We start from the raw sequence: 573287 nt of genomic DNA, 5'->3' as shown, positions 1-573287 counted from the left end.
TAAATAATGCAGCCACGTTCATCAGCTGGCTTCAGTGATCCTGTCTTGGTTATTCAGAGAGGGTTAGATCGACAGACACCTGCTTCAGGAGAAGTTTTACAACTTGACAAAAAAAAAAAAAAAAAAAAAGAAAACCTAGCTAAATCAGCGATGACTGAAGTTACGAGCCCTTGGTAATTTAAATTCACTCAATCAACAATTGTTGTGTCCCTACTCCAGCTAAGGCACTAGGCTGGGCACTGGGATAGAGCAGTTGGCCAGAGGAACATGCCCTTTGCCTTTGCCTTTGTGTTGTGAGACCCTCTGGGCTCAAACCTTAAGCCTTTGAGCACTGACAAGGGAACATTGATTGTGATAAGCACTATGGAGTGGAAATGTGGGCTTTTTTTTTTTTTAACGTTTATTTATTTTTGAGACAGAGAGAGACAGAGCATGAACGGGGGGAGGGTCAGAGAGAGAGGGAGACACAGAATCTGAAGCTCCAGGCTCTGAGCTGTCAGCACAGAGCCCGACACGGGGCTTGAACTCACGGACCACCAGATCATGACATGAGCCGAAGTCGGACGCTTAACTGACTGAGCCACCCAGCCGCCCCAGAAATGTGGGCTTCTATGAGAGATGGTTATTATGGGGAGGGCATCACATGATCTACAGGGCAAGGGTTCCCTTAGGAGATGACACTGGGCTTGCTAAGGAGTGAGCCAGGCAAGATGCTGAACAGAAAGGACAGCAGGTACAGGAGCTTTGGGGGCAGCAGTGAGGTTGAGGAACAGGTGGGCCAGTGCAGCTGGAGCAGAGAGAGGGGAGGACAGCAACAGAAGGGCTGCAGGGTAGGCAGGAACCAGTTCACTTGGAGTGTGGAAGGTTATGACTGGAAGGGCCACACAACGCCACTGGAAGGATCCAACCTGGGGAGTAAACGGTTAGATCTGCATTTTAAAAGGCCCCTCCAGATCTAGTATGGAGAATGAATGGGGGGTGGGGGGTGGAGTAAAACTGGAAGTAGAAAGACCACTGGGAATATATTACAATAATCCAGACAAGATGGTGACCACACTTGGGTAGCAACAGGGGAGAGGAGGAGGAGGAGGAGGAGGCCATAGGTGCTATTTACTGAGCCCGCTGAAGTGCCAGGCACTGTTCTAAACATTTCCACACGTGAACTCATTCCATCTTCCGGCCCATGCTTGCGGCAAGCATCACATTTCTCTTTTGCTGATCAGGAAACCGGGGCCCAGCGGGAGTAAGTCACTTGCTTAAGGTTACAGAGCTACTAAATGGTGGAGTTGGGATTTGAACCCAGAGGGTCTCACACCAGGGCCCCCGTGCTAACCACGATGGGTTGGAGGGCTACTCAGGGCTGGTGATTATATGGATGGCGCAGGAGAGGGAACGTGGAGGAAGCCGCCCAGGTTACTGGCTCCAGCAGCTAGCTGGTCAGGGAGAAGTTCCCCTCAGACGATTCTGGAGGAGGGGCAGATAAACAACATGGAGATGTCAAGCAAGCCGTCAGACGCGGGGCTCTGGAGCTGGCTGGAGAAGTGAAGGTCTGGGCACCACTGGCATTTGGGGGACAACCGAAGTCGAAGGCAGCAGGTGTGCTGCAAAGAGGAGAACCCGAGACAGGATTCTGAGGAACGCTCCAACTTAAGAACATGGAGAAACTGCAAAGGAGCCAGAGAAGCAGGAGGAAAACCAGGTGGGTGCAGTTTCAGAGATTCTGGGAAGAGCAGGTTATTTATAACCTTGGTGAGAGCACTTAGCCGAGAGAGCGGCGGGGCTGAAGACAGATTGCAGGGAACCGCGCCTGAGAGGTAAGGAAGGAGCGCCAGTGCTTCCAAGGGCTTTGGCTCGGATTGGCGTGGCCTAAATTTATGGCCAAAATATTTAAGTTCACAAGATTATTAAACGGCGCCGTTCATAACGAGCCTGCTAGACCTCAGCAGTATGGTCATCTAAGGTCCCGTACCTCCTGCTCATTGGCCGGAGAAGCGCTCTCTTGGTTTCTCTAGGGATTTTTTTTTTAATTGACATATAACATTCGTTTCTCGCATACAACATTCTGATTTGATAAGTCTAGTTAACATCCATCACCCACACAGAGTTAAAATGGTTTTCCTCTCGTGATGAGAACTTTTAGGATCTATCCTCTTAGCAACTTTCAAATATACAGTATTATTTTATTTTCAATGTTTATTATTTTTGAGACAGAGAGAGAGAGAGAGAGAGAGAGAGCGTGAGCGAGGAAGCAACAGAGAGAGAGGGGGACAGAGGATCCGAAGCCGGCTCTGAGCTGACAGCAGCGAGCAAGATGCGGGGCTCGAACTCATGAACCGTGAGGTCACAACCTAAGCCAAAGTCGGATGCTCAATTGTCTGAGCCACCCAGTAACCCCAGTAACCCCAAATATACAGTATTATTAACTACAGTCACCATGCTGTATGTCACATCCTCAATACTTATTTATTTCATAGCTGGAAGTTTGTGCATTTGGACTCTCTTCACCCATTTTGCCCACCCTCCCCACCTCCTGCTTCTGGAAACTGCCAGTCTGTTCTCTGGATGTTCTCTCTGCCTATGAGTTTTCTTGTTTTCTTTTTTTAATCCATTTGAGGTTATACAGTATTTGTCTTTGTCTCTCTCTCTCTCTCTCTCTCTCTCTCTATATATATATATATATATATAATCTAATATATATAATTATATATCATATAATATATCTCCCATTTATCTATTCGTCCATCAGTAGATACCTAGTTGGCCTCCATAGCCTAGATGGCCTAACATGGAGTTAGTTAGTGTTTTGGATAAATATCCAGAAGTGGAATTTCTGGATCATATGGTAATTCTTATTTTTAGTTTTTTTTTTTTTTTGAGGAACCTCCATACTGTTTTCCATAGTGGCTGTATCATTTTACATTCCCATCAACAGTGCACAGGGACTCCCTTTTCTCCACATCCTCACCAACCTTTCTTTCTTATCTTTTTTGATACTAGCCATTCTAACAAGGGGGAGCTGATATCTCATTGTGGTTTTATATGCATTTCTCTCATCATGAGTGATGTTGAACACATTTCATGTACCTGTTGGCCACATGTATGTCTTCTTTGGGGAAAAAAAAAAGTCTATTCAAATCTTCTGACCATTTAAGAATCAGGTTTGTTTTTGTTTTTGTTTTGCCATTGAGTTGTATACATTCTTTATGTATTTTGGATATTAACCGTTTATCAGATATATGATTTTCAAATATTTTCTCTCATTCAGTAGACTGCTTTTTCATTTTGATGATAGTTTCCTCTGCTGTGTAGAAGCTTTTTAGTTTGGTGGAATCCCACTTGCTGGTATTTGCTTTTGTTGCCTTTTTTTTTTTTTAAGTTTATTTATTTAAGTAATCTCTACACCCAACACGGGGCTCAAACTCATGACCCGGAGAGCAAGAGTCGCAGGCTCTTCTGACTGAGCCAGCCAGGTGCCCTGCTTTTGTTGTCTTTGATGCCTTTGGTAGCAAATCCGAAAAAATCTTGCCAAGACTGAGGTTGAGGAGCTTACCACCTATGGAGTATTATGGTTTCAGGTCTTAGGTTCAATTATTTAATCCATTTTGAGTTAATTTGTGCATACAATGTAATATAGTCCAGTTTCATTCTTTTCCATGTGCCCATCCAGTTTTCCCTGCACCATTTATTGAAGAGACTGTTCTGTCCCAATTGCAAATTTTTGGCTCCTTTGTCATAAGTTAATTGACCACATATGCATGAGTTTTCTGAGGCTCTCTATTCTGTTCCACTGATCTACGTATCTGCTTTTATGCCAACATCATACTATTTTATTACCATAGCTTGGTAATATTGTTTGAAATCAGGAAGCACCATGTCTCCAGCTTTGTTGTTCTTTCCTACACACATTTTTAAATAATTACCATGTGACAGGTGCTGCTGTAGGTTCTGGGGAAAACAGTAGGATAAGATAGACAACATCCCTACCCTCAGGTGTCTCTGCATTCTGAACCTTTCCTTCCCCTCTCCATTTTTTTTCAGTTGTGTAGATATTGGCAAAATCAGGCTGCCCCTGACTCGTGGTGACTCCATGTCTGGACTGGTCATTGTGAAATCTCACCAGGTTTATCACCTAGCTCTGAGCAATATCATCTAGCAACTTGTGCTGCTTCCTGCAGAGTTACTGTCTCTCTAGTACAGAAAGTTGGTCTTTGAGGGTCCGAACCTGAAACTATAATCCAACGGATAGTTCCACAGACTACACACAAAACCTAGTTTGCCTCTGACCAGTTTAGTAGTCATTTATGGAACTGCACTTTAAAAGATCACTTTCAACTTTTCCTATGAATTTGTACCTGCACAGAATGAAGTTATGTTCCCACTCTTTTCAGAAAACAATGGTGTTAAAACAGGCAGAAAGATGAACCCTTGCTGCTACTGTTGGAAAGAGAAGCCTGTCTGAATATTAATCAGGCAGACAACATAAGGATTCATAATGAAAATATGTTAATGGTCACTAAAGGGGCACATCCCAGAGTCCACTTGGATGATACATTTTGGTTACAAAGTTCACATAGAAAAACTAGCTAATAGAGTCTGGCTTTAATGTGGTGTTATTTTAAAGAGGCTCCTGAGTCAAGAGGCAAAACCTTGTCTAACTAGGTAGGAAATAACACTATTTGAACTACTTGTTAGGTTACCTCTGACTTCACAAACACCTACCAAATAAAGGACTTTGAAATTACCTACAAAAGTCTCTTTACCCTCCCATAAACTCTCTATTACTGTACTTTACCATAAAATGTATATTTAGAAGCATCATCGTGCCACAAGTGCTTTCTTATTTAAATACCCCAGTACTCTCTGAGAGTAAACGAATACCATAGGCACTAGGCAAACTGATTATTAGGAGATCGCCACAGTTTAAGTAAACAGGTAAACACTTTCCACCTTTCTGAAGTATCACTGGAATTTCATACTGTACTGCAGGTTCGAAAACTGCCCAGGATGAACAAGAAACAGAAATAACTGTATGGAAGTAAGTTCACGTGAGATCATGCTTAATTTGCAGATCTCAGTTTAGTGGGCCTCTCAACCAAATGAAGCCCCCAAATTTTTCCTCAGCAAATACAGACAGGGAGAGACAGAGAGAGAGAGAGAGAGAGAGAGAGAGAGAGAGAGAGAGAGAGAGAATGTGTGTGTGTGTGTGTGTGTGTGTGTGTGTGTGTGATAATAAAATGTGGGCAAGGCACATGTTTCTAAAATAGCACCCTGTATTCTCTCCCATTTCTCACCTTTGAACTGCTTCTCAATTTAAAATCCACTCATGGTCATGCACACTTCTGTTTTAAGTCTCTGGTGACAATAGATTGGGCCAAACTTGTGCTTTAAAAATCAACATAAGAAGCCATATTAAATTGGGAGAGGGAGAAGGAGAGAAGGGTGTAGGAGGGATGTGGGGAAGGGAGATGAGCCCTGCTTTGCTGAAAGGAAGAGCGAGTGCTTCTTCTTGGCCTCAAAATTCTACATATCTGTGAAATTTCAATGAGGAATATTCTAAGAACTTTGTGACATATGTATTCCTCTCTAGTGTAAGATTGTGATGAATTCAAACCAAGTTTCCCTGACTAAGGAGAACAGACTCTGATTGCAGAATATATTTCAGTTCTCTAAAATATCATACATACTGTCCTGCTCAGTGACCACACTTGTCAAAAGAATTGAAGGGAGCTCTTTTTAATGACATCAACTATTTCACTCTTTTCTTATTAAAAGTTTCTAATATGGTCTTTTAGAAGTATTAAAGTGAATATTTTCTTGGCTCAGCAATAAAGAAAAATGTAAATTTAAGCCCCTCTTTAGGCTGAAGCTTCCTTTGAACCAAAATCTAAATGGCTATATGAATACCTGACAATCAGGTTTCTAAAGTCCCCCTTTTCCACAAGTGGGTGCTTGGAAGAAAGACTTCAGAACTTAGTTCTCCTTTTAATTAATTTGTAATGACAAAGATTACAGGATTCCTTTAAGTCTCGGCTTTAAAAAAAATCTTAAGAGTTTTAAAATCTTATAAAAATGACTTGAATATAAGCAACAAAGATGAGTGATCTGGGGCCAATTTTCCTAACACCCCGCTACTGAGAGACTGCTGTGGCCCAAGGGAAAGTGGAGGAAATGAGATGGATGGGGGGTGGAGGGTGCGCAGATAATCGGACTCTCCCAGCCAATTTGGTTTAAGAGATCAAGGGCTGGGTTGGGGGTGTGTGTAAGGGGCTCATAAGAAAAGCTCTTTGGCGGTGACTCTTCATTTTATTGTGACACTGTGGCAGAGATGGGCGGCCATACCCTGGGCTTGCAGACCAGAGGAGCCTGCGGGGAAGTTTTGTAGCTGCGGGGCGGCTGCCAGAGTGCGAATATACGTGACCACAGAGCCCACCCCCACGCACCCACCCACCCCGCCCCCGCACCTGTCCCTTGAGGCAGGAAAGCACGGGGGACAGGGAGCGGCCAGGCCTCCAGGCCTCGGCCCGATTTCCCTCCAGAATGGCAGGAGTCGAAAGGCTAGGTTGTCCCCCTTCTCCTCCCCACGCCTCGGAGGAGGACCGGGGGGCGCAGGGGGCGCGCGCGGCCGGGGCGGGCAGGCCGTTACCTGGCGGGTCAGTCCTTCCCCACCTGCGAGGGCTGAAGGGGCCGAGGGGCGGGGCAGGCGGGCCGGTCCAGGGCGGAGGAGCCGCCCATCAATCACGCGGGGGCCGTCTCGGTGCTCCTCTTCCCCCTCCTGTCTCGTCTCCCCTCCCTCTACCCTGCCCCTCTTCCTCCTCCTCCTCCCCCGGGGACAGCTTTCCGCGGCGGCGGCCGGGCTTTCTAGAGGCGGAGGCGGCGGGGGCGGCTGCCTAGCGTCCTCCCGTTCCCTTGGCAACGCGACCTCCTCGCCCTGCGCGCGCGAACGTGTGGGGGGGAGGGGGCGGGGCGGGGCGGGGGCCGCGGCCCCGCGGTCCAGAGCCCGGACGCGCGCCCGCGGTTGCCTTGGGAACGGGATGCGGTCGGGAAGGCCTAGCGGTGATGGCGGCGGGCGGAGAAGACACGCTGAAGGAGGAGGCCGATTGGCTTTGTCTTGATGCCCAAGCCCAGGCCCAGATACTGAGGCCATCACTTCTGCCCTGTGTCGGTGCTGGGCTTTATAAAGAACGTGGTTAGAAAACGAGAGGGGAAAATGTTTTTAACTGAATGAAGTAATATGAAAGACAATGTACGGGTAGAGGAAAGATAGGGCAGCCCTGGAGTTTGAGGGAGTTTGGGGGATCTCGGAAATACCTGCTCCAACGTAAGAAGAAGTAGATGATTAAGAGGGGCACCCCGCCAGTGGTAGAAGGGAGACCAGACCCCAGTCATCTCCTGGTTATCAGTAATCTTGGTTGCCTTTCCCAAGGAAGGAGGTTTTTAGAGCTTTAGACTAGTGCCCACAGATTTGGAAAGAAGGACCGGAAAGCGGTGCTAGCCTCACCTTCTCTCTGCCAGGTTTATTTCTGTCCGTGGCTTGGGGTATGCAAAGATGACTCTTACATTTATTTTGCATGCGTAGGCACTCAATAACTTGCCAACTGATGTCAAGTTAGGGCAGTTTTGATTGGGTGGAGAAGTGGGGGGGGGGGAAGGAGACTAGAAATTCTTGGACTTTTTGCCAGTGCCCAGCGTCCCTAGGTGTCTGTGGCTTGGGGTGTCTTCTCAGCAAACCCCCAAATCCAGTCGGCATCTATATCTCCTGCAGCATGGCACCATTCCTTCTATTCTTTTTAAAATTTGTTAATGTTAATGTTCATTTATTTTTGAGAGAGAGAGCGAGCACGAGTGGGGGAGGGGCAGAAAGAGAGAGAGACACGGAATCAAGAGCAGGCACCAGGCTCTGGGCAGACAGTGCAGAGCCCACACGGGGCTTGAACCCATGAACCGTGAGATCATGACCTGAGCTGAAGTCAGCTGTTTAACTGACTGAGCCACCCAGGCCCCCCTCTTCCTTCTATTCTCATCACCACCATCCTAGTTTGGACCTCCAGGACTTCATAACTGGATTATTGTAAGGGCCTCCTGCCCACATCTTGAGCCCCTGTCTTCCTTACCCTACCCCCCCCTCCCCGTTTCCCTTATTCCATAAGCAGCTTAGGTCTCATGGTGTGGTGCCCTTGTTAAGCAGCGCTCTGAGATTCCTCACTGACTGTGGAATGAAGTCCAAACTCTTGACTATGGCTTTCCCTATACCCTCCCCCAGGGCTTGCTTTCTTGGTTCTCCTCTGTCAGCACTTCATTCATACTTCAGGCAGACCAGACTGCATATTACACCCTGAACATTACTCGCTGCCTTCACGCCAACCTCTAAGGCATATCCTGAGCCGGGCAGACTCCAGATAATATGTACTTAGGTAAAACCTTTTTGGGGGGCATTTTGTCATCTAACCTTCATTGGTCCTTCAGCATTCACGAGTACCTTTCCATCCATGGTAGCTCAACCCACGTTCGGTTCTTGTTCTCAGCTGGCTGTCAAGTAATCCTTATCAAAGCATTAAATGCGAATTAAAGTATTGCCTGATAAGTACTAACCTAAGACCTCTCCCCATGGGTTTTACATTTGAATCTTTTTAAAAATTGTTTTTTTTTTAATTCAAGTATAGTTGACACACAATGTTACATTAGTTTCAGGTGTACAACATAGTGATTCGACAAGTTTATACATTATGGTTTGCTCACCACAAGTATAGCTACCATCTGTCACCATGCAACGCTCTTACAATATCGTTGACTATATTCCTTATGTTGTGCCTTTTATTCCCATTACTTATTCATTCCATACCTGAAAGCCTGTATCTCCCACTCCTCTTTACCCATTTTGCCCATCCCCTCCCCTCTGGCAACCAGTTTGTTCTCTGTATATACTAGGTCTGATTCTGCTGTTTGTTTGTTTGTTTAGATTCTACGTATGAGTGAAATCATATGGTATTTGTCTTTCTCAATCTGACTTACTTTACTTAGCATAACACCCTCTAGGTCCATTCATGTTGTCCCAAATTTGCCTTTCAATCTTTTTTGTTTGTTTTTTTAAAGTTTATTTGTTTATTTTGAGAGAGACAGAGAGTGAGGGTGTGAGGCAGAGGCAGAGGGAGGGGAAAAGAGAGAATCCCAAGCAGGCTCTGCACTGTCAGTGCAGAGCCCTATACGGGGCTCGAACTTGTGAACCGTGAGATCATGACCTGAGCCAAAATCAAGAGTTGAATGCTTAACCAACTGAGCCACCCAGGGGCCTCTGCCTTTCAATCTTTCAGACACACTAATCAAAACTGTAAGTGAAATTATAGATGTAGACCTTGTTCTGTTGAAGCAAGGACCCCCTTCAAATAAAAATAATCATAATGATTAATGATAATCAGTAACTAGTAATGACTAACAGAGGGAGGAAGTGAAAGCCAGGCGAGAAAGTTGGAGAGAAGGGACATGCTGGAGGACGCATGATAAGTAGCAGACCAGGGCTCAAAAGTAGGGCTTCCCATTCTCAGCTCCTGATTTTGCCTACTAGTAAGAAAAGCACCTTAGTATATATTAGACCCAGATTTTCCTCCTTCCACTTCAACATCCATATAAAATAAAACATTGCTGTGCAGATTAAACAAGAGAGGACAAAGCATTTAACATCATACTTAGTATATAGTAAGCACTCAATAATCAGTACCTTTACTTTCTGAGGCACATTTTAAGATTTTATTTAATGCACATGGATGCCAGCTGTAAATATTTTCAGATTTTAATACATACATATATATATATATATATATATATATATATATATATATATATATATATATATATTTAAGTAGGCTTCATGCCTAGCACGGAGCCCAGTGTGGGGCTCGAACTCACAACCCTGAGATCAAGACCTGAGTTAAGATCAAGAGTCGGACACTTAGCGAACTGAGCCACCCAGGTGCCCCTATTTTTTTTATTTTTTAAGTAATCTCTGTGCCCAATGTGGGACTCGAACTCAGAACCCCAAGGTCGAGTCACATGCTCCACTGATAGAGCCAGCCAGGTGCCCCTGTATTTTCACATTTTTAAATAACAAGGTTTGGAGATGGCACTTCATACCTCAGTTTTAAACTCTTCTACATTTCAAAGTGTTTCTGAAAATTAAGTTCCATGAAAAGGATCTTGGTGCTCTTGAAAGAACGTGGCAGTGCTAGAGGTCAGCCTGTAAACGGTTACCCAGTGACTCCAACTTTAGTGTTTAATGAGTGAATTTATGCTTGGCATGTAAGTAACAAATAAGCTTGGTTCTAGGATTAAGAAGCAAAGTGCTAAGGAAGAGAAATATTAGCGTGGGGAGGAAACACACTTTCTGCTTGGACAAAGAATCCTACTCTTCCTTATCCTTTGCAAAATGTCCCTGGTAGATGATGAATAAGTGAAGAAAACAGACTCGAGTAGATCATGGGTTCTACAGATAGAGATATTTGGTGTTTACAAATAAGCATCAGGAAGTTCTTTAGCTTAATCTAAACGTTCTGCCAAGGGCAGCTTTAAGTATAAAATTTCAGAAATGTTCCATGTCTTAAGTTTCAGAAATAACATTTTTGAGGGAAATAATTGAATTTGTGCAGAGAGTAAGCTGTCCAGAGGGGGTAGCTATGCATTCTAAGCCTCCCAAGACTGGGACTACGCCCTAAGCCTGGGATATCCAAGAGCCTCATGGAGACCTGGCTCAGCTACTCACGAGATCCCGAACAACACGTACTTTGTCCATCTAATATTTCCCCTTCCTAAGAGAGGAGTCTAACTAGGTCACTTTGTTACTGTCTAATCAGGAGCTCTCCTGAAAGGTAGAGAGCTGTATACTAAGTTGCCTCAGAAGCTGATGGCCTCCCTTATACACAACATGGTCATTTTTGCCTTGGGTCTTGCCATGACTAATGGGTTTCTGTTGTCATCAGTTGAGGCCAATGTGGCGATGTTGCTTTCATGCAATGCACAAAGCATGGGCCATGGCAGTTTTACAGAAAGAACCTCTAGGAGAGGCTTCCCTGAGAAGGGGACTGTGGGCATGGTAGTCCTTTAAAGATTCACGGGTTCTCCTCCAGAACCCCTTTATGCAGGGGATTCATCTGATTATTTTTATTTATTTATTTATTTCATTTTTCAGTTTTGAGAGAGAGAGAGAGAGATGGAGAGCAAGCAGGGGAGAGGGGAAAAGGGGGGGGGAGAGAGAATCTTAAGCAGGCTCCACACTCAGTGCGGAGCCTGATGCAGGGCTCGATCCCACGACCCTGGGATCGTGAGCTGAGCTGAAATCAAGAGTCAAGATACTCAACCCACTGAGCCACCCGGGCGCCCCTTCATCTGATTAATTTTAAAAACTGGCTAATGGCTTTTTGAATTTGCCATGGGCTCGTGTGACATTCTGTGTTCATCCCACAGCTATATTTGCCCAGGCTAAGCATGCAATGTGACAGTCTCTTGATGTCACTTATTAAAAGTGGCCTGTATAGGTGTCATTAAAATGGCTAGAGAGCTTGGGTAGGCTGTTCCAAGGTGTGCCCTCTGGACATTTTGAGGGAGGTCACTGAAGACCCAGGATTAGGCCCTCGATTTTCTAAGATCAGAAACACCATTTTCGTTCATTTGGAGCCGATCTTTTTAGGAAGTGATTCCCAGTAGTTTCACTCAGCAGAGACTAAATGCCCTCCACTTGACCAAGTTGTTTTATCTCAGAGAGTATAGCCGGTAGCTGACCAGCCCTGGTCAGGTACCAAAAGTACTTTCCCCGGGGAGGGGGGTGGAATGGGGAGGAAGGCATCCCCAGGAGATCAAATTAAAGATCATAAGGCTTGGTGAATATTGAATTAGATCCAAGCGACCGGAGTATTCTTCAGGGATATCTCCAGCAGGCTGAGGAGGCCTTAAGGAATAATGTGCCTTCCCTCCAGAGTTGTTTCAGTCTGGAATAGCTGCTGTGGATTATTCACCTCAAGGCGTTCAGAGACCACGTCTTCGTTTCAGTTAACTGACTTTCTGCTTAACTTCACGGGACCATTTCTCTTCCACTTATGGCATTAACAGCATAGTTTGGGATTGAGAAGAGCGGGGTTGGAGTCCCAGCAGTGACACTTGCTGCATGACAGTGAACTTTCAGCCCCCTCACACTTCAAAATCCTCATAGTTAAAATGGGAATAGTCAGAGCCTCCTTGCCATCCTTGTGAGGATTAATGAAATAGCAAAGTTTCTGGCACTGAGTCGGCGACGTAATAGCTGCTCAGCAAATGGTGGCTATCATTATCATTTATATCATGTAGATTTAATTCTCCTGGCTGAGATCTGAGGACACACCAGGGTACATCACCTACAAATTTAGCAAACCGCTCCAAAGGCTTGTTATTTCTTTAAAATGGTAATCTTACGTTGCTGATGCCATGGTGGTTAATTTCATATTGATATTTTTTTATCCTGAATTTCAGAGACTGACATTTTATGACCTCATCTCTAATTATGAGGGTGTATCCAATTTGGGGGTTGCAGTCATCCATGAACTATATGAAACTTAGTAATGCCTTTTGGGCTTTCATAGGTCAAATATCCGAGATTTGATTCTCTTGTGGAACAAAGCAGACTCTAGTAAAGATTGGCAAACTCCCTATAATTGATTAAAAAAAATACATCTCCTTTAGGGGATCCCTTAGAATTTTCCTCATTTGGAATTGTAGCTGGCCTATTGTGCTGTCTCACGAAGAGAGGGCAAACTCATTAATGTTTTTGGATCCTATAGTGTTGAGATACTTCTCAAAAGTTCAAGCAGGCTTTGATTTCTTTATCTGTTTTGGATGCCTCAGACTTTTCAGAACCTTCATTATGGCAATTGATGCATCTTATACAAGACTGGATGTGATTATAAGAACTTTGGGGATACAAAACATACTGCTTTTCTAAATTTCTGAGCAATTGTTACCAAAGGAAAGCATTTGACTTCTTTCCAGAAGGAGTATCTGATTTGTTTGGACTTTGGATAAACTCAAGCCATACATGTTTTTGGCCAAGAGTTTAATTTGTGGACTGATCATCAAGGTCTGAGCAAGATGATCCCAGGCTTCAGAACCCAGGCTTCAGAAAGCCATGACAGTGTCAGGATTGCATGTGATCTTTAAACATGTTTCTGGATGGATAAGTACTCAGGCCAAAAAAAAAAAAAAAAAAATCTTATCAAAAGGGCAGAAGAACATGAGCACTAAGCAACTCCTGGACCTTCAGGAAGTAGGTGTCACCCTGGGATGTTCTGTTTGGATAAAAGTGCTGAGCCAATGAGGGAGAGAGCTGCACGAACGTAGCTGGATGGAGGAGCAGAGGCAGCTTTGGTTTGGGGGGCAGGTGGCCTCTTTTCCCACCGCCCATTTCCTGATGGCGGCAGCCAGGGAGCTTTGGCTCTGAGGAATGCCCTCTGCACTCACAGGGGCACAGTGGGGATCCCCCCGTCCCCCTGAGGACCGTACCACGCAGAGGAACATTCATCTCTGACAGCATTTCTAATCTCTGTGCTCTTTGCTCTCCAGGGCTCGCTTTTTTGTGACGTTCTTTCTGTTTTTCTAATTATACAGATGGAGCAACCGGTTAGTTGCTAACTCTAATGCCCTTCTTTAACTTCTTGAAGCTTCTGATTGAATCTGCCCCACCCAAGGACAGCTGCTTGCCTCCCCTTGAACTAGTAGGTAGCCAGGAACGGCTTCACGCAGCGGGAACATCTTCAGGGCCAAGGTGGGAACGAGTTGTGAGGCAGCAGAGAGGAGGAGGAGACACTTAGTAAAGAAGGGCTGCTGGGGACTGCTACCAGTGTTCAAAGCTGGGCATCCCAAATCGGTGAATCTAGAACATTCCACCTGTTCACTTAATTCACAAATATTTGATAGGTAGGTGTCAAGGACAATTTACAGGTAGACAAATCAATAAATATACACTGACAAATGATAGTGCTGGGACATTAATAGATGCAGAGATGAAATGCTGGGGGTGGCGATGGGGAGTGTGGGACCCTATTGAGACAAAGTGGTTGAAGATGGCCTCACTGGGTGAGGCACAGAGGATGGAGAGGAGCCAGCCCTCTGAGGGTGAAGAAGGGGCACAGGTGGATAAAACAACACTGGGAAAATCTTGAGGTGAGAGGGAGCTCACGGGATTCAGGGAACTGTAAGGCAGCATGTATGGCCACAAGGCTGTTGTGAGGGAAGGCTGGTAAGACTCAGGAGTTGGGGTGGGTTTTATTCTAAATACAATGGAAAGCCATGGAGTGGTTTTAAAGTGTGAGTGAGTGTGTGTGTGTGTGTGTGTGTGTGTGTATGTGTGTGTGTGTGAGAGAGAGAGAGACAGAGACAGAGACATATCATGTGGAGACCTGTGAGGAGGTTCCTTACCAGAATTTCTAGTGATGACCTCACGATCCCTATCCCAGCCTTTGAGGAAACTTCAAAATGTCATTCAAGCACATGCTTGTCCATTGGCACGAGACAAGCTGATTAAAGATGAATTGCAAGCTACTTCTCCTAGTTCCGGGACACTGACACAACCAGAGGTGCCATATTGGGTGGCATATGCTGATTTTTCACTTCCAGGCTCTCATCACAGTGCATCTCCTCATAACGTCCCTTACTGATGCATTTGTGTCACACACTGAGTCTTGCTGCTTTTACACCCCTGCCTGTCCTCCTTTCTCACTCTCCTCCACCTCTCCTTCCTCTTCTCTCCTTTCCTCAGCACTCTTCACCTCTGTTTCTTCTTCCTTCTCTCTCTGCCTTTCTCATTAAGAGACAGTTATGAGGCGCCTGGGTGGTTCAGTTGGTTAAGAGTCCGACTCTGGCTCAGTTCATGATTGCATGCTTCGTGAGATTGAGCCCCCCATCAGGCTCTCTGCTGTCAGCTTGGAGCCTGCTCTGGATGCTCTGTCTCCCTCTCCCTCTCTGCCCCTCCTCCATTTGCACTCTCTCAAAAATAAATAAATGTTTAAAAAAAAAGTAAAAAAAAAAAAAAAGAGTTACTTGCCAAACCACAGCTCTTTGATTTCTGTTTCCCAAATTTCTTGGCTCCTCATTTTTGTCATTGCTTTTCTCCTCTCATTCCATGCTAGTCCCTCCCCTGGTTCCACTCACCTCCCCTCTAGGGGCTTCTCCCCACACTCCCCTCCCTCAACAGGCCTAACCCCCAGGTCACGCGATTTGAAAAATGTCATCAGGAAAAAATGCTCTTGCTCTAGCCCTGTCAAAAGATGTGACGGAATGAACCTTAGTGACATCAGTCTGTGGCCATCAATGCAGTGAAAGACAGGTCTTGAAAACCAGACAAAACAGAAGGTATCACTGTGCAACCTCCTTTCAGTGGCTCACTGCGCCCTCTGAGTCAGGATAATGAGAGCACATTCTTAGAACATGACTTAACCACGCTCAGGCCTCAAACAAATTCCTGGATGTGTGTGGAAGACACGCTACCAGCAAGCCTGAGCACAAACGTGCGGGCGGGCTTGGTAGCATTCTTCAGAGCTGCTACCTGTACAAAGCCACCTTCTGAGCTGGTTAGTTTGTATTACGGGAAAAAAAACAACAACAACACAACATGACAGCCAGTTAGTCTGTACAGTAGACACACTCCGGGGCCGTTCACGGCTGCGTTTTCATGGTTTTGTGTTGTGTTGACTGGGTCTCTGCCTTGGGGAATTTGGGAGCCTTTGACATCATACTTTAGCAGGAAGAAATTATGGAAAATTCTTGCCAAATATAGAAAAAAGAAACAGGATGTTGTCCGTTTCCAGAACAAAGTAGGGGTAGAAAGTCACAACACAAGTGTAGTTTGTCTTTTATTTCACCTACACCTGGAGGTGTGTGGGGTGTGTGTGTGTGTGTGTGTGTGTGTGTGGTTAACATAGGCGGCTTATCTGAGTGGATTTTAAGAAATTAATTTAACTGGAAAATGATTAAATTACAAAGAGGAAAAAGCATTCAGTTGGCATCATATGGGGTCAGAGGCCATTGCTAATGCAATATTTCATCAATTGACTCATTGCTATTCTTCCATTGATGTGATTTAGTTTCTCAAATAGCCCTTATCGTGGCAGGCTTGCAATGGATACATTGCACAGATGCCTTATAATCATTTCAGTGTGTTTACTTAAAAAATTTTAAAAGCAATTAAGCGATTTAAAATGTATTTGTGTGTGTGTGTGTGTGTATGTGTGCGCGTGCGTGTGTGTGTGCGTGCACATCCACAGAGAGATTGTCTAAATGTTCGGACAAGGGTTCTGAGAACACTAGGGCAAGTGTTAAATTTATACACTGTAGTGCCCTTCATGCATTTCAAAGAGCTTCATGCAGACTAATGTTAAGCTTTCTTCATACCCATTGAATATACCACTATCTCTTTTAATGCACTGAAGAAACCAGAAGACAAAGAATCTCCCTGTATTCCTTGTCCAAGGCTCTGCAACTGTTGCTGGAACCTTGAGCTTGCTGAGTGCCAGCCACTTATTTGCAGCACATATCGTAAGTGCTGGAAAACGGTGGTGGGTCTGTTTGTTAGAAAGAATAGTCATCAACTGTCATGGGGGTAGGGCTTTGATAGACTCTGCTTTTCATTTATTTTGATACACAACAGAGGATAAGGAGTCATTCTAGTGGCTTTTCTCATAGAAACCTACTGGGGCGCCTGGGTGGCTCGGTCGGTTAAGCGTCCGACTTCAGCTCAGGTCATGATCTCACAGACCGTGAGTTCGAGCCCCGCGTCGGGCTCTGGGCTGATGGCTCAGAGCCTGGAGCCTGCTTCCGGTTCTGTGTCTCCCTCTCTGTCTGCCCCTCCCCCGTTCATGCTCTGTCTCTCTCTGTCTCAAACATAAACGTAAAAAAAAAAAACATTTTAGAAACCTACTGAGGTCAGGGGTAAAACAGTGACACATGTCCGTGGGAAAGGGCAGAGAGACAGCAGGTAAGTGGGTCTGTGCCCACATGGGTGGTGGTATCTTCATGCCCTGACCTGTCCTGTGCCTCTTCCCCTTTATCTTCGTTGCGCAATGTTGTGTCCAGAGTTGAGAAAGGCAGGCAGAGTTTGATGCAGGGGAGCCGAGCGCCATGGGCAGGATGACAGACTGTCCTGCTGCCCCCAAAGAGGCAGGGGGGCGCAGTCACACATTCATTCATCGAACGCTTATGAAGCACTTAGGTGCCAAGTGGTGTGCTGGGTTCTGGGGACTCACAGAGGAATAAGGCCTGGCCTTTGTGCCTGTGGGGGAGGAAGGAAAATAAACAAGACCATGAGTAAGTTTGACAGCAGAGGTAGGTGTGGGCCTGGGAGAGGGAGAGGGGGAGATGAGAGAGTGGAAAGAAAGGTTCTCACGGTGCCTCCACGTATCGCTTGAGGCCCTACTCAGTGTTGCCTGCCGGGGCCGGTTCCCTTCAGACGGAAGCATTTCTCACAGTGCCAGACGCTGGCTGGACCATGAGCTAGATGACGTCTGTCGTCAGCTCTCCCAGCCTTCCCGACTCTGCCCTCTTCCTCCCTCCCTGCCCTTTCTTTCCCTTCCTGTCTGGAAGGGGGGTCCTGACGGTCTTCTAGGAGTCTGCTTAGGGCGGCCACACACACAGTCGATCAGGGTTCATTGAATCGAATTGATCTGAAAGGTATTCACGTTAAGCCATAAATGACTAAGGTGGGGTGCATCTGGGAGCGTGTGCATTTATGAGGCCTCAATGCCTTAAGCAGAAAGGGCTTCAGTCAGCTTAAGGAGAAAAGCGTTTGCTTAGTGGGCTGGAGTGTTCCTGGCACTTCTGAAATCACATATTCTGGACAGTTGCCTACTCTTTCTGCACTTAAAGCTGGCCCTGTTTCCAAACATCCAGTCTTACATGTTTCCCCTCCTGGCCCTCTATTGTGGCTGCACGATAAGGCAAGGGCGGGGGCTGACAACTGCTAATCTGAGACCTTCTGGCTGGAAATCCTGTTAAGACTGCGGACACAACCACGGTGAGGCATTTGAGAGACAAGTGATGAAAACCAAAGGTGGGTGAGTAGGACATTGAGATGTTGTCCCTTCGAAATGCACTCATTCTTCTAGTTCATTCTTGACCCTGTGTGTGCTGCAAGCACACAGCTGGTGGGAGTGCTGGGGGGAGACATTGGGAGAGGGCAGATGTTTTGAAGTCACATTCCTAACGTTAGGTGGAAGGAATCACCACATCATTGTCCCCACCGTGTTCCACTAGGATTCTCCCAGGGGCCGTATGTGGGTGCACAGAAGTGTCCTACTGGTTAAAGTACAGCTTTTGATTTGCATATCCCCGTCCAACTGAGGCTGGGTAGTTCCAGTAAGTTCTATTAAGAATAGTCCCCTTGTGTGGTGCCTGGGTGGCTCAGTTGGTTGAGCGTCCAACTTCGGCTCAGGTCATGATCTCTCAGTTCACAAGTTCAAGCCCCACGCCAGGCTCTGTGCTGACAGTGAGGAGCCTGCTTGGGATTCTCTCTCTCCCTCTCTCTCTACCCCTCCCCTACTTGCATGCTCTTTCTCTCTCAAAATGAATAAATAAAAAACAACAACAAAAAAGAATAGTCCCCTTCTAGGATCCTATGCAGTAAAGACTAGTAATTAAATGTTTTTCAAACCCTGACTGAGTTCATTCTGAGGAGCTGTCTTTTTTTAATGTTTATTTTTGAGAGAGACAGAGAGTGTGCAAGTGGGGAGGGGCAGAGAGAGGGAGACACAGAATCTGAAACGGGGTCCAGGTTCTGAGCTGTCAACACAGAGCCTGATGTGGGGCTCGAACTGACGAACTGTGAGATCATGACCTGAGCCAAATTCGGACACCTAACCAACTGAGCCACCCAGGCACCCTGAGCTATCTTTTTTTTTTTTAATACTATCAACTTTAATTAAACTTTAAGAAAGTGGACATCTCCTAGCACTGTCCAATAAAAATATAATGGGAGCCACCTAATTGAAAATTTTCTAGGGGTGCCTGGGTGGCTCAGTCGGTTAAGCATCCGACTTTGGCTCAGGTCATGATCTCGCAGTCCATGAGTTTGAGCCCCGCGTCGGGCTCTGTGCTGACCGCTCAGAGCCTGGAGCCTGTTTCAGATTCTGTGTCTCCCTGTCTCTCTGACCCTCCCCTGTTCATGCTCTGTCTCTCCCTGTCTCAAAAATAAAACGTTAAAAAAAAGAAAGAAAATTTTCTAGTAATCATATTTTGAAAAGTAAAGAGCCAAAATTAATTTTCATTATATATCTTATGAATCCACTCTATTAAAACATTACCATTTCAACATATGATTGATAAAAGAATTATTAAGGAGATATTTTACTTCTTTTTGTACTCACCATGCAACGCTGGGTGTGTATTTTTCACTTCCAGTGCATCTCAACAGGGACAAATGACATTTCAGCTGTTCAGGGCAACGTGTGGCTGGTGGTTATCTCATTACACTGGGAAAGTCTTGGTATCTTTCAAATGGCAGCAGTTTAGATACCTTCTCCAGATAAACATATTTAAATTGAAGGAACGAGTGTGCTTTGCACAAGCAATACCTGAATGTGGTTGTAGAGAGTGAATTTAAGGGAGTGGGTGTTTGAATTTGGGTTTGGTGGCTTAATAAATGAAAAACTATGACCACACTTTCTTTCTTCTTCTTCCTTTCTTTCTTCCTTCATTCCTTTCTTTTTCCCTCCCTCCCTTCCTTCCTTCCTGTGAAAGAATAGTCTTGGCTTGCAATCTGATACATTACCAGGGCAAATAGCTATTCTCCTGGCACCTGCTACCAAGCCGTGAGACCACGAAATTGGAGACTGGAAAGGAACCTTGGCAATCATGTTGGACCTTGTCTCTCCTTGGAGATCATGTTGAATTGTGTCCCTCTCTGTGCCTCAGAATCACAGAGAGGAATGTCAGGAGAATACTGATTCTTGGATCCCCCTCAGAGAATCAGATTCAGTTGATCTGGGATGGGGCCTAGGTATCAGTTTTAAAAATCCCCCAGGTGATTCTAATGTATGGCCTGGGCTCTGAATGCAGAAACATCCCCTTCCTTTTACAGGTGAAGAAACAGAGGCTGGGTTAAGTGACTCACCTAAGGTCTCACAGCTGGTTAGAGGCAGGAAGTGGGGCAGAATCCGGGTATTCATCTCTACCCCATCTCATATACTGAAAGACATTTCAATAATACCTCCATAGTGGGTCTTTTTCCTGTTTGACCTCAGAATTATTCTCATTCTAAATTGAGGTACAGTACCCAGCTCAACTTAGATTTGACATCACCTCCAAGAAAAGACTCTGAGCCCTTATTTCCCAGAAAATCTCCAGATCAATGATAACTTTGAAATGATTCTCATCTGGGACGATGGCCCTAAATGCCTCCCATTTTAGGTCCACTTGGGTTCTGCAACTCTATACTTTATAAGAGAGTTTCATTGCAAGAGTAGGGAGGAATCCCAAAGGAGCAGACACCTGAGCCTGATCAGTCTTGTCTTCATTGACTCACAGCTAAAGCTGGAACAGCTGATTGACGACAGCTTTCCAGGTAAATATATCCACGCACCAAGAAGGCAACACGCGTGAGTAGGGTGGGTTGGGGAGACTCTGGGAGGGGAACCGTCATTGCCCAGCCTTCGCGTTTCATGCTTGGCACAACGATGCAGGCTCTGTTGGCAGACCTTCCAATTATTCCAGAAGACAGGGATGCAGGTTTGTGTTTGTTTTGTTTGTTTTTGTGAAATATCCCGATTTGTGATGTTGACAATGAATTCAGTTTTTTTTTTAAATTTTTTTAACGTTTATTTATTTTTGAGACAGAGAGAGACAGAGCATGAACGGGGGAGGGTCAGAGAGAGAGGGAGACACAGAATCTGAAACAGGCTCCAGGCTCTGAGCAGTCAGCACAGAGCCCGATGCGGGGCTCGAGCTCACGGACTGCGAGATCATGACCTGAGCCGAAGTCGGACGCTCAACCGACTGAGCCACCCAGGCGCCCCATGAATTCAGTTTTTAGAAAGACACCCTAAAGGTCAAATAAAGCCCACTCTTTCATAAGCTCTATTCTACCTGCAAGCTGTCTGAGTGCCACCTTCTAGTTAAGTCTAAGACTGCTTCATACTCAATATTGAGTTGTGTTGGTTGGCAAAATGTTGATCTGATATCCTCATGCTTACTTTTGCCCTAGACCCTGAGGACACTGATGAACGTGAACATCCATACCAGAAGGAAAAATAGTAGAAAAGCAAGTACCTCAGTTCCTTTTCAAATTTTATTCATTTTCTCACTGACCCCATCATTCCTTTTGGGTTTGGCACCTGTGACATGTCATAAATTTTCACAGTGACATTGAAGGTAAAGATCATTACAGTTGCTAAAATCTAGCATCATTTATTTTTAAATTCTTTTGGAACATAAAACAAGTCAAGCAGTTACTAGCACTTGCCATGGGGGAGACTAGTTCCTCCATACACATCTATAGAAAGAAAATGTTTTCCTTCACCGTAAAATGAAATAGAAGTTTTGTAGCACTACAACAACCTCTTAGCCAATGAAACGATGATCCAAATAAAAATCAGAATTACTCGTAACCACATTTTTCATTTCAAGAAACACCCTGGATAAGTACACGGCATTTATATTGAGAGCCCTTGATTTCAAGTAATCTAAAGTGTTAATCACAGGTGAAGTCTTTTTAGTTAACAATTTAAGAGTTGATGCGAAATTACCCTTTAATCCAAAGTATTCATACAGCAAAAATAAATGTAAGTTATTTGCGGAGCATGTTAGAGATTAACATAAAATATGTATGTCGTTTGTATCTTGGTTATTCTTCCTACACATAACCTTGAATTTTGCCTCAGTTCTTTTTTTAAATGTAAAAACCTTACAATATGTACTTGTAAGAATCTGTTTCAGGTATATTTCTGTGAACAGTTCCACTGTCCTCAAATAACCAGAGGTGGGTAACAGTTTCTGACAAAAGCGGAAGGGAACAGGATTAAACAAGAATTAGAGCGATTATATTTTCTTTATCGAAAACCTTCACGTCTTTGGAAAGCTGCTTGGTTTCTATTTTGAGCCACACTGCCCACATATCTTAACGACAGAATCATTGCATAATTTTGCTTTTCCTCTTTTTATCTCTGTTTGGGTGTATTTATTATTTCATACGTGATGATGCAAAGCTCATGAAAAGGTCCATTTATATTCTTGTTATCTATATGGGGACCTAGCTGTTTTTCTCTTACTGTTTATAGAACCTCACTGTAATATTCAGATTTGCTGGCAATGAGCCCTTGCTAACACAGTATACATTCCATTCCCCTCTGTGACTCTATTTATGGGAGGCTGTGTGATTTACTCAAGGCTAATAAAGACAGTGTAAAAGGATGGGTCACGGATTTATCCATCCCTGGAATTTTAGCCCTTTTGGAGGGAGGTTTATCTTCTGGGTTTTTGTTGTTGTTGTTGTTGTTTGTTTCCAATTTAATTAAAACAACAGCAAAAAAGCATTAGTTCAAATGAGTGACAGTTGGCAGATCAGCATTATTCCACTGGAGGGACTCCAGAGTTTCTGATGCTTGGAGATGGACAAGTAATTACCTCCTGTCGGCGACTATTTTCTACCAGGCGAAGCCCAATGTTTATTGTAAACTATCTGCCATTAAAAGCTGTAATAGCAAGCCTTATGTTCCCACACCATAAATTTGACTTGCACTGTTTTTTTATTTACCTTCATGTTTCATTATATTCTTTGAAATATTTCATTTTAAAGGAAGATAACAGAAGAATGAAAATTGAACAAATTCCAAATTCATGCTTGAAGAAAGATACGCTTAGCATACATATTTTCTGAATACACCCGGACAGCTTGATGGCCACTTTCTGGATATTGGCAGCTTCTGTGTAGTTAACTATTAGATGTGGTTGCTATTAGTATATCACTTGTTCAATGGTCTGGAAAATAGCCTACAAATTAAAGTTGGACTAAACCACAGAGGCTTAGCGCAGTGGTTCTCAAACTTTTTGGTCTCAGGACCCCTTTATACTCTTGAAACAGTTTTTGTGTGGATTTTGTCTGCCAATATTTCCTGTATAAGAAATGAGAACTGAGACCTTCAAAAAATCATTTACTTAAAAATAATGTTAAAAACCCATCGCATGTTAATATAAATAGCATTTCAAAAGAAAAAAATTATTTTCTAAAGAAAAAAAGGTTTTTTGAGAAAGGGATTACTTTAGATTGTGACTTGATAGAGGAAAAGTGGGTTCTCCTATCCATTTTTCCATTCAGTCTGTCGTGATCTGTTGCTTTAGTTGAAGTATATGAAGTATATGAAGAAAATCTGGCCCTGCACAGCTATGTAGCTGAAAAAGTGTGCATTTTCACAGCTTTTTCAAATAATTATGGGTATTATTCTTGGATTGCAAACCTAAATTTGACAAGTGGTGGTTTTTTAAAGGTTAGTTACAATGAGGAATCTGAAATCCCATCAGTGGACTTTTTTTTTTTTTTTAATTAGTGGACTTTATTTGTTGAGTTTACTTAAATAAATAAAATCTTACACCCAACATGGGACTCGAGCCCATGACCCTGAGGCCAAGAGTCACACATCCTGATGACTGAGCCAGCCAGGCACCCCAACAGACTTTGTTATTTGTTTGTTTCATTTTTAATGTTTATTTCTTTCTGAGAGAGAGAGAGAGAGACAGAGAGAGAGAGAGACAGAGAGGGAGACCCAGAGTCCAAAGCAGGCTCCAGGCCCTGAGCTGTCAGCACAGAGCCCAACACGGGGCTTGAACTCACAAGGCATGAAATCATGACCTGAGCCAAAGTCAGACGCTTAACTGACTGAGCCACCCAGGCTCCCCCCGCCCCCCTCTCTCTCTCTTTTTTTTTTTTTTTTTTTTTTAGAGCAGTTTTAGGTTTATAGAAAATTGAGCAGATAGTGCAAGAGTTTTGAAAGAGTTTCCTCTATGGTTAATGTATTGCATTAATGTAGTCTAACGTGTTACAGTTGATGAGCCCATATTGCTATATTATTAACCAAAGCACACAGTTTAAAGTAGGGTTCGCTCTTTGTGATGTATAGTTCTATGGGTTTTGACAAATGCATGTCATGTATCCACCGGCACAGTATCACACAGAATTGTTTCACTGCCCCCAGAATCATTGTGGTCCACCTATTCACCCCCTCTCCTCTTCCCCTGAACCTCTGGTAACCATCAATCTTTTCATTATCTCTGTAGTGTTTCCTTTTCCAGGCTATCTTACAGCTGGAATCACATAGTGTATACCATTTTCAGACTGGTTTCTTTTTATTTTATTATTTTTAATTTTTTAAATTTACATCCAAATTAGTTAGCATATAGTGCAACAATGATTTCAGGAGTAGATTCCTTAGTGCCCCTTACCCATTTAGCTCATCCCCCCTCCCACAACCCCTCCAGTAACCCTCAGTTTGTTCTCCATATTTATGAGTCTCTTCTGTTTTGTCCCCCTCCCTGTTTTTAGATTATTTTTGTTTCTGTTCCCTTATGTTCATCTGTTTTGTCTCTTAAAGTCCTCTTATGAGTGAAGTCATATGATTTTTGTCTTTCTCTGACTAATTCCACTTAGCATAATACCCTCCAGTTCCATCCATGTAGTTGCAAATGGCAAGATCTCATTCTTTTTCATTGCCGAGTAATACTCCATTGTGTGTGTGTGTGTGTGTGTGTGTGTGTGTGTGTGTGTGTGTGTGTATGTGGTATATATATATATATATATATACATATATATATATATATATATACACATACATACCACATCTTCAGACTGGTTACTTTAAGCAATATGCATTTAACGTTCCTTTATGTCTTTGCATGACTTGATAGCTCATTCTTTTTATCACTGAATAATATTCCATTGATGAGTATATAGCAATCTATTCATCTTTTGAGGACATCTTAGTTGCTTTCAGCTTTTGGAAATTATGAATAAAGCTGCTATAAATACTTGTGTGCAGCTTTGTGTGTGGACATAAGTTTTCAACTCATTTGGGTGAATACCAAAGACTGTGATTGTGGGGTCCTCTAGTAAGACTGTTGATCTTTGTGAGAAACTGCTAGACTATTTTCCAAAGTAGTTTTACCATTTTACATTCCACTAGCAATGATTTAAGAGTTCCTATTTCGGGGGCACCTGGGTGGCTCAGTCGGTTGAGCAACCGACTCCTGATTTTACCTCAGGTCATGATCCCAGGGTTGTGGGATGGAGCCCTATGTCAAGCTCTGTGCTGAGTGTGGAGCCTGCTTGGGATTCTCTCTCTCCCTCCTCCCCTCCTCCCCTCCTCCCCTCCTCCCCTCCTCCCCTCCTCCCCTCCTCCCCTCCTCCCCTCCTCCCCTCCTCCCCTCCTCCCCTCCTCCCCTCCTCCCCTCCTCCCCTCCTCCCCTCTCCCTCCTCCCCTCCTTCCCTCTCCCCCACTCGTGCTCTCTCAAGTTAAAAAAAAATAAGTTTCTATTGTTGTACATCTTCACCAGCATTTGGTATGATCAGGGTTTTTGTGGGGTTTTTTTGGATTTTAGCCATTTTAATAGATATACAGTAGTATCTGATTATTGTTTAATTTGCAATTCCCTAATGACATATGATGTTGAGCATCTTTCCAATGCTTATTATTTTTGAAAAATGTTTATTATTTTGAGAGAGAGGGAGAGTGTGCACACCTGCACACAAACAAACAAATGGGGGAAGGGCGGCGGGGGGGAGAGAGAGAGAGAGAGAGAAAGAGAGAGAGAGAAAGAGAGAGGGAGAGAGAGAGAGAGAGAATGAGAAGAGAATGAGAATCCCAAGCAGGGTCCACGCTGTCATAGCGGAGCCCAATGCAAGGCTAGATCTCATGATTCATGAGATCGTGACCTGAGCTGAAATCAAGAGTCAGACACTTAGCTGACTGAGCCACCCAGGAGACCCTCCCATGCTTATTTTTTGTGTATCTTCTTTGGTGAGGTGTCTATTGAGATCTTTGTCTGTTTAGATACTAGTCCTTTGTCAGATATGTGTTATGGAAATATTTTCTCCTGGTCTGTGGCCTGTCTTTCCATTCTCTCAAATCAATAGGCTTTCCATACTAGTACAGTGTGATGCCATTGCCCTGATTTATGCTGCAGCCCCAGCAGCATTACCCAGCATTGTTGAGTAACATCAGTGCAAATCTCAACACAGAGAAAAGGCAAATAACATTTTAGTAGTATTGTAAAGAAAGTTTTGTGGACACCCCCAGAAAGGCCTCTGAGTTCCCCAGGGCCCACAGACTTTGAGAACCATTGCCTTAGAGCAAACAAGTACAACTCCTATGATTTAGTTCAAGCTTCAGAAAGACCAAATAGAATTGGAAATCATGAGCTCTCCAAATGTGAAATGTTAACTTCGTTTTCTGCAAAAATGATTTAGAAGGCACAGAAGAAATATCATGCGCTGAAGTTAGTGTTCTAATTCATTGGGCAGAGTCAAAACCAATTTTGTTTAGACACTTTTTCCAATGATTCTTGGCAGAATATTTTCCAAGAAATACATTGTGTGTGTGTGTGTGTGTGTGTGTGTGTGTGTGTGTGTGTGTGTAAAAATATCAACTAAAGTCTGTGAGCCAATGTCTCCCAATAGCCAAAAAATTGCTAGCTGATGCCCAGTAAATGGGCTTATAGTTTATTTGTATACAGAGACAATATATGGAGCCCCCAACTTTCTCGTTTTTATTTCTCCAACAGTGTCCAACCAGCATAGAAATGGGGAAAGAACTCTAGCTTGGCAAACCAGACAGACCTGGATTTGAATCTTGGCTATGTAATCTTATTTAACTTCTCTGAGCCTTCTGTTCCCCATCTGTAGAAGGGAATGGATATTATGGCTAAGGCTGCGAAGATTATATATATATATATATATATATATATATATATATATATATATATATATATGATAGATATGTGAAGGAAGGGTCTGGAACCTCATGGATATCACTCAAGTAATCAACATCATCACCGAAAGCCATCCCCTCCATTTTTAATAGTTTCATAATCTTATTTTCTGGCCCAGGAAATTATGCCTTCTTGTGAGCTTAGTGAAGAAAAAAATACTAATAAGTCTTAGTGTTCCCCTTTAGGAATACTAAGTTTTCACAGGGACCAAAACCAGAGCGAGAAATCTCTAGCATTGTCCGTCCTTAGCAGAGGGACTACAGACATAAATGAACACGAGAAATAACTAGAACAGAACCTAAGGATAGGACCATAGGAGGTGTGACGTACAACTGATGAAGTGGCCAGGGCCCATTCTAAAGGCAAAGGTCTAGTAATAGTCAAAAGTTCATGACGAAGGGTGCCTGGCTGGCTCAGTCGGTAGAGCATGCGACTTGTGGTCTTGGGGTTGTGAGTTCAAGCCCCATATTGAGTGTAGAGATTACTTAAAAATAAAACCTTAAAAAAAATTCAAGATGAGACCAAACTATGGAGTGTGTCCCAGAAGTAGCGGGAGTGAAAAACCAGTGGCCACCCACCAGGGAAATGTCACAGTGATGTACTTGCCCACACAGAATTCCCATGGGCAAGATTAGTTGCCTCTTCTCTTCATCCAGAAACACCTTAATGCTGCTTTTGGCAAGGATGACATACCAAGAAACAGCTGGAATATTTTTAGGGCAGAGGAGGCTACCTTGACACCCTTGAAATTAAAAGTTTGGGATCTGGAGCCACACTTGCTATGCGTTAAGTCCTGGCTCCTTTGCTTGGTACTGAGTGACTGAGGGCAATCACATAAGGCAGTTCTGCCTCTGTCTTCTCATCTGTAAAATGGGGGAAGTGTTCTGAGGACAACACTCCATGTAAAGCATCCAGAACAGTACCTTATGTGAAGTATGGGCTCAGTAAATGGCAACTTTTTGTTATCTTCACCCGTGTAGCTCACTCATCTGACCAATGCTGAGTATAGCTGTGTGAAACTTCTGTGTGGTTTACCCGCACGCCTTTCACCCTTAGACACCACGATGTTTTTATGAAGTGACGCATCCCACTTAAGCTTTCACTTCTATTTCCAAATTAATGCAGGGCCAGGATTACCAGTTAATTGATGGGCAGCATGGTGTTTTTAAAAAATTCTTTTTAAAAATGTTTACTTATTTATTTTGAGAGACAGAGACAGCATGTGAGCAAGGGGAAGAGAGCATGAGAGAGAGAGAGAGAGAGAGAGAGAGAGAGAGAGGATCCCAAAGTGGCTCTGTGTTGTCTCGCAAACCACGAGATCGTGACCTGAGTCAATATCAAGAGTCACCAACTGAGCCACCCAGGTACCCTCCACCAATGACCACAGCTTTAGGTCACTGGGTTTTAAAAACTCTTCCATCTACCCTTAGAAGGATTTTTGTTTTGTTCTTTTCAGATATAACACAGGATCTTTGTAGAAAACTTAGGACACCAAGAAATTTTCAAACACACATCATCTGAGTTAACCCTGGGATTTTGATAAATTTCTTCTAATCCTATTTTTCACCCATACCTGGAAAGCTAAGTTCTTTCCACCATAAAATGCAAACACTGATGGAGAAGGCATACCTCAAGCCTTATCAATTAATAAGCTAATTTTTAGCCAATATCAGTTCTAATCGTTGAGGTTTTAAGTCTGCTCTTGATGTGGTAAGAGTCTTTGGGGCAATGAAGCACATGCTAGGTCAAGAAGGAAGTAGAACATTAGTCATCATGCATGTATTCATTCAATAAACATTTATTAGCTTGGCGCTGCTGAGCCCTGGTGATACAGAAATGAAAAACAAGCAAATACCCAAACAATCGACTCCCTTGTTTATTGAGGTGCTGTTTTTAATAGGAAAAAAAATTATATTTATTAGCAACCTAAATGTTCATTAGTAATTTATGGCACAGCCCTCCAACAGAGTCCTTAAAAAATAAGTAGCAGGATGGTAGAGTTGATTCACTTTTCCCTATTCCTTCCACTAAGTATAGCTAAAAACCCTAGACATTATATATGAAATGGTTCTAGGTAGTTTCACTGCAAACATTTTCACTGCTTAACTAAGAGGGCATCCATTAAAAAGGACATAATGAAACCTGAAAAATGAAGAACAAGATTAAAAAGACTTTCCTGTGAAATACAGAATAGTTGAATACACTTAAAGGATATGTAGATCCATGGCAATACAAGGCAAATAACTGATCTAATTTTGTGGATTGTACCTAAGCACCTATCTTCCAAGTCTTTCATTTAAGGTGTTAAGCTGTTTTTTTTTTTTCCCCTCTCTTGTTGATTTATGTCCTCATTCAGCATGGCATGTTTTCTTTTTTTTGTTACAATTTCTTCATTAAGAGAGGTATCCATTTCCAAATACTAGGATGCACACTTTAAAAACATTTTTTTAATGTTTATTTATTTTTGAGAGACAGAGACTGAGCATGAGCAGGGGAGGGGAAATGAGAAAGAGGGAGACACAGAATCTGAAACAGGCTCCAGGCTCTGAGCTGTCAGCACAGAGCCCGATGCGGGGCTCAGACCCATGAACCGTGAGATCATGACCTGAGCCAATGTTGGATGCTTAACCGACTGAGCCACCCAGGCTCACCTAGGATGCACATTTCTAACTAGCTTTGTGTTGCATTATAAAAGCCTTCTACATGGTTGTTCTTGGCATATTGTCACATGTCTGTTGATAGACGTTCTAAAGTTCTATGGGAAATGTGGGTTCAAAACTCTATACCACTGTAGAGATCATTATAAAGGCTATGATTTATATAAAAATGAGAGTACTGCATCAATGGGGGAAATGAAACCAAACTCAACCAGTTGATGAAACTAAACTGCCAAACAAACCAAACTATCAACTGGTTATTTTTTCTCTTTCATGACAACATTTCCTCACAGCCAATTAGTTACATGGCAAAAAAACTTGTAGGAAAGATGCTTACAGTGAAAATGCCAGACATGACCTGAAACAGGAGAATGAAAGGTGGAGAAGAGACAGAATGGCAAGGGATTTCGGGACCCAAGGAACAACATGGCAGCAAGTTCCTGGAGTTTTCTTTTTGCCTCCTCCGTCCCAGACTTGGAGCTGAAGAAGCTAGCAACCTAGAAATGCCAACAGAAGTAGACGAGAAAACCCTAACAATAACATGCTGTCTCTAACTAAAGGACTGGGAGAGGGGCCACCTAGCAAGACAGAAAACTTCTCAATAATGCTATGGACTGAACTGTGTGCCCCCAAAATTCATATTTTGAAACCCTAACCATCAATGTGATGCTGTATGGAGATGAGGCCTTTGGGAGGTAATTTGGCTTAGATGAGGTCATGAAAGTGAGGCTCTCATGATGGGATTAGTGGCTTAAAAGAAGAGAAAGTGAGAGATTGCATGTTCTCTCTCTCTCTCCCTCCCTCTCTCTCTTTCTCTCTCTCTCTCTGCCTTATGAAGACACAGCAAGAAGTGGCCATTGGCAACCCAAGAAGAGCGTCCTTACCAGGCATGGACCCTGTTACATCTTGGACTTTCAGTCTCAAGAATGGTGAGGAAAAACTTTGCTTAAGTTACCTAGTCTATGCTGTGTATTTTGTTACAGCAGCCCAAGCAGACTAAGACAGATTTTGGTACTGAAGTGAGTTGCTGTTGTGATAAATACTTACACATATAGAAGTGACTTTGGAACTGGGTAATGAGGAGAGGCTAGAAGAGTTTTGAGGTGCATTTAGAAATACAGATGTTAAGTGATTCTGGTGAGATCTCAGAAATGAGGAACAGGTATCTGGACAGTGAAGGAAAGATGATCCTTGTTATAACATAGCAAACAACTTGGCTGAACTGGGTTCTAGTGTTTTGTGGAAGGTAGAACTTGTGAATGATAGAATCGGACATTTAGCTGAGGACATTTTGTACAAAAAGTGTCAAAGGAGAAACTTGGTTCCTCCTGAATACTCACAATAAAATGTGAAAGAGGAAAGATGAATTTAAGAATGAACTATTAAACGAAAAGGAACCGCACTTGAAGATTTGGAAAATTGTCAACCTATCCATACTGCAAAAAATGAGAAAGGGTTTTCCAAAGAGAACTCTAAGAGTGGCTGAACATCTATTTGATAAAGAGATAATGGGTGTGATTCATGAAATTAATCTGCCATTTCAACAGAAGGCAGGAAAAGAGATGGGATTATATCAGTAAAGACACTGCCAATTTGAATGAAACAGGACATTTAAAAATAAGATAAAATGAAGGAAGGCTGTCAGATTGCTTAGTTCCTACAGGACTGGACCATAGAGCTATTCAGTTGCAAACAGGTGCTATTCAATAAAAGGGAAGAAGAACCCTGAAGGCAATTTAGAGATCAAGGCTACCACCTGGGTTCCAGCAGGGTTCATGACCTGACTGAGGATACGGTTCCTGAATCCTTGGGGGTATGATTCCTGCCTGGTGGAGCCAGAGAGGTGGGACTCCTGTCCCAGTGAGTACAGAAGGCAGAGCACCCAACCAAAGAGGATTATTCTCAAGCCTTCAGATCTAGTGGAATTTGCCTCGGTGTGTTTGGGATTTGCTTGAGATCCATCACCGCTTCCTTCTTTCCTATTTCTCCCTTTAGTAACGGGAATGTCTATCCTGTGCCTTTAGGCATGTACAAAATGTCTACAACAGCTAACATTCTAGTTAATGGTGAAAGACTGATGCTTCCCCTTAAGATTGGGAGCAAGGCAAGGATGTCCACTCTAACCATTCTTAATAAACATAGTGCTGGAAGGTCTGGCCAGTGCAATAAGGAAAGAGAAGTCCCATAAATTGGAAGGAAGGAATAAAAATTCCTATCTGAAGATGACAGATTGTCCACATAGAAAATCTCAAAGAATTTGCAAAAGGGGAAAAAGAAAAAAACAAAAAGCCATGTGAGACTAATAAATTAGTTCAACAGGGTGTGTGATAGATCTTTTTATATGATTTTTATATGTGGATCTTACATCTGTATACTAGAAATGAACACATGGATACCAAGATTAAAAGTATAATACTATTAACAATCAAGTACTTAGGTATAAATCTAATAAAATAAGTACAGGAGTTATATGTTGTAAACTATACAACATGATGAAAGATATCAAAGAGGATCTAAATAGAGAGATTCCATGTTCATAAACTGAAGTCTCAGCATAGCAAAGATGTCTCCTTTCCTCAAATGATTATAAAGATTTAATGTAATTCCTATTAAAATCTCAACAAGATATTTTTATAGGTATGGATAAGGCTATTGTAAAATTTATATGGAAAATCAAAAGCTAAAATAATTTTGAAAAAGAATAAGTTGGGAGTAATCAGCCTATCTGATTTTAAGACTTACTATAAAGCTATAGTAATTAAGATTGTCTAGTATTGGCAAAAATACACATTAAACACATAATAATAGAATAGAAAAAATAATCTAGAAATAGACCCACACAAATATGCCCAAATGATTTTTGATAAAGATGTAAAAGCAATTCAATGGAGGAAAATCTTTTCAAGAAATGGTGCTGGAGTAAGTGGACATCCATTGGTGGGGAAAAAACAAAAACAAAAACCCTTGACCTAAATCTCACATTGTATACAAAAATTAACTCAGAGTCACAAACTTTTATATGAAGTGTAAAATAATAAGATTTTTAGAAAAAATAGAATCTCTGAGATGTAGGACTAGGCAGAATTCCTAGATGACATGAAAAGCATGAGTCATAAAAGGAAAAATTGGTATTTTATTAAAAAAATTTTTAATGTTTAATTTTGAGAGAGCATGAGCAGGAGAGGGGCAGAGAGCAGGAGAAAGAGAATCTGAAGCAGGTTCTGCGCTATCAGTGCAAAGCCCAGTGTGGGGCTTAACTCCTGAACTGTGAGATGATGACCTGAGCTGAAGTCAGACACTCAACTGACTGAGCCATCCAGGAGCCCTGGAAAAACTGATAAATTAGACTTCATCAAATTTTGCTCTGCAGAAGACTCTATTAAGAGGATAAAAAAAAACAGTTGTGGACACATTTCTACAGGGAAAATATTTTTAAGCCATATATCTGACAAAGAACTAGTTCTATAGAATATATAAAGAATTCTTAAATCTCAACAGTAAAATAAGCAAAAATCCAATTAGAAGATGGCCAAAAGACATGAAGAAGATCTTAAGGAGGGCAAATAAGCACATGGAAGGGTGTTCAAGATCATTGGCCATTAGGTAAATCCAAATCAAAACCATGAGATACTACTATTTCCCTGTCCAAATAGTGTCAATACCCAGCAAGGATACCGAGAAACCGGATCACTTGGAAAACATGGGTCATCTGGAAAACAGTTTGGCAATTTCTTAAGCATGTAACAACCATATGATTCCACCATTACACTCTTGGACATTTATTTCAGAGAAATTAACATGTATGTTCAATTTGCACAAAACCCTGTACACAAATGTTAATTACAGCTTTACAGCCAAAAATTGGAAACAACCCAAATGTCTCTCAACAGGTGAATGGTTAAATGAAATGGGGTACAGTCAAAATACTATTGAACACTATGAAGAAATGAACTACTGATACACATAATGACCCCTACATGACCCTCCAGGAGATTATGCAGAGCGAATAGAGCCAATCCCCAAAGCTTATACGTGATTCTATTTATATGACATTCTTGCAATGACAAAATTACAGAAATGGATTAGTGGTTGCCAGGGATTAAGGAGGGGAGGGGGCAGTAAGAGAAGCAGATATAGTAATAAAATGCCTAACATGGGGGGATCCTTGTGGTAAAGGACATTGACTGCATCAATGTCCATCCATATCCTGGTTGTGATACTGTGCCATAGTTTTATAAGAAGTTACCAGTGGGGGAAACTGGATAAGGGTATATGAAAATTTTCTGTATTACTTCTTATAACTCTTGTGAATCTACAATGATCCCAAGATAAACATTTAATTAAAAAGAGTCAGGTAATGTTTTTGCTGCTTGGGATATGGCTGATATCTTAAAGGGTCCTCCAGCTTTGTCCCTATTCCAAGCCCACCTCAGAATGACTGTTCAACTACTCACTGTCAGTGGTTCCCTGTTGACTCTATCTAGAACATTCCATTTAATGCTTACTGCAACCCTGTGAAGTGCCATTATTCCCAGTTCTCTGATGAGGAGCCTGAGGTCAGTGAGGTCCCTTGACTTGCCCCAAACCACACAGGTACAAACCCCAGTGTTTTCAGACTCTGATGTTTTAAACCACCCTCAAGATACAGAAGATCACAGTTAAAGTAGGTAAGAGGTGGAGAAAAGAAATACAACACCTGAGGTGTTCAGGGAACTCAGGCAGTTACAAGTCCAATTATAGGTCTCCACCCATCCCATCTTGCCTTTTAAAAAAATTTTTTTTAAGTTTATTTATTTTGAGAGGGACTGAGACAGTGCGAGCAAGGGAAGGGTAGTGACAGAGAGAGAGAGAGAGAGAGAGAGAGAGAGAGAGAGAGAGAGAGAATCCCAACCAGGCTCCACACTGCCAGCCCAGAGCCAGACATGGGGCTGAAACTCACAAACTGTAAGATCACAACCTGAGCCAAAACCAAGAATCAGATACTCAACCAACTGAGCCACTCAGGTGCTCCGCATCCCATCCTGCTGTGATCATTCTGCCCAAAGGCCACTCCTTCCGGGATGCCTTTTTCTAATTTCTAAGCCAGTGACATCTTGCCCTTTTCTCCCAGATTTTAGAGCCTCTGGTTCAGTGTAGTCCACACTGCTTGTTGGTCAACCTCAAGGAGATCTATCTATTTAAGATGATAAACATGTACCCATGGAAAACCCCCATCCTGTGTGACAATGCCAGAGCAATCCAGGAGCCCAGAATGACCAGGTGCTGGCGAAGGGAGAGGGTTGAACAGGACAAAACCTTCAGGGGCAGCAGGTCAAGACTGTGGGTCTTGTCACACAGAATTCAAAGGCAGAGGATGGGGAAATAGAATGAAGAGGTTGGCAAGAACCAACTGCACATTTTAATCCCTTGGATGGAGGGTTAAAGATAGCACCACTTGGGCATCACCTTGAGAGATCCAGAATATAGTTCATCTGCAGCAGGTGCAGCCTGGCGGTTCTGACGTCCCAGGTTTGGGGGGATGGGGTGGGGCTCACACACAGGCCCTGAGTTTCCTATAGCTTCCACAACCAGTCCAGTATGAAATTATGGCTATGCTAACAACAAAAAAGTCATGGTTTAGAAATACATACAGAAGTATTTACAAATGAGTTGGTTTATGAGGAGTGTTGAATTCCAAGCTGAAGAGTTTGGTCTGTATTTTGAAGGCTAAAGGTGTCTTTTGAAGAATTTTAAGGAGAAGTGGTTATAAATCAAATTTGTAATTTTCAAAGGTCATTGGCATTTGTTCCAGTAATGTCCTTTATAGCAAAAGAAAGTCCCAAATTGCATTCTGTTGTCACAACTCTTTAGTGACCTTTAATCAGAAATGCCCCCTTAGTGCTTTTGCTGTCTTTCATGAACTTGACATTTTTGAATGGTCTGGCCAGTTATTTTGCAAGTATGTCTTGATTTGGGTTTGTCTGATGTTTCCTCATGATTATATTCAGGTTATGCATTTTTAAAAATGTTTATTTATTTTGAGAGAGAGAAAGAGAGAGTGCATGCAGAGGAGGGGCTGAGAGAGAGAGGGAGAGTGAGAATCCCAAGCAGCCTCCATGCCCAGCATAGAGCCCAATGCAGGGTTCGATCCCATGAACCGCAAGATCATGACCTGAGCCAAAATCAAGAGTGGGATGTTTAACCAACTGAGCCACCCAGGGCCCCTCAGGTTATACATTGTGACAGGAATTCTCCAGAAGTAATGTTGTGTCCTCCTTAGTCCATCACATCAGATAACGTCAACAGGTCCCGTTAATTGTATTAATTTAGCTCACTTGGTTAAAGTGATGCCTGTCTAATATTTTCATTGGAAAGTTAGTTTTCCCTTTGTAACTTAGAAGATCATTTTCTTTTGAGGAAATAGATTTTGAGACAATTATAAATATGCTCTTACTCTTCAAATTTTTACCCTTTAGTTTTAGTAAAAATGAATGACTTTTACTTGGATCTATTATTACAATGATGGTTGCCAAATGGCAATTTTTTACTTCCAACATTCCTTCCATATTTATCAGTTGGCTTTATTCTGTAAGATAGAAATGTCCTTTGTCTTCCATTTATTTATTTACACACATACAGACTCCTATTCCTATTTTATTCAATAAATTTCTTGACTTTTAATCTCTTTGCATCCTGTCTTAGGTGTTTCTCTTATAATCAGCATACAGATAGGCCTTCCCCCCCTCCCCACCCCCTGCCCTTAGACTGTCTTTCTAACCTTTAAATGGTAAGTTTTATTCATTTATATACACTGTGAAAATAGTATTATGGATTTATTTCTTAAAAGTTTTTTTTAATGTTTATTTTTGAGAGAGAGAGAGGGAGAAAGTGACAGAGTGTGAGTGGGGGAAGGGCAGAGAGAGAGAGAGAGGGAGACACAGAATCTGAAGCAGGCTCTAGACTCTGAGCTGTCAGCACAGAGTCTGATGCAGGACTCAAACTCATGAACCATGAGATCATGACCTGAGCCGAAGTCGGACGCTTAACTGACTGAGCCACCCAGGCGCCCTTATGGATTTATTTCTTCAAAAAAAAAAAAAAAAAAAAGATATCTGTATGTAGTCACGTAGAAAAATGGCTAAGATGTAGTTCAAAGGAAAAAACAAATTGCAGGAAAGTATATATAATATGAGCCCATCTGTTGGAGGAAGAGTGCATGTAGGTGTATTTCCATAGTCCTAAAAGTCTGGAAGGTTACACAAGAAGTGTATGTTGTTACACAAGAAGGTTATACAAGAAGTTAACATTGATTACTTCTATGGAGCTGGGGTGGGGGTCTACCCATACTTTTATACATTATTTGAATTTTAGTATCTGTGAATATTTTGGTGTTTTGTTTTTGTTTTTGTTTAGTAATTAAAAGGTCCAACATCTGCCTCCTAGAAGCTCACAGCACAGGACAGAGACTGATGAACACTTGTACTGCACGTTAACCTGAGGCCAGTAGAGGAAGGGCTGGCCAGGGTGCTGCAAGGGCAAGCAATGAGAAGAGTCAGGGGAGGCCCCCAGAGAAGACATCTGAGTGTAGTTTTAAAGGGAGGCCTCTTGGCTTCATGGAAAGAATGTAGGCACTGGAAGCAGGCAGGCCTGGATTGAAATTTAACCATCGGCTGCATGATCTTCAGCAAATTCTGCAAGTCCCATAGGGTTGGTGGGAGGATTAGAAATTAGAATCTATGTGTAGAGCACCCAAACAGTGCCAGCACCAACAGTCCATGTATTTTTGAAGAATGAGTAGGTGTTTAGCAAGGGAAGAAGGTGGACCAAGAGGGGAAGGCCATCCTTCAAAGGAATAGCAGGTGGTTTACTGGGTGCCGGCTTGGGGCATTAGGGGGGCACTGAATTCCAGGCTAAGGAGTTTGGTTTGCATTCTGAAGGCAAGGGGCATCTGTTGAATAATTTTAAGTAGAAATGGTTACAAAATCAGATTTGTGATTTGGAAAGGTCATTGGCAAGTGATTGAAGGGAGAAGGGCTAAAAGTGGGCTTAGGAAGGCCAGTTCAATTTTATTCTAACCTTTCTGGGTTCAGAAGGAAGAAGAAGAAGGCCTGGACTAAAGTACTTAGTTATGAAGGAGGCAGAATCAAGACCTTAACATCTATGATCTCTGAGAGTCAAGAAGAACGAAAGAGTCCAGTTATCTTTGTCTTAAGCATTGTGTGTATGGTGATGGTGAAGGTAGACAGAGGAGTAAATGTGGAGGAAAGAAGAGTATAGTTTTGGCATGTTGAATTTAAGGTGACTTTGGGACATCTGAGTGGTGATTTAGCAAGCCCTGGGTGTGTGAGGCTAGAACTCAGGAGGAAGTCTGTGCAGGAGTTAAACTCTACTTCATTTAGTGCAAGAGAGGATAGATGGTAAGAAAGGCATGGTAATTTTGGGTAATGATCAAGCATGACAGGGTATGGACCTGGTAGATTACTTGGTCTCAAGGTTCTAAATAAAAGGCTCATTAAAAGTTTTAGTATCAATAACAATTAAGATCTAAGGGAGTATGAGAGGTTTAAGGATGACACCAGGAGGCCATTGCTGTTAAAAGAACCAAATAATTTGGATGTCTCCATACCAACCTGAACTGTTTGTGCTTCCAAGGGGAGCTATTAATGTGACAACTGTTGAACACATTTGGCAAGTATCACCTGAAACTGACAATTTCAGTATTTCTTCCAATTAGAGATCTAAAGATATGGTTTGGAGAGTCTCTGATAAAGGCTATTAAATCAGATAAGAATCCTCAGTGAAATACTCGAAAGGCCATGCTCAAAACTTTAGGTGTGGTTCATAGTCACATCTACATGAGAATTAGGTAAAGTGATCAGAGCAGCATTAAAGTTAAGAATCCAGAATTTTGCTTCCACGACCAGCACTATATAACTAGTAGAGTAACCCAAGGTCATTGCTATGGGCTGATGATGCCTTCCTATGGAGGTTTTCAACCTGGGTCCCTAGGTGAGGGACTTCACAGTCATAGAGACTTAGAGATGATTTGCAAAGTATTAGGTGAATATGTATATATGTGCATTGCTGGGGAGAAAGCCCACCCCCCAAATTACTATGGAAGCAGTTGGCTTTTTTCTTTCTCTGACTTCCCTCTTTTTCCTTTTACCTATTTCCCTTTTCATTTTTTCTTTCTTGACTATGCCTTGGTTTTAACAGGCCGTGGAAAGAATTTGCTTATCCCATTGTCTAGCCCTGTTCATCCCACATATGGTTAAAATGACTGCTGACCCTTGGTCTAGAAAAGTGATTTCAAGTACCCTCATCTCTTTTTTGAAAATAAATATATAATAGAACCTCCCCTAATCTTTTCGTTTTATCAAACAAAATCTTGCATGGAGACCAGTTTAGCAAATGGATTTAAAATACAAAGAACAGCTGAGTGTGTACTAAGTGGGGAAGACTGGTCCCACCCACTAGGCTATCCCACAGTTGTGTATTTGAGGTACATTGTCAAGCAGGTCATTGAGATGGAGATCAAGAGGACAGCTCCATGATAATCCCTACAGGGGAGCTGTGTTACCTGAGGTGACAAGGAGTGCAAGATAAGTATATTGCTGACCCGCTAGGCTTAAAAGCTGACTCAGATGGGGTGGCCCTTGAGGAGGGAAAGGAGGCAAACTCTGGCTCTCCTCCGTTAAGTTGTGGAGTATCATGTGAGCAAAATGGAGGCTTTGTGCCTGATTTCTTCTTTGGTTTGAGCAGTTTCAGGTTGCAGCTGGGATATTTGTGAGCGAGATAAAGTAGGAGAGCTATGTACAAATCCACCTTTAATGCCAGGGAAGGGAAAAACCAACCCTGCAAAACCGTGCATATGATTTGTCAGTTATGACAAAAGGATCCTTTTGTACACGTGTGTCTTCTGATGGCTACTGGATATTTAAGAAATCAGTAGGAAATTGTGTCCGCGTCCTTAGTCCCTGTTCCATTTTAACCCTTTATTGACTGACTCTAATGAATCTTCATTATCTTCATCCTCTTCATCCATATGCTCCTTCATCCTCTTCTTGGGACAAAGGAGGGACCAACCAGGCGGTCTTGAAGGTTTTAAAGTAGTTGTGGCTGTTCCTACAGCGGAAGTGCCAGATGCTTCCAGGGCACCACAAAGCCATGTGGCCTGGCCACCTTCTTGTCTAGCCCTAGGTGAGGCCAGATCATCGTCTAGCTCCTAGTGGCCAGGTTGTCTTGGATATCGTGGAAATTTCTACTCGCCTGGGCTTTGGTATCCAGGTTACTGACCTAGTTCCCATGCTTCCACATCCAGTTTTAGATGGATTCTCTTCCATACTTAGCCAAGTTTCTCCAACCATCAGGGTTCAACTCTCTGAGCTGGCCTTACTTAATGCTTTTCTCCCTCATGATCCACTCCTTCCTTTATCCAGGGATTTTATCACCTGCCTGGACTCACCCCACCTAGTTTCCTGCCACATCCCCTCCCCTGCCTCTTTCCTGCCACGTCCTCTCCCCTGCCTCTTTCCTGCCACTTTGCTGCTGTCCCGGGTAGATGTCCTTACTCTCTTGTAGGAGCATAAACTACACAGGTACTTGGAGAGGCCAAGCCTTTATTCCAGCGATGATGGCACTACCCAATAATTTATTTGTACAGCTCTGGTCTTAAAGCATGTATCACGTTATTCTGAATATCTTCAGTGACTCTACTTCAGGGGTTGACTTTTTTCAAATGGCCAGACATTATTCAGGGTCATGCACAGTAATGAAGACTGTGATCAGACGCAACACCGTTATTTGTGTCACTAAAGTAATCAGATTGATTTTCTTTTGCAGTTTGTAACCTGGGCTCCAAAAGAGATCCCACTCGACTGTAGGTGTGAGGGCAGGGGCTGTGTGTGCTCCACTCATCACTTTATGCTCAGCTTGGAAAATCGTAGGCGCTTAATAAATAACGTTGAGTGAATGAGTAGGAGGACTTCCAAGAACGTCTAGAGCAGAAGCTTCAGCATTGGAACAAGCAGGTGACCTCTTAAGGTGACAGTCCTTAGAGGACCCCACTGGCTTAGCGCAGAAATCCTGATAAGCCCGGTTCCTCTCCTTTATGCTCACATGGAAATAAACTGCCGACAAGTTGCAAGCCCAGCGAGTTAGTAACAATTAAATCAGGAATGTAAACCTTGGGATCATCTACATGTTGAAGCCATGTGTGCAGACATTGTTTCCAAGTGAACTGCCGTAGAGGCTGATGGTCAGTACCATGTGCCTTGAGTCTTTCCATTGTAAATCATTATTCCCAGAAATTTTTTAAAAAATGTTTTCAAGTACAGCTCAGTGCTTTAGATAGATTTGTTTTTCGCTTCATGTGGTAGACTCACATCTGGACATTAGTGAGATATATTTCATCTAAAAATAGCATTTATCCAATTTACTGTCATTTGAGGAGAGAAATCTTTTCTTTTTTTCTTTGAGGCAGACTCCACTTCTTATTCTCTGCAGTCTTTCATGGCTCGCTGCCATTTAATATGAAAAAAAAAAAAAGGTATCAGGTTGTGTGTGTGTGTGTGTGTGTGTGTGTGTTAGAACGTGTGTGTGGAAAGGAAGCACAATGAAATAATTATTTTATAGCCTGCAAAAATATGACAACTACCTTTTCATTCTTGTTCTTGTTTAAAGTTGTCACTGATCTTGGTGGTTATGTTGTTAAGCCCTAAACTCAGCCCTGGTATGAACTCCATCAGACTTTCCTGAGTCATTACTTCAGAGCCACAGCACATGAGTTTGGGGATTCTTACCTGTTTTCTTTCAGACTGTCTTCTCGTTACTCTGCTTGATTGTGTCTTCTCAACAATCTGTGGTTTGGGGTTTGGAAACAAAGGAGCGGAGAGATGAGAAAGGAGTCCACAGTAAGAGGTAAGCAGTGTTGTTAAAGCGCCAGGCTCGTGGAACCCTGTGGGGCAGTCTGCACACATTTAAGCCAGAAACTAGAATTAAATCTGACTAAAGAATTAAACTAAATCAGTATGCTGCTGCTGCTTCCTAAGGCACTGACGTTAAGTAAGTCAGAGTCGGCTCTGGAAGGGACTGGTTGTAAATGAGGAGGCACGTACTAGTCCATCCCAGCTTTACATTTGTCAAGGTCCTTCGTAGTTCTGGAAAGATTTATCTTTGGGCACAGGACTCAACTGCTTGTCCTGTCTCCCTGAAGAGAACTCTGGCTTTTGCCTCTTTTCTCTGAAGGCACATCTCTCTCCTCAACCCTCCACTTGCCAATGGGATCATTACCATTGGGATGGGCATGGTTTCGTTTCTTTTCTTTTCTTCTTCACACCTTCCAATCAGAACTAATAGTCTGACCTGTAATTGTTAAAATGTGTTAAAGTGGCTTCCCTGGCCTTTGGTACAGCTTGTGCTCGGCATTCCTTTCCATGCTGTGGGTAGGGGTTTGCCTGAGTTCATCCACAGCCTCTGCCCTTCTCATTTGACCTCCCATAGGGGTGCATGGAATGTAAAATGACAGAGAGATGCTAGGGCTACCGCCTGACCTACGGAATTAAGCAACACTGGCTGAGCCGTATGGTCATTCAATCCAGGCCCTTGGTCTCATCAGTATCCTGTTTAAGCAAGTCTGCTAATAGCCCACATGTCCATCCAGATGAGTTTAAACACATCTGCTCAGAGGATTTTCTTCCAATCCGTCAACACAGGGGCCTTCCAATTCCTAAGCATGTTCAGTCTGTACAAACTTTTGCAACATCAACCCTGAGATTGGACCTATTGAACCATTTTCAAATCATGAAGTATTTTTATAGATTTTTTTTCCTCTGGGTATGTCTCAGCATAAATGAAACAACAGACACTTTAAGAGGGGATTTTCATTTGAGTGCAGTTATTCGCAACCTCCATTTCTCAACTATAAAAATTGAACAGATATGTAGGTATCATGGGTGGAATGAAATTAATTTTTACCACCCACAACAGTTCATTAGTGAAATAAGGAAAGTATTTAATGGATCTGTGCTTGGTGTGCCTAAAATTATTTCACCGTAACAAAAGGTCTTGAAAGACTAAGAAAAGGTCTGATGACAATTAAGTTGCCTATCTGAACGGTATTACTGTATGAAAGAAAAACAGTGTTAAAAATAGCTCATTGTAGATCTGAAAGAGATGGAGAAATTCATAAAGGAAGCACAAAGATGTTGCAAATGGAATGAAAATCTTTTTAAATTTTTTTTTAACGTTTATTTATTTTTGAGACAGAGAGAGACAGAGCATGAACGGGGGAGGGTCAGAGAAAGGGAGACACAGAATCCGAAGCAGGCTCCAGGCTCCCAGCTGTCAGCGCAGAGCCCGACGCGGGGCTCGAACTCACGGACCACGAGATCGTGACCTGAGCCGAAGTCGGCCGCTCAACTGACTGAGCCACCCAGGCGCCCCTGAAAATCTTTTTAAAAATACAAATGTCCCTTGCTTGCACAGAGTCCCGGTTTTGCACAATTTTTCATGCTTCCATTTCATTCTTGTGGAGGTGCAGCTTGCTTTGGTTAGTTGCCTAAGCAAGCTCTATTTCTCTGCTCTACAAGGTAAACCAGAGCGCCCGGGTGGCTCTTGAGCGTCCGACTCTTGATTTTGGCTCAGGTCATGATCTCGGGGTTCGTGGTTTCAAGCCCCACCTCAGGGCTGACAGCAGACTGACAGCAATTCCTGCTTGTAATTCTCTCTCTCCTTCTCTCTGCCCCTCCCCCACTCATGCCCATGAGCACACTCTCTCAAAATAATCTTAAAAAAAAAAAAAAGCTAAATGTTCATTCCTCCCAAATGTACATCTTTGAGACCTACTAATTAAGAATTTGACACCATTGGGGCACCTGGGTGACTCTCTCAGTTGAGCTTCTGGCTCTTGATTTTGGCTCAGGTCATGATCTCATGGTTATTTATAGGATGGAGCCTGGTGTTCGGCTCCATGCTGAGCATGGAACCTGCTTGGGATTCTCTCTCTCTCCCTCTCTCTCTGCCCCTCCCTTCCCCTAAAAAAAAAAAAAAAAAAGAATTTGACACTATCTGTGAAAAAAGGCCACCAGGACAGAGACACAGGAGAGAATATTTAACAAACTTTGCCCAGTCCTTTAAGAGTGCCGCCTTTATGACATCAGAGGGAGAGGGCATTTTAGCAGCCTCTAGTCCAGACCCTCCTTTATAGACCAAGACCATGGAGCAGGGAGAGGGAAAGCGATTTGCTCAAGGGCACAGAACCAGCGGGTGGCCAAAGAAGAGGTGCAGCCTGGTGCGTTCCCTCACTACAGCTCCTGGACACCCATGATCACTTGTTTACCTGATAAAGGCTTTCAGGACTTCAGCACGAATACATTTTCACAGAGATTCGCCTTTATTAACGCCTCTAATTGAAAGAAATAAAATCCCTTTAAAATGTCCTCTAATGCAGACTTTGCAGAGGTAACACCTGAGCACTGTGCCCTCTGCTCTACATCCTGAGCCCAGGGCTCGTTTGCTTTGAAGATGTTTTCCTACAGACGTTGTTGCAAGCCCAAAGGTAACCAGCAGCCTTTGGTTTCTTAGGTCAAAGAATGGTGACCCGTCTCAAAATGAGGAGGTTCTGGAATCCTCACGGTCCCATGAGACCTGTTTGTCTAAGTCTGCCTCTCCTCTGGTTCTCTTGACTCTGAAAGGCAAAAGCAAGGAATAAAGCCCAAAAATTTTTTTTTCATTACCTGGTAATGGTGTGCTAAAACAACTGTTTTACTTTTCCGGCTGTCCAGCTGCTTTTCTACTGTCTGAACTTAAAAAAGAAAATTTAAAAAAATGTCTTTTTTTAACATTTATCCATTTTCAACAGAGACAGAGTACAAGCAGGGAGGGGCAGAGAGAGCGAGACACAGAATCTGAAGCAGGCTCCAGGCTCTGAGCTGTCAGCACAGAGCCCCACACAGGTACAGCGAGATCATGACCCGAGCTGAAGTCGGATGCTTAACCGACTGAGCCACCCAGGCACCTGTAAAAAAAAAAAATTTTTTTTAATGATAAAGAGTTGTGTTGTGAAAGGTCAAGAGAAAGGCGGCTATGAAATCTGGATTCAGTGTGGGTCCTGCGTTCAGTGCTTAACTCTGTGCTTGGCATTTGGTATGTGGAAGGAGGGATAAAAAGCAAAATAAACAATAAAGCAGACCAGAGGGTCCCCCTTCTCAAAGAATTTTTAGGCTGTAGGAAACAAAACAAACAACAGAAACAATGAGAAAGTATAGGTGGCTTACTGATAATACAATAACCGTGTGGCTGTCACCAGGGAACTTTGTAAAGTGGGCCACATTTCATCCCTTCTTTCCTCATCAGGCAGCTCATCCAGATGTAAAGAAGGGCTGGAACCAGGGCGAGGCCAGCAAGGCGCTTACCCTGCGTGTACAGTTTCAGGGGGCACCAAAAATTAAATATTAATTAATTAAAATATTAATCAAGAATATTTTAAAAATCCAAATTAATGCGAAAAATCAATGATGAACAAGATATCAACATTTTAAATAAAGAGAAGACCAGTATTAATGATTTTTCTTTCCTCTGTTGCTTTAGGCTCTAATGTGACTCAGCATGGCGTTTGAGTTAATATCCAGGAATCAGAATAAGAAAGTGTGTGTATGTGTGTGTGTGTGTGTGCGTGAGACAGAGACAGACTGATGAATGACAAAGCTGGAAGAAATCTTAATCCCAAAAGGTTAGTCCAGTCAACTTTACAGGTGAGGAAACTGAGAAGTTTAATGATTTATCTCAAACCAATCAAATATATCTTCAAAGATACTAAAGCCTAGGGCTCTTGACCACCCGTCTTGTGGATACTTGCACAGTGGTGGCTTCCAAGGCAGGGGAAACACCTCCCCCAAAAGGAGGCAAGCTCAATAAATTTGTTAAATTAGGGTATTTTTATTGGCCACAGACCTAGAGACAGAGTTTTTGTTTATTATTTTTAGAGAGAGAGCACAAGCTGGGGAGAGGGGCAGAGGGGAGAGAGAAAGAGGATCTCAAGCAGGCTCCACACTCAGTGCAGAGCCTGATACAAGGCTCGATCCCATGGCCCTGGGATCATGACCACAGCCAAAATCCAGAATCAGATGCTCAACTGACTGAGCCACCAGGGCCCCAGAGATAGAGCTTTTCAAATAGAGGTTCAGGGGTGCCTGGGTGTCTCAGTAGGTTAAGCGTCCAACTTTGGCTCAGGTCAGGATCTCAGGGTTCGTGGGTTCAAGCCCTGCGTTGGGCCCTGTGCTGATAGCTCAGAGCCTGGAGTCTGCTTTGGATTCTGTGTCTCCCTCTCCCTCTGCCCCTCCCCTGCTCATCCTTGGTCTCTCTCTCTCAAAAATAAATAAACATTAAAAAAGTTTTTTTAATAAAGTGAAAATAAAGTAAAATAATTAGGGGTTCAGAGCACACGCCTAGTCTGTTCGGATGCTGTACCTGTAAAGATTCCTGAAAAATAAAGCATGGCCTGGAGACCCAGCCACTGCCTCTTTTTGGATGCCAGTGCTTCCAGAGAGTTGAGGAATTATTGAGGAGCTAAGGGTAGTAGTTTCAGGCCCAACTGACACACCTAATGCCCTCGCTAGGAGACCTGCCTGGCTTTAGCCATTGGTGCAAATACTGTCTTGCTTTGTGCCCTGGCCTTGTTCTTTGGTTGTGCTCACCGGTGACTCTCCCGACATGGCTTTTCCTCCCATGGCAGTGGTTTGAGCTAAGGTTTGCATTTTGTGCTTTGGTTCTGATTCAGCCAAAGGGAGCCTTTTCAGGGACACAGGCCAGTTCACTGGAGTTTGACAACAGGGTTTGGGGCCAAAGCGCCAGCAGAAGTAAGTGTTCCTTTGCCCTCAGTGAGTGTAGACTCCCTTGTGACCTTGCAGGAAGGAGTATAGGTGGAGGAAAGGAAGGTTTGGGTGTTGCAGGTCCCTGGTCCAATTCGTAACAGTCCTATATTTCTCAGTCTACAAATAATCTAGCAACATCCCATGTTGACAAGACTTAGAAATGTACTCTAGGTATGTGATGATTGTGAAAATCTCTGTTCCTTCTTGCTCCTTCCCCATCCAAATCTAGGGGGACAAAGCCTGCCTTGTGTACACATGAGGGTTCTGAACACAGCAAGAGTTCTGAATAAGGCAAAGGACAGCTACCGCCTGCAGTTCCAGATCTAGCTCTTTGTCCCCCCCCGGATTTGCCTAAGCTGTAGGTCCCATGGATCCTGGGGAACAGGTCTGAGACGATAAGTTATAGTTAAATTGATCAATCTGTATCAGGTTACTTGGGACTTTTCTGTTTTTAACAGTGAACTCCCAAGTCCCAGGAAATAGTTACAACGGGCCAGCCTGGCTCTAGTGACCAGCAGCCAGTAGTCATTAAGCTACACAGGGATTTCTAGTCATTATTGGAGGTGGAGCATTTGACTTTTTCTTAAGAATAGGAGGGAAGCCCAAGTGTGCAAAGGGGTAGATGAACTTGCTTTTCAAGTTTGGGCATAGGAACTCTGGTAAAACCTGTCCTTCAGCCTCTGATAAGAATCAGATGCTTTTGGCCAGGGTCTGTGCTGAAGGCCGCCCTTCCAAAGCAGTAGAGTTGACTACTACCCCCATGGCAGTTAGGCTGTGGGCCAGAGGTGTCTAGAAAATCCTGGGCATTGGATTCCTACAACCATTAGAATCAGGGCAGAGGGAATAAAGGCAGGAACTACTGTATCCAACGTCCAGGGACAGGGTGGCCAGGATGATACTTTGTGGTTGGCCTTACAAGACACTGTGCCTTCACAGTCACGGAACCCATCTTGTCCTTGGTGCTCAGGCTGTCTCCAGAGACGGGCTGGTGGAGATACGTAAGTCAACATGAATAATATGGAGCAGCCTCTCACCTGGATTTTGAGAGGCAACTGTGGACAGGAAGGCAAGAGAGAGAATGAGGGTTGGCAAACCCCTCAGAGTTCTCTTCTCTGATGTGTGCATGTGTGCATGCACGCACATACTCCAGTCTGATCAGAGCATAAAGAATCCTAATGAGAGAAATCAGAAATGTGAAGTCCCAAATGAAGCCAGAAATGAGAGCCCAGTAAATGAGTAGCAAAAGGGATCCAGTTACCCCACAGCTCAGGCAAATTTTCAGTGTGCAGGGTCTCCCTGAGAGAGGTGCATTGCATCAGTTGACTCAGATTATCTTAAAGGCTGTACTTAGCCTCCAGTGATAACTCCCGTCATACTGGAATAAACAAATGCTATAGAGGTTCCAGAGAGACCACATGCTATGGAAGATCTGCCAAGACTGGTTATGCAATGAATAGGATGAAGACAGGGGTAGGTTTTAGACACAGACTGGGGAGACGTATGAGAGATTGAGGGGTGGTCAAAGGCTCCAGTCTCAGAGCTGGGAATGCTTAAAGAAGAGCCTGCATTGAAGCTGACAATGATCTTTATTGCCTTGATTGCCTTACAGTTACTGGTATATATGTCTGTGTCTAATTCTCCTTCCACTCCCCATCTCCACTTTCACATTATAAGATTTATAAGATCCCTAAAGACAGGGCTATGCTTTGCTCATCTCTGTTCCCATATTAATGTTTAGCACAGTGCCTTTAACATGATAGATATCCGGGGTGCCTGGGTGGCTCAGTTGGTTGAGGCCAACTCTTGATATTGGCTCAGATCATGATCCCAGGGTTGTGGGATCGAGCCCTGCATTGGGCTCTGTGATGAGCATGGAGCCTGCTTGAGGTTGTCTCGCTCTCGTGCGCCCTCTCTCTCCCCGCCCCCCCCCCCCGCTCATTTGCACTCTCTTTCATAATAAATAAATAACAAACAAAAACCAAAAATACCCCATCATAGATATCCAGGAAACATTTCTGATAAAAATTGAAGTAGGATTTAAGCACGGATTTATTAAAGTTCAGGGCATATATTTTGGGACAAAGAATAGCCATCATATATGTGGAAATAAACTTAGTGAAGCAAACTGAAGTCCACTGTAACAAGAAACATCAGAGTAGCCTGAACTACAAGTACAAATTATTTCTATGGCACATGTAAGGCAAGTTATTAAAGCTTTAAAACTAATGTATAAAAAGTACATATGTGGGGGGGAGCGTGTGTGGCTGGCTCAGAAGGGGGTATGACTTTTGATCCGGGGATCATGAGTTCAGCCCCTCGCTGAGTGTAGAGATTAAATAAATACTTAAAAAAAAAAATACATGGACTTCGTCAAGTTCGTGCACATCATTTCCACTAATACAACTTTAACTCTTTAAAAATAGCTCATAAAATCAGAATGTAAATTAGAATGACCAGTTCCATGTGAATCACAAAGACCAATGCGGTAACTTGAAAGGGCTTTGGGTCTGCAGGCTGCCACTTCATCAGGGATCGCACCTCTTTAGCGCCAGTGAGCTGCTGACTGCTGGCTGAAGCATTTGTTGATGATGCTTCACTGCTCCATTCCTGCAATCTTTTTCTCTTCGGTGCCCCACCTTCTTTTCCTTTTTGCCTTCCTACCTCACAGAGGCTATCGTCTGCGTGCCCACTCCCTTCTAGGGGCATCTGCCTGCCTTCTGTTCACCATCTAGCTCTCCAGCAACAACTGCTGCTTGTTCCCACTCTTCCTGAGGCCTGATCGCTCAGATTTCTGCAGGGTCCATGAGATCTTACAGCCATCACCCTCACGTGAGCTTGTCTGAGATTTCTGTTCTTGTACCCAAGAGCACCTCAGACCCCTTCCCTCTCCTTCCTCCATTGGAGATAGACCTGCCAGTCACCCCCTGATGAAGCTGAGCCTCTATGGTGTCACCCAGGACATACAAGGGATGACGCTCAACCTGGATGCTCTGAAGCATCAGAATATTTCAAAATGGGTAGATGGTTGAATTTTCTTTTTATTGAAGTGTTTTCGTATCTTGTGGACAAGGCTCTTGGGCTACATTTGAGGACCTTGCTGAGACCATCAAATGAATCTTGTTATGCAAACAAGGGGGATTCATGTTGGTATTGCCACTAAGCCCTGTCCCTGTGCTACATGGAGGTGGTCAGGGATTTCTGGTATTTTTTTTTTTTAATTTTTTTTTTTCAACGTTTATTTATTTTGGGGACAGAGAGAGACAGAGCATGAACGGGGGAGGGGCAGAGAGAGGGAGACACAGAATCGGAAACAGGCTCCAGGCTCTGAGCCATCAGCCCAGAGCCTGACGCGGGGCTCGAACTCACGGACCGCGAGATCGTGACCTGGCTGAAGTCGGACGCTTAACCGACTGCGCCACCCAGGCGCCCCTGGTATTTTTTTTTTAAGAATGACATTTAAAATTGAGAAATAAAGTGAACTTTATCTCTGTAAAAGTATGGCTGTAGAACAGTAAACCGTTTTCTATCTCCAGAAGGGAACTGTGGCAAGAGAATAGAAGCTTTATAGGGAATTACTGGTATTATCAAAGGCTTTTCAAAATAGACTTGAAATGAATAGTTGTGTGCTGGTTTTATTACTACTTTGTGAGTTTACATTTTGTTTTTGTATGGTATTTTTCTCCCCACTACGAGATGGTTGCTAGGGCAGGAGCGCAAATAACCTTTATTGTGTTAAATTTGGGACTGAATACAATTATCTTATAATTTGGGTTCATAGTGCCATTCTTGACAAGTTATATTATGAGCTTTTTGAGGAAAATTGAGCCCACATGCTGTAAGCTGCTTCCTATTCAGTTGCCCTTCGAGTTAGGGTGTCTCTGCTCTCCCCTCCCCCATTCCTCTGCACTGGGGCAGCCTCAGGACCAGATGCTGCTGGAGGCAAAGCAGATGATTTTGGGTGCAAGCCCCACCGAGCTCCAGCACTGTGTCTTCTGACAAGACCCTTGTCCCCAAGTCAGCATGTTTTTCTGGAGGACTCCACGGACGTAAGTCTCAAGGGTGCTGCCCTTGGCTATCACTACAGGCATGCTGCATTTCTCCGCAGGAAAGTCGTGAGTAAACAAATTTTGTAATCAAGCCAATGTTCCTAGGAACTTCCAGGACTGTTTCAGAGATGCTTCATATCTCCATTTCTGATTGGTCTGCAGCACTTCTTACCATAGCATTTCTGGAAAGGTAGGTAACAAGCTGTAAATAAGCTCTTAAATGTACCATGGGAGCATACACTTACGGAAATTATTCATTTTTGAGAGACAGAGACAAAGCACAAATGCGGGAGGGGCTGAGAGAGATGGAGACACAGAATCTGAAGGAGGCTCCAGGCTCTGAGCTGTCAGTATAGAGCCTGATGCAGGGCTCAAACCCACAAACCATGATATCATACCCTGAGCCAAAGTCAGATGCTCAACTGAGCCACCCAAGAGCCCCCAGAAATCCTTCTTTTGATCAACATTTTTCTCTGTTCCTTCTTATGGGCCTGGAAGAAGTTGGGGCTCCCCTAGCAGCAGGCCTGGAGATAAGGGTTTACATGCAAATGGTTTCCTAGGGTGGTAATGTCAGGAATCACCAGCAGAGGCTGGAAAGTAATAAAGGGAAGGAAGTCCATTCAAGATAGGACGTGGAAGGCACTACGGTGGGCAAGTGGTGCTCAGTCCTGTTGGGAACCTCTGGGTAGAAGGCACACCTCAGGTTTATACCACCTGGGGGTGAGGGAGCCTGGGGCTCTTCACACACTGGCTCCAGTGTCATTTGAAGGCTGCATTCAGGGAAGGGGGTGTTAATTTCCCAGCCCTTCTACCTTCTACCCTCTACGTGGCAAGGTCTACCACAATCCAAGAAAGCTCTTGGATAGTAGGTGCTGGCAGTTGGAAGCCAAGTCATAGGTAAATGCCTGAAATGTGAATGGCTGTGGGCAGGACACCAACACATCTGCTACACTTAGCTTCTCAGAGCACATGTGCGATGAGGGTAGGGCTCTCCATTGCTCCTGAAAGTCACTAAAATAACTACTCCTTACTGGTGTCTTCTAGGTGAATTTTCTACAAATCAGAAAAGGTTTTTAGGGTGCCTGGCTGGCTCAGTTGGTGGAGCATGGGACTCTGGATCTTGGTGTCGTGAGTTCAAGCCCCATGTTGGGTGTAGAGTTTTTGTTTTTAGAGACTCATTATTAGGAAATTAAAGTATACCCCTCAAAATATCTTTATTGTGCAGAAAGTCTAGGAAATGTGGCCTGTGGCCACACCCAATAGATTAATATCAAGCCCTTTCAAAATGCTCCCATCCATCGTTTTTAGTGGATGGAGGGTATAGAAGAAAATAAATACAGCCTTTACTCTAAGATGATCTTTGATCCACCATTAGTGGATTTCCAGGGTTAGCATATGCTTACTGCTTAGATGATTTTCAAAAGTGCTCTCCTATCCTGGGTACCTTGGGGACCCTGGTGTGGGAGGCAAACTATAACTTGCCCAGATGGGCAGGGTCCAAAAGGAGGTATGTGGCACTATACTTTATTTAGGGACCAGCTCCAAACACTGACAACTGGAAAAGTGTGATTAAACCCATGCATCCTAATTCCCATTACATAGTCTTGGTGACCCTGAAACCTCAAGTCCTATTGCTCTCTTTATCCGTAATGTCACTTTGGCAGGTGCCCCAGTTGGTCTCTTGAGAGTTGATAAGTCTAAGTTCCTCATATAGCATCAGAGAGAGACCTTGGCATGAGCTCAATGAATTCAGCTCGTGGAGTCTGTATTGCACACACATGCCACCGACGAGTGGAGCTGAGCTTCCCTTGAGAAGCATATTGATGGATTGGCATCTTGGCAAAATGGAATCCAGAACACTTCTATATCAAGTCCGCCTAAGTGGCGGTCTGTATCAGATCCGTTGACCATTTCCACTTGGACTCCTAACTCTAGTCTCTAATATGTAATTCGTGAGGTTTCAGAGTTAGGAAAGACTTTAAAGATCATTTAGCCAACCTGTCTGCTTAACTGATAAGGATACTGCATTCCAGTCTAGTTAAGTAATTTGCCCAGAGTCAAACAGCTAGTGAAGAGCTGGGCCTAAGAGGGAGAGGCCGTCTTGTCCCTCTTTGCTGTGAAGCTATTAAGGCAAAATTTCTCAGTGGATTCAGAAGAAGTAAATGTTTGGTTCCACACATTTTGTTGAATGCTCACTCAAGATAGCTCAAGGCACAGTGGGAGATTTGAAGAATGAGACATGGTGTCCTCATGGCCCTTAGTAATGCAGGTGTAGAGAAATACAGTATAGAACAGTTTTTTGTGTGCTTATTTTTATTTTTGAGAGAAAACGAACATGTGTGAGCTGGGGAGAGGCAGAAAGAGAAGACAACAGAGAATCCCAAGCAGGCTCTGCACTGTCAGCAAAGAGCCTGACGCGAGGCTTGAACTCACGAACTGAAGAGTCAGACGCTTAACCAACTTGGCCACTCCGGCACCCGGTAGCAGAACAGTTTTAATATGTGAGTACACATCATAGATTGAGGCACTCGCCTTGCACCTCAGGTTTGATGAGGCTACTGTTACCGGCAAGGAATCCAGGCTTCCAAATCTGTGCTGGGACACGGGGCTCCAGGGACATGGCAGAAGAGACAGGAGAGGACATTCATGTACAGGTAAGAGAGTAAACTCCCCAGTCCTCAGCCTCCCTTGACCAAGATGACCAAGTCTGAGGCTACCCACCTGCAGCCACTTTCCAACTCTACAGCCTTGGGCAGGTACTTCATCCTAAAGTTCAGTTTCCCCATTTCTGAAATGCTATAAATAACAGCATCTACAGTGTTGGCTGGTAAGAAGACTAAGTGAGGTAATGCATGTCAAGTTCTTAGCACTCAATAAATATTATCGTCAATGTTATTTTCCCCCGTTGCTACCGCTGCCAGTGTCCCATAACACCCCCCCCCTTCTCTATCTCTTCTGTACAGTTTTCCCACCCTTACTTTTCCTCCCCTGCTCTCTTGCACTGTTTGCTGAAGCCTTTGGCTTCCCAGCTCTCTTTCCCTCCTGTTTCTGCTCTCCACTCTCGGTCTTTATTCCTTTCGACTCATCCAATTCACTCTCCATCCTGCTTTCTTATAATTTATGTCCTTCATTTCAACTCCCCTCTTCTACCACCTGCCTGTACCCATACCACCAGGTTCTCTTTCCCTTCTCTGCTGTTGGTCTCCCATCCTCCCTTCAAGCCCCCTAGCTGCCCCTTCTAGACACCTTTGCTCTGCCCTCCTGTGTGTTCCATGCCTAACTGGGAGCCCAGTCTCCACCCCTCGTCTCTCCCACTCCCAGTTTGGGTCCAGGAAGCATACTTGATCATTGTGGTAGCCTGTGAGATGGCCACCCATGGTCCCCACTTCCTGGCACCCATACTGTCATGGAATCCTCTCCTTTCAGTATGTGCTGGACCTAGTAACTTGATTCTAATGAATAGGATGGGAATGATGGGATAGCACTTCTGAGCTTAGGTTAACTGGCAGCTCAGCCCGTTGAGTGTCTGATTTCAGCTCAGGTCATCATCTCGTGGCTCATGAGTTTGAGCCCCACATTGGGCTTGCTGTGTTAGCCTGTCAGTGAAGACCCATTTCAGATCCTCTGTCCTCCATCTCTCTGCCCCTCCCCTGCCTGTGCTCTTCCCAAAGTTGAAAAATTAAAATAAAGACTGCTGCTTCCATCATAGGTGTCTTAGGTGTTCTTTGGCTTGCAGAAAGCCGGCTGCTATGCCGTAAACTGCTCTTATGGAGAAGCCCACGTACCAAGGAACTGAAGTCTCCGGCCGGTGAGAAGTCTCTGCCAACAACCAGGTGGGTGATCTACCCCATTTGAGCCTCAAGATGACTGCAGTCCCTCTACCACCTTGATGTAGTCTGTGAAGGATCCCTGAAATCTGAGGCACCCAGCTGAGATGCTCTGGATTCCAACCCATGGAAACTGTAAGATACTCAATGTTTACTCTAAAATTTAGCAGCTTAAAACAGCAATTTGTTATGCATCAGTATTAAAAATGCAAAGTTGTGCTTCATAGATCACCCTTCAGCTATGACCTCGAGCAAATCACTGCTGTTCTTTGGGTCCGTCTCCTCCTCTATGAGATGGCGATTAGAGGCCAGTGCCCCAAGTCTCTCATCCATGAGGAAGTGGTCGGTGATGCTACAGGGCCTATCTCTTCTTCTGTTTAGCATAGGAAGCCCCGTTAAACCTGCACATCTTTGTATTTTAAGCTCTATATCTTTATATTTGCCTCACATTTTTCACTCCTATTATCTGAAGTCTGTTTCTAATTTCTGACAGAACTGCAGTGGCCTATTGTGTGCCGTGCTCCGCATGACATGCCAATTTCATTTTGGAGTCACGGCTATTGTCTTTTTCCCTGCTAATCTCTCTTGTTTTCCAAAATTCCAATAGAAAGTGTGAACATAGAGAGTTGCCCTTGTGCCTGATCTTGGCGTTGTGTGGCCCCCAAACAGGGGTGGATGATAGACAGACAGACAGCCTGTCTGCCACCCGAGGCATCTTTTCTTGCTTAAAAATTTGCTTTCCAGATTGCAGACTCCCTTCCAACTCGAGCAAAGACTGGAACATATTAAATAAGAGCAGAGCTGAAATTGGATGGAATGTCTCAGCCACTTAGATTCAGACCTCTCTTTCAGAGGAACACGTGGAGAAGCAGGGGATGGGACGTGCCTACATGGATAACGTAGGGGAAGAAGGCTTCCATACCTTTCTCATACCATTCAAGCCTTAAGCAGGGGCAACATTTTTTCTTAAGCAGGGCCTGTAACCCAGGATCCATCACTTATGTATGGTGTCCATGGCAACCAGGCAATGGTATGGGATCCCTTCTCACTGGGGAATTCCTTTTATGGCTCATTTCCGAAACCAGCATGGCCAGTACAGGAGTCTGCAGTTTGCCAGTTGCTTAGCAACCAGCTCCAATGCTCTAGTCACTAGGAAAAGCAGAGTTGTTTTTTTTTTTTTCTTTAAGTGTTTGTCGTCAGAATCATATGTTACATTCTCTCTACTTTGTCTCTTTAGAATAAAATAATTAGTGTGTGATAAGGATGCGGGAAAGGGCAACCGCTCCCTGTTGTTAATGCCTCCACTGCTCCTGGCGGGCTGTTGCAGGCAGGGAGAGGGAGGAAAATGTTAGCATGCTTTCGGCTGGTAATTAAGCAGCGCGAGCCATCTGCACATTGAAAGCTCTACATTTTTCACGTCTCGTGGGGGCATCAAGTAAGTACAGGGCCAGCAATTTGTGCTGTTCCCTCCCCCCAACCAGAAAAGCCCGACCCCACCCACAGGTGTCATCTCTCCTTGGCTTACCCTGGGGGGGGGGAGGGTAAGGTGGGTGAGTGAGGTTTGTTGGGTTTTTGGTAGAAAAGGATACCCTATAGCTCTCTTGGACTTACAGTAGTGGTTTTCAACCAGGGGTGATCTCGGGCAACATTTGGTAAGGTCTGCAGACATTTTTGGTTGTCACAACTGGTGAGGGAGGGGAGAGGTTACTGATAGCTAGTGGAGGATACTGCTGGCTGGTGGTCTAGAGACCAGGGATGTTGCTAAACATTCTACAATGCGATGGACATCCCCCAACAACAAAGAAGTATCCTGCCCACATATCAATATGCTGAGGTTGGGAAACCCTGAGTTAGAGCAATCAGAATATCCATCTGTCTTGTGAAAAACCAGCACTACAGCTGACTAGGAAAAATGTTGACAAGGTAAAGGGTGGGACTGATCACAATCTGTTTGACATAATTCCAACCTGAATATCTGTATGGCACAGAACTCCTCCGCCCCTGCCAGCAGTGGACTTAGCAAAGGTGTAGAGCAGAGAGCCCTCTGTGGTTTGTGGTAATGGAGGCAACCTCTGAGGTTATAAGGAAATAGCACAGAGATGTAATGGCCTCTCCTTCCAGGGAGGCAAACTTTGGTGCCAAACAGATGTAGTTTTACATACTGGGTCTATTGCCTATGCACCATGGGCTCTTAGGCATGTGACATAATCCGAGACCCAGTCTCAACTCCAAAATGGAAATTCACATGGGGTGCTGGGAGAATTACATGTCAAAACACTCAAAATGCCTGATCTGTTAGACTCCTCCATTCGTCATCTTGTCTCAGCCCCAGGATCCTAATGTCCCCCCTCTCTCCAGCTGGGCACTTTGAACTGTAGAAGTCTATGAACAAATGTGCAAGTCCTATGATGGCTGAGATAATTTTTTTCCAGCAATGAGCAAAGGACAAAACCAGCAGTTTTGGAATTTGAGGTGGTAAAGTCTTAGGCTAAATTTAAACATGAAGGCCAGAAAAGAAATGTGTGAGAGGAGAGGCAGTAGGGTCATTAGGAGTGTGTCTAAGCCTCAACTCTCAGCTCCTCCAGTTACTGGGTATGTGACCTTGAGTCGTTATTCAACTTGAGTGGTTTCTCACCTATGAAATGGGGGTAATTATTATCTCCTGCAGTATAATGAGGATTAAAGATAATGTATATAAAAGTGCTGACCATGATGCCTAATATTAGGTAGGCACCTGATAAAGAGGACAATACTTTAAAAAAGTAAGATTGGAATGTGTTGTCCAACGCAGGATCTTTTCCACCGATGCTGAGGGTGAGGATAGGGCTGTATTTAGGAAGACACACTTGGCCTCTCTATTATCTACAACAATCACCTTTCCCTCAACAACCCAGGATAGTTCCAGCAGCCACAACGTTATGTAAGCAGCTTTGAAGCTATTTCTATTTTCAGCCTATGCCACCTCTTGGGGGGTAAGGAGTTCCATACATTTAGTAACCTTTTTTTACTTCCTTGACCCTATCTCAGAATACTTCTCCTTCTAATAAGTGGGTTTTGGTCTATGTTCACATTATCCGTGCCTTTCAGAATTTTCTAGACTGGAGCATTTCCCCTGTCAGCCTCCAGCCTCCACCCTGGTTTCAAACTGAAGCTCCTGCAGCCCCCTGACTTAAAATGCCTTGTGAACTCCATTATTCCTTTCTTGAAATGCATCCACTCGAACTGCACATTCTTTATAAAGGTAAGGTAATATCTCTGTATTTTTGTTCATTATTTTTCCTAACAGTTTCCAAAAATTGGTAGGCCTTTTGGGGCCACAGTCTTTGCTGCCCACTCTTACAATGAATCCCAAGTCCTTTGTGGGGTCACAACAGTTGATTTATAGTGGCAGCATCTCATCTTCTATAGTTTTACTTGCCTGGCAGGTCAATGCTCTTATTCCCGGCAAAGTTTTGGCCACTCACCCAGGCTGGTTTAATCTCACCACAGTTGGCTTCTTGTTGAGTGCCTAATGGAACCCTGCAGATCTCTAAACACTTAGAGATTTCACACCCCCTTCTAGGACATTGTATGATCCCATCTGATTTTGCCCAATCAACAGAAGCTTCTTGGGAGTGCAGCTCTAAACACATCACTGCTAAGATTCTCCTCCTCCACCTGAGATAATTAAATGATGTGAAATTTAGAGGATTCTTGTTCATCCCTCCCAAGGGGAATTATGGAATCTCACCTGGATGCCACCATAACTGGGAAGAGTAGCAGAAGGGTATTTACTGGGCATGCATCAGCCCAGCCCCCCAGAATGTAGCACACAGGTGTCTTGTTTCTGATCAAGCAGCTGGAGCCACAGGTACCCCAGAACAGGGAGCAGCTGGAGATGGGACATCTCCAGGTTTACCAGAAGGACCAGAAGTGCTCAAAGTATGTAGAGGTCAGGGCAGCAGTAAAGAAAGAATACAGGCAGGCTGGGGAAGGGTCAAGGGGCATCAGGCAGCACATCTGGGGTCCGGGCTGACAGACAGGAGATTCCAAACATGAAACCATTAGAGACCTGAAACAAGGCAAAATCCTTTCAGGGCAAGAACAGAGCTCCAGGAATGAGAGCAACTGGGTCTGGCTGAAAGGAAGGCAAAGGGTCAGCTGCTGAAGGCAGCTCCTTGTAACAGTAAAGCAACAGGGAAATCAGGGAGGGAGGGAAGGGATTGAGGCTGCTTTGGGGACAAATAATTGTCTCCCTATTTGTGCAACGACAATATAGGTTTCTAGAAGATCAGTCAGTTGGTCTATTGGCAGGTAATGTTGATTACTACTTTCATAGAGTTCCTGCGGATGCTAATCTCATGTGGTGCTCCAAGAAAGACAAGTTTATGATCACTAAGTTTGGGATTTTTGCAAACTACAAGCCTGTCTGGGAAATTCACAGTGTACATTAGCCTTTTAAAAGCTCTAAAAACCCCTGCATAGAAATTTGTTTGTTTTAATTCAGTGTTTCTCCCACATAGTTCACAGCAGGATCCTTTTGTTACGTAAAAAGTATGAATATCCTGTGGACACACCTTGAGAGACATTGTTCTAGAACATTCCTAATCTGGTGTTCCCAGGCCCTTTACAACCTGGGCCTGCCCTTGTTTCCCAACTTGACCTTCCTTTATTTTCCTACCTTCCAGCTGCACTGAACTCTTCCCATGTACAGGCCACTGTTTCACATTTCCTTCTTCATTACGGCAGGTGATTCATCATCTGCCCAAAAATGGGAAAAAAAAATATGAGCCTTCCTCATTTCACTCCTGCTCCCCATTTCTATGTATTAAGGCCTACCTCAGAAGGGACACTTGATCCATCTCTGCCCCAGCCTTCCTGTTACTATAAACAATCCCTTCTCTTCTCTGATGCCTTATGTCACACTATCTATTACTTTTAGAGCACTTAGCACTTTAAATTTATGTATGACCACTTATGCTTTTCTTTTTAGAACACAGAATCCATATCTGATTCTTTTCCGTGTCTCCACCCCAGAATACAGCACATTTGTAGGACTATTATGGGGTGCAGTTAAAACAAATTTCTCAGCAGGCCAGAGATGGCAAAAATCTGGCTCATCTGCTGCCAAGCCACACTCACCTGTGGCAAAAAGACCCATCAATCACCATATGAGTTCCCCTGGGGCCCAGATAGTCTCCTAGAATGCCTCTCAACAGTCATAATCACTGGGTTAGGGCTAGCATGGCAGAGAAAATCTAATTGTCATCCCTGAATTGGGCTTTTCCATGAAGTGAAAAGAGAATCTAGCAAGCCAAATATGGGAGCCATTTAATACTTCAGATCAGGAACTGTCCATAACAGAAAAGAGCAATTAGCAAAACTATTCATTATACTTTCATGTTCATGTCTAGTCTCAAGGCTAATTATTTGTATAATTAACATGTTACCAAATGCAAATAATTGATGAGCCCGATTTCTTGGAATGAAACACGAGTCTTGTGAAGTGTAAATAGCTGTGAATTATCAACAGCTTTCCTTTACTTAGGCTTTCTAATAGGGCAATGCCTGTAAATTAAAGAAACAATGTAAGTGTAATTCTCATTTATGTTAAAACAAACTGACAAAGACAATACAATGTGTTTAAATGCATAGAAAAAAGACACGCTTTAAGTCTCTACCACCTTCCAACTGGGTGACCTGGGCAAGTTACTTAATCTCCGCTTACTCATGTTAACTTGTAAGTCTTAGTTTCTGTAGTTAGTGAATGGGTGTCCTATGGAGCCCCTAGTTCACAGGGTTGTTGTGAGAACTAGAGGAGAGTTCGCTCATTTGTACAAAGCACATGGTAAATGTGAGCCATTGTTTTCATTATTACACTTACCTTGCTTAGATTTTTTTACATCGTGCCTAAGAAACACTGGAGGAAAGGGACACAAAGGTCTCCGCTGTCACACCATCTATTTGTTCCTGAAAAAGCTCCCATAGTCTACAAAGTGGGCTGGTGTGGACAAAATTAGGTTGGGGCAGACCACTCAAAACCTATCAAAACTAATAAAATGTGAGCTCCGCTAAACCTCAACTTGCACAGTCATCTGTACATTGCGTCCTGACCTTGAACTGGGGGCTACTGGTGGTGCTTTTGAGATAAAAGTCCTGGAGGACAGGAGCACCTGGGTGGCTCAGTTGGTTAAGCATCCTACTCTTGATCTCAGCTCAGGTCTTAGAGTTGTGGATTTAAGCCCTGCACTAGGCATGAAGCCTACTTAAAACACACACACACACACACACACACACACACACCTGGAAGACATTAATTTGTAATAGGGACCAGTTGAATCACAATTAGGCATTGGATTTAAGGAGTGGTGTTCACTAATCTATCCTGGTTGAAAGTTAGGAAATATCTTCCCAGCTTCATTTGTATCCTCATTTTCTCCAGAAAGCTTGCTATGAGGGTAACATGGGGATTCTTAAAATCAGTCAGTCCTTTTCTGCAGGTCAAGAGGGCAGCTCTATGTATTCTCAACTTTTCCTAAAGGCCTTCATAGAATGTTAAGTTTCCTCTTATTAAAGAGGCAGGTACTGTGGATGGCTTACCTCTGGTTGCTTCAAACATTAAGAGGCTAGAAAAAAGTTACATAAGAACTAACATGACTTCATGTTATACCAATTCCCCAATTACCTATAGCATGTGAGGCCATTCACTTAAGGGACACACAGTGTAGCAAAAGAGCATGTATTGAATATCTCCTATCATTTGCTGTGGTAAGAGCTAAATATAAACCATGTGATTTAATCTGCACATTAACCTAATGTGGTATGTGTCCTTGTTCCTGAGACCCAGGGACATTAAATAACTTGCCTGAGATCACAAGTTTTGTTTTGTTTAGCAGAATACTTTTTAATTTTTTTTAAATATTTATTTTTGAGAGAGAGAGAGAGAGAGAGAGAGAGCACGCGAGCATGAGAAGGTGGGGGTGGGGACACAGAATCTGAAGCAGGCTCCAGGCTCTGAGCTGTCAGCACACAGCTGATGTGGGGCTCTAACTCATGGACTGTGAGATCATGACCTGAGCTGAAGTCAGATACTTAACCAACTGAGCCACCCAGGGGCCCCTGAGATCACAAATTTTTAAGTAGCAAAGCCAGGATTCTTAGCTAGAGTCCAAATGACACCAAAACTCATGCTCTTTGAGACCACAATACCCCGTTAAAAGTGGATGGAGGCAGGAAAGAAAAGACACCCCCCCCCCAACCTCCCACTGTTGACTGGAAATGAGGGCAGGCCTGATTCCTAACCACAAGCCACTAACATTTAATCTCATTTTTAAAAAAGTTTTTGTTTTTAAGTAATCTCTACACTCAACACAGGGCTCAAACTTACAACCCTGAGATCAAGAGTCACATGCTTCACCAACAGAGGTAGCTAGTTGCCCACATTTAATCTAATTTAATCATCACAACAACCTTGTTACTTAGGGATGCATTCCACTACTTTATAATGAGGAAAGTGAAGCTCAGAGGAGTTATAATTGGCTGATAGGGGAGCCAGGATTCAGACCTAGACCCGCTGTTTCCTAAACTGGGATCTTTCTCCCTAGTTCCTATTTATGTTCATGCCTTCATGTTTAAAGACACCATTTCTTGAACATCTTGGTCAATCTGCTAGTTTTCAAAAAGCTACAAGTTGGACACCCCCACTCCCCCATTTTCTTATGTGGCAAGTTTCAGTATATGAAACACACACACTCATACAACTGGCAATTCTTATGGGTGCAGCTTATCAAGCATGTTTCATAGCACAGCCATAAAGTAATAGGCTCTCATTTTGTCAGTGTTTTTGAATATTTTCTTTTTGCTATTTCTGTTCACTTTTAAACATCCCAAAAAAGAATTCATCACCAGAAAAATACTACCTACTTAGGATCCAAAAGAAGGAATTTGTCATATCATTTATTGATTCTGTTAAAAATTAAGTAAAAAAATATATTAAGGTGACCATGCATTTGATTTTTACCAAATTATAAAATTTTATTGCCATAATACTGTTCCTCATGTGGAAATGTGTTCTCTACTGATCAGACAACTAAACAAAATTAGATAAATGATGCATGAGCAAAGAGTTCAAAGAAATAAAAACCATCAAAACACCCCAAATAGAAATTATAGAACTGGGGAAAACAAAACAAAACAATGACTGTACTGAAGAATTCAATAGAGAGCTTTAAAACTGGACTCAACCAGGGGCGCCTGGGTGGCGCAGTCGGTTAAGCGTCCGACTTCAGCCAGGTCGCGATCTCGCGGTCCGTGAGTTCGAGCCCCGCGTCAGGCTCTGGGCTGACGGCTCAGAGCCTGGAGCCTGTTTCCAATTCTGTGTCTCCCTCTCTCTCTGCCCCTCCCCCGTTCATGCTCTGTCTCTCTCTGTCCCAAAAATAAATAAACGTTGAAAAAAAAAAAAAAACTGGACTCAACCATGCAGAAGAAAGAATCAGTGACCTAGAACACAGAAAATGTGATACTATCCAGTCAGAGAGCAAAAAGAAAATGAAGAAACCTTACAGGACTTCTGGGATACAAAAGAAACAATATCCACATTATGGGAATGAGAATTCCCAGGAAAAGAAGAGAAAGAGAAAGGGACAGAAAGTAGTATATTTAAAGGAATAATGGCTGAAAACTTCCCAAACCTGGAGAGAGAAATGGACGTCAAGATTTGTGAGGCCCAAAGGACTCCAAATAGGTTGAGCCTGAGTAGGGCACAAGAAGATACATTAAATGGTCAAAAGTCAAAGACAGAATTTTGAAAGCAGCAAGAGAAAAGAGAAGTTACATGCAAGGGTACCCTCGTAAGTCTCTTGGCAGATTTCTTGACAAACATTTTAGCTCAGATGAGAATGGGATGATATGTTCAAAATATTGAAAGAAAAAAAACCTGTCAACCAAGAATTCTATACCCAGAAACACTGTCCTTTGGAAAGGAAAGAGAAAGACTCCCCAAACAAATAAAAGCTGAGGGAGTTCATAATCACTAGAACAGCCTTACAAGAAGTGCTAAAGTTCTTTGAGTGGAAGTAAAAGGATGCTAATTAACATTATAAAAACAAAGTATTTAAACTCACTGGTAATGGTGTGTGTGTGTGTGTGTGTGTGTGTGTGTGTGTGTGTATGTATATACATACATACAAAGTTAGATTCTGTATTGTAACAGTAGTGTGTAATTATCTTGTAACTCTGGTTTAAAAGTTAAACAGGTGGGACACCTGGGTGGCTCAGTTGATTAAACACCCAACTTCTCAGGTCATGATTTCAGAGTTTGTGAGTTCGAGCCCCGCATCAGGGTCTGTGCTGATAGCTCGGAACCTGAAGCCTGCTTCCTATTCTGTGTCTCTCTCAGCCCCTCCCCCACTTGTGCTGTCTCTCTAAAATAAATATTTAAACAAAACAAAAAACAACAAGGGGTTCTTGGTAGGTTAAGTGTCTGACACTTGATTTTGGTTCAAGTCATGATCTCATGTTTTGTGAGTTTGAACCCGGAGTCATGCTCTGTGCTGGCATCAAGGAGCCTGCTTGGGATTCTCTCTGCCCCTCCCCCCACTCTCTGAAAAATAAACATTAAAAAAATAAAAGTTAAATAAATGTAAAAATAACCATTACTACAATAATCTGTTACTAGTTACACAATATAAAAAATTTGTAAACTGTATCAATAAGCTAAAATGTGAGGGGGAGAAGTAAAAGTATAATGTTTAGGCTTGCTATTGAAGTTATCACTTTAAAATAAGGCATTACAATTTTAAGATATTTTATGTAAGCCTCATAGTAACAAGAAAAAATCCTATGGTAATTATACAAAAGAACATAATAAGGGAGGTCAAAACTTATAACAAAAGGCATCAAAATACAAAAAATAAAAATTAAAAAAGACAACTGAAACAAGAAACAATAGAGCTATAAAACCAGAAAACAACAAATTGGTAACAGTAAGTCCTGACCTATTAATAATTACTTTAAATGTAAATAGATTAAATTCTCCAATAAAAAAAACACAGCATGGCTGAATGGATTAAAAAAATAAGATCCAATGGAAGCTGCCTACGGAACTCACTTTAGACTTAAAGATACACATAGACTGAGAGTGAAGGAATGGAAAGAGATATTTCAAACAAATGGTAACCCAGAAAAAGTCAGGGGTAGCTATACTTAGCCAAAATAGACTTTAAAATACTAAAAAGAGACAAGGTCATTATACAGTGATAAAAGGATGAATCCAACAAAAAAGATATAACAATTGTAAATCTTTATGCAGTCAATATCAGAGTACCTAAATATACAAAGCAAAAAATAGCAGAGCTAAAAGGAGAAATAAATAGCAATATAAGAATAGTCAGGGACCCTAATATTTCACTCACAGCAATGGGTAGATATTCACACACACAAAAATAAGGAGACAGATTTGAACAATACTATTGACCAAATGGACCTAACAAAGATATACGGAACATTATGTCTGTATTAGCAGAATACATATTCTTCTCAAGTACATATGAAACATTTTCTATGATAAACCATATGTTAGGCCACAAAAACAGTCTTAGCACAATCAAGAAGACTGAAATCATATCAAGTATCTTCTCTGACCACATGGTATGAAACTAGAAATCAGTAACAGGAAAGCTGGAAAACTCACAAATACATGGAAGTTAACACTCTCCTGAGCAACCAATGGATCAAAGAAATTAAAGGGAAAATAAGGAGACAAATGAAAATGGAAACACACCATACCAAAACTTATGGGATACAACAAAAGCAGTTCTAAGAGGGAATTCTGTAGTAATAAACATGAAGATAAAGAAACAAGATCTCAATCTATGCCTTTAGGAACTAGAAAAAGAAGAACTGAACCCAAAGGTAGCAGAAGGAAGGAAATAAAGATTAGAGGATAAATAAGTGAAACTGGAAAGCAATAGAAAAACATTAAGTTGTTGTTTTTGAAAAGACAAAATTGACAAACCTTTAGCTAGACTAATCAAGGGAAAAAGAGGACTCAAATCAACAAATCATAAATGCAACTAATCCTACAGAAATGCAAAGGACCATAAGAGGCCACTATCAATGACTATATTTAAACAAACTAAACAACCTAGGAGAAATGGAAAAATTCTTAGTAGGTTGTACATTACTAAGACCAAATCAGAAGTAAATAGAAATTATGAATGGACCAATTACTAGTAAGGAGATTCAATTAAAAAAAAAATCTCCCAATGAAGAAAAGCCCAGGATCAGATGGTTTTACTAGTGCATTTTACCAAGCATTTAAAGAAGAAATACCAATCCTTCCCAAACTCTTCCAAAAAAATCAAAGAGGAGGGAACACTCCTCAACTCATTTTATGAGGTATTACCATGATACCAAAGCCAGAAAAGGACACTACAAGAAAATTATAGGTCAATATCCCTAATGAATATGGATGCAAAAATTCTCAATACTAGCAAACCAAATTTAGCTGCATATTCAAGGGATCATTCACCATCAACAAGTGGGATTCATCCCTGGGATGCAAGGCTGGTTCAACATATGCAAAGTCAATATGATACAGCAGATTAATAGAATGAAAGAGAAAAATATTATGACTATCCAATAGACACAGAAAAAACATTTGACAAAATTAAATATCCATTCATGATTAAAAAAAAAAAACCTCTCAATAAATTAGGTATAGGAAGATTGTACCTCAACACAGTCAGGCCATTTCTAACAGCAATGGTGAATGTTTGAAAGCTTTTTCTCTACCGTCAGGAAAAAGACAAGGGGGGGCCCACTCTCACCACTCCTATTTAACATAGTACTGGAAGTCATAGCCAGAGTGATTTGCCAGGAAAAAGAAATAAAGAGCATCTGAATCGGAAGAAGCAAAATTGTCTCTATTTGCAGATGACATGATTTTATATAGAGAAAATCCTAAGGACTAAAACAAAACTCTACCCACCCCTCAAAACCCCATAAAGAACCTCTTAGACCTAATCAATGAATTGAGTAAAGTTTCAGTGTACAAAACATACAAAATCAGTAGCATTTTTATAAACTAAAAAATCATCTGAAAAAGGAAAATTCTATTTACAATAGCATCAAAAATAAAATGCATAGGGATAAATTTAATCAATAATATGAAAGAGGTCTACATTGAAGATGTCTATAAAACACTGGTGAAAGAAATCAAAGATGACAGAAATGGAAAGGTATTCCATGTCCATAGGTTGGAAGACTTAATATTGTTAAAATATCCATCCTACCCAAAGTCATTTATAGGCACAATGCAATTCCTATCAACATCCCAAGGGCATTTTTTACAGAAGTACATAAAAAGCAATCCTCAAGTTTACATGGAACCACAAAAGACCCTGATAGCCAAAGCAATCATGAGAAAGAAGACCCAAGTGAGAGGTATCACCTTTCCTGATTTAACCTATATTATAAAGTTATAGTAATAAAAAGTATGGTATTGGCATAAAAACACATAGACCAATGAAACAGAATCAAGAGTCCAGAAATAAATCCATATACATACATATATATATATATATATATATATATATATATATGGTCAATATTGACAAGGGAGACTAGAATACTCAATAGAGAAAAGATAGTCTCTTCAATAAAGGGAAGAAAATTGGATATTCACATGTAAAAGAATGAAACTAGAGCCAGAAAATAGATTAGTGTCTGCCTAGGGCTGGGGGAGATAGAGGGATTGTGGGGGGTACATGGTTAGGGAGTAAGGTTTTTTGTTTTTTGGGTTTTGGAGTGAAGAAAATGTTCTAAAATTGTGCTGAATGCACAACTCTGAATATCCTAAAAGCCACTGAATTATAAACTTTAAATAGATGCATTGTATGGTATGTGAATTGTATTTCAATAAAGCCATTTTTTAAAAAGATATGAATGACCCTAAAGACTTCACAAAAAAACTGAGAATAAATGATTCAGTGAAGTTGCAGCATACACAATTTTTTAAATGTTTATTTAATTTATATTTTGAGAGAGAGTGAGTGAGTGAGCAGGGGAGGGACAGAGAGAGGGAGACAGAGAATCCCAAATGTGCACTAATAGTGCAGAGCCTGATGAGGGGCTCGAACTCACAAACCATGAGATCATGACCTAAGCCGAAATCAAGAGTCCAACACAACCGACTTAGCCACCCAGGTGCCCCAGGATACAAAATTAATATACAGAAATCCGTTGCACTTCTATACACTAATAATGGAGTAGCAGAAAGAGAAATAAAATATCCTATTTACTACATGAAAAAGAATAAAATATCTAGGAATAAACTTAACCAAGGTGAAAGACCTGTATTCAGAAAACTATAAAACACTGATGAAAAAAATTGAAGACCACGCAAATGGAGAGACATACCATGCTCATAGACTGGAAAAAATAATATTATTAAAATGTCCATACTACCCAAAGTAATCTACAGATTAAGTGCAATCCCTATCAAAATACCAATAGTATTTTTTACAGAACTAGAACAATACTCCTAAAACTTTCATGGAACCACAGAAAATCCTGTAATAGTCAAAACAATATTGAGGAAGAAGAACAAAGCTGGAGGTATCATAAACCCAGATTTCAAGAGATACTACACAGCTATAGTAAGTATGGTACTGGTACAAAAACAGAAACATAGGTCAAAGGAACAGAATAGACAGCCCAGGAATAAACCCATGCTTTATGGTCAAGCTATGACAAAAGAGGCAAGAATATATAATGGGGGAAAGACAGTCTTTTCAATAAATGGTGCTAGAAAAACTGTACAGCTACCTGCATAAGAAACTGAAAACTTTGTTATACCACACACAAAAATGAACTCAAATGGATTAAAGAGACCTGAGACCTGAAACCATAAAACTCCTAGAAGAAAACATAGGCAGTAATTTCTTTGACATCAGTTTTAGCAACATCTTTGTAGATATATCTCCTCAAGCAAAAATAAACTATTGGGACTGTATCAAAATAAAAACCTTTTGTACAGTGAAGGATACCATCAACAAAACAAAAAGGCAACCTACTGAATAGAAGATATTTGCAAATAATGTATCTGATACTTAACTCCTACAACACCAAGAAAATCCAAATCCAATTAAAGATGGGCAGAGGACCAGAATAGACATTTTTCTAAAGACCACATGCAGAGGGCCAGACACACGAAAAGATGCTCAACATCACTAATCATCTGGGAAATGCAAATCAAAATCACAAGGAGATATCTCCTTACACCTGTCAAAACGGCTAGTATCAAAGACAAGAAATAACAAGTGTTGGGGAGGACACTTGTGCACTGTTAGTGGGAATGTAATTTGGTACAGCCACTGTGGAAAACCGTACAGATGTTTCTCAAAAAATTAAAAATAGAAATATATGATCCAGTAATTCCTCTACTATGTATCTCCCAAAACAAAAACAGTAATCTGAAAAGATACATGCACCCTATGTTCAGTTGCAGCATTATTTACAATAGCCAAGAAATGGAGGCAATCCAAGTGTCCACCAATAGGTGAATGGAATATTACTCAGACATAAAAAAGAATGAGATCTTGCCATTTGCCAACAACATGGATGGAGCTGGAGGGTATTATGCTAAGTGAAATAAGAGAAAGTCAAGTGCCATTGTGCTTATATATGGAATATGGAAAAAAAAAGACCAAACAAAAGCAGAAACAGACCCATAAATACATAAACTGGTGGTTGCCAGAAGGGAAGGGATAGGGGCATGGGCAAAATGGGTGAAGAGGAATGGGAGATATAGGCTTCCAGTTATGGAATGAATACATCGCCAGGATAAAAGGTAGCATAGGAAATATAGTCAAAGGTATTGTAACAGCACTGTATGGTGACAGATGGTAGCTATACTTGTGGTGAGCATAGCATAATGTATAGAATTGTTGTCATTATGTTGTACACCTGAAACCTTTTAACACTGTATCAGCTATACTTCAGTTTTACAAAGTCATTGATAAAAGGTTTGAATGGACACTTTCCAATGGAAGATATCCAGATGGCTAAACATATAAAATGTTCAACATAATATTTATCAGGGAAACACAAATAAAAGTCACAGGGAGATAGCTGTCTCTACATGCCTACTAGGATGGCTAAAATTATGAACACTGATGACACAAAACTTTGGCAAGGATTTCGAGCAAATGGAATGCTCATACATTGTTGATAGAAGCATAAAATTGTAAAACCATCCTGGAAAACAGTTTGTAGTTTCTTACAAATTTGAAGTTATATATATATCCTATGATTTTGAGCATTCCATATCTAGGTATTTACCCAAGAGAAATGAAACTGTAGGTCCATAAAAAGCAGTTTTATTCATAATAGAAAACTGTAACCAGTACAAGTATCCATCAGTTGGAGAATGGATTTTTAGAACTTTGGTATATTCATGCAATAGAAGAATACTCAGCAATACGATGGAACTACTGATAATATACAAAACCATGGAGGAATCTTTTAGGCATTATGCTGGGTATAATAATCCTGACACAAAAGAGTACATACTGTATGTTTCTACTTATATGAAACTCTAGAGCAGGCACAAGTAATCAATGGTGAAAAAATCAGAAAGTAGTAGCCTGAAAGAGTGTAGGATGGGTTGAGAAGAAACACAACAGAACTTCCAAGGTGATGGAAATAATCTAGATCTTATTGATGTATGTATTTGTCAAATTTGCAAATTTGTATACTTGTATACTTAAGATCTGTGCATTTCACTTTATTTGTAAATTTGACCTTACAGGAGAAACAATCTTGAACTCTAGTAGGCTTGCTTTTCACAGTGGTACCAGTTAGCAATTCTGAAGCTTTATTCTGCTTATTGCAAATAAGTAAAAATATTCAGGATAATGAGATCCAGCCTTCTCACTATAGAGAATAGAGTTAGTATGGAAAAGATGTTAAAAAGAAAAAAAAAACCTCTTAAATACAGAGAACAGATTGGTGGTTACAGAGGCAGCAGAGGGTGAGGGGTAAAAGAGAGGTCAAAAGGTTGTAAGTTTTGATTTATTCCAGTTATAACTAAGTGCTGTGGATGTAATGTACAGCATGGTCACTATCGTTAAAACTATATTCTATATTTGAAAGTTGCTAAGAGTAGATTTTAAAAGTTATCTTAAGGGGCGCCTGGGTGGCGCAGTCGGTTAAGCGTCCGACTTCAGCCAGGTCACGATCTCGCGGTCCGTGAGTTCGAGCCCCGCGTCAGGCTCTGGGCTGATGGCTCAGAGCCTGGAGCCTGTTTCCGATTCTGTGTCTCCCTCTCTCTCTGCCCCTCCCCCGTTCATGATCTGTCTCTCTCTGTCCCAAAAATAAATAAACGTTGAAAAAAAAAAAAAAATTAAAAAAAAAAAAAAGTTATCTTAAGAAAAAAAAACCTTGTAACTATGTGGTGACAGATGTTAACAATGCTAATTTTGGTAATAATTTCCCCAAATATAATCAAATCATTATATTGTACATAAAACGAATACCACGTTATATGTCAATTATGTCTCAAAGGAAAACAAAGGATGTATCCTGCAGTGTTGGTTTGGAATTTGGAATTGGATATCAATATGAACTCATGATTGTGTGTGTGTGTGTGTGTCTGCTTCCTGTCAGAGCCTAGAAATAATATCACACCAGTAGAAATGAACACATCAAGAGTGAAGATCTTAGTTTCAAAGTATTTCCCACTGAAAGGAACCACTGGGGAAAAGATTAATTCCAGGGTTGAAATAGGGAAAGCACAAGATGAGCCTAGATCTTGTTGCACCAGAGAGTGTCTGAAGGAGCTCCTACTGTCCAAATCTCAGACAATTGGAGCATCATAGTAAATAGTGATAGTGATAGGTTATAACTGTTCAATAAAATAGAATTCTGAGTCCATAGTTGATGTAAATAAATGAAAAAAATGCAGAACAGAAAGCTCCTTGTAGTAGCAAGGCAACTGATGTACATAGAAGATATGATGGTGTTAGGTAACCTGTGGGTGCTAAAACCAGTAGGCAATTTTTTTATGGGAAACAGCATATTTACATAATCTCAAAGTATTTCTCCCCAAAATTACTAATCATAAATGGAAAGGTAGTAACTTTACAGTGGAGAAACTGAGCAGACACCATCTAATCAAGTGATCATATTTGATATCATCAACATTGGGACACACATCTATCATGTGACATGTTTCCAACTTGTTCTCAAGTTGCTCTGAAAATTAGATATACACAGGAAAGAAAGGAAGGGGGGGTGGGAAAGAGAGGCAAAATGTAATCAGCAACCACAGGGGTATAAGAGAGTTCCTTGCACTATTCTTGCAACTTCTCTGTAAGTGTTACTCAAAACGTTGGAAAAGATGTTGGAGACAATTCTCCATAATCTCCCATGTTTCTCCTGGTCTTGTGGCAGGTGCACTGATAGCTTTTGTCCCAGGCTAATTTTATGAGGATATTTATTTAGTGAAAGAGCCTTAGAAGATAAAGATTGTATCCCTCTTGTAGAGCAAAGAACAGGTTTGTTTACTGTCAAATATCATGTCTCCCACCAGGGCAAAGTTTGGGCAGTTTCTCTTGTAGTCCATTATAAAAGATTCAGATTCCCTAAACTCAGGGTCCTCAGCTTTGAAGCAAATCTGTGTGCACAGCATCTACCTGCGCCCCTGTGTGTTACCCTTTATGACTGTGGGGACAAGTGGAACAGGTGGAATTGTGAAGCTAATACTGCTTGATATGCCATGAGTAATACAGTTTTTTTTGTCTCTGACCCAGTAGTCTTTTTTTTTTTTAATTTTTTTTTAACGTTTATTTATTTTTGAGACAGAGAGAGACAGAGCATGAACAGGGGAGGGGCAGAGAGAGAGGGAGACACAGAATTGGAAACAGGCTCCAGGCTCTGAGCCATCAGCCCAGAGCCCGACGCGGGGCTTGAACTCACGGACCGCGAGATCATGACCTGGGCTGAAGTCGGACGCTTAACCGACTGCGCCACCCAGGCGCCCTCTGACCCAGTAGTCTTATGCCTTCTGTCATCATTTATGAAGCAGTGATAGGTTAACCTCTTAATTTGCAAGTACAGGAAAATCTCAGACCCTTCACCATTTTTGGCAAAAGGAAATGTAAAAACAAGCACTGTCAACCAATGTGATAAATGTGGATATGTGTTGTTTTACATTCGCAGGCACACAGTGGAAGTCATGGGGAGCTATATATGTATTTGGGAAAAGTGTGGCTTGAGAGGAGTCTGGAGAGAATGGATGTCAAACAACAGGGAAAGGAGGAGGGAACAAAGACAGCAGAACAGTGGTGGGGGAGCAGTGATTAAGATCAGAATTCCAAGGTATACAATACAGAAGCAAGTGTCCCGCAGCAGTAACAGCAGTGAAAAATTGATTTTGGGGGGATCCTGGGGGATTATTTAGTTCCCATCTCTCATGTACACACAAAGTAGAGACTCCGGAGAAATTCTTCATTTGGGTTTTTAAGCTAATTGAGGCCAGAGAAAGTGACCTATGTTCCTTTATTTTGCCCCTACTAGCGTGTAACTCAGTGGTTAGCCCAATAAATAACTTTTTTTTTTTACAAGTTTTTATTTAAGTTCCAGTTAGCATAGAGTATAATATTAATTTCAGGTATAAAATATAGTGATTCACCACTTACATACATCATCCGGTGCTCATCACAAGTGCACTCCTTAATCCCCATCACCTATGTCACCTATTGCCACACCCTCCCCCTCTGGTAACCATCAATTTGTTCTCTATAGTTAAATCTGTTTCTTGGTTTGCCGCTTTTTCTCCCTATGATTTTTTGCTTTGGTTCTCAAATTCCACACGTAACTTAAATCATATGGCACTTGTCTTTCTCTGATTGACTTATTTTGCATAGCATAATACTCTCTAGCTCCACCCACATTGTTGCAAATGGCAAGATTTCATTCTTTTTTATGGCTGAGTAATATTGTGTGTGTGTGTGTGTGTGTGTGTGTGTGTGTGTGTGTGTGAGTGTGTGTGTGACATCTTTATCCATTCATCAGTCGATGAATATTTGGGCTCTTTCCACAATTTGGCTATTATTGATAATAAATGACTTTTAATTGATCAATTCTATAAGAAATAGCCCTATTTTTGTGCTGGTAGTAAAGAAACAAAACAAATTTTAATGAATTCCCCTCATACTATTTCACTTAAAAAATGTGTTTTAAATCCTCCTTATGGAAGCAATAAATGTTTATTATAATAAACATAGAATATTAAAAGAAAAACAATTAGATCTCCCTCATTCCACTATTTAGAAAAAAATCATTAATATTTAACTTATTTTCATTTTGTACAAAATTAAAATTCTATTGTATAATTTTGTATCTTGCTTTTTAACCTAATGTTATACTAAAATAATGTTTACATCATGAAGATTTTTTTGAAAGCATGACTTTAATAGCTACATAATATTATACCTAATGAATCTACCATAAGACATTTAATTATTTTTCTGGTCTGGGTCATTTTTATATTGTTTCCAATTTTTTCCTTTTGCATGATAAACTGATTATTTGTTTAGGATTTACTTCCATGGGTAGGACTCCTGGATGAAGTCATTGTCAAGTACCTTCCTAGAAAAGTTCTACAACTTTGCCATTCCATATAGAAACACACTGGTATGCATGTATTGCCTGGGAAAACCTTAATAAAATGTAATAACCAAATTTAAGTTAAAATATTTGTTTTATTTTCTGATTAGTTAAAAAGATTTTTTTTTAATGTTTATTTTTGAGAGAGACAGACCGAGTGCAAGCAGGGGAAGGGTCAGAGAAAGAGGAAGACACAGAATCTAAAGCAGGCTCCAGGCTCTGAGCTGTCAGCACAGAGCCCAACACGGGGCTCAAACTCACAAACCATGAGATCATGATCTGAGCCGAAGTCAGACACTTAAGTGAATGAGCCACCCAGGTACCCCTCCTTGTGATTAATTATCAATGAGGTTTATACTTTAAAATTATTAATAAAACACTATGGTATTGGCTTAAAAACAGACACATAGATCAGTGGAACACAATAGAGAGTCCAGGAATAAACCCATGCATATATGGTTAATTAATTTATGACAAAGGAGCCAAGAACATACGGTGGGGAAAGGGAAAGGGTCTCTTCAACAAACAGTACAGGGAAAACTGGACAGCCACATGTGAAAGAATGGAACTGGACCACAGTCTTACACCACAAATTAACTCAAAATGGATTAAAGACTTGAATGCAACACCTGAAAACCATAAAACTCCTAGAAGAAAACATAGGCAGTTAGCTCCTTGACATTGGTCTTGGCAACAAAAGCAAAAGCAAAGGCAACAAAAGCAAAAATCAAATGGGATTACATTCAACTAAAAAGTTTCTACAGGGGCGCCTGGGTGGCGCAGTCGGTTAAGCGTCCGACTTCAGCCAGGTCACGATCTCGCGGTCCATGAGTTCGAGCCCCGCGTCGGGCTCTGGGCTGATGGCTCAGAGCCTGGAGCCTGTTTCCCATTCTGTGTCTCCCTCTCTCTCTGCCCCTCCCCCGTTCATGCTCTGTCTCTCTCTGTCCCAAAAATAAATAAACGTTGAAAAAAAAAAATTAAAAAAAAAAAGTTTCTACATAGCAAAGGAAACCATCAACAAAATGAAATCTTAAAACTTGAAAGGGAGAAAATTTTTGCAAATCATATCTGTCAAGGGGTGAATATATTCAAAATATATAAAGAACTCATACAGCTCAATAGCAAAAACACAATATCATTTTAAAAATGGGGAGGAGATCTTATAGACATTTTTCCAAAGAAGACATACAGATGGCCAACAGACACATGAAAATATGCTCAACATCACTCATCACCAGGGAAATGCAAATCAAAACTCCAATGAGGTATCACCTCACTTGTGAGGATGGCTTTTATCAAAAAGATAAGAAATAAGTATGAGGAGAATGTGGATAAGGGGAGCCCTTTGCACCATTGGTGGGAATGTAATTGGGACAGCCCCTAAGGAAAACAGTATGGAGCTTCCTCAAAAAGATTAAAAATAGAATTACCATATGAACCAGCAATTCTACTTCCAGGTATTTATCCAAAGAAAGTGAAAACTCTAAGGGTATAGAAACTATACAGGATAGAAAACTCTAAGAAGGTATATGTTCATAATAGCACTATTTACAATATCTAAGACATAGAAGCAACTTAAGTGTCCATTGACGGATGAATAAAGAAAATGTGGTGTCTATACACACAATGGCATATTATTCAGCTATAAAAAGGGAAATCTTGCCATTTGTGACAACCTAGATGGATCTTGAGGGCATTATGCTAAGTGAAATAAGTCAGATAAAGAAAAATACTACATGATCTTAATGATATATGGAATCTAAAAAAACAATCAAAAAACAAAACAAAACAAAACAAACAAAACCCAAACCCATAGATACAGAGAACAAATTGGTGGCTATCAGAGGTCAGGGGTGGGAAGTGAATGAAACAGTGAAGTGAAGGGGGTCAAAAGGTACAAACTTCCAGTTATAAAATATATTTTATTTTTTAGAGAAAGAGGCAGGAGTGGGGGGAGGGAGAGGTGGGGAGGGAGGGAGGGAGAGAGAGGGAGGGAGGGAGGGGGAGAGAGAGAGAGAGAGAGAGAGAGAGAGAGAGAGAGAGAGAGAGAGATCTTAAGCAGGCTCCATGCTCAGTATGGAGCCCGACACAGGGCTAGATCCCTCAACCCTGGGATCATGACTTGAGCCGAGATCAAGAGCCTGGGCAACCCAGGTGCTATCTCCAGCTGTTAAAATTAAGTCATGGGAATATAATGTATAGCATGGTGACTGTAGTTAGTATCGTATTTCGCATTTGAAAGCTGCTAAGAGAACAGATCTTAAAAAAAGTTATCACAAGATGGGGCACCTGGGTGGCTCAGTCGGTTGAGCATCCGACTTCGGCTCAAGTCATGATCTCGCAGTCTGCAAGTTCAAGCCCCGCATCAGGCTCTGTGCTGACAGCTCAGGGCCTGGAGTCTGCTTTGGATTCTGTGTCTCCTCTCTCTCTGCCCCTCCCCCTTTCATGCTCTCTCTGTCAAAAATAAAATTAAAAAAAAAAGTTATCACAAGAAAAAAATTTTAGTAACTACGTATGGAGGCAGATATGAACTAGACTCTAGTCATTCCTGTATAAAGGAATACAGAGGGAGGAGCTCAAGCTTAGGAGCCAGAAACCCTGGGGTTTAATAATTCCTCAGTGTTGTGAAATTAAACTCGATAACATTTATGAAATATATACTGTATACAAAGTACCTAAAATAATGTCTGACACTCAGAAAATGTTGGTTTTCTTCTCCTATCTGGTTTTCTGGGACTGCAAAAAGGAAATTCTTTGATAACAAGCACGGATAGGAACCTTTTTTTTATTTTTTTATTTTTTAACTTCAGAAAGGCAAAGGAATGAAAAAAATGTGCCTTTCTGTTGATAGACTGATTGCCCAGATCCCAAATGAACTGGAATTTCCAAAAGGTAAACCTGATTTTGGAACATTTTTAATCCAATTTTCTATGTACTTCATGAGAATTGTTTTCTCGTTGCCTATACCTTTATTGTCAAACTGTCAAAATAGCCACTTCCTACTTAAGTTATATTTACACAAGCATATAAAGTGCTTTCTATTAAATTTAATCTTGGTTGAATTAGATGGAATCTTTTAGAGGAAATAAATCATTCTAATAGCAGTAAGAAGTTGACCTTATGGCACCTTCCTGAGAATGATGTTTCATTAGTGCTGGATCAGCTTTTAGTAGCTGCAAGACAGTCTGAGGTCTGGGGACTTGGAGCCGTACCTCTCACATCCATACTTTATCAAGCTTTCTGCCTAACCCACCTTGATGGTGGCTTACTTTGTTTTTATTCTCTTTCCCTGTGACACAGACTGATGCATTTGAGACAAAACCAGTAAGAAAGCAAGAAGCAGGAGCCATCTTTAAGCATGCCGAGTAAACTCAAGCCTTTAAAGGTAGAAATGATAAAGAAGTTGTTTACTATGGTCCATTGTGAAAGAGATCATTTGGCACACATCTCACAAATGGAGAACAAAAAATGGGAGTGGAGGTGGGAGAGGGGGGCGTTCATATGTAGAAATTACCAGAGTTTAGGCCCTTGGCTTCTCAGCCTGCAAATCCTGGCTATGATCAGATTTGGGTACACGAACTTTCCAGAGATTGCTGGAGAAGAAATCACCTGCTGGCTGTGTTCTGCTGGTTGGGTCGGGAAGGAATAGGTTTACCCAAGCACTCAATTTTTACTGCAGTTATACATGCCAGCACCAGGGGAAATGGATGGTAACCAATTGTCTGTGTGCTTTTGTTAGTGTCTCTTTTCTGTGGGGTTGGTCTACCCAATTACCGGAGCCCTTGAGAATGCTTATCGTCAATGAGAGTAATTTCACATCCTATCCATTTAGTGAAAAGCTGTGAAAATTGATCTCGGTTCTGTGGTAAGATTGGAACCAGAGCGCAGGCTACAGATGCCTTGGAAATAAATATGTGCCCATCACTGTTTTCATTAGGTGTTGCAGTAGACCAGCCTCCAGGAGAATGAACTCTAGTCGGGCTCTTTCTGTATGTGTCCCCAACCTGGTGAAGTAGGCTGGCAGTTTCATTTATTGTTAGATTTTTTGTAGTGGTTTTCAAGTAAGGGGCTGGCAGCCCTGAAGAGCGCAGTTCTCTGTTTTATCCACAGACAGGAGACAATGTAATTTGACACTTACTGCCAAGGAGGAACCTGTCCTTCCAATTCAGCTTATTGGTTTTTGTTTTTTTTCTTCTTTTTCTTACGGGCTCTGTAGGATTTCAAAAGTCTCTTCAAAGGGCAGCAAAATTAGCCTTAAATAGTATTTCTTGGATGGTTTTTAACAATGGCAGTAAGGCCAAAGCTTCTCATCTTGACATAAGTGGTTCCTTTACAACTTGTTTTTATCTTGCCAGGATAAGCAAAATACAGTACTTTAAAATGTATTTTCATTAAGGCGAAAGACCTTGTTTTAGCTGAGATCTGCAAGGAGAGAACCAATCTGCAAATGTGTTTCTTACATCTCTCTTTAGCTTTCTGCTCCTAAAGCAAAAAGTAGGCGGGTTTTGTTTGTTTGTGTTGTATTGAGGACTGGCCTTCACTTAGCACAATTCACATAGCAACAAAAATTTGTGTCGCCTAAGTTCTACATTTCACTGTCAAGAATCAAACTTTTAAAGGGACATTAAAAAAAATTTTTTTTTTTTTTTTTTTTTTTTTTTTTTTTAAAGGAGCGCTGGGTGGCTCAGTCGGTTAAGCATCCCCCTCGGGCTCTGTGCTGACAGCTCAGAGCCTGGAGCCTGCTTCAGATTCTAGATCTCAGTCTCTCTCTCTCTCTCTGCCCCTCTCCCACTCACACTCTGTCTCTCCCTCTCTCTCTCAAAAATAAACATTAAAAAAAAATTTTTAAGTGACATTCATTTACCAAGAGCTGGAATCAAGATAAAAATCTTTGAAATTAAACTTGGAAACAGAAGGCTAAATAAAAGCATAACATAAACGATTTTGTTAAGTCTTCTTCCCTTGCAGGTGACATTAGCCCAACTTTGATCTACAGACATGATATCATCTACAGGGTACGCCCAGTGCCACATGACTGCATTCTTTTGACCAAAACAGTGGTTTTGTGTAGCCTTACAGATACAGCCTAAGTAGCTTCAGAGTTGGCCTGCGTCTTCACAAACAGGTCAGAGCAGATTTGAGTTACACAACTTCTGCGGACAGAGCCTCTTCCCCCATGGCCAGCTGGAGAGTTTACGTTTGTCAATTACTTCCTTCAGGGCCTGGCTCAAGATTCATTTCCTCCAAGACTCCTTCTTTTACGAACTCACTTCACTCAGCCGTTCCCTTCTACCACATCTGCTTATTACTCATCTAATACTCTTTGTTCTGCTCTGCCATGCGCTGTTATGTTTTACCTCGTGATCATTCTCTAAATTTTTACTTTATCCTTCAGCTAAATTAAAATTGCCTTGAAAGTAGGGCCTGTCTGCTCCTTCTTTTGTGTACTCCTGTAGCACTTAAGTATAGTGCTACACGTATAATCGTTTCTTAATAAAAGAGGAATGTTTTGTGGTTGTTGGGTTGGGATCCTGCCTTTGTCTTGTTCCTGAAAACCAAATTCACTGCTTCAACATCACGGGTTTTCCCAGTCTGCTCTAGTGATGGTCTCACCCTGGCATATTCTTCTCTGCTCCGGCCCCAGAAATTTCTCTCCTAACATCTCATGGATTTGATCTTTCAAGGTCAGACTTTCCACAATCAGGAAGGTAGGGATGAGGAGGCAGGGAAAAACCATGTCTGTGCAGAGTGATATTAAGTGGATAGGACAGGATCCAAGAAGGGATGGCAATAAACCTGTATGTGGTAGACAGAACAGTGTGGGGCATAGGTAGTTGGGATAGGGCACAGCAAAGAGCTTGAGCTCTTAGCAAGAGGCTCAGATTGGGGAGGGGCTGGGGAAATTTAGAGCAAAGTGTTCAGAATCAATGCCCATTTGAAGAAGAGGCCCAGGTACATTTTGGTATCTCTGAAAAAGACAGTCTCCTACATCTCTAGGGGGAAACACAGCGGTGTGCTAGGGGAAATATGAAGCCGCAGGATAAACAAGGCACTTTTTCTGGAATGTCTATTTTACTCAACAATTTAGGAATCTTTCAGTTGCAAATGGTCTAGCCCAAGCAAACTCACCCCACCCTTTGATGGAGGGGGTTCACTCAACTGGAAAACCTATGAAGCTTCAGGTACGGTTGGATACAATGCTGCAATTACGCTCCCAGAGCTCCAGCTCTCTATCTTTCTGCTTTGCTTGGCTTTATTTTGCGTGCAGGCTTTTTCAAGTTACATTTGATTGCTGGCAACTCCAGATCTTCACCCTTGCTTAGCCACCCACAAGAAGAAAAAGGACTTCTCTTGGGGGTGCCTGGCTGGCTCAGTTGGTAAAGCATACAACTCTTGGTTTCAAGGTTGTGAGTTTGAGCCCCACACTAGGTACAGAGATTACTTAAAAATAAAAGCTTTAAAAAAAAAAAAAAAGAACCTCTCCCCATATCCATACACCTATTTAAAAAAGAGGCTGTTGGGCCTTGCTTGAGATATGTGCCAGTAGGTTACTGTGGTCAGTCTTGCCCATGTCAGCAGCCCAGCCCTGTGACCAGGGATCAGTGCCATCATGAATGATAGCTCAGTAGCAATGATGCAGCAGGGGACTAGGATTTCCTCCAAGGAAAGGATGCTAGCAGACAAAAACATCATGTCCAGAACACTCGATGTTCGGTAATCTAAAACATTTTTATATTCAAATAAACCCACCGTGGGGTGGGGTACATGGTTTACTTTTTTCTGATAATAGAACTTTGATGAAAAGTTTGAGGAACACTGATCAATATACAAGCTTTTTAAAACCCACAGCTACTGTGTGGAAGTAGGTGTGACTGTATTTATCACGCTGGATGGCTGTGCCTTCCAGAGGAAAGGCTGGCACTGTGGATGTTGTAAAATTAAAGGGTGTGTTTCCAATTTCCTGGACAGCATCAATCTCCTTGCTCCATGGATCACACAGACCTGAATTGTTGACTCGTGTAATAAGAGCCATTCATGGGTGCTGCCACCCATCTTCACCCCAGTGAAATGGACACCCTAGAAAGTGATAGGAGGGTAGGAGATAGGACTGGAGAAATAATAGGAAAATATGCAGAAGTATGAAAGAGAATTGGCATGGAGGAACACATTGCTCTAGTCAGCACACAAAGTATCCTGCTGCCGACCTGCCCATGCTTGACATGTGTAGCACCAGACCTGCCACGGTTTCATGCTCTCCACATAAAGGTAAAACCAGAATGAAGGAGTAGCAAATGCTATCAGTGCCCCACCTTTATCCCTTTGCCTTACCGCTTCTAATCCAGGACTACCAGACTTCTAATCTCCAGCACCGACATTTCCAATAAGGTACTCCCTGGCTACTGCTAGTGTGTCTGGCTAGTAATGCCTGGGTATCATTTCTCCTGTGGTGGCCCTTAGCCAGTGACTGACCGGCAAGAGCTGAAGAAATACACCAGCTCCTCACCTCTTGGATGGGATTCCTCTGAGGTGCATTCTACACTGGCTCTCAGACTCGCCCAGTGGGATTAAGTTCCAGTTGTTGTTCACAGTAGTAGCTGGCTTGGTAACACATCTTTTATTGTCTGCTCTTCCTTCCTTGCATCACTCCCTCCTACACTTCTATCACTTAAATAAACTACTGGCACTTGCACCTTTATCTCAGTGTCAACTTGTGGAGGAACCCAAACCAAGGTGGAGCTTCCTGGTAAAGTCTTGGGATCTTTCCTTAGACCGGGGGAGACTTTCTGTCATTTTGGATGGGAAGAGTGGGCCTATTATGCCAATATCCACTAATGTCTCTGTAGATTCATTTGGTTATTAACCCTCAAGATATTAGGCTGATTCTGAGGTTACGGAACCACTGGAGAGCCAATATGACCCCATAACACCTCTGTTGGTTAATTATTATTGCACAACAGTAATCCACCATAATAATAATAATCCCTTGTTATTACAGTTCATGCACCTAGGAGTTTGGGTTGGCTGATCTAGACTGGGCTTGCTCATGCAGGCACAGTCAGTTGGGGTGCTCTGGTAGGCTGAGCTTAGCAGGGCAACTCTGCTCCATGTGTCTTTCCTTGCACCCTGGGACCAGGCAGCCAGCTTGGGCACATTCTTTTCTTGGCAGTGGCAGAGTAGAAGAGTAACGTGCCCAACTGAGTGCTTTTCTAAGCCTCTATTTGCATTGTGCATATGAGTGTTTCTTTGACAAATGTAAATCAAATGGCCAAACCCCGAGTCAAAGGGCAGGAAAATCTATTCTTCCCCTTTTGGGGGAAATCTGCAAAGTCACAGGACAAAGGGTATGAGAGAGGGAAGAATGAGGAATTGAGATCAAATCTACTCAGCACCTAAGCATTTGTCCTAAGTCCACTTTTCTACTTGTCTGTCCCTGGGAAAGTTGTGCAGGAAATACTTGGCTGTCATCAACTTTAGTAACATGTAAATTATGTTCTGACTTGCCTCTTTTTCTTAAAGAATTTTATATGTATTTTTCTCTTATGCAATAAACCTGTTTTTATAATTTAAAAAGAATCCAATAAAGGTGCTCATCTGAGCTTGCCTTAGTACTGAACTAATGAATTTGAAGTGAAGTGTGCATTTCAATAGCTGAAGCATGAAAGGAACAACCAATTAGCAACCAGGAGCACAGCTTTAAGACAACACACAAATTTCCAAAGGTGTTTAATTGGAGGATTCCTTTTCATGAGGATTCAGACAGCCTTACTTCTTAAACTTGACACAGACCATCCTCAGGCCTTCCCCAGACATGCTGAAATGGCAGTGGTATGGAAACACCTATCATCAGTATTCATGTTAGTCTTTTTTTGTATTCTCTGTCCATCAGAGGAAGGAAAAAAAAAAGTTTTATGACTCATTGTTTTTCAAGGATGCTGCTTCCTCTGCAGTTTTTAAAGTTGTTTTTGGACAAGATTTTCACCTTGTTTATATACTGCCCACTGAAGTTCTTTTTATATCCCAGGTTTGTACGTTTAAGGGCCCATTAGCAAACTTCATAATACTATTTTCTGCCTCTCAATAGTCTGGTGCTTTGAAACTGACTTGATAGACCAAAGAGAAAGAAAGGTGGCTAGATTTAGCCAGTGCCATTAAAAACAATCCTATTGTTTGACCCATTCCTCTGATGATAACCTTTTATGATAGTTCTGTTTCCTTAGATCTGCCTTTTGGGATGGCCTTTGGCCATTTCTGAAGTGGTAAGTTTCTGAGATTCTCTGGGGAATTGTCCCATAATATGTGGGAGCCCAGGAAGGAATTTTACAGTAATTCTGCTACAGTGAAACATTTGCCTCCAGGCCAGAATCAAAAATAGCAGCTGGAAGGACATTTGGAAAGGGGGGCGCGGTGTGGGAGTGCAAGAGAGGTGGAGAGGGAGAGCTTTTCACATTTGGATAAAAACATTAGCAAAAACCCTAGGCAAAACTGAGACAGGGCTGGCATCTTTTACCCTTGAAACCATCCCATCTCCTCGGGCTTGGCTCTCCAAGCCAGTGATTTCGGTGCCGAGAGGGCTGACTGGGGTCAGTGCACTGCGCTTGGCAATAGACAGTGGGCACCAAGATTCCTGGATGTTGACCAGCAGCACTGGCTTCTCTTCTACCACACCAAGAAGCACAGAGAGCCTGCTGCTCCTCCCACAGCAAGTTAGCATCCAAAATGTAGACCAGTTTCCTGGAGTAACTAGAAATTGAATGACTAATTTCAGCCCTCTGAAAACTTTGGGGAAGAAATGCTCCAACTTTACCAATAAGCGTCACTGCAATAAAGGACACAGATTATAGAAGGGTTGCACAAGAGCCCAGGAGAAATAAACAAAGGAATGTAAAGGAGGAATAGGAACATCTACATAATCATGATAAAAGAGACTGTGGCAGCCAGTTTGCAAAGATGGCCTCCAGTGAACCATGCATCTCGGTACTGTGTTAGTGTCCTTGTAAATTTCCTCCCTTGAATCTGAGCTGCCTTGTGACCTGGGACTATTAGAATATGGCTTAAATGACACTGTGGGGCTTCTAAGTCTACATCATAAGCAGCCTTGCAGCTGCTGCCTGGATTTCTTAGGCAAAAGGAGATTCCTCTGGGACACTCCCTCTCAAACCCAGCCACCAAGCTGTGAAGACCCAAAGGTAGACACTCTAGTGGGCGGCCCAGCTCTACTCCGCCCCCAGCATCAGAGGACTCTGAAGCCAGTCATTTCAGAGGACTCCAGCTGCCACTTGACTGCAACCACATGAAACATCCCAAGAAAAACTGCTCAACCGAGACCACTGAACACACTGAACAGGAGATAATAATGTTGTTGTTTTAAGCCTATTGTTGGTTTGTAATCCAGCAATAGGTAACTGGAACAGAAGTTATACATTTACACACATGGCCGTATACATTTATGGAAGGAAGTATCAATTGATGGATTAGCTGAATGGCTTTTTATTTACTCATTTATTCATTTACGCAACAAATATCTATTGAGCCTACGTGTGCCAGGCACTGTGCTAGTCTCTGGGAACACAGCGGTAAAAAAAATTAATTATGTCTCTGTCTCCAAAGAGCCTATAGTGGGGATGAGGGCTAGACAATAAACAAGCATACACATACTTGTAAGATTATAAGTTACATCAAGTTTTATGATAAAAAAAAAAAAAGACCTTGGTCCTATGCCAGAACAAGACAGGGAGACCCAACTTAGCCTGAGTGATCAGGAAAGGTCCCTATGAGGTGATGATTTTGACGTGGGTATCTGACATATAAGAAGGAGCTAGCCCTGCTAGGGGTTGGTATTGCAAAGAGCTTTCTAGAATAAGGGAATGATGAGGGCCCTAAAGTAGGAAGGAGCTTGGGGCATGGGGAGGAATGAGAGAAAGCCAGCATGGTTGGGCTGGAGGAATTCTCAGGGGGAGAGAGGCAGTAGAGGGAGACCTGGGTCACAGTAGGCAGGCTTGTAGGAGTTTGGATTATCTCCTAAATGCAATGGGAAACCCTTAAAGGCTTTTAAACAGGAGTGACAAGATCCAATTTACATTTTAAAAAGGTCACACAGGCAGCCTGGTAGATAACAGATTAGAAGGGGGCAAGAGGGGAATCAGGGAGGCCATCATCTGAGTGAGAGGATAGGGGCCTGGGACACTCAGCCCTAAGAGGCACCACGTGGCACCTGCTTCCTGCCCTGTCACTGGGGCCGCTGCTCCTCAAACAGCCCCAGCAACATTTGTTCTAAGGCAGTTGCTCCATGGAGTGTACGTCTGATTGATGACAAATGCCACAGAACCACCAATTCTTATTCAGAGAATCTAAATTGTTTCAGCCAGTGCAAACACTACCCTTGTTTCAGCTTGATAGAGATTAACCATGCTTACAGCCAACCCACCCCAGTGGCCTCCTCACCCACCTCTCTCTAGCACACCATCATTTTACATAAGACACCACCCCAGGGATGGCTGTGGGTGTGGGGCTATAGGATGTAGGAACATCACTATCCCCCACAGCAAATCCTGTATCTTGGGACTCTTGAGGTCTGTGGGGCCAATCCATTTGGTTGACCAGATTTACTGCCTGGATGAGGCCGTGTTTCCCGACCAAGTTGCTTATTGTAACCAGCAGATACTGGGTCCATGTGTTGTTGTTACAGTAGTTGTGAACAAAAGGAAACCTGAGTAACTAAAGCCTACAGTAGCCATAGGCTAGGGAAAACCTGTCAATAGTCATTATTCCCCAAGATCATCATTACAAAGGTATTTAGCTCAGCATGTTCAGCTTCCCTCTGACTTTCTCAGGATTTATAGGTTGTACTTTCATAGAAACTGCCAGACACATTTCTGACACCCCACTCCCACCCACCCACGTATAGCCAAGTGTGTGTGGCAGACACTGAACTGAGCCTTCAGGGGAACAGATCCTGTTGCCTGTCCCCAACCCTCCCCTGGTCTTTGCACCCCCCCCCCCCACAAACCCCCACCGGTCTCCCACCTCCCCCAGCACCATCTGCCCACTGCCTGCCATAAGTCTGGGAGTCAGCCTTGACCTTGTCCTTCCCTCTTCCTCCCAACACTCACAGAATACCCTTCCAAACCATTCACTTTGTTCCCTCTGCCCAGGGAGTTCAGGACGCCCACAGCAGCAGCAGCCACCGCCGCCTCCACCACATCTCCAGTGTCTGCATCCAGACTCCTCCCACCCAAAATCTGAGGCCTCCTGTTAACTCCACCCCCTGCTCCCACCTCCTCCTTTATGCAGCAGCGATACCCATCCACAGTCCCACAACTCTGCTTTCTCCCAACACTGGGCCTTCCCGTATGCCAAGGAGTCAGCAAGCTAGGATCTGTGGGTTTGCTGCCTGTTTTGTAACTAAAGTTCTTTTGGAACACCTCCATACACATTCACTTATGTGTTGTCTACAATACAACATGCAACACTCAGCAGCAGAGTAGTGGCAACAGAGACTCTATGGCCTGCAATGCCTCAAATATTTACTCTCTGGCTCCCTATAGAAAAGCTTTGCTGTTCTTGCTATAGACCATTCCTTCTGCCTGGAACTCTCCTCTCCTTATGTCCTTTTGCCTCGTCCATACCTTCCCTCCCTTCACCTGGTTAATACCTACTTATCCTTTAGCTGTAAGCCTAGTGATAATTTCCTCCAGAAAGTCCTCCCTGACCACACCCCATCTCATTTATAGGTTTTTCTAGCACTCTGGTGTTGTATCACAATAACTACATACATGCACCAGTTTCCCCCACAAGCCTTGAGGAGCTGGAGGCTGGGTCTATCTTACAGGCCTGCTTCTCCGTTTGTGGGCTGTGAGGCAAGAGTATAAATAAAGTCCCAGTTTCCATTTGTTTAAATATTTAAGCGTTATAAACTATATTATAAACTACAAGCTAACACAGTTAAAGAATAGGTCTTTATAATCTTACTCTGACAAGCAGTCCTTCATATGCAGTAAAAAATATATGTAAAGCTAGGATTCTGAGGGGATTAAAAGTTGGCAAAGTATTAGAGGCAATTATCGTGTCTGAGGGTTCCCCTAATAGACTAGTGCTATTTAGCTGAGCCATGAAAATGACACATAAGAACTAGCGTATATATACATATATATTTTTAAAGATTTTTTTTATTTTTAAGCAGTCTCTACACCCAACATGGGACTCAAACTTGCAACCCCGAAATCAAGAGTCGCACGCTCCACCAACTGAGACAGCCAGCCGCCCCAGAACTAGCGTATATTTTATAAAGTTTATTTTTCTGGTCTTGGTTTCAGTTTAACTACTGTTACCATAACCTGATTTTTACATAATGTATGTTCATTTGCTCATAATCTAAAGTATTAGAAATAAAAATTGTGGGGCACCTGTGTGGGTGGCTCAGGCAGTTAAGCAACGGACTCTTTCTAAAATTAATTAATTAATCTATTTATCTGAAAGAGAGAGACAAAAGAATATTAAGAAGGCTCCATGCTCAGCACGGAAAGCGAAGTGGGGCTCGATCCCATGACCCTGGGATCATGACCTGAGTTGAAATTAAAAGACATTCAATTGACTGAGCCACTGGGTGCCCCAAGTGTCTGACGCTTGATTTCAGCTCAGGTCATAATCTCACAGTCAAGGGATCAGGACTGAGCCCTGTGTTAGGCTCTGTGCTCAGTGTGGAGGCCGCCCAAGATTCTTTCTCTCCCTCTTTCTCTCCCCCTCCCCTGTGCATGCTTGTGTTCTCTCTCTCTCTCTCTCTCTCAAAAAAAATAAAAATAAAAATAAAAATAAATTTAAAAAATTGTATTTAAAGTACAAATTTGGGTTAATTTCAAAAAAAATTTGAAATTGAAAATAAAAGCAAATTGAAATAAAATTGAAATAAAAGTTGAAATTTTTTGAAATTGAAAAAAAAGTAAGCAAAACATGATTATATGTGCTATTCTTCTAAATTATTAAAAAAACTATATCTTAAGGGACAATACAATTAATGAATTAAAATTGTTCAAAGCTACATTTTTTAAATTTTTTTTTTCAACGTTTATTTATTTTTTGGGACAGAGAGAGACAGAGCATGAACGGGGGAGGGGCAGAGAGAGAGAGAGACACAGAATCGGAAACAGTCTCCAGGCTCTGAGCCATCAGCCCAGAGCCTGACGCGGGGCTCGAACTCACGGACCGCGAGATCGTGACCTGGCTGAAGTCGGACGCCCAACCGACTGCGCCACCCAGGCGCCCCAATTTTTTTTTTTTTTGAGAGAGAGAGTGTGTATGAGTGAGTCAGGGTCAGAGACAGAGGGACACACAGAATCTGAAGCAGGCCTTAGGCTCTGAGCTGTCAGCACAGAGCCCAACACGGGGCTCGAACCCACAAACCACAAGATCATGACCTGAGCCGAAGTGGGACACTTAACTGACTGAGCCACCTGGGTGCCCCCAAAGCTACATTTCAAATTTAATTTCATAAAAATAATGAAATCTTACTAAATACATATGAATAAAAGGATTCCAATGCTAGTGTGCAATGTCTACTAGTTAAGAAATGGTATCAGTCTTCATATGCTGTAACTAGACCTACACATGCACAAATAGGAATGGTTTAATACAGTTAATATAACACTCTTTCATTAGTACCCTCAGAACTAGGACTTAAAATAATATGAAGGGTGGAGAGCCTGGGTGGCTCAGTCAGTTAAGCATCCAACTTCGGCTCAGTCACGATCTTGCCATCCGGCTCTGGGCTGACAGCTCAGAGCCTGGAGCCTGCTTTGGATTCTGTGATTCCCTCTCTCTCTCTGCCCCTCCCCTGCTTGCACACTCTCACTCTTTCTCAAAAATAAATATTAAAAATAAATAAATAAAAGAATATAAAGGGAAGCAAGGAAGTGGACCTTCAGCCCCACTGGGAAATCGTTTCTACAACTATCTATTGCATTGATGCCTGAAGGAGGGAGGTTTTGACAACTTATTTGCTTTTTCTCTTACCGAAGCCCTTCCACTGCTCAAACAGGCTGAAGAAGTATCTTCCTCTGACATTAGCAGTGGCACAAGCCACATCTTTGTGGCATTGACCCGTTGTCTTTAGTCTTTTTAGTCTTAAGGACACACACTGCCAGGGAGGCAGCAAATAGTTTTCATGAGGGCCAAATGGCGTGAGCTGCAAGAACAGTTGCTCAGAGTGATAGGTCATGCTGTGCCAATGCCGAGCACTGGGGCCCAAGGGACAGAAGCAGAACATAACCCTTCGTGTTTGGTTGTGTGTGTGTCTGTAAGATGCATAGCCCTCTATGGTAGGGGCCCCTCTCGCTTGAGTGTAAGAGTAATATAGCCCTTATCCATTGTTGTAGCCCTACTTCTTACCATAGAGTCTGACACACAGCAGAGCTCAGTAAGGGCTGACTTAGGTACACTGCAAAGGATTTTTATTGTTTTGGACCAATGAGGCACTAATCTATAAATGACTGGTCTCTGGCTTAACCACCATTAGTGTAGCCATCTACTGGAGCAGGGATCGGCAAACCTTTTCTTTAAAGGGCGAGATAGTAAATAGTTTAGGTTCTGTGGGCTATATCCCCTCTGTTGCAAATATTCGACTCTGCTCTTTTCATACCAAAGCAGCCATAGGCTATGTACACACACACACACACGTGACCATACTCCAATAAGACTTTATAAAAGCAGGTGGTAAGCCAGATCTGGCCAGTGGGCTGCTGTTTGCCAACCCTCATACTAGAGTATGGGGGAAAGGGACAGTGCTGATGGAGAGGACGCAGAGTTGGAAAATACTTAGGAAGTGAGATTATCAGGAGATGACTGCTAAGGGCATGGCCTACCTACCCTGCTGGCCTTAATTACTCTGGCATGGTAGTGGAAGTCTCAGCTGAAAGTGCCAAGGGATGATCAAGGCATCCTCTAGGCTGGCTCTCCTTCATCTGGGCGGTTCCTCTCTGCTTTCCTGGTTTGTCACCTCGACTATTGGTCTTCCTATAGAGATCAGTTTTCTGTCTAGCTCGGTGCTTCTCCAGCCTGAGTGTGTATTAGAATCACCCAGGGAGTTGATGAGAAAGACCTGTCCGGACTCTCCCAGGTGTACTAATCTGCTTGGGCTGTCATAACAAAATATAACAGGGGCGCCTGGGTGGCTCAGTTGGTTAAACAAGCGTCCGGTTCTTGATTTCAGCTCAGGTCATGATCTCACAGTTCATAAGTTCGAGCCCTGCATTGGGCTCTAAGCTGACCGGGTGGAGCCTGCTTGGGATTGATTCGTTCTCTCCCTCTTTCTCTGCCCCTTTCCCGCTCACTCTCTCAAAATAAATAAAATTTTTAGGAAAGTTACTATAGACTGGGTGGCTTAAACAGAAATTTATTTTCTCATAGTTCTGGAGGCTAAGAGTCCAAGATCAAGGTACTGTCGAGGTTGGTTTCTGATGCAGCCTTTCTCCGTGGTTTGCTAATGGCCACCTTCTTGCTGTCCTCACATGGCCTTTTCTCTGTGCAAGTACTGGCAGAGAGAGCAAACTCTGGTGTCTTTAAGGACACCAGTCCTATCAGATTAGGGCCCCACTCTTATGACCTCATTTAACCTTAATTACCTCTTTACAGGCTGTATCTCCAAATATAGGCACATTCTGAGTTAGAGCTTCAACACAGGAATTGTTGGGGTGGGGGAGAGAGGGGCACAATTCACTCCTGCAATACTGGGATTTATAAGAAATATATATTTGGCCCACCGCTCCTGGCACGTAGCTCCTCACACCCTTGCAAAGAGCCTCTTTGTAAAGGGGCACCTTTTGTTACAATATTTAGTTTTTCCTCAGTTCCTGAAATAGCTTCCGAGCAGAAAGTGAGTGTCTTTTGTTATTCATAACAAGCCCCTTTCAACCACACTGAGTTTATGTTAATGAGGTGACTTTTGGAAAGCCCCTAAGGATGGGGGCTGGTTGCCAGGGGAACCAACCAAGATTAGAGGGTTGGAACTTTCAGTCTCCCATCTCCACCCCCACACAGTCTCTGGGTAGGGGAGAGGGGCTAGAGATTGATTAAATCATCGTCCGCTCATGATTGAACTCGGTCATGTCTACGTAGTGAACCCTCCATAAAAATCCAAAAGGATAGGGTCTGGAGAGCTTCTGGGTTGATGAATAAGTAGGCATCCATGTGCTGGGAGGGTCACAAACTCCAAATTTCACTGGGACTGAAGGTCCAGTGCTCAGGACCCTTCTAGACCTTGCTCTACGTATCGTTTCATTTGGCTGTTCTCATCGGGGTCCTTTACTGTTCCTTGTAATAAAGCAGTCATCTAGCAAGTAACCTGGTTTCCTGTGTTCTGTGAACCACCCTAGCCAATTTGTCAAACCTGAAGAGGGGAGTCTGTAAGTTCAGATTTATAACCAATCTGTCAGAAGTACAAGGTGACAATTTGGACTTGAATCTCAAGTAGGGAGGAGGCAGTCCTGCAGGCCTGAACCCTTAGCTTGTGGCATGGGATACCATCTCCAGCGTCAGAATGGAGTGAAATTGTAGGACACGCACCTGGGAATACAAAATTGCTTGCTGTGTGTAAAACCTACACATCTGGTGTCAAAAGTGGTGTGATAGTATTGAGAGTAAAGACACAGACACATAGGAGATGCATTTTTCCTTTAGAAGTCCACAATACCAGATCTGGAGACTAACTGGTTTCAGATGGGGTCCAGGTACACAGATAATTCTAATGCTCAGTTCAACTGAGAAGCCATTTAGAGGGTTGGGTTTTTTTTTTTTTTTTTTAATGCTTATTTACTTATTTTGAGAGAGAGACAAAGTACGAGTTGGGGAGGGGTAGAGAGAGAGAGGAAGAGAGAATCCCAAGCAGACTCCACACTGCCTCACGCGGGGCTTGATCCCATGAACTGTGAGATCATGACCTGAGCTGAAATCAGGAGTTAGACGCTCAACTGACTGAGCCAACCAAGTGCCGCAAGAAGCCATTTTGTACCTGGCAGTGAAGGATAGGTTAAAGAGGGTCAGAAATGGAAACCTGGAGAATTTTAGCACTTAAAGGTAGACAAAGTTTCTAGTGAACAAGACTAACAAGGAGCCATTTGTATTAGTTGAAAACTAGAGGGGGCGGTGCCTGGGTGGCTCAGTCAGTTAAGTGTCTGACTCTTGATTTTGGCTCAGGTCATGATCTCAGTTTGTAGATCTGAGCCCCACATCGAGCTCTGAGCTGACAGTGTGCAGTCTGCTTGGGATTCTTGCTCTCTCCCTCTCCCCTGCTTGCTTGCTCTCAAAAAATAAAAATAAACTAAAAAAAAAATTTTTTTTTTTTTTTAAGAACTAGAGGAGGGTATATAAAGGAGGAGAAAATTATAAAACATAAGCAAGAAACTAGGTTTAAAAAAAATCTTAAGTATCTCCTGGATTTGACAATTAGCAGGCAAGGACAAACTTCAGGAGATGTTTGGGGGTGTGTGGATACCAGCCTCAGTTTTTCCCTGTTCTGAGCCCTGGAGGGTCCACCCGTATGGGCAAGACCAGTGGATTTCCTGGCTCTTGGCTTCAAGTCGGATTTGGCCAATGGGGAATATTAACAGGAAATCAGAAGGAGAGAGGAGAGAAAGGTCGAGGTATTGATCCCTTCACGTGGGTCAGCACAGGCTGGCTGCATGCCTTATGAAGGCCATCACTCTTGTTGGTGGTCCTCTCCATACAGTACTCTCTCTCAGCCTGTGCTCCTCTACAGGAACCTTCCGCTTTTCCTGCAGGCCTAGGGTAATGACAGCTTCCTGCTGTTACCAGCCCCTGGGGTGCCACACTATTCTTTTGGCTACAGTATCCTGTCAGCATCTTTGTAAATAGTCGCTATGTTAAACTCTCCTCAAATTACCCCATTTGGGCCCTTTGTTTCCTGCTAGGATCCTGACTGATGTAGGACACAATCCAGACTGCAGTGGACAGGGGAATGAGTGGGAGATTGCAGAATGTACGGAGTATGTTATTTTGAAAAGTACCATAGAAAAGTATAGATAATGTAAAACTATGTGCCACCAGAATGAAAAAAACATTTTATCATTTTCAGATTAAAAAAATAGACGAAGTTTCTTTTGTTTTCCATGTCAATCCCCATCTCCTCTCTTTAAGAAAAAAATTTTTTAATGTTTATTTACTTTTGAGAGAGAGAGAGCGAGCAAGAGAGAGGGAGAGCTCGAGCAGGGGAGTGGCAGAGGGAGACACAGAATCTGAAGCAGGCTCCAGGCTCCAAGAGGTCAGCCCAGAGCTGAGGCTCGAACCCACGAACTAGGAGATCATGACCTAAGCCAAGGTCTCATGAGCCGAAGTCAGATGCTTAACCGACGACTGAGCCACCCAGTCACCCCTCCTCATCTCTTCTCGTAACAGAGGCCACTGCTCTCATGAATTAGGTATGAAACCTCCTAGCCCTCAAAAAACCCAAAAACTTTACTATTTGTATGTGTGTTTTAGAATTTACCTAAATGCTGCCATACTGTATATATCACCCAGCAGATCCTTTCTTTTCTCACAAATACATCTTTGAGAAGGATCCATATTGTTTTAACTGTTGCTTAGTATTTTTATATATATTCTCCTGTTCATGGACATTTTTATGATTCCAGTTTATCTACTATTAAACAATACTGAAATGAACATCTTTGTACCTTTCTCCTGATAGAAGGTAAATTGCTGATCATAGGGTTTATATATTTAACTTTACTGGGTTTTACCAAATGGACACCTTTCCCAAGCTCCCGAAAGTAGTTCTACAAACTCCTATAAGCAGTGAGTGCAAATTCATGTCTCTTCACTTCATGGTTAACATCTTAAGTTGTCAGAGTTTGTGATTTTTGAAACTCTGATAATGGTAAAGTCAGTATACAAAAACCAATATACAACCGTTGCTATTAGATGTAAGTTATTTTCGGAGTGGGCCATACATGCACACGGTATGAAATCCAGAAGGTACAAGAGCATATGTAGTGGAAAGGGACTCTTTCCCAACTCCTGTCTCTTAGCCACCAGAGCTCCGCCCAGTTACTGGTTTGTGTTCTTCAGATACATTCTGTAAATGTGTGTCATAACACTAATTGTTTATATTACGCTTCTTTTGCTTCAGTAGATTCTACAGTTTTATAGACTCAGTGTTAACTGTGTTCATTTTTATCATAAGCCCAGTTTCCTCAGATCCTGCAAACACAGGTTCAGGTGACAACTTGAAGAACCCCCAAACCTGGAAATCAACGACTGACCACCTCCAAAGATGCCATCACAACTGTTCCGAGGGGCTTAGAGAGCCTCTCTATGAAATTCCACAGTCCTAGGGTTACCAATGGAAGCTTGTAGACTAGGTTCTTTTATCAGGGAAACAATCACCACTGTATTTCCAACAGGAAGGGTTTTAGCACAGGGAATTAGAGGCTTTCACAACTCTGAGAAAGCTACAGGAGAAATGGAGGCTAGGAACCCTTTCAGGGAATCTGGAAGTGCACAGATCACAAGGAAACCACTGCTACTGATCTCAGCTGCCTGTAGGGAGGATTCTCAGAACACTTAAAAGCTGGAGGCAAAAGTCCCCCATCACCCGTTCCATCTGCTGCTGCCCATACTTCTGCCCATAAGATCCTCCAGAAAACAATGGCTTCTCTTTCTCTTCCTCTACCAAATATCATGTAAGTGCCTCTCATTGGTGGAGTCTAAGCAGAGCATCTTCTCTTGTGGAAAAGGAGGAGCCAGTGCTCAGAAAGGCAAATAGGATACCCAGTATCCACAAATGGCAACTGGCATGGTTCCCAATGAACTCCCTCCCTCTATACATGGGTAATAACTCAACTTTGTAATATTACATTCTGTCCTTCATAGGGGCAGACACCAGGAGAATTTGTAGGACAGCTATAATTCAGGTCATAGATTTTATATAGGCCAACAACGATTAAGCACCTATTTTCTCTTCCAAATGGCCCAGGAGGGGACAAAGATTTGGGGAAGAATAACAGAAAAGGAAAGACAAGACCTGGTTCCTGTTCTTAAGGAAACAGCATTCATTCAACAAACTTTGACTGAGAACCTACTATGTATTTCAGAACCCCTAGGAAAGCAGAACTTGATAGGGACACATAAATATGTAATCAAAGGATAAAAATCTGCATAGGAATGATAAAAAAATTCAGGGTAGAGATTTCTTATGGGTAGGAAGAGACACAACTATAACTGTGCAAGTGAGATTTTAAACTGGATAGAGTAGGGGTACCTAGGTGGTTCAGGTCGTTAAGTGCCTAACTCTTGGTTTCTGCTCAGGTCATGCAGGATCTCACAGTTTTTGAGTTTGAGCCTTGCATCAAGCATCTGTGCTGACAGTGCAGAGCCTGCTTGGGATTCTCAATCTCCTCCTGTCTCAAAAATAAATAAACATAAAAAAATAAACTGGATGGAGTATACACATTTGTGTTTTACCTCTAGTTTTTCCTGTGGCTGAAATATTTCATAAAAAAAAAAAAACAACTAGGTGTCTGTCCTTGGGGAATTTTTTTTTAAAGACTTCACTTTTTTAGTTTTGAGAGAGAGAGAGAGAGAGAGAGAGAGCGGGCACATGAGCAGGGGAGAGACAGAAGGAGAGAGAATCTTAAGCAGGTGCCATGTTCAGCATGCTGAGCTCAATCCCACAACTCTGGGACCATGACCTGAGCCAAAATTAAGAGTCGGATGCTCAAGCGACTGAGTCACTCAAATGCCCCAAAGACAGACTATTTATCTAACTGTTGAGACACAGACAGACACAGACAGACACAGACAGACACAGACAGACACAGACAGACACAGACAGACACAGACAGACACAGACAGACACAGAGAATCCCAAGCAGACTCTGCACTTTCAGCATGGAGCTCCATGCAGGGCTTGAATCCATGAACCATGAGATCATGACCTGAGTTGAAATCAAGAGTCTGATGCTTAACCAACAGAACCAGAACCACCCAATGCCCCTCAAAGACTTTTTTAAGGAATCTCTACATCCAACATGGGGCTTGAGATCAAGAGTCACATGTTCCAACAACTGAGCCAGACAGGTGCCCCAAGGAACTTATGTTGTAATGGGAAAGGTCTCTCTCACATAAACACATGTAGACACATACACACACACACGTAAAATCAACCACAATGTCAGAAATTGACATGCGGCTGAGATGCTCTCTTGGGTAGGAGAGCTTTCTGAATACCAATCTTTGTGGAGTTAATCAACTAGGTGAAGTAGAGAAATTATACATGAACTCTGCAACAAAAGATAAATTTAGCATTGGCATAAAATGTTAAAAAAATTTTTTAAGTTATTTTTGAGAGACAGAGAGAGACAGAGCATGAGAAGAAGAGGGGCAGAGAGAGAGAGAGAGAGACAGACAGACAGACAGACAGACATAGAATCTGAAGCAGGCTCCAGGTTCTGAGCTGTCAGCACAGAGCCCAAGGCAGGACTTGAACCCTTGAACTGTGAGATCATGACCTGAGCTGAAGTTGGACACTTCACCAACTGAGCCACCCAGGTGTCCTGACAAACTTTTTTTTTTTTTTTTTTTTTTTTTTTAAATCAAGGTGATCACACTTAAAATGTTTCTTGCTTTGGGAGGTGAGACAGAATGAAACTTAAGGTCCACCTCATGCTGACTTTCTATGAATCTACATTAAACAGAACACTCTATAGACCAAAGAAATAAGTGTAAAGGGGTAGGAGGTAGAGCGGTAGGCAGCAGGTGGTGAAGGACAGGTGAGTTTTGAGGCAGGCTTTGGTAGGTAGAAAAAGGATAAGGAGATGTAAGGAGCACTGCAAAAAGAAAGGGAAAGAAAAAGAGAAAAAGAAGGCAAACACTAAAAATTCATTTGCAGTTAAAGCTATAGATTAGAAGTCCTAGAAAGTTCAAAGCAGAAGACATGTTCCCTGGCCTCAAAATCTTAAGTATTTGCCCAAAGGCATAGACTGCCTAGAATAATACTGTGTTATGTGCTTTGCAAGGATGGTCTCTGTTAATTCACACGCTAACATGCTAATCAAGTGACCACTTCTAAGTCCATATTCAGGTGAGGAAACTGAGGCACAGAGCAGTTCCAGAACTCACCACCCTCCACCAAGAAGGGGAGCCAAGTTTGTCAGCACTATTCTTAACCGCTGCCCCCTCCAGGTCAGAAAGACTTTGATGGATGATGGAACTGAGGAGGTCTGGAAAGATTTGTCTCTAGAAGGTAGAAACCTAACTCATTCATTCCTCAGCCTCCTCCCCGGGTCCCAAAGATTTATTTTCTGACTCTGTGCTATTTTAAGTCACCTTTCCTTATCCTCCTGCCCTCTCTAATCCCCTTTTCTCCATGTTCATGGTCTCTCTCTGTCCCTCTCCTCTCCCAAAGCCTCTCCAAGGCAATACATATATACCAAACAGTAAGCTAGGCTTTTAGTTTTCCAAATGGTCTTCAGTCTCTGGGTCTATGTTTGGAGGAGATGTAATAGACAATCTCTAGAGAGCCTTTCAGACTGTAATTTTCCCCCTCTGTCCTGCATCATTCCCATCAGCTTGGAAACACAGTTTAGTACTCTCAGCTTTTTGTAGAAAAGTCTTTTTTAAACACCTGTGCTTGACCCCACATACTCTTGTGACCCTATTTCTCTACTCCCCACTTACAGTATCTTATAAGAAGTTGTCTGTAGCCACTGTCTTCATTTCTCACCTCTCTTCAACCCACTTTACTGGCTCCTGTCCCGCTCTCTATGCTGATAACTCCCAAATTTATATTTACAGCCCCAACCTTCCTTCTTAACCAGCTGCCTACTTCACATCTAATTTGGATATTTAATTTCCAAATTAACATGCCCCAAGGCAAACCCTGGTTTTCCCAGCCTGATCTATTCTCCCAGCTTTCCCTATCTAGCAAATAACTTTAACAAGAGCCCAAGCTAGGAGTGTGGGGCTCGCTCATCCCCCCCTCATTAAATCCACCACTGAGTGCTATCCACTCTCCTCTACCTCCAGAATATCCCAAATCTGCCTGCTTCTCTCCATCTTTATCCTTATCCAAGCCATCATCATCCCTCACCAGCGTTACTGTTATAGCCACTTTATATAATCCATTCTCCACATGGTAGCCACAGTAATATTTTAAAGTGCAAGTCAGATAATACCATGCCTCCACTTAAAACCCTTTGAGGTCTTTCCATTATATTTAGCATTAAATCTGGCCTTCAAGGCTTTACACGATCAGGTTTCTGGTCCTCCCTGACTGGATCATCCCTTCCCCTGCTCTCCCAAGCCATACATGCCATCTTTGTTTGTTGAGCATATTAAGTTTTGGAGTTTCTGTGCTATTTTTCTCCCTCTTCCTAGAATATAAATTCCCTTGATCTGCCATTACTGGCTTCCTCCCAATATTTGGGTCTCAATTCAAATGTCACTTTCTTGGAGTAGCCTTTCCGCATGACCCAGTTTAAAATACTCATTTACTGTCACCCTGTCCTATTTTCATATTTGACCTTGCTACTCCCTAATGCTCCATTTCTGTGTGGGTCAATCCACATCAGAATGCAAGCTGTTAGGACCTTGGATTTCTTTTGTTTTGCCACATGCTTAGCACTTAGAATGGTGCTTAGCACATAGTAGGCACTCAAATATTTATTTAATAAATTAGTGAAAGACAAGATCCTTGAAATATGAGACTATTAGGACTCAAAAAAAATTTTTTTTTTAATGTCTATTTTGGGAGACAAAGAGCATGTGAACAGGGGAAGGGCAGAGAGGGAGGGAGAGAGAGAATCCAAAGCAGGCTCTGTGCTGCCAGCACAGAGCTCAACACCAGGCTCCATCTCAACAACAGGGAGATCATGAGCTGAGCCGATATCAAGAGTCAGATGCTTAACAAACTAAGCCATCCACGTGCCCCGACTCAAACTTCTTTATAACTTTTCCCAACTGCCTAGGGACATTGCTGCACCTCGTATGAGCTCTCAAAATGCTGATGAAAATAGACAACACATCTGCCTTAAAAGTTCTAGCAACAAAGGGAAAGTGAAGACCTTAATGTAGGCTTCATTTTAATGAAAATTTCTGATGAGAATTTGATGTGATAAATAAAAGTTATACTAACTGCAATCCCCCTGTACATGGCAACTTTTTCTAGCTTTGGAGTTCAGGTCTTAGAAACAGTAAGTGGTTGGTAAGTCCCAAAGACAAAGCATTCCTTAACCGCCTTCATCTGTTACCCTCGCCCTCCTTTCTCCTCTAACCTGTGAGGGACAGGAGCAAGGACTATTTAAGAATTCTTCTCTTCAGGGGCACCTGGGTGGCTCAGTTGGTTAAGTGTCCGACCTCGGCTCAGGTCACAATCTCACCGTTTGTGAGTTTGAGCCCCGGATCGGGCTCTGTGCTGACAGCTCAGAGCATGGAGCCTGCTTTAGATTCTGTTTCCCTCTCTCTCTTCCCCTCTCCCGCTTGCACTCTGTCTCTCTTGCTCTCAAAAATAAAGAAACATTTAAAAAAAAATTAAAAAAAAAATCTTCTCTTCCATCAGGTAACAATGTCAATAATTCCATGCCCTGGAGAATGTCAGGGTTTCAGAGTCTATATTATGAAACACTTTTTTTAAAGTGGGTTATAGGCACTTTTCTATCCACTCTGTAGAACTCTCATAGGTTGTGTAATGCCTCACGAAGGGCCTGAATGCTCACCACCCACATCTCCAGTCTAAAACTAGGTTAGGAGTAAAATGAAAACTCTGCAGGAAAAAAAAAAAAAAACACACACACACACATTTCCTCCTGCTCCTCATAAAGTCCTCAGCTCAATTCATATCTTACAGCCATGGAAATCCAGAGCATGTAAAGAGGTCAAGAACCTAAATAATTACTCAGCCACTAATGAACAGTAGCAAACACTACCTTTGAAATTGTGGAAATTCTCATTTCCACACTGAAGCCAAGAGAACATGGCCATGACCAGCAGGCAAGAAGACTGAAGAGATACTTTCCTTATTTACCGGGTAGTTCTTGCCCTACTTCATTCAGAACAATACCAACCTGCCACACCTGGGGTTCAGGTAATTTTGAGGAGGAGGGGTAGGATGGAATGGAGAGACTTTATCTAGTCTGGGAAAGTGCCCAAGTGAAAACAATTGCATACCGAGTCATTTTCCCACAAGGCTGGCAGAGGTCTCCATAGATTGTCAAGCTTCAACCACTCTGTAAACTCTAAGATCACTTTAAGGCCCTACTTTCTTCCTCCTCTGGGGAGAGGTCTTCACTCTAAGAGGTTAGCCTGGGAAGATATGGTTATCTTCAAACTGCAACAAAGCCCCTAGTCCTCCCATAGTTCCTGCACTCCACCCTAATTGAGTTTAGGAAACTGATAAGGCAGCTGTGAAAATAGAGTGCAAAACATTCTCTTCCATTCAAGGCAGCTGGCATCGTTTGCACTTTTCACAAAGGGGGCCAGGAGGCTGTTATTTTTCATTTTTAAAAATGGTTATGGATCAAAACACAACTAAGCAACCACACTTGCATTGCATAGTCAATTTGTCCACTCATTAGTGCATATGTAGCTCATGATTATGCATATATTTAGAGCTTTGTGTGATCAATATTTTAAAATGCCCACAAAAGTAGAGAGAATGTCAATGAACTCCATGTATTTGATACCTAGCTCCAGTGATTATCCACAAAAATCCATTCCATGTTAATGCTCTTACAACAAAACACAACATCTTGCTGTGAGAATGAGCCCATGTGTCTCACTGGGTACAACATTTAATTTGTTATGATACATAAGAACTTCTTTAGAGTTTTGGGGCAGAAGAGTAAACTTCACAAATTCTGACTAATTGGCTATAACTCTGTCCAAATTATTGAAAAAACTGCATTATACAATTTTTTAAAGGCAGTTTTATCACTTCCAAGTTAAAGAGGATCACAGAAGCATTGCCAAGGAGAGGTCCTATCAGCTTTGCTTTAATGAACACATGCAAATGGTAACTGTAAAATTATTAATTTTCTTTGCATGCAGATAGGTGCTTCAAAGTAACATAAGACGTATTAATCAGCTCATACTGTCATAGCAAAACAACACACACCAGGTGGCTTAAACAACACTGATTAATTTTCTCACAGTTCTGGAGACTGGAAGTCCGAAATCAGAGTGCCATGGCGGTCAGGGTTCTGGTGAGAATGCTCTTCGTGGCTTACAAACAGCCACCTCCCACCGGGTCCTCACAAGGCAGAGAGAGCAAGCAAGCAAGCGCTCTGGTAACCCTTCTTATAAGGACACTAATCACATCATGAGGGCTCCACCCCCATGACCTCATCTAAACCTAATTGCCTCCCAAAGGCCCACCTCCAAAAACCACCACATTGCGGGTTGGGGCTTGAGTACGAATCTGAAGTGTGGGGAGGGATGACAGGTGCACAATTTGGTCCACAGTAAAAAAAAAAAAAAAAAAAAAAAAAAAAAAAAAAAAGTTTTCTTTTCTTTACAAATTATAATTATGTAGACATTATGTATTTGTCTAGCACACTCTTTTTATTGATGGTGCAAATACAAACTTCAGAACAATTGATAACATCACAAATTCCGTATTGGATACATTTTATTGACTAGGTTTTACAGTATATGAAATAACTATCCAGTAAGTGCCTGCCAAACTGACACTCTTCTCTTTGCCCATACATGTTCCCCTAAATAAACTGACAAGGGACAAGAAGTGACAAGAAGTGGATAGGCTTTCTGAGTCTGCCCCTGGTCGTGAAGGTGGAGGCATGGTAGGGAAGACACGGTAACTTTTACAACGGACTGGTTTTGGGTTTACAGAATTAATTATCAAAGTTTACCTAATAAAACTCAAGTACATACTAAGATTTTCTAAAAGTAACCTAGATTTAAGTCTTGCTTATGTTTTTTTTTAATGTTTATTTATTTAATTTGAGAGAGAAAGCATGTGAGTGGGGGAAGGGCAGAGAGCGAGGGAGAGAGAGAATCCCAAGCAGGCTCTGCACCACCAGCGCAGAGCCCGAATGTGGGGATGGAACTCACGAACTGTGAGATCATGACCTAAATTGAAATTGAGAGTCGGATGCTTAGCTTACTAAACCACCCAGGTGCCCTTTGCTTGTGTTTTTCTAAAGATCAGCTATTTTTTTATTGACAAAAGTGAGGATGCCTACCAGGAGACCTGGAAAAAATCCAGACCCTTAAAATTCCCCTTGAGTTTTCAAGTGGCTAATTCATTATTCCGCTCCTGTCCCAGCGATGCCCAGCTGTTGGCGGCTGAACTCTCTCATAAAGGTGACGCCACTAGAGAAGTGAGGTCATGGTTGCGGAGCACTGTTGAGAGCTCACCTTGGGATGAAATGGGGCATCAATGTGCTTCATAAGACCTCTCTGACTGGAGATGAAAATGCTTTGGGGACTTGGGGCCAAACCTCATGAATTAAGAGTAAAAAAAAAAAAAAGGTACTTTGTGAAGGTATCTGAGTTGCCAACACACTGAGATAACTTAAGAGTGATCTGTAACTGACCACAGTGAAATTTTGTCTTGACATTTTCCTGGAAGCTAGAAGTAAATATTGAAAATCAGAAAGCTGGGGTCCCTGGGTGACTCAGTTGGTTAAGTGTCTGACTTCGGCTCAGGTCAGGATCTCACAGTTCATGGGTTCAAGCCCCCGAGTTGTGCTCGTGCTGCCAGCTCAGAGCCTGGAGCCTGCTTCAGATTCTGTGTCTCCCTCTCTCTCTCCCTGCCCCTCCCCTGCTCACATTCTGTCTCTCAAAAATGAATAAATGGTAAAAAAAATTTTTTTTAATTAAAAAAAAAGAAAATCAGAATGCTTAGTTTGAGGAATAGCAACAAATTAACTGAAATATGGCTCATTATGACATATATCCTTATTATACCTGATAACATTATTATGTAATAATATTATACCTAAGATTATTGCTTGTGAGGCTTGGGAGTTCAGGAAGTTCTGAGTTCAAATTCTGACTTTAGTAGCTATGTGACCTCAGGCTAATTCCTAGGCCTCCTCATTTTTTGTTTTTGTTTTTTCAACTCCTTAAAACACACCTACCACCACATACCTTCATTAAGTAATTGTAAGGAATAAATAGTAAATGTAAATAGCTTGGCATAGTATCTGGTATAGAGTAAGAGCCAAATAAATGGTGACTACTATTATTAGCATAGCATAATTTAACTTCAACAGTTTTAATTAACTACACTCGCACAATTTGAGTGAAAGATTGCTTTACTTCCTTATCTCAACAATCAGAAACACCTTCTCAAGGGAGGGGAGGTAGATTTTTAAAACTCTTGTCAGTGGTAGTTTGTATATCTTTGGAGTATTTTAAAAGATGGTAACCAGTTTTTGTTTGTTTGTTTGTATGTTTGTTTGTTTAGCACTTTATAGTATCCTGGTTCATAGGATTTTGGTAGCTTATTTGCCACTTACATAGCAGCTGTGTCTTAAGTCTTACTCTGCAGAAAATAGTAGGAATATTCAACAAGCACTTTTCAGAAATAAGAGGTAAGACATTCAGCCAAGATTCTGGGGATACATATACAGTGCAACAACATAAATAAGGGGTCTCAATGTAATACAAAATGCCACTCAAAATAAGAGTTTACTTCCCCAGTGGTATAGGAGTCACCCAAGTGGGCTTCTCTATTGCAATCACAGTAGAAAGACCAGCTTGAGCTGATTGTAGCCCTGGGGTGCACCCAATGAGATAGTCCAGCCTAGATACGCCTCTGTTTCTCATTTATGGTGAGGAAAGCAGTGTTTGTCTCAGGGACTGTGAACTCTATCTGTAGATTTCAAGGGGAAGGCTGGAGGCCGAAGACTATGTGAGGAGACAGGGAGTCTTTTAAGAAAATATTGTGAGGTGGTAATATGAAAATGATGCTCTTGAGTCCTATTTCCCATCAGTGAGGTGCTTGAGAATAGTTGGTCTGATTAAGACAGAGAAAAAATATCCATGTGCCAGAAAAAGAAAAGTGGGTCTTGCCTTGTGGTCTCCTTGCTTACAGCAATTTTTTTTTTTTTGTCTATTAAGAGCTACATAAGGGAGGTGCAAAATTCTGTATTTATGAATGGTGTAAATCAAGTTTCACTAATTGAATTCTAAAACAAGGGGGTGATTAGAAAATTGTGGGGTAAAATGTTTCATCAGTGTGAAGCCTTGTCAGCTGCTGCAGTTGGTATACTAATATATCCCTGGGTACAGCTATGGCATACTAGTGACAGGAGTGTTCTAGTTAATCTGGGTTTGATAGAATACTGATAATCACAGTCTCAGTGGGCCTGGGACTGTGTGTTTCAGGTGATGTGTTCAGGCTCCTTCATCCTGAAGGTTTTCACAGTGTTTCTCAATCTCGGTTTCTCAATGATGACCTCTTCTAAAGAGGAATGAAAATTCTCCACTGGTCCTTACATTTATCCAAATCACCCTTAGTATGTTATCTTCATGTAACAAAAATAAAACTAGGTACAAACTCCTAATATTTATAGTTCTTATGAACCAAATACTTTTTCCAGATTGAATTTAAATAAAACTATCAAGCCAGTGATATCTAAATTGACAATATTAATTGAATGAGATAGATATTATTTTGCGAAAACTATATAACTAATTATAAAGTAAGCATGCTACTTATTGCCACAGGGCAGGTTCTTTTGATTTCAGTGCATTTGTTTTTTTGTTTTTTTTTTTTAATTTTTTTTTTTCAACGTTTATTTATTTTTGGGACAGAAAGAGACAGAGCATGAACGGGGGAGGGGCAGAGAGAGAGGGAGACACAGAATCGGAAACAGGCTCCAGGCTCCGAGCCATCTGCCCAGAGCCTGACGCGGGGCTCGAACTCACAGACCGCGAGATCGTGACCTGGCTGAAGTCGGACGCTTAGCCGACTGCGCCACCCAGGCGCCCCTGATTTCAGTGCATTTGTAATGGCAATTTTTCTTTATTTGAACCATTAGATTACCTTCCTTAATACAGTGGTAATACATCATTCACATACTAAGGCCAACTCTATTCTTTTCTCATTTGCCTAGGACAACTGGAGAATGCTACATTGTGCCAATTTGATCACAAACACAAAGCAAACACGAGGAGGGGGCCTGGGTGGCTCAGTTTGTTAAGCGTCCGACTTCAGCTCAGATCATGCTCTCGTGGTTTGTGGGTTCGAGCCCTGGATTGGGCTCCGTGATGACATCTCAGCCTGGAGCCTGCTTTGGATTCTCCCTCTCTCTCTGCCCCTCCCCTGTTGGCACTCTGTCTCTGCCTCTGTCTCTCAAAAATAAATAAACATTAGGGGCGCCTGGGTGGCGCAGTCGGTTAAGCGTCTGACTTCAGCCAGGTCACGATCTCGTGGTCCGTGAGTTCGAGCCCCACGTCAGGCTCTGGGCTGATGGCTCAGAGCCTGGAGCCTGTTTCCGGTTCTGTGTCTCCCTCTCTCTCTGCCCCTCCCCCGTTCATGCTCTGTCTCTCTCTGTCCCAAAAATAAATAAACGTTGAAAAAAAAATTAAAAAAAAAATAAATAAACATTAAAAAATTTTTTTAAATAAAACAAAGCAAACATGAACAAAACTATAGTACTCAGTTATAAAGTGGTCATTTTATTTTTAATGAAAATGTTCTGTATCTGCACTATCCAATGCCACTTGTGGCTACTGAGCACTTGAAGGGGACTAGAGTAAGCCAGGGACAGAATTTTTAATGAATTTCCACTCAAACAGCCAAATGTGGCTAGTGGCTACTGCTGGCCAGTGCAGAAGACTAGCTCACACATTTACTATACAGTTTTTTAGATTATCATCAGAATGGAATCACTAGCTGTGTGAGTAGGGCAACGTATTTAACCTCGCTAAACCTCACCGCCTTCACCTATAAACTGGGGATGAGGGGTGCCCGGATGGCTTAGTCAGTTAAGCGTCTGACCTCAGTTCGGGTCATGATCTTGTATTTTGTAAGTTCAAGCCCCACATCAGGCTCACTGCTGTCAGCACAGAGCCCCCCTCTCCTGCTGCCCATTCCCTGCTCATTCTCTCCCTCTAAACAAATAAAGAAACTTAAAAAACAACAACAACAATACCTGGGGAGGAGATAGAACACATTTAATCACTTATTGCAGTGCTAAGTGTAAAGAAACAACGCTCAACCCTTAGGGATGAGAGTAGGCAAAAGGCTGGGAGGAAGGTTTGCCCCTTTTTCATAGTTTCCATCACTGCCCTCTCAAGTCACCCCTGGTTGTACTTACTCTTTGAAATGCACAATTAATATTTTCTCCATTTTATGTGAAGTGCCAATAAAGCATATTTAGCTAAGTGCTATTTTTATTAATCTATGACAGGCAAACCAAGTAAAAACAGTGTGATTGCTATGAAAAAATAGCTTTGATTAGTCACCTGCCTTCCACTTAGATTGTCCCCCTGAGCCCTCCTATATGGAAATTCTGGAGCTGCCAGTGATCTTGAACAATTGTCACAGGTGCATCAACTAGGCCTCATTTTTATTTCTCTGGAAAACAGTAAGCCTAAACCCCCTTCAGGGTATAGTGGACCATAATGAAACTGGTTACGTCACACTACTTGCTGCCTCTGTTGCTGTTCCTGCAGGGGATGCTCTTCCAATCCCCAGGCCCAACTTATACCCCATTTGCATCTGGCAAACATTTAGCCTCATTTTCCAGAACCTGCTCAAATTTCACATCCTTTATGGAGCCTTTCCAAACCCTTCCAGATAAAGTTTATCTCCTTTATCCCCTGTCCTCACCCTGTACTTTACACAGACTTGAATCATAGCAACCACGTTTTTCACATTTATTTTACATTTATTTTTACCTTCTGCTGTTGGCTGAATTGTTTTCTCCTCCAAAAATATGTTTAACTGCCAGTACCTCAGATTATGACCTTATTTGAAAATAGGGTCATTTGGGGTGCCTGGTGGCCCAGTTGGTTGAGTGTCCAACTTTGGCTCAGGTCATAGTCTTGCCGTTCGTGGGTTCAAGCCCCGTGTCGGGCTGTGTGCTGACAGCTTAGAGCCTGGAGCTGCTTCAGATTCTGTGTCTCCCTCTCTCTCTGTCCCCTTCCCTGCTCATGCCCTCTGTCTCTCTCTCAAAAATAAATAAACATTAAAAAAGAAAGAAAGAAAGAAAGAAAGAAAGAAAGAAAGAAAGAAAGAAAGAAAATAGGCTCATTGCAGATGAAATGAGTTAAGAGAAGATGACGTCATACTAGAGTATAGTGGAGTATACTGAATTGTTATGACCAGTATCCTTTTAAGAAGAGGAAAAGAGAGACACATGAGGGGAGAATGTCATGTGACGACAAAGGCAGAAAATTAAGCAGTGGAGCTATAAGCCAAGCAATGGCAAGGATGGCAGGCAAGCCACCAGGAGCTAAGAAAAGGCAAGGAAAGATTCTCTTCTACAGGCTTCAGAGGGAGCGGGGCCCTGCCGACACCTTGATTTCAGACCCAGCTGCAGAACTGTGAGACGATACATTTGTTTTTTGGAGCCACTCAGTTTGCAGTACTTTGTTACGGCAAACCTAGGAAACGAGTACATAAAATCATAAGCTCCTTGAGGACAGGGACCTTGCTTGATTTATGTGTCCTTTAGAGCTGTCACAGTGTGTCTGAAACAACATGTTGGACGGATAAACCTAAGAACACACTACCTATTCCTTTGCCTTAATCTGGTCTCAAATTCGAAATGCAGAAAAATCATTTTAAATAAATTCAGTGCTGTGGCATATGGCCATACAGGCTTGTGTGATGTGGTGACCTTCAATTATTTATTATTGTATAACTTAATCTACATAAGGAAAGTCAATTGAACAGCGAAACTCCATGCCATCTGTTAGAAAAACGACGACTATTGTGAGGTTCAGCTCTTACTTTGCCCAATAGCAGAAAACCATAAATAATTATCCTCTAGATCAGGGCCTGGTAAACTACAAACTTGAGCCAAGTCCAGTCTGCTTTTGTAAATAAAGTTTTACTGGAACACAGCCACACTCATTGATTTATACATTGTTTATGGCTGCTTTAATACTACAATGAGAGTGATGAGTGGTTGTGATGGATAGTGGTTACGATATTGCCCAAAGAGCCTAAAATAGTTACTATCTGGCCCCTTACAGAAGAGCTTGCAGAGCCCTGCTCTAGAGAATATAAATTGGTAGACATTGCCAGAATGTTTTATATTAAGTGGTAAAAATCCCACCTTGAAACTGAAGCAATTCATTTTATCGCACTTTGGAAGATTCTATGCTACTACTGTTAATGTTGACATGCCAGAAAAAAAAAAAAACTATGTGTAGAAAGTAATTTATTTCTTCCTCAAAATGGGAGCCAGGGATTAAAAAGAAAAGAATGTATGAGCTTATTTATGTTGTGTATGTGAATAGGGGGTGTGGGTAGAATAAGTTTCAAGCAAGTCTAATATATGTAACTTCTACAATTAGGTGCTCTATATAGGGAATTTTTTGAACTGTGTCCAGCTCCCCAACTTGGAGAGAGGTGAGAAATGGAGAAATGGATGGAGATCTATTACAAAATCCAGGAGGAGAAATGCTTTCCAGTGTTTATGAGAACAGTCCTGCCTGCAGTTTTATTCTTTCTGGAAAGTATTGTGGAAAGTTTTAGGCTTTTGGCGAGGTCTTATGCATCAAGTCTGCCATGTGACCCCATCACCCTGGTCTCAGCTGATTGGACCAAGGCTGGATGCCTGATCCAAAGGTCAAAGGCCTAGATAATAGCCCGGTACAAGGACTCTGTCTGGTAGGGATGAATACTGGCCACACCAACCACCACATGCTCTCTTTTGGGAGTTTAGAGACTTATGGAGACAGTGAATCTATTTATCAAGACTAGCAAAGCAGAAACAGAGCATACTTGTTACCACAATGACAGGGCAATTATTACCTAAGAAGAAAATCTGCTGACAGAAGTAACACTGCATCCTGAGTGATGTTGTCATTTCCAGAAGTCTCACTGTGCCACAGGTATGGTCTAGTTGTACCATTTTTGTCTTACTGGAAGAGAATGGGTTTAGTTCATAGTCAGCTCAGTTTCTTTATTCCATCACTTAGTCCACTCTCTTCCCATCCTCTATTCCCTTGCCTGATTATCTTTTTATTTTTTTCTTATTCTTTTTATTCTTTACTTTAGAGAAAGAGAGTGCACAAATGGGGGAGAGGGGCAGAGGGGAGAATCTTTTTTTTAAAAAATATTTTGTAATGTTTATTTATTCTCGAGGGAGAGAGAGATAGAGAGTGAGTTGGGGAGGGGCAGAGAGAGGGAGACACAGAATCCAAAGCAGGATCCAGGCTCTGAGCTGTCAGCGCAGAGTCGGATGCGGGGCTCAAACTCACGAACTGTGACGTCATGACCTGAGCCGAAGTTGAATGCTTAAGTGACTGAGCCACCCAGTTGCCCCCAATACTTTTTACTTTAAATTGACCTACACAGGGTCATGTGAAAAGGTTGTTCACCTGTACTTGATCACGCAGTGATAACCTTACCCCTTGTTCCCTAGTATTCACTCACTGGGTCAGAACTACTCATTTCTATAACAGAGCAAGTCTGCTGAGCCTTTCTATTACTCTCCCTGATATGTGCTCCTTTTTTTCCTCCTTTTCTATTCTTCCATACGGCAACAACCCTGTGAGGCTGGGATTATGACCTCCCCGGCCACTCCATTTCTTAGATCAGGAAACCTCAGCTCAGAGACACTAAGTGACTCACCCAAGACCACACAGTTAATAAGTGCCTGAACTTGGATTTGAACTCAGATCGGATGGATTGTGTTAGAGGCTGAACTTTGTCTCCTCCATAAAAGGTATGTTGAAATGTTGCCCCCCTCAGTACCTCTAATCCAATATGATAGATGTCCTTATAAAAAGAATGCCATGTAAAGAGACAGAGGGAGAACTTCATGTCATAATACATGATTGGAGTGATGTGTCTATAAGCCAAGGAACGCCAAAGATCGCAGGCAAGGCACCAGAAGCTAGGACCAGGTAAGGAAGGATTCACCAAGTTTCAGAGGAAGTGTGATTTCAGACTTCTGGCTTCCAGAACCGTGAAACAATAATGTTCTCTTGTTCTAAGCCACCCAGTTTGTGGTTCTTTGCTACAGCAACTAACTAACTAGGAATCTAATGCAGATGGCAAAGCCATCTCTCCCCTGTGCCGCACTGTCTTAGATATTTAGGGCAGGGTTGGCTTATAAGGGATGCGCAGAGAAAGAATGTGTGCTTAAAGAGTCTAGAGATTTCATTTCAGGTGAAATCCCAAAAATAGCACCCAAAAGTACCTAAACCATGTTATTCACATTATGCTACCCGTGGATGTGAGGAAGTAGGTCCTCCAGTTGACCAAGTACGAAGTTCACCAGAAAGAGTACACCAGGAAAAATCAGATGTTCCCCTGGGACCCCTCTCCCACACGTGTTTGTCACTGCCCACCTCCTCACACCCAAATTCAGGATGACATCTAGGGACCTCCCTAGTTATATCCAATATGCTTCCCTCTTCTGTTATTTTTTCTTCTCCCCACTCCAGAACCCCAACAACCACTGATTTTTTCTCTTCAGTGTACCCTGATTTTCCTTTAAATCTGGCAGTGCCACCCAAAAGCTTTTCTTTAATCCGACTGGAAGAAAACAGAGTACCAAAATATCTAATCCCTGCTTTACCACTTCAATCCACATGTATTCCTTTGAACAATGTGATAACTCTCCCTGGTGCTGCTATCAAGACAGGGAGTTGGGGGCAGGGAAGGCAGAGAGAGAGACAGAATCTGTGTAGCCAGAAGAGGAACAGAGAGGGTAAAAAGGAACATGAAAGTAGACATGGAAGTGGGTGACTAAGGGTCACCAGCTTTTCCTCCTGGAGTGGATGTTCTGGAGCCTCTTGACCCTTGGGAAATAAGCATTTTCCGATGTTTCCCTGCCTTCTGTTCTGAATCTCTTATTCTGATTTTTAGAAGTGAAAAAAATATTTTGATTTAAGCCATATGGCCTTTTTCTCCTTGCACTGGAGCTGTAGAAAACTCAGAGGGGGCAGGTGTGGAAAGCAGTGGCAGCAGGGTGGGTGGTACATAGGGTCTGTGTGTCTATAGCTTATGTAGCTCTGTAACTATGGCAACCATGTGCAATGTCACTTGCATAGCATCATAACATGGCCCTAGAGTTACCCCTCGCTCCTCAACTATTCCTCTTCAATGCACTGTCTGTGCTGCTGTTTCCTAGCTACCATGGCTCTGTTATATTTTTTCAAAGTCGTGCTTAAGTATTGTTTCTGTCTACTGTGCTTGCTGTCACTCTACTTTACTTCATCTGATAGCGAAACCAGAACCCCATTTCTTACAGATACTGTTAATTGTTGCAAAATTGTCAGTTCTTGGGGTGCCTGGGTGGCTCAGTTGGTTAAACGTCTGACTTCAGCTTAGGTCATGATCTTGCAGTTTGTGAGCTTGAGCCCGCGTCGGGCTGTGTGCTGACAGCTCAGAGCCTGGATCCTACTTTGGATTCTGTGTCTCCCCATCTCTCTGCCCCTCCCATGCTCATGCTCTGTCTCTCTCTGTCTCTCAATAATAAATAAACGTTAAAAAAATTTTTTTTAATTGTCAGTTCTTAAACACATTGAGTTATAAAGAATCTTGAGCCTGTGATCTGGACAACATGACCACTTGAGACTTTTTCTAGTTCTTAAGGTCCATGCTGAATTCCATTAGAGCTAATGATAGTTGACTGCCTGCTTACTGAAAATCCTTTCTTTTCTTTTCTTTTCTTTTCTTTTCTTTTCTTTTCTTTTCTTTTCTTTCTTTCTTTTTTTTTTTTGCCAGTTGTTACAATTTCCCAACTACAAGAGTAGTAAAATTAAAATTTACAACAGTGTATGTAACTACATCCCATGGAGCTTGTACACAGGAAATATATGTATGTGTACCCCATAAATGAAAATTTCATTGCATTAATTCTGAAAATATATACATGAATGATTTATTTATTGTTAAGAACAATCCCCAAATCCTCAGAAATATTTCTGCTGTAATTAAATTTAAATGCTTTTTAAAAAATTCATGTGAGTTGGCAATTTACTATGTTCATATTTTAGCTTCCTTATGTTTGGTCATTAATTGTGGTATCATAAACAGCTAAGATTTAAAGCCCTTAACCTTCCCAGGCCCAAGCAGAAGCAAGATGTCAACACCCGTAAGTTATGAGCAGGCTCCCAAAGGGAATGTAATACAAAATACACTTATAATTGAATTAACTCGGGAGAGGATTCTGGGAAGATGACAGCATCAGTAATTTTTCATTTTCTCTAAATCCCTACATAAAAACAGAGAGAAAAACTGCATAGTAAAACCCCAAACCTGTGAACAATATTTACAACAGAACTAGGTGACAAGGAGCCCTCACAAACTCCAAAATATAAGTGGATGGGTACAAACCACCATGAGCCATAAGAGCTGCATGTTATCAGTGTATGTATGGGAGAAAGGATAAGGGAGATGCATCTGATGGACCTGAGCACAGGAAGACCCTCAAATAGCCAACGGGCATTGACTTTCTGGAAAGAGGGCAGGCCAATTTGAGAACAGCAGCTGAAACTGGGAGGGGTTTTGACCAATACCAGTATTAAGCCCAGGGTGGCGGTGGTGGATGGGTGGGGGGAAGGTCTGATAGGGCTCCTGTGACCACTCAAAACTAAAGAGAAACTGCTTAGGGTGGAATTAAAAATGTAATAGTACACGGACAACAGAGATGAGAGAAAGAAAAGCTCCAGACCAAAGTGGTGCAACATCATAAAGCAAGCTGCCTTGTTTTTTTACTTATTTATTTTTATTTTGAGAGAGAGAGAGAGAGAGAGAGAGCGCAGATGGGGGAGAAGGGCAAAGGGAGAGAGAGCATGCCAAACAGACTCAACGCTCAGCTCGACCCAGGATCATAACCCGAGCTGAAATGAAGAGTCAGATGCTCAACTGATTGAGCTATCCAGGCACTTATTTTTTAATGTTCTCCAAAACCAACAGAAAAAGTTCTGTGAAGTGAGGAAAGCTTTCTGGAATGCTACCTTATTACAGAAGTTCAGGAAAACTAATTTCAAATTACAAGAAACAACAGAAAAATATAAAGGTAACATAGTTTTTATAAAGAAAAAAAAAAGGAGGGGAAAGAAGCTGAATAACATCCCTACAGACAATGAGAGCACTCTGGATAGACATACCCACAAAACAGAGCAAAACTGTAACTGCTAATTCCAAATGAGCTAAAAGACATTAAGAAAATAATACAAGATATGAAACAACAGAAAAAAGAATTCGAAACCCAGAGATGAAGTGATAGGACTCAAAAATATAATTAGAAATAAAGAAACAGGGGTGCCTGGCTGGCTCAGTTGGAGGAACATGTGACTCTTGATCTCAGGATTGTTGAGTTCTGGCTCCACATTGGGTGTAGAGATTACTTAAAAATAAAATCTTTTAAAGAAGGAAAAGAAAATAATAATAATCTAAGAAATAATGAGTATTCTAGAAAGGAAATAAGAGAAAATAAACTCAACAGTAGTGCCTTAAGAGAAACAAATGAAATACAAGAAAAGATTTAAATTTTTTTTAATGAAGAAAGAGATGAACAGATTTGAGAGAAAGCAATGGATATTGAAGAGTGACAAAGAGGATCCAAAATCAGATAAAAGAAGTCTTTACATTTTTTTTAAACATTTATTCATTTTTGAGAGAGAGAGAGAGACAGAGCATGAGCAGGGGAAGGCAGAGAGAGAGGGAGACAGAATCTGAAGCAGGCTCGAGGCTCTGAGCTGTCAGCACAGAGCCAGATGCGGGGCCTGAACTCACAAACTGTGAGATCATGACCCGAGCTGAAGCCGGATGCTTAACCAGCTGAGCCACCCAGGCACCCCTAGGTAAAAGAAGTCTTTAAAGAAGAAAACAAAAATAAGGGAACAGAACAAACACCAAAACTATGTTCAAGAAAACCTTTCTGGAAAAAAAAATTGAAACAATTCAGACAGAGTACACCATGACACAGAGTGACAAATTCTGGTAAGGTTATTGGATTTTAAAGAAAAGGAAAAAAAATCCTTTGGGCCCCTAGAAAAAAAGGAATGTATGGCTTAAAAAAGAAAATATGAGATTACTATCAGACTTACTTTTTAAAATTATTATCAGAAAATGTGGTCAAATCTTTAAGATCACTAAGGAAATAAATATGAGTCAATTATGAAGAACACAGGCAAACTGTTAACAGCATCTAAGAACTCGAAGAATATTGTTCCCATAAGCCCTTCCCAAGGAATTGAGTAGTATATGAACTTCAGGCAGACAAAATGACTATAGAGACATCAACGTAAGAACTGGGGGTGAGCACTAAAGAGTTACTGGCATAACTAAGACCAAATAGGAGCTAAAGCAGATTATTATACAATGGCTATATGCTCCAACAATGTAGATATAGCCTAACTATAAAATACGGATGGGGGATAACTACAAAAAATGGTGGTGGAATTAATATTATTATCTTAAGATTATTCTGGGAAGACAAAAGCTGGAGTTCAGGGTCTGTATTATTCAAGATTCTCCAGAGAAACAGAACCAATGGGATATCTATCTATCTATCTATCTATCTATCTGAAGAGATTTATTATAGGAATTGGCTCAAGCAATTAGAGAGGCCAAGAAATCCTATGATCTGCCATCTGAAGGCTGGAGAACCAGGAAAGTTGGTAGTATAATTGAGTTCAAGTCTGAAGGCTGAAAACCAGAAGAAGTGATGGTGTAACTCCCAGTCCAAGGCCAAAGGCCTGAGAATGGAGGCCTGCTTGTGTAAGTCTCAGAGTCAGAAGGCCTGAGAATCTCAAGTGCTGATGTCTGAGGGCAGGAGAGGATGGACGTCCTAGCTCAAGGGGAGAGAGAGAGAGAAAGAGAGAGAAGGGGAGAGAATTCATCCTTCTTCCACCATTTTGTTCTATTCGGGCTCTCAACAGATTGAGTGATGCCTGCCCACAGTGGTGAGGGCGCTCTTTGTTAGTCTACTGATTCAAATACTAATCTCTTTTGGAAATACTCTCACAAACACTCCCAGAAATAACATTTTACCAGTTCTTTGGGCATTCCTTAGCCCAGTCAAGTTTGCACATAAAATTAACCTTCACAGGGGCACCTGGGTGGCTCAGTCAGTTAAGCGTCCAACTTCAGCTCAGGTCATGATCTCACGGTCCATGAGTTCAAGCCCCGTGTCAGGCTCTGGGCTGACAGCTCAGAGCCTGGAGCCTGTTTCAGATTCTGTGTCTCCCTCTCTCTCTGACCCTCCCCTGTTCATGCTCTGTCTCTGTCTCAAAAATAAATAAATGTTAAAAAAAAATTAACTTTCACAGGATCCATCAAGGAGAAAGAACTCCAGAGGTACCTGGGTGGCTCAGTCAGTTAAGTGTCTGACTCTTGATTTTGGCTCAGGTTATGATCTCACAGTTTGTGGGATCAAGCCCCATGTCAGGCTCTGCACTGACGGCTTCGAGCCTGCTTGGGATTCTCTATCTCCCTCTCTCTCTGCCACTCCCTTGCTCATGTGCTCTCTCTCTCAAAATAAATAAATAAACTTTTTTTTTTTAAAGGAGAAATATGGGCAACTAATTTTTGACAAAGAAGGAAAGAATATCCATTGGAATAAAGACAGTCTCTTCAGCAAGTGGTGCTGGAAAAACTGGACAATGACATGCAGAAAAATGAACCTGGACCACTTTCTTACACCATACACAAAAATAAACTCAAAATGGATGAAAGACCTAAATGTAAGACAGGAAGCCATCAAAATCCTCGAGGAGAAAACAGGCAAAAACCTCTTTGATCTTGGCCGCAGCAAATTCTTACTCAACACGTCTCTGGAGGCAAGGGAAACAAAAGCAAAAATGAACTACTGGGACCTCATCAAAATAAAAAGTTTCTGCATAGCAAAGGAAACAATCAGCAAAACTAAAAGGCAACCGACAGAATGGGAGAAGATATTTGCAAAGGACATATCAGATAAAGGGTTAGTATCCAAAATCTATAAAGAACTTACCAAACTCAACACCTAAAAAACAATCCAGTGAAGAAATGGGCAAAAGACATGAATAGACATTCCTCCAAAGAAGACATCCAGATGGCCAACCGAAACCACAATGAGATACCACCTTAGACCTGTCAGAATGGCTAACATTAACAACTCAGGCAACAACAGATGTTGGCGAGGATGCAGAGAAAGAGGATCTCTTTTGCAATGTGGTGGCAATGCAAGCTGGTGCAGCCACTCTGGAGAACAGTATGGAGGTTCCTCAAAAAATTAAAGATAGAACTACCCTACAACCCAGCAATTGCACTACTAGGTATTTATCCAAGGGATACAGGTGTGCTGTTTCGAAGGGACATATGCACCCCAATGTTTATAGCACCACTATCAACAATAGCCAAAGTATGGAAAGAGCCCAAATGTCCATCAATGGATGAATGGATAAAGAAGATGTGGTGTATATATACAATGGAGTATTACTCGGCAATCAAAAAGAATGAAACCTTGCCATTTGCAACTATGTGGATGGAACTGGAGGGTATTATGCTAAGTGAAATTAGTCAGTCAGAGAAAGACAAAAATCATATGACTTCACTCATGAGGACTTTAAGAGACAAAACAGATGAACATAAGGGAAGGGAAACAAAAATAATATAAAAATGGTGGGGGGGGGACAAAACATAAGAGACTCATAAGTATGGAGAACAAACAGAGGTTACTGGAGGGGTTGTGGGAGGGGGGATGGGCTAAATGGGTAAGGGACATTAAGGAATCTACTCCTGAAATCATTGTTGCACTATATGCTAATTTGGATGTAAATTAAAAAAAATAAAATTAAAAAAAATAATAAAATAAATAAATAAAGGAGAAAGAACTCTGATAAACAAGTGTTTTAATTAAGAGTCTTGAAAAGGCTGTGCCCTCACATTAGGGCAAGTTAGTCTTACCTGGATAAAGGTGATATGCCTGAAGTCTGTCTCACTGCCGGAAGAAAATGAGTTCTTCTGTGGAGAGTAATATCATCATTAAGAGTCTTATAATTTTTTATATACAAAATCTAGCATTCAATTAAAAAAATCAACAATTCCAGGAAACAGGACTAAATGATTGAAAATCAAGAGACAAAACAGATCATGGAAATAAACCTACAGGGGACAAACATACTTCACTTATTTATTTAGTCATAATTTAAAAAATATGATTAGTATGTTTAAGGAATTAGATGAAAAGATGCAGAATTTCACCAGAGAATTAGTATTAATAAAAAATAAATCATTGTAAATCCTAGAAGTGAAAAATATAATAAGTGAAATTAGGAATCTAATAGATGGACACTTGTACACTGTTGGTGGGAATGTAAATTAGTGCAGCCACTGTGGAAAACAGTATGGAGGTTCCTCACAAAATTCAAAATAGAAATTACCATGTGGTCCAGTAATTCCACTACTGGGTATTTATCCAAAGAAAATTAAAATGTTAATTTGAAAAGATCTATGCACCCCTATGTTTATTGCAGCATTATTTACAATAGCCAAGATATAGAAGCAACCCAAGTGTCCACTGACAGATGAATGGATAAAGAAGACGTGGTACACATGCATGTGTGTACACACACATGCACACATACACACAGGCTGGAATATTACTTAGCCATATAAAAGAATGAGATCTTACCATTTGTGACAACATGGATGGACCTAGAAGATATTATGCTAAGTGAAATAAGTTAGATGGAGAAAGTCAAATACCATATGATTTCACTTATATGTGGAATCTAAAAAGCCAAACTAATGAATAAACAAATAAATAAAAAGCAGAAATAGACTCATAAACATAGAGAACAAACAAATGGTTGCCCAGAGGGGAGGGGAGTCAGGGAGATGGGCAAAATGGGTAAAGGGGAGTGGGGGATACAGGGTCCAGTTATGGAATAAATAATGCATGAGGATAAAAGGTACAGCATAGGGAATATAGTCAATGGTATTGTAACAATGTTGTATGGTGACAGATGGTAGCTACACTTGTGATGAGCAGAGCACCATGTACAGACTTGTCAAATCACTATGTTGTATACCTAAAACTAATGTAATATTGTGTGTCAACTATACTTCAATTAAAAAAATTCAGGGCACTTGAGTGGCTCAGTTGGTTAGGTGTCTGACTCTTAATCTCAGCTCAGGTCTTGATTTCAGGGTTGTGAGTTCAAGCCCTGCATTGAGCTCTAGTTGGGCGTGGAGCCTACTTAAAAAAAAAAAAAAAGATACCCAATTGATGGGTTTAAACCATCTATTGGACCCTGCAGAAGAGATTAGTGAACTAGAAGATAGGTTGATAGAAAATATCCAGATTGAAGCATAGAGAAAAGACTATGAAATATAGAGAAAAGAATATAAAAAACATATGGGACATGATTAAAGGTTTTATTATTATGATTGTCAATGGAGTCCCAGAAGGAGTAGAAATGTGGCAGGAGACATATTTGAAGAGACACTAGCCAAGAATTTCCCCAAACAGAAGACAGTAAGTCACAGAATCAAGAAGCTCTATAAATCTGAAGCAAGATAAATACAAGAAAAACCACACCTAGTCAAACCATGAAAAACTAAATGCTAATATTAAAATGCTAAAATTAGCCAGAGTAAAAAAAGGCACATTATCTTCAAATGAGCAACAATAAAACTGACAGCTAACTTTTCCAACAGAACTGATGGAAACCAGAAGACAATGGAGTGACATCTAAAAAGAGTGGGGAGAAATTACAGCAGACTTAGAATTCTATAGCTAGCAAAATATTCTTCAAAAATTAAGGTAAAACAGACATTTTCATAAAAATTAGAACCTACAGAGTTCAATATAAGCATATATGCACTAAAAGAAATAGTAAAAGGAATTCTTCAGTAGAAGTCAAAAGAATCAACAAGAAGGCCAGAAATGCAGGAAGGAACAAACAGCACCAGAAAGAGGACATCTAAATTAGTATTGATTGGTTAAAACCACATCTTGTGTTTAAGAAGCTTTTCATGTACCTATTCATACAGATGGACCAAACACACATTGTCATTCAAACACAGCATGTATATTCTTGCCTCTGCCCTCTGGTCTCTCCCTTGCCCATTCCTCAAGGCCAGATGTACATAATAACATCTTCAGGAAGAGTTTACTGGCCAATCCTTCATTTATGTCTCCTCTCCCACCCCTCTAACTCAGCACCATATTGTGCTGGTCCCTTATTCAGACATAAAATGGAGACCACTTTTGTTCTATATTTTAAAAATTGTTTATTTATTTATTGGGGGGGGAGGGGCAGAAAGAGAGGGAGAGAGAATTCCAAGCAGGCTCCACACTATCAGTGCAGAACCTGACGTAGGACTTCATCCCACAAACCATGAGATCATGACCTGAGCCGAATCAGAAATCTAACGCTTAACTGACTGAGCCACCCAGGTGCCCCTTCAATTTTTGTTTTTATTTCACTTTTTGTTTCTTGATTTCTCAGATAGAATGTAAATTTAATGTCCTTTCAAGGTCTACTCTATGTTATCTATACAGTATGTGTTGCATAGATGTTTGTTAAATAATTAAATTTGTTGAAGAATCAATTGGTAATGAGTGGGCTGACCTTGTTGCTTTCTAGGACAGAATCTTCCATCCATTAGTTAATTATTATTCTGAGATCCGATAAAGGCATCACTATAAACATATACCAAAAAAGTTTTAGTAACTTCTTGAATGAAAGATCCAGGAGGGACAAATTGGATATTCACATTACATCTATAATTTTTTTTGAAATTGATTTTATGCTTGTTTAATAAAATATTTCTTGGTCTCACTGTCAAATGTATAAGGCTGGTTGCAGTATGTCACAGGTATGGCATTTATTTCATTTTATTTTTTTTTTTTAAATTTTTTTTTCATTTTTTCAACGTTTTTATTTATTTTTGGGACAGATAGAGACAGAGCATGAACGGGGGAGGGGCAGAGAGAGAGGGAGACAGAGAATCGGAAACAGGCTCCAGGCTCTGAGCCATCAGCCCAGAGCCTGACGCGGGGCTCGACCTCAGACCGTGAGATCGTGACCTGGCTGAAGTCGGACGCTTAACCGACTGCGCCACCCAGGCGCCCCTGATTTTAATGTGAGTCATTGTACTATTTCTGGATGCTAAAGAAATAAAAGTCACAACTCTTGAGTTCCCCAGAGGATGTAAAATCTGGAGGCTAAAACATATATATATATGTATGTATTGAGATGAAATCTAAAGAAATATTTCAGTAACTGGAAGACACTATGGTATAGTGTAGACTAAAGCTACAATAGATAAGAAAACTAAAAATAGTAAGTGATCACACTCAAGGTGTGATTACTGGAGAAGTTATGTGAAAAGAGGTATGTTCTGGTTTTATTTTTTTTTTTTAATTTTTTTTTCAACGTTTATTTATTTTTGGGACAGAGAGAGACAGAGCATGAACGGGGGAGGGGCAGAGAGAGAGGGAGACAGAATCGGAAACAGGCTCCAGGCTCTGAGCCATCAGCCCAGAGCCCAACGTGGGGCTCGAACTCACGGACCGCGAGATCGTGACCTGGCTGAAGTCGGACGCTTAACCGACTGCGCCACCCAGGCGCCCCTGTTCTGGTTTTAAAGGTTAGATGGAAATAGAAGAGAAGAGGCATAGATTTGTTTCTAAGCAAGGAGAAGAACATGAAAAGCACAGAGGCAAAATAGTAAGTCATGTTCAGGCAACTATAAACAGACAATCCTGAGGTATGGAGGGAATATGTGAAGCTAGAGAGAGGCAGAGGGGCAGTTGATAGAAGATATCAAATATGTTTATTTTTACATTTTTTTTCCTTTTTAAAAATTAATTTTATTTTTTTCAATTTACATCCAAATTAGTTAGCATATAGTGCAACAATGATTTCAGGAGTAGATTTCTTAATGCCCCTTATCCATTTAGCTCATCCTCCCACCCACCCCCTCTCCAGTAACCCTCAGTTTGTTCTCCATATTTATGAGTCTCTTATATTTTGTCCCCTTCCCTGGTTTTATATTATTTTTGTTTCCCTTCCATTGTGCTCATCTGTTTTGTCTCTTAAAGTCCTCATATGAGTGAAGTCATATGATTTTTGTCTTTCTCTGACTGACTAATTTCACTTAGCATAATACCCTCCAGTTCCATCCACATAGTTGCAAATGGCAAGGTTTCATTCTTTTTGATTGCCGAGTAATACTCCATTGTATATATACACCACATCTTCTTTATCCATTCATCCATTGATGGACATTTGGGCTCTTTCCATACTTTGGCTATTGTTGATAGTGGTGCTATAAACATTGGGGTGCATATGTCCCTTCGAGACAGCACACCTGTATCCCTTGGATAAATACCTAGTAGTGCAATTGCTGGGTTGTAGGGTAGTTCTATCTTTAATTTTTTGAGGAACCTCCATACTGTTCTCCAGAGTGGCTGCACCAGCTTGCATTCCCATTTTTAATTGCTTTTAATGTTTATTTTATTTTTTGAGAGAGAGAGAGAGACAGCACAAGTGGGGGAGAGGCAGAGAGAGAGGGAGACTGAAGCAAGCTCTAGGCTCTGAGCTGTCAGCACAGAGCCCAACACCGGGGCTTGAACTCAGGAACTGTGAGATCACGATCTGAGCTGATGTCGGATGCTTAACCAAGTGAGCCACCCAGGCCCCCCCAAATACGTTTATTTTTCAAATAGTGTGGAATTTTAGTTCTCCTTTCAGTAAAAATAACCTTTATGTCAACAGCCCCATCAGACCCCTTAGTGGATATAATGACGATCCCAGCTTCCTAGGCTACTAGTCGCAATAATTTTAGCCATATGAGGGTAATGGGAAAAACACACTGCAAGAGAATTACTTTTCAAATGTATTGCATGTTGACATTTGGGAAATTATGCCCTGAACACAATGCACCCTGATTATTTGAGGTGCCTTCCCACCATGAAAAGATAAATTCAGTCTAACAATTAACAAAAGAAGAACTGCATGTTAGATTCATTTAAAGTTCTGTTCTTTGGCAAGGTTCTTCTCAAAACTTTTGGTTACTATTCAGATGAATAACCGTGGGCAGGGATTATTCCTTTCCTAAAAACAATCTGGTCTCAAGAGTCCAGATGCCCTCATTCAAACATATTTCAGGTCAGCCTCTGGCAGTGACTGTCAGCCTAGCCCCATCTTGTGAAGAATTCTGTTGTGCCCATTCTCTCTGTACCCAACGTATCAGTGCTAGAGATGACCCTGCTAAGCTGGCTTCCTTTTCACTTTCTGGAAAAAGCACAGCCACACTTTTCTATGAAAAACAAATGAGTCTTCACTTCTCTATTCCCACTCAGCAAATTCCTCTGGCACCACTGGCCCATCTCATCATGAATATACATTTGCTCTAGCCCTTCCTCCTCCTCCAACAAGTTTTGTGTTGATGGGCTTCTGGGCTGAGCCACAGTAAGTTCAGCAGTCCTAAATCCAGAAGCACAGATAAGGAATGAGTTTGACAAAGGGCCTTCTGAGATACCATAAATGCTATTTCAAGGCAAAGCCTTCCTTGTTTATAGAATGCATCCAATTTGTGTGCTGAATAGAGCAATGTGATGAGAGGAGAGGAAGATGGACAGGGAGAAAATGGGACCTCACATGAAGATTACAGCAAAGATCTGGAAATTAACTGGGAATGCCAAAAAGGAGTAAGGATATAAATGGAATAGTGAAGGGTCAGTAATGTCTACATAAATCAGACCAGATTATCATTTTGATCATTGAGCTCAGCATGCATATAACCATGGCTTTATATATAATAGCTCTTGGCCATGAATCTGCACTTTGGAGTAAGAGAGACCTGGGTTTGAATCCTGGCTTTACTGCATACCAGATTAATGATTTTGATTCTGTTATTGGACTTCTTCAAATCCTCATTTCTTTATTTATAAAATGTGAATGCTAATAGTATCTCCTTCAGTGGGATTATTGTGAGGATTTAAAAGACAGTACTTGTGAAGAGCTTATCACTTTGCCTAGCATGCAGCAAGCACAAAATACATGTTATCTTTTATTGTTTTAGAAATTTAGGTTAGTCTAATTTCTCTAAGGCAAACTGGTTTAAACTCACTAGGAGGAATGTCTAATTAAAAGAATCTTATGCTGGAGTGGCTAGGTGGCTCGGTCGGTTAAATGTTCGACTTTAGCTCAGGTCATGATCTCACACTTGGTGGGTTTGAGCCCCGCGTTGGGTTCTGTGCTGACAGCTCAGAGCCTGGAGCCTGCTTCAGATTATGTGTCTCCCTCTCTCTCTGCCCCTCCCCTGCTCATGATCTGTCTCTCAAAAAATGAATAAACGTTAAAAAAAAGAAAAAAAGAATCTTATGCTAAGTCTTTGGGGGCAGCAAATTATCACCCTCTGACTGACCTTTTTAGTGCATGTGTATTTTCATTGAGTTGGCTTAAATCAAGTTGCACCTGTAAATATAAGCATGCTTGTGCTGCCATGAGCAAGTTTTCTCATAGAAAGCTAGGCATAACTAGTTAATAGAATTTGTGATTTCCCCAAGGCAGATTTGGTGAATACCTCTAATACCCAAATTCTGTTGTGATTTTATACATATACATTAAACATATAAATATATTTTTACCTATTTTCTATATAAATGTTTAATACATAATATTATATACAAATATTTATAAGCATTATAATATTTATGTTATTATAATATATACATATATTATACAGGAATATTATATAAATATATTATATAAATATTATAATATTTGTAAGTTATATACAAATACATATAAAATACATATATTTTATAGCTCAGGACACTGCATCAGAAAGAGATTAAAGTTACAGTCCTTACTGGATACATCCGCTTGGTCATTTTCCAGGTGTCTTATACCTAAGTATTGTCCAAAACTGAACTCATTATTTCAGCCCACAAACTTCCTCTTCCTTATATTCCTTTTCTCAGTTAATGGCACAGCCATCTACCAGCAACCCAAGCCAGAAACCTGTGAATCATCTCAGACTTCTTCTTCTCCCTCACGCATCATCACACCAAACGCTAAGAGTTTTAACTATTAAATGTTTTTTTTTAGTCTGACTTCCTCTTCTCCATTCTTACCACTACTGCTTTTGTCAAGCTTCCACACTTTCTCACTCAAACTACTGCAACTGTCTCCCAGCTGATCTGATACTAGCCATACTGCCTTCATATCAGTCTTCTATTCAGCTGCCAAAACGATATGTTAAAACACAACACTTATCTTCTGCACAGCAAAGGAAACAATCAACAAAACTAAAAGGCAACTGACAGAATGGAAGAAGGTATTTACAAATGACATATCAAATAAAGGGTTAGTATCCAAAATCTATAAAGAACTTATCAAACTCAACACCCCAAAACAAATAATCCAGTGAAGAAATGGGCAAAAGACATGAACAGACACTTGCCAAAGAAGACATCCAGATGGCTAACAGACACATGAAAAGATGCTCTCAACACCACCTGTCATCAGGGAAATACAAATCAAAACCACAACGAGATACCACCCCACACCTGTCAGAATGGCTAACATTAACAATTCAAGGCAACAACAGATGTTGGCAATGATGCAGAGAAAGAGGAGTTTGCACTGCTGGTGGGAATGCAAACTGGTGCAGCCACTCTGGAAAACAGTATGGAGGTTTCTCAAAAAATTAAAACTAGACCTACCCTATGACCCAGCAATTGCACTGCTAGGTATTTATCCAAACGATACAAAAATGCTGATTCGAAGGGGCATGCATCCCAATGTTTATACCAGCACTATCAACAATAGCCAAATAATGGAAAGAGCCCAAATGTCTATCAAATGATGAATGGATAAAGAAGATGCGGTGTATATGTGTATATATATATATATATATATATATATATATATATATATATGTATGTAAAATGGACTATTACTTAGTGATCAAAAAGAATGAAATCTTGCCATTTGCAACAACATGGATGGAACTAGAATGTACCCTGCTAAGCGAAATCAGTCAGAGAAAGATAAATATCATACGATTTCACTCATGTGGAATTCAAGAAACAAAACAAATGAACATAGGGGAAGGGAAGGAAAAATAAGATAAAAACAGAGAGGGAGGCAAACCATAAGAGACTCTTAAATACAGAGAATAAACTGAAGGTTGCTGGAGGGGTGTTGGGTGGGGGATGGGCTAAATGGGTGATGGGCATAAAGGAGGACACTTGTTGGGATGAGCACTAGGTGTTATAGGTTAGTGACGAACCACTAAATTCTACTCCTGAAACCATTATTATACTATACATTAACTAACTTGGATTTAAATACAATTTTTAAAAAATTAAAAAATTAAAACAAAAAAATAAAAAACAACACTAATCATGTTGACTCCCATCTTAAAAACTTTCAATGGTTCCCTGCTTCCTCTAGAATGAAGCACAGGTTTATTAGTATGGACTTCATGATCTCAAAGCACCTCTATCTGAGTCTTAACCAAGGTAATTTAAAATGGAGTGTGTATGTGGTTGTTTCCCCTTTTAGACCCTGGGCTTGTTTCATCTTTGTATCTCAGCAAATAGCTGTGTCAGTAAAAAATTGTTAAACTAAACTAAAATGATGATATCAGGTTTAAAGTCAAGTGGATCAGCTCACACTTTCTAACATGGTATTTATTCTTTAAAAAATTTGAGATTAAATCCACCATTTTGGTATATTCAGTGGTTTTTAGTACATTTGCAGTTGAGCAAACATCACCACTAATTCCAGAATACTTTTGTCATCCAAAAAAAAAAAAAAAACACCCCTGCTTACCCATTAACAGTTATTCTCTATTATTCCCCCTTCCTCTTTACCATCAAGAAAGTGAAAAGGTAATACATAGAATGGGGGAAAATATTTGCGAACCATATATCTGATGAGGGACTAGTATCCAGAATATATAAAGAACACTTACCACTCAGAAATAAAAAGACAAAGAACTCAGTTAAAGAATGGGCAAAGGATCTGAATACCTATTTTTACAAAAGAAATATACAAATGGCCAATAAGCACATGAAAATATGTTCAACATCATCAGTCATCAGGGAAATGCAAATCAAAACCACAAAAATAACACTTTACACCTAATAGGATAGGTATAATCAAAAGGACATACAGCATCAAATGTTGAGAAGGATACAGAGAAACTGGAACCTGCATACATTGCTGGTGGGAATGTAAAATGGTACAGCTGCCCTGGAAAACAATTTGTCAGTTGGCAGTTTCTCAAAAAGTTAAACATAGAGTTACCACATGACCCAGCAATTGTACACCTAGTGTATATCTAAGAAAACTGACAATGTATACCCACACAAAAATATGTACATGGATGTTCATAGCAGCACTAGTCATAATAGTCCCAAAGTCAAAACAACTCAAATATCCATAAACTGATGAATGGGTAAATAAAAGGTGATATAGCCATACAAGGGAATATTATTCAGCTTTAAAAAAGAATAGGGTACTAACACATTCTACAGCATGGATGAACCTCAAAAACATTATGCTAAGCAAAAGGAGCCACAAAAGACCACATACTGAATGATTTCATTTATATGAAATGTAAATGCATTGTATGAAATAAGCAAATCTATAGAGACAGAAAGTAGATTAGTGGTTGTCTAGGGGCTGGAAGTGTTGAGAGGAAATGGGGAGTGACAGCTAATGGGTAAAGGTTTTCTTTTTGGGGTGATAAAATGTTCTAAAATCTATTGTGGTGATGGTTACACGACTCTGAATATACTAAAAACCATTGAATTATACAGTTTAAATGATCAATTTGATGGCATATGAATTACAACTTAAAATATTATAAAATAAAAAAGGCAAAAAAAAGCAACATACAAATATAAAACCAACCATTTACACCTGAAAAGGAAAAAGCAAAAAGAAAAAGATGGCTATCCAGCCTTTTCTATCTTAAGTAGGGCCAAGCCTAGGGTATGATGATCAGGTTGGCAGGAATATCACTAGGATCAATTGCTTGGAGCAAGACAAAGGAAAGGGGATTTAAATATCCTTCAAATAAGAGACAATAGAGGTTGAGGGGGTAGAGAAGGAATTGTACATTTTCAGGTTCACCCCAAAAACTCTGGTTTAAACAATTGTTTCTAATTTGGGCTGCTACGCCACTCTTGGAAACAGATATCTAGTCCCGCTTATTCTGATCAAGATCTTGAAAGCATAACTGAAGAGTGCTGGCACGGTTTATCCCAGTCCAGGACCTGACTTCGATGCCAAATTTAGCCTTTGGCAACTTCTTTCTGTTTAGAGTCCCTGGGGACTTGTTTGACCTCCTTTTGGAGTGCTGTAAGGGAATTCACTTCTGGACGGTGGCCCGGCAAGCAGGGAGTGGCTCAGCAGGCTGCCTAATCCTCTATTAAGTTAATGATAAAGTGTACCTGGGCACAGTCCACTGAAAGGCCAATTCCCTATATGTGGGGTTTGGACCAGGAATTTTCCAGATATCCAAAGGTAATTCCCAGCATTAAATATTATAATCATTTTGAGAGGAAATCTTACAGAATGTATTATTTACACTCCTGCCTTTTTGTACGTGGGCTTTTTTCAACTGATAATGAAAGTATTACATAGCCGCTATGGAAAGCTTGGAAAATATACTGCTATTCTCCTTCCCTAGAGTTAACCATTGCCAATAGTTTGGTGTGCATTTTTCAGACCGTTTTTTTCCTCATCTGTTTATAAGCATAGATACACACACACATACATGCACACACACTGATACCCTTAGCAGGTTTTTAAATCTTTTTTTTTAAACATAAATAGGAGCATACTCTACCTCTTGGTCTATCACTTGCTTTTCCATTTAACAACATATATTGGACATCTTTCCATGTCAGTACATATAGATCTACCTTATTCTTTTTTATGCCTGTATATCATTCTTTTGTTAAAAAATTTTTTTAACAGTTATTTATTTTTGAAAGACAGACAGAGACAGAGAGGGAGCAGAGGAAGGGCAGAGAAGGAGGGAGACACAGAATCTGAAGCAGGCTCCAGGCTCAGAGCATCAGCACAGCGCCCAATGCGGGGCTCCAACTCAGGAACTGTGAGATCATGACCTGAGCAGAAGTCGGACGCTCAACCAACTGAGCCACCCAGGTGCCCCTATGCCTGTATATCATTCTATGGTATGGATATACTATATTTAATCATTCCCTAATGATGCATATTTCCTATATTTCAAATGTTTATTTATGATCAAGAATGATGAAATAACTCTTATACAACATTTTTGTGTACATATAAGAGTATTTGGGGGGATGTATTCTCAGAAGTAGGATTTATATTTTGAAATAATTTCAACTATACAAAAAAGTTGCAAGTGTGGCATAATAAACTCCCCTATCCTCTTCAGTTCAATTCCTCACTTGTCATCATTTCCTTTGCTCGTCTCTTTCTCCACTGCTCCACATATAAGTTATATACATACAATATTTTTCTAATCCATTTGAGACATCTGATCCATTGTGGGCATAAAGCCCTTACTTCTAAATACTTCGGCATGCACTTCCTAAACACAGGGCATGCTCTTATGTAACTTTAGCACAAGCATCCGAATCAGGACATAGGTATAGAACTTTGAGTTCACGCCAATTTCTCCAATCCAACATCATAGAGTTCATTTTAGGTTTCTCACTTTCCACATTTGTAACTCCCTTCTCCGACAGAAAACCGCTTTCACCAGCCTCCATGTACTTCTTCATTTGCCCAATACCCTTGAATAGGACAGATCTCCCTGCCATGCCAGTTATCACCTCTGCTCCGCCCCTACTGCCTGCTGCTTGCTTGGCTCCAGCTATCCCAATCTTAGCCATGTTGGCCTCCACCATGCTGGCTGCTGCCTTTTCAGGCTTTGGCCCTGACCATGCCAATTGCTGGGTAGGGGAAGTTAATTATTTTTGAATGATGTGATATAAGAGATATACCTTTCTGTTTTCTTTAAATGAATAACCAATCGTCCCAACACCTATTCTCAATTATTTGAAATGCTTTCACATGTGTGTGTGTGTCAGTAGCTAAGGATCTATTCTCATTCAATAATCTATTCTACTTATGAGCCAATATGACACTTTAATTACTGTGATTGTATAACATGTTTTGATATCTGGTAAGAAGACCCTCATGATACTTAAAAAAAAAATAGTCTAGCTATTCTGAAGTATGTACTCTTCCAGATGAATTTTAAAATTAGCATGTCAATTTCATTAAAATTCCTGGTTTTAGTTGGAATTACACTGACTTCGTAAATTATTTGGGTGAAACAGCGTCTTTATAATATTGAGTCTTCCTATCAGGGAACATGGCATGCGTCTTCATTTATGCACTTTTGAAATTTCCTTCAGTGAATATTTAGTTTTCTTTGTGTGAGTATTGAACATATAGTTTGTTCCTAGGTTTGAAAAATGGTGTGAGGTGGCGTTATTAATGCGATCTTTTCATTTCATTTTCTTTCTATATATTTTATACATCGTTGAGATTATGTTGCATATACAATTCTGTATTCTGTTTTTTAACTTAATATTTTGCCATACAAGTTTCCTAATTAAAAATATAGTTTTATGGTCCCATAATTGTCCAATAAATATTTATGTGTCATAATTTATTTAACCATTCTTTAAGGCTGGTAAATTAGATTGCTTCTGATTTTTAAAATGCTAAATACTACCATGATGAACATCTTTGTGCATAAATCATTGATCTATTTTAGATTATTTCTTATAATATATTACTATAAGTAATATTTCTCTATCTTATGCATAATATATTCCCTGAAAAGTCTTGGATGACATAACAGTAAAGTTGAAAATAACTTCATACTTGTTTAAAGTTTTAATATTTTGCTCTTATTCAAAGTACTTATTCTCACAAACTGGTCCTGCATTCTTCCTCTTAGTCACTTTTTGGACATGGTTAGAAAGTAACAAAATAGGGCATAAACAATAGCAGTGTCATAACCCAGGCTGATGCAGTGAGAGTCTGTGTGGGAAAAAAAAACATGTAAGACTGACCATGGAAGGCCATTATCTCCTTATATCTGCACCTTCTGCCCTTACATTCTTTCTTTGGACAGTTCATTTGTACACTTGACTTCTTTACATTTTTCAGTGTGCTAAATAAAATCTCTCACATCTTCACAATTTTATTATGTGCCTTATGGAACTATTTACATAAAGCTGAGTGCTGCATAACTCAGGGAATGTCTTTATACTGAATGTAATTTAATTTTCTTGATTCCTCAGGGTTAATATAGAAACATTTTTTAAAATTTCTTCCCCAAGGCCTATGGAAGTATGTAGGACTGTTTTCTCCTATGCTAAAGGCACTAAATTGCTGTTTTTTGATCATGAATTCAATTTTTATGCCTTTTTTTTTCTCATCTCTGCCCTGTTTAAGACTTCCAGCTTTCTCTTTTCACCGCTATCTGCATGTCTGCATGCGATAGTTTCTCCTCCCTCTTCTAGTTTACTGCTTTTAATTTTTTATGAGTTTGGAAACCAGATTGCCAGGTCTTTTAAAATCGAATCCAAGTAAAAATTAATAGCCTCTGAGAAAGGGCTTCAGTGAATCTCTAGCAGTAATGAGTATGATGTTTAGGGCATGGACTTTGGTGATTTGTTTTGTTTCTGTGGAGGTCTTTTTCCATCCCCTGTATTTCCCTGGGTCTTTTCTGTGCTCCAGATAGATGAGATTGTCAGATAATCAAGTTCCACATAAATGAAGTTCCATTACAATGGTTACATTGGTAACATTAAAATGCCTCTTTTTCTTTTCCTCTACTGAATTCTGATTCTCCTGAATTCTTTCTTTTGTTCCTTTTACATTGTGTGTCAGGTTGGGTTGACTAAATCTGACAAAATGTTAATTGGGCCTCAGATGTGTGAGATAAGGTCCAATTGAATCGAAACCTCTCTATATTTCACACCAACAAAACTACAATTCTCTTATATTAAAAAAATAATTTCTTATCTAAAGATTCTTTTGATTAAAAAGGAATAGAGTGTATTCCATTATATGAAAGAAAGACAAGTTACACAACTCTACCATAGTCTTACCTTTACTTTTGCTCATGGCTAATTGATAAGGGCTGTGGTACTAAACCAAGATTGTGTGGTCATTCTCTGTAAAGGCCAATCATTCTCCCTTTGCTTCTAATGGCCTCTCCTAATATTTATTAACAACCTTGTAACTACTCAGGTGCTTTGAGTGAAGGTCTGGCAGGTTCAATAAAACCCATACAATATTGAAGAATCAACTCAAATGTCATGACTTATTAATGGTGGGTCAGTGGCATCATCTTTTGTGTTTGGGTACAATAAATACCCTTGATGATGACAATAATATTTTTATGAGGATTAGATTAAATAATGTAGCATATACAAAAAGCCTAGGCATAGGCCTATTATACCGAATAATAGTCCATAGAGACTTGCTATGTATATGCCAGGTACTTCCACATGTAACAACTTAATCTTCACATCAACCCTATAAGATGGGTATAGTATTTAATCCCCAATTCACAAATAAGTAACCTGAGATCTAGAAATGTAGAATAACTTTCCTGAGGTCATACATTTAGTAAATAGTTAATTTAGGATTTGGGCGCAGTCTGGGTCTTAGGTCCTTGCTCTTAAATACCTGTGCTATCTATATTCCCTGTGCATGAATATTCATTTTCTACCCTTTCTCATCTAAATTCCACCAGTTTACTGGTCTATTTCCACTTGGGTGACTTTCCATTATCTTAAATCAAGAATTCTTACCTGGAGCCCATGGGTAGGTTTCAATTAATATCTTTGACTTCTGAATTAATCAGGACTCTCATATATAAATGGCAGAAATGCAGCTCAAAGAAGCTTAATCATGGTGGAATTTCAATAAGGGACTAGGGTATCTCCTGGAATCCAAGCATAGAAATGTGATGGATCCATGGCCTCAGATGCCATTAGGGTATGTTCTCTCTCTCACTTCTGACCTCTGTTTATCTCTATAAGACACTCTCTTCTCTCATTCTGCATTTAAGCATTTTCTCTTTCTCAGGCTCATGTGTTAGGAAACAGATCAGGCAACAGCTTCCATACCTTCAGCTACTAGGGAGAGATTGATTTGATCCTTTGAATATAAAGTACAAAAATTCCAGAAAGGTCTGTGATGGGCCAAGCTTGGGTCAAGAGTACTCTGGCTGTTAATTCCAAGGGTATTCATCACAAATACATAGCATGTATAGGTATGAATAATTTTTTTTCCTAAAAGAGAGGATCCATTGATTCCATCAGATTCTTGAGTGATTTGTAATTCAGAAGCAATAAAGTACTACAAACACAAAATATGCCAACACCATCTTTCTGTCTTCATTTTCAAACCAGTCCTTCTGACTCCTCTGCTTCTGTCTTCTAGACAGTCTTGTCATCTTGCTGTATTTTGCTTTCTCAGTCTTCTTTACCCCCTGCATCCAGTTATTCAGAAAGTTCTGTTAATTCTTCCCACACAATGGTTATTGGAACTATTCTTATTTCCACTGCCACAATTCTTGACTATCAACTGTCACCTTCTTTAGCTCATAAAATAGTAATATCTTCTTAACCATATCCTTATCACTTGTCCTTCCTTGCTGAAATCCACCCATTAGACAAAGCTTTGAACACTGTCTTCTTGTCATTGTTCTGCTCAAAGACTTCACAGTGCCTCCTTTTCTGGGCAATACTCTCTGCAGTTCAGTCCTGGTCCAGATGTTGGTAAGATGTTACCAGATGTTTTATCTCTTAATAAGTAAATACTATTCTATTCATCTACACTTGTTGCTTATTGGCTGTTTTTTTTTGTTTTGTTTTGTTTTGTTTAGGTTGCATCATGTTTATTTGTAGTTCACACCAATGCTTGTCTTTGTTAAGAAAGCAACTCACCTCCAAAAGGGGTTCATTCTTTGACCTAAGAGTTGTTATACTTATTACCTGTTTTAAACTTTTGTTGATTCTCTAGGGCCCTTCCTGGAATAGTCCTTCCTTCTTTCCATTTACATATTTTTCCCATTCTATTTTCCTCAAGTAGGAGTCCCATATCATTCCAGTCAAAGTTATCTCCCTCCCTTTTATGAATTGTTACAGAACTGTTCTACTCATGTTTTGACAATTTAATATTTAAATGTTTAAAGCATTTTGTTTTCTAAATAGATTAGGAGGTTCTAGTAGCCAAGACATCTCTCAAACTAGTTAAATATGCTCAGTGGCACTTAACCACAGTTATATGCATACAGCAGGCACAAATACTTGTCAAGTGTTTATAACTGTCAGTGTAAAAATATATGGAATTTTGTTTCTTAATATTGTACATGAATTTTTCACTTTCCAAAAAAAGAGATTTACTAGAAACTTTTTTTAAGTAGTAGCTCCTCTGTGTGGAAATACTTTTAAGTGTTAGTCTTGAAATTATTAAATATTCATCAAAAGACCAAGATGGGAGTTGGTGAGGAAAATGTTGAAGCTATTGAATTAGAAGTTATCAACTACAGATAAAAAGAAATCAGATTATGAAAAACAATCAATGAGAAAAATCTCTTTTACATCAACTTTTCAGACATACCTTTCATTGTGTAATATTGTTCACATTTTTAAAATGATGTATTCTGTGTTCTCATTTATATTTTATATAGCATTATCCTGAGGGTAACTGACAGAGGACAAAGTTTGTTTGGGTTGATTGTGACTCTGTTCACCATTCAGTGTGATCTTGAACTGGTCATTTAACCTCTCACCACCTCCCCCGGCCCCGAGAGAAAACTGAGATAATACTGATAGGATGTTGTGAGAATTAAATGGGGTAGTATATATAGGGCATTTAGTAAAGCATTTGCAGCCAGTAGGCAATCAATCAATGGTGGTCAATGGTGGATGTCACTATTCTTTATTCAACACGCAGAGAAATGAGGGAAAAGGGTACACAATGTGAGCCTGATGGTTTACTTAAGAGACTTAGAGTTGCCATGGGAAGACATATGCAGAGGTGAGTGTGCAGAGTTGAGAGACCAAAAAAGGGCAATTTAACTGCTATAGATGGCACTGACAAGTTGAGCAGTATAGGGTAAGGGTGGGCTAATTCATGCACATTTGCATGTTCCTCTTACATATGTTATGTTTCCAAATTTAAGTTATAGACAATATTATCATCTTGACTAGAATGGGTTTTTAGTAAGTTAAAAAACAGCATTCTCAGGATTTCAGGTATCATTGACAGAAAAGCAAATCAGGAGAAGAGCTGAGAATAGGGGTGGCTTCTCTAAACAATGTTGCTCACCATCCCTACAGCACCCCACTACCCTTACCTCTGTCAGGGACAGAGCATTTCCTCCATGAAGTTAGAGCACGGCAGCAAATTGCAAGACTTAACAGCAGTACTATGTGGAAGAGAATGGGCTGAATAGAATCATGTTGGATGATCAAGACAGCAAGGCAGTGAGTTCATTCAGTGGGTACTCACACTGCTCAGTGTGAACATGGGATTTGGGAAAGGTCAGCCAAAGGAAATGGAGACTGATCTTTGGGAGTATGATGAGGATAGTGAGTCAGAGTTACTCACTTCATCAGAGCAAGAGACCCTGTGGGTCACAGCTATGAGAGCTTACTGTGGGAAAATCCAATAAAGAGAGCTCTGCTGCTAAAACTGAACAATTACAGTGTTTTTCTAATTTCCAGGAAAAATGGACTTAAAGGTTTTCATTTTGTGAACTGTTATTAAACTTTTGGTACTTCCTACTTTGTGAAAAGTTGCAAACAAATTTTAAAGGAAAAACACAGACCTATTATTTCTTAAAAATGCACTTTAAAAAAATACGTGAGATCTGTATAAACATAATACAGCCAGATTCAATGCTAGTAAAATTGTGTCATGTCCATATGGCAGAATTAAATCTATCAATATTTCATGGGGTTCCACAATGAGCACAATAATTTCTAAGTACTGCCACCTGAACTAGTTTGAAAACTAACACATTACACCCCTGACTGCCTTTTGTTATTTCTTGCAGGAAGGGAATGTTATTAGCTTCAGTGAAACTCACAGGCAAAGGATGACGTACAAAGCAATCTTTAAAATAAAAAAAAAAACCAACAACAAAAACCAAAGGAAAATTGAATAGAGTAAATCTGAGTGTAAGAAGAATAACAATAGCTACTGCTCACCTAAACACTTACTACATACCAGGCTCTGTGCTTAGTATTTTTCAAAGATAATTTCATTTAATTTCTACAATCTTCCTGTGAGGTATCATCACCCACATTAAGTAGATGAAGAAAAAAAAGCCTTGGAGACTTAAGGTCACACAGATGGTAAGAGATGGGTGACACTGAGATTTAAACCCAGGTTTCCAGACTCGAATCATGATGATGTTGTAGCGCCTCTTTGTGTGTATGAATAAATCTTTTTGCATGTATATTAACCCTTGTAGTCATTAGCTAGATCAAGATATCAAACTTTTCTGCCAACAGAGAAGGCTCCCTCCTGCCCTCTGTCAATTCCCCCATTAGTGATCACTACTATGTGTTTATCGCCATAGATACATAGGTTATTGCTAGAGAAATCTAAGTTTTTGGAGTTATCACCAAAAGATTCCGTACACTGGGGTGCTTGGGTGGCTCAGTCGGTTAAGTGTCCTACCTTTTATTTTGGCTCAGGTCATGATCTCATGGTTCACAAGATGGAGCCATGCATTGGGCTCTGTGCTGACAGTGGCAGAGCCTGCTTGGGATTCTCTCTCTCCCACTTTCTCAAAATAAATAAACAAACATTAAAAAAAATCCATATACTAACCCTTCACCTTGCCATTTTAGCTGTAGTATTCAAAGCTGTTCTAGCTCTAACTTTTCAAACATTCACTGTAGAGGGTAGCTGTTGGGAATGGCCACATATGCAATTTCTTGTATTAGTTGAGATAATACTAATGAAAAAACCCACAAACTCCTGGATGAAGTAGATTCAAAGAACTGTTAGCAAACAGATAAAACTATCTTAGAGACACCACAGACATAGGTTCCTCGACTGAGGTTAATTTGGGGTTTCTATTTCCAATCATGGCGTCTCATTAGGACAGAGATGACCACGAAAGGTCTTCTCAGTTTATGGAAGGGAAGATTAGCCAGGCAGACTACATAAGAGTGATTGCTTTGCATCATCTTACAGCACACGAAAAAATATCTTCCACCGTTGATGTGGTTTTATGCTGCAAGGGAAAGGAAAAAAGGAAGAAGATCCAGGTGGAGGGTAATGGGAGTAAAACCTCCCGGGAAGCTTTAATGTGGTGGCTTTCAGGGCCTTGCGCACTAGCTCTTAAAACCACATCACTTCTTGTCCAGCCTGGCAGGGACAGAAGCAGCCTCACAACTTCACATCAGGCTCCCAAGCCATGGTTGGTGAAATTTCAGCAATTGTTCTAGATAACACAGTCTCCCTTCTCTCTCCTCCCTCCCCACCCACCTGCTCACCCATCGCTGGTTTTGCACCTCATTCTGATTGCCACCACAGCCAACTGTGGCATTTGAAGCAATTTACAGATTACAATTGAGCATCAGGCAAAGAATGACCGACATAGGTAGGATATGAGGACTCCGGGAGTGAGGTGTACGTAAGGTGACTGAAGCGGGGGAAATCTAGAGGAACGTTCTGGCCATTAACGAGGGAGGACAGGCCCAGAAGTGGGCGCACGTGACAGCAGCAGCACCTCGAGAGTGACATCACCCCTTCGGGGGCGGAGCCGAACTATTTAGGGCCTTGTCTGCTATTGAGCTTCCATCCTTCTTCCCCACCAAATGCCCTCGACCCCACCGGTCAGAGCCCCCTGAGGAAACGAGAAATGCCCAGACCTCACAGGGCGGCAGAATCAGGGCCCAACCTCTCCGCGCAGGGAAGGGTTCGGTTTTCACTCTCGTTCCCAGCCGCTCCCCACCCCCAAACTGTGGAGGGGGCGGGGGCGCGCGCGCTCCACCACGCACGCGCCCCCACGCACGCGCTCTCCCTCCGCGCTCGCGCTCCTCCCCACCCGGGCCCGGAGGGGGCGGGGCTGCGGGCGGCCGGGGAGGGTGTGACGCCCCCGGCGCGGCGGCGGCGCTAGCGAGCGGCCGGCCGGGCGCGGGTTGCTGGGCGCGCTGCTCCGGCGGGGCCCGCTGGCACAGCCGCCTCGCGAGAGCCGCCCGCCCGGCTGGGGAAGCTACGAGCACTCCGAGCGCCGGGCTCGGGGCTGCCGGCGCTGCCCTCCCGCCGCCGCCCTCCGCGCCTCCTCCGGACGGCCCCGCCCCCGTTCCCATCCCCCTCGCGCTCACCTCCTGGCTGTGCCGCGCGCGAGGCGGAGCGAGGCGCCTGCCGCTGCCGCCGCCGCCGCTGCCGCCGCCGCCACCGCCACCACCGCCGCCGCCGCCGCGCTTAGGGGCGAGAGCCTGCACCCGCGCCGCCGCTGACAGGACGACCGCCGCGGGCTGCGCTTGCCCGCCTCGAGGCCCCGCCGCGCCTTTCCGGGGCGCAGATCCACCGCGGGCGTCGGAGCGCAGCGAGGTGCTCTGGGAATCGCGGGCGGCGCCGGCGGGCGGCGCGGTCCTCACTGGAGATCCCGGGGACTGGGGCTTGACCCCGAGGTGCAGCGAGCCCCTCAAAGCGGCAGGTAAGACACCGGGGAGCCGCGGAAGGAGAGGTCGCCTCAGTGACAGGGGCGTTCGCCTTCAATGCCTCCGCTCCAGGGAGAGGGGCGGGGGCGAGCGGGGAGACAGCGAAACGGGCAGCGAAGTGCCTCCGGTGTCCAAGGCGTGGGGAAGGTTGGCTCCAAATGTGGCACCCAGGGTGACTTCAGATAGGACCGGGGTTGGTTACTTCGGTGTCACCGAAGGTGTCAAGGAATTTGGCACCGAGGAGAGTCTCTGGATGACGGGGACCCAGGATGAGATGCGAGGCAGATTGCTAAACGTGGCAGAGAATGTGGTGCAGAACGAGTTGCAAAATGTGCCCCCAGAATGCAGCATAAAAAGTAGTTGTGAAATGTGCCAGGTAAGGCGCAGGGTGGGTTGGCCTGTGTGGCATTGAAATTCATGGTAGAAGTGTTATTAGTGATATTAACAGTCCCTCCTGGGAAAGGGGATGTAGTGTAAGAAAAGATTAATAAGGCTCATTGCTAGATATTTTATCACAGGAATTCGCGAGGAGCTGTGATATGCTATTTTTTTTTGAGATATAGTATGTACCCACGTGAAAGAAAAAAAAAAGCATACTGTATCTGGTTGTGAGATGGAAAAATAGGGCTAAAATAATTCCAGGTTTCGCCGTCAGCTTGTAGAGCTGTGATATAATTGTATCCTGTCCTTTATTTCAGTTGTGGAATGTTTAAAATGGGTTTCACAAAACATAAACAATGATAATTAACATTAGGAAGATTTGGTGTTTTGGGTGTCTTTCACTCTATTCTCTGCCTTCTCCAGGAAAAGAAAAACAATAAACAAACAAACAAACAAAAAAACACCCCACCACATCTTGACCATAATTCTGAGTTCAAGATCATTAGGCAAAGGGATTTTTTTTTTTTCCCTATGTGTCTCTGTCTTCCTTTTCACACAGGTGAAAATATCTGGAATGAGGAAAACAAAACAATATGGTGAACAAAAGGGATAAATTTTCAGGCATTTTGAGGGGTTGGAGCCAAAAGCTATTGCAGTGGTTAATTACAGTGAATGACAGTAGTGATATATTCTTGCATGTTTTTGGTGTTGGGGTGGCAAGACAGGGGGGAAAAATACAGTAAATGTAGCCTAAAAAGCAGCAACATGGATACTGTCAGTGGAGCACTTCTTGCAGCGTTTCTCAGGTACATCATCTTAGGAATGAGAGCACAAGAATAAAATATTAAATATTCTTTCTCTCTCTCTGTCTCTCTCTCTCCCTATAAAATTACCCACATGCTGCGAAACATTGTGACTTCCATTTAAGAAGAACATCTGCGTTTTGAGAGGATTGTCAGAAAATAGCTGGAATTTCAGAAGTAACAAAAGATAGTTGAATGACCTGTGTAATATAACTTACATATGTATGTTCAATGAGTGTCTGTGTCCTGTGAAACCAGCAGAAATATCTGGATGTGTTCATTAGGATATAGTTAATGGTTGAGATTATAGTGTTTTATGTTGTGACTATTGTAGAGAAATTGAATTACTTGCCTGAATGTTGTTCTTATAATAACTGTAAGTAGTTTGCCAGATAATCTGAAAATCCATACTGATTGGCTTCCTCCTGGATGCACAATTCAGCCACTGAGGGATCATTTGCTTCAAAGACAAAACTGGATTTTCCTTGGTGATTAATATTTGGGTTTTAGTGTTTTCTGTAGATACGTTACTCACCTTGAGGCAATGTTGGGGCTAAAGCAGAGAGGAGAGGGCCAGAAGAGAATAAAGAGCAGTTCTGTTGGGTCTTCCTGTTTTGTTCTGACTGGAAGCCGTGTGTACTGCCACCCCCTACCGTCTGTAGGAAGAGGTGTTGCAGAGCCCCATTCTTTTCTTGTTATCACTGCCCCCTTGTGTAAGGGAAGAAATTGATAGCTGCACTTGGGAAAACTTGCTCTCATATTGTTCTTGACAGGGGTGTTACGTGGATCTCTTAGTGATCTTTTCAGAGTTGCAGGGCTTTAAACTTACTGTTAATTAGGCGCCAGATTTGATGTCTGTTTTTAATAGTATCTAGTTTTAGTCAGTAATTCAAATTTCTCAGAATGTTTTCAGTGTGTTTGGGAAGATGGTGGAGTATTTTCACTAGTAGGAGAACTACTGGTGATGGCTCACCCTTATGTAGCACCTACTCTGTGCCAGTCCTGTTATACGTGTTTTAACCAGTTTCAATGCCCTGTGAGGTGTGTACGGTTATTTCCATTTTCTGATGAGAAACTGAAACACAGAGATGTTCAGTAACTTGCATAGGACAGTCAAGAATCAGATTTAGCTAGCAAGCAGAAGAATTGAGTTTCAATTCAGTAAGTAGTAAGATGCATAAATATTAAGCCTACAAATATACCAAAATTACAATTTACTTGTAGTATGAACATTTCTCTTCTGGAATTTATTTTTGTCATTTATCTCTGGAATTATGAGTAGAGGAGTATCAGTGTTTTTTATGTGGTTAAGGAGATGTTTGTGATGGAGATTGGTTTTTTGGGGGGAACTTTAGAGGTAGAAAGTTACTTTCAGGTAGGTTGGTTTGTGTGTGTGTGTGTGTGTGTGTGTGTGTATACATAGTGTGCAATAAAGGTTTACTGGTGCTTTCAAAAATTTTTTTTAATGTTTATTCATTTTTTTGAATGTTTATTCATTTTTGAGAGACAGAGACGGAGCTTGAGTGGGGGATGGGCAGAGAGCAAGGGAGACACAGAATCTGAAGCAGGCTCCAGGCTCCCGGCTGTCAGCACAGAGCCTGATGAGCTGGAACTCATGGACCTCGATATCATGACCTGAGCTGAAGTCAGACACTCAACCGCTCAACCGACTGAGCCACCCTACTGGTGCTTTTAAAGAGATAGTACTATACGCACGCACACACAACTAACTACTATCTCTTTAAGAGCACCAGTAAATTTACTGTAACTTTCTCAAGGAAAATTAAGGAGGAATTATCTATTTTTTCTATCTGTTCACACTTTTACGATCTCTATTTTGTTATTAAAAAGTTTTTTTTTAATATTTATTTTTGAGAGAGAGAGAGAGAGAGAGAGACAGAGACAGAGACAGAGACAGAGCATTAGCGGAAGAGGGGCAGAGAAAGAGTGAGACACAGATCCCAAACAGGCTCTAGGCTCTGAGCTGTTAGCACAGAGCCCAATGCGGGGCTCGAACTCATGAACTGTGAGATTATTACCTGAGCCAAAGTTGGATGTTTAACTGACTGAGCCACCCAGATGCCCCTGATCTCTATTTTATTTTAAAAAGTAACAAAAATGGATTGGACATACATGTATATTTTACTGTTTCCATCTGCAGTTGTTGGCTTAGATTTTTCTCACACTTAAACATTTTTTTATATATATTACATATGAACTAATATTTATAAAAACGTGTAAAGAATATCACCTCTTCTATTGTAACAATTATTTTCTTTTTTAAGCCAAACTGCCATTCTGTGATTCACATGTCTCATATAATCAAACATTTCTGTATTTTTGTATACATGTGTTGTTAAGGGAATGCAAGGTAATCTACTGATTATGGCTAAGACTTATTCAGGATGTATATTTATGTACTTTAGTATATTTAATAAATTGTCATAGACTTGATCATGCTCTGTATTTTAGGTTGGTTGGTAGTTCCTTTTAGTGTACTTCACTTATAAAGCCTAATTTGATGTTTGCATCTTTATCATAAGGTTTTTTGTTTTTTGAGTTTATTTATTTTTGAGAGAGAGAGAGCACACGAATGGGAGAGGGACAGAGAGAGGGAGTGAGAGAATCCTAAGCAGGCTCCATGCTCCATGCAGAGCCCAACATGGGGCTTGATCCCACCACTGTGAGATCACGACCTGAGCCAAAATTCAAGAGTCGGACGCTTAACCAACTGAGCCACCCAGGTGCCCCTCTTTTCGTATTTTCTGAATGACTCTCTGTGCATTATTTTGAATGGGGAAGAAAGTAAGCCTAGAAAGAAGTACAGTAATCCCCCCTTATCTTCAGGGGATACATTCCATGACCCCAGGGGATGCCTGAAACTGTGCATAGTACTGAACCCTGTATATACGATGTTTTTTTTCCTATAAATACATACCTATGATAAAGTTTAATTTATAAATTAGGTATAGTAAGAGATTAACAATAATAAAATAGAACAGTTGAGCCTGGGTAGCTCAGTCGGCTAAATGCCTGACTTTGGCTCGGGTCAGATCTCATAGCTCGTGAGTTCGAGCCCTGTGTCTGGCTCTGTGCTGACAGCTCAGAGCCTGGAGCCTGCTTCAGATTCTGTGTCCCTCTCTCGTTCTGCCCCCTCCCGCTCATGCTCTCTCTCAAGAATAAATAAACATTAAAAAAATTTAAAAAATACAATAAAATAGAACACTTGTAATAGTATGTTGTAATACAGTTGTGTGAATGTAGTCTCTCAAAATATCTTATTGATTGAATTCACTCTTCTTGTAATGACATGAGACGATAAAATGCCTGTGTAATGGGATGAAGTGATGTAGGCAGTGTGATGTGGCCTTAGGTTACTATTGACCTTCTGACTAAGTATCAGAAGGAGGAGCTTCTAGACTGTGGGTGGATTAGCAGGGACTACTGTACACTAAACCAATACTAGTTCTAAAAAGTGAATATTAGGGTAGTTGATACTGATTAGATGTAAGGTAGAACAAGTGTGCCTAAAAGAAATGCATCAAATTTCTTTCCTTGTCATATTTCTTTCCTTTACAATATAATTAAAATTGAATTTCTGAGACATACTGATTAGGCATAGTAGTTGAATGTACTTACACAGAATCACAGAATGTTAGCTGGAATATTTTTACTCAGGATTCCAAGATTTTATTTCAGGAAGCTAGAACAGGCTGTTGCAGATGGCTGTTTACTTTTCCAGTACTAGTCTGACCAAAGTAACAAATATAAAATAGTTTGGAAACTAGTTTAATTATTTGGACTTTTTTTTTCCCCTTTGTGAATGAATTGAAGCTCAGCATTGTCATATCTGCTGAGTGCCTGTAGTTAACAAATACTATTATTATTTGGAGAGAAGGCACTATATAAATATACTGTATAAATAAATAGTCTTTGTTATAATACCATGAAAACTGTCACTTGGCTTGTTGGAGTAGCATCTTTTGTATTACATGAAAATTGTTTACAATAAAAAAATGAGGGGCTCCTGGGTGGCTCAATCGGTTAAGCATCCGACTTCAGCTCAGGTCATGATCTCATGATTTGAGTCCAGCATTTGACTCTGCACTGATAGTGCAGAGCCTGCTTGGGATTCTCTGTCTCTCCCCCTCCCCCGTGTGTGTGTGTGTGTGTGTGTGTGTGTGTGTGTGTGTGTGTTTGTGTTCACGTGTGTACTCTCAAGATAAACTTTAAAAAAATGAGTTGAGATGTTTATATGATGATGGAGGGTACCTATGCCTGGTGAGTCTTTTTAAAATTCTCTGGAGGGGTACCTGGGTGGCTCAGTCAGTTAAGCATCCTGCTCCTGGTTTTGGCTCATGTCATGATCTCATGGTCGTGGGTTCTAGCCCTGCATTGGGCTCTGTGCTGACAGCACGGAGCCTGCTTGGAATTCTGTCTCCCTCTCTCTATGCCCCTCCCCTGCTCACACACACACACTCTCTCTCTCTCTCTCAAAATAAATAAACTTAAAAAAAGGAAAATTCTATGGAAAGAAATAGGTTAAAAGAAGAGCCTAAAGACTTATAGCTTTATTTTTCCAGCCAATGGCCCTTTTCCTTTCTTTTAGAGGTATTTTACCTCGAGTATTTAAGATTCCAGGTAATATTAGATGGAGAACAAAAAATTGGGGCCTAAATTTTAAAAGGTTAAACAGGGTAAGGATGCAATAAATGGAAAAAGTTTCTGATAGGGATTGTTCTTATTCCAGAACAATCCAAGTAATTACAATACCATAATTATTTCTGGAAACAAATTATTAGGTCAGTTTATTTTATTTAACAAAAATATAAGTCTTTAGAAAGTTGTGTTTGTGGATGTTTTTAGTGTGAGATAAGTTGCTTTTTTATGCGCCACACATTACAAAAATATCTTATTATGTTCAGCTTCTGTTTGTCCTTGAATAGTTGAAGGTAAACTTGACTGAGTTTAAGAGGCAAAAAAATTAAGTTGGTATTAGTTTTAATCATGCTTTTGCTTTACCCTTTTCTTCCCCATAATACTAACTTCTGCCTTTATCCAGTGCATAGTATATATATTCTATCTCTCAAACTTCTTCCTTTTTATCAGAACTCGAGATATTCTGATGTCATTTGTTTTATTTTTTAAATTTTTTTAATGTTTATTTTTGAGAGAGTGAGCGCACGCGTGACCGAGAAGGCAGGGGAGGGGGAGAGAGAGAGGGAGAGACAGAATCCGAAGCAGACTCCAGGCTCTGAGCCATCAACACAGATCCTGATGCGGAGCTCAAACCCATGTGAGATCAAGACCTGAGCTGAAGTTGGAATGCTTAACCGACTAAGGCACCACGTTGCCCCTATTCTGATGTCATTTAAACTGAGTAGTTGCATTATAGTGAATAATCTTGTTGGTATGTTTAAAAAAAATCCATTTGCCCTGTAGACATCTTTCCTTTTTAATGTCAAATTTATGTACCTTTTTTCCATAGGTACTTTGCTGCCAGAGTGATCTTTCTAACATGGCCATCTGATCATGTCATTCTTTTCTTCAGAATCTTATTGTGGCACCTCATCACTTAATGGATAAAATGGAAACTCCTTAGCAAGCCATGTGAGGTCCTTCATCATGATCTGATCTTTGCCTCCTTTTTAGACTCATTGCCTGCCTCATTCTTCTTCAGAGTTCTATGCATCAGGAGATATGTGTGGAGAAATATACATACATATACACAACATCAAGAATATTATTCAGAGTAACTTCTGGACTGTCGTTGAAACAAACTCTAAAGATAAACCAAATTTTGTTCCTTATTTATTTCCTGAGTTGGGGGAGGAAGATTAGAAGGTTCTCTGTGTGAACTGTAGCTGAATTATTTTCACTATATTATGGGGGTTGGCAAACTACAGTGCATGGGCCAAATGCAGCCCAATGTCTGTTTTTGTCTGACCTGCAAGCTAAGATTGGTTTTTTATAGTTTTAAATAGTTGAAAAGATATCAAAAGAAGAATGCTTTGTGACATGTGAAAATTATAGGAAATTCAAATTCACGCCCTGAAGAAAGTTTATTGGCATATTGCCATACTCAATCATTTACATATTGGTTATAGCTGTTTTCTGAGTATAGCCACAGAGTTGGGTAGTTTCTAAAGAGACTGTATAGCCCACAAAACCTGAGTATTGACTGTTTAGCCCAACTAACTGATACTAACTTTATTAACTGATAAAAGTTACCAGTCGTTAGTTTATACTATAAATGGTCATTGACTATCATGAATTGGAGATAGATCAACTATGTCTGTTGAAGGCCTTTCAGGGCATAATTGCTTCTGTCTATCTACTGAGAAAAGATTGGCTACTTTGCCTTCATAGGGATTTATCTGACAGTCTCCTGTTGTGTCTCCATTTGACACCCATATTATGTCTAACTCTGAAGAAATTTCTTCCAGAGTATATTAATTGACTATTCCTTTTTCTCAAAAGAGGTATCCCAAGTGAAGAGTTTTAGAGCATGGCATATAAGAAGATTTTTCTTTTTCCAAGTCTCTCATATGCATATTTTGCATTAAAAAAGATCATTGTTATATGAAAAAAACCTTGATTTTTTAAATATCAGTTTGCTATATGGATACCTTGTGTTTAAGGTTTATGAGTTCAGTTAGATTACTTATATTGGAAAAATTGGGAGGGGTTATGCAGTATATTAACACATTAAATCATTTGCTTAAATATTTATTGACTACCTGCTATGTATAAGTAGTCACTTTTACTATTGTAGTCTTTCAGTTGAAGGTGGACATTTCAAATTCTTACTTAATAAAAGCTAATAGTGTAATTCAGAATTCTGTGTCCTCATATCCATTCTGCCCCGGGGGAAAATATGGTTTAAGAAAATCCAGTGTATTACAGTTTGTCACTTCCCTAAAGTTTCATTAGCCAGTGTTGATAAGTTTTACTGTTTTCATTAGGTGGCAAGGTATTATGAAAAGGAAAACAGTGATTTGTACATTCCTTCTTATAAATACCAGCAAGTGTTGCAAACCTAAAATTCACAAAGAAAACTATATAAACAATAGTAATGGACTAGGTATCCTTGTTTATTTCCTTCCTCTAATACTTGCATTATCTAATACTTGCATTAATACTTGAATTATCATATCTGATTATATCAGTTGACATCTCATTATAGAGATTGACAACTTGAAGAAATATGGCAACAGGTTTTTATTGCCATGGAAACCCCTCCTATGGATCCAGCCTTATGAGTGAATTAGTTAGTTATTAAACTTGGAAATGGGATGGGGTATCTAGATGTTGTGATTCAATCATCTTAGCCATAGAGAATCTGCCTCAGATCTTAGTCAATTCCTTCTGCCTAAATGAAGGAAGTCTCTTCTTAGCCCTTTGCAATCTTGGGTTGTGGGGTCCCACAATGTCTAGCCCTAGCTGCTGAAATTTGGTAAGGCAAAAAGCTAGTCAGGCTATGGAAGCTTAATGTGTATTTGTTGTTACTCTAGAATTAGTTCTGTTCAAATCCCAAGGAATTCTGTAGGGCTCCCTCGGATTTGGGAATTAGGGTGAATGAAGGTAATTCGTTTTATTAGGATATGTGGGATGAAGATTTACTGCATAATCAGAGAATACATACAGCATCAGAGAATCTTAACTCTTCCTTTTTAGGGTTTTGAAGAGGAAGAAAGACTTCCTTTGGAAGTTGTTACAAACATTCCTTTATGATAGGATGACAATACTATTGTTTATGTAAGAAGCTTTTGAAATTCTACAATCATGAGACCCATTTTATAGTAGAACATGAATTTGTGAGTTTTTGAATCATGAAAACATTCAAATTATTGCTCTGTCACTCACTAGATGTATGAGGGGCTAAAATCTATCTTGTAGGGTTTTGATGATGACAATGAAATAATCACTGACAATCCTTAGGACCCTGTCTAGTGCTTAAGGAACGGTAATTTTTATTAGACCTTGGAAGGCGTCCTGAATTTCTCTTTTTTGATGTGTGCTTGACCCAGCTCCTTTCCAGAGTGTTTTACTAGCATTGTCAGTACAGCTTTTCCTTGTCTTGTTTTGCTCTCCTTTTCAGCCTTGCAAGGCATTTAAAAGACCCATGGTTAATCCAGCTACTGATTTATTTTGTATTCTGAAATTTTCTTTTATGAAAGATTTGATGAGAGCTGAGAGAATTCTTAAGTAACTGTAAACTTTAAAGATTCTTATAGAAGTGAGATGCTGTTGGGCAGACTCCTGGTGTGCATACCTTTTGGGCTGTTTCCCTTTAAGTACCACAAGCTTGACAAAAATTAGTTTTTAATCTCCTCCATAAAAGAGCAAACAGTGGCATTTCTTTGAGACAGTGAGCCCAAGTTCTTTTTTTCAATTCGATCACGTAAATGTTTTCAATTTTTATAAACATTTCTCACATTTGTTAATAACTGGAATTTTCTATGATAACTTTATCCATCACCCATGTCACATGTTGGTAGCTTTTTGTAATTTTTCTTTTTTAAAAAGTTGTAGGTGGCAATCAGTTAAGTGGTTGCTACTTTTTTGTGTGATTTGCTTAATAAAAATGGCCTTGTTTATTTACAATGTAAAATAATACATTAGGAAAAGTTTGCGTCTCTTTAGTATAGCTATAACAAGTTAACTATTCAAAATCCCATTTTTTCCTGAGTTTTAATTACTTCTGTGACATTTTGCCCATTTATGCTAATCAGTGTATCATGCATATAATTATTCATTGAATATTTTTTTTACTCACTTTTTCTTAGTTTTATCCTTATTTGTCAAAATATCCATGAACTGATAAGTTTGTGCTAGTTATAAGTTTGTGCTGGTTATAAAATAAAAACTAGTTCATCATGAAGTCATCTTGCTTAATGTACTTGAGAAAGGCCATTCTTATGCAGCTTTGGTTCCAGATTGGATTATTTTGTATTTTTAAATAAATGAACTTCATAATGATTCCTCTCCTTGCTTACATAATTTAATTCTAATTTTGTCTTTGGATGTATTAAAGGTAGACATTTATTAGTTGTCAACAAATGTTAATTGTCATTACTTTTAATCTCCTCACCCTCCCAACCCATTCTAGCTTTATAAAAAAATTATAAAGGTAATTCTCTGCTTGCAACCCTGAAAATAAACAAACTAGGGTGAATAAAGGAAAAGTTAGTATTTTCCCTTCCCCTCAGGTCTCTCCCTTCTCTAGTTTTCCTCCTTGGTGTAGCCAACATTAACGAACACTGAGTATTTTTCAGCATCTTTTTCTCACTCAAAAACACATAAGTATGTACACATACCTATACAGGCTTTTTGTAACTTGCTTTATTCATTTACAAACATATCATGGTATCTCTCCAGTGTAGTAAATGGAACTCTAATTGTAAAAAGCTCAATAACATTCTATAGGGTACCACACCATAATTTATTCTGTTGTTACGTAACTAATGGATGTTAAGATTCTTTCTTTCTTTCTTTCTCTTTCTTTCTTTCTTTCTTTCTTTCTTTCTTTCTTTCTTTCTTTCTTTCTTTCTCTTTCTCTTTCTTTCTCCCTCTCTCTCTCTCTCTCTCTCTTTCTTTTCTTTCTTTCCTGTTACAAACATTAGTCCATTCTTACTCATGACCAGAGAAGCAAACATTCTATATAAAATGTTGACAAGATAAAACTAGTAGTATATTTAAAAGATAATACATCAGGGGCACCTGGGTGGCTCAGTCAGTTAAGCGGTTAAGTGTCCGACTTTGGCTCAGGCCATGGTCTCCTGGTTTGTGAGTTCAAGCCCCACTTCGGAGCCTGGAGCCTGGAGCCTGCTTTGCCTGCTTTGTATTCTTTGTCTCCTTCTCTCTCTGCCCCTCCCCCACTTGTGCTCTGTCTCTATCAAAAATAAATGTAAAAAAAAAAGTTTAAAAGATAATACATCAGTGTTTATTCCAAGAAGGCAGGGACAGTTAAATAGTAACATAATTTAACATATTAACAGATTACAAGATAAAAACTATATGAGTATCTCTCTCTTTTTGGATGAGTTGGAGGACTTTGTATTGTATTTAGACAAAATAGCATAGGGAAATGCCTGCCCATGCAGATAGTAGTCCAAGTTTTGTACAATTCTTTGACCCTCAAGGTGATAAGCAGAAGCCTTTTTTTCCAGAGTCTTTGTGGAGACTTTGTGGGGCCTTTCTGCTTTGACCTTGGCCTAACTACAGGACTTTGGTTGCTAAAGCCTGGTACCTTTGACATATGGAAATAAGTATACTTCCTGAGACTGGGATGGATGATAAGGGTGAGCCTATCCAACTTAGGGCTGGCACTTTTTGCGATCTTGTGTTTGATTACTTTGGGCTTAATGAGCACCTTGTTGGCCTCTGTACTGGTGCTCATTGTTTGGAAACATTGGTCTGAATCATTTTGAGGCCTTTCTCATGCTTGTTGGCAAAATATGCATTCCTTAGGATCTAAGTTTCTTGAAGCTTTCTAGGACTGGTTGGTTGTATATAATATTCTTGGTTTTGGCCATTTCTATACTGGCAGCCACAACTCTGGGAGTGGTAGAGACTGGAAAAAAAGAGACCCATGACTGTCATAATAGATGCCAGAAAAGCATTTGGAGTAATATCCTCAGTGGATGTGGCATAATTTCTGAGTTCTTGCTTGAGTGAAAATGCCCATCTTTTATCTTAATCAGTGAATGATATCTTGGCTAGATAGTGTTCTTGGATCATCATTCCGTTTTTTTTTTCCTGCTTTATAACATGTATACCTTATACCACCATTTTCAAGCTTGTGCAACTGATAAGTTTGATGCCTTTCTCCTTTCTTTATAAGTAACTGGTTCTTTATCTCCCACACAGTCTTGCCACGCTTATGTGGTCTGAGATTATCAGATCTAATCTCATTATGCACTTGATCCCTTTTATATCATGGGAAAGCCAGTACTGCCCATTCATCTTGCATTTCCTGGACTCCTGCCTATATTACTGTATTTTCCCCTTTCTGATCCCAGTTTTCTCCTTTTTTTTCCTTCTTATTCTTTAATGTTTAGTAGTAGTATAGTAAAATCATTTTAGTGATTCTGAGTTGTTATTCTCAGGTACAAATTGTTCTTTCAAAATGTAGTTTCAAATATTTATTTCAGGAAAGTTTTTTGACATACTGTTTTTTACTATTCTGTTTTTGGTTTTGATTTCCTTCTTCAGGGGTTCCTATCACTGTATGTTCCATCTTCTTTGCCTGTTTTCAGTATTTGCCAGTTTTTCTCAAATCTTTTTGATCTCTTTGAGTCTTAAATTTTTCTTTTTTTTAACCTATTTTTCTTAAGGGATTATCTGTTTTTATTCATTTTTGTCTTCTGGAATGATTCTTTCCTTTTGTTTTTAATTATTTTGTGTCATGTCATCTCATTTTGAGTTTTTATAATTCTTAGATCTATTCTTTCATGTCTTTTGTCATTTTCTTAAGGTCTTTTAGTTCATTTTGAAATGGCATGTTACAGAGTTGATCTTTTATGTGGGCACGTCTTTCTGGTATGCTTTTATTGTCTGTAGGGATGTTGTTATTATTTTAATGTTTATTTATTTATTTTAGAGAGGGAGAACAGGGGAGGGTCAGAGAGAGAGAGAGAGAGAGAGAGAAGAAAGAGAGAATCCCAAGCAGGCTTTGTGCTGTCAACACAGAGTGCGATGCTCGAACTCATGAACCATGAGGCCATGACCTGAGCTAAAATCAAGAGTCTGATCGACTGAGCCATCCAAGTGCCCCTGTAGGGATGTTATTCTGCTCCTTATTCTTTCTTCTTGTAACTTAGTATATGGAATTGACCTTGATACTTTCTGTGATTCATTTTTATTTGAAATTTATTTCAAAAAATCTTTTAGAAAATGTCTGGGTTCAGGAAATCTTCTAATTTCATAGAGCTTTTTCTGTGATTGTTTTTGTGTAGTGTTAAAAAATATGGTGGCTTGTATTCTGAGATTTCCTGGCCTTACTCTCCTCTAGTAGTTTTGTTTGGACCTTCTCTTTCCTTCATCTCTCTTGTTTGATCCCAATTTTCACCCTTTTGTGATCATTAAACCCTTTCTCTCTGCCTTCTGGAGTTTATCTGCAAAACTCCCTTAGTCTTTAACCTCTTTTCTAAACATGAATACCTTCTTGCTATAAGTAAAACTTCTCCCCTGAGGGCCATACTTCCCCATAGAGTTCTAAAGTGGTGGCTCCTCCTATTGATGTGGGTTAAGTGTTCTTTTTGCTTTCTCATAGTTGCTTCTAGACTTCTTTGGGGGCTTACTGGTACTCTTCTACTACTCCAGTTATGATTATTGGTATCTTCAGTATCCATACAGATGACCCTTCTGGTATTCTGTCTTCTTCACTTTCTCTCCTCTGCTGATCTTGTCCTTTGCCTCAGCTGTTGACTTCTGTGGCATATTCTGTGCAGATGTTTTTAAAACCCTCAGTGCATCTGCATTAACTGGGAAGCTTTGAGAAACTACAGGTGCCTAGGACTCACTCCCAGAAATTCTGATTTGGTTAATCTGGGGTGTGGCTTCATATGTTATATTTAACAGTTTTTCAAGGTGACTTTAATGTGCACCAGGATTGAGAGTCACTGTTCTAGAACTCCTTATTACCAATAGCTACAATTTTCTGTAATATTTCTGGCATTTTACTCTCCAACTATCACCTCCAGTGTTTCTGGCTCACTTCTAAGTACCCAACAATCTTGATTCTTTGACTCCACTGGGTCCTTTAATTTACCACCTTTTCACTGTTCCTCAGGGCATACATGTCCTCAGTTCCTTTTCTAACTTGCTGAATTCTGATTATAATTGCTCTTCTGCATCTATCCTCAACCCTCTTCATCTCTTTCCCTTGGTTGTTCTTGCCTTGTAAAACCCGATCCTGGTTAAAACCAACCCTCCTTTTTCACATCTGCACACTTGTAGCTGTATATGGCTCAGCAAAACAGTCATGTTGACTTTAAATTCTTAGTACCCAGTGACTTTAACTTCATTTTAGTGCTGCCAAGCTATCCTACTTTATTATTCTAGTTCTTCCACACTCCCATTTGCTTAGTTGATTATATCTGTTCCTTGCATGCAAATCTTCAACATTTCCCTTTACATCCTCTCTTTCAGCTGGTGACCTTCCTTTCTATTTTATTAAGAAAATAGAAACGTTCTTCCCACCACCTGCATCTTTACCAGTTATTGTGAATTAACTGTCTTTTCTTCTATCGAAGGTCATTCCCACCAATTGTTCCTTTGAGCCCATCCCTTCTTGCCTTCTCAAGGACATTCTTCCTGCAATTCTTCCCTGTTATTCCTTTTCTGGATCACTGTCAACAGATTAAGAGCATATTGTAATTTCTTTCATTTGAAAGAAATGCTCTCTTGACCTTACTAACCCTTCCGGCTGCTATCCCATTTCTTTTCTCATTTATACCAGACTTCGGAAAACAGTTTTGTTTACCTTATCCATCTTTCTTTTTTAAATAGTTTAATTAATAGTGTAGAGGTGTAATGTACATGTTACAGAATTTACTCATTGTAACAGTATGATTTACTGATTATAGGTAAATCTATAGAATTGTGCAGTTATCACCACAATCCAGTTTTACAGTATTGTGATCACTCCCCAAAATTCCTCTGAGCTTATTTGCGTTCCATCTCCATTCCTAACGCTAGCCTTAGGCAACCACTCATCTTTCTGTTTCAATAAGTTGGCCTTTGGACATTCATATAAATGGAATCATAAGTGGGTAGTTTTGTTTTATAATATGCAGTCTTTTGCTTCTGTCTACTTACACTTAGCATGATGTTTTTGAGGTTAATCCATGTTGAGCATGTGTCAGTATGCCATTCCTTTTTATTGCTGAGTATTTTTGCATTGTATGGATGCAAAATGCCATCATCAAATGATGGGCATTTGAATTGTTTCCAGTTTTTGGCTTTTATGAGTAATGCTGCTATAGTCATTCATGTACAAGGCTTGGTGTGGATATATGTTTTAATGTCTTCTGGATAGATTCCTAGGAGTGGAGTTGCTGGGTTTGTGATCCATTTTGAGTTAATTTTTGGAGGTGGTGTGAGGTAAGGATCTGAGGTTTTTTTTGTTTTTTTTTTTGTTTTTTTTTTTTTAATGAATATCCAGTTGCCCCAACACCATTTATCGAAAAGATTATCCTTTCTTCCTATGAATTGTCTTGACACAATAAAAAATGTACATATTACAAAATTTACCCTTTGTATTTGGGGTATGAGAAGGGATTATACTCCTATGGCTGTCTCACTACTTCGAACTTCCTGTTAAATCCCCAGATAGGCCACTGGGTTATTGCTTGCTCTGAACAGGATGACAGCCTCAGGCTAGGAAATCTGACTGTTCACTTGCCACTAAGATGGCTACTTTAATTGGTAGTTCTATCAAATTGAGTCCTTTGCTGCAGTAGCAGCAAAGCTCCAGGTTTTCTTTGTCTGGCCCACCCTGCTTGAGCTACTACTTGTAGGGGGCAAGATTAAGGAGAATGAGAGTAGTCCCAGGCAAAATTGCCACAAGCTTCCATTGTTCTTACCCAATTTTGCCTAGTTTGCTTGAATAAACATTTCTTTGTTGTATGCCTTTGGTTGATTTCCAGAGTGCTATAAAGTCAGATCTCCATTCTCTTTGAACCCATCCCAACCAGGCTTCCTCTCCCACCGTTTCACTGAAACTGCTTGTTATGGTCATCAGTGGCTTTCATTTTGCTCAATCCAGTGATCCTTTTTTAGTCTCTGTCTTGCTTGATCTGTCAGCACCGTTTGATAGAATTGATTACACTCTCTCCTCCTTGAAGTCTTCGACTTCCAAAATACTTGGTTGTTCTGTGTCACGGGATACTTTCTTTTTGTGGATTTCTTTCACTTAGTCCTCCTCATCTCATAGCCTATAAAACTTGTAGTGCGTTAGGAATTTTATCTTTCCTGAGGACATTATTTCTCTTTCTGCCCTCTCAAGTGATGCCTTTCCTTTTTTTTGTTCTCATAACCCTCATGCCACTGGATATGGAGATAGATACTCTCTTTATTCCCCTTTTCAGCATTGAAATCATTCTCTTCCCTAAAATTCTTTAGCTTTGAAATTCACGTCATCACATTTTATTTACTACAAACCCTGTTGGTGTTGACTGGATTTTCTGGTTCACCCCCATACAGTGACTTCTGATGGTTACCACCTGGAGTTAGGTCATACTTCACAAGTTAAGGGCATAGTCCTCCACTAGACAGCTTTCACTTCAAATACCAGCTTCAGGCTTGGGGGTTCCCAGAATCATCCTCATTTCTAACCAACTTGCTGTAAAGTAAATGTGGGGATTCCTGCTACTCCCTCACAGTTTTACTGTGGCTAAAAGGATACAAAACAGAACCAGCCAAAAGAAGGGACACAGAGGGTAAGGTCTAGGAAGCTCTCAAATGTGCAGCTTCTGGTGTCCTCCCCCTTTGGAATCAGGACACATCCTCCTCCTGGCACATCTTTCTTCTGAACCCTAAGGCTCACCCAAACTTTGGTGTTCTGGGTTTTTATTGAGGCTTTGGTATGTAGGCATGATTGATTAAATCATTGGCCACTGATTAAACTCAGTCTCCAGCCACCTCCACTCACTGGACGGCAGGCCTCTAATTATATAGTTGGTCTTTTTGGTATAGCCAGCCCCCATCCTGAGTCATTTTGTTAGCACAAACTATTTAGGGGCCCGCTATGACTCATCTCATTAACAGAAGCTATCAGGTTCCATCATGAATAACAAAGACACTCCTATCACTCAGAAAAAATTCCTAGGATTTAAAGACTACCCCCCAGTAACTGGGAACAAAAGCTAGCCAAATTTCTTTATTACATAGGATTCCTTCCCTCTTCTTACTTTTTGGTTTTATTTTGTTTATACTCCCCTTCTCTCTCACAGTACTATTTCGATTTCAATTCTTGGTCATTTCAACCATGTAGATAGTTTTTCAACATTCAGATCTTTCAGTTCTTTGGATTTCAGTTTTTGAATCTCTTTCTGTGATCTTGTCTTCCACCTCCCCTAAATCATTATGACTACCAAAGTTATTCCCTAGCAATAATAATTGCAACCTCTCCATAATTTCAGTTGTATGTGTCCCACTTTCTGGCCACTACTTGCTATCTTTCTAATCTTTTCCCCTTTAGTACCCTGACTCCCATAATTCTTTAACCCCACTAGGACCTCTTATCCAGTGATTCAGCCACCACTTCATTGACTCTTTCTCTTGATAACTTCTTTCCCTTCCTTACTCAAGTCACTTATAATCATAGTTCTCCCTTGCACATACCTTTGACATCATTTCTTCTCTCTTGATTCATTGTTCTTGCTGTGCCAAAACCACATTCCTAGTTAAATCCACTTACGACCTCTTCCATGCCTGCACCCATGAAGCTGAAATGTGGTTGGTGTAAAACATGCAACCTTGCTCATTGGTTTTGTTTTAAATTCATGGCCATAAACCTCAAGTGGAACCATAATGCTTCCAGATAATCATGCTGTATATCCTTAGTCTAGTAGGTGGGAGAATGAATGGATGATTAATTTATATATTTTCCCTCTTTTTTCCCCTCTCATCTCACTTGTAATACTTTCATTCTTTTTCTCAGCTAATGACTTTTCTTCCTACTTGATTGAAAAAGTTGAAGAGAACTTGTGTAGAATTCCACAGTCATATCTACTCCTTTATCAGCATTTACATTTGCATATTCTGACAGTTACCATAGTACTATGTCTACTTCTGTCTGAAGGCAGTTCCTTCATTCGTCCACTAGATCATATCCACTCTTGCCTACTCAAGAACATTCCTTCAGTTATTTTCTCCTCTTTTAATTTTTTTTCTCTGATTCATTCCCGTCAGCATTCAAACATGTTACTTCTCTCATGTTAAAAAAAAAAAAAAAAGTTTTCTTGATCTTACTTTCCCCTCCAACTACCACCTAATTTCGCGGTTCTGTCTTGTAGCAAACCCTTAAAGAGTTGCATATAATGCTGTTTCACTTTTCTCCTCCCATTGTACTATATGCTGACTAACTTGGATGTAACTTTAAAATACACACATACATACACACAACATACTTTGGTGTTTTTTTCTCTAAGAACAGGGATATTCTCATACACCTCATATAATTATCAGAATCAGAAAATATTTAATATATATGTATATAAATATTCAGTATTTATTGTTGGTATAATATATTATCCACAGTCTGTGTTTAGATTTTATTTCTTTCCCTAATAAGTCCTTATAGCATTTTGCACACTGCCCCCCGCCAAGTCTGGGATTCATTGTAGTATTCCTTCCAGCATTGCATTATTGGATTTAGTATTTAATCTGGAGCAATTCTTTAGCCTCTCTTGTTTCTTGTCATTGACACTTTGGAATATTACAGCCAGTTATTTTGCAGACTATACCTTGACTTGGTTTGTCTGTTTCCTTAGGTTTTATATTTTGGGGGCAGGATACTATATAAATGATGTGTGTTATTGGTGCATCCTATCAGGAGGCATATAATTCTGATTGGATCTGTTATTGATCATGTTAACTTTGATCATTTGGTTCAAGTGTTGTCCACCAGTTTTTTCTACTATACAGTCATTATTTTATTTTCGTAGTATATGAATAATTCATTGGAAGATATTTTGAAATTGCGGTTGATCCTTAAATGATGCAGGAGTTGGGGACGCTGACCCCTTCATGCAGTAGAAAATCTGGGTATAACTTGGCTCCCCAAAAACTTAACTAATAGCCACTGTGACCAGAAGCCTTACTAATAACATGAACAGTTGACTCATATTTTGTATATTGTATTATTATATACTGTATTCTTATAATAAAGTTAGCTACAGAAAAGACTATGTCATTAAGAAAATCATAAGGAAATGAACATGTCATGGGAATAACAGGTACATCATAGGGAATATAGTCAGTGGTATTGTAATAATGTTATATGGTGACAGTAGCTACCCTTACAGCCAGCATAGCACAGTGTATAGAGAAGCTAAATCTCTATGTTGTACACAATGTTGAAATGAATGTAACATTGTTTATCAACTGTCCTCAAATAAAAATTTTTTTCTGTTTTTAAAAGTTTGAGAGAGAGCGAGCGAGAGAGAGCGAGTGAGCGTGTGAGCACTGGAGGGGCAGAGAGGGGGAGAGAGAGGAAATCCCACGCAGGCTCTGCACTGACAGCACTGAGCCCTATGCAGGGCTTGAACTCACGAACCATGAGAACCAAGAGTTGGACATTTAACTGAGCCACCCAGGCGCTCCTCAAATAAAAAACTTTTTTAAAGATTAAAAGTAATTTGAAAAAAGGAAAGTCATTAAGAAAGAGAAAATACATATGTAGTACTATACTGCATTGAAAAAAATCCGTATGTAAGTGGACCTATGTAGTTCAAATCTATTTGGTTCAAGCATCAACTGTATGTAATCTCGTTGCCCATCAACTTTTACCTACTTGTTTTAGTATCATTACTAACTCTCACTGGAATTAATTATTATTACTAGGATGGCTGCAGAATAATGATTCTCTAACTCAGCCATTTTTTCTGCATTTATTAGTCAATATTTAAATTGGAAAAAATCAAGTGTTTTTTTCTTCTTAAGTAGGGAAAAAACCAGGTATGTGCTACTTTGTTTTTCTCTTGTGTGCCTACTTTAACTATTTACACAAAATATTTTATTTCTGACACTTCTAGTCACCAAATGTGTGGGGATTTCTCCTTACAAAAATAAACAAATCTCTGACACCAGCTGAGTGTCCTACAATTTAATTCAATTCTCACACTATGCTGCCCAAACATAGTGTCGGATCTCACAGGTAAGGGCTCTGTTTCACAAGAGTGCTCTCCCTTACCCCAACTTAAGATGCCAGTGTCAGGCTCAGGTTATCACCTGTGTTTGTGACCAACTGGCTGTAAATTAGAGGTTCCCATGATCTCCCTCCTCGGGTTCACATAATTTGCTAGAGTGGTGCATAGAACTCAGGGAGACACATTTACCAGTTTATTAAAGGTCATGATAAAGAGTACAGACGGCTAGATGAAGAGGTACATAGGGTGAGGTATGGGAAGGTCCCAAGTGCAGGAGCTTTTGACCTGGTGGAGTTTAGGTGTCACCCTCCTTGTGTGGATGTGTGTTCACCAGTCTGGAAGTTCCTTGGACCCCACACTATTGGTACTTTATGGAGGCTTCCTCATGTAGGCATAATCAATTACTAACTTTGTTTCTAGACATCCCCAGCCCCCGCCCCCCCCCCCCCCGCCTTCTTTGGAGGGTGTGGAGTAAGGATGAAAATTCCAAGCTTACAAGCCTGGATTGTCTTTCTGGTGACCAGCCCCCACTTAGAGCCATCCAGGAGCCCACCTAGAGTCACCTCATTAGAACAGAAGATGTACCCCTAGTACTGTCATCATTTAGGAATTTATAAGGGTTTTAGGAGCCCTGTGTCAGGGATCGGTCAAAGACAAATATTAGAACAAGAGTTGCTCCCAGTGTGTGTATCACTTAGGATATTACAACGGTTTTAGGAGCTCTGGGGACAGAGACCAATATATGTATTTTCTATTATTTCACAATATTCTGCTATGGAAGAGCCAGCCAAGCCTTCATCTTCCATTCTTTAATTACAATACGAACTCATGGGTTCCTACTTTTTTTAGTGGGTTATGACCTATTTCTGTCATTTATTTGGTGCTCAAATTGTTCCTGGTTTACCCAGTGGGAGCAGCTTCAGGCTGGTTTCTTGTTACATGCACTGATCATTATTTTGAACACTTCTTTACTTTTTGGAGCACCAAGATATTCCAGCCTCAAATTTTGCTTTCCTATCCCAGCAGTAGAATCAGACATTTCTCCATGGAGCCTTGGATTCCTTATTTTCTTCCTTTTATTTGAGGTATGACTTACAAAGAATTAGCTGCAAAGATGTTAATGTTATAATGAATTTTAGCAGTTATATATATCTATGTAACTATTACCCCAAACAAGATATAGAACATTTTTATCATCTAAGAAAGTTTACTCATGTCTCTTTATATCCAGTCCTCTCCCTTCCCCTAATTAAGAAGATCCTTTTTTTTTTTTTTTTAAACTTCTGCTGCCATAGATTAGTTTTGTCTGTTCTTCCACTTCATATACAGGGAGTCATACATTAAGTGTTTTTTGGTCTGGCTTCTGTATCAGTCTGAATCTAGTAAGAAGAGAGAAACTACATAGTAATTTGAATAGTGAGTATTTAATATGAAGAGTTATTAACTATAACAGGGAAATGGATAACGAGGAATTGGCTAGTAAGAAGTAAAGACAAATTAGGAATAGCAGATATACGGAGAAGCCACTACTCCTAGACTAAGTGAGATGGAGTGTCCAGGGAAGAGTGCTCCCTCCAGCGCTGACATCCAGCCTTTGTTGGAAAGGGCATGGCCATGACTCACTTGAATGGCAGAGAAATTGCTGTGATGTCACACTGAAAGAACTTTGTGGAAATCTGACTTCCAGAATTGCTGGAAATCTGTGCCTTGCAAAGGAAATCTATACAAGGGGAGGTGTCTCACCAAAGGTACTCTACTATAAAACCACCATAGGGAGAGTGTTTGGTCAAAGTGTTGGTTGCTGGGTACTCATGGCTGCCATGCAGCCCAGGGACAGGACATTAGAGAAGCTGCACATGCTGTAGTGACTTGATGCTGGAGAAGCTTTGCTACAGGAACTAGGTGCTGGAGAAATCATGCATACTGTAGTAGTCTGCTGAGCAAGCACAGTGGAACACAGAAACAAAACTCTTCCTTCCTGCAGAGTCTGTCCAGTGACTTCTTATAAAGCTTAATATTGTGCGAGCTGTCAAAGGAAAAAATGTTTAAAGATCTCAGGTTCACTTTCACAGAACAGGCAAAAAAAGGATGAATTTGGAGCTGAGAATCAAAAAGTTATTAGTGCAGGTCACATTTTCTTTGCAATCTCTTACTTTTTATTGTATGCTAGCCATTTTGTATAAAAGAATAGTAGAGACCTAGGTAAATAATATTCACCTCCATAGAGGGGAATGCTGCTGCTTGTGTCTAGCAACTAACTAGAGTAGGATGCTTGGTCAATCTGATTTATCTTTGACCTGTAACTGGGCTTTATTGTTGCCTAGTTAATTTCATTTCACCATTGGCTTCAAATATATTGAAGGTGGTGTCAGGATTCTCTTGTCTGGAGAGCTTAGTATCTGAATATTGGCAAGTTTTCAGAGATCTCTCAGAAACTGAGTCCCCAGCTTTCTGAAATGCAGAAGATTTCTCTCTGTTTTATTGCCTGATTGTCAAATGTTTTTGGCTTATCCTTCCTGTGTTTATTCTTTTAAAAAATTTGCATATACATGCATATTTTTATTTCTTCTTTCTTACAGAAAACGTAGCATAGTATACTACTCTTTTGTGTTTTGCTGTTTTTTACTTAACAATGTACCTTGAAAATAATTTTATGTTACAGAGATGTTATTTCCTTTTTTTTTTTTTACAGTTGTATATAGTACTTCATTGTGTATATGGGCCATGATTTATTTATTTGATCTCCTATATTTGGATATTTACCTAGTTTCCAGTATGTTGCAATAAAAAAATACTGTGATAAATAATCTTTTGTGTAAGTATTTTTATATTGTTGGAGTATATCCCTTTTTGAACTCCTAAACAGATACTTACCCTTTCTACTCCAGTGAAACTGCTCTTATCAAGGACCTCAGTGACCTCTGTGTTCCTAAATACAGTAGTCATATCTAGATGAAGATTTCATGTGATCTCAGTCTGTATTCACTCCCTTGATGATCTCACTCAGTCTTATGTCTCTGTTTACTGTCTATATGCTGGTAACTCCCAGGTGTATGTATCCAATCCAGATTTATTTCCCAAATTCCAAAGTCATATATCTAGCTGCTTACTTGACATTTTTACTTGGACATCAAATAGACATTTCAAGCACATTTTCCCCCAAATTAAACTACTCACTATCCTTTCCCTCTTCCCCCTAACTATTTTACCTGCAGTTTTTTCCATCTTGTTGTAGAAACTCCATCCTTGTACTTGTTTGGAATGTTGGAATCATCTTTGATTTCTTGTTCACTCCCCATATTCAATCTGTCAGGAGATCTATTGGCTACCTTCAAAACCTACCTAGAATCTGACTGCTACTGACCGTTTCTACCCAGGTCTGAGCTACTGATTTCACTTACCTAAATCACTGTAGCCACCTTATTGGTTTGCTTCTATAGTTTCTCTTCAAAATAGCAGCTGGAGTGATCTTTTAAAAATTTGCCAGATCATGTTTTTTACTCTTCTTAATATGTGTCCTGTGAATTTTCATCTCACTAAGAATAAAAGGTAAAGTTCTTACAAGAGCCAGTAAGGCCCTACACATTGTGGCTCCATTCAGTTCTCTGAACTCACCTACTTCTCTAACCCTTGCCTCTTGCCCCTGATCCACTGGGTTTTAGCTACAGAGGCCTTCTTGCTGTTCCTTGAATAACCTGAGCGTGCTTCTGGCTTATGACCTTTGCTTTTACTATTCTGCCAAAATTTTCTTTCCTCAGGCATCTGCATAGTTTATTTCATCATCACTTTCAGGTTTGTGTTTATCCAGTTTACAATTATTACAACCCTCCAATCTTGATTTCTCTCAGCCCCCAATATTCCTGTCCCCTTTCCCTGCCTTTTTTTGCCCCCTCACAGGGTTTATCTGACATACTATCTTTACTTATTTATTTATATAAATACTTATATAGACTCTAAGCTTGCTAAAAGCAAGGATTGCTGACTGGTTCCTTGCTGTATCTGTGTAGAATAGCGTTTGCCACATAATAAATAACCAGTAATTACTTGTTGAATGAGTTGAATGAGTTAGTCATATTTGGAACTCAGATCTCTTTAAATCTTAAGGCTTAAATATTTTTCTCAGTTTAGAGCATTGGTTCTCAAACTTCAGCATGCCTCATAATCAGAAAGGAAAACTGAAATTTCGTTTACTGTAAAAGTATATTCAGAGAAATTGTTTTAAATGTTATGAATGCATGTCAAGATTATAAAAAAATTGGTAGGAAAAATAGGATTTTAATAGATCTTGTAAGACTCACAAGGAGAAGGAAAGGCTAATATTAGGGAGGAAGACTGGGATTTTGTAGAGAAAGAGATTTAAAAGTGATAATAGGGGTACCTGAGTGTCTTAGTTAAGTGTCTGATTTCAGCTCAGGTCATGATCTCACAGTTCGTGGGTTCAGGCCCTGCATTGGGCTCTGTATTGACAGCTTGGAGCCTGGAGCCTGTTTCAGATTCTGCGTCTCCCTATCTCTCTGCCTCCACCACCCCCCTCCAAATGAATAAACATTTTAAAAAGTGATAATAAATAAATTAGCTTATCTGGTAGATAGGGATCTGACTGGGTGTGGGTGAGTGGAGTTTTAAGTTGTAAATATAAGTTGTCCTTAAAACTTCACCTCTCTTTTTTATCTCCAGTTTAATCTTCTGAATCTGTCTTGCTCTGTCTTCACCTTTTCTTTGCCCCTTTCCCTGATTATTGTATTACTTATCTATTCTGACTATTTTGTTTCATATCACATTCTATACTCTACTACATTCTGATCCAGAATTTTATGTTGGTAGTATTATTTTTCAGGTATCGTTTGGTAACTTATTTCATTATTTTAAGGTAAGAGTTCTGGCTGTTATTTTAAAAAGTGACTAAACTTTTTCTTAATCTTAGTTGTCATTAACTGTCCATTTGAAATTTCACTTTATCTGAAATAGAATTCTTAGTTTTAGTTGTGAGCCCCTCCCCTTATTTGGACTTTTATTAATCCATTTAATTTTTAAACTGTCTCAAATTCATATACTTCATTCCGTAGCATTTGGGCATGCACATTGTGGTGTGGGTATGCTGTAAGTATTAGGTGAATGAACTTATAAGATATAATAAAACTTTCAAGTGTGATTTTTTTCTTCTTTGTACCTCACCAAGGGCACCTTTCTTGATTAAAACTATTCATTCTTTGATTCTCTGCTGATAGAATTTTTGATACCTCAGTTTTTAATAACTGGGTTGTGTGTGTGTGCACGTGTGTTAGTTGACATCCCACTGTTTCATTGCTTTACTGATGAATAATTTAACACTACTGATGAATAATTGAACACATTCTGTTAAATGAGAAGTTTTGTGAGATAATTGCCTTTACTGGTCTTCTGGGTATTAGATTCTTTTCCTAGGTGCTTTTACATTCTATATTAGGGTTGTGTTCAGCTGCATGTAGCAGAAACTCAAGTACAGTGGCTTAAAAATTGAACTTCTTCCAGAAACAAAGAAACCTGGATATAGGCTCAACCGACTGAGCCACCCAGGTGCCCCGATTTTGTGTAAATAGTATTTAAGATATTTTTTAGAATGTGATGCTCTTTTAGAAACGTTTATTGGTTTATTTATTTATTTATTTTTAATGTTTATTTATTTTTGAGAGAAAGAGAGACAGCGCATGAGTGGGGGAGGGGCAGAGAGAGAGTGGGAGACACAGAATCCGAAGCAGGCTCGAACCCCAAGAAACGTTTATTGGTTTAAAAAATTTTTTTAATGTCTATTTATTATTAGGAGACAGAGACAGAGCATGAGTGATGGAAGGGCAGAGAGGGGGAGACAGAATCTGAAGCAGGCTCTAGGCTCTGAGCTGTCAGCACAGAGCCCGACACGGGGCTCGAACTCACAGACCGTGAGATCATGACCTGAGCTGAAGTTGGACGCTTAACCGACTGAGCTACCCAGGTGACCCACGTTTATTGTTTTTTTTTCTTTTAAATACAGCGAATACAAGAGGTTTCCTGCTGCTTGATCTTTTGGATATATAAAAATGATGAGATTCTTGTATCAGAATCAAGATAAACTGTGAATGGCGTATGTAGTTTTATTGAGATCTGCTCAGATAGAGGATTATCACAGCATCTTACAAGGACTGTAGTTGGCTTTTCAAATTAAACTAAATATAATAATATTTAATAACCTGGGAATTGTCATAAGGCAGATCATTTCAGGTTTCTTTTCTGAATTCATTAGTGTTCTGTGATTTATAATCACCACCTGCCTAAATATTAATATTCTTAGTGTGTCTGACCGAAAAAAATCTAATATCTCAGTAATAAAGTGTCACCAATTTGATATTTTGATAAATGCTTTTATTAAAAATAAACTTGTTCTCATACTGGCAAAAGGTTCCCCATTTTGCTTTATATCTTTTTAATTTCTTATTTGCAAATTCTGGTACTTCATATACTTGTTTGGACCACATTATTCTTCTTTGTAGCCTTACTGATAACTACTCATTAAAGTGTGTTTGTTTAGCTTACAAACATGTCGAAGATATGTATAGGTAGAGATATTAAAACAAGTAGAAATTATTATTTACACTGAGAGAAGAACCTAAGTTCTCTTCTCTTCCTCTGCCTTCTTCTCCCACTGCCAGGGTTCAAATCCCATTGATCATAGTTTGGTTGGGGAGGTGGTGGTTTGCATTAAGGAATAATGGGAATTTCCTCATCTCTCCCGGTGAGGGACTTCGAATGCCAGAATAATTAAACTAAATTTACCACTCTTTCAGAAAATATGTATTGAATGTTAACATGGGCGATAATGAGCAATTTGCTAGAGATACAAAGATGAATTTAGGGAAAAACATTACCTCATAGTACATGATTTGAAGCACAGGTTTTGGAGTCTGACAGACCTGAGTTCACATTCTGACTTGTTTATTTGCCAGCTGTATGATTTGTGACAAGTTATTTGACCCCTTGAAGCCTCAGTTTTTTTGTCTATAAAAGACTCATGTCAGTAATTTTGGGTGAAGTGAATGAATGCACCGAAAGTGCTTAGCACAGTTTTTGGCATATGGTAAGCTTCTCAAAAACTGTTATCTACTACTGTGGTGATGTATAGTGAGGAGTAAACACACAATCCAGTGGAGAGAAAGTGGGTTTTTTTTTTAGGGGAGGCTGGGGGCAGGAGACTAAAACATATTAATAAGAGAAGTCACCTGTCACATAATTAAAAAGTATGTTAGATTGATATCCTCCACCCTTGTTACAGTGAATTAAGTAAGTCTCCACTGAACACAGTCTTTTTGACTCACCTGTAATTTTTTTTTTTTTACTTAGTGTAATAATTTTTCTTGCAAGATATAGGACATATATATGAGAAATCAGATTACCTCGTTCTCAGGATGTCTTAGACTGGACCTACTTTCTTGCTTTAAATCTTTTTTTGTAGGTTTTCTTTGGCACTTAAGCTTTGCTCATACTATAATGAGGTTTTCTCTGGTTACATGTTGAGAATAGCAATGGTGTTCATGTGTGAGAATGATTTTTGAAGTTAAATGCAGTTGATGTATAGTGAGATCGTGTATTAAGGTATATAATTGTTTTGGGTTATAGCCCCAAATACAGGAATTTAAAGGAAAATAGATAAGGAAAAAAATTTAAATGATATACAATTAGGGCTACATAATTAGGAAAAAATAATAAAATGATTCTCAGTATGATTTAGGTATCCCAGATTTACAAATCCAGCACTCAGGCACAGCTCTGACATTTCTTTCAGAGACCAAATCACCACCAACTCTAGTTGTTCAGCATGCCCGGGATCTGAACTTAGAGACAGAAGGAAGCAAGAGTAATATTCTACTTTCCTTCAAGATGGAGAAAAGAAGCCATGGTTTATGTGTAAACTTTCCCTTGAACTTTATTTCAGGGAAGCTAGGAGAAATTATTTTACTTCTGCAAAAGTCTACTTCTAGGAAAGTAGCATTTTAAAAAAGAAGTAGGCAGCCAGTGTGAGAGACATGTTATAAATCGAGAACTAAGGAGTTTAGGAAAGTGATGATCAGAAGATACGGGAAAAATGGATGATGGTTTGTGTCTCCAGTGAATACTGATTTTCAGTTCACACTTTAATGTTTAACAATTGCGTAGTAGGTGCCAGACTGTGCTGAAGTGCTTTAGTTGCCTTAATTTTCACAACATATGAATGGAAAGTCACTTTCATTTATTTTTATTTTTATTTTTTAATTTTTTAACATTCATTTTTGAGAGTGAGAGCGTGAGTGGGGGAGGGGCAGAGAGAGTGGGAGACACAGAATCAAAAGCAGGCTCCAGGCTCTGAGCTGTCAGCACAGAGCCTGACGTGGGGCTCGAACCCACAAACCATGAGATCGTGACCTGAGCTGAAGTGGAATGTGTTTGTTTTTTTTTTTAATCTTTTTTTTTTTTTTTAACGTTTATTTATTTTTGAGACAGAGAGAGACAGAGCATGAACAGGGGAGGGGCAGAGAAAGAGGGAGACACAGAATCTGAAACAGGCTCCAGGCTCTGAGCGGTCAGCACAGAGCCTGACGTGGAGCTCGAAGTCACGGGCCGTGAGATCATGACCTGAGCCAAAGTCGGACACTTAACCGACCGAGCCACCCAGGCGCCCCTGAAGTGGAATGTTTAACTGATGAGCCACCCAGGCGCCCCAAGTCACTTTCATATTATTAGCCTCAATTTGCAGATGAGGAAATAGAGTCTTTGAAAGGCTAATTAGTTTGCTCACACTCAGAAAACTAGTTAAGTTGCTGTGGGGAATGTCCCCAAGCCCCAATCCTTGCCATTATACTAATACAATTAACTGTTTTGTTTGGTGTTAAGAGAGAATCAAATATGAGAGTGTTGATTAAAGACAGATATTGGGGGGCGCCTGGGTAGCTCAGTCGGTTAAGCGACCGACTTCAACTTCAGGTCATGATCTTGCAGTTTGTGAGTTCGAGCCCCATGTCACGCTCTGCGCTGACAGCTCAGAGCCTGGAGCCTGTTTTGGATTCTGTGTCTTCCTCTCTCTCTGCCCCTCCCCCGCTTACACTCTGTCTCTCTTTCCTTCAAAGATAAATAAACATAAAAAAAAAAAAAGACGTATTGGGAAACTTGATTTCTAAAGCTGGTTCTGATTTGGTGAAAATTCTGGGGTTAGTTAAATAATCTGCCTCACATCCATTACTGAGCCATCTTCTTATCAAGCCTGGTTTCTCTTCTGGTATCTTCTGCTTCCTGTGTCTGTCAGGTTTAGAAATTGGAGGTTGGTCCTGGCATTATCTTTAAATGTCCAAAGTAGATAGCGGGGAGTAGCATAGAAGCCAAGTAAAGATTGTAAGTAACATTTTTGAAAATTTGAGGATGGTTCATATTTGGAGGATTAATGGATTTGACTTTGGTCCATATATCATGATGGAATCATAAAAAATTGCTTTGCAAGACAGGTATCTTGATAAGAGTAGTTGATTTCTTACTATAATCATTATAGTTATCAAAGTGTTCTTGTAGTTAAACTTATTTTGATCTTCTTAATGACAGTGTAGCTATTCTGCTAACTGCCCATAAAGTGTGAGTTTATTGACAGTGTTCATTTGGTTTTAGATTATTGCAATGTCTAAGATTATCCAGTCATTGCTTTCTAAGAATGTTCGTTAGAAAACAGCAAACTATTTTCCATTGTCAACACTTTAAGGATTGAGATTTGAGTCTTTTGGTGGACATAAGCACTAATATACTCACTTCTGTTATATCACTTATTTTGAAAATGTGAATTATTTTAATGTAATTGATATATCAGGGAATGATTTGACCTTAATGGGAATTTCTCATGCTTAAGCACAATTTCCTCTGTGAGAAATACATGGTAAATGCAAAAAACTGTACTCCACTGAAACAGGTTGCATAGGAATATACAAAATGCACACACCTCAAACATGTACCGGCTATCTCAGTTTACCTTGTAGGTTGTGAGTTACACCCATCCACATTAGGTATTACAACTTTATATATGGCATCTGATAACACTTTTTCCACCCTCCTTCACATCTACTTCCAAGTTAAAACCCTTCTGACACTTCCACGAACAAATCTCAGGTCTTTTTCAAGGTAAAGTGCCATATTTTTTGTAGTATTTCTTTCTTAGCCATTTAATTTGTGTAAAATTGTGCTACTGTGTTTTTAGGTTCTTACTGCTGGTGGTTTTTTGTTTGTTTGTTTTTTGTTTTTTTATTCATTACTGACATAGTTTTGAGTGTTGTGTTCTCAACCCCATTTTTTCCATAAGCTTTCTGGTTTTTATCATGTGATTTTGCACAAAATTTTACAATGGGTTTTTCTATTCTGCAAGTCTACTATTTTTATGGCTTAGGTTTTTAATATTTTATTTCTATATTTTTAATACATCTAGAATTTATTTTTGTATGTAGGCAACAGTAGGAATCCATCAACTCCGTCTGCCATTTCTTTCCTTAATGACAACCTCCGCCACTTGACCCAACATTTACTAAATCTTCGTCTTCCCTTGCTCCCCCTTCAGTTTGACATTTTACCTTTTCCTATACTTAACTTTGGACTCTATCTGAGCCCATATCAGTAAAAGTTTTACTTTATATCAGTTAAAGCTGTATCTCTGAATACCTACTGGGGATTAAAAGAAATTGATGTATTTGTATAGATGGATTCCAGTTCTTAGTTTTAAGTTCTGTTAGTGTTTTGACATTAAGAATGTTTATCTTTGTTTGATACTTGGTGTCTTGCATAAACTGCCCTAAACACTCTCCGTACGTCTAAATAACCAGGCTTATAAAGGTAATGATTTTTGTGATTATTTTTTAAAATAGGGAATATGATGAGAGGATGCCGTTTATACTTTTTTTCTTTAAGTAATTTTTTAACCCACAAGCCAGCAGAATAATTTTATTTAAATACACTAAGATTATTTTCATCTATCTAAAGGTGGAGTAGATAAGCATTTGTAGTTTTTATACTACCCAGCATTTTGAGAATACCTCTGTCGCTGAATTTTACATTATATGAAACCATCTGTAAGGTCTCTTACTTCTCTGTTAGGCTGTGAGTTTTCTTTCTTTATATATATATATTTTAAAGATTTTATTTTTAAGTAATCTCCACATGAAACATGGGGCTTGAACTCATAACCCCAGTATCAAGAGCCATGGGCTCCATCGACTGAAACTTGCCCCTAGGCTCTAAGTTTCTTGAGAGCAGTTCACTGTTGCTATCCGTGGTACCCAGCATGACTCTGAGCATGTTAGTAGACACTTCAGAACTGTTTGTTTATTTAAACTCTCTTATAAACTCCCAACACTCTTTGTATTTCTCTTGTGCTACTAGCACCTTCTATTTTTAATTGTACTCGTCTTCGGTTTTCCTTAACTCTCATTACCAGACTGGATGCTCCTTTTAGGCAAGAACTATTATTAACTTAAAAATTTTTTTCTCCAGTACCTTCTCAAGGCCTTATACTTTGTTCATAATGAACATTGAATAACTAGAAGATCAGAAGACATTTTATTTTAAATTTTATTTGTAGATTAAGACTAGAAAAAGATTTGAGGCAGCCTTGCCCATCTGTATTTCACATGTGTTAGAGAAGCTTTTGTAAGCCCAAGAGTATAATTTGTAAAGAATTTTAGCTAACGTGTTACTAAAATAAAGTTTTTACTGTGTGTATGTGTGTTTTGGTTGTTTCTTCATGTTATTTATAAGAATGCTTAGTGCCTGGACTTAGTCCTCTAAAATAGCAGGTTAATTTTAACTTCACAGTCCTGCTGGACTGGTTCATTATATGGTTTGGAGAAACCAAGGGAAAGCAAATGATGCAGGAAGTGGTAGTGGTAGTTCTGTAAATACTCTGTTGATTTGACCTTTTACTGAACCTGGTGGCAAAACAGTTCTATAATGTAACTTTAAAATATTTGATTAGAAAATGTGTATATTAAAAAGGATCTAAAGTTTTAAATTTCGTTTTCATGATTTTGGATTTGTTTTTGGTGTAGTGCCATTGGATATGTATTGAGACATTGTAGGTTGGGGGGATACTCAGTGAGAAGCCAGTCAACTTGAAAGGCAAAGATTTTTCTAGAGTGCTCTCTGATCCTTCACTCTTAGAGATCTTATTTGTTTTGTGGGATTCACAGAAAATTTATACTGACTTAATAATTAAAAATTTTTACTGACAATAATAAATAAATACTTTGGGGGTGATTAAAATGTTTTGGAACTTGGGGCGCCTGGGTGGCGCAGTCGGTTGGGCGTCCGACTTCAGCCAGGTCACGATCTCGCGGTCTGTGAGTTCGAGCCCCGCGTCAGGCTCTGGGCTGATGGCTCAGAGCCTGGAGCCTGTTTCCGATTCTGTGTCTCCCTCTCTCTCTGACCCTCCCCCGTTCATGCTCTGTCTCTCTCTGTCCCAAAAATAAATAAACGTTAAAAAAAAAAATGTTTTGGAACTAGACAGAGATGGTGAATGTAGTACATGCCACACTGAATTTCATTTATTATTATTATTTTTTTTTTTTTTTCTATTCATTTTTGGGACAGAGAGAGACAGAGCATGAACGGGGGAGGGGCAGAGAGAGAGGGAGACACAGAATCGGAAACAGGCTCCAGGCTCTGAGCCATCAGCCCAGAGCCCGACGCGGGGCTCGAACTCACGGACCGCAAGATCGTGACCTGGCTGAAGTCGGACGCTTAACCGACTGCGCCACCCAGGCGCCCCTATTATTATTTTTTTAAGTTAAAAAGTGTATTTATAAAAATTTTACCTTTATATCCCTTTTAATACTGTACTTACTTTATGTTGGAACCTTTGTAAATTTTTATGTACATTTTCTGACAGTTCTAACGTATATATCTGTCTATATATATATATATATACACACACACACACACATGCATACATACATATGTCTATAAACTCATAGTTTTAAAAATTATAATAAGGCCATACTTTACATATTACTCTGTGATTTCTTTTCACTTAAGGATAAAACTTGGAGAATTTTTAATCTTGAAATAGATGCACTGCACATTGTTTAAACTGTACATAGTATTCCATGGTTCATGGAATATGTCATGCCATGGTATATGTCCAGAATTTGATCATTTCCCTATTATTTGATCCTCTTTCTGGTCCTTCTTTCCTACTTTAAAAAAGCAATTAATAAACTTTATTTTTAAGAGCAGTTTTGGATTCACAACAAAATTGAGCAAAAAATACAAAAGTTCTCGTGTACTCCCTGTCCCCACACATGCATCCTTCCCCACTGTCAGCAACCCACACCACAGTTGTACACATTTGTTAAAATTGAACCTACATTGACACATCATTATTACCGAAAGCCTGTAGTTTACATTAAGGTTCCTTTCTGGTTCACTGCATATTTCACTAAATTACAAAGTAGAAATGGCTAAAGAGAGAATTAGTGATTTGCAGATAGGTTTGAAGAAATTGCCAGAGTGCAGTGCAGGTAAAGAGATGGAAAATATGAAAGAGTGGTGAGTAGAGTAGTTTACTACTTCCATTCTGTAGTAAACTCTTTTGGTTCCTGCTCATAGGACTGTTTTAAGCCTGTTTTAATACTTAGAGGGAATAGATGGCTTAAAAAACATTTTTCAAAAATTGACTCAAGAAATAGAAAACCCGAATAGACCAATAACCATTAAATGGCTTGCATCAGTAGAGGAGAAGACTCAGTCCTGTTACTCTCTTCCCCTTAGTTGAATCCTGTGACTCCTTGTAAAATGGAATACTTCTTTTGCCTTTAGTCAGTAGAGTGTATGCCCCACTGACATTATGTGGCATTGCCAGGCCACATAGAAAGTGTCCTTTCTGGGCATCCTCAGTTCATAGATCAGAATTTTGGTTGGACTCTCTGGTCCAGAGGAAGTGTTGCATTCTATAACTGAACTGTGATTTCTTCCCAGCCCTTCACACTCTGCGTTCTCTCTACCCTTCTCCTGTCCTTCTGCAGTACTGATACCATTCTCATACCCTTGTCCTAGATCTATCGCAGGCACAATCCACAAACTGAGGCTTCTGCATTAGAGTATGTGAAAGGGAACTCATTGCTTCCATGTGTGGTAGTGGGAGGTGTCTTCCTTTTCTTTGAGAAGTAACTAAGGACCCCTTAATGCCTAAGGAGCATTAAGTATCCACTCCCTCTTGTTAGGATTATTCTGTCCTCCTCACTTGTGGGATGGTGATATGTGTTGTTAAACATGGTCGGTGAATGAGGCTCTTCTCTGCTCCCACTTGGAGCACTACTGGCTCATCTTTGCTTATTAGTGTCAGTTAGCAGGCAGGGATGGTTACTCTCCCTTCTTTTCCCTGCCAGTTCTGGCCCTGGTTTGGTTGTACCATATAAGCTGGCAAGTATCCCTCTGAATCATTAGATACTACTTCTGAGATAGTATACAGCTGTTTGCAAAACCCATTTACTGGAGTACTGTAGTCCCTTATACAATATCCCATTAGTTAGTGATAATTTCTGACATTCCTGGAATAGAGAACATCATTACCTTTAGTCTTCCCTATGAGAAGTGTTCACTTTCTCTCCTTTACTGCTATAGGATGCTACAAATCTTCCCACTTTATACCAATATTCCACTCTCATTTGGGAGCAGTGGCTCAAGTTTTAAGGGTATGTAAATCAAGACTGCTTCAGATACACGTACAGAACTCTGATGACCTCCACTCCTCCTAGATTTTGCCTCAGTGTTTTAGGGCTAGAAGCTGTTGATTATTCACTAACAATAATGAATACTGTGATCATAGTTTAAAGATCACTCTTGGGGCGCCTGGGTGGCGCAGTCGGTTAAGTGTCCGACTTCAGCCAGGTCACGATCTCGCGGTCCGTGAGTTCGAGCCCCGCGTCAGGCTCTGGGCTGATGGCTCGGAGCCTGGAGCCTGTTTCCGATTCTGTGTCTCCCTCTCTCTCTGCCCGTCTCCCGTTCATGCTCTGTCTCTCTCTGTCCCAAAAATAAATAAAAAACGTTGAAAAAAAAAATTAAAAAAAAAAAATAAAGATCACTCTTGTTGCTCTGTGATATTCTATTTAATGCTGTTAAGGACATGTATGAGGTTTTTATCAATCTATATTTATGAAAGTACCTCTATACAAACTCCTTACATTTTTGGATAATCATTTACCTCAGTGATAAAATTCATACTTATTAACAGTTAATTAGTCTTTCTCTTGATAGTTTCTGAATAGGGAATGCCATATGTTTATTTTCTCCAAATCATCTTGATACATTATTGCCCCCTCAGTCATCTGAGGTGGGTATATAAAGGGTTATTGTGCAAAGGCTTATTAAGGTGGTAAAAAGTCATTACAGGGACACTGATTTTTCCAGCATTGTTTAAAATTGCTGCTTGCAGGCCTTCCCCATCTCTCTCCAAAACTAGGCTATAGATTGGGTACCTGCCTTTCCAGTACACACAGGTGCCCCTGCTATTTTCTTGCTGATATAAGATGCTAAGGCCTGGCAGGTTCTCTCTACTCACCTTGGCAAGGGCTTAGTGACAGCCATACAGTCTGTCTGTAATATTTGCTTAGTCTTTCAAAGATCTTTTCTCTAAAGGTGGTGAAATTAGGCCTTTGAGCACAGTCCTCTCTGGGTCTGTTCCTTGTTTGAGAATTTTTGGGTCTGCCTCATAGCTTCTTTAACTGAGTTATGGTAGAGCTGACACTCATCCAAGTGATGGTTTTAATTTTCTCCTTTAGGCAATATAGCACCATGAGAGACATTCTTGTCTCCTTAACTTACATTCTGCTTTCCCGTTGGTTTAGAAGCTTTGATTTTAGTGTGAGATGCCATTTCTCAGTACTCCATTCACCTGGCCTGAGTGGGGCTAGAGGGGGAGGACATAGGCCTTAGCCAATCAGTGTGTCACATTGGTTTCTTCAGTACTACACACATTACCTAAACCTCCTGATTGGAGTGAATCTTAGAACAAAGACCTTGCTCTCTTCTGCTGGACTGGGTGTGCTGATGATGGGAGTTTGAAGTTGTTGGGGACCACAGTGTGGAGGCCGAGAATAGGTCCAGTGTGGGTGAAGCAATCAAGAGTTGGATTCTTGTGATATCCTCAAGCCTTGGTTGCAGCAGAGGTCAACCTTACCCCTGATTATTCTCTAAAATAAACAGAAAGTTCTCTATTTTGCTTAACCCAGTGAGGATTGAGTTTGTTTCCTTGATAGAAAGACTTAACTTCAGAGAATACCTTAAATAATTGCTTCTCCTGGGCGCCTGGGTGGCTCAGTTGGTTAAGCATCTGACTTGGGTGCAGGTCTTGAACTCATGGTTCGTGAGTTCAAGTCCCGAATCTGGTGAGCTTGTGCCCCGCATCAGGTGAGCCCTGCTTTGGGTGAGCTCAGGGCCTGCATCGGATGAGTTCAAGGCCTGCTTTGGATGAACATGAGCCTCTCTTTGGGTGAGCTCTGCTTCCCCCCCACCCCCACTCTCACTCATTTGCATTCTCTCTCTCTCTCTCTCTCTCTCTCTCTCTCTCTCATTAAAAAAAAATTGTTTCTCCTATTTTTTGTAAGTCCTTCCAGATAGTTATGTCTTTACTAGATGTTGGGATGTTTGTACAGACTCTAAGACTTGATTGTCATGCCTGTTTTTAAAACAAACTTAATATGGTCCCTTAAATAATTGTGACAGAACAGTCTTTTGAAAATGTGAAAAATTCCTGGGATTTCTGTAAGTCTATTCTCTTTTTACACTAACTATTACTCCTGCCTCATAGCTGGTGTTGCTTTTTTTTTTTTTTTTTATTTAAATCCAAGTTACGGGCGCCTGGGTGGCGCAGTTGGTTAAGCGTCCGACTTCAGCCAGGTCACGATCTCGCGGTCTGGGAGTTTGAGCCCCACGTCAGGCTCTGGGCTGATGGCTCAGAGCCTGGAGCCTGTTTCCGATTCTGTGTCTCCCTCTCTCTCTGCCCCTCCCCCCGTTCATGCTCTGTCTCTCTCTGTCCCAAAAATAAATAAATGTTGAAAAAAAAAATTTTACATCCAAGTTAGTTAACATATAGTATAATAATGATTTCAGGAATAGAATTTAGTGAGTCATCACTTACACGTAACACCCAGTGCTCATCCCAACAAGTGTCTTCCTTAATGCCCCTTGCCCATTTAGCCCATCCCCCCACCCAACACCCCACCAGCAACCCTCAGTTTGTTCTCTGTATTTAAGAGTCTCTTATGGTCTGTCTCCCTCTGTTTTTATATTATTTTTGCTTGCCTTCCCTTATGTTGATCTGTTTTGTATCTTAAAGTCCACATATGAGTGAAGTCCTATGATATTTATCACTCTTTCACTGACTTATTTTGCTTAGCACAATATACTCTAGTTCCATCCATGTTGTTGCAAAGGGCAAGATTTCATTCTTTTTGATTGCCAAGTAATATTCCATTTTATACATATATACCACATCTTGACTCATTCATCATTCGATGGACATTTGGACTCTTTCCATACTTTGGCTGTTGTCGATAGCACCGGTATAAACATTGAGGTGCATGTGCCCCTTTGAAACCACTCCTGTATCCTTTGGATAAATACCTAGTAGTGCAGTTGCGGGGTTGTAGGGTAGTTCTATTTTGAATTTTGGAGGGAACCTCCATACGCTTTTCCAGAGTGGCTGCACCAGTTTACATTCCTACCAGCAGTGCAAAAGCATTCCTCTTTTGGGTTTTCCAAGTAGAGTATTATGCCATCTGTGAAGAGTGAAAGTTTGACTTCCTCCTTGCTGATTTGGATGCCTTTTATTTCTTTGTGTTGTCTGATTTTTAAGGCTAGGACTTCCAACACTATGTTGAATAACAATGGTGAGAGTGGACATCCTTGTCATGTTCCTGACTGTAAGGGGAGAGCTCTCAGTTTTTCCCCATTGAAGATGATATTAGTGGTGGGTCTTTTGTATATGGCTTTTATGATCTTGAGGTATGATCCTTATATCCCTACTTTCTTGGGAGTTTTTTATCAAGAAAGGATGCTGTGTTTTGTCAAATGCTTTCTCTCCATCTATTTAGAGGTGGTTCTTATCCTTTCTTTTATTAATGTGATGTGCCACATTGATTGATTTGCAGATATTGAACCAGCCCTGCATCCCAGGAATAATTGTTGATTGTGGTGAATAATTCTTTTCATGTATTGTTGGATCCAGTTTGCTGGTATCTTATTGAAAATTTTTGCATCCTTGTTCATCAGGGAAATTGGTCTGTAGTTCTCCTTTTTAGGGGGGGTCTCTGTCTGGTTTTGGAATCAAGGTAATGCTGGCCTCATAGAATGAGTTTGCAAGTTTCCATTCCATTCTTTTTTTTTTTTTTTGGAACAGTTTCAAAAGAATAGGTGTTAACTCTTCTTTAAATGTTTGATAGAATTCCCCTGGAAAACTACCCAGCCCTGGACTCTTGTTTGTTGGGAGATTTTTGATTACTGATTCAGTTTCTTTACTGGTTATGGGTCTGTTCAAATTTTCTATTTTTTCCTGTTTTAGTTTTGGTAGTTAATATGTTTCTAGGAATTTGACCATTTCTTAAATGATTGTCCAGTTTGTTGGCATATGATTGCTCATAATTTTCTCTTATTATTGTTTGTATTTCTGCAGTGTTGGTTGTGGTCTCTTTCATTTGTGATTTTATTTATCTGGATCCTTTCCTTTTTCTTTTTGATCAAACTGGCTAGCGTTTATCAATTTTGTTAATTCTTTTAAAGAACCAGCTCCTGGTTTCATTGATCTGTTCTACTGTTTTGTTGTTGTTTTTTTTTTTTTGAAATCGATATCCTTGATTTCTACTCTAATCTTTACTATTTCCTTTCTTCTGGTTTTGGGTTTTATTTGCTGTTCTTTTCCCAGGTCTTCAAAAAAAATTTTTTTTAATGTTTTTATTTTATTTTGAAAGAGAGACAGCGTGTGAGCGGGGAAGGGGCACAGAGAGAGGGAGACACAGAATCCGAAGCAGGCTTCAGGCTCTGAGCTGTCGGCACAGAGCCTGACGTGGGGCTCGAACTCACGGACTGTGAGATCATGACCTGAGCTGAAGCCAGACGCACAACTGACTGAGCCACCCAGGTCCCCTCTTTTTCCAGGTCTTTAGGATGTTAGGTTAGAGTATATATTTAAGACATTTCTTCTTTCTTTAGGAAGGCCTGGATTGCTATATAATTCCCTGGTATGACCACCTTTGCTGCATCCCAGGAGTGGACTGTCATGTTATCATTTTCATTGGCTTCCATGTATTTTTTAATTTCCTTTTTAACTTCTTGGTTAACCCATTAATTCTTTAGTAAGATGTTCTTTAATCTCCAAGTATTCATTGTCTTTCCACATTTTTTCTTGTGGTTAATTTCGAGTTTCACAGTGTTGTGATCTCAAAATATGCACAGTATGATCTTGATCTTTTTGTACATGTTGAGGGCTGATTTGTGTCCCAGTATGTGATCTATTCTGGAGAATGTTCCATGTGCACTTAGGAAAAATGCATATTCTGCTGCTTTAGGGTGAAATGTTCTGAATGTATCTGTTAAGTCCGTCCGGCCCAGCGTGTCATTTAAAGCCATGTTTCCTTGTTGATTTTCTGCTTAGATGATCTGTCCATTGTTGTAAGTGGGATGTTGAAGTCCCCTACTATTAGGGTATTATTGTCAATGAGTTTCTTTATGTTTATGATTAATTGATTTATATATTTGGGTGCTCTCACGTTGGGGACATAAATGTTTACAATTGTGGTCTTCTTGGTGGATAGACCCCTTAATTATGATATAATACACATCTTCATCTCTTGTTACAGTCTTTATTTCAAAATCTAGCTTGTCTGATATAAGTATGGCTATTCCAGCTTTCTTTTGGCAACCATTAGCATGATAGGTGATTCTCCATCCCCTTATTTTCAATCTGCAGGTGTCTACATCTAAAATGGGTCTCTTGTAAACAACATATAGATGGATCTTGTTTTCTTATCCATTCTGTTACCCTCTGTCTTTTGATTGGAGTGTTTAGTCCATTGACATTTAGAATGAGCACTGTGAAATATGAATTTATTGCCACTGTGTTGCCTGTAGAGTTGGAGTTTCTGGTGGTGGTCTCTGGTCCTTTCTAGTCTTTGTTGCTTTTGGTCTTTTTGGTTTAGTTTCATCTTTTCTCCCTTCAGAGAGTTTCCCTTAAAATTTCTTGTGGTGTTGGTTTAGTCATCACGAACTGTTAGTTTTTGTTTGGGAAACTCTTTATCTCTCCTTTTATTTTGAATGACAGACTTGCTGGGTAAAGAATTTTTGGCTGCATATTTTTCAATTCAGCACGTTGCATATATCCTGCCACTCCTTTATGGCCTGCCAAGTTCCTGTGGATAGTTCTGCTGCAGACCTGATCTGTCTTCCCATATACATTAAGGACTTTGTTTCTTTTGCTGCTTTCATAATTCTTTTCTTGTCTTTGTATTTTGTGAATTTGATGGTGATGTGCCTTGATGATGGTCGGTTTTGTTGGATCTAATGGGAGTTCTCTGTGCTGCTTGGATTTTGATGTCTGTCCCCTTCCTCATATTAGGAAAGTTTTCTGCTATAATTTGCTCACATAAACCTTCTGTCCCCTTTTCTCTCTCTTCCATCTTCTGGGACTCCTATGATTTAGATATTATTCCTTTTTAATAAGTCACTGAATTTTCTGAGTTTTGATTTGTGCTTTTTTGACTTTATTTCTCCTTTTTTCTGCTTCATTATTCTCCATAATTTTTTCTTCTTTATCGCTGATTCGCTGCTCTGCTTCATCCGTCCTTGTCAACATGGCATCAATTTGAGATTTCATCTCTGTTAATAGAATTTTTAATATTGTCCTAACTAGATTTTACTTCTTTTATCTGCACAGAAAGGGATTCCATGCTTTTTTGCAACCGCAGCTGGTATTCTTATTATCGTTGTTCTAAATTTTAGTTCAGACATCTTGCTTATATCTGTGTTGATTAAGCCCTTGGCTGTCATTTCTTCCTGTTCTTTCTTCTGGAGTGAATTCCTTTGTTTTATCATTTTGGAAGAAGAAAAAAATAATAAAATAAAAAATTTAAATTAAAAAATTTATTTTTTATTATTTTTTTTTTTTAAATTTTTTTTTTTTTTTAAATTTTTTTTTTTTTTCAACGTTTATTTTATTTTTGGGACAGAGGGAGACAGAGCATGAACGGGGGAGGGGCAGAGAGAGAGGGAGACACAGAATCGGAAACAGGCTCCAGGCTCCGAGCCATCAGCCCAGAGCCTGACGCGGGGCTCGAACTCACGGACCGTGAGATCGTGACCTGGCTGAAGTCGGACGCTTAACCGACTGCGCCACCCAGGCGCCCCTAAATTAAAAAATTTAAAACAAAACAGAAAACTCAAAGGAAGCTAGATCCTAGGTGTGTTTTGGTCTGCTTGTTGAAAGAAGCTTGATAGAATAGAGAAAAAAGGGAAAGAAAAGAAAAAAGGTAAAAAATTAAAAAATTAAAAAATTAAAAAAACTTATAGAATAAAATAGAATAAAATGAAATAAAGAAAATTAAATAGAATAAAAAATTTTAAAAAGTAAAACAAATAATTACAAATTGAAAAAATTCAAAAAAAGAATATAAAAATAAATTTTTCTCTTTTGGTATCCAAGAAAAAAAAAGGAAAAAAAAAACAATTTAAATGAAAACGGAATAAAAAAAAAAACTAATAAATGAACGAGCAGACAGAATTAAACCTGAATGAAGTTACATCCAGTTTTCCTTAGAACTGAAAATATGAAGTCCTCTATAGTCTGGACACTAAATAGGTGAAGTGACTTGTGCTGGTCTTCTAGGAGATGTGCTTGGAGGGTGCATTTAGGTGGGACTTGGTGTAATGGCTCCGTTCTTCACTAGGTGGTGCTGTTTAGCTTACTGGGGTGGATCAGTGTGGTATGCATGCCCATGCACAGGAGAGGTGGAAATGACTTCACCCAGCTCCCTAGTCTCTGGCACAGGAACTTCCTGCTCTCACTCCTCGATCAAGCACCCCTCCTTTGTCTCTGGCCTCTGTCCACTCCCTGCCGCTACCCTGTTCATGTCCAAGCTGTCTGCCTGCCAGGTGGCGCCTCCCTCAAGAGTTTTATCTCAGATGGGGTTGTGTTTTAGAACCCCACACTGTTCGTGAGATCAGTGCAGCAGCAGAGGTTCAGACATTATGGCAAACCACAACACACAGCCAGTGCCGGGTTTCACCTCAGTCTGGTGTCTTTGTCCCAGTAGCAGCAAACGTGGCTGTTCTCTGGAGTCTGCTGGGACCTTTGCCAGTGGGGAGGTCATGTGGCCTCTACTTTCCAGGCAGGGAAACTGCTTCTCCCCTTGTGGCACAAGGACCCCTTAGACCCCTCTATCTGCCCCTGGGGATTTGCTCTACTTCCTCCCCAGAGCACTATCTAGAACTTCAGACTCTGTGCTCCACTGTTTATAGAATCCTGGTGGTATTGAAACCCTCTCCTGTCTTCCTGTCACTGGTTTGGGGGAACAGATTTCTTGTTTGTTTGGTCCCCTGTGAGTGTTTTCACTCATTCTCTCTTTCTCTCTAGCTACTTTTGGGAGAGTGTTTTCCTGTACTCTCCCGATGTATCACACTCTCCCCGTTTTCTCTCTTCTCTCTCTGCAAAAACAGCTCTCTACCCTCTGCGGCTTTTCTCTGCCCCATTTCACCTCTCTGCATCGGGTACCTGCCGGGTTCTATGGCTCAAGTTATGCAGATTGTTGTGTTAATTCTCAGATAAATTTCCTAGATGTGCAAAATGGTTTGGTGCTGATCTAGCTGTGTTTCAGGGATGAGACAAACTGAAGGTCTCCATGCTGTTGTGCCAAATTTCCTCCCTCTCCCTCATAGCTGCTTCTTTAATCAACCCTTTTTATTTTGGTAAATTGCTGAAATCAAAACTGTTTATCATCACCCTTTGGAAGGTGCTGGCTAAGATGTATAGGTGGTGGTCCCCTGGGTCCTCAAAGCTTCTGATTGTATAAAATTAGCAGACAGAGCATATATCAGGAGCTTGGTCAGATACTGCACCCCATTTAGTAACATGTATGTTATTATCTGAAATTGTAGTTGGTCAGTCTGATATGTTTTTTCAGAACCACTGAACAGTTATCTTAATTCTGACCCTTTGAAGAGATAGGGTCAGATCCCACAGGTTAAGGGCTCAGTGCTATAAGATTGCCCCCTCCCTCCCACAGCCCACTTCAGATGCATATTGCAAGTCTGGGTGTCAGGCTTGTGACCCTACTGGCTATAGATTGGAAGGTCCCATGACCTCTTCCTTGTGTTCAGTTGATGTGCTAGAGTGGCTCGCAGAATTCAGAGAAACTTTTTACTAATGAGATTATCAGTTTATTGTAAAAGGCTGTAACTGAGGAGCATCCAGATGGAAGACATGCATAGGGCAAGGTATGCAGGAAGGGGCACGGAGCTTCCATTTTGTCTATGTGCACCCCACTCCCCAAATCTCCATGTGTTCACCAACCTGGTAGAAGCTCTGTGAACCCCATCCTTCTGGGTTTTTATGGAGACTTCATTACATACACACAATCAATTAAATCTTTGGGCATTGGTGATTGATTCAAACTCCAGCCCTTCTCTGCTTCCTCCAAAGTCTGTGGGGTGAGACTAAAAGTTCCAACTCTATCCAATCACATGTTTGGTTCTCTTGGCAACCAACCCTCATTCTTACGTTACCCAGAGGCTTTCCAAAAGTCATCTCGTTAACACAAAAAATAACCTTACCACTCTTTTAGCAAAGTACAAGGGTTTTAGAAGCAGTGTGCCTAGAACAAGTCGAAGACTAAGTACATACAGTAAAACCTTGGATTATGAGTAACTTGTTCTGCGAGTGTTCCACAAGATGAGCAAATATTTCTAATAATTTTTAACTTGAGAAATAAGTGATGTCTTGCAATATGAGTAGTATGTGATGTGATGCTGAACTCCCATGATCACAACTGAGGCAATGGTTCTCTCTCTGGCTGTGGGATTGTGTGTGATAGTCAATGCAGTGTCGCATTTCTGCAAAATCTTCAAAAAGAGGCAAAAGCAAGTGTTGTTGGATAGGTTTCTTGTTAAAGTTGCACAAAAAGAAAAAGATTCCATTGAGCCAGTAGATAGCAGTGATTTCCTTTGTGATAGTGAAAGTCATCCTACATAATAACCCTCCTCTTTCTTGTCTCCCTCACACTAGCTACAAAGGTTGTCAAAGGTAAGTGCAGGTTAATTTATTTTCTTTATATTTTGTATTTTATTTATTATTTTGTATTATATTACAGCATTGCAATCATTTTTATGTGAATATTTTTGGGTTGTGGAATGAATCATCTGAGTTTCCATTATTTCTTATAGGGAAATTTGCCTTGATATACAAGTGCTTTGGATTACAAGTGTGTTTCTGGAACAAATTATGCTCACAAACCAAGGTTTTACTGTATTTCTTTTTATAAAATTATAGTTTCACAGTTGTTAGCAAATAGTTCATCGGTACTGGTCAGGCTTGGAGGGCCAGCATACTGCTGAAGTGTAGTAACTTCTACTTTCTTAACCCTGAGCTTCTTTCAGAAATCCTGGGCATTCCACAGTGCATCTTATGAGTCCCACTCCATTCAGATATTGTGAGTATTTGTTGAGTGAACCAGGTACAGCAAATAGACCAACTGAAAAATTGTTGTGGCTTATTCATCGTAGCTTTTCTTAACTGAAACTTTCACTTGCTATCTCACCAGTCTCAGGGAAGATAGGAGATATTTGAAAGAATGCTGTGGGGTTGAGTCTAACGCATTGTGGATTCTGAGTATTTCCAATTTGGGGTTCAAAGATTATTTCTTGATCCTCTTTTCCAACAAATGGGAGAAGTTCTTGTGATGGATATAATTTATCAGAACATTGTATATTCGCAGGGTAACAGAAACTAGGTTACTGTTACCAAGGAGTCCTCTGAGTGTTTCTCACTTCCAGAAGATAAGGCTTAGAGGAATTTTTCACTGTGTTCATTATGGCTGTCAGCCCAATAATGTGTTTCTCTGAAACCATGTCTGTTTGTTTCACTAAAAAGGGGTGTTTTTGTCAAGGTGGGGTACGGGTCGTTCAATTCTTGCAAATAGTTCAGTTTCAGAATGATATATGTATAAGGTAAACCAATCTTTATGTTGCTAATATCAATTGCTTCTTAGAGCAGAACTCTGGTGAATTATTATTGCATTGATAATCTCTATATCCTGGGTTTGTATGGATCAGGGTCCTGGTGTGATGTGGGGTGTGTGTGTGTGTGTGTGTGTGTGTGTGTGTGTGATTTGCTAATTGTCCTGGGAGGGGATGGACTAGGGCAAGATGTCATTGCAATTCATTTTCTTTGTAATCTAGTTATTACTGTGTTAGTTTATGTCTTCATTCTGCAAATATTTATTGAGCACCTTTTATGTGTTGGACACAGAATGTGCAGAGATAAAAAATTGAATTTTTGCATTCATAGGCTAGTAGAGGGAACAGTTAAAAAAGCAATTATGATAGAATGTAAGTGTTTATTATATGAGAAGGACAAAGGAGGGATAGGTAACTAGAACTTGGCTGGGGTAGTCCTGGGAGTCTTCTGGGAGATGTCTGAGCTAAAATTTGAAGGATGAGTAGGAGTTAGACAAGCTGAGATAGCAGTATGTTTGACTCTCTAATTTACATAAATGTCTTTATTTTTGTTAAATCTTAATAAAATAGTTATACAATTTTTGACTTTGAAGCCTCCTAAAATAATAGTGACCAATATTTAATGGGCTTTTACTATAAAAAATAATATATAATGGGCTTTTTCATAAGCCAGGCACTGTGCTAAGTTTTTACATGAATTATTTAATTTCACAGCCATCTGTAAGATATAGAGAGTTTAAGTAACTTGCCCAATATAACATATCTAGGAAGTAGTAGGACAGCAAGTGTATCCTTTTGATCATTGTGGTATAGTGCTGTGTTCATAAAAGCCATCTAGTATAGTTCTTCTCTTCTTATGCTTGAATACCTTTTTATCATATCCTGCCCATGAACAAAGAGCATTCATTTAAAAAGCAGTGGAACATTTTTGAAAACTAAACATGTACTAGGCCCCCCAAAATCTCAAATTTTGCAAAGAGAAATCTAAGAAACACATTCCTGACTACAAAAGGAAGAGCTAAAACAACAAAAAATTGAAATACTTGGGAAATATTAAAACTCTGTCTTAAAATCCCTCCCTGCCACCTCCGCCCCGGCTTAAAAGATAATCAGCAGAATGATAGAGTATATATAGAAGTGAACATCTGTGGGGAGTGTTGGAGGTGTGCAAGTGCTATTTGTAGAAAACTTTACAGTTTTAGAATGAAGCCCATAATGTATAAGTGAATTAAAGCCCACAGCATATAAATGAATTAAACTCTGAACCTAAGAAACCGGATAAAAACAACAAAATAAAAAAGTAAAAGAAAGGAATTTAAAAACATGAAGGTAGAAGTCAATGAAGTAGAACTTTTAAAAATAGATTTAACAAATACACCAAAAATCTGTTTTTTTGATAAGAATATTAGGTAACTGACCAAGGAAAAGGAGAAAATATTTATAAACAACATTAATCTCATGTCTTCACACTTCATATCACCATATCAGCAAATCCTGTAAGTTATATCTTTAAAATATAGCGCTTCTAACCAGATAGCATGTCATTTCTGTCATCCTGGTGGTAGTCCTCATAATCTCCTGGGCTACTCAATCTAAGAGTTGGAGTGCCTGCAATCTATTCTTTATGGACCAGTATTTCATCAAAATTCTCTAGTGGTGTCCCATCATAAGAGGATAAAATTCAGTCTTTACCCAGATCTACAGTGCCCTTTAAAATCTGAACCCTAACTATCTCTGTGGCCTCATCTACCATTCCTTCTTATTCTTCTCCGGCCACATTGGACTTCATTGTTGTTCCTTGAACATTCCAAGCTCATTCCTGCCTCAGTATTTTTGTAATTGCTTTTTCTCTGGCCTTGATCTTCATATACATTCTGAAAGATTACCTCCTCATTTCATTCAGATCTCTGCAAATGTCATCCTCTCAGACAAACTTTCCCTGATCTTATTTGTGTAAGATAGCACCTTCTCTCACTCTTTAAATGTTGCCCTTATTTGTCTTCATAGCATTTTTCACTCCTTGAAATTAGATCATGTATTCATTTGTTTACTTATTGTTTCTTTTCCCTTCTAAATTAGAGAGCAAAAATCTTGTCTGGCTTTTGTTTTAAAGCTTTATATTTCCAGGGTGCCTGGGTGGCTTAGATGGTTAAGCATCCAACTCTTGATTTTGTCTCAGGTCATGATCTCATGGTTTGTGAGGTTGAACCCTGTGTCGGGCTCTGTACTGGCAGCATGGAGCCTGCTTGGTATTCTCTCTCCCTCTCTCTGCCACTTCCTCCCACTCTCAAAATACACTAAAATAAATGAAATAAAAATACAATAAAATAAAGAAGTAAAAAGTAAAGTAAAATAAAATTTTCTTTCTAATACCTAGAATATTACCTGATATATAGTAGAAAATGATAACTCTTAGTTGAAGGAAGGAGAGAACAAGAGATTTAACTACATATATAATGAAGATTAAGAGCAGGAGGATATTGCATGTAAGTTTTGGTTTACAGATTAAAAAATTAGAAGAAATGATTTTTTGAAGAAAAATTTAAATTATGATATTTAAAAATAATTGGAAACCTATTTATGTGAAAAATCTGGAATAGGTAAATCCATAGAAAGCAGATTAGTATTTATCAGGAGCTGGCTTCTGATTCTGGTATATTAAGTATATCAGGTATATTTGTATATATTAAGTATATCAAATATATATTAAGTATATCAAACTTTCCCCCTGCATTGCTGAATTGATTGATTTTTCACAGTATCACCTCTTCCTCATACATATCTACTGTGGGTTTTGTGTGTATGTGTGTGTGTGTTACCTTTTAGATAAACCTTCCTTATGTCTCTTATCTCCCTTTTTATCTTTTAATTTCATGCTTTTTTATTTTTTAAAAAATTTTTTTTTTCAACGTTTATTTATTTTTTTTGGGACAGAGAGAGACAGAGCATGAACGGGGGAGGGGCAGAGAGAGAGGGAGACACAGAATCGGAAACAGGCTCCAGGCTCTGAGCCATCAGCCCAGAGCCTGACACGGGGCTCGAACTCCCGGACCGGGAGATCGTGACCTGGCTGAAGTCGGACGCTTAACTGACTGCGCCACCCAGGCGCCCCTAATTTCATGCTTTTTTAAAGAAAATGGTTGTTTTCTGTCCCTGTTTTATGAAGGCCATCTCTTACTGTATTGTCTTTTGGATTCGAATTAGATCCTTCGAAAGGGCATCCCTTTCCTTTGATTAGCTGGATCATAAACTCCATGAGAGAATGGACTGCTTTTTTATCATTAGCACCTAGGACAGTACCTGGTGCTTGAAAATACATGTTTGCTGAATGAATGAGTGGGTACATGTTCCCTTTATTCTGAAGCATTTTAAGAAAATATGCTTCATATTGATTTACAATATTTTCTATGTTTATCACCAGATGTAGGGTATGGCTTGGTCTTGGTTTTGCCATCCATTTATTCATGATTTATTGAGCCTCTAGAATGTGCCAGTCAGTGTGTAAGTACAAGGATGGCAGTGAACATGACAAGCATGGTCTGTTGCCTCATAGGACACTCGTATGTTTAGTGTGGAAGTTGAACATTGTAATTTATTAGTGTTATAAAAGATAAGGAACAGGATGTTTAAGTATTGGGAGTTATAATTGGTGGAGCTAATCTAGTCTGTGGCATGAGTGAAGGTATATTCTGACTGGTTAGAAAAGTTAGGTGAATTAGAATAAAAGATGAATAAACAACTTAGTGACAATGCTGATTTACTGGGCTAGAAAGTAGTAGCTACAATTAGAGGAGAGTGATATCCAGATAATAGGTGACAGAGTAATGGCAGTCGATTAACTAGAAAGGGAGGTATTGAGAAAGGATTTTTATTTTTTAAAGTTGAGAGGATTTTTGAGCATAGGGAAATGCTGATGGAAGGAGCCATTAAAGGAAGAAGTTCAAAATACAGAAGAAGTAAAAATATAAAAGGTCCCAAGAAGAATGGAAGCGGGTGGAGTATAGAGCAAAGGTAGAGAATTTGAAAGTAATACACTTATCTATCTACCTATCTATTTTTATAGTGTTAGTGACAGAGTACATTTATTTTTATCCTATTTAGATTGATAACACTTCCTTCTGGAAGGAATTTATATGATTTTCTTTAAAAAAATTTTTAATTCCAGTGTAGTTAACATAGAATATTAAATTAGTTTCAGGTGTACAATATAGTGATTCAGCAATTTTATACATTACTCAGTGCTCATCAAGAGAAGTATACTCTCAATCCCCTTCACCTAATTAATATATTTATTTTAATAGGAGGAGAAGGTGTGTTAATTGGCTTAAATTTGTAGGTTTGTTGGTAGGTAGTTGAAGGAGTTCTTATGATTTTGAAGACATGTGTTTTTCTTTGTGTTAATAGGAGCCAAAACCATTGGCTGAGAGTGATGGAGAGAAATGAGAGGTCAAACAGTGTTGAGAAGGAATTGACTAGAGAAAAACAGTAAATTGCTAAACAGTGAAAAGGGTCAGTTGAAATTTGCAACTGTGGATTTCTAGTGTATCAGTCTAGTCTGATGACATGACTTTTCTCCAGTAGTGCTTAATGGCCTTGGCAGAGTAGAATCAGCTTGAATTTTGATTTTTGTCTGGTGTATGGAACCAGAGAACAAAGGGGCTAGGGAGTTTGGTCAGAGAGTGATTGAAATGATAGGTCCAGTATTCTCATTTGGTGAAAGGAAACGAAAGACCAGAGGAAATTGATGCCTAGAACTCAAAAGCCTTCATCCATATCACCATATTTGTTGAAACCACTTCCTAAAATCTGGAGGAAAAAAGTTTTATGTATATTTTCCTGTGCTGTTGCATGCCACACTTCTATTTATGTGCCCATCTTTTTCTTTGGTGATCTAACTAGAAAACTTTAAGATTGTATAGGTTAATAGCAAGATTTGAGGCTAAGATTTAGATTTCTGTACACCTTGCACATCCATGGCGCACCCCAATGCTGTTGTTTTTTGTGATATGTTATGAGACTCAGGTGTCTTGTGAACTCTATTGCTATGGTGTAAATTTTTAATCAGTGTGTGAGGTTTATTTTTGTCACAACTATGTATTATTAGTTGAATGTCTTTTGCTTTGACTATAGAGCTGAGTTAAATGATGTGGAATAAATCGATGTAAGAAGTATAGAATTACTTTAAACTGGTGCCTCCCCTCAAAAAAAAAATCAACTGTTTTCCCTGAGAACTGAGAACTTTTGCTTTTACATATAAAAAGATAGATCTAGAGTAGTATAATAAGCAGTTCTGAAATAAGAAGAAACTTGGACAGGTACATTATTAGTGTGGCAGCTGCACGCTTTTATAGGTGTTTGAGACATTGTTATGTGGTAATAATAACTGTGTTATACATGTTTGTTGCTATTGTGATTGTATTCATTTCCTGTTGTTCTTGTAACAAATTACCATAAATTTAGTAGTTTAAAATAACACTAAGATATTATATTTTTTACAGTTCTGGAGATCAGAAGGTTGAAATGGGTTGTATATGGGCTAAAAACAAGGTTTTAGCATAGTTGTAGTCCTTCTGGAGGCATTAGGAGAGAATCTGTTCCTTGCCTTTTCCACTGTTTGGAAGCCACCTGAATTTCTGGGCTTATGGCCACATCACTTTGACCTTTCTTCTGTCATTACATCTTCTGAGATTGTTCTGCAGTTTTTTCCTGTTATAAGGACTCTTGTGATTACATTAGGCTTATCTAGATAAAATCTAGGATAATCTCCCTTTCTTAAATTTTTTAACTTAATCACTTCTACAAAGTCCCTTTTGTCATGTAAATCCTAGAGGTTAGAATATGGATGCCTTTGGGAGAGGGCCTTTATTTTATTGACTTTGTCCTTTTTCAAGATTGTTTTGTCTATTCTGGATCCCTTGTATTTCTGTATGAATTCTAGAATTGACTTCTTGATTTCTGCAAAGAAGGTAGCTGGGATTTTGTTAGGTGTATTGCACTGAATCTATAGATCAATTTGAAGAATATTGCCATCTCAACAACATTAAGCTTTCCAATTCATGAACATGGGTGTCTTTCCATTTAATTAGGTCTTTTTAAAGTTTTTTCAATGATGCTTTGTAGTTTTCAGCATACATGAATTGTGCTTTTTTGCTCATTTTATTCCTAAATTTTTAAAAATTCCATTTTCCATTGCTCTTGTAAATGGAATTGTTTTCTTGATTTCATTTTTGGATCTTCATTGCTAGTGTATAGAAATACAATTGATTTTTGTGTGCTGCAGCTTTGCTGAATTCTCTTATTGCTCTGATGGGTTTTTTTGGTGGATTCTTGAGAATTTTCAGATATAAGGTCATGTTATCTGTGAATATAGATAGATTTACTTCTTCCTTCCCAATTTGGATACTTTCGTTTCTTTTTCTTAATTGCCCTGGCTAGAACTTTTGTAACAATGTTGAATGGAGGTGATGACAGCAGGCACCCTTGTCTTATTCTTAATCTTGGGGGGAAGTAATGTCTTTCAGCATTAAGTAGGATATTAGCTGTAGGTTTCTCATAGATGCCCTTTATCAGATTGAGGAAATTTCCTTCTAAGTGTGTTTAGTGTTTTTGTCATAGAAGGGTATAGGCTTTTGTCAAATGCTTTTTTGTTGTTGTTGTTGAGGTGATTATTAGAGTTTTGTCCCTTATTAGTATGGTGTATTACATTGATTGATTTTTCATATATTGATGGTTCATTTCTGTGAATGACCTTGCATTTCTAGGATTCACTCATTGATTATTGAATGTGAGAAAATTCATCTGTCATAAGGTTATCTGAAGACTCATAGTCTGAGATTTTTTACGTGATCAATTTCACCTTCATAAGAGTTGAGAGTGCTGTTGTCTCTCTTTTTGTATTCATCTTCTCATCTAATACTTGTAAAACGTCTTCCTTTGACAGTATTCTTCTCTGACATTTTGGGCAGAAAATGAAAATTCCTATATTCTCAAATGTGTTCTCTGAGGGCTTAAAAAAAACAAAAAACAAAAAACAGTGGCTAGAAAGCTGGAGTCTCCAAACTTGTGTCTTGAAAGTTGATGCAACACTTTAAGGCAAAGTGATAAGAAAAGCAAAGGAGGATATAATAGTGATAATTTATTTCATTGTTGAATCATTCTTTTAGAAAATTCCAGATGTTTCTATTTCCTTCTTTTTTCCCCCCTGTTTTTTGTAGTGAACAATACTGTGTAATAATAAAGCAATTTATCCACTGAATACCTTTTCTAAATCCTATTATCTCATCTGGGTTGTTTCCCAGGCATTGTTTCCTAGGCAGTGCACCTCAGGGGCTCAGATGGTATTTGTAGCTATAGTTGGGTAGGAATGGCAAACTGAGGACATATTGATCCTTGGTCTGTGATATAAAGATCCAGAATCTGGGATGAATTGAGAACTCATCAATTGTAAATCCATCTGGACAGATTACCTATGCTAAAATAATTGCTTGAGTTGAAATTTAGAAGTTAGGCAGCTTAGCTTAATGGGGAGGAAGGTTCGGAAGGGTGTAAGGAATAATGCTCTTTTAGATATTTTTAAAATACGTATTTTTAAAATTCAAGTATATGTGTCAATTTTTAGTATGTTTCATTAAAACCATGTATTATAAAATTTACCACTTTTTTTCAACGTTTCCATCACATCTACATCATTAACCACTGCATCCTTTCATACAATATTTAAAAATTTCTTTGAAATTTTGTAAATGTGTGATTGTGTACGTTTGTTCCCTTACAGAAATTTCTCTGAAGGGAAGCTCTAGGTTGATACATGCTGGAAAATGGGTAACATTTACTTTAAACATATATAATTTACTTTTTCGTAGTTATACCAACAGGTTGTTTTCAAGGGGACTCTGAAGGCACTATCCAAATTAGCATTGTGGAGAAAATCATAAAAGGAGGTTTTGTTGGTTGTCTGGGTAAGGAAAGATAATACTCATTAATCCGTCATTTGGATCACTATGCATTCTTGTCTTTGTAATTAGAGTTCTACAGATAATGTCTTACTTTATTACCTTTCCTTACTTTTTATTTTCTTACTATTTGAAACATTTTCTTCAGATCCCATGGAACTTTAAAAGCACTTGAATGGTATAGTTTATCCACAAGGCATAGTTCTAATGTCAAGAAACTTGTTTCTAGAATTGGAAAACAAAAATATAAGAATAAGCCAATCCATCACAAAACCAAAAATGAGAATAAAAATAATACCAAGCACTCAAAATGGAAAAGGATATAGAAAAAGATTTTTTTAAGAAAGCTGGCTTATACTGAAAGATACCCTCTGTGGAAAAGCTAATGGGAATACCATAATTATTTAGCCTGAGTAGTGCAGAAGTGCTTAATAGTTAATTTGATTTCGTTATTATTACATAAACATTTTTATGAATAAAATAGTGCAAGACTATATTGAGTAATAGGTTGAGTCTCCAGCCTTGGTGGACCATTTAGAAAATAGTCAATACTTTTCTTGAATGGTTTAGATCAGGTGTCATAAGCATAAAATGCTTAGGGGCCATGCAGATAACATAATGTTTGAATCAGTTAAGTTTAAGACAATTAGAAATGACTGGGGGGATGTGAATGGCTTCTTTGGTATCTTACTGCCAGAGACTTTTACTTGCCAGGAATTTATTTGATGATTTCTCCTGAGAGAGTTACCATTTTTAAATTTGGATATATAATTTGGAAAAAGTAAGATGAAATTTAGCCATATATTACTGTCATAAATCCAATTAGATGAAATTGCCATTTCCCACTTAGCTTCAATTTTGTGGAGTTTCTATATTAATATTTTATTACAATAAATTTTCTGGTGATGTGTTATCTTGAATAAGAAAGTCATTTTATCAAAGTATAACTGTGAGATGGATAATTAGTTTTAAATAAGTATTTTATGTTTCATTTTATTCTTTATACATTACAGTCAACTTTTATAAAATATTTTAGGACTAGCAAAGAAAAAAATCTCTACACTTCAAAAAGTGATCATTGTAATTATTTTATTGCATACATCATCGTTTTTTACTTAAGTTAACCTTAGAATATTATCTTGGCTTATTTTTAGACATGAGATTTTTATTTATGTTTGGCTCCTGGTCTAGTAAATTTTAAATAATGGTTTAGTCACATAATCTGTGCTGTTAATTTTTTTTCATTTTGAGACTTTGAAGAACTGTACATACATATTCAAAGTTATATGTATATAGCTATATAATTTCTGAGTTAGGCAGAAGTTTGAAGTATGACTAGAATTTTCTTGTCTGTTTCTCATATAAATATTTGAACTTGCCTAGAGAATTTCTGTTTCCCTGGTGCTTAATCATCCTAGGTAGTGCCCATTGTTATAGTTAATTCATAACCTGTTCTTGTCTATTGAAATTTACTTGTATTGTGTCCCCTTACCTCTTTAACAGGTTAGTAATCTGATGAATGCAGTTCTTTGCTCAATTATTCATTCATTTATTTACTCATTCAAGAAGTTTTGAGAGCCTCCCATGAGCTAGGCATTGAGGATAAAAAGAGTTAAGACCAGGTTTCCCTTATAAGGGATTTGATTTGGACAGTGATATACAAACTGAAGAAATATAATTGATTAATTCAATCAATATTTATTTGGCATCCACTGTTTACCAGGCACTATTCTCCAGTTATGGGTTTGCAGCAATGAAACAGGCAATTTTCATGTCTTGATGGAGCTTATATTCTAGTGGGGGGACAAACAGGTATATCATTTACAGATGATTATTTGAAGAAAAATGAAGCGTAGGAAGAGTTGGGTGAGAGCTTTGGAGCATAAGTCATACCACAATGTTGTCCCCCTTTGAGTTAAAGGAGATGGTCTTTTGTACCTCTGTATTAAAAAGACATTGGTGGCTCTAGTTAGCCTAGATCATTCTCTGAAGGTGGGAACAGCTCTGAGCCATTAATTAACACCTGAGGAATGTGTACTCTGATCCTGTTACAGGGATCTGGGTAGGATGTCATAGAGTCCACTAAAGCAGGGTATCTTTTCTTTTCCTCCTCAGTGTGTTTTGTCGTAATTTTTCTTGGTACATTTGCAGAGACTAAAGCCAACCTGTAACAGTATGTTTCTTTCTTTCTTTTTTTTTTTTTTGTTAACTCACTAGATTAAGGTAAAATGAGTTAAAAGGCATTATTTCAAAAACCAGAGTCAAATGGAATAATACTTGAGACTTTTAATTAGGATCACTAGATTTAGAACTTTCATAGTTTCAGTTAATGTTTTAAATAGATTGTGTCCCTTGTATAAGAATAGGCACTGAAGAGGAGGACCAAAAGCATGGGTTCAAATATGGTCTTAAGCTTATATTAGCTGTATAACTGTAAGCATGCTATTTTACTTTCCTTTATCTCAAATTTTTCTTTAAAACAAAGCAAATACCATCCATCTTGAGGTTTCGTTGGGGACTAAAAGAGATCATACATATAGAATATTTTACATATTTTGTTGATGTTTGTATATTCATAGAAAATCTTATACGTAAGAAAATAGTTTTTCATTCTCTTTCAAGAAAATAAAAATTGAGGGGTGCCTGGGCAGCTCAGTCTGTTAAGCCTCTTACTTTGGCTCAGGCCATGATCTCATGGTTTCTGGGCTCAAGCCCCGCATCCAGCTGTCTGCTGTCAGCATGGAGCCTGCTTCAGATCCTCTGCCTCTCCTTCTCTCTCCCTCCCCTGCTTATGCTCTCTCTCTCTCTCTCTCTCTCTCTCTCTCAAAAATAAGTAAACTTAATCTGATGTGAACATTTACTGAATCTTGACAGATGCATACATCTGTGTATTCCAAACTCCTTCAAGATACAGAATTTACCATTATCTTGGAAAGTTTCCTTGTGCCTTTTCTCAGTTAATCCTCACATCTACATGCAAGAGACAATCATTACTCTTGATTTTTTTCTACCATTAATTACTACATACACTTTCATGTAAGAGTCTTTTATTCAGCATATTATATTTTAAGATTTGTCTGTGTTGTTGAATATATGAATATATGAATTATTGCTGAGTAGTATCCCACTGTATGAAAATCCCACAGTTTATCCATTTTCCTACTGATGGACACCTGGGCTACTTTTTGGCTGTTATGAATAAAGCTGCTATGAAAATTGTCAATACTAATCTTTTTATGCACATGTTGTAATTCCTCCTGGATTGTATAATGGGTGGAGTCATAGGTATATGCTTAGTTTTATAATAAACTGCTAGACTTCTGTCCAAAGCAGTTATACTCTTACACTAAAACAATATATTAAGAGTTTCAGTTGCTTTTCATCCTGGTCAATATTTGATATTGTCAGTCTTTGAAAAGTTTGCTCTTCTAGTGAAGCATAGTGTTGGCTCTTTGTAATTTGTATTTCTGCAGTGACAAATTGTGTTATCTCTTTCAATATGTGTGTTGGCCATTCATATATCTTCTTTATAAAAGTGTCTATTCAGATCTTTCACCCATTTAAAAATTTGACTGTCTCTTTACTGAGTTGTAGTTGTTCCTTATCTTGGATATCAGTTCTATGTTAGATATGTGTTTTGTGAATAATTTCTCCCAGTTTGTGACTTGCTTATTCGTTTTGGTGATGTTAATTTTTTATAAGTACATGTTTTTTAAAAATTTAATAAAGCCCAAATATATCATGTTTTTCTTTTATGGTTATTACTTTGTGTGTACTAAGAATCCTTTGCCTGTCTCTAAATTATGAAGATACTCTTCAGTGTTTTCTTCTAAAAACTTTATGATTTTATGGGGCGCCTGGGTGGCGTAGTCGGTTAAGCGTCCGACTTCAGCCAGGTCACGATCTCACGGTCTGTGAGTTCGAGCCCCGCGTCAGGCTCTGGGCTGATGGCTCGGAGCCTGGAGCCTGTTTCCGATTCTGTGTCTCCCTCTCTCTCTGCCCCTCCCCCGTTCATGCTCTGTCTCTCTCTGTCCCAAAAATAAATAAACGTTGAAAAAAAAAATTTGAAAAAAAAAATAAAAACTTTATGATTTTAACGTTTATGTGATGTTTAATGCTTGATTTATTTTGAATTAACTTTCATGTATAGTGTAAAGCACAGATCAAGGTTAATTTTTTTTTTTTTTAAATTTTTTTTTTTTTCAACGTTTATTTATTTTTGGGACAGAGAGAGACAGAGCATGAACGGGCGAGGGGCAGAGAGAGAGGGAGACACAGAATCGGAAACAGGCTCCAGGCTCTGAGCCATCAGCCCAGAGCCCGACGCGGGGCTCGAACTCACGGACCGCGAGATCGTGACCTGGCTGAAGTCGGACACTTAACCGACTGCGCCACCCAGGCGCCCCCAAGGTTAATTTTTTTAAAGTGAGTGTCTATTTGTTCCACCACCACTTGTTGAAAAGACTTTCCTTTACTCATTAATAACTTGGTAAAAAAAAAATAACCATCTAAGTGTAGGTCTTTTTCTGGGCTACCTATTTAGTACTATTGATCTGCTTGATGATACTTATGAGAGTACCATACTGTCATGATTTCTGGAGCTATAGAGTAAGTCTTGAACTCAGGTCGTACAAACGCTGTAGCTTTTTTTGTTAGTTTCCAAGATTGCTTTGGATATTGTAGGCTCTTTTGTATGCATTTTATGCATTTTGTATGCATTTTAGAATGAACTTCTCAATTTCTCCAAAAAATGACTGCTGGAATTTAAGATTGTTGTCTCTTTAGAACATTATAGGGAGAATCAACATTTTGACAACAGTGAACTTTCCACTCTATGAACATGGTATATCTCTACATGTTTAAATATTCTTTAAATTTTCTTTTTAAGTAACCTTTGTAATTTTCCATGTCTTCAATTAAGGATTTTTGAGTCCATGTTCATAAGATATGTGGTCTGTAATTTTCTTTTCTTGTAGTTTCTGTTAGGTTTTGGGATTAAGAGCATGCTGCCCTCATAAAATATGTTTGGAAGTATTCTATTTTCTTAAGGAAATTTTATAAGATTGGTATTGTTTGTTCCTTAAATGTTTGGTAGATCTATATAGTAATCTGGCCCTGTAGTTTTCCTTGTGGGAGGAGTTTTGATAAGTTCAATTTCTTTAATAGAGATAGGCCTGCTTCAAATTTTCTGCTCAATTTTGTGTCAGTTTTGGTAAGTTGTATTTTTCAAGGAATTTGTTTTAAATAAAATGTTAAATTTGTTGTAAAGTTGTTATATTATGTTCCTATTTTAAAAAAGCCTTTAAGGGATGCCTACGTGGCTCAGTCAGTTGAGCATCTGGCTCTTGATTTTGGCTCAGGTCATGGGATTAAGCCCTGTGTCAGGTTCTGTGCTGAGCATGGAGCCTGTTTAAGATTCTCTCTCTCCCTTTGCCCCTCTCCCCTGCTCATGTGCTGTCTCTCTTTCTCTCTCTCTCTCTTAAGTGGAAAAAAAAGGTCTTTAATATCTGGGGCACCTAGCTGGCTCAGTTAGAAGAGCATGTGACTCTTGATCTCGGGGTTGTGAGTTTGAGCCCCATATTGGCTATAGAGATTACCAAAAAAATAAACTTAAAAAATAAAAATAAAAAAGACTTGAATAACTAAAATGATGCCCCTTATTTCCTTTCTGATGTTTGTAATTTCCCTGTTATTTTTTGATCAGCCTTGTTAGGGGTTTATTAATATTACTCCTTTTCAGAAATCCAGTGTTTGGCTCATTGATTTGATCTTTTTTGGATTTGTTTTCTGTATCATCTGTGTCTACTCTTTACTCTTTCTTTCCTTCTACTTTCTTTGATTTGCTGTTTGTTTTTGAACTTTTGAGATAGAAGCTTAGATATTGATTTTCATTTGTCTCTTCTAATACATGCATTCTTCTTTACGTTTATTTACAAGTATTGTTTTAGTTTCATTTTCTATGTTTCCATAGTTTATATTTTCATTATAATTTGTTGTAAATATTTTTAAATTTCCATGATGATTTATATACTTTTATTTTTTTGACTCATGGATAATTTAGAAGTATGTCACTTAATTTTCAAGCAGTAGGGGAGTTTCTCAATTTTTGAAAATTGTTCACTTCTAGCTTAATTGCCTTGTAGTCAGAGAATATACTCTCAGAGACTTCAGTCCTTTGAAATTTAATGAGATTTGCTTTATGATTCAACATATGGTCCATTTTGGTATGTGTATTGTGTACAGTCTATATTCTGTTTTTATTTGGAAGAATGTACTATGTATATTAAGTCTGGTTGGTCACATAGTTCAAATCTTCTGTATCTTGGTAAAAATTTTTTTTCACCTGCTTAATCTTGTAGTGATTAACAAAGGTGTGTTAATCTCCCACGTGATTATGGATTTGTCTGTATCATCTGTTAGTCTTGTTTTTTGAACTTTTTTTTTTTTTTGCTTTATATATATTAAAGCTTTGTTATTGGGTCCATTCATACATAGAAGTATAATATCTTTTTGTTGGTATGACTTTTTAATTATTAAGAAATGTCTTTTTTTTTTTTAGTAGTGCTTATTGCCTTAAGTTGACTTTATCTGATATTGGCTTAGCTATGACAGTTTCCTTTTTATTGTTTTTTTGGATAGTACACTTTTCCCCATCATCTTATATTTAATCTTTCTGTGACCGTAAATAGTCTTATAGTAGAGGGAATATTTAACATAATAACTATAATTTGAGTTTAAAGTTACTATCTTACTATTTGTGTTTTAATGATGTGCACTGTGCCTTTTCTCTTCTTCTTTGGTTCAATGAAATATTTTAATTATTCTTTTTCTCACCTCAATTAGCTTTTTTAATGGCTATCCTAGAAATTACTACATGAATTTTGAGTTATTGCAGTATGGTGTAGGTTATTACCTCTGCCACTTCCTGCATAATGCAGATATCTTAGAAACTTTGACTCCCATTTACTCCAGTTCTGACTTTTTAAAATTGTTTTCATGTATTTTAAAATTGTAAACTTAACAAGATAGTAATATAATTATTTTTATGTCATTGTTCATGGTCATTGTTCATGTTTGCCAATATTTACCTTTTTTACAGCCCTTACTTTTTGCATTTGTTTTTTTTTCCCTAGTATTATTTTCCTTCTGTTGGAAGAATTTGTTTTTAGTATTTCTTTTACTGATAAATTTTTGTTTTTCTGAAATCACTTTTATTTCATTTTCATTTTTCAAACATTTTTTAAACTGTGAATAGATTTCTTAATTGGTACCTATTTTCTTTCAGAATTTTTTTTAAAGTTTATTTATTTTGAGAGAGAGCGAGAGAGAGTGTGTGTGTGTGTGTGTGTGTGTGTGAGCGAGCAGGTGAGGGGCAGAGAGAGAGAGAGGGAGAATCCCAAGCAGGCTCTGCACTGTCAGCACAGAGCCCAATGTGGGGTTCGAACTCATGAAACTGTGAGTTCATGACCTGAGCTGAAATCAAGAGCCGGATGCTCAGTCGACTGAGCCAGCCAAGCACCCCTTTCAGAATTTTAAGAAGTCATTCCATTGTCTTCTGCCATTCATAATTTCTGTCTAAAGTTATTTTTCAGTCTGTTGATTGTTGCTTGCTATTTATTTATTTTTAAAGTTTATTTATTTTGAGGGAGAGAGTACAAGCAGGGAAGGGACGGAGAAAAAAGGAGAGAGAGAATTCCAAGCAGGCTCAGCGCTTTCAGCACAGAATCTGACGAGGGTCTCAATGTCATGAACCATGAGATCATGACCTGAGCTGAAATCAAGAGTCATTGTGCTTAACCAACTGAACCTCCCAGGCGCCGTGATTGTTGCTTATTTAAATCTGTTTTTTCCTCTAGGTCTTTAAAGATGTGACTTTATATCTTTCACTAATGTTAGAAAGTTCTTGGTTGTTATCATTTCAGATAACAGATTGCTTCTGGCTTATATTCTCTTATATTCTCTCTCTCTTCGTCTGGGAGTTCAGTCATGTGTGTGGTAGAAGCTTTCAGTGGATTCCATAGGCCTGTTTTTCTTTCTTTTACATTTTTCAACTTTTATTTCTCACTGCTTTGGTTTGGATATTTTTTTGGAACATCTGTTTTAGTTCAAGTTTATCCTGTTCAATCTGCTAGAGGCACCAAGCACTAACAACACTTTGGAAATTTTGCTATGAAGAGTAAGGATATAGGAGCAGTAATTGGACCATGTGGGAATAAAGAGAGGGACTTACTTTTCGTTTTTGGTTAGACATACTAACATGTTTATGTTATGATTGAAATGATTCAGAGAGAAAAAAATTAACTCTGTGTGGGAAAGAAAAGGAAGATGATTTTTGGCTAAAAGTCTCTGAGGAGGTGAGAGAGGACATAATCCAAAGCACAACTGGGAGAACTTTGCTTTGATAGAAGTGGGACATAAAGAGAATAGGCACTAATTTATTAGTGGTCTTTGAGGTGGAATTCTGGCTTGCGATGGAAAATATGCACTGTTGTAAGTTTCTAGACTCTTAAACTTTGGGATCGTGTGTGTTGGGCATATGGGAAAATTGTCCAAGAAATAGAGAGTTAGTGAAAGAGTATACTGTATTGAGAGCTACTTAATACTTTCTTCTACTTCTGTGTACCCTCAGTGATAGCTGCCTTTATCTTTTATGGTACTCAAAGTACTGCAGTGTACTTTTAAGGAAATACTTAAATGTTTAGTTAAGTTAAATTAATTAAATGTTTTTCTCATACCATTAAAATTTCTTTACTATATATTTGAACATAGTTAATTCCTTAAAGTGCATTTAAAATTAATTATTAATAGTATTTTGAATAGGAAAATCCAGGTTTCTAACATTTTCCCATATTTTCTTTTACAGTTCTGTGAGTACTAGAATAGCACAACCATGTTTCGGAATAGTCTCAAGATGCTTCTTACTGGAGGGAAATCAAGTCGTAAAAACAGATCAAGTGGTAAGTGACTATGCTACATTTATTCTGTGTGCTGTTTTAGAAAGGGAAGTTCTTTTAGGGATCTGAATTGATGCTACAACTTTATATATTTATTAAGTGGTTAATTTTTAAAAAACGGAAGTTTACATTTCTCTAGGCTGCCATACTCTTTTTTTTTTTTTTAAGTTTATTTATTTATTTTGAGAGAGCGTGAACAGGGGACAGGCAGAGAGGGAGGGAGAGAGAGAATCTCACGCAGGCTCCGCACTGTCAACATGGAGCCCAGTGCAGGGCTCAAACTCACTAACTGTGAGATCATGACCTGAGCTGAAATTAAGAGACAGATGCTTAACTCAGTTATCCAGGTGCCCCAAGGCTGCCATGCCATACTCTTAATATAAGACGTAGGAACACTTAAATATGTACCAGGAGCAGTCAGATAAAGGAGTTTGTGGATGAAACATATTTATTTCTGATATATGAGGGAGTAAAGCTTCTGTGTACTACTTATTAAAAACTTTCTAGACATAAATTTATTTTTTGAATTAACATAGGAAATTATTTCATTCTTAGGCACCCTTTGGGGAATGAGACTGTAGAAATAGGAACTGCCCTCAAAGGGTTGTACAGAAAGTGAAATATAAACTTAGATTTTTATAGTCATTAAAATAAAGTTTATGAAGTTTGTTTTAAGAATAAGGAGATAATTCTTAAGCTTTTAAGGTAAAAAACATAAACTTGTATGTATACTTTTTTTGGAGAAATGTTGATAAGAAATGTAGTAAATGTTTTCTGTTAATGGGTTGTAGATACTTATTGTTTCAATCTTCTGATTTTCTAATTTTTCTGCATTTTACAAATTTACATTGGCGGTATATTCATTATTATTCACTTAATGTTTTTAAACTCTCATTGTGATTTGTTCTTGACCCACAGGTATTTAAAGTGTAATTGTTAATTTCTAAACAGTTGGTGCTTTCCTGTTTTCTTCTTCTTATTAACTTAGGTTCCGTGATAACAGTATAGTTAAGTTCTCTTATATTATTATTTTATTTTTTTGATTAAAAAATTTTTTTTTACGTTTATTTATTTTTGAGAGAGAAAGACAGAGTGTGAACAGGGGAGGGGCAGAGAGAGAGGGAGACACAGAATCCGAAGCAGGCTCCAGGCTCTGAGCTATCAGCACAGAGCCCAGTGCAGGGCTCGAACTCACTGATGCAGGGCTTGAACTCAGCAACCTTTGAGATCATGACCTGAACCAAAGTCGGATGTTTAACGGACAGAGACAGTCCAGGTGCCCCTATTTTTTTGATATTTTTTGAGATTTGCCTTACAGCTCTGCTTATGGTCAATTTTTGGTGAATGTTCTAGATGCATCTGAAAATAATATGGATTCTACAGTTACTGGGTCTAGTGTGGGTCAGTTTTGTTAATGGTGGTACTCAAATATTTTATACCCTTATTTATTTTAAAGAAAGTATTTACTGAGAAAGATGTGATTAAATCTCACACTATGATTGTGGAATTTTCTCCTTCTGGTTCCTGACAATTTTTGCTTTATATATTTGGAACCTATCTTATTAGACACACTGAAATTTAGAATGGCTGTATCTTCCTAGTGAATCTGTTTTACCATAATTAAATGTCCTCTTTATTTCTAATAATGTCTTTTGTTTGAAAGTTGACTTTGTCTAGTATTACTGTAGCTATCCTACCTTTCTCTTGATCACAGTGCTTGCAGAGTATAATTTGTTCTTTTACTTTCAGCATTTCTGTATGGTTTTACTGTTAATAGGGTATAGTTGAGCTTTCTTTTTTTAATTTATTCAGACAAATTTTTCTCTTAAGGGAGATGTTGGTTAATCCACATTAATTCAACCAATGATATATTTGTGTTTAAATATAACACATTACAGGGGCGCCTGGGTGGCGCAGTCGGTTAAGTGTCTGACTTCAGCCAGGTCACGGTCTCGCGGTCCGTGAGTTCGAGCCCCGCGTCGAGCTCTGGGCTGATGGCTCGGAGCCTGGAGCCTGTTTCCGATTCTGTGTCTCCTTCTCTCTCTGACCCTCCCCCGTTCATGCTCTGTCTCTCTCTGTCCCAAAAATAAATAAACGTTAAATATAACACATTACAATGTGCTTTCTACTTATACTGCCTGTTCTGCATGCTTTCTCCTTTCTTGCTTTATTTTTGATATATCAAAACATTTTTTATTATTCTGTATCTCTTCCTTTTGACTTAGAAATTACATATTCCTGTACTTCTTTCAGTGCTTACCTTAAAGATTAAAACATCAATCAAAGTTTGATGTCAAATGGTACTTTTCCTTTCTTCTTGGACAATGCAAGAGCCTTACATTCATTTCCCCTGAATGTATTTTAAACTCTACAAGACATTATTGTTGTTTTATATACTCACCATTATTTAGGTTTACCTATATATTTGATCATTTCACTGATTTTCATTCCTTCCTTCGTCCCTCACTTCTGCTAGATGGGATCACCTTTAATTTTGTCTGGAGAAGACCCTTTAGTATTTCCTTCATGTGGCAAATTTACTTTGCTTTGGTTTATGTGGAAATGTCTTTATTTTGCCTTTATTTTTGCAGGATATTCTTGCTGGGAATAGAGTTCTAGATTGGCAGTTGTCTTTCAGCACTTTCAAATATAGTTGTCTTCTGGCTTTTTTTTTTTTAACTTTTTAAAATGTTTATTCATTTTTGAGAGACAGAGACACAGTGTGAGTTGGGGAGGGGCAGAGAGAGGGAGGCACAGAATCTGAAGCAGGGTCCAGGCTCCGAGCTGTCAGCACAGAGCCCAACGTAGGGCTTGAATCCACAAACCGTGAGATCATGACCTGAGCTGAAGTCAAATGCTCAACTGACTGAGCCACCCAGGAGCCCCTGTCTTCTGGTTTCTTGAATTATTTCTGGTGAGAAGTCAACTGTTAGTCTTAATTGCTGCCTCTTTAAAGGCGATCTTTTTTCTCCTTGTTTTTAGTTTTCTAGATTTACAGTGATGTGCCCAGGAGTGGTTTTCTTTTTTTTTTATTATTATTATTATTAAAGTAGAGTTGACATACAATGTTATATTAGTTTCAGGTATACAATAGTGATTGGACAATTAGTATACTGTACTTTTCATCTCCATGACTTGTTTTATAACTGAGGGTATGTACCTCTTAATCTCCTTCACCTTTTTTGCCCTTCCCCAAACCCCCTCCCTTTGGCAGCCACTAGTTGGTTCTCTGTATTTACAAGTTTGTTTCTATTTGGTTGGTTGGTTGGTTGGTTGATTTTGTATTTTAGATTCCACATACCAGGGAAAACATACGATATTTATCTTTCTCTGATTTTTCACTTAGCACAGTACCTTCTTCCATCATTGTTCATCATCTATTTATGTTTGTAGTGTTTTTTGAATTTATGGCTTGTTGGCTTTCATCACTTTCAAAAAGATATTATCCATTATCTCTTCAGATTTTTTCTCCCTTCATTTTCACTCTTTCCTTTATTTTTAGGACTCCAGTTATGCATTTGATAGACCACATGCATATTATCTCTGTCTCTTAAAATCTCTTCCTATCCTTTTCTCTCTATATGCTTTATGCAGGATATTTTCTTTTTGATAAGGCTATCTTACAGTTCACTAATTCACTCTTCAGTGGTGTATAATCTGCCCTTAACTGTATTCAGTTCTTAATTTTAGTTTTTTGTGTATTTCAGTCCTAGAAATTCCATTTGCCAACTTAAATTTTTTTGAAATAAATTTAAGCTTACTGAAAGGATGCAATAATAGTACAAAGAACACATGCCCTTCCACACATTCATGAGTTTTTAACTTTCACTGCATTTATTTTATCATTCTCTCTCTATACATACATACATGTTCTGTCTCCCTCTCTCCCCAAGTCTGTCTTCTCTCTCACACTCACTTTTTAAAAAATCACTTGAGAGTAAGTTAAATACATTATGCCCCTTTACTCTTTAAAAATTTTAGTGTGACTTTCTTGAGGAAAGGAGGTTCCTCTATATAACCACAGTATAGTTATCAATTTCAAACAGTTTAACATCGATATACTTTTTATCTAATCTACCATTTATTTTCCACATTTTGTCAGTTTACCAAGTAATTTCCTGTGTAGAATTTTCTCCCTTCTTCCCAAGCTCTAATAAGGATAAGGCATTACATTACTTGTCATGTCTTTTTATTCTCATTTAATTTGAAATACTCAACCTTTTTTGACATTTTTGAAGAATAAAGTCTCTCTTTTTAAAAATAAGCAGAAGCCCCTAATTTTGTGTTTGATTTTTTTTTTTTTTTTAATGACTAGATTCAGGGTATGTATCTGTGGTCTGAATGTTACTTAAATTTATGTTTTTTCTTCTTGGGGCATCACAGCTGGAAGCGCACAGTGTCCATCTGTCTCTTATTAGTGATTTTGATCACCAAATCAAGGTGCTCTCCAGGTTTTTCTACTAATGGATACTGATTTTCCCCTTTCAACTTAAAAACAATCAGCAGGTAGACGCCATTTGATTCTTTTTATGGTTTTCATTTCTTTGTCAGTATTCTCAGTCTTGTCTCTTATGTCCCTAAACATAGTAAAATCTGTGTCTGGTAACTAAATGTGTCTGTTTCTATTGTCTCTTTCTTTTGGTTTTTACTAATGTTATTTCATTTCCTTGTTTGTCTGTTATTTTACTTTTTAGTTATTTTTTTGAAGTAAACATTTTATTTTGGGTTAAATTTGGATTTAGAGAAAAGTTGTAAAGATAGTACAGACAATTCTCAATACCACTTACCCACTTTTACCCATTGTTACATCTTATATTATTATGGTCCATTTGTCTGAACTAAGAAACCAACATTAGTAAACTACTGTTTACTAAACTGCAGATCTTTATTTGGATTTCATTAGTTTTTCCATTAATGTCCTCATTATGTTTCAGAATCCAGTCCAGAGAACCACATTACATTTAGTTATTTTGTCTCCCCACACAGTTTGATTGAGTTTGGCAGAAGACAGATAATTATTGGCATCACTTTTTGATCACATGCACACACACACACACACATACTCATAGAGATCAGAGATCTGAGTGGTTTCCAAATTTGACACCTAAAGAAATGGCTTATCCCAAATTTATTTTCTGGCCTAGAACCATGATTTTCTTAGATACCTTCAGTTGTTCACTTTTGACACCAGCACTAGCATTTTCTATCACTTCACAGCTATTACTTTCTATAAGATATTAGTAGAAATCAATAAAGTCATACTAGGATGCAGTTGTGAATAGACTTTTTGATCTGAGTACCAGATAAGCGACTTATGTATACATACTATTCTGATTAAAGGTAGGCATCATATTTGCACTTTAGCAAAATTACAAATGATTGTATCTTAGGCTTCAGAGTAAGTACAGCTCTAGCAGAGATATTATTAAATCCATACATGTCAGGGTTCTACCGTAGTATTAAAGCTAATTCCTTTTGATTTACTAGGTATTTAATTATGTCAATAATGATTTTGGGGGGTCTCATTTTACTGTTTATTCTTCTCCATGGTTTTTCGTGTAAAATGTTTATAATTTAGTGTAGTTATAAGTTAGATTAGGTATAAAAATAGTGCTTTGTATCCTGTGTGAAAAGAAGCCAAATGTACTCCAAGGTAGGAAATTATAAAGCAAGAATAAATTTTATATTTTAAAAAAAGTATACCTATCGAATAACATCATTAGTGTTTTCATTATTATTTTTTTTCTTTAACTGTTAATGAATAATTGGGTGGACTTCATTCTTTATATTAACTTTTGCTCCTAGCTTATATTTAAGATTCATAAGGTAAGTTTTCTCATAAGCATAATTATTTGTTTTGTTTTAGGAAACTAACTTAGTATTCATTTAAAAAGAATTTGTAATAAAGGGAAATTGTCATGTTGTAATTTGTATTTTAAATAGTTGATCTGAACTTTTGTGTAGGCCACTATATAAATATTTCACATTAATAGATTTTATATCCAAAAATAACAAATGAATTTTCTCAGGCAAAGTTTTTTTCCCTAAGCATATGTAAATAACCAGTTTTATAACTGAATTTTATAACTTCTTTCAAAATTTTCATGTAAAAATTATTCTTGATACATGTAGGACTAGATACATGTAGGACTCCTAAGTTTTATGAAAAAAAACCAATTGTATGACTCTTTTTAAAACATTATGAGTTATAAAGGAAATATATATGTTTCTCTTTTTTAAAAGTTACGTTTAGGGGTGCCTCGGTGGCTGAATCGGCTAATTTCCGACTTCAGCTCACGTTGTGATCTCACAGTGTGTGAGTTTGAGCCCTGCATCAGGCTCTCTGCTGATAGCTCTGAGCCTGGAGCCTGCTTCAGATTCTGTGTCTCCCTCTCTCTCTCCCCTTTGCCCACTCACACTGTCTGTCTGTCTGTCTGTCTCTCTCTCAAAAATAAACATTAAAAAATTAAAAGTTATATGTTTATATATTTTCTTAATTTTTGTCTTAACTTACTACTTTAAACATGCAAGTAATTAGTGAAAGTTAAAATATGCTTCTTTGAAAACATTTGACAAAATACAGCATCCTTTCTTGATAAAAACCATTAAGAAAGTAGGGATAGAAGGGTCATACCTCAAGATCATAAAAGCCATATTATGAAAGACCCAACGCTAATATCATCCTCAATGGGGAAAAACTGAGAGCTTTCCCCCTAAGGTCAGGAAAAAGACAGGGATATTCACTCTCACCACTGTTATTCAACATAGTATTAGAAGTCTTAACCTCAGCAATCAGACAACACGAAGAAATAAAAGGCATCCACATAGGCCAGGAGGAGATCAAACTTTTATCACTCTTTGCAGATGACATGATATTCTATATGGAAAACACAAAAGATTCCACCAAAAAACTGCTAGAACTGGTCCATGAATTCAGCAAAGTTGCAGGATGTAAAATCAATGCGCTGAAATCACATTGATTGGTGCATTCCTATACAACAATAATGAAGCAACAGAAAGAGAAATCAAGGAATCAATCCCATTTACAATTGCACCAAAATCCATAAAATACCTAGGAATAAATCTAACTAAAGAGGTGAAAAATCTATACACTGAAAACTATAGAAAGCTTATGAAAGAAATTGAAGAAGACACCAAAAAATGGAAAAAGATTCCATGTTCCTGGATATGAAGAACAAATATTGTTAAATGTCAACACTACCCAAAGCAATCTAAATATTCAATGCAATACCTATCAAAATAACATCAGCATTCTTCACAGAGCTAGAACAAACAATCCTAAAATTTGTATGGAACCAGAAAAGACCCTGAATAGCCAAAGCAATCTTGAAAAATAAAACCAAAGCAGGAGGTATCATAATCTCGGACTTCAAGTTGTATTACAAAGCTGTAATCATCAAGACAGTATGGTACTGGCACAAGACCAGACATTCAGATCAATGGAACAGAATAGAGAACCCCGAAATGGACCCACAAATGTATGGCCAACTAATCTTTGGCAAAGCGGGAAAGAATATCCAATGGAATAAAGACAGTCTCTTCAGCAAGTGGTGCTGGGAAAACTGGACAGCGACATGCAGATAAATGAACCTTGACCACTTTCTTACACCATACACAAAAATAAACTCAAAATGGATGAAAGACCTAAATGTAAGATAGGAAGCCGTCAAAATCCTTGAGGAGAAAGCAGGCAGAAACCTCTTTGACCTTGGCTGCAGCAGCTTCTTACTCAACATGTCTCCAGAGGCAAAGGAAACAAAAGCAAAAATGAACTATTGGGACCTCATCAAAATAAAAAGCTTCTGCACAGCGATGGAAACAGTCTGTAAAACTAAAAGGCAACCGACAGAATGGGAGAAGATATTTGCAAACAATGTATCAGATAAAGGGTTAGTATCCAAAATCTGTAAAGAACTTATCAAACTTAACACCCGAAAAACAAATAATCCAGTGAAGAAATGGGCAAAAGACATGAATAGACACTTCTCCAAAGAAGACATCCAGATGACCAAGTGACACATGAAAAAATACTCAGCATCACTCATCATCAGGAAAATACAAATCAAAACCACAATGAGATACCGTCCCACACCTGTCAGAATGGCTAACATAAACAACTCAGGCAACAATAGATATTGGTGATGATGCAGAGAAAGAGGATCTCTTTTGCACTGCTCGTGGGAATGCAAACTGGTGCAGCCATGGTGGAAAACAGTATGTAGGTTCCTCAAAAATTTAAAAATAGAACTACCTTATGACCCAGCAATTGCACTTCTAGGTATTTATCCAAGGGATACAGGTATGCTGTTTCGAAGGGGCACACACACCCCAGTGTTTATACCAGCACTATCAACGATAGCCAAAGCATGGAAAGAGCCCAAATGTCCATCAATGGATGAATGGATAAAGAAGATGTGGTATATATATGTACAATGGAGTATTGTTCAGCAGCCAAAAAGAATGAAATCCTGCCATTTGCAACTATGTGGATGGAACTAGAGGGTATTATGCTAAGCAAAATTAGAGAAAGACAAGTATCACATGACTTCACTTATATGAGGACTTTAAGATACAAAACAGATGAGCATAAGGGAAGGGAGGCAAAAATTACATAAAAACAGAGAGGGGAACAAAACATAAGAGACTCAAATATGGAGAACAAACAGAGGGTTACTGGAGGGGTGGTGGGAGGGGTATGGGATAAATGGGTAAGGGGCATTAAGGAATCTACTCCTGAAACATTGTTGCACCATATGCTAACTTGGATGTAAATTAAAAAAAAAATAAATCAAATAAAAATAAAAAAATATGCTTCTTTGATAGATGTTAATGTCATTAATTGGTATCGTTGCATCATTGTAATTGTAAACGATTATTCAAGTATGAATGGGAAAAATAACTGCTAATTTCACATATTCGAGAACTCAAAGTATAGTACCCTAGTGTAACACAGCTGTTGGAAGAACAAAACTTGAGGGTATCTCCCAGCAAAGTAGAAAATAAATGTAAATAAAGCAGGAGGTATAGAAAGAAAAGCGGGCCAAAGTAAATAAGTAAAACTTACAGTTAAATATAAATAATTGCTGATAATGTACTATAACAAGTAGAATTTATGCCAGGAATGCAAAGATGTTTATATAACAGAAAATCAACAGGTTTTTAACTTAGAAAAAAAATTATAAACCACATTGTTGTAGCATTATATTCTGAAATAGCATTTTATAAAACTGAGCAGCAGCCTTTAAAAACATCATCAAATAGAAAGAAAGGTACTTTAAGTATAATAAAAGCTAGTCACCAACTCTAAAACTAAACATCATACTGAACAAAGAAGTACTGCAGCCACTTCTAAAACAGAAACGTGGCCACGATTTCTCCTGTTACCACTCTTTTTCACAATTGTTTGGAAATTCTAGTATATAATAAAGACAAGAAAATAAAATAACTAGTATAAATATTGGAGAAGAAAAGACAGTGTCATCTTTATTTTTAAATGAATTGAAAACCCTAGAGAATCCAGTAAATATCTAGTAGAAATAATATAAGTTGGGGGGTGGTTGACACTTTTAGCTCTACCAATATTTACTGATTAGAAATGTACATAACAAATTTACATTCACAATGATAACAACCATCATATTCTCAGGGATAAATTTGACAGGGAACCTGTGTAAGACTTGGCCAAATGGAAAGACATATCATGTTATTTGATTTACACATTAATTTGTTGCAGTTTCATTCAAGGGCAACAACAGGTTCACTTTTATTTGGTTAAAATAATTTAAGTTCTGTGGAAGAATAAATGAGAATAACTGAAGATGAAAAAGAATAATTGATTTTGGTGGGGGTGTGACTTATAAAGTACTAAAGCTAATTATACCTGGTCACATGGTTAAACATAGGCTAGATGTGTCTAGGACAGAGAGTAAGGAAAACCATGGCATATTAATAAGGCCAGAGCACTATTGCTACTTCATTTTTTGAAATTGTCCAAGGCATTGTAGGACAAACTGCCATTATGACTGAGGAATACCTCCTAAATTTTTAAACAATCAGAATCTGCCCGTGATTGAGACCTGAGCTAGAGATACAATCAAGGGGTTATATTTTTATGTTTTCTTGTGTCATTGTATTACCTTAAATGCTTGGGGTGCTAATTTTTCTGCTGTGTTTTATGACTTGTTCCTGGTGGGTTATTTCCTCATGTGTTTTTAAAGTTTGTTTATAAGCTCATCTTAGGTAGGAATTGTTTTCTGTGGGAGATTCTGTGCTGTTGAATATTGAAATCGTCTGTTCTGCTAGGCATTGCACTAGTATTGCAGGCCATGGACTAATTTTTTGAAGTTTTTTTTATTGTGGTAAAATATATATAACATAAATTCTCTATTTTAACCATGTTTAATTGTACAATTCAGTGGCATTAATTACTTTCACAGTGTTGTGCAGCCATCACCACCATCTGCCCAAAACTTCGTCAGCTCCTAATTTTTCATCATTCCAAACACAAATGCCATGCCTATTTAGCAGTAACTCCCCATTTCCCCCTCCCTCTAGCTCCTGATACCCTCTAATTTACTTCCTGTTTCTCTGAATTTGCCTTTTTAGGTTTTTTACATAGTACAATCATACTATTTTGTCCTTTTCTGTCTAGCTTATTTCATCTAGTGTAGTGTTGCCAAGGTTCATTTGTGTTTTAGCATGTATCAGAACTTCGTTCCTTTTTCTAACTCAGTAATATTCCTTTTATGTATATGTCACATTTTGCTTATCCATTCATCTGTGGACAAACACTTGGGTTTTTTTTTCTTCTTCTTTTTCACTATTGTGAATAATGCTACTATGAACATTGTGATACAACTGTCTAAGTTTGTTTTAAATTTTGGGGGAGAATATTTATAGGAGTGGAATTGCTGGTCTAATGGGAAAATGTACAGGGTTTTGTGTGAACATAAGTTTCATTTATTTCAGATAAATGTCTAGAAGGTAGGGTCAGAACATACTTCAGTTGCATGTTTAGTTTCTAAAGAAAATGCCAAGTCTTTGCCAGAGTGGCTATTCCATTTTACATGCCTACTAGCCTTGTTCAAGTGATCTGGTTTCTCTTCATCCTTGCTAGCATTTGTTTTTGTCACTGTTTTGATTTTAGCTGTTTTGATAAGTGTATAATGGTATCTCATGCTTTTAACTGTGTTTCTGTACTGGCTGATGATTACTGAGCCTTTTTTCAGGTGCTTATTTGCTGTCTGTATTTCTTTGGTGAAATATCTCCTCATATCTTTTCACTGTCTTCTGATTGGATTATTTTGGTTGGTGTGTGTGTTGAATTTTGAGAGTTCTTTATATATTCTAGCCTTTGTTAGATATGTGGTTTGCAAATATCTTCTCCCAGTCTTTTGATTGTCTTTTTACCTCTTTATCAGGGGCTTTTGTAGAGCAATGGTTTTTAATTTTGAGGAAGTCCAGTTTATCACATTTTACTATCTAAGTACCAGGTAGGGTACTGGATGTTTGAATTTGAATTTGAGTTAAATTCTCTTTAAATACCCCCATGAACAAAAATTACATTATCTGTAAAAATAAGGCACTATATTAGAAGTATTCGTTAGTGGTGGGTTTTTCCTTTTCCTTTTTCCTTTTTTTGGGGTGGGGGAGGTCTATAGTCCACTGAAGTTAACTAAAATCTTCATTGCTCTTTGAATAATGATTGTTCATAATAAACTGTAAAGAAATACATATAATAGTATTTAATGCAAATATAATTGTATTGTAAAAATATCTTTTTCCCTTCTGGGGACAGTACGTTTTATTTCACTAATAAACCATGAAATTACAGCATATGCTTTTTAAGAGTTTTACCTTTTCTGTAACCTGTTCTAACAAAATTTGGTTAAAAAATACACTCTCGGGGTGCCTGGGTGGCTTAGTCAGTTAAGTGCCTGACTTTAGCTCAGGTCATGATCTCACAGTTCATGAGTTTGAGCCCCGCATCAGGCTCTGTGCTGACAGCTCAGAGCCTGGAGCCTGCTACTTTGGATATCTGTCTCCCTCTCTCTCTGCCCCTCCCTCGCTCATGCTCTGTCTCTGCTTCAAAAAATAAACATTAAAAAAATATACTCCCATTTAAGATGAGGAAAGGATCCTGCTTACTTAATTTAGAGCTACAAAATCTTTTTGTAATATCACCTAAACCTGTCATATTTTTTTCTCTAGTACAGTACTTCCCTTTCTGTTTCTCTGCCTATCAATTTTTCCAATTTGTGGTTGGCTGTTGAGATAGTTCTTATGAAATTCATTTGTCCTTGCCAGTTAAGATAGGTTGTCATGGAATTCAAGGTGAAAAGTCATTGGAGAAAGCGACAGAATGTGGTCATATAACAGAGAATAAGGATTCTTATTTGGCAGTAGACAACAGTGAGCCAGAAAAATTAATGTGGTTGGGGAATGAAAAAAGTAGTGAGAACCTTGAAGTTGCATTTTGAAACAAGTTTGATTTTATTGGTTTTGTTTATATTTCTGATATTTGTAGCAGTTTAGTAATTAAATTAAGAACACTTCTCACCAGATAGACACATACACTCACACTCATGTTTTCACATCTATTTTTTCCCAGTTTAATTCTCATCCCTTTTTCTTAGAGTTGTTTTAGAGTTGTGCTAACTTCACAAGATGAATTGTTATGGTTTCTATCTTTCACTGTGCTTTATGTATCATATAAATTATTTATTCCTTGTAAGTTTAATAGAACTCATACATAAAAATGGTTGACCTAGGTTTCCTGAGGGGTTTTTATTGGTAGTTTTTGGACAGTATTTTCTATTTTATTGTCATTCATAGAATTAGGTTTCCTTTAGGTAATTTAGGTAGTCTGTTATTTTCCCAAAAAATTGTCCATTTCATTGAGATTTTAAAATGTACATAAAGCTATATATATTATGGTCATTTGAGATTAATTTAACTTCTCCTCATACTATTTTCATATTTCCTATCTCTGAGCTTTCAGGCTTATCTTTTTTTATTAGCTTATTTCCAAATTTACAACTCCTTGATTTATCAATTTTATCTTTTTCTTGTTTACATTATACATTTTCCTTATATAGCTTTTGCCCTATTCCATAAACTTCTACATATAATCTCATTATTAACTATTCACATGGTCTATAATTCTTGATTTTCCTTTAAACCTGAGTAATTTAATCAGCTTAAAATTTCCCAAGTCATTGATTTTGTTTGTTTGTTAATGCTTTGTTATAATTTTCTAGTTTAATGTATGGTGGTTAGAAAATGTCCTGATCATTTGCTTCTCTTTAAAGTAGTGATGGGTGAACTACCTCCTGTAAACAAACCACCTGTATTTGTAAATAAAGTTTTATTTACATAGCATCACATTTGTGATAGAGACTGTACAGCCCACAGTCCTAAAATATTTACAATCTGGCCCTAAAAGAAAAAGTTTGCCTTGCTTTTAAAGTATTGGAATTAATTTTTCTTGGCTGAATTTTGATCAGATTTTATAACTAGTGGGTTCTGGAGAATGAAGTGTATTTTTAATTCATAGGACGAAGTTAACTATATTTATTAAGTAAACTACTAATTTTTTAACTACTGATCTTTAATTTTTAAACTACTAATTTCTTCTCTTTTATGTTAACTTCTTTTGCTTAGTTGAGCTTTCAGTAATTTTGCCTTAAATATGTCTGGATTTGTATTTAAAGTGTATCTCTTATAAATGTCATGTATTTTTTGTCTTATTATATCCAATTTGATTTTCCATTTTTAAATGGTAAAATTAGTCCATTTACATTGACTATATGACTTGATATGATTTGGTTTAAGTTTCTCATCTTGCTCTTTGTTTTGCATTCCGTATGTTTCTTGTTCTTTTTTCCCCTGCTTTCTGTCTTGAAGATTTATCAAAAAAATTTTTTTTATATTCTTTCCATTTTCTTGGCCTTTTAGGTACACCTTCTTGGAATTTTTTTAAAGAGATTACACAAGGGATTACGCATCTTTAACTTTTTATGGTTTAACTTGAATTTTTATTTTACTACTTTGTTAGCACTGTAATGACCTTATGATATTTAATTCTATTTATAGTACACACTTCCATTGTCTTATATTTTACTTCTATAGTATATATTTTACAATACATTGTATTACTGTTGCTTTATGTAGTCAGCAGTCTTCTTAAGATTTAAAAAAAAGTCTTTTTTTATTTACCCATGTATTTACCTCTTCTAGTGTATTCCATTCCTTCTTATAAAATGGTGTTATATCGGAGATTTTTTTTCACCCTGTGGAATTTCCTTTGCATTTCTTGAAGTGTGGGTCTGCCTGCAGTGAATTATCTCAGCTCTTGTTTTCCTATGATGTTTTTTTTTTTTTTGCCTTTATTTTTTGAAGGATATTTTCCTTAGGTATGAAATTGTAGATTGGTAATTTTTTTCTTTCAACACTTTAAAGATGTTATTCTGTTATGTTTGGACTCATTGTTTCTGATGGGCGCTCACCCATTATTTGCAATGTTTCTCCCACCCTTCCCAACTTGGAATATAATGTGACCTATGTATTTATTTAATTTGATCTGGTTGTTTTAAATTTTTTTTATTTATCTTGGCTTTTAGTATTGGGCTGTGATATTGCCTAGGTGTATGATTTTCTTTCTCTGTTTTGTATTTTGGAGATGTCTCATCAAATGTGGACAGCCTGAGCCATTATTTCTTAAAGTAGTTCTTTTTTTTTTTTTTATCTGTGTTTTAGAACTTTATATATATTAGATTCTTTGATATTATCTCTCACGTATATCAACCTGTGTTCTTTTTGTTTTTTGGACTTTTTTTTCTCTTTGGTTAATGTATCTTGGCCTGTCTCCATGTTCATTGATCCTTTCTTCTGCTGTGTTCAGTCAGCCTTTATGCCCAGGAAATTAATTCTAATTCAGATAATGTTTTTCAGTTACAGATGCTCATGTGGTTCTTTTAAAGATAATTACATTTCTCTATTGAAATTTTCAGTCTTTTTTATTTTTTTCTGCTTTAACCTCTTTTTTCTTAACTTAGACATACTAGCTAAAAATAATAGTTTAATAGCTGATGTCCCTGCTAAGATATATATGCATCTGCTTCTATTAATTATTTTGCCACTTGATTATGGGTCATATTTTCTGACTTCTTCACATATCTGAGTTTGATCTTTTGGATTTGATGGATCGTTGAAGTGGATAAGGGCTAGGTTATAGTTCAGTTTGTTTCAGTTCACATGTATTCCATATGTCTAGGGTGAGATCTGTGTGTATGTCAGTACTTAGCAGGATTCTGGCTAATTCCATCTGATTATGAGATCATAATCAACTCTCTTGTCAGGCTTCCAGTCCTCCATGCTGCCACTGTGAACTTGGTAGAAGTCCTGTGTGGAGAATCATTGGGCCTGGAGACCTAGCTTTGAATATAGGATTTCTTCATCTTCTGTATCAGAAGCTGGCAAACTGTGGCCTGCAGGCTTAATCTGGCTGCCACCTGTTTTTGTAAATAAAGTTTTATTGGGACATAGCCATACTCATTTGCTTATATATTTTCTAAGTCTGCTTTCATGCTATAAGAGCAGAATTCTGTGGTTAGAACAGAGACTGAAATATAATATCTGATTCATTAAGGAAGAATTTGCTGACTGTTCTATACTATCAAGCAAGTACACAGAGTAAATAAAAATTTTGCTGATTTCTCTTTATCTCACTGGAGCCTCTGCCTGTAGCAGAAGTATTCCTCCTACTACCCATGCTTTGATTTTGTAAATGACCATAGTGATCTTAAATAAATTTCATCGGATCATATCAACCCTAATCTTAGAGTCCTACAGTAGTATTAGTAGGTCTTAGAATAAAATTCAAAGTCTTCATCTAAATTTATAGAGCCTTTGGTAATATAAATACTCCCTAATCTTCAACCTTCTTCTTCTTTTTTTTTTTAATAGACTTTATTGGGGCACCTTGGTGGCTCAGTCGGTTAAGCATCTGACTTTGGCTCAGGTCATGATCTCACAGCCTGTGGGTTCGAGCCCCACATCGGATTCTGTGCTGACACCTCAGAGCCTGGAGCCTGCTTCAGATTCTGTGTCTCCCTCTCTCTCTGCCCCTTCCCTGCTCATGCTCTGTCTCTCTCTCTGTCTCTCAAAAATGAATAAACGTTAAAAATATTTTTAAGTAGACTTTATTTTTAGAGCAGTTTTAGGTTTGTGGCAAAATTGAGGGGAAGATACAGAGATTTCCCACATACCCTCTGCTCCCCCACATACATTAATATTCACTGGCCTTTCGCCTCAGTCTTCTCACTGAACTTCTTTCTCAGCCCCTACCATGTTCATACTCCATCCAATTACCATTTCTGTCCTTATAGTAGATACCACTTTTTGATGTATTTTACTTTGCTTGCTTTGGATTATTGTTTATCTTCCTTAATAAATGTAAGCCCTACAAGTTCACTATCTTATTTCTAGCATCTCAAAATTAGTAGATCTATAAATATTTGTTGAATGAATCAATATACTGTTTTTCTCTGACTCACCATCATCTGCCTTCACTCTCATCCTGCTACCATATTACTTTTATTAAGGTACTAATTTTAGCTAAAAAATTCTTAGTTGGCAGGACCTGACCTCACCTACCTTCTGTAGCCTCATCCCTGTAATATTTATTTTATTTTGTATTTAAAAAAGTTTTTTTTTGAGAGAGTGCATAAGTGAGTGAGGGGCAGAGAGAGAGAGACAATATCCCATGAGGGGCAGAGAGAGAGAGTGAAGTGGGGCTCACCTGAACCAGAGCTCAATTTCACCTACTGCAGAACTTGAACTCATGTGAGATCATGATCTGAGCTGAAGTCAGATGCTTAACTGACTGAGCCACCCAGAAGCCCCTCCCTGTAATTCTTATTAAGAAACATTCTACTTTATCTAAATCAGACTTCTTAATACTTTATATTTTCTGTACCCCTTTGATCATGACATTCACCCTGTATAGAATAAACTTGCCATTTATCCTTGAGTTACCTCTTTAGTCCTATCTAATCAATCACTAAAATCCAGCTTATGTGTCATTTTGGTTCACAGTCATCAGTCTTTTCCCTCACATACTGTAGTACTACTTATTGCCTGTATTGCTAATATGAAACTTAATAATGTAATGCTTTCTATTATTTATGAACTTTCTAGAAATGTTTTCCTAATATAGTTTATCCTAAGGGTAAGAGAGATGCACACTTCTTTCTGTCCCCCCATTAGTTCAGACTGTCACTGTATTTACATTTATATATCTGTGTTTCATTCAAAGTAAATGTAAGAAGTCATGTTAAGTTACTGTCTTTGATGAGGCACGTATTGAGTAACTGTTACCTTACATTTGCATATGTTCTATGTTTCACAAAAGCAAATGACTTTAAATATATTACCTAATTTAGTCTGTATAACAAATACCACTTCATTTTACAGATGAGAGAAAAAAGACTTGCCCAAGATAAAAAGACTTTCTCAAGTGTCTACAGCTAGTAGACAGCTGTAGCAGAAAACATCGAATTTTTACTCTTCATATCTGAAGAGTGACTGAATAAATTAGACAGTTTATAGTGAAATGAAGTCTAAACTGAGATCTGAAAACTATGTCTTTTCTTTAAAGTAGCAAGTTGGATGTTATGAGATCTTAAATTGGTAAGGATTATATCAAAGGAACAAGTAGGCAAGAGTTTGGTGGCTTCATGTTAAAAAAATGGGTACTAGTGTTAGGGGCTGCTGGGTGGCTCAGTTGGTTATGCATCCAACTTCAGTCAGGTCATGATCTTGCAGTTCGTGAGTTTAAGCCCTGCATCAGGCTCTGTGCTGATAGCTCAGAGCCTGGAACTTACTTTGGATTCTATGTCTCTTTCTCTTTCTGCCCCTCCCCTGCTTGTGCTCTGTCTCTCTCTCTCTCTCAAAAATAAACATTAAAAAAAATAGGTACCAGTTATATGCTGTGAGTTGACTTGTCAGTTTCCTATAATTTATTATTTGAAAAAATTGCCTTAAATGTAAACTAACATTAGCATCTCTCCATGGCTTTCGTGATTATTAAATGTACAGTAATACACTTGATGTTAATTTAAAACATTTTTTCATGCAGCAGAATATTGGCCTCAGTCATTTTTCTGCCCATACATTCCTGCAATATTTACTGAAAATATTAGGGGCTCTCATCTAGAGTGGTAAATACAGAGATTAGAATGGGAGACATTAAGTTAGATAATGCTCCACTTCCAGTTGTAGAAATTTTCTCCTCTGTTCTTACTGACTTAAGGTAGAGTGTTTGGGGATGGGCTGGTGGGAAAAGAAAGTTGGCAGACAGAATGGAATGATGAATACAAAGGCCATAGTGAGAAATTACAGCAACAAGTGCCCCTTCTTTATGTCCCTCCTTTTATTTTGTACCCCTTTTATATTTTGTCTCTGTTGTAATTATCACTATTTATCTTACTGTGTATCTTGTTTCTCTTGTTTTTTAAATTAAATTTAAAAAATTTCTTTTTATGATATATATATAAAGAGAGCATGCACAAGTAGGGAAGAGGGGCAGAGAGAGAGAGAGAGAGAGAGAGAGAGAGAGAATCCACACTCAACATGGAGCCCCATGCAGGGCTCAATCCTATGACGCTGGGATCACGACCTGAGCCAAAAATCGAGTTAAACGCTCAACCAACTGAGCCACCTAGGCGCCCCTTATTTCTCTGTTTTATTTTCTTCCTTTCCTACTGGAAAACAAGTTTCATGACAAGTTCACTGTCTTTCCCACTTCTGTATCCTGTCTGGCACCTGGTAAGCACTCAATAGTATGTATTTGTTTTATGAATGAATAACATTTGAAGGAAGTTAACTCTGGAGTCAGTGTATAAAATGGACTATGGTGAAGAGATAGTAGTTCAGAGATGATGAAAGAGCCAAAGAAGTGACAGCAGGGGCTCCTGGGTGGCTCAGTTGGTTAAGTGTCCAACTTTTGATTTGGGTTCAGGTCAGGATTTCATGGTTCACGAGATCAAGCCCTGCATGGGCTCTGTGCTGGCAGTGTGGTGCCTACTTGGGATTCTCTCTCTCCCTCCCTCTCTGCCCCTCCTCTGTTCTCTCACTGTCTCCCTCTCTCTCTCAAAATAAATAAACATTAAAAAAAAAAAAAAAGGCGACAGCAGGACTAATGAGGTTACACAAGGAAGACATTTTTGGGGTGAACTAGAAAGGATTTGGGTACTAGGGTATCAGGGAAAGGAAAAGAATGGGCAGAAATAATTTGTTCTGAGATTTCTGACTAGAGAGCCTGGCTTACTGGTGTCATTATGTCATTCCAGGCCCATATGCTATGCACAGTGATCATATATTAAATGAATAACTCTCCAGAAATAAGCTTTTACCTTTTGCACAAAATCTTGCTTTTAAATGTAATTTGTTTAACTCTGTGGTTTATTTCCATTCTTCTGGGTTTATTTGTAATTTACTCTTTTTTTAATTTTATTTTTTTGAGAGACAGCATGTGTGCAAGTGGGTGAGGGACACAGGGAGAGAGAGAATCCTAAGCAGACTTTGTGCTCAGCATGGAGCCCAACTCAAGGCTCAATTTCAGGACCATGAGGTCATGACCTAAGCCAAAATCCAGAGTTGGACTCTCAACCTACTAGACCACCCAGGTGCCCCTATAATTTACCCTTATTTGAGCTTTGAGATTATGCTTCCCCTGGATTTTAGGACAAATTAATGTTACAGCCCTTTTAGCACTGCTCTGCAATATAGCAGCTCAAAGTCATAGTTTGGTATTTTCATAGTTTACCATTTCCATCATTGTTGCTGAAGAAAGAAGCCAGAGAAAATTATGTAGAGGTTTTGCTGTTAGCACAAGTCCTTTTGTGACTAATTCTTTCCAGCTTATAGGAAGTAAGTTTTCATTCTTCTAATTAGCTTGTGCTTATTTCCAGGTGCCTATACTCTGCATATTGCACAAGGTGCTTGAAATATAAAATACTGATTGAAATTCCTCTGATGAAACTGACTTCCATTATTAATCCAATCATATGTTTTAAATAGCAGTTTTTTAAAAGATTAAATTATTTAAACTGGTTTAATTTGGACACTTTCTGCAGATCAGTTACTTTAAAAAGCCAAGTATATTTCAGATATGTCACTTATGATCCTACATACATAAATCAGAATGTTCAATGAAGAGAGATAAATATTTAGGAAATATGTTCTAATTTCTGATCTAAAAATAGATTTAAATAGTGTTCAAATATATACTTTTCAGGATGCCTGGGTGGCCCAGTTGTTTAAGCATCAGAGTCTTGATCTCAGCTCAGGTCTTAATCTCAGGGTCATTAGTTCAAGCCCCATGTTGGGCTCTGCGCTGGGCTTAAAAATAACGTATATATGTGTAATTTTTTTAAATGCTTTTTTTATATAGCATATTTTTATGTATAGTAATGCTCTCACCAAATTAAAATAGTAAATTAATGCTGTCAAATTTTTCATCTGAATATATGTAGTTTTTGTTTTCTTAGAAAATTTTAAATATTTCAAATTAAAAGCCTCTAGATTATAGATTTGTGGTTTTGCTAATTTGTGGTATTCTATATTATCCCATGGTTTCCTCATACATAATATATAATCATGCTTACTTTTTATGGTATATGGCAGTTTTAATAATAATATATACATGTACTGATGATAGTAAAAGGTTAATGAGAGAGCCATGAAATGAATGAGATGCTAAAAGGAGAAAGTGTCTTTTGAAAATTGCTTTGGTGCAGCATTCATACACTCTTGCCCTCAAGAATCTCTGGAATACAGTTCTGTAAATGGGAAACATTTTTCATACAAGTATAATTGTATGTCTTTAAAGAAACTCAATAACCAAAAATCTAACATTAAAAATATGCTCTGCTCCACCCCACCCCATTTTCATAGATTTTTTCTATCAGGTTTTATTTGACTTCCTGGAAAAAATAGGTTAACTTAATTTTTTTTTCCAGATTCAGAATGTTCTGAGCAGGAGTCATGTTTTTTTTTAATTCATCCCTAAGTATCTTCCATCAAAAATCCTGGTTCTTTAAAGGAATTTCAAAGGAATCTTTTATGCATTATCAAGATGTAAACTGGTCATGTTTTTAAACTAAAGATAAACGAGCTGAGTTTTGTTTTGTTTTGTTTTTTTTCCTAAACCACCATTAATCTTTTAATAAGTTGAAGAAACAAGTAACACTGAAAATGTTATCTTTACTACTAGAATGACTGAAATTCTTGCATGTAGCTCTGTGATTCAACAATTTTCAAATGAAATGTCTTTTGTAAAATTACTTTGTGTAATCAATAGGGCATATCAGTAAAGTAATAAATATATATGATAAAGATATAACTATAACACTAATTTTATTTCTTTTTTTAAGACTTTTTTTAAAAGTTTATTTTTGAATTTTTTTTTGTTTATTTTAGAGAGAGAGAGAGAGAGAGAGAGAGAGAGAGAAAGTGGGGGAGGAGCAGGGAGAGAGGGAGACACAGAATCCAAATCAGGCTCCAGGCTCTGAGCCTGACGCAAGGCTTAAACCCATGAACCATGAGCTCATGACCTGAGCCGAAGTTGGACACTTAACGGACGGAACCACCCAGGCGCCCGTTGAAAGTTTATTTTTGAGAGAGAGAGCGCGAGAGCACGCGAGAGAGCGAGAGCACATGTGCACGTACAAGTAGGGGAGGGTCAGAGAGAGAGGAGGCAGAATCTCAAGCAGGCTCCACACTGTCACCAAAGAGCCTGATAGGGGGCTCAATCTCACAAACAAAATGGTTCATTTCCATAACAAAATGGTTTTACTATCCTCACATGAGTCTATGTCATTGAAATGTCCTTTCTGTGTGTATTGTCAGGGAGCAAGAATTCCTGTCTTCATCAAGATCCTTCTTCCCAGACTAAGAATCAAATGGACATTGACAGGTTAATAGGAGAAAATCAAACTTAATAGGCTAAGAATGGAAAATCCATATAGACATGGAAATTCCAAATGCAGGCAACATAAGGTATATATATGTCATTCTGAACTAAGGAGAGGAAGGGGTCTGGGGCTTTAAAAGGAAGGAATGCATTTCACAGGAAGATGAAAAAAGGTAAATGTTTAGTAAACAAATGTTTGCTAGGCCACTCTGACACAATGGGACATAGAGGACTTTGATCAAACAGATCTTGCTAGGTTCCTCCCTATCTACCGTACTTGGCTTATGTAATAATGTGGTTATCTATGGGAATAGCTCTTTTCCTAGAGTAGATTATCTAAATTATTTTTAGGCAGTTGAAGGGGAAGGTAAAGCACTTTTCTTGAATTTGCAGGGTTTTAATTGCTTTTTTTTTTAAATGTTTTAAAATTTATTTTTGAGAGAGAGCACACGCACACACACACATACACACAAGCATGAGAGGAGGAGGAGCAGCAGAGAGAGAGGGGGGACAGAGGATCTGAAGCCGGCTCTGCACTAACAGCAGAGAGCCCAACTTAGGGCTTGAACTCATGGAGCTCATGACCTGAGCCAAGCTCAGATGCTCAACTGACTGAGCCACACAGTCTCCCCGTTTTAATTGCTTTTTAACTCAAAATGATCTTTATACCAAAGTGGCCCATCTTGGGGCAGCCTGTTGTTGGCTCTTCCAGTACATAAAGATATAAAACTTGGAAAATTACTTTGTTCATCTGCATGCAATAGATTCAGGATCAGCATACATTTACTAAATATTTATTATGTGCCTTTCACTGTGTTAAATACTTTAACCAAAATTATACTCGTGTGTTAGTCTATATTAACTTGAAATATGTGTAAAATTTGAAAATTGTGGGAAAATTTTGTTCACTAAAGATTTTATTTTAGGGAGCTTATCATTTTGATTAAGAAAGAATTTGGTAAATATCATTTATGGTTATTATACAGCCTTTAGGTAGTAGTCTGTGCTCAGACCAAGAATGTTATTGAGAACAGAGACATCTCTTATCTGTTTCGTTTCCTTGGTCCAGTTTTCTTAATAAAAATTTGTCACATGGCATGAATTTTCTGAAAAAGCCATAATATTATTTCATGTTATATTTTGTAACTAAAAAAAATCAGATAAAGCTAGTTTTAAATCACTTTGAGGGGCGCCTGGGTGGCACAGTCGGTTAAGCGTCCGACTTCAGCCAGGTCACGATCTCGCGGTCTGTGAGTTCGAGCCCCGCGTCAGGCTCTGGGCTGATGGCTCAGAGCCCGGAGCCTGCTTCGGATTCTGTGTCTCCCTCTGTCTCTGCCCCTCCCCCCATGCTCTGTCTCTCTCTGTCCCAAAAATAAACGTTGAAAAAAAAATTAAATCACTTTGAAATAACTTAGTGACCCTTTAGAATAATACTGTTCAGTAGAACTTTCTGTGATGATGGATATATTTTTATAAGTCTGTATTCAATAGCATAATGGAAAGAACTTAGGACTGCCCCAAGTACAGTTAATTAAATCTCAAAGATTTTTTTTAGTACTTACTTTGTATTAAGCATTATGATACATGTTGCGGATAGTTCCTGTTCTCAGGGAGCTCAGACTCTAATACAGAAGAGAGATTCCAAACCTATCAGTGATAATACAGTTGGGGATAGGCAGGAAGGAGAGGAGAATTCAAGTTGAACTTTGAAGAGTAAGTATGCATTAGGGGTCCACGTAGAGAAAGTAGCATTTGCCAGTAGATGAAGATGGGAGACTATATGGTGCATTCCAGCAACTGTAAGAATTCTCTATTCCTGGAACCTAGGGTGAGTTAGAAAGTTGCTAAAAAGAATGGACAGTTAATCACTCATCAGTTAATGAAATGTTTTGTGTGCCACGCTAAAGAGTTTGGATTATATCTTTACAGCCATAAGGAAGCCATTACAGGGTTTTAAACTGATGAGTAAAAAAGATTTTAGCATGACGGCACCTGGGTGGCTCAGTGGGTTGAGTGTCCGACTTTGGCTCAGGTCATAATCTCATGATTTGTTAGTTTGAGGCCCACATCAGGCTTGCTACTGTCAATGCGGAGCCCACTTACGATCCTTTATCCGTCTCTCCCTCTGCCATTCCCCTGCTCGCACTTTCACTCTCAAAAAATAAATAAAACATTAAAAAAAAAAAAAAAAGGAGTTTAGCATCTTAACTCAGTACCCTGGTCCCAGGTTTATTAAGTTTGAAATTTCTAGAGGAAATGAGAACTTTCTGTTAAAATTTATGTTTGATTAGATCTTGTATAATTTTTTCCCTGGTCAGTTTTATTTGCTGTTGTAACAGAATGGTTAGAATTACCAAAGATCCAGTTTAGAATGACTGAAATATGAAGAAGATTTACAAGTTCATATAATAGAGAATTCAGGAGGTGTGGTGATTTATAGATAAGTTAATTCCGAGGCTCAGCAGCATCACCAAGGACTCTGTTTCTTTCCATCTTTCTGCTGTGCCATTTTCAGCATCTCGGTGGTGGTTTTCTGGCTTGTCCTTAAATAGCTGCAAGAGACCTACCATACCTTCAGCTTGTATATCTACACACAGCATTGTTTGGAGACTGGTAGAACAACAGGCCTTTCTGGGTCCATTTTTAAGATTGAGGAAAACTTACCAGAAAGCTTTCTCTCTCCCGCCCCCATTCACTTCACATCCCATTGGCCAAAGTAAAGCACATAACTTTTTTTTTTTTCATTTTTTGTTTTTGTTTTTGTTTTTTAATTTTAGAGCGCATGTGAGCAGGGGAGAGAGAGAGAGAGAGAGAGAGAGGGAGAGAATCTTAAGCAGGCTCTATGCTCAATGTAGAACCTAATGTAGGGCTCAATCCCATGACCCTGGGATCATGACCTAAGCTGAAATCAGGACTCAGAAGCTCAACTGACTGAGCCACCCAGGTGCCCAAGCACATAACCTTTCTTAAACCAATTAGTGGAATTTCAACTGTTACTATTAAGATTTATTTACTAGTTAAGGTTTATTTGCTGAGGCTAGGGAGAGAACCAGCCTAAAATACCTGAAATAAAATCAGGGTTATCTGCTTTGAAGACATATCTTCTTTACAGACTTGGTTTATGACCTGCAAAGCTGAAGATGGCCCTGAGAACCATAGGATTTTTCTGTGTAAGAGGCCTTGCCTGGGAAACAAACCAGCTGATCAACCTAGAAGATAGATTTCTATATTGTTCTTGACCAGGGTTATTCTTTTCTAGTCTAGATTAGGAGTACATGGGAGATTTGCTCTTACTAAGTTTTTTCTTCTAAATATGTATTTTTAATGATAATGAATCCTTTTTGTGTCTTTTGTTAAGGAGCCAGATTTTTCAAACTCAAATATTTGGAACAGGTTTGTCTGCCCTTTTGCTGTCACTTTCCATCCTAACCACAAAAGACTTGGCTGCTTGAAGTTTTGGGTGTTTGGTGGGAGAAAGACAATATTGAAGAAAAAAACTGATTATTTCAAAATAATGCTTCGCTGTACTTTTTCTGCTCTAAAAATTTACTTTATGCCCCGTTCTGTTACCTCTGGTATTATTCATGTACTAGTTAGTTAGTGTAGTCATTTCTTTACTCAGAATATTGTGTTACTTAGCAATTAATTCTTAGTTCCCATCTGTGGCCAGACTCGGAGTAAATCTCCTTTCTGTTAACCTTCCAATCACTTTATATTCTGAGGCTAAAATACTATTAGGAACTATTTAGATACTTCTTTCCTCCCTTCCTGTCTGTGTGCTGTCTTTTCATCCCTGATTATATTGTGAGCACCTATTATGGGTCAGGTAAAATACTGAGGGATACAGTTTACTTAGAGATATAAGACATAGTCTCTCCCAGATTATACTCTATGGTATAAGTAAACCTGTAGTATTAAAATACAGTATGAGAACTATTATGATGAAGTTCTGTACAGGATGCTGTTAGAGCATAGAAAAAGAACTCCATCTCAGACTTGAGGGAAATGGAACAATTCTGGGAGGAAGTAGTGACTTGTTTTAGGTAGAGGATACAGAAATTATAATGGCTGAAGTTGTGAGGGAACTTGATACATTTAGGGAACAACATACAGATAGTTTGGTACTTTCTTATATTTGCTTTCTTTATCTTATATCTGCTTTCTTATATCCATTTCTTATATCTGCTGCTTTCTGTATGTCTGTTTCATTCTTTTCTGACCTTACACATTAGTTTCCTCTGTTCAGTTCACATAGTGGAACATAGCTACTAACAACACTTCACTTTTACATCTTAACAGCTTAGGCACCCAGAGGTGAACACCAACTCAATCATTTTGTTTTCAAATCCATATGCCCATGGGTAGGTTCACTCTCTCCTAACTTAGGTCTTGTATGCACCCTGGACAAATCAGTTGTACTCTGGACTGGGGTTTGGGTAAGGTTTGTCATCATGTCACCTTGGGTTAGGTAACTTACCTCGGTAGAAATCAACCATGGCAAAGGGAGGGAGTAAATTAGCAGATGGAATGAAGATTGGTAAAGGGCAGTTCCCAGAAAGGGGTGTGGTATGATAGTGGGCAGGGCAAAACAACGCATGTCAATGTTAGGAGCAGTGGCAGCAGTGTCCAAGTGAGAGATAATGAGGGCCTGAAATTAAAAGGTGGCAGTGGAGATGGAGAGATCCCACTGGACTTGATTGATTGAGTTTGGGCTAAATGAAGAAGGTGCCATCCTTTTATTTATTCACTTATGTATTCACTCAACAAAAAATACTGGCTGAGTGCTTGCTCTATGCTAGCTACAGTTAGGGGTACTGGAGATACAGCAGTACCATAGTTCAAGTTATTGTCCTGGTTATGCTGTAACTTACTCAAAGATTACTCTCATGTTTCTGGCTTAGATGGTTGGGTGAATGGTGGGTCCCATTCACTTGAATTTTAAGAGGGAATGTAATGAATTAATTTTTGGAGATAATAAGTTTGCAGTGATAATGGTATATTCAGGAGAAGTTAGATACATGGGTTAGGGGCTTAGGAGAGGGCAGAGTAAGAGGTCTAGAATTGGGAGTCATGACCACATGGTGGTGGCTGAAGTTTTAAAAACTTGTAAGGTAGGATTTACTTTGTATGCGTGTATGTACAGTTCAGTGAATTTCAACATGCATATGGATATATGTAGCTGCCACCACAATTAGCATACATAATGGTACAGGTTACATTATGGTACCCCTTCTGGTTACACCCTTACTCCATCTCTAATCCTGAAAAGCAATGAGCTATTTTTCTTTTTCTCTGTAGTTTTTGTTTGTTTAAGAATGGGATATAAATGGAAAACAGAATAATAGAGCCTTTAAAGACTGGCTCCTTTCATTCAGTATAATGCCTTTCAGATTCATTCAAGTTGTTGTGTCCAGCAATAGTTTATTGCTTTTTATTGCCCAGTGGTACACCATTGTATAGATGTACCATTGTTTCTTTATTCATTCACCCACTAAAGAACATTTGGGTTGTTTCCATTTGGTAGAAGTTATGAGTAAAGCAACTTAGAAACATTCATGTATAGGTTTTTGTGTGAATGTAAGCTTTCATTTCTCTAGGGTCAGTGCCTAGGAGAGAGATTGTTGGATTATATGGGAGGTATATGTTTAACTTTATAAGAAACTGTTAAACTGTTTTCCAGAGTGGCTATACCATTGTCACTCCCACCAGCAGTGTATGAAAGTTCCAGTTGTTGCACATCCTTGCTAGCACTTGGTACTTAAAAGATAGGTATCTTTTATTTTTAGCCATTCTGTCAAATGGTCAGTGGAAGCTCATTGTAGTTTTAATTTGCATTTTTCTAGTGGCTGATGATGCTGAACACATTTTCATGTGATTATTTGCCTTTAATATATATATCAAGTGTCTGTTTAGATTTCGTCCCATTTTTTAATTCAGTTATTTGTTTTCTTGCTATTGAGTTTTGAGAGTTCGCTGTATATTCCAGATATCCATCCTTTGTTGGATATGTGAATTGCTTTTTTGGTTCTCATAATGGTGATTTTTTTTTTCAGAACAAAAGTTTTAAATTTTGATGAAGTCCAGTTTATCTTTGTTGTTGTTGTTGTTTAAATGGGTCATCCCGGGGCGCCTGGGTGGCGCAGTCGGTTAAGCGTCCGACTTCAGCCAGGTCACGATCTCGCGGTCCGTGAGTTCGAGCCCCGCGTCGGGCTCTGGGCTGATGGCTCAGAGCCTGGAGCCTGTTTCCGGTTCTGTGTCTCCCTCTCTCTCTGCCCCTCCCCCATTCATGCTCTGTCTCTCTCTGTCCCAAAAATAAATAAACGTTGAAAAAAAAAAATTAAAATTTAAAAAAAAAAAAAATAAATGGGTCATCCCTTTGGTATCATATCTTAAAACTGTGCCTAACCCAGGTCATAAAAATTTCTCTTATTTTTTTCCCTGTAAGTTTTATAGTTTAGATTTATGGTCTGTTTTGAGCTATTTTTCATATAACATGTAAGATTAAGGTTGATGTGTGTGCTTTTTACATATGGATAGGCAGTTGTTCCTGTTGTTGAAAAGAACATCCTCTCTCCTTTGAATTACTTTTGCATCATTGTCAAGTCTGTTGGCCATATTTGTTTGGGTCTATTTCTGTGCCATCTATTCTTTTCCACTGATATGTTTATATCTGTGTATAATAGCATACTGTCTTGATTACTGTAGCTTATAGAAAGTCTTAAAACAGGGTAGTGTAGTTCCTGTAACTTGATTTTTCTTTTTCATACTTGTTTTAGATAGTTTAGATCTTTTGCCTTTCCATATACGTTTTAGAATCTGTATTTATTAAAAAAAAAATCCTTCTGGGATATTGGTTGGAATTGCATTAAATCTACAGACCATTTAGAGTAGACTTGAAATCTTTACTATGTGGGGTCTTCCAGTCCATGAATATGATATGGTTTTCCATTTATTTAGATCTTACCTGATGTCTTTCATTAGCATTTTTTACCATACAGATCCTATATTTGTTTTGTCAAATTTATGCCTATTTTTCTTTTTTCTTTTATTAGATGTTGTTAATGGGATGCCATTAGAATCTTGTTTTCTATTTGTATACTGCCAATGTGTGTGTGTGTGTGTGTGTGTATACATATACACACGTGTATATGTATATAGATTTATGATTGATTTTTTTTGACATTGTACTATGACCTTGCTAAACTCACTTCTTAGTTCTAAGAGGTGTTTGAGGGGGGGTGGTTTGTTTGATTTTGGTAGATTCCTTTCAATTTTTAAGTGGACAATAATGTCTTCTAAGGATAAAGATAGTTTTAGTTCTTCCTTTGTAATCTGTGTGCACTGATTAGTACTTCTAGTATGATGGTAGCCAACAGTGGTGAGAATGTGTGTTCTTGCCTTGTTCCTGATTTTAAGGGTGAAGCATTTAGTCTTTACCACTAAGTATGATGTTGACTGCAGGTTTTTTGTAGATGTTCTTTATCGAGTTGAGGAAATTCCCTCCTGTTCCTAATTTTCTAATGTTTTCATGAAGGGATGTTGGATTTTTTAAATACTTTTCTGCATCAAGTGATATGATGATGCAATTTTTCTTCTTTAAATCATTAATATGATGGATTACATTGAGTGATTTCCATAGTAAACTAGCTGAGCATGCCTAGTATAAACTCCTCTTGGTCACTGGGTGTGTGTGTTTATACATCATTGGATTTGATCTGCTAATTTTTTGTTGAGGATTTTTGTTTCTGTGTTCAAGAGGGATATTGGCCTATAGTTTTCTTATTTTGTAATGTTTTTATCTGCTTTGATATCAGAGTAATTTTGTCTTCATAAAATGAGTTGGGAGTATTTCCTTCTCTTTTCTGGAAGAGATAGTGTAGAATTGGTGTTATTTACCTAAATGTTTGGTAGAATTACCTGTGAAACCATTTGGGCCTGGAGATTTCTTTTTTGCAAAGGTTATTTAATCACAATATTTATTTAATAATTATAAGAATATTCATGTTACTATTTGATTTTGGTTGAGTTTTAGTAGTTATTAATTACTTATTAAAAGATGTGTTTGGGGTGCCTGGGTGGCTCAGTTGGTTAAGCATCTGACTCTTGGTTTTGGCTCAGGTCATGATCCCATGGTTCATAAGTTGAAGTTCCACATCGGGCTCTGTGCTGACAGTGTGGAACCTGCTTGAGATTCTTTCTGTCCCTCTCTCTACCCCTCCCCATTCGTGCTCTCTCTTTCAAATAAATAAACTTAAAAAGAAAAAAGACATGTTTTGAAGACGAAGTTTTGCTGCTGACTAGCTGTGTGACCTTGGGAAAGGTACCTCAGTGTTAACCTCTCTGGTCCTTAATTTGTTCACCTGAAAAATTAAAAAGACTTTTTTTGATTCCTTAAGATTTTTCCTGGTTTTTGAATTCTAGAATTCGGGTAGGATAAAAGTGTATGTGTTTGAAGTTTATGTGAAAGGATTGTGAGCCTCTGTTTCTTTTTCATCTGTTAGTGTTTGAACATTGGTTTACCTTGATTCACTTAGCCTTTTAACAGAGAAGTTCTGTATTTTCTTATCAGTGGATTATGTACTGATGAAAAGGTATGGTTAGAGGCAGGCCTTTTTATGGATTTATACGTGATATACTTACGGTATACGAAAAATTACTTTCATAATTATGTAAGAAGATGTAAGGTAAATCATATGCTGGCTTTTAATGTTCTATATTTTTGAAGAATTAAATTACCAGTTTAGAATTTATAGAGTGTTAGAAATGTATTTCTCTTTTGATGATTATTCTTCTGAATCTTCATAATTTAGTGACTATCTTTCTGATTTAAAAAGTCACTCATTTTTAGCTACTTAATGGAGATAATGTCTATAAATATTTTATGTAAAATTCATTTTTAAAAGGTGCACACTTGTGTATCCTGTCCATTTATTGGGTTAAAGCAAAGTGAAAATAGCATACAGATCTGCTGCTGAAGGAAACATTAAGTGGCAGCTGCAGCTGGAGGATTTTACGTAGGCACCTGTGGGTTTGAGTGCGTTCAATATACAGACTGCAGCAGGAGGCTGGCACTGCCTCTGCTGACTCCAGTACACTCCTTCACTGCTGTCTGCCGATCTCTCCACTGGCCAGAAGACAGACAAAATGGTGCAGCACGTAGAGGGCATGGGAAAAAAATAACCGTCAATATGATTCAAAGGTGGGTTTGCTGCATTGAATAGCAGAGAAAATTGTTTAACAAGATTAAAAGCTTGGATATAGTTCAGTATGTCAGAAATCCTTAGCTGTTTTAATGTTTGATTGTGACCATTAAAGAATGAAAATGTATAGTTCTGAAATCTGCATGCTCCCTATATATACAGGTTTCAGGTATATTGCATGTGTAACATTTAATAAATGTATGCATGGTAGATTATAAACAGATTTATATTTGTACTAAACGTGTATAATGTGTGTGTGTGTTGTGTGTATATATATGTATAGATAGATAGATATACACACAACACACACATACACATGAAGGGTTTTTTTCCCTATTAATACTAGATTGTTAAAAAGTAAACACAGGTTTTATATTTTTTCTGTTTTATATTTGTCGCAGCTCCTACCAATGTCTTTTTCTTTATATTGTTCATTTGTAATAGTAGAGAACATTAGTAGAGCATTCTCTGGTGAGATGGAAAATAAGTAGAATGAACACTGGAGTTGGCACTTCATATTTTATTGATGACTGTAATGCAGTGTGAGTTCGCATTGCACATAGTCATGATTTAAATGATTACCTCTTTTATGAAAGCAAAATGTTTGTAAGAACGGCCATGTTGTAGACAGTGAGTATAAAATGAAGAGAGGAAGTAGGACAAGTAAAATTTCTCTGTCCTTGGTTTCTTGAGCAATGTTCAGCATTGACTCAAGGCACTGTCATTTTAGAAGTACAGTATAGAAACAATTGAACATCAAGCCTAGAAAAAACATGGAGGTTTAGTTTCCCACCCCTTCCCGGAAGCACTTTACTTATGTACTCATATATTTTGGGTTTCAGTGGCTGCATGTTACTGGGGAGCTGTCCAGTTGAGACAAGATATATTTACTTAAGCCACACCCAACAGATTGAGCTTTTTTATGCATTCGGGCACTATTTTAATCCTGTGCTGATTTGTAACCATCATATGTGGGATGCCTTTGAGTTGTAAAAAGAAACAAAATACTAGATTCACAGGTTTCAGCTTAATGTGCTCTTGAATATCTCAGTTGTTTTATTAATAGCACAGAAGAACAGTATTTAAGTTATGCAGCATTATCTGAGGCAGAGAGAGAGATTGAGAGAGGAAATGTTTGTATGGTGCCAGTAAAAGTGTACTGCAAGTGTTCTGATCATATAGGAACAGTGCTGCTGGTATACTATTTTTTGGTTAGTGTTGTAGGTGTTAAATTGGGGTTTGACATTTAGAGTTCAAATTCTCTTCTTTGAGAAAGTATTTGTCCAGGTGTCTTAAATATTTCACTTAATTTTTCTGTGCTTTAAAAAAATTGCAAAAGATTAAGCCTGAGTTTAAATCTATTTATAATATTGTATTCTATACTAGTGACATGTTGTATGTGAAATCTATTTATAATATTTTATTCTATACTAGTGACATGTTGTATGTGATAAGAATTAACAACTGTATGGCTGTTTGCCACTGTGTTGGATTACCTCAGCCACTTTACTATAAACAGAAATAAGGAGGATCAGCACGCATCTGAGTAGTCTGCAGAGTGCTCGGATGCTGTATTTTCACAAACTCTTTCTTTTAGACAAAGCAAATTCACTCTGTTTTCTTCCCCGAAAGAAAAATAACCCTCTCATCTATACTATATTCCTTTGATTTTATTGAATAACACAGAAGAATAATATGGGATTTTTATATGTCAGATTTAGTGACAGTAGATAGCTAACTATAGACTGAAATATCCTATATTATTAGAATGTTTCATGTATCTAAAATGTTATATAACCCTGATGGAATGTTGCAGATGAAACAAAGAAATCTGATTGGTTCCTCACAAGACACAGCAGCCTTGAAATCTATTCTAACCAGAGGCTTCTATAGCAGACTGGATGGCTAGTTAGCATCACAGTAAAAGCATAAAAAATACAGTGGAGACAGGGAGGGGTTTGAAAGAGAAAATGAAGTTAAAGCACTTCAGTAATTTCTATCTTTGGAGCATTTTATTTCCTTGCAGGGGTTCCCCCCGCCCCAACTTTGGCCTTTTTTTTTCTTACTGTTATTTCAAGGGTGTTCTATTCTATTAAGTTAACAAACTTTCTAAATAGTATTTAATCAACTAGAAGAGCCTCTCTAAAAAGAGTTTTACTTTAAGTGATGGTGTGGGTTAATGAAGAATATGATTTCAGAATACTTATTAAATATAGATGAGTGGGACTTGTTGGGGGAAGGCAGGAGGATGTGATGGTAAAGAGTTCTGAAGAACAGGCCACTAATAAGAACTCTTTGGCCCTACCCTTCACCATCCTATTAAAATTGTATTAGATGATTTGTCATCTAAGACTTCAGTGATGCTTGGTGAGGACACGTTGTTATTGACATTCAAACAGCAGCCCATTGCAAGTCAAAACAGGTGGAGAATTGTTTGCTGTCTGCTGGCTGTTAGAAACACCCTTGAAATGTGCGAACAATATATGTTATCTATTATGTATTTATTATTCTTGGCTAGATGGTCTGCTGGAATATAGTTGTAAATTACAGTACCAAATGTCCAACCCTTTTATCTTTTACAGAAAATATTTAAAATACATGTGTAGTTTGTTTTATTAAAATTTGAAATTCTTATATATAAACAGTAATAGGTCAACCTCATTTATAGGTTTAGGGGAGGGAAAATTACTGTGAGCAGGAAATGAGCATTTAAATTAAGAAAATTAATTAAATTGAAAGGAAGTAGAGAAACATGAAGCATATTTAAACAGTAATATCTAATATATGGATATATTCTGATAAAAACCAACTGTATCTTTTAGGTTCCATTTCTGTGCTTACTTTCTAAATTATCCGATATGCTAATAGAGTCAGGCCGAAGGCAGCTGGCTGCTAGTGTTACAAGCTGAAAACAAAATGGCTGGCAAGGATTAGTACAGTAAATTTGCAATAGAGAGCTGGATGCAATTAAGATATCTTTTGTTGAAGGAGACTGTTACAAAGTAAGTTGATGAGGGAATGACTGTTGTAGTAGATGTCTTGGGCAATAAAGAAACATCTTTTTATTAAAGAAAATGTAAAAATACTTTATTACAGCATAAAAACAAAAGATTTTATACTGTAAATAAAGAGTAATTCATTTTCAGCAAAGCAATAAAAAAACCTCTTGTTAATATTCATTTAACCATCATTGTCTTTGTAATTCTAAGATCCAGGTAGTTTCTGAGTGTATTATTTATGAATCTTTCAGATTAACAGTATGGTTACAGATATAAGAAATAAAAAATGAATATATTCTTAGAGTAGGGGGGAAATTCAGAGATAAGTTTTATTAGTATTTTATTAGTTTTATTTAGTAATGAATCTTTTAGATTAGAATCTTTCAGAAGGATAAAAGAAATAGAATAACAGGAAAATTTAGACATAATGAAAATAGAGTTTAGAAAGTAACTTCATCTATAGGTTTGTATATTAATATGGATTTTTCTCTGTATAAAACTATAAGCCTTATCTGTTGATTTTAAGCAATTGTCAAAAGATTAAATGATGTCAAAATTGTTGGTAGGCTCAGACTGAGAAATCGCTTCAGGACGTTTTAGTTACTTAGGTTGAAGATAGCACATTAGCTCATAAGTTTGTCTCTCACGGTGTGATGGCTACATACTGTAAAGAGGGCAGACAATATAAATTTGTCATCTCCACTTCTCCAGCACCTAGTGCAATGCCCTAGCACTTAGTGGGTGCCTCCTAACTGGTGAAGAATAATGATAGCAAACACTTTGTATGTGCATAGAAAGACATACACCCACACATAAATACATACATAATTATACTCATTTACTTTTCAGAACCTATGGGATAAATTATATTACAGTTGACCCTTGAACAATTGAGCGTTTGGAATGTTGATTCCTGCACAGTTGAAAATCCACAAATAACTTTTGACTCTCCAAAAATTTAACTACTAATAGTCTACTGTTGACTGGAGGCCTTACAAATAACACAGTTGATTAACACATAGTTTCTGTGTTATATGTATTATGTACTATATTCTTACAATGAAGTAAGCTAGAGGAAAGAAAAAGCTAAGAAAAGCATAAGGAAGAGAATATACATTTATAAAATCACGTATAAGGGCCCACACAGTTCGATTCCATGTTGTCAAGGATCACCTGTACTTTATGTTACTCACTTAGCAGATGAAGAAACAGAGGCAGAGAAAAAGAAGTTAAATGACTTGGCCAAAGTCATACAGTAAGTATGGAATTTGTTCTTGTATGGTCCCGAAGTCTTTTATCGTCTCTTCCTCAGAGGTGTTAGTATTCACCAGTACCGTTAACCAGGAGGACATGCTGTGCATATAATCTGGCAGAAACTGCAGAGCAGAGAAAACCTTTCTGCTCTCTTTCAAAATTGCTTTAACTGATATTTTGTTTTCTAAAATCCTTTTCTATCACTTAGCTATAGCTGATGGACCATTATCATCATCAGCTAGTGTAGATGTCACTTTTGAAAGCTGTTTAAAAGCCCATAGCAAGCGTATTCAGGAAGCAGTTGGGAAATATGTGAAGCTTTCTGCACTCCCAAAATGGCTGCCAACATGTAACCTGCCATCAAGTCCACTTGATTAAAACTTCTGAATGCTTCTCAACTTTGTCTTCTCTTGTCCTCTTCCATTCTCACTTCCTAATTTTAGGATTTCCTTTTTTCTCACTTAAATTATTATGTCTCCAGTCTTAGTACCCTTAGTCCATTCTTTATTTTGCTACAATAATGAATTTTCATAAATGTAAATCCCCATAACTTTCAAAATAAAATATGGCATGTCTTTTCACTAGTTCTCATTGCTATAACCATATCCTAACACAGATGCACACAGACATAAATAATACAGACTCATACATACAGATTTAGGATTTGCTTAAAAAAAAAAAAGTTGGTATTTGAATCTCCTTTATCAGAGATGAAAAATCCTAATACAAATGTATCCATGAGCAGTATTTAGTTTAGTATTACACGTATTCTAAAATTTACTAAGTGGTAACGTTCTCTCTATAGAATTCTGCGTCTGGCTTATTTTATTTTGCTCTTGTTGGTATATAGGATTTGGTTGATTTCTTGCATGTGTTGTATAGTATTCAATTTTATGAGCATACTTCTTCTATTTTTTTTCCCTCCTAACAGAAATCTGAGTTTATTTCAGTGTTTGTTTTGTTCTGTGTTATTACAAATAATGCTGCAGTAAATATCCTTACACACATATCAGAGTTTCTCTAGGAGCTATACCTAGAAGTTGAATTGCCAGGATGTAGATTATTTGCATTTCACTTTTACTAGATAATTTCTGTGCTGTGTCACTACTAATTTATAGTCTTCTCAAAAGCGTTTGAGAGTTCCCGTTTTGCCATATCCTTCCCAACATTCATATGGTCAGACTTCTTCATTTTCCCCAATCTGGTACGTGGAAGGTAATATCCTAGTGATTTAATTTGTTTCCTTAATTTCTTTGATGTGTTTTGGCCTTTCAGATGACCTCTTTTGTTAATAGCTTTCTTATATTCATCATGCATTTTTTCCCTTGGGTTATATATCTTTTTCTTATTGATTTATGGATATTCTTTGGATATGGCAAACTATAGCCCACGGGTCAAATCCAGTCTACCACCTGTTCTTGTGCAACCTGTGAGCTAAGGATATTTTTTACAGTTATTTTATGATTCAGCAAAAAAAAAAAAAAACAACCCATAAAATGTCACAACATGTGAAAATTATACGAAATTCAGATTTCAAATTGTAGATTGATCCTTAGTCCTTGATAGTTATTGCAAATATCTTTTCTCAGTGTCTTTTCTGTCTTAAAACTTTGCTTTTGGTTAGACCAAAACTTTGGCCTTTTGGTTAGACGAAGACTAAAACTCTAAACCTCTGTGGAATGTAAGTTTAAAATTTTAATTTATTCATGTTTTTCATTCTTTATTCCCCCTATGTTGTTTCAGAAAATTGTTTTTAAATAGTTGAAGTTTTGTGTTTTTTATTTTCAGATTTTTATTACATTTTGATTTTTTTCCCCTTTCCCCTTAATTTTTTGATAATGAGAATATGGCATGACAGGGGATCTATTTATTTTTTATCCTGTGAAAAAGTTAATTTTTGTACCTTATTTGTTGTTGAATAGCCTTTCCTTTCTCCAGTACTTTATAATGCTGTTTTCTCATATATGAAGTTCCTTTATTTACATGTGAGTCTTTATTCAGTTTCTTTATCCAGTTACTTCCTTATTTTTTGATTAAATATTTCTATATTCTTTTTTCCTAATGTTTATTTTTGAGAGAGAGAGAGTGTGAAGAAGCAGGGGAGGGACAGAGAGAGAGAGAGAGGGAAAGACATAGAATCTGAAGCAGGCTCTTACATCTCAGAGCCTGATGTGGGGCTCAAAACCACAAACCATGAGATCATGACTTGAGCTGGGAGTCGGATGCTTAACCAACTGAGCCACCTAGGTGCCCCTAAATATCTTTGTATTCTACTAGATCCTAATGATTCCTTTTATTCAACCACTTAATCATTGTTGTATTTACATTTCCTGGTTACTTAAGAGAAAAATACAATATAGTAATACTCTAGTAAAGACCTTATACATGACAAGTTTAGAGAGGGAAATAATGTTTTGAATTTTGTATGTTACATATAACAAGGTTTTTTCTTTAAAAAACCTTTTTCTGGGGCACCTGGGTGGCTCAGTTGGTTAAGTGTCCGACTTCAGCTCAGGTCATGATCTCGCGATCCGTGAGGTTGAGCCCCGCGTCCGGCTCTGTGCTGTCACCTCAGAGCCTGGAGCCTGCTTCAGATTCTGTCTTCCTCTCTCTCTGCCCCTCCCCCACTCATGTTCTGTCTGTCTGTCTCTCTCTCTCTCTCTCTCAAAGATGAATAAACGTTAAAAAAAATTTTTTTTAAAAACACCTTTTTCTGTAAAACATTTTGACCTTGAATTTTTATTTTCATTGCCCTTATTATAATCAAATAATATAGGCATATGGGATAAACCAAGTATAACTTTTTTTGTGAAAAAAATTGAGGGATAGTTAGATAATATTTTTTATTGACTTTTTATTACTTTGGTTTTTCAATGAGTGTCAATAGATTTAAACACACTTATCAGAACAGAAAGATGTGCCTTTTCTTGGAGGTGAATTGTGGGAGGGGAATATTTGATTTTTAGCCTGGTAACTATCATCCTCTCCCTTTAGGGAGTAAGAGGAATAACTATGAAAGTTTATTTTGTTATGAACGTATGACATAAAATAAAAATTTTCTATTAGTAGTGCTGTTGAAACTTATCTTCATATATGAAGGCAGGAATTTGAGGTGAAAACCACTTTATCCTGACTTCCCAGGTATATAGTAGTTTCTCACAGACATCCTGAGGGTAGAGATCAGAAACTGGGGGACAAAGGGAGATCTAATTAGAAATGAAGCAGGAAAATGAAGGTCTTACAGACCATGTTAAGAATTTGTATCTATTCTAAGGGGGATCACTTTAACATTTTAAACATTAAATGGGAAAACTATTACATTTGCATTTCTAAATGATTACTCAGTTGTTTTATGGATAAACATTTAGAAGAGAATGGACATAGGAGTTGGAGACAGGTTGGGGTCAAGGGACATTTAGGAAAGAAAAATCAGCAACATTTGGTGATGAATTCATTGAGATGAGCTCCGATAGAGTATCAAGTTTGAAAGGGTGAGGGAAAAAGTGAGAATTTCATGTTTGGATGTTTTGAATTTGAGGTATATACGATACATTCAAGTAGAGATTTCAAAAAGGCAATTAGTAATTAGTAGACAAACCTTTCCAATTTTTACATAAATAGATGAATAAGGAGCTCCCTAGTAGAATAAAGGGTTTAAAAGTAAAACATAGGGGCGCCTGGGTGGCTCAGTGCAGACAGCTCAGAGCCTGGAGCCTGCTTTGAATTCTGTGTCTCCCTCTCTGCCCCTCCCCCACTCACACTCTGTATCTCTGTCTCTCAAAAAAAAAAAAATAATAATAAATAAACATTTAAAAAAAGTAAAACATAAGCATTTGTGTTGAGTGTTAAGAATCGTCATAGAGCTCCTGTTGGAGAAATACTTGTTTGGTTTAAAAAAAAAATCAAGGGATTAAATAATTTCATTTCTAGCTGTTCATTTTTCCCTCCTTCTAGTCCTAGATCTAGAATTGATAAGGCACTAAATAGAGGTTAAGATTAATTAGATTGTAAATTAAATTCTTTGTTAAAGTGACTTATTATTTATCCTTTGCAATCTCCCATCTTATGTTCTCTATCTTGGTTAATGGAATTACAGTCAGTCCTTCCCAATCATGAGTTCTAAGGCATCCAGAATTCCCTTCTTTCACTCATTTCACTTTTTTTTTTTTTTTTTGTCTTATTATAACAACATTTGTTGCAGTTAATCATTCTCTTTTCCTTGAAGTTTCTCTTCACTTAACTTCCAGGATACCACCCTCTCCTAGCTCTGTTGCTCCCTATCTCCCTGGTTTGTTCTTTCTCATCTCCCCAGTCTCTAAATGGCATAGTGCCCCAGGGCTCACTTTTCACTCATTAATTAATTCAGCAGCTATCTTTTGAGCACCTACGGGGTGTCAGTGATTGCTCTAGGCATGGGGGATAGAACAGTGGATACAACATTATTTGCCCTCATGGAAGTTACATTCTAGTAGAGAAGCTGCCCCAAATTAAAGTACATAAGTAAAATACAGAATATATTAGTGATAACTACTAAGGAGAGACAATAACCAGGGAAGGGAGACATACTTTTTACTTGTCTATGCACTTGTGTAAAAAAGTATGTCTGTGTAACAAAACTGAGAAGTGACCATTGGATTTAGCGATGGGCTTTATAGGAGATCTTGGTAAATGTGACTTTTCTGGAGCGGTGTGGGCAAAAGGCTGATAGTGTATTTGAGGAAGAAATGGGCAGGAAAACTGATGATAGTGATTAGAAACATCTCTTTCACAGGGATGCAAGGTCATTGTGATTCTCAGTCCCAAATATTCCACGAATCTACCCTTTCTTCTGTATTCTCAGTGTTAGTGCATTTATTCAGGCTTTCCTTTCCTTTGGGCCTAGTTCAGTGATCTCTTTGCCTTTAGCCTGTGACCCCATAATGCCAACTTAATATATGCTTGCCAAATTTGTCTTTTGAAAACACTGGTCAGATCATGCTCCTCCCCTGCTCAGTGTCCTTCATTTTCTTCCCTACTTCACTTAGAGGGTGAAGTCTACTCATAAATAATGACTATGCCTTTTGTGATTATGCCTCTGCCAACTTTTCTGCTTTCATAGCCTGCCTCTTCCGTGTACTTTCTGCACTCTAGTTCTGTCAAACTCTGGATTTTCCTAAGTGCACCATGTTCTTTTATTCTTGTCTGTTTTTATAAATAAAGTCTGGTACTGTTCCTGGACATCCCTTCTCATACTTTAGGAGCTGTGGCTTGCCTGAGACCAGGTTAATGTGAAGAAGCAGAGGCTATTCCAGTTTTTAGAATCTTATTAGGAAGCTTTTCATCTAGGTGACATCATCATCTTGGTGGTATAACTTCTCAAGCCCAGCCCAAAGGAGTAAATTGAGTCTAGTTAATGATAGGTTAAAACCACCTTGACATTACACAATATTATCCCAGTTTAGTCCACAATCCCCCAAGCCACCAAAATCAGTAATAAACAGGGTGTTAACCCATGAATGTAAACTTTATCCTCAATTTAGAGATCATATCCTTCTGTACAGTTAGTATTTCTTACCTGTAGGATCTGTCTATTAGCACTGGAAACTTGCAAATGGGTCCAGTTCATCACTGTCTCATAGCTCCGCTCAATGTCTACTAACGCTTCTCGACTTTGGCTGCACGTTCAGTCATCCAGGGAATTTTAAAGATCCTGTCATGCTTGGGTCTGACTCTAAGTATTCTCATTTCATTGATCTGGGTGGTAACTTGAGCATAAGGATTTTTTTTAAATCCCTGGATTTCTAGACCAGTCTGAAATGTGGCCAAGATTGAGACTTATATGTATCCTCAGCATCCAGTTCCAACAGATAAGAACACCAAAAATACATAAGGTAAGAGAGTGTGTGTGTATACACCTACTGACATTCAGTTATAATTTTTTTTTAATTTTTAATGTTTTTTTTTTTTCTTGAGAGAGAGAGAGTGAGAGACAGTGTGAGTGGGGGAGGGGCGGAGAGCAAGGGAGACACAGAATCTGAAGCAGGTTCCAGACTCTGAGCTGTCAGCACAGAGCCCGACACGGGGCTCAAACTCACGAGCCATGAGATCATGACCTGAGCTGAATCAGATGCTTAACTGACTGAGCCACCCAGGTGCCCTGACATTCAGTTATAATTTTAGCTATTGTTAAGTTGCTGTGTTGGACTCTTTTATTCAAAGCTTCAACCCCACAAAGTGTTTAAAAAGTGTAAATTGACAAAAATAAACTGAAAATTCCTTCTAGCTCTGTCATTCTATGCTTATCTATAAGAGATATCTATGCTTCCTAAAAATTCCACGCAGAAAAAGCTGCTGAACTCAAGAATTTGAGTGAGCCATACTGAGTATCTAATTTGAGGTGAAGAGGTTTGAAATCAGAGATTGTTTCAAAATCACCTTGGAATTTTTTCATCTTTTTTTGGTCTCCTACCAACTGTAACATGTCATGATATATTTGTGTATAGAAAGAGAATGGTGGAGAAGAGAACAGGCTTTAGAATTAGGCCTGGCTTCAGATCCTGGATCCTGCACTTAACTAACTCCAACTGTGGCCATATTTGCTGAAAATCTCAACTCCTGTTTCCTGATCTATCAAAAAGAAAAAATGATAATTATATTATAAGGTTTTATTGAGGATTGAGTGACATAAATTTGTAAAACACTTAGCACAGTGCCTGACACATAATAAGAGCCAAAGAGGTAGTGTCTGTTTTCATCAATGTTGGCACAGCTGAAGAAGCTAGGGCTTGAATTTTCTTTTGCAGTGATGTAGGGCATGTCAACATGCCTACCTGTTTAGTTAATTTGAGTGTATGGATAGTGTGCATTCTTGGAATTATTTGATGAGGATAGCAATTTGCCTTTGTGGTCTTCCTCCCCTAAACCTATAACCAAAGTCTAATCATGAGAAAAACATCAGACAAACCCCAACTGAGGGCATTCTACTAAACTGACCCATACATCTCAAAACTGTCAAGGTTACCAACAAAAAAGTCTGAGAAACTAATCTAAGGAACCTAATATGTGATGACTAAATGTAATGTATCACAGACTGGAAAATATATATTAAATAAAAACTGAGGAAATCTCAAAGTGTGGACTTTAGTTAATAATGTATCAATATGATTCATTAGTTTTGGCAAATGACTAATCTAAGTGGGAAACCAGGTGTAGGGTTTATGAGATTTCCCTATATTACCTCAGCAACTTTTCTATAAATCTAAAACCATTCTAAAATAAAAGTTAGTGCTCCCTTTGGCAACACATATATTAAAATTGGAATGATACAGAGAAGATTATCATGGCCCCTGCACAAAGATGACACACAAATTCGTAAAGCATTCCATATTTTTGAGGAAGACAGATATCATATGTTTTCACTCCTATGTGGATCTTGAGAAACTTAGAGAAGACCATGGGGGAAGGGAAGGGGAAAAGAATAGTTACAAACAGAGAGGGAGGGAAGCAAGCCATAAGAGACTCTTAAATACAGAGAATAAACTGATGGGGGGGTGGAGGAGAGGGGGAAATGGGTGATGGGCATTGAGGAGGGCCCTTGTTGGGGTGAGCACTGGGTGTTTATGTAAGCGATGAACCATGGGGATCCACCCCAAAAACTAAGAGCACACTTTGCACGCTGTATGTTAGACAATTTGACAATAAATTATATTTAAAAACTAAATAAATAAAATAAAAATTTTATTAATAAAAAACAAGAAAAAATGTATCATTGTAGATACATTTTTTGTTTAATTTTTTTTAACATTTATTTATTTTTGAGAGAGAGAGGTACAGCACAAGCAGGGGAAGAGCAGAGAGAGAGGGAGACACAGAATCCAAAGCAGGCTCCAGGCTCCGAGCTGCCAGCACAGAGCCTGACGCGGGGCTCAACTCACGGACCGTGAGATCATGACCTGAGCCGAAGTTGGCCACTCAACCAACTGAGCCACCCAGGTGCCCCGATACCTTTATTTTTAAAGGTTGCTCCATTAATTTAATTCTGTGTTAGGCTTGACATTTTGTATATTCATTGTGCACTTTGAAAGCACAGTCATCAACTTTTAAAATACATTATTGCTGGTGATTGCTCCATTTACAATTAGCGAGTCTACTTTGTTTTCCTCTTATTAGTCCTCATCATTGATGCATAGCTCCATCATGAGAATCAAAACATTCTGTGTTTAGAACTTTTCTTGAGCCTACGGATCAGACCTTCTGGGATACCTTAGGCAGTTTTGGATAACTTAGGCAAATATAAGTTAATAACTCATCATAGGGAAGTTATTTTTCTTATTTAGATTTAGAATATATAAGCTAGATCTGTGCAAACCTGTGAAAAGTACTGATAGCATTATGTTAATAAATACTTAGTTGGTATAGTATGCTTCCTTTTTTCTTTAGAGGAAGAGCCACTATAGATGTTTTCTAATGAATGAAATCAATTTTAGGTGGCTCTGGGCTTCCCTATGAAAGTTCTTATTGATAATTAAGACCTCTGAGACTGTTTTGGAGGATGAGGGCTTAATGTTTAGGATAATGCCACTCTTCTTTTTATAGTTATAGTTTGGATAAGAAAAGAAAAACACTGAACTTCGTAAATTGTGTCTCAAACCACATTAATACCACTTATTTTTTTCTTGAACTTGATTTGGTTTTATGAACGCATTAATTTTAGAGCTGGCCCTTGACAAAATTAATTCAACAATGTTTTTTGTTTGTTTGTTTGTTTGTTTTGAGAATACCCATGCCATACCAGACTCCAAGTTGGCAATGAAAATACCAAGATGAAAAAGGCTTTCAAAGGCACACTTTAAACTTTTTATAGTCCAAAGATAGTCATATAAATAATTAATCATTATGCAGTATGGCAGTGCCGTAAAACAGATATGGGTAATGTGCTATAGAAGCACAGAAGAGGGAACGATTAATTCTTAATGGGAGGCATCCCAAAAATCTTATAGAGAGGATCAGGGAATGATATTTAAGCTATCTTTTGGCGAAAGGATGTTGTTACTGATGGGATGACGATAAATGAAGATGCCAGTTATCAAAAAAAAAAAAAAAGATTCCAGTTTCCATTTATTCCTAAGTGTTTATTTAGTGCCAGGTGGCATGCTGTGTTTTATATACATTACTACATTTGTTTTTCACTACAACTCCATAGGTATTACAGCTTCAAAAGAAATTGAGGTTCAGGGAAATTAATGAATATTCCTAAGTAGTTCGAAGATTGAGTCCAGCTTAGTTCTGCTAGACACCAATCCCTGTTAAAATGTGTTGGATATAATTTCTTATATTGTCAAGTAAAGGCAGCTGCATTTTAAGTAGAAGAAATAGCGTGAATAAATTGATGGAGGCATTATGATGCATTTCCCTTTGAATATCATCAAGTAGTTTGGTGTACCAGCATATAGGGGAATGTATTATTTAGGATGTTACAGTTGCAGGGAATAGAGTATTTGTCCCAGAATTGCTTGAACCCGGGGTTAGCTAACTTTTTCTGTGAAAGTCTGGATAGTAAATATGTTAGGTGTTGTAGGCCAGATAGTTGCAAATACTGAACTCTGTCATTGTAGTGTAAAAGCAGCCATTGACTATATATAAATGAGTGATCATGACCACATGCTAATAAAACTTCATTTATGGACACTCAAATTTGGATTTGATATACACTTTATGCCACAAAGTATTACTGTTTTAACTTTCAGTCATTTAAAAGTGTGGAATCTGTTCTTACTTCGCTCAGTGGCTGTACAAAAATAGGTAGCAGGCTAGATTTGGCTTCTGTGCTAGTTTATTCACCTCTGGTTTATATGATGGTGAGGATTTATTGGACCAGAAGTAGGGTAATTTTCTTCAGTTATCCAGTGTTAGTAAGGACGTTGGTGTCTTCCATCTCTGTCCTAATTTTCATAGTAATAACTTTATCCTATGATTTATCCCCTTTGTTTTTAAGAATGGCAGCCAGAATATCCAGGGTCTCCATGGGTTGTCTTCTATGTCTAGTGAGAGAGAAGACCTTCTCCAGAAACTCTTTCTAATCTCTCTTGAGCTTAATCCCATCAGGTTTCATCCCTACCACTCCACAGGAACCATGTTAAATCATCTACATTGACTAAATTTAGTGATCCGTTCTCAGTTTCATATTACTTGACCTATCAACATTTGATCTTTTCCCTTCCATGAAACTCTTTTCTTAACTTCTGTACTCTTTTAGTTTTGTTTCTGTTCTCTGGTTACTACTCCTTATTGTCTGGTGTTTTTCCTCATACCACCAGCTTCTGCATGTTGGGTTCAGCCCCAAGCTTTAGTCTTTTGACTCTCTCACACTCTCTCTCTCTCTGTCTCTCTCTCTCTCTCTCTTTCTCTCTCTCTCTCTCTCTCACACACACACACACACACACACACACACACACACACACACACACACTTATACTCCCTTATGTGGGGATGTCATACAGTTTAAAAGTGGTTTATGTACTGATGGCATATGTATGTTCATGTTCATGTCTGCTTATTTGTGTAACAGGCATCTCAAGCTTAGTATGTCCAGAACTGATTTCCAAATACTTCCCTCATACCCAGACTTATTCTCTCACAGTCTTTCCTGTCTCAGTAAATTGCAGATCCATTGGTTGGGTCCAAGATACTAGAATTACCCTGGTTATTTCTTTATTTTTCTCTTCTGACAGTAGATTCTCTCTGCTGTACCTTCAAGATAAATCCAGCATCTGACTCCTTCTCACCACTTCCACGCTCCCTTAGTTGAAGTGTTCATTCTTCTTCTGGATTTTTGCAGTAGCCTCTGAATTGATTTCTGCCTGCTTCTGCTCTCTTTCCCCTGAAGTCCCCCCTACCACCACTTTAATGATTTCTTTGTTATAGGGGCACCTGGGTGGCTCAGTTCGTTAAACAATCAACTTTGGCTTAGGTCGTAATCTCGTGGTTTATGACTTAGAGCTGTTTCGGGCTCTGTGCCGACAGCTCAGAGCCTGGAGCCTGCTTCAGATTCTGTGTCTCCCTCTCTCTTTGTCCCTCTGCTGCTCATGCTCCGTCTCTGTCTTTCTCAAAAATAAATAAAAATACATTAAAACAATTTCTTTGTTATAAAAGATAACAGTAGAGATTTTTGAAACCAGACAATTTGAATTTTAGGATTGTGGTGTGATTTGGGGACAGTAACTTTCCTTCCCTGAGTCTCAGTCTTATATTTAAGGGGTAAATGGGTGATTCAGTTGGTTAAGCGGCCAACTCTTGATCTTGGCTCAGGTCATGTGAGTTCGAGCCCCGCATCAGGCTCCATGCTGACAGTGTAGAGTCTGCTTGGGATTCATTCTCTCTCTCTCAAAATACATACATACATACATACATACATACATACATTCTACCTACCTACCTACTTACCTTTGGATAATAAATCTGGCTTATGTTCTTGGTCCTTCCTTTTGTATTAAAAAAAAAAAATTCCACTCATACCTTCCAGTTCTTGTCTGCCTTTGTTGGCATTAAGTGTACATAGTTCTTACAGATGCATGCCTGGCCAGTAAAAGGAACCAGAGTTTATAGTTGAATAGTAAAAATATTGTATTCTATGCAGTTTTAATACCCCTCCCATGCTTTCTATTAGGGCAGTATATTTAAAGTTTCCAAAGGAGAATTAAAGGCAACCAAACTTCAAAATTTTAATTTATAATCTCATCTGTTATTTATACTAGCATAGTATTTAGCTGAGAAGACTAAAGATGAGCTTAGGTTACCAAATTCAAGGTCACTTAAATTGTTAATTTTTCAGCTGTAATATTTTGATCCTGGGTTGAGAAGAAGAATCATTTAAAGTATCCCCTACTTACAGAAAAGAAAATATTTTTCTTGGAATGGTTCAGGCACTTTCTTAATAGACTTTCTTTAACTTAAATCCCTTCATAGAAATCACTACATACTGAATATCTCTATATGGTTGGTATTTCTTTACCAGGACTGTTTTAGTGCTATAATACACCTGAGTTGAAAGCTATCTACCCTATGAAGTAAATTCTCCTATGACATTTTGCATAGGAAATAATGGGAATAGGAAATCTATTAAGGTTTCTCCATATTAAATATACATTGTTTTATATTACTTGCTGGGTTTAACTCAGTATGCAGGTAAAAAAACAAATGTTCTTTGCTGATTATCTTAAATCCAGGAAACCTAAGTTCTGCTTTTAACAGCTAGCACTTGAGTTGGACAGTCAGGTCTTTTTATTTCTGTACCTGTTACATCAGGGGTTTTCTTCTGTAAAGTTCACAGTATATCTGAAGTAAGTCTTTAATTCAAGTTTGATGAGTAAATTCTAACTTCATAGACGCACCCCTGTCCTACTGTCTACACTCTGGGGTGAGGTAGTAAGTGTCATGCAAATAGCTTGAATTGCTTAATGACTGAAGGTCTTCTGTTTTGTCCATAAATGTTGATGTGTCCTGTGTGGGAGGTCTTACCTGTACTGAAAGAATTGTGTGTTAAGCAAAGCAAAAACATTTATAGTACTGTATGTCACTGCAATCTTGCTATTTTGGATAATGGTTTCGTTGGTTCCATAAGCATACCGCAAACACTTTCAAAGGGGTTGAAATTTTTCCCTACATCATTTTGGGGAAGTGGTGAGTTTATTCTTTTTGAAAAATCTTTATTGTCTACTTTTACCTGAGGGTTAATCTCAGCTCTTACAATTAGTCTCCACTGAGGTAAGGCATGGTTGGTTATAAGGTTTCAGTCTTAGAGGAGTGAACTGCTCAAATTTATTGCAATGTATTTCTGATTTTATTTTGAAAATTTAGGCAGTTAAAACATTATAGATTATGGTGGTATCAAAATTGGTGATTTTTTTTGTCTTCATATTCATTGGCTTGCTGACTCAAAATTATGTCTTAAGCCATTTCTTGCCTATTTTTTTCCTGTGTATTATTTTATCAATACCGTAACATTCTGGAGATCATGCAAATTTTTGAAGCCTAGTTTTTTATTTATTTTTTTCCTCTTATTGTTTAGGAAGACAGTGCTGCTGACAGAAACGTCTGTTTTATTCAAAGGACTTCTCACATACTTTAAGAGCATGTTTTGATGTTAAAACAGAAATTTGTGTGTATATATTTTTTTATCCACATAGAAAAATCAGAAAAATGAAAATTTAAGACCTGCCTGAATATGAATGTTTCTCATTGTCATTGATTTCCAAGTAAAGGAAAAGAAAGACATTTGCATAAAATGTCTAGGAAGGAAAATTGACTAGTACTGTATTTGCATATCCTGATTTAAGATGCCATATATTTCTTTTTTTTTTTTTTATGAAGTTTATTGACAAATTGGTTTCCATACAACACCCAGTGCTCATCCCAAAAGGTGCCCTCCTCAATACCCATCACCCACCCGCCCCTCCCTCCCACCCCTCATCAACCCTCAGTTTGTTCTCAGTTTTTAACAGTCTCTTATGCTTTGGCTCTCTCCCACTCTAACGTCCTTTTTTTTTTTTTTTTTTTTTTTTTTCCTTCCCCTCCCCCTTGGGTTCCTGTTAAGTTTCTCAGGATCCACATAAGAGTGAAACCATATGGTATCTGTCTTTCTCTGTATGGCTTATTTCACTTAGCATCACACTCTCCAGTTCCATCCACGTTGCTACAAAAGGCCATATTTCATTTTTTCTCATTGCCACGTAGTATTCCATTGTGTATATAAACCACAATTTCTTTATCCATTCATCAGTTGATGGACATTTAGGCTCTTTCCATAATTTGAAGATGCCATATATTTCTAGTATAGTTTTCTATTTTTGATAAAATGAATCTTTATTCCACAATAATTTAGGACTGCATAATACTTTATCTTTTTTTTTTTTAATCTGTTAAAAGACTTAGGTTGTTTGACCTGTAAAATTTCCCGTAGTCTGTATTTTGTTGATCATGTGCTTAGGAACAATTCAACATTTTCATCTGTCCTTTGTTTTTCCTGAAAACCCACAGATTCAGTAGTTTGACCAGACTCAGGTTTGATTGAAAACTATAACTGCGCTCCTGTCACCAGGAGTCATACAGTGTCTGTGTTTATTCCCTTTTTAGTGTTATTAGTAATTGATATTCAGTGCCTCTGGAGCTGTTCACTCATGAAATGGTGATATTCTGATTTTTTCTTGTTTCCCATTTATTGTCTGGAATGATTTTATAGATCTCTGTTATGTACTCTTGGGCTACCAGTACAGTTTATATAGGAAATGTAGGAATTATTTAATTCTTTCCTTTCCCCCCAAATTTCAAGATAATGAACTGGGTTTCTATCATGCTTAGAAGGTGACCAGTTAGTGTCATGTTGTTTGTAGACATCATTGTGATCTCATGACCAGTGAGAGCTTCTTTACTGAGTCTTTTTGATATGACCCTAGTTGTACATTGTCTTTGATAGCTTCCTTACAACTGCACATCAGGATGGTCCAGGTTCATTAGTGCATATCCTTTGCTAAACTATCTAGGGTTTGTTTTTTTTTAATTTAACTAAAAAAAAATCTTTAGTGTTTATTTTTGAGAGAGAGAGACAGACAGACAGACAGACAGAGCATGAGAGGTAGAGGGGCAGAGAGAGAGAGAGACGGAGACGCAAAATCCGAAGCAGGCTTCAGGCTGAGTTCTCAGCACAGAGCCCAATGAGAGGCTCAAACCCGCAAACTGTGAGATCATGACCTGAGCCAAAGTCGCATGCTTAACCGACAGAGCCACCCACGCGCCCCTAACTAAAATTTTTTAAAAGCAAGCTCTACGCCCAACACGGGGCTTTAGCTCACGGCCCCGAGATCAGGAGTTGTATGCTCTACCCACTGAGCCAGCTGGGTGCCCCTAAGCCAGCTAGTTCTTTAAGAAGTCCTGGTTTGTCTTAATGGAGAATGGCATTTCAAGATCGCAGTCGGGGTGCTAGGAGTGGTCATTGCCACTCAAGCACTCTTTGTAAGTGCTTTTAGTGGACAGAACTAGGGTATACCCGTGACTTATAATATTGTACTTACATTTGCAATGTAGATTCAGTACTACAGAGTTTTTACTTCTGTGTATTTTTATATCCATATTTTCTTTCTTCCACACTGAGAATTCTGGTTCTCAAGGAGACAATAACATTAGAGTATCCCATAATTAATCATTTGCTTTATCCCTCTTTGTAAAGATCTGAGAACATTATTGCCACCGGTTTTGATTACTGAAATCAGTTAACTTTTTGTTGTTTTTTAAAATGCTTTCTCCAACCTCTATCCCCTCCATTTTTTTATGGTAGCACTGCATCTACATTGTCAGATCTTATAGCCATTACATTCTGTAATCTCCCCATTTAAAAACTCTGATTTATTTCGGTGTTTCTCCTGTTGCTTTGATTGCCTATAGCTAGTTCTCTAGAAGAGCCAGGACAAGTTCATTGGGACAGTATTCCCTGAGGTTTTGCATGTTGATAACAGTTTGTCTTTATACTAAAAGGTTAGTTTTACTGGATGTAAAATCTTTGGTTCAAGTTTTCTTTGTGTATTTGAAATTTATTATTTTCTCTTATAAATCATGTGACGCTTTTGCCTAAATGCCCAAGAGATTTTTTTCCCCTTTTTTCTTTAAAGTCCAGTAATTTTAGTAAAAAATTACTTGGTGCATTGATCTAAGTTGATTATCTCAACTACACAGGGTGCTCTTGCAATATGTAGTTTCAGATATACTGTATATACATATATATGTGTGTGAGAATGTATACATGTATTTATACACACATATAACTATATATCACATATAACGTATACAAATTTTTTTCTGGGAAAGCATTTTTGTATTACAGTTTTAAATATTTGTTTTGTTCTCTCACTTTGTTTTTCTCCTTTAGGGCTTCTTTTTTTAATTTTTCTTATTTTTGGTCTTATGCTGAATCTTCTTTGCTTATCTCTGATATTTGGCACCTTCTCAAATCCTTTTTAATGTCTCTTTTTTTTAATTTGTTAAAGATTTTCTTCCTTTTTACTCTCTGTTTCTTTTAAGGTCTTTTGTTATGTTTATTTGTGCTTGTTTTCTTACGGTTTAGTCTTCAGTACTGAAATGATTTTTGTTTTATTTCTAGTTCTTAGTTTTTGTCTCCTCATTTCTGAGTTTTTCTGATTCTGATTTATATTGCTGTTTCATGTGTTACCTAATTTTCTTATTATCTCTCATAAGACCTATAAATATAATTTTTATTAGTAAAACGTAGAGTCCAGGGGATTATTTGACATACTTTATACAAATAAACAGCTGTAATTAATTTAGACATTGCTTTAAATCTTTAAATCAAAGCTTCTGTACTAGAATCTGTGAGTGAACTTTAGAGTTGATAAAATTACTCATTATGTGTGAGGTAGAGTGTATAGTATAGGGGTAGGGAAAAAAACACCTTGAATTTCTTTAGACTTCCAGAGGGAAATGTAAAATGTCCTCAAAAAAATATGGGTAAAAACTTTTCATTTATATAGGAAAAAGTCCTCAAATATTTTAATGATTAAGATTATAAGAACTAAAAACAAATGATAGATATTATTGTTTTGAGATACAGATGGCACCATAGATCATTTCATTATCTATTTGCTCTCTTTCTACTTTTATATAGATGGAGGGAGCGAGGAACCACCGGATCGAAGACAGTCAAGTGTAGACTCTCGCCAAAGCCGCTCTGGGCAAGGTAAATTTTCATTAAATTTATTATTAAAATGAAAAAGACAAGATATCAGTTATTCCTTTCTAGTATTTAATCTGAGGATTGGAGTTTCCTTGGGTCTAGTTTGGATATTCTAGTTTCTCCTTTACAGCTTTAAATGTTACAGTCTAAAAGTTCTGTGATATCATTTATTCAAGATAAAATGAAAACTGGTGTCATGTCTTTTTTTAAATGGTAATACCTTAATAAGGTCTTAAGTAATTTTGGAGTATTTGATACATGTCTGGATATCACTGTTGGAATACAACCAAAAGTAAATTTTTTACATTTATAACAACACACTGGCTTTTTAAAATTTCATCAATGCAGGGCACCTGGGTGGCTTAGTTGGGTAAGCATGTGACTTGGGCTCAGGTCATGATTTCGGGTTTGTGGGTTTGAGTCCCTGTTGGGCTCTGTGCTGACAGTTCAGAACCTGGAGGCTGCTTTCGATTCTGTGTCTCCCTCTCTCTCTGCCTCTCCTCTGCTCGAGCTCTGTCTCTCTCTCAAAAATAATTAAACAAAAAAATTTTTAAAAATAAAATTTCATCAATGCAATATTGTTTTAGCTCTCTCAGAAGAATAATTTTTGTTTCTAATTTCCATCTTGAATTAGGATTTTCTTAATTAGTTTCCTTTTCTATTTAAAATTTAGTATGTGCTTTAGACTGGTTTTTTGAAGTGACAACTTCCAAAATAGGTAAAAAATATCTGGTATCAATGAAATCTTCAGATAGGTCTTCCTTAATTAACTTATTTAAATATGTACTAACTTATTTAAAATAGTAGTTACCCACTTTTTATTTATTTTATTTTCTCTGTCCAAAACTAGAATGAATGCTCCATGATTGCAGAGATTTTTGTTTGTTTTGTTCATTGCTGTATTTCCTGTGCCAAGAATAAGTACCTGATATATAGTAGTTACTAAATAAATACTGCTGAATGAATGAAATGATCTCTATGAGAATTGAGAACCCAAACTGATGAATGTATTATAAAATCTCAGGCAGTCAATTAGTGTGTGTGATTTTTAGAGAATCTTTACTTATACATAAAGTAAAGCTTAGAGTTACAAATTTATGGTGTTTTAATCTTATTAAAGTTCCTGATTTATTTCATAATCCTATTCCCTTTTTTCTCCAAGTTTGCTCTTCCCAAGTTTTAGAGTTGTGCTATTTTTATAAAATTATTTGTTGCAGAATAAAAAGAGGAATGATATATGCAGGTTGATTTGCAAATTTTAACTTGTACTAGTATTTATTCATTTTTAATTAATACACATGGTATAAGTATGTCAAGAATTTGTCTAATTTTTTTCTTTTTTTCCTCTTAAACATTTTTATATGAAAAAAGGACTTGAAAAAATGAATTATAGTACATAAATATATCAAATCAACACATTGTACACCTTAAACTTTCATAATGTCATATGTCAATTATATCTCAGTAAACCTGCAGGGAGGGGGAAGGAAAGAAAATGAGCTCATGTACAAAAGACCCTAAAAATAAAATTAGGAGAAATTAATTTTTAATTTTTTTTTTTTTAATGTTTATTTATTTTGGGGACAGAGAGAGACACAGCATGAATGGGGGAGGGGCAGAGAGAGAGGGAGACACAGAATCGGAAGCAGGCTCCAGGCTCTGAGCCATCAGCCCAGAGCCCGACGCGGGGCTCGAACTCACGGACCGCGAGATCGTGACCTGGCTGAAGTCGGACGCTTAACCGACTGCGCCACCCAGGCGCCCCGAGAAATTAATTTTTAAAAGTATACTAATTTTTATTAAATATTATAATTTTTAATATCATAATTTGTATTAAATGTCACAGATATAGATGTGAGAGTATATTCATTTACTTATATCCCCTGAGCTTGTCTGTTAAAGTTTTTTTTCAAATCAGTGAGTGTAGTTGAATTCTAATAAAAACAGCTGAACTTAGTATGAACTTCATAACAACAAAATCAATGATCTCCATGTTCTTGAGCACAACTACCTGATCTCAGTTAAAAATGACCAGGAATGGCATCATCATCAGAGCTAACTAATAGTTAAATTGTGTTTCTTACCTTCTTGAAGATTTTGTTTGTATTATCTCTTTATTCAAAAGACGGAAATAAAAATACAAAGCCATTTATAATGAGCTGAATGGGAGTCTGTATTATCTGTATTATCAGGGATGAAGAGATGGGATGAATACACACTTCTACTTTTGCTCCTTTCAGAAACCTGCTAAAAGATCAGTAAAGTGTGATTGGAGAAAAGCCAACATGGACACACTTTTAGAAACTGGAGAGTATATGAATAATTAAAAACTGAACCCTAAATGCAATAACAGAGAAAGGCAAGAAAACAAACTGATTTACCCTCCAGAAAAAAAACTCAAGAATGGTAGCATGTGGAAATGGAGGCGAAAGGAAGATTAGTGGAAAGTCTGTTGAAGAAACACTTGATTCCTGAGACCTCTTCCACAAAATTAGCTAACCAGTCTGCTGGGCAAGTGCCCAGCTCCCCACTCCTAACCTTGGCAAAGCACAGAAGTTTATTTTTTTGGAATAAAATAGCAATTCTAGACTGGGAGACACCTAACAAACATAGTTGAGGGCAGTCCTGTACTGAAAATAGGACAGTGGGACTCCAGTTGTCTTTATCCTACTGGCTACCAGAGTGCTGGCAGTTAGGCCTTTATATTTCAGGCAGGAGGTTGGTGTAGTCTTTTCTGAAGAATCTGGCTAAAAAAGAAAGACACAAAATGTAGTCATCAGAGATTCCTTAAATAAACAGCCCAGCTAGATCATTCTATGTATCACAGCTCTCAATTAGCCTCTTAGTCCTCTTCTCTTGAATATTAGCAACTAACCAAGGGTTACTAGATATTTGAGGAAACCCTCTAAGGTATGAAATAGATTAAAATAAACAGAATAAAGCAACTTTGAGAGAACAAAGATTTTGCAGAGGAAAATAAAGGAACCATTATTGACATTCTTAGAGAAATAGAAGAAGATCATGCAGTCTTTTAAGACTGTTTTTCTTTTTGTTGTGACTGCCTTGTACTCTTTCTTAGGAATCTGTAGGATATGATTCCTCAAAATGAGAAAGTCAGACAAATAAAAGGAAGATATAGGTTATAGGAAATAGGAAATTCAAAGGAGAAAGGTAAAAAAATCTTCAGGATGACAGTGAGAAGATAGGAAAAGAGGGCAACCAGCCTAGGTTAGAGTAGGTTAGAAGCCTCCAGAAGAGTTGTTTCATGAAAATGAGATTGATAGAAACCTGATGCATTTAATTATCTTTAGAAAAATTTTAAACAATTGGCGAAAGGCTTAGGGTTGAAAAGATGATAAATATATGAAATAAGTGAAAAAAGTTCTAAATTCAAGGGAAAACAGATAATGTGTAGGAATCGAGATTTTCTTCAGAATTAAGTCCTCAGTCCTTGAGGCAGGGTCTGGGGTAGCTGCTGTCCATGCTGGTCTTATCAGTTTATTCCAGTGTGGTATAAATATTTCCATTATTTGATTTGGGCCATTATAGTCAGGAAGGAGAGTTGTAAAGTCCAGTGAGCAAATGTGGTCTATGTGGCCTCTTTTTGTACAGTTGATAGATTTGATTTACTAAAACAAGTGGGATATTGACCTTTAGTTTTCTTGTCTTACAGTGCCTTTGTCTGATTTTGGTATCTGAGTAAGGCTGGCCTCTTAGAATAAGTTGAAACTTGAGAAAAATTTCCTCCTCTTCAATTTTCCTAGAACATTTTGTGTAGAACTGGTATTATTTCATCCTTAAATGTTTGATAGAATTTCTCAGAGAAGCATCGGGACCTGGAATTTTCTTTATGGGAAAGTTTTAAAATATAAATTAAATTTCTTTAATAAAATATGACTATTTGAGTTATCTATTTCTTCTTGAATAACCTTTTAAAATCTGTAGAATCTTTAGTGATGTCCACCTTTTTCATTCTTGATATTGGTAATTTGGGTATTCTTTGAGATTATCATTCTGGGAAGAGATACATAAATTTTACTGATCTCAAAGAATCAATTTCAGTTTTCATTTATTTTCTCTATTGCTTTCCTATTTTGTATTTCATTGATTTCTGCTTTGCTCTTTATTATTTCCTTTCTTCTTCCTGCTTTGGGTGTAATTTCTTTTTCTTTTTCTGATTTCCTAAGGTAGAAGCTGAGGTCTTTGGAATTTTCTTTTTAGTACAGGAATTTTTGTACTATAAATTTCCCTCAATGTACTGCTTTAGCTGCATTTCATGGGATTTGATGAGTATGATTTCATTTAGTACAAAATACTGTCTGATTTTCCTTGTGTTGTCTTCTTTAACCCAGTATTATTTAGAAGTGTGTTATTATAGTTTCCAAATATTCAATAATTTTCCATATATCTTTCTTCTATTGATTTCTAATTTAATTTCATTGTGATCAAAGAACACACTTTCTGTGAGTTGAATCACTTTTTATTGAAACTTATTTTGTGTTCCAGGAAATGATCTTATGTTCAGTATGCACTTGAAAAGAATGTGTATTATGCTCTTTTGGGGTAGAAGTTTCTATAAAATACCAATCTGGTCAAGCTGAATTGATAGTGTTGTTCATGTCTTCTATACCTTTGCTGATTTTCTGTCTGCTCATTCTCTCAATTATTAGGAAAGGAATATTGAAAACTCAAACTGTAAGTATAGATATATCTATTTCTCCTTTCTGTTCTATCCTATTCCTCATACCACTGTTCTTCTGGTCAAAAAGGATTCCCCTCCTTCAGAGATTTAAGTATCCATTCAGTGACAGCTGTCAATAGTGAAATAGGTTTGTCTAGGGGTTAGAGCTAGAAGAAAAAGGGAAAAAGGGAAAAAAGCCAAAGGATTTTCCCCACTCTCTCTGTCCTATATGGAGCCCTCCTCACCCCCTTCATTCATACTGTCTAACCAGGAAGAGAAGACTTGTCTTGGATCTTTCCTTTCATCCCTGCTGTGCTGTTCCAGGATTTGGATTTGGATTTCCTTTGAATTCAGGCTGGGAGTTTGGGGACATAAAATAACAAGAGGAAATGTGCCACCAAATTGGTTGTCCTTCAAACTCTGGTTTCCTTCCACAATTTGCCTGCTACTTTTTATTTTTCAGAGTCTTCAGATAGCTATTCTATCTTCTTTACAGGGATTTTAGTTAGATTCAGTTAAGGTGGAGTGTGCTTATTCCACCTTACCGCACAACTAGAGCTCTTCCATTTGATTATATTTTGTGTTTGTGAAGGGGTAATACTCAAATTATTTAACAATTAACATGCCATAAACATCAACCAGAACAGATGGCAGTCTGTTCGTAACATACACTAACTTTAAACAACTGATATGCCTATATAGGTACATAATGCCTGATAATCTGCCCTGCCTGATTGTGGATTCAGTTTCTATTTAATGTCTCTTCTCCAGTGATAATAACAGACATGTAATGTAAGGTGTCTGGTGAGCTATCTTATCCTTTAGGCATGATAAGCTCTCCTGTGTGTTAACTAACTAGCTTGGCCTCTGATCTGTCTCTCGGGTGCAATGGATTCTGACTCACATACCACACTCACTGCTCTAGCTTAGGGGCAGAGACCTATGATGTCTTCTGCTTATCAAATGTGGGAGATGGTAAATTCCTGACTACTTGCAGTGAATCCGATCCTACTCCACTCATTCAGATTGCTGCCCCTGGGCACTTCCTGCTCCTTGCATCTCACACTTCTGTGCTTAAAACAGACTTGGAAACACTCATCTTTCACAGTTATCCTCCTACGCATGCTCTGGGCTATAATTTCCTCATTCCAGTTGCATCTAGTTTGTGTCTTCCATGGATTTCTTAACATTTCTCCTCTATTATTGGCTTTTTAAAAATTTTATAATGCTTTAAGAATTTGTTCTTACAAATTCTGGGTGCCTGGGGGCACCTGGATGGCCCATTCAGTTAAGCATCCAACTTTGGCTCAGGTCATGATCTCACGGTTTGTGAGTTCGAGCCCTGTGTAAGGCTCTGTGCTATCAGTTCAGAGCCTGGAGCTTGCTTTGGATTCTGTGTCTCCCTCTCTCTCTGCCCCTCCCCCACTCATGCTTTGTCTCTCAAAAAAATGAATAAATGTTAAAAAAATAAAAAAACAAATTCTGGGTCCCTGGGTAGCTCAGTCTGTTCAGCATATGACTCTTGATTTCAGCTCAGGTCATGATCCCAGGGTTGTGGGATCAAGCCCTGCAGTGGGCTCTGTGCTGAGCTTGGAACCTGCTTAGGATTGACTCTCTCTCTCTCTCTCTCCCTCCCTCCCTCCCTCCCCCGCTTCTTCTGTCCCTCCCCCATTCACGTGTGCGCGCGCGCGCGCACCTGCACGTGCACTTTCTCTCTCTAAAAAAAAAAAAATTAAAATACTTTTTGACATTCCATACCACCTCAGTTATTGCCATTTTAGTCTGAACTACCATCATTTCTTTCCTTTAATAGTGTCTTATTTGCATTCTTGCCAATCTGTAGATCTGTAGTCTGTTGTCAATGTGATAGCTATAGTGCTCTTAATAAAACAAATCAAATCATATATTTCCCCAGACTTGAAATAAAATTCTCCAGTAGCTTTCTATCACATTCAGAATAAACTCCAGGCTTTATTATTCCCTATAGGGCCCTACTTGAATTGCCATTTTCCTAGTACTCTAACTCTGTGATCTCCCTCTCCTTCCACAGTTTATTTTGCTTCCTCTTTGCTGACCTTTTTACTTAAATATGTTGAATATTTTCTATTTAGGCCTATTCACTTGCTCTTTCTTGAATAAAAGGCTGTAGATTTCTCCTTAGGTCAAAGAGGTGTTCTGTGACCATCCTATGAAATATGTAGCCCTAACCTTCGTGGTATTTATCACTACCTGAAAATATTTATTTACTTGTTTTTTTTTGTTGTCTCAACTACCAGAAAATAGGGTTTATTTGAGTAGAGACTTTATCTTGTTCACCATTCTTGCCCTAGAACACTTGCATATATGAATTTGTCAGTATTTGTTGAGTAAAAGAATGAGCAAGTAGCACTTAGGGTGCTTGGGAAGGTATATGATGTGCCTAGGCCACATAGTGATTCAGTGTTCACTTCTGTTACTTAACTAATAAAGTAAAGCAGTGTAAGAAATTTCTTAAATGTGGGTAGTTTATCAGACTACCAACTACCTATTGATTAGTGAAATGAGGCCCTTGGAATTTGATTCTAAAACTGATTGTTCCAGTTAAGCTTCTAAGTTAAGGCCTTCTGAGGTTGGGTGGTTATTTTCTCCTTTCCAGTATAGCATATTGTATATAATCGGATTACATTATTTATTGTATTTAGTCTTTTTTTTTGAAGTTTATTTACTTTGAGAGAGAGAGGGAAAGCATGAGCAGGGAAGGAGCAGAAAGAGAGAATCCCAAGCAGCCTCCCTGCTGTCAGATTGGAGCCCACCGTAGGGCTCAATCTCACAAACTATGAGATCATGACCTGAGCAGAAATGACTAGTCGGACGCTTAGCCAACTGAGCCACCCATTTGCTCCTTATTTGTTGTATTTAATCTTATTTGTCTGATGCATCCCTATTTTTCCTAGTAATTTAAGAGTTCACTAACGGTAGGATCTTTGCATCTAGCACAGTGCCGGTATCTTGTATTTAAGCCATTCAGTTGACCAAGGAAGCTCATCAGTTCTATGAATTTCAGTTCTGTATTTCATGTGTTACTTCAGCACAAGTAGTTTTGGTGTACTGGCTCTATTTTCTGCAGCAAATGATTTTTCATTAGAGGTCATCCATATATATAACAGAACTTATTTGGTTCTAAATATTAAATAAATGCATGAGTCAATGTGATATGGTTGAAACGCAATTTTTATTTACTTTTGCAAGGATGGTACTATGCAGGCATCAGGCTGTGATCACACAAAATGTGTGTTGATGTAATAATGCTCATGACCCGTTCATGCTGGAAGACTGGGAAACTGTACAGTGTTTGGCTTTGCTTGATTCCCATTATCTGTATCCAGTTTTATTTGCTTAGTACATGCTGGTGCATTTATAGGAATAATGTACTCACTTGTCAAATGTGATGTCTTCTTTCCTTGCTAATATATAAAATATTTAGCATAAGTGAGATGTTCATGCTCTTGAAACATGCACAAGTTATTTTTCAGTCTGGTAAGTTACAGAGATTTCTTTATTAAGAAACCAACATTGGCTTTATTAAACCAACGTTGTTTTATTACATAAAATGATAAGGAAAATTATTTCAGTATTTAGCGTGTCATTTTTGTGTCATTGTAAGAGTATATCTGGTATAGTAGCATTGCTAGAGAATAAGATTTTTTATTGTTTTAATAGTTTATCATTGTGATAAAAAATCATTTAGCTTTCAAAATAGATTGCTTTGAGAATAAAGAAAATAAAACTTTAATAATACCTATGCGCCAGGCTCTGGATGAGGTGCTCTCACATAATCCTCATTTAATTTGCAGAATAATGCCATAAAGTAGGTATTATTTTCCATAGGAAAATATTTCAGACATTGTACTAATCTATATCAGAAGTTTCAATCCACTTTGTTGGTAGCATGTACTTAGAACCTTTCTGTTCTGATATTTAAAATACAATTTAGGGCACCCACGTGGCTCAATTGGTTAAGTAAGAGTCCCAGTCTTGATTTCAGCTCACGTCACAATCTCATGGTTCATGAGTTAGAGCCCGTGTTGGGCTCCACTCTGACAGGAGGGAACCTGCTTGGGATTCTCTCTCTCCCTCTCTCTCTCTGTACCTGCCCCACTTGCGCATGCACATGATTTCTCTTTCTCAAAATAAACATTAAAAAAAATAAAATACAAATTTGTTTGTTAGTGGGTGGATAAGATCCAGAAGAAAAGATCTGACCTTAAATGATAAATCCCTCTGAAGTATCTTTATTTCTAGTCCTATATTTCTTCTGAGATTTAACTTAAAATACTGATTAATCTTTGTGTAATATTCTTTTCCATAAAATTAAACTTGAAATTGGCCCTTTTTCCAACAACTTCTTACTATCTTGATGTTCTAGGGATAGTTCAGAATGTGTTTACATATTTTAGCCATGCTTTATATTTCTTAACTTGAGATATAATAATTTTACTAATTAAAAAATTACTTTTTACCAACAAGGTAGATATTTTAAAAGAACACATTAAGGCTTCTTTAGCTTCCACTACCCTAAAGTAACCAATATTAACCATATTCAGTCTGTATCCTGCCATGCTTTTTCCCTGAGCTCATACTGGCATATGCAGGTAGGGTGTGTGTGTGTGTGTGTGTGTGTGTGTGTGTGTGTGTGTGTGTGTGTGAGAGAGAGAGAGAGAGAGAGAGAGAGATTAAATTTGAAGATTTTAAAAAATAAAATGCAATTTTAGTTCTGTTTTCTCCCAGTTAACAAGATAGCATGACCATCCCTCCAGTAACATATTTAATTTCTAACTTTTAAAAATCTGTATAATGGTTCACAGCATAAGTAATCTATAATTTATTTCACCATTTCCTCATATATATTGTTCAGATTTACAAACCGGTTCATATTCATTCATCTAGTAATATATCAAACTCTTGGCATATGCAACCCCAAACTCGTTTTGTGTCAGAACATGCTAAGTATTCTACTTTGCATTCTGATAATTGGCCTAGTTAACACTAGAAATCTTGTGGAAACCTCTCCCTGCTTATCCATATTTATGAAAGAAAAGGAATAAAAGAATGGCAACTAATAAGGTTGGAAAAGGTATCTTTCCAAACATCTAGAAAGATTTTGACTTAAAATATTCGTGGGGTGCCTGGGAAGCTCAGTTGGTTAAGAATTCAACTCTTGATTTCGGCCTCAGGTCATGATCTCATGGTTTCTTGAGTTCAAGCCCTGCATTGGGCTACCCAATGGCAGTGTGGAGCTTGCTTGGGATTTTCTCTCTGTCCCTCCCCACTCACACTCGCTCGCTCGCTAAATAAATAAATAAACTTTGATATATATACATACATATACATGTGTATGTATATACTTATCAGAGTTTTTCTGACAAATGAAAATCGTAAAACCTCTTTGAAAAACTTCATAACCTTTAATGAAGGACCATACAAAATTGGATAACAAAGGATGAAGAAGAAACCTGTTAGTAGAGCCTGGGATAAAGTTATTAGTGAGTACATTTTTTGTTTTGTTTTATTTGAGGTACAGGTTGGATTTAGTCTTATTCCCAGTGAGAGATTAAAGAGCTGGTTCCCACAAGGGGGCAGACTAAGACTACCTGAAAACCTTCATACTGTAAAGAATATTTTACATTCATGGTTGATTTATTAAGAAGGAAGAGGAAATTACCTGGGGCTAGAAATGAATAGAAAGATAACTGGCTGACCATCCCATGAATGGTGCCATATATTGGGGGCATCCACCTACCTCATCCCCAGTGTAAGCATGGACTGTTGGCATATTGGACACTCCACTGTGGCTATGGGCAGATTGGCCTTGGGGAGTGGAAATCCATATTGCTGAGCCCATGATAAATTCCATCCCTGCTACCATGGCCACTTTGTTAATAAGCTGTTTGGACAAGGCTAGAGTGGCTGTGTAAAAAGACTGGCTGAGTCCTCCAAATAGGTCATGTGGTCTGCTATGTTGTTCAGCATCTTCTCTGCAGTTTGCTCTTTGGTAAGCATTCACATAGGACATAAATTGCTTCTTTTGGGGGGCGCCTGTGTGGCTCATTCGGTTAAGTATCTGAGTTCAGCTCAGGTCATGATCTCATAGTTCGTGAGTTCAAGCCCTGCATCGGGCTCTGTGCTGACAGCTCAGAGCCTGGAGCCTGTTTCTGATTCTTTGTCTCCCTCTCTCTCTGCCCCTCCCCTGCTCATGCTCTGTCTCTGTCTCAAAAATAAATAAACATAAAAAAATTATAAAGTCAATAAATTGCTTCATTTATTCTGTGCCCTTTCAAAAGAGGTCTGTTCATATGCCTCATCCCCAGATTTCCTTGTCACTAGTTTTCTAATTACTCCTTTCAAATCTCTGAATATCCATTAAACATTCTCCTTGAGTCAGCATAGGATAGTTCCTCTGTCATCTTTATTCTTAGGCAAAGTGAACAACTAGGGACCCTGTTCAAATTTCTGCCACTGGAATCGTTTCCCTTCACTAACGTCCTTCAAGACTACCACAAATTGGGGTTATAGTGTTGTTACCTGCATGTTATCATGCAGGGCTATCAGTAAATATGCCTGATTTTTTTTTTTCAGTGAGATGGTCATAGAGAATTTACTAGGTTAAGTAAAAAGAAGCTATAGCAAGAGTAGGAACTTTGGGCATCTGGGCTACTTGCTCATGCAAATTATTTGTGTGTTCAGGACCTGCTCAAGCCTAATCTTGTGTACATTTCTTCCTTTTGCTGCAGTGCTGCAGTACACACCCAATCATATTGATTTGTTGGTTCAACAGTACTTAGTTCATGATGGGCTGCCAAGGTCATGAGCATTCATTCTAAGGTCCTATGGTAAGCCAAAAGCTAATTTTCAATAAAGGGTAGTATTTACATAGGATGGCATAGTTTTTGTTGTTTGTTTGTTTTTACAAAGTACTAGAGATCTTCCCTGAATAGTTCTGCAATAACAATGTAAGAGCCCTATATACCATAGATACTTGAAGCAACGTTGGATCTGTTGGGTTATATAACCCAAGAGGTGAAGTAGCCCATATTTGCACAGCCTCCTGTTGGTTTGGGTCTCTCTCACATCCAGCAGTGTTGGTAAATGGTTCACAGTAGCATAACCAAATGAAGTACAGATTGCTTGAAAAAATCAAGGAGGTATAGGCATTGTACCCCTTTCCCAGATGTAAGAGAGAGTAGATGCAACAACCTCTTCACCTTGGAAAGGATATTTTGGATTGCTCGAGACCAGAGGGTTCATAGAAATTTCAGTGTGGAATACCTCTGAATTTTTGTGGGATTTATTTCCCACTCTCTGGCATGCATGTTTTTAAAACCACAGTATCTAGATCAGTTGCTGCTTCCTGTTCATGCTTAATCATCATGAAATTATCAGTATAGTAGACCAGCAAAGGTGTCCTATAAAATGGAGGGATAGTTAAGATTATTATCTAGACTAGGAGAATTAATAGGAGGTTGGAGAGTGAAAATATATAGCTGACTCTAACACCTGAATGCATACTGTTGCTGATTATCTCATTCTCTGGTCAAGAACTGCAAACCAGATATCAGGGATATGTTGATTTGCTTTAGCAACAAAACCACATCTAGAATAGTAGTAGCACTGGGAGTCACAACCTGAGTAAGTTATAGAAATACACTGGTATTCTCCAAGATTTGTCTGTCTTCTGCACAGACCATACAGGTAGGTTGAATGGGGATGTGGGAAGAGTCATCACCCTTGAATCTTTCCAGTGTTTAGTGATTGGATCACTTTTACCATATATTCTAGAGATGGATTAAACTTATTTCTGGATATAGGTCTAGTACTTCACTATCCAGTACAGTAGTCATTGGCCACATGTGCCTATTGAATACTTGAAGTGTGGCTGGTTTGAAGGGAGATGTGTTGAATGTGTAAAATATATACCAGATTTGAGACTATCTATGTTCATTTCAAGAATGTTTGCCTTTACTTATTGAAGCATTGTTGTAATAGTTGCATAAGGTCTTTAATTCTAACATCTGTGTTTTTTAATTCTAACATCTGTGTAATGTCAGGAATGCTTTTGTTTATGAACTTTTTTTTTTCTCATGTTGAGATTTTCCTGTTTCTTCATATGACATATAATTTGGATTATATTCTGAACATTTTGAATATTATATATGATACCATGGGTTTTACTTAAATCCTAAGGAGAAGGTTGATTTTTTTGTGTGGTCAATGGCCAGATGTCCAGGAAATATTCAGGACACAGTTTCCTACCTGCCCTCCTACCTGCCCCATTGTCAGTTTGGTTTTCTAAGTATTTGCAGTGCTATTTAGATAGGTCCCATGTATGTGACCCAGTGTCCATTCTGGGATCATTGTAGTGGTACATCTTGTTGCTCTGTCCTCAAAGCCTATGGTATGTCTTTTAGGGTCAGATCCATGCACACAGAGCTCTGAGTCCAGAAGTTCATACACAACTCGATGGGATTGTTTTCTTGATATCCCTTCTCACCCCAGTCTTACAATTTCCAGCTCCCTCCTTTCCCAGCACTCTTGCTAAGAAACAGACTCAATTTTTTCCATTGTGCTGTTAGATTGCTGTAACTGTTTATATCTAAATCAAGTGATAAAAGGACAGAGGGAGAGCAGGAAAGCAGGGATGATTTACCCTTTGGGGTAAATTATACTCTTGGGATCACAATTCTTGGGGTCAGAGAAAAGGGTTCCATTTTCCCAGGGTTTTAGGTACCTGCCCACTCACTACTACCATCTCTGTGCTGCTTCTGACATAGAATTGCCTGGACACTGGGATAGAAGATAAGGGGGAAAAGGGATTTCCCTGGTTTCTGAGACCAATAAAGGCCCTCTTTCCTGCTCCTCACCAACAAGGGAGGGATTTTCTTGGAGCTTTTTCTTACCTGGTATATATACACTTCTGAGTTTTGAGTGTCCAGGTCAGGCAGTACCTGAGGAAGAAAAAAACATGGTAAACTCATCACCACTTCAATGAAAGTTCATACTTGGTACTCCTTTCCCAATCTGCCAGGTACTGTTAATTTTCGGAGTCCTCAGATAGCTATTCTATGCAACCTTTATGTTTGTTTTTTATGTTTGTGCATTTAAAATCTCTAAAACTAAATTTTATGTTTTAGAGTAGTTTTAGGTTCACACCAAAACTGAGTAGAAAGTACATAGTTCCCAGATGCCTCTTGGACCCACATATACATAGCCTTGTCCATTATCAACATCCCTCACCAGACTGGTACATTTGTTCTAAAAGACGAACCTACCTTGATATATCATTATCACCTAAAGTCCACAGTTTACAGTAGGGTTTACTCTTGATGTTGTACATTCAGTGGGTTTTGACATTTTTATAACATGTGTCCACCATTATAGTATTATAGTTTCACTGCCCTAAAAATCCCCTATGCTCCGGCTGTTCATCCCTCCCTCCCCCTAATCCCTGGAAACCACTAATCTTTTTAGCGTTTCTATACTTTTGCCTTTTCCTGAGTGGAAAAGTCAGAATCATATAGTATGGACCCTTTTCCAGTTAGCTTCTTTCACTTAGTAGTGTGCATTCAAGGTGCCCCAGTATCTTCTCATGACTTGATAGCTCATTTCTTCTTGGTACTGAAAGATATTCTATTGCCTGGATCTACCACAGTTTATCCATTCATAAACTGAAGGATGTCTTGGTTGTTTCCAAGTTTTGACAATTATGAATAAAGCTGCTATAAACAACCATGTACAGGTTTTTGTGAGAATATATATTTGACTCATTTGGGTATGTACCAAGGAGCACAATTGCTGAATCAGAAGATTCGTGTATGTTTAGTTTTGTAAGAAACTGCCACACTGTCTTCCAAAGTGGCTCTCCCATTTTGCATTCTCACCAGCAGTGAATGAGAGTTCCTGTTGCTCCACATCCATGTCAGCATTTGATGTTGTCAGTGTTTTGGAATTTGGCCATTTTAATAGGTGTGTGGTGGTTTAATTAGTAATTCTTTAATGACATATAATGTTGAACATCTTTTCATGTTTCTTCGCCAGATATTCTTCATCTATTCTTCAGTGAGATGCCTGTTCAGATCTTTTTTTTTTTTTTAACTGTGGTTTCCATATTCTTGTTTTTGAGCTTGTATATTTTAGATAACTGTCCTGTATTACATTTGTCTTTTGCAGAATCAGGTGCTCAACTGCCTGAGCCACCCTGGTGCCCCACCAGAGCCAAAGTTTTAAATTTTAACGAGTCTAGCTTATTATGTCTTTTATGGATCATGCCTTTGGGGTTGTATCTAAAAAGTCACTGCCATACCCAGGGTCATCTAGATTTTCTCCTGTGTTATCCTCTAGGAGTTTTATAGTTTTGCATTTATATTTAGGTATATATTTAGGTATATAATCTATTTTGAGTTCATTTTTTGTGTAGGGTGTAAGGTCTGTGTCTAGGTTCATTTTTTTGAATGTGGATGTCCAGTCCTCCTAGTACCATTTGTTGAAAATACTATCTTTTCTCCAATGCTGCCTTTACTCCTTTGTCAATGATCAGTTGACTATAGTTATGTGAGTCTGTTTCTGGATTCTCCATTTTGTTACATTAATCTATTTGTTCTTTCACCACTATGACACTGCCTTGATTCCTAATAGCTTTATAGGAAATTTTGAAGTTCAGTGTCTGTTCCCTGGCTTTGTTCTTCTCCTTCAAATATTGAGTTGACTTTTTGGGTCTTTTGCCATTCCAAATAAACTTTAGCTGCAGTTTGTCAATGTCAGCAAAGTAACTTCCTGGGATTTTATTGGGATGACATTGATTCTGTCAGATCAATTTGGGAAAAACTGACATTTTGGCAACATGGATGAACATGGAATCCTATCCATGAACATGGAATATCTTTCCATCTATTTAGATCTTTGATTACTTTCATCAGAGTCTTGTAGTTTCCCTTATATAGTTCTTGTACATATGTTGTTAGAGTTATATCTAAGTATTTCATTTTTAAAATTCATAGTCTGATAATTCCAACATCCCTGCCATACCTGTGTCTGGTTCTGATGCATGTTCTGTCTCTTCAGATTGTATGTTTTTGCCTTTTAGTGTGCCTTATAAGTTTCTGCTGAAAAGTAGGCATGACATACTGCATAAAATAAGCTGTGGTAAATAGTAATGTAATTGTAAGGTGTCAGGGAGGGGAAGGTGCTCTGTAGACCTAGAATTAGGTCAATAAGCCTGTGTGCCCATATACCCTGAACTTCACCAGTGCTTCTCAGTTGTTGTTTTTCCCCCACCCTGTTAGGAAGCTGGAAATGAGCTCTCTGCATTCTTTCAAGGGTTTAAACTTGGCATTCAATGGGAGAGTAAAGGTGGAATATGCTTATTCCATCTTTCCTGGAACTGGAACCTAATCATGTTTTTCAAATATGTAATCATACTGATACTTGTAAAACACTCATATGATTTATTTCCTTGTATTCTCTTATGTAGAACAAGAGAAAATTTTGGGCTGAAGGCTTTCCTACATGGTATATATTCATGGATTTCTTTCCAGTATGAATTATGTCTTTAAAGGCAAGAGGGATCATTGAAGCCTTTCCCACATTCATTATATATATAAGCCTTCTCTTCTGTAAGTGTGTTCACATTTTTCCCATGGGATGAGTGACTCCTGAAAACATTTTCACAGTCATTGCATTCGTTGACTTTCTTCCCAGGATGTATTTATATGTGTTGGGTAAGTTTAAAGTTTCTGTAGAAAGCTTTCCTGAATTCATCACAGTCATTGTGTTTCTTCCCTGGGTGTGTTCACATAGGCATTGTGAGCTTACTGTTTCTACTGAAAGCTTTTTCTCAGTCGTTTGTGCTTATAGAGTTTCTTCCCAGCGTGGATGCTTTGGTAAGAAGTAAAATGAGTGATCCTGTTGAAGGCTTTCTCATAGTCTTTATGTTCATGGAGTTTCTGCCCAATGTGTATTCTCTTGTGCATCACAAGTCTAGAGATGTTTCTGAAGAATTTTCCACACTGTTTACATTAATAAAGTTTGTCTCCAGTAAAATCTCATGTATATTTGGGGGATGACTACACACTGGACGCTTTCCTGCTCTGAAATTATTTGAAGGGTTTCTCTTCATTTTAATTCCCCCATGTCTCTGAAGAGTATAATGGTTACTGAAGGCTTTCTTAGAATTCTTACATTTGTGATTTGTTTCTCCTTTATGATTTCTCCTGCAAAATAAGATTAGTGCTCCTTCTGAAGTCTTTTCCACGTAGATTACATTCATACAGTTTATCTCATTAAGATTCCCTTTTATTTGCATCTCATTTATGCAGACAGTGTAGTGAAAAGCTGAAAGCGTTCCCTCTCTGATATCTCCTATCACTTCTTTTCTTCAACTGTGCCTAGAGATCCTAGCCAGTGCATTAAAGCCTCTGTAAGGAGAGATGTTCTTTCTGTACTAAGATCAGGATGGTAAGAAAACACTGAAAAAAGACCATAGGGCAGAGCATTCCAGGCAGATGGAAAGTCCAGAGCCACACCCCCAAAGAAGATTGGGAGCCTGAGTCAGCTCTGCCACCTCTGCCCAACCAAGGGCTACCCCAGTATCCAAGTCTCAATTATGCCAAGGGGCAGGAGCAATAAATAAACCAGAGAACATTTCTACTGTTATGAGCTTTCATTGTAGAGAAGCGAGACAAATAAAAGAACCAGGTAATTTCAGGTTGTGATAAGTGCCATCAAGAAAATAAAATAGGATTGGGTGACAGAGAATGAGAAGTGGGGAAAAGAGTGAATGGTAACTTTAGGTTAGTCCTGGTAGGCCTCTCTGAGGAGGGAACATTTGAGCCAGAACCTTTTAAAACAGAGGAAAGCCAGCTTTGCAGGGGTACCTGGACTAAGCATTTTAGGCAGAAGAAGACAAAAGCCTGAAGTTGAGAATAAATTTGGCCAGATCAAGGAACTGGAAGAAAGGCAGATGTGATGGAAGCATTTTGAATTGAGGGGAAAAGTGAAAAATGATGGCATCAGAGAATTAAGTAGGTGGGGCCAGGTTGTAGGGGGCCTTAAAGAATATGGTAAGGATTTTCAGTTCTAATTGTCTTCTGGTACTGACTGACTGTGTGATCCTGTATTAGCTATTAAACTTCCTCTGCCTTGTTTGTGATTAATACAGGAACTTGTGAGAATGTTGCAGACTCAGAGTGATAAAAATCTTGCTTTAAACCTTGCCAAGGTTTAAATTATTAGGAAAAATTTAGGCCAAATCCCTTTGCTTTAGAAATATATGAAAGCACTGTGACAAATTATGCATTAACTATGTCGTGTTTCACATGCCTACACTTGTTGTAGGGGCCACTTTATCACCTATGCTCTTATTTTTTCTATATACTTAAAAAAATAGTCTTTAGTGGCACACCTGGGTGGCTCAGTTGGTTGAGCATCCAACTTTGGCTTAGGTCATGATCTCACAGTTCATGAGTTTGAGGCCCGTATTGGACACTGTGCTGACAGCTCGGAGCCTGGAGCCTGCTTCCGATTCTTTGTCTCCCTCTCTCTCTGCCCCTCTCCCACTTGCACTCTGTCTCTCTTTCTCTCAAAAATAAACAAACATTAAAAAAAATGTTTTTAAGATAGTCCTTAGTGAAATAAAATATGCAATCAGAAAAGTTTACAAATCATAACTATACAGTCAATATATTATCACAAAGTATTGTAGGGTTTTTTAAAGTCAGCTTATTGAAGTTTAATTTATATATGGTAAAATTTATGCCTCTTAAATATATAGTACCAAGAAATTTTGCAAACATATATGGTCATGTAACTATCACTAAGATCAAATATAGATCATTTCCATCATTATGTAAAAGTTTCAACATACCCTTTTATAATCGGTCAGTCCCTTTCCCCCACCCCAATCCCTGCCAACTCTTTGATCTGTATTCTGTTACTACAGTATACTTAATTCTATAGATGAAACCATATAGTATGTAGCCTTTTGACTGTGGCTTCTTATGCTTTAATGCATTTGAGTTTCATCTATTTTTTGGGTTTTTTTTTTTTGTATTTTTGTATATGTGAGTAGTTTATTCTGTTTTATTGCTGAGTAACGTTCCATTATATGTATATCCTACAATTTTGTTGATCTATTCACCAGTTGATGGACATTTGGATAGTTTCCCATTTTTGAAAATTATGAATAAATCTAATTGTGTGTTTGTGGTGAGGGTGGTGGGGGGTCAATGTGTCTTCATTTCTTCTGGGTAGATTTCTAGGTATTGGATTCCTGAGTTGTATGTTAAGTTTATATTTAAACTACCAAATTTATATTTAAACTACCAACAACCTAGTGTTGTATACCATTTTGTATTCTCACTAATGGTATATAAGATTTTGAGTTCGTTCTTCCCAGCACTTGGTTTGTCAGCATTTTGTTTTTTAATTTTAGCCATTTCACGAGGTGTGTAGTGACATCCCCTGATTTGCATTTCCCTGGTGATCAGTGACATTGAGCATCTTTTCATGTGTGTGTCAGACATCTATATGTCTTAATGAAGTGTCTGTTTAGATCTTTTGCCAATTTTTTTTGAATTGGAGTTGTTTCTTGTTATTGAGTTAAAAGACTTCTACCTATATTCTAAAACCAGTCCTTCATCATATATGGGTTTTGCAAATGTATTCTCTCAGTTGGTACTGGGTTTTTAATTTTCTAAGTGCCTTTTGAAGAGTAGATATTTTAAACATTTATGAGTTCCAACTTACCACTTTTTATAGTTCATCTTTTTTGGGTCCATTGTAATAAATCTTTGCCTGACACAAGTTCACCAGGTTTTATTCTAAAAGTTTTATAGTTTTGGGTTTTACATTAAGGTCTATGATTCATTTCAACTTGATTTTTGTATGTGGTGAAGGTTTAGGTCAAGATTTGTTTTTGCATATGAATGTCCACTTGTTCTAAAACTATTTGTTGAAAAGATTATCCTTTAAATACTGGATTGCCTGTATACCTTTGTCAAAAATTTAATAGGAGTGCCTGAGTGGCTCAGTTGGTTAAGCATCTGAGTCTTGATTTTGGCTCAGGTCATGATCTCATTGTCGTAAGACTGAGGGTGGCATTGGGTTCTGCAGTGATAGTGCAGAGCCTACTTAGGATTCTCTCTTTCAAGATAAATAAATAAACAGTAAAAAAATTACTTGACTATATCTGTGTGAGTCTTTTTTGGGACTCTGTAGTCTGTACTGTTGATTTTGTGTACATTCTTTGGCCAGTACCACATACTCACTGGATTACTGTCACTTTACAGTTAGTCTTGAAATTAGGGACTGCGAGACTTCAGAGTTTGCTTTTCTCTACTCAAAATTGTTTTGTCTGTCTTTTTTATTTTTTAATTTTTACATATAAAGTTTAAAATCAGGGGTACCTGGCTAGCTCAGGCTAGTAGAGCAGGTGACCATTGATCTTGGGGTTGTGAACTTGAGGATCCTGTTGGGTGTAGACATTACTTAAAAATAAAATCTTTAAACAGATAAATAAAGTTAAAAATAAATAAAATCAGCTTGTTGATTTCTACTAAATTACTACTTGATGGATTTTCATTGAAATTGTTTTATTTTTTTATTATTTTTTTAATATGCAATTTATTGTCAAATTGGTTTCCATACAACACCCAGTGCTCATCCCAACAGGTGCCCTCCTCAATGCCCATCACCCACTTTCCCCTCCCTTCCACCCCCCATCAACCCTCAGTTTATTCTCAGTTTTTAAGAGTCTCTTATGGTTTGGCTCCCTCCCTCTCTAACTTTTTTTTTCCCTTCCCCTCCCCATGGTCTTCTGTTAAGTTTCTCAGGATCCAGGTAAGAGTGAAAACATAGTATCTGTCTTTCTCTGTATGACTTATTTCACTTAGCATAACACTCTCCAGTTCCATCCACATTGCTACAAAAGGCCATATTTCATTCTTTCTCACTTTGAGGAGAATTGACATAATGATGGGAACCTTCAGATCCATGAACACATTATATCTCTCCATTTAGATCTTTGATTTTTTCATCAGTGTTTTATAGTTTTTAGCATGCAAATATCATATTATTTTGTTAGATTTATTCCTGATTAACTTCATGGGTTTTTTTTTTGAATGTTTATTTATTTTTGAGACAGAGACAGAGACAGAGTGCAAGTGGGAGAGGGAAACACAGATTTGCAAGCAGGCTTGAGGCTCTGAGCTGTCAGTGCAGAGCCTGATGCGGGGCTCGAACTCACAAACCGTGAGATCATGACCTGAGCTGAAATTGGACCCTTAACCAACTGAGCCACCCAGGCGCCCCTCTTTTTTAATTATTAAAATTTTTTATAATGTTTATTTATTTTTGAGAGAGAGAGAGAGAGAGTACGGGTGGGGGAGGGGCAGAGAGAGGGAGACACAGAATCTGAAACAGACTTCAGGCTCTGAGCTGTCAGCACAGTGCCCAATGTGCAGCTTGAACTCAGGAACAGCAAGATCATGACCTGAGCCAAAGTCAGATGCTCAACTGACTGAGCCACCCAGGCACCCCTAATTTCATGTTTCTAATGGTGCTATTTGGGTGGTATGGTTTTTAAAATGTTTATTTTCCAAGTTCTTGTTGCTAGTATGTACAAAGACACTTGATTTTTGTATATATTGACTCTTTAATCTTTGAGTTTGCCTAAACCCACTTGTTTTATTCTAGAAGCTTTTGGTGTCTGACTACATGATCCTGTACTAGTTATTATACTTCTTTATGCCTATTTCCTGCCTAATAATATGGATCTGTTGTGAAAATATTGCCAAGTTACAGAATGATAAAAGCCTTGAGTTAAAAGGATGTTTGGAGTAATTTAGGCAAACACCTATGTTCTTGAAATACGTACAAGCCCTTTGACCTTAAGGGCTAGTTTATTACCATGCTATGTTTTGTTTTGTTTTTCTGTGTACTTTTTAAAAACAAACCTTTAAACTTCTTTTTTTTAAGTTTATTTATTTAGTTTGAGAGAGAATGAGAATGGGAGGGGCAGAGAGAGAGGGAGAGAGAGAATCCCAAGCAGGCTCTGTGCTGTTAGCGCAGAGCCTGACGCGGAGCTTGATCTCACAAACCATGAGATCAACCTGAGCCAAAATGAAGAGTCAGACACTTAATCGACTGAGCCACCCAAGTGCCCCTAAAAATAAACTTTTATTGAAATATAATATGTAAACTGAAAAATTCACAAATCGTGTGTATAGTTCAACAAAGTATCATGCTGGAGGTTTTTGATATGTATGTTTTATTTGTGGTTATTCATGTAACTTGAAAAATTAGAAGGCTGTTCTCTAGAATAAGTATTGGCCTAGGCTAAAGAATTTATTAACTTGAACTTTAATATCTAATAATCATCTGTATTAAATATAAGACTTAGTGATGATTGAAATTTTTATTAAGTTATAATTACTTCTAACATTTCCTTAGTATCCATATACTTGATATTCTAGTGCTTTTTTAGTTCAGCTTTTGAATATTTAATCACCAGGTGTCTAGCATAACTGAATTTTTTCTGTCAAATTAGCAGTTTATTTTATTCTGCCACAGTTCTATCACATTATTTCAGTAACTTTATTTGGTTGATTGAAGCAGGAAAAGTGGTAGGAAAAAGAAAGGTAGAAAATGAAGATGAGTATTTGGAATACTACCAGTAAATGTCATTAGTAAACAGGATTCCCAATTTCACTTCCTACCCGTTATAAAATTCATTCCTTTTGGGGTGCCTGGGTGGCTTGGTCGGTTAAGCGTCCGACTTCAGCTCAGGTCATGATCTCACGGTCCGTGAGTTCGAGCCCCGTGTTGGGCTCTGTGCTGACAGCTCAGAGCCTGGAGCCTGCTTCCAATTCTGTGTCTCCCTCTGTCTCTGCTCCTCACCTGTTCATGCTCTGTCTCTCTCTGTCTCAAAAATAAATAAACATTAAAAAAAAAAATTCATTCCTTTTGCTATGCAACTTTTCAGTTCCCATTGAACTAGGGCTGAGTGGAATGTCAGTGAATAGGGATCTTAAATATGCTCCTTTGGTTTGACTTGGCCTCCTACACTCTTGTAATTTATCATGAGATGAGCAGCCTCACATATTCACTGCCTCTTCAATGAGTAGGCCCAGTATTGAAGACCCATCAGAGTAGTTCTGAACCTGATAGCCCAAGCTAAATCAGCTGACCCCCATTGAATCTGCAGATTCATGAGAAAAGTAAATGTTGTAGACTATTGAGATTTTAAGGTTGCTAGTTACCCAAGAAAAACTGACTAATACAGTCAAATTCTGTGTATGCTTACCAGTACTTTTCTTTACTTGAAACATATTTTTAGTTTTTTCTCTATAGCTACAATGTGTTCAAGCACAATTTATAGGACAGAGAAGATGGAGGAAAATATTTTTAAGCAGAAAAGTAAACTAGGGCATCCAGACCGGACTAATTGAAGTATTATTCCTTAAGGAGTATTATTAGATTCTAAAATTATCAGCCAAGTTTTAATATTGGAACATTTCAAGTGAAGAGGGATGCTTCATTAAATCAAATACATTCTTCTGGATATATTGCTTTCAAAAATATCTAATGATGATTTTTCTCAACAAAAGGATTCCTCAATTAGGGAATTACATTAATGGCATGACTCTTTGTAAACCTAAAAAATACTGTAATTCCATATAAACGATTCTCAAGCCTACTCATGAACGCCCAAAGATTAAAAATCTATGAAAGAAAAAGACTTGAAAAATATGTTTAGGGGGTACAGTATCCATCAGACCACAGTTTCAGAGAGAGAAAAAAATGGTTGGAAGAGAAGAATTAGTCAACATAGTAAAAGAAAAGACCCAGAGAGTAATGAGAATAAAAAAGTTAAATCTTGGTAAAATTTTCTAAGCTCCAAGGATAAGGAATAGACCCTATATTCCTACCAATATAAGTTTTGGGGAAAATAATAGTAATCTGGACTATAGTAATAGTAGGAGAAGTGGAAAGATCATAGCTGATTTAAAATCTGATGTTGATAATCTGCAGAACTTCTAATGCATTTGTTGTGAAGGGTGTGTTAGGAAGAAATTAACAATGGCTTCTGGTTTGAATAAATATGTGGGGGCGCCTGGATGGCGCAGTCGGTTAAGCGTCCGACTTCAGCCAGGTCACGATCTCGCGGTCCGTGAGTTCGGGCCCCGCGTCGGGCTCTGGGCTGATGGCTCGGAGCCTGGAGCCTGTTTCCGATTCTGTGTCTCCCTCTCTCTCTGCCCCTCCCCCGTTCATGCTCTGTCTCTCTCTGTCCCAAAAATGAATAAAAAACGTTGAAAAAAAAAATTTAAAAAAATATGTGAATAAGTGGTAAATATATACATAAAATTATTTTATTGAGGTAAAACTCACCATTTAAAAATGTACAATTCCCTGGATTTTAATACATTTTACAGTGTCGTACAGCCATTATTACATTCATCACCCCAGAAGAAATCCTGTATGTATTAAGCAGTCACTCTCCATTCCTTCCTCCTTATAGTCCCTGGCAACCATACATAGCCTACTTTTTTTCCTCTGGATTTGCTTGTTCCGAACATTTCGTATAAATGGAATCTTACAGCATGTGACCTTTTGTGTCTGTTTTCTTTTTCACTAAAATGTAATGTTTTCAAGCTTTATCAGTATTGTAGCATGAATCAGGCCAGGCTTCTTTTTGTTGCTAAATAATATTTGATTATATAAATATACCACATTTTGTTTATCCATTCACCAGTTAATGACATTTTAGTTGTTTCCACTTTTTGGCTTTTGTGAATAATGCTGCTATAAACATTCATGTTTATCTTTTTGCTTGAAAACTTGTTTTTACTGCTTTTAGGGTATACATACAGAAGTGAGATGACTGTGTTACTCTTTAACTTTTTAAGGAACAGCCAAACTCTTTTACCCAGCAGCTGTACCATCTTATATTCCCACCATCAATGTATTAAAATTCTAACTAATTTCTCTACATCCTCACCAACACTTTTTTGTTGTCTAGTTCTTGTTTTTGTGTTTAATAGCTACTCTACTGGGTGTAAAGTGATACATCATTATGGCTTTGATTTACATTTCTTTTTTTTTAATTTTTTTAAATGTTTATTTTTAAGAGAGAGAGAGAGAGTCAGAACATGAACAGAGGAGGAGCAGAGAGACAGGGAGACACAGAATCCAAGCAGGCTCCAGGCTCCGAGCTGTCAGCCCAGAGCCCGATGTGGGGCTTGAACCCACAAACTGAAAGATCATGACCTGAGCTAAGTCAGACGCTTAACTGCTTAATTGACTGAGCCACCCAGGTGCTCCTGATTTACATTTCTGTATTGATTAATGATGCTGACTTACTTTTCATGTGCTTATTGTCCATTTGTATATTCTCTTTGGAGAAATGTCTATTCAAGTCTTTTGCCTATTTTTAAAGGCTTTTTTTTTTTTTTGGCGGGGGTGGGGGGATGGGGCAGGAGGGACAGAGACCAAGGAGAGAGAGAGAATCCTAAATAGGCTCCACGCCCAGTGCAGAGTCAATATGGGGCTCGATCCCATGACCCTGAGATCATGACCTGAACCAAAACAGAGTCAAATGCTTAACTGACTGAGCCACCCAGGCGCCTCTTCTTTGCCTATTTTTAAGTTGCATTGTCATTTTGTTATTCTTGTAGTTCTTTATTTAGTCTGGATTCTGGACCCTTTTCAGATACATGATTTGCACATATTTTCTGCCATTCCAGGTGTTGCCTTTTCACTCACTTGTTACAGTGTCTTTTGATGCACAAGCATTTTACCTTCCAGTTTACTAATTATCTCTTCATCTCTATCTAATTTGTTTTTCAGTCCATCTTTTTATTTTCATAATTTTCATTCTTAGCTGAAATTCAAAACTTTTGTTTTGTCCAAATCTTAAGCATACTACTCTCTCCTTTTATACATGCAGCATGACACAGACTTTTAATACAGCATTTGGTCAGTATTTCTCAGTAGAAACTCTCAGCACTTTGACCCAGTAATTCTATATGCATCATCTATAGAAATACTGTATAAAGAGCTACATAAGTGACCATTAACAAGAGACTGGTTATTATAATGCATGATGTACTACAGTAGTTTTTTTAAATAGTTGGAATTGCATATAATGAAATTACAACTATAACACATTTGGGAATCTTGAAACACTTGATTTAATTTTACTTCTCAGTGTAGGCCACATTATCATCATTTCATGTAAGACCATGCTTGTTTTTTTAATTTTCCACTCTTTCCCCCCAGGTTTGTACTTGTACAAATACAAAGTACAAATTGTATATATTTAAGGTATATAATATGGTATTTTAATAAATGTATACATTGTGAAGTCATTACCGCTATCATGATAGTATCCATCACCTCACACAATTACTCTTCTTGTATGTATGTGAGAACACTTGAGATCTACTTACTTAGGAAATTTCAACTATACAGTGTATTATTATTAGCTATGGTCATCATGGTGTACATTAGATCTCCAGAACTTATCTAATAACTGAAAATTTGTACCCTTGACTGATATCTCTCTTTTTTCCCCATCCCCTTAGCCTAGGTAACCACCATTCTACTCTCTTTACTATGAGTTTGATTTTAGTTTTCAGATTCTGCTCACAAGTGAAATTATGCAGTATTTGTCTTTCTGTGTCTGGCTTAGTTGACTTAGCATAATGTTTTCCAGATTCATTCATGTTGTTATAAGCAGCAGGATTTCCCTCTCTTTTAAGGATGAATAACATTCATGCATGTGCATGCGTGCATGCCTGTGTGTGCGTGTGTGTGTATAAAATCACATTTTCTTCATCCATCTGTTGACAGACATTGAGGTTTTTCCAAATCATGGCTACTGTGAATAATGCTGCAATGAGCACAGGAGTGCAAGTATCTCTTTGGGATGATAGTTTTATTACCTTTTGATATATACTTAGAAATAGGATTGCTAGATCATATGGTAGTTATGTTTTACATAATGGTTGTGCCAGTTTTACATTGCCACCAACAGTGTACAAGAGATGTCTTTTCTCCCTATCATTACCACTACTTGTTTTCTTTTGACTTTTTGATAATAGCTGTCCTGACAGGTGTAAGGTGATATCTCATAGCGGTTTTGATATTTAGTGACGTTGAACACCTTTTCATATACCTGTTGGTTATTACTTTGGAAAATGTTTATTTATGTGTTTTGCCCATTGTATAACTAGGTTGTTTGGTTTTTTGCTATTGAGTATGAGTTTCTTACATACTTTGGCTATTAACCCCTAAGTATGTGTGGTTTGCAGGTATTTTCTTCAATTCCATACGGATTGATTTTTCATGTTTGTTGATGGTTTCATTTGCTCTGTAGAAACTTTGTAGTTTGATGTAGTCTCACCTGTTTATTTTTGCTTTTGTTGCCTGTGTATTTGGTATGAAATCCAAAAAAATCATCACCAAGATCAATTTCAAGGAGTTGTTCTCCTATGTTTTCTTCTAGGAATTTTATGGTATCATTGTCTTATGTTTCGATCTTTAACCCATTTTTTCAGTTGATTTTTGTATGCAGTGTAAGATAAGGATCCAATTTCATTCTTTTGCATGTGACTATTCAGTTTTCCTGGCCCTATTCATTGAAGAGACCATCATTTCCCCGTTACATATTCTTGGTGCACTTGTCAAAGATTAGTTGACCATATATGCAAGGGTTTATTTCTAGGCTTTCTATTCTGTTCTCTTGGTCTGTGTGTCTGTTTTTATGCTAGCATCAAATTGTTTTGATTACTATCACCTTGTAATATACTATGAAATCAGGAAGTGTGATGCTTCTCACTTTGTTGTTCTTTCTCAGAAGTGCTATGCTAATTTAGGGTCCTTAGTGGTTTCATATAAATTTTAGAATTGCTCTTTTCTACTTCTATAAAAAAATGCTATTGGGATCTTGATAGGGATTGTATTGAACCTATGGATGGCTTTGGGTCATATGGACATTTTACTAATATTAATTCTTTCAGTCCATGAACTTGGGATAACTTTCCACTTACTCTTCTTCAGTTTCTTCCATCAATGTCTTAGTTTTCATTGTGCTGATCCTTCACTTTCTTGGTTACATTTATTTCAAACTATTTTAATCTTTTTGATGTTAAGTGTACTACTTTAAATTCTGTGCCCTATTGCCCCATATTGTGAGACTATTTCTTTTGAATGGTCTTTCTTATTTACTTTTTTCATATTGTTTTATCGCTTTGTTATTGTTAATTAAGGGCCAGATACTGTATATGAAAAACTGTGGGAGTAATTTGAGACCTATGACGATGTTTTCTCCCTCTAAGAAGATTTCTGTTAGTTTTTGGCAGGCATTAGCAATCCAAGATTGTCTTAATTTAATTTTGTGGTAGACATTTGGAGCTGAGCTTTTTTTCCTGTAAAAGGCCAATCTAGCTTTGGTTCTTACTTACTCTTAGAGCATAGCCCTTTGGGCTTCCAAACAAAAGTGTTGGAGCTTTACCAGCTTCCCCTCTGCATCTTGGTTTCCCCTGCATTCCAATATTTGTCCTTCCAGCTCTTTAAACCTGTCAGTAGCTTCTTAGTCTCTCAGATGTCACTAAGTAAAAAGTAGCCCCTAATGCCAGGCTTCAGTCTTATTTTTGTAATCCTTCATCATACTATTAACTCTTCAGTGCCTTCAGGAAGATTTTAAAGCATATGTATAGTTCTGATTTTTCTTAAGGAAACATTGGTCTGAAGTATGTAATTTGCCATTACCAGAAGTCAACAGTATGTAAGTGGAAATGAACAGCCAATAACTTAATCTTTTTAAAATACTAAGGCAGATTCAAAAATCACCATAAAACAATGTCAGCCTTACCCACTTGTATTTTCGCATACTTTTTTGGAGAAGGGGGTAAGAAATAGAATTACAGTGTTCCTACTAGCTATTGCACATATTGGATCATCAAGGCGAATATCATCAGGTGAATATTTTCTTTCATGTGTCTTATCAGGAAGTTAACTGGAAAAAAAAAAAGTGCTCCAATTGTAACACTTACTGAATTGTACCATCACTATTTTTTGATGTGACTGTATCACTCATGAGACAGTGAAGCCCTTTACAAAGAGGAACGCTGTTTTTCCCATGTTTAATCTCCTAGTGCTACACCTGGAGTTAAGTGTCCAGTAAGCATACAAGTGAACGTAGGTGTTGAGAATACCTTATTTTGCTTTTCACAGTGAGAATCAATGTGGGTATATGCTGTTCTGAATCATCTTAAAAGATAAATCTTTTTTTTTTTTTTCAACATTTTATTTTTGAGACAGAGAGAGACAGAGCATGAACGGGGGAGGGGCAGAGAGAGAGGGAGACACAGAATCGGAAACAGGCTCCAGGCTCTGAGCCATCAGCCCAGAGCCTGACGCGGGGCTCGAACTCACGGACCGCAAGATCGTGACCTGGCTGAAGTCGGACGCTTAACCGACTGCGCCACCCAGGCGCCCCAAGATAAATCTTAATAGAGAAGGAAGAATCTTTTCTTATCAGCTCCTTTGTTTCATCCTTTTCTATCTCAACAGGTGGCATCTCCACAGAAAGCGACTGTGCTTTTGAGCCAGACTACGCCGTCCCACCACTTCCAGTGAGTGAAGGTATGCAGCACATTCGGATTATGGAGGGCATGTCTCGCTCTCTTCCATCCTCCCCCTTACTCACACATCAGTCTATCAGTGTTCGGCTCCAACCTGTGAAGAAGTTAACTGGTAAGGACTTTACCTAAATTTAGTATGTTTAACAGGACACTTTAGGTCATATCAGATATGTTTATGTGCATCTTTAGGTTTTTCCTTTTTGGCCTTCCTAATGTCACAGACTCTTGGAAATTGGAACTCCTACTGATTTTAATTTAGGGAATTAGAATAGTACTCAGTTTGACAGATTGATGTATTTATTTTCTAAGTGATCCATCTGTTGTGGACATATTTTTCTAGGCTTTCAGGAAACTTCTAGTTTTGCCAGAATACACTGTTGTTCTGATTTCATTTATCAGCTTGTTCATGTCAGATTAACAGATGGGGATATTGTAATTTTAGGATAATAAGAGCTTCATAGTTCAGCAAAGGTACCTCAGTCATGGTTTTTGTTTGAAATCCTAATCTGTATATTTCACGTCTATTTCTAAAAGTTTGATTTAGATATTTTCCTCTCCATTGTACATTCCTGCAACTTCTTAGGATATTTACCATGATTCATAACTTGTGGATTGCATTGACTTAAATATGGTCTCAAAATACATATTACCCATTCAGATCAAGCTATTAGGTGTGAAACTGTGTCCTTATTAAATGAAGTTTTGTCCTTTTAAGCTTTTTCAGAGAAGAAATTTTACTCTGTTGGACGATACTTACATGTGAAAATATGCAAGCCTGGGTCATTTTCTTAAGTTTAACATTATCAGTATATATCTTGTGTTAGTAAGTTGATGGGTTATGAGTGATTAGAGGCAAGAAATTAAGTCATTCCCAATAGATACATTAACTACTTATTACGTGTCTGGCATTAAGTTAGACAGTGGGGAGGTTTGATTATCATATGACAATTCAAAAGAAAATAGGAACAAAGAGGGGAAAATGGAATCTTGGGACTCTTACATCTATTTTGAATGAAAATTTTATAATGTTTATAATTTTCATGAAAATAATAGTATTTTTTATTCTTTAGTTCCACAAAGCATAAGTCATGCCTTTTATATTGTTTACTGTTTTTTTAGGCTTCTTCAAATAACTGAATCAAAGTCTACTTTGATTAGATAACAATCTGTAAAATAGTTTAGTAACATTTTACTGAAATACTTATTCCCTTCTGATATGTAAAAATAGGATAGATTTTAGGTGCATGGGCCTTAATAAAATTTCTTTGCTTAGAAATTGCCCCTTTTTCTTGCAGTTTAAGGTGTTACTGATAACTGAAAATACAAATAACCATATATGAGATGGCTATCAAGTGATGTGCTTCATTTACTACACATGACAAGAGATAGCAAAAGACATTCCGTTTCCTAACAGAAGTGAACTGAATTGCCTGATGCTTCGGAGATAACACTTTCCTATCCCATTTTCCTGTCCCAATTTAAACTTCAACTTAAATAAGCAAACTTTATTAAAAGATAAATACATTTAATAACAAAGTCAATTACATGCCTGATATCAGAGGTGAGACAGGGAAGCAGTGACAAGAATCATACTTGGTTAATTACACGTATGACCTATTCAGTTTTAATTTTTTAATGTTTGAAGTATTTTGAATACTCTCAAATAGTTTTATTTTTCTGAAGAGTTTGTCAAAGGCCTAAGAATTTAAAGATTGAGGATGCATTTTAAAACTTCTGAATCAGGGGCGCCTGGGTGGCGCAGTCGGTTAAGTGTCCGACTTCAGCCAGGTCACGATCTTGCGGTCTGTGAGTTCGAGCCCCGCGTCAGGCTCTGGGCTGATGGCTCAGAGCCTGGAGCCTGATTCCGATTCTGTGTCTCCCTCTCTCTCTGCCCCTCCCCCGTTCATGCTCTGTCTCTCTCTGTCCCAAAAATAAATAAACGTTGAAAAAATAAATAAATAAATAAAACTTCTGAATGAAAGAAATCTGTCTCCTGAAAGAGGGTGCCATGAAAATTTTTCTGTGGCCAATTTTCTACCAAGTAAAGCAGATGATAAGTTTCTGGTTTAACCTGGAATGAAATTACTTTGCAATTTAAATTTAAAACCTTGGTTAGTAGATTATTTATGAGTTATCATTCCTTTCCTAATTATATTTTGTTATGAGTAACTAAAAAGAAAGTTGAATAGAGAACGACTTGCTGACCATAAGTAAATGGCCTCCAGAGAATGGTTTTTAACAAAATGCATTAATTCAATCCACTTAATGATTTATCCATTATATTCCTTGTATTCATATTACCAACCCAACTGAGTAAGTGGGGCCAGAATAGTCATCTTATTCTGTTTTCTTTTTGATTTTCCAATATTTATTACCCTGTCTTTGCTATAGTCAAAGTAGTTTGCATATTATTTTTCTGTGCTTTTCACCTAATTGTTCAGCAAATATTTGTTTAGGACTCATAAAATGCCAAGCACTACTCGATACAGTGGTGAGAAATGCCAAGCACTACTCGATACAGTGGTGAAAAATTATAGATAGTGACAAGTAATAAGAGGGTCATAAAATGGGATAGAGGGAGACTGGAGTGGGGGTAGGGTTTCTTTCTGTGGAGTGGTCAAGGAGAGTCAGAAGAAGAGCTATTTGAAGAGAGGTGTGGATAACAAAACGAAGCTGCTCATGGGAAGGTCTGGGGTCAGAGCCTTCTGGGCAGAGGGGACAGCCAGAACAAAAGTCCTAAAGCAGAAAGCAGCATTGGTGTGTTCAAAGAATGGGAAGAAGGCAAGAATGGTTTCAGAATAAGTCAGAGGGGACAGTGGTAGAAGATAGTTGAAGAGGTAGGCAGAAACCAGAGTCTTTAGGACATGGTAAGGGAACCAACTCTGTAGGATTTTAAGAAGAGCTGGAATGAGAAGTAATGTGATCTGATTTACCTTTTAATCAGATATTGTTGGCAAATGTGTAAAGAGTGGTGTATGTGGGACTAGAGTATGCCATGTTCACTAACCTTGTGTGTGTTTTCCTGATCTTTAAATAGATCTTTCACTTCTAATAAGTTAATACAGTGGTGAAAAGAATCTTTGTTTTATCTTGTAAGATATAATGAAGGAATAACTAACCTTTTCCTATCATTTTTATCATAGAACCTTTGTACTCCTAATGTATTTAGCTTAGTCCTTCACTCAGGTGTCCATTAGAACCCATTTGGTATATCAATTAAGACTTTTTTTATTCCAAGCAACAGAAGATAACCTAAGGTTGGGAAAGCCTCAAGGTTCATTTGACTTAGTTGTATATGGCTGTGCACTGAGGAGGCATGGAGGGGAGTGTGCAGAGACAGTGTTGGTCCCCGTAACTGTGCCGATGGAAGTGCTCCAGTTCTCCAGATTCTTACCCAGGGCGCTTTCCAAGACGTTTGTGTTCATAATATCCTAACGCCCCTCAAGCATACTTCTTAAAATGTAGATAATTAGGAGTGCCAGTAAATAGTTCATTCATTCAACACTTACCTAATTCATACTGTTTGCCTATTATGTACACTGTAAGTCTAGTAAAAGTTAAATTTTGAGTATTCACATTATTGGTAGGGTAACAAATCACTGCAACCTTTTTGTAGGGCAGTTTGATAGTATGTATCAGAATTGTAACGCACATAATCCTTGACACAGCAGTTTTATTGCGGAGTGTTTATTTGACAAATAAACTTGAACAAGTTTGAAACATGTATGTATGTACATATGTGTACATGTATATAGTAAAAAAACTAAAATGTTACTATTTATCATTAATAGTAATCCATTTGTGTGACACATACACATACATGCATACACACAAACATACACACATGCATACATTTTATGGTGGTGTGGAGATACATTGACTGTAACCCAAAAGTGGTAGAGGGATGACATAAATTTTGTTGCGTACCTTTCTGTAATGTTTGTATTTTTTTTATCACATGTAAAATCTAAAATTTCATGAGGCAGTATAACAAAATGGGTGCTGGCTGCCATTTCTTAACTGTAACCTTGTGCAAGTTTGCTAAAAGTCTCTGTACTTCAGTCTCTGTACTTATTTCTAAAATAGGAATACTAATTGTATCTGCCTCATAGGACTATTAAAAGAATTGGATAAGTTAGTACACGTAAAGCTCATGAGACAGTACCTGACAAAGAAGAAGTAGTCAATAAATGTTAGCCACATTTATTATAATTCTAAAGGAGATTTGGGTGACTTTCTGTTGGTTATGTTAAATATGAGTTCTGAGCCTTTGGAAGGTGATCTGCAAGTAATTTCTTTAATTACCTTAAGTAAGCCCTTTACTTTTCTGAGGAGTGACCTTCAAATACTGATATCAAGTGGGTTGTTATATAGTCTTTTGGAAAATCTTTTTGGACTGATTTTAAAAGAATTCACTGTGTAGATTGGAATGACTGTGTGGTAGTCCTATTTAGATGGTAAATAAGTCAGAATAACCCATCTGATTGTGCAGCAGCCTCGTTACTTTGGATGCTAGCTATGGCCAAAATATTATTTTCATCATGGATATAAAGGTATCATTGACTTGTTTATAAAGACATCCTGGGAAAAAGATTTAAAGCTATTTTGACATTAAAAAGAGCTTATATTTAATAACAGTTTACATACCCTGATATATTTTAGTGTACTTACGACACATTTTTCACATGATACTTATCTTGCAATTTTTGGAAGCACTGGAACTCAAGATGTACTTTAGTGAATTTTATTATTAGAAAAAAATACAGGGTTCCTGTGAAGATTGAACAAGATTGCTTAAGCTTACAATTTAATACATAATAAATGTTAAATAAGTGTTACTTCTCATTTATAATCTTGGATAAAATGGAAACATAGTCTCGAGAAAATTATTGAAAAGCCAATTTGAAAGTATACAGAGCATAGAGATTACATTGGTCTTCATAGTCTGATTTATTGCAATGTATTCACGATTCTGTAGCATGAATAAATCTCTTATAACTTTAGGAAAAAATATTAGAATTCAAGATATATTGTAGTGATTTTATTAGATTAAAAAATATAGTAGGTTTATATGGTAATCTAAGCTCTGTAATTGCTAATGTTAATATTTCTATTTTACTTTCCATATGGATAAAATAATCTTACCCAGTATCTCACTGTATGGTCCCTAGACCACTTGGATTAGAAATACTGGGAATACTTCTTTGAAATATGCATACCTGGGTATCCAGGTTTACCTAATCAACTTCACAGATTCTGTCTCATTAAATCTGGAGCCCCAGAATCAATCAATCAATCTCTCTCTCTCTCTCTCTCTCTCTCTCTCTCTCTCTTTTTTAAGGTTAAACAAGAAAATGTATATGAAGACTTTTAAGCTCTTTGGAATGATAGTACTAATTAAACTAGGTCCCGACCTCATTACTGTTTCTAATGCATTACTGTTTCTAATTCAGATTCTCTAGTTTTATGGGTTAAATATCATACTATTGTAAATTCTAGGGTTTACTCAGTACAGGAGTACAGAAAAGGGGCCCTTACTTCCACTGCTGTATTCCTCTTGTCTTCCAGACCAAAAGTAGGGAATGTTAAGGGGATGTTATTTAATTCAGTTTAGGTAAGTTCAGTTATCATCAGTCAGTATTGTTAAAACCAGAGCTGGACAGTAGTTAATGTGGTAAAAGATTTTATTCAGGAACTATTGCAATGGAGAAAAGAGACCGTAGTGTAGAACTGGGCTCAATTCTAAATACAGTAAAGAAAGCTAAGGATTTATAGCCAAGGATAAAGGTGGATAGTATAGATAGAAAATTACTAAAAGGAGACATCAAGGGTAAAGGGATTCTTGCTAAAACTGGTTTAATAGGAAGGACTCTTGCTGGATGGGCCAGGGTGATCATATGTCGAGGGTGGAGGGATTCATACTAAGTGGACTTATACTGAACTGGACTGCAGGCTTAAGGATAAGGCCCAAGGAGGAGACGCAGTGGAAGGGGGCTCAGAGGAGACTGACAAAGGTTAGTTAAGGAGAGAGTCTTTGTCAGTATGTACATTTTGAGCATCTGAAAAATCAACATGTATGATCAAATGAAGAATTCTTTTGAAATATTTACACACACTAGATTTGCAGTGTAATTAAACCGTTTTTTGGGTTTTATAAGAACTTAAGAATTTGCATATAAGAAAATAACTGTATTCTAATTACTTTCATAATTGAATGGAAGTCACTCATACAGAGTGGCGCTATTGTTTATAGTGTTGTAGTATTTATTTATAGTAAGATTATTTATAGCAGCTGTAGTATTTCCATATATATATATATATATATATATATATATATATATATATTTCATTGAAATATAGTTGTTCTGTCTCCATACCTCTACTCAACCACTACCAGGGAAAGTTTGCAAAAATGCCACAATGTTCATTAATGGAGAAGGGTCGAAATAACAAATTATTTACATTTTTTCTTATGAAATGGTTCTGTTTCTGTCAGGTTAGATGATTTGTATATGGAGACTTTCTCACACAAAAAAATTATGCCTTATTAAAGCAACTGAATTTGACGCTTGGAAGAGCAGTTTATTAGTATGTTTGGCTTCAAGTAACAAAATGCACAAGCAGTGGTGATTTTGTGCGATTGAAACAAGTGTAAAGAGCCCAGAGGTCCACCTTTCGAGCCTCCTCATCCATTCCTTAAGTGTAAGAACCACAAATATAACGGAAGTAAATGGGCTTTGCTCTTAAACTAAGTTGAATCTCAGCATTACCTCTTTCTGGTTGTGTTATATGAAGTGTGTTAGTTAATTTATGCTGTCTTTGGTTTCCTTCACACACTTACCTTCACACAGTTGCTGTTAAAATTTAAGTGCAATACCTATACACTTTTTTGGATTGTACTTTTTTTCTAAGTTTATGCACCTTCTCCAACACACACACATTCACACACGAAAGAAAGGAAAAAAAAAAAGAGGGAGATCAAATTTGTGACTATAATACTATCGTAAAATCTTCACCTATGTGAAATGCTCATGGACAGTGTTTCTCATTGTGTGGCCCCTAGACTGCTTGTATTGGAAATACTGGGAGTGAGGCACCTGGGTGGGTAGCTCAGTCAGTTGAGCATCTGACTTTTGGCTTTGGCTCAGGTCATGATCTCATGGTTTCGGGAGTTGGAACCCAGCGTTGGGCTCTGTGCTCACAGCACAGAGCATGCTTGGGATTCTCTCCCTCTCTCTCTCTACCCCTCCCCAACTTTGCTGTCTCTGTCTCTCTCAAAATAAATAAATAAACTTTAAGAGAGAGAGAGAGAGAGAGGAAGAAAGAATGAAAGAAGGAAGGAAGGAAGGAAGGAAGGAAGGAAGGAAGGAAGGAAGGAAGGAAGGAGAAATAAGTAAATAAATAAATAAATACCAGGAGTGCTTCTTTGAAAAATGCAAATTCCTGAGTATCCAAATTTACCCAATCAATCTCACTTCACAGATTGTCTCATTAAATCTGGAGCCCAAGAAACTCTGTTTTTAGCAATCTATTTGCTCACTGAAGTTTGAGAACCACTACTCTGAGGAGTTACTTTAGATACTTGTTTTATTCTAGTACTAAGAATTTATCCCTTCAGATCACTAAAAAAAAAAAAAAAAAAAAACATTTTGGAAGAACATCTTTTTAAAATGTGTAAGTTACTTATATACTGAATTTAATCTGACCTTTATGACTTAGAGTTGTTATTATGAACATGAAAATGAACTAGTCTATAATATATCTTTGGTAACCTAATGAAGATGTAGCAGTTTGCTTCTACACCATGTGTCCAAACCATCATAGTTTTTCTGTTCTCTCCTTTAATCACAGACTTTCTTGTCAGTTTTCTCTTCTCTGAGTTTACCTATTACAGTTCTTCATCCCCTTATAGTTTGAACTTAATGATGTGGACTTAGAAATCCTATCTCTAAACCTGTTGACCTGATTGTGGAATTTACAAAGATGTTCTTTTTATGTGCTATTTTGGTGAGATTCTACAGAGTTAAGGGAGTTTCTGGACCCACATACTGACATTTTAGGGTCTAACTTGACTTAGCCAAGTCTGTGCAAGGTTGTAAGAAACCATGATGGTACTTTTCAACAGAGCTGTGCTTTTTCGGTACCATATTAAAAGAAGTCTTTCTTTATAAACTTTGCTCAGTTTCCCATTTACTTATCTTTCTTGAAATGATCATTACCTCCTACGATGTATTTTTTTTTCATTTGAGGACTAATATTTTCTAGAGGAAAATAGAGTCTTCCTAGGAAAATTATAGCATATGCTACAAATGAGGATAATTCCCAGGAAGATCTTTCTATAATTTTCCTGAGAAATGGTTATTAGTAGGCCTCATCTGTGTAAAAAATTCCTAGTATGTGTTCTTTTCTTTGATGTACAATTTAATTGGTAAGCTAATGAGCTGGCCCACTAGTTTCTTTTTCTATCTTAATAGTTATTTTGTTAGGGTCTCAATCATAGAAAACAGAGTTGTCCCAGCTAGTCTAAACAGAAAGATGTTTAGTGAAGGGTTATGATAGCTTTCAGAATCTCCAGGAGAGCCTGAAGAATGCAACCAGGAACTCGTACCTCCCTATAACCCTAAAGGAACACCACTGCCTCTATCACAATAGCCCCAAAGGAACCAGATGTCTTGACCTTAGTGTTTGCCAGAAAATGCAAACTTTCCACTTATGGCATTCTCTTACTTTGTCACTGAAGGCATGGGAGGATAGGCACATCCTGTTGGTAAAAACTTGGGTTATATATCTGTACCTTAACTCAAGGCAATTTGAGAAATGTAGATTTTTGGCTTTCCAGCCATAGTAGTATAGGAACACAAATTGGAACAGGTTGAGTAAACCAGCTTATACTGTTTGCCAGAGTGGTCTTCACATTGTTCTTGGGCTTAATAGTTTCATACTTTCTACTCTTTTAATGAATGACACATCCAGTCAGAGTTAGATTCAGGAAAAAAGTCCCCATTTAGTGAGTATTCGTAAGCTGTGTGAATACATCAGTGATGCCTTAGTGCATTTAAATGGCAAGTCTTTCAATATTTCTTATAGGTCTTTTCAGTAATGTGAGTGGTGTTAACTAATAACTGATAATTTATTCTTTTATATTATTCTTTATGTACTTCTCACTGCTACTCTGGTGCTTGGGGCTTAACAATTGGTCTCTAGGGTGATGAGTATTAAGGCGCTTGGAATGAGCACTGAGTGTTATATGTTAAGTGATGAATCTACTCCTGAAACTAATATTACACTGTACATTAACTAACTTGAATTTAAATAAAAACTTGAAAGCACACAAAAAAATTGATCTCTATTGGTGATCTGAAGTATTTCATAGTTTAACAGTTGATGCAATTTTACCAATCTAATTAGCACAAATATAGTTTTGTAGATGATTTTACTTTATAATTAAAGTAACTTTTAAACTGTTTATCACAGTACAGATTCTTTTTAGTGATTATATTATAATGATTTATTATTAGGATGGTGGTAATATAAGTGCTGAAGTGAACTTCTTTAAAAGTAACCCCTTTGAAGTCATCCCAAAGGTGATGTTAACATTTTTCTACTTCTGCATTTGCCTTCGTTCATGAACTATAGGTCCAAACATTTTATTTTTTTCTATTAAATATTTAATAATATTTTTATATTGACACTTTAATTCTTTAAAATTTTTTTTAATGTTTATTTATTTTGGAGACAGAGAGAGAGAGAGAGAGAGAGAGAGAGCAGGAGAGTGCAGAGAGATAGGGAGAACCAGAATCTGAAGCAGATTCCAGCTCTGAGCTGTCAGCACAGAGCCTGACATGGGGCTTGAACTCACAAACCACAAGATCATGACCTGAGCTGAAATACAATGCTTAACCAGCTGAGCCACTCAGGCACCCCAATACTTTAATTCTCTTGATACCAGTATACCATATAAAATTTTTGGCAATTCATATTATTTTTGATGTGTTTAATTATCAGAATGTTCTAATTATTATAGTCGATTTTTTTTTGGTGTTGTTACAGTTGACACACAATGTCACATTAGTTTGAAGTATACAGCATAGTGACTTGACAAGTCTATATGTTATGCTGTGGTCACAAGTGTAGTAGCTACCATCTGTCACCATACAACATTATTACAGTACTATTGACTATATTCCCTGTGCTGTATCTTTTATCCCTATGACTTATTCATTCCATAACTGGAAGCCTGTATCTCCCACTCCCCTTCACCCACTGTTACCCACCCTTCTACTCCTCCCCTTTGGCAGCCATCAGTTTGTTTTCCGTATTTATGGGTCCACTTCTGCTTTTTGTTTGTTTATTCATTTGTTTTGTGTTTTAGATTCTACAGATCAATGAAATCCTATGATATTTGTCTTTTTCTGACTTATTTCACTTAGCATAATACTCTCTAGGTCCGTCCATGTTGTTGTAAATGACAAGATCTTATTTTTTTGAGAATAACAACTCAAGCAACACTTGAGTTGCTTCGGTTTCTCGGCCATTGTAAATGATGCTTCAGTGAACATAGGGGTACATATATCTTTTTAAATTAGTGTTTTTATTTCGTTTGGGTAAATACCCAATACTGGAATTACTGGATCATGTGATATTTCTATTTAGTTATTAGAGTTGAAATAAAATATGGTTTATATCTTTAGAAAGATACATCATACATATCATTGATACATCATACATATAATCGATTTATTTTTAGTTTTTTCCAGTGTGCATTTATGTATATTGTATGTATGCTTGAATGCTATTATTAGAAAACAAACTGAAAGTAATTTTATTAATCATTAACTCAAGGAGTTAGAAGAACAAGTAAATATAAAAGAAATAATAGGAGTGCCTGGGTGGTTCAGTCAGTTAAGCATCCAGCTCTTGATTTCAACTCTGGTCTTGATCTCACGGTGGTGACATCGAACCCCCACATCCAGCTCTGTGCTGGGTGTGGAGTCTGCTTAAGAGTCTCCCTCCCTCTCCCAGTGTCCCTCTCTGCCTGTATGCACACATGCACTTCCTCTCTCTCTTTCTCTCAAAAACAAAAACAAAATTAAAGGCAGAAATGAGTAAAAACAAAAAAAAATTATTGATAGTGAAGACACAAACAAGTTTATTGGAAAGACTAAGAGAATAGAAACATCTTCGAAAGGAATGATCAAAGTAAAAAAGAGAGGAGAGAGGAGAGATAAGTAATATGTATAACACACACATAAAATAAGAAATGATGGGGCACCTGGGTGGCTTAGTTGGTTAAGCATCCAACTTTTTAAATTTTTATGTTTATTTTTGAGAGAGAGAGCATGGGGAGGGGCAGAGAAAGAGGGGGTTGGAGGATCTGATGTGGGTGCAGTGCTGACAGCAGACAGCCCAATGCAGGGCTCAAACTCATGAACCATGAGATCATGACCTGAGCCAAAGTCCGATGCTTAACCGACTGCACCACCCTGGTGCCCCGCAGCGTCCGACTCTTGATTTCAAGTCATAATCTCACAGTTTGTGGGTTTGAGCCCCCAGTCGGACTCGACACAATGAACACGGAACCTGCTTGGAATTCTCTCTCTCCCGCTCCTCCCACTCCACTTTCTCTCTCTCTCTTTCTCAAAAATAAATAAATAAACTTAAAAAAAATGAAACGAAATAGTCACTGATAATGTTTTCTTATTATAAGAGATTATAGTATTGAGCTTTATGGCAAAACAACTTAAAAAAACTAGAGGAAATGAGGTTGCCTGGCTGGCTCATTTAGTAGAACATTTGACTCTCGATCCTCAGGGTTGTGAGTTCTAGCCTCACACTGGTCACAGAGATTACTTTAAAAAAATAATAATTAAAAGCACACCTTAAAAAAAAACAACCAGAGGATGTGGAAGAAAACAAACTGTAAAATTGACTCAAACAAACATAAAAATATGACTAGCCCCGTTACCATAGAAATCAAATATCCCTAAGAGTCAGCAGGCACAGATGATTTTGCAGGCAAGTTTTGCTAAACGTTTAAGTAATGATAATAGTAATAATAGATAATGTTTATTTAGCTCTTTCTATGTTCCAGACAATATTAAGCACTTTACATGTGTGAGAAAATTTAGTTTTCAGAGAAATTTAAGTGGATAGTCAACAGCTTCTGTTGTGAAAACTTTCAAGGAGGACAAGCTTTCTGCTTTGTTGCATTCCTATTCCTTTGTTGAAGAGTTTTAACTGTCAATATTCTAATTTACGTGGGTGGAAATCTGCCCTTGTTTTGTTCCCACCCATTACTCCTAGTGCTGCCTTTTAGCTGTATGACATAAATGAACCTCTCTTTCCCATGGCAGTCCTTTATATCCCAGAAAACTACCATCAGATCTCCTTTTCTCTCGCTTAAGGAACTTCATTTAAGACCTTTCCAATATCAAGATGGGCCTACCTCTGTGTTATTTCCTTTTTTTCTATCAAAATAGACATGACATTATTTTGGAATTACTTTTCCTTCTGACCCCTTATTGAGTCTGAGTGTTTTTCCCTTTTTAAAAATTTTATATCAACTAGTTCATATCTGTATTTTGCCACTGTCTAGTCCTGTAGTCCTCCTAATTTCCTGTATGATTTTGCAAAGACTGCTAGTAGTAATTTCATGTTCCTATTCTTGTGTTCTTTTAGAAACCAAATGTCAGTTGTGTGGGCCTGTGTTTTGAATGTTTTTTAACTCATAACTTAGATTTCATTAATTCTTAGCAATATCTTTTCTACCTTTCTTAGTTTAAATATATTTTCATTTATGGAGAAGATTAAAGGAAATTAAGGGTTGAGTAATTGTTCTATGTCTCTTGGTTGGAGGCTGGATGTTGTTAAGCATGGCAAACTTTGTGGAGTCCATTATACTTGCGTTCAAGCCCTGACTCTGCCACTTACTATCTGTATGACTTGATCAAGTCACTTACCTACTCTGAGCATGTTTGCTTATCTGTATTACTATTATCATTTTTATTATTCCTGCCTCACAGAGTATTGTATGGATTGGAGAAGTACATTGGATTGTATGTATGTCAAGAACATAGAGTTTAGGTCATAGCAGCTGATTCATAAGTGGAAGCTTATAACAAAATCATTTGTTATCTTTCTTATGCGCTGGATCTGGCTTTCCCTTGTCCATCTTTTTATTCTAAAAATATCCCAACAATCCTTTGTACTGTCTTAGAAACAGCTCTTCTCAGCTTGGGTTCTATTCTTCCTTGACAATATAATTGAAGGGTTTTCCACTCTTCATCTTTGATTATGTCCTCTCTTTGTGTATTTCTTTTTTGGACACAGATCTGTCTTTATCAGAAAATTCCTGCTATGGCCATGTTTCTTTCTTTATATTTTACATACATTTGTGAATATATAAATTACTTATTAATTTTTAGCCTATACTCTCAATCTGTATTCCCTCTTAGAATTACTCATCAGTGGCTCATAGCTTCTGTTCTATTCTCTGCTTTTTTTTTTTTTTCTAAGAAATCTGCTTCCCTAAACTATGAAGTGTAGAGTTGATCAGTATTCCTGTTAGAGTGGTGGCCCACTAAACCAGGGACACCTAGGATCTGGGGTGGAGAAGGCAATTTAGTAAGATGCAGTCTGGTAGCAATCACTAAGTGGAGGCCTAAACAGACCCTAAATATTAGGATGATCAGCTATAGGTAATTGTGTGTCACAGGAAGGAGGGGGAACCTATTAATCCAAGGAAGGGGAATCTAGGAGCAGATGACAGGCAAAGTTCTAAGAGGGCAGGTGGTCAACATCAAGAAAGATATTTAACAAGGACAACACATCATGAAGTAGTTTTTGGCAGATCTTTATGGAATGAAGATTTAGATAAATCTGTAATGTGGCAGAATTAAGGCTCAGAATTCTAGGCCCAAAAGAATTGGTAGTGCCATATTGGTCAAGAGCTAGGCTCTTGGACAAAGAACCAGGTTAAAATTCCACACTCATTAATTTGTAAGCTGTATATCTGGATAGATTAACTCTTTTTGAGCCTATTTTTCTGTAAATGTACAGTAAGAATAATAAAACCTTAGGACTGAGAGTGGTACAGAAATGTTTGCAGTTTCTCTAATGTGCCTAGCACTTACTGATATAAAATGTAAGTATGATTTGACAGTTATTTTTAAATATTATTATTCTTACCATCATTAAGCTCTGTAGCATTCAATACCATATCGTGGATACAATCCTCAATATTTAAAAATGCCTCAAAGAAAATATACATTTATTTGTCATAATATTACACTGGCTAGCTTAATTTCCTTTGAATGAAATTATATCATCTTACTGCGGTCAATTCACATTTATTTGAAACTTCAGTTAATAGTATATCTTTGTTTAAATTAATAAATAAAAATTTTGGTACATTAAATCTTTCAAAATGTTCAGTGTATATAATTGGAGAAAATAGTAAAAGAATCCTAACAGGTGGAAAGTTGACAATCCTTTGTTTAATAATCTCTGATACCCTTTTTAGCTGCTGTGTGGTGGTTCTAAGAGTTATGTATCATTTTCCTCTTTTTTTCTTTTACGATTTTTAAGTAATCTCTATACCCAACATGGTATTCAAACTGACAACCCTAAGATACAGAGTTGCACACTTTTCTGACTGAGCCAGCCAGGGACCCCAGACGTCACTTTAAAACATGGCAAATACCATGGAGGTTACAGGGGAAAAAAAAAGAAAACAAACTCCTTTGTCCATGCCTCCTGTGATCTTCCCCAGAAAACTCACAACAGTTTTATGCCATAGTTCCTAGAAAGGCTATGTTTATGCTTAATTGGCTCTATCTCTCTGCTTGCTTTTCTGCCTACTTCCTGTGGAATGTAAGCAGGTTTAAAAGTGTCAAGTGTTGAATGTAAGAATTAAATAGTATCGGTCATCAGGAATACTGCTCAGTCACAAAGCATCATGAAAGGCATATAAGTAAATATCCATGATTCAAAAGAAATCCTCTTAGTGACTCTCCAAACAGGAAGTAAATGGTAGTATGGGATAATAGAAAGCTTAGCACAGAATATATATTCCCATTATAATAACAGAACTTATTATAATGCTAAACCATATTTTTCTTATTATAGAAAATTATGTGCCTAAATTGATGCATTCAGCCCGCCAAAAGTAATAAACATGTGGCATGACAGAATGCTCCCTCTCTGATGAACATTTTAAACACCAGAGGGCAGAATGTTCCAGAGGACATTTTCTTTATTATAAATACATCATCTTGTCATTTATTCTTTCATGTCACTGGCTGCATTAAAAATAGAGATATGATCATTTTGGAATGGTCTACGTGTATGAATGGTTTGTTTTGTTTAGACAACATAATGAACAATGTTCTCATATGTACCAGTGTTGGTTCAGCATCTAGATTTTCTCTCCCTTTCTAGGTTAAAGTCTATATTTCTGGCTTCTAAAGTGATTATATTTTTTAAAATTTATGTATACATCTGTATCATTTAGTGAATTTCATAAATTCACATTCATTTAATGAATTAAGTAAAGTGAGAGGAAGGAGATTTGATATGTATATCTTGTAGCTCAATATGCTCTTTTGTGTTCTATTTATCAATAAAAAAAAAATCCTGAAAGAGCCACCTGCAGGCTTAATGATCCTTTTAAAATGTTGAGAATATAATTTAGAAGTAGCATCCCACATTTGGGAAATTTTTTCAGGGATTAGGTAATAAAGTCAACATATCAAGTAAAAACTGTGTATAATGAAAATTATCCTCAGAAGTCCTTTAAATATCATTCATGCATTCATTAAGTAAATACTGCTTTTCATATGTCCAACCTGCCAGCTTATCTTACTCTCCTTTTGACCACCAGATGAATAGTTGTCTTATGTGTAGAGGCCACATTATATGATATTTAGGAATGCATTACTTTCTCTTCTCTTAGTCACAATTTTACTGTTGCAAATTGAAGTTATAATCTGGAGCATTAGCAATTCCTAGTAAAGGAAAAACTCCACATTAGAAATCTGGCCAAAACTTGAATTGCTGTAACAAGAAGGATGGATACGTTCTTACTTCTGTGAAAATAGTAATTTCGTGTATTCACCTCTTCATAAGTATTACCCTACCTTTAAACACTGTGAAGTTTAATTCTGATGATTACTTCTTAGAGAAAGCTTATACAGGGGGAAGATTGGAGAAAGAATAAAAATAAAAACAATAGAAAATTCTGTAAGTTTTAGAATGGTTTACCTAAATTCAGCACAAGGGAGTTAAAAATTAGTAGCCAATGAAATAGCTTAGCCCCTTAAATCTCTCTCTACTTGTACCATCAATTAAGCCCATTTTTACAAAAACAGAACCTATGTATTTTGTCTTTTAAAGTACCTCAACTATATCCTCTTCCTGATTAGCTAATACAGAGCATTAGCAACATTAAAATGAATGTCAGTGGAAAAATGATTATTTGTCAAAGTTTGCATTTTTTAAACATAATTATTCTGGAATCCATCTAATGCATGGATCAGCTCAACTTGATTTGGGACAGATGTGAACCTGCCCTCTTTTCCTAAAGGTATTGAGTTCTTGGTATTCTAAAAGTAACAACTAAAGAGAATTTCCCTCAAAAGTAACTCATTGTGCCAAGACAATATTTGATTTTAAAACTTTACTAGAGACAAGAGGTTAGACAGAACTGAGGTATGCTCTCTGTGGAATTTTCAAATCTAACATAAATGCTTACTTTTAGGTTTGACCTATAGTTGTCTAGTTAGGTGAGGTGAAAGTAATTAAAAGTCATTTGAAACAAGTTTCTCACTTTGCATGTTCTTTAGTATTGTCATTCTATAGAAATTACTTATACTACTTTATCTCCAACTTATAATTTTCTTAAGACAATTATTAGTCATGTAGGGATGGTGGAATTACTTTTACATGATTATCTTAAATAATCCTTTAACGTTAGTCCACAGCATTTCTGTTTACTATTTAGTATCTCTGTAATTCTATTTATTTTTATTTTTTATTTTTTAAATTTTAGAGCGCAAGTGGGGTAGAGGGGCAGAGGAAGAGAGAGAGAGAATCTTAAGCAGTCTCCATGCTCAACATGGAGCCTGATGTAGGGCTCAATCCCTTGATCCTGGGATCATGACCTGAGCCAAAATCAAGAGTCAGATGCTCAACCAACTGTAAAGTAGGTACCCCATGTTTACTGTAATTTTAAAATGAAATGACTCCTTGCAACAAATATGTGCAGTGTGGTGAGACCAAATATTCAATCAAACATGAAAACTAGCCAGAAATATATTTACTCTTTCTGGCCATTTTCTGCCTATTGACTTCTGTAGAAATCTATTTTCTATTTTATCTTCACTGTTTTGCTTAATTAGGTATTTTTAAATAAGATAACAGATTTTTAGAATTTCAAGGCTTTACATTACATTATTTTATTTCTACCATTGCTTTAGAAAGAAGTAGAAAATATGTTATTACTCAAATTGTACTGCTGATGAGTTTGAGGATTGGAATTAAGGACTTACCAAGCAACTAATAAGCATTATTACACTACAATCAGAACACTAGTCAAGTGTGTGTCCTTTCTATTAAACTGTAGTCCTTTTCATTTATATTTCACTGAGGTTATCATCATTTATGAAGATGAACACATCATAAATCTATAACTAACAAATATATAATTATACCAGAATTATTATTACAGTGGCAATATTGCCCACATAAGAGAACAATGTAATAAGTGATTTACCTAATTGTTTTGCTTTATTTTGTATCTGAACATTTCATTATATACGCAGTGCTAGGAGAGAAGCATACATCACTATGATACAGAACACTTGCATGTAGAATTCCCCTATCTAAATAGATGGATAGCACCAGTGGCTCATGTTCCAGAAGCCTACTGAAAGTTGGCTCAGAGCCATCTAGAGTACTGCAGAGGGAGTACCATTGCCACTGCTCAATTCATGCACTGACACTGTCCCTAGTTCTCTCTTCTCCTGTGTTTCTTTTTTGACACTGTCCTGCTGTCCACTGGAAGGGAAGGAACTCTTCTGGATTCCTGGAAGGCAAGGAAAAACTGATGAGAAAGGTTCTCCAGGCCTAGTAGGGGAAGGCCTTCAGAAGCATAGAATGGAACAGTAACCCTGTCTCTCCAGTGATTGACACAAGGAATTTCCTTGATCATAAGTAAAGGCTATGGGCAGTTTCAGGGAAGTTAGTGTCTTTTGAATCTTTATGCTTCTAGAAGGAATACAGGAGGTGGTTTGCCTGTCTTTGAAAATGATACCGTTGCTACTGTATCAGTCAGTTGATGGTTCTCTAGTTTTGGTGTATCTGAAACTTACCCTCTGAATGAAAGACATTTAATCAGTTTTTTAATATCTCTGTTTAAAAATAAATTTTCTGCTATCACATTCTTGACAGTTCTTTACTTATCACTGTCTTAATTTTTCCATTTAACCCAATAAATTATGAAGATACCACAGGCACATATTAGCTTGCTAAAGTGTTATTAATCTTTTTCGTTACCTCAGGATGTGGTTGTTTTGTTAGTGTCTACTTAGTTACTGTATTTTGTAATATTTATTCACACAGCTGATTTAGGAATTCAGAACAGTGAAATCTGAGGAGGAATCTGAGGAGGAGGAGTTTATAGCTTTAAGGCACGAGGAGCTTACAGCTTTTTAATATAAATTGTTCCCAGAATCCATGTCACAGCTCCTTATATGGTGCTGCTTTTTTCTTCTCGGTTGCTATGACAACAGCAGCACTGCACCATTCATCAGCTCTGGACCTGGGCTGCATTGCTAGCCCTCCGTGTTACTCCTGAATGTTAAGAACATCCGTGAATCATTCACTATGTTAATGCTGCGCCATTAGAAACCTAAGAACCAGTCCTTCCAGCAGTTTGCTCTACCAGGAGGGTAAACTAAACTGCGCCACAGAGGAAAAATTACATAAAAGCATTTCTTTTTCTCCTAAGGGAATCATACAGTCTATCTCTGCTGCAGTATTCTGAAAGGATAAGCTTCTGTCAGGCGATCTAATGAAAAGAACTCATCTGTAATCTTTCTTGAAATCATTAGCTGTTCAAAACAAGTATCACATTGCATCTCTGGATATAAAAAGAAGCAGGTGATGTTGTTAGGGGTTCTAAGCTCCTTTGGGAGCGTCACTTGTGCTTTGGGACCATAATCAACATCTGCTGTAAGAAGTATCACCTGTAACGCGCAGTAAGTTCTGGGCAGTGTGAAGAACTGGCTGGGGAAGATTAAAGTGTGGATCATCACTGATATGTCAGATCTGATAACAGCATGACCAGTGAGTAAGAAGAAGCCTTTCAGGTTTGCAGGAGAAAAAGCTATATAGTATTGACTAATGAGGAAGAAAAACTAAAGCCTGTGAGTATGATGAGTAGAGTATTTGTGTGTTACATGGATTTCTGAGCTGTAAGGCCTACTTTGAGCTTTGTAGGAAAAGAAACGCAACCTAAGAGAATTTGACACTTAGTTTATAGGAAGCCATTAAGAAATGTCATTAGGCACATTTATTTAATTTTTAATTGTGTGTTCTTTTATTCTGTGTGTGTATGAATCTGTTAAAATAGTTTTCATATTTTAAAAATAATATTTCATTGTGAAGAAAGATACTGATTTTTTAATGTAAATGTGATGGTCAAGTTGCTTTTTTTTGTTAGATTGTGATTCTAGCATAGATTTCTACTTCTTATTGCAATATACTTATAAGTAAAATACATTTTTAAAACGTGACAGTAAGGGAACCTAGAATTGTTTAAGCCTGCTTATTTCATTATCAGAATGCTTACGGATGGATGTTCTTGTACAGTGTAAGGATTTTTTTTAACTTGACATTATTGCTGTTATTTTATTTATAGTGTCTGTTTTTCCAATTGAGAAATGTAAATTATTTATCATTCTTGTATTTTTAGACCAGTTAGTAATTATCAACTTAAGGCAAATTGAATTTTTAGATTGAATTTTCTCATAAGACTCTTGTTTTCTGGCTCTTAATTATTTTCTCTTTTTAGTTCTTCAGCTAGCCATGGTAACTTAGAAATGTACTAAAAGTAGGAACTTTGGTTTTTCAAAATTAGAATATTTAGACTGATCTTCAGCCACTTCACAAAAGAAAAAGGCATTTCATCTGGGCTTATACTTTTAGTTAGTTATCTTCCTTAATTGATCTTCTTACATGCATGTTGTTCAGAGAAGATATATTTTAGGGACATAACTGGGTTCCTTTAATTTGCACAATGCGAGGGTGGGAGGAGATTTTGTTTCTTTGTTGTTACTACATTTTAATTATAATCCTTCTTCCATTTTTGAGATTTTTGCCTATAGGTCTATACATATGACTTTGCCCAGCACTTAAGAAATAGGGAGAATTAGTATATTAAAGAATAATGAAGGTACTAATCATTTACATGTACTGTCATATCTGTCTTTAATAAAAGGGTTTTACTTTTATTTGAAAGCATATATTTAATAGATTAAGTAAATTGAATATTCACATTTTATCCATTGTTGTGTAAGAAGATAGGAATTTTAAATTTTGTGTATAGTTAGTAACTGTGTATGTTGCAAGCTGACACTCTTTTATGACTAGTTTATCCCCACAAACATATATATACAAATGATTTTGTGTCCCATTATCTCTGAAACCATAATTCTTATTAATCGTAACAACGACTAATTTGGGCACTTTTTAATAAGGATAGTATTTTTAATATTTATTTATTGTAAGGTAATCTTCCTTAGCATATCCTGTGATTTTTTTTTCTGTTTGGGGCCTTGCCCAGTGGATATATTCCTGAAAGATTGCATATAAACATGTTTGTTTGTTTATAAATTGTCTAAATTAAAATCTGCCCACGAAGCTCCCTATTTTGAGAGATTCTGCAGTAGGTTAATTTGGTGAATCTGTATTATCGTATACTAAGTTTTCTTAAGTGAGAGCCATCTGGTTTTTTTCAGTATATAAAGATTCAAATTACAGATTTAATTAGCAGCATTCTATGAAAAAAATTAAGCCTCATGCTATGTAATTTATAGTTTAACCCCTCATTTTAAAAATCTTTGGTTTACTTTTTGAAATCCTTTAAGGTCTTTTCAGTATTATTCGTATAACAGATAACTGGCTAAAGTCTTAATTGGTAGTAGATACTGCTTTTATTTGGGAAGAAATGTGCTAGGAAATAATGTATAAAGCTTACAAGAGGCTTAAGAGTCCTCCCTAGTTGCCGTTAACTAAAACTTACACATGTCATTCTAATAACACTTGTGAATATCTAGAAATTCATTAGTACCACAAATAATGTTTTACAAGGAAATAGGTGCTTCATTTATGTCAGGATCTACATTAAAACTTAAAATCTCACGTTGGTGATAAATTATTTTAAAAGAATGATTCCTAGTTATTTTTTTCTCATGGGAATCAGTCATAATATTTCCATGATAAGTTGTGTCTTCTTTATCACTCTAACATTATATGTATAGTAAAACATTTTAACCATTTGTAAGTGTTGCAGCTTAGGACATGTCAACCTCTCTGAAGCTTCCCTTTTATAAATTTAATGAAATAATGCCTTTTTGCAATGTCATTATAGGCAGTAAGAAAGACAATATATGTAAAGGATTTAGTATAGGACTTAGCACAAAGGAAACATTTTCTGAGTAATGCTCTTCTCTACCCGTCCTCTCCACTGACCTACTTCAGTGGTTCTTGGACTTTTCCTTGGGAGTACCTTTAGGACAGAGGAATTTGAATGCATACCAGAGGTGTGTGGGATGTAGCCTAAAGGAGCTTCCAAAAGCAAATGTGGAAATTTCCTGATAGTCTCATATTTTTCTTTTAAAATAATCTACATTCTACATTTTTTACACTTGATCTTAGCCAAAAGGCCGAGAAGTGATACATTCTACATTTTTTTAATCATAAAACATGTTTTCCAAAAAAAAAAAAATCTTTGAGTAAAATTCCTTCTTCAGGAAAATATGTCTTATTTTCTCCTATTAACATGCATACCCCAGCATATTGCTACCTACCTCTATGAATTTCTAAATGTAAGACATACCACTTAGATCTCTTGGTCTGGATATCATTTTTAGGAAATGAAGATCCTGACATAAGAGGCATGTATTTCCCTGAAGAAATAGATTGAGAATCAATAGGTAGGGATGAAAAATGAATCTGGTTAAAGCTGAAAACTTACTCAGTTCAAAAGAGTGAGTAGTGAGATGGAGCTGGTCAAGCTATAGTGAGATGAGAAAGGAATACCTTCAAGTAAGAAATAAAGAAAAATGATAATGGAGAAACTAATAGTTTATCATTTTTAAAGCTATGAGAAGTCCTGCAATAAAGGAACCTATTTAACTGTTTAATCTAGCACCTCTAAAACTTAATTTGCCAACAGACCCCTTTTTTCTTACACAACTCCCACAAAATCATGACAAGTATTCCAAGGAACACATTTAGGGACATAAATGACTAAAGGAAGTTATGTCATTTAGAAGGAAAGAAGAGTGGGTGACTGTACAGAACAAAGCTTGGCAGCAATCGTTTTAACACTGCAGAAGATTATGGAAAAGCTACATTTTAACTCAAATACCCCCACCCAAAGTCTGCTTTAATATTTTAAAGAATCATATTTTTTTTTAAGGGAGGAAAGATTATCATGTGGATTAGAAAGTGGAGTGATAAAGTGACTTGAGTAAAACTTGAAGCAAGATTATACAGGACACATTCAACTGGTAAATAACATTAGTTTGTCTGGAACAGAGGTTTCACAGAGGATGCTGTGGAAAAGAATACCAGGACTGGATTGGGGAGGTTTTTGGGGCAATGGTAAGCTAAGATGGTAGCCATGGAAAAGGTATATGGAGAGGAAGGTTTTAAGGAATAAGAAAATTGGTGACTGGCCAGTTACAGGATCCAGGAATATGGAAGATCTGTCAAAGATGATGCCAAGACTTTAAGAATGAGACTTGATGTTCTCATTAATAGGAACAGAGAGATTAAGGCAACTGGTTTTGAGGCACCGTGAATGAGTTTGAGGTGGTAACAAGATATCAGAGTAGAAATGTGGTTGCAACACTTGAAAAAGAAGTAAGATTTTAAGGTATAAATGTGTAAGTTATACTTTAAGAGTAGGTAAAAATTTCTTGAAAATGAGAGAACACATAAACAGAACAGGTGGGAAATGAGTACTTCATGAGCATTTAACAGGCATTTCACTTTAATTCACTTGATTTTTTCAGTAGCAGTTTAAATTTTTATGGCTCTGATCTTACAGATGAAGAAAGCAAGACCTAATCAGGTTAACCAGTAAGCAATTTAAGCATAAGAGATCAGGATTCCAACTTAGGTCTTTCTCTAACTTCTGTACCTCCTCTCAGGGGTGAAGAAGAAAATCTTAAGGAATATCCACTTAAGGGAGTGAAAGGGGAAAACCCATGTCAAAAGAAGGTTGAGATGAGTTAAGGGAGAGTCTGAAAGATACTGGGAGAACCAAGGTGGTAAAACTGTTATGGAAGCCGAAGTTTGCGGGGGTTTTAGAGAATACTTAATCACCATTTTCATTCGCTTAGAAGTCAGGAATATGAATTCATACGGGACCATGAATCTATTGTTGTTAAGTGATTGTGCTTTTGGTTTTCCGGAACCTTAGTCCAGTCTCTTAGCTGCAGTGATCTATATTAGGCAAACAGTATTCTATTTCTTTAAAGAGGAGAAAGGGAGAGAGGCCACCTAAAGTAGGTGAGAGTAGAGAGGGGAGAAGGAAGCACCTAGCGAGTTATCCACAGCCAAGTACACTTCTTGGAGTTCAGTTGGTTTTTTGTGTCTGTAATATATGGTTAGAAATAGGACTCTTCAAGACGTTTGAAGATAAAATAAGTTTCTCTTCATTTAACATCATCCCAATAAATTTCCCATTTTTATTTTAACATAATTTAAGTTATCCCTAAAGCAAGATGACTATCTTACATTAATTCCTGCAATATGATGTAGTAGTTCATATTCTACCACCTACTGGCTTTGTGATATTGGGTATGTTCTGTAACCTCTCTGTGTTTCAGTTTCTTCATCTGTGAAATAAGTAGAACAGTTCCCGCAGGGTTTGTCAGGATTCGATGTGTTTTCACGGGCAAATTGCTTTCACAACAGCATTGTGAAAACTTACCATAGGGTTCATGGTAAATTACTGAATAATAATAATAATAGATGACAATGTCACTTACTGGCTATTGCAACACCCTGTTTATTTCTTCCTGTACCTATCTTTACTTTTCCTGTTTTTCCTTTGGTGATAAGGGAAAGTGTTTTTACTTTTTCTTGTTAGGTTAAGTTGTTAAAGTGAGCAGAGAGTAATTAAAGCTCTGATCAGAATGTTTAAAGCATGCCTAGATTTAGAAAACATCTTGCAGTCAATAGCGGTGGGTACTAGTGTGGACTTTTCTCTGGAACACTGTTACAGTAATCATTAATGTTCCAAGTATTTCAGTGTGAATTTGTGTTACTTCCAGTAGAAATTGGTTTCACAGTCGAACTAAAACAATCCATAAGTGTATAATTTCCTTTACCTTGTTTAAAAGAATCCCCTTCCCCAACAATATGAATAAACAAGTATATTATCATATTATAATTATATAATGAGAAGCTTAGAATTACGGTAAAATTATACGTTCAGTGCCGCGTGGGCTTTTCATGTTAGCATTTGTTACAAATATAAGTTTTTAATTATTTAGCAGTGTTGGTTAGCATAAATGGCTGTATAACATAGTGTGTGGACTCTGTAACTAGCCTGCCTGGATTTGAATCCTGAATGACACTTACTAGTTCTGTGCCCTTGGGCAAGTAATTTAACCTCTCTGTGCCTCAGCTTCCTCATCTGTAAAAAAAAACAGGTAATAATAGTATCTACTTCATACAGTTGTGAGGATTAAATGAGTAAAATACTTTGAATGGTTTCAGATCATAATTTTCCAGTTGTTGTTAACTTTTATTGTGATTTAGTATGTGTGTGATGTAGGTCTTGTCTCCTTACAAGGCAGAAACCATATTTATCCTGTTTATTATTATATTACCAGTTGTTAGCACAGTGCCTGGAACATAGTAGATGTTCAATAAACATTTGTTGAATAAATCAGTGGAACATTCTGAGCTTACCTAGGACTTCAGTAATACTAGCTTGAATTCAGCTAAGCTGGCCAAAGCAGATAACCTGTGTATAATATTAAATATTTTGTTCACTAAGATTTTATTGAAGTGAAGTCTTGAAAATGCCTGACTCACCATTTTATTTATTGATCAGACTTATTAAACACTTTTAAACTGAGGCTAGAATTAAGTATGCAAATCAGGCTCCTTCTCCCCTCTCTGAGGCTCAAGAATCTCTGAAAATATTATAGTGCCTAGAAGAGGAAGAAATAGCTTTATGCCAATTTTGGCTTGGTTGAAGAATTTCTTACTCAAAAGTTGCTCTGATGTATGAGGTCAGCCTACCTAAGCTCAAGGCATACTGTGGTTCTAAGTCTCTCATTTTTAAGTACCGGAAAAGGTCAGATTTAGTTTGGCAAAACTGAGATTAAAAATTACCATTATTTTATTGTACCCACACCTAGGCTTTCTCTATTGTGTTGGGGAATTCTTTTTATTGTACCCAAATGTCTAGTGTTTTCTACTTTTCCTCTTTCTGGGGATAAGTCATTGCCTAAAGGAACAGTTTTTGTAGCTATTTTAATATCTAGACTATTTAGCTTAGATTATTTTATTTTTTAATGTTTATTTATTTTGAGAGAGAGAGAGAGAGACAGAGCATGAACAGGGGAGGGGCAGAGAGAGAGGGAGACATCGAATCTGAAGCAAGCTCCAGGCTACCAGCTGTCAGCACAGAGCCTGACGCAGGGCTGAACTCACAAACCATGAGATCATGACCTGAGCCATAGTTAGACACTTAACCGACTGAACCATTCATGTGCCTCCAGCTTAGATTATTTAAATTATGAACTACCTCTTCTACTTCTAACTTAATTTTAATTTTATTCTAATTTTAATTATATAATTTTTCCCAAGTTATGCCTTGGGTTTTGAAAAGACTTTTTGTCTTTTCCCCACTTCTTCCAAAAGGTTTTTAAACTGATCACCTGCTAACTAGTTGCTATCAGTATAGGATAGGAAGACTTCTAGTGTATATTACCATCATGTTTTTTCCATAGTCCTTTTTTGAGAAGAGAATCCATAGGAATCATAGGATTTGAGAGAATCCATAGATTAGTGTGGAATAGGCCTGGTTTAATCTGTATAGAACTTAGGTCCAAATTTAATTGTGAATGGGGATTTGTGTTTAGTAATATGTCACCCCTATCCATTGAGCCTAAATGCCCTCTATCAAACTAGACAGTCGTGTAAAAAGAGTACTCTGTTCCTTGGGGTCGAGGTGCATACCTAAGGTAGTTTACAGAAGTGGTTAAATTCCTGGACCTTGTAGTAAGACATATAAAGTTCATTTTCGAGCATTACCACTCATTGGCTGTGGGACTTTTTACAAGTTATTCCTACTCTTCCAGTTTCCGTTTCATTGTTCATAAAATGTGCATAATAAGAGTTACTGCCTCATAAGAAAGTTATGAGGATAAGCAAACAATGTATGTCAAGTGCTTAGCATTGTGTGGCCTATAGTGAGCATGGAATATTACCTACGCTATGCCATTAGTATATGCTCACAGTTAGACCTACAAACTTTTGAGTGATCTTTATTACTAATAATGTGAGTAATTTTGAAAACTCTTATAAAAACTGTGATAGAGCTACTAAACCTGAAGTAGACCTATGTACAGAAACACATAACAACTAAGAACAAGAGAGCTTTGTATCTGCCTGTTGTCATTAGTGCAGTTAAATCGAAAAAATAAATTATAGTCACCACCTTCTATTTCCCTTATAGTAATACTGTTATATGTCTACACAGTTATAAAATAGGAAATACAATTAGGAAAGCTATTAAATTTCTCCTTCAATATTTAGGTTGTTTCTTTCATCTTTTTTTTTAAGTTTATTTATTTATTTTGAGAGAGAGAGAGCTCGGGAGGGGCAGAGAGAGAAAGAGAGAGAATCCCAGGCAGGCTCCGTGCTGTCAGCATAGAGCCCAGTGAGGAGCTCTATCTCATAAAATGTGATATCATGACCTGAGACGAAATCAAGATTCAGATGCTTAACCAGCTGAACTACCCAGGTGCCCCAGTTGTTTCTTTCATCTTAACCATTTTATTTTTCTTATTTAGGTAGCACCATAAAAAGATTTATTATCTTTTGTTAGCTGTTTTTTAATTCCTGTCTTAAAAGGAGTCAGTATTGACAATTACTTTATAAATCTATTAATTCACTGTTTACATTTCAGGGGACATGGCCTGACCTAATTTATAATATGAATCTATATAATAATAAAATGTTTTATTGTGGATATTATTACCAAGCAATTCTACATATATTTATAAAGAGCAAAATATTTTTTTTCTTGCCATGAGGCTTCCCTGAGAATTTGAAGCTCTGATTTAGTACATTTGAAATTGTATTAAAACTCCAAATTTAGAACTACTTGTTGTAATATTATATACCTCCCTGCAGCCTACACTGAGATGCACAAACTCCACTAAAATCTATGAATAATTAATAATCAGTTTCTTTTTTAGAAATCTAAAAACAAAACAGATTAACTTTTTATTCCTTCACAGTTGTGGGAAAATGAATTTAGCAAAGTTTACAATTTAGACAGCATCAACAAAGAGTAAGCTTCAGGGAATTAAAGCTGAGAAACATGGAGCAGATCAGAAGACACAAAATACTGATTGGAATTTAAAATCCCAGGAGAGGTTTTTCAAGAAATGTGACTAAATAGAATTTACTTAAAACAGCTCTAACCAAACTGCTAAGGAATATGTTGCGTTATAGCAGTAGGAATATAAGACTGATTCTCCACTGTGCTTTTTTAGCGCATAGCACAATTTGACAAAGTAGAATGTTTAAAAGCAAGAAGAATGTAATTACTGCTACATAATGTGCAGATTAAAATTGATCATAATAAAGATCTAGACTAAAAAGATTGCTGCTAAGTCTGTGGCAATAATGGTTGAAGATACATAACATAAACGCTGTTGGGGGAGAAGGAAAATATCAGGATCATCTGTCGACTGGGTGTATATTTTGGTTTTTCTTTGTGAACAATCCCTTCTCCACCCCATGAAAAAAGGGAAGGGAAGGATTAAACATTTATCTCTTACCAAATACCACATTGTCATTACTTTTTCAGAGAAAATTTCTCATTTTGTTTTTTTCTGTTTGCATCAGTTGTGTGGATTTGTGTGTGAATTGGTTTTCACCACAGGACTGATCCAAATATCCAGTATTAATGGATGTTCAAGTCAAGTGTAAACAACTTATTTTCAAGACGTTTTCTGTGACATTATTCCACAGCTTTCAAATTTTGAAGGAACTTTGGAGATCATCTAGTTTAGAGTACGGTCTGTGGATTGGCACCAAGAGCATCACCTGGAGATATTTTGGAAGTGCAGATTCTTGGGCCCCACACCAAACTACTGTACCAGAAACTTGAGGATGGAGTCCACCAATCTGCACTTTAACAAGCCCTCTAAGTGACTCTGATGCATGCTACAGTTTGACATTGACTTATCTAGACAACCCAGCTTCTTGGGAAGGTATTTTTCACCAGCTTGTTTCAAATAGAATTACACACTACTTGCTTTTGATATCAATTGGAAGGGGAACCGCAGACAGTAGGTACCTTTGTGTTCTATCTAGAACAAAATGGCTATACTACGTAGATTAAGCTGCCTGGCTATTCTCTCTGTAGTTGAACAGACTAGGTATAAAGTTTAGGGGGCAAACAAAGTGCGCTTTGGCCAGAGTTTGGCTGTAAAATGGATTTGCCTTGTAGGGAAGGACTGCAAAGTTCTTAATTACTTGAGCCTGCTTTACTTTAGAATTGGTAGGGAGTAACTGGACTTCCCATAAGAAAAGAAACAAAGAGACATATCACTATTACCATAGGGGAAAGCAGAGACTTAGGTGACATTACCACCAGCATTTGACTCCATTAAGCCTCTTAAAGCTGAGAGTTTGGCACTTCTTTCTCAGTGAACAGGGCGACCTGTTATCGCTGTAGCTGATTTTATTCTTTCTTGTGTCAAAGACAGGAAGAGAACCAAACATTAAAAGCTTAAAAAGGTTTATGACTGTTGGTCAAAAGTGACACCTTTATTTTTCTTTTTCATTCTCTTTGAACCCTATGTATTATTTTCAGTTATCCTGAGATTAATATAATTTTTAAATGGACACTTACTCGACTTTAGTACACCTCATAATACAGATTGTGCTATGAAAATGTTAGTATAACTTGCTCATTAAAAATTCTATTACTTATTTGAGAATAAGATAAAAGTGACTTCCTGGTAATGTTTATTATTAATAGCTATACTGCACTGACCATTTATGACAATAGCAAACTTTTTCTCAATGTAGATAATTTAGGCTTTGTTGGCTAACAGGTAACATCAAGAATATTATGTAGGTATTTATATAACCACTTAAAATAACTTCTTGAAAAATTTAAAAGCCATTCTTAATTCATGGATCATAAAAAGTTAGATGGCCAGATTTGGCCCACAAGCCATATGACTTATGATATAGAGAGGATCCTTAGATATTCACCCTTCAAATTTTGAGATGGTATAAGTCAATGATTGTATCATATATTAATTATGCATTTCCACATAATATGGTTAACATAATAAACTTGATTAATAAATTCGTTTTCTCCAGAACATTTAAAAGATATAAACATTAGTCCTTCTTTAAATTACCAAATATACCAAATTGCAGAGTTTAATTTTGTGATATTTTGCATTAATGGGAAATCAGGAAAATTGGTTCTTGGAGGCTCTTCAAGATAACTTTTGAATACTGTGAAAGTATTATATAAAGATTTGTAAATTTACATCAATTCATAAATAATAAATTCTTAAGAAATTGCTAGTGAGAGAAGAAGGGGAAAAAAGAAAATACATGATAATATGAAGAGAAGCTGGCTGTGTTTTATGAATATGTAGAAAAGTCAGCAGTTTGGAATCATGGAGTATTCAGAATTTCAGAACCTAAGTTACAATATCTTATTGCCCAGGAGGAGAGAGGTTTGGTGGACTCTTCTTTGTAGTATTTTGGAAAAATAACCCAGCATGAACCATTTACTTCAGCCAAATAGTATAGGGGCAAAATATGCATAAACAGGTGGCTAGGGCTAGACCTAACAATAAGTCATGAAAGGAAGTCTAGTTACTTGAGAAGAATGTGCTTTTAGAAGATCTGTCTGCCCATTCTTTCTTCTAGGTGATCTAATACATGCCCATGACTTGGAAATATCTTATGCTGATGTGAAGAACTCAGAACTCTCTTTTATGAGCTCCCAGTATTAACCAGTAAATCCAGCTGTCTTGTTGACAACTCTGCATAGATCAGGTTAAGGACTAGGTTTTGAGGAAGAGAAAAAGCCAGTTTTGATGCCTGTCATAATGGCTTACATGTTAAAGCCGTCTGGGTGGCTCAGTAGCTAAGCATCCACCTTTTGATTTCAGCTCAGGTCATGATATCATGGTCCTGAGATTGAGCCCTGAGTTGGGTTCCATGCTGGGCGTGGAGCCTGCTTGAGGTTTTCTGTCTCCCTGTCCCTCTGCCCCTCCCCTGCTTTCGTGGGCATGCTCATGCTCTCTTTCTTTCTCTCTTTATCTCAATCTCTCTCTCTCTCTCTCTCTCTCTCTGTAAAAAAAAGTAAAAATAAAGTTAGCCAAGGGCCGACTGAGTGGCTCCGTTATTTGAGCGTCCAACTCTTGATTTTGGTTCAGGTTATGATCTCGTGGTTCATGGGATTGAGCCCCCTTTGGGCTCTGCACTGACAGTGTGGAGCCTGCTTGGGATTCTCTTTGTCCCTTTCTCTCTGCCCCTCCCCTGTCCTCTCTTTCAAAATAAATATGTAAACTTTAAAAATGGAAAAAAAAATAGTTACCCAATAAATACTTAATGGTTTAAAATTTTTCTAATGGAAGAAGCATTTGCTCTCTAATAGGTTTGTGTGTGTGTGTTTTAATGAAAAGTCAAAGTGTACAGAAAGGCTTAAAATGAAAAGCTATAGTCCCTAGCCTTACCCTTTCTCATCGCTAATTCCACTCCTCTAGGGGACAGTCACTTAAACACTTTTGGCTATTTCTTTTGGTAGTTAACACCATGTCTTTAGATTACCGTGCTTCTGCTGACATTTATTGATTAGTTTTAAAACATCTAATGAAACAGTAACTTTATTTGCACTGCTTCCGCCTTTCCTCCCAACATAACTATGTCTCTGTTTTTTATTTTATTGGTTATAGCCATAAATGGTTTATTGTTTACTTCTGTATTTCTTTTTTTTAAATGTATGTTGGGAGACAGAGAGCACAAGTAGGGGAGGAGCAGAGAGAGAGGGAGACAGAGGATCCGAAGTGGGTTCTGTGCTGATAGCAGTGAGCCTGATGCAGGGCTCAAACTCATGAACGTGAGATTATGACCTGAGTCAAAGTTGGATGCTCAACCGACTGAGCCACCCAGCCATCCCTATTTCTATATGTCGTGTTCCATTAGGTATAAGGCACTACTTGATTTCCACTTTGTAAGAATATGTTAACACCCCTGCCCTACCTATCTTGCTTATCTCGGGCTGCTTTCAAGATTTTCTCTTTTTCTTTGGTTTTTAGCAGTTTGAGTACGATGAGCCTAATTTGTTTCTGTTCTATTTATCCTGGACTCCTCGATTATGAAACTTTCTGTCCTTTACAGATATGAGATATTTAGCCAATATTTCTTGAAAAATTCTTTCTGCCTCGTTCTCTCTTCTTCTGAGACTCTAATTACATATATGTTAAACCTTTGGATATCACCTCACAGGTCCTGAGGTGTTTTTTGTTTGTTTTGTTTTTGTTTTTATTTTATTTTAAATATTTTTTAATGTTTATTTTTGAGAGATAGAGAAATAGAATGTGAGCAGGAGAGGGGCAGAGAGAGAGGAAAACACAGAATCTGAAGCAGGCTCCAGGCTCTGCACTGTAGGCACAGAGCCCAATGTGAGGCTCAAACTCACAAACTGCGAGATCATGACCTGAGCCAAAGTCAGTTGCTTAACCTACTGAGCCACCCAGGTGCCCCAGTTTTGGTTTTTGTGTTTAATCCTTGTTCTCTGTGGTCTTCAGATTGGGTAATTTTCATTCATTTATCTTCAAATTCACTGACTCTTCTGTCATTTTAAACTTTTCTTTGTTTGTTTGTTTGTTTGTTTGTTTAATTTTTTTTTTTTTCAACGTTCATTTACTTTTGGGACAGAGAGAGACAGAGCATGAACGGGGGAGGGGCAGAGAGAGAGGGAGACACAGAATTGGAAACAGGCTCCAGGCTCTGAGCCATCAGCCCAGAGCCCGACGCGGGGCTCAAACTCACGGACCGCGAGATCATGACCTGGCTGAAGTCGGACGCTTAACCGACTGTGCCACCCAGGCGCCCCATAAACTTTTCAATTTACTATATACTGTGTGTGTGTGTGTATACATACATATATGTACATACTATTTACTGTCATTTAAATTGTCATATTTAAACATTTAAATACTGTTAGACCTATTCCGTGACTTTTAATTTTAGCTATTATGTTATTCAGTTCTAGAATTTGCATTTGGTTCTTTTTTACAGTTTCTGTAAAATCAGAGATTTTCTTGCCTTTTTTTAATTAAGATTATATATTCCTTTACTTCTCTGAAAATCATTATAATAGCTGCTTTAAATTTCTTATGTGCTGATTACAGTATCTAGAGTATTGCAGGGTTGGTCTCCATCTTTTCACTTGATAATGGGTCCTATTTTCCGGGTTCTTCATGTGATGAGTAATTCTGTGTCCTAAACATTTTATTTAGTAGATATTCTGGATTTTGTCATATTCCTTCAAAGAGCATCACTATTTTTTTTTCTTTTAGCAAGCAATTAACTTGGTTTGATTTAATGGAAAACTCTATCTTTTGGGCATCAGTTGAGCTCAGTTCAATTGTTTTATTCTTAGCCAGTCTGTCCCATACAATGCATGGTTCAGCAATTAGCCAGAGGTTTGAGCAGAGTTTACACACAGAATTTTGGCTGCCTCCTTATAGCGCACACTCTCTCTCTCTCTTTCTCTCTCTCTTTTTTCTGGAAATCCTCTTCCCCTAACTTTTCAGTGACTGCTATTCCTACAAGCTCTGTCTTTTGATACTTTAGAGTAGAAAAACTGTTGGTTTTCTATTGGAGTTTTATTGACCCCATGCAGTGCTGTGGTCTGTTTTTAACCCAGAAGCTAAAAAATAAAAATAAAAATAATTTTTTAAAGAGAAACTCATCCAAATCTGTTTTTGTTTGTTTTTGTGTTGTGTTTTTGTTTGTTTTGTTTTTTGTTTTTTGCAATTGTTAGTTCTCTTCCAGACTGTATTATGTTTAATCTCCAGGGCCTTGAGATAGTTGCTTTTTGTATGTTGTCCAGAATTTAAAGTCAATCTGTGAGAGGGCCCATCTAGCAGAAGCTTACTTGGGTATACAGAAGCAGAACCTCCCTGGTAGGATTTTGAGATTTTTGTCTTCCACAATATTGAAAGTTTCCCAAGTTATTTGTTTCTAATCATAGAAATATTATCCATTGGGGAGCTGACATTTAGCTTTAGGACGAAATTCTATAAAAACTGACTTTAGTGTTCTTTTCCTTACACTTGTTCTTCCATGCTTATATGTTATTCTGCTTTCTCTTTTCTACACATCCAGTGAGGTACATTATTAACATGACAGAAATTGTATGGAAAATGGATAGACTCTTAAGCAACACTGCTTCTGCCTCCATCTAACTGCCAGCCTTTTTTTTTTTTTTTCAAATCTTAAAGTAATGTGGTGAATAGAACAATATGTTTTATTAGTTTAAAAACCAGGAGTGGGAGGAGACTTATAAAACCCCTAAGAAAAGAAAGACCTCTAAGCTAAGTCAGTGTCTACTTTTGCATATTTATAGATAACCTTCTGACGTGCAACCAAAAAGTAATGCAAACAGTTTATTTCTTTTTGTATTAAGGGAAGTCAGAATAAAAATTTCTGCTTTGATCTCTAACTCAGTGACTTGCCTGGTGGTGTGATAGTTCTGTCCTCCAGTTAACCCATGATTTACTTTCCATCAGACTAAGCAACTCATCTTTCCATACAGCTTCTTGTGTATGACCAGATGACCTCAAGGTTTCTGAGAGATGAAAAAAGCAACTTACCCTGTTACAGAGACTGAGACTTACTGAGAGATATTCTCAGGTTGGATGAATGCTGTTTCTTTACCCATGGTTGGTGGGTGGTGAGTGGGTGGTGAAGTGTTCTCTGTTGTGAGTTCTTTATTGTAACAGTAGCAGCAACTGCACATTCCAAAAACAAGCCAGAAAGCTGTTGGGTCTTCACACTTGAGGTCTGAAAGTGTCTCCTAGTCCTTTTTGCTCATGGGACAGAGACTTAAGTTTTTGTTAATCTGCCCTTGTAGGATTTCATTGAAGTCTGCATAATTTTTATGTTTATGCAGATCTTAGCAGTTTTCTGCCTCCCACTTTGACTACCTAGGATCTTTTACAGTTTAGTGAAGTTTTGAAAAAGAAAAAAAAAAAGATTTTAATTTCCTTACTCAATTGTTAACTTTTCTTTCTTTCTTTGTTTTAAGTTTCCATTTATTTATTTTGAGGGAGAGAGTGCACCCGTGAGCAGGGAAGGGACAGAGAGAGAGGGAGAGAGGGAATCCTAAATGGGCTTCACAGAACCCGATGCAGGGCCCAAACCCACGAATCGTGAGATCATGACCTGAGCCGAAATCAAAAGTTGGATGTTTAAACCAACTGAGCCACCCAGGTGCCCCAACTTTTCTTTTTCAACACCTTTTGGGTCTGCCTTGGAGAAATCCACACCATCAGTAAATGATGGTTAACCATTATTTACATTCTTAGTATCGAAGTTTATTTTTCCTGTCAGTTCTTAAGTGTATGTAAAACTATTTTTTCTCAAGGAAGTTTATGTTATTGTACCTAATCAGCATGTTTTCAGCCATTATTGAAAACTGGTGCAAAATGGAAAACATCATTATATGTCATTCTCAAAACACTGTTCTCAGATGATTATTCTTTTTTTAATGTTTATTTATTTATTTTGAGAGAGAGAGAAAGCGAGCAGGGGAGGAGCAGAGAGAGAAAGACTCTTAAGCAGGCTCCACGCTGCCAGTGCAGAGCCCGACATGGACTCAAACTCACAAACCGTGAGATCATGGTCTGAGCTGAAACCAAAGAATCCATTGCCCAACTGAATGAGCCACCCTGGCATCTCTGAGATGACTATTCTATAGTCCTTGTCTTCAAGGAGCTTAGAATCTGGTAGACAAAAATAATAGAGGATAACAGAATTTAAATTTGAAATTTAAACCAGAATCTTGGACCCAATGTCATACAACATACTTTTAATTCAGTTTGTAAAACATTCAGAAACTAACCACTAGGTTTCTCGTACTATAAGCACTTCTTCAACTTACTGTACCTTTCAACATCATACATACAAGAGGAACTGTACTAGTACTCTTGGGATAATACATATTCCACTAAAGAGAGTAACTTCATCTGTTAAATAAGAGCTATCCTTTTGGGTGCAGGGAGATAAGGAGACAGAACTGAGGCAAGAAACATGAGTAGATTACTTCTTGAAGTTTGATGTCATAAATCACTGCCTCTAGATGCCGAACATTCTGGTCAGCATCTTGAAATTCACTTTGTACATCTCCATGTTCCTCCATTGCCTATCACATCATCACCATCATCATCATATACTAATAACCACATCATCATCTAGTAGTGAGCACATTCTGTGAGCAAGGCACTATGCTCATTGTGTTACAAAGATGAGTTCATTTAAATCTTTACAGTATCCTTGAGAGTTAAGTGGCATATTATCATTATGATTGCACAGACCACTTAGTTTAGAGATGTTCAAAGGTCTGTTGTGTGCATTGTGGTTGATCCATGAGTCTAAGATCCATATTTTAGTTTCATCTCCAGGGATAGCTCAGTCTATGTCCTTGAGTCGCTTCAGCTGCCTATTTCTAAAGGATAATAATGCTTCAGCTGCCTATTTCTAAAGGATAATAAATATTAATATCTTCCATTTTAGCCTTATATACACATTACTCTTTTATTTTTTTTTATGTAATATTTCGCAAATTTGCGTATCATCCTTGCACAGGGGCCACGTCCTAATCTCTGTATGGTTCCAAGTTTTTAATATATGTGCTAGCAAAGTGAGCACTACACATTACTCTTTAAATGTAATCCTCAGGGCACCTGGGAGGCTCAGTCGGTTAAGCATCTGACTCCTGATTTCAGCTCAGGTCATGACTTCACGAAACCATGAGATTGAGCCCTGCGTGGGGCTCTGCGTTGACCTAGCAGAGCCTGCTTGGGATTCTTTCTCTCTGCCCCTCCCCCACTCATATTCACTCTCTTTCTCTCTCAAAATACATGAATTAAAAAAATAAATATAAATGTAATCCTCATAACAATTCCTAAGAGATTGTGGCCCACACTTTAAAGATGCAGAATCTGGGGCCCCTGGGTGACTCAGTCAGTTAAGCATCCGACTCTTGATCTCTCAGCTCAAGTCTTCACCTCAGGATCATGAGTTCAAGCCCTGCATTGGGCTCCGCACTGGATATGAAGCCTATTTTAAAATGAATAAAATTAAAATTAAAATTAAAAAAAAAGATGCAGAATCCAAGCTTGGAAAAGTTGAATAATTTGTTCAAGACCACATAATATAGGTAGTGTGATGCGAGTCTCACTTGAAAGACCTCTTTTAATCACTGTGTTCTTTTCTTTATCCTACTATTTCTTTCCCCCTACTTTCTCATAGACGTAGGTAAAAAGATAGGAATTATAGATGTAATATTTCTGTCTCAAAGATACTAAAGAAAAAATATTTTTTCCTCTAATTTAGAAGAGATAAGGGCGTATCTACGAATTTTTAGAATATTTACATCTAACCTCATACCTTATAGTCCTACCACATGTCTGCTCTGTTATTCCATAAATTGCATATATAAATATGTATATTTTTAGTTACCTTTTACATTTTTTAGGAGAGGAGAGTCATTTAACAAGGGAAAAACTGTGGCTAACATTCAGATTCATGTTAGTGATGCTGCTGTTCTCAGGCATCATACTTTCTCTGTTCATGTAAAATGTTGCTCAGTGAGTTCACTTGCCACTCTTAGGATGTAAGTATCCCTTCAAAGGCCATATTTTATTTTATTTTCTTAAAATTAATTATTTATTTACTTATTTTAAGAGAGACAGAGCATGAACTGGGGAGGGGCAGAAAGAGAGGGAGAATCCCAAGCAGATTCTTTGCCACCAGTGTAGAGCCCAACGCTGGGCTTGATTGAACCCACAAAACTGTGAGATCATTACCTGAACCAAAATCAAGTTGTGGATGCTTAAGGGACTGAGCTACCCAGGCGCCCTTTGAAGGCCATATTTTAAAAAGAGAAGTCAGGGGCTCCTGGGCGGTTCAGTGGGTTAAACGTCTGATTTTGGCTTGGGTCATGAACTCGTGGCTGGTGGGTTTAAGCCCCGTATCAGGCTCTGTGCTGACAGCTCAGAGCCTGGAGCCTGCTTTGGATCCTGTGTCTCTGTCTCTCTCTGCCCCCTCCCCTGCTCATGCTCTGCCTCTCTCTCTCTCTCTCTCTCTCTCTCTGTCAAAAATAAATAAACACTAAAAAAAAGAAGTCATTAGTCATTTTTAGCTGTTTTTTGTTAGCATTAATATTTTATATAAAATAAAATAATCGGAAAGGCCATACTGCTTTGAAACTTGAACAGAAGTAGGATTCTGATAATTTTTGGCTGCATTATTTTTGCTTCTTGTATTTTCCAATTTTCCTATGATAAAACATGTTTGTGTAATATTTTAAATTTAAATATGGTTATATTCCATAACTACTTTAAAATTCAGAGGTTGTGGGGCACTTGGCAGGCTTAGTTAGTAGAGCATGCAGCTCTTAATCTCGGGGTTGTGAGTTCGAGCCTCATGTTGGGTATAGAGATTACTTACATAAATAAACTTAAAAAAAATTCAGAAGTTTGCCTGAAAATTTTATAGAATTGCTTATATCAGTAAACCAGTAATCACGCATAAGCCAGCATAGCAAAATTTTGAAATTTGGAACTCCTTTTTATATTATCAAAAACCTAGTGCTTCTTCAGATTTATAGAAATGAAATCTGGTATCACTGATATTTGAGTATTGTGTTGGCATATTTATTTATTTATTTATTTATTTATTTATTTATTTATTTTTAAGTGTTTATTTATTTTTGAGAGAAAGAGAGACAGAATGCAAGCTGGGGAGGGGCAGAGACAGAAGGAGACACAGAATCTGAAGCAGGCTCCAGGCCCTGAGTTGTCAGCACAGAGCTCGACGCAGGGCTCGAACTCACAGACTGTGAGATCGTGACCTGAGCCGAAGTCGGACACTCAACCGACTGAGCCACCTAGGTGCCCCTGTGTTAGCATATTTAAAAGGCTTTTCTGAACTCAAATTATTGATTTGTATATGCAAAATACAATATTACTAAATATTAAAATAGGTAATTGACATCCATATTGCCTTATTTTATCACATACACCTTGAGTTTGCCATTCACTGAAATAGCTAATGTTTACACCATGAGTTGTAAGGTACAGTCATTTGCCTTTTTCTAATCATGTGTATGGGTAAACGAAGACTTAAATCCCAATTTCTTCTTGAAATGAGAATTTCTATTTAATTTATTCAAAATTGGTTGAAGTATGTCTTATAGTAATGTCCTAAAAGTTGTCGTGATCATTTTTGGAGTAACCATTTCTTTGGAGCACCATGTTGTCTCCATATTTATTGCTTGTATGGTCTGTCTGTATATCAGTGTGTCTAGTATATCCTTTTGTGTAGCACAACATAGTTGCATAAAAATAGAAATTAGATGGGAGGTTCAGACGTACTCTTGAGTTACCTTGGATACAGCTTAGAATCACCTATTTTCTTAGGTCTTCAGCATTAAATGGATGAAGGACACATATCATGTGTACCTCCAAAGTATATGGATAAACATAACTAGTTAAGTCATTTAACAAATAATAGTATTTGCTCTGTGCCCTGCACTACTGTAAGCATTACTAAGACCACAGCCATACATGAGACAGACAAAGGTTCTGCCTTTTGTTAGCCACATCGTGAATGATAAACATCTGGAAAATGCAAATTAAAACAGCATGAGATACTTCTTCTTCCCACTATGATGGTGTAACCAGTCCTGGACTTGCCCTCCCACTAGAAAAAGCTGTTTTCAGACACTGGACAGTTGACAGTATGATAATGTGATCCCCGAAAGGAAGGTGGAGGGGACTAGGTGAACCCTGGCTTTTATCCTAAATGGGATAACTCAAACAGAGAATGATAGTCTTACTGACCTGAGGAAACAGATCAGAAATTTGGGGAAGCCAAGGGAACTGAAATTTACAGAGTACTGAAGAATAGGAAGCTAGCAGGAAGGGAACTACAAAATTCTGCAGAGGGGTCCTTTTGAATTGTTAACTTAATACTGAGTTGAACATAGAAAAAAAAAAGCAGCTGCGTAGCCTTCCTGACATTGACTTCCTCTGTTAATGCATCCTTCAAATATCCCTGAATGTGGAAGAGCTTGTACACAGCCTAAGTGTCTTCTAGTGTTTCCCTTTTAACACAACTATATTCTCAACATATTTTGTTGAATATTTTTTATGGAAAATAAACCAGTCATTAAAGCTAGAAATTAAATGATTATAGTGTGATTATAATGATGATGATTTATATGTTTGTTTTATGAAAGTCTGAGTCTTTCAGGTGATTTATAGTGTAATTAACATTTATAATATCCATGAGTGCTTTTTAAAACTCACTTTTAAAATCATTTGTTTTATTAAAACTCGTATTTGTAATGCTTGCCTTTGCTTTGATTTTCTACTGTATACTGTTCATTTAGCAAATAATTATTAACCAGCTACCATATGCAGACAGTATTCTAGGCACTATAATCTAAAGCATTATATTTGAATGAAAAAAATATATAGATTTAGGCTAACTTTTGGCGACGTATGTTCAGCTTATTTAAAAGAAAGAAGGCTAAATTTACACAGAATTTGCTGCTTTGTTCATTAGTTCTGTATCTTTCATGAATTTCCAAGCTATGATGTAGAATATAGCAAAGAATAATATGTTTTCACCAAAATTTATTCCCTTTCCTCCGCACACAAGTAAACTATATAGCCCAGCCTTTTGTGCAGGTAGGTGTGTTATGTGACTGAATTTTGAACAATAAGAATATAAATAATGTATACAAATTCCAGCTGGCTATAAAACCTTCACATATGCAATTCTTCCCCCCTTTGACCTCTGACCTCTGGTTTTTAGCTTGATGTGGAGAACCCACAAGAAAACTTGAGGCTTATCTTAGGATAAGGAGCTTCCTACTGAACACCCATATTGAGTGAGAACTCTATCGTGTTGTATTAAGCCACTGAGATTTTAGTTCTTGGCCTACCCTGTATAAGGAGGAAACATGATTGTACTGTGACTGTGTGATGTATGTATGGGAGAGGACGGTTTTCACAAATACGTAAGTGAGTTGAGAGACTTGGGTCTTTCTCAACCAGTGTGTTGTGTACACCAGTTCATTAAGACGAAAACACTGCTCTCTTCCTTTTGGTTCTGTTGCTGGCTCTTGTGCTTGAACCATTGGAAGGGCTGCTTTAATCTATATACTCTTAGATCCTATCTCGATCTCCCTATCAATCTGTATCCTTTCTTCCATCTCCCTGAAATAAAATACTTTCTCCCCTTCTCCATCTTTTCCACCTTTCCTTTTCTCTTTTCTAAATAATCAGGGGCAAATGTTGTTCAAGGTTTTCTTTCTGTGCCATGTTTGATGAATGAGCATGATGAGACACCCTTCACATACTTGGAAGTGTGGTACACAATTTAGAAACTATGACTGTTAGAACCTACTAAGCACCCATCACATGTAAGCACGACCTCTTGATTTACTGTCAGTTTAACAGAGTAATAAAGCTTTTCTGTATTGACATACCACACTTGTTTAAGGATACCACAATACCCTGCACGTAGGTTCTTTGGAGGTTGTGTACTATGTATAACTGATGCGCTCTGTGCCTTTTTCCCCACCTTCTCTTTTTTTTTTTTTTTTTTTTTTGAGTTTAGCTTTTTATTGAATATGTTACAAAGGAGGGATTAGTCAAAAAGACCAAAGCGCACGTCATCATCAGACTCCTCAGATTCTTCTTTCTTCACTTTCACTTTTCATCTTCTCAGCTAGGGCAGCTGTGGTGGAGGGGACAGGACCTCCTGCTGGTGCAGATGAGGCTCCCAGTGTTGATGTTGACCAGGGAGTTTGTAAAAAAGCCTGGCTAGAAAGGTTCAGCCTTTACACCAGCTGTTTTAATGAGGGCCTTGATCTTACTACCATCCCTGACCTTCACCTCATCGTCATGCAGGATGAGGGCCAAGTAGATGCAGGTGAGCTCCCAAGGCAGAGGCCATGGTGCAAGCAAATGATGGGCGGATGCTGTCAGGCATGGTGCTAGTTGCTCGTTGAAGTGAGGTCCTAACTTCACCTTGGCCTTAGCTTCCTCAAAGGATTGAGCACCTTAGTGGCAGCTGAGGAAGGCCTTTTTCCCACTTTTGACTTCTGACCATGCCATCAGTGGCTGTTACAAGTATATAGAACTGGATTGGCCCTCCTGAAAAGATGGCAAAAAAAAAAAAAAAAAAAATGTTAAGAGGAGACTGCTCTGATTATCTAATCAAATAACTAGATTACCCAAATGACCATAAATCTATTCATATGAGAAGTCTTTTTTTAGCTTATTTTCACCATTTATAACGGTTATCTCCTGAGTCTCTTATTATCTTTAATGCCTAACCAATATCTCAATTATGACTAAAGTAACTTGTGCTTGTTACCTAAAAATATTTCATCAGCTCTATTCCTTCATATTGGATACCAATTTAAATGCAACTGCATTTATAGTGTGATTATATACCACTCCCATCTCAACACAGAATGGAAGGAAAATAGAGACTTAAATTAGTTACCCAGTTGAGATGCAGTTTAGTACAGTGCATGTTTCTCAAGTTTTATTCATTGGCATAGTTTCTTCATGATTTTTGCCATACTTACAACCAGACTTTTTTACCTAATATTTTTGAACTCCATGCTTTTATTTAGATAAACTTACTTTAAAAGAAACTATATGTTATTAGTCAAACTGGAAAGTCAGTATCACATGCTGTAATTATAATATTAACCAGAACATTAATTCTAGCTAAACACTTTACCTACAAATGGCAGTGATACTGAAATCTTTTCCCTCCTTCTTAAAAAGGGGAATTAGCTGGGGCACATGGGTGGCTCAGTCAATTAACCATCTGACTCTTGATTTGAGCTCACGTCTTGATCTCAGAGGCATGAGTTCAAGCCCTATGCTGGGCTCTATGCTGGCTGTGGTGCCTACTTAAAAAAAACAAAAACAAAAACAAAAAAAAAAACGAAGAAAAAAACCCCAAAACAAGGAGGATTAGCTAGTATTAGTGTATTAAAATTTTCTTCTGGACCTATTTAGAAGGATGGAAACATAATTGAAAAAAGGAATAACATTATCACGATTTCATTAGTCAGAATAAGCTAGACAGTGCTGTCATAACATCACCCTTAAAAATCTCAGTATTTAACACAATGAAGGTCTATTTCTAGTTTACCCAGCAAGCCTGGGCAACTCTCCAGGACAGCTGTTCTTTATATAGTGACCCAGCAATTCAAGCTGCTTCAATCTTGTATCTGTACCATCTCAACAGAAGACTTCTCTGATTTTTATGTCAGAGGAGGAGACAGACTATATCATGCAGGGCCTATGTCACCTGTGTTCTCATTTCATAAGCCAGAACCAGTCACATAGTCCTAAACTTCACAGGAGCTGGCAATTGCAGTCACCTCTGTGCCTAGAAGAGAATAGAAACTAGGATGTTGGTAGGCACTAGGACAGCCCACCATACTGTGTAATTCACTGCTATTTACTGCCAATTTTATAGATCATTTAAAATAATCTCCCGCTAAAATGAGTTCCATACCTTGAAGAACAATATTGTTAATGAAACTATAAAATTCTAAATCAAAAGACCTGGATATGGTTTTGTAATCTACCACTTAAATACTGTGATCTTGGGTAAGAGATCTTGTGGTTTCTATTTTCCCATCTACAACAGAGTTAATGTTTTCCTCATAGAAAAATCATGAAATTTGAATGAGATTAGGTAAAAATGTGAATAAAGGTATAAAATAAACTGTTATATAAATTTTAGCATCCTAAAATTTGGCATCCTCTTTTCTTCAAGGTGTTGCTTGTGTCATTTAAGCACAATCATGAACAGTAATTAATTAAACCCAGCATTGAGTGGGGGTTAAGGAGGAGGAAATAAAGAGTGTCACAAATAGTATCTCTCCTTCTTCTCTCCCCGCCCCAGGCTTCCACTTCAGGAAATTCATGGTACCTAAAGCTTTATTTTCTAATAAATGTTTAGGAGGTAAAATGTTACAAACATTCATGTAAGATTCTGCCTGTGAAAGCTTTGTTAAAAACTGTTTGAAATACAGTTTTCCCTTTCCAGGTCAATTTTCCACTGTTTTTCTCTAACTTCCTTAATAGTTCTACAGTTCAAACATTTTACTCCTGTGTTTTCCTCTAAGAGTTTTAGAATTTTAATTCTTACATTTAGGTATTTGATCCATTTTGAGTTAATTTTTTAATAGGGGGTAGATATGGATCCAACTTAATCCTTTTGCATGTAAATACCCAGTTTCCCAAAACCATTTATTGAAAAGACTATCCTTTCCCCATAAAATGGTCTTGGTATCTTTGTAAAATCATTTGACCATGAGGTTTATTTCTGTCTTTATGGCACAGTACCACACGTTCTGGTGATAGTACGCTTTATAGTAAATTTTGAAATAATGAGGTATAAGACCTCCAACTTTGTTCTTTTTAAGATTGGGTTGGCTATTCAGGTTTCCTGGAGATTCTATATGAATTTTAGTATGAATTTTTCTATTTCTGCAAAAAATGTCATTGGGACTTTTATTAGGATTGCATTGAATCTATAGATCACTTTGAGAAGTATTGCCATTTTGACAGTACTCGTCTTTGAATCCATAAACAAGAAATGTCTTTCCCTTTATGTGTGGCTTTAATTTCAGCAACAGTTTGTAGTTTTTCAGTGTACAAGTCTTAAGCTTCCTTGATTAAGTTTATTCCTAAGTATTCTTTTTGTTGCTATTTTAAATTGTTTTCTTAATTTCATTCTGGGATTGCTCATCGTTAGTATATTTTTATGTATTGACCTTGCAATTTTGCTCAGTTTGTTTTATTAGTTTTATTGTAGAATCTTCATCTTCATTTAAGGAATGTCATCTGCAAACAGAGATAATTTTACTTATTCCTCTCTGACTTGATGCCTTGTATTTCTTTTTCTCCCTTATAGCTATAATCTTTTTGCTGTGCTCTCACATTTGACAATTAATTTGTCTTAGATTAATTTTACTGAATATGCTTTTTATCGTAAAACCAACTTTGTGGAAACAGTTTCTTGGTACTTTATGTTTGTTCTCATCTTAAATGTATCCTTCAGTTCTCATTTTCCTGATCCTAGCTTTGATTTGGTCTCCCTGCAGACCTATCTCCCATAACTATTTGAGTCTGGTGCCAGTTCCTTCCTAAAAATTCCCATCTGCTTTGAAAACTTCATCGAAGACAAATACTTTAGTAGTTATTCAGTTACTTAAAATCCTTATTTTAATGCCTTTATACCTGCTTGGATTAGGTGTGCTGCAACATTGTCTACAACGTTCCAGTTTACAGAGGCACCAACAGAGGCAGATTTTTCTCTTTCACCATTAACACTCCTGTGTGATATATCTGATTGTGTTTATTGCCCACCCCTTTGTCTCCTCCCCAAGGGATCTTGGGAGAATTAGTATAGAAAATACTGCTCTCCCTCTCCAAAATAGGCCCCACATGATGGATACTTATAACTTGGGACTCTTTAAAAAATAAACAAAACATAACACAACAGTTATACTGCTAAAATAGTGACTGGAAAAAAAATATAAAACCTTAACTTGTACCATATACATTAATACTCCTAGAGATGAGGCTTTGATTTATATCTTATTACAGCTTTTTTCTTAGGAAAGCCCCTTTACTGATCTGCTATGATGAGGTATTTATAGATACTTTTCTTTAATCCAGTATTCACAAACTTTAGCGTGTATCAGAATCATTGGAGGGCTGGCTAAACACAGAGTGCTGGGCCCCAACTTCCGCAGTTTCTGATTCAGCTGATCTGAGGTGGGGTCCGATCATTTCTATTTTTAACAAATTCCCAAATAATGCTCTGCTGCCAGTCAGCACATTTTGAGAACCAGTGATATAAATCATACTATGTAATTTTCTTTTTTTTTTACACACATACTTCTCATTGTCTAACCTAAGCCTTTTTGGTTTGGGTAGTCTGCCACCTTCTAAGTTATAACATGTTTTCTTCAATATTATTTCCTTCTCAATTAAAAAAAAAAAGTTGGTGATATCACTGTTCTTGTCATTCCCCTATGACACCTTAGAGGTCTTTGTTTTAACCCCGCTCCCAATACACACGCAATTCAGACTTTCCAAATCATGCTGAATGTGTGATGGTGGTGATGATGACAACAGCAAAAACAGCTAGCGTTTACAGAGGATTTATTATGTGCTCACATTGTTCTGAGCATTTTATTTAATTAATTTTTTTTTTCTCTGCGCTCTCTGCAGAGCCCAGCTTGGGGCTCAAACTCACGAACCGTGTGATCATGACCTGAGCCGAAATCAGGAGTCAAATACTTAACTGACTGAGCCACCAAAGTGCCCCATGAGCATTTATTTTAATTGATTAGTATACTCCTTACAATTCCCCCATGGTACATGTAGGTAATGTTATTAAGTCCAAATAACTGATAGGAAACTTAGAGAAACATTCTCAGCTAGGAAAAAGTAGAAGAGATGGAATCCAACTTAAGCTTTCTGGTTTTAGGGCCCAGACCTTAACTCCTATGCTACCCAACCCCTCACTACTATACTACCATGTTCTGTCACAGTAGAATACCTGGTTTGGTATTAGAATCCTCCTACCCATCTCATTTCAGCCACTTTTTAAAAAACTATCTGGTAAACCCTTTTGACACAGAATTTGTGTACCCAGCTGAATTCATCTTATATGTTATTTTTTTATGATGAAATATATTAAAATTCTAGGCTTCTGAGCAAAATATTGTGTCCAGTCTTCCAACCTGACCTTTTATGTTCTCCACTGAGTAGTATTAAGGCTATGGACAATGTGTCATACCTATATTGTACCTCCTGTGTTTGAGTAACTTGCAGATAGCACTAGCTTTTTTATAATTTGGATGAGAGCAACATTATAATCTACCTTAAAAAATCATGTAAAGTCATTATTACACATGTATAGTATCCCATGGATGACAATAGGTATGTAGGTAGGAAAGAAGAATCAAATGCCGTCTATGAGCTGTAAAGGTAACCTCGGTTGGAATTCCTGAGAAGGGAAAATCGAGACGTGACCCTGGCATTGAGCTTCACAGATCTCTAGGATGCTGCTTTAATCCCTTGACTCCACCTCATAATTCTTATACATTCCTCATACCCCCCCTTATACATTGCTCCTGCCATCCTTCAGTTTCTTCCTTACATATCTACCTTAAGTTGCTAATTTCTGTCTGTCTACTATTTTAATTATAAAAAATGTTATTAAGATTTTTAGATATATAGTATCCCTTGAGCAGGGACCAATGCTGTCTTTGTCAGAACTCAGCAGGTAAAATAGTATTCTGCTGCTATGATAAAATAAAATAATAAAATTCTAGTAAAGGACTTAATAGCTTTTAGAATTAAATTATAGTAATTTCTTCTATACACATCAATACTGGATAAATAAAATGTTTCATTATTTTTGAATTGGTTGGTGAGATTATAATGAAAGAGACTCTAGTGGCTATTAGTAGCCTGCAGATCTGCATATATAAATCACTTGAGATCTTCATTTGCGATAGTGACTGTTAAAAATAGGCTCAATTATTACAGTTTTAGCAGAGGTGAGAGCTCTGCTATTCTAAAGCTTGCTTTTGGCAGAGAACCATACTGTTAGCACCCTTAGCTCTTGTTGCTATGGAGACAGTAACAAGATTTACTTTGTTTTTTAACATACACTTAAAATATACATACATATCTTAAGATTTAAAATGTGATTTAGTTGCCTGTAGGTTTTGAGTATTGGCACATTTCAAAAGTACTTTCTGTGTTTTATTAATACTTCATTATTTTTATCCTCCAGAGAAAATAGAAAAGAATTCTGGCCAGTATAATGACAAAGTTTTATATTACTTTTTACAGGGTCTCTTAGGAATAACTTAGAATCCTCTGTGGATCAGTAATGGATGAGGATTTTGAAGAACATGCAGAAACTTTTGAAAAAAGTAATGTGATCTTAAGCACTCACATGTCTTGGACACCTATAGTTATGACATAAATAAAACACATACAACTCAATTTCAGATTCAACTGATACTTTTGAGCCAGTGTTATGCTAAGCACTTTCACCCTGTTGTACTTTATTTAATGGAACTCAGTTTGAGAGTACCAAACTAATCTTCATAATTGTAACTTTTAATGTATTAAAGTGATTATTTAAATGTATATCACTAGTGTTCCTAAACTCTTCCCCCAAAAATCAATAAATAGAATTTATACAAGCCTTTAATAAGTAAAACTTCCCATTTGTGAAGTATGCTTTTTATTTCATTCTTTATAAGAATGAATGGATTCCATGGCATAGAATATTACTAATCCAGGGGAAGACCTTGTGATTATATGTGTAACTAAATCACATTACTTTACCTGTAGCATCCAGTGTCAGACTGGCATGGCCTAGATGATACCTCAGTCCACTGGCAGTTTTGACTTTTTACCTTAAAAGCTGAGCAGTCAGGTGATTGATTTCCTTTTAAGCTAAGTGGATTAATCCTAGTTACGGTATTTATCACAACTGTTATAGTAGTTATTTCTGAATAAAGAAAACCTTTGATTACAATTATTATAAACAAATTTTAAAACTTAGCCCTATACTTTCCTCAGTTAATACTTGTATTCAATGGCAAAGGAAAATAAAAAGCTCTGCTTTATAGAGAGAAAGTAGCTAAAGGTAATAGATAGTTACAACTGAGGCTCACGGTTTTGAATATTAGATTTTAGCTCTTCCAGTTTGCAGTGACTTCTTAACAAGACCCATCTCCTCTATGAAGAATGCAGTTAATTTTTTTTTCTGGCACAAAAAACTAGGGTAACCTGATCTGAGTCTGACAGAGTGTGTCGTTCATTTAAGTGCTTCCATCTGTTGCCTGCTGTTCCCCTTACTCATGACCCCTCTGTGTTTCTCTCTTTCCCTTCTCTTTCCCTGTTTCTCTTTTCTTTTTCTTTCTTCCTTACTTTCTGTTTTCTTTCCTCTCTCTTTCTCCTTTTTCCCTCTCCCTCTCTCTCTCTTTTTTTGTCCTTAGCCCCTCTGAGGAAGGCAAAGTTTGTTGAGAGCCCACGAATTCCAGAATCCGAGCTTGGCTCACCAACCCTCGCTTCAGCTCAGAAACTGGACGTGGATGCATACTGTCCTGGTAAGCACGCATGCGAAGTGTCTGCTTTGACAGAGGGAGGTTCGGAGCAGGCCCGTCCAGCAGGGCAGTGTTTAGCATGTATATTATTCATAAAAACGTATCCGTAACCCCTTTTGCAACTGATCGCATATTTTCCACATTAGAACATAGTTTTTACTGAATATCCTTTTTGAATATTGATAAAATAATGAGTTAAGTGTGGAAAACCATTTCAAGGATAATTTTCAAAGGAATTAAAATAATTTTGGTAGATAGTTTTCAGGGTGATTTTTGTGATTTGAGATACCTGAAGAAATACCGCTTTGGCCATGTGCAAACAAGAATATTAAAGATATGAATAAAAAGGTTCATTTAACACTAGCCCTTTATCTATGACCCACTTTTTCTAATCCCTATTGGATTTCTGGACAATTACAAAAAGTAGTTGTGATGTTGGAAACATTAAACTTAAATTAGAAAAGAAACCTTATAGGTTCCCAATTTGGACTCCTGGACATTCACTTTTGGAAATACCTCTTCTCATGAATGGCCTGTGGGCTGTGAGCACGTGTGGGAGTTCACTAAAACCCTTCTCTTGTGGGAGCCAGGCTGAGACAGAGTCATTATCAATGCCTAGATTCTTACAAACCAAGATGAGTTGCCTGGCAACATCCTTTACACTCACTCTACAGTGAGTCTATAGAGATGTGTCAGAAATGTTCAAAGATCTAGTTGAGGATACAGACCAGAGCTTTAGTAGAGGGCCTTAGAAGACTTGGTTTTAGGTCTTTTGTTTATTCCTGCTCATTAAAATTGATGCTAAACCACAGAGAATGAAACCACTACATATTTACAGCATTAGGGGTCAGCAGAATAAAATAATTTTTAGTTCTAGGGAATGTGTCAATAGCTCTAATCTGAAATGTCAGGATAATAGAGCTCTGAAGTCAGATGAGACATGTTTCAAAAAAAAAAAAAAAGACTAGGCGAAAACCTGGGCCAAACTTAATCAGAGAAATTGATTGTATGAATCAGTTTTAAATATTGAAACACCTTGGGGATTTTACTTTGAGGCTGCAGAATCCTGGACTTCATCCACTGTTGTAGAGGACTGTTTTTAAAACAAGCATGGTTATATATTAGGAACCAGCTTTTCTGTTTCTAAAAGGAACAGAATAGCTCTTTAAATGGCACGGTAGCACATTGTCAAAAGAATCTTTTTCATGTTTTGAGGTACTGTCACACTGCCTGGGCAGTGGAATAGTGTGCTTTGCATTTCTTCATGCAAATTTTAGTATAATAAACTAAATAAGTGTACTAATTCCCTATCCCTGCCTTGAGTTTTGGCAGAGAAACCGTCAGAGGCCTTTTCTTTTCCAGATTTGCAAGTCAGAATGTCAGGGAGACTAATCTTTCACTTCCTGATTGCCTATCTGACATCTTTAATCTAATGTAGCTATTATCGGCAGAAGGCAAGGTAGTTGCTGTTTGTGGCAATGCCAGTGCTGAATCACTATGAAAAATCTTATCCACGTTATTATTTATGTATGTTTCCCACAAATAGGAATCTTTGCTGAATTGGAATTGAACCAAACTAAACTTCAGTTTAGATTTTCAGAAAGCCGGGAAGAAACTAAAACATGTGCCAAAATGTTAAATGCCATGCTCCTCATTCTCTCCATTTCTTATCTGAAAGGTTTAAAGCACAGAAACTTCTTACTCTTTTACTCTTTTATAATAAAGTTATTAAACTCTCTGAAAATAAGTTTCTACTGAGATAAGATTAGTGACCTGGGAGTTGAAGCTATTACCTTCTTCATGTACCAATACTTCACAATAACCAGATGAATCCAGTATACTCACAAAGCAAACAAATAATCCATTCTTTTTTAATTTCTCTTACATAGGATATGTTAACAGAACAGAGATATTTTATTGTATACTTATATTTGTATCATGCAGTTAAATCTATTGTTCTTCTTGTCCATCTGCTTTATTCATGATCACATACAAATTTAGGAAAACAGTGTATCTCACAGACACAACAGTCATAAACCAGAGGTTCTCCAGCAGTGGTTTTCCGATTTTAGCATGCTTTTGAATTACCAGGAAGGCTTGTTTAAATGCAGATTTCTGGGCCCACCGTCAGAATTTCTGATTCAGTAACCCTGGGTTGGGTTGAGGATTTGCTTGGCTCAAGAATTCCCAGGTGCTGCTGAAGCTGCCGGTGCAACTTGCACACTTGGAGGAGCAGCTGGTCACAGGACTGCTGCAGGCTGCTTACAAGCAGTCCAGTGAATAGTGCTGGAAGTCTGTAGGGTTCCCTCTGCTGTTGACCTCTGAGGCATTATTCGGGATGTCGTTTCTGTATTATCTAAACTCCAGCCTTTTGATGCCTGTATTTTAGGTTGGAAGAATAAAGCTTTTGTGTCTAAGAAAGGGATATGTCTCTTGGTTTGTCCTTTTGTACCTGTGTACTTACACATAGTTTTTAACGTTGATTCCACAAAGGAAATTGTGGATCAAACCAGAGCTAGATATTCGGTCTGTAAAGTCCAGGGAAAGCTACACTGGGACATAGCTGTCAACCCAGAATATTTGTTTAATAAATTAAGGAATTCAGTCTACATTTCATTAGATTCTAAAATACCTAACTTAAGTTTTACTGTTCCTCAAAATCAGATTTGTTGTATGCAGAAAATGTGAGAAAAACACAAGTAAACAGTATGTTTTGGTTCTTTACTTGAAACCATGGACATGATTGATGGTGTTACATAACTGACCTACCAGAGTGTAGCGGATGGTAAGTGAACTGTGCTTGATAATCGTCTTACAGTGCGGAAACTAAGACCTAGAGAATTTAAGTGGTTTGTATAGGGTCAGAAGCAGAATTTATTGTTGAACTCTTCAAGTGGACACATTGTGGCCCAGAAATTGATTGCCCATAATTCTATTACTGTTTAAATTCCATAGATACCCCTTAACTATCCTTAAATTAAAAAGCAGAAAATTCAGTTTTTAACTATGAAGCTGAGCTGTAGTCTGTTTTTAGGGTAACCAACTTATATCAGTGATTTTAATAAAAACAATTCCCAAGGTAAAAGAACAGATTCATCCTACACTCTAACTTTCCTGCTTATGGCACTGTTCATTAGCTGTGTGGTTTTAGAAAAGACTCTTAACCTTTTCTGACCTTCAGTTTCCTCATCTGTAAAAATGGGAGTAATAATCTTAAATCAGATTTGGGGCGCCTGGGTGGCGCAGTCGGTTAAGCGTCCGACTTCAGCCAGGTCACGATCTCGCGGTCCGGGAGTTCGAGCCCCGCGTCAGGCTCTGCTGATGGCTCATAGCCTGGAGCTTGTTTCCGATTCTGTGTCTCCCTCTCTCTCTGCCCCTCCCCCGTTCATGCTCTGTCTCTCTCTGTCACAAAAATAAATAAACGTTGAAAAAAAAAAATTAAAAAAAAAAATAATCTTAAATCAGATTAATAAATATAAAACACTTAGCAGAAAGCTTGGTTCATAGTAAAATGCTCATAAATGTTAACTAATTTTTTTTATTATTATAGTGATAATCCTGAAGTATACCACAGGATGTTAAAGTGTTTTCTGAATAATCGGGGGGAAAAGATGTAAAGATTTAGGATCATCTTTAGTTAAATGTATGTGTTTCAGTTCTGACTTCTCCCCTGCTAGTCATATGATCCTGAACATGTCATATAATGTCTTGGTGCCTCAGTTTCTTGTCACAGTAACATTGTATATACCATGATGTTTTTCTGTAACTTAACAAATATGTATTTGTATAGATACTTGAATATATACATTCATAGGGAAAACATGGGTTGCCTAAAGAGCAAGGGAATCAAGATTTGGTTGGAAAGTCAGGAGAGAGTGGGATTGGTGAGATAATGCTCGTGTTAGCAGTGGGTATATGTGGTTGGTGGGATTGTAGGTGGTTTTAAGTTTTGTTCTTGGGAAGCGTATGTTAGGAATGAGAGCTCAAGTTCTAGAATTAGATCTGGTTTAATTTCTGACTCTGTTACCTTCTAGCAGTAACTCTGTGTAACTTTCATAACCTTGAATTCTTTGTCTATAAACTTGTGGTAAAAATAGGCCTTTTTATGCTAGGTCTATCTCTTAGGGTTGTTAATTTTAAGTAAAATTAGTATATATGCCAAATGCTTGGTTCAGGCAAAATAAATAAGAGCACCTTCCCTATTATTATTATCCATTAATATCATTACACTTCGTTCACTTTCTAAAATTTCTGCAAAACAAATTTGTATTGAAATTTTTTGGTAATCAGATGTCACTAAAGGATGGTGATACTCTTCATTTATATCTTCATTTCTTAAGTTTTCATATTGTACATTATAATAATGCGTCATTTCAACCGTAGACCCTTGACACACATGGCAGAACAAGTCAACGGTTTTATAGGACTTTTGACTACATGTGCAGGGTTAAGGGCCAAAGTACAGACTAGTGTTCTGAAAACAGGCAGGCTTTTGTCCACACTGAATATTCTCAGAGACATTTGAGATTAATCTTTTTATAAGACATCCTTTTCAATCTCTTTTAAAATGGCACTGTCCTTCAAAGGACAGTGTTATTTAAGGCGACAATAAAATTAGGATGTATTTGAAACTCAAGAATGGAAGAGCGTTTTATGGTAGTTATTTGGCACATATTCATATTACATGTTTTTTAATGTGTAAAGGATTTTTCCTTTGGATTTCTTAGCAGCAGTGTACATTCTGTCACACAAGTACAAGCCACTATAGATAAATGTTTTCTATAAAGTGAATAATTCCTTGAACCTTGATGATTTGTTTTATCTTCTTTCCTTTTTTTTCTGAAAACATTATCAAATCTTTGTTAGTTAGGCATGCTTCATTTGTTTTGCTTTGAATTTTATACTTAAGATTGCATATTAAAACCTTCTAATAGGATTTTTCATTGGCATATAGAGACCAGAAGCTTTTGTCTTGTAATTCACATCTTCTGTTATGTTTTGTTTATATTCCCTTTGTCTACTCTGTTGTAAATACAATAAGTATAAAGCAGGGTTTTTAATCTGAATTAAATTGGTGAGCTTTAGGGGGGGTCTCTAAACTCCTTATTATACACAATACTATTCTATAATGTACATATGTGCTTCTTTCTATAACAGACTCCCAACGTAGTCTGAGACACATACGTTACCCATGTTAAAAAAAAAAAAAAAAAAGGAAAAAAGAATTACTGTTTAAAGGTTGAAATGAAACAGAGGCTGTTAATGGCACAACTATTAGAACCAAAAAAAAAAAAAAGAAAAGAAAAAGCTAAAATCTGGACAGTGGACAGACTTGTAAATGGACTGAAAGGAATAACTGAAACACAGCACTGCCCAAATCACAATGTGAAAGTCAGTACAGAAAGTAGAGCTCAGAAGCAGAGAGAGAAACTGAACACATTACGGTGTATTTTAAGTAAGAGGGACAATGCCTGATTACTGGTTATGAAAATAAGCATGCCAAAGAACTAGAATATGAATATGAAAAGCTTTTCTTCCCCACACTTCCTTATCCAGTAATAAGTTCTTAACATGTTAGAAAGTCATTTCAATGGACAGATGCTTTGTTGAATAAAGTGTTTCACTTTGATCGCTTTTAGGTGTTTTCCTGACTTACATTTTATCATTGTTTAAAAGAAGAGTAGTCTCATCCCACTAACTTTTAAATTAACTTTTCTCAAGGTGTTTTGCATCACAGATTCTAAAGACTTAGCCTGTAAATGTGGTGATTAGATCCATAAGTTAGATATCCAAAAGGACAGTTTTTCTATTAACTGAAAACTATTTCAGCTTACGGTTTTGAGGCAGTAAAATGCACTTGTTTAGAGTAAAATGCACTAGTGTAGACTACAGACCCTAGAGCCAGAGCAGCTGTGTTCACATATTAACTCTGTCACTTACTGTTTGTGTGAACTTGAGCAAATTACTTACCCATAAGTATAGTTAATTTCCTTATCTGTAAAATGGAGATTATAATATTACCTACACCATAGGAATGCTGCAAAGATGTATAGATTAAAATATGTGAAATAATCAAAACAATTATGCATGTGGTCCATAGTGCTATATAAATCTTAGCTACAATTATTATAATTTTTTGGAATCTTTAATGACTTTTTATCTAAGAATGCTGTGGATAAGGCTATCAGCCTTTTTAGAGTACTTTGCAAAGAAGATAAAATTACAGCTATACCCTGTACTCATTGGTTGTTTTTACAAGCAATCTATTGTATATGCATAGATGCTAAGTTGTATGGGTTTTGGGTTTTGGTGTTTTTTAATGGAGGCGGTTTTTCACTGTGGTAAATAGCCCAGGCCCTGGGATCAGACAAGCTTGGATTCAGTTCTAGCTGTGCCACATATTAGCTGTGTAACTTTTATTACTTAATCTTCCTAATCCTCTGGTTCCTCATTTGTAAAATGAAGATAGTAATATTGCCTACTCCATAGGGTGTTTGTGATGATTAAATAAGATAATATACATAATTTACTTAGCTCAGCTTCTGGAACATCAGTTGTTAGGACTAATAACTTCTCTGTCACATGTATATAGTATTATAAACTTACTTCTGAAAATAAAGTTGGTTTTTATGTTTTATTTTCCTAAGCTGCATATAAGTTCCTGCAGCCCAATGTCCATGTGTTTTTCCTTATCTAGAAGTGATGTGTTACAATATTTGTGCTTATGAGACTTATGGGAAGTGTTGGTTAAAGTCTATTTATTTTCATTAAGAACCCTTGAGAATAGATCCTTGTATTAGTTATCTATTGCTGTATAACAAATTACCATAAAACTTAGTAGCTTAAAAGAACAGCGTTTACCATCTCACAGTTTCCATGGGTCAGGAATCTAGCTTCTCTGTGGCTCAGGGTCACTCACAAGCTGCAGTCAAGTTGACAGCCTGAGCTATAATCATCTCAAGGCTCAACAGAGGAAGGATCCTCTTTTGAGTTTATATATATATGATTATTGGAAGGATTCGGTTTCCTGTGGGCTGTTGAACTGAGGGTCTCAGTTCCTCACTGACTTTTAGCAAAAGGCCGCCTTCAGTTCCTTTCCATGTGGATTCTCCATAGGACACCTTACAACATGGCAGCTTGCTTCATGAGAGCAAGCAAGCAAAAGGCAGAGTAAGTGCAAGCAAAATGAAAGGGACGAGCTTTTAGAGTATGATCTCAAAAGTGATGGAGCTTCTGGCTGGCTCACTTGGAAAAGCACATGACTTTTGACTTCTGGGTCGTGAGCTCAAGCCCCACATGGATGTAGAGATTACTTAAATAAATAAAACTTGAAAAAAAGTGACATCCTATCACTTTTTGCCATATTCTGTTTGCTAGAAGCAAGTCACTAGGTCCAATCTGTACTTAAGGGAGTAAGTTGGAATTTTGAGGAAAGCTGTTCAAATCAAGCAACAAATTTTTCTTGTTTTTTTCCCCCCTACATATTTTATATGTGCCATTCCATGGTCTGGAAGCATAAATCTTTCTCAGCTTCGCATTCCAATAGAAAAATTCCATATATTCCTGGTATCCTACCCTTTTAATATTCAGAAACTCTCTGCTGTCCTTCTTATAACTATCTACAGGTCTTTCCCTTGCTTTATCTATACAGATTATTTACAGATTATAAATTACTAATCTGCACTATTAAGCAGTTTATAACCAATGCTCTTATATCTTTAAGTTTACTGTAATGGATTTTGACTTTTATAGAAAAGTGTATTCAGTGAAAGTAATTTATGCCACTTTCATGAGGCTTGGGCTTAGAAAAATCTGTCTCGTAGTGCCATATGAAGATTTTGATGCTGGGGCACCTAGGTCATGTGCTGACTTCAGCTCAGGTCATTATCTCACGGTTCATGAGTTCAAGCCCCACACTGGGCTCTGTGCTGACAGCTCAGAGCCTGGAGCCTGCTTCGGATCCTGTGTCTCTCTCTGCCCCTCCCCTGCTTGCGCTCTGTCTTGCTCTCTCAAAAATAAAATAAATGTTAAAAAAATTTTTTTAATAAAAAAAAGATTCTGATGCTACAGCTAACATTTGCTGATTTATCTCTTAGTACTGATTTGTTTTTCTTGATCAACATAGAAAGAAGGAATAAAGAACAAAGATAACTTACCACCCCCTTTGAACTGTTCCTTTCTTTCCGACCACTATTCAAAAAATTTTTTCAAAGTATAACATTACTTCTCACCAATACGTGGCCAGTATTTAAACATATTTGTGCTTAAAAAGCATGCACAAATCATATACCTTATAGAAAATTACTATATCCACTTACCATCTTAAGCTATATTTACTATATGAGAACAGATATCCTTACTTAGAACAGGATTTCCTGAATTGTAATCCAGGGAACTGAGATGTTAGTTTATGCTACATGCATGACGCTAAATTACAAGATCTATGGATGTGGGACTTGTCCACTTTTTTCATCACTGTATCCCTAGTGCTCAGACCAATAACTGCTATCTAAAACTCAACAAATACTAAATGAACCAATGGTCAACTATAAAATGATAGCAACTACTAAAAATTGGGACATTTTGCAAACAAGGAAAATACCAGAATAAAAAGTAGAGGCAAATACTAGAGATAAGTAATAGTAGATATCAAGGACAGAAAATCAGGAGTATATGAAACATACACAAATTCTCCTAAGAGCTCCTGTGTCAGATAACACGTACACACCACCCAAAACATTCAGCAGATTATTTGGAAACCATTAGAATGATGTAAGGAACAATTTGTGCTATAAGCATATCTTTTGGCATTAGACAGACGAGTCCTTGAAGAAAGGGCAGCTACTGCAAACACATAGCTTCAGTACCACCAGTAAGGCTGGATTCCTGACCCCTCGTTCTTCAATTTCTCAGGGAGATGAAAAGAAAATACCACATTCAAACAACTGAAGAAAGTATTAAATTCTTGTGATGTGCACCCCCAAAAAATTCTAATAAGAGCTAACCCAGGAGAGTCAATTCTAGACCATTCCCCTACTTTCTTCCCTAGCACTTCAGCTTTACATCTCACATCATCAGACTGTACCAGTCACTGCCCTTCCTTGATGCAGCTTCTGTACACTCTGAGATCATACCAATCTTTAAAGATTTTAGCTACTAGTTCACCAGAATTCCTGCTTTCCTACCCATTTTATTTTTAAAACTTACCTGCTACTTTTCATATAACTATCTGTAGGTCTTTCCCAGTCTATACTGACTATTACAGTACAGTGAAGTCTTCCTAGAATGGTGCTTTTCTCTTTAAGCCTACATGATTAGATCATGCTGTTTTTGTGTTCAGTTTCTAGAATAAATCCCAGTTTGGAAGCCAGCAGGGGAGTAAATTTGTTATTTAGACAAATATGAGTTTTGAGGATAATACTTTCCTTACTGTGACCAGTATATAAATACCTAGCTTTCCACATTAGAATAAATTGTGCTATGGATGAGGAAATCCAGGCCAGTAGGGGAATAATATGGAAATACCACATTATAGAAGTAACGCTTCTTTACCATAATTTGTATCTCAAATGTATGTCTATTCAAAGCAGACATTAGAAACCTCAGTTAAAAACCCAAAGGAACACTCAGTGAGAAACATCAGTCTTAGAGATTTCAGTGAAGCATTCAAGATTCTTGAGCTTGTCAAATACTGCTTTTTATCCCAGCCAAATAGTCATCACCATACATCAATATACACATAGTACTTCTTGTACACTGGAGGCAGTTGTGTAGGCAAGGAAATACTACTGTAAGTGTTGCCAGCAATGAGTACTTTCTGTCTCTATATATCCTATCTCTGCAGTGATTCCCACTTGAGTGGGAGAGAATCAGAAGTAGAGTGTTGTGATAGAAGATTATTAGCATTTAAAAGCCTGTTTTCTTAGCTAAGTGCCAGACTGATGAATTACTATGTAGAGTCCATAATCTTTTAAAAATTTAATCCCTAAATAGCAAAAGAGAGAACAACTATGTTTGTGTATGTGTGGGCAACTTTTTGCCCATTTATTTATGTCTAAAATTATTAGTAGAAAGACTACAGGATTATTAAGTATTAGATAAATTTACTTATTGTTTTTTAGGAAGCATATTTTTAAAAAAATTTTCCAGCTTTTTGAGATATAATTGATGTATATAATATTATATAAGTTAAAGGTATATAATATGCATGATTTCATATATGTATATATTGCAAAATGATTACCAATGAAGTTTGTAGACCGTCTCTCCAGTAAATTGCACCTACATAAAAAATTTTGCATGATACCTAGGTTTTCAAAAAATTAATAAAACCTTTAGGTCTGTTGCCTTAGGTAATAATTTTATCTGAAAACTGGTCTGAACAAACCAAAATTAACAAGAAAGGCTGGAGTAGAGTGTTCTACCGAAGTTGCATTATTGCTTACTCCCATTTCATACCCTCAAGCAAGGCATCTAAATATTCCCCTCTGCAACTGGAGAGATTCCCTAAAAGTTGATCCTTTAACTTAGGCTCTAGGTGAGTTAAAGAAGGCAGTAATTTGAAAGAGAAGGAAGGGTTAAGTAGGAGAGATTCACCACTTTTAAGAGATGGGTCGAGTAATTAAAGATTCTTTGGATTCTTATGTATCTTCCCCAACTTAGGCTATTTTTCTTCAATTGAGGATTGACAGTGACCTGTGTCATTGATAGCCTCACATGGATCTAGTTTTCCCATCTATCTCCTGGACCATTCCTCCCTACTTTTCTGTCCTCTGGTCCATACTGAGAGGTAGTCCTTAGAACTATGGAAAACTTAGACCTTCATCCTAACCTCTAACTTCTACTTAACCTTAAAATAGTAGACAACTTTTTCTAGACAATTGTTCAAAAACCTGCTTGGCAAGCATATTTTTAAAAATTAAGGTGAAAGTGCCCTCACATTGGCTGTACACTCTGCAGTTCAATACACTTTATCATTTCCTACTACCATTAACCCAGCCATGACAGATCTATCAAAACTGCTTTTTATCTCAAAAGTATTTGAATTTACAGCCTTGACTATGGGCTACCAGGAGTCGTTACTTTCTTTAGAAAGTAGCAAAGAAGCACTGGAGGATGGAAGAATGAAAAATTCCTGTACTCTCTCCCTATTAAAACATACAGTTTCAGGGGATTCATAGTTTCCCAAAAGAGCAGGTAGCAGAGGACCTTGGATCAAGAGTTCCCGATTTAGCGCTCGCTTTGGCAGCACATGTACTTTTAAAATTGGAATGATACAGAGATTAGCAAGGCCCCTGTGCAAGGATGATGTGCAAATTCGTGAAGCACTCCATATTTTTAAAAAGAAAAAAAAAGAGAGTTCCTGATTTCGATCATTTTTTTAGCTTACATCTGCTACCGTTTGGAATATCATTTGTTATTAGCTGCTGGGGCTAGCTGTGAAAGGAGAAAACATTATGTATGACTGAACAGTAGAAACATGAAGTTACTTTGAAAAGAACTAAGGGAGACTTTCTTCAACCAATAACTTCTAGTGGTGTTAGGGAAATATTGGCCACCTCCAACACTGTGATCATCCGATGACTCATTCTTGTAGCTCTTCCACTGCTGTCTCCTTCCTCCATCCCCATGAATCATTGTCCCACAGACACTAGCTAGCTCTTTTCTACCGCAGTTGTACAAGGCTCTGTTAAGAATGATCTTAAGAGATGAACTACAGTACTGTAACCCAGTCACCTTTTGCCACGATTACTTTTGCTTATTATTTCTAATAATTCTTTTGTCTTTTCATACCCCTAATTATTTTAATTTGAAAATATTTGTAGAAATTACCTAAAGATAGGACAGTGCTTCCCCCTCCCCCCCTTTGAGAAAAGATTTGTATTTGCTTCTGCCACCTGGGGCCATTTTGATCCAAGTTCAGAGTTGGTGGTATTCCGGGCTAATCAAATGACACAAGTCAGAATTGCAAAGCCTAGTTTACTTCTGGTTTATCTTTACTCCCAGACTACGGTTAAGGGTTCCAGCCCAAAGCGTAGGGTGCTTTACTAGATTTCCCACTCTTGGCAGAGCTTAGACTTCAGTTTTGTTCTTACGACCTTATGAGACGGCCGGAAGCACAGCTTAGCTGTTCAATCATTTCTTCCCTGTTAACTAATGCCCCTGGCGTTCAAGTGGCCATCCATGCTGGGCAGAGATCTCCCTTCTGGATTTCCGTCTTCTTCCTGGTTTTGTCTTTTGATTTATTACCATCTTCTTAGGTCTTTAATGCTTTTAAAAAGATTTTTAAGGTGTATTTTGTCCAGTTGTTATTGGTTGTCATCAGCTAGAGGGTCTCCAGTTACTGAAAGGTCCCTGCCACCACCATTTCCTTTGGGGGGAAAATTCTAGCATTTTTATTTTTAGATTGCATACACATTGTAAAGTGTATAAACAAAACATCTTTTTCATTCTGTGCTCTCCATGGGAACAGACTATACACTAAAACAGTCTTAGAACACTACCTCTTTGAATAAACCAATCTCCTTAAATTCTGGGAGCTGTATAATAAGAAATTGAAGCTGTGGGGCACCTGGGTGGCCCAGTTGGTTAAGTGGCTGACTTCGGCTCAGGTCATGATCTCACAGTTCCTGGATTCGAGCCCCATCTCGGGCTCTGCACTGACAGCTCAGAGCCTGGAGCCTGCTTTAGATTCTGTTTTCTGTTATCTTGTCTCTCTCTTGCTCGCTCTCTCGCTCTCTCCTCTCCCCCCCCTTGTGTTTTTTTTTTCTCTCTCTCTCTCAAAAATAAATATTAAAAAAAAGAAATTGAAAAAAAAAAGAAATTGAAATGGTATTGTTAGCTACACCTAGGTGATTACTTGAAATACAAAGAAGTTCTCTTTTCAATCAGGCTTTTAGAGTTAATTCATGGTCCATCTCTTTGGGCAAGTTGTCTCCTGTTTGGACTTGGAAACTAAATCTCTGATTTGTATTTTGCATCAGACTTTGCAAGTTTTGCCTATTGTGATTATGATATTACCCATGATACAAAATTGCTGAAAGCTTGCCTTTCTGTTCCTGATCTCCGTCTGGCCTCATTTGACCTGTTACCATTAGCTTGGAGAGGAAAAATGTCTGTTTTATCCAGCCACACATCTCAAATGTATTTCATAGATCATTGAGATAAGTTCAGCATTATTATGTTTTCTGCTTCGATCTTAACTTCTGTAGTAGCCATAAAAGTTCAGTTATAAATGTGAGTAGATGAAACTGATATTTCTGTTGTTGCCAGAAAAAAAAAATAGGGAATAGGAATCATCGTGCAAAATGATTAGAGAATTTCTTTTCATGTTTGAAGAGAATTGTGAGGCACAAGCTTACTACAGTCTGGCTCTCTGTTGCTTGGCTCTGTTGCAAACCAATTTAAAAGGAGTGTTCTTATCTGCTGGTTAATGTTTTATTAAAACATTAGATATCAAAAGCCACACAGTACATTTTTGCATTTACCACAAAATGACTAGTGTATGTATTAAAGACTTACTCTTCTACTAATCCATGTAAATCATCTTTGGCTACAGTAGAACAGAAGGCTACCCTTAAAAATCTAAAGATATTTGTTTTATAGAAGTAATTTTTCTATTTATAAGTCTTAAAGAACATTGGTTAGAATTCATTTATGTACAAGTAAAATTTCCATTACAGTCAAGGGCATAAAATATGGATGCTATTTTCTGGTATCTTAACAGAATAATGATGCTGATTTTCTTAGTTAAAATTGTATACATTGAGTTCTCTAATACAACAAATGCCTTACCTGGTTCCTAACCAAGTAACATTTTTTATAATGACACGGATGATATGTTGTTTGCCCTAGAGAAAAGAAAAAGTTAAACTATGGATGGATCATAGTGGCATTTTTTCCATTGAGAGCTTTTGATTGACAATTATTCCTCAAACGTTTCTTCTCAAATATCCAATCAAGTAAAAATAAACACTAAAATTATCAAAAACACCCATCTGAACAATTTAATGCATTTTCTGCCTTATGCTTACCACTGTATCCACAGTGCTTATTGTAGTAAATGACTAGTACATAGTAAATGTTCATTTAGTGTGTGTTGAGTGAATGAAATGAACCCAAAAAGCCAGAGGAAGGCAAAATGAAATAATTTAATATGTTATAAATATGTATCAATGACATAGATTTCTCTCTACTAAGAATATATCTTTTTGCTTTCTAATGTACTACAAAGGGGTTCAGAAGCTTGAATAACCAGAGCTATATAATAAAACTGGAGCTCAGTTTTGGGAGAATGTGGCAAAGCCACGTGCTGGTTTCAACACTTACTGTGACAAATAACAGCCCTGCTTTTAACAGACACCCATTTTCTAATATTCATCAGAAAATAAAAAATTTAGGTAATCATTTAAGAACTAAAATGAAAATATAACCAGGTTTGCTTTGGCATTTGGGCCAAGCTAATCATAGGTTTTATAACTCTGTTAGAGAGAAAGAATGGGTTTCTTTATTTGATTAAATGTGGTACAAATTTCTGAGTTTTGAAATAGATGAGAACAAGCAGTTTATAATTAACGGATCGTAAAGGAAAATGTAAACAGCTTGATGTGAAAATGCCAAGAGAATGCTGAGAATTTAGAGAGTCTATAGACTGAGACCCTGTGTAGCCTGCCATGTTAGGGATGCAGATTAGGGGTTTGGATACATTAGCTGTTAGACATTCATTTCTTGACACAATTTTAGTCATTGTCTAATCCCTCTGCGGTTTGGCTACTTTAAATAGAAGACGTTATTTTGCAAATATAAAGTGTAAACCATCCCTGAAAGAATTGGTATCATCAAGAAAAATAAGGACCAAAATGTTCAGCACTTTCTTGTTTACAGCATCCTATTTCTTGCCTGCATTATATTTCTGATATAAGTTACTACGATTTAATTAATTGATCTTCTGTTTTCCTTCTTGAGACTATAACCTCCTTAAGAATAGGGGCTGTACCCCTTACTCATAAAGGTACGTGTAACACCTGAGACAGCACTGGACACGCAAAAAGTACATATTTAATGAATGCTTAATGACTTAATGAAAGCTATATTTATTGTCTGTCATCAGATAATGCAGGATGCTATTAAAGATAAAAATAAATAAAATAACCATATAAACAATTTGTATTCAGCAATCATATATTTCCTGACAAAATAATGAAGTAGTTGAGAACATAGGCTCAGGAGCCATACAGCCACTGAACTTCAGTATTAACGGTCACTTACCTAACTCTGTAACCATGGACAAGCAAGAACTCAGTCTTTGTGTGCCTCACTTTTACTATCTGTAAATAGGGAATGTTGTTAAGGTTAAATGATTTAATTACATGTAAAGCACTTAGAAAAGTACGAGACACTAATATCCCAGTAAGTGTTAACTATTGTTGTTATTACTAGTAGTACTACTGTCAATATTATTATTCCAGAAATAAATTTAAAATGCTCTTCTAAACATTAAATATAGTGCATTTAATCCGTTTTGAACTTAGAGCTCTGTATTTTGTTGAACTAGTAAATCACATAGAATTTAAATTTGAAAACTGTTCCCTCTGCTCTTTTTCCCTAACTCCACTGTTAGAGAACCAACTTCATCCATTATAAGAATTTTGGGTATAACCTCCTCCAAGAGATCTTCCCTCCTTTTCCTGCCTCCCTCCTGCCAAGACAAATTTAATTGTTTCTTTCTCTGTGTTCTCTAGTACTTCCTTTAATTTATAAAATATTTCTTATATGCATTGGCTTCTCTCAAGTTGTATGGCTTTGCTCTGCTTTAAGTTGTTAACTGGTACAAGAGGAGTGGCCAAGTAATTTCTAATTTTGTACTAAATTTTGAAATACGTATAGCATTCTTTTTCCTAATTCTAGACTTCTTTCTTGGAGGAAAAAAAAACAGATATTGTGCATACTGCTTCATTCTCAAACCTAGTTTCCGTAAAACATTTTCTGAAATTTCTAAAAATTGAAATAGAAATACAGAAAGGTACACCAATCATAATTATGTAGTCTCAACGACATTCTATGAAGTGTACACACCCATATAACCACAACCTAAATCAAGATAATAGAACATTCCTGGCACTTCAGAAGTTTTCCTTGTGCTTCCCTCACATCATTATCCACTCTTTAGAAGTATAACCACAATTATGAGTACCATTCTCAGTTATTTCCTTTCCCCATTTTCACACTTTGTACAAATGAAATCATTTAGTGTGTATTCTTTTGAATCTCTCTTCTTTTGTTCAGTAGTATATTTGTGAGATTGTTTTTTATTGATCTCATATTTCATTGTGTATCTACTCTTAATGGACATTTTCAGTTTGCGCTATTATGAACAATTCTCCTATTAATATTTGTTTGCATGCATTTTGACGCACCTATGTATATAATTTTCCTTTTGGTATATACCTAGTAGTGGACCTGGTAGAGTTTCAGAATGTTCAGCTTAAATTTTTTTCCAAACCTTAAAGCTGCCAATTTACATTCCTACCAGCACAGCAGTATTTAAGTATTCTTTTACCCCATATTGTCAGGGTGTTTGTTTGTTTGTTTGTTTGTTTGTTTTGTGTGCTATCTGCACTGCACATATGCAATTGTGCAGAATCATTGTGATTTTGGTGTTCATCTCCCAATGTTAATATGCTTTTCATATGCTTTTCATATGCTTATTGGTCATTTGGACATCATCTTTTGTAAATGCCTATATAGATTTTTTTTGTTTACCTTTTAGTTGGATTGTCTTTTTTTTTCCTTAGTGATTTGTATGGATTCTTTATATATTCTAGAAAGAAGCCCTTTGTTGGATATATAAATTAAAGATACCCTTTCCTACTCTGTGGCTTACCTTTTTACCATCTTTAATGGTGTCTTTGGTGAAAAGAAGTTTTTCTTATTAATAAACTTCACAAAAAACCAATGGTTAGTGCTTTTTGTGTCCTATTTAAAAAAATCTTTGCCAAGTCCTAGGTCATGAAGATCTTCTATTAGGTTGTCTTCTAGAAAATTCATTGTTTTACCTTTTATATTTGGGTCCATAATCTAACTGGAATTGATTTTTATATATAGTATGAGGTAAGGGCAGGTTTTATTTTTATTCCTATCATATTGATCCATCATCATTTACTGAAAATACCATTCTGTTACTAAACTATGACATTGGCACCCTTGTCCTAAATAAGGTGAATTATGTATGTATAGATATGCTTCTGGATTCTTTATTCTGTTCCATTGGTGTTTTTATCTATGCTTGTGTCAGTCATACTCTGTCATAGTGCTTAGCATTATATTAAATCTTGATATTAAGTAATAGAGGTCTTTCTTCTTCAAGTTTTCTTTACTATTAATGGACCTTTCCATTTCCATGTAAGTTGAAGAATCTTTTAGTCCTTAGGGTGCTGTATTCTTCATTCAGTGTTCTCGGAACAAAACCTAATGCATAAATGTACTCCTCCCAAATGGTCAAAGTGAAACAAGAGCTGTAAATTTAAATAGTCTTGGGGTGCCTGGGTGGCTCAGTCGGTTAAGTGTCCGACTTCAGTTCAGGCCATGATCTCATGGTCCGTGAGTTCGAGCCTCGCATCGGGCTCTGTGCTGACAGCTCAGAGCCTGGAGCCTGCTTCGGATTCTGTATCTCCTTCTCTCTCTGCCCCTCCCCTGCTCACACTCTGTCTCTCTCTTTCAAAAATAATTAAACATTTAAAAAAATTTTTTTAATAAATAAAGTAGTCTTAATCAACAGAATGTATGAATGTATCATTTATTTTGTGTAAAATAGGTCTTACAGTGATCACCTTATTTTGTTTATCATATTCCAAACTCATTATTAAAGAAGCCGCAGTAGAATTCTGCCCAAGGAAAATACTTTGTTTAGGGACATACCTTAATTGAGCACATTTGGTTATGAAGATGGCGCCCTCTTCACTCTTCACATTGCCTGGATGGTCATGGATGAGACAAAAATATGGGTAAAACATTTGGTATGAAAATGTAAGATGAATTTTTATAGCAAATATTTGGTATGAGGATTTAAGAGGAATTTTGAGAGTGACGAGAGCAAGTACCCAGGGGAGAGGGGTGGTAGGGAGTGATGCCATCAACATGGTAAGGGACTGGGATCAAGGATGATAGTGTAACCTGGGGTTAAGAGTTTGAGTTCCAGATCCAGGTCGCCTAGGCAGCCACTAACTAGCCATATGAATCTGAGTAAGTTACTTATTCTTTCTATGCTTCACTTTCCTTATTTGTAAAATAGGGGTAAGAGTGCCTACCCTCATAAGGCGGTTATGATAATTAAATGATTTAATATACATTGTGAAATACTTAGAAATAGTACCCGGCATATAGTTAATCTTCATATGTGCTAGCTATTATAATTAATAAAAGATAATGTGTGAAAAATGTGAGAGGTATCATATTTTTATTTACTTTGTTCTGTGCCTTGATATATTTCCCACCCTTGACATACACAGTGTATCCCCAGTAAAGTCCTGTCTGGGCACCAGCATATGACAAAGGCATAATGGAGACTGAAAAGATTATTAGGATCTAGTAGTGCAGAGAACAAACCCCACCCTCATAAAGGAAACAGTCTAAAGACTAAAAATTCATTGTAAGCCAGAAATTGAAGTAATTCTAAGAATCCTCAGAAATAACAGATTGGACACTTGTTTACCTACTGACTCTGTGTTGATAGTACATCCAGTTTGACAAATTTTATTATTTTGTGAATGTTTATTTGAGAGAGAGAGAGCAAGAGAGCGCACAAGTAGGAGAGGGAGAGAGGGAGAGGGAAACACAGAATCCAAAGCAGGCTCCAGGCTCTGAGCTGTCAGCACAGAGCTGGACGCAGGGCTCAAACCCACAAACACGAGATCATGACCTGAGCCAAAGTCGGACGCTTAACTGACTGAGCCACCCAGGCACCCCCAGTTTGACAGATTTTAAAGGGTGGAGTTATTCTAGCTGTTTCAAGGTTTCTCAACCTCAGTAGTTGACTGTTGTGGCTAGATAATCCTTTGTTCTATTGAGCTGTCTTGTATAGTGTAGTATGTTTAGCAGAACTCCTGGCCTCTATCTACTAGAGCTTATGTTCACACAAAACCTTCTACATGAATGTTCATAGTAGCTTTATTCAAAATATCCAGGAACTGAGGGGCTCCTAGGTGGCTCAATTGGTTGAGCGTCCGACTTTGGCTCAGGTCATGATCTCGCTGTTCGTGGGTTCGTGCCCCACGTCAGGCTCTGTGCTGACAGCTCAGAGCCTGGAGCCTGCTTCGGATTCTGTCTCTGTCTCTCAACAATATATAATGTTTAAAAATAAAAAATATATATCCAGGAACTGAAAACAACCCAAATACCCTTCAGTGAGCAAATGGTTAAACAAAATGTGGTACATCTATACAATGTGTTACTACTACCCAGAAATGAAAAGGAACAAACTACTGAAACATGCAATAATTTGAATGGACCTTAAAAGCATTATGCTGAATTTTTTATTTCTTTTTTATTTTTATTTATTTTTTTTTAATTTTTTTTTTCAACGTTTATTTATTTTTGGGACAGAGAGAGACAGAGCATGAACGGGGGAGGGGCAGAGAGAGAGGGAGACACAGAATCGGAAACAGGCTCCAGGCTCCGAGCCATCAGCCCAGAGCCTGACGCGGGGCTCGAACTCACGGACCGCGAGATCGTGACCTGGCTGAAGTCGGACGCTTAACCGACTGCGCCACCCAGGCGCCCCTTATTTTTTTAAATATATGAAATTTATTGTCAAATTGGTTTCCATACAACACCCAGTGCTCATCCCAACAGGTCCCCTCCTCAATACCTATCACCCACCCTCCTCTCCCTCCCACCCCCCATCAGCCCTCAGTTTGTTCTCAGTTTTTAAGAGTCTCTCATGCTTTGGTTCTCTCCCACTCTAACCTCTTTTTTTTTTTATGCTGAATTTTTTAAAAGCCAAGTTTTTAAGAGTCTCTCATGCTTTGGTTCTCTCCCACTCTAACCTCTTTTTTTTTTATGCTGAATTTTTTAAAAGCCAATCTCGAAAGTTTACGTACTGTGTAATTTCTTCTATATGATGTTCTCAGAATAACAAAATGGCTCACAGAACTCAGGAAAACACTTTAGTATTACCAGTTTATCATAAGGGATATCCTTAATGATACAAATGAACAGTCAAATGAAGTGGTACATGAGGGGAGGTCCAGAAAAGTCCTGAGCACAGGAGTTTTGGTCCTTGTGGAGTTTAGGTGAACCTGTTTATCAACCTAGAAGCTCTCTAAACTCTATTGGTTAATACTTTCATGGAAGTTCCATTATGAAGGCACATTTGACTACGTCATTGACCACGGCCGATTAACTCAATGTTCAGCCCCTTTTCCCCTCCCTGTAGGTTGGGAGGTGGTCGTGAAAGTTCCTTCCCTCTAATTACACAGTTGATTCCTCCAGCAGTTAACTTCCATCCTGCAGCTGTTTAGTGGCCCACCAAGAGTCACCTCAGAAGGCTTATGAAAAACAAAAGATGCTTCTCTCACCACTGTCATTCAAGAATATCCAAGAGTTTAGGCACTCCGCTCCAACAACTGGGAACGAGGACCAAATATATATTTCTTATTATATCACAGTATCACATATACTGTAAGCAGTTTGCCTCTTGTTAATAAGTTGTCTCTTATCTAAACATTCTTACTGTTTGTAATACTACTTTCCAATGAGGGAGCAATATAACACTGGGAGCATTAATTCTGGGAGCATGGATTCAGGGGGGCTGGGTTCTTAACTTGGCTGTACCATTTATTGCTTGTGGGATATGAGCAGATATCTTAATTTCTCTGTGCCTAAGATTTCTCATCTGCAAAATGAAAGTAATACGTATTTCATAAAATTGTTATAAAGACTAAGTTCACTGTAGAGTGCTTTAAATCGGTGGCTTGCACATAAGGTGCACTATGTGCCAAATAAATGGGTCGTGTGACCTAACATGTCTTACCTTTGTACAGGTTATAAACTTTTTAAAGTCGATGCCTGTATCTCCACATTCTATAAATCCTCAACGACTATACCTCCACGTCATGTAAATTCTCATAATACCTGATGTTAACATGTACATAGAAAATATTTGATGCCAGGATAACTTCCTAGAAGAAAATCAAATGGAGCCCCAGAATATCTAGAGGTCAGGAATCTATGCCAAGAAGAACTTGGAAAAGCTTAGCTAGTTTAATCTATAGAAGGGGAAGAGGTGGGACTCCTGGGCAGCTCAGCTGGTTAAGCAAGCGACTTCGGCTCAGGTCGTGATCTCACAGTTTGTGAGTTCGAGCCCTGCGTCGGGCTCTGTGCTGACAGCTCGGAGCCTGGAGCCTGCTTCGGATTCTGTGTCTTCTTCTCTCTCTGCCCCTCCCCTGCTTGTGCTCTGTGTATCTCAAAAATAAATAAATATTAAAAATTTAAAAAAAAAAGGGGGGGTAGAGGGTAATTCATCAGTTTGAATATAGCAGTTACCTTTCTTATTTTATCAAGAAATAAGAAACTTTCATTCTTGGGGTGGCGGGAACAAAGTAAACTTAAATATTTGTAAATAAAAATACCCCTATCGATTCTACTGTATCTGTTTTGTGGCAGAGAAATCTGGTTTTGTTGACTCTTGGAGAGGAAGTAGGGAAGAGAAAACAGAGTCTGTTTTTCTACTCTGACATAAATTCAATGAAAGTTCTATATAGATTTTCCACAGATGGAATACTTGAGTTCAGTCATCATATACAGAAATGCACACATAGTCCATTCCTCTGACCCCCAGCTTATAACTTTAGTAGAGAAGTTATGATAAATATAAATTGAATAATAATAATAATAATAATAATAATAATGTAAATCTCACTTTCTTGTCATATGAAGCAGTTTAATGTATAAGACTGAATATCCTAAAAAATCAAGAAGCTATTATATTTTGGCCTCAAACCATATGACATTATAGCTAATGCTTGCTATGCTGAAAGGACGTGTCCCCCTCCAAAAAAAAAGAATTTTTGTAATGTCCTATAGGATCTGTGCTACTGTGGATTGTTGTAAAGTTAGACTAAATGTATCCGAACGTAAAACAAAATCTGAAAAAATGTTGACAATGAATCAAGTTAGTATAAACAGTTTAAATATATTATTTCTGCATCACTCTTAGAATAGATCATCTTGAGTTCCCTGGCTCCTTTTCATGTGATTTCTGTGACTTCTATATTTGGAAATAAGTTTATGTTGATGATGAATCCAAGGGAAAACCTCATACTGACTTTGTTTATCATCCCTCATTGAAAAGATTTGAAAAAGAATAATTCCTATAGTTGGTAACCACTGAAAAACAGCCTAAGTAGAAAGAATCCAAAAAGCAAATTGTGTGGAAAGAATGTAGCAGTCTGGAAGCAGGGGATTAAAATGAATGCCAGCCATCAGGAATTTGGGGGGGTCTAAATTTCAGGACAAAAATGAACTTTATTAATGGGGTTTTTTTAGAGTGATTAAAATATTGTAGTATTAGAAAGTGACGATGGTTTCATAGCCTTATGAATATACTAAAAGCCACTGAATTATACACTTTAAGAGGATAGAGTTTATGGTATGTGAATTATGTATCAGTTTTTTAAAAATGACCCTGACTGTGGGGGAAGTGCTAGTCAGGTTCTTGTGGCATGGGGTAGGACCCCAGCCAGGGTGAATAGAGCATCTGTGTGCAGGGTGGCAGTGAGGAGCAGTGACATCTGCACTGCCGGATGAGCACTATTTGCACTGGGGGGAGCAGATTTCTCACTATTGGAGAACAATTTTACAACTTTGGGGGAAAAAATTGTGAGGAAAAAAAACCCTAGAATTAACCTTATCATATTGAACTGGAATTAGAGTGTCACCGTGAACTATTGGGGTGTGTGTTTGTATACAGATTTGCAAGTGAGAATGAATGTAAGAATGTGTGAATGTGTGTATATATACATGTATGTATATATGTGTATGATTATACTGCTTAACTCTATCCAAGTGGACCTGGAGGACAGTGATGTCCTAACAGCAATGAACATACCTTTCTCCACTAAAAAGAACCAGGGCTTCTTGGAAAAGTGTCTGACTCTAGGGCTAGGGCAGGGAAAAAATGAGCCTGGAACATCTTGTGCCAGAAAGAAAAGAAGGCTCAGAAAATGACACAGGTCTGTTAGAGGGTTCCAAGAGCCAAATTGGAAGGGCTTATTACCCTGACCACATTGGAGACAATTGGAGCAACAAAATAACTAATGATAGTAGCAGATTATAACTCATTGAATAGATAGGAAATTTTGAGTGCACATAAATAGGTGAGGAAAAGAAACTAAACAGTAGAAAGAGTAATGGATTAATGAATGCTAAAAAATAGTGGGCAAAAAGTTTGTTGAGAAGAGATTCAGACTGATACTTTTACACCAATGTCCATACTATCACTATTCATAATATCTAACATATGGAAACAACCCCCAAGTGTCCACCATCAGATAAATAAACTGTAGTATATCCATACAATGGAGTATTATTTACTCATGAAAAGGAGTGAAATTCTGATACATGCTACAACATGGATGACCCTTGAAAACATGTAAAGTTAGATAAGCAAGACAAAAAAGGATAAATATTGTGTGATTCCCATTTATATTTGCCTAGAATAGGCAAATTCATAGAGTGTAGCTGGGGCTAGTAAGAGGGAGGAATGGGGAGTTTTTATTTAATGGGTACAGAGTTTCTTTGGGGGATGATGAAAAAGTTCTGGATATATGGACAGTGGTAATGGCTGTACAACATTGTGAATGAACTTAATGCCACTGAATTGTGCGTGTAAAAATAGCAAATCTTGGAATGCATATTTCATCACAAAAATATTTTTTAATTTAAAAATTTGTTGAGAAGCGGGATGTATTTACATAGACTCAAAGTATCCCTCCCCCCACACACACCCACACAATATTTACTAGTTACCAAAGAGAAAGAGTGTAATTTTAGAGTAGGGAAATCTGGCAAATGCTACCACAACCTAGTGATCAAAGTTAACACAGCATCACTTTTGTGATATTTCTGCCAGAAATGCATAACCTGAGTCAAACCACAGGGGTAACATGAGATAAATTCGAATTGAGGGACATTGTGCAAAACAACTGGCATATTATCTTCAGAAGTGTCAAGGTCATGAAAGTTAAGAAAAGACTGAAGAACTGTTCCAGATTAAAAGAGAACGAAGAATGAAATGTGCTGTATGTCCCTGAAATGAATCCTTTTGCTAGAAAGGACAGTACCAGGACAAAACTTAAATAAGGTCTATGAGTGAGATTATAGCAATGCCAAATGTTAGTTTCCTAATATCTGTGCTGGCGCTGTGGCTATGTAAGAGAATGTCTTTGTTTACAGGAGATACATACTAACTAGGGATGATGGGCATCATGTCCATACTTTCAAATGGTTAAGGGAAAAATGTACTTTGTACTATTCTTCAAACTTTTTTGTCAGTTTGAACTAATTTCAAAATCGTGAAAAAGAAAAGAACCTGAGTGAAGGTGGCAATTACAGCAGCAGTTAGATCCCAACACAGGGACCAAATTGGAAGGCTAACTGCTAAAGAAATAGGAAACATCCTCTATTCAATAGATTACAGACATTCTCTCAAACTCAGGTGTTTCAAGTAGATACTTTGAAGATAATACGAGTAAACCATCTATCAGTTATAATATACAAAAGTGGGAAAATCAGCTTCTAGGCAGGGACCTTGTAATTTTGGGTTTAGAATGAAAACAAAGGAAATGACTGAATTGAATGTAAGATTAGTTGCAAGATGAGGTCATTTTATTTTGAAAGATTCATGTGTTTCAATGTCTGCCTCTTATAGGTGATGCTGAACAGGAACTTGGTCCCCCTCCATCTGTAGATGAGGCAGCAAACACACTCATGACTCGTCTGGGTTTCCTCCTCGGAGAGAAAGTCTCGGAAGTTCAGCCAGGTGACCAATACAGCATGGAAGTACAGGATGAAAATCAGGTAAACTGCTTGCTATCACCTGTGAAACATGGGATAAATCAGCCTGTTATACCAGGGAAAATGTTGCAGGGTGTATGCATATGTGTATGTTCTGAGAAGAAGAATCCCAATTTTTGAACAGCTTTTGAGGCCTGATGACATAGCTTGATTTTCCATAATCACTGTATTTCTTTACTTTATGAAACATCTTTTAGTTATATTCATAGGTTTAAAAAGCCACTTGGTTTTGATTCATTTGTGGAATGAATGAGGAAATAAATAAGTGCATAAGCCAAGAAAGAGAATTGACATATGGAGAGTATGACACCCAGAAATATAAAGTATACTTCGTTTTCAGGTACATGTGGATTATTTACCAAGTTGACAATGTGCTGAGCAGGTCTCCGCAAATTTGAGAAGATTCTAATTATTGTGATCGTAGTAGAATTAATCAATTACAGAATGATAACCTTGAAAATGAGCTAAAAGATAATTTAGAAAATCCCCCAGATGTTTGGCTTTTAATATACTTCTAATATACTTTCAAAGAAGAAATCACAAGAATTTAGAAAATATTTTAAACTGAAAAAATAACAAAATATAACAAAACTTATATTTTTACATATTTGTAGTATATAAAACTTGTAATTAAAGATGTGCTCAAAAAGAAATTTTAGTTTTGAATACATATATTAGAAAAGAGAAAATCTAAAAAATTAATGATCTAACTATTCATGTCAGAAAGTTTAAAAATATTAGCAATTTTTTCTTTTGGCTATTTTTTAGTTTAAATGTAGCAAAGGAAATACTAGACTTGGATTCATTTGTAGGGTCTTAATCTTTAAAATGTATGCTCTATAGGGGACCCCTGGGTGGCTCAGTCAGTTAGGTGTCCAACTTCAGCTCAGGTCGTGATCTCATGGTTCATGGGTTCGAGCCCTGCATCGGGCTCTGTGCTAACAACTCAGAGCTGGTAGCCTGCTCCAGATTCTGTGTCTCCCTCTCTCTCTGCCCCTCACCCGCTCATGCTCTGTCTCTCTTTCAAAAATAAATATTAAAAAAAATTTTTTAAATGTATGTCCTATAGTGAATCAGTTTATTCTAGAAGATGATAAATTAATTTCATCTTGTATATTCTTAACAAATATGTGTGAAGATTCTATGCTATATGTTAGTTTTGTCATAAAATAATAGTCTTCAAGGATTATTTGGATCATGTGGATCATGTTCAGGTGTTCCAGGGCTCTCTTCTCAGACTTCTCTCTTTTTTTCCTCATTCCCTGGGTCATTGGTTTTGCTGGAGGCACTTTCTAATCACCTGGGCAGTTTTTATAAAATTCAGATTCCTGGAGCGTCTAATCTTATTGAAATGCCTCCATTCTTTTGTTTGTTTGTTTGTTTAATATTGTCTTAACTCCTGAATTGCCTCTAGCCCTGCCTTTCCCCTTGACTCCAGTGTATTTCCAGTTGCCTGTACCTTTTCTATCTGTGTGTCCAACATACATCTCAAATTTAACATGTCAAAAACTGACTCTTGCATTTTTCGCAGAGCCTGCTCCTTCTGCAGAGATCTGACTGAGAGAACACAATGGAAAAACCATTCTCAGCCTGGAGAAGGGTTAATGTTGTCTTTTGTGCCTAGAAGAGATTTCTATATCTCATTAACTAGCCTCCTTAAGTAAATATAAAGCCTGCCTTTTAATTCATAAGCCATGAGCAAATTACCACTTTCTAAATGGCTTGATCTTTAAGCTTCGCTTTTACAGTTAAAGCTTTTAAAACATACATTCTGTGATATAAGCTTCATTTTGTAGAAAGCAACTTGTAGTAAAAATAATAGATGTCATTTGGGCTTAACCTCCACATTGGCTATATTATGTGTATAATACAGTTTCCTCTCTTAAAGAACAGACTGAGAATCTTATCTAAAAATGGAAATGAGTTGCTATGGAAGTAATAGAGTCATACCAAAATGAAACTTTTTCAATATGGAATGACTGTAGATATATTTAATGTAAAAAAAAATCCTAGTATAGTTCATTTCATCTACCCACATATTTTTTAAACTGAGGATTGAGGAGGTTAAAAATTCACCACGTCAGTTTCTAACTAAGGAGGATTCTAATTCAGTACGTCTGGGGTGTGGGGCTCTGTGTCTGTCAGTTTTGTTGGGGAGCTTGTCCTTTTATATTCCACAGGTGATTCTTCTGCATGCCCAGTTAAAAATCATTGCTCTGGTAGGCCAACATCATTTTACAAAAGCAGAGGAGATTACAAAGAAATTGAAACTCCTCCCTCCTCTGAAGAAAAATTACAGAGTAGAAGAGAAATGACATAGATCTGAGGAGTTATTATATTACTAACAAAAATCAGTTCCTAATATTATTAATATGATTGAAAAGATTTGCTTGGTTGCAAGGTTCTGCGAATGTCACTTGTGCTTTAAGTTGAATCTATCTTTTGTGATCTGGTTATAGCATTTAAATTAAAAACAAAACCTGGGTTCAACACATGTGATTAAATACCAGGGATTGTATCTAAAACTCATTTTAGGGTGACTAAAAAGAGCCTTAATCTTCTCACATCTAGTGATCAACACATTTTCTAGTCAAGTTGCTAAATGTAAACCCTCAGTTTTAGTGGAGAGGATATGAATAGTGACTGTATAGGTAAAGAAGGTGAAAGGCTTCTTTTAAATTTAACATTTAAAGGGGCGCCTGGGTGGTGCAGTTGGTTGAGCGTCCGACTTCAGCTCAGGTCATGATCTCACAGTTTGTGAGTTCAAGCCCTGCGTCAGGCTCTGTGCTGACAGCTCGGAGCCTGGAACCTACTTCAGATTCTGTGTCTCCCTCTCTCTCTACCCCTCCCCTGCTCATACTCTGTCTCTCTCTCTCTCTCAAAAATGAATAAACTTTAAAAAAATTTAAAAAATAAAAAAATAAATTTAACATTTTAAGATGTCAAATTTGTCATTAGTGTTCCTTCAGGTAATTTTTTCATTGATCACTAACCATTTTTAAAAGGATAAAATTTTTTAGTGTTTGAAAAAATAGATACTTTTATTCATTATTTTGGCGATTTATTTGGGTAGAAAGAGCTAAAGAAAAGTGCGTGTCATTAAATTGTGTAAGCCAGGATATATTACCACCAGTCTTTTTCGTGATTATTCACTCCTTCCTGTCAAAAAACTTTAAAATGAGGTGACCTCAGATATAAGAATCATTCAAGATACAAAGCAATTTCAGTCTGTAATCGGTTTCTACAGAGAAATTATTTAGTTTTGTTTTAAATGAACATTGATTGATTTTTTAGATAGACTTTCAGAATAAGGCATTTTCTCTGCATTCAATCCAAAGAAGAGTATTAACAAGACTAAGTTTTAAGCCTTCAGAATAGTCTTATTGATAAGAAATAGCAAGGACAACTTGTGCTTAATTAAAAATTCCTTTATCAATTCATGGCAGTGATAAAGAATACTTGTCACTAGAAATTTCTGAGGCAGGAAAACTGGCCACAGTCTCTGCTTGTGTTAAATTTACCCAGTTTCACCTTAATTGTACAAGACAGAATCTCTTATTCTGGAGGGCAAAAAAACAACTAGTACTGAGTAGATGTAAAAGCTATATATGTACATTTTCTTCTTTTTCGCATCAAAGCATATGTTTTGCCTAAGATATATTTTACATCAGCACCCGATCAGTTTATCTTTTTTATTTTTCATTCCAATTTTTCAGACTTCAGCAATCACCCAGCGGATAAGTCCCTGTTCCACCTTGACTAGTAGCACTGCCTCTCCACCAGCCAGTAGCCCCTGCTCCACCCTCCCGCCAGTCAGTACAAATGCAACTGCCAAGGACTGCAGCTATGGGGCTGTTACTAGTCCAACCTCCACCCTTGAAAGCAGAGATAGCGGCATCATTGGTGAGTTGGTTTTTATATTAATCATTTTGTGGGGGGTTTTTTTCTTTTTAAAATAATACACAAGCTTAAGGTTTTCAAAAATAATGCTTTTGAGTTGTTGAGATGTATATATAATGTATATATATATATATATATTCAGATGTATATATAATGTGTGTGTATATACATATATATACATATATATGTACTTATAAAGGTTTATCTACTTCTTCCTGTAGATTCATCTATCTGCCAACAGAAGTGGTTCAGAAAATGTTCATTCCTCACTGAACTAGTAGAGTTTCATGGAGGTTCTCAGTTCTGCTTATTGTATACTTATTAAGGGGAGTCAGTCAAATGGAAATTAGTGAAGTGTTGGGAGATGAGGATCTGAAGAAAGGAAACGTACAGAGAAGAAAACAGGAGTGAGCACAGAATCTTAGGGCACATTCAAATTGAGCAGGAAATTAGAGGTGGGAGAATGAGCCAGTGGATAGGAGTAGTCAGACAAATAGAAGAATTGGGACAGTATAATGTTACCAAAGTCAAAGAAGATAAAAGGTTCAGAGAAGGGAAGAGGAGAGGCTGGTCAACAAATGACAACAGCTGAAAAAGCCAGGCATACTGGGATCAGTTAAGGAATAAAGAAAATATTTCTTCCTCATTTGGCTTCCTTCTAAAGGTTACCAAATCACACTAGATAGTATAGCAGATATTAATGCCATGGCAACTAAATATATCTCTATTATTTAAATGCATATATATCAACATGTGAATTTATTCCTTTAAAATAAGTATTGAGTAGATAAAAAGAATATTTTTACAGCAAAGTTGCAGGATACAAAATCAACACACAAGAAGCAGTTGCATTTCTTCTATATGCTAACCATGAACAATTAAAAAAGAAAATTAAGAAAACAATTCCATTACAATAGCATGAAAAAGAATTTTAAAACTTGGGAATAAGTTTAACCAAGTGTACACTAAACAGAAAATACTGCAAAGAAATTTTAAAAGATTTAAGTAAATGAAAATATAATCTGTGTTCATGGACTAGAAGATTTAATATTGTTAAAGTGATAATATATCTCAAGATTTCTACAGATTATTGAAGTTACTATCATAATTCCAACAAAGTTTTTTGCAGAAATAGAAACACCCATCCTAAAATTCATGTGGAATCTCAGAGGACTCTGACTCAGAGGACTCAAAGCAGACTTGAAAGTGGAGAACAAAATTGGAGGACTCCATTTCTTGATTTCAAAATTTATTACAAAGCTTCTTAAAGGCAGGATTCATGTCTTACAGTTTTTATATATCCTCGTGACTTAGCATAATAGTTTCTAATTTGTCAGTTATTTATATGAGAAGTCTTTATGAAGATATAGTCATTAAGTAACTAAATATTTTAACAAAATAAAATAGAGAAATAAAATGTAGAAGAGTAGCCTCTTTTATAACCTCTGAAATAGTTTGTGAAAGATTGGAATTATCCTCTCCTTGTATATTTAGCAGGACTTGCCATTAAAATAATCTGGACCAGGTGCCTGGGTGGCTCAGTTTGTTAAGTGTCTGACTCTTGGTTTTGGCTCAGGTCGTGATCTCACAGTTAGTGAGTTGGACCCCCTGCTTGGGGGTCAGCCCCTCTCTCTCTTTCTCTCTCTCTCTCTCTCTCTCTCTCTCTCTCTGTCTCTCTCAAAATAAATAAATAAACTTAAAAAAAATAATCTGGACCTGATGTTCATGTAGATTTTTTTTAATTACTACTCCACTGTATTTAATACTCTAGGACTTTCTAACTTTTCTCTTTCTTCTTGAATCAGTTTTCCATAGCTATGGTTTTTTTCTTTTTCAAATGTATTGGTATAAAGTTGCCCAAAATATTCACTACCTACCCAAGAACCCAAGCTGAAAAGCTGAGAGGAGTCCTTGTCATTTCTCTGCCCCCACCCTAAATTTCTTATCCCTGAATTTTATTTTCGTCTTTTCTAGTATGCTTTGGCAGTCCCCATTATCTCAGACTTAGAGTAATACAAACCTGAGTATTGTCTCTGCTTTTCATTTTGTCCTTTCCAAGTCTGTTTTTCACACAACCACCAAAGTGAATTAACCAAGAACCAGTTACTCCTTTGGTTGTATTACCTATAAGATGAACTATCTAAAAATCAAATTTGATCATATCACTCCTTTCACTGCCATTTACCTATAAAATAAAGCCTAGACTTTCCTGATCTGACCACGGCCAATTTCTTCAGCCTTCTCTAGCCTTGTGTATATTGTTCTAACAGCATTAGACTTTATTGTTGCTTGACGATTCGTTTTTCCATGACCATTCTGCCTGTAGTCTCCTCTCTCTTACATTGGAATGGCTCCTATAGACTTTTTAAGATTTGGCTAGGTATTCTGTCACTACCACTACCACCACCTGTCTTCAATTCTCCACTCCAACTCTTATCCAATCCATATGATTACTCCCTGTTCCCTGTAATACCCAAGCAGATACATATCATGACATGTAATGTGTGGTATTAGAATTACTTTTTGAACCTGCTTCCCACTATTAAACTGTTAATTTCTCGTTAGCAGAAACTTTGCCTTACTGATCTGTATCTGTAGCACCTAGTCCAGTAACTGGCCTGTGGTAGCATAGTAGGTACTCAAGTAAATGTTTACAAATGAAAGGGGGGCTAAAGGGTAGAAGGGAAGAGGACAAAGGACTAACCTAGCAATTTGCATCATTTTTTTTTTGGCAGTGATTAGAGTGACCATTAGGTACAAGATTACATATTGATTTATTAGGTTTTGAATAAATAGTAGGGATTAGAATTCTCTGTCGACCAATTTTATTCTCTTAAATTCTCTTAATGATTAATTTTAACAAAATAATTTTTATAATCCCTAGGCAAGCTTCTTCTTGGGTTCTTCTCTTGATATTATTAGAGTGTCTATCACTGCATATCATCTATATTACCATATATAAAAAATACCTTTAGAATTGTGTTCAGCCAAGCAGAAGGGACGGTGCTGACAGATCAGACCAAATCTATTCAAAAGTAGTTACGTTTCAAAGAGGGAAACCTAACACGTCAGTGAATGTTCAGATTACATGTTCTTACGTGCTGAAAATTAAAAATGGAATCCTGCTTTGACTTATAGCAGGAATGTTCCTCTGCTTTTTCTTTCTGCTAAATTTTCAAAATTGAATTCCTTGTACCATAAGTGCCTTTGTAGATAATAGATCTAATTTAAAGAACAATGAAATACCATTCTTTAATGTATATAAATACTGAAACAGATTTGCTTGTAAAATTACGAGAGAAGAATGAGAAGAATATCTGGTCATAAAATTACTTCAACTGTAGAATAGTTATCAAATTATATATAAGCAGTTCATCTTGAGAAATGATTTGTTTCCCTTTCATTTTTATTTTTCTAAATGCAATTTTAGTTGGAAGAAACTTTATTATGGCATAAGTAATAATAGTGAAAGATACACTGTTATTACCTTGGAAATCTCAAGACTTACCTACCTAAACTGTTAAATATGCTTTAAGTATTTCCGCCTCTGATTATACAAGCGTCCACTTCTCTGAATTACATATTGCTTACATTATTTCAAGCAAAAACTTCCAAGATGGCCTATTGTTTATTCATGTCCTGTATTTAAATCCTGCCCTATCAGCAAAAAGGCACAAAAGTTATTAAATGTATTGATTTATCCATTTTAAATTCCTTTATAGGTAAGTTCAGTATGATCCTTTTTAACGCACTACATTTTCCACTTAAAGCTATCAGAATTTTTAGCCATTCATGTGCCTGAATGTATCACTTGTACAACATGCCAAAATATGGAGAATCCTAGTAACGAGAATTGGAATACCAGAAATGCAGACTTCCTGGGTTTTTTAAGCATTCTAAATGTAAAAAGTTCCTTTCTAGGGTTCTAAAAGGTTTTAAATAACTGTGACTTATTTGATTCTATGTAGTTGGATTCACCACAGACTAAGTTAATTTCTACCACAGAAAGCATTCTCTGTTTCAATCATAGCTTCCCTCCCCAAATTCACAACCCTTTCTAAATATGTGGTGAAATACCACCAACACAATTGTGTATTTGTATAGTAATTTTATGACTCTCTTTTTTTATTTTATTGGTATGACTCTATATAATTGTCTTATATATGTGTCCAGTTGAGATACCACTAATGACATATAATCACCTATCAGCTGTCTACCTACACATACACACACACACACACCTTAAAGGAAAAATCTTGATAAGTGTAACCTTTGTGAGATATAATATTTCTCTCCTATTCCTTTTTCGTGTTAAGTTTTAATAATGGTCCTTTTGGGTGTGGTTTTTTAGCAAAATGAATTTAAGCATGGATCCATTTTGTTTCTCCTTTTGTTTATCTGGAGGTCCTAGTTCTTTCCAACATGGTATAATTCTTGAATTTCTTTTCATCAAATCTCAGAATTTTTTAAGTCCTGATTTTATTCCCAAATTTGGTCTTCTGTCCTATAGCCTTGTATCATTTAACACGTACAAAGATGGAGGTTCTGTGACTATGCCCATTGTTTGTGATTATGTTTTCCAAATGTTTCACATTAGTAACTAAAAAGCAAAATCAGAAGCTCCTAATAAAAGTAATAGTAATATATAATCCAGTAGGATGTTGTCTATTCTTTATTTGATTCAAACTATCACATTTTGAAAGTCATACTTCCCAGAGGGAAGGGGTTAAGGGGATGGGCAAAATTAGTAAAGGGGAGTGGGAGATACAGGCTTCCACTTACAGAATGAATAAGTCCTGGGGATAAAAGGCACAGCATAGAAAATACAGTCAATGATATTGTACTAGCATTATATGGTGACAGGTGGTAGCTACACTTGTGAGCATAGCATCACCTATAGACATGTTGAATCGCTATGCTGTGCACCTGAAACTAAAGTAATATTGCATGTCAACTGTATTAAAATTAAAATTAAAATTAAATTTACCCTTCTGGGTCACAGACTGAACATTAGATAATTTGAGTTATTTTTTCATGTTTTCTCCAACCTGTTTTCAGAAATGTGTAGGTTTATTTTTACTACTGAGTTTTTCTATTTATTGTACTAGTGACTCCGTCATCCTTCCCACCTCTCTAACACTAAGTAAATTTTAGTAGCTGTAATGTGGCATGTTTGTTAAAGAAGTCTGGACACTGCTTATTCAACTGATCAAGAAGACCTAGTAAAGCATTTCTCTTGCATATTAACCTAAGTAATGTAATAATAACCAGCATTTATTGAGTACAATGAACCAAGTACCATTATTTAATCTTAATGGTCTCATATGAAAATAGTTGTAAAGATTTCACAGGATCATACAACTGAAAGGATGCAGAAAACTCCACAAAGAATGCTTACAAAAGCTTTTAATAAAGATACAAAATAGCAGGTGAAAGAGAATACAAGCAAGCCCAGAGGCCCCTAGACACTTGCAAGTGCAGCTCTCCAGGTTCTTTCTTAAATAGAATATGCTCTGTCTCCAGAGTGTCAAAGACCAAGATTTGTACAAGGAATCGTGGTTTCACGAGAGCTCCCCAAAAGTTTACAGTGAAGATTTTTATGCCCCTCTGGTCATATAGCCAAGTCAGATTGTCTAACTAAGTCCTTCAGGTGTAAATTGTCAGTAAACAACTAGTTCTGGGTGCTACAGGAGAAGCTTAAAACTTGAAGCAGCAAATTACAAATCATTAGTTATCCCAGTTGACCTTACCTTGGTTAAGAATCAGTACTAGACTTCCAGGCAACCCCAAAGATAAGCGTAGGACTGGCCCAGTCTAGTTGTAAAATAATTCTGTCTTATATAATAGTGTAATAATCTTTCTTAGAATTGGAAAACTGAGATTCAAAAATAATTGGTCTCAGGTCACATAGATAGTAAGAGGCAAAGCTGAGATTCAAGTTCAGATGTGTATGACTTCAAAACCCATGGTCCTAATTATTACAGAAGAGTTCATAGTTCTAAAAACTTTCTGTCTCAGTACAGATGATCTAAAACTATTACATGGCATTAAAAATTTAGTCTATGTCAACAAAAGTAGAGTAGTGAATCAAGATAAAAATTAGTCCTATTAGTTTAAAAGTATTATTATAGAAGATGGACAAACCAATTTTATTTTATATATGTGTGTGTGTGTGTGTGTGTGTGTGTGTGTGTTAAAAAAATTACTTAGTGTAGCTGGCACACAATGTTACATTAATTTCAGACAAACAATAATACAGTGATTCAACATTTATATCCCTTACACCGTTCTCACCACAATATAGCTACCATCTGTCACCATACAACGCTATTACAATGTGATTGACTATATTCGCTATGCTGTGCCTTTCATACCCGTGACTTATTCAGTCCATAACTGGAATCCTGTACCTCCTTCTCCCCTTTTCCCATTTTTCCCATCCCCTACCCCCTTTCCCTCTGGCAACCATCAGTTTGTTCTCTGTATTTATAGGTCTGATTCTGCTTTTTGTTTGCAAACAATCCAATTTTAAAACATGGAAAAGACATTAGATAGACATTTCCCCAAACAAGATACGTGAATGCCTAATAAGCACAGAAAAAGGTGCTCAATATCATCAGTCATTAGAGAAGGGCAAATTAAAACCACAGTGGACACAACTTGACACCTTCCAGAATGGCTGTTACAAAAAAAGGACCCAAGTGTTGACAAAGATGTGGAAAAATGAGAACCTTCATGTATTACCGTTATGTATTACTTTATGTTTATGAAGTAAACATAAACTTACCATACAATCAGCAATTCCGCTCTTAGGAATGGAGCCAAGAGAAATGAAAACATGTCCAAGGAAAGAAGCATTATTCATAATAGCCCCAAACTGGAAACAATCTAAATATCCATCAATTGGTAAATGGATATACAAAATGTGGAATGTCCATACAGTGGAATACTGTTTCGGCTATAAAGTGGAAGAAATTAATAAATGCTACAGAATGAAATGACCTCAAATATAAAGACTACATATTGTATTATTCTGTTTATATGAAATTCCAGAAAAGGCAAATTTATAGACAGCACATCAGGAGTTGCCTAGTATTGGGATGAGAACAGAAATTAACTGCAAACAGGCACAAAGGACCTTCTAGGGGTTATAGAAACATTCTAAAACTGAATTGTAGTGATGATTGCACTTATCTGTAAATTTACTAAAAACCATTGAACTGTATGTACATTTACAGTGGGTACATTTTATGGTATGTAAATTATACCTTAGTAAAACTGGTTTAAAATATATAGCATTGATTTTATTCACAATAAGTCTGTGTATAAGCCTTTGATTCCTTCTTCCTCACACTAACTCTTTCTGGCCTATGTGGCAATAAAAACAGACATGTCACATATGCAGTTTTTCATATTGAGGTAGTGATTTTTTTCCTATATCAAAGCAAGAAAATGGAGAATGTCTCAGAAAAATCTCTTTAGTTACTTGAGACTCAGTACTCTCTATCCATTGTTCCACTTGGTCATATTAGAAATAAATGATAGATTAGGGAAACAAATAGGTGTAGTTTTCATTGAAGAACCATGTCTTCCTGTCCAGTCCCATTCATAGAAACTTTGCACATGGGAGTGCTTAATTCGTCTAGGCCAGCTTATCTGGCACAAAGACTGCATGCATGGGCTTTGGACTTTTGAACCTTTAGTAGTCACATGCACGAAAATATTACTGCATTCTTGATGCTTCAGTCACCTTGATGACCTTAAATCATATAAAGTCTCACCATAAAGGAATGGTTAAGTAAAATAGGATGCACCCATAAAGTTGAATAATACACAGACATTAATTAGCCTGTTGTTATTAAAAATAGATTTCATTTTTTGGCTCTTTATTTTTCTGTATATGGCCTCTTTTGCCTGGAACTGTCCTTATTCTCAGATTAAGGATTTAGGACCTATCTTGTTCCCATATTCTGCACATATTAGTTATTAGTAAAAATTTATTGGATAGGTGGGTGAATGGAATTAACCAGAAGTTACCAAGTTCATGAAAAGCATCAATGAAGCAAAAATGCACAAAATTCCTAAATGGGAAGTTACCCAGAAAATTTTATTTCTGGTATTTTATGTGAGATGTCTGTTTTCACTTTCTGTGCCCCAATAATCCTAGACCATTATGCATTCTAGACCATTTATTCATCCTTTTGACAAATATTTATTGAGCATATACTGTGTGCCAGGGACTAGATACATTTCTATCTAGTGAAAAAAGGCAAGAAATACCTGAGGCTTCATAGTTGAAAATGGGTGAACTGTGTAGTAATAGGTTATGCAAATAGTACAATAGTCATAGTTTTCTTCTCACACTGGGAAAACTAGATGTTTTGCTTGTCTTTACTTTTAAATACCTTGACCATAAAAGCCCTCCCTCATTATAAAATTTAGCATTTATTTTTTTAAATTTATTTAATTTTTTATATCAAACTAGATTTTATTAATTTATTTTTACTTATAAATTTTTTTTTTAATTTTTTTTTTCAACGTTTATTTATTTTTGGGACAGAGAGAGACAGAGCATGAACGGGGGAGGGGCAGAGAGAGAGGGAGACACAGAATTGGAAACAGGCTCCAGGCTCTGAGCCATCAGCCCAGAGCCCGACGCGGGGCTCGAACTCACGGACTGCGAGATCGTGACCTGGCTGAAGTCAGACGCTCAACCGACTGCGCCACCCAGGCGCCCCTACTTATAAATTTTTTAATGTGAAATTTTTTATATGAAATTTATTGTCAAATTGGTTTCCATACTTTAGCATTTAAGTAATAAAGTAGGGCCCATAGGCCACATTTAAGTAATAAAGTAGGGTCCATAGGCCACTGAACAATACCACCTTAGTGCTACAAACTCAAAGTTTCTCAAATCTTTCCACCACCGATCAGGTATTCCATAATTTTTGTTGGTAGATCTCATAGTTTTGAAAAAATGTTCAGCATCCCTCTATTCATTATTTAGTAGTTTCTCATTTTTAATTTATCAAACATGTATCTCTGCCAAAGCTTCTGCTTAAATGAGAATAACTACTGTTGTCACCCTTGATAGAATCCTCGCTATGTTTACAGAAGTTTGACGGTGTAACTAGTTAACAGTAAGCATATTATTTATAAATTATTTGAAATACTGAAAAATAGTGAACCCCATTGCTACTTTCTCACACCTGTAAACGATGTGCTCATGGTTTATCTGGAGAAAAGGGGTTTATACCAGGCTGGGACCACACAGATACAGGTATATCTTAGCCAAATCTGGGACTTAATAATAAAAACATCTGTTGGACACACACACACACACACACACACAAAACATAAAAGGTAAGGGGTTAAATAACAGGCATTTTACATGTAGACAAATCCTCTGGGAAACAAGAGTTTCCATTCTCTGCCTTTCAGCATACTGACCCTAGCAGCTGTGTGAACTCCAAGCTTCTTGCAAAGAATTACAGAGGTAGCTGAATCACCATATCTTTACACCAAATGAAATTATATTTCAGTCAAATTATACTGAAAATAAAAGTTTAAATATATTTTAAATTAATGAGACAGTTTTCAGAAATTAGGATAAGAAGCATACATCCACTTTAAAAGAACACACACAGGTACATACACACATATTATAAATATGCTATCACTGAACACATTTAGAAATTATAATTATACAATAATGCCGTGGAATCCATAATAATCTCATTGGGGAAGGTGCAATATTATGTTTGGTGGCAAAATGGTTAGGAACTATTGGGCTGTTTATGACTGAAAGTCTGAATATATGAAATTAATTTTTAATTAAAATGAGTAGTTTAGATACCAAAATAATGTAATAACTTAATATGACTTGAACATTGGCTTTTTTTAAACGTTTATTTATTTCTTTTGAGAGAGAGAGAGAGAGTGTGGAGAAGGTGCAGAGAGAAAGAAGGGAGAGAATCCCAAGCAGGCTTTGCACTGTTAGCACAGAGCCCTATGCAGGGGCTCAAACCCACGGAACTATGAGATCATGACCTGAGCCAAAATCACGAGTCGGATTCTTAACCAACTAAGCCACCCAGATGCCCCCTTTGGATTAGCTACAAGAATATGTGGCCCATAGTTTCCAACATTTTCATCAGTGAGACTTCCTTAGCACAGATTCCTCAGAGCCTGAGACAAAAGGTTACGTGCTAACACTATATTAAGGGAGTATAAACCAAGGAAACAAGTGAATGAAAGGGGAGTAAGGCAAAGATGAAACAAATATAAGAAAAGGAATTACAGAGCTGGCAGAGGTGATTGCTTTATTCAACTGAAATCTTCAGAGAGACCATACAATTCCTAACTATGGAAGGGGGAATTACAAGGGACTATTACTGCTAGTTCCTGTTTCACATTGGTGTGTTAGCCCTTACTAGGGCATTGTTTCCCCTACTTTACTATTGCACAAATCCAGTAGCCCTACTGCATCTCATGTCTCAGCAACAACCAGGAAGTCCAGGGACAGAGGAGAGAGTCTGTACAGCATTACACAAGACATTGATTGACTTGTGCTCATGATTATCATAAATGACTAGCAGTAGCCACTATAGCCAACCCTTCAGTCTGAAGCAGGATGTTAATAACAGGGACCCAGCTCCAACCCATGGGAATAGTTCACACCATCACTAGAGCCAATGTAGCTAGACAGTGGCAGGTAAGTATATCTAGAATGGCAAATCCAGTAAAGTTCAACCCTTACACCACATAGATCCAGTAATACTCTCTTTGGCATCTGTTCTCACCTGGGAACACGATACTGTGAAACTCTGAATTCTTTTCTGAGAGGAGAGATCTAAATCCAATTCTTCAAGAAGATGACCAGAGCAGTCTCCCAAAAAGACTTAGAAAGGGTTAGTAAGTGAAAGTAAGTCCCTGCTGCTCCTGCTGGTCCTGGATTCCATAATGTATGCTCCTTATCTCCCTCCTTCACCCATTTCAGAGCAAAGAATATCAAAATAGATTTCAGAACAAACAATGATTACCTATCAAGGAAGGTCATTTCATAATGATAAATGGATCGTTTTGTCAGGAATAAGTAACAGTCCTAAATGTTTATGCACTGAATAACAAAGCTTCAAAGTGGCAGAAATCCGCAAATGTAGAGATTTTAACTCATCTCTCAGTGGTTGAAAGAACAATGAGGAAATCCATTAGCATGTAGATGACTTTAAACAGTTCCATTAACCAACTTGACTTAATTATTTTTTATACGACAGTCCGCTTAACAATAGCATAGTTCAGATGCTTTTTAGGTATACACAGAAGATTCACCAAGACACCAATATTCTGGTCCATAAAACAAGTCTCAGTAAATTTAAATGGACACAAACCATTACAGTATTCTCTGACCACAATGTGTTTACACTGGAAACCAGTAATAGAAAAATATCAGGAGGAGTGCCTGGGTGGCTCAGTCAGTTGGGTCTCCAACTGTTGGTTTTAGCTTGGGTCATGATCTCACAGTTCATGGGATTGAGCCCCTCTTCAGGCTCCATGCTATCAGCACAGATACTCTCTTTTTCCTCTCTTTCCTCTCTCTCTGCCTCTTCTCCCCATTCATGTGTACTCTCTCTCTCTCTCAAAATAAATGTATAAACATTAAAAAGAGAGAGAGAGAAAAGGGGCACCTGGGTGGCACAGTCAGTTAAGTATCCAACATTAGCTCAGGTCATGATCTCCCAATTCATGGGTTCGAGCCCTGCATCAGGCTCTTTGTGCATAGCCCAGAGCCTGGAGCCTGCTTCAGATTCTGTCTCCCTCTCTCTCTACCCTACCCTGCTCACTCTCTCAAAAATAAATATTAAAAAAAAAAATTTTTAAAGAAAAATATCAGGAAATTTCACAAATGCTTAGAAATTAAACAACCTATTTCTAAATAATACTTGGGTCAAAAAAAATCACATTGGAGGGGCGCCTGGATGACTCAGTCAGTTAAGAGTTGACTTTGGCTCAGGTCATGATCTCGCAGTTTGTGGGTTCGAGCCCTGCATCAGTCTCTGTGCTGACAGCTCAGAGCCTGGAGCTGCTTCAGATTCTGTGTCTCCCTCTCTCTCTGCCCCTCTCCCACTCATGCTCTGTCTGTCTCTCTCAAAAATAAATAATAAAACATTAAAAAAATTTTTTTAAATCACATTGGAATTTGGAAATATTTTTAATTGAAAAATAGTGAAAACAAAACCTCAAAATTTTTAGAATGCAGCTAAACAAGTGCCTAGAAGGAAATTTATAGCATTAGATGCTTATTTTAGAAAAGAGAAATTTATTTCATTAGTGAACTAAACTTCTTTTTTTTTTTTTTTTCAACGCTTTTTATTTATTTTTGGGACAGAGAGAGACAGAGCATGAACGGGGGAGGGGCAGAGAGAGAGGGAGACACAGAATCGGAAACAGGCTCCAGGCTCCGAGCCATCAGCCCAGAGCCTGACGCGGGGCTCGAACTCACGGACCGCGAGATCGTGACCTGGCTGAAGTCGGACGCTTAACCGACTGCGCCACCCAGGCGCCCCTATTAGTGAACTAAACTTCTTAAGAAACAACAACAACAACAAAAAAAGAAATTCAAATCAAAGTAAGCAAAGTAGGAAATAATAAAGAGCAGAAATCAATAAAATAGGAATAGAGAAAATTAATGAAACTGAAAGCTGGTTCTTTGAGAAAATCACATTAATAACCCCCTAGCCATATTAACCAGGAGAAAAAGAAGATACAAATTGCCAAAATCAGGAATGCGAGAGTCTATCATTATAGACCCACAGACATTAAAAGGATAAGGGAATGTCATGAGCAACTTTATGCCAATAAATTTGACAGTTTAGATGACATGGACAAATTCCTTGAAATAACAAATGACCAGAGCTCATTCGAGAAGAAAGAGATAACTTGAATAACTTCATAGCTGTTAAATATAAATTGAATTTGTTGTTTAACACTTTCCTGCAAGGGAAAGATGCCCTGACAGGTAAATTCTATCAAATATTTAAGGAAGAAATTATACCATTTCTACACAAACTGCTCCAAGAAGTTGAAGTGAAAGGAACACTTTATGAGGCCAATGTTACCTCAACACCAAACCAGACAAAGACATTACATAAAAAGTAAACTACAGACCAGCATGTGCCATGAACAAGATATGAAAGTCCTTAACAAAATTCTAACAAATTGAGTCCAACCTTATATAAAAGATAACAGGGACAATATATTAAAAAGGACCTGTCATGACTAGGCAGGGATGGGGAGCATTGTCATCTGTCAGAAGCGTAATGATGACTGCCCTCTCTGATGGAGTTGACAGGGAGATATTGCCATGGAACTGGGCTCTCTTGGTATCAGTGAGGATACCAAGACCACTTGGCAGCACTTAATTCTCAGATGTATTATTGTAAAGAGCAAAAAGGCTGGAAGGCAACCATTTGTTAGCTCATCTTTTACCTTTGTTACTACAAAATCCAGAACTCCCATTTAAATTTCCACAGAGAAAACCTCACAAAGAGGCATCATGGAAATTACCTTAAAAACTTGGGTCTCTTCTTTTAATAATAGGTACATTGAAGATGTAAGAAGAGAATATGAACTAACATTAAAAATTCTCCAGGGATGGGGCACCTGGGTGGCTCAGTTGGTTGAGCATTCAGCTCTTGATTTTGGCTCAAGTCATGATCTTATAGTTTGTGAGATTGAGCCCCCATAGTGCTGACAGCATGGAGCCTGCTTGGGATTCTGTCTCCCTCTCTCTCTACCCTTCCCCTGCTCACTCTTTCTCTCTCAAAAATAAACACTTTTTAAAAATAAATAAAAATAAATTCTCCTAGAATGACCAGTTTTATTCTTATAATTATTGCTAAGATTTTTATAATCTAGATTTTATTGTTGTTAACCATTGCATTTCAAGGCTTAATGAAAATGTTTCTGTTTATAAGTCCTGTTTATAATTAATGGTAAGACTAGATAAAATTCTAGATTTTTGTTTTTGTTTGATTTCATTAAGGGACATCTAGGGTTAGAGCTACAGAGGGTAGCTGTACAAGAAAGCCCTGTACTGTTTCCTTATTTGGACAGATTATTTCTCCTATGTTAGCATCTACTTAAGACCTCTTATTTTTTTCTAATTCATTATTACATATGAAAGGAAATAAATTTAAATGAGGGAGAGGAAAATGTGGGATAAAAAGAGTATAAAGATCTTTTTGAGAACTGTGGGGCTTTCCAGCAATCCATGAAAATTCTTTAAATTCCCTTTTTGATGAAATTCTGAAATTTTTCACATTCATAGGTCCTAGTTTTAGATCTTTTAGCATTGATATACGAATTTGTTTAGTTCCATTCAGAGAGAGTTGTTAAAGTAAATGTATGAGAGATGTGAGAGAGAATACGTAAGGGATCGTTATATTTTGGTTTCGATTATTTAAACTTCATGGTGGAGATGAAATGATCATCAGCAACTTTTAAAAAAATATTACTACTGCTCTTATTATCTAATCACTAATTTGGATGATAATGAACAAATTAATCTCTAGGTTTATGGGTGTTTTGGTTTTTTTTAACTTGTTTTACTCTCTTTTTTAGCTACATTGACAAGCTATTCTGAAAACGTGGAACGCACAAAATATGTTGGGGAAAGCAGTAAAGAATTAGGATCTGGAGGAAACCTGAAACCTTGGCAGTCTCAAAAATCCAGTATGGATTCGTGTTTGTATCGAGTAGATGAAAACATGACGGCTTCCACCTATAGTCTGAATAAGATCCCTGAGAGGAATTTGGAAACTGTTCTATCGCAGTCAGTACAGTCTATTCCTCTGTATCTTATGCCACGGCCAAATTCAGTAGCAGGTAAGAGTTTTTAAAAATTGACCATTTTACTGGCATGTATACTGAAATGAAAGTAAATTCTGCTTTAACAGAATTTTCTGTTCATCTTCTTTGACTGTTCTTTTGTGTGGCTAATATGCATGTGGATATCTTTTTGAACCTGGGGGAAGGCTCATGCTCAAGTGGTGATTCTGCTCCCAAAATGTTTAAAAACACTCACAAAGTCATAAGTAAAACCTGTAAAGTGTACGGTTGAATTTCTAAAAGTATTTTTTTCATATCTGAAGTCTTTGAAAAGATTTCAGTCTGTGGTTTTTAAAAACATTAGTTTAAAAAAAAACATTAAATTGAAGAGTATTTCAGTAGAATTTATATTATTAGAAATCATCATCCATAGTTTGAAGGAGAGGCAGGCAGGCAAGAATTTAGCTTCCCAGTCCATGAGCTCAATATTTCCACCATATCCATCCTATCGTAGAAGAATCACCAGGTACCGACAAGTGCTAAAGAAGAACTCAGACACTACTAGCAGGCTCAGTCAGAAAGTCATAAAGGAATGTCAAGGGATGCCTGGGTGCCTCAATTGGTTAAGCGTCTGACTCTTGATCTTAGCTCAGGTCATGATCTCAGTCATGAGAGTGAGCCCTGCATGCGTAGAGTCCGCTTAAGATTCCTCCCTCTGCTCCTGCACCACGCACATGCATGCGCTCACTAGCTCGCTCTCTCTAAATAAATAAATAAATAGATAGATAGATAGATAGATAGATAAATAAATAAATAAATAAATAAAAGTTTTTTAAATAAAGTAAAAAAAAAAAAAAGAGAGAGAATAAGTCAGACCAGGAGCTTTTGCAGATAGTTGGGCAGTCGGGCATTTTCAAAATGCAGCATCATCTACACTTTGTCCCTAATACGAAATCATAGTCGTGATTGTCTTTCTTACTTGCTCGATGAATGCCTAAAAGGTTTATCTCACAGGGGCGCCTGGGTGGCGCAGTCGGTTAAGCGTCCGACTTCAGCCAGGTCACGATCTCGCGGTCCGTGAGTTCGAGCCCCGCGTCAGGCTCCGGGCTGATGGCTCGGAGCCTGGAGCCTGTTTCCGATTCTGTGTCTCCCTCTCTCTCTGCCCCTCCCCCGTTCATGCTCTGTCTCTCTCTGTCCCAAAAATAAATAAACGTTGAAAAAAAAAAAAAATTTTAAAATAAAAAAAAAAAAAAAAAAAAAAAAAAAAAAAGGTTTATCTCACAGACACAAAATAATAAAATACCTATTATAGTTAAGAGCTCTTATTTCCCAGGTGTAATGATTTATGTTATGCAGATAATAGTGTGATACTTCTTGCCTTTTTGTACTTTTCTAAAACATTACTCTTTCTTCTGTCCTCTGGGAGACCATCAGCATCAGTCATCACATGTGATTATGTGGTGATGGCTCATCTGGAAGATCAGTAAGTGTAGACAATTTAATATGTATTTTTCAAGATTATTCATTTTTACATAGTAGCAAAAAACTTTTCCCTCCTAGGTTCTTTGGAATATGTTGGTCCCCAGGGATGATGTCATAATATACTTTAGAATGCTATAACTTAGAAAGGGCCAGGCAAATTCAGTCTTTCCAGGAGAGAAACATATAAACCCTTGCTTACATAAAATTGGGGAAATATAGCTACCAACCTTAATGGTACATCCCAATTTATTTAACTAAGCTACAGTGATTTCTAAGAAAGTTCTGGCGCTGTTATTTGAGAAGGGCGTTGAGCATTTAGTAGAAGACAAATATAAGCTTCTCTTGTCCTCTCTTTACTGGAGAAATTATAAAATACTTTGCCCTTTTTTTTTTTTACATTTTAAATTGTATTTAATTTTATTTATTTTTTTAATATGAAATTTATTGTCAAATTGGTTTCCATACAACACCCAGTGCTCATCCCAACAGGTGCCCTCCTCAATGCCCATCACCCACTTTTCCCTTCTTGAGCATAAATATCTGTAGATTTATTATTTTACCCTATGCAGATACTAGTGTGTACAAAGAGTTGTCCAGGACTAATTAGCCAGATATAATTCTTCCCTCTAAGGTTTTCTAACACTACTGCTTTCTAGAAATCAGCACAAGGCAGCTTTCAGAAGTATCAGTTTGTCACCAATTATTTCTCTAATACATGTAGGAGAAATTAACTGTTAAGCTCTATCACAGAGAATAGAACCCAGTTTTCTATACCAGGTATTTTAATCACCAGGTTAAAAAAAAGTTTGCCATTTGAAATTTTTTTTAAAAAAAAAAAAACTTCACAAAGCAAGCAAGAGTAGTAGGCGAAGGGTACACTCTTTCATTTACATGGATTGTAAGATTCTTGTTTATTTAGAATTTTATCTTGTAAGAACTGATATCCTAGTTACTTAATAAAATCTTTCAAGTTATGTTCAATTTTCAGGGAATTGTCATCTAATTTATGAATTTGGATGGCTTCTAAACTACCTCTCATGATATATTTTTTGCTAACTGCCATTTACAAACTTTACCGCTTATAAGCATCAATATATTTGTGGCTACACTTAGACTTAAAGAAAGTTTTTGCATATTCTTTGGGACACTGACTTCAGCAAATATTAAGATAAGAATTTTATGGAGAATTACAGGATGGAATTCTAATTGACAACCATTGTTGTGTTGGTAAAATAGTCAGCGTCAAATTTACAGTAATTTTGGTATATTTATAAATAATACAGTAATTTATAAAGTATCATACAGAGGAGGGAAGCATCTGAGTGCAAAGGGAAAGGGTAGAGAGGAATAGAAGACATCACAGAGAAGGACAAATAAGAAGTCACAGAAAAAAGAGGAAGGAGTTACTAAGAAGTTAAAGAAGTTGGCACATTATTTCAGCATGACCAAACCGTGGGATACAGTGAAGAAATAGTAGAAAATGATGTTGAAGGTGATACCAAGGAGCTTATATGCTCTGATGATAAATGTTAGGTTTATTTTGTTGCTAGTCAGGAGTATAAGCAGGAGCTGTACTATCAAATATGCTGTTTAGAAAATAGCTGAATAGCCATCTGTATAGGATGGACTGAAGGAGGAGAGCCAGGAGTTAGAGAAGATAGTTCTTTAAAAGCTTGTGGTATTATGCAGTATTATAGAGAGTGAATCATCAGGTATCAGTAGAGTTGAGAAAATGGTTTAGGAGAGTTTCTTCTTTTTTGCCTTAAAAAATAGCATTTATTAGATTTTTTTTTTAATATAGAGAAATAACAAGGAAGAAAACAAAACAAAAATGAGCCATAATTTCCTTTCCCAGTGGTTCCTGCTGACATATTCTAGAAATTAAAAAAAAATCGTGTGTTACATAATAAATATGCAAATCAAATAAAAATTCAAATTCAAGCAAAAAAATACAAAAGAAAAAGGAAAAGCCTTCCCTTTCCACCTAGTTCCCCTCTCCAATGATAAAGTGATTAAGGTAAGTATGGGCAATCTGTAGCATTAAGTCTTAAGCTTAGTTTTCTGAATATAAATTTGGATGTTCATACACCTTTAAATTAAAATTCTAAGATATGAAAAATAAAAACTACTGTCTTTTACTGTTTTCAAAATGTGAACCACTACTGCATGTTTATTTTTTAAGCCCTTTGTAGTTGGAAGGAAGTGGAGAACCTTGTGGATTTGCGGTTGCATGGCAGAAATTATCAGAGAGTAGGATGTCTCTGGTCATCCTGGATGTCTTAAAAGGAGGCTGGCTGTGAATTAGAGGGATGTGGGAAGCAGGAAATGTTCACTTGCAGCAGCTGTCCTCAGGGCTTTGTGTAAAAATGAGGAGTCTTCAAGGAATTATAAGCAGCAGAAGTCAGTTACAATATAAACTCTCACCATCTACTTGTTAACGTTTGGAGCTGCACATTTTCCTAAGAAAAGGATCTTAAGAATCAGGTAAATGCAAAATCGGAATCATGGGGGATTTGGATGAATCCAATCAGAAGCTTAATGAGGATTTTATAAAGAGGAAAAAATGGGCTTTTCAGCAGTCAGAGTGTTGGCTTTATGAATCAAGGCATAAGGACAGCAGAGTGGCTTCTTGCCCAGGCTGTAGCAGACAACGTCATCCAAGATCCCTGCTCAGGTCAGCCAGAATGATAATTGTGCTACTAAAACCTGTTTGCACTAGTAACACCTGATAAGAAGAAACAATTCAAACGGGTTTTATACTCAATATAGAGTTGCCTCTGGAATGTTTTGTACCAAATGTCTGCTGGATTTTTTTTTTCTGCCCACTTATTTAAGTTATTTTGACTTCAAAAAAGTATGTCAGTTAAGTGTTCTATAAATGAGTCAGCTGTTCCAATCCTATGAAGTCTCAAAAAAAAATATATATATATATATATGTATATATATATGCTCCCTTTTTCCACTTCCCTCTTGGACCTTTAATGACATAGATTTTACTTAGAGATAGATTTTACATAGAAGTTTACTTTTTAAAAACATTTTCTTTTCACATAAAATTTTTTAAGTAGATTTGTTTTTCCTCTTTCTTCAGTTCACTTCGACTTACCTAATTATCTCCTATGCTTGTATCTGGAAAGTGTTCATCAAATATAGTATTAACTTAACTTGATGAAATTATCTCAAAAAAATTGGCCAGCACAGTTTCACAGTAAGAGTACCACTATGAGGTGGGGATATGTGTGTCCCTATAGATCTGTCATTGGTATTTGTATGTGATGATGATGTGCAAGGCATTGTTGCTATAGCCACCTGCTTCATCCTTAGCTTTCAAATAACCCCATAAGACACAACCTAATTTTTTATTCATTGATCATTTAAATGTAGTCAAACACAAAGTGTATATTAAATACAATTATTCAGTTATTAGGCAAGCATTTATTGAGCATGTATGTGCCAGGCACTATTTGAAACACTTGAGAATCATCAGTAAACAAAACAGAAATTCCCCCCTCATAGACCTTACATTCTAGCCAGGGCAAATAAAATAATCTTAGTAAGTAAGTAATTTATATAGCATGGTAGAAAGCGATATGTACTTTAGAAAAAAATAGAAGAGGGAAGAGGGATCAGAAGGAAGGAAGGAAGGAAAGGAGGGAGGGAGGGAGGAAGGAAGGTTGGTTATATGAACATCATTGGAGCTGAGCATATTATCATAGTGATGTCTGTTAAGCATTAAACAGAGCAATGAAGAGGGTGAGGACAGAGCCAGATATATCTAAATACGTAGGACCAGTCTGGAATTCAGTTCTATATTAAGCATTATGTGCATGGTACTCTGATTTACTCTGAGGGGATAGGGTTATCAAAGATGAATCAGACATTACTTTCTCACCCTCAAGAACCTACTATAATAAGGGAAGACAGCCATGTAAGCAAGTTGCTGAATAACATAGGTCCTAATTAGCAATATACGTATGTGGTTGCTAAAGGGGAGAAGCAATTAATTTTGACTAGAGGATCTGTCAGGGAAGCAGAGAAAATATAGCCTTAGCAAATTTTGTGACAAAGATTGAGATGTTTGACAAACTAAGACGAAGACTTTCTCTCAGAAAGTGGCTTGCAAATAGAAGTTTCAAGAGATTATGAGGGAGAGTAAATGTGTACAACTAGCAGAACACAGAGCCCCAGCTAACAGAATCTCAGGTCTCCTGCCTCAGCTTTCCAATATTTATCTCATATTCCTTTAAATAATGGGCAAGAATTTTGAAAATGATTAAGCAGTGAGAAACAGAATAAGACTAAGGAGAATTATGATTTAATAAAGAAGAAAGGCTGTGAAAAAAAATATTGGAATATTTGATAAAGAAAATTGTTATAGATTCAGATATCAACAAAAAAGATTTTAATTGCTAACATAAGAAAAAGAACAAATGTTTTAATAGATGTAAGTAACACTAAATAAAATGTATTTGCAATCCTGATTAAAACAATAGTTCCCCATCGGCTGATTTCAAATCTGTGCCCTGAATCAGGGCTTCAGAGCTATAGCCCTTAATACCAAAGATCACTGCTTTTCCTTAGTTCACTGTTTGCCTATGAGTATTTGGATTTGTGAAGGAATGAACTGTTCATTCAGTGACTGTAGTATTTGTCTTTTTCCCCTAATGTCATCTGGCTGAAAGTGAGACGTGTGCTCATTCCAAAACATATTTATGACATTTCTTGATCTTGTGAAATAAAGCAGCAGAACAATTGATGTCCATTTTCCTAGGAATTGTGATGAAGATTAGTTTAGCAAAACTTGTTAAGTTCACATTAACCATTTATATTTAACAAATGTTGCCAGCACTCTTTGAATAGAAAGCTGACCCTGTGAAAACTAGGCTGTGGCTAAAAGTACCTGCCAAATCTTTCCATTAAAGACAAATGAGAATGGATTATCTAACTGTTGCTCAAATCTGTACTCAAAGTATAGAGCTCCCTTTAAAAGAGTCATAGATGAACATAATATAGAAAAAAGAAGGACCCTGGGATTTTTTTTTTCTTAACACAGCTTTTTGATCCACTCCATGTTGTATATTTCTCTATCATTCTGCCCACTGTTAATGAAATAAACATCTTTTTATTAAAATGTATCAAACCATGTTAGTGTGTTGGCACGTAGAACCATTTTAATAAGAGAACCTTGCTTTAAAATTATATAATGTGCCATCAAATATTGCCGTAACGGTAATTCAAAACTTAACACTCATCCACCTGTTAAGGTTTTGTTTGCATTGTGTTTTAATGTGAGTAAAAGATTCTCATTGTCACTGATACTTCTTTCATATTACTCTTCAGTTTATCAGCTTTAGAAAGTAACTTTACTTATTTTTTCTTACTAAAAAAAATTACAAATTTGGGGCTTTTATTTGTTCTTTTGTTTCTTACTGTGGAAAATATTTGAAGCCTAGAGATTTATTAGCCTGCAATCACAGGCCTCTTCACTTTGCATACAAGGTCTTTATTATTGCCCAAGTTTGATTACTTATCTTTGAAGCCATAAAAAACAGAGTTGAGGGAAAGTGACAAAGATGAAGAAGGGATGAAAACTAAGATTCTTAAGAGAGAATTAAATCTGTTTAGCTTTAAAGAGGGAGAGATGGTACAATGCAAATAGCACTCACTGGATTGACGGGCCAGATAGCTGGTTTTGAGGCCAGACTCTGCCATAAATGAGTGATTCACTGCAGACAAGTCACTCTACTGTCTCCTAATATATAAAATGAGAGGATTTAACTAATTTAGGGTCAAAACACTTTGCATATAAAGACCATCTAGTAAATATTTTAGACTTTGCAGGCCAAAATGGCCTCTCTGGCAACTACTGAACTCTGTTGTAAATGAATACTTGATGAATAGGCAAGGCTGTGTTCCAATAAAACTTTATTTACAAAAATAGGCAGGAGGCCAGAATTCATCTACAGGCCTTAGTTTGCTGACCTCCGGACCAGATGACCTTTAAGATTCCTCTCACGTCTTCATTCTGTGATGCTGCTTTATTATCAACATACATATCTGAAAGGATTGCTTCTCCATTATTTTCTATTCTGTACCAATTGGGGCTAGCCAGGAGGCAGGAACCACAGTTATTTTAACAGAAAATTCGATATATAAAGAATGGTAGACTATGTTTAAATGAACTGGAAAGGTAAAAAGAAAACACAGAGGTAGTATGGATTTGGCAACTGCCGGAAGCAGCTACCACCTCTGAGCCTGTGGAACAAGAGGAGGGTGGGATTATTAAACTATAGAAACTTGGAAGAAAGGCCCCACAAAGCTGACACTCCGATCTCTGTGAAAGGAGCCCTGCTCAGCTGATGCTAATATTTCTGAGCTCCAAGAAGAGCTCTATGGGAATGGGACCTCTGAGAGTTCCCCCCCTTGCGGGGTGGTGGGGGATAGCTACACATATGAAGAACCAAACAAAACAGACTTTGATTAAAGCAGGAGAGACACTATTAAACTTCAGAAAGAACTAATTCACAGAACCACATTAGAGTACCAGTGGGAATGTGTAAGTCATCGTCCCCAGTGTTTTTAAATGAAAAATCATGTAGTTATCTTTCCTGGATAGTTTTAATTTCAGAAAGCAGAGATCAAGATTATCTCTTATTCCTCTGTTACTCTCCCAGTGGGAACGGTATAAGAGTCATTGTCTCCAGTGTTTTTAAATAAAAGATTAAATAGTTATCTATTCTGGATAGTTTTAATTTCAGAATGCGGAAATCAAGATTATCTCTTATTCCTCTGAGACTCTCCCACTGATGTGGAACATGGCATTTGACTTCCTTTCTTGGTTTAGTTCCCTAGACTAGCTTCCAGAGACTTTTATTTCCTCGTAGAAAGTATATCTGTGATCTAGTTAAGTTCCTGTCATCTCGGTTTCCAGTAGACCCAAGTAACTAAGCTAATTACATTAGTTGAAGGATGAGGGGAATATAGATCTCTGGCACATGTTCTCTCTTGTTCTTTTCTGTTTTCCTCTATCTCTTTTCTGTTTTCTCTGTCTTTTCACTCCCTTTTTCAGCCCAGAGAGCACTTTGTGACTTTCTTTGTGCCACTTAGTCATAATCCACTGTGTATTGTTGTTTGTGTCTTATCTCAATTGGGGATGTGGACAATACTTCATTAGAGCTCTCCAGCCAAGAATGATCTCAGTTTGTTTCTTCTCACCCACTCAAAACAGTCACCAGAGGCAAACTGGCAGCTAAGCCAGGGAGGGCATCAAAAACAGGGCCTGGCACACAGTAAACTCTGGGTAAATAATTGTCATTGAATAACTGAGTAACCCCCGACACAGTATCTTACATAATTGGCAACAGATTGAATCAACAGTTTCATTAATAATTTATAAGCTCTAAATAATTATTTTCTGACAGAAGTTTGGGGGTTGTGTTGTTGTTGTTAAAAACTATTTTTGTGCCCAGCACTTTCTGATTCTTAATTTCTTCATTTTTTGGTTTATTGTGAATGGACCCAACAGCTCTCAGTATACAGCAGTGCCAATACCCATTTATCCCCCTTTCTTGTGCCATTTTCTCTCTGTGTGTTGTGCCTGGGTTAAAGGGTTTCTTCATTCAATGGGAGACCATTATTACCTATGTTCAGAGGGCAACAAAGTGCTTTTTAGAATTCATGGACATTGACAGTTCCCTAAATGCTCTTTAGCAGTTCTCAGTCTGTTGTCCCAGGTGCCCATCTTTCTAATATATACATACAGGTGAAAAATGTTTTCAGAATGTTTTCATGTTTCATTCTTGAACATGAAGGGAAAATGTTGAAAATAGAACTTCATGTTTTTCTTACAGCTCAATCTGATGATGTTTATACCTAGTTCTACAAATGGCATTTGTGACCCAAAAGAAGCAAAAACTAATAATCTTTGTTATCGAGTACTAATGTGTTTGCTAACTTGTTGCCAGTCCTCTTCATAAGCTCAGGCAATTGATAGTGATGAAGGAGCTGAAGACGACTCTTGACATTTTTTTCCCTGGCACATGTTCTAGACACTGGTGAGGACATGGAGTTCAGCAAAACTCCTGGTAAATATATATGCTGGAGTAATCTCTGATTCCCAAGTTTGGGAGGTACAGACTAACTGAAAGTTTTCTAAGCTTACGTATTCTGACTAAACTTTTCTGTCTTGTCAGCCACAAGCTCTGCCCACTTGGAGGACCTTGCTTACCTGGATGAACAGAGACATACACCATTGAGAACTTCTCTTCGAATGCCGAGGCAGAGCATGGGCGGTGCTCGCACACAACAGGATCTGAGAGGTTAGAACCCCAGAAGGGCTTTTTCTGGGGATGCCCAGGCGAAAATGGAAATGGGCAATAGGCGAAAAGTTTCTTTGTTTCCAGTTTCCACGCTCACTTAAGTCTCCCTTAACCATAAGCCTAAAGTCATAGAATAGAAAGATAAACACAAATACATTATACTCATCATATACATTGTAATTTTGAACAGTTGGAAGCATTGATTCCTGGAAATTCTGAAAGAAAACAAGGGTAAAAGTGGTGATGGGGGAAACAACCTCTTTAAGGTCCTGGATTTCAGAAGTGAGTGTTGACTAACTTCAGCCCTAGTCACCCAGGTGAACTTGGTGCTAATAGTTACGTGTTTTGTAGAGAATGTATTTCATTTTGATTCTAGTGGCCATTTCTAGTGACGGACAGTACTTTTATTTACTTGGAGTCTCAGACAGTGCTTTTAGTCCTGTCCTGGCAACATCTAAACAACTTAGTCCTTTTCCCACTCAGGCACCTGTTTCTTTACACTCTTTATACATACTGCATGTTTCTGCAGTCAGGAACCTGATCTTTTCAAAGACTCTCATTTTGTTGATCATTTCAAAGACAGTCTAATTGAGAGACCTGTTTGTTGTATCACTGCTTGTGCCTCTTATTTATTTGTTCAAAATGAACCAAACTGTCTCCAGTAGCCTTAACAAATAGATGGTCTGCTTCCTCTAGTACCTAGTAATCCATAGCTCTACTCCCCCAAGTGCATTTTTAATTTTATCTTATAGATTATGTTCATCTTTCCTTTGGTCTCCTCCTCACCCCTTGTCCAGTGCTAATCTATATGGCACCACATGCATAACTCACACAGGAAAGGATTCATTCATGCCTGCTCTCCATTCTGGAATTCATTATGCTGAGTGTTTTTCAATGACTGACCCAGTAGGAGCATAAAATAATTGACTGTATTGCTGCAATTACCATACCTCGGTCAACTATAGTGAGTTGATGACCTCAGTCAGTTTTAGTTCCCAATCCTATTCATCCTGCTCACCGTTTCTTCAGTTAACCACATGCTAGTTGCTTAGTAGATACAGTTGTGTATCTCTAGCCCAGAAAGGAATTGCATTCAGCTTTATTTTAGTGCTGATAGATTGATTATATCCAAAGCCTGAATAAATCTAGTCAAAAGACTAAATAAATGATTTGTGCCAAAACCAGAATGCATAGCCGTAATAAAACAGGTTGGACACATGATTTCACTCATATGTGGCATTTGAGAAACAAAACAAATGATCATAGGGGAAAAAAAGAGAGAGGCAAACCAAGAAACAAACTCTTAACTATAGACAACAAACTGATAGTTACCAGGGGGGCATAGGTGATGGGGATTAAGGAGGGCACTTGTGATGAGCACTGGGTATTGAGCTGTGTAGTTTTGAGAACCCTTTGTGTTGGGTTCTGTTGATACTTGATGGTTTATCTCCGCTCTATATAAAGATTTAGTAAGATCTTTGGCAGATGTATTCTAGTGAGCTTGATATTTAGACACCGGTATCACTTGTATCTAGAAAACAACAGAAATCTTTTCTATTGCACTGAGCTTCAGCCTAAACATTCAGTAAAACCAAAGTAAATCCAACGATTTTTCAAAGCATGCCTAAATCTTTAGGGAGCTCTCTGCCCAAATAATGCATTCCTAACAAAAGCAGTTGTATATCCTTTACAGATTGTGTCTCATCTTATTGTTTACACTAGAACTTAAAGACACAGTTTTCCATTGATACAGGTACTATGATATTAGTGTTTCAGCTCCTTAACGTTGTCTTTTCTTTCAAGACCTTTTCTTTTAGCACTCTAAATGGTTAGAACATACCATTCAGTTGAGTGCTTTAATCTGTAAGAGACTGGATATTTACTAAGCAGTATTTGCCTTCTAAAATTAGCATACTAATCTTCCCTCAAAAAGTAATATGTTATCTTAATTGCTGTTTACAAATGAATTCTGTGTCTTACCATATGACTTAAAACACATTTACAAGAAAGGAAAGCAAACTTGGATTGACTTTCCTTATATTTCTGTAGACCTGCTTGACAAACCTTTATAATTTGTGCTTCTTACATCCAAAACATTGCACTTTATCACAGAAACAGAATCATATTGTTTTCCTGGCATAATTTTAGAAAACATGTCACATCATGCTTTCTATTTTATTTAAAAGAACATACAAATTGCAGTCATATTTTTGTTTTATATATTTTTCTTTGGTTGCGGTTGAAGTAAAACAACTTTACCCCCCCAAAAATAGTAAAGTGATTGAAACTTTTTGTAGTATACACTAAGATAAATCCTTGTATATTAAAGATATATCTTTCTATATTTTAAAGTATTACTCAAATCCTATGAAATAGTTTCTTAATCACAGTTAAATGGGTTTTAAATCATAAGTGATGAGGGAGGGGGCCCTGAGTGGCTCAGTCAGTTAAGCATCCAACTTTGGCTTAGGTCATGATCTCATAATTCATGAGTTCGAGCCCCACGTTGGGCTCTGTGCTGACAGCTTAGAGCTGTCCAAAGCTCTGCTTTGGATTCTGTGTCTCCCTCTCTCTCTGCCCCTCCTCGGCTCACCCTCACTCTGTCTCTCTCAAAAATAAATAAACATTAAAAATAGTAATAAATAATAAAAAATAAATAAATCACAAGTGATGGGTTTTAAATGACCCTCAATCTTCAGTAGTGAGGTAGTGAATGGTCATGTACACTGTAGCCTGGCTACTAAATTTGCTGGTTGATTCGAAGTATGGAGATGATCTGAAATAATACTCTTGAGGATATGTCTGAAGAGGTATAAATCATTTATTGGGCACTTCAGGCATTGTTGCACTAGTCTGTTTAGAGCAGTGGTTCTCAAACTTTCTGGTTGTCAGCACCCTTTTACACACTTAAAAAAATCACTGAGGATTTGGGGCGCCTGGGTGGCTCAGTTGGTTAAGCATCTGACTCTTGATTTCATCTCAGGTCGTGATCTCAGAGTTTGTGGGATCGAGCCCACACGCTGTCAGTGTGGAGCCTACCTGGGATTCTCTCTCTCTTCTCTCTCTACCCCTCCCCTCACTTGTGTACTCTCTAAGTAAATAAACAAACGTTTTTTTAAGTTTATTGAGGACCCTAAAAGCTTGTGTCTATATGAGTTATATCTATTGATATTTACCATATTAGAAGTTAAAACTGAGAAATTGTTAAAATATCTGTTCATTTTTAAAAAAACAAGAGTAGACCTGTTCTTTGTGAATAATCATATAAGCTCTGGAAAATTCTTCTGTACTTGGGAAAGAATGAGTGTGGAAAAATACAATAACCTTTTAGTATTATGAAAATAGTTTTTATTTTGTGGACGCCCTTGAAAGTATCTTCAAAACCCGCAGGGGTCCCCAGATCACACTTTAAGAACCACTGGTTTGGAGAGTACCACTGCAGTTGAAGATAAGTGCCTTTACACGTTTAAGGACCACACATTCTATTTACATAAATGCAAAAAAAGTGTAGTTTTAGAATTGGTTAGAAGTTGTTCATAAACACATTGTTTAAGAGAACAGGCAGAGAGCTGTACTTTTAATCTCCGTGACTTAATTATTTTATGACTGGAAGTTTGTACCTCTTAATCCCCTCTATCTATTTCACCCATCCCCCTACCCACCTCCCCTCTGGTGGCCACCAGTTTGTTCTTTGTATTTAAGAGATGTTTGTTCATTTGTTTTTAGATTCTAAATATAAGTGAAATCATGAGGTATTTGTCTTTCTTTGTCTACCTAAGTTTTTCCCAGCTCTTTACACTTTTAAGCTTGCAGGACCTCCTGTAGCTGACAGGCCCTACTCTTCCAGCTTTGTTTGCAAGTACTTTTTGAATATTTGTCCTGAATTCACTTAGGTTTTAGGAGATACCTTCGTTCTAGAATTCTATCTAAGCTGTCAGTGTATAATTCTTTACTCATCTTATCACTAGCATTTATTATGGTAACTTTGTGTTAGAAGGACCAGCCTGTTTTCACTGATGTTCTTTAGTTGTGTTATTTCAGTGCAGTGACTAACACCTTACAGATTATTCCCAGATTTGATGCACAGTGGCTTTGTAATTGTCTACTGACCATTTTGTATGAAACTCAACACTTAATGCCAGAAAGAGTACATAGCTCATTTGATAGTTACCTTAATAATAACTGCAATGGTTTGATCATCGTGATAGTGTTTTGACCACTGAAGCAGAAGTTGGATAACATCTGAGCTACAAGTGGGGTATTAACACTAACATTTGCACAAAGAAAAAAAAAATAAAAGACTAGAAGGGAGATAAAATACAAAATAGAAAATTAAAATTTCTAAAAAAGTTAACATTTGCTTCATTAGTAAAAAGTCTCTTTTTTTTACTTCTCAAGACAGCTGTTTTGAACAACTGTTCTACCGAAATTGATGTTTCCAGATACCCAGCCCAACAATGGGGAAAAGGTCATTTAAGTGCACTGTCCAGGATCCCGCTGCAGCAAGTTACTAGATTCCTAGCTGTCAACCATCCAAGAACCTGAGCTTTAATGATAAAATAGTTACAGCAGATTATGTACCAGTGTGGAATGTATAGCTGGCTAACCAACCATAAGTGCCTTTTCTAGTCCCAAATCCTAATGTCTTTGAGAGATATTAATATGAAACATTATTAAAGTTTTTAACTCAAGTTTTTAAAATTATTTTGGGGTCCATTTTAAAAAATTCATCACCATTGTGTTAATGTGGAGTTATGCTTGAAGTAACCAACCTGAAACCTGTCACCCTTTCTGATCATCTTAATGGACTATCTTCTTCCACGAGAAAGACAGAAACTAAGTTTGCTGCTGAGCAAAAGGAAGGATAAAGGTTATTGGTTTTCATAGATAAATGTAATAAATCTTTTTTTTAAGTCTCTTTTTTTTTAATTTATGTATTTAAATTCAAGTTAGTTAACATACAGTATAGTATTGGTTTCAGGAGAAGAACCCAGTGATTCATCACTTAAACACCCAGTGCTCATTCCAACAAGTGCCCTCCTTAATGCCCATCACCCATTAGCTCATCCACCCACCCACCAAGATAAATATAATAAATCTTATGATGAATATATAAAGAGGACAAGGGAGAATTAAAATACACAAAGCAAATCACAGCATACTGACCTCAAATAGTAGCTACTTGGGGTAAATTAACAGTAGATTATTAATGGTAATACTCTAACTTGCCTGATGCTAAATCATAATTACACTGTCCTGCTTTAAGAAATTACACATTCCTAACTAAAACTTATTTCCTAATGTATGTTCATTTCCTTGGGACTTGTACTGAATCCTGTAACTAAATGGCCATTCATAGGCATTGGATTTAGTTAATAGCTGCTTTAATAGATACTAGGTGAGAGGGCATATGTGCAAATGATAATCTGATTCATTGGCAGAGTTTCTGTGAAATTGACCCTGCCACAATTATCGTGGCTTAGTCAAAGCAAAGAATTGAATTTTCATCAAATAAAATCAGTGTTTCACACTATTTGTGAGGCCCTTACTTTTCCAAAACAATGAATCCTTTATGAAGATGACTAAGATGCATGTCATGAAGCTAATATTCTTGCATTAGCCTACTGAGTCACACACCCCTGAGGTTGTGAGTCATCTTGATCATGACCTGGCTGGCTCTCACATTTACAAGAGAATATTTCCATCAGTCTCTTCTCTCTCACTGTTCATTGTTTTGTTTTTACAAGATTAAACTTATTTCTTTATATTTAAAATCCAAAGATAAGGTTGCATGCATGTAACTGCCTACAGGTAAATATTAAATGCATAGATTGTCATATTCAGTTGTAAGAAGTTGACCCTTGCACCCCCAGCCAGCTCTTAAAAACTGAGAACAAACTGAGGGTTGATGGGGGGTGGGAGGGAGGGATGGGTGGGTGAGGGATATTGAGGAGGACGCCTGTTGGGATGAGCACTGGGTGTTGTATGGAAACCAATTTGACAATAAATTTCATATTAAAAAAAAATTTGAAAATGTAGTATTCAACCTGGATATCTTTGAATGTCTGCTAGAAACTATGCTTTTTGGAGTAGTCTGGGTATGGTTTTTTAAAAGCAGATCACTACTTGTTAAAGTAGCTCTAGATAGGTGCACAGATCTTGTTTTTATGTAAGCCAGTCTTATTTGGTAAATTTCATCTTAAAGTGTGAGAATTCAAAAAGTAGCTAATATACAACAAAGTTCCCTCACAAGACCCACAAGGGAGAGATAACTTTAAGAGAAGAAAGAGACTGTAAAACACATAGTCTTATAATAGGCACAGATTGACTCCTCATATTAAATAACACGCTACTTAGGGGCACCTGGGTGGCTCAGTCGGTAAGCGTCCAACCTCAGCTCAGGTCATGATCTCGCGGTTTGTGAGTTCGAGCCCCATGTCGGGCTCTGCTGACAGTTCAGAGCCTGGAGCCTGCTTCAGATTCTGTGTGCCCCCCCGTTCTCTCTCCACCCCACCCCTGCTCGTGCTCTGTCTCTCTCTCAAAAATAAATAAAACATTAAAAAAAATAATAACACACTACTTAGAGAAAAGAAAGCCTGTGGAGTAACATGAGAGAGATTCTAATCATAAGTCTGCAAGAATAAATCTGAAAATATTCTTTTTTTTTTAATTTTTTTTAACATTTATTTATTTTTGAGACAGAGAGAGACAGAGCATGAGCAGGGGAGGGTCAGAGAGAGAGGGAGACACAGAATCCGAAACAGGCTACAGGCTCTGAGCTGTCAGCCCAGAGCCCGATGCGGGGCTCGAACTCACGGACTGCGAGATCATGACCTGAGCCGAAGTCGGACGCCCAACCGACTGAGCCACCCAGGTGCCCCTGAAAATATTCTTAAATACCTTAAGTGCAATAAAGAAAAATAAGTAACCATTATGACATTTTGATGTTTTGATCTAAATTAGATTTAAACAAATTTTTTAAGTTTATTTATTTATTTTGAAAGAGAAAGGGAGAACACAAGCAGGAGAGGGGCAGAGAGAGAGAATCCCAAATAGCACGGACCCCAACTCAGGGCTCAAGCCCACAAAGCAAGAGACCACGACCTGAAACGAAATCAAGAGCTGGATGCTTAACCGATTGAGCCACCCAGGCGCCCCTGAGCTAAATTAGGTTTAAAGAATCGCCTTCCCAGTTAATCTATCATTATTTTCTCCAAAAGTGAATAAATATTATTAAAGTAATCATATCACGAGTAAATTTACTTAGGTAACACTTTGCAAAAACATTTTTTGATTCTGTAAAATGATACAAGCTTTACAATCTTGTATCTAAAAGTTTTTTTAGGGGCGCCTGGGTGGCGCAGTCGGTTAAGCGTCCGACTTCAGCCAGGTCACGATCTCGCGGTCCGTGAGTTCGAGCCCCGCGTCGGGCTCTGGGCTGATGGCTCAGAGCCTGGAGCCTGCTTCCGATTCTGTGTCTCCCTCTCTCTCTGCCCCTGCCCCGTTCATGCTCTGTCTCTCTCTGTCCCAAAAATAAATAAACGTTGAAAAAAAAAATTTTTTTTAAGTTTTTTTATGGAATAACTTCCCAAGATAAAACAAAATATAGAACTGGAGAATTTCCTTTGTAGGACCATGGCTATTTCATCACTGAATGTTCACTTAAAATTGTTTAATCTTAAATTTCAAGTAATTAACCAGTTTTGATGCTCCAATAAAAATAAATCTCAGGTTTCACCTTCAAGGCCAACAATTTACTAGCGCAAAACTATGTTGACATAGTTACATAATTATTTTATAAAATGTTTCACATTTTAAAAGCTTTACTGTTTTTATATTTTCTCTACATTTTGAGGTATTCAACATGAGGAAACCAATAAAAAGTGACATTTGAGAGAGTTAGGTTTTCCCGATTTCTTTTACTATTTTCCAGAGATCTTTCTTCCCTTCCCGAAAATTCCAGTCAGCAGTGACTCCAGATTTTTCTCAACAAATGTTTTCCTTTAAGACCTATGTCAGAGAGCTGAAATTTAATATGCAGTTATTCAGAGACTCAAAGTATTATTTACTAGAGTAAAATAAGCCTCTTCCCTTTTTTATCCCCGCATTAGTAGGATACAATGGACTTCTTGAAACGTTACGACAAATGTTGAGAATGGGACACTTTTAAACAGATATAAAAATGATAGCTTGCATTTACTGAAGTTCTTATTCTTTGTAGAGACAGTGCTAAGAGCTTTATACGTGTTCTTACTTAATCCTCACAACCCTTTGATCTAGGCAGTGGTAATAAGGAGACAGGATTTAGAGAGGTTAAATAACTTGCCTAAGGTTACATGTCTAGTCATGGGCAGTGCCAGGATTCATTTCATATCTGGCAGACTCCAGAGCCTGTGCTCTTAACCATGGTACCGTACAGTGTTATAGACAGTATAATATAAAAAGCAGTAAGTCATGTAATAATGTAACAATACAATGGTTTATTGTAGATACTCAGGACTCTAATGCATTAGGTATGGGGGAGAGAACTGCATATCAGCACTAACTGCCAATGACTGTGGCGGCTCTGATCAGACAAGGTACCAGTGTGACTCAGCCCAAACTAGCTCCTACTTCCCCATTTCTATTAATAGTGCCCCAATTTTCCTCTCACCTGGCTTTAACTCTTGAAGTCATCTTTGAATCACTGTCTTCATTATCTCCTACATCCAGTCACTTATGATGCCCTGAGGATTCTACTCTCCTAGGTTCTCACATTCTTCCCATGTTCTCCATTCTCAGTACAGCTAATTAGCTTGTCTCCCTCCTCTGGTCTTTTCCATGTTTGAATCAAGCTGATGCCTGGCTTGCCAGATTAATCCTTCTAAAAAGCAGCTCAGATAATGTCATTTCTCTGTCTTACAGTTATCATCGCTGTCATCCTTCTCTAATACAGAAACCAGAAAAATAAGTAGTTTGGGAGAAGACAGATTATGGTTTGTTAGTACCTTAAAAATTCACTCTATTGATACTGTTCCTCAAAATGGACACTGCCAGATGGACCATGAAACAGAACAGGTGGTGGACAAGAACTAAAGGAGTAGATATATTAGATAATGTATGAGAAACTGCCTAGACAGCACTTAATGAATTTTATTAACTTATTCAAAAACAAGGACTAAAATCACTTCCATCCTAGTTGAGAATTAACACAATAATCTGTACAGTCAGACCCTTTTCCATATAGAGTCCCAGACAGCAACTCAGTATGTTTTTAGCTGAGTTAACTGAACCATAACAAGGACAGGTAGAGTAATTAACAAAGAAGAAATAGATAAATAAACATATTAAACTATCTTTAAGGTAAGGAGGGGAAAGTTGAATTATAATATGAAACATATATGGATATCTTTTTAGAGTACTTAAAAAGAGAGTAAAAAGCCAACTTGTGGAATGAGAGAAAATACTTGCAAACCATATAGCTGATAAAGAGTAGATATCCAAAATATATAAGGAACTCCTGTAACTCAATAGCAAAAAAATTAATAACCCGATTTTTAAAATGGGCAAAGGACTTGGATAGACATTTCTCCAAGGAAAACCTACAAGTGGCCAACAGGTATTTGAAAAGATGTTCAACATCACTACTTGTGAAGGAAATGAAAATGAAAATCACAATGATAGATCACCTCACACCTGTTAGAATGGCTGTTGGAAAACACACATATACAAAGAAAAGAACAAGACAAGGAGATAGAGAAATTGGAACCCTTGGTAACTGTTGTTAGGAAGGCAAAATGGTGCAGCAACTATGGAAAGCAGCACAATGGTTCCTCAAAAAATTAAAGATAAAACTACCATATGATCCAGCAATCACACGCCTGGGTATATATCAAAAAAACCCTGAAATCAGAATCCCAAAGAGATATGTGCACTCCCATGTTCATTCCAGCATTATTCACAATCGTTAAGAGGTGGAAAGAACCTAAATATCCATTGATGGATAAATGTGTAAAGAAAATGTGCCATATACATACGGTAGAATGTTATTCAGCCATTAAAAAAGAAGGAAATACTGTCACATGCTAAAACATGGATGAACTTTGAGGACATTATGCTAAGTTAAACCAACCACAGGAGAACAAATACCACATGATTTCACTCATATAAGGTATCTAAAGTAGTCACACTCCTCGAAGCACAAAATAGAATATGGCAGATGCTAGGGCCTGCAGGGAGGGGAAAATGAGTTGCTATTCAATGGGTGTAAAGTTTTAGTCATGCCAGGTGAGAAAGTTGTAGAGATCTGTATGACATTGTACTTATATTGATGATCTTGTGTGCTTATTTGCCACCAAATGAGTATCTTCTTTGGTGAAGAAGCATCTGTTCAAATATTTTGTCCACTTTTTATTGGGTTTCTTTTCTTGTTATTGAGTTTTGAGAGTTTATTATATAGTTTGGATATAAGTCCTTTATCAGATATAGGCTTTGCAAATATTTTTTCTCATAGTATGGCTTGTCTTTTCATTCTCTTCAGCAGTGTCTTTTGAAGGACTGAAGCTTTTAGAAATCCAGTTTAAGAATTTTTGTCATGATGGCTGTGCTGTGTCTAAGATTTATTTGACTAACCAAAGGTCGCAAATATTGTCTCCTATATTTTCTTCCAGAAATTTTACAATTTTAGGTTTTACATTGGGGTCTATGATTAATTTTAATTTTTATATATGGTGCATGACATATGTGAAAGTGGTTTTTTGAGGTTTTGTTGTTGGGTTTTGTTTTTGTTTTGGGGTTTTTTGTTTTGTTGTTGTTGTTGTTGTTTGCATATAGGTATCCAATTGTTCAAACACCATTTGTTGTAAAGACCACAAAGAATTTTTTTAAGATTTGTAATTCTCATTTCTGGTGTTCTTCATTTCTTTGTGTTAATCCATATTTCTACCCAGTGACATTTTGCTTCTGCCTGGAGGACTTTTAACATTTCTTGTATTGTGGATCTGCAGCTGATTAATCTTTTCAGCTTTTATATTTCTGAAAAAGTCTTTATTTCACCATTACTTTTGAAAGATAAATTTAAATTTTCACTGGGTATATAATTTTAAGAAGTTTTTTTTCCTTTCTATAATTTAAAGCTGTAGTTCCAATGTCTTCCTTTTTTTTTTTTTTTAATTTACATCCAAATGAGTTAGCAAATGTGAAACAAGATTTCAGGAGTAGATTCCTTAATGCCCCTTACCCATTTAGCCCATATATATATACAAACAACACATCTTCTTTATCCATTTATCCATCGATGGACATTTGGGCTCTTCCCATACTTTGGCTATTGCTGATAGTGCTGCTATAAACATGGGGGTGCATGTGTCCCTTCGAAACAGCACACCTGTATCCCTTGGATAAATGCCTAATAGTGCAATTTCTGGGTCATAGGGTAGTTCTATTTTTAGTTTTTTGAGGAACCTCCATACTGTTCTCCAGAGTAGCTGCACCAGCTGCATTGCCACCAACAATGCAAAAGAGATCCTCTTTCTCTGCATCCTCGCCAACATCTGTTGTTGCCTGAGTTGTTAATGTTAGCCATTCTGACAGGTGTAAGGTGGTATCTCATTGTGGTTTTGATTTGTATTTCCCTGATGATGAATGATGTTGAGCATTTTTTCATGTGTCGGTTGGCCATCTTGATGTCTTCCTTGGAGAAGTGTCTATTCATGTCTTTTGCCCATTTCTTCACTGGATTCTTTGTTTTTTGGGTATTGAGTTTGATAAGTTCTTTATACATTTTGGATACTAACCCTTCATCTGATATATCGTTTGCAAATATCTTCTCCCATTCTGTGGGTTGCCTTTTAATTTTGCTGATTGTTTCCTTCACTGTGCAGAAGCTTTTTATTTTGATGAGGTCCCAATAGTTCATTTTTGCTTTTGTTTCCCTTGCCTCTGGAGACATGTTGAGTAAGAAGTTGCTGCGGGCAAGGTCAAAGCTATACTACAAAGCTGTAATCATCAAGACAGTATGGTACTGGCGCAAGAACAGACACTCAGATCAATGGAACAGAATAGAGAACCCAGAAATGGACCCACAAATGTATGGCCAACTAATCTTTGACAGAGCAGGAAAAGAATAACCAATGGCATAAGGACAGTCTCTTCAGCAAGTGGTGCTGGGAAAACTGGACAGCGACATGCAGAAAAATGAACCTGGACCACTTTCTTACACCATACACAAAAATAAACTCAAAATGGATGAAAGACCTCAATGTAAGACAGGAAGCCATCCAAATCCTCGAGGAGAAAGCAGGCAAAAACCTCTTTGATCTTGCCCGCAGCAACTTCTTCATCCACTGTCTTCTTATTTGCATTGTTTCTGACCAGAAATCTGCTGTCATCCTTATCTTTTGTTCCTCTGTACTTCATATGTCTTTTTATTCTGTGGCTGCTTTTAAGATTTTTCTTTTTTTGGGGCGCCTGGGTGGCGCAGTCGGTTAAGCGTCCGACTTCAGCCAGGTCACGATCTCTCGGTCCGTGAGTTCGAGCCCCGCGTCGGGCTCTGGGCTGATGGCTCAGAGCCTGGAGCCTGTTTCCGATTCTGTGTCTCCCTCTCTCTCTGCCCCTCCCCCGTTCATGCTCTGTCTCTCTCTGTCCCAAAAATAAATAAACGTTGAAAAAAAAAAATTTTTTAAAAAAAAGATTTTTCTTTTTATCTCTGGTTTTGAGTAATTTGATTATGTCGTGCCTTGTCATTTTCTTCATATGTCTTGGACTTTGGGCTCATTGAACTTCTTGGATCTGTGAGTTTATAGCTTTCATCAGATTTAGAAATCTTATAGCTATGATTTCTTTAAATATATTTTTTGTCACCCACCTTACTAGTTATATTTGCCCACTTGGAGTTGTCTCACAGTTCACTGATGCTTTTTTTATTTTAGAGGATGTTTTTTCTCTGTATGTTTAATTTTGGATAGTTCATATTCCTATGTCTTTAAAGTCACTCATCCTTTCTTCTGTACTGTTAAATCAGTAATTTCATCTAGTATATTTTTCATTTCTGTTGTTGTAGGTTTTTTTCCTGACAGTTCACTTCGGTCTTTTGTATCTCCCATATCCCTACTTTTGAACACATAGAATATTGTTATAATTACTATTTTAATATCTTTCTCTGATAATTCTAACATCAGTGTCAGTTCTGGATCAGTTTCACTTGATTGATTTTTCTCCTAATTGTGGTTCTTTTTTTCCTGCCTCTCTGCATGCCTAACAATCTTTGTTTGGATGCCAGACATAGTAGATTTTACCTTACTGAATGTTAGATATTTTTGTATTCTTTTTTTTTTAATTTTTTTAATGTTTATTTTTGAGAGAGAGAGCCGAGTGGGGGAGGGGCAGAGAGAGAGGGAGACCTAGAATCCGAAGCAGGCTCCAGGCTCCCAACTGTCAGCACAGGGTCCATAAGATCACAACCTGAGCCAAAGTCAGATGTCCGACCACCTGAGCCACCCAGGTGCCCCTGTATTCTTATAAATATGCTTCAACTTTTTTCAGGAATGTTGAAGTTATTTGAAAACAATATGATTAATTTTGGGTCCTTAAGATTTGTTGAGTAGACCCAGAACAATATTTATTATAGGTCTTAAATTTCTATACTGCTGAGACAAGACCTTTCTGGATATCCTAGCCAGTGTCCTGTAAATTGTGAGGTTTTCCATTCTGGCTGCAAGTAACAGGCACTATTTCTGGCCCTATGAAAGCAGCAGGCTGTTTTCCCTCTAATCCTCTTGGATAGGTCATTTCCTGGCTTTGGGCAATTTTCTCACCTATATGTGCTAATCAGTACTCTACTTTTCACACATCTCCACAATTATCACTGTTGTGCTCTCACCTTCTCAGAACTCTTTCCTTTGAACATTTGCTGCCTTGGTCTTGCTGAATTCTCAGTTCCGTATCCTCAACTCAGGGAGTCTGCCAGCATCAGACTGGGTTTTCCCTCCCTACATCATGGTCTGGAAATTCTTTTAAGGCAGTAAGTGAGCATAGGATTTGCCTATTTGTTTTCCCTGTCTCAGGAATCATTATTTTTCATTGACTATGTCTAGTGTCTTGAAAACCATTGTTTTATATACTTTGTTTAGAAGTCTGTTTGGGGATTGTTTTGGGTAGGAGGGTAAATATAGTCCTTTTCACTCCATCTTGGGCAGGAATAGAAATTCATGTCATAGTTTTAAAAAGAAAATTATAGGGGAAGTGGACCAGAGCATAAACTCATCTCTCATTAGAAAATGACTGGCTTGAGGGGAGGGTAGGTGATGGGCATTGAAGAGGGCATCTTTTGGGATGAGCACTGGGTGTTGTATGGAAACCTAATTTGACAATAAATTTCATATAATAAAAAAAAAAAAAGAAAATGACTGGCTTGAGGGGTGCCTGGGTGGCTCAGTCAGTTAAGTTACTGACTTTGGCTCAGGTCATAATCTCACGGTTCGTGAGTTTGAGCCCCCCATCAGGCTCTTTGCAGACAGCTCAGAGCCTAGAGCCTGCTTCGTATTGTGTGTCTCCCTCGCTGTCTGCCCCTCCCCTGCGCGCTCGCTCTCTCTCTCTCTCTCTCTCTCTCTCAAAAATAAATAATTATTAAAAAATACATATATACTTTAAAAAGAAAATAACTAGCTTGGTAGTTAGAATTGAGTTCTCTGAACTAAAGTATGTATTGTACATGTAGTGATGCAGAATTAAATATGGTCATTTCTAGCACAAGAATAAATCTTACATGTAGCGTTAGCAAGACTTCAGTTACTAAACTGATTTGTGTGGCTCCAGCTTTCTCAGTAACTTTTCTAAAAGAAAACAAGAATAGTCTTTAGAAATATCTATCCATAGGGTGCCTGGGTGGCTCAATCGGTTAAGTGTCTGACTTCGGCTCAGGTTGTGATCTTACAGTTGTGAGTTTGAGCCCCACGTCGGGCTCTGTGCTGACAGCTCAGAGCCTGAAGCCTGCTTGGAATTCTGTGTCTCCCTCTCTCTCTGCCCCTCCTCCACTCATGCTTGGTCTCTCTCTCTCTCTCTCAAAAATATATAAACGTTAAAAAAAATTTTTTTTAAAGAAATAGCTATCCTGTCCTCTCTGAAATAGCTAGCTATCCTGTCCTCTCTGGGCGTTAGCTCTAAGACACTATTTCCTCCCTTCACCCAGCTTCCTGTAGGAATAGTATTCTTGATTGTGGTGCTTTGGTCAATATCCAGGCCTTCCTGTGATATTCACAGAGCTTGGAAAATAACATTTGTTTCTTCTTTGTCCTGCTCTTTAATGGTCCACTGGTTTATGATAGTTGCCTTTAAACAGAAATGTATCCCTGAAAGGTGCCAAACAAATGATCCATTTCTTTTTATTATTATAGTACAGAGCAGTGATTTTCAAAGACCTCTATTTGCATCCTATAACTGCCTCCCTCAAGCCCTCCTGTTCTACCAAAGCAAAGTGTATACATATTTCCCTGTGGTTAAGGATGGAAAATCCATATTAACTATTTTCATTCATGAATTCATTTGTTAAATGTTATTGAATATACCTACCGAATGACAAGAACTGTACTAGTTAATAAGGACTTAATAGGCTCGGTGATTAACATAGGGTGAGATGACGACTTGTGGGAGGTTGAGATGATCATGTTAGAGATTTGGTAGCTCTATATATGGGAGGAATAAAAGCCTCTTTAAGGATATAGTAAAAGCAAGAGATGTTGAGAACCTAAACTATGTGCCTGACATTCATTGAGGATTAAGATTCTAAGCTAAGAACTTAACATACATGTTCTCATTTAACCTAATGGGGTAGATACTCTTCTTATCCTCGTTTTACAGATGACAAAACTGAGACTTAGAGTGATCAGCACCTCCTCCAAGGGTACGCCACTCTAGTAGCAGTGGAATAGGAAAGAAAAAAATGAATTATATCTGAGAAATAGTCCTCAAGAACTATTGAGAGGACTTGTGACAAATTAGATGTAAAGGTTAAGGAAGAAGAAATCCTGATGAGTGCCGAGTTTCTATCTGGGAAGACCAGGCAAATGGGTGATACTTCATTAACTGAGTTATTAATAAATGGAATAGAAAGATTAAGGTGAGTGAGACAATAACTTTGAAACATTTGAAGTTTGAGGTTTCTATCAGAAAGCCAAATAGGATAACTTTTGTAAATAGTTGGACATGCTGTGTAGGAGTGTGGGAATGAGGTCTGGAATAGAAATACAAACCATCACCACTTAGATAGTTGTGAAAGCTATTAGTCTATTCCTTTGAGACTATCCAGGGAGATCACAAAGAACAAAACAATGAAATATAGAACCTAGTATTGGCATTATCTTAGGGATGGGCAGAAGAGGAAGAACTATTAAAGATACATCAGAAGGAGAGGACTAAAAAAGTAGAAGAGGGGCGCCTGGCTGGTTCAGTCAGAAGATTTCAAGGTCATGAGTTCGAGCCCCATGTTGGGTGTAGAGATTACTTAAGTGAACAAATAAATACTTAAAAAAAAAAAAAGAACTAGAAGAAAATATTGTCATGTTAAGCCTAAGAGAGGAATGTATTTCAAAAAGTGGGGATTAGTTAAAAGTGTTAAAGACTGAGGAGTGGTTAGGAAGCATAAGGACTGGGAAAAGAAATCATCATACTTAACAATTATACTTCATACAATCATACTTCAGTGACTTTAACCAAAACAGTCTCAGCAGATATACTGCTGAATAATATGAGAGGAAGTCAGGCTAGAATGCACGATTGCTGCGCAAGTGAAGAGAGCAAACAGGGCTCTTTCACAATGTTGGGTAGTAAAAGGAAGAAGGGAAGAGGGTTTAAAGAGAGTCAGTATGTTCTCAGTATCCTTTTTCTGAGTTTTGTTTTAAATGAGTGTGTCAGGGAAAGGGGGGGTGGTTATGGTTACTCTGGATGTCTTTTTGTCTTGATGGTGTCGATGGTGGTAGCAGCTAACGCAGTTAACCACCAGATACTTTCCTAGGCATGTCACATATATTAACTCATTTAATCCCCACAGTATCATTGTTATCCCTACTTTTAAAATGAGGAAAACTGAGATCTCAGGAGCACAAGTAATTGTCCTAAGGTCACACAGCCAGTAAGTAACAGAGACAGGATACACACCGAGGGATCCTAGCTCTGAGTCTAGTTTTACCTACTCTGCTGTGTTTCCTTGTTGACCTGAAAAGTGATTCTGCTTTATTTAACCTTTTCTTTTTTTTTTTTTTTTTTTTTCTCAAACAGCAGTTATCTGTAGTGAACGTTTCTCAGACTGTTATCTTTAGATTGTCTTTTAGGACCTTCTTCAAATTGCTTTACATTCTTTAGAAACTCATTTCCTGGTGTAGGAATAGCTGCCTACTGGAATCCTATCCAGAGCAGCCGGAATAAACAACAGACCCTAAAGAGATTCGACTCCTGTAAATGGTAGACAAATTCAGTAGACAAATCAACTCCTGCCCTGCTTTAAGCATTTCTGAAGAAAAAAATAAGCATGTTTTTTGACTTATGTTTGAGACTGAGGTGATATCAGGTTTTGTCTGAAGCACATGTGTTTCTCTGCTTTGTGTCGAGAAGGGCACACATGTCCTGAATCCTAAGGATGAGGCTGAAACTATCCTTTGTTAGAGGAACAGAGGTACTTCCAGGCTAGACTTTACAGTCATTGTGGGAGAATGCTAGGAAAGACAACCCTGCTCCTGTTTGCACCAGGCCTTGGCTGTATCACACACACCCTTTCTTCTGCCAGGCCTGGGACTGACTTCTTTTAGGATGATTCATGATTGTTTCCATGAGTAAATATGCTTTAGTCTAAGTCCAGTTAGAGCTCGTTTGCCTCCACTTCCCCTTCTCCTTTTCCACTTACTGCAGCTGTTTGTACTTGCATTTGGGCAGAGCTGATCTGTTAGCCTCAGTGCACTTTGTGTTATTGTTTTTTTAATGTTTACACTTTGCTTCAGTGAAAGAAAGGTCCATTTTCTCTATAAGCCTAGATGTGTAGTTATACTTATTGATGGTCTCACAGAGACCGTTTCCTAGAGAGAACTCATTCGTCTGCCTCAAGCCTGATTTGCATTGAAGAGATGCACACACTGAAGAGGTGCCCACACCCATCTGAGTCTGGAGTTGTTATTAAACCCTTTTAAAAACTACTTTCCAAAGCTTGTCTTATTTGTGTGTCATATTGAAATGTGATTCCTTTCCATGTTTTTTCCTTCAATGTTTTATTAGGAAAATTTTCAGATACACCAAAAAAGAAAGAACCTAACAATCAGCACTCATATACGCACCACCTTGATTGTATCATTAACACTTTGCTGTCTTATTATCTGTCCAACTGCCCATCTCTTTACCCATGCATCTTTTTTTATGAATTTTGAAGTAAATTATGGATATTGCTATACTTTAGTAGAATGCTTTGAGAGGGACGGGATGGTCTTGCTGCCCGAGGACTGCCAATTCTTGAGTGCCAGGGGTAAGAAAGCCACACACATTACTAAGTGGTATGGATTAGCTCATTTTTTTCCCCTTAGCTCAGCTGTAGTTGCAGTGGTAATTTCTCATAGATTATTTCAGTGTTTGTGCCTTAGAAAATCTCTTGGAAGCCAGCTGGTACCCCAAACAAACATTTATTAAGGAATATGAACTCCACAGAGAACATCCATTACCTCCATGTCCCACAATGCAGGCCAAAGTGCTTTCTTGTTCGTATGCCCTAAATTTATTGTTGAACATAGGAAGTAGGGCTCTCTTTTATCATATAGAGCTGACAAAAGCCTTAGGTTCTGAGGTACAGAAATTGTTTCTAGGCTGTTCTTGGCATCTACAGTTGTTTTACCATATGGTACTGGGCTAATTTTATCTGTTCTTCCCTTGAGGCTTTTGTGAATTGATTACATTTTTAGAAAATTTTTTAAATAACTTTTTAAAATGTCAGAGCTTTCTCAGTAGAATAAAATATGATGAGAGATTACGTCAACAGGAGAACAAGTTATCTTAAGAGAATTTTTCTCAAAAACTTAAGCATTTCAATTGCAATTTCAATTGCATACTCCATATTATAAATTAGCATTGGTCATGTTCACGAAAGCCCCTTTTGATACAAAATATAAAGTAATCTTGGACCTGAAGAGATAAGTCTGTTAGTTCAGAAATCAAATGAAAGTTTCTACAGCTCTTCTCTCTCTGGAAAGGTCATTTCCGGCCAAACATGTACTTCCTAAAGGGAAGCACAGGAGAGGTGAAAGAGAAAGAAGACAGCTTAGCCCATCAGCTAAGCCTAATCAGTCCTGGTCATCCATGGTATCATTCATGTCACTTTCAGATTTAAAGTGACATCCTATAGAGCAGCTACAACATAATAGACAAAGCCTGGATTTTTGAGCCAGAATTGGGTTTTATTTCTAGTTCTGAAACCAGCTGTGTGACTTTAGGTCTCGCTAGGCCTAGTTAGACTCACCTCAAGCCAACTGACCTATTTTCATTCCTCCCGGGGAATCCTATCACTGCTCACCCCGAGCTCAGAGTAACTCTCTGGGTGCCCACTGAGCACACTCAGGTGCCCTGGAAGCTCCAAGTGGGTAGCAGTCACCTACTATCAAGTGACATGGAAAGCGGTGGAGTAAGGAGCTCCAGGAATCAGTCCCACCACGGAAGCAACCACTAAGCTGGCACATCTGACAGAATCAACTTTTTCAGAACTTTGGAATTGCTAAGTGAAAAAAAGCAGATTATGAAACAGGATCTATAGTATGATCTCATTTGAGGTTTTTAAAATAAGTATTTGTGGTACAGAGAAAAACTCAGAATATATGCGAATAATGTTTCTCTCTGGCTACTGGGAGTACAATTATTATCTTGTTTATCTGCTATTCCTAAAATTTTCTATAGTGAATATATATTACTTCTGTAAAAAATAGCAAAAGCAAAATAGAACAGTTTGGCAGTTTCTCAAAAAGTTAAACATAGAGTTTCCAAGTGACTCAGCAGTACCACTCGTAGATACACACCCAAGAGAACTGAAAACATATGTACACAAAAACTTGTACGTGAATGTTTATACCGGCATAATTCATAATAGCCAAAAAGTGGAAACAAATCAGATTACTTGCCAGATAAATTGATAAACAAAAGGTGATGTAGCCACATAATGGAATATTACTCAACAATAACAAGAATAAAGTCCTGATACATGCTTCAACATGAGTGAACCTCAAAAACATTATTCTAAGTGAGCTAGACACAAACGGCCACATATTACGTAATGTTTATTGTCCAGAATAGGCAAATCTGTATGTCCAGAATAGGCAAATCTGTAAAGACAGGAGGTCTCTGGTTGCCAGGGGCTGGAAGGAAGGGGGACTATGGAGTCACAGCTAATGAGTATAGAGTTTTCTTTGGGGGATGATAGAAATGTTTAGGGATTCAATAGTGATGGTTGCACAATTTTGTGAATGTATAGTTGACCCTTGAGCAACACAGATTTGAACTGTGCTGGTTCACTTTTGTAGACAGTACTGTACATGTATTTTCTCCTCTTTATGATTTTCTTACTAACATTTTCTTTTCTCCAGCTTACTTTATTGTAAGAATATAGCGTATAGTATGTATAACATACAAAATATAGGTTAATTGACTGTTTATGTTACCAGAAATATATAGTAAAGTTTTAGGGGGCATCAAAAGTTAACCTGTGGATTTTCAACTCCAAGAGGCATCAGTTCCCCTAACCCGCATGTTGTTCAAGGGTCAACTGTACTGAAAACCACTGAATTGCATACTTTAAAAGGGTGAATTTTATGATCTATGAAGTATAGCTCAATAAAGTAATGTTTAAGAAAGGTGAAATAGACTATAAGCTACAAGAATTAGAATTAAAAAGAATATATTTAGCAAGTTAAAGTCAAATTTTTCACTGAATTCTGTAATTATAGTTATGGATTTTTTTTTTTAAGTCTTTAAGTCCAGTTAGTTAACATACAGCGTTATATCAGCTTAGAGTTAGTAATTTTAAAAGTGTAAGTTTCGGTAAAGAGATGAGAATCAGGAACTTATAAGCGATTATGTAGCTGAAGCTCCACAGCTCCCCCTTTTTTTTAGTGAAAATTTGGGACATTTTAAAACTGATATGGGAAACTATTTTCTTCTCTTTTTAAAGTTTGGCTTTGTATTTTTAATTATTTGCACTATTTTTGGAATTGTTATCTTTTTTTAATGCAAAGTAATCATTCTAATAGCTTTCAGAGAATTTTAAATGAGAGTCTAATACATGTATACTTAACTTGCGAGCAGATTTTCTCAAGTAAGCCACCATCTCTAGATCCCATTTGATGATGTATAAGTGGTTTAAGTATGTTCTAGAATAATATAAGCAGTATAAATAGATCTCATTTACCCCCTTATGATTTCCCTTTCTCTTGCCCTCATCCCCTTCCCCTGGCCTTTTATGCTCCAAAATGTAAAATGGGATTAGAGTACAATACCTTATTTTTAATTAATTCTTTCAGTAAGCATATATTGAGTGCCTACTATGTGTCAAAACACTGTGCTTAAAGTTAAAGATACAAAAATAAAATATGTGACCCTGGGGCACTGGCTGGCTCAATCAGAAAAACGTGTGACTTGATCTCAGGGTGTGAGTTGAAGCCCCACACTGGGACAGGGCATTGAGCTTACTTAAAAAAAAATAAAATAAAAATAAATAAAAAAACACCTGGTTCTAGACAGATAAAATGATACATCTTAGAGCTACTCTCTGAACAGTTAGGAGGGCATTTAACCCAGATAAGGAAGGTCAGTCAGGACTTGTTTTTACCGTTTATATAATTAGAAGGTTGATCTTTGAAAGCAAGTTACACCTATTATGCATTTTTAGAAAACTATTAAAAGTAGAGCTCATGCTTGGCTGTTAGCACATCCTACAACTACATACGCACAGAAAAACATCTTGAGAAAAGTGGTAGGATCTGTTGTCTCCAAGATGTGTGTATAGGCCAAAACTCTTTTTTTTTTTTTTTTTTTTTTAATTGGCATGAATACAGGCAGTAGAGGAGCAAAGACCTGAGGTCAGAGTTTGGTTTCTGCTTCCTTGACTGCTAAGCATGTTGAAGACTTTTTAAACTATCAGAGCTTTTATGGGCTCTGCTTATACTAATATATCTACCAAATTAAAAAGAAAAATATCATCGTGAACTTAAAGGAATTGCTATTTTTCACTGGTATCTTTTTAAAAAGCAGACACATCGTCTTTGCATTGCTTTCTGCAGGACTGATATGTACTGATATGGTCCTATTAGTTGTTAAATATTGAAATACATCCTTACTGGTTGGTAAAAAGCTGATGCTTTAAGCCACCTGGATGCTCCACCACAGTCTGTACTCTCCCCCGGGGACTCCAACCCTACATCTCTCCGCAATCCAACAACTAAAAGGTTGTCTCCAGGCATAGCAGGAAGCCTTAAGGACTCTGTTTCTGTACTACTTTGGCATCCATTCTGACTGCTGGTGCTGGGCCATCCCCACTGTTTAATAATTTTGAATCTCACCCCGACTTTCTGACTGTTCCATAAACCATTGTCATTTTAACTGTGTTTGTTTTCTGCCAACTAGAGTATCCCATGGCCCTAGATCACCTGCTCTCGCTTACCTGTGTAGAACCAAAATTGAGTTGCATTATTTGCTGAGTAACCCAGAATAGCATTGTACTAGAACTAATAGTCTCCTAAACCATGCTGCTTTTCTTCTGTATTTCTTTCAATGATGACAGTTTGGCCTAAGTTCTGTGTCCTCTTATTGTTCCTTCCAGTTCATTTTGCACCTTATAGGCCTCCAGATATCTCCCTGAAGCCTCTGCTCTTTGAAGTGCCCAGCATCACTACAGAGTCAGTGTTTGTTGGCCGGGATTGGGTTTTCCACGAAATAGATGCTCAACTTCAAAGTTCAAATGCCAGCGTGAACCAAGGAGTAGTGATTGTGGGAAACATTGGGTTCGGCAAAACTGCCATCATCTCCAGACTGGTGGCCCTCAGCTGCCACGGAACACGGATGAGACAGATCGCCTCAGACAGCCCACACGCCTCCCCCAAACGTACGTATTCCTTTTTAAATAACTCCCTGCTTCATTGCCCTGAAAGTTTTTCTGATAGATTAAGCCTTACATCCTTTTATTTTCTGATCTGCAAAACCTAACTTGCATGTGAGGACCATTAATTCAGAGTTGAGAGAAAGAATGTAATACTCTGTTTACATTTAACCCACATATCTAGCGGTCACCTAAGTGTGACTGAGAAGACCTTTCTGTGGGAATAAATTTATGAGTCTTCCCTCTGGCAGTCTGGCTAGTCTGTCCTTTGGATAATGACTGTAGCAGTTGCTTATAAGAGGCATTTGCCTCCATCACTGTCAGCTTTTGCTCAGCCTGTGCCCATGTCTTCTTGTTACATGCCAGCACAGTCTGCTTGCAGCATTCGATTCCTTGCTCTTGATGTCAGTATTGCACTGCTTGGGCTTAAACTTCATTGTGTCCTTGAAGGGTTTCTCCTGCTTCCTTGTGAAAGGATGCTGAGATCTCGTATGTATTCATGCTCCTTTCATCCCAGGCCAGGCACAGCTTAATGATCACCACCAGGATCTTGTTTGTTTATTTCTAAAATACTTAGGTGGTCCTTAGCACCAGGCACTGTCTAAGAGCTTAACAAATATTAATTCATCCAATCCTCTTATCAACTCAGAGAGGTAGTTCCTATTATCATCATGTCACAGATAAGTGATCTGAGGCTCAAAGAGGTTAAGTAGACCTCCCAGGTTTCATAGCCAGTAAATGGTGAAACAAGTATTTGAGCCTAAGCAGTCTGGTTTCAGAAGCCATTCCCTTATCCACTTTGCTGTCCTGCCTCTCCTTAATGGAGGAACTCACCTGAATAAAGGAGACGAGAGGAAAATAGATGTTCTTCCTATACTCTGTATGTATAGAACCAGTCTACCTGGTTTCTGTTAGTTATGAGAAAACAAAACCAGAAACTATTGCTCTGCTAGTCCAAATCATTAATCTAGCTCACCATAAGTTTTCAGACAGCCACCACTAGAAACTTGAGATTATAGTAGTTACAGTGTCTAACACATGCTAGAAACTCAATAAGAGCTCACTGAGCACCCTCCAGACATTCTGGCTTCCTAATGAAATTAATTGACAGTCTTGTGTCATTAAGTGGGCACATTGTCTCTGGTTAACTAATAGACATCTCACGTGGAGAAGAAGGACTAGTGTGTACAGAGAAAACTGGTTGAATCAAGAGACCCTGTTTACCAGGGTCTGGTAAGAATTGGTATGGAAGAATTCCTTTTTCACAAGCAATGTGATGCTTAGTTTCTACATGAAGCTTTTCTCAGGTAGATTGGCATTGTGTCATGAGAGTCAAGAGCTCAGATTTTGAACCCCAGCACTCCATTGACTATATATACTCTGTAACTTTGAGAATTTTAATTGAAATTTTTAGATCTGTTTTCTCATCTGTAAAATGAGGAAGTGGGACTAAGTGATCTTTAAGATTTGTTCCTGTGTTAAAATTCTGTGATTCTAAAAACATATCTTCTTGAAATTGAAAAGTGGTTGAAATTAACTTTCCAACCTATTCCAGTGTTTTCCTTTGAGCACTTAAATATCACACCAGACTACATTTTATCTGAGTACTCCAAGACTCTTTAACTCTTTGAGTATGTCAGAAAGAAAACCAGATAGCTAATAATCTCTCTGACTCCTCTATATATCACTGTTGAGATAACGTAATGGTAGAATCCTGTAGGACAGAATAAATCCCAAGGGCAAGAAGAGCTGCTTTCTCAGAAAGCAAAGGTATCTGGGAGTCCCTCCCAACTAAGGCTGGGAAAGCAGGAGTTAATAGAAAACAGTTCATGTGCTCCCCAAAGCAGAGGTTCTATAAAGGTAGTTCATTAAGTTATTCTCTAACATCCATTGCCTCTTATCTCCAGAGACACTCTAAAAATACCAGGACACTCCAGTTCTTGAGATAAATGTCCATTTGTTGTGACTGTAGATTTGGCCTGATAGTTAACTTTCCTTTTTTTTTTTTCTTTTTTTTTCTTAATTTGAGAGAGACAGAGAAAGAGGGCACACAAGTGGGGTAAAGGGGCAAAGGGGAAGAGAAAAATCTTAAGCAGCCTCCACATTCAGTGTGGAGCCTGACGCAGAGCTCGATCCCACAACCCTGGGATCATGACCTGAGCCGAAATCAAGAATCAGATGCTCAACCAACTGAGCCACCCAGGCCCCCCTCTTTTTCCTTTTTGCCTGATAGTTAACTTTCAGAACTTGAAAACCATGTCAAAGGAGAAAGAATATATGGTTATATATTTACCAGAATTTCACAGAACTAGCAGTTGCCTTGTACATAATAATTTTTGTTGTTATCTGTCAGTGACCAAACTACATTCTACCTCTGCCATCTTAACAGAGCCACTAGCCCTTAAGAAGGGTCAGGAATAAGTGACTGATAAAGTGCAAGCTGTTTTTTGGCATTAATATGTTATTATGTAAGCCAGCACTGGGAATTTGACTGGCAGTAGCAGAATTTCTTTCATTAATGACTAAGAATGATGTCTGTATAGAGAATTGGCTTAACTTTTCACAGTTTAATTTACATCAAGCTTAGATAGGTTTATTTGAATTTCCATTGGCTTTCCTAACCCTGTGTCGGTGATACCAACGATACAGTTGTAGAAATAATGAAAACAAGGTAGAAAATCGTTGGCGCTCCCATCTCTGCATCATCTGTCTTCTCTCTTCTACCCCTGTCTCCTCCACACTGAGCAGCACTGCTGTGGAAGACGTGAGCAGTGTAGCCTGCGGTACCACATTGCCTGGCTCCGTCCTTCCCCCACAGACACTCAGCCCCCAGCCCACCCCCTCCTTGTCATTTCCCTGGGAAGGTACAGAAAAGCTGTCAAGGCAGGCACTAGCCTGTCATCTGCTTTCCACCTACACCCCTTCCCAAACCTGACTCCCCCGTCAGGCTCCACCACCATCGTCATCAACCACCCCCTAGTACATACACACAAAGAACAAAAACATTTTGTAAAAATAGACCCGTTGTGTAATTTAGGCATTATTACGTTAACTACAAGTATATTCAGTACAGTAGTCAGGAAAGCTCTAATACAAGACTATCTTTCCCCATCACTAAGAGTCAGTACAGTTATTATTTGGATTTGACATTTGCCAACAGCTGCTAACCCCCCAAACAGCTGTTCAGTAAGTCACCCCACCCTCCCTGCTCTGCTCATGTCAGTAGTCTGTTTTGCTGCTGCACATCGACTGCTGCCTACCTGTTAACTTATGTCTCCTGTTCCCTGAATACCAGAGAGTTAAAATACTCAGAAAAAAAGGAGGCCATCTCCAAAAGGCAGTAGTGAGAAGCCAGAGGGCATTTGGGCAATAATTGCCCCCAAAATCAAATATCAGATAAAGGGGAATGCAGTGGGGAGAAGGAGTGAGCCACAGAAATGATGCATCGACAGTCACTGCGCTTCACCTCCACTCACACATTTTCAGTCTTTTTCCACTGCTGCCACCCACTCGTACCCTCCTGCAGTTATTCTGAACTTGGCTCCAGTGACCAGAGCATTTACTCTCCCAGCAGACAGAAGTCTCCATTCAGTCCTTGGGTGAGGAGTTCAGTGAGGACTCCCTTCCCCTATTCCTCCTCCTTTCCAGTGGCTCTTGACCATCAACAATCCCCTTATTTTGGTGTACCCATTTGTACTGTGGTCTGTAGTCATGTATATAGTCTGTAATTCCTAGTGGAGATAAGACATTTCCTAAGTAACATGAACAAGTGGAATTTTTTAAAAACAGTTTTATTAAGCTGTAATTCACATACCACACAGTTCACCCATTTAAATTGTTCAACTCCGTGCTTTTTAGTATATTCACAGAGTTCTACAGCTGTCACCATAATCTAATGTTAGAACACTTTTGTCCCCCCTAAAAGAAATGCCCATTAGTGATCAATCTCTATTCTCCCCTTAACTGCCTGCCTCTACCCCTACATAACCACTGATATGTTTTTTGTTCCTACGGATCTCCCTATTCTGGGAATTTCATATAAAGAGTCATACAATATATGGTCTTTTGTAACTGACTTCTTTGAGTATAATATTTTCAAGGGTTATCCATATTGTAGCATGTATTGGTATCTCATTTCATTTTATCATCAAGTACTATTCCATTGTATGGATATTCCATATTTTAACTGTTCATCGGTAGACATTTGGGTTGTTTTCACTTTTGCACTATTATGAATCTTGCTTCTTTGAACATCTGTGTACAAGTTTTGTGTGGATATAAGTTTTTATTTCTCTTGGGTCCATACCTAGGAGTAGAATTGCTGGATAATAGAACAAATGGAGTTTAACCAATCTTCCTTTAATTCAGGGTTTTATGATTATCTCATGCAAACATCTCATCTTTTTAATCCAGATGTGGACGCCAACAGAGAGCTGCCACTCACACAGCCACCCTCAGCCCACTCGTCCATCCCCAGTGGAAGCTGCCCAGGGACCCCAGAAATGCGCAGGCGGCAGGAGGAGGCCATGCGGAGACTAGCCTCACAGGTACAGTAGGGCTCCCAGGGTGCAGACATGCTAGCTCCATTGTAACCCCAAGGGGCAAAGGTAGGGGGACCCTTGGCAAAGTGGACAAAATGTATACAGCTATACCATGAGACCGTGGGGAAAATTTTCTCTTCCGGCTCCTAGAAAAATGCTTTGTTATTATGGAATCAGAGCCTTTTTGTTTGAAAGGCCCTCAGAAATAACCAGAGTCCCATAATGAATAGATAAGGAAGTCGAGACTCGAAGAAGTTATATGATTTTCCCAAGATCACAGTATTAGCACTCAGCAGTTTTTTATTTTCACTCCTATTCAAAACCCTTCCTGCCATACTATACTGTCCATAATATTTGTTAGGTTTTTGAGTTTTAAATTTCTATTTTATTGAAAGTAACATATGCATGATTTTTGAAAATTGAATAATACTCAAAGACTTATAATAAAACCCAGCAATTCTTTTCCCCTCCTCACCCCACCCTCTCCCCAAAGGCACCACTTTCAACTCTTAGGGCTGTTCTTCTGATCTTTGCCTCCACTGTTTCTAAATAATATTCATATACTGCTATAACTTTTTTCATCATTTTTATACGTTATCTATTGCTGCTTGTTAAGGATGTTGAGAATTTTACATCTTTCATTTTCCTTCCTCCTTCCACCATTTCAGTATGGTTATATCATGATTTTTGTCAGAATCCACATTATAATATCTTCAGTATTAGTACTGTGCACATATGGTTCACTGTGGAACCAAGGATAATATTTCCTTCCTGAGCAGTTTTGTTTTTCCTGGGATTTGAAATGCCTCATTTTAAAATTTGCTTCTTCTTGCTGTGGTGGGGGAGGCGCCTAGCTGGCTCAGTCAGAAGAGCATGTAACTCTTGCTTGGGGTCATGAATTCAAGCCCCACATTGTGTGTGTAGCCAACTTACAAATTAAATTAACTAAATTAAATTAAATTAAATTGGCTTATTCTTTTTTAAACCTATCGCTATAATCCATAATCCTTAATAACTTTGTAAAAAGCCTCTTGGTACAAGTTTACACATCAGTGTCATTTCCCCTGAGACATCCATCTCAGCTCAGGCTGGACCTAGGATGCTCTTGAGGCTAGTTGTTATCCTGGAAATTCCCATTACTTCTCTTCTGTGTTTGCTCCCACATCATCATCTTTCTTGATTTTATTCCTCATTTTGGTGGAACACGTCCACCAGTGGCTTCCTAAGAAAGAATGCACAGGAGGTAAGTTTTTGAAACTTAATGTTTCTAAAAGTATCTTTATTCCATTCTCATACATTACTGTTTATTTGACACAACATAATTCTAGGTTAAAAATAATTTTCCCTCAGAATTGTGAAGGCATTGCTCCATTGTCTTGAGCTTCTAATAATTTTGTTACTAAATAATTATTCTTATTCCTAGTTCTTTATACCTGTTTTTCTCTCCAGAAACTTTTAGGAACTTCTTTTTTATCAACTTTTTTCTTGGGTCTTTTTTCCATTTATTCTGTTAGCATCTAGTATAAACCTTGTATAAACTTCAAATAATTTCTGTATTTTCAGTTCCCTTCCTCACCCCCCTCTTGCACAGGACCTGGTGCTTCCAACCTCATGCTTTTCTGAGGTTTTACAGCTGCGTTGGTTTAGTCCTGTTGTTATTACTTCCAGCAGGCATTTGTTTCACCTAATTCTGTTTGTTAAGTCATTTATGAATCCTATATCCACTTTCCATCCTTATATGTTATAAGCTGAGGTCATAGATAGATATCCCTATAGGTGGAGTTTGCATTTCTCTTCCTTATTCCCCATATTTTTGAGGATTTTCAAGAGAAGAACAAGAGTTTAAAATGTCTGTCTCCAATATTTAAAGAAATTTCTTGGCATGGTTAATTACTAATGAGGAACAGAGAGTCATCTGCAATATCATAAAGTTCTAACTTCTTCATGGAAATCCACTCCACCCAGAGCCCAAAACAGCACATTTCCCCCAACTGCATTTTTAAGTGTCTCCACTTATCAGTGGGCCTTCTGAAAACAGTCTGAGATTTCCCTCATATTCATTGCTAACTCAGTGCAACTTTAAAAAAACATCGTTTTTTTTTTTTCTAAATAGTTTGTATAAACTAGTTCCAGCCTCTTCTTTAAAAGAATCTAAATAAGTGTCACCTTGGAAATACTGTACACTGAATGCTGAAGTCCTTCCATCATTACAGTCACTCACATACTCACTTAGAATTGATGTGTGGAATGACTAATACAAGCCTGAAGTTAAGGTGGTGAACAGAACAGACAACAATCCCTGCTGTTACATGGCCCACGTTCTCGCAGTGGGAAAAGCCAGCAAACAAACATGTAATATGTCAGATCGTGACAAGTGCTGAAAAGAGCTCAGGGATTGTTGTCACTTCTTAGTCTCTCTCTCATCAAGAGAAAGAATCTCAAGATGTTTATGTTCAATATTCGGAAAATGTTACATATTGTTAGCAGGAAATTAGTGACTGCACTTAAGAGGTGATCTCATTTTAAATTCCATGCTTGTGTCTATCTTAAGCAAAATACTGTATAAATAAATCATTTTTGTGCCTATAGATGGGATATTTTTAAATTTATATTAAACATTGTATACGAAATGGCCCTTTAAATTAAAATTAATGTTTATATTCAAGATTTGGAAAATGTTAAATATTGTAAATAGGAAATTAGTGATTGTTTACACTTACTCAAAGAACATAATTTAAATTTCATGATTATTTCTTCCTTAAGCAAAATATGAATGCACCTTTTTGCACCCAGAGATGGGATATTTTTAAGTTTATAGTAACTGTTGTACAAGAAATCGCACCTTAGATTAAAATTAAATATTATCCTGGTAATTGTGCCATGTGTTACATTTCAAGTATACAATTTGTTCTTAGTAGCCTAGAGCAGAAGCCAGCAGTCTTGCCTCTCGCTATAACAAGCCAGTAAGCAGAAACCTTTTCAATAAGATTTTGAAATCAATTAGTATTTTGATGAGGTAAGCTAATATATGTGAGTTAAAAGTGTTCTTGAAAAACCTCTTGATTTGACAGACAAAGTTCTTAGTGCCAATTCTTGTGTATCAATAATTACCATTGGTATTTTCAGGATGTACTGTTAGGTGGGGAGGAAAGTACAAAGGAGTGTCGATGGGATGCTAACTTTCATATAATAAAGAAAGGGATATAAAAAAATACATGTGTACCTGCTTATTTGTCCAAAAAAAATGTAGGAAGGATAAACCAGAAAGAAAAGATACTGGTTACCTAAAGCAGATGGGTAGGAAAGAAGGAGAGTAGAAAGAAATGGGTAATGAGAATGGGGTACAGGGATGAAGAGTAAGTGACACTTCTCTGAATATATCTTTTCGTATAGCTGTGACTCTTAGAAACATGGTAATGTTTCACTTACCCAAAAAATAATTAAAAATAACCAGTATGTGGGGGCTGGGGAGCCCAAAGTGTAATGCAAACACTCACAAATACACCTAACTGTATTTCACATAAATAACATGACCACACTGAAGAAGGCAGAGGAGAAAAGAACTTAAATAAGTTTGGAAGGTAACATCTTGACTGAATACCGTAAGGCTAAAGACAAAAAAGAACTGTGCATAAATGCTATATTCTAATTAATGTTTTCTCACAGGAGCATGGCTCACAGTTTTGAAAATCCTTCATGTATTTATTAGAAATGATTGAATAAATAAATGTATTGTAAATAGCAAGACCAGGTTTCTCATTGTTGGAGAAAGAAGTTAAGAGATGAAGAAAAGGAAATCTAAAGAGAGCCAGGTGATACTGAATTGAAATCTGAGGTATTAGTATATACTCACAATTTTTAATATATATATCTATAGATATTTCTATAGATATATATAGAGAGAGATACAGCAATATAGATAAATCTTCATATGTGAGTTAATATATTACATGCATTTCCTAGCTCTCTCCACTGAGAGGGCCCCAAGTCACAGTCACTTCAGTAGCAATATGCACACCTAACTAATTCAGATCTTGTTTTCTAACATCATTCTCCAGTAAAAGAAACCAGGGCTCTGAAGAGGTTAGATGATGCCAGGTCTGGGGCAGGGTAAATACAAGATGAGCCTGGAGCATCTTCTGATACCAGAAAGCAAGGAAGTGCTTTTAAAAAGATGGGGGGTGGGGGGCGGTGTGTGTGCTTCTTGAAAGAGCCCAGACACCAACCCGAAGGAGATCCTAATGTCCAAAGCCAGACCAAAGTGAGCAACAAAATAAATACAGTATTGGATATAGCCAATGGAATAAAATAAGTCCATATATATTAAATCACTCAAGAAAATAGATGAGAGAGAAGGGACAGCTCTTTATTCCAGTAGAATTCCAATAATAAATGTAGAAGGAAAGAAGGAAATAGAAAATCACTATTAGGCAAACACCACGTGATAATTGTTACAGACAAGATCCACTGATGGATGCTAAAGTTAGTGGGCAAAAGTTTGAGGAAAAACAGGATTTGCATTGTTTCAAAGTGTCTCCCCCAAGATATTTATTAACTACGAAGGGAGAGAGAGTAACTTTATAGTACAGAAATCTGGCAGAAATCTTTACCTTAACCAAGGTGATGAAGGTCGGCATCACCAGTGACAAGACATGTCAACATCATGACCCCATGATATGATCCATGAGAAGCACACAACATTGTTTTTGTGGTATTCTTGCCCAAAAATCTCAGTTGGATTATGAGGAAGGCATCAGACAAACTCAGACTGACATTCACCAGAATAACTGGTCACTACTCTTCGAAAGTGTCAAGGTCATGAAGACAATACCAAAGAGCTCTTACAGACTACAGGAGTCTGAGGAGAAATAGCAACAATAAATGCAGTCCAGGGTCCTGGATAGAATCTTGTTGCAGAAAAAGGACATTAGTGGAAAACTAGTAAAATCTGAATAATGCCTTTACTTAACAATACTATGCCAGTGTTATTTCCTAGCTCTTGTAATCATTCTTTGGTTATGTAAGATATTAATAAAAAGAGAAGCTGGGTGAGGGATATACGGAAATTCTGTGTACTACTTTTGCAACATTTCTGAAAGTCTAAAATTAGTTCAAAATAAAAAGTTAAAAAGTAAATAAAACACTGCCAAAAAAAAAAAAAAAGTAGAGCTCTGAGCTGGAAAATTACTGAGGCAGAACCCAAGTCTGGGAGCTATTCTTAGCTTCCAGCCTGAGTGAGGATTAGAGTTGGGGGACAGGGAAAGGGAAGAGAAGGTCATTATTCATACTGAACCTCCTGGTCCCTGGAAATCTTGGAAGCCACACTAACGTGTTGGAAGCGATGCGCTGAGCAAGAAATCAGGTGGGGATGAGGAGATTCAAAAAGTGATGAAAAGAAGACAGGGAGTAAGAGTATGAGAGCAGACCTGAGGGAGAGCACTTGCAGCATTAGAATTTAAATGATACAAATGCCAGTCATTACGCAAATCAGATGTTTATGTCCAAATGAATTCCACATAGAGCTGTCTTTTCTTTATATGAGATTAGCTTAGTCCTGTCACAGATTACTCATTTCTTTAAAGTGGAAAATGGTCTTTGGAGAGTGAAGGCCTGGGACTTGTAACGCAAACCTGACAGATTTCCTGCCACTCAGTCATTTGATTAGGGCCTTTGATGAGGATTATACTTCATTTTATGATTTCTTGTATACAGCATTAAGTCAAAGCTTTTTTTTTTTTTTTTTGAGATTTTATTGTTTACCTGGGACTTGTAACACAAACCTGACAGATTTCCTGCCACTCAGTCATTTGATTAGGGCCTTTGATGAGGATTATACTTCATTTTATGATTTCTTGTATACAGCATTGAGTCAAAGCTTTTTTTTTTTGGAGATTTTATTGTTTAAGTAATCTCTACACCCAGTGTGGGGCTCAAACCCACAACTCTGAGATCAAGAGTCACATGTTCCACCAACTGAGCCAGCCAGATACCCCAAATCAGAGCTCTTTATACCCAAAGCTATACTGACCTCTGGTCTTTTCTTTTGTCTATGTAGCCTACTAAACCTACCCTTTTCTTTCTTCCCCTCATAGGAGTAATCTAAAATTTACTTGCTGTCTTCCCCAAAGAATTAATATAATTCTGGTCATATTGGGCATACTTTGAATAGAATTATTTCAACAAAAAGTATAGAGATTTAACATAAAAATTTGAGATGGAAAAAAATTAATATGATAGACATAGCTGAAAGTGAAATTTCAACACATCACCAGGAGAGACAAAAGTTCCCAAGGAGAAAGGTTTCACCCACTGGTTTACTAGGGGTGGACTAATTCTGAATCACTTCCAAGAAGTTGGAATAATAGTGACTGAATATAGGTGGCTGTGATAACTTTCTCAAAGCTGTAGGGAGGGATCTAATACCACTGAACACTGGTACGATGAGAGACTGAAGAAAAAAACCACATTACCAGACTTGTTTCCTATTTTATATGTAGGAAAAGTTGTAAATGAGGTCAATAGATAATTTGGAGGAAGTACCAAATAGTTTGGACAAATGTACAGATGTTTGTAAATTACTGTGTATGTATTGTGTGCTGCACAACTACTTTGAAATGTCTAGTAAATAACCTATTTTAAGCCACACTTCATATTTTGTGATGTTGAATGGTCTTTCTGCTTGAATCGAGCAAAGCAGTCGAGATTTTATATTTGGAATGCCAAAGAAATATTTTAAATTAAGAGAAAGGTAACCACAGAAGGGGTATCTTTTTTGATAAAACCTCACTCAGCCAAGAGCACAGATGATTTTTAATAAAACCAGTAAGAGAAACCTCTTCCTAAATTTTAGAATTTTTATCTTCCAACTTCTATCCCATGACTTTAGGTAAAGGGTAAGTTACACCTGATTTTCTTAGCTGTGCTTGGCCTCCACATGTGGAATCAATTGAGGTAAAATATGATGAAAGTTCTTATTGATTCAGAGGTTTGCTGTTTGCTTCTTATGAAGTGGATATTTGTATCCATGCAGACATAACCACTGACATTCACTGTTCATTGAGAGAACAGAGCAATTGCTGCCAGGTTTTCTCTTTGGTTCCTTATATTGTGCTTGTGATAGGCAGTAAAGCAGTGACCAATCCATCTGAAGAAAAGAGTGGAGATTTTTAGAATATAACTTCTTATTTCCAGTTCCATATTGTGTTCAGATATCATTGCTTCACTCAGAAGCAATTCCTATCGTCAGTCTTATGTGTATAGTAACATCTCCCCATATTAAGGTTTTGTGTGTATGCTTAATGAGAAGGATTTCAGTGTTTTTTTTTTTTTAAGTGACATTTCTAGTATTTGTTAAAGATGACCATACCCATAGGTCAGGAGCCTTTTCAGAATTGAACACTTTAATGGATGATTGTTCTCTGAGAAATGATAGAAGAACTGAAGTCCCAGTGGTATATCTATATCTCCTAGGGCAATTTTCAGCTGCCTAAAGATGCAAAGCCAGTAGCTAAAAAAAAGAGAGACTATACAGAATCTTGATGATGATGATGATGATGATGATGATGGAGAGGAGGAGGAGGGTGATGATGATGATGGCAGCATCAGCTAACATCACTGTGGACCTACTTTGTGCTGAGCTCCATGCTGAGTACTTTCCATATATTGAGGCTAAATCTCCCCTGCCAATTTCATGTTACCTCCTCAGTCCCATCACTTTTGTGAGTAATATTCAGTCAACAGAGTGCTGTAGATTAAAACCACCCTCGGCACACCTGGGTGGCTCATTCGGTTGAGCGTCCGACTTCAGCTCAGGTCATGATCTCGCAGTTCATGGGTTCGAGCCCTGTGTCAGGATCTGTGCTGACAGCTCAGAGCCTGGAAGCTGCTTCAGATTCTGTGTCTCCCTCTCTCTGCCCCTCCCAACTTGCGCTCACTCTCTCGCTGTCTCTCGTTCAAAAAGAAATAAACATTAAAAAATACATTAAAAAAAAAGAACCACTCTCTGCACTTGGTCTTGAGGCAAAGAAAACAACCAGGAGGTATGGAGTGAGCTGTGTGCAAATTCTGACCAAAAAAACACCCTAGAGGTTAAAACCAGGTTCCAGCCAGACAGCCTAGATCCTGGATGATATTAAGACTCACACGTTTTCTAAAGTTCTTTGAATTTAAGACCTGCATCTAACAAAACTCTCGCTCCTTTCTTTTTTCCTCTCATCTAATTCTGATTGTCTCTGGATGCTAGAAAATATTTAATGTTAATTCTTAAATCTGAATTATTTTTTATAAAGCTATTTATAAAGCACATTAATTTTAAAAAGTAAGGACTTAATAAGTATATGTGGTTATTGAGATTAACATGGTTTTCCTGTGATTATTTTATTCCTAATGCTTTGTTACAAGATTCGACTTTTTCCTTTACTGTTCCGTGCTCAGTACCTATTAGAGAGATTAACGTAAATCTTTATTCTCAGTCTTATTTCCTATCTCTTATAATCCAAAACCCACATCCTGCAAAGGAATCTTCTAATCCAAAACTCAGTTTGCATTTATAAATTTTAGTTGTGAATTATGATATATGTGTACAATAGAAATATTGTATCAGATTTCTGATCTTAGATAAATCAGGCAGTTTCTAAGATAGCAGCTTTTGTTTTCACTTGAAAAAGTTGAGGAACGGGGAGACAGAAGACAGTGTTAGAGAATGATCATACAATAACCATGGCTCTTGTTCCCAGTAAACCTATTTGTATTCTCATCCTTCTGTTGTAGGTGGTTGCCTATCACTATTGCCAAGCAGATAATGCCTACACCTGCCTGGTACCAGAATTTGTCCACAATGTTGCTGCCCTGCTCTGCCGCTCACCTCAGCTGGCAGCCTATCGGGAGCAGCTTCTTCGGGAGCCTCATTTACAGAGCATGCTGAGCCTTCGGTCCTGTGTTCAAGACCCCATGGCCTCCTTCCGGAGGGGAGTCCTGGAGCCTCTGGAGAATCTCCACAAAGGTACAGAAGGCAAAGAAGGTGAAAGGTGGAAGCTTTGGAGCCCAAGTTCACCTAGAGCGTGTCATAGAAATGACTATTTTTATTACATTGCCCAAAACGAATGTTCCATAGCTAATGTCCCACAGGATACAGTTAACAGATAAAAGATTTTTCTTGAAAAAATAAAACTTCATATGGGAAATGCTACTCCCTCCTTTCTTTATAAAGATTCTCATTTCCAAAAAGAATACATTTTCCTTGCACTAAACATAGTAGAGCTTCTAGTCCTTTCTGTAGAATTCAAAAAATCAGTAAAGCCATGACTCCAGCTCAGTGCTGTGGAGTTTGTGTGGTTAGAAACCTCCTCATCTTTATGTTTGGTATTTTTTTTATTACTTCACAGTTGAGGTAGAATGAAATGGCATCCATGGTCTCACAACTCTGTGTGTGTACTACAAATCAACTTTCCATTAAAACTATTTAGAAGGCATTGAGGATATTTTTAAGAAGTGGGGGAAAGTATGAAATGGAATCCGTCTCCCTCTCATGCCTCTCCTCCCCTTTTCCTCTGCAGCCCCAGTGTCCACCATGGCGTACGTGCAGGCATCTCCTTCACCCTTGTCTGCCCCATCCCTTTAACAATTTTTTATCAGTGCTGGAAGCCAGAGGAAAGGACTTGAGTGAGCATGAGGTTCCTGAGCAATCTGTTTATCCCTGAGAGACTTTTACATCTTTCTTGAGGGTTTCAGAGGTACTCAATAAGAAAAAGTGATCATAGTTTCGATTCTCCTGGCCGCCATCTTCAGTTATTTCAATCTCCATACTAGTTACTTGGGTATCAGAGTTTCAGACTTTTCAACTCTGATGACCTGTCTACACCTCTCCTACCTGTTAGCTTCTCTATATCCCAGACTTTTTTAAACCTTGGAATTTCTCCACAGATATTTTGAAGCATATTTTCTGTACAGTTAGTCTGCATCCTGCTAATTGCACCTTCATGATGTTTCTTACATCCATCAATCTCCTATTCATTCCTGCCATTGTGAACCCAAAGGCCATTCAATGACCTTTGCTCACAGCATCATATCGATTACTACCTTCCTGGTCTTCTCTAGTTTTTTGGTTTAGTGCTTCTTTCACATCATAGCACAGAAAATTATAAAAATTGGTATCGCATACTAGGATAAAAAATTCACAACTCCTTATGGCTAGACATGAATGGCCTTGAAGTTACAGCTATGCCAAGCCCCCAGTACCTTGAGGGCTAAAAGGATTCATTTTTAAGCACCCCTCTAACCCCTTTGTGACCTATCTGGTGGGGAAGCTCAGCCCCACCCTCGGCGGTCTTCTAGACTTTATATTCTGCTTCCAAATAAATCTTCATCAAGTTTTACTTTCATCACTCAATTTCCCTGCTCAGAAACCTCCAATGACTCCCTGTTGCCTAATGAATTAACTTCCAGCTTCTTAGTCCAGCATTTAAGGTACTCAATGGCATGGATCCAACCCACTTTCCAGCCTTACTATATACTCTTATCTGTATTAATCCTGTGTTTAAAATATAAAATATTCACCAGTTCTTAAACACTCACCGACATTTTCCTGCCTTCATACATTTGCTCATCGTTTCCTTTTCTTGTTATGCCTTCTGCTTACACCTCTGTCAAAATTCTGTCTTTCAACAACCAGCTTAAATGCCGCTTCATTCATAAAATGCTTGCTGATCCACCTGTCACCCTATATAGAGCATCCTTCCAAATTGACATTAGGGGTTTTTTTATTTCTAATTTATGATACTTAACACATTGTTATATGCATAGTAAGAATTTAAAATTTTATTACTAACGTTTACAGAACTATATGTCAAATACTATACTTTGTGCTTTGTAAGAATTAGTTATTTGTTTACTTGTCCTATCCCTTTAACTAAATTTTATACTACTGAAATTAGGAACCTTTGCTCATACATCTTTTATCTTTCGTAGTGGTTATCTCACCTTGAACATAGTAGTCGTTTCAGGAAATAAAGTTTGAACAAATGAGTGAACGTAGAAATTGCTCACAATACCGAGTGCCTTGATGGAAGGACAGTGATAACACGGACCTGCATCCTAGGCTGATTCAAGGAGAAGATCCAGATGCTTGCAGACTCAGCTCTGGAGTCTCAACCATGACTAACATGTTTTAATTTTGCTTCTGGATATATTTGCTGCTCACAGAGGTCTCCAGAAACAGCTTTAGATACCCTTATTGATAAATATTATTCTAAGTGAATTTAATTATTCTACCTAATTCCCATGTTCTTTTAAAACAAAATCCCCATCATGATCAATAGCTAGAAACACAATTTATAAAATAAATGAAATACTAAAAATTATTTTATTAACTTATAAGGCAGGAAAGAGAATAAAAAATTTTTTTGAAAGATGGAATGAGAGGTAATAAAAGACAGAGCATAGAGAATTCAGTCAGTGATACCATAAAAGTGTTGTACGGTGACAGATGGTAGCTACACTGGTGGTGAGGATAGCATAATGTATGGAGAAACTGAACTGTGTTACATACCTGAAACTAATGTAGCATTGTGTGTCAACTGTACTTAAGTTAAAAATGTTTTTAATTAAACTTTTTGAAAAATAAAAACATAAGATAATAAAATGAGTGTTGTGTTAGGCTGCTACAAAAAGAAGCATTAAGTCAAGCAGAGAAAGAAAAATACTATATGATCTCATTTATCTGTGGAATCTAAAAAAAAAACCAAAACAAACAAAAATAAAATCTCATGGATACAGAAAACAGGTTGGTGGTTGCCAGACACGGAGGGTGGGGTATGAGAAATGGAAGAATGGGATCAAAATATACAAACTTCCAATTATAAAATAAATAAGTCATGGAGATGTAATATACAGCATGGTGACTATAGTAATTATACTGTATTGCATATTTGAAACTTGCTAAGAGAGTAAATCTTAAAAGTTCTCATCACAGAAAAGTTTGTAATTGTGTAAGGTGATAGATGTTCGCTAGACTTGTGATTATCATTTTACAGTGTACACAGATGTCGAATCATTATGTTGTAGACCTGAGAGCAAAAAAAATCAAATTAAATGTTTTTAAAAAGATGATAGACTTAAAATCAATCATACCAATAATCACATTAAGTTTAAATGGACTGAGCATTTCTATTAAAAGGCAGAAACTTTCAGACCAAATAAAAAGCAAGACCCAACAATATGCTATAAGAGAGGTCATCTAAATACAAAGACGCAGATTAAAAGGATAGAAAAATATATACTTTGTAACCACAGAGCATAAGAAAACTGGAGTGTTATATTAATGTGAGGCTGAGTAGACTTCAAGACAAGTAGTGTTACCAGAGGGGCATTTGATAAACATAAAAGGACCAATTCTTGGGAAGATAAAAATAATCCTAAGTGTGTATATACCGAATAACAGAGGCTCAAATTATGTGAATCATTGTCAAATTGCCATGTTGTACCCCTGAAATGAATATAACATTGTGTATCAACTGCACTTCAATAGTAAATATTTGTATGAAAAAAATTATTTCAAAATAAAAATTTTAAGTTAAAAAAAATACATGAGTCGAAAACTGATAGAACTGAAGAGATAAACAGGCAAATAATCATAGCTGGAGATTTTAACACCTCTCAGTAAGTGTTAGAAGAAGCAGATAAAAAGTAAATATATAGAAGATTTAAACAACACTGTCAACCAACCTGATACACTCGCAATTTATAGACTACTACCCAGTAACTACAGAATATACATTCTTCTCAAGTGCACAAGGACCATATTCTGGGCCATAAAACCAAGTCTGAAGATTTCAGGAAGTTAAAATCTTATGGAAAATATCATCTGAGATAATGGAACTAAATAAGAAATCAATAAAAATAAAATCCTCAAATATTTAGAAATTTAACAACATACTTCCAAATAATCTTTGAGACAAAGAAGAAACCACAAAGGAAATTATAAAATATTTCAAAATGAGTAATATAAAATCAACATCTAACTTTCTGAGTTAATAAACTAAAAAAAAATGAGGAAAATAAACCCAGACTAAGCAGAAAGAAGAAAATAGTAAAAACAAGAATAGACATCAATAAATAGAAAAAATTTAACATTTAAAATGAGTAAACCACTAGCGAGACTTACGATGGAAATGAGAAAAGAAAAACTCAAATTAACATCAGGAATAAAAGAGGAGATAGCACTACAGTTCCTATAAGACATTAAAAGAAAAATAAGGAATTAGTATGAAGACCTTTATAACATAAATTCAATGACATAAGCTGGACAAAATCTCCAAAAAATATAGCTTACCAAAAGTGACTCAAGGAGAAATAGAAAATCTGAATAGCTTTATCTAGTCAATTTAATTTGTAATTAAAAAAATTTTTTTAACATTTATTTATTTTTGAGAGACAGAGTGTGAGCAAGGGAGGGGCAGAGAGAGAGGGAGACACAGAATCTGAAGCAGGCTCCAGGCTCTGAGCTGTCAGCACAGAGCCCGATGCAGGGCTAGAACTCATGAACCGTGCAATGATAACCTGAGCTGAAGTCGGACGCTTAACAGACTGAGCCACCCAGGCGCCCCTTAATTTGTAATTTAAAAGAAAAAAAAAATCTTCAACAAAAATACTACAGGCTCATGTGGTTTCACTGATGAGTTGTTTTCAATATTTAACGAAGAAATAATATCAATCATACACAAATGTTTTCAGAAAAATAGAGAAGGGAACATTTCTCATTTTGTTAGACAAGTATAATACTGAAACCAAAATAAGGTACAGATCTTGCAAGAAGAGAAATTCGGACCAGTATTCCTCATGATCATAATAGCAACATCCTGAAAAATTTAATAGCAAATCAATTAATTCTACTTGATCAGACATGCAATGTTAGTTTAACATAGTGTAATTCATATTAACAGAATAAATGAGAAAATCTATATGTCTTTATATAAATATGTGTATGTAAAATACATATGTATATATATAATCTCAATAAATGCAGTAAAGCATTTGACCAAATATTACAATTAATGATAAAAACTTTCTGAGGAATAGAAGAAAACTTAGTCTAATAAAGAAAACTCCAAAAAACATACAGCTAACAATGAAATGTTAAATACTTTCCCTCTACTATCCAGAGCAAGACAAGAATGTTCCCTCACTCATACCACTTGCATTTAACATTCACCATTCGACTGGTAGCCCAAGCTACCGTAATAAGAAAGCAAACAAGCAAGTAGTAAAGATTGGAAAGGGAGAAATAAATCTGTCTTTATTTGAAGATTTTTTTCTACCTAGAATATTCTAAGGAATCTACAAAAGAAAAATTAAGCCAACTTGAACTAATAATAAATATAGAACTTCAGGCTATCAGGTCAATATGCATATATCTATTGTATTTTTATACTAGCAGGAAAAAGTTGAAAACTGAAACTTCTAAAGTAGTGTGGTAGTTTTAAAACATGGCTGCAAATTCTTTGACATTCCTTCCATCCAGAGTTGCGGGGTCTGTGTGTCCTCCCCTTGAATCTTAGCAGGCTTATGACGGCTTCAACAAACAGAATACTACAAAGTAATGCCATGTGACATCTTGAGCCTGGGTCATAAATGCCCATGCAGCTTCCATCTTGTTTGGAGGATTCCACTGTCATGTGAGAAGTAAAGAAGTGAAAACCACGTGAGAGGCCATATATAAGTGTTCTAGTTGACTGTTTCAGACATCAAGTAATTCTAGCCCTGACATGTGAGGTTTTGTTCCAGATGATTTCAGCCCACAGCCGTGTAACTAACCCCTAGTTGTCTGATACAGCAGTAGATAACTGGAACAAATAACTTTTTCTGCAGCATCAAAACACTTAAGAATAAATGTAACAGCTGTATAAGACCCCCACAGTGAAAGCTGCAAAACATTGCCGAGTGAAATTAAAGAATTTAGTAAATAGAAAAAGTATACCATGTTGGTAGATTGGAATTTTTCCCCAAACTGGTCTGTAGATTCAACATAATCCTAATGAACAAAAGATTTAGATACTTCACAAAAGAAGATATACAGATGTGCCTACAAGCACATGAAAAGGTGTTTAACATCATTAGTCATCAGGAAAATGCAAATTAAAATCACAATGAGACACCACTGTACTCCCACTAGAGTAGTTAAAATTTAAGTTGAACATCAAATGTTGGTGAGGATGATAAGCAAGTGGAACTCTCACACATTGCTTGTGGGAGTATAAAATGGTACAACTACTTTGGAAAACTATTTGGCAGTTCCTTATAAAGTTAAATATAAATCTACTTTATGACCAAGAAATTCTATTCCTATGTATTTACCCAAAAGAAATGAAAACTTAGGTCTACAAAAAGACTTGTACAGGGATGTTCATAGCAGCTTTTTTCATAGTCGTCAAAAATGGGATACAACCCAAATGTCCATCAACAGAAGAATGGATAAACAAATTGTAGTATATTCATTCCATGGACTATTTCATAATGTTGAAAAGGAACAAACTAATAATACACTCAGCAATGTAGATGAATCTCAAAAACATGGTAAGCAAAAGAAGCAAATGTATAGCGATAGAAGAGTGATTGCCTGTTGAGGATTGACTATGAAGGAACCTAAGGGAATTTTCTGGAGTGAGGGAAATGTTCTATATTTTGATTGAGATGTTAGTTACATGAGTGTATATATTTGTCAAAACTGATCAAAGTGTACAATTAAGACCTTTGCAATTAACTGTATATAGTTTATCACAGTAACTTTTAAGATAGAGAATTTAAAATTTTTTTAATATTTATTTGAGAGAGAGAGAGAGCGAGCACAAGCAGGGGAGGGGCAGAGAGAAGGAGAGACAGAATCCCAAGCAGGCTTCACACCATCAGCACACAGCCCTATGCAGGGCTTGAACTCACAAACTGCGAAATCATTACCTGAGCCGAGATCAAGAGTCAGACGCTTAACCAACTGCACCATTCAGGGACCCCTAAGAGAATTTTTTGAAGGTACCTGAAGTTTTCCTTCCAGGAAAGTTCAGTGGAAAACATTTCCAGTTTAGATTCCAAAGCCAGGTTTCAAATTGTACATTTTTCTTTAAAAAAATGAGTCAGTATTTTCACAATACTTTAAGATTCTACAAGTGTGATGACTAAACCACATACATACATACATACAAACATACATATATACATACATACAAAGCAAATGGAAAAGTTTTGAAGTCTCCTGGTCAGCTTTTGCTTCAGCCACCAATATGCAATGAAAGGAGATACCAATTTGTTATCATAACTGAAAGGAAGGTAATTCATATGTAATGTGCAGCTTTTCTGAATGAAAATGTCTGATATGAGCCTTATTTTTTCACTTTTGATAATTCCCATACAATATACCAGTAATAAAATCCCATGCATTAGGATTTAGTTCTGACTTCAGTACTGGCTACCGTCTCTTCTCTTGCAGTCTCTGTAATTCTTGTTTCCCTCAGATACGCAGGCAGTCTTAGAATGGGGCTGCTAAGGACATCAGTTCCTGCATTTAAGTGTACCTGTAAGTGAGGGCAGTGGAGAATCCTTGGTGAATATGTATTTTACAAGGCAATAAAAAACAAAGGTTAAAGGGCATAGAAGCTTTTCCAAGAAGCTTTTCCAGGGACATGTCAGCTAGAACAGTGGCTCCTAAGCACCAGTCGATTTGAAGTTTCCATTAGTCCACTACAAAATAAAAAAATAGAAATAGCCTAGAATTTGTGTGGATGTAAATATAAATATAGTTTGGTGTATATGTGTATGTAAAGATTATGTCTTCCCTGTTTTTTAATATTAAAATATTTTTGTTCTATGAATAAATGGTGATAGTAAATGGTAGTTGCACTTTAAATGTTCTCACGTGGCAGGGCGCCTGGCTACCTCAATCAGTAGAGCATGCAACTCTTGATCTTTGAGATGGTGAGTTCAAGCCCCACATTGGGCATAGAGCTTACTTTTTAAAAAATAATAATAGGGGCACCTGGGTGGCTCAGTCAGTTAATTATCTGACTCTTGATTCCAGTTCAGATCATGATCTCATAGTTTGTGAGTTCAAGCCCCACATCCCTGCATCGGGCTCTGCACTGACAGTACAGAGCCTGCTTGGGATTCTTTCTCCCCCTCTCTCTGCCCCTCCCCCACTCTCACTTGTGTGCACTCTATCTCTCCCTCAAAATAAATAAACTTAAAAAAATAATAATATTATTACTAATAAATAAGTAGTAGCAATCCTTTGTTGGTTCCCAGTTATTTTTTTAATTTTCACTTGTCTATAAATCTTTATAGCTACTGATGATATAGACTATGTATTTAACCTACAGAGGGGTGCCTGGACATCACTTGGTTGGGCATACGACTCTTGATTTTGGCTCCAGTCATGATCTTGCAGTCTGTGGGATTGAGCCCCCACATTGGGCTCTGTGCTGGCAACACAGAGCCTGCTTAGGATTCTCTCTCTCCCTCCTTCCCTGCCCCTCCCTCACACATGCACTGTCTCAAAATAAAAGAACAAAATTAAATTAAATTAAAATAAATAAATAAATAAATAAATAAATAAATAAATAAATAAATAAAAATAACCTACAGAAGTTTGAAAATGAGCATGCAGAAGCATTCTTGTAAGGCTGGTTGCATTTGAGAGGTGAAGTCGACAGATCATTAAAGCCTCATCTCTTAAATTTATAACTGAAAAATCTTTTAGGAGTACTTCTCATTGTTTTTACAATGTTAGTACCATTTGGAAATCCTTTGCACTTATTCTGAATCCTAAAAAATGTAATCTTAGATAAACGTGATGCCCTTATTTCTTAACAGATGAAATATTTTTGACACTTCATATCCCCTATATTAATAGGTAATTTCTAAGTAACCACTTCAAGGAAGCAAATCTCAAAAAAAGAAAAAAAAAATAGCCACGATTTAGAACAAATCATTATCTTAAGTAGGGCACACATTTCCTTTTTTCCCCCTTTTTTTAAAAAAAGAAATCATACATTGTCTGCTCATGAGATGAATAACATAATCTAGAAATTTATGCAAATGAAAATTTGATTTTATTAGCAATTGAATTATTTCATTCATTAAAATGTCCATATCATAATTGAGAGTATATTCTTGATCTTTATGCTTAAGAATGCCTCTGAAATGTTTTTCCCAAAGAAAAATCTCAGCAGATGCATTATCACCAGCCTTTTCCTCCCCTGGAAAATCATGGCTTTCTTAGGAAGAAATCTGGGTGAAGTTAAAGGAGGTGTAATTGGAGTGGTAGAGGCAATGGTGTGCTGGTAAAATTTTAACAGCCAGCTGGGGAAGGAGGGCTTATAACATTTGCCGGTTTCCACTCTGTAAATAAATATTCCCACCTCAGCCAATTTCAGGCTACCGGCTTCTTGACAACGAGCTCTTGAAAATACTGCAGTGGGCTGTCCCAGGCCAGTCCAGGGTGGCTCCAGCACGCCACCTGGTCGGGCAGGGTGATGGTGCTCAGTAACAGGGAACAGATCTATTACAGCTGCCAAGCAGCTGTATGATAAGAAATTTCCTCTATGGACGTTAAGACAAAATTATGCATAAGGGTGCCGTGGTCCACAAAATCAAGAATGCTGGGGCGCCTGGGTGGCGCAGTCGGTTAAGCGTCCGACTTCAGCCAGGTCACGATCTCACGGTCCGTGAGTTCGAGCCCCGCATCAGGCTCTGGGCTGATGGCTCAGAGCCTGGAGCCTGTTTCCGATTCTGTGTCTCCCTCTCTCTCTGCCCCTCCCCCGTTCATGCTCTGTCTCTCTCTGTCCCAAAAATAAATAAACGTTGAAAAAAAAAAAAAAAAATTTTAAGAATGCTAAGAGTCCCCAGTTTTGTGGGTCAATCCATTAGTTCCAGGCAACCTTTTTCTCTTCCTTAATTCTTTAGATTCCCTACAGGAATAATGTTTTTTCTCAGTACTACGTCATCTAGGATGCCATTTCATGAATAATCATTGTTAATAAAGCTGGAATCCATAGTTCATTTCCTAAAAGGTCACCAGATAAAAGTAATAGTTAAAACTCTTCATAATTTGAGAACTGACTTATATTTCTTAGGATGTTGAAATTAAATTCCTGTAAATATAAAGCTTGTACTTTGGGGAAAAAATAAAGTTTTATTAGTCATGAAAAAAAATCTGCATATTTTCAAATAGAGAACCAAAATATGTATTTTCAATTGGTCTTGACTCCTTTAAAAGAGCCAATCTTGGGGCACCTGGGTGGCGCAGTCGGTTAAGCGTCCGACTTCAGCCAGGTCACGATCTCGCGGTCCGTGGGTTCGAGCCCCGCGTCAGGCTCTGGGCTGATGGCTCAGAGCCTGGAGCCTGTTTCCGATTCTGTGTCTCCCTCTCTCTCTGCCCCTCCCCCATTCATGCTCTGTCTCTCTCTGTCCCAAAAATAAATAAACGTTGAAAAAAAAAATCTTAAAAAAATAATAAAAAAAAAAAAAGAGCCAATCTTATACAGAAACCCACAGACTTTTCCTTTTGTCCGCAACTTCCTGCTTTTCCTCCTCAGGTATAACCAGTTTTTCACTTCAGGTATCCAGTGACTTCTTTCTTCCCCCTACTTTCCTGCCTTCAGAGTCTGTCAAGTCCTACTCACCACACTTGATCCTTGAACAACTCAGAGGTTAGAGGTGGTGACCCCCACAGAGTTGAAAATCTGCATATAACTTGTGATTCCCCCAAAAACTTAACTGATAATAGCCTACTGTGGACCCGAAGCCTTACCGATAACAATTAGCACACATTCTGTATGGTATATGTATTATATAATTTGTTTTTTAATTTAGAGAGAGCAAGTGGGGGAGGGGCAGTGAGAGAAGGGGACAGAGGATCTGAAGTGGGCCCTGTGCTGACAACAGCAAGCCCAGTGTGGAGCTCAAACCCACAAACCACGAGATCATGACTCAAGTCAAAGTCGGATGCTCAGCCAACTGAGCCACCCAGGCGCCCCTATATAATGTAGTCTTACAATAAAGTAAGCTACTGGAGAAAAAGCTAAGAAAATCATAAGGGGGAGCACCTGGGTGACTCAGTCGGTTAAGCGTCCCAACTCTTGATTTTGGCTCAGGTCATGATCTCATGGTTCATAGGATGGAGCCCCACATCAGGCTCTGTGCTGATAGCATGGAGCCTGCTTGGGATTCTCTCTCTCCCTCTCTCTTTGTCCATCCCACACTCATGCTCTCTCTCGAAATAAATAAACATTTTTTTAAAGAAAATCATAATGAAGAGAAAACAAATTTACAGTGCTGTACTAAATTTGTTTTTAAAAATCCACATTTGTTTTTAAAAATGTAAGTAGACCCTCACAGTTCAAAGCCATATTGTTTAAGTGTCAAATGTGGTAACTTTTGCTTATTACCCCTAATTCATTTGTACTAATGTGTACATTCACCTGGGTTTTCTGAGGGTTTTTTAGTTTATCAACTTTGAGAGAGCGCGCACGCATGGTGGGGAGAGACAGAGAGAGAAGGAGAAAGAGAATCCCAAGCAGGCTCTGCACCAGCAGCGCAGAGCCCAAGGCTGGGCTTGAACTCACACAGCATTCCAGAGTTGGACACTTAACCAACCGAGCCACCCAGGCGCCCCAACCTGGGGTTTTTCTAATCTCTAATTTGTTCATTATAGATCAAGATTTACTAAGCATTTAGTGAGAGTGAAAGCCTAAAAACTCACCAAGCCTTTTTCTACAGCCTAGCCCTAAAGCTAAACTGATTTTGTCAGTTTAGGAGAGGGTAGAGTCCAGGAGGGAACTGAATACAAAAGTGACAGGTATTTGTCTTTCCCACATGACTCCTCCCTCCTAGGAAGATCACACAAGGGTCTGGTCTTCGTGAATCTGCTTAGGTATAGCCTAGGAAGCTGCTAGTTCTTTTTTGTTTTTGTTTTTTTTTAATTTTTTTTTAATGTGTATTTATTTTTGAGAGAGAGAGAAACAGAGCACGAGCAGGGGAGGAGCAGAGAGAGAGGGAGACACAGAATCTGAAACAGGCTCCAGGCTCTGAGCTGTCAGCACAGAGCCCAACGCGGGGCTCGAACTCACAAACCGTGAGATCATGACCTGAGCCGAAGCCAGACGCTCAACCGACTGAGCCACCCAGATGCCCCGGAAGCGGCTAGTTCTATAAGATCTTGGGATCCAGCCTGCCTGGTTAAAATCTGTGTACTGGCTGGGATTCCTTTTCTCTGTTCTACCACCCTTACTTCCCACTGCACATTCACATGAAGTCATATATACTGCTTTGGACTTCACGTTAAACGGTTTTTTTCTTTTTTTTTTTTCTTTTGGAAATTCCCAAAGGAACATGTGATTGTATTCTCTTCAGTGCTATTAGATGAGGTGGGGGCAGAAGGGGAAGCAAATTCTTTTCAGCTTTTTCAAGTGTGAGAGAAAAATGAGTTTCCATGTTCAAATTTTCACAAATGTTCAAATTTTCACAAATGTAGTTCAGTCTGTTTCACAACTGATAACATGAGGGAAATGATGATGATGATACCTGGACTTCATGTATTACATATGGAACAAAACTTTTACCCCTGGTAAAAACAAAATGAATTCACTAAATGAATTATTCTTTGTCTTTATAATAAATTATGTACTCTAAGCATTTAGTAAACACAGGAGACATCTTTTCTAATCTTTTTTTCCCAAACAGACATGTGATCAAATACCCAAAAAGAACTCAGTTATCTGCTTGGTAATTATTAAGTAATCTGTTTCTTTCTGTCTCAGAGAGAAAAATCCCAGATGAAGATTTCGTCATCTTAATTGATGGATTAAATGAAGCAGAATTTCACAAACCGGATTATGGGGATACAATTGTGTCATTTCTGAGTAAAATGATTGGAAAATTTCCGTCTTGGCTCAAACTGATTGTCACAGTTAGGACCAGTTTACAGGTATGTGTTTGATTGTTTTGGGACCATAAATAATTTCTCTTGGAGAGCGCTTAAACAGAAAAAGTTCTAGATCCTTGTTCCCTTACTGATGAGTCTTTCTAAACCCCTGTCATGTCCTGGAGCACTAGAAAGAATAATTCCCAAAGAGTCTATTTTGAGAGTAAGAGATACAATGACCTAGAGAGAGCATTCTGTGTATATGACTCTCTTGCTCAGATTCCTGTTCCCATTGCTCTAGATAAAGTGTCCCTCAAAATAACATGAAAAGAAAGTCTATTTTCTACTTTGTCCTGAGGATAGCAATGCAAATAGAATCCCTCACTCTAATTTACTGTTTGACTTTTGTTTTACCTTTTTTTTTTTTTATCGTGTGATGCCATGCAAAACCCAGTTCAGTCTGCCATCTAGAGTCAGATTTTCTCCTTCTTCCCTCTGCTTCTACTTGAACAACTTTTCTGTAGCATGAAGGTGTATGCCTTCCTCTAAGAAATATTGGCAGACTTAAAGCTTTAGATTAAAATTACTACCACTGAAACATAAGATTTTTTTTTAATCTTTTTTACCTTCCCTCCTCACTCACTGATCATTTAATGGCCTGGAAGAAGGACTAGGAATATGGATCTGAGCCTGTAAAGACACGCAGGCTAAGGATAAATGACTCCACCTTCTCTGCCATTTTCTTTGTAGCTGAGTTAGTATCTCCCACTCTTTACATATTCATACTTAGTTTAGAACAGAGTTTCTAGCCTTTTTTTTTTTTTTTTTTGCCTAACCATTGCCTCTTGATGAACATCAAAATCTCACATATTATACACCTATCCCACTATTTTGATACAAACCACTTGTAACAATTACTAGTGTACAGAAAACAGTCTTAGCTCCCTCCATTTCCCTTCTCCCAGGGACTAGGAGTATTCCTACATACTGACCAATTAGCTTTACTAAAGCAATCTCAAAAGACATTTTAAGTATGACCTGATGAGCAGATGACTTTAACCTTTCAGCTATACCAAAGACCAGGAAAAGTACTCTATATATTAATCTACAAAGTCAAAATTTCAGTGTCCTCATAAATCAACACCTGTAATAACTTCCCAGATACTTCATTCACTTCAACCAAGAATTTTCTTATTTTCATTCGGCTCTGACAGTGAAATCATTCATAGGTCTTACGAAAGAAGAACCCTCATATGTGATCATTCATTATTTCCACACGTATTTCTTAACTTCAAGTGTGGCGGGCATTTTCTAGGAACTGAAGACACAGCGGTGAACAATACAATGTCCCTACCTTTTAGCTTTTATTCTAGTGAGGAATACAAACAAAAACTAAGTAAAAAATTAAAATTAAAATTTTAGGTAGTTTTTGTGTTACGAAGACAAATAAAATAGGGTAAGGATAAATGAGGATGATAGTTATTTTAGATAGAGCAATGGGAAGGCCCTCTCCAAGGAGCCTGGCAAAATGATGAGATCTAATTTACCTTTTTAAGAGATTTCTTTGGTTGCTGGCTACATAGATAATAAAATGTAGGGGATCAAGAACAGGAGCAGTAGTATAGGTGAAAGGTGATGGTGGCTGAGATGAGGGTGGTAATGGTGGGGACCCTGTGAAGTGGTCATACTTTGACTATGAAGGGGAATCAAAAGGACTTAATGATGAGCTGAGTGTGGAGGTGAGCAAGAGAGAAGATTCAAAAATGAATCACAGGTTTTCAGTAAGCAATTGGGTAAATGCCGGTATGAGGAAAAGAGAAAGATCCCAGAGACCTCCCGTGATTTGGTGATGGGGTCATTTATTGACGTGGGAAGGTTTTGTGGTGGGGGGGAAATGCACTAGTTCTGATTTGGTCACATTAGGTTTGTCTACACAACATCCAAGTGTAAATGTTGAGTAGACATAGGTATACGATGGGAGCTCAGAGGAGAGGACTAAGCCGGAAACACAAGGTTAGGCCTCACCCACAAGTAGATGATATTTAGAACCATGGGACCAAAGAACTATTGTAGGGAGTGAGGGTGGCTAAATAGGAGAAAGGAGTGGAGACCCAAGCCCTGGGTGCAATGAAAGAGGAGCCAGGAAAGGCTGGTAGGAGTGGCCGGTGTGCTAAGAGGAAAATGAGGGGGGCATGCTACGGAAGCAAGCTGCAGGAAGTGACTCAAAAGGCGTGACCAGCTCTGTGAAACACTACTGAGAGGCTGAGCAAGGTGAGCCCTGAAACATGGTTATTGAGTTTGGCAAAGTGAAGATTACATGTAACCTTGACAAGAACCATTTGAGTGAAGTGATGTGGTTGAGGTCTGCTTGCAAGACAGAATGGGAAGGAGGAATGAGAGTTAGGAAGTAGGGAAAACTCTCCAGTGAAGTTTTGCTAAAAATGGGAACAGAGATACAGGACAGTAGCCGGAGGGAGGAATTGAGGTGTCATTTGTCTGTATGACCCAGTGTAGGAGAAGAAATTGATGCAGAACAAGAAAGTGGATACTTACAGGACCAAAGTCTGTACACAGATAAGAAAAGATGGAACCCAGAGCATGAGTCACCACAAAGCCCTACAACCTTTCCCCAGTATAATTTCCAAGCAGAGCACCAAGGTACCAAGCTTATTAGAAGTATTCCTTTGGGGTAAGGCATCTCCAGAAAGCCTTCGTTAATATGTAGTCATCTTATTAGGAAGGTTAGAAAGGTACGTGTTTATATGGAGTTCTCTGAGTCCTTAGACGTTTCTCTTATTGAATTGTACTTTACATCATGCCATGGTTTACCCTGAGAAAAATTAAAGCAAAAGAGTTATGTGGCACTCCATTTTCTATTTATTTTAGGAGTGTTATGTAGACTATTGGCCATTGAATCCCTCCTAAAGTACCCTTTATGAAGACCCATAAAAAATTATCTCAAGTCTCAATATTAGGAAAAATTATGTCACTTCTGTGCAACTAATTTGTTTTAATCTGTGGATACTAATACTTAATCGTATTTCCCTCTTTGGCCACTCAGAAGTTTAGAATAAATTTGTGGACCTCACAATTGATCACAAGAGTTAGGGGAAACTGAAGGTCTTTCTGTCTCTCTCTCTCTCTCCATCTGTTTTAGGAAATTACCAAGCTGCTGCCTTTCCATAGGATTTTTTTGGATCGACTAGAAGAGAATGAAGCCATAGACCAGGACCTGCAGGCTTACATCCTGCACCGGATACACAGCAGCTCAGAGATCCAGAATAACATTTCACTTAATGGCAAAATGGACAATACTACATTTGGCAAACTCAGTTCTCATCTCAAGACCCTCAGTCAAGGGTCCTATCTATACCTGAAACTCACATTTGACCTCATAGAGAAAGGCTATCTAGTGTTAAAGAGCTCTAGCTACAAAGTAGTTCCTGTTTCACTCTCTGAGGTTTATTTACTCCAGTGCAATATGAAGTTCCCAACCCAGTCTTCCTTTGACCGGGTGATGCCTCTCCTGAATGTGGCAGTGGCCTCCCTGCACCCACTGACTGATGAACATATCTTCCAGGCCATCAATGCTGGTAGCATTGAAGGCACCCTAGAATGGGAGGATTTTCAGCAGAGAATGGAGAACCTCTCCATGTTCCTAATCAAGCGCAGAGACATGACTCGTATGTTTGTACATCCTTCTTTTCGAGAATGGCTTATCTGGAGAGAAGAAGGAGAGAAAACCAAATTTCTCTGTGATCCCAGGTAAGCCATAGACCTGTAATAAGCAATTCTGAGCCTATTTTGTATTTATTGCATGGAGCATGGGTATTGAAAGCAGTGAGAAGTGTTCTTCATTGAACATTTCACACAGAGGAAACATCATCTCCGTTTCTTCTCCAGACCAGGTTGTAATGAGGTTAACTAATGTATTTCCTCACAATGTTACTTTTAAGACACAAAATCTGCATAGATATTTAGAATGCTCCCCTAAATTCCTGTATATTTGTAAATAATTTTCTCTGTGCTAGTGGACCCAGGCTATAATTAATTTAGCCATTTAACACACTTCCTTAGTGTTCTTCAGATATGAAGAAAAGAATTGGTATATTGTTCATCTCTTTGACTTAGAGCAGAATCATTTTAAAATCACGATTACACTTTTAAAAGCCATACCATTGTCAAAGCCACCAGTGAATAACCCCATTAAAGCCCAGCCCATGCTAAGATTTGTGCTGGAAAATGGAATCTTAAACCTCACAGCTGAAACAGACCTGAAGAGATCAGCTGGTCCAGCTGCTCTACCTTTAGATGAATAAGGTGCCATTGTCCGTCCCCATTTTACTACAAAGGCCTTAAGATGCTGAATCAGTGCTGGAGGTCATCGAGTTAATAGGTGGGGGGAAAGGAGGAAGGACTAGAAAAAGCATGGCAAGTATATGGTATGTGCCACCACTCCCCTGCCCTGCATCCACGCATCCCCAGCACTCTTTCCTGATGAGCCTGACCCTGACTTAATAATCGTTCTCAGCTCAACAAACCAGACCAGGTATGAAACTGTTTCCCATTCCCTTGGGTAGAACTAGATCTCTAGCATCCTAGTGGGGAGTGCTTTCTACTCCTCCACGCTAACCTTTTTAAAAGACTTATTCCTTTAATAAAGTTTTCAAAAGCAGATCTATCCCTGACTTCCTGGAAACAAAGAAGACACCAATAACATAGCTGGCAGATGCAGAGTATATTCTGGCTAAAAAGAAGAGGGACCAAATTTGCCTGTGCCTCTGTCCATGACTCACCAGAGAGACTCAACTCTGACCATGCTGGGGTTTTATTTCTCTCCTGGCATGTTCTTCACCCGGCCTGACTACACACAACTGTGCTTGTGGGCATGCTGCTTGGCCTACTTCATGCCAATTCATTAGAAAATTAGTTCCAGATTCTGATGAAGATATTAAGCCAGGCAGTAGATTTTGTGGTATTTTCCTGAGAGGGAGACTTTTAAAGAAACAAGCTATAGTGGAAAGAACATGGATTTTTGAGTCATTACCTGCATATAAATTTCTTCTAGGGACTGTGACCTTTAGAGAGTTTTATGTTTCTGAGACAATTTTCTTATCTATGTAAAAGAGATAATAATTCCTAAAGTTGTTGAGAATTAAGTGAGGTCATGTAGTACCTAGAATAGTACAGAGTATGAAGAAAGTGTTTAAGGAATGTTCTTTTTCCTCCCATCTCTTTGCAGTAATAGACCCTCAACTAAATCCTGTGGCTAATTGGATAGGCAGCAGTAAGTAGTCTTCTGCTGTTAGCATTCAGGGGCACAAGATTTAAAAAAAAACAAAAACCAAAAAAAAAGCAAAAAGATAAAACAAACAAACAAAAAAAACCCCACTGAGTCTGAGTCTCTTCTGTGAATTGTATGGCATTCCCAAGAGTGTTTTATTATAAATCCCACTAGTACTGCCATGACGCTTAATACACAGAGTTGGCAACCACATATTTAAGAAAAAGAGACCAATCTAGAATTGCCTAATGAAGACTTTGAAACCAGTTTCCAGAGAACTTTGCTAGTTGATCTGCTCCCTCTCTTCTTGGAACATCTCAAAGAATTGAAAGCTGAGGTCCCAGGCAGCCAGGTTTCTACTGAATCAACCATATCCTTACAACAGGTGAAACCCTTAGGGGCTCCCAAAGGAGAAAATATGGTTTGTTGCTGCCATATCATGACTTTCCAGGATTACCTTCTCAACATGATTTATTAACTAGAAGCATTTTGGCAACCAGCTGATACACTGGGACAAGCAAACACTTCTAACTTCAGACGCTATGTAGTCTGTTCCCTGGTGATGAAATAACACTCAGAGCTGCTGAGGGATCATCATATATCACTTAATGGCAGAAAGAGTAAAATAGTAGGACCAGGAGTTATCAAAAAAGCTTCCTTACATTTCATTTCAGTTGGAATTCAGCCTTCTACCCAGCACTGTCTGGCACCAGCTTTGTTACTAAAGTATTGATCTTAGAGCTTGAGGCCCCCTGGGTCAATGAGATGGAAATTCACTAAGAATTTAATGCTATTGGCAAAGCCCAAGCTGGCCTTTCAAAGAAACTGACTGTAATTGCTTTCCGTTTCAGGCAAGTCTGATTAACAGGACTCTTTCAAAGCAGGGTTTGTCTTTGTGGCCTTCAGCCTCTACTTCCCGTACATTCCCCCTCTGCTCTCCAGTTTCTCCCTAGTTTCTCTCTAGAGCATCTCATGTATTTCAGTAGACCAGAGAGACCAACTCTGTGCCTCTGAAATCACATTACATAAGCCAGTGCCGACATGCCTGTCTCAGTGTAGGGAGAACTCTCAGAGGCGACAGGACATCTCTATTTTTCCTAGTCCATTTTCCTGGGTTTTCAACACTCACTCGTTCGCCCTGAACTTGCCGACCTTATTAGGGAATTAGACACAGATGAGAATATTGTATTGTGAAGCCAAAAAGTAGTTGATCCTCGTCAGAAATAGGCCACCCACAGAGGTACTTCTGCTAAGTTGAAGAGAGTGAGTAATCTGAGGATGTACTGGAAAGAGGAAATAGAGCCAAAGGTCAGTGCTACAGCCAAGATAGAGTTTTCCTTATTTTAAGTATCAGACAGCCTGTTGTCCCAGGATCAGGGCAGATAACTGACATCCCAGAGGGAATAACCTAGTGTTGCATAAACATACAACTGTCACAGGAAGATGAGTTATAGATGTCCTTTCTCAACTTGGTAACAGGATGGGTGTGTGTGTGTATCCAACTGTAAGCAGAGTGAAAAATCTTTTATCATATCAGAACTTCTAAGATTTTAGACTTGCATTCTGTATGAAAATATGCCTCTTGAAGCCCGCACAAACCTCAGACCTCACCACCTTATTCTAGCTTTCCATTTCCCACTATTCATCACTGTCATATCCTGAAATTAATCCATTTTATATTTTATTCCCATGGGCACTGAGATATCAGATTAACTCACTAATCTTATAAACTGATCTCTGCTATTCTAATAAGAGGGAGATAGCAAACCCATTTGAAGCAACTTGTGCATTTAAAGTAAGGCGTTTGAGAAAAGAAGTCATCAGTCTTTGTTATCTAACCTATTAATGACTTTGATCATTGAAATTTGAGGCTGGGAGAGTAAACAGTTGGGGGCTGCTGGCCTTATGCTGCTTAACATTTCTGCACAGCGTTAGGCTAGCCCTGCATGAACACCCTTTCTTTTTTTGTTTCCTTTCTTCACCATCTCCATCTTCACAGTATCTAGCCTCCCATTCCACAGGAACAGCTCACAGATCAATGTTTACACATATACATATATATAGGAATATATATGTAAGATTTTTATATCAAGATTAGAAGATTCAGTATTTTTAACTTTTTTAATAAAACACATGATGCTTGTGAACTTTTTTGAGTACTGAGCTGATACAACTTAATGAGGTTATGATTTGGGAGCCTAATTTGGGTTGACCTGATTTCCTCAAACTAAGAGAAATAAATTTTATGGTGGGTAAAAAAGGGGAAGGGCTGCACAAATCCTACCTATTCCTTGTGGGTATAGTTGAGTATTTACTTAATTCTTTGTGACCAGAGTTGATGTCTTATAATACGTGGTCTGTTAAGATTTGTCCTCATCATTTTGGTCATGTTAGTCCATGAATTACACATTGGAGACCTGATGCTCCAAAATCTGTGCCACAAAGCAGAGTGTCGGAGAAGAATCAATGTGCCTAAGTTAAAAAAGAAAGCATTCTCCCTAAAAAGGAAAACTAACTCTGTGCGGAGGACCTGCACAGCCTGGCTTCTTATAGAATACATGGCCTGAGATAACCATAAATGGTTATGGTGATGTTGTTTATTTGTTTGTTTTAATCCAAACATGAGCCTCCAGGCAGGATGACATTCAACCTTGCCATCACTGAAACACAAACTCTAGATTACTACTGATAGCCGTTGCAGGCTCCCACAACAACCCCTCAAAGTGGGAATGGGCTCTGTGCTTTCTAGAAGCATTAGGGAAGAATTTAGCAAAGTGATGGATCATTGGAAGGAAGGAAAAAAAAAAAAAAAAAGGTCCGGGAATAAATCAGCCCTTAGGAGAGGTTTGGAAGAGTTCAAACAAGGAAAAAGGTGGTGTACCACACATCTACTAGCACTTGACTATCAGGAGGTGATCTACCTGCCTGGAAATATTAACTCTCTAATCTCCGTTCTGGGTCTACATCTGCTTCACTTCTAATTCTTTTCTGTCACTAAGGGGAATTCCGTCTTCTGAATTCTTCTGTTATGGTTTGAATGTAGTTTCCATGAAGAGATTTCAAGGATATATTATTGGATATTTGCCTAATTTTCCAATAATTTTTTTCCATGTTGTCTAATCCAGTTTCTAACTCCCTATTGGCATCAAGACTAAATGTGGAACTCCTATCTGAAGTATTATTCTAGTGACTGAAGGTCATGGTTTTGTGATTTAATGCAAGGGAGAAATTAGATGAAATCTAATGTATATCTTGGAATATATCCAGTTTGCCAATTGCATGAATGTCCTTCAGCTTTACAAATTTCTTTTCTCTCAGCATAAATCATGGGACTCACATCTATTAGTCAAATAGGCAAACTGTTCCCATCTTTAAAACTCTTGTACCTTTGAGGATGGACAGCAATAACACTTTTTTCCTTTTCTAAATTTCCAAAAATCAGTTTGGAAAAACCTAGTAATCATTCTTACTGCCATAAAAACTCATGTGAAGTTTGCTAAGTTATTAAATATACAGAGAAATAGTTCTGCTTATGAGAAGATGGAGAGAGAGCATTATTTTATGAGTTGGCAGGCATGCAGAAGAGTCAGCTAAAGAAAACACAGAAGGACTTATACTCCCCTATATTGTTTGATTTTGGTACAAGATAGTAATGTTGCTTTATATGTTGAAAAGTGTGTGTGTGTCGGTACACACACTTTTTTTTTTAAGTGGGTATGCCCTGAATAGCAAATACTGGTTAAAACAACTTACCTAAAAATCTAAACTGGGGAGAAGCAGAGCAAGTGATTAAGGCAGTTTTGATCCTGAAAGTAGCGTCAGAAATAGAGGCTAATTTGTCCTGTTAATGAATCTCTAAAGCAATAATGGCTGAATGAAAAGATGGGAATCCCACAGGCTTTCCCAGGTTGTCAAACCAAGATTAGCGGCACGGCAAACAGAGGGAGTTATCGCCAGCTTAGGGGGATAAGACAGCACATTTTCTTTTTTGTGAGCACAGTAACTTCCTCAGCGGTCTCTAGAGACTTTCAAAAGGAGATCTCCACATTTGGTAAAATCAACCCTAATAGCCTTCTATCCTCCCAACTGTAAGAACCCCCAGCTGTGGGGCATGTATTGACTGCAGCCATCAGCTTACCCAGTTGGTTCTACCATTCAAATGTTACTTGTAAGTATTCACTTACTTATTTCCTTCCACCTCTATGGACCACACCCTAGGGTCTCATTTGAGCTGCTTTTGCCTCCTAATGGGTCTCCCCTTCAAACCATTCTCCACCAGCAGCCAAAGTAATTTTTTAAGCACAAATCCAACCATGTAACCTCCTCCTGAAAATCCTTTCATGGCTTCTTCAAAGCCCTGTACAACAAAAGTAGCTTCTGCCTACCTTTTTAAATTGAGCTCATTCATTCTCCCTCCTATTCATGATACTCTGGTCATAACTGATCATCTGCTAATTCCTAGAACTTGCTGAGCTCTCTCCCACCTGTGGGCCTTTGCACTTAACAGTTCCCTCCATCTGGAGCTCACTTTCCCTGGCTTGTCACATGGCTGCATCTCTCACTCCTCCTTCAGATCGCAGCTTAAAATGCCATTTCCTCAGAGAGACTTCCACTTGTCACCTTATATAAGTAAGTCCTTCCTTGTTTTCCTTATCATAGCAGCTTATATACTTTTTTCCTAACAGTTACCACAATCTATTATTAATTTGTTATATGTGCATTCTTGTTTATATTGTCCATTTTGCCCTCTAGAATGTGAGTGAGTTCATGAGGACAGGAACCTTTTCCGTCACACTCACCCTGGTCTTCCTAACGCTTAATAAGTATCTGGCACACAGTAAGCACTCAGTAGATGTTTTTTCAAATAACGAATTAATAAGTAAACAAAGGAATGACAAGTGGTACTAATTTTAAGCTTGCAACTAAAAATATTTGAGAAACTCTTCTGGCAATTCAACAGACAGTGTCTTTTGTTCACTCTGTCACCGTGTGTCAGGAGTAAGTGGAGCCATGCATTTCAGCAAGGATTCAGTGAGCACTTATAAAGTAATATTTTCAAGGCTCTGTGTTAAGCACTGCAGAGGATACAAATACAAGTTAGATAGATCGTCTACCAGGAATTAACAGGTTAGTGGTTTTAATAGACACATTTATAACTAGCTGTAAATCAAGGCAGAGTGCTATGCTAGGGGTATAAACAAAGAGCTGAGCAACATGGGGGAGGAAGAGATAAATGATAAATCTTAAGTGCCTGCTGTTACTGTTTTAAACTGTGACAGTTCAATGGAGTCATAGCTCTTCTGCCTCGCGAAGCGCTGCCAACTGCCTAAAGACTTCATTGTTGAGGAGAAGTGTCCATTTGCCTCAGGCCGGTGATGCATTAACAGAACAGAAGGGCAGTTGGAAACTGGGGGACAAAGTGGTAGGAAATTTCTATCCAGATTCCATGTTTAAAAAGAAGTAATGCCGCTCCACCCATTTCTACAAAGATGTATCTTGGGCACACTTGACTTTTACAGTCCACTACCTATGGTTTACTTTCATCAGGCCCTTTCATTTCATTTCCATACTGAATATGAAACAGTAGGACAGGCTGACTACAGATGTATTTTGTATTCAGGTTGCATGACAAGAACATGCCAAAGCAGTTACCGGCTGATAAGCTAAAGGTGGAAGAAAGAATTTTTGCAAAGATGTGTGGGTGTCATTTGCTGAGAATTGACAGCAACAAGCAGACTGTAAGGCAACATCCACCAAAGTGTGGCTGTGGGCAGCATTTTTAAGATGAGAGATGAAAAAGAGGATTGTCATTCTCTTCTCAATATTTGAGTCATGGTTCTACTCATTTCACAGTCGAACAGTGGCAACGTAGATGCCCACAAATTCAAGGCCACAGTGGGAGTGAATTAGAAAGCAGATCTGGAAGTCCTTGTGCTCCTCTTCCTTGAGCCCGTCTGCTTAGCATGTGTTCGTTTCATGAAACGTTTGTTGAACTTCTACTCTACACCAATGACTCTGCCAGCCACTAGAGAAACTTTGGTGAATGAGATCCCACCCAACACTAAAGCCATTACCTTCTAAAGGGAAGTCATGAGCAACCAACAATTGTGCCGTACTACAGAGTACCCTAGGAATCCGGACCAAGAGAAAATACTTTGCAGAAGAGGTGATGCTCAAGTTGAGCCTTGAAGGATGAGTTGATTCCATGAAGCACTGGAATGGGAGTGGGAGAGCACTATAGACAGGCAAGAAAAGGTCATGGCAGGAGAAAAAGCAGGTGTAAAGATAGGAAAGTCTTTGGGGAATTGTGAGAAGATGTGATTAGAAGGTAAGACACATGGTCAGAAAAAATGATTACAAGTGTCACTAGGAAAAAAGCTTTGAATACTGTGTTTAAGACTTCACAGTTTATTCTGTAGATAACAGGGAGTCTCTGTATCTTTTTTTTTTTTAATGTTTATTTTTGACAGAGAGAGACAGAGCATGAGTGGAGGAGGGGAAGACAGAGGGAGACACAGAATCTGAAACAGTCTCCAGGCTCCAAGCTGTCAGCACAGAGCCCGAGGTGGGGCTTGAACTCACGGGCAGTGAGATCATGACCTGAGCCAAAGTGGGATGCTCAACCGACTGAGCCACCCAGGCACCCCTAGTCTCTGTACCTTTTTAAGGAAGAGGAGACAATGATCATTTAACTCTGATGATGTGAAAAATAGCCCTGACAAGTGGTATATGGAAGATGGGTTGAAGAAGAGGAGAGAGTACAAGTAGAGATACTTGTTGTAAGGTTTATAGCAATAGCGTAGGTGAGAAATGCCAAGACCTACAATGTGAGAATAGAGAGCAAGGTCTATGTGAGAGAGACATTTTGGAGATACTTAAAAAGCAGTTGGTCTTTTTTTGTGTGTAGACGGTGAGGGTGGAGGGCTCACAAATGACTCCCAAATTATCTTGAATAATGGAAAGGAGTGAAGCTACTGACCAACATAGACCATTCTGACGGAGGAGGGCTTCTAGCACAAGCAAAGATGGGAGGAAGAATAATAGGCTTATGGGGAGAAGGTGAGTCCTGTTTTGGACATGTTGATAATGAATTACCTCCAAGGAAGGTGCACAGGAATGTTTAGGAATGTGACTTTGGAAAATAGGAAAAGAGAACATTTAAAGCACAGAGTGATGGATTATCAGCAGATAAGTAGACAATAGCAGCTGAAGGACTAAACAAGATCACCCAAGTTAAGAGTATAAAGCAGGAAGTTTAGAAGCATGAGAAGAGAATAGTTTCATTTAAATGCTAGGAAAGGGGCGCCTGGGTGGCTCAGTTGGTTAAGCGTCCAACTTCAGCTCACGTCATGATCTCGTGGTTTGTGGGCTCACGTCAGGCTCTGTGCTGACAGCTCAGAGCCTGGAGCCTGTTTCAGATTCTGTGTCTCCCTCTCTCTCTGCCCTTCCCCTGCTCATACTCTGTCTGTCTCTCTCTCAAAAATAAATAAACATTAAAAAAAGAAGAAAATAAATGCTAGGAGAAAATGATGAGCCAAATAATAATAATTTACAAGGGGAATAGTAGAGTTAGAAGAAGAAACAAGAGAAAGTAAGATGATGGAAGTCAAAGGAGAAAAGTTTTCTGGGCCAGGTCTGAAGTGATGAATATAATTTCTGCCTGCATTCCATCAGCCAGAACTCTGCAACCGCACTTGAATGTGAACATGAGGCTCCTGGCAGAGTAGCTGCCTCCCAGCAACGGCTGCTGGCTGTGGAAGAGAGCACAGATCTTTCATCGGCAGCTGTCCCCCTCTGTCCCATAATTCCAGTCTCACTAGGTCTCCTTAAATAATTCCCCACATCCACCTCTTTACCATACGCACATTCCACAGTAGCACACAGTATTTCCACCCAAATTGTAAGATAGATAAGCTGGCTTCAGATTGTAGGCAATGCCTGGCCAGCGGGCTGTAACTCTACTGCTTTATCACATGTGAGCACTGCACAGAAGAGTATCAAAACACCTACCTAAGTGATGTTTCTCTGAAACACTAGCATGTTGTATATCGACTTTCCTCATAAGAGCTAATGAAATCTATGTGACTACACGTCAGTGCCTATGACTAGAACAATGGAGAAAACATCCATGCTGGAAATATTTGAGCCCATTTGTTAGCATGTTCCCCTACTACAAATAGAACCTTTAAGTCTAGCTATCTCCCTGGGGTGCTAAGTGAAAATCTGTTAGAAAAACAAACATAGAGCCATTGTGTATTTTGTGTAAAACAACTGCTCTTCAATTTCCAAACTGTTAAATGGGCCAAAGGAAGGGAGAGTGATTCTTGCTTTAGAAAGGGTTTTTTCTCTAAAGGACCCCATAGCTCTGAAGTCTTGAGGCATAGGGAAGCAGGGTTATCCTGTAAGAGTAGCACCTCACTGCCTTGTAATCTGCCACTGTCCAAGGGTTGGCATCACTTGTCTCCAATTACCTATATCAAGGGGCTGCTGATGCCTGCAAAGGGGAATAGAGGTAGGATCTACCCTCTGCTATTCTGGATACTACCTTCTGTACCTTTGTCCGAACATAAACATCCAGGATAGAGGAGAGGCAACAGTGCTGGGGGAAGAATCTTCAACTCTTACCTGTGATTGGTTCTCCGCTAAAATACCTAAAAGCAAATCCATCGTGAATATATGGTTTAACATCCTCCTGAAAAACCTCTGGTCTACATGAGAAATTTCTATTCGTCCTGTTAGCTTAACTTTTACTTTCTTTCTTAGGAACTATTTAGCTCTGTCCTTATCCCCCCACTCTGCCTAAAATTATACTACCAAGTTTTCCTGCATTGACTAACAGTGTATGGCACCCATACCCACTGATTGTTCCCTGATCTGTGGATTTATCTTTTGGCTGTGAAGCTATTGAGGTCAAGGCATGGAGGGGTAAGGATTGAGGTTAAGGATAAGGTCTCACATTTCACCCTGCTGCACACATTAAAGATGAAAGCTCTGTTTGAGCACAGTCATCTTCCAATATGTTTAAAGTCATGTGTGGTTAATATTCATTCCTTTAGTGTGGCACTGTGCTACTTATGGAGAATGTAAAAGAAATATAGAACACATTTCGCTTAATATAGCTCACTTAGTTCTTACCACGGTCCTGAGAGGTAGTTAACACCGTTCCCTTCTTACAGAGAGGTTATGTAGTTTTTCCAAGGTTGCAAAGCTTTTCCAAGTGGCAGAACTAGGATTTGAACATAGGTCTGTTTTAATTTTGTTTCACAGATGAAGAGGCAGCACTGTGAATTCAGACAGGGAAATCTGCAATGGAACTTTGAATCACAAGGTGACCTTGTTATAGAAGCAATGTGGAAATCATTCTACTGCCTTCACCACTGCCCCCCCTCCATTTGGTCTTTATCACCACATTTGAACCCACATAAAGTTGACTTTGATTAGCATCATCTTTAATTGTAGAGGGAAAACACAGTTGTGTTCAGTCGTGCATAAAATCATGTCACACTGATGAGAGCTCCCTCTATTTCGTAGCTAGTCTCTCCCAAAATGCCAATCAAAAAATGTCACAATTAATTGTTGATTTTAATTATGTTAAGGATTCAGAGTTTATACCGTACAAATGAATACATTGCTCTTTACATTGGTTGACTTCTTCACACAAATATGCCCGTTTTTCACACGAATGAAAACCAAGTTGCTAATCTCGTCAGTGTGCTAACAGAACTAGGTTTCAGAAAACCCTGGGTTCTCATCCCAGCTCTTTTATATCCCAGCATTGTGAGCTGGGAGCTGTCCTTCAGTCTTGCCAAGTCTCAGTCTTCCACCATAATATTAGGAGTAATATTTAGTCCTAGGTGTTTGTGAGAATCTAAGAAAGCGTTAAAGTATTTTTAAAACCACAAGGTAGTGTGCAACTTCACAGTATTACGAATTCAATCTTCTTTAAATATGTGTTCCTATTACCTAAGAGTACATATTGGAGACAACACGGCTTCCAGCCTCCATACAGTCTCGCAGGAAGACTGGCATGCAGACAGCGTGCTGCAGCAGGTGTGATGGAGGTGTATACCAACAAGACTGTAAGGGAAGAGCCCCTGGGGCATCTGATGGGACCAGGGAAGACTTCACAGAGGAGATGCTGTGAACTGAGACTTCAGGAAGGAGAAATAGTTGGCCTGATGAACTAAACAGGGAAGGGAATTCCAGGCGGAGGGAAAGTACATTTGAAACCCTAAAATAATTTACTCTGTGAAAATTAGAGGCACAAGGTAAGGAGGTAAAAACAGAGAAATAGATGTGGGACAAGTTATGGAGAGCCTTTGAATACCATGCTAAGGAGTTTAGATTCTGTCTAGGAGGAAGTATAAATCCACTGAAGAATTTTGTGCAGCATTTTTACCAGGTTTCTGCGCTGTAAGATTATTGGCATGGGCCAAGGAGCAGGCAGTGGGAAGAATGAGGCTCTTGCAATTGTCCAAGAGAGAAAGTATAAAGAGACGAGAAAACACCTGCTAGACTTTATGTCTGAGTGATTGGCAGTATACTAAAAAATAAATCTTAAAGGGATTTGGATTTGAGGGAAAGCTTCAACTCCAAATAATGTCATATGACAGGTCATTTGAATTATCATTTGAAGGTAGAAGGATCCAGCAGGCAGTTAGAGAAGCAAAACAATATGTCTGTGCTGGAGATCTCACTGCAGTGAGAGCTGGAGCGAGGAGACCTATGATATGAGAGGAAATGGAAAATAAAGCAGAGAAGTTACATCATGGAAGGAAATGGGAGCTGAAGTGTCAGGGTGGTGTCACAGATGTCAGAAGAGAGTTCCAGGGGAGGTAGTTAATAGGGCCTGATGCTGGAGGGGAAAAAAAGAAAAAGACAAAACTCAAAGGCTAAAAGGCAACCAATGAAGAGGCCGCTGGTGATCTTAGAGAATGGTGAGGCTAGGAGTCAAAAGGAGTAAGGTTTGAGAGTGAACAAATAATTAGAAAAATAGCAGTAAACACAGACATATGTAGTGTAACACATTCAGACGGTAGGTTAGCCAGTGGCACCACACCTTATCAGAACAGTAAGGGATAAATGGAAATGCCAGCATATAATATAAATTGCTATTATCCTTCGTGTCCTGAACACTATAAACTCTGTGTCCAGCGAACTGTTCAGAGCCATTTTTGTGAATAATGTGATATGCTTGTGTCAAAAAAGAAACGAATTACCGTTGTCACCTTCATCCTTTCCTTGACCTGTATTGCTTGCTGGTTCTCCTCGATGCCAGATCAATAACAGCAAAAGGAAGCATTGTCATCTCTAGCTAGCTGAAATGCATACTAATGCAAACATCTTACCAGGACTTCTCAGTTATGGTAGTAAAATTAAAGCACGAGGGCAATGTCGATTCTGTGTCTAATCCGTTTCCTTCTCAGATGTGAGTTTTTTTTTTTTTTAATCTTACCCCTGATGGGCATGGTTTCTCATTAATGGCCTGAAGCATCGGGAGTAGGTCAGAGGCCTGTATTCAAGGGTCCTAGTACTATGTAGAGGAGTCTACGGATGAGTCAAAGTAATAATTCTTACACCAGAGAGGCTGCAATAATTTCAATGTTAATAACTGGATAGGGTTTTGAGAACTTGAGATAGGGCTCTTTATAAATGTTTCATGTCATTCTCACTTAACCTGTACCCTATTAAAATAGCCTACCAACTAAATTGGGCTTTCTAAGGATAAATAAAAGTTCAGTAGCAATTTCCAGGTTTTGTGAATATGAAACAATGTGAGCTCATACCTTCAGATGATACTGATGATTCCATGCAGGCTACACTTCTCTGAGACACTCTTTTAATTAAATAACTTCCTGTCTGTTATGGTTAATCTTATCCAGTCAAGTAAGTTGGCACGGTATCCACTAGAATTCAGAAATTCTTGAAGCTCAAGGTTAGAACATGGTAAAAGTTCTTTTTAAAGTCTTTTTGGAATGAAATCTCTCGATAATGATTCCTCTGTAAGATGGGAGTTAGCCCATACCCTATTATTGAGATTCTTTACTGAAGTTTAAAAAAAATCAAAGAAGAAATTAAAAATGCATTTGTTTTTCAGACTTAGTATGAGGTCTCTCCAGATGTTAAACCTGGCAGAGTAGCCAACGTTCAACACAAGAGAAAACCATCCAGTAGATATTTGGGTCACTTTTCAGGGAAGCATCATCAATGAAAATTTACTTGCTGTTTCCTTCTTTTTGGTTAATTTATTAGGCTTGACGCTGAGATAATGATTTAATTTCCCTCTTCTATGATACTCCAAGTGAAAGGAATAGAAGAGTTTTGTTACCAGTGGCATAAAGAATTCTACTAACCAGTAACCTGGTGGGGGTGAAGAGAGACAGTTCTAAGTGTCCACGGCTCCCACAGGCCAGAGCAAATGTGGCAAGAAGGCACATCCCAAAGATGTGCTTTGCTTCCAAAAAATTGTATTGAGAATTTTTTTAATATGAAATTTATTGTCAAATTGGTTTCCATACAACACCCAGTGCTCATCCCAACAGGTACCCTCCTCAATGCCCATCACCCACCCTCCCCTCCCTCCTACCCCCCACCAACCGTCAGTTTGTTCTCAGTTTTTAAAAGTCTCCTATGGTTTGGCTCTCTCCCCCTCTAACTTTTTTTTTTCCTTCCCCTCCCCCACGGTCTTCTGTTAAGTTTCTCAGGATCCACATAAGAGTGAAAATTTTGGGGGCGCCTGGGTGGCTCAGTCGGTTGAGCGTCCAACTTCGGCTCAGGTCGCGATCTCGCGGTCTGTGAGTTCGAGCCCCGCGTCAGGCTCTGGGCTGATGGCTCAGAGCCTGGAGCCTGCTTCTGATTCTGTGTCTCCCTCTCTCTCTCCCCCTCCCCCGTTCATGCTCTGTCTCTCTCTGTCTCAAAAATAAATAAATGTTAAAAAAAAAAAGTGAAAATTTTGTACATGCAATACACTGTGTTAGGCACTCCAGCGAATATAAATAACTCAGAATTTCAGTCATAAATATAAATATGAATACACGCACACACACACACACACACATATACACACATACATTGACACTTAAAGGAATATATCATTAGGATGCTTTGAGCTAGAAGAAATAGAAAATTCCAACTCAAATGGATTGAACAAATAAATGTATTACTTCATATAACAAGTCCAAGCTTTAGGCAGCTTCTGATTGTCATACAGTCAGGGCTTATGCTCTCTTTTTCTGTAATTCTCTCAGCTTAGCCCTTCTGTTATCTTTGTCCTCTGACCAGATGCCCACATGATTGCAAGAGAGCCATGGCAGTTCTGGTACCATGGTCTGATAAGACAACATGCAGAGGCAGAAAAGAGGGTTTTCTCTTAAGAGATTAGGGACCCATTAGCAAGGTGATGGGGGGAATGGATGCTGTTAGGAAACCTACAGTCAAGTAGAGGAGAGAGCAAGAAATACTGTGCTAGATACTGTACTAGAGAGATATACAGTCTATAAGGCTTGTACCAAAAAGAAAGTACTGCCCTTTCTCGGCTGGGGGAAAGGTAGAGGCGGATCAAAGACAACTTCACTTGGACAAGAGGTTGTTAATCCATTGGGGACATGTTGAGCTTAAGATACTGTGGGACCTCCAAGTGGAGAAATCCAGTAGACAGTTGGATGTATATTGATTGGAATAAGTCTGGGAAATCTAGATTGAGAAAAAGATACAGGTGGTGGTGAAGGCTCTCAGGATGGATGAGCTAATGGAGAGAGGACAGACTAGGACCGGAAAGGAGATCCTGAGGAGCACTGACATTTTAAAGCACGGGTAAAATAAGAGGAGTTCACAGAGACAGAAAATAAAAATGAATCTTTTAATGCCATCTGTGTGTGGGATGGGTGCAAGCCAACTAGAAATGACATTTTGTGGTATTCACACATGTGATCTGGGTAAAGGACTGGTAAAAGCGAGGAACCTTTCAATAGCCATTATTTGCCCAGCATCAGGTGCTGTTCCCTAAGAAATTGGTGGAATGAGACAGAGTTTCCCTGGAGGTATGGCTAGACCTGAACAGTCCCCCACCAACACAGAACTGGAGCATTAAAATTCTAAAATGAATCTCTTTTTCTTTGCAGGAGTGGTCACACATTACTTGCTTTCTGGTTTTCCCGCCAAGAAGGAAAACTAAACCGACAGCAGACTATAGAGCTGGGACATCACATCCTCAAAGCACACATTTTTAAGGTAATTACAAAAGTTGAAGAATTTTCTCTTTCCATCACCAGCAGGCTTTCCTTAACACTGTGTGTGTGAAGCTACTGTCATTTTCTTATAGTCCCTGCTTGTTGTAGAGTTGTTCCATCTCCTAAAATTTATGGCCTGTTCCTCCATAGACCTTTGGGAAGAGAATGACATTTGTCTTCTCCCAGTTTAGCCGATTGCTAGGCTTTTTGGGACATGTACATGTAAAATCATTTAGGTAAGAGCCATGTACACATACATATGTGTACTCTATATATGACCTACCATGTCCTATAGCAATCAGTTGCAGATTTTCACAATGCCTTAAAAAAAAAAAGAAAGAAAAAATCGCTGAGAGCAGTTATTCTTTCAGTTTTCTTGTAATTGTTTTATGAAGATTTTTTTCATATTCTTGGTGCTATGATTTTCAAAATGTTTATCTGGAGCCAGCATTAACCTTTCTTTGGGCTACCTCCTCTGTTCGCCATTCAAATTACAATCCCAGTTGTTCCCTCAGTAGTTTCACAACATTTAAGAACTCTATAGCATCCGCTTCCCTCTCTCAACATCCACAAGTCTGGAATGGAGGACCCAGAAGAGGGCACAGAATTTGTCCGTTTGTGTATGCGTGTGTTCGGGTGTTTCCTCAGCACTTACCTGGGCATTGTCCTAGGTCCTAGGGATACAAAAGCAAAAAAGATACTAGTCCCTAGTTTCAAGGAACTTATAGTCTAAGTAACAGTTGTGGGATAAAGTACAAAAGTCAAGAAAGAAATTTGCTCTCCTGGTGTTTCTAGCCCACAGTTTGCCATTGCGTCTGCTACCTCCAATCCCCACAGTCTCTTTAGAGTGCTCTTCCTGCCTCAGGATTGAGAAATACTAGTATCTTAAATAGTTCTCTGTGTTGGACTTCCCCCAAGGGATACTATTAAAGATAAAACAGTGCTCTTCAGAGAGAAAATGTCATTAAGGGCAACTCCAAGAGCCTAGTAAATTCTTCCCAGTATATAAGCGCACAGCCAGAGAAGCCTGTTCATCAGACATATAGAAGTGAAACCCACAGTGACAAGTCCTTTATTTGAATCATAATTGCCGTATCTAACAAATCACTGTACCAAAAATGACTGTACCCAGTGACCTTACTTAGCGGGAGCAGAGTGAGACTAAAATAACAAGCAAGGTGTCTCATTCCAACTTCAAGTGGACCAGAAAGGGTCTGCTCCTTTTGCAAACTCTGAGATCATTATCCTTCAGTTAGATAGGAAAGTAACATTAAGTATTCAGCATTACCCCCTTTAAACACTTTAGCATTTAGCGTCACCATCTGCTTCAGATCAGATGCAGAGAAGTTGATTCCTGTCTTTTCTGTATAAAATAAACACCACATTAACAGATAAATGGTACGAAGTGTCTTTGACCTAGTATGATTATATCCAATACATGGAAACCTACATTTAAACTCTGCACTCCTATCATTGACACAGTTTTATCTTACGTTGCTGCAGACAACATGGTTGCCTGAGATAAGACTGGCTCCATGTGTGATTCAGGCCATAAATACTCGGGTGTGCACCATATGGTGATGACATGACCGTGGGCTGAAGAATGTAGACTCGCACTATGGCTTTCCTGATGGCGCACTTTTCAGGGTCCTTTAAATGCACAGTGCTCCCTGGTTTTTTTTTTAATTTTTTTTAACATTTATTTATTTTTGAGACAGAGAGAGAGCATGAACAGGGGAGGGTCAGAGGAAGAGGGAGACACAGAATCTGAAACAGGCTCCAGGCTCTGAGCTGTCAGCACAGAGCCCGACGTGGGGCTCGAACCCACGGACCGCGAGATCATGACCTGAGCTGAAGTCGGACGCTGAACCGACTAAGCCACCCAGGCACCCCAGCTCCCTGTTGATACACTTTAGCTTCTCCCAGACGCCTGGATTTTTCAGTCCCCGTCAGTTGAGGGTCATGAAAAGTCAAATACAGACTCTATGGTTATAACCAGTAGAACTTCCGGTCAGCAGTGACATATAGTCCGATTTATATTTCTTTCCAATATATTTTAAATTCCCTTTGTTTTATCTTTGTTCATGAAAAATTACATATAATGTCATTAACTACCTTAAAAATATGAGGTTGTAGGTCTGTAATTCTCGATATTTGGCTGGCAAGGAAGCCCTTTTCATTCTTTTTGTTTTTAACAGCTTTATTGAGGTATAATTCATATACTGTAAAAGTAACCGATTTAAGTGTACAAATGAATGACTTTTAGCGTATTTACAGAGTTGTGTGGCTGTCACCACCATTAGTACGTTTCCATCACCCTAAAAATAAACCTCATGCCCACTTGAAGGTACTCCCCATACTTCCTGGCAGCCACAGTCTACTTTCTCTCTATAGATTTGACTTTTCTGGACATTTTATATAAATGAAATCATAGAGTATGTGGTGTTCTGTGTCAGGCTACTTTCATTTAGCATGTTTTCAAGGTTCATCCATGTTGTAGCATGTATCAGCACATGATTCCTTTTGATTGCCAAATACTGTGTTTTGTAGATATACCACATTGTATTCATCCATTCACCAGTTGGACACTTGAGTTGTGTCTACTTTTTGGCTGTTGTGAATAATGTTGCTATGAACATCAGCTTATAGATTTTCCCCTTTTTTGATTTTTCTTAAATAAAATTAACCATTTTAAAGTAATAACTCAATGACATTTAGTACATTTGCAGTATTAGTGTCCACGTTTTTACGTGAACGTGTCTTCACTTCTCTTCAATATATACCTAGGAATGGAATTGCTAGGACATACAGTAACTCTTTGTTTAATGTTTTGAGGAATTGCCAGTCGGTTTTCCAAAGTGGCTGCACCGTTTTACATTCCCACCAACAATGTATGAGGATTCCAATTTTTTCAAGCCCGTGCCAGTACTTGTTAGGTACTGTCTGTCTTCTTTATTGTAGCCATTTTAGTGAAGTGTTATCTCACTGTAGTTTTAATTTGTGTTTCCCTAATGACCACTGATGTTGAGCACTTACAATTCTTTTATAATCCTCAAATTGCCATTTAGATTCTTTTTTGTTTAATCTATGAAAAGAAACCAGGCTGTTTACGAATTATGGCCAGAGATATTTCAATCTAGTTTATAATGCAGGGTGTTTTGTTGGATTGAGTCTAGTCACTGGAAGGATTTCAGAGTGCTCTAGTGATTAGCTCCCTAAATGCTGCCCTCTAAAATGTTTTTTTAATTGATCAGTTCTGTAACATTTCTTACCAGAACAGATTTGTTGGCTGGGGGGGACAAGTGCTGTAAGTCGGCATCTGGTGGGTAGAAGAAAGATCCTTTGACATCAGTCAAAAGGCATGGATTCAAGTACAGACTCTACCACTTAACTTGAGCCATCTCAATTTCCTCATCCGTGAAACAACATCTAACTCTCAGGATTGTTTTAAGGATCATAGATATAAGATATATTAAAAAAAAAAAAGGTACATTATAAAATGCAAAGTACCAGACATATATCTAAGGTTGTATGATCAAAATTATTAGTAATAATCTCTTTTCCTGATAGTAAGACTTAATACTTGCATAAATTCCAGATGGTAATATTACCTTTTTGCTTCAGAGGTTACCTAGCATCCTTTATAGCAGTGATCAGCAAATACGGCTTTGCAGTCCATATGATCTCTGTTGAAACCACTTAACTCTGCCATTTGTAATTCAAAAACAGCCAGAGACAATGCATGTATAAATAGATATGGTCATATTCCAGTAAAACACGATTTATAAAAACTGGTAAAAGGCTGGATTTAGCGCCAGGCCATAGTTTGCCCACCCCTTCTCCACAATGAAAGGCACCATCCTGTTTGTTTCCCAGGATCCTTTTATTATAACCAGACATGGCCACATGGATGGTCAGATAAGAACAATAATAATTTATTTATTTGAGATGCTTCAATATCTACAAGTGGATCACTGATGATATATTTGTAAATAATTCTCCTTAAGGAACCTCATTGCATGAGCCCCTACGTTAGTTTTTGCCACGATCTTAAGATACTTGAGCCATAACTAAGATCCCTAAAATGAGATTGCTGTAATTTCTTTATGCTTTCCCTGTTTTCTTGAAGTATTCAAAACTACTGAGCAGCTGCTAGGCAGTGGTACAAATTTAGACCCTAACAAAGATTTGAGGAAAGGACTACATTACCTTCCATCTCTGACAGAGAGAGATCCCTTGTTGCCTGAGCAATAGTTACAGATACTAAAGAAACACTTTTCTAGTTACTTGAACCTAAAGTTCTCTTTAAGAATCCATGAGTTCATAATTTAACTATAGGTTATTTTTGGCTACATCCTACCTGATAATGGGATCCTGCCTGTCACCTTTATCAAGTTGAATTTAACTAAACTGAAACTCTTTCCTCCTGTACCTCATAGAAGCAAAGAGTCAACCCACCAAGCAGAAGAAATCAGTAGAGCAAGTCCATGGCACAAGCAATGCTAATACTCCAAATCTGTATTTCAAGCTTATTTCCTGTGTATTTACTTCAACCTCACTGGGACCCCCCGGTGCTATCTTGTGGCCCATTTACTGGACCATTTCATTGAAGTTCATTTACCAACGTCTATTCTTACTCAGTTCCCCTACCCATTTCCTTCTCGTCTGACCCTTAATCAAGTCAACTAACTCCCCACACAGCCTGACTTACGAGTCACTGAAGAAATCCTAGCCATTGAGTGTGAGTGCCCTTAACTATTCTCCTCTCGCCAAAAAATCAATCTGTAGTATCATCAGTTCTTACCTCCCTTTCTCTTGTCTCCAAGGAGGAGATATCCCTGTTCTCCCCTTATAAAATTTTTACTATAATTCAAACATATCAGAAAGCACAGAAAACTAAATAATCAAGTACTATCTATCATATTAAGTGTTAAGATTTTTCCATGTTTTCTTCAAATCTTTTTCTTTATTTTTGAGAAATGAAAATGTAGGAGTCTCCTTTACCCCATTTCTCTCCCTTTTCAAGTATCATTTGTACCCTAGAGTTCACATGTGTTCTTCTTATCCATATTTTGTACTTTTCCAACATAGATATGTATTCAGAAGCAATATACAGCATTATTTCATTTTTTTTAACTTGACATAAACAGAATCATACTCTTCATGTATTTCTGTAACTTTTTGTCACTTGACTTTGTATATTCAAGATTTATCTATAGGTCTAGATAGATAGACTTTCAACTTTGGCTGTCCATTAGATTCTCCTGGGGAACTTTAAACACACACACACACACACACACACATATACATCTGAGCCTTACTCCCAGAGATTATCATTCATTGTTCTCGGATAGAACCCAGGCTTTTTTTTTTTTTAAATAAACCTTGTTTCTTAGAGCAATTTTAGGTTTACAGAAGATACAGAGAATTTCCATACACTCACTCCCCCACCACAGTTTTCCGTATTATTAACATGTTACAGTGGTGTGGGTACACTGTTATAATCGATGAACCTATATTGATGCATTATTATTAACTGAAGTCTGTAGTTTATATTAGGGTTTAACTGTATGATATGCTTCTGTGGATTTTGCCAAATGCCTACTATGTATTCACCATTTCTGTGTCATACAGAAGAATTTCACTGCCCTGACCTAAAAATCCCAAAGCTATCAAAAGTACTACTAACTAACTCTGCAGAACTGGCAGACACATCGAGGAGAAAAGTAGCTCTCAACTGCTCTCCTGGGCTCCTTCCTATCCTTACTTGGTCTAGTAATTCTTCTCCAATACGTTATTCTTCCCATTTCTTTAATGAGGATAATTTTTGAATTTTGTACAGCCTTTCCTAGTTGTCCTTAGCAGGAATAAGTTTGCATCCACCATTACCAGAAGTAGAAGTATACCCAAGACCCCCTTGAGCAAAAAAATTTAACTTGGCATTCTGGGAACATCCATCTTTTCTCTAAACATCTTAGGCATTCTCATTTAAAATTCCTTTGGTGCCTTTTTAATGAAACTGTCCTGCATATCACAAAGAAAAAAGAAGCAATTTACATTCAAGAAAACTAAACTCAAACTTACAGGCCCTGAGCAGAGGAGTGAGTTGCTGTATCTTTCTGAGATACTAAATACAGTATTTTCCAAACTCCCTCTGATGCCAGAGACCTTGTGCAAAAGTAGAATTGCCGTGTGACTTGAATAAACACTAGTCCAGCAATAATCTTCTGTAAAATAATCTTCATAATATTCTATGGATTCAGTGAACATATCTAAGGAATCTCATTTAAATCCATGTTTAAGAGAAAGTTGTTACAAGTCATTGCCATAGTTTTGCTTTAAATAAGTTTTGCTTTAAATTTGGTAAAGAAATAATGCTTAGTTGAAGTCATAAGAGTAAGACCACAGGAATAGATCAGATTGTGTAGGATAAAAAAGGACAATTTGGGGGGCGCCTGCATGGCTCAGTCGGTTGAGCGTCTGACTCTTGATTTCGGCTCAGGTCATGATCTCACAATTCGTGGGTTCTAGCCCCGTGTTGGGCTGTCCACTGACAACACAGAGCCTACTTCGGATCCTCTGTCCCCCTGTCTCTCTGCCCCTCCCCAGCTCATGCTATCTCTCTCAAAAATAAACAAACATTAAGAAAAAAAAAAAAGACAACTTTGGGAGAAGAGGCTCAAGGGTAGAGAATGGTTTGGAATTAAAGGTAATGGAAAAAGCCAGCAATCAGCCACTTTGCTTATTCTAGTTGCTACTCTGCCAGCTAAAAATTCAGAACTGAAGTCCTGGCCCAGGTTTAACATAGTATAATGGAAGGAACATGAACTTTAGAGTTAAAAGGACTTGGCTTCTAATTCCAGCTCCACTTTTTAATAGTTGTATGACTTTGGGCAAATTACTTAGCCCGCTCTGGGTTGTTTCCTCCTATATAAAAATAGTAGTAAATTCTACTTCATAGGACTGTCATGGAGATTAGATTAAAAGAGATAATATATAAAAAAGCCCTAGCACAGAACCTGACACATAGTAGATACTGAATAAATGTTGGATTCCCTTCCTTTTTTTCCTTCAATCATAATATATAGAGCTTGTCTTCCATTGTTTCCTCTCTTGGACTACAAATATTCATTTCTTTTTTTTTAACTATGAAATTTATTGTCAAACTGGTTTCCATACAACACCCAGTGCTCATTCCAACAGGTGCCCTCCTCAATACCCATCACCCCCCTCCCCTCCCTCCCACTCCCCATCAACCCTCAGTTTATTCTCAGTTTTTAAGAGTCTCTTACGTTTTGGCTCCCTCCCTCTCTAACCTTTTTTTTTTTTCCCTTCCCCTCCCCCATGGTCTTCTGTTAAGTTTCTCAGGATCCACATAAGAGTGAAAACATACGGTATCTGTCTTTCTCTTTATGGCTTATTTCACTTAGCATAACACTCTCCAGTTCCATCCACGTTGCTACAAAGGGCCATATTTCATTTCTCATTTCTTTCTCATTGCCACGTAGTACTCCATTGTGTATATAAACCACAGTTTCTTTATCCATCACCACTAAACCAGCCCTACAAGGGATCCCAAGAGGGATACAAATATTAATTTCTAATGACATTTCTGTATAATTGGTTAATATAGTGTGCTGTTCTTCAAAAGATCTTGGTGAGGTTCACAGGAGACTGAGGCCCAGAGAGGGAATCAGAGCTAAATTTCCTGGTTTTCCAGGATCTACATTGGAGGTGAGCTCTAGACCCTAACTTGCCTAGACTCCAACACTGAATGAGTAGCACTTGGAGTTATTCCAAAAAGAACCAGAAATATGTTTCTCATATGAAATTTCCAAATAGTGAATCTCATATGTGAAAACAATCATAACTACTTAACAATGTGTTTGCCTCAGTTTATTTGTTTGCATATGAACTGGTTAGCCAAATAAGAGAGATTGCAATTGATGTCCCTGCTGGTAGCACAAATGAAAGAAGCCCTAAAGTAATAATGAGCAATCAGAAAATGTGTCAGTCCTTCCTGCTCTTTTCAGAGCACCCCACTTGCTGTGCCAAGTGGATACTGGCGGAGAGATTCACAACGGAGTTCAACTCCTCAAGGCCGGAGAGGATGTGGATAATGTAGAAATTTAGCAGCCATTTTCAAATAGTGGAGGAGGATAAAAGTGGGAATAATCCCTGTGTGGTATAAAGGTTTAAAACTGGATTCTGTTTCAGCCTTCCAGCGTGGGAGTATGCTTTTGGGAACCCAAAGATCTTCTATGCCAGGATTTCACCCAGCCTTTCTGACTCACCCTCTTGTCCATTATTTATCATTAGGATAGGGTAGACAAAAAGAGTAGATGTAGTTAGCATCATCCTTCCTCGTTTTGTCAAATTGTCAATTTCACATTGGGTGTTTAGACACAGTCCAGCCACATCGACAAAGCCCTGTTACAATGGCACAAAATAAAAAGCATCCACTTCGAGAGATACATCCTACAGAGATATACTTGCACAAGTATATAAAGATTTATGTACAGAGATGACCTTTGAAACATAGTTCTAATAGTAAGGAAAAAAACAGAATACCTAAATATCCATCTCTAGGGGTGTGACTTAAGTAAATTATGTTTATAATACATCCATATAATGGACTACTATGTCTCTCTTAAAATAGAATGAGGCAGGGACATCTGGGTGGCTCAGTTCGTTGAGCATCCGACTTTGACTCAAGTCATGATCTCACAGTTCATGGGTTCGAGCCCTGCGTTGGGCTCTGTACTGACAGCTCAGGGCCTGGAGCCTGCCACGGATTCTGTGTCTTCCTCTCTCTCTACCCCTCCCCCCCTCACACTCTGTCTCTCTCAAAAAAGAATAAACATGAAAAAAAAAATTTTAAGAGAATGAGGCAAAAGCGTGAGTACATGTGTGGAATATGTCCACGATATTTTGTTTAAAAAATTAATAGAAGGAGACCCGTGCAGACCCATGCAGGTGAACCCAGAGTCTCAGCCTGGGACATCCCCTTTGGCAGGGTTAGACAGGAAACACAAAAACAGACACACATGCCTCTGCCATCTACAATCAGGTCTTAGGGAATCCATACTTCCCCTGCCTCTCAAACAAAGAAGTGTAGAAGCCAAAGGACTTTGAACACCAGAGCCTGGGAGGAAAAGAGACTGAATCTACTATGAAGAAAATAGGAAAGCTGGGAAAAAAGATAGGTGGGTAACTGTGAACTGGGGGAGATTAAAAAAAGGCCGCGTGGGAACGAAGGGGAGAGACCCTCTTCTGCAGAGAGACAAAGGGAAGAGAAAGAGCGGCTAGAGAAGTGCAGGACCCTATTTGGACAGGAGAAAGACCTCGGACTGAGACTGAGAGGCATCCCGTCTCTAACTGCGGGGCTTTCTTCCGACTGGGGCCAGCTCCCTGTTCGAGCACCTGGGGAGAAGAGGGGAGCCAGGCCTGGGTGCGGGTATAGGTCAGGGTCTCGGTCCGCAGCTGGAGAAAAGTGGCTCCCTCCCTGGAGGGCTGCGCGATAGTACAGAACCTGCCTGCGTCCACCACCCCCAGGCACCGTGGCTGGGCCAAGGGCGCAGTCTGCTGGAGGATAAGGCCGCCATTTCCCTAGAGTGCTGTGGGAAAAGACAAAGGCTGCCTGCGTCCGCCACCCCAGTGGCTCGAGGTGAGGGTGAGGGCGGCGGCTCAGTCCACAGTGGGAGAAGGCGTTCCTCCCTGAAGTGCTGTGGCACAGACAAAGCCAGCCAGGACTACATATCGCCGCACTGGGAGGCCCACAGTGCCACAGCGCAAGGAGCGGGACTTTGAATCCTAGCCAAGCGCAGGGTCAGGGGAGTTGGTGGAGTGAGAAGGACCGCCCCATCTGCGCCCATGGCACAGTGAAGCTGACTGAAACTGAGTCCACCGGTCCGGCTCCGTGGAAAAGAGACTGGGGGATCATCATTACCGCCCCACCACCACCACCACCACCAAGGCGGGGCCTCAGGGATCACTCACAGGGCCCATAGTGGAGGTGGGTTCAGAATATGCCAAACCACGCCCCCTTGCACTGGGTAACTGCGTATCCACCCAAGGGGCACAGACCCTGCGGACAGCTCCTCCTGACAAGCGATGCAGCATTGCCTGGATTAACCCTAGGTCAATTCTGGATATATAGATATATTCTCCCCCTCTCCCCATTTCTCCTCCTTATCTCTTCCTTCCCCTAGGCTGGTTACTCTGGTTATTAGTCTGTCTAAACAGACATATTTAATCCATTGTCTTGATACATGTTTTATACCTCCTTTCTCTCTCTCTGATATAACCAAGCCATATAGTTTCTCTGTCTGGGTAACTTTATCTTCGTTTCATTTTCCCCACCTCCTTCTTTATTTTCCTTTCTCTCTCTCTCTCTCTCTCTCTCTCTCTCTCTCTCTGGATTAAGCCTTTTAGTCTCTCTGCCTAATCAATGTTTATTTTTTCTCCCCACCCCCCGCTCCTCTCATTTCTCTCTTTGTATGTGCTCTTCTATCAGCACTGCCTCTATCCTCTTCTTTACTTACAGTCTTCTTTACAAAAAGCTTTTGGGCTTTTTGTTTGTAGCCTTTAGGTTTTTGTTTTTGTTTATTTGTTTGTGTTATTTGTGTGTTTGCGTGTTTTTGTCTCCTGTTTGTCTATCTGTTTTCCTTTATAGGGCTACTCCAAAGAACAAATCAAAGCACATCTCGTGGAGGGTCCAAAATATTACTACAAGTAGGGTCATAAAATAACCAAAGTCACAACAACAGAGAGCAAGTAACAATCCCCCCCAAAAAAAACACCTTCTGAAGGCCGAGGCCCTGGACAGTGTATGACCCTCCTTTAATATAGCAGTGCTCACAGGTGCAGAGCATACAACAAGCTTATAAAACACATAAGGGACAGAAAACTAGCCAAAATGACAAAACAGAAGAATTCTCCTCAAAAGAAATTCCAGGAAGTAGCTACAGCTAACAAATGGACCAAAACCAATTTAAGCAATATAACGGAACAAGAATTTAGAATAATAATCATAAAATCAATCGCTGGGCTTGAAAAAAGCATAGAGGACAGCAGAGAATCTATTGCTACAGAGATCAAGGGAGTAAAAAATGGTCATGATGAATTAAAAAATGCAAAAATGAGATGCAAAATAAAATGGAGGTGGCTACAGCGCGGATTGAAGAGGCAGAAGAGAGTATAGGTGAATTAGAAGATAAAATTATGGAAAAAGAGGAAGCTGAGAAAAAGAGAAAAAAATCCAGGAGTACAAGGGGAGAATTAGAGAACTAAGTGATGCAATCAAATGGAACAATATCCATATCATAGGAATTCCAGAAGAAGAAGAGAGAAAGGGGCTGAAGGTGTATTTGAACAAATCATAGCTGAGAACTTCCCTGATCTGGGGAAGGAAACAGGCATTGAAATCCAAGAGACACAGAGAACATAACTTGAATCAATCTTCTGCACGACATATCATAGTGAAACTGGCAAGATACAAGGATAAAGAGAGAATTCTGAAAGCAGCTAGGGATAAACGGGCCTTAACATACAGGTAGACACATAAGGGTAGTCGCAGACCTATCTACTGAAACTTGGCAGGACAGAAAGGAATGGCAGGAAACCTTCAATGTGATGAACAGAAAAACATATGCAGCCAAGAATCCTTTACCCAGCAAGTCTGTCATTCAGAATAGGAAGAGAGATGAAGGTTTTCCCAAACAAACAAAAACTGAAGGAATTCATCACCACTAAACCAGCCCTACAAGAGACCCTACGGGGAGACTCTGTGAGTGAAATGTTGCAAGGACCACAAAGTACCAGAGACACCACTACAAGCATGAAACCTACAGATACCACAATGACTCTAAACCCGTTTCTTTCAGTAATAACACTGAATGTAAATGGACTAAATGCTCCAACCAAAAGACATAGGGTATCAGAATGGATAAAAAAAAAAAAACAAGACCCGAAGCAACAGAAAGACAAATAAAGAAACTGATCCCATTCACAATTGCACCAAGAAGCATAAAATACCTAGGAATAAATCTAACCAAAGATGTAAAAGATCTGTATGCTGAAAACTATAGAAAACTTATGAAGGTAATTGAAGAAGATTTAAAGAAATGGAAAGACATTCCGTGCTCATGGATTGGAAGAATAAATATTGTCAAAATGTCAATACTACCCAAAGCTATCTACACATTCAGTGCAATCCCAATCAAAATTGCACCAGCATTCTTCTCGAAACTAGAACAAGCAATCCTAAAATTCATATGGAACCACAAAAGGCCCCGAATAGCCAAAGTAATTCTGAAGAAGAAGACCAAAGCAGGAGGCATCACAATCCCAGACTTTAGCCTCTACTACAAAGCTGTAATCATCAAGACAGCATGGTATTGGCACAAAAACAGACACATAGACCAATGGAATAGAATAGAAACCCCAGAACTAGACCCACAAACGTATGGCCAACTCATCTTTGACAAAGCAGGAAAGAACATCCAATGGAAAAAAGACAGTCTCTTTAACCAATGGTGCTGGGAGAACTGGACAGCAACATGCAGAAGAATGAAACTAGACCACTTTCTCACACCATTCACAAAAATAAACTCAAAATGGATAAAGGACCTGAATGTGAGACACGAAACCATCAAAACCTTAGAGGAGAAAGCAGGAAAAGACCTCTCTGACCTCAGCCGTAGCAATCTCTTACTCGACACATCCCCAAAGGCAAGGGAATTAAAAGCAAAAGTGAATTACTGGGACCTTATGAAGATAAAAAGCTTCTGCACAGCAAAGGAAACAACCAACAAAACTAAAAGGCAACCAACGGAATGGGAAAAGATATTTGCAAATGACATATCGGACAAAGGGCTAGTATCCAAAATCTATAAAGAGCTCACCAAACTCCACACCCGAAAAACAAATAACCCAGTGAAGAAATGGGCAGAAAACATGAATAGACACTTCTCTAAAGAAGACATCCGGATGGCCAACAGGCACATGAAAAGATGTTCAACATCGCTCCTTATCAGGGAAATACAAATCAAAACCACACTCAGATATCACCTCACGCCAGTCAGAGTGGCCAAAATGAACAAATCAGGAGACTATAGATGCTGGAGAGGATGTGGAGAAACGGGAACCCTCTTGCACTGTTGGTGGGAATGCAAATTGGTGCAGCCGCTCTGGAAAGCAGTGTGGAGGTTCCTCAGAAAATTAAAAATAGACCTACCCTATGACCCAGCAATAGCACTGCTAGGAATTTATGCAAGGGATACAGGAGTACTGATGCATAGGGGCACTTGTACCCCAATGTTTATAGCATTACTCTCAACGATAGCCAAATTATGAAAGAGCCTAAATGTCCATCAACTGATGAATGGATAAAGAAATTGTGGTTTATATACACAATGGAATACTACGTGGCAATGAGAAAAAATGAAATATGGCCTTTTGTAGCAACGTGGATGGAACTGGAGAGTGTGATGCTAAGTGAAATAAGCCATACAGAGAAAGACAGATACCATATGGTTTCACTCTTATGTGGATCCTGAGAAACTTAACAGAAACCCATGGGGGAGGGGAAGGAAAAAAAAAAAAAAAGAGGTTAGAGTGGGAGAGAGCCAAAGCATAAGAGACTCTTAAAAACTGAGAACAAACTGAGGGTTGATGGGGGGTGGGAGGGAGGGGAGGGTGGGTGATGGGTATTGAGGAGGGCACCTTTTGGGATGAGCACTGGGTGTTGTATGGAAACCAATTTGACAATAAATTTCATATATTAAAAAAAAATAATAAAATTAAAAAAAAAAACAAGACCCATCTATTTTCTGTCTACAAGAGACTCATTTTAGACCTGAGGACACCTTCAGATTGAAATGAGGGGATGGAGAACTATCTATCATTTGCTACTGGAAGTCAAAAGAAAGCTGGAGTAGCCATACTTATATCAGACAAACTAGACTTTAAATTAAAGGTTGTAACAAGAGATGAAGAAGGGCATTATATAATAATTACAGGGTCTATCCATCAGGAAGAGCTAACAATTATAAATGTCTATGCACCAAATTCGGAAGCCCCCAAATATATAAAACAATTAATCACAAACATAAGCAAACTTATTGGTAAGAATGTGGTAATTGCAGGAGACTTTAATACTCCACTTACAACAATGGATAGAACATATAGACAAAGAATAAATAAAGAAACAAAGGCCCTGAATGATATATTGGATCAGATGGACTTGACAGATACATTTAGAACTCTGCATCCCAAAGCAACAGAATATACTTTCTTCTCAAGTGCACATGGAACATTCTCCAAGATAGAGCTCTTAATAAGTGTACAAGAATTGAGATCATACCATGCACACTTTCAGACCACAATGCTATGAAACTTGAAATCAACCACAGGAAAAAGTCTGGAAAACCTCCAAAAGCATGGGGGTTAAAGAACATCCTACTAAAGAATGAATGAGTCAACCAGGCAATTAGAGAAGAAATTAAAAAATATATGGAAATAAATGAAAATGAAAACACAACAATCCAAACCCTTTGGGATGCAGCAAAGGCAGTCCTGAGAGGAAAATACATTGCAATCCAGGCCTATCTCAAGAAACAAGAAAAATCCCAAATACAAAATCTAACAGTACACCTAAAGGAAATAAAAGCAGAACAGCAAAGACACCCCAAACCCAGCAAAAGAAGAGAAATAATAAAGATCAGAGCAGAAATAAACAATATAGAATCTAAAAAAAAAAACAAAACAGTAGAGCAGATCAATGAAACCAAGAGTTGGTTTTTTGAAAAAATAAAATTGATAAACCTCTAGCCAGGCTTCTCAAAAAGAAAAGGGAGAGGACCCAAATAGATAAAATCATGAATGAAAATGGAATTATTACAACCAATCCCTCAGAAAAGCAAGCAATTATCAGGGAATACTATGAAAAATTACCTGCCAACAAACTGGACAACCTGGAAGAAATGGACAAATTCCTAAGCACCCACACACTTCCAAAAATCAAACAGGAAGAAATAGAAAATTTGAACAGACCCATAACCAGTGAAGAAATTGAATCAGTCATCAAAAATCTCCCAACAAATAAGAGTCCAGGACCAGATGGCTTACCTGGGGAATTCTACCAGACATTTAAAGCAGAGATAGTACCTATTCTTCTCGAGCTGTTCCAAAAAATAGAAAGGGAAGGAAAACTTCTAGACTCATTCTATGAAGCCAGCATTACTTTGATTCCTAAACCAGACAGAGACCCAGCAAAAAAAGAGAACTACTGGCCAATATCCCTGATGAATATGGATGCAAAAATTCTCAACAAAATACTAGCAAATCGACATCAACAGCATATAAAAAGAATTATTCACCATGATCAAGTGGGATTCACTCCTGGGCTGCAGGGCTGGTTCAGTATTCACAAATCAATTAATGTGATACATCACATTAATAAAAGAAAAGATAAGAACCATATGATTCTGTCAACCAATGCAGAAAAAGCATTTGACAAAATTCAGCATCCTTTCCTAATAAAAACCCTCAAGAAAGTTGGGATAGAAGGAACATACTTAAACATCATAAAAGCCATTTATGAAAAGCCCACAGCTAATATCATCCTCAATGGGGAAGAACTGAGAGCTTTCCCCCTGAGATCAGGAACACGACAGGCATGTCCACTCTCACTACTGTTGTTTAACATAGTGTTGGAAGTTCTAGCATCAGCAATCAGACAACAAAAGGAAATCAAAGGCATCAAAATTGGCAAAGATAAAGTCAAGCTTTCACTTTTTGCAGATGACATGATACTATACATGGAAAACCCAATAGACTCCACCAAAAGTCTGCTAGAACTGATGCATGAATTCAGCAAAGTAGCAGGATACAAAATTAATGTACAGAAATCAGTTGCATTCTTATACACTAATAGTGAAGCAACAGAAAGACAAATAAAGAAACTGATCCCATTCACAATTGCACCAAGAAGCATAAAATACCTAGGAATAAACCTAACCAAAGATGTAAAAGATCTGTATGCTGAAAACTATAGAAAGCTTATGAAGGAAATTGAAGAAGATACAAAGAAATGGAAAAACATTCTGTGCTCATGGATTGGGAAAATAAATATTGTTAAAATGTCAATACTACCCAAAGCAATCTACACATTCAGTGCAATCCCAATCAAAATTGCACCAGCATTCTTCTCAAAGCTAGAAACAAGCAATCCTAAAATTTGTATGGGACCACAAAAGGCCCTGAATAGCCAAAGTAATATTGAAGAAGAAGACCAAAGTGGGAGGCATCATAATCCCAGACTTTAGCCTCTACTACAAAGCTGTAATCACCAAGACAGCATGGTATCGGCACAAAAACAGACACATAGACCAATGGAATAGAATAGTGACTCCAGAATTGGACCCACAAATGTATGGCCAACTCATCTTTGACAAAGCAGGAAAGAAAATTCAGTGGAAAAGAGACAGTCTCTTTAACCAATGGTGCTGGGAGAACTGGACAGAAACATGCAGAAGAATGAAACTAGACCACTTTCTTACACCATTCACAAAGATAAACTCAAAATGGATGAAAGACTTGTATGTGAGACAAGAAACCATAAAAACCCTAGAGGAGAAAGCAGGAAAAAACCTCTCTGACCTCAGCTGCAGCAATTTCTTATGTGACACATCTCCAAAGGCAAGGGAATTAAAAGCAAAAATGAACTATTGGGACCTCATCAAGATAAAAAGCTTCTGCACTGCAAAGGGAACAATCAACAAAACTAAAAGGCAACCAACAGAATGGGAAAAGATATTTGCAAATGACATATCAGACAAAGGGCTAGTATCCAAAATCTATAAAGAACTCACCAAACTCCACACCCGAAAAACAATCCAGTTTCGAAGAAATGGGCAGAAGACATGAATAGACACTTCTCTAAAGAAGACGTCTAGATGGCCAACAGGCACATGAAAAGAGGCTCGACATCACTCCTCATCAGGGAAATACAAATCAAAACCACACTCAGATATCACCTCACGCCAGTCAGAGGGGGCTAAAATGAACAAATCAGGAGACTATAGATGCTGGAGAGGATGTGGAGAAACGGGAAATTGCACTGTTGGTGGGAATGCAAACTGGTGCAGCCACTCTGGAAAACAGTGTGGAGGTTCCTCAAAAAATTGAAAATAGATCTACCCTATGACCCAGCAATAGCACTGCTAGGAATTTATCCAAGGGATACAGGAGTGCTGATGCATAGGGGCACTTGTACACCAATGTTTATAGCAGCACTTTCAACAATAGCCAAATTATGGAAAGAGCCTGAATGTCCATCAACTGATGAATGGATAAAGATGTGGTTTATGTATACAATGGAATACTACTTGGCAATGAGAAAGAATGAAATCTGGCCATTTGTAGCAACATGGATGGAACTGGAGAGTGTTATGCTAAGTGAAATAAGTCAGGCAGAGAAAGACAGATACTGTATGTTTTCACTCATATGTGGATTCTAAGAAACTCAACAGAAGACCAGGAGGAAGGGGAGGGGCAGGGGAAGTTACAGAGAGGGAAGGAAGCAAACCATAAGAGACTCTTAAAATACTGAGAACAAACTGAGGGTTGATGGGGGGTGGGGGGAAGGGAAAGTGGGTGATGGACATTGAGGAGGGCACCTGTTGGGATGAGCACTGGGTGTTGGGTGAAACCAATTTGACAATAAATTTCATTAAATAAATAAATAAAATTAATAGAAGAATATCTAATTTTTTATTTATATTTTTAAAGTGTTTTAAAATCACTTATAGCATATGGACCTTTTATGGATCACAATTCAGACCAAAATAAATTATGTCTTTGTTTGAGGCAGTCAGGGAAATCTGAACACTGGATATTTGATATTATAGGGTCCATGTTAATTTTAGGTATGATAATGATGTTGAGCTTTGTTTTAAAAAGAGCCTTTATCAGGGCACCTGGGTAGTTCAGTCAGTTAAGCATCCCTCTTGATTTCAGTTCAGGTCATGATCCCCAGGGTTATGGGATCAAGCCCTGCATCGGGCTCTGTGCTGAGCATGGACCCTGCTTGAGATATTCTCTCTCTCTCTCTCTCTCTCTCTCTCTCTCTCTCTCTCTCCCTCCCTCCCTCCCTCCCTCCCTCCTTCCCTCCTTCCCTCCCTCTATGCCTCTTTCCCACTTGCACTCTCTAGCATTCTCTCACTTTCTCTCTCAAAAATTTAAATAGAGCCCTTATCTTTTTTGAGGCATTTACTTAAATAGTTATATAGTAACTTAAAAGATGTTTGGAATTTGCTTCAAAATAATTCAGTCATGGGGACTGGGGAATAGGGGCAGGAGTATAAATAAAATAAGATTGGCCATGAATTGCTGTTTTGGACATATGCAGGTATTCTAGGCAAAAACAACCTGCATTTCAAGGAACAAAGCAGGCAAAAGTAGCTTAAGTTTTTTAAGAGAATACCTCCCCAGATCCACTTATTAGGTGCCAAACTTCATTGTTAGTATCTTCCTTTCCTCAGGATTTCCTGCTTTAACTCACTTCACCCAGATATAGGCAAAAGAGTAAAATGATTGCCAGAGAATATATGACTATCCAGAAATTTTCAAAATTATTCTGACTTCCTTTTGGAGAAGCCAGGTGAAGGGGGCAAACATCAGTACATGTGTGGGACCTATTCAGTCATACTAGAGAAAATTTATTGCTGATGGCAGTCAAACCTATGTTGTTTTTGTAGGGATGAACAGATGTGATCACTTTAGGGTGTGTTAGTCACGGTGAGGGGTGCTAGCTGCTATAACAAACCTGTAGGATCTCAGTGATTTGAGAATGGTTTTTTCTCTCTCACATTGCAGTTCAGGGAAGATTATTAGGCAGGCTCCCTCCATGTAGTAGTTCTGAAATAGTCTAGGGCCTCAGACTCCTCCGCTGGATCTTCCAGCCCGCAGTCAAGAGAAGCAATAGAAAGTGGGGGGGGGGGGGAAGGGGATTGGGGCCAAGCCTGGATGCAACATACTATTTCTGCCCATACTTCACCGGCCAGAATTCAGTCAAATGGCCCACCTAACCGTAAAGGAAGCTGGGAAACATCTTTTCCCAAATGCCCAGGAAGAAAATGAGATGGAAATCAGTGACCACACTGCATTATCTTTGTCAGAAAAGATGTGGGGAAAGAATTACATCCAGCATAGCAGAAAAGAGGGGTAATAAGTAGATTTGTTGCCAGAGACTGCTAAGATAGAGACCATTTAAGTTAGCTTGTTGCCACAGGACTAGTCTTTATCCCCATGAGTAGATTGGTTTTGCTGGCCATGGACATTGTTAAGGCAAGACTCTACTCTCATTTATCAGTACAACAAACCTAGAGGCCACTAACTCACTACCGACGGTCCTCTTCAGCTGGGCTAATAATTGACTTGATTTCTTTTTCAGGGTTTGAGTAAAAAAGTTGGCGTGTCCTCCTCTATCCTCCAAGGTCTCTGGATCTCCTACAGCACAGAAGGCCTTTCCATGGCATTGGCATCTTTACGAAATCTCTACACTCCAAATATAAAGGTAAATGCATGTAAATGACAGATTAAAGAATTAGCTGTGCAAAAGTAAAATTAGGACATTTAAGTGGCTGTTTAATTGATCTTTGACTTGCCTTAGACTGTCTCCTGCCAGTCAGTCTTTTATTGATAATCTAATGTATTTTACACTTGGTCTTAGCCAAAAGGCGGAGAAGCAGTAATAATAGGATGTATTTTAAATTGTTGCATTTTTTTCTGTGAATTGAAGACCAGACCTCTTAAACTACTACCTTCTCTGAGCTGGCGCTGGTTTATAGGATCAGGTGCTCCTGCTTCTAGGCAGTAAATTGATCTCAGGTAGGCTTTGTGTCAGTAGGAGCTTTTCTGAACTGTTGCTCACTTAGCAGAGACTGTGTGAACACAACTACTGTGTGGGTGACATTTGCGCTCATGACTGAGCAGCTCATGTAAAGGAGACATTTTACCACCCTTTCTAAAGGCAAAGTATTGAGAAAGGAGCAAGTGAAGACTATAAAATAGGGCAGCTACTAGATGCTGCTGGGTGCTGTTGTGGGGTCCCAGGGGACTTGATTAAAGGTGGCTGAAAGACTGCAACTGATCTTGGCCTGTGTGTAATTTCTGTTTACTTCTTTCCAGGTCAGCCGACTCCTGATCTTGGGAGGTGCCAACATTAATTACCGGACAGAGGTTTTAAATAATGCTCCAATTCTGTGTGTGCAGTCTCATCTTGGTTACACAGAAATGGTGGCCCTGCTGTTGGAGTTTGGGGCCAACGTGGATGCGTCTTCGGAAAGCGGCCTGACTCCTCTGGGCTATGCCGCGGCAGCAGGCTACCTGAGCATCGTTGTGCTGCTGTGCAAGAAACGCGCCAAGGTACTGGCTGCCCCACTCTGCTCCTCTTCCTTTCCTCCCTTTTCCTCCCTCCCTGCTGTAGAGTCTTCCTTGTCTCCTGTGTTACCTCACGAGTCTAGGCAGAGCACATCAAAGACATGAGGGAGCAAATCACAGGGAGCCCGGTGTGTGTCCACTTGCCACTGCCCATTCCACACCTGGACACAGTTTTGAAACCCCTGGGAGGTACTTAGGAAACTGCGTTTATCAGCAGCCACAAAAAGTCTCCACCTCACTGCCAAGGAGTTTTCTACTGGGCGCAGGGTGAGGAAGGAAGGAGAAGTGCAGGAGCAAAGACCCTGCGCTGGGAGGGCCTAACTGAACTGTGCCCACAGACTCTGAGCCTTTCATATGTAGAGAAGGAAAACTAGCCACGGAGGTGAGAACAGGGGCCAGACTCCCTGACCCTAGCCTTGAGGACCAGCGCCATAGTGGTATGGGGAGAACATGATTCACATGCCCTCAGAAGTGTCTCTGCTGGTGTATTTTAATTCTCAGAAGACCTTTCTGAAAAAGTGTTTGCTTCATGGTATTTCAAGAGCTGCTGATAAAAAAAAAAGAAAGAAAGAAAACTCTCTTTCAAAATTTTGGTGAAAAGAAAAATGCTGGTCTCAAAAATGTCGGCCTCTAAGGAAAATTGTAGCCTTGTGGCATTTTGTTTGTCTTGAAAACAAACTGACGATTTTAGTGGTTTTGCGGTGAAATATAAGTAATATGTATGACCTCATTCTGAGGTGTCCAGTGTTCTTACCAGGGAAGAAGGGGGGGACTCCTGAGACTTTCGGGAACTGGGACTCTAAACTCTCAGTTAAATCCCAGAGCCTTAGATATTTACTGTGACACAGACCTATAATGTCCACCTATAATCCTGCTCATTTGAATGAACATCTCTAAAAACAGAACAACTGGACCTTGTTACTACTGCTGCAAACTCATATTCTGATCTCAGTTGGATCTTCCCTACTGCCCAGTTCTCATTCTAAGCCCTCTCTCGTTTTCCCCAGAGCAGATACGGAAATCATTTGCATTCTTCCTAAGATCCTGCCCAACCTCTCCTGCCCTCCTACATTACCGAGATTGAGTTCATCTCAATGTGCCTTCATCTCAAGACTATTAATCCTTACCTACGCTCGCTTCACTGCTGCCTCAGAGGAGGAAGTGCTTCCCTTCCTTTCCAGAGCACTTGGCTCCACCTGTGTTTTCTATCTCTGTGTTGCTCTTCTCTCACATTTTGTTTCATTCTCTTTCTGAATTCTCAACAAACCTATGAATGTGGCCTGTAACCCAGACAGCAACTTCCCACCCTCCTGCTGACTGGAAGCACCACTCCATCTCTTCCCTTCCACACCCACCAATCCTGTCCTATGAACCATCTCTACCTGCTTCCTCACTGCCCCTTCACCGCTTGTAGTCTGGCCTCCATGAAAGAAAGAGGAGTTAAGTCATTAAAATAAAAAACTTTGGGATCAAACGTCACATGGTCAAAGCCTACATTTACACTTACTTTCTGTGAGCACTTGGATGAGTCATTTAACCTCTGTCTCACTATTTGCATCCATCAAAAGGATTAATAGGGTCACCGTGAGAATTAAAAGTGATAAAGCCTTTTTAAAAAGAGAGAAAGTCTCTTTTCATCTCTTTCAGGGCCTAATAAAAAATATTCCTTAAAAAAAAATGGCGGAGGAGATGCCTGGCTTGTTCTGTCAGTGGAGCATGTGACTCTTGGTTTTGGGGTCGTGAGTTTGAACCCCACGTTGGGTGTAGAGATTACTTAAAAATAAAATCTTTAAAAACCAACCAACGAACAAAACACCTAACCTCTTGACATTCAACCGAAGCTGCTCTCAAAAGTTGTTAACAACTGCCAATCACCAAGTAAAGTAACTTTTCTCATTCCTCACCCCTTTAAACCTCTCCATAGTGTTGGCAATATTGACACGTTTCCCAGAATTTGTAGCACAGGCCTGGTTCCCTTCCTGCCTGTCTGGTTGCTCTTCTCTCTTCCTTCTCCTAATGACACTGTTCACTGGGATTCTCTCCTTTGGTCTTCTCCACCCTCAAACTCTCTCCCATGGCATCAGCACCAAAATACTGAAGAATTTATAGTTATTTGTAGAATATTATTATTTTTAGAATGTTCTTCATTTGTAGGTTGATCTTATCTCAGCATTAGATGAGAGATCTTTAAAAAAAAATTTTTTGGGGGGGGGCGCCTGGGTGGCGCAGTCGGTTAAGCATCCGACTTCAGCCAGGTCACGATCTCGCAGTCCGGGAGTTCGAGCCCCGCGTCGGGCTCTGGGCTGATGGCTCAGAGCCTGGAGCCTGTTTCCGATTCTGTGTCTCCCTCTCTCTCTGCCCCTCCCCCGTTCATGCTCTCTCTCTCTCTGTCCCAAAAATAAATAAACGTTGAAAAAAAAAATTTTTTTTTAAATAAATAAATAAATAAAAAATAAAAAAAAATTTTTTTTAACGTTTAATCATTTTTGAGAGACAGAGACAGAGCATGAGTGGGGAAGGGGCATAGAGAGGGAGACATAGAATCTGAAACAGGCTCCAGGCTCTGAGCTATCAGCACAGAGCCCAACACAGGGCTCGAACTCACAAACTACGAGATCATGACCTGAGCTGAGGTCAGACACTCAACCGACTGAGCCACCCAAGCACCCCAATGAGAGATCTTTTAGATAGATCTTTCCTCATCGTCAGATCCCCTGTTACAGGGATGCTAACCTCTGTCCCTTGGGCAGGACTGTGCCTTCCAGATTTCTCAGTTCTGAAGCCACTGTGTTTCCCTTTGTAATTAAGAAGTATCTTTTAGGGATATGCTTTGAGACTAGGCAGATAGCTTGTTTCTTATGCTTTTGCTCACTGATTTTAGGGTCCCACCTGTCAGATTCTTGCTGCAATAATGATTGCTATGGTGTTTTTGCCTAATGGCAAATTTCCGTTTCCCTCATTCCTTCAACATTTATTAATTAGAATTTTAATGTAAAGAAGAGTTGTCCCTTCTCCCCCGTGTATGTATTGGATTATTTATTTATAGCACTATGGGTTCCTTTATTTATTTTATGTTATGACCTATGTAACCCATTACCATTATTATTTATTTTCTTGCTCAAATTGCCCAAGATTTGGCCTTTGGGACCTCCCTCAAGTTGGTTCCTGTATCCTTTCAACTTCCACTAAATTATTTTATGAGTGTTTCTGTGCTTTATGGCACCACAAGATGTTCCATACTCATTGTTTACTAGTAATGCCCCAGCCCAGGAATTAATCATTTCTCCAATGAGCCAAAACACATTTTATTCATCCTCTTAGTTTTTGAAAATACAGTATGCGCATGAAAATTCTCAATGACTCTCCATTACCTACTGATTAAAATTCAGACAACTTAGCCTGGCATTCAAAAGTATCCGTACCCTGGTCCCAAAAGACCCTCTCAACTTTGTAGTTGAAACTTCCCCTTCATGTGCCTTACCTTACAACAACTAGAGTTAGTCATTAACTATCTCAGCCAGTTGAGATGGGCCTTTTCTTAGTCTGTTGGGGCTGCTATGACAAAATACCGTAGACTGAGTGGCTAATAGACAACATTTATTTCTCACAGTTCCGAAACTAAGTCTCAAGACCATGGTGCCAGCAGATCCGGCATCTGGTGAGAGCTTCCTGGTTTATAGACAGCACCTCCTCACTATGTCCTCCCATAGTGGAACAGGGAAAGCAAGCTCTCTGCGACCTTTCTATTAGGACACTGATCACTTCTCCATTTAATATCATTACACTGGGGGTGAGAAATCCAACATACAATTCAAGAGGACAAAAACATTCAGACTATAGCATCTTTCCTTCAGAATCTATTCCTGATTCTAATTGGGAATTCTCTCCAGTTTTATTGCACTTTTACTTTCCATATGGCATTTATTATTCCTTGTTGGATAGGCTTTTGTTTATATCGGTCGCACCTGCCCTACCTTGGTTGAAAGTCTTTGAGAACAGAGTCTATATTTACTCTCTTACTCACCTTTTCATCCTGTGTGGTACCTTGCACATGGTAGGCATTCAATAAACATTTGTTGAATAGATTGCGGGTGGAACTAAAACTGGGGAGAACCAGGTGGAGAACTTACGTTTCAGGTGCTCTAACTACCCCTGGAAGCCTGCCTGCCAGACGAGGCTACTCTTCTGTTGAAACTTGTAGCTACCTTATGGTAGACTGATCTTAACCAGGCTCTTCTTTCAACCTACACTTGTAACCACCACTGCAGCTAGCAAAGCTGCTATTGGAACATGGTCTAGCCTCAAGCTCCAAGTACCGCTAGCCATTTTGGCCAGATCCTTGAGATTCCGCCCTCCCGTTGGAAGGAAGAAGTGGCCTCCGCCAAAGCTTGGTGGTCAAAAGTATGATTCATGATATGAGGTATTTTGCTTCTTTGGAAGACCAAAAAATGTGAGCTTCAGAATGTTTTTCTTCCCTTTCATGATTTCAAAGACAGTTTTTTGTGCTAGCAGAACTACAGTCTTTCAAATCTTGGTCTGAAAAGAACTATTTGAGGACAAAGGAGAATGTATCTCAGGAAAACAAAGCTGGAGCTGGGAGTTTTGGTTGGGTTTTTGTTTGTTTGTTTGTTTGGTCCCTTTTTCTGTGAAAACAAAAGTCTGGCCTTATGAAAAGAAGTTCTCCCCTGAGGGATATCTACCAGAGTTACAGCTCAGCAATGATCTAGCCTGAGTAGGCGAGAACTTTCTAGATTTTCTCTAGAGAGTGGTTCAGGATATGGGAAGGGATGACTCTTGGTAGTGTAGTCGTGTGCAGTGGGCCAGTGTGACTGGATCAGAAGTGCGGCCACAAGTCTTTGTTCACACACATTTCTCTGTCCTTCCCCTCGAGGTGGATCATTTGGACAAGAATGGGCAGTGCGCTTTGGTCCATGCTGCACTCCGAGGTCATCTGGAGGTTGTCAAGTTTTTGATTCAGTGTGACTGGACGATGGCCGGCCAGCAGCAAGGAGTATTTAAGAAGAGCCACGCCATCCAGCAGGCCCTCATCGCTGCAGCCAGCATGGGCTACACCGAGGTAAGAAAACAGGTGATAAGGTTGAGGACTTGGGGGATTTTTTTCAAGCCGTGTGTTGAAGGACTGAGGAAACAGGCTAAAAAGGGTTGCATTATTACAAAATTACCAGCCTAATTAGTATGAATTAGCTTTTTGGTCACTGCTTTGAGGAATAGGAAATTGAACTCCATGAAGCACTTGAATTCTCAAATACCAGCATATGCAGAATTATGAATATAGCACTTGAGAGTTGGAAAGTACTTTGGAAATCGGCCAGTCTAATTCCTCCCCATCTTGCCACTCTGATATAACAGACAGTGACACTGGGCTCCTCAGGATTATTTACTGACCTGCATTCACATGGGGAGGCGGTTTGGAAAGGGAAGAGCACAACATTTGGAATCTCAGAAGGACCAGGTTTGAGTCCCAGTTTGCTACTCATTCTCTCTGGACCTTGGGTAATTTACCTAATCTCTTAGAACTTTAGTTTCCCATCAGGAAAATGGGTCTAATAAATACTTCTTTTTACAAAGCTGGTACGAAAGGTGCTTTTGAAAACTGTTAAACACTATACAAACTGTATTTTTGCTAATTTATTTATTACTGATAGTAATAATATAGTGGCAAATATATGCAATTGATACTTGCCAGAAAATGTTTAACATCTAGCTCCAAGATCCAAGAGGGTAGTGTAGTGGAGCAGAAGTGTGTGTGTGTGTGTGTGTGTGTGTGTGTGTACGTACGTACGTACTTAAAATTAGTGTAAATTTTACAGCTATGAAGAACACATAGCACACAGTCTACAAATAATGAAATATACAATACTTTTAATGAAATGCTCGATTTTTGTGAAATTCATATCTTAAGTCAACCTGTGGTTGCATCTCAGCAATCATTTACAAATGGAGCTACACTCCAATTTTCTCTTTTCCCAATAATTTTATTGTCATTAAATCTGATATGTGATCTATGTTATAAACTACTACTTACCCTCATACCAATTATATTAATTAAACTGGAACCTCTTGGAGCTTTAGCAGTAAATCAACTCTTGATGTGAAATGTCTGCCAGTTTCCAAGGTGTAAATTCTCCCACCGCAGCTGATGTAGAGTGACCCATGTGACAGCCCTGAGCACAGGGTTGTGAAGAGATGCACAGAGGCACAGCACACCACTGTGTGCTGTCTCCACCAGACAGACATGATCAGGAGTACAGACAATGCACAATGTAGTTAAATAATTAAGAAGTCATGAAATTTTGTATTTTTAACCTTTGTTTTTAATATAATGTAGTTGGTTGTTACCTAACTTTAAACAAACACCTTCATTCAGCAACCAGCTTACAAAACTGGCAATGCAATGCTCGGCTGTCACGGGCCAGTAACTGTTGTCTCACGGGGCATAGGCTGCTGCAGTGACACAGCTACCCTGCCACTGACCTGATGTGCCACCGAAGGGATATTAAGCAAAACTGGAATATTTAATATCAGTGGGTTTGTGAGCTCTCTCTACAGACAGATCCCTGGAAACAGCTGTCACTTTTGCTTTCATGTCAGTAGTCATTCTCCCTTTGCTGTCCCCACAGCTGTCTTGGTATTTCTGAGAGGAAAAAAATCATCACTGCTGTACTCTGATGAAATACAGCCCTAGATTTTCTCCATATTTGCTTTCTGGTTTTTATTGATTGATTAGTATTTTCTCTTTATTTATTGGTATTTTTATTGGGAGAATGAGGGCTTGCTTCTTCAACTTAAATACAAGGAATAAAAAATGTTTTAAAAGCCACATGCTATGTAAGTGAATGGTGTTGAAGAGAAACATAGAAACCGTACCCAATAGGGGCACCTGGGTGGCTCAGTCAGTTGGGCGTCTGACTTCGGCTCAGGTCATGATTCACAACTCGTGAGTTCGAGCCCCGCGTTGGGCTCTGTGCTGACAACTCAGAGCATAGAGCCTGCTTTGGATTTTCTGTCTCCCTTTCTCTCTCTCTCTCTCTCTCTCTCTCTCTCTCTCTCTCTGTCCCTTCCCCTCTCATGCTCTGTCTCTCTCTCTCAAAAATAAATAAACATTAACAATTTTTTTGGAAAAAAAAACCGTACCCAATAAAACAGATGCTCATCATGGAAGCTTTGGGTTTCTTGGCTGGGATAGTCAGTTCTGATTTCTTTCGTGTGCAAGAGATCTTGTCACCCTTGGGTCATCCAGGTATCTTTCAGACCTCACAGGCTAGAGCTGGTAGCATAGTTTCCCACCTGAAGTGTGAGCTGACACAACTTCTTGTTTCAGATTGTCTCCTACCTACTTGATCTTCCAGAAAAAGATGAAGAAGAAGTAGAGCGAGCGCAGATCAACAGCTTTGACAGTCTCTGGGGAGAGACAGGTACTTCTCATGGACATTACTGTCTTTTCTCATAAATGTGTTGTATTTGTGTGGGGACACGCTGCATCTCACACCCTGATTTTTCCTCTGGTATACCTTTGATAGTCTCCATCTCGATGGCTTTTGTACTGGAGATTGATTCAGCCAAAGTGAAAAGTCAAGCAATGGCCTTCTTCCTCTTTCCTTTGGATTCTCTATATCATTAGCACCGGAGTCTTCTTTCAACCAAAACTTTACCGTGTTCCTGTTGCCAAATATTTTTAAAAGACTAAAAATTTCCTTCCAGTGTGCCAAACCGGAGCAGAAAATAGTTGTGGCCTCTCTTTTATGTGATCCTTGCAGTAGTTACGTGTAAATGTTTCTCCCATCAAAATGGCTCCACCTGCAGTTGTAAACCGGGAGATTCAATCTGTATCCATACCTCCGGCTTAACCAAGTGTTATCAGGCGGAGTGGTATCTGACATGGTTACACTGCTACATTACAAGTACAGTTGCTCTCTGGATGCGAAATGAAGGGACCACCCTCTCAGGCACAGCCCATGGCAGTCCCTTCTGATCTGTAGCCAAGAGATTTCTATATTGCTTGGTACTTACCACATAAACAGAAGTTTCTTCTTTGTGGCCTTTGCAGGAAATGATTATTGTCTTTCCCCCAAGTCTAAACTGGAACATCTGGAGAAACATTAGTAACCTTTTATGTGTTTTTATGAGACCAGGGCAATGAAAGCTGTAGAGTCACCACAGATACGTATCATATTTGCCAGAGGTAGACCAATATTGAGATGGCCAATTTAGGGGGAATATTTTATTAAACAAGAAGGGTATGTGTTTTGGTTAGAGTCAGAATGTTACTAAAAATAAAGAAGGCACTTGAATTCATTTAAAATTTACAATGAGCTATCTATCAAATTGTCTTATTTCCATTGATGGCAAAAATCATAGGTAGGTTTCATGGCTTCTTTAACATCATGTAGAATGGTCCAGAGCTCAGGAATTTGTTTCTCAAACAATCCCTCCCTCTGTAAGAGCCAAAGGGAACAGATGCCAGGCAGCTGCAGCTTAAGAGCCCGTGACAGATTAAAGGAAACTGTGCAGCTGGAAACAGCTGCTGTCTCCGGGACTCTACCCTACGGAAAGCTAGAGGACAAACTGAGGAGAAGGAACTGACCAGGATGTCGGCAGTTCTGGAGTATGTATGTTGCAACAGAGCTGCAGAAGGGACGGACATGTTGGGACTTCCCGGTAGTTCGACCTTTCCCAGCACTGTGTTGCCAGGCCAGCCACGTGGAACCCCAGGGGAGGGCAAAAAAATAAATAAATAAATATGGCCTGATGGTGATAGGGGATAGGAATTGTAAGACTAGTAATCATAGTGATGAATATCAAGCATATTTTAGTGCTGTACTTGAAAGAATTTCTTAAAAATGTTCAAGAAGGGAGTGAACCAAGTGAAAGACTTTTATTGATAGGAGTTTCTTATTAGAATAAAACTGTGTGCCCTCAGGTCTTTTTAAATATCTCATCATTTTAAGGTGTGCAACAAAGTCTGCTACATTAATTTATTTAAATATGGACCATATCTCAAGATTGTAAAAAAAAAAAAAAAAAATCCAAGCTTCATGTCAATTTGCTTGTAATCGGAATTATGTTGTGTTTAACTTGATATTTATTGAGATAATTTAAGCATTATAAACATAAAATGCTTTTTAAATAGAGCTAGAATAAAATGCATTTGTAATATAACTTACAGATCTATAAACAGTTATTTGGCTCCAGAAAATTTTCTAGGAAATTATGTTCGCACTATGTAAAAATGTCCCTACACCTTCACTACTAATATTGAAGAGACTACGAGTTGCTTTTCGGTCTATAGTGATGGATTTACTAAATATACATACATGTTCCTTTCTACCTTGTAGCACATAGTCATTTACAGTTTATAATGACCCATCGAACTGTGATGTTTTATTTCTCCAATGGCAAAATCTTATATATGTCCCCTTTATATAGAGAATGAAGGTCTGTGACCTGCAGCCAGCTGGTTGGGTCTTGTACCTACATCCCTGGTCTGAACAACACAATTTTTACCTCAGGAAAATACAGTGGTTGTGATGTTCCCAACAATCTGTATGATTTACTATATCAATTCTAAGGCACCGCTAACTGCAAGAAACTATATAGCCATTATTTTTTGTGCTACTACAAAAAAAGAAACCCTCAGCCTATCAAATGCCACCATTCTTTATTATCACATCACTTGCGAAATTCACCCCAATTTTAGAGTTGTTAAAACGTGAAGGGAAAAAAAGCGCATCTTAGAATCAGTGAAATTTATCTTGGCATATAGTGAAATATTAACTGAGATATAATTTTTATATAGTGGGTTTTCTAAAAGCAGGTCAATAGAATATCCTAGTTGCCTTTGTCCTCCTTTTGCAGCCTCTTTATCCTTCCAAATAGTATCTGCCTACATCCACCCTTCACCATCTGGCTGGTCTCCTCCCATCCCACAGGGTTTCCATAGACTTCTTATGGAACAGTACAGAAGAAAAGCAGTTAAGGTGACAATATTGTTCACCACTCCCTCTTCTCCCTTGTCTTACGAGCATAGACCAAGACCAGCATTAAAAGCTTCTAGCAACTCTGGAGGGCCTGAACCATCCTATGACCCAAAAGAAGCAAGGGTTCACAAAATAAACAAGATGCCCATAACTCATGCCCTTATCATCCTCGCCTGCCTTATTGCAACTGCCTCCTAGCTGATCTTGTCACCCTTTCCTGATTCATCTCCCTTGTGACTTCAGCCAAAGTGATCTTTGTGGGCCACAATCTGTTTATGTCACTTTCTTGCTTACCACCCTTTACTGACCACCTGAACCATTAATGAAGTGATTTAGCATATTCTTAAGAAGACCAGTCATGATCTCTAGCCTCATCTATTGCCTGGCTTCTCTAGTAACTCCAGTAACAATAAACATGTTGTTTCCCACATCAGTGCGAACTTCCTATGTGCTCTCCCTGTGCCTAGCATGCCTCGCCTTGTCTTTGCATGCCTGTAAGTCTTCTATTTCTCTTTCAGCATTTAGCTCAGATTAACATCTCTTCCTAAAGATCACAGACACTTCTTTCTCTGCATTACCTCCAAAAACGTATACACTGGATAGTAGTGTATTTTTTATCTGTCTGTTATCCTTACTCAACCTTGAGTTCCTTGAGAGCAGAGACAGTCAGTGTCTGACAAATAGCTCAATAAATGTTTAATTAATGTTGTTTTGGATACCAGTGATCAGTTTATGTCTCCCCAACCACCTCCCTCTCATTGGCCGTGCACGACCCGTCTGTGTTATGTTCTTTCATGGTTGAAAATAGATAAACAGAAGAGCCATTTGCTTTGCTGCATTCTGCTTAGTGTCACCATCCCATCCAAGCAGACTTTGGCTATTTTCCCAACTCTGAGTTGCATCCTGTCTGCCTCGTTAGACTCCTTAGATGTTTCACTTTGAAAAAAAGACCATTTATGTCAGATAATCTCATCAGATGCTGACAGGCTACGGAACGAATTCTGTTACTGGTCTTTTAGGAAGAGATTTGGCTCCAAACTGCTGTTTGCTCTAAGAATCAGTTTGTTGTTTTATAGAACTGGCTTTACCTTAATCTTCTTTCTTTCAAAAAGTTTTAACAGTTTCTGATAAGACTTCTATAAAATCCAGCCAGAGCAGTTTTTTGCTCTTGGATTTTGAAAAATACAGATCCCATTTTACATAGTTGTGTTGTTCTGAGATGAAATTGGCCAGCTGTGTTAATGGCCATGTCCAGCTATCAGCTGGAGATTCCTGCCAAATTACATCATAACCTAAGCAACAGAGATGATACAACAAAGAAAAAAGCCAAATGGAACATTCCTTCTCATATAAATGTGTTATCCAATGAGTTGAAATGGGCCAGCCAGAGCAGTCTAACTCCAGGTTAGAGTGAACAATATAAATTTTAGCTTTCAAGATGGGCACTGGTTGTACATTCTCAACAGTGTTCTATAAACTGGCATCATGGGTGAAAGGCTTGATTCTGAAATACTGTCTATATTTTCTCCAGCAGGCTATAAATTCTTCCGTGAAAAAGAATGTATTTACCCTCCCCCACCATACCCAGGGAATTAAAAGGGAGGTTTGCTGCAGCCCTATCACCTCATAGCTACTTTAAATGGAATCAGAAAGTAAGAGTTAGAAAATTTCCCAATCATTTATTTTATGTACCAACAAGATGATTCTTAAGATTCCTAACAAGTGTCTACCCCAGTCAAGTTCTTTTTTTTCCAGCTTTATGGAGATATAATTTTCACATAACATGTGTAAACTTAAAGGTGTACAACATGATTTCCAGTCAAGTTCTTAAACCACTCTTATTTTCTCACCCAAGAATTACAGTGTTGTTGTTGTTGTTGTTGTTGTTGTTTTTCCTGAACTGTTAGATATATGAACTTGGCAAAGAGGGAAGATCACCTTGATGTAAGGAACAAGAGACAAAACTTCAAGTAAATAATCATACCCATTGATACCTATATTCACTCATTCAGGGCTTGGAAATGACCCTCATCTCAGATAAGCCACTACCCTCCTGTGAGGAATAGGACAGAAATGACAGTGTTAACAGTTCAAAAATAAAACTGAAAACACACATAAGACAAGGCATAGATACATCTAGTTTGACTGAATACATCTTCTAAAACTGTCACATTTTTCTTCATAAGCCCTTCTTATCCTTGAGGGAAGAAAAGATTACTTGAAGTTAATCTTAGTGGAAACTACAGGTAGTTAGTTTGGCTTCGCAGATGAGTTAACTGTGGATGAATTTGACCAAGCCCAAAGACAAAAATGCCACAGATTGCCTTCAATGAAAAAAATTTCAAGTGACCATTTGATTTGAATTTCTGTTGCTTCCCTGATTAGATACCAACATTTGCAAACTGAAATATTATCTGCACTTACCAAATATTGTCTCTTTCTGACTTGTCTTTGGAGTTAGGTAGCCATAATAAAGGAAGGACTTGCTGATCACCACATCAGTTTTCCAAGTCAATTTGGGAAAAATTTCTCTATCCGCATTCTTTTTAAAACACTGAACCTATGCATTTGAGACCCCATGGTGAAATGAAAAATTTATATTTGTTCAAGGATGGATTTAGTAGGGCACCTGGGTGGCTCAGTCGGTTGAATGTCCGACTTTGACTCAGGTCATGATCTTGCAGTTCACAAGCTTGAGCCCCATATCAGGCTCTGCTGTCAGTGCACAGCCCTCTTTGGATCCTCTGTCCCCTTCTCTCTGTCTTGTGCTCTCTCTCTTTCTAAAAAAAATAAACGTTAAAAAAATATATATTAAAAAAATTATGGACTTAGTAGAAAGTATATCTTCAAATCCTTCTTGCAACTATTGAAACCGTACTCAGAGAATGAAATCGGCACCCATGGACTCTCTACTCTGTCAAAGATCATGAACGATGGACAGCAGCCCAGAAATAAGAATGTTAAGTTTCTTTCTGTGTCCCTTATAGTTGCTGTAGCTATTTTTTTTTGATCTGTGATTCCATTATTTTGTCTTCAGAAGAACCTTTGTTATACCTCTTCTCTCATCTTTAAGACTATTACCTTGAACAGTTCTGACCCTCATATGAAAATAGTTGCAAATGTACTAGAAACTTCTGTCTCAGCTAATGAAGAAAAAAGAAAATGAAAACTGGCCCAAGCCCCTGTGACGTGCAGATCCTGACTTTAGTTCTTTAGGTTTAAGGGTCCAGGAGTAGAGGTTGGCCAGAAGTGGTTCCTGACTAATTCTAAAATAGACCTTACTCTGCAAAGGCCCTTCTGTCTGCATCCCACCCAGGCATAGATAGACCCGTGAAAGGTTTGTAGTGAAGAGGTACCAAAAAAGAGGGAGGTCGAAAGCAGGGATGACAGGCTAGGTAGGAAAAATGAAACCAAGTAAGTTTAATCATAAGTTTATTATTACAGTTGTCTCCATATATTGTGAGCCCATTTAAATGTGATTTTATTGATGATTTTTCTTTAAGAGTTTCTTTCGTGGAAGGGTGCCTGGGTGGCTCAGTTGGTTAAGCATCCAACTTTGGCTCAGGACATGATTTCAGGGTTCCTGGGTTTGAGCCCCACGTTGGGCTCTGTGCTGACAGCTCAGAGCCTGGAGCCTGCTTCAGATTCTGTGTCTCCTTCTTTCTCTGCCCTTTCCCTACTTGCACTCTGTCTCTCTCTGCCTCTCAAAAACAAATAAATGTTAAAAATTTTTCCTTCATGGTAAAAGTGGCTAATATCATTATTCTTGGAGGTAAAGTAGCAGTTACATTAATCAAACACAGATATACTTCTGTGCTTAACATAGAGGGCTAGAGAGGACAAGCCCCACCTGTTCTCAGTCTGTGTTCTCTGCCCTTAGCACTGACAGCTGCAGCTGGAAGGGGAAAACTGGAGGTATGTCGTCTGCTCTTGGAACAGGGGGCAGCAGTGGCCCAGCCAAACCGCCGAGGGGCAGTGCCCCTATTCAGCACTGTCCGCCAAGGCCATTGGCAGGTAAGCAGGGCAGCTACTTCCAATCCCTCACGTAGGGGTGAGTTCTAGACAGGGCCTTCTGAGGCAGAGAGCAAAAAAATCACAAAGTTTGGGTTACTCAGCCATCATCAGGTTTGACGACTTGGGCCTTTGTTATTAATATTCTGGTTAACTGAGAATATGTCAGAAAGTTAACATTCAGAATCATCATCATTAAAAAAAAAAAATCATCAAAAAAATTTTAAGAAAGCAGGGGGCGGGGGGCACCTAGGTGGCTCAATCGGTTAAGCATCCAACTTCGGCTCATGATTTCACAGTTGGTGGGTTTGAGCCCCGCATCAGGCGCTATGCTGACAGCTCAGAGCCTGGAGCCTGCTTCCAGTTCTGTGTCTCTCAATCTCTCTGCCCCTTCCCGGCTTGTGCTTTCTTTCTCTCAAAAATAAATAAATGTTTAAAAAAATTTTTTTAGACACCATGATCTATAGTGTATAGAAGGACTAGCTACTTTTGGCCTGGTCACGGAGTGACTCCTTCTCATACCTCACAGTATCCACAGGTTCTCTGGAAGGTTTATACCCCAACAGACCCCTGCTAGCTTGCTTGCAGGTATCTCAGGCTTGCCAAAAGAAAATGTGGTGTATGTAAGTTCTAGCTATGCAGTCTTTCCAGATGTTTGAATTCCAGATAAATGCTAATTTATACACTTAGGATGGAAAAGAAACCATATTGGTATTAATCTTTGGAAGTATTTGTGTAGAAAAAAAGGCTCTAGAAGCCAAACAGTATTAAAGAGTTATCAAGGACACTTTATTCTATTCCCTTCAGTCGTAAGTATTCACTGCAGGTAGGCTTACAACCCCTACGGATCAATAAAATGGCACTGGCATAAGTAGTGACTTATGTTGGAGCTCCCATTATGAGAGCATCTTTGTCTACGTGTTGGCCTTTTTTATCTTAAATTCTCTTTTACTCAGGGGCTGAGTCAGAAATACACAGTTGAATTTTCATGTGGCTATCCTTTAAAGAGTCAGACATCAAATCACGTGGTACTAGCACTGTGCAGACACTAGAGGGAGTTCTTGCAGCAGAAAGTTACAGCAGAGGTGACTCACCTGTACAGCAGGACGAGATTCCACAGTGTAGGCAACAACATGCATGTGTCTGCCCAGCAGCTCTTCCTGGATAATTTGTCCCTGTTTCTCTGCATTTGCAGATTGTTGATCTTTTACTCACCCACGGAGCTGATGTCAACATGGCAGACAAGCAGGGTCGTACCCCGCTGATGATGGCTGCCTCTGAAGGCCATCTAGGAACTGTGGACTTTCTACTTGCACAAGGTCAGTCCTGGGATCCCAGAGCTGGGGATGGTCAGTGCCTATAGTAACCCAAGGAATTCATGATTTCCAGTGATGGAGTCTAAGAGATGTTAAGGATAGATACTATTCATCTAGTTGGTTAAAATATGAAGGTCTGTCTCCTTTCCTCTTGGATACAGTGGGACCCTTTCACTCTGATAGTCTTTGTTTCTTTATAGCTTGAGGGATTTTTGGTATTCTAATCAAACTAACATATTCTAAATTCTTTAACTCAAATCTGTAATCTTCAAACTTTGATTTTTTTAATATACACTCAGCAAATGTTCATCTTCCAAAGACTGCAGTTTTTCTTTATCAGTTATCTTGTAGGCCTGCACAACTAATACTTTTCTTGTATCCAGAGGAGGCAGACAGAGATTAAGACGGTTGCTGACAGTGGGACCCTATATGAGAAATCCGGATATTATTATTTTCCTGTTGTAATAAACTCCTTTGACATTAACCAACATTCATATACTCCTGGTGAATGGGAAATAATAAAGCAGATTGTAGTCACACCACCTTCAAAAACGTTTCAGGCTCCTTTTGATTGCTCTGACCTCAATCACCTGTACAAAACAGAGGTGCGTGATGGTGGACTTGTATCGTGGGAAAGTTGCACGTGACTCTACAGTACCATCTAGTGGAGTTTGAGCATTTACATGAAGCAGAAGGTAGTAGACTGTGAGGAGCCTAATGATTCCATTCCAGATAGCCTTCCCTCTAAGCAAACTGGACCTAAACATCGATAATTACATCTCTGGGCATGCACACTTCAGGGAAACCAGCCCCCTGAAGAATCACACCCAGGCCAGCACAACAGCAGGTAGTTGAGTTAGGAAGAAAACAAGGTTTCTTCTAAGATTTCAAACTAAAACTCAGCCAAAGATTTATTGGGTCTTTAGCTATATCCTCCAAAGATTTGTTTGTTTCCACAGCCTCAGAGTCATAACACTGGGTCTGAACCAGAGAACTGCTCTTCCAGTGTGCAAAGTGGTTCTTGCTTCCCCAATACAAGCCAACAAACAAGTCTGGTTTCATGATATCTATCCTCACTTCTGCCAAGAGGGGGTTGGGGGAGAAAAAGGGGCGTACCTAGATTCTCAGGATAAGATGTGGCATGAGTAAATGTCCCAGAACAACCCAAGTCTGCTGGAAAAGGCAGGACCTCTTCAGCCACTGATAACCTTCAGATCACTGCACAGTGTCTGTCACATGCCAATAGAAGCTTATCAGACACAGATTCCAGAGATTTGTTCTCCCTTACCATTGCAGACATGCTGGTCTTTGTACTACTGACCTTCCTCAACTTATGATGGGGTTACGTCCTGATAAACTCAAGTTTAAAATATCTTGTTGAAAATATCTTAAGTCCAGAATGCATTTAATACATCTAACCTACAGAACATAATAGCATAGCCTTGCCAACCTAAAACGTGTTCAGAACACTTATATCAGCCTTCAGTTGAGCAAAATCATCTAACACAAAGCCTACTGTATAATAGTGTTGAATATCTTGTATAGCTTATTGAATACTGTACTGAACGCGAAAAACAATGGCTGTGTGGGCTCAGAATGGTTAGAAGTGTATCCGCCGTTGACCCTCATGCTAGTGCAGCTGCTGGCGAGCCGCGGCTCACGGATATTAGCCAGCATCACAAGAGAGCACCGTCCCCACACATCACTAGCCTGGGAAAAGGTCCAAATTCAAAATTCGCAGGATGGCTTCTACTAAATGCGAATCACTTTCACACCATCGTAAAGTTGAAAAATTGTAAGTCAAACCATCATAAGTCAGGGATCCACAGTATTTCATTTTTTCACACTTAATTCAGAGACTTCCACTAAAGCAACAAACCCTACAAACAGGTGTGTAGCCCACATTATTCGCAGAACACTATTCTAGTGATATGCCAGTGAGTGATTTTCTTTTAACACACTATAGTCTGTGCCCTCTAAGAGTCTGTAATCTGGGAAGGAAGGAATGGAACAAAAATACCTGAAAAGCCAAGAATCCTAAGAGCTCTCATAAAGGTATTTCAGTTAGGAAAGGGCAGACCTTGAAAGGTGACTAGGAAAAATGTTTTGTTTTAGGGAGGGGATCGTAAATGAAAAGTTAGGGAGGAGAACCAACACACAACAGGTTTAAAGAAATATGCGAGTTGTCCAGTGAACTCATGACGGCTCTTGGGAAGTAAAATTGGAAACGTATGTGGAAAGAAACTGAAAAGGAACAGATTAAAAGAGGTTTTGGCTTAATTCTGAAGGCAATGGGGAGCCTTTCAAGGTTTTTTAAAAGAGAATTGATGCCAGAGTTGTGCTTTAAAAAAAATCACTCTGGCAGTAGTGTGAATAGTAGATTTGATGGAGAAATTAGAGTGGACCAGGGGATCAATTAGGAAGCATTGTAATAGAATAGATGAGAAGTAATGAGGCGCTAATCCAGGTGCAGTAGCTGTGAGAATAGAACAGAAAGGCCAAATGCAAAAAATGATTTGGGATATAAAGAGCAATTACATGTAGGAAGGATAGTTGAGTTGAAGCTAACTCCAGAATGTTAAAATGGATGTTTGGAAGAGGTGTGATTCCATGAACTGCAAACGAAAGAAAAGAAAGAAGAGGAAGATTACATATTGAATTTTGGATGTAAATTGAATATAGGGGTTTATTTCATGTATATCTCCAATTTCTTAAATTCCAGCTTTCCTCTTCTATGGAAGGTCAGCTTATCTGTAACATACATCTAGAACGTTCTTATCCTGCTTCTTCCACCAATGGAGGCTCTGTCCAGGGAATTTATAGATGTTGCATCTGAGAAAACTCCTTAGGTTCTGTCCCACATTCAAATCCATTCTGTGTTAGAGTCAATGTTTTAATTGCAATATATGACAAGATAACCCTATACATAAAGGGCTGTCATAAGGGCTACAGGTATGGTACCTTCTAGCCCTTCATCCTGCTGTGGAAAGCCACAGAGTCTGGTTGCCTGACCTCTAGGGATACAAAGGTGATAGGGCGGGTAACTGCCAAGTAGACCCTGAGCCCAGCTGTGGCGCATCTCACATCTGAATCCTGTCCAGCTGAGGAGGCAGCCTGGAAAGTATTCTGTATGCAGTAAGCTGATCCTAATTTAGTTAGTATAACATGGCAACTGTGTGAAAAGAATTGTCTTAGGTACTCTTCACAACTAGCCAGGAAATGACAGGCTCTTTGCCATCCAAGAGTTTACAGTCTAGTCTAAGAATCAAATGTATATTGAATTTTAGACTAATTACAAAACAGTGTATCAAGTGTGCTTGATCCTTAGAGATGAAAATACAAATGTTGAAGAGAAACAGATGTAGAATACCAAAGAGGCTAAGAGAGTGGGGATGGGATCACTGCAGGCTGACAAGTTTAATTAAACTCTGAATTTCCTTGTGGTCTGGGCTCAGGCTCTTCCCGTGAGTTCATTTTCCCCACATTCTAGGGAGGGAGAAAGTGGCCTGGTACTATCACCAATAATAAACATGTACTGAGCTCCTCCTGTTTTACAAGATTCTCTCTAGGAGTTTATACTACTACAAATGGAAGACTTTTGCTGAGTTCTGAAAACATTCATCGAGAATTTATTACATGCAAGTAGGATACGTAAAAAAGATTAATAACGGAATAAGGTGACATATGTTATGCAGATTCAAGATGAGGTAACAGTGATCAGAAGCTTCCTGGAAATAGGGGGATTTTGAAGTGGTTGCTAGAGAATGGGTAGAAGTGAGGCAGGTCATGGGGAAGGAAAAGATTCCCCATGAGAAAGCAAACATGACCAAAAGTGAGGATACAGAATATTATGGGAGAGTCTAGAGGCAGTGAGCACATCCATTCGGCCCAAGTAGAGGATTCTCCCAGGGGTGTAATGTAACGAAACTTAAGCATAGAGAGGAAGTTTGGGGGTAGATTGTGGAAGACCTGGAATACCCAGTAAAAACAACTGGGCTCTCTTCTACTGAAAGCTTGTAGGATCATTTTTTTTTTTTTAACAGTTTTATTGAAAGACCACTCACATACCAGAAACAAAGCTGTGCGCTGGCAGAGCATACACCTTAAGTACCAGCTTTCCCTCCTGCTCTGAATTTTCATGTTTTTTGGGTTTCCTCAGGCTTGTGTTAATACTTACTCTTGTAGGTGCCTCCATTGCTCTCATGGACAAAGAAGGGCTGACAGCCCTCAGCTGGGCTTGTTTGAAGGGTCATCTCTCAGTAGTACGTTCTCTGGTGGATAATGGAGCCGCTACGGACCATGCTGACAAGAATGGCCGCACCCCATTGGATCTGGCAGCTTTCTATGGTGATGCCGAGGTGGTGAGTGCCTTTAAACAAGCCTCTGGGTCATAGGGATCTTAGGGAAGGTTCTCCGTCCATAATGTTATCTAGGGTTAAGGGTAGAATAACATGTAGATGGTTCCTGATAGAAGGTTCTCAAATCCCTACTTGCTAGAGGACAGGAATATTCAAAACACCACTAAAGACGAAGAATACAGGAATGGCCTGTAAATACCATGGTCCCAGCCTGGTTTAGACCTGTGGTTGAATAAAGTCCAGGCAGCAGCCAGACTCAGTGGGGCAGCGCTGAGCCCTTGCACTTGTGTTAACTGTTCTCCTTGATCCATGTCCTAGGTCCAGTTCCTGGTGGATCACGGGGCCATGATCGAGCATGTTGACTATAGCGGAATGCGCCCTTTGGATAGGGCTGTGGGGTGCCGGAACACTTCTGTTGTTGTCACTCTTCTGAAGAAAGGAGCCAAGATAGGTAGGAGAAAGGAATAAGGTGCTGACCATCTGTGCCCAGGGGCCAGACTGGTCCAGTGGTCTGGCCGCCCTGGGTGTTTGGTGTGAGTGTGTGTAGTTTCCCCTCTGCCCTGGCCCAGTTATTGTCCAAGTGAACAGAAAGGCTCTTGGCCCAGAGCAAGCACCATCTGAGCCATGGTCTACACTACTCTGTGTCCAGAATCACATGGTTATCTGCCATGCCCCACGTAGCCTTGACCGGGAGGCTACTCTAACCTTAAGCACATCTTAGTGCTAATGCCTCTGTGCCAGCCCCGCCCTGTGAGCATCCTTGATCCCTGCGCTGCCCTGAGCCTCTGCTTTCCCTTGCTCTGTATGTGCTTCCGACTCTGCAGTCCCTGCTGCTGCTGTCCCACCTGCTCCCCCATCCCACAGACCTGTAGGCAAGGGTTGGCTGATATGCTGGCTTTTTTGCTGCCTGCCTCTCACTGCTGCTTTTTCCTTCTTTTTTTTTTTTTTTTCACCTTCATCCATTTTTTTTTCCTCTCCTACAACTTTTTGTTTTCTCCTTTCTTTGAAGGTTGTCAGACGTTACCGAGTCGCCCACGAGGTATATTTCACCGCTGTCAGCATCAGGCGTGGTCTGATGGCTTGGTCAGCTTTGCCTTCTCCTCTTTGATTTAGCCTGCATGAGTTCCCTACACCTCTAATCTTTTAATTTACTTCACCTTAAAAGAAGATTTTTTTTAATGACTGTTGTAGAGAATAACTTGAACTTTTGATAACTAACCCTGAAAAGCTTAGTTGGTAAATAATTCAGGTGTCTATAAACTAATCAATTTAACCTCTTCTTTCTCTTTGTGGGTAAAGTCGTCCTCAGTAATGTTGGCTTGTTTCACATCTTTTGACATTCAAATTGTACTCCTGCTTCAGAGTAAATCCCAGGGAGGCCTATTTGATACTTACAAATTAAGGGAGCCTTTAGAATCTTTAATGGTTCCCCTTCTGCAAAGTACAGATTTTTAAATTAAGAGACTAAACAGCTAGGGATTTTGAGTCCCAGGTTCTAAAATAAGTTGCCCTTTTTGGATTTTTTAAATCTTGTGGTGACATTTAATGCAAACTCTTTCTCCCAATTACCTTATTTAAAATAACTCCAGACTTAGCCATGGCCTGCCCAAATACAACACACAGGCTTTGCTGCCCTCCTGTGGTGCAGGCTCAGACAGTTCAGATATTCTTATTTTAAGGTGAATACAAATCCAACGCAGCTTCTTGGCAGTGGGAGTCCCTAAGATACTCCCAGGTCTGAAAGATGAGGAAATTGTTGTGGAGCAAGTTGTTCTCTCAGCAGAAATTCCCCCAGGATGTTTTTTTCACCTAGCTTCCTACCACCCTTACATTGTCTGAGTTTTTTACCCATCATGCATCCTGTACACTACAGGTCCAGCCACATGGGCGATGGCCACCTCCAAACCAGACATCATGATCATCCTGTTGAGCAAGCTGATGGAAGAGGGGGACATGTTTTATAAGGTGAGAGGAGGAAGGAACAAAGTTTCCTCAAAGCAGCCACTGACTGTTTTCTATATGTAGAATCTACTAAAGTCTTGACACTCTCATCCTTGTCTCTAGAGGCAGACGGAGAATGCCATCCCTCAGTGATGGGCTCATAAGTTGAGGATCCTGAGTTTTAAATTTCCCAACAAGAGAGCAAAAGTAGCCTACATAAGCCTGCAGCTGATCAATTTAAACACCAAATTTTACCTAGTTACTAATAGGCAGTTACATAGATTCTGTATGGAATCTGCTGGAAACTCATGGGACAAGTCAAATTATGTAGTACAGATACATAGTACTGGAAAGAGGCATTGATCTTTGCTTTCATATTTAACACATACATTGGTTTTTAAAAGTCTGTAGTGATAAAACTGGTCAGCATCCCTGAATAAGATAAGGAAATCGAGACAAATAGCAATTATAAGATTTGCTTAAAGTCACTCACAATGACAACAAAAAAAGTATGGAGTCTTTTTGTACTCATAATTGAAGCTGAAGTCTCCATAGCCCTAACAGAGACCCACTCCTGTGGCCTCTAGGAAGTCCCATAAGGACATTACATGTCAGGGGCTGCCTGGCTGGCTCAGTCAGAAGAGCACATGACTCTTTATCTCGGGATTGTTAAGTTTGAGCCCCACGCTGTGGGTAGAGATTACTCAAGTATATAAAACTTAAGAAAAAAAAAATTACGTGTCATAGTTCTCTGGTTATGTTAAGATTAGCGGCATCTTCTTCTAAAGGTAAATACAAATCCAACCTGACTGAGATATCCCTGGGCCTGAAGATGGGGAATGATTATGTAGCACGTTATTTCCATGTCCCACCCATCCCTGTGTAAGAAGCGTACAGAGTTCCTGGGAGCAGGGTTGTATTTCCTGAGGACCCTTTGTGTGAAAGTCATGATAATCTAGGACTCTCAGGCTTCTATGAAACTTGAGTCCTGACCCAACCAGGATTTCACATGACTTCCAAGAAGGGTCTCATTACTCTAGGACTTTGGGATAGCACTGCTGTCAAGAATCTAAGCCCTGGTTAGAATATAATTTCTGATATTCTGAGACAAGGAGTCCTACCTCCTAATGAGGTTAGGCAAGCTACTGCTGTTCCCACCCAGAATTCTACCTTGGCCAACTCTAGATCTGTCCTTAATGAATGGTGCTGCAGAGAAAATCAAAAGGTCAGGATCCCTGGTGGAGTTGCAGCTGTACAGAAGGAATGGAGTAGATTAAGATCAGCTAAATGAATGGGAGATGCCTCGTGCATCATTCTGAGCTCAGCTGATAGATTTTCAGATACAAAATGTAAGAAAAGTGCAAGGTCCCTGTGACCAGATCCCTAGGCTGGGATTTACTTCATGGTGGAAAATCCCTCCTGCACAGATGGATCACACATTCTAAACTTCTCTTCTCTACTACCACCTTACCCCAAGCCTTTTTTAAAAACAGGGGGAAACTGACTGATACTATTTATTCACTGAGATTAGGGAAGCAACAGCTAGACTGTTTTAGCTCCCACCTCCTTGTAAGGAAGAGAATGACCTCTCCTAGGGGACTGGCAAGGTGGGACATCAAACAGGAAAAGAACTTTCCAGGCAGGCCAAAAGTAAAGAAGTAGTAATAACTCTGGAGTGGTTGAGACTAGGAAATGATGTGTGTCCCAGGGAGATCAGGTCAAGAAAAAGCTCCTTTGAAATGAGCAAGGTCCGTCTCTTGGGAATCCAGTTGGGAAGCTGGAGGTTCCAGGTGTTGGTTCTCTGGCTTAGGTCTTGGGTATCCCCTTCAACCTTGCCCTTTCTGCCAGGCGAGTTTCCTGTTGAAAAGACTGGGCCCTCTGCTCTCACCACCAGGGCCAGACCTACTCCCTAGGCTGGTGGTTGGGAGGGCTAACTTAGTACTTGGCTGCGGAGAGGAGGAAGGGAGTGGGGCCACACCTCCTCAGCTGCTCAGCAGACCAACTGTGTGTTTTGCCGTCTTGTACTCCCGTTAGAAAGGTAAAGTAAAGGAAGCTGCCCAGCGCTACCAGTACGCTCTGAAGAAATTCCCTAGAGAAGGGTTTGGTGAGGACTTGAAAACCTTCCGGGAACTAAAGGTGTCTCTCCTCCTCAACCTCTCTCGATGTCGCAGGAAAATGAACGTAAGTCCCTCTCCTCCCAGCTGCTTTCTACAGCCCTGGAAGTTGACAGCCCGTGTCACTCACTGGCTCTTACCAGGCCCCTGAAATCGTTCTCTGCCCCATTTGGAACTTGGTTGTCCTTCACAGAGCACTGACATTTGCAATTTGAAAGAAATCAAGTCTAAGTACAATCCGTATCTGAAACTATAAAAAAGTTAATGCTGTGGGCACTTTGGTAGCTTTCTGAATTTTTAGTTCCCACTGAAAGTGATTGGAATACCATCATCATTACCTCCTACCCCCAAGTCAGTTTTCTGGTCTTTGGGAAAATGTGAGAGCAGTGGTCACTAGAATTCCAGCTGCAATTAGATACGAATTTTAGTCACTCCCTTCCTTTCTCATAGACCCCTAGTCACTTAAGGCAGGACTGGAAAGAAGGCTCAGGACCATGGACTTCAAGGTTTATTTCAAAGGCTAGTCTTGAACTTTTCCCTCCTCTCCTCATCTTTTTACTCCAGCATGCCATGTCCATTCTTGTCAAAGAGGGAATCTTAGAACTCTTCCTGGTCCTCTGTTATCTCCCACGTAGTACTTGGTCCTTCTCACCTGCCACGCACATACCGTCTCTGATGCCCTCAGCCACTGCTCCTGTGACACACAGATGCTCCCAGGCCAAGAACCCTCTCTCAGAGACTGGGAGTAGCTGAGATCGTGTCAGGAATCTCTGACAACCCCCCGCCTGAGGTCTCACAGTTACTTCAGGAGCTAAAAACAATCCACGCCAAACAGGAATGCTGATACTTAGAGAGCTCAGCTGTGCAGAAGTGAGATTTCAGCTGCAGGGGCAGGGGGTCTGCTGGCATTTCCAGAGAGGGGGTCTGCTAGCAGTTGTGTACATGACCTTCACATCCTCCGTCTAAACCCTGGCAACGAGAAGAGCCTTGTAGACGCACGTGTCTCACAGGACACAGTTATGGCCCAAGGAGGCAGAGTTGCCCCAGGTGCTGAGGAGAGGGGGAACGCAGTAGCAGTTCCTGTGGGAAGAGGACGCCCCAGGGGAAGGCAGTGAGGCCCTTCTGTGAAACATAACCAGATCAGCAGTACCCAGGGTCCCCCGTGGCAGCATCCCATGAGAATGAGATGAATCTAGGAGCTGCCGTCAGCCTGCTGCCTTCTCTTTTGCCTGAACAAATAATCTGCTCCTTAGAAGCATTCCAAATCTTGCCAGAAATGGTGATTGTCCAAAAGAAAAGAAGGGTAAGGTTGGAAACAGAGTAGCAATAGGTGACTCCCATAAGATGGAATACTTCCCCTCTATAGAGCTCCACACTTGCTCAGAAACAGGTGACAGCCACCTCCCATGACCAACACTGAACCAAACACCTGAGGTCTGCGTCTCAGTCAGAGATGGCCCATCACTTTTTCTGGTTAATTTCTACCCATGCCCCAGGCCCTTGTTCCGCCTCAGGAACACGCATGTCACCAGAGGTTACTGTACTAAGGCTCTGACATTGAAAGAAGAGAAAGCACTCTGTCTTTAGCTTAGTATGGAAGGCTGCCTTTAAACGTACGGCTCTGTTACCCATGTGCCTGTTCCCAGGGTTCTCCTAGGAGGACACATGAGACCACACTCCTCAGGGACCCCACTCCTCAGATCACACCCTCAGGGACCTCAGGATCAAGAGATGAGGGGACAACACAGACCCCAGTCATAGCCATGGCCCTCTCTTATTTTAATTTTTTTGTTTTAAATGCATCTAAGTAGGGAACCAGTTCAGAGAAGGAGAGGCCAGAGAAGCCCCTGTGAAATAGAAAGGAAACTACCAGTTACCGAGCCTCCGCCATGTGCCGGAAACCGCATCGGGGGCTTTCCAATGCGTCATCCCACTTACTTGCACTTGCAGAGTAGACATGGGTGAGAACACACGGCACACCCTCTCAGGGGCTCCAGGGGGGACCAGAGGTCTGAACCCAAGTCTGTCTGGGGTGCCTACCCTATCTGGTCTCCATGGTCAGTGCGGTTCTCCTTTACGCAGACCTCATCCTGCTGGAGCTCACTCACCTGTCAGGAAGCCGAGGAATAGTGGGTGTGACAGGAAGCCGGGGGTAGGATGAGCGCCTGCGTGAGGTACATGGATGTGTTTGCCTCACACACACCGTGTAACAAGAGTCCCGGTTTCCAACTTCAGGAGCTTCACTGGGTTAACATCTGGCTTCTGGGCTAGAAAGAACTTCATTAGAACAGCAGAAAGAAGGCAAATTAAAAGTATCTTCATGCTTCCAGGCAGATAAATTCCCCGGGAGCTGTTGCAGGGCCACACAGGGCAAAGGTGAAGGAACTCCCAGTCTGGGCCACGTGGCTAGAGCCGTGCCAGGCATGTCGAGAATCCCAGGTGTTCCATCCATAAATGTCAAACAAATGTACCTGTAATCTGTTTTATTCCCAAATTGTCTATTTTTCATATCTCTTCAATGACTCATTTGCACACCTATTGTAATGACAGGATTTTGGAATGGCGGAGGAATTTGCTACTAAGGCCTTGGAGCTGAAACCGAAATCTTATGAAGCTTACTATGCGAGAGCAAGGGCCAAACGCAGCAGCAGGTGAGGAGAGAGAGAGAGAGGGTGAAAAGCAAGAGATCTCTGTTCCGAAAATCCGGCCAAAGCCATGTAGGCCGTCCTGGGACCTATGTACCCAAATGTGTCTATCCCTGAGGACTTTTAGGGCCAAGCTTTGGGGATGGCTCCCATAGCGCAGAGTTCCGCTTAAGACTGGCGTGTCTTCAGGGCTGTGGAGCTCTAAAACATTTCACTTTGGGAGAAAAATGCCTTTGCGTTGTTGGAGAATGGCACCTTCTTCCAAGAAGCCTCTGCCGTATCTCAGTCACTTTTTAACCCCTAAAGCAGATAGCATAAAGAGACACTGGTGACTTAAGAAGAGGTCACATAAGCAAAACATCTTCCTGGCCCTTTTAGAGAAATAGGATGGGTCACTTACACCACAGGCTCCTCTTTCTTTTCCTAGAGGCATTTGAGGAGTCCCTGTGGTATTCAGTCTTCCTTCTGGGGCTCTCCTCAAGTCTGGTGGCATCAAACCTCCTCCTCACCTAAATCCCCACCACCACCACACCACACACTCATGGAGACAGGAGGTCCTTGCTGCCAGGATTGAGGGGGCCCAAGAGAAACTCCATCCCTCGTGTCCATCTGCTGTGGCTTGGCCAATGGGAAGGAAAGGCTCCAGAAAGACCTAGAACCAGCCATCACTGATCTTTGGATAACTTGTCACTGTCCTCGATGCTTCCTGCCCAGTGCCCTCCCCTTCTCCTTAACATGGCCTGGGAAAGAACTGCTTCAGGGTCAGTGTTGTGGCCAGGGGCGATATGGTCCTGAAAAACCAAATCCAGGTTAAGTCTCAGCAATGATGGTGGCAGAAATATTAGTCTTAACTAGCTGGGGTAACAGAGTCCTTACAGAAGCTTGACTATCAAATTCTCTTTTTCCCCAGATAATTCCTTCCCCACAAGGCCAGTTGCCCCTTTCCTGGGCAATCTTAATAGAGAGGATGGGAATATCTCTGAGAGTTCTTGTCCTCATCTGTAAATTAGAATCCGAGTTGCCTAGTCAGCAAGCGTCATACCTGCCCAGCTCTGATGTAGCAGAACAGAGGAGCAACAGTGCTGGGGTGCAAGGGGAAGAAAAGGGCGGAGGACAGTCTTCTGGCCTAGGACGGAACAGGCCTGAAATTCGGAGCCAAAATATCGAGAATATAAAGAAAAAATTATGCTGGATCAGCAAGATTCTTAAATATTGTAGTTAACTGTTTTGTTGCTAAGCTAATTGACAGTGACCCTGTAAATGACAACCCCACCCAACTCTGATACTGCCTGGTGTGCATTTGGGCACTAAGAGAATCTTCCTGAAGGGCCTGGCTGGACTGATGAAATGGGGCCATTTCTCTACTAATCCCAGAGAGGCCAGAAGGAAGATGGAGGGTAAACGGGCTAAGGAAGCATTCTGGACTCTTCCAGAATGACAGCCTACCTGTTTCCTTCCTTACAAATCGAACAAAACCACCCCCCAGACCCCCACAGATGCCACCCCAGTTCTCTAAAATAGCGACCGTGGTCCTCAGCTCTTGGTGATTCCCGTTGATTCAGAATAACCCCAGTTCCTGTGTTTACATTTTGTCAAGCAGACAGTTTGCAGCAGCCTTAGAGGATCTGAACGAGGCCATCAAGCTCTGCCCAAACAACCGTGAGATCCAGAGGCTCCTGCTGCGCGTGGAGGAAGAGTGCCGACAGATGCAGCCGCCGCCGCCGCCGCCTCAGCAGCCGCCTCAGCCGCCGCTACCAGAAGAAACGGAACCCGAAGCACAGCACGAAGATGTATACTCTGTACAGGATATGTTCGAGGAGGAGTACCTGGAACAGGATGTTGAAAATGTCTCCATTGGCCTCCAGACCGAAGCTCGGCCCAGTCAGGGGCTCCCGATAATCCAGAGCCCGCCCTCCTCCCCAGCCCATCGGGACTCAGCCTACATCTCTAGCTCACCGCTCGGCTCGCATCAGGTCTTTGACTTCCGTTCCAGTAGTTCTGTAGGCTCTCCCACCAGACAGAGCTATCAGTCCACCTCACCCGCTCTTTCTCCAACTCACCAGAACTCTCATTACAGGCCCAGCCCACCACATACGTCCCCAGCCCACCAGAGCGGGTCTTACCGCTTTAGCCCCCCTCCCGTGGGAGGCCCAGGCAAGGACTATCCAAGCCCTCCTCCGTCCCCCCTCCGTAGAGGCCCTCAGTACCGGGCCAGCCCTCCAGCTGAAAGCATGAGTGTCTACAGATCCCAGTCGGGCTCACCCGTGCGCTATCAGCAAGAAACAAATGTTAGTCAGCTTCCTGGCAGACCAAAATCTCCATTATCCAAAATGGCCCAGCGGCCCTATCAGATGCCTCAGCTTCCTGTGGCAGTTCCCCAGCAAGGGCTCAGGCTACAGCCTGCCAAGGCCCAGATTGTGAGAAGCAACCAGCCCAGCTCAGCGGTTCATTCAAGCACCGTCCTCTCCACAGGGGCCTATGGCCAAGTAGCCCACTCAATGGCTAGTAAATACCAGTCTTCGCAAGGAGACATGGGAGTAAGTCAGAGCCGGTTGGTTTATCAAGGGTCAATTGGGGGGATTGTAGGGGATGGGAGGCCCGTGCAGCACGTCCAGGCCAGCCTGAGTGCAGGTGCCATCTGTCAGCATGGAGGGTTGACCAAAGAAGACCTTCCACAGCGACCTTCCTCAGCATATCGAGGTGGTATGAGATACAGCCAGACACCACAGATTGGCCGTAGCCAGTCTGCATCCTATTACCCAGTCTGTCACTCAAAACTAGATCTGGAGCGCTCCTCCAGCCAACTAGGTTCCCCTGATGTGTCACATTTAATCAGAAGACCTATTAGTGTCAACCCTAATGAAATCAAGCCCCACCCACCAACTCCCAGGCCATTGCTACACTCCCAAAGCGTAGGCCTGCGCTTCTCTCCATCTAGCAATAGTATCTCATCAGCCTCCAACCTCACTCCTACCTTCCGGCCATCTTCCTCGATTCAACAAATGGAGATCCCACTAAAACCGGCGTATGATAGGTCATGTGACGAGCTGTCACCGGTGTCTCCCACTCAGGGAGGTTACCCCAGTGAGCCCACCCGATCCAGGACCACACCATTCATGGGGATCATAGATAAAACAGCCCGGACTCAACAGTACCCCCACCTTCACCAGCAGAATCGGACCTGGGCCGTGTCATCCGTGGATACCGTTCTCAGCCCCACGTCTCCAGGCAACCTGCCTCAGCCTGAGTCCTTCAGTCCACCATCATCCATCAGCAACATTGCCTTTTATAACAAAACCAACAATGCACAGAATGGCCATTTGCTGGAGGACGATTATTACAGCCCCCATGGGATGCTGGCTAATGGGTCCCGCGGAGACCTCCTGGAGAGAGTCGGCCAGGCCTCCTCATACCCCGATGTGAAGGTGGCGCGGACCCTCCCTGTGGCTCAGGCATATCAGGACAACCTGTACCGGCAGCTGTCCCGGGACTCTCGACAAGGGCAGACATCCCCTATCAAACCAAAGAGACCATTTGTGGAGTCTAATGTTTAAAAGACGTTCGTTGGAGTGAGACCCATATGTTTTCACTGCACATCTTCAGGCTTGGTTTCCACATCTGAGGTAGTTCTCTGGCTTAATTTCTCATGCAGTTTCTGTGTGGTGTTTAGAGGTGGCAGCCCCGTGCTGGAGTTCTTTGCATGCAGCCGACTGGGAAGCTGGCCTCCCGTGAGCCAGGACTTCAGTTTCTCTCGTCTGTGCCCCAGCCACATGCTCTCTCCCTCTCTTCCGATGCCAGCGAGGAGATTGTTGTGCCGTGTGCTTTAACCCAGGGAGATCAGACACACTGGTCAGCTTTTTCCAGGAGACAATCGCTTTCACTGATGTTCTTGTTGTGTAAATGTCTTTCTCCTTTTTTACAAAAATAAGATGTTCTTGTTCGTTTTCTTCTAGGAACTTTAGAAAGAGTATGACGCCCCTTTGCCTTTGCATTCTTATCCAGTGTTATCCAAATAGCCAACCCCAGTGCATTCTTGTGCCATGGTGTCCTCCCCTGGACTGCCAGCTCCCTGCAGTCATCAGGTCTAGAATGTTCATTTAGATTATCGCTGGTCTTCCTACGGGGGCAAAAGGATCAAGGAGAAAGAGAAGAAACAGGTCGATTAAATTAGAAGAAAAAAAAATATATATATATATAATTATTTGAAATGTCACTATGTTGATTTTTCAAGAAGCATTTTATGAATATTTAAAGAACAACTAGCCCTTTAAATAGTTCACCCAGCCAAGGAAATTGGATGAGAATCATGGATATTTTTAAATAATCCACTGAGAGTTATCCTTTAGGTTTTTAGCCAACAATTAACTATTAAAAGCTATTGATTTTCCATGGGGGGGGGGGGATACATAAATACATAGAAAGAGAGAGGAAGAAAGACTGTTCTGGATTCTCAGAAAAAGGCTATAGAAAGTCTCTTGTCTTGGCGAAGTCTACTTTTTAAGTCCTGGTACATCACTGAGCATCACATCTCATAAAAGCAAACTCTTCGCCAAAGTTTGGTACAGTAGTCCTGTCGGGTCTTCACCTGGAGCCACATTGTGTTCTACTGGCCCTCTTTCTTTTAAACCCACATGGTACCGTGAAGAAATTGGTTCTTTGAGAAGCAAATTGAATTCTCTTGGGGCTGTAAGACTTTATTCCTGGAGTTTGCACCCAGGACTGTTGCACCCCATGCCAGGTGTCGTCTGATTCCGTTTCAAGATCTATAGTTTCATTATCTGTTTACTCTAGGGATTGTTTCTTCGTTTCTTTCTCTAGGTAGGAGGGTTTGGGGAGTGATCTTTGAAAACCAGGCACAGTGAAGTGTTTCAGGGAGCAGACAGACCCCTTTCAGCCCTGGGTGGGGGAACATGAGATAGATAGCAGGTCCTCTGGTGCAGTTACCCTCCACACTTCTGTGTCTTGAGGTCGTTTGCTGACCTGTCCTTTGCGTGACTGAGGCCAGCACAAGATGGACAGCAAGAACACTGAAACCAAAGCCTTAGCACAGGCCTGGTACTGACTGCGCATCAGCTCTTAGAACTTAAGAAGCTGAACAACAGAGAATCAGTTCTCTGTTACTACGAATCATTCTGCTCTTGTGAGTAAAGAAAGGGCTATAGGAAGGGCAGTTTCCTGAATAAAAATCCAGATGTGACCAGACCTGTTTGTCATAGTAAGTGTCCTCTGAAAGTATCACTAAGACCTGGGGAGCATGCAGCTGAGATCAGAAACATTTCTCTACCAATTTAGATTCTGCCAAATAGACGGACCCCTCAGCCCCCAAGCCCGACACAGGCCAGGACTTGTCTCGGGGCCAGCTCAAGACCCAGAATCTTCCCACTCTCAGATGCCCAGGGACTGTCTCCTACTCAGACCAGGGTGGGCGCCAGTGTCTTGTCCCTTCCCTTCCCTTCCCCCTCTCTTGCTTCCATCTAGAAGGGGAAGCGTAGAGCTGTAGCATCAGCCTGCAGCCGGGAGCCCAGCTCCCGCTTTGTCCAGGTCTCAGCCCTACAGGGCCCTTTGCATCTCACCCCTCCCTGCCCACCTCTCACTGAGGAGCTGCTGCTGCATTCTGAAAGATGTCCGTGTCTGTGAGGAAAGTGCCCCTGTGTGTCTGGAATGCCACACACACCACCTGCACTCAGCTGTCTAGGTGAGCGAGCAGCTTCTGCACCTCCCAGACATGCCACTGATGCCACTTGTCCCCAGGGTCTCTCTCGGCTTTCCTGGACAAACCGGAGATTTAGGGTCTATGCCTTATTGGGCAAAACACTTAAAACAGTCAAAATGCCATTCTTTTTTAGCCATTATAAGAGGGAGTGAATGTCACTACTGGGCGCCAGTTGAGTTTGACTAGAAAATGCCGACTGGACCTGATTGGGGGCAGGAGACCATTTTTCCTTGCTCAGCTGACTGCCCATGCCCTGTTGTGCTACTTCACTGCCATGGGATGATCTTAGTACTGTATCCCGGAGACGCCCTCTCCCCCAGCAGCACTCACTGAGTCCGTGTCTGGCTTCTGGTGGGGGAAGTTTTTCAGATGAAACTGGTTAAGTTCCAGTCACCCAATTCACACACCCTGAAATGGAGACAGTGGTAACAAACTTTAGCCTCTAGGTTTCTCACCAAATTGTACGTTTGTGTTCACCCAGAATTCTTGCACTAATGGGTTTCCATCACATCATGTCTATAAATGGGTGCACTTTACTGTTTGAATTTGTAACTCTGATAAATACTGGATATTTAAGTGTGCGTAATGTCTTCATTAGAAAATAGCAGAACCGCTCTTGTCTTTTAGTGTATCTTTCAAGGGAAAAAAAAAAGGAAAAAAAGGAAAGAAATCAAGCAGTGGATCACAACATTTATAGCACAAGAAATAACTGTTGTATATAAGCATCAAAAGGATTAAGAATTTTTAAATACAAAAAATATTTGCAGTGATTTTAAAGTGCTTTTCCAGCAATTTTCTTAGGGACTCCTGAGACATGGTTACTTTATTTACTGGATCAGTAAGGCACACAATTAACAATTAAAAATTAATGTTTATTTACAAAGTAAAGGGAAAACCTGTGTAACATGAGAATTTGGCATGGACAAAATGGAGACCATTTTGTATCTGCTGTTGTATCTTGTCCGGGTTGCAGACGTGCACTATTAAAGCCCCAAATTAATAGAGCACAAACCCTTCTTGTTCCTCTCCCACGTGCCCCTCTTTCTAGATGTGTTTAACTTAAACTCGAAGGCTCAGGAAAATTCCACTAATTAGAATCATGTACAGTACCCCAGGTCGTTGTCCAGAGATACAAGTTTGCTAATTTAGTTAAGCCTGGATTATTAAACACTTTTCCTAAATTATTGTAAACAGAACAGCCTAGAGAAAGGTATTCTCAGTCCTTATATTGTATAGTAGTTTATGAACCCCTCTCTAAATATTGGTATTTTTATATCCCAGAGATGTACCCAATAGAAAAATTAACCAGTATCTAATTTAATATCCATAAGTATTTTCCTTAGATTTTAGTCATATACAGTGGGTTATGTAGACGTCACCTTGCTTCAACCATATTCTACCACTAGGTGTCACTGTGGCTCTGCACCAGGCTCATCTGGTGGCAAAGACCGGCAGCGCGTCCTCTGGAGGGGCTGCTTCCAGGGCAGCAGGCAGGCCCAGAGGGTTCAGGAAGGAGGGGACAAAGACCTGGAAAGGGGTCTTCACGCATCCGTGCCAGTCGTGGCAAGATAAGCTCTTTGACCGCTACCTGCTTTGGACCCTCAGCCAGGCAGAGGCCCGGAGAATGTTGACTAGAACTCCCTTCCTCTGATGGCCGGGTGGGTATGAGGAAGTCTCCTTTACTCCCCATGAGCTCCCCTCTCAGTTCCTCTTGGCCTCCAACTTGTACAACTCCAGAGATGTCACAGGTGGGTGGTTTGGTTCAAAAATAGTTATTTTTCTACTGCAGAAATGCCTTGGACAAAACCAGTTGCTCACTGAACCTTTGCCACAAAATGGAACAGGCTCCCCAGGGGGCAGGGTGTCCCCTCCCCGTCCCAGCCTCTCCCACCCTGTCTGTCCGTCCTTGGGCTGCCCACTTCTCACGAAGCCAACTTGCAAAGGCAGCCTGCTGCTGCTTCCACACCAAGGCCTGTGCCGCCCCGTTGCGCGCACGTTGGGAGGTGTGGCTTTTTCTCCTTTTCCTCTAGGAATTCCAGACTGACCATCTACCATGACTAACAACAGTGAACAAAAAGGGCTTAGGGGTAAGAGCTACCTACAAAGACGTGTCATGGAAACCTTCACCATGCAATGCCTTGAACTCAGCTCTGGCTGCTCCCGAGAAAAGGTGGCTGGCTGGGGGCCTGGACACAAGCACAATGGGAATGGTGGAGCCACTGTGCAGAGCTACTTGAATAATCACTGGGTCTTCATCAACTCCTTTTATAACACAGACCACTCAAGGGCTGAAGTGTTGGTAACCTGCATTTCGGTGTCCAATGCCTCACAGCTGCTGAACCACCCTGAGATGCTTGTGGCCACGTGATGGCCACAGTCAGAGCTTTGAAAGTCAGTACCAAATGAATGCGCAATTGGACACCAAAAATCAAGTGTTACTTTCATGTTTCCTCACCCATACCATCTCACTTCTTCCTGCTGACTCTGATAATCTCCACTAAGCTGACCTGTCGGGTTTTTAGCTGAATGCATATAGATGCAGGCCAGCATCACTCTTGTTTTTCAGACAGACCTACTCTGTGGACAGGAAGGAGCCTAGCTGCTTTGTTTTTGTAGCACTTACTGGCTGGAGTTTTCTTTTGCCTAATCGCCAACCAGAACACCTGGTTAGGGGGACTCCACTCGATCCCTTCGGTCCCCAGGACCAGACAGAGAGTTAATTCTGGAAAATTTAGTACTTGAATGTACCTGCCTTATTGTGTACCAGCTTACTGGAAAAAAAGATAGAAAAGCCGGCTCCAGATCTCTCCTCCATTCACAGGTTATTTTGGAAATCCTGTAAGTTACACTTCCTGTTCTAGTTTATTTTTGTTTTTGTTTTTTCCTTTGGCTGATTCCTGCTGAGTGGGGCCAGTTCCTCCTCAGGCTCAGGGCAGGTGCCATTCTCAGGCATGGCCTCCTTTCCATCCAGCGCAGCATCTCCGTCTCTGTTCTGTCTCCTCCAAATCCAAGATGATTTTAATTAGTACAGACATGTACAGTCTACAATTAAAGAGTGATTTGTACTAATATGATTTTGATTCTTCCTCCTCTTTGCTGTCCTTTCAAGACACTTGCTGGAAAAAGCTTTAATGCACTTAGTTTTCCTTTAGGTTTTCTATGACTCAGATGTAAAGGACTTTCTCTGTACAGTATATTATCCAATGCATGTTTGTTCTCTCTCCCGATATATTGAACACCACACAGTTGTGAACTCGTGCAGTGGGGATGTCCCGCACCCCACAGAGGCATCTAGCCCCCTGTGTATAAGGAAAGACATTTTCCTTTGCTGTACTTGCTTGAGCAGTTGTATTGTCTGTACATGTGAGCTGTGTGAGGTAGATGTGAAAAGGTAAATGAATGCATTCTCCTGCCCATGTGTACAGATCGCCATCCGTACAATGAACTGTATGTATGAAAGCAAATGTACTTATTTATAAAGGGTAACACTTGGAAAAACACGGTGTTGTGGTGCTTTCTCCTTACGTTACGATACCTGCCCCGGGGGGCTGACTCAGGCTCCCCCTCACTGAGGCCTGCCGTGCCGAAGAGCCCTCCCCCAGGGACACGACTTTGGCAGGTTGAGACAGAGGCCACATTCCTGATGATTTGGTTGGTCTCTTGCGGAACAAGCAAAGTCACCCCTTTGGGCTCGTATTCACTCAGCGAAGTGACTGAGCACCTCCTCAGAGTTGGGACAGCGCTGTAGGTGCTCGAGAGATCTGTGGCTAAGAAAAGACGGTTCTAAGGGCCTTTCAGTGAAGGCTTGCAGCGCCCGCTGAGAAAGAGAGGCTTTTTCTTTGGTGCGTTTCTCTCCAGCCAAACCAAGGGAGCACCGAGCTCTTCTTGTTTCATTGTAGTAGCTGAGGCCCGCACCCCTGTCTTGCTGCCCGAAGCGGGCTGCAGTGGGAGCCCGAGGTGAGGGGATAGCCCCAGCTAGAGTCCTTGAGGCTAACTCCGTCAAAGTTTCTTCCAGTGGCTTCATCTTCTCTTCAGAAATCTGGCCAGAATTTGCCATCCTCACCGTCTAGAGAGCTAGACGGCTGCATCGTAAATGGAGAGGCTGCGGGTTTCCTGCCTGGCTGGTACCTCTCTGTCTACTGCAGGGACAAGCAAGGGAAGAGACTGCTTCCTCTAGACACCACGTTGTGCTGAACAAACATCCCAGTTGCATAACCACATCCATTTCCCCCAAACAGAGCCGGGGAAGCAGGAAAACTCCGGGCACGCAGTCACGCACCCTAGATGCCAGAGTGGCCTTCAGAGAGGAGAGGAGAGGACTCCGGAAGCAACCACCTGCTTGGTCTGAAAACTTTGGGACTCGGGGGGTTCCAAATCCAGTAAGGTGAGGGACTCCTGAGGAGGTGAAGGAGAGGAGATGCGTGTCTAGAGGGAGAGGCGTGACCTTCGTGTCTGGGATCATTTGAATATTCACAAACACAAAGACCCTTGATCCAGAAGTGAGCACAAGAGCCGGAAGTGAGACAGCCTGCAGACGGGCCAGCTGCTTCTCCCCGCACACTGAGAGCCAGCTGTGATCTTGACTGAGCGATCAGCTTGGGACATGTATCATGCCACGTGCTTTGCATGCTTTTAAGCAAATGAAGTTTCGCACAGAAGCCTTGATTCAGGAGAAAGATTCTACACATGCAGAAAGCAAAGACCTCTGGAGAACACAGAAAATAAAGTAAATGTTAGGAAGGACTCCTGTTCCCCAAGGATTACTCCTCAGCGGATTTGCTGCAGGGGTCCCTTTAACTAGTGTTTTGTTTTAGGTGACGGGAGCGCAGTGTATCCCAGCGTGAGATCCAGCCCAACTTCATATAAACACATCTCCTGCCTGGGTCTTAGGAACTGCTCTCAAGTGGAATCCCGCCTCGTTCTCAAAGCTTTGCTCCTCTCCTTAAGGAATAAAGAGACATCTCTTTTAAAAGGTAAAAAGTTGAGCGACTACTAGGGAAAACTTCTTGCCGAGGCCCTTACCACGCTCCACCCTCCAGGCCACTGTCTCTGGGTTGGGAAAAGGGTTTCTCTAACCATGAGGAAGAGCCTCCTGCTCTGGCTCCAGAGACTGAACAGCCCCTGGGCCATGACAGAGATCATGAATCGCTTTACCTTCTGTGCCCAGAGTGGGGGGAGGGGAGGTTCAGTTTCTGTCGAGCCTGGTAGAACTAACTTCACATGTCTGATGCCGCTAAAAGCACTGGCCCCTTTTTTGCCAGGGTGAATGAAGAGAACAGGCCAGAGATCAGCCGTAGACATTTATTGAATCATCTGTTGCACCGACGCTACATTGTACTTCACAGACAACTGGCCACAGGCAAAGTAAAATAAACCACAATGGATCAGCTTCCAGGGGGCCTCCTTAATCATCCAACATACACGTTGGCAAACAGACCAGTTTACAGATTTTTACTGCAAATTTAAGGTTCCGTTTCTCTAAGTGGCATTCTGAGGCGGGGGGGGGGGAGGGGGAGCAGGTAGATACACAGTTGTACTTTGGTAGTTTGTCCAAGCAGGAGTCTCTCCACCTGTAAAATACCTGGCTATTCAGCGTGAGCCAGGTGGTGAAAGAATTGACGGAGCCCCTTCCTGGCGGAGCACGCGGTGTAGCCTCCAGACAAGCTGCGGCGGAGGCAGGGAGGCTGGGACAGGGAGGCCGGGAGAGGCTCCGAGAGGCCTGGGCAGCCCTGCTGGGGAGGGCTCCGGACCTGCAGGCACCTGCTGGGAGAACTGGCGTTGTTGCCTAAGGCAGGGCCTGTGGCAAAGCGGAGGGTTAGAAATCTGAGCATCAGAAGCGGCCAGCCCCTTTCTCTAAGGCAGCGGTTAGGTGAGAAAAAGGCAACCCATCTACAGAACAGTAGCCGGGCTTAGAAACCTCATTCATTTCTTCACTTAAGTAAGCTGTGTCTGTCTCAAACTGTCATGTTCCTCAAAGCCCAGAAAATGAGGAAAACAAGAAGAGAGCATTCCCCAAGTCCAAGAAGCACAAGGTCAATGCTCTGATCACGTTACTTCCAGACTGAATCCAAAGAGTGACTCAGGCGGCAGCATAACACACTTACACAGCTGGGGGGAATTAACCCAATTCCAACTCCGTCCCAACCTCCTGCAAAGATGGGCCCAGGTAAGGGGATGAGGCTTTCCTCCTGGACAGAAGCAGGCGGCCCTGCCTTCCCCACTGAAAGGGAAAGGGGGCAACAGGGCAGTTTTTTGTTTAAAAACAAAAACAAGACGTATGCCCTCGGCCTCGAGTCAGAGCCAGCCTGTGAGGGCAGGGACACCGGGGGCACTGGTGGCCCGGGCCCCTGCAGGGAGTGGCCAGCCCACCACCCAGCCCGCCAGTGCGAGGGGCCACCTCCTTCCCCTTCTCTCAGCCGCCAAGTACAGTTTGTCTCAGTCCTGTGCCCTGTCCCTCTCCCAGCACAGCATCTTGGGGCTGAGGACTGAAGAAAGGGGAGGCCAAGAGCACAGCTGGGCCGAAGCCACATCTCCAGAGCTTCCCAGGGGCCAGTCCCTCCCCTCTCCTGGGGAACCTCGCTCCGAATACCAACATATTTTACACATAATATCACTTGCTCTACTGCCAAAGACTGGGCCCATTCACACCACCGTGTTATTCAGACTAGCGAGACTCCTGGTTTGAATTCAGTGTTACGTAAAGCAAGTCTTGGCCTTGCCAGGCCTGTCGCTGAGCCCCAGTTTATCCCACAGCTTTGTGCTCTCTGCAGCCACTGGACGCGGCCCAGCATCCGCTGCCTCAAGGGGAGAGCCACCCTGCATCTCCTTCAGGGATCTATGCCTTTGTGACCAGGGCCGACCACCCAAAACTCTACCCAAAGCTTCTTGATTTGAGGGGGTGACAGCGACAACAGGGGCAGGGATCTGTGCATGACTAACAGGACTCTAAAGCAGCAGCAAGGAGAAGAAAGTAGAGGAGGTCAAGCCCTAAACCCCAGAAATCAGCGCTCGAGGGGGAACGCTGCCCCCACGGTCCCTACCGACACTGCCGAGCCCTCCCCGAGAGCCACCCGGCCTAAAGACGGCCTCGACAGGGCACGGCAAAGACGCCTATCAGAACCTCCCGGAACTGAGGAGGCCAGCCGCAGCCAGACCCTCCCTGTGGGACAAGGGCAGGCCGTCACTGGGAGCTGGGGCTGTCGCCCTCGGTCAGCGTCTTGAAGTCCATGGAGAGAGCTTGTTCCTCCGCCTGGGGTGGCCGTTTCCAGTCAGCGCGAGTCAAAATGTAGAGCACAGTCACGCCAAAGCCGACCAGCAGCAAGCCCAGCATGTTGGCCAGGACGCCCTCAGGCTCAAACGTGCTATACTTGGCCCTGCAGGGTTTGGGTGGAAGGGAGAAGCCACCCGAGGGGTCACGGTCAGGCCCAAATGCCATTCACACCAAGGCCAGAAAGCTGGCGTGGTATTCCAATCCCAGCCCCACCCGTCCCCCCCCCGGAGAGGAAAACCGCTGCTTCGCTAACTCCACAAGAAGCTGCCTCAGAAGGCAGAGGCCCAGGGAAGCAGAGGGCAGGGCTCCGTCTCCCGAGGCCCGTGGTGGCACAGGACACTCACCCAAGTTTAAACAGCAGCGCCTCCTTCAGGCCCAGCAGGGCTGTGCCCACAGCGAGCAGGAAGATGGTGGCGCCAAAGAAGATGTGCTGCGGGCGGTAGCGGCTCCGCAGAGAAAACGAAGCTCCAGGGAACAGGAAGAAGCCAAAGCCCACGAGCCACTACAAGGAAAGGCGGGGTGGTGCCGGAGACTGAGCCGGCCGCCGTCTGACCCACCCGAGGTCACCCCACGTAGGCCGTGTCCACACGCAGTCTGGGAACCCCTCCATCCACCGCTTGGCTTTCTTCATCTCAAGAGCAGGGGTGGGGGGAGCAGTAAGCGCTTTTGGGAAAGGTCCTGGCCCCGGCACTCGAGGCCTATCTCGGTTCATAGCGCTCGAACGCTTGGAAGCCCGGGCCCGTGGCCAGACACATGTGCCGCGTCAGCTGGAAGGCGGCCTGGGTCTGAGGCACCCTCGCCCGGGAGATCCTGGCTTTCGTACCCACTTGGGGATCCGAAAGCAGCGTCCAACTGTGCTGAAGCACCTCCTTCACTCTCAGGCACACGCCCGGGAAAGCGGGCCCTTCTGTGGCACAGGCGGCCCCGTCGTGGCCTCGTGCACCCCCGCCCCCGCCCCACCGCCGTGGCGCGGAACCGCCCACCTGCACGAGGTAGAGAACAAACGCGAGGATGCCACACCAGCTGTGCAGGCTGTACAGGTCAGCGTAGCCCTTCTTCCTGTGGTAGTCGAACACCGCCACCAGGCCTGGACCGGAGAGAGGGGCCGTGTGAGGACAGGGCTGGTGGGGAGGGGAGCGGGTGAGGTGACCCAAGGGAAACCCAACCAGCCGGGACTTCTGGGATCTGGTCCCGGCTTGAGGGCTGCCAGCACCCAGCGTCCCAGCCGGGGATGCCTGGGGGGTGGGGGATCGCGGGAGGGATGGGGACGGGACCACAACAGAACCGGCGTGGAGACCAGACGTGTCAAGCGGCGACCCCCCCACCAAGTTGGAAGCAGAGGTGGGGGAAAGGGAAAGCCGTGCCCAGGAACTCACCCACCAGGGCGATGATGAACGCGAAGACGTGTAGCAGCCCGTGCAGGACTTTGGTTGTGCGTTTGGTCTCGTTCCTGAAGACACGGTAAACCAGCAGGGCTTTCAGGGAGTGAGAAAGGGAAGGTCAGGCCCGCCTGCCACAGGCAGCGAGGAGACGCAGCTTGGCTGGCAGAGGTGATCTGCACCAAGGGCTTGGCAAGGCACCCCAGCCACAGGCAGTAGGACAGGAAACAGACTCCGTGGGGCCTCGCGGGGGCCCTCGGGTAGGTGTGCCCTAGCGCCCCGGCCGCCAACACTTTCTTATCAAGTGTCCCGTGTATTCTGGGCTGTGTCCTCGGTTCGTCATGCAGTCACGCTGAGGTGTCACCAAGCTTCTGAGTTCACCTCTTAGCTCTGATGGTCCTCAAATAGCCCAGTATTGAAGCTGAGCAGATACTCACTACCTTCCGCAACCAGGTTCCCTAGGTGGGGAACCCGATTCCCAAGCTAATCCCCCTCACAGGGCTGAGCCGGACAGGGCCAGGTGGCACGGGGAATGCCTCTTAGGAATCTGCTGCTGGGGAATGGCTGTCACCAGGACCGCCCCTAGGAAGAATGGGTCAAACAGATCCAGATCCAGCTTTCCTGTTACCAGAGCAGGCCGCACAGAAGGCAGGGTGGGGGCCAGGCACAGCCTCACTCCTGCCCCAGAGAGGAGCTGCAGCTCTGCCAAGTCCACCATTCCCCCAACGCATACACCCATGCACACGCACACACGCGCGCACACACACGCACACTCACCGTTTTTCTTCCAACTTCAAACCACCCCTGCAGAAGCCAGCCTCAGCTCACAGCCCAGCCCCTGGGCTGCTTGCTCTACACGCACACCCTTGGATGCTCCACAAACCTCAGGCCCCTAGATTTGGATGCCTGGTGTTCCCAGGCCCCAAGCCAGCTTCCTTCCTGTCTTTTCTAGAATCTTAGATGTGTCTAAGTGCAGGAGACCCCAGGGATGATAGGGTTCCTGCAAACCGCCGCTCTCAGGAGCAAGGGTGGGACTCACCATCTCCCTGCAGGAAGATCAGGCCTATGACCATGCAGAGGGGATGCACGTTGAACTGCAGGACGCCCTGCCAGGCGATGCCGCCCCTGTACAGACCGAGCCAGGCACCGGTCGTGGCCACGGCGATCAGGCCCAGCAGCTGGGAGAAAGCTACATAGTAAGGCAGCGCCCTGGGGGTGGCCGCCAGGCCTGCGTGGCTCTCCATGCTGAGGCAGCTGCTGGAGGGAAAACAGCAAAGCTCAGAGTGGCCCACAGCTTCCAGAGGCCACGTCCCGGCCTCCCGCTGCCCGCTGCCCCCTTCCACCCACCTCTCCCGGCCCCTGTGCTACAGCAGTGCTTCCGTCCCTTCCCGAGATTCAAGGACAGCTCAGCAGAGGTGCCCCGCTTCCCCCAGAGACAGACAGGCCAGCACCTGGCTATGAGATGCAGTGAGGGTGCAAGTGAAGGTCCTCCAGATTCAGAGGTGGGGGGACGTGCCTGTGCCTTGCATTCTGTTTCCCAAGGCCCTGGCTTTTCTCAGGTGGGGCTCACAGAGGAGGTTCAGAGAAGTGAGAAAATCCCTTGAAGGTACAGAGTTAGTCACGGTTTGTCCTCCAGATGGGTCACAAGCACGTCCAGAGAGAACGAGAAAGCTGACATCCCTGCACCCATGCACCCAGCGTGTGGCCGTGTGGCCGACAGAAGGAGAAATCCTGCCCTCCCCAGGAGCCTGGGTGCAGCCCCCACAGCTGCCCCCGTGCTCTGACCCTGCTTTGCCTGAAGACGACGTGGGGAACAGGAGCAGCCCCACAGCCTGCTCCCCCTGCCACAACTTCCTCCCCCCACGCTCAGGGCCCGCCGGGTCTGCACCCCTACTCAGGACAGGGAGTAGCACCTTGGCATTCAGAGCCCATGGGGTGTTTCATACACATCACTTAATTCACAGCCATCCTGTATGGGACAGTAAAGCAGGTAGTTACTGTCCCTATGCCACAGATAAGAAAGTGGCAGTTCCAGGAGGCTTGCGAAAGTCTTGCTCAGGGGTCTGTGCATGTGTGCCTGTGTGTGTGCACCTGCATGCATGTGTACGTGTGTGCATGTGTTTGTGTGTGTGGTAAGCGCATTTCCTGGCTCCTCTGCCCAGTGCACCCCCAGGTTAGCCTCCCCCAGGGTCAGGATGGCCTTCGCGCAAGCTCTTCACCCTGAATCGGATAGTTCTCCAGACCCGGAGCCCAGGCCTGGCCCACACGCCCAGTCAGGAGAGGCAGCCAGGGCACGAGGCCGGTGATGAACAAGGATGGCCTCCTCCATCTGTCTGCCTCGGTGCTGCAGGGTCCCGAGCCCACAGAAAGAGGTTCTCTGCCCGCAGTGTCCTGGGCTTTCCAAGCAGCAGTGGAAACATTCCAGAGAATGACAGCGGTGCAGAGACATGGCCTAATGGGTTCTGGGTCTCCCTCTAACACCCAGCGCTTGCTGTCTCTCTCCACCCTGTACCGCTCAAGAACGAGTGTCCAGTCAGCCCGGTCTTCTACTAGTAATTGGGGAGGTCTCTTTTTACCCCCCGATTCTCTCCGCCACATCTGACAAATTTTGGCAACTTCACCATTAAAAAAAGTTGGGGGCAGTGGCGAGTGTTACTAATACATACTCGCTACAGTAAAATACAGATTAACAGAAAAAGGGAAAAAATTACAAGTAATCAGCATTTTCATGTGTGTCCTTACATCCTTTTTTTCTACAAACATATACGTTCTTTTATAAAAACAGAGACATACCGATTTCTAACCTGCTTTTCTACCTTAACAGTAGATCCTGTGTATCTTTTCCTGTCCATGAATATACATTCACATCATTGTCTCAATGACAACACAAGACTGCACCATACAGCTGTTCCACACTTTAACCAAACCCCAATCCCAACTGTTCAACATTTAGCTAGCTTCCAGTTTTTCACTAAATAAACCACACCATGCGATCACCTTTGCACATGTGTCTCATTAATTCCTAAATGAAGAAATGGAATCCTGCAGCAAGGCTATGTTCTCGTTTAGGTTTTTGACATTTTATCAAATGATCTTCCAAACACACTCCCATAGCAGGTGGGAACACCTGTTTCCAGAAGCCCTGGCAGACAATGAACCCCTATTTCTGAGACTCTTGCCACCGTCCATATCTGTCACCTTTACCCAAGGCAACTCCTACATCTAGGGCCAGTTCTGTCCTCTCCCCCAAATACAAACCCCATTTCTAGCTACCCACCACACATCTCTACCGACATCAGCAAACACTTCAAACTCCTCCGCACATCCCTAGTCAAGTCATCTGCCCATCATCGTCATAACCGAATCCAATCCTGACCTCGTGCAGGTGGCCACTGCGGCTGTCCTCCTGGTCCCGACGCTGACACCTCTACAGACAGGCCACCGAATCCTCGGGGTTCTCCCCCAGGGTCCCCACCATCACTTGCCTCCTGGCCATCTTCATTGCCACCACCCCAGCCAGAGCATGGAGCTTCCACCCCAATCTCTGTACCCCTTCTAACCCGCCAGACCTGCCAGGGACAAGGACGAGGACGAGGCCAGTTCCCCAACTCATGTTGTCCCACCTTGTGCAAACGGGGGCGCCTGCCAGTGAAATGGCAACACTTGTAACGCGATCCTAACTCAGTTTCCATCTGCAGCCCCGCATCTTCTCACCAAGTCCACTCAGCTTCCCTGGCTCTCACAACACTCTGCCTCACTCCCTGCGCCTCTCTTCTGGCTCCCTGCCACTCACCCTCCCCTCCATCCACCTGCCCCACAACCTAAAAGGGACATTTCTTTCTTCTCTGTCCCCACCTCTGCATCCCCAGCGCTGGCCTGGAGCCCACTTACCCCGTCGGCAGTCTGCCTGCCTGCCACGAAGCTCGCCTGTGCCTGTCTGCTGTCGTGCCTCCTCCGAGGAACGCGTCCTACTCTTCCTTGGGTCTCCTGGGGATCTATTCCTCTGCCCTAACTCTAACAGGAAAAATCGACCGGAGAGAGGCTGTCCTCGGGTCACTTGTTCTCCGTCCTCCCCGCCTTTATTAGATTTATCCCCAGAGAGCCCGGGGCACAGTCAGAATCTGATTAGCTCTGAATCAGGAAGAACAGAACGAACGTGCTCTGCTGCTGGCAGACCTGCCACAGCTTCTCCCTGCCCAGCAGAATAACCAATGACAGCAGAGGGAGCTCAGGGTCGCAAAGGGGATCGTCGCCCCTGTACCTCGGAGCTGCTCTGTGGCCGGGCAAGCCAGAGCCAGCATGTTTCCCTCCCGGCCAGTCTCCTAAGGAGGCAGACGGAAACCAGAGCAAGGTTCTCTTCAGGGCTGTGACGTTATGACTTATAAGAAATATATAGGATGGGGGCACCCAGGTGGCTTAGTCGGTTAACCTTCTGATTTCAGCTCAGGTCCTGATCTCACAGTCTGTGGGTTCGAGCCCCGTGTCGGGCTCTGTGCTGACAGCTGAGAGCCTGGAGCCTGCTTCGGATTCTGCGTCTCCCTCTCCCTCTGCCCCTCCCCCCTCTGTGCTCCTTGTGCTCTCTCTCTCAAAAAATAAACATTTAAAAACTTAAATATATATATATTTATTAAATTAAATATATATATTAATATATATTAATTTATATTAAATTAAATATATATATATGATGGAGCTCCTAAAACTTCTAAAGCTCCTAAAATTTCCCAAGAAAGCCCTAATGCTGTCTTCTGTTATGTTACTGAGCCCCCTAGATAACCTGTAGATGGGGGGGGGTGGGTGCCAGGGGAACGATGTGACTGAAGGCTGTACCTTTGAGTTCCACCCCTCAACCTCTAGGGAGGGAGAAGACAGCAGATTTGTTCAATCACCAATGGCCAATGATCTAATCACCCCTGTCTCTGTGCTGAAGCCTCCATTAAAATTCAAAAGGAGCTTCCAGCGGGGAGGACGGCTACCCTAGTTCCCTGGGGATAGAGGCTCCTGTGCTCTGGACCCTTCCGGACCTCGCCCTACCTACCTCTTCAATCTGGCTGTTCCTGAGTCACATCCTTTTGTCATAAACCTAATAAGTAAAATAACTCTCTGAGCTCTGTGAGCTGCTCTAGCAAATTAACTGAACCTGAGGAGAAGGCCATGGGAACCTCTTATCTACAGCAGGTGGGTCGGAAGCACAGGTGCCAACCTGGGTTTGCGACTGGCCTCTGAAGTGGGGGCAGTCTCGTGGGCCTGAGCCCTTAACCTGCCATCTCCAGGTAGACAGTGTCAGGATGGAGTTAAATTGTAGGACCTCAGTCAGTGTCTGCTGTGAACTAGGGAAGTAGCTGGTGGCACTGAAAAGAAATCACACTTTGGAGCAGTGAGGTGACCACACGGGGGGCTCTGCCGCTCTGCATTGTACACTTCCACCCTGAACTCCCCAGGAAGGCAGACTGCTGATGCCGTCTGCACCCACCGCGGCAAAGAGCGGGGGTGCCCGCTCGTGCTGGGGGGGTGCCAGGGGCCTCACGGCAGACTGTTTGTTCTCCATATCTATGAGTCTCTTACGTTCTGTCCCCCTCCCTGTTCTTACATTATTTTTGTTTCCCTTCCCTCATGATCGTCAGCATTCTTTCACGGAAGCTTCGCCATACAACTATGGTGAGAGGAGTGCTGTCCCAAATCAATGCGTGAGGACACTGGGGCTCAAAGAGGATAAAGGACATGCCCCAAATTACCAGCAGCAAATAGCTGCTCATTTGTTCATCGAGCCCCTGCCGTGTGCTGGCAAATACTGCTGGACACCGGAGCTATACAGATCAGACTTGATCCCTGCCTTCAAGGAGCTTGCAGACAAGTTACACAGCAGATGCAGATTTTCTTAGTAAAGGGTAGTAAGAATTCAAGCCACAAGTTCAACTCAGGCCGCCAAGAGCACTTTCCACTATACGCACGGAAGACAGTTTTCCCCACCTTAATACCTTGAGGTGGCACTCCCTGAACAGCTGGCTGTCTGGTGGCAGTGTGGCTTTGCCGAGAATCTAGGGTGGAGCTCTCATGCTTTCCAAATACTGAAGCCAATCAAGGATCCAAATGGGCATTTGCCAAAGAAGTCGCTTTGAAACAGAGCTCCAAGGAGGTTTCTCCCTGTCCCAGGCCAGTCCTCCTGTACCCCTCACCCCTCAGGAAACCATGCTCCTAAGGCGGTTTAAGCCCACCACAGCAACAAGCACCAGTGTTCCCTGGGAGCTCTCCTGGGAGCGAAGGAAGCAGGACGGGAACAGGTAGTTAAGAGAGACGGGGTGGCAGGAGGATGAGCCAGCTGCTCCATGAGGTCTTCCTGTCAACTGCTCCAAAGGCAGCTCACCTGCCCCGCCTGTCCTAGGGAACTAAGCATCCGGGTAATGAGGCAACCAGGAGGAAGCCACAGATAAAGGATGACCTTTGGAACTATGGAGGACCAATCCATCTCCCCCACCCTCCCTTCCAATTTGATGGTGATTTCAGCCCAAGTATGAGGGATGCAGGAAAGCTCACACCAAGCAAGACCATCCCGCCTCGGGCGGGCCTGTCTGTGCCTTGCCTACAGGTGACCCCGCAGTCCAAAAGTTCCGAGTGTGAAAGATCCAGATTCCTTCAGCAATGGCATTCACCTGTTGCCTATTCGGTTCAAGTCACTGGCAACCTATCTTTGTGCAAGGAGGGGCTGCTTCCAATTGCTGAAGAGAGACCGCATCCTACTGACTCTGGCTGGAATCCGACCCATCCACAAACACATTTTGCATGTGCAAACTTTGAAAGCAGTTGAGATTCACTCCCTAGCAAGCAAATGCCTTTGAATCAGGCCCCTTCATTTCCCAAACCAGACAGTGAGAACACTCTCTTCCCTGCCAGCTGGGTTGGCCCCCAGAACCCCGGGCCTCCTTTGTTCCCAGAGCAGAAGTGTGGGGGGCAGCATCACGGGCCTTGAAGCTGCCACTCTCCACCCCAAAGTTCCCCTCTGCCGGGCAGACCAGAGTTACGGAAGCAGAGGAGGCTCTGATAGCCCTCAGAGCCCCTTACACAGCCACCCTCCTTCCTGTCAGAGCACAAGACGGGGGTGACAGCTCTGGCAGCTTCTGGAACTTTGGGCTGAGACAGTCACCCCTCCCCTCCCACACCAACTTGCAGTCAGACTCCACTTAATGTCATCAAAAAGGGACAGGAGATACCCGCAGGGGTTGAACGTGCTGAGAATCACTCTCCTCATGCCCACAGTTTTGTTAAAAGGCCACCAGGCCTAATCTCATTATGAGGACCAGACAGTGCCCATGTCCTAGAGCCCGGAGGCAGGCAGCCTGGCCTGGCTGCAGCCCTCCTTGGCCACAGCAGGGTTTTAATTGGGTTAGGCAAGATTATATTGGGGACAGAGGTTACATCTTTTCTAAGATCTAACCAACCCTCCCTCCCCCTCATCGAAGGGATGACTCAATTGCCCTAGAATGCCCTAGAATGTGATGGAAGAGAAAGCAAAGTGAAGGTTGAGCTGTCAGGCAGGGCCCCAAGTAGCCCGCAGGAAGAAAGCAAAGCCTGGTTCTCCATTAGGTACAGTGGGCTTGGTGCCAGGGTTTCCAATACTTGTAGGGACCCACAAAAAATGTTATGATTTCTGCTAAAATCAGAAGGAGAAACAAACTTAGTGCTGAAGAAAATGTTTTAATTTTTAATCTGGCCTGGATTATACTTGTCTTTATACCAACACAATTGTAAAATATAGGGTTTTTTTTTAATTGTTGTAAAATATAGGGTTTTTTAAAAATTGGTATTATTTTTAGTGGAAGAAGGGTCCCAGCAAGGCAAAAGTGCCTATGACCCATGAATGCAGCTCTGGTCAAACGGATGTATTTTTACAGCCAGCCCCTCTGCATCTGACTCTGTGGTCCTGGTCAAGCCAAGTCCCCTCTCCGAGCCTGCTTCCTCATCCACAAGATAGGGGATGTCGATAGTCCCCTATCGATAGTCCCACCTCATTACTCACTGGCCTGGCAAAAAATAAGTGGGATAAATATGTAATAGCGGTTAGCAAAGTGCCTGCCATATGGTAGATACTCAATCAGATAAAAGTCTAACAAAAACTAAATCTGGTCCTCATAGCACCTTGGGAAGAGTAAGGTGAAGAGTCACACACATCAGAAGTTGTTGACACAAGAGGTTTGGGGCCACAGAGAGCCAGATGGCAGCACTACCCCCTCTCATAAATCCACACTCCCCTCTGTCCACTCTCCGTCCCCCACTGGGCAGAAAACCCTGGATCTGGGGCAGCTTTCTCCACCAGTACCTTCTGGTGCTGCTGAAGCACACCGCCTTAGCAGAAGCCCAGCTCTGCGGGCCCAGGGAAGGCGGCCAGGGCGGCAGCGGTGGGGCAGGCAGGCTCCACCTCCAAGTCCGGGAGGCTCCTCCTGCGTGGGGGTGGGGTGGCAGCAGCCCTCTCTCTGTGTGGGTCTCACTTTGGCACTTACGAGTTTTCTCTCGGTATTTTCTGCCTCAAACCCAATTTCAGAAGAGAAATCAAGGTATCTAAGAGAAGGTGGCAAAGCTTTGGGATTTCTTCATTTGCTGTGAAAACAAAGGAATAGAATCCAGACATCCTGAGACGAGCTTCATTTAATGAGATTCAGAAAATCCCCAAAGACTGCCAAGTTCCGGGGTATGACGAAGAGAGGCCACCTGGAGGAGAAAAGCTGGGGACAGGGTCTCCTTCTCTGTGGAGCCCTGGGGGAAAGAGCAGGCAGAGAGTGGAGGTGGCCCTGCCATCACCTAGGTGTCAAAGGCAGCAGGGGACCCCTTCCTCCGCTCAGTTCTGCACCCCCTGTCCCCACAGCTCAGGGGCCTACCAGGCCCAATCCAACGAGCCAGGATTTCCCAAACGAGGAACTCCTACCCTCACACCACTAAGCTGCGGATGTTCCAGAACAAGGAAGGGATCTCCTAGCTAGCCATTTCACCCCCAAGAGGAGAGAGGCGAAGCTGAGGGAGGGCCCCCCACCAGCAAAGCAGTTGGGCCCGTTTCAGGTTTCAGAAGAACAGTCGTGGCAAATGGTGGTTGATCCACATCTACCCCAGCTCGTTTCTAGAACGTGGCAAAATATCAGCCGTGAGCCCACTGACAAGCGTGGGGTCACCTGCCGCTCGGTTCTGACTTCCGCAGACTGGCACGGAGGCTGAACCAGGGCCAGGGGCCGGCAGCTCCAGCAAGGAGCACGGCCAGCTCTTTCACCTCCGGCCCAGCCGCGTGGGGCTCGGCAGCAGCTGAGGTGAGGTGAGCGGCGGGTGCGGTGGCGGAGGAGGGACTCACGGCGGCTCGGCGCGGGGGGCGGGCCCATCCCGCTGCGGGCGCACCCGGGCCCCCTCCCCGACTCCGCGCGGGGGCTCGGCTCGCACCCACCCGCCCGGGCCGCCTACCTGGCCGGGCGCCGGGCCCGGAGCTCGTCCCCGCCGCGCAGCGCCCCACCGCGGACCCACAGGCGAGCTCCCCACGCCGCGCCCCGGCCGCTCAGCCGGTTCCGGCGGCCGCGCCCGCCGCGGAGCTACGGCGTCTCCATGGCGACAGGGCTGCGGGTGGGGCGCAAGGCGGGCGGCGCGGCGGGGGTCACGCTGAGGGCAGGGGGCGCCGGAAGTGCTTCCCTCACGTCCTCGCGCTTACTGCAGGGCCCGGCCGCCACTGATGCCCAGGTGAATGGACGCGGCCCCGCCAGGTCCCGGGCCCCGACCTTGACGCCGCGTGACAGGGACTGCGGCGCAGGGCGATGAGGGGTGACAGCCGCGGCCACCGTGACCCCGGCCTTCTGGACCCGAGCTCGGGTAACCTCCGAAATCCGGGCCTCGCGACCCGGCCTACGGGAACCCCGCGTTCAGGGACGGAAGGGGGTCTGCGACCCCGTGGGTGTGGCGGCCTCCTGCCCAGGCCTGACGCGGAGGCCGCGGGCGCGGCGGGGGGGGGGTGGGGGGGGGGTGGGGGGGTGGGCGCTGCGGAGTGGGGACCGGGACCTGGGAGGGGGACTGAGCCCGGGAGACGACGGAAGGGGCTGCAGGCCGGGAGAGCAGCGGCCGGGCCTCGGCCTGGGGTTCGCGCTTCCAGATTCCCTCCCTCCCCCCTCTTCACTCCCACCACCTTCCCCTCCCCCTCGCCCCGCCCCGGGCTCAGGTGGCCACTAGGTGTCAGACACGGCCCGGGCCTGGGCCCACGCTGCAGCTTCTGCAGCTCTGGGGGAACACACCTTCTTCCTCCCTGCCCCGAGGGAGATGTCACCGTACTGGAAGACTGGACTCACCACTTCCCCAGTACCACCCTCCTGAGACACACACACACACACACACACACACACACACACACACACACACGGTGACTTTTCCTGCCCCCCCCCTTTCTCAGGGGGCTTTGTCTGAGACTGACTACCCACCCCCAGGCAAACCAGCCTAAGGATAAATACCAGTTCTCACCAGCCGAAGGCCTAGACCTTGCCAGCGGCAGCCTCGCCTGTCCCAACAGCTAAGAGAGGAGGATGCCAAGGCCAAGGCTAGGGGCCAGCCCCTACCGCAGCCCCTGTTCAGGAAATGCTGTGGGTAGATAACAAGTCCAGCTCAGACTTCTTACAAGCTCAGAACAAAAGGTTCTTTCCTGTCAGATGCCTGGCAAGACTTACCAAGAGCCTGGGGGTAGGAGGGAAATGGGGTTTCCTCCCCTGGAGATGTAAAAGAGATACCCCTCCCCCACATCGTGGCTCCCCCTCTCCCTCCCTCTACCTCCCACACTGTGGGCTTCCCATGGGCAGTGTCCAGAGGCTCCTGGAGGACCCTGGCCAAGCAGGGCCTTGGAGATCTAATACCCCCTTACAGAGACAACATACTCTCAGGCACATAGCAGAACACCCAAGGGTGCCCACTGCCCTGGGCACACCTAATGGGGCAAACACAGCAGGTCCCACCCCTCAGAGTGACCAAGCTTAAACCTGCTACAGCATAAATTTGTTTCGAGTAACTTTCCAGTTGGAGGGAGTTAATGGACATTTTAAATTAAGAAACAGCTTCCTTAGCGTGCCAACAGGCAAACAGCAGGCAACAAATGCTCTGTGTGTTAAATGTGGAACTGAGCCATTTCCCATTGTTTAGCCTGTATATCTGGGCTTAGAGGAGGAGAACTGGAGTGGGCAGGGTGGCACAGAGGAGCAGAGCCTGCTGGGAACTCTGTGATTTGAGTGCTGAGCTTCCCAGTATAAGGCTTTCAGCCCCTTCCAAAGCTGGGAGAGATGCCTGCTGAGGCAGGAAGGGGCCCCTTGGGTCCTTCTTCCCCCTGCCCCCATGGTCCATGGCCCTGGGCTGCGGCATTTCCCTCTCAGAAGGGAGAGCATACCCTGCCAGCAGTGTTCTCAGAGGTCTGCTTAAAGTGGGGAAGGGGTGGAGGTGGTGCTCTGAGTGACATAAGGTGCCTCCATGGGGAGCAACCACACAGGGACTTAGCTCTAGGGGCTCATGGCTCCTCTCAACCCTTTTAAAGAGCAGATGATCCCACCAAACTGCTGTCAAGCACCAGAATCCCCAACCCAGGATGGCAGACATCCCCCCACTCCCTGCTGTCCCCATACCCCCTGCTGCTGAGACTGCCGCCACAGAAGCTAGAGAAGCTTCCACCCTACAGCTGGGGGCACAGCTGGGTAAGAGCAGGCTGGCAGAGCGGCACAAAGGCCCCTTCTTGAGGACTGAGGATGCAGTCCAGGGCATCATGCATGCAATCCCGTCCCTGCCGGCATTCACAAAGCCACCACCAGACTCACCAGATTCACTCCCACCTCAACTTTGGAGTGCCCCAATCATCACTTGGCTCATTCTTTCAAATCTCAACTCCTAAGACAGGCCTTCCCTAACCATCTGATCCAGCAGCTGGAGTTGAGGTTGTGATGTAGGGAGAGACTTTGTGTTAAGTGTGTCCGTGACAGCTCTGGGAAACCACACCTGGCGTTCACCTTGTTCTTTGGCCAAAAGCATTTAAAGAGCAGGAAGAACCAAGACAGTGAGAATACCTCATGAATAGGACCTCAGAGTCCCACCGGCACCTGGCTGATCGGGGCTGCCCTTACTAGGGCTTCCAGATTGAGAAAGATGGATTCCCAGTTAAATTTGAATTTAATTTTTTTTTTTTTGGCATAAGCATGCCTCACTTCATGTAACATACTAAAAATGTGTTCATCATTTATTTGAAATTCAAATGTAGCTGGGTATCCTGTATTTACCTGGCAAGCCTACCTTGCTCCTGTTTGGGAAAGACAGGAGAGGGGCCTCCTGGCCATTCCGGCCCCTCCCAGCAAAGCTTCCCCATCCCCAACAGGCTGAAACAGCTAGTTAACTCCTCAGCACATGCTACAAACAGAGGCCTTAACCTTGGGCTGCAGAGAGTACAAAAGGCATAGGAGACCGGGTTCCCCAGGCCTAAGGTTCTGCAAAATGCACCCAGAATTCATTCGCTCTTTACAAGAATTTTTATCAAGTCCCTTCAGTTTGCCAGGTGCTGGGCGATGCTGGGAATGTATCCGTGAACATGACAGGCACAGCCCTTTCTCTCAGACCTTAGTGCGTAGAAAAGGTGCTTACCCCAGATATGAGGGTCAAGGAAGGCTTCTGGGGCCTGGGACATCAACTCAGAGAGCTACAGGACAAGCAGGGGTTAACGTGGCAAAGGGACAGCAGGGAGAGGGCAAGAAGGTCCTGGCCAGAGACGCAGCTAGAGGGACTAGAGCGTTCTGCAGGAAAGAGGAGGTGGCCTAACTAGTTCCCCCTCAGGGCTCCTGGGCCACTGCCAGGATCAACATGCCTGAACCAAAGCCTGCACCAGCTCTGGAGGTAAGCCTTGCCTTAGGATGGCAAATAACTGAAAGACACATACCCTGGCCAGTATACAGAGGTGGGAGCAGCCTGCTGCCGGGGGTGGCACCTTCAGGCCCACGCCCTGAGGAGCTTGCTCCAAGTTCCTTGAAAAGAAGACTAGTCTGAGTCTGAAAGCACATGGCTACTTTGATGAGCTTAAAACGGAACTATAATCACTTGGAGAAAAACCTATCTTGCAGCTTCGGGGCGGCAGCCCCAGCAGGAGCAGCCAGAGCGTCCAGCGGAGCAGCAGCGATGGGGAAGGAGTGGCAGCGAGGCGGGGGACTGGCCACTGATGAAGAGAGTGAGCCACCTGGGACCTCCAGAATTCCAGGGGATTGGGCTGAGGGACGGCACAGGCTGGGGGGCCCAGGCGGACCCCCAAGGTGGTCCAGTCTGGGAGAGCGGGATTCAAGACAGACAAGAACAAAACCTGCTCACAAACCAATGTAACCCTGCAGGATGGACAGAGAAGCGGTGACGGTCAGGAGAGTCAGGCCAGCTTTCACCTATGCCGGGCTCTGAGGGACAGGACGTGGGTTGGATAGGCAGTGGGGACCAGCCTGGTGCAAGAGGTGGCATGATGGCACCGGGTGCCCGAGGTGGGAGGCGATGGAAGGGGTGGGCTTTCCAACCTCTCTTTGTGTTTGTGTGCAGCCCCCTGGGGGAGGGAGGGATCAGCAGGACGTGTTTCCCCTTCGCCTGCTCTCCCTTCTTCCCTCCCTCTCTCCCTTCATTTTTCCTTCCTCCCTCCCTTCCTACTCTTCTTCCCTCCCTTCTTTCCCTCTCTTCTCTTCCTCCCTCCCTTCCTCCCTTCCTTCTTTCCCTTCTACTCCTTCTTTTCCTTTCTTTCAGCAAAGGTTTATTGGGCACCAACTTGTGTCAGGCACTGTTCCGGGCCCTGGAGAAATAGTAATCGATAAAACAGAAGGTCCTGCTTTTATGTGACTTATATGAAGTGGGGGCATCAGATAATTGAAAAGGAAACTAACAACACATATACACACGTACATGTAAATGTACACCGACACACAGACCTAATTGTGTGTAGCAACAAGTGTTATGAAGAAAATAAAGCAGGGGAAGGGCTGGAGTGTCACAGGACAAAGACTCTGAGGAGAGAGGGGTAGAGGTGCAGGCCCTGTGAAGATGTAAGGGAAGGTAAGTCCAACAGATGGAAGAGGGAGGAAGGGCAAAGGCCCTGAGGCAAGAATGTGCATGGTCATCTCCATCCTGCCCTACCCTCTAACACTATCTTCCCCAACAGAGGAGAAACTGTATACAGAGTAGAAAACAGCAACGTAAACAGGTTCTCAGGGAGAGCAGAGGGTGAAGGTGTAAGGTGTGTAGCGGGGACCCCGCAGCAATTCCCGGGGTGTCTAAGAAGTGTCCATAGGCTCATAGTTGTAGTTGTATCTGATTACTGGTCATGTCCTTCACTCAATGGAGAATCTGGACATAGGGTCACAGTCAGTGAGGCACCACCAAGCCCCCCTTGTCCAGGCTGGCCTGAGCAGGAGGCATGGGAGCCCAGCCCCAAGACCTCACTCCCCTGGGCCAGCCCTCCCCTTCAGGAAGAACACATGAAGAGGTGCGTGTCCCAGTGGTGTCTTCAGTCCCCACCTCCCTGCTGATCTCTGTGAGTAGGCCAGTCTGTCAGTCAATCAACAAACACTGAAGACCTGCTATGTGAGTGCTAGGGGCGTTCGTTGTGGAGAGCGAGAAAGACCCCAAGGAGCAAGTGTGTGAGCCTGGGGGTGAAGGGTGGCCGGAGCCTTGGGTGTTGCCAGCAGAGGCGTGGGGAGGGAGGGGATATGAGGCTGATAATGATAGCCACCTCATCAACTCCACAAACCAGCCATAAACTGCAGACCCAGGACTCTTGCACTTTGTTCCAAGCCCTCGAAAGCTCTGAGTTCTCATCTTGACTCTGAAAGCCATGCTGACTCTGGATCCATCCCCCCTGGTTCTCGGCCAAGCCTCTCATGACAGGAGAGCAGCAAGGGAGTGGGGGCCGCTCTGAGCTCAAAGTGCAGGATGACCAAGCCATGGCCCAGAAGATGCCCCAGTGTGACCTGGGCGGAGGCTCAGGCAGTGTTCCCCAGTGGTGGCTTTATGGCCGCCCTCTCCAAGTCAGACGTCAGCTGAACACAGAAGAGCCAAAAAGGGGGGCACTCATATAAGGCACTGTCTCTGATGAGTGCACAAAGGCTGGTGACTCTTCCAAGGTTATAACAAGTTAGCAGCGCACCTGTCCTAAGTCAAAGGCTTCACTTAACCCTGGCTCCACCCCTCCCACCTCTGTCCTGTACACTCCTCTTGGCCTTGGCCATCACCTCCTACCTGGAGTGCTCCTATCAGGCCAACTGGTCCTTGTCAAGAGCAGATTAGATTCGAAGGCACCTCGACCTTGGCTCAGAACCTCCCTTACCCAAGAAGCCATGTTCCTTTGATTCCTCCCACCCAGTGGGAGACCCTAACAAGTGGGCTGCTACCAGGGAGAATCATACCCCCCAGCTGGTCCCCCAGTTTGGATTGATCCTTGTCTCTTGCCTCATCCCCTGCTGTGGGGCAGTCATACCTCTTGCTCTAGCAGGGATGCAAGGGCCCCTTTCCCAAGGGGACCCAAGGGGCCAGAACGCCTCTCCTGCTCTTACTGCAGCAGGTGGCTCTGGGTAAGCTTCCTTCAAAGTGTCACCCTAAAGTTCAGGGCCCAAGAATGTTGCCCAAGGGCTGGCTCACAGGTTCCAGAACCTAAGGCTGTATCTTTAGAAGGTATAGATACTACTTGGAGTCTTTAATAAGTCATCCATCCCAACGTATCATTACTATGAAGTGATAGCCCTTCACAGCTTCAAGGGCAGTGTCAGGTCCTGACATTGATGGGACTTTGAGAACTCTCATGTATTCTGAGTTTTTCTCCTCATCCAAGGGCCTCTCCTCATCTGGTAAGTCCAAGCACTATCAGGGCTTTTTAGATGGAGGGCTCAGTCCTGGCTTCACTTCCCTGTAGAGAGTCAAGACCCAGCTGCACCTGCTTGCCTAGACAGCTGTACACAAGCAGATGTGGTGGCCCCATATGAATGAGCTCAGCTCCTGGGCTTTGCCACGCCCCCTAGATGACCAGGCCCACTGCAGAGCCTGGCCCCAGGCAGGTTCCTCCATGGAGAGGCTTCTCCCCGGAAGCCCTTCACCCTTCTTGCAAAGCTGCCCATCAAAGGAGGTCTGCTAAGATAGAAGGGTCTCAGCTCACATTCTTTCTTCCTCCTGTTCATGTTAGTCAAGCCCCCTCCCTCTCAAGGTGGGGGGGTTACAAGGTGGCCTCTGCCTGGCCACAGAAGTCCACTGCCACCTACCCCTCAACATGAGACTTTCTGTCTGACATCTGCATAAAAGGCCTCTCAAGAGGTCCTTCCTAAAACAAACTACTACAAAGTAACTGAACTAAAAACGAAATGGCATCTTCTTCCCTAGGGGTCCCTCCTCTGACCCATCTTTGGTGCCTTAAGGGAGTTGTTTATTGAAGGGCTGTCAGGGACCAGGGTGCTGCCTGGGCTGACAGCAGGGCTGGAGGCCCCTCAGGAGTCCTGAGCATTCAGAGGACTTTGTCAGGGCCCTGGACTTACTAGAGGCGAGGGGTGGACCCTGAAGTGAATTTGCCTCCTGTGCTCTGGGTCCCACAGTGAGGACTGTGTCAGGGCCAGCAGGCAGGTGCCTCTCCCCCAGCCCAGTGGCAGGCTCGCCGGACCCCCAGCTCCAGCCTCCCACTGCCGCCACTCTGGTGGCAACTGCCCCCCTTCTCTGTGCGTGCCCCATGTTTGTCTCTACTGAAACAGACCTTGTTTCACTTCTCTCTGCCTCTCTCTCTCTCTCTCTCTCTCTCTCTTTCTCTCTCTCTCCCCCTTCCCTCTCTGTCTTCCTGTCTGACCTGAGGTTCCCTGGGCTGCTGGGAGGCAGATGATAATCTCCAGCACTTCAGAGTGTGGGCAGTTTCCTGGCCCCTCTCTGGGAACAACGCTTGAGATACACACAGCTGCAGGAAGGCACACACGGGGCCCTTACTGCTTTAGGGACAGTTAGATGCCACAGCCCCCAAGCACCTGAGCTCCACACAGAGGGGGCTGGGGAGGAGTCACTGTCACCCAGTCAGGCCCTCAGGGCAGGAGAGGGATGGCAGTGCCGAAGTCCAGGCAGGCGTACAGGCTGACCGCTGCAGCCAGCGAGCCCTGGGCGCCCCCACAGCCCCTCACTGCCACCACAGCCATGCCTGCTGCAAGGGAGGTTGGAATCGATTCGTTCTAGTCAGGATCTCAGCAAACCTGCTGTGTACACGGGAGGCCGCAGCTGCACCAGGCTCTAGAAATGTATGAGGATGCCCAGTTTCTACCGCCCAGAGCTCCGTGGGGAGACATGTGAATGGCCACAGTCCTACTCACCGAATACTGTGCTGAGTGCCAAGGCCTTGCTTTAGGAACAGAAGGGCAGGTCGGGCCTGGAGGGACGATGGCTGATGAGCAGGTGATAGGAGGAGGGGGACATTGCAGGCAGGAGTGAGAAGCAGGAAAGACCCCGGGACCTGAGAGCTCAGGGTCTGCTTGATGTGCCAGTGGACAGCTTGCGTAGACCGCTGAGTCAGGAGAAAGATGGAATCTGACTGGAGTTGCAAACACTTTAGTCCACCCAGTAAAGACTTTTTTTTCAAATATGCCATTTCCTCACATACACCATCTTATGAAAGAAGTAATATTTTAACTACCAAAAAAACAAAAACAGAAAGGATATTTGGATTAAAAGATATTGTGACCAATAGGACCAAAACAGGACAGCTGGTGACTTGGCTAATATATGCCGATTGGCTTTCTATATCTGACTGTTCTTGTCTCACCCCCTTTCTTGCTGACTGTTAAACACTTTATCAAGGCCAGAGCTGCCACCAGTGAGCCTCTGGGAGCATTGATACCTGTGGAGGTAGGGCCAGAAATGAGGATGTGGAGGAGGCAGGGGGAGGAAGGACCTTGGACTTCACTCCAAGGAGTGTGGATTTTATCACTCAGCTGAAGCGTGGGGAAGGGTTTTGCAAACGGATGCTGTTTTCAGGTTTGTGCTTTAGGACAAGTATCCATTCCCAGGCTGTGTGTGAGAATGGGCTACAGAGAGAGAGACTGAGGATGAGAGCAGAAGGGAGGGCCTGCGAGAGATGCTGAGGGTCCGTAGGTGGGACAGTGGCAGTGGGTCTTAGAGAGGGCTGGGCACTGCAGTGAACAGGTAGGGCAAGAGGAATGCACAAAGCCAGGAAGAGGCAGGTGTCGTGCCTGTGTATGTTCATGCCGGGACGGCAGCAGAGGTCACCTCACCAGGAGCAAAACCAGGAGAAGTGGGTTTAAGATTTGGGGTTAAAAATAAGAACGTCTAAAGGATATGGCACTTGACACGTCCCACAAAAGTGGACGGAGACAGCATTGTGGAGCGGAGAGAAGGAGGGGACAGTGGAGTGGCTCATGGTGGCACTTATCCGACTTTGCATTTGGCCTCCATCACTTGTGTGACCTTAGTCAACTTACTAACCTTTTTGTTAGTAAAAAGTAAAAACCCTTCATTTCCTCTCCTGTAAAATGGGAATCAAATGTAGCTAAGCCATAGGATTGCTAGGAGGTTTGAATGAATTAAGATATGTAAAGCACTTAGATGCCTGGCTCAATGGACGTGGCCTGATTTTGTACACTGTCGTATCTCTAGCACCCACATAGCACCCACAGCATAGAAGGGCCATTAATGTTGGTGAAAGGGAGGAAGGAGGCATGATTGGGGCAAATGCCAGGCCGAGCTTCGCAGAAGGACAAGGGTCTGGGACAGTACTTTGAGTGTTCCTGAGTCCTCTCCAGGCAGCCCTCACTTGCCTCTCCCCCATTCACCAAACAGTGATTGAGATAGAAAATTTGGTGGGCTTGGGGAGGGGGAGGGACTCAACACCTCCTGAAGTTCTCTTGGGTGGATGTCCTCTGGGGCGCAGCAGCATCTCGACACCCAGAAGGCAGGCAGAGAAAAGGGGCGAAGGATCCCATGGAGGGTGAGTGGACCCACAGCAGCTGTGGGAGTGAGAAGAGCTGGCCCCTCCAGTCGCCCACCTCCTCACACCAAAGGACCGGCACCCTCCAAAACCAGGTCTTCACCTCTTTTCCCTCCCACCATCCAGACCTGCTTCTGGAATGTTCCCCTCCTAGGAACACGTCACCCCCCTCACCTCCTCCACCTCCCCTCAACCAGTCAGTTCCTGCCTCCTTTCATCCCCACCTCCCTTGGCGCACACTGAATCTACCAGTTCCCTCAGTCTCTGGGGGGCCCTAAGCCACTGTCTTCTCCTGTCACCTCTGCACGTTTGCTAGCCACATCTTCACTGGTGGCTCTGAAATAGGTTTGTGGTCAGGGCACTGCCCAACCCAAAGCCTTCCTGAGGAGGACGTCTGACTGCCCGCCTCAGCTTTGGCAGCCTCAGCCTGCTTTTCCAGCCTCTGCTCACCTCGTAGTGCTGACCAGCATAAGTTTGTTCCCTCCACTTCAAATGTGAGCCTTCCAACAGCTGGTCTGACCAACCCCTACCCCTCCTTTCAGGGCTCAGCCCAAGCGACACCCCTAGCCGGGGCTCAGGACCCGTCACGTCTTGGATCATCCAAGATCATCCAGGTAGCCTGTGTTGATGAGACCATCTCTAGCACAAGCACAGTGGTCTCAGGAGAAATGTGCAGAGGAACAAGTGAGAGAAAGAAAAGTAAAGAGACATTTTTAATGAAGACCAGGCAAGATTAGGCAATAGGAGACAGGACAGATATGAGTCAAAGATTACTCAGATGTTCCTAGCCTGGGGGGTGGAGACAGGTCATCACTGTCCACAGCTATGGAGCCGAACTTCACCCGGGGCCCCGAGTGAAGAAACGCCCCTTCCCCTTGGCCCTGCTTCCTGGGAGTCAGGGCCCTGACACCCCAAAGGCAGAGTGTAATAGAGACAGGGTCCAAGGATGCTTACTTGCCACAGCGCATTGTCCTTGGAATGTCAACTTTGAAAACAAAAACAAAAAACGATAGCTTGTTTATTAAATTTGTGCTTGACATGAAGCTACAGGGAGACATGAACGCTAAGACAACTTTCTCCAAAGGGAGGAGTGCTGAGCCCAAGTGCAGAGGAGTGAATTCTACAGATACTCTGCATTTTAGAAGGTGAAAATGCACATAAACAAAGTAATTTTTCACATGAAAAAGATCTGAGGGTTTTCACCAGCTCTCAGGGTCGGTGTGAGCCACAGAGCTGACAGGGCTTCCAGAACTGTCAAGACACTCTGCAGCTGCACCAATAGACTCAAGTTAACTGGATCAGGCCCCCCTCTGCACCAGTTAGACCAGCCCTGAAGCTTTCCTCAAACAAGGGCATGCTGTTCACAAAGGATGCGGAAAATCTGCAGTCTGTTCACAAGAGGGTGACCAAGTGCAGAGGAATCTGGAAACCATCTCTTCCCAGGAATCAGTGAAGGTGCTGTATTTCTTCTGGAGAAAAGGAGACACGGATAGACCTGGATGCTACTTCTCATGTTAAAGAGTGGTCATGTCAAAGACAGAAAAGCCTCACTAAGTGTTTCTCTAGAGAGCAGTGAGGAACAGCAAGTATAAATGATGAGGCGGGAGACACAGTTAGCATAAGAAACAGTTTCTAACAACTAGAACAGTCCAGCCCACCAAGGTAGTGAGCTTCCTGGCCCTGGAAATGTTTAAGTGGGGGCAGGGTGATGTCAGGGCTACGGTAGGCCTCGCTGGCAAGAGAGCAGTGGTTCCCAACCATTTTTCCCCTCCCAAGCATCCCACTGTTAAGGAATCCCATGTTTTGAAATATTGTATCTATTTAATAAACTATACTGCTTTAAAGTAAAAGTTATCCCATTTTAATAGTCGAAAACCTCTATACTGTCAATCATCTGATGCTTAGGCAGGTGAAGCCCACTGAATAGAGGAAGAAGCGCTCAGCTTTGGGGGGCTGGAAATGCTTCTAAGAAGAGGAGGTGTGCCTTTCAGCCAGAACTCCCTCTTCCAGCAAGGTGCCAAAATGACCACAAAGGGAAGGAGGAGAGGCACAGGTAGATGTTCTCTAGGCCTTCTAGAAAGCATGGAGTTGGTCCTTTGGCCACCTACATGCAAGTCTTTAAGAAAGGTAAAATTGTAGACATCAAGGGAATGGGCACTGTTCAAAAAGGAATGCCCCACAAATGTTACCATGGCAAAACTGGAAGAGCCTGTCGTGTTTCCCAGCATGCTGTTGGCATTGTTGTCAACAAACAAGTTAAGGGCAAGATTCTGGCCAAGAGAATTAACGTACGTACCGTGCATATTAAGCGCTCCGAGAGCCAAGATAGCTTGCCGAAATGTGGGAAGGAAAGTGAAAAAAAGAAAGAAGCCGAAGAGAAAGGTACCTGGGTTCAACAGAAGCGCCAACCTGCTCCACCCAAAGACACATTCTACGGGAGAACGGGTGGAAAAGACCCTGAGGCACCAGAACCTGTTCCATAAGAATTCATGGTTTAATAGGTGTAAAAAGTAAGTCAATAAATAAAAGACCTCTGGACTGGTTTAAAAAAAGGGAGGTCATGCCACAGCTGGGATTTGCAGAATAACTTGGGGTTCTGTGAGCCAACAGAGGGATGGTCTGTGGGGCAGGGAAAGACTCAGGTACAGAAAAAGCTCCAGAATACATCACTGACTACAAAGTGGGGCTGCCATGAGGCTGGGGCAGGAGGATGCAACTAAAAGGGATGTCCGTGCTCTGCTCTGGAGCTTGTCAGTTCAGTAGGGGCCAGGCTGGGGCTTCGACCAGGAATGGGGCATGATCTACAAGGAGTGAAGAGGTGCTAGCCAAAAAGGGAGAAAATAGACAAAATCCAACTACTTTAGAAGTAAGACCTTCTGTGATCAAGAGACACCCCAAGGAAATGCAAACAAGTCACAAACTGGGAATTATACCTGCAGCACACTTAAATGACAAAGGACTACTAGCCAGTGTATTTGACCAACTGTATCAATCAAGAAGAAAAAGGAAAAAACTAAATGGGCAAAGGAAACAAACAGGAATAGCACAGAAGGGGGAGCACAAATGTCCCCTAAACACAGGAAGAGGTGTTCAACCTCATCAGCAACAAGGGAATGAAAATATGTCCTACCCAGAGAACTGGAGCACATGTAAAAATTGGACAATAGTAAGTGTTGGTGAATATACAGAGCAACGTGGGAGCGCTCATCCAATGCTGGTGAGAGTGCAAATCAGTGCAAGTATTTTGGAAAGCAGTTTGACATTGGGACTCCCTTGAACTTTTGCATGTGAACATCTGCATACCCTTGACTCAGCAATTTTACTCCCAGTATATTCCCTAGAGCAATATTGCTCAATGAGGACCAGTTTCGTTTTTGTTTTAATTTTCAATCTGCTGGGGGAACAATACTTTCGTAAATTATAATGAGAATGAATTTCTAAAAAATGAAGCGAAAAAAAGACCTATAATATACAAGCCCTGATATTTTATTCAATTCAACATGCATAAAGTTACTTACATATACCAAGGAGATATACACAAGAGTGCTACTGGCAAATTGTTTTGTAACAGCAAAAAAACAAGAGGTAACTCACATGCCCAGTGACAGGATTAGAGATTGGGGAAATAAATTGTCATCATGATGGGTTATGGACTACTCTACAGATGTAAATATAAATGAACTATAGCTCTATGCAATAACACCAACAAAGTCTCATAAACATAATTGTGAGAGAAAAAAGCCTCAGAAGACTCTAATATGATACCTTTTTGGGAAAAGCTTTATCAAAGTACAATTTAATTTACATTTCCATGTTGCAGCATGATTCACCCAGCTTAAGTGTACAATTATTAGATTATTTAGAGAATTGTGCAACCATCACACTATCTAATTTCAGTATACTTCCACCACTTCAAAAACAACCCTCATGCTTATTTTTAGTCACTCCAGCCATACTCACGCCCTGCCCCAGACAACCCCTGACCTATGTTCTGTCTCTCTAGACCTGCCTTTTCTGAACATTGTATATAAATGAAATCATACAACATGTAGTCTTTCATGTCTTGTTTCTTTCATTTAGCATCATGTTTTTGGAGTCCGTCCGTGTTATAGCTCGCATCAGAACTTCATTTCTTCGTCAGTTCCTTTATGCAGATACACCACATTTCGTTTACTCATTCACAAGTTGGTGGACATCACAAGTGGTGGTTTCCACTTGTCAGCTATTTTGAATAACACTGCTTGGCATGCAAGTCTTTGAACAGATACGTGTTTTCATGTCTCTTAGGTACATTCCTAGGTGACACTGTTTTTATAAAACTCCAAAACAAACAAAACTAAACAGTGTGAAATACACAGTACTGAAACTATTCTTTAAAAGTGAGGAGAGCTGGGACGCCTGGGTTGAGCGTCCTACTTTGGCTCAGGTCAGGATCTCACGGTTCGTGAGTTGCAGCCCCGCATCAGGCTTGCTGCTGTCAGTATGGAGCCCCCTTTGGATCGTCCGTCCTCTTTCTCTGCCCCTCCCCTGCTTGTGCTCTCTCGGTCTCTCAAAAATAAATAAACATTTTTTAAAAATGTTTACAAATAAAAAATTAAAAATGAAGAGAGTAATAAACACAGCATTCAGGGGAGTCAGTTGGGGGTGCATGTGGAGAAAAGGGAAGGACTAGTCTCAGCTAGACAAGAATAATATTGGAAAGTGAGTTTATGGTATTCATTTTATTATGCTTCAAAAAGTACATTACATTCTATATCAAGTATGTATACATGTTTATACTATTTATAATGTACATATGTTACATAAAAAGACATTTTTAAAAATGAAAGGCTACCTCCAATACCCAAATTCCATTCATCCCAGGATAACCAGGTCCCTACTCCAGCCGACAAGATTAAACACGCTCTGGCCACCTGTCTGCCCTTAGCCTGCTCATGGCTCCCTCTGCTTCAGCCACCGAGGCCCACCCCCCTGGCTGTTCCTCAAAGGTGGGGACTAGCTCCTGCCGGGTCCCTGAAGAGCCCCTCCCCAGATGTCCACAAAACAAGGCTGCTGGCTGGCTTCCTCCAGGGCCCCTCTTCCCTGATGCCCCAGGTGGAACAGCACATCTGCACGTCCTCCTCTGTGTGCTCCAACCGCAGCCTCGTTTATTTTGCAACATGACATTGTCATCTCCCCAGCACAGACACACATCCAGCTGGGCTGTTTAGCTCTCTGCCGAGACCCCAGCATGCAGAAGTGCCTGGCTATAACATGGTCTCAGTAAATACTTTTAGACTGAATTAAAGCAGCCAAGCTTGTGATCAGATGGAGATTACTGGTGTTATCCAACAGAGCTCTTCTCGTGTCCACCAAAAGCACGAATGGCACGCTTTAGGTAACCCATGCCGTAGACGCATCTGGGGGAGATGTATGATTTCAGTTAGAAAGCTGCAGGTGTTGAAAATGGTTGTCTGACCCTCATGAGCACCTTCAAGAACGCTAGGCATCCAGGATCCCATCTGGAGGCAACTGGGCCAGGCGAGACTGAAAGTACTCTGCAAAGCTAGGATTCCATGTTTCCAGGGCGGGGTGGCCTCTGGAGGAAAGCAGTCCTACGGTCCTCACCATCCTAATCCAGACCTCAGACAGATAATTCCAGAAGGCAGCTGAGCATGCGCCTAGGGCCCAGGGAGGTCTGGGCTGGAGATGTGGATTTGGAAGCTATCTCCAGCTTCAATCTCATGATCTACCCTCATAATCTTTTTTTTTAGGTTTGTATTATTTATTTATTTACCTATTTGTTTATTTATTCTTAAATAAATGTAATCTCTACACCTAACATGGTGTTAAACTCACAGCCCCAAGATCAAGAATCATATGCTCTACTGACTGCGCCAGCCAGGTGCCCCCTAGTTAATTTTAATTTAAAAACAGAAGCAGTATAAAATATCTTCCCATTAAACACAACTTTATTGCTTTAGTAGGACTACATTCCACTCTGGTGAAAATTTAGCATCCGAATTGTGATGTGTAAAATGCACACCAGATTTTTTTTTAAGTTTTTATTTATTGATTTTGAAAGAGAGAGAGCACGTGTGCAAGAGCAGGGGAGGGGCAGAGAGAGAGAATCCCAAGCAGGCTCTGCACGCTCAGCTGGGAGCCCCACATGGGGCTCGAACTCAAGAACCATGAGATCATGACCTGAGCCAAAATCAAGAGTCAGACACTTAACCGACTGAACCACCCAGGCACTCCAATGCACACCAGGGTTTTAAGACTTAGGCTGCAAAAAAAAGGTAAAATATCTCATTACTAATTTTTGTATTAATCACATGTTGAAGCGATAACATTTTGGATATATCGGTTTAAATAAAATATTAATTATTAACTCAATGTTATTAAAATGTTAATAAAATGAATGTTACCTCTTTTTTAATTTTTTTAAATGTGGTTACCAGAAATTTTTAAATTATATATATGTGGCTCTCATTATATTTCTGTTGGACAGACATTTCCATTATCACAAGAAAGTTCCACTGGACAGTGCTGGTTGAGTCTAAACAAACCAGATTCACCTTGGCCTCCAAGCATCCTTGTTAGTCCCCTCCCACACTGGGCTCCTGCTTTCTGCCAGGGGGGTGGTGGGGTGGAGGGGTGCCTACCTCTCTCAGAGTCTGCCTTTCTCCAAAGGAAGCTCTCTTGCCTGTCCCCTCCAGCCTACTTGAACCTTCTTCCTCTGGACTCCTTAGCACCTACAACTTACACCAGCCTTAGGCACGTGGCCTCAGAGACCTAATTTTCTCTTCATCTCAATCTTTATATTAAAGGTAATCTTGTATTTCTCAGTGTCTTGCATATAAAGAATGCTGATGATTTTTATGATATTAATAACATATTGTTTGTGTATGATGACTGACAAGGGATCGGTCTTCATTTTCTCACAATGCTTAGATGGGGGGATGGGTAAAAGTGTTTACAGCCATTTCACACATGAGGACACTGAGGCTCAGAGAGATTATTTTGCTCAGGTCGTAAGACCTATAAGTGTGGCCCAGCTTTTTCTGGCTCCTAATCCAGTGCTATTTCCCCTATACTTTGCTTTTGGTGCCTATGTGACTTAATGCTGAATAAATATAGAAAAGAGAGATTAGCATGGATTTAGGAAACTAAACCTTTTCATGGGCTGGGCTTTGAGAGATGGGTAGGTTTTGGCCAAGCAAACAGGAGTAGGTGGGTATTCAGTAAGAGAACCACAGCTTCTCTGAAAACCAATCAATAATCAGGAGATTGCTTGATGATCATAGAATAATAGAAGTAAACATTCGGGCACATTTTTTAATAACGGCTTTATTGAGATGTAATTCATATACTATAAAATTCCCCCTTTCCAAGTATACAATTCAGTGGTTTTCAGTATATTCACAGAGTTACCCAACCCTCACTGCTAAGTCCAGAACATTTTCATCATTCCAAAAGAAACTCCATACCATTGGCGGTCACCTCCATTTCCCCTCCCCCCAGTCCCTAACACCCACTAATCTACTTTTGGTCTCTGCAGATTTGCCTAGTCTAGAAGTTTCATATAAATGGATTTATAAGATATGTGGCCTTTTGTGACCGACTTCTTTTGCTTAGCATAATGTTTTCAAGGTTCATCCATGTTACAGCATATAATAGCGTCAATACTTGTAGCATATAATCAATACCTCATTTCTTTTTATGGTTGAATAATACTCCATTGTATGAATATACCACTTTTTGTTTATCCATCCATCAGTTGATGGACATTTGGGTTGTTTCCAGTTTGGGGCTATTATGAATAATAATAGGCTTCTTGGGCATTTGTGTGAAAGTTGTTGTGTGGCTGCGTTTTCAATTCTCTTGGGTATATACCCCAGAATGGAGTTGCAGGGTCACAACGGTAACTCTATGTTCAACGTTTGAGGAACTGCCAACCTGTTTTCCAAAGTGGCTGCCACCATTGTATAATCCCACCAGCAATATGTAAGGGTTCCAATTTCCCCACATCCTCAACAACATTTGTTATTGTCTATCTTTTTAATTTTAGGTGTCTTGGTGGGTGTTAACTGGTAACTCAGTTTGAGGTTTGATTTACATTTTCCTGATGACTAATGAAGTTGAGCATCATCTTTTCATGTGCTTATTGGTTATTTGGTTGTCTCTGGTGAATGTCTATTCAAATCCTCTGCCCATTTTTTTTCGGTTATTTACTTACTTATTTATTTGTTTTGAGAGAGAGTGAGAGAGAGAGGGGTAGGGGCAGAGAGAAAGGGGAGAGAGAGAACCCCAAGCAGGCTGTGCTCTGGCAGCTCAATGTGGGGCTCAAACTCACGAAACTGTGAGATCATGACCTGAGCCAAAACCAAGAGTCGGACGTTTAGCTGACTGAGCCCCTCAGGCGCCCCTTTATGCCCATTTTTTTTGAAGGTTATTTATTTTGAGGGAGAGAGAGCACACAAGTGGGGAAGAGGCAGAGAGAGAGATGAGAAAGAGAGAATCCCAAGCAGGCTCCTCACCATCAGCACAGAGCCCAACGTGGGGCTTGAATTCACAAACCAAGAGATCAGAACCTGAGCCAAAGTCAGACACTTAAGCGACTGAGCCCCCAGGTGCCCCTCTTCTGTCCATTTTTAAACTGAGTTATTTGTCTTTTTGTTGAGTTGTAAGAGTTCTTACAACTCAAGAGGGACACAAGTCCCTTATTATATGCATGCTTTACAAATATTTTCTCCCATTTCGTGGGTTGTCTTTTTCATTTTTTTTTTTTTGATGGTATCCTTTGAAGCACAGAAGTCTTTAATTTTGATGAAGTCTAATTTACCTAATTTTTCTTTTATCACTTGTGCTTTTAGTGTCATATTTAAGAAACTACTGCCTAATCCAAGGTCACAAAGATTTATATCTATGTTGTTGTTGTTTTTTTTAACATTTATTCATTTTTGAGAGGGAGAGACAGGGATTGAGCGGGAGAGGGGCAGAGAGAGAGAGAGAGAGACATAGAATCAGAAGCAGGCTCCAGGCTCTGAGCTGTCAGCACACAGCCCAACGTGGGGCTCGAGCCCATGAACCATGAGATCATGACCTGACCCAAAGTTGAACGCTTAACCAACTGAGCCACCCAGGGACCCCTATATCTATATTTCTTCTAATATGTTTATGATTTTAGCTCTTACATTGTCTGTGATCCATTTTGGGTCAATTTTTGTAAATGATATGAGATAGGAATCCAACTTCATCTTTTGGCATGTGGAAATCCAGTTTGTCCCAGAACCATTTGTTAAGAAGACTTTCTTCCCTTTCCCTCCACCCCATTTGTCTGGGCACCCTTATCAAAAAGTCAAGTGAATGTAAATGTAAGGGTTTATTTCTAGACTCTCAATCTTATTCCATTTGGGAGCATATTTTTCTAAGGGATTTTTTTTTCCTCGATCTGTGGTAGCCGGTGATTTCTCCTCCCCTGGAAGAGAGGTGGAGATACTGAGTGATCTCCCAAGCAGACTGCATTTCCTTTGTTGGATCAGGCATCCACAGCGCTGTGCACTGGCCTAATCACAGTGACCTCCTCCTATAGGAATCAGAAACCCCTCCATTGTTTTGATGGCAGCCAGGAAGCAGCTGACTGACCAAAGGACCTTATCTCTTTCCTACCTCTCAAGGTTATTGCAAACATCAAATTAGATAATTTCCACAAAAGAATTTAGGAGGTCTAAAGTGCTATCCAGATATAAGGGGTATTCTTACTATAGCTCTCCCTCATGAATAAGAACCTAAAAAGAGAGTGAGAAGTTTTTAACTTTTACTCATTGGGATCAAGGCAGTGTCAATGTTCTTGCAAATTCCCGATTAGTGAGGTCTGGCTCTTCCTGTTGTTCTTGTAGGCTGTGAGCCTCCCACCTGGAAAGTGAATATGATTGGTGTTTATTCCTTTTATCCACGTCCCCCCTTCCTTGAATGAGGGCCTACTTTGTGCCAGGCACTGTGCTAAGCTCTAGGAAAACCCGAGAATAAGGCAGACAGAGTCTCTGTCTCCTGGAGTTGATGGCGTAGTAGGGAAGCAGCACCCCTCAACAAGCTATTATAGTAAATGTGACCGTTAGAGAGGCGCAGTGCCGCCTCCAACCAGCCCTGGTATCAGTTTGCTCCACGCAAACCACAGGGATTAGACTGTCTTCCCACCTGTTTACCTTTCTTCTGTGATTTTTCGGCAAAGCAGAGGCTGCTCCATGCCGAACCCAGATGTTCTGTAGACATCATCACAATGCCACACAGACCTGAGCGGGGACCAGCCTGCTCTACCATGGTCCTAGATGTGGTTCTCAGGAGCTCTTCAGAGGGCAGCCCTGGCTGAAACCTGCCTCCATCCTGCTTTCCTGGGGTTTCTTTCCTGAGGACAGAAAAAGGCTCCCTGGTTACAAGCTAAGCCTCACGCTCTTTTTGCACTGCACCCATCCTCCTCTCCTCCCCCCTCCTCCAGGGGCTGAAAGGGTGTCGCTCTCACCACCCCACCCCACCCCCACCCCACCCAAGCCTCCGGTGGAGACTCTTCCTTCCCAGAAAACAGCAGCTCACTTGTGTGCCCCATGGCTCATTGCCCTCATAGCATGGAAAACCAAGCTATGAGGACCCCCTGCGAGCACCTTCCTCTTCAACCCACCTCCACCCCCATCCTCCTCCACACCTGTCTTCCTGGCACCGTGTCGTCTGACAAGACGGCACCATCTCGGGGTTCCTCAGGTCACGGCCTCCTGCACATGCTCCATGACGAGGTGAGCCCATGTGTCCCTCAGAGCTTCAGGCTCCATCCACACGCGGGTACCCAGGATCCCCAACTGCCCCAAGCAGCTGAACGCCTTGTGGGCGCCCGCGCAGCTCTCGACTGCTTCTTTTCCTGCTGCTTCTGCCCTGCCTCTGCTTCTTCCAGCCTCCCCTCCCACGCCCTTCTCCACATTCTACTATAGCATATAGGGTCCTCCCACCTCTGGGGACAGATGTCCCCAGGAGGAGTTAGGGGAGGACCCTCAGCTTCCACAACCTGGGGAGATGCCATTCTCTCCCTTCCCTGTGCTTGTCACTTGGAGGGACACGTGGATGAGACAGGGAAAGAATGAGGAGTGTGGAGGCCTGAGGTGACTTGGAGCCAGCCACTCAACCTAAGTCTTGATCTCTTCATCTGTCAGTGAAGGGGTACTTCCCATCAGGAGGCTCATCTCTAGCTCTCAGAGGCTGCAAGTCTGTGTGGTTGTTTCTGTGTAAGCGACTGACAGCTTGTGTCCCCAGTGGGAAGAGGGCATGTGTGCCAGCCCTCCCGTCCCTCTATGCAAACCCTGTCACAACAGCCCCCTCCATTCTTCCCCCCTTTCCCGGTAGTCCCCCACCCAGTGTGCAGGTGCGCCGGGGGCTCTGAGCATCTCTGCGGCACCTCCCCCGGGGCGCCTCCAGCCTCCAAAGCTGAAACTTTCCCCGCGCGGGTGCAGGCCACACCCCCTCCCCCCAAGGCCTGGCGGAGAAGCTGGACCCGGTGACTGATCATTAACCCCATCTCTGCTGCACCAGCGGCGCTGCGGACAGCTCCCCCACTTTGTCACTTGGGAACCCAGAGAGGCCTGGGGCGGTGAGGCCGGAAGATTGAGCATCGCAGACCGCCGGGCTCCCGGGGGCCTGCGCCGAGGCTGGGTGATGGCAGGGAGAGGGCACCGTGTGCAGACTTGGGTGTTCCAGCAAACTGCTGGCTCCCTCAGCTTCAGAGGTGTGTGTGTGTGGAGGGGTCCCCCTTTCAAGCTTCCTCTGTGAGAGCCTGACCTGAGCCCCCTCCGCCGCCGCCACCCCCCCCCGCCCCCGGCTGCAGTTCGCAGGGGGTCGCCTTGGCCCCTCCCCGGCCAGTCGCCCCTGCCCGGGCGGGCCAGGAAGCGTCGGTCCCCGCCCCGCTCGGTTAGGCCCGCGGCTGGGGGACTTTGGAGCCGAGGAGGAAGCGCGGCGGGGCGGGGAGGTGGGGGTGTGTCGGAAGGCGGCGGCGGGGTTTTATAATCCGCAGGGCGGGCGCGGCGCGGGAGAAGGGGCTGCGCCGCGCCGTACACCGCGTACCGCGCCATGGGGGCCGCGTCGGGCCGTCCCCGGCGGGGGCCGCTGCCGCCGCTGCCGCCGCTGCCGCTGCTGCTGCTGCTGCTGCCGCCGCTGCCGCTGCTGCTGCCGCCGCCGCCCGCCGCCCTGGCGCTCGACCCTGAGCTGCATCCCGGAAACTTTTCCGCCGACGAGGCCGGGGCGCAGCTCTTCGTGAAGAGCTTCAACTCGAGCGCCGAGCTGGTGATGTACCAGAGCACGGTCGCCAGCTGGGAGTACGACACCAACATCACCGAGGAGAACGCGCGGCTCCAGGTGGGCGCGCGGGCCCGGGGCGGGGGCGGGGGCGGGGCCCGGACGCCCAATCACAGGCCTGCGACCGGGCGCTGGGGGGCGGGAAGTCACAGCTGGACGCGCGCCCCCGACCCCTGAGCCGCGGGGACCAGGTGAGAACCCGCCCGCGCCCCCAGCCCCGCTCCGCCCCATCAGACGCGCGGTGGGTCCCCAGTACAAGAACCAAATGGATAAAGCTGGCTCCTCCGACCTCGACCCACCCCCCTACCCCCCCCAGGTGGCAGCTCCCTGGGATGACCTCGGGCTGGGTCAGCGGCAGTCTGCGCTGAGGGTGCCCACTCTGCTCTGGGTCCTCATCCTCTGTAGCCGAAACCTACCCCTGTCTCCTGTTCCTGTCACTGCTCATCACTGTCTATTTACCCTCTCCTCCACCTGCCTCTCTTCTAGCCCCAATTTCTGCTCCACTGCCCACCTTAGGCAGATTCCCCCAGTTCCTGACCCCGAAGGCCCCAGAGGAGGGAGCAGTGCTCCCGCAAGCCCCAGTCTCCAGGCGCCCTTGGTCTTCCTCCCCTTCTCCAGTGCCATGGCCTCCCCTGTATCCCCTCTGGTGCCCATAGGAGGAAGCAGCCCTGCTCAACCAGGAGTTTGCTGAGATCTGGGGCCAGAAGGCTAAGGACCTGTATGACCCAATCTGGCAGAACTTCAGTGACCCGATCCTGCGAAGGGTCATCAGTGGTGTGCGCACCCTGGGCCCTGCCAACCTGCCTGTGGCAAAGCGGCAGCAGGTGGGCCTGGTGGACCTGAGGGGTGGAGGCAGAAATGGCCAGTGTGCCTTCCAGTGCTGCACTGTGGTGGTGGTGGTGGGGAAGAGCCTGGCAGGGAGGGACCCTGGGATCTGTATGCACCCTGATTGTAGGGGAAGCCTCTGTAAGCACAGAATGGCTTCCTGAAACATTGATTTTCCTTAGAGATGGGGTATAGAAAGCGAAATTCAAGTAAACAGATGAAAAGGGGTTTTTCAAAATTTCTCCATAGCTGGTTGGATTAATGGGCTTCCTTAGAAAGACTGAGGAGGACTGAGAAGGCATCAGGCCAGAGAGTGAGAGGGATTTGCCCTCACTGCAAGGCAGTGGCTGAACTTGGACTTGAACCCCATCCCAAATTCTAAGGACACTTGTTTCCACCTCCACAGGCTGCCTCCACTGGAAGGGGAATCAGTGTATTAGTGATCAGAAGTGCCCTGAGTGCCACTGAGTGGCCTTGTCCAAGCCACATCCCCTCTCTGGGCCTCCTTTTCATCCTAGCAGAAAGAGGAGGGGGCAGCCACATTACCTCTGGGGGCTGTTCACTACTAACATTTTCTCAACTCTAACTCCCCAGTACAACTCTCTGCTAAGCAACATGAACAGGATCTATTCCACGGCCAAGGTCTGCTACTATCCCAACAAGACTGCCATCTGCTGGTCCCTGGACCCAGGTATGGCTCTGTCCCTACTATCTCTCTCTGCTGGGGCTTCCCGGCCCTTCCCCACCCCACCCCACCCCACCGCACCCCACCCCACCCCACCCCTGCAGCCCTGCTGTACCCATAAAGAGGGTATGTTTAATGGGAGGGGCCATGGAGGGAGTGGGTAAATCCAAACCCAAAGGCACTGACCTCCAGTTGAGGCTGGACTGTCAGATGCCCCCGCACCCTTGCTTCTCTGGGCAATCTGATTTCTGAAACCTCCAGCCTCCAGCTCCCATCCCCCCCCCCAACCCCCACCCCCATGCGTTCTTTGGCCTCTCCCATCCCTACTAGCCTTCCTCTTGGCTGCCTGGTTTTCCCTTTTATGGATCCTCTCAGTCTCCCAAGAGCCCTCCACAGGACTTAGACCCTTGTGACTTCTGCTTATACCTTCCTATTCTCCCCCCACACCCTACTCCATCCACAAGGCAGCCTGAGGTTAGCCACTGTAACCAATGAGCCATGAAGAGTCTGTCTGGAACTGGCCTCTGGATGTCCTCCTTTTGTCCACCTCCCTTTCCTAGGGACAGGGGCCCCTCTTGGGTGCTCTCTTTGTATAGCTCCCAGTCCCATCCCACCCAGCCTATAGGCAACCCTTGGCTTTGGGGGCATCATGATGTTGAGGAAGCAGGTAGAGATGGTGAAGACCAGCATGGGTGCTTTATTGAAGACCGTCGCTGCCTTCAAAGGAAGCACCTGACCCCACTCACCTGTGTCTCAGAGCTCACCCACATCATGGCTATATCAAGAAGCTACTCCGTGCTGCTCTATGCCTGGGAGGGCTGGCACAATGCTGTGGGCATCCCGCTGAAACCCCTGTACCAGAACTTCACTGCCCTCAGCAATGAGGCCTACAAGCAGGATGGTGAGTTTACCCACCCCATCCGTTGTGTGAGCACTGCCCTTCCCAGACGGCAACGTGCTCTCCCATCATCTACTGTCCCCACTGAGCCCAACCCCAGAAAGAGTAAGTGTTGCAGTGACTCTGTACACTGACCCAAGGTCACACAGAACCAGCTCGAGCCCCATCTGCCTTCCTCTGGGCTGCTGCCTGGCTCTCACACTGGCCCTCTTGCCTGCCTCTCCTGTCACACCTCAGAGCCCCAGCACTCATCTTTGCCTCTCCGGGATCTATTTAGCTAGAATTGGAATGACCCCCAGTTGGAAAATCACAGAGCAGTGGTCCCCAGGCCATCTTTTCTAAGTAGCTGGAGGATACACGGGCCGCAGGCCAGGAGAATGGCAAAGAAGTAGCTGGGCATGGAAGTGCCAGAGCCTGGGACCTGAGCTGCACCCCAATACCACCCCTGCCCCCTCCACCAGGCTTCTCAGACACGGGGGCCTACTGGCGCTCCTGGTATGACTCACCCACCTTCGTGGAGGATCTGGAACACCTCTACCATCAAGTAGAGCCCCTCTACCTGAACCTCCATGCCTATGTCCGCCGTGCGCTGCACCGCCGATATGGGGACAGATACATCAACCTCAGGGGACCCATCCCTGCTCACCTGCTGGGTAAGGATATTGCCTTGCCTCTATGCATGTCCCATGGATTGTCCTCCTCATGCCTCACATTTTAGAGCATCATCCTGTCCACTCTCACACAGGAGCCCATGTAGCTCACCCCATGGCCCCATATAGCAGGCGGCCCTTCTCATCACCATTACTGTTCCTACTTTTCAGACAGCGACTCTGAAGTTTGAGGTGCATAAATGACTTGGCAGAGGGCAGAGAACTAGCAAAAGGCAGAGCTAGGAATCACACTGAAGACTTTGACTGCATCCAGTGGGGAAGGGATAAGATTATGCCCCAGGATGCAAGCCCAGTGGCCTTGCCTCAGGGTTGGGAGGCAGGGACCCCGGCACCACCAGGAAGGACCCCAGCAGCATCATGTGGGCTCACACCGCCGACCCCAGGGATCCTGGAGCATTCAGAAGTCTGAGTGGGGCTGATGTAGAAAATGCTTGGTTCAGCCGGCCGAGCAGGCTACCCTTGAGTTCCCAGGGCCCAGGTGCCAGGGACCCAGATAGCTGCCCAGCAGCACATATGGGGAAGCAGGCAGGGAACTAAGCTATCTGGCTCCCCTCCTCTGTCTAGGGGACATGTGGGCCCAGAGCTGGGACAACCTCTATGATATGGTGGTGCCTTTCCCTAACAAGCCCAGTCTCGACGTGACCAGCACTATGGTGAAGAAGGTAAGTTTCGAGTCAGGCCAGGGTGGAGGCAGCAAGAAGTAGTCAGACACGGGGAGAAGGGCAGGAAGAAGTCATGTGAGAGAGACGGGTAAGGCAGGGACCTCAGTCCTGCCCTTTCTACATAGCAGCAGCCTTGAGTGTGTGTACAAGCAGTGATCTGGGGTCTGTGTCCTGGGTGAGGTGCCAGCCCCTCCTTCCAGGATCCCACAGGTGGGGTGAGAGCAGCCGTCTACTTTTGTTTATCCACTATGGTTAGTAGGGGCCCTGCCTCTGGGAAGGGAGGCCACAGAGCAGAGATGCCCTTCACGAGCAAGGAACAAATCTAGGTGGGAGACCCTTAGACCCGCCCCTGGGGCAGCCACAGTGAGCTCCCTCTGCTGGTCCCTGACCTGGACCTGCACCACCACCCCCCAAACCAGGGCTGGAACATTACGCACATGTTCCGAGTGGCAGAGGAATTCTTCACCTCCCTGGGGCTCTTGCCCATGCCTCCTGAGTTTTGGACAAGGTCCATGCTGGAGAAACCTACCGACGGGCGTCAGGTGGTGTGCCACGCCTCTGCCTGGGACTTCTACAACAGGAAAGACTTCAGGTCTAGACATGGGAGGGAAAATGGGGGTTTCTGGAGCTTCAGGAAGGGTGGGCAGCCTGGGCACAGGAAAGCCATTTCCCAGGCCAACCTCTACCCCAGCCCCAACACTGTTTGGTGGACTGGGTCTGTTCCAAGGCCCCTGGGCATATGAGACCGTCTAGGCCACCTTCCCTTAGCAACTCTGTACATTGTAATGGAGGACAAAGGCCTGAGTGTGGGCTGGGGCAGGGCAAAGGATGCGTATGTTTCCACCAGCTCCTTCAAGGCCCTGGGCAGCGCCCGCCTGGTCCCTTTCCCTCAGGTGCCAGCCTCCCCATGCTCTGGTCCCTGCCCTGTCCTTCACCCTCACCCTCGCCATCTCCCTGCCCCAGGATCAAGCAGTGCACGCGGGTCACTATGGACCAGCTGTCCACGGTGCACCACGAGATGGGCCACGTGCAGTACTATCTGCAGTACAAGGACCAGCCTGTCTCCCTGCGCCAAGGGGCCAACCCTGGCTTCCACGAGGCCATCGGGGATGTGCTGGCGCTCTCCGTCTCCACTCCTGAACATCTGTACAAAATTGGCCTGCTGGACAATGTCAGCAATGACATGGGTATGGGGGGTGGAGAGGACCCGGCCCGGCCCTACCCAGACCCCACTCCATCCCACGGCAGGACTCAGCTTGCCCGTGTTCCCACCTGCCCTTCCTGTTTCTGCCGCTCTGCCCCAGGTCAGGCAGGTTTGGGGATCCACCCGGAGCCTCACAGCCCACCCCGAGTCCCACCTGGACACTGCCCAAGGGCCCTCTTCCAAGCAGGGCTCCATGGTCCTGAAGGCCAGCCTTCCTTTCTCTGCATCTGCCAGCCCCTCCACCTGCTGGCTCCCGCCGGCTCCTGCCCAGGCCCACCCTGCCCTAGCTGGACCCCCATCTCCCTCTGACCTCTCTTCTCATCTCATCTTCCGACAGAAAGTGACATCAATTACTTGTTAAAGATGGCACTGGAAAAAATTGCCTTCCTGCCCTTTGGCTACTTGGTGGACCAGTGGCGCTGGGGGGTCTTTAGTGGGCGAACCCCCCCTTCCCGCTACAACTTTGACTGGTGGTATCTTCGGTGAGCAAAGGGGAATCAGGAAAGGCCTAATCCCAAGCGGCCCTCCCCACTCTCCTGGATAACCAGGAGCCTCCTGCCTCCATCAGTCCGCCCCCCCCCACCCTTTCCCCATACATTCTGTCCTGCCTGAAACTCCCTCCTCCAAGAAGTCTTCCCCAATTCACCAGGAGGGGAAGGGATGGCCCCCGTGGGAAAGGTGGGAATGCCTGCTTAACAGCATTTTTTGCAAAGGCTAAAATAGCCTTCACGCAATCCTTACATCCTAAGACAATTTATCAATCCTCTTCTAGAACCAAGTATCAGGGAATCTGTGCTCCAATTGCCCGAAATGAAACACACTTTGATGCCGGAGCTAAGTTTCATGTCCCAAATGTAACACCGTACATCAGGTACTACTGCCCCCCCCAACCCCTACCAGTTTTCAGGGCTTGTCCCCACGCTCTTCTGGGCCCCCCATGAGCCTGGAATTTTAAGTGGGCCTCTCCCTGGGGCCAGGCTTGGTTTTCCCTTCTCCCCCGTCTGGCCTCTGCCCTGTGGGGAGCTGAATGGTGCCCAGGCAAGGGTCCCCCCCAGCATCCCCCCTAACACCCAGCCCGTACCTGCAGGTACTTTGTGAGTTTTGTGCTGCAATTCCAGTTCCATCAAGCCCTGTGCAAGGAGGCGGGTCACCAAGGCCCACTGCACAAGTGCGACATCTACCAGTCCACCCAGGCGGGGGCCAAGCTCAGGTGTGTGGGGGGATCAAGAGGGCAAGGGGGAGGTGAGGGGAGAGGGGGAAGGAAGATGTGTCTAAAAGGCAACTGGCTGCTCATGGGAAAGTCACAGGCCCTGCTGGCAGAGGGAGACTTTCTTCCCTCCCACCCCCTCCTTCCTCGCAAGTATTTACAGAGTGGGCCTTCTGGCTAGCACGGGACAAGACAACGTCCCTGTCCCCTTCCCAGAGCTCCTGGTTCCCCAGAATCTTAATGTTGCTGTTCTTGCAGGCCAGTGGGGGACAGAGGTGGGCCAGGGACCAGTACTGGATGCTGGCCTGTGCCCCCTGTGCCCACCGTGCCCATTCTGCCTGACAGGGAGGCGCTGCGGTCAGGCTCCTCACGGCCCTGGCAGGAGGTGCTAAAGGAGGCGATTGGCTCAGATACACTGGATGCTCAACCTCTGCTCAACTACTTCCAGCCGGTCAGCCGGTGGCTGCAGGAGCAGAATCAGCGCAACGGCGAAGTGCTGGGGTGGCCGGAATACCAGTGGCGGCCACCAGTACCCCACAATTACCCACAGGACATTGGTAAAGCCCTGATGGAGGGTGGGGTGGGGTGCTAAAGCAACTCTCCGATTCTGGGCTCTGGACACAGGCCCCTGGTTCCTGGTTCCTGGTGAGCTGCTCCCAGCTGGGCCCCGGCGCCCTGCCCTAAAGGGCCTTTGCTCATCACAGCTTGGTTTGGGCGGGGGAGGGGGGGTGGCGGACAGGTATGTTTCTTCCCCATCATTCTAGAGAGGGTGTGCCCAGATCTGAGGCCCCTCCCTGGGGGCAGGCTGGCAGGCACACTGCTCTATGAGGTCACATTGCAGGCTCCATTCTTATTGGCCAGGGGGGCTGTGGCTACAGGGCTCTGCTCTCCTGCGGCCATGGGCCAAGGTTGGGCTGCTCCAGGACTGCCTAGCCTCTTCCTTGTCCTGCTCTGCTGTGGGCACCCCATGCTGGTCCCCAGCCAGGAGGCCACCCACCAGGTGACAACCAACCAGGGAACAACCAGCAGCCAGACAACAACTCGCCAGACAACAACCAGCAGCCAGACAACCCAGAGCCCAAGTGGGACCGGCTGGGGGGCGGGGCGGGGCCTGGGGGGGCCGGTGAGGAGGGAGAGGCAGGGACAGTGGCAGGCTTGGGCCCACCCGCAGCAGAGGGCAAGGGGAGGCCTGTCTGTTTGCCTCTACTCTGTCCCACAGGCCTGGTGACCGATGAGGTGGAGGCTAGAAAGTTTGTGGAGGAATATGACCGAAGATCCCAGGTGATATGGAACGAGTATGCTGAGGCTAACTGGAACTATAACACCAACATCACCACAGAGGCCAGCAAGATCCTGGTAAGGACCCTCTCCACGTCCCCCCTCCCCCCCATACACACACAACACACACACACGCACACAGACACACCGCATGTGCCTGCTCCTCCTCCCAGGGACCAATCCTTAAAACCGAAGACAGAGCCAGCTGCCCCTTCCCCCCCCCACACACTCAGTGTGTGTGTGTGTGTGTGTGTGTGTGTGTGTGTGTGGAGGGAGGCTGTCAGGATTTGTGAAAAATCCAGAGGAAATATTTAAAATAATACTCAACTTCAGATTTGGGTGGGTAAATGCTCAATGCCTAAAGAAGTTGTCTCTGATTAACAAGCAGTCTGTTGTTAGCAATAGAATGATTTGTACATAAGGGCGCCTGGGTGGCTCAGTTGGTTAAGTGGCCAACTTCGGCTCAGGTCATGATCTCACAGTTTGTGAGTTTGAGCCCCGCATCGGGCTCTGTGCTGACAGCTCAGAGCCTGAAGCCTGCTTTGGATTCTGTCTCCCTCTCTCTCTGCCCCCCCCTCTTTTTCTCTCTCTCTCAAAAATAAATAAATGCTAAAAAAAAATTAAAAATGATTTGTACACAAATAAGTAACAATAAAGGTGGATTTGTAGATTGAAAGTCCCTGTTTGCCATCACAGCAAGGACTAGCTTCCCTTCACTCCACTCTCCACCTGTGTGGTGAGTGCAGATTATACCGAGGTGAGCCACCGAGAACTAGCATTTCTTTTTTTCTTTTTTAAAACGTTTGTTTATCTTTGAGAGAGAGAGAGAGAGGAACAGAGTGCGAGCAGGGGAGGGGCCGAGAGATGGGGAGACACAGAATGTGAAGCAGGCTCCAGGCTCCGAGCTTTCAGCACAGAGCCTGACACGGGGCTCGAACTCACAGACCGCGAGATCATGACCCGAGCCGAAGTTGGATGCTCAACGACTGAGCCACCCAGGGGCCCCGAGAACTAGCATTTCTTGAAGACCATTGTGTGTGCTGTCCACAGTTCCTTGGCGCTTTACATCTGCTGCCTCATTTATTCCTCGGTAGCCTTGCAAAACCAGTGATCTTATTCCCATTTTACACATGGGACCCTAAAGCTCAGAGAGGCCACAGAACTAATGCCAACCTGTCTGTCTGCTAACGAGACACAGGGTGGGCTTCCCCTGCTTTTCCCCTGCCAGGATAGGTCTTGCGTGATCATGGCTATCTGTTGAGGGGCACGGACAGCATCCAGGACATTATAGACAGTCCAGGTTGAAGAGGGTCTTTGCGGCAAAGGCAACGGACTTGATAAAACTGCCCCCTCACTGCACCCCTCAGTCCCTTCTGCTCCCCCTATGGCACCTCCTTCTCAGAGGCCACTCCAAAGCTCCTGAGCCTCATGCCACAGTCCACTCTTCCCCTGTGCCTTCAGCTACAGAAGAACATACAGATGGCAAACCACACCTTGAAGTTCGGCACCTGGGCCAGGCAGTTTGATATGACCAGCTTCCAGAATGACAGCATTAAGCGGATGATGAAGAAGATTCAGGACCTAGAGCGGGCAGCACTGCCTGCCAAGGAGCTGGAGGAGGTATGTGGCTTGTGGCGGAGCAGGGAGGGGAAGATCCAAGGTCAGGACCAGGTCCTAGCTCGGGGTCTGGCCTTCAAGCTGCTTCCTCTTCCTCTGTGTCATGACATCTGCCACATTGACGTACACCTACCTGCTCCCCCAGCTCCATAGTGCCCCCTGCCCATGATGGCGCCTGGGGCAGAACGGGTAGCAAAGGGGTACAGCCTCTCTTCTTCCTCCTGCAGTACAACCAGATCCTGCTGGACATGGAAACCACTTACAGCGTGGCCTCTGTGTGCCACGCCAATGGCACTTGTCTGCAGCTGGAGCCTGGTGAGGGCATGTGGGGAGTGAGAGGGAGGGTGGGGATGCTGGGCTTGACCGTGTTAGGGGTGCTGGCCCATGGAAGGGGGGTCAGGGTCTCCTAACTCATGGGGTCGGTGCGCCCAGGAGATTCACTCCTCTGTTTTCCCCCAGGGGGTTCTCTGCCACCACTTAGATGGGGCACAGCCCTCCCTTGGACCATCTGCCCATCTGCTCCCTCTAGGGACCCCCTAGATTCCTCTGTGCGCTCTCCCCTTCAGAGTAGGAGGTACCTCAGATTTGTGTGCCAAGTGCTTAGATGCCCGACTAGGGATAGTAATTCTAAGCACCTTCCTTCCTCCACCCTGTCCACATCTTCCCCACCTTCTCTGGCCCCCACCCTCCACCTCCCCCCTAAAACCAAAGCCACAGCTCAGAGAAGCCACTTCCTGCCTGAAGGAGTGGACCAGCTCTCGCTTGTCCCCTTTCTCTCTCCACACTGGCTGGTGCTTCTTACCTTCTCCCTTTTGGAAGCCTCACCCTGGACACCCAAGTACCTGCACACAGATACGTGCTTTCCTCCCTCCTGACTCACCCTCCCAAGGGTTGGGGAGCCAGAGGCTTAAACATTCTTCTCCTGAGGAATCGCTACCCAGAAACCATCTCTTCCTGGCCCTCCTGCCAACTCCCACATTAGAACAATGACAAATAGAAGGGGAAATGGAAAATAAACAGGAAAAAAAGAGACGGCTTTCCTGAGACAGGGTTTGGCCTACGGTTTGTATACATGGGTATGCACGCAAAGCACAGCAGAGACATATGTGTGCCTGCATGTGTATGTGCATGTTTACGGAGAAGAGCATTAAAGGGAGCGCAGCCTTCAGCCTCCCTCCCCCCATCAATTAGCCTCCTAACCCAGGCCTGGGCCGTCAGAGCACTGCCATTAGTGAAACTAAGAAGCACCCACAGAACAGAATGCTCGCATCGGCAGAGGGCAGAGGTGAAATTCTCAAAATACATTTTTTTCCCTAAACAGAACTAATTTGAATGTACTTTATTCTCTGTGAGAAGTAGATATCATGAAGCACGTTCTGAAACAGGGAGAGAACACGAGTCAGTGAGGTGTGGGGGACCCCAAATGCTGTCCTCAGGCAGAAAGAGAAGCCACCATCAGTCTGTGTGAGGCTTCCGAAACGACACATGAGCTCAGACCGTCCTCACCCCAGCTCCGAGAGGTGCGTGTCAGCTCCACTTAATCTATGTTGAGGAGGCTACACGCACAGTCCCGTGGCTTTGACAGGGCACAGACCCAGGACTTCGGGCTCCCTGATGATGTTGGGATGGCTCTCTGTACTGTCTTCACAGCAATCCCTTTATTCAGTCCGGTTCACTAACCATTAGCGAAAGGTGCCCGGGGCCCTGTGAGGACTCAGCGACCAGCAAGGCTCACTCCCTGCTCAGGGGCCTCGTGCTCCCTTTTGATTTTTACACCCCATGAGTGCTGGATTATCCCCATTTTAAAGATAGGGAGGGACACCTGGGGGGCTCAGTCGGTTAAGCGCCCGACTTTGACTCAGGTCATGATCTCACGGTTTGTGAGTTCGATCCCCACGTCGGGCTCTGTGCCGACAGCTCAGAGCCTGGAGCCTGCTTCGGATTCTGTGTCTTCCTCTCCTTCTGCCCCTCCCCCACTCACACTCCGTCTCTCTCTGTCTCTCAAAAATAAATAAAAAATGTTTAAAGGTAGGGAAAGGAGGCGGGGGGGTCCTGTGACTTGCAAGGTAATTTTTGGGTCAGTGGATGACTAGATAGGAACTCAGGTCTTGTGACGGCCAAGCCATTTGTCCCTCCCACAGAGGGGTTTGCAGGGAATCAGTGGGGAGCAGCAGCCCTGGAGTCTGGGTTTGTGCCTGGCTGGGCCACTTCCTGGCTGGGGGGACCCGCCATGTCACCAAAACGCTGATGTGCAAACCCGCGCACCCTTCACAAGGCTGCTGCAGCCCTGAGGTGGTGTGCCTGCAGCGTGGCCCTGGGGCCACCCGCCCTGTAAGTCTTTGTAGAATTGGCACCGCCCTTTCTCCCATTTCACTAGACTCACTGCCTGTACAGGCCTTTTGACGTGAGTTCACCAATTTTATCCGAGTTCCAAACTCCTATGACTAAGATCACCTTATAGGAGGTGGGAGGTGAGCCCAGGGCTGGAGGCTCAAGTCACTACCCCCCACTCCCCCCAGATCTGACGAATCTGATGGCCACGTCCCGGAAATATGAAGATCTGTTGTGGGCCTGGAAGAGCTGGCGAGACAAGGTGGGGAGAGCAATCCTCCCCTTTTTCCCCAAATATGTGGAACTTGCCAACAAGGCCGCCAAGCTCAATGGTGAGTCCCTCTGGCCGAGATCTCTGGCTCTCTGGGGCCCTCAGAGGGGTCCTCTGAGCCCCTAACCTTGGTGAGAGGGAGGTCCTAGAGGGGGCGGGGCAGAGGGTGCTCAGGGAATGGTCAGGTGTTGAGAGAGCCTGTGCCCCCTCTGCAGGCTACGAAGATGCAGGTGACTCCTGGAGAGCCATGTACGAGATGCCAACCCTGGAACGCGACCTGGAGCAGCTCTACCAGGAGCTGCAGCCGCTCTACCTGAACTTGCACGCCTACGTGCGCCGGGCCCTGCACCGCCACTACGGGCCCCAACACATCAACCTGGAGGGCCCCATTCCAGCTCACCTGCTGGGTGAGCGCAAGGACTGGGCCTGGGGTGGGGGTGCGGGGTGGGGGACAGACACAGATGAGGAAAGGTGGGGCCGGTGCTCTCCACATGGCAGAGGGCAGGCTGGGCAGGATCTTAGGATGCTGTATCAGGTGGAGGGAGTGAGGGTGTGAGGCTGGAGGGAATGTTGCCGGGGCCGGGGTGGGGTGGCAGCTGGGTTCGGGGAGACGAGCCCCTTGCTTGCATTTAGCATGTTTGCTACAGAGCCACTCGGTGCAGGTCGCCACGGGTGGAGCAGTGACAGAATTCATAATATCATCGCAGGAGACCATATGACCCATGATGCTTGGGCAGGGGTGGTGAGGAAGGGGCCGGGAATGAGAAGTGAGCACACCCCCCCCTCCCCCCGCAGGAAGTGGCACACGAGCAGAGCCTTGAAAGATGAGAGGTTCTGGGAAGGCTGGGTGGCTCAGTCGGTTAAGCATCCAACTTCAGCTCAGGTCACGATCTCACGGTTTGAGCCCTGCATCGGGCTCGCTGCTGTCAGCACAGATCCTGCTTCAGATCCTGTGTCCCCCTCTCTGCCCTTCCCTGCTCGAATGTGTGCTCTCACTCTTTCCCTCAAAAATTAAAAAATTTTTTTAAAAGATGAGAGATTCTGACAGATGGAAAAAGTAGCAGTAGGGAGTTAGAAGGACAACACTCAGGCGAAGAGGAATTAAGAGAACAGAGAATATTGAGAGTGTAGATCCATCCCAACTTTTGGACCCTCATTTTTTCAGGGGTTGTAAACTCAAATGCCCTGAATGAATGAAGTAGGCAGTGGAAGACAGTGAGGGCTGGCAGGGACTAGAGCAAAGCGGAGGCCACCAGGTTCTTGTCCCTGTCGAGCCACAGAGAACACATCCCTGGGGGGTTTGTTACTGTGAGCAGAGAGGCCAGACGGGGCCACAGACCAGTTGCCAACCATGAGGGAGACTCCAGAAACTCATCCAGCTTTGGATCTAGTTCCTGCTCAGTCTCTAGGGTCCTTGTAGCCCAAGACACCAGCCATCCTTGATCAAGGATGTGGGAGCGGATATCAGCTCGATGACTGAGAGACACAGACCCCAGGAAAAGGAGGCATTACGCCCAAGTGGCCCCCAGAGTGGGGGCAGAGCTGGGGTTTACAACTCAGCCCTTGGCACTCAAAGCAGGGCTGGATGTGCAGGCTAAAAACAATGTATGTCAAATCCCAGCAAGGTTTGCAAATAGCAGGTGCTCGGGATACATTTGTGATCATAAGGCTTGGGATCTGGTTCCTTCTCCATGGGTGATGGTGTTGAGTGTAAGAAATAACATCTCTCTCTCTCCTCTGTCTGCCTTCTCTTCCCCTCCCTGCCTCCAGGGAACATGTGGGCTCAGACCTGGTCCAACATCTATGACTTGGTGGTGCCTTTCCCTTCAGCCCCCAAGATAGATGCCACAGAGGCCATGATAAAGCAGGTGCGCACTGGGCCCCTCATCACATTTCTGCTCCTCCAGGGCAACCCCAAGGCACAAGGGAGGGGAGACCTCTGCCTTGGTGGGAGAAGGCCTCTGCTTCAGGAATTCCCTCTGGCTGAGCCCTCTCCTAACCCCCACCCTGACGCAGTACACAGTCTGTCCCCAGAGGCCCCAGGTTTGGCAGGGCTCCCTCTGCTTGTAGGGCTGGACACCCAGAAGGATGTTTGAGGAAGCGGACAATTTCTTCACCTCCCTGGGGCTGTTGCCTGTGCCCTTTGAGTTCTGGAACAAGTCAATGCTAGAAAAGCCGACTGACGGGCGGGAAGTAGTGTGCCACGCCTCTGCCTGGGACTTCTACAATGGCAAGGACTTCAGGTGTGTCCAGGTTGCAGCCAGGGGACCTTATCAGTGGGCAAGGAGATGAACCAAGTACAGCTTCCACTATTGTCCCCTCAAGCCAGAGTGAGCAGAAACAAGTACAGGGGCCAGAGCTTAGCATGAAAGGTCAAGAGCATTGGGCCTGGCCTCGGGTTGGCCATTGGCTTCTGGCGGGGGAGCCTTGTCTACGAGGTGAGGGTCTTCTCAAGCACTGACCAGCTTCACTAGCTTGGTTAGTGCCCAAGGTCCCAGTGCTAGGTGAGCACTGTGAGAGCTTCCCAGCCTTCCCTCATTCTGGAGTGACCTCTGCCTACAGCAGCCATCTTCCTGGGTGCATGTGTCTTGACACAGACAGGTACATGAGAACATGGGGGGCTTTGCACAGATCCATATTCACCATTGGCAGAGACTCAGAAGCTGTCTTCATTGGAGGACAGTTGTCTATTGCTGCATAGACAGATGCACAAACCACCCCAAAACTTACTGCCATAGAAAAACCATTTGTTTATGTTTGTGGTTTTATCAGTCAGCAGCGCAGGCAACATGCAGTGGAAATGGCTTGTCCCTGCTGTGCAATAATGGAGACCTCAGCTGGGGTAGCTCTGATGGCTGGAGATGCTGGTGTAGCTCAGTGGGGCCATGTGTCTGGAGCCTTGGTTCGAGCTCTTGGTTGGGTACCTCAGTTTTTCTCCATGTGGCACGTGCTGGGACAGGAAGCTTCATTTGGCTTCTATACTCACATGTTGGGTCCTCGGACTGGGATGACTGGAGAAGCTGGGGATTGGTGAGAACATCTTTCTCCAGGCTAGCTTGGGCTTCCTCCCAGTATGACAGTCAGGCAGTCAGATTTCTTACTGGCAGTCGGCATCCCACAGAAAGAAAGCAAGAACAGCCTGGTTTCTTAAAGGCTAAATCCAAAACTGGCACAGAGTCACTTCTGCCACATTTTCTTGGCTGAAGCAAGTCACAGATGCAAAGAAGGAAAAGAAGACCCCACCTCTTGGGAGAAGTGGCAAAGATGATCTGCCACTATTGATGAAGTTTCTTCTAGTAACAGTGGACACAGAGAGACTAGAACAAAACAGCCAGAGTTCATGGGATTGCCTATCCTTGGGCCCTTCCTTCAAAGGCATGAGGACTGCAGCTGTAGGGATGGATGTACAGAATCAGAGGGTTGAGAACTCTTTTGGGAGTTTTCCTTGTATGGGGAGTCATAGGAGAAGGTGGGCAGACCCCAACCTCGGTGTTACCAGGATGCCAGGAAGTTCTTCCCATCCCAATACAACGGCAGAAAAATGTGGTCAACTGAACTGAAGGGCTTTGGTTATATCCAAGGGAGAATTTGATCGGCTCACAAAAGAGAATGAGGAAAGATGAAGGGCGAGGTCGGGCCTCTGATGTGGACAGCTCTGTAGATGTCATTTCAGCCCTAACCATGAAAGTCCTGGGTGAATGTGTTTGCTGGTGTTGGGCACATGGGATGTAGAAAAGCCCAGAATAACTGTTGTTCCCTTCAGGAAACCTAAGTCTTGGAAGAGACAAAATGTGTGCATGAAAAACACAGAACCCACATTCTAGAAAGTTCTGCACTAATCACAATTGAGTGCAAAGCCTCAGTTATGCCTTTTGAGCAAGTACTTTGCACAGTCAGAAAACAGCATGGCAGTGAGGGCTGGAGTGATTCAGAGAAGTTGGAAGCAGAAGAATGGCCTGGATGACCATGCTGTAGGGGCTTCTGACCCTCAGATTCCTTCTTTCTCGGGCTCATTCCATACCTCCTTTGGTTTTCCTTCCCATAAAGCTATGTTCCCTGCATATAGCATTGATGGGGGTCTGCTTTGTATGCAGTAAGGACAGCGGGTCCCTTTGCCCCATCCCCCGTGTTCCAGGATCAAGCAGTGCACCACTGTGAACATGGAGGACCTGGTGGTGGCCCATCATGAAATGGGCCACATACAGTATTTCATGCAGTACAAGGACTTGCCTGTGACCTTCCGGGAGGGTGCCAACCCTGGCTTTCACGAGGCCATTGGAGATGTGCTGGCCCTCTCAGTGTCTACCCCCAAGCACCTCCACAGTATCAACCTGCTGAGTAGCGAGGGTGGCGGCTATGGTGAGAGAGGAATGGGAAGTCCTGGTGGGCAGAGGGACTAAGAAGGGGCAGTGAGGTTGGGAGGCTGGGAGAGGGGACTTGATGGCTCATAGGCAGAGGTTGGGACAGAACAGTGGGGAATAAGGCCACCAGCAGGGTGAGCCGGGAGGATGGAACTCCCATACCAGCCCAAGAGGCAGGTCGCTAGACCCAGAAAGGCACAGAGCCCACTCCTCCCCTCTCCACCCACCGCACACCCATCATGGCTGAGCCACTGGGATGTGGCAGGAGGCAGGCAGACATCTGGTGACCAGGCTCCCTTCCCTTGGCAGAGCAAGACATCAATTTTCTGATGAAGATGGCACTCGACAAGATCGCCTTTGTCCCCTTCAGCTACCTCGTCGACCAGTGGCGCTGGAGGGTATTTGATGGAAGCATCACCAAGGAGAACTACAACCAAGAGTGGTGGAACCTCAGGTTCTAGAATGATCCTGTGGGGGTGTGGGTTCAGGAGGGGGGGTGTCTCCATGGGTATCTGTATATGTGAGTGTGTAAGTGACGAGGTGCACAGGGGGTGATTGTGCACAGAGGCACAGCACACCAGAATCTGGACTGTCCAGTGGAACCCCCGGGGCAAGGTTCACCCTTCAGCTCAAAACTACCAACTCTTCCTGACTTTATTCTCCCCAAACCCTCCCTCCAACATCTTTCCCCTTGACAGGCTAAAGTACCAGGGCCTCTGCCCCCCAGTGGCCCGGGCTCAAGGGGACTTTGACCCAGGGGCCAAGTTCCACGTTCCTTCAAGTGTGCCTTATATCAGGTAAAGGGGAAGGGAAGAGGCTATTCAATGTTCAAAGTGCCGTTACTGCCCTGTGGGGAGCTACCTGTCTCGGTGACCTGGGAGGCCTGGCTGCATGGCACATTGTGCCTAGGCCACTTACCTGCCACCAAGGCTCATTGTTGTTTCACACTTTTGATGTGATGAGAGCCTCTACCCTCCAGGCGTTTGAAAACAGAAACTCTACTATTATTGGCTAATGGTTACAAGACCTTGGTTGGATAGTTAACATTATTAACCATGACCCATGACCCATGGCTAGAGCTAAGCACTGTTTTGTTTTGTTTTGTTTTGTTTTGTTTTTAAACAAGATTGTGATTTCTTTAATATATATTCAACATGTTGCCTGTGATATAATTGGAATTATACCTGGAAGACCTTCTACACACTAAAACTAGGGTTAGAGACCCAATTGGATTGGGAGGCTATGCTCTCAGGGGCATGGAGTCAGGCAGAACTGGGTTCTGGGGTCAGGAAGAACTGGGTTCAAATCTTGTTTCCACTTCTTTGTTTCCTTAAGCAAATTTTTCAGTGTCTGTGAGCATCAGTTTCTGCACCTGTGAAATCGTAGCAGAACTTAACTTCTTAACATACTGTCCAATACAGAGCATGATCAGGAAATGGTGGCCATAATGCACTAGTATGAATTTATATTCTTTTTAAAAAGTTTTTATTTATTTATTTTGAGAGAGACAGAGACAGCGTTAGCAGGGGGCAGGGGAGAGAGAGAGGGAGAGAGAGAGAATCCCAAGTAGGCTCTGTGCTGCCAGCACAGAGCCCGATGTGGGGCTTGAACTCCCAAAACCGTGGGATCATGACCTGAGCCAAAACCAAGAGTTGGACGCTTAACCGACTGAACCACCCAGGCACCCCTGAAGTTACACTCTTAACTGGGACGTGTAAACACACCAGTGCTGTGAGTCACATAGCCAGAGTGTAGACATGTCCAGCCCTTCCCTTCTGCCTGCTGCAGGAGAGCACTTACTGAGGGCTAGGAAGGGTAATTGTAGGGTCTGGGACCCTCCTGGTAGAGAAGGGTCTGGGGACATCTGAGGGGAGGGTCTGTGTGTCCCTGAGCTGCAGATAGCCCAGGCCACATGTGAGGCAAGTCAGAGGGCAAGGAGGGCTGTCCCAGGAGGGCTCTGGTCACTTCCAGCCCTTGCCACCTATGGTTCCTGGAAGCCCAGTGGGGGAGGGCTTGTGCTCATGGTGCCCACCTTTCCAACCTAGCACCTGGCATGATGTCAGCATATAGTCAGGACCTAATAAAGAAGTGTAGGGCGGGTGAATTGTGTTCCCACTGTGTAGGAAAGGAGAGAAAGCCTTCTCAGATGTTCCAGAGAGCAGCTGTGGGCAGGGGATCAAGGGGGATCCAAGGGCCCTTAGAACAGGCCCAACCTGGACAAGGTACCAGGGTGACCTGTGAGGAGGGCTACCACCTGCCTTCTCCACTGGTTTCCCAGCTTCCAAGCTGGCACTCACTTTCATGTGAAAGCCAGGCCCAAGTGAATGGTTAGCTTCTGAGCTTAGAGTAGATAATTCTCCAGGGCAGGGGTGGGCAAAGGAGACACATTCCAAATTCTGACCAGCAAACTTGGCAAAGCACTTTTAAGAAATGCCAGGAAAGTTAGTGGCACATGGCTTACACCCAGCATTCAAAGTGGGAGGCCAGCGCTGCTGGTTTGGGACATTCTGAACCAAGTGCAGAGGTGGCTCTGGCTTTGACCTGCAGATTTATACCAGGGAATCCCTGCTGTTTGGAATAAAGGGGATCATTTGGGCTGGCTTCCCTGCCCAAACCACCCTGCCAGAAGCGTGGGACTCTTGAGGCAACACCTGGCCTCTACTTGCATACGCCCCAGGGATGGAGACCTTACTGCTTCAGAAGCAACTGTCCAAATCTTTGAAGGGCTCTGCCCTGACCCTCCTCACCCATGAGTGATCCCCAGAGCTCCTCAAAGCAGGTCCTCCTGAGACGTGGAAGGAGCCTCTCGGGTGGGAGGCATGGGAACAGGGAGCCTTGAAGACCCTAAAGACCAGAGGGTGAGCTCCCTGCAACACCTGGGCTGCAGTGGAAGGTGACGGGCAACTGGGGCTTGGTGGCACAGGTGCTCAGCCACCTCACCCCACACCATGCTTCCCTCCACTCCAGGTACTTTGTCGGCTTCGTCATTCAGTTCCAGTTCCACGAGGCTCTGTGTCAGGCAGCTGGCCACAAGGGCCCCTTGCACACATGTGACATCTACCAGTCTAAGGAGGCAGGAAAGCGCCTGGCGTGAGTCTTTTCTGGCTTTCTTTTGACCGTTTCCCATGTTCTGACCCCAGTGGGGCTTTTCTGGGAAAACCTGCCATTGGCGTCTGGGTTGGGGATCCCAGGTGGAGCCTGTGCCAGACCTTAATGTGCCACCCCAGTGGGGAACTAGAGCCCTCTGGGCCCCAACCATCCCTCCCCCATTCCCATCCCCTACCCCCAGACCTGCTCAAGCCCTCCCAATCCCAAAGGAGGTTTAGGCCAGAAGAGGGGACATGGAAGGTGGGAATTAGGCTGGGGCAGGAGCAGCAAGCCTCCCTACCTGTCCTTCTGACTGACTCTGTGTCCCTTCTCTGGTACTCCCCCAGGGATGCCATGAAACTGGGCTTCAGTAAGCCATGGCCAGAAGCCATGAAGCTGATCACAGGCCAGACCAACATGTCTGCGTCCGCCATGATGAACTACTTCAAGCCGCTGCTGGACTGGCTTCTCACTGAAAATGGGCGGCACGGGGAGAAGCTGGGCTGGCCTCAGTACAACTGGACACCAAACTCTGGTACCACACCCCATCCCCCTCAGCCCCAGGCCAGCCCCCTCCCCAGTTCAGGCAGACTGCAGTCTGACCTCAGAGCAAGAACAGGGAAGCGAGCCTAACCAAGTCCCAGCCCTGCCCGTCGGCCTGCCCACTGCCCGCCCACAGCCTGCCCATCGCCTGCTCTCCTTGCTTCCCCTGCCCAGCTCTCTCAGAAGGCCCCGTCCCGGGCAACGGCCGTGTCAACTTCCTGGGCCTGGACCTGGAGGAGCAGCAGGCCCGTGTGGGCCAGTGGGTGCTGCTCTTCCTGGGCATAACCCTGCTGGTGGCCACCTTGGTCCTCACCCAGCGGCTCTTCAGCATCCGCCGTCACAGCCTCCACCAGCCCCACCATGGGCCCCAGTTTGGTTCCGAGGTGGAGCTGAGGCACTCCTGAGATGACCGGGCTGGGCTGGGCCTGCCGGGGAGCTTCTGCCACCAAGAGACCAGACTGGGGGCGTGGGGGCGTGGGCAGAGGACCCACCGCTCCTCTCAAGGCTCACCTCAGCCAGCCCCCCTCCTCCCACCCTGTTCCCCCACTACCATGTCTAGAGTCCCGTACTGACCATCTGCCCTCCAGACCGCAAACCCCCACGGACCCTGCCCCCGAGTCCCTGGGCAGCAGGCCGCCTAACATGGAGCCCCCTCCCAGTCTCTCTGTGAATACAATTAAAGGACCTGCCTCCCCCATCTGAGTCTGTGTCCCTCATAGGGAAGCCAGGGACAGGGACTGGGACGCTCTCCCACCTCCTGGCAGTCAAGTGGGTCACTTCATTGGACATCTTCATCCTCCTCCAAGAAGAGCCTGGGAAAATGCCCTGGAGCTCTGGCCCCAGCACCCGCCCCTAGCCCAGGCAGTCAGCCAATGTCCCGTCGTGGCCAGCAGCCCCTGCCCAGCCTCGGCACCAACCCAAGAAGACGGGGGAGGGAGCAGACATTCTGGGCTTCCGGCCTTCCATTTCCACATGCTTCGGGAGCCCTGCCCCAGCTTTCCCATAAATGGCAGGTCCTTTAGATGGAAGACTTCTGGCTCTCCTCCGGGTCCCAGGGGGAGAGCGCCTTGCCCGTGTCTGACTCAGTGAGGGTGCAGAACTGACCGCATTGGTCACCTCAGGCTGCCTGCACCAGCTCCGTGTCTACTTGTATGACTGGACAGAGCTATTTGAGTATTGCCCATGGGGTCCAAGGCTAGACCCTTTTCACCCCAGATGGAGAAGGGCCCTAAATGCTGGAGCTTGGCAAGAGCTAGCAGTCACACAGGGATTAACTTCCGGAGGCCACCCCTTCCCATTCCCCCAAGCTCATTCTCTCACCCTGAGCCTTCCCTCAAAAAGTCAATGTGGGCTTGAGGAAGTAGCATTTTGAGGGACATTTTTATAACTTTTATCTACATGTTTAGTATAGAAAATTTGGAAAATACAGAAAACTATAAAGACAATAAAAGCCCTTTATATCAACACCAAGAGAAAAGCACCACTGACATTTTGGTATACAGTAAAACCTTGGTTTGCGAGCATAATTCTTTCCAGAAACATGCTGGTAATCCAAAGCACTCATATATCAAAGTGAAGTTCAAGAACCATTGGCTCTGTTGTGATTGTGTGACATTCAGCATCATGTACTACTCGTATTGCAAGACATCTCTCATTTATCAAGTTAAAATTTATTACAAATGTTTGCTTGTCTTGCAGAACACTCGCAGAACGAGTGACCTACCACCCCAGGTTTTACTGTATATCTTTCCACTTTTTTTTCTCAGTACATATTTTATTTTTAATTTAAAAAATTTTTAATGTTAATTTTTAAGAGAGAGAGAGAGAGAGAGAGAGAGAGAACGAGTGGGGGAGGGGCAGAGAGAAAGGGGGACAGAGGATCTGAAGCAGGCTCTGCGCTGACAGAAGAGAGCCCGATGTGGGGGCTCGAACTCACGAACTGTGAGATCATGACCTGAGCTGAAGCCTGACACTTAACTGACCGAGCCAATCAGGCGCCCCTTCAGTACATATTTTAAATGAGATCACAGTGTATCTATGCTTGTGTATCCTTTCCAATTAACACAACAATCTATTTTTCAGATAGTCAAATGCCAAATCTAGAACCTGGCGAAATGGAAGTTGATCAGTTGCCCAAAGCCAGAGGCTTCCACTGCCAGCCTGGCCCCTCTGTGAGGACCCCTCATCAGAGCCTATTCCCGGCTTTGCTGATGCCTTGACTTCAGCCAGGCCCAGCCCCCAACATCTGTCTCCAATATCCATTGGTCCAGCTTTTTTGCCCTCCCAATCTCCAGCTGCCATGTGTGTCTGTGTCTGGGTGTGTATCTGTGTGTGCATGTGTCAGTGTGCATGTTGCACATAGACTAGGTTGTACAGGCCTGTTCCATGGAACAGGATGTGGGGTTGAAGTATTTTGGATATGCAAGAGGGTAGGAGTTTATGATTAGTTAGGACAATGGAATTTATAAACATATCCTCTAAATAGTTCTAAAGTTCTACCACCAAAGACTTTTAATTACCCCCCGTCCCCAGCCTGACGTTTCAAAAGCTCTTTGCCTGCCAGACAAAGGTCATTGTCACAATACCATTTCCTATCTTTGTGAACACAGGGGTTCATGCTGCCTGAAACAGCTTATGGAAGAGCATGAGGGCACCAAGCAGTCAACATCCAAAGGTGTGACTGAGGGCAACGAGACTTAACATGGGGGTCAGCCTAACCAGCCTTATCCCCTAGGCTTTTTGAAATATTAAAATTGTTTGGACTCCTGTTACTGTCTCCTAGGGTGAGGGGGGTACAGCTAGGTCTAACTAGAAGAAGGCAGAGGAAGTGGAGGGGTGACAGCAGAAAGAGAGGCCATTCTGGCATTTTCTACCAGTGACCCTGAAGTCTGAGCCCTTCCCTGTGCTGCACCTGCTGATGTCTGACAGCTGATCACTCCTCAGCAGCTCTTAACTATGAGGGCCCAAGGTAGGCATGGTTGCTGGACAGTTTCTCTGATCTCTCAAACACCCTCTTCTTCCAATTGCCCACCCCCATTCCAGCCTACCCTGGCTCTAACGTGAGTGAATCCAGTGGCTTTGGACTAGGCCTGAGTCAAATCCTGCCTCTGCACGTAGTACCTTAGTGGCCTGGAGAATTCAATTTTCTGAGCCTCCATTTTGACACCTACGAAATGGTTCTTACAAACCATCTTAAATTTCTGCAAAGATTAAGTGAGATAATATAGAACTTATAGTATATAGTTTCCTCTCTTTATAAAAAATGCATCACCTCCCCAAGTCACAGACCATGACAACAGGAAAGCCAAGCAGAGATCAGCCCCTCACTAGACAGATAGAGGAAAAGGTCCAGAGCAGCTCACTGGTGACAGTTGAACACTCACATCTCCCGTGTCTTCCAGGAACTTTCTCATGGTTTCTGCACCATCGACTTCCCTGGAGCGCAATGAGTTTGCTCACCTGAGGGACTCAGCTTTCCTCAGTTCTGGAAACACAGGCATCATCTCTTTGAACGTCACCCTCCTCCTTTCCAGTCATCTCTTTGGGGACTCTTCCCCGATGCTGCCTGGGGCCATTTTGTCCTCTGTCTCCTAATCCTTGCTCATATTTCTCATCTCTTCCTCTGTCCTGTGTTCCAGGAGATTCCCCAGTTCTGCATCCCAGCCTGCTGCTTAACCTGGCCAGAGCGATTTTCGTTGTTCCAACTTAATAACTGTTTTTCATTTTCACATCTCTCTCTCAAATCCCCTGTTTTCACAAAAGCCTATTCTTCATGGATTCTATTTTTTCTCTTTTTTACCACTCTAAGATCAGTATTTTTTTAAGTTTTGGCATAATGTACCTCCATACAATGTGCCATTTTAACCATTTTTAAGCATGCAGCCCAGTGGCATTGAATGTATTCATATTGTCCTGGCAACCAGCACCACTGTATCTCTCCAAGTCCCTACTTTCAATTCTTTTGAATATGTACCCTAAATTGGAATTGCTGGATTATATGGGAATCCTTTGATTTTTTGAGGAACCATCATACTCTTTTTCACAGTGGCTGCACCATTTTATATTCCCAGTAGCACTCTACACAGGTCCAGTTTCTCCATGTCTTGGCCAACAGTTGATGTTTGGTAATAGCCATTCTAGCGGTATCTCATGGTTTTGATTTGCATTTCCCTAATAATTAATGATATGGAACATCTTTTCAAGTGCTTATTACCCATTTGTGTATAATCTTTTGAGAGATATCTACTCAGATCCTTTGCCTATCACTGATTTGGGTGGTTTTCTCATTGTTGAGTTTGAGAGTTTTCATGTATTCTAAATATTAACCCTTACCAGATATATAATTTACAAATCTTTTCTCCCATTCTGTGGGTTGCCTTTTTACTCTGTTTCTCGTGTTCTTTGATGCACAAAAGTTTTTAACTTTGATGAAATCCAATTTGTCTGGGGTTTTTGTTATTGCCTGTGCTTTTGGTGTCATATCCAAAATATCATTGTCAAATCTAATGTTGTGAAGCTTTTCCCATATGATTTCTTCAAAGGGTTTTCTGATCTTAGCTCTTATATTTAGGTCTTTAATCTGGTTTGATTTAATCTTCCCGTATGGTGTAAAGATCTATATTTTAAGTCCCTTTCAGACTGCAGTTAGACCTGTCCTTCCCAGGTGTGTCTGTCATTTAGCACAGGCTCTGGAGCCAGAGCATGGGGGTGTGAGTCCCACCTCCACTATTTGCTAGCTATGTGACTGTAAGTTCCTCAACCTCTCTGTGCCTCTGTTTCCTAATCTATAAAGTGGGTGTATTGATCACAGTACTTACCGCATGCGTTTTTTGGTGACGATTCATATACTCAAAGCTCTCAGTGGGTCCCTCGCACCTGGAAAGTGCTCAGAGGGGACTGGTGATCATTATTGATCTTCATGGCACTGCACTCTCTTTGGCACTTGGTAATCCTGACCTATGAGCCATTTTCAGTGGGAACATTCTTCTGCAGGGTCCAATGCACACACCATGTGCATGTGTTCTGAAGATGTCCCTAAAGTCAGTTTCATGGATGCTTCTTGCAGAGCCCCCTTAAAAAGGAAGCCATCTGCTAGCTCCCATCTTCATGGAGGCACAACTTCCACTGTGATCAGCTATGTCCATGCAGACAGCAATGCTGCAGCCCTCTGGGCATGGGTGCCCTCTGATTTCCCACACGGGCCCCCACTCACTGCTGCATGAGCCCTCTTTGTCTCCTCAGCATCTGAAGAGTTCCGTTTCTTGCACTCCATCTCAGCTCTGTATTTTACATTTTAAAAAGCATGATTTTTTTAACCCCAAATAGCCAAAGCAATTTTGAGAAAGAAGAATAAAGCTGGAAGCATCACACTTCCTGTTTTGAAACTATCTTACAAAGCCATAGCAATCAAAACAGAATGGTATCAGCATAAAAATGGACACACAGATCAATGGAACAGTATAGAGAGTACAGAAATAAGCCTGCCCATATATGGTCAGTATACTTAAGACAAACCAAGAATATAAGATGGGGAAATGATAGTTTTCTTCAATAAATGGTGTTGGGGAAGCTGGGCAGGTGCATGCAAAAGAATGAAACTGGACCCCTACCTTACACCATACAAAAAATTAACTGAAAGTGGATTAAAGACTTCAATATAAGGCCAGAAAGCATAGAACTCCTAGAAGAAAACTTAGATAGTGAGCTCCTAGACATTGGTGTTGGCAATGATATTTTGGATTTGACACTAACTACATCAAACTAAAAAGCCCTTACACAGCAAAGGCAATCATCAACAAAATGAAAAGGCGACCTAAAGAATGGGAGAAAGTATTTGTAAATTACATATTTGGTAAGAAATTAACATACAAAATATATAAAGAGCTCATACAACTCCAAACAAACCAACTAAAAAATGAGCAGAGGAACTGGATAGACATTTTTCCAAAGAAGACATACAGATGGCCAGCAGTCACATGAAATGGTTCTCAACATCTCTAATCATCAGGGAAATACAAATAAAAACCACAATTAGATATCACCTCATGCCTAGTAGAATGGCCATTATCAAAAAGATAAGAAATATCAAGTGTTGGCAAGGATATGGAGAAAGAGAACCCTCGTGCACTGTTGGTGGGAATGTAAATTGGAGGCCGCTACAGAAAACAGTATGGAGGTTCCTCAAAAGGTTAAAAATAGGGGCACCTGGGTGGCTCAGTCGGTTGGGCGTCTGACTTCACTCAGGTTGTGATCTCACAGATCATGAGTTCAAGCCCCACATCAGGCTCTGTGCTGACAGCTCAGAACCTGGAGCCTGCTTTAGATTCTGTGTCTCCCTCTCTCTCTCTACCCCTCCCCTGCTCGTGCTCTGTCTCTGTCTCTCAAAAATAAATAAACAGTAAAAAAAAATCTTAAGTTAAAAGTAGAACTACCATATGATCCAGCAATTTCACTCCTGGGTATTCACAAAGAAAATGAAATCAGTCTTGAAAAGTTATCTGCACCTTCGTGTCCATTGCAACGTGATTTACACTAGCCAAGACATGGAAACAATCTATGTGTCCAATGACAGGTGAATGGATAATGAAAAGGTGGTATATATATACACACCAGAAAACTGAGCTTATAGATACAGGGAACAGATTGGTGGTTGCCAGAAGCAGGAGGTGGGATGGTGGGCAAAAAGATGAAGGTGGCAAAAGGCATAAATTTCTGGTTTATGCCTGGGTGGCTCAGTCGTTTAAGCGTTCGACTCTTGATTTCAGCTCAGGTCATGATCTCATGGTCCATTGGTCAGTCATGAGATCAAGCTCAGAGTTGGTTCCACCCTGGTCATGGGAGCTGCTTAAGATTCCCTCTGTCCCTCTCCCTCTACCCACTTGCACACATGTGCTTGCTCTCTCTCTCTCTCTCTCTCTCAGAAAAAAAGTCCTAGTCTGCCCTTCCCTGATTGTGTATACTCCTTCTCTCTCTTTCTCTCTCTCTAAAAAAAAAAAAAAAGTAAGTCCTGGGGATGTGATGTACAGCATGATAACTGTAGTTAATGACAAAATACTATATCTTATCAAGTATATCCATATGCTTGAAGCAGGAGAACTCACTTGGCCAGCTTAACCAGAAGTGTCATTGATCTTTTTCTTTCTTTGTGTTTTAAGTAATTTTGATCATAACATCATCTTTGGAGGGTTATTTGGCCAGTTTCTCTGGTAATGGTGTCAGCTCCTGTGAAGGGGTGAAGCATCAGTGAGGCTTTGGGTGCACCTGGGCTGAGCAGAGTAAGTGAAAGGAACACAGGGTGGAGGCAGTATGAGTGTGGACGGAAGTGAGTCTGAGAAAGAAGTCCCAAAGTGAGGCAAGTGGTCTAGTTTCCCCCAGACTAAATGTGTCAGGTTACTGGGGAGTCATCAAAAGCTAGCAGAGAGCTGGAGTCCTGGTAGCTGGTACTCTAACCAGGCTCAGGTACTCAGGGACATGAACCCTGAGTGGAAGGTACCAGCCACACATTCCCACAGCCCTCACAGCCCTCTACCTTCCATGCTTCTTCCTGATTACAAACTCATAGCATCAGGCTATCCCTGGAAAAACAGCTATAAGGACAAGGGGAATGGAAGAAGGGTCCTACATACCCCTAGGTATGATTACACATCCTATAAGAGAGAAAAAGGCTAGGGGGGCCTGGGTGGCTCAGTCAGTTAAGCATCCGACTCTTGGTTTCGGCTCAGGTCATGATCTCACAGTTTGTGAGTTTGAGCCCCACATCAGGCTCTGCAATGACTGGGATTCTCTCTCTCCCTCTCTCTACCCCTCCCCTGCTCATTCTGTCTCTGTCTCTCTCAAACTAAATAAAATAAAATAAAATAAAATAAGACTTAAAAAGAGAGAGAGAGAGAGAGGCCAAAAATGAGAACATAGGAAGTCAAGTCAGAAGAACAAGGAGAGACAACTGTGCTTCCAGAGTCCAGAGGCCCAGAGAT

At 40.2% G+C, this 573287-nt stretch overlaps 3 protein-coding genes, 3 non-coding genes and 1 pseudogene across 7 annotated transcripts; 4 read left to right on the top strand and 3 right to left on the bottom strand.

Annotated features, from left to right (window-relative positions):
- The first annotated feature begins 137645 nt into the window (after positions 1–137645).
- TANC2 (tetratricopeptide repeat, ankyrin repeat and coiled-coil containing 2) lies at positions 137646–509237 on the top strand. The gene is made up of 27 exons (XM_047081653.1): positions 137646–137844; positions 199953–200046; positions 252142–252213; positions 281495–281677; positions 330458–330568; positions 355491–355639; positions 359353–359539; positions 374159–374422; positions 384040–384165; positions 406976–407257; positions 411665–411798; positions 420562–420793; positions 433593–433759; positions 436854–437461; positions 453101–453209; positions 472665–472787; positions 473402–473638; positions 478545–478730; positions 480996–481089; positions 487532–487665; positions 488858–488981; positions 493164–493339; positions 493655–493787; positions 495210–495301; positions 497312–497458; positions 499942–500042; positions 501637–509237. The coding sequence occupies exons 2-27, from the start codon at positions 199980–199982 to the stop codon at positions 503588–503590; spliced, it is 6192 nt and encodes a 2063-aa protein (XP_046937609.1). The 5' UTR covers positions 137646–137844; positions 199953–199979; the 3' UTR covers positions 503591–509237.
- Positions 242757–242863, top strand: LOC124513690 (U6 spliceosomal RNA). The gene has a single exon (XR_006962510.1). It is a non-coding gene; the product is annotated as a U6 spliceosomal RNA (small nuclear RNA).
- Positions 317914–318021, bottom strand: LOC124513714 (U6 spliceosomal RNA). Its single transcript, XR_006962526.1, has one exon. It is a non-coding gene; the product is annotated as a U6 spliceosomal RNA (small nuclear RNA).
- LOC124513091 (60S acidic ribosomal protein P1-like) lies at positions 323035–323928 on the bottom strand (annotated as a pseudogene).
- On the top strand, positions 341798–341904 carry LOC124513704 (U6 spliceosomal RNA). The gene has a single exon (XR_006962523.1). It is a non-coding gene; the product is annotated as a U6 spliceosomal RNA (small nuclear RNA).
- Positions 509238–511036: 1799 nt separating the features above from the next.
- On the bottom strand, positions 511037–522918 carry LOC124512892 (transmembrane ascorbate-dependent reductase CYB561). The gene is made up of 6 exons (XM_047080531.1): positions 522713–522918; positions 515438–515655; positions 514396–514494; positions 514003–514106; positions 513364–513521; positions 511037–513122 (listed from the first exon to the last, which is right to left on the bottom strand). The coding sequence occupies exons 2-6, from the start codon at positions 515640–515642 to the stop codon at positions 512930–512932; spliced, it is 759 nt and encodes a 252-aa protein (XP_046936487.1). The 5' UTR covers positions 515643–515655; positions 522713–522918; the 3' UTR covers positions 511037–512929.
- A 22531-nt stretch (positions 522919–545449) lies between these two features.
- LOC124512880 (angiotensin-converting enzyme) lies at positions 545450–566004 on the top strand. Of its 2 annotated transcripts, XM_047080514.1 has the most exons (25): positions 545450–545734; positions 546331–546498; positions 547094–547190; positions 547942–548085; positions 548544–548735; positions 549318–549415; positions 549835–550007; positions 550379–550602; positions 550957–551101; positions 551392–551490; positions 551707–551829; positions 552172–552383; positions 553046–553182; positions 554566–554724; positions 554949–555036; positions 557241–557384; positions 557539–557730; positions 559094–559191; positions 559394–559566; positions 561459–561682; positions 561994–562138; positions 562383–562481; positions 564652–564774; positions 565119–565306; positions 565489–566004. In XM_047080514.1, exons 1-25 carry the CDS (start codon positions 545450–545452, stop codon positions 565716–565718), a joined length of 3960 nt encoding a protein of 1319 aa, XP_046936470.1. In that variant the 3' UTR covers positions 565719–566004. The 2 variants fall into 2 exon arrangements, with proteins under 2 accessions (XP_046936470.1, XP_046936471.1); XM_047080515.1 differs by lacking the exons at positions 545450–545734; positions 546331–546498; positions 547094–547190; ... (7 more) ...; positions 551707–551829; positions 552172–552383 and adding an exon at positions 552725–552908.
- The last annotated feature ends 7283 nt before the right edge of the window (positions 566005–573287 follow it).

Source organism: Lynx rufus, unplaced genomic scaffold, assembly GCF_022079265.1.
Source record: "Lynx rufus isolate CCGP_SWC_20201006 ecotype Redwood Valley unplaced genomic scaffold, mLynRuf1.p SCAF_18, whole genome shotgun sequence".
Lineage (NCBI taxonomy): Eukaryota > Metazoa > Chordata > Mammalia > Carnivora > Felidae > Lynx > Lynx rufus.
This window is presented reverse-complemented; position numbering and strand designations above follow the sequence as displayed.

What these genes read in the sequence shown, in the direction of transcription:
- LOC124512880 (XM_047080514.1), top strand. Translation starts at nt 545,450, where the DNA reads ATGGGGGCCGCGTCGGGCCGTCCCCGGCGGGGGCCGCTGCCGCCGCTG. An exon ending in CAATGTCAGCAATGACATGG is followed by an intron (nt 550,603 to 550,956) that starts GTATGGGGGGTG and finishes ATCTTCCGACAG; the next exon opens with AAAGTGACATCAATTACTTG. An exon ending in CAACTGGACACCAAACTCTG is followed by an intron (nt 565,307 to 565,488) that starts GTACCACACCCC and finishes TCCCCTGCCCAG; the next exon opens with CTCTCTCAGAAGGCCCCGTC.
- TANC2 (XM_047081653.1), top strand. Translation starts at nt 199,980, where the DNA reads ATGTTTCGGAATAGTCTCAAGATGCTTCTTACTGGAGGGAAATCAAGT. An exon ending in TCAAAGCACACATTTTTAAG is followed by an intron (nt 453,210 to 472,664) that starts GTAATTACAAAA and finishes TTTCTTTTTCAG; the next exon opens with GGTTTGAGTAAAAAAGTTGG. An exon ending in AGGGGGACATGTTTTATAAG is followed by an intron (nt 495,302 to 497,311) that starts GTGAGAGGAGGA and finishes TACTCCCGTTAG; the next exon opens with AAAGGTAAAGTAAAGGAAGC.
- LOC124512892 (XM_047080531.1), bottom strand. Translation starts at nt 515,642, where the DNA reads ATGGAGAGCCACGCAGGCCTGGCGGCCACCCCCAGGGCGCTGCCTTAC. An exon ending in TTGTTCTCTACCTCGTGCAG is followed by an intron (nt 513,522 to 514,002) that starts GTGGGCGGTTCC and finishes CTTTCCTTGTAG; the next exon opens with TGGCTCGTGGGCTTTGGCTT. An exon ending in GCGCTGCTGTTTAAACTTGG is followed by an intron (nt 513,123 to 513,363) that starts GTGAGTGTCCTG and finishes CAAACCCTGCAG; the next exon opens with GGCCAAGTATAGCACGTTTG.